The 412,094-nt window shown below is 38.1% G+C and overlaps 5 protein-coding genes and 2 pseudogenes across 17 annotated transcripts; 5 read left to right on the plus strand and 2 right to left on the minus strand.

Annotated features, from left to right (window-relative positions):
* Positions 1–11,062: 11,062 nt before the first annotated feature.
* Positions 11,063–11,840, minus strand: LOC117027994 (40S ribosomal protein S6-like; annotated as a pseudogene).
* A 10,938-nt stretch (positions 11,841–22,778) lies between these two features.
* Positions 22,779–73,179, minus strand: FAM186A (family with sequence similarity 186 member A). The gene is made up of 10 exons (XM_033117671.1): positions 73,102–73,179; positions 69,882–70,052; positions 57,528–57,744; positions 56,375–56,545; positions 39,487–43,690; positions 38,365–39,378; positions 31,423–31,615; positions 29,196–29,344; positions 28,352–28,534; positions 22,779–22,800 (listed from the first exon to the last, which is right to left on the minus strand). Exons 1-10 carry the CDS (start codon positions 73,177–73,179, stop codon positions 22,779–22,781), a joined length of 6,402 nt encoding a protein of 2,133 aa, XP_032973562.1.
* Positions 54,469–55,976, plus strand: LOC117027993 (26S proteasome regulatory subunit 4-like). The gene has a single exon (XM_033116094.1). It carries the CDS (start codon positions 54,503–54,505, stop codon positions 55,823–55,825), a length of 1,323 nt encoding a protein of 440 aa, XP_032971985.1. The 5' UTR covers positions 54,469–54,502; the 3' UTR covers positions 55,826–55,976.
* Positions 73,180–73,414: 235 nt separating the features above from the next.
* On the plus strand, positions 73,415–134,937 carry LARP4 (La ribonucleoprotein 4). Of its 4 annotated transcripts, none has more exons than XM_033116720.1 (16): positions 73,415–73,627; positions 91,917–92,064; positions 92,693–92,845; positions 94,802–94,877; positions 98,445–98,581; positions 100,192–100,295; positions 103,148–103,258; positions 104,222–104,275; positions 117,887–118,099; positions 118,591–118,694; positions 122,919–123,131; positions 123,764–123,812; positions 126,132–126,293; positions 128,954–129,078; positions 129,182–129,350; positions 130,472–134,937. In XM_033116720.1, the coding sequence occupies exons 1-16, from the start codon at positions 73,610–73,612 to the stop codon at positions 130,808–130,810; spliced, it is 2,175 nt and encodes a 724-aa protein (XP_032972611.1). In that variant the 5' UTR covers positions 73,415–73,609; the 3' UTR covers positions 130,811–134,937. The 4 variants fall into 4 exon arrangements, with proteins under 4 accessions (XP_032972611.1, XP_032972613.1, XP_032972614.1 ...); XM_033116722.1 differs by having other exon boundaries at positions 73,486–73,627; positions 91,920–92,064; XM_033116723.1 differs by lacking the exon at positions 73,415–73,627 and adding an exon at positions 74,045–74,184.
* Positions 134,938–142,315: 7,378 nt separating this feature from the next.
* On the plus strand, positions 142,316–144,380 carry LOC117028322 (microfibrillar-associated protein 1-like; annotated as a pseudogene).
* A 6,379-nt stretch (positions 144,381–150,759) lies between these two features.
* DIP2B (disco interacting protein 2 homolog B) lies at positions 150,760–345,548 on the plus strand. 4 transcript variants are annotated; one of them, XM_033116869.1, is made up of 38 exons: positions 150,761–151,040; positions 248,915–248,986; positions 264,465–264,593; positions 272,354–272,479; positions 282,076–282,288; positions 285,026–285,181; positions 285,671–285,793; positions 288,874–289,071; positions 290,555–290,646; positions 292,336–292,446; positions 293,788–293,911; positions 294,553–294,662; positions 297,129–297,231; positions 297,998–298,062; positions 300,541–300,634; positions 301,095–301,214; positions 302,444–302,558; positions 303,137–303,276; positions 303,921–304,057; positions 307,768–307,848; positions 309,858–309,985; positions 311,710–311,824; positions 314,977–315,178; positions 319,621–319,730; positions 319,843–319,923; positions 323,083–323,206; positions 324,518–324,639; positions 325,903–326,014; positions 328,272–328,381; positions 328,870–329,000; positions 330,885–331,053; positions 331,873–332,043; positions 333,098–333,159; positions 334,061–334,118; positions 335,946–336,020; positions 337,234–337,411; positions 339,693–339,816; positions 341,426–345,548. In XM_033116869.1, the coding sequence occupies exons 1-38, from the start codon at positions 150,941–150,943 to the stop codon at positions 341,676–341,678; spliced, it is 4,734 nt and encodes a 1,577-aa protein (XP_032972760.1). In that variant the 5' UTR covers positions 150,761–150,940; the 3' UTR covers positions 341,679–345,548. The 4 variants fall into 4 exon arrangements, with proteins under 4 accessions (XP_032972763.1, XP_032972760.1, XP_032972762.1 ...); XM_033116871.1 differs by having other exon boundaries at positions 292,336–292,428; XM_033116870.1 differs by having other exon boundaries at positions 285,671–285,790.
* Positions 345,549–349,248: 3,700 nt separating this feature from the next.
* ATF1 (activating transcription factor 1) lies at positions 349,249–398,164 on the plus strand. Of its 7 annotated transcripts, XM_033117807.1 has the most exons (10): positions 349,251–349,519; positions 356,321–356,419; positions 356,712–356,793; positions 371,167–371,305; positions 372,904–373,023; positions 375,292–375,392; positions 386,297–386,427; positions 390,090–390,272; positions 390,359–390,518; positions 396,473–398,164. In XM_033117807.1, the coding sequence occupies exons 5-10, from the start codon at positions 372,904–372,906 to the stop codon at positions 396,615–396,617; spliced, it is 840 nt and encodes a 279-aa protein (XP_032973698.1). In that variant the 5' UTR covers positions 349,251–349,519; positions 356,321–356,419; positions 356,712–356,793; positions 371,167–371,305; the 3' UTR covers positions 396,618–398,164. The 7 variants fall into 7 exon arrangements, with proteins under 7 accessions (XP_032973697.1, XP_032973700.1, XP_032973696.1 ...); XM_033117809.1 differs by lacking the exon at positions 371,167–371,305 and having other exon boundaries at positions 349,250–349,519; XM_033117808.1 differs by lacking the exon at positions 356,712–356,793.
* Positions 398,165–412,094: the final 13,930 nt, after the last annotated feature.

A 412,094-nucleotide genomic window follows, 5' to 3' on the forward strand; every position in this document is an offset into this window, starting at 1 on the left:
GCTGTATGATGGAAATACTATATAATGTATGCATCTCTCCCAACTGTTCAGAGATGTCCACATTTGTAGCATGAAATTGGCTGCAATAGGAATATTTATACCATGGAAATTGGAAAATGCTACAAATCAGGGTTTGGTTTATTGTTTTCTAGACCAAGTATCTGCAACTTCTGTAAAAGGCCATATAGTAAATATTTTAGGCTTTGCAATTTTATATATATATATATATATATATATATATATATATATATATATATTCATTGTCACAACTACTCAACTCTTACATTGAAAATGGCCATGGCCATGTTCCAATAAAGTTTTATTGACAAAAACAGGCAGTAGGTTTGTGGAGAAAATGTTGATAATGCAGAATTAAATTTAAAGGTGTGTCACATCTGAGGTCTTAACATTGTGAGTAGCACAAAAGTTGAGGAAATATTCTTCCAGTATCAAAAAACTATTATCCAATTCAGGAAAGAAGTCACTCATGTCATTGACAGAGGAATGAAGTTTCAATATTATCTCCACTGTTTCACTTTTGCCTTACTTGTTAACTTAAAAATATGAACCAACATCCGTGTCTGAACTATACTTCTTTGGCAGATGGGAGCATCTTTTTTGCTGAATCAAATCATAAGCATTTATTCATAGTCTTATTTTATGAAATATTATTGGGAAAAGAATCAAAACTGATAGTAGATTTTCAAGAAATAGCAAGTCACACTGCAGTTATATAGGTAAAGACCAAAAAGCAAGATAAATATTTTAATTTAAAGTTTATGCCATTTCTAAAATCATATTGTAATCATTAACAAATTTTATGTTAATCCCAAGTAGTAGTATTGTGAATTTTACTAACATAAAATTGCTTTTCAGATTCTGATCCCTAAAATGTCAAGTAAGAGAGTGATTTAAGTTTTTAAATCTGAAGAAGTTTAAAATAGACACAGAAAATAATGATAGGAGTGAAAACTGTGGGATACTTAAGCTAATGGAAACAAATTTCAAAATCATTGAATGACCAATCATTGAAGAAAAATGATCATGTTCTTCAAAGAGAAATAGATGACCTTGTGCTTCCAGCTTGTTGGAATGAAAAACAAGTGTTACTATTTTCAGAACAGTACAAATGGCTTGAAATAAAAGAATGTAAATTAGGATGTAAGGATTGTTTGATAGTTCAGCATTTAGAAGTGACAGCAGAAAAGCATGTCCAAGGGTCCAAGAAATGGAGGGCATATTTAGTAACCCTAAATAAGTACTAATAAAACTACTAGGCAAACTTCTGGGGAAAAAAAATTTAGAGAACATCTTTTTAGACTTTACTAAAATTAAAGATTTGTTAAAAGAATCAACTAATGACTCAATTTCCAATTAAGTATATAAATTAAATAATAAAGATGTTGATACTATCAGAAATTTTTAATACTCTATAGTTGAGTAAAACATAATGGATCTTTCATAGTGAGAGGCGCAATAGAATTAAAAGAGAAAACTGGAGTAGAATAGGTAGTTGTTTACATAGATGATACAATGCAACAAAAACAGCAGAACATATTGTAAAAGAAATTACATGAAGATATTTAGGAATATCATAGAAGGGGCCAGCCCGGTGACTCAGGTGGTTAGAGCTCCATGCTCCTAACGCCAAAGGCTGCCGGTTCGATTCCCACTTGGGCCAGTGGGCTCTCAACCACAAGGTTGCCAGTTCAATTCCTCGACTCCCGCAAGGGATGGTGGGCTGCGCCTCCTGCAACCAGCAACGGCAACTGGACCTGGAGCTGAGCTGCACCCTCCAAAACTAAGATTGAAGGACAACAACTTGACTTGGAAAAAAATCACCGTTCCCCTTCAAAAAAAAAAAAAAAGAATATCATAGAAGAGCATACCAGATATGTACTATGATTGATTAAACTTCTATACTTTAAAGAAAAGCACCTACTGATTTATCTTCTGTACACAGTTGAATCAATTTCTGTACTGGTAATGATATTTTTTACTTTAAAAGAATTGGTGTCAACCGTAGTAGAGTGTATTTCTAATACATTATGGTCTACTTTAAATGATCACGGCATTGATAATGAATATTTGAAATCCAACTTAATTGCATTTTTGTTCTAATGGTGTTTGTATACTAGTGAGAAGGAAGTCTAAAGTAGCTACAAATTTGTTAGAAAATTTTCCTGAAGTCATCATTTGGTACTGGTTAAGTCATTGATTCCAATTTCATTATCTGAAATAAAACAAGTCAATTGTTTAAAAGTATTCTAGATAAAATTTATTCTATCCTTCACGTTTATCAAGTCCTTTCACCTCACGAGAGTTTCCTCACATAGATGAAGGGGTTGGACAAGGACTTTATCTAGATAAAGTTTATTCTATTTATCACCAACCCAATAAAAATAAAATTGAGTTCGAAACTGTAACTAATGAACTTGAAACTGAAATTACTACAACTGGTCAAGTACTAGGGTTGAGATGGGTGGCATGTAATTTACAAACTGCCACTGCTGTATGTCAGGCATATCCTTCATTATATATACATTTATCATTCTTTTTATTAGGTAAAAGAGATAAGCTAACATTAATTTCTTCCAAGACTTTGCTTTAATGATTGACATTCTTAAAGAATTTTTATTATTTTCAATTGCATTGCAGTCAAAATTAACTAACATATCAAAAATAAAAAAATTTAAGGGTACCATAAAAGCTTTGGAAAATTTAAAATGGTTTTATTAATTGGATTATTTGTCTTATTATTGAGTTGTATAAAATTATTCATATTTTCTTGATATAAATCTTTTATCAGATACGTGCTTTGAAAATATTTTTCTCCCAGGTCTGTAGCTTGTTTTTTAATTTTTCTTAATAGTATCTTTGAAAAAGCAGAAGTTTTAAGTTTTGAAGAAGTATAGTTTATAAATTTTTTTCTTTTATGTCTTGTACTTTTTGCATTCTATCTAACAAAATCTTTGTCTAACCCAAGGTCACAAAAATTTTTGCCTGTGTTTTATAGTTTCAGAAGTTTTATAGTTTTAGCTCTCACCTATAGGTCTGTGATACATTTCAAATTAACTTTTTGGTATATGGTGTGAAGTAAAGGTCCAGGTTTTTCCATATGGGTATTCAGTTGTTCCAGCACCGTTTTTTGAGAAGACTCTTTCTCCCGTTGAATTACTTTGGCTCCTTTGTTGAAAATTAAATGAATATACGTATTTGTGTTGGTCTATTTTTGGACATTCTATTCTGTTCCATTTAACTACATGTCTGCGATAATCTTTTAATAACAAATAATTTATTTTACTTAGGTGAAAAGTATTCTGTAGTTATTCTTGGATATTTTTAATTCTATACATGTGAACAATTTGCATTCTTCCCAAACATCTATTTGAGATTCATGTATAGTTTTAACTATACATTTCAAGGTGTTTTGAAATGTATAGTTAATTCATTCAACTGGAAATATTTATGTGTATTAAAGGTATTTTCCCATAAATAGTTCCTAAGTATTAACAGTAAAGTTATTGTTGTAGGGAATATACATTTTTTTATGTATAAGAAGTAATTAGGCATACTTTGCTTATAGCTTCATTTTCTAAGAATGTAGAAAAGGAAATAAAACAAACTCTTGTCACATGGAAATCTTTAAATAACCAAAACTATGTTCTATTAAGGAAGAATGAAAAAATATTGAACAATTCAAAGGATAAAGCAGAATAAATTCTGTTCTTTGGGAATAACAGTCTCATAAATACCACAAATCAAGGAAGGGGATTTCCTGACTTCTGCTTCCAAGCAATTCCAATAAATGAAGGAGGAAGTGATTTTCCTTTTTAAACAACTTATTGTTGGCAGGATTAGTGTACTTCCTTTCAATCTTAGGGTTTTAAACACATGTACACTAATATTCCTTAACTTAGTAAACTTTTGGGGTTTTTGTCAGGTTCTTAGTTTGCAGAATGTTAAAATTGTTTCAGTGAAAAGTCACTCTTTTGTGGAAATGTTACAGAGCCAGGGAGATGATATATTACCCAGAGGGAGGGAAACACCCAGGCATAACACTTGAGTGGGAGGGATCCCATGCTCTGGTGGAAAGGCAAAGGCTTTGGAGTCGAATGCATTTATATTTCATCTCTGGCTTTTAAATATGAGTGAGGGAGCAAGTTTCTTAGCTTCTCTAAGTCTCAGCTTCTTCCTTGGCAATAATACTTAGGTGACAGTGTTGTGATGAGGATTAAATTAAATGACACCTAGCACTCTGCTTAGCATAGAGTACACGTTCAGTAAATATTAGATGCTTTTCCCACTTCTCCCAGTGGTTCCTCACATGGGTTGAGAAGTTTTCTAGAGGTAAATTGCATACCCCACAGCGAAGCTGATCTATCGGTTCTTCCTCACTCTTTTAGTCAGAGAATGATAGAAATTTGAAAAGTGCTAGAGAACAGGAGAACATCTGAGCTCGGGGATCAGACTCTAGGATAAGAAACTAGTTCAACAGGAAGTGTGCACTGTCAGCCCCTTAAGGATCATATGCTCAAGGTGTCCAATCCCATCTCACATGTTTAATACCTCAAATGTCACTTGATGGTAGAACACTCTCTAGGGAACTCTGTGAGAACAGTACCCAGCTGTAGTGGAAGGCTGACCTGAGAGCACCTTTTAGTCTTTCTCTAGCCTTCTTTGTCCTCATGTAATTTAATTATGTCCTCTCTTGCTGCAGCTTTTAAATTCAAAGACACTTATTATTAGTGTCTGTCACCTTAAATTACCAGATTCTGGCCCTCTTCATCTCCTCCCACCTTCATCCTGTGAAAGAGACAGTGGTACTGCTAATTTAAGTTGGTTCTGGTTTCTCCTCGGCTGCTCCCCCAACACACCTACGCTTTCACAATTAATTTTATTCCTATAGGTGGGGAAAACTTTTCAAAATGCCCTGGCTATTTATTGGGAAGATCTCCATATCCCTACGGGTAAAGAAGAGATTATCAGTTATGTTTTTAAATATCTTAATGTGCTTTTGGGATACTGCAGAAAAATTGTCAATTTTTATTTTGAGAATATCTGCCAAAACACAAAATGCTCTCAGTCAGTTAGACTGATCATACTAACTTGTTGTTATGTTTGCATTACTATTCCCATTTTATTGAAGAACAAAATGAAGATGAGACTTTCTGTATACTGTTTATGCACTGCATTAGGTCCCGAGAATATAAAAAGTACAAGATTTGCACCTTACATGATTCTTAAGTCAAAGGGAAGGCAAGCGAGGATTAGAATTCAAAGTCCCTAATTCTATTTTTTTTTTAAGATTTTTTTTTTTATTGGGGAAGGGGTACAGGACTTTATTGGGGAACAGTGTGTACTTCCAGGACTTTGTTCCAAGTCAAGTTGTTGTCCTTTCAGTCTTAGTTGTGGAGCGTGCCGTTCAGCTTCAAGTTGTTGTCCTTTCAGTCTTACTTGTGGAGGGTGCAGCTCAGCTCCAGGTCCAGTTGCCATTGCTAGTTGCAGGAGGTGCAGCCCACCATCCCTTGCGGGAGTCGAGGGATTGAACTGGCAACCCTGTGGTTGAGAGCCCACACTCCAACCAACTGAGCCATCGGGGAGGCAGCTCAGCTCAAGGTGCCGTGTTCAATTTTAGTTGCGGGGGCAGAGCCCACCGTCCCTTGCGGGACTCGAGGAATTGAACTGGCAACCTTGTGGTTGAGAACCCACTGGCCCATGTGGGAATCAAACCGGCAGCCTTCGGAGTTAGGAGCATGGAGCTCTAACCGCCTGAGCCACCAGGCCGGCCCCCTAATTCTATTTTTTTGCATGTTAATAAAAATGCTATTATATAGTGCATTGGATCTATCTCAGGCATAAAAATACACAGAACTCTTTCTCTGATTCTGTGTCTATAACACATATATTCATATGTACGTATGTATATTTAACTTAAATTAACACCTATGAAATATTTATTGATTGATTTCCAAAGCTTATTCTTTATTCTGCTCCTTTTCTTGATGCTTAAATGTGAGCCTGCTTTAAAGTACAAATACACTTTTTTTTTACACTTTCTATTAGAGTATCACTTAGATGCAGCACCAGAAAAACACTATCATTAACCCTTTACTGGAAAGAATTCTAGTAGGAAGAAATAATTAAATGTCTGTATTGTTTAAGCCATTGTTACATGGATATTCTGGTACAGACATACCTCATTTTATTGGCTTTGCTTTATTGCACTTCACAGATATTGTGGTTTTTACAAATTGAAGGCAAGACCCTTCACCAGGCAACAGATTACAACTTGCTTTGCTGCGATACGCACTTGATTTTGATACTTGCTTTATTTTGGTGGTCTGCGATGGAACCCACAATATATCCAAGGGATGCCTGTGTTTGCTACTGAAAGCGCCATTAAATAAATTTGGTCTGCAGTTAAAGCACCTGACCTAGATGGCTTTATTTCGGTGTTCTTCCAGATTTTCAAAGACTAGATCACTTAAATCTTAACTTTTCCAGAACATGGGAAAAGTGGAAGTATTCCTCAACTCTTTCCATAAGACTGTGAAAGCCTTGATACCAAAACCAGACAGGAAGAAAAAGAAAATTAAAGGCCAATCTCATTATCATAGACACAGATTCTAAATAAATTGTTAGTAAACTGAATCTAGCAGTGTATTAAATAGATAATATGCATGCTCTAGTTGGGTTTATTCCAGGAATGCAAGGGTGGTTTGACATTCAAAACAAAACAATACAAACATCAGTGTAAATTACCATATTAACAGATCAGAGGGGGAAAAGATATAATCATCTCAATAGAGGTAGAACAAGCATTTGAATTCGGTATCCATCCATGATAAACACTTAGCAAACTAAAAAGAAAAGTTTCCTAATTTGTTAAAGGAAATCTACAAAAAGCTTAAAGTGAATATCATTTCCAACATTAAAAGTTTAGACGGCTTCTCTCCAAAACCAGGAACAAGATAAGAATATCTAGTATTATCACTTCTAATCAGCATTTTACAGGAAGTTCTAGACAGGGCAGTAAGTCAAGGAAAAGAAAGAGATATAAGAACTTAAAAGGAAGAAACATTGACAGGTAATATACTTATCTTCATAGAACACTCCATAGTATATAACCATAACTTATTAGAAATAATAATTGAGTTTAGCAAGATGGCCGGGTATAAGATCAGTGTACAAGATCAAATACATTTCTAATACTTCAGCCACAGATGGTGAGAAAACTTAATTCAAAATGCCATTTACAATAACATTAAAAATGAAGTATGTAGGAATAAATCTGACAAAATATGTATGTATAAGATACAAGGAGGAATTTTAAATTTTGAAAACATTAAAGAAGATATAAATGAACAGAGAAATATACCATGTTCGAGTATGAGAGGACTGAATATCAAAAAGATACCCATTTTCTTCAATCAATCTATCAACTCAGTGCAATCCAATCAAAATCCCAGCAGTATTTTTCTAGGAACTTGACAAGCTGATTCTAAAAGTCGTAGTAATTAATACACAATATGGTAATATTGGTACTAGGATGGGTAAATCAATGAAACAGAATATAGGGCCCAGAAACAGATCCCCACCTACAAGGATTAATTTGATATCTGATTAAAGATGATATTTCAGATCACTGGCTGATGAGTTATTTAATAAAGGGTATTGGGACAATTGGCTATTCCTATGGAAAAACAGGAAATATCATCCCTATTTCATATCAAAATGCCAGATTTAGTAAAGTCCTAATATAAACAGCACCCTGAGCAGAATATAGAACGATTTGGAGCTGACTGACAATAACTCCGTAATTGATACAGTACGTGCCACCTGGTACCGATTGGTACGTTCCATCTCTCATCTGGATTATGGCATGTACAACTTCATTAGTTAGTTTCACTATGACTTGTCACCTCTAGTTCATTCTTCATACTACTAGAGTATGTGCTCTAAAATGAAAATGATATTGTTACTCTCCAGCTTAAAATCCATTCATGGCTTCTCATTATACTCAATATAAAATCTAAAACCCTCAACATGGCCTGATGCCTGTGTATATCTCTACCCTCATCTCTTAGTACTCTACCATCACTCCCAGTTCCCTGTAAGGCAGGACCCACGTCTTTTTACCTGCTTTAGATCTTCAATGCTCTATTTGGCCTCTGGATCTTTGCAGGATACCCTCTTGAATGGGAATACTTTTTCTTCCCCTATTTCACTTGATTACAGTTGACCCTTGAACAGCACCAGTTTGAACTGTACAGGCCGACTTATACGTGGATTTTTTTTCAGTAAGTACTGTAAATATTTTCTCTAATGATTTTCTAAATAACATTTTCTTTTCTCTAGCTTGCTTTATTATAGGAATACAGTATATAATACATATGCTAAATATGTATTAATCAACTGTTAATACCTTCCCAAGGACTGAGAAAAGGTCAGCAATCTCATCCAGGCTATAGCCTTATGGGAATTGACCTCATCTAGAAAGCAAACTGTTATTTCCAATTATTTAAATATGATGGAAGTTTGTGATAACTGAGCTCTGGCAGTTGGTTCTAAACAGTGTTCCACAGATTCTTTTACCCTGACAGGAGTCCCAGATGTGCTCGGTTTATCTCCTTTCACTGGGAGATTTTTTTCATTAGATTTATCAGAGAAGTATAAAATTGCGTTTTTAGGATTGCTTGATTGATTTTGTTTTTGAAGTATTAGACAATACCAGGATCTGGTAAACCTGAGTTTTTAAATAGAAGGTGAATAGAATTAGAACTATGAACTCCAGTTAGAACATTTACCTAGCAGAATTGGAAGCCAGAGCTTTAGTTTCAGCACTCTTATAAATTAGCGCTTGAAATGAAGGCTGACCATATTTCTTTAGTTTGATTTCTGTTACGTAGTTCATTTATTGGACAGCTAAACTAGATAGAAAAGAAAGAAAGAAAAGCTACAATCTTTCATAAGTAGATTACATCCCAGTTAGAGATAATCACTACATACATACAAAAAAGAGTTGATACTTTATATTTGTCCTCTTAGTCTGTCCTCACTTGAGGCTCTTGATCAAGGCAGAGCCCTTTAAACTCCAGCAGGACCAGGTCCAAATCCTTAAATTGCACTATCCTTAAAAGGTCTTTGTCTTCCAAACAAGTAAGATAATGTTGGAACATTCCCATTAGTGAGTCATGCTGACCAAACATTGTTTCTGTGTATTTTTGACTTTTTAATCTTCCCTTTCTTTCTTTCCTTTGCCTATTAAATGACTACTGCAAATACAAGACTCAAAAGTTAACAGGATCTTGTGTAGAGTATTTTTGTGATTTAAGAAAGTTTGCTTATTTGAGTGTTGACAGCAGACTATTCAAAGATCAAATTTTTATTCTAATAGAAAAACAATCCAAATTTTTACTTCTCGTATACCATCTGTGGTTGTTTTGAAACATAATTCACAAATTCACAAATTCTTTGATATTCCTCCTTTCAAAAGGTGGAGCCCCTCCCCTTGAACATGGATAGTACTTAGGGACTTGCTATTAACGAATAAAATGTGGCAGAAATGACAGTGTGGCATTTCTGAGACTAGGTCATAAAAAGGCTTTGTGGCTTCATCCTTTCTGTTTCTCTTGGGTCATTTGTTCTGGGAGAAGCCAGCTCCCACAACACAGTATACTTAAGAAGCTCTGTGGAGAGGTCCATGTGGCCTCTAGCCAACAACTCTGTGGGTGAACGAGTTTGGAAGCAGATCCTCCAGCCCTAGTCAGGCCTTCAGATGACTGCAGCCCCAATCGCATCCTGACTGCAGCCTCATGAGAGATTTGGAGCCCAAACCAGCCAGCTAAGCTGCTACTGAACTCCAGACCCACAGAAATTATGAGATAATGTATATGTGTTGTTTTAAGCTACTAAATTTTGGAGGTGAGTTGTTATACAGCAATAGATAACTGATACATTATCATGTAACATTTTGTAGTAAAAGATTGATAAACTTTTTATCTGTCTTGTAGTCCACAATTGTTTAGTTCACCAGAATTCTCAATTATTTACTTGAACTGTTTTGGACTGAAAGATATGCATTAAAGTCATTATTAGTATTTTTTTTTATTTCTCCAATCTTCTGTAGCTACTGCTTTACAAAAGTTGTTGCTGTATTAATTGTTGCATAGATATTCATGACTATTATACCGTGTTTCCCCGAAAATAAGTCCTAGCCGGATTATCAGCTCTAATGCGTCTTTATTATTTTCGGGGAAACACGGTATCTTCATGAGTTGTAGCTTTTCGCGCTATAAGGTGTCCTTCTTTGTCTCGTCTAATACTTTTTGCTTAAATGTTACCTTATCTGATACTATGATTATAACCCTTGCTTTTTTAAATTTGCATTTGCCTAGTACATCTTTGTTCATTCTTTTATTTTAGGCTCTCTAATACACAGCACAGAGTGGGGTTTTATTTTGTGAGTCAATCTAAAAATCTTTTTTTAATAAATGATTTAAGCCTATGTATGTGTATACATATATACATAACTGCTATGTTTGATCTCAATTATGTCATCTTTATATACAAAACAATGCATGATCTTCCAGTAAATTATGTGCTCAGTTTCCTTGCTTGTGTTTGTGTGTATGTGTACGTATTATTTCTCTTGATATTTAGGGAAATTTATGGTTTTGTTCTAATGATGCCCTTTGTACCAATACTACTCATATAATACCGTGGTCCTCTTTTTACACATTGACTATTAGTTTTCTACTTGGAGCAATAATGAAAGAACTTGAAACTACCTCCTTTTCTCTCTCTCTGCTCACCACCATCCAATTTTAGTTAATATTATTTTCTTTAATGTTTATTCTTGTCCTTCTAAATACGTTTTGGTTTATTATATTCAGTTTGTTGGCTTAAATGACCTCCTTTAACTCCCACATTTTACCTTTTAGACAATCAGTGAGTTATTCTACTTTTTTCTCCTTTCCCCCTTCTCTCATTTTTTTTTTAGTTATTACTACATTGTCAGAGCACATAAAATTTATATACTATTCTTTTGTGTGTGTGTGATGTCTGATCTTATTTATTTGTTACTCTTAGAAAGTCTCATTTTTGACTGGACTCAGACCTAGAGGTAGAAGCTCTCAGAGAGGTCAGCCTGCGTCTCTTGGCAATCTGTTCCTGGTGTTTTTCTTTGGCCTCCTTCATTCTCTTGGTCAAAAGTTTAGCATAGTCTGCAGCCTCTTATTTTTCTTAGTACACTGTTTCTTCAGAGCAATACACCGACATTTGTATTGTAGGATTCGTGGAGTAACAAGATGCTGAATCTTGGATGCTTTGGTCCTAGGTTTCTTACCTTCTTTGTTTAGGGGCTTTCTCATAACATACTGGCGGACATCATCTTCTTTAGAGAGATTGAAGTTTGCGATTCTGCTAGCTTTTTTGGGCCCCAGGTGATGAGGCACAGTAGTATCAGTGAAACCAGGAATATCTTTCTCCCCCGCTTTTTTACAATGACCAAGTTGAGAACACTCAGATTGGCATCCACAATACAACTCCGAACAGATTTGCACTTTCTTTTTCCAGACCTCCTTGGTCTATAACAGGAGTGCCCCTTACTCAGGGCAGGTGGACATGGCCATGGGTGTCCGCTGCTTCATGGGGAAACCTTGTTTGTCGTTCCCACCACTGATGTCAACCACATAACCCTTCCATTCTTCACTGAGAGCATCAGCAGCAACTTCTGTGGCCATAAGCTTCTCATAAAATGTACGAAGTTTGCATTCATCGTCCACTGAAATAAGTTTCTGGGAGCCAGTTGCTGGGAAAGAGATGTTTAGCTTCATCCTGAGCCTATATACTATTCTTATTCCCACTTTTGTTTTAGTCGCAGATATATAGCTAAATATTTGTATGTTCGGTGTGTACCACCAGTTTCTTTGCTGCAGTTTTCTCAGTCTTCTTAGCTCGGTGCAGTTTTATCCTCAGGAAGGACTCATGAGTATAACAGTCCCGGGTGTTTAACATATGAAAACTTTTTTCTATAGCCTTGCTACTTATAAAACAGTTGGTCTGCATTTAAAATCTTTGGTACTTGCGCTGGCCCGGTGGCTCAGGCGGTTGGAGCTCCGTGCTCCTCACACTAGTTCGATTCCCACATGAGCCAGTGCCAGATGGCTCAGTTGGTTGGAGCGTGGGCTGTCAACCACAAGGTTGCCGATTCGCCTCCTTGACCCCCGCAAGGGATGGTGGGCTGCGCCCCCTGCAACTAACAACGGCAACTGGACCTGGAGCTGAGCTGCGCCCTCCACAGCTAAGACTGAAAGGACAACAACTTGACTTGGAAAAGTCCCCGAAGTATACACAGTTCCCCAATAAAGTCCTGTTCCCCTTCCCACCCCACCAAAAGAAAAAAAAATCCTTGGTGCACAAGTTTTTCCCCTCGATTATATTGTCAATGTTGCTTTATCATTTTCTGGCTTTAAATGTTGTTGAGAACTCTGATGCCAAACTGGTTTGCTATCCTTAGAAAGTGACTTGGTCTTTTTGCCAGGAAGCGCAGGTAATTTTTTTCTTTGTATTAAAGCATAATAATTTTCTAGGATAAATCTAAGCAATGACCAATCTGGGTCTATTTAACTTGGTATATGGTGTGCCCTTTCAATATGTATAGATTCAGGTCATCCTCCCCTCCACACCCACGCCCCCAGTCCCAAGAAAAGTGTGACTGAAGTATAATTGTAAATATTAATTCTATTCCATTATTTGGATTTTATTCTTCAAGACATCTAGAAAATGTATATTGGGTGCTGTTTGTCTGATTTCTATATTACTTTCTCTTGGATCGTTTTCATCTCTTTCATTTTTCTTGGCTTTTCTTATTTCCGTCCTCTGTGTTCTGTATGGTACATGGTCCTAGCTATTTTGTTGTTGTTGTTGTTGTTTTGTGTTAGGTTGCATTCCCTGGGTACATAAACTCTGACACAGGGATTTGTATGCAGGAAGTTTATTGGAGAGCACTGTGGGATCAGCAATTGTAATGATGTGAAGGAAGGAGGATGGGACGGGAGATGCTGAACTGCAATTAGTGGTGTGCTGGTAAATGTTTAACAGCATTCGCGGGGGAGGGGGTGAAGCCCTGATTTGTAACATTTTCCAGGATGTAAATACTTCCATCATGGCCAATTTTAAGCTCCCAACAGGATATCACTGAACTGTGGATCGGGGGAGAAATGCATAGTAGCACCCGTACAGAAACAATAGACATAAACTCAAGGGCATAGATAATAGTAAATGTAGTAAAATAATTAGGAAGTAATGAATGTTGAGTATTTATTACCTTGGTTTTGAATATAATGTACTTAATTGTGAGTTTCTATAATTTAAATTTTACTAATGGCTATGTTTAACAACCTGCTCACAAAATTCCTGAAGATTATACCAGTTGGCTCTCACAGGCCAATAGGAGCCCACTACAGTACACCGCTGACCATTGTGTCACGACAAAGGCTTTAGCCCATCCTATAAGGAGCTTTGAAGTTGGGATGGCCCTTCAGAGTTGTCCTACCCTGGGGCAGGGACCTCTATATTTCGGCATGGACCAGTCACTGGATGCAGGGGAACGTTGGCTGAGGGTTTTCTTTGGCTAAAGGAAATTCCCAGAGAGGGACTCAGCCAGCGATTTTCCAGCAATTTGGGGTACGAGTACTGAAACGGGTATCTGGGGAGTACTCCACAGGACCCACTACTGTATTTTGTAGTTTAGTCTTGGTTTCTGCTTTGGGACAGCATTTTTTTCTGGTGTGCTCTCATCTGTCAAAACTTATGATTGTTTTTGTGTGTATGTGTTTTTTTCCTTATAGTAACTTTGTATGGAAACTGAATTTTTGTTGTTGTTATTCTTGTTTGAATATGTTGGGTTTTTCTGGGTCAGCTTTGAACAAATGGATCTTTTGAAGAGAATGGAGATGGTTTTTAAGGTCCTTTCCTGTTTTTGTTTTTGTTTTCAGCTCAAGCGCTCCCTCTTCTGTTGCTATAGTGAAGAGCAGTTTTCTTAATTATAATGTGCTTTTCTTTGTAGTTAGACTTCTGATTCTCCTATTGTATTCTAAGTGGGGTACTTATTACCACTTACTTCTTTTCTTTCTTCCATTTACCACTGGCTGCTGTCTCCAAGGAACAATGACTTTACTTTCCAAAGTGCCTCTTTCTCCTTAATGTGGCACTTTCCCAAGACTGCCACATTTGTTTTATGAATTTTCCAAGCTCTTGTGTTTTGCCTCCTGTTGCCAGTGCTGAACTGCCAGGTTTCAGACCACCTCTCATCTGTTCCCACTAGGGGTTGGATGGTTTTCTTCTGGGAGCGACCCCTTGTTGATGTTATCAGGTTCTACCAACACTGAGACCCTCCATATTCTCTACTTTTTCAAGTGGATTCTGTGACCTCTACACATTTATGGGGCTCTGGATGGTCTGTACTGTATTTTTCCCAACTTACATGTAAATTGGAGATTGTAGGATTTTTTCCTGTATTTAGTATCAGTTATAGGAATTTTTATTTGCTTTTCTTTTCGCTCTGTATAGTTTTTAGGAAGAGGTGAGGTGTGGGAAGAGCCATGGAAACCTAGAATGTGTATTTGTTTTTAATATGCATAAATAATATTGTGCTTTAAATATCCTATTTTTTTCTTCTTTCACTGTATATTATGTGTTTAAAATCTATCTGTGCACTATATGTACACCTGGTTTGTTGCTGCATTTCTTCCACAGTATGCATCCACCCTACTTTACGTACCTGCTCTCCTGGTTAAAATACTTTCATTGCTTCCACCTCCCTGCTATCATTGAAAGACCTGAATGCACACTTGTATATGTTCCTTGTATATGTACACATGACATTTTTTCCAGGACATATACCCAAGAGATGAGATTTTAAGATTACAGGGCACACACACACTTATGTATTTGCAGGTTGCTTCCTAGAATGGCTAAGAGTTTACACTTCCACATCCTGTGTGCAAGAGGCCATTCTCCTCACACATTTTGCCAAGATTTGGTATTAACTGCCTCTTAAATGTGCCATGCTGGTAAATAATTCAGTAAGTTTTGGCTTCCAATTCCGTTTTGATTTTTTTTTAATTTCAGCTTTATTGAAGTATAATTGACGAATAAAATTGTAAAATATTTAAAGTGTACATTGTAATGATTTTAAATTTTGTATTTTTGCATCTTGTTTAAGAAACCTTTCCCCACCAAGTCACAAAGGTATTTTCCTACATTTTCTTCCAGTAGCTTCGTAATTTTACATTTCCATTTATATCTTTAAGCCATCTGAAGTTTACCTTTATATTTCGTATAAGGTAGAGATCTAACTTAATTTTTCTTAATATTGTGAACCAGTTACATATCAACATAATTTCTAAGCAGTCTGTCCTTTGCTCATAAAGATGGCTTTGCCACCTTTGTGTTGCCACTCTTTTTATATGTCAGGTTCTATGTATCATGGGTCTATTTCTGAGCTTTCTATCTTTCCTATTTGTTTATTGTTCCAGTGCTACTGGTGTTTTATTTTATTTTATTTTTTTAAAATATCTGTGGTTGGCTGGCCCGGTCGCTCAGGTGGTTGGAGCACCGTGCTCCTAACGCCGAGGTCGCTGGTTCGATACCCACACGGGCCAGTGAGCTGTGCCTTCCACAGCTAAGACTGTGAATAATGGCTCTCCCTGGAGCTGGGCTGCTGTGAGCAGCCAGAGGTTGGTGTAAGCTGCCCTGGGCTGCCATGTCTTGCCAGGAGAGGTGTGAGTGGCCGGCAACCAGTGTGAGTGGCTGGGCCAGGGAGCGGTGTCCTACTCAACTAGACTGAGAAACAACGGCTTGAACTGGAGTGGGGTGAGGAGGCGGAAGAAGGGGGGAAAATATCTGGCGTGCTAGGTCTTAATAGATGGTATTGTTATCTCCTTTTGAATTTTCTTTTTCAAAATTGACTTATCTTTTCATGGCCTACTATTCCATATACATTTTGGAATGAGTTTTTCAAGTTTCTAAAAAAGTTCCAGCTAACATTTTAAAATAAGATTTGAACATGTACATCAATTTGGGAAGAACTGACATCTTTCCTAAGCTGTCTTATCTAAGAAGATAGTTTATCTGTTTTTTCAGATCTTCTTTTATGTCTTAATAGAGTTTTAAATTTTTTAATGTAAAAGTATTGTGCCATATTAGTGGATTAATTGTGAAATATTTTCTAATTTTTGGTGCTATTGTGAATGGCAGTTTGCCATTTCAGGCTTATTTTTGTTAGTATAGAGAAATAATATTTCTGTTATTCTGAAGAAATTTTAAATGTAAAGGTTTAATTTTATCAAGTATTTTATACTGCAGCTCTTGGGATGATCATGTGATTATTCCATAGATAAGGTCAATAACATTGATAGTTTTCTCATGTTCAGCCATTCTTCTCTTCCTGGAAGAATACCTGACTGTTGAAATCAGTTGAATAATATTTATTTGTATCTATTTTTAAAATCTATTTCTATCAGAAACATAGGTTATGATTTGCTCTTTTTGTATTATCTGATTTTAGAATAAATAAATAGGCAGCTTTTCTTCTTTTCCTATTCTCTGGGACAATTTAATTGATATAGGCATTATCTGTCTCTTGAAGGGTTGGTAAAACTCACTGTAAAACCATATAAGCCCAAAGGAAAAAAATAAAAATAAGAAAAAAGAATTTAAAAAAAACTCAAAAAACTACATAAGCTTAACTAAGGCTTTTTTGGGGGGGTAAGGTCTTTAATTACCATTCAATTTATTTATAGGTATTTGGTCTGTTCATATAATTTCTTCTGCCAATTTTGGCGTTTTACAATTTTCCGAAAATCATCTACTTCATTTAACTTATTTAATGTATTAGCTTATAATTGACCACAATATTCTTTTCTATCTCTCTTGTATCTGGAGCTAGTTCCCTTGATTTCATTATGTGATTTGATTATTTGCATCTTTTTTTCCTCATCAGCCCATAAGACAGTTGTCCATTTTACTCATCTTTATAAACTAAATGGTAAAAATAAGTCCTAATATAGCAAAAATTACTGTAAATGTTAATCAGTTAATCCATCAGTTTCTGAGAAGGCAGAAACTCACGTTGAATCTCAGGCTGGATTTAAAAATTAAGATCTAGCAATATATTATCTATAAGAGACACTCTTAAAATGAAAGAATATGGATAAGTTGAAAGTAAAGAGATGTAAGTAGATATTTGAAGCTAATATGAACAGAAACTAAAAACAAAACAGGCAGCTATTTTGTATAAGGTAAATTCAAGCTACAAATTCAAGGCAAAACTATCATCAGAGACAAAGCATAAGGAGTAGGCTTGGTGCAGACTATCAGGAGCTTGGCCAAGTGGAGATATCAAATGGATTATTGGATATATAAGACTAATATTCAGGGGCAAAGTTCAAAGGCAAAGTCAAAGCTGAGATATAAATTAGTAGTCGTCAGCATATATATGGTATTTAAAGCTATAACACTGAGTGAGACCATCAAGGGAATGTTAACAGGACAAGAAGGCCAAGGAGTAAACCCTGAACCACTGTAACATTTTGAGGTCAGAGAGATGAACAATCAGCAAAAAGATGTATTAATAGAAGTAGCCAGAAAGGTAGGAGGCAAACCAGGAGAGCATGAGGTCCTGGAACCCATGGGAAAAAACTATTTCAAAAAAAGAGAGTGATCAATAGTTCAAATGCTGCTGCTAAGTCAATCAAGTAAGAGGAAGCTGAAAATGGGCAGTTGGATTTAATATGGAGGTTGTTGCTGACGTTGTTACGTAGGAGCAAGTTTGATGATGGAGTAGGAGAAAGACCTGATCAGAATGGGTTTAGGAGAGGAGAGAAATTGGAGATGGTGAGTTCACACAATTTTTGAAAGGAGTTTTGTTGTGAAAGGAGGGATAGAAATGGGGCAGTAGCTAACAGAGGAAATGAGTTTAAAAGAGTTGCTAGCTTTTCTTTTTTTAAGTTGAGAAAAATACCATTATGTTGCAAAGGATAAAATTGATGGAACAGAGAGAGATGGGAGAATTACAGAAGCAAAGTCCTTGAACAGAAGAACAGAAATGGGATCTAGTGCACAAATGGAGGGGCCAGCATTAGGTAGGAATTAGATAGTTCATCCACAGGTAACAAGAAAGTAGAATATATAGGTACAAATGCAGATAGTTAGGAAGATGTGGTGGTAGAAGTGTGTGGAATTAATAATGATTGCTTCCATTTTCTCAGTGCAATAGGTCATTAGCCAAGAAAGACGATGAAAGAGAAGGCCTTAGATTTGAGGAGACAGAAGAAAATACAAACTTGTTGTTCAAGAAAGTCAGAGTGAATGGATTAGGAAAATACAATATATTTGCCAGGCAGCATTATGCCAGGCAGCAAATACTCATTAACTTGAAGTTAATGAGTATTTAAAGTAAGACCAATCAGCAAGTTTGAATGTTTTCTTGAAGCCACATTCAGCTGCCAGGGTGCAGCTATAGAGTAGGCAGAGGAAATTGGATTTAAGCTGGGCTGCGGTCAGCCAAGGGGTACGTCAGAGCAAGAGAAGAGCAAGTGAGTTTGAGTTAAGAGCATACTCAGATACAAGGGACTGATTATAATGATCAACCACGGAATTTATACTGGGTTACAAAGGAAATGAGGACCTGAAGAGGGTGAACAGCAGGAAGGTGGTAGAACCAAGGAAGTAAAAGGTCCCTGTGGATATCAAAGGGTTGCTGGAGTTGGGGTACTAGTGGAAGTGAGCTGTAAAGAGGTGACGTTTGAGGAATGAATTGTTTGAAATTGAGATTTTAGAAAGGTTGCAGGAGTTTGTTTGGTTTTGGTGGGTTTTTTTGTTTGTTTGTTTTTGTTTTTGTATTGACAACGTCAAGGGTATGACTAATGGCTAGAGAATGAAATTACTGAAGGAGAACAGATCAAAACATTGCAAGGCCAGGTGTTGGAAAGATCTATATGAACAATGAAATTGCTAGGGATTATTTAAATATATAAAACACTTGACTTTATATATTGTCGCGTCCCGCGCAATACGGGCAGTGAGAGAACGAGAAGGGGCGGAGAAGGGTTAAGAAAGAAACAGAAATCAAGAAAGTTTTGAAACAGAGGCCAAGGGTCTCACAGCCTCAAAGGACAGAGAGCCCCGAATCGGGCCACCTTGTGGCTTTTATTGAGGTACATACAAGGAAGTAGCATTGTTTTTACTACGTCTGTGAGTCTCAGACACCGTACCGGAAAACTGGTTCAAACCAATCACCCTTGCCTGTGGAAAGTCCCATGATGTATAAATAATTATTGTTTGTACCTCCCCAGGGGACAAAACCTTTATGTTGAAAACTTACTGAGATGGAGAACTGATGTTATCACATCCCAAGCACGTTGTGGGAAGGAATACAGCCACAGAGGCAGAAGCTCTCCTTAGACAGGGGAAGGTGGGGGGCTGTGCCCACTATCAACCCCGTGAGTTCTCCTGGTGGTCCCCACATTACTGTGCCTGTTTTAGGTTGTTCCTTTCTTGAGGAATCTTATCCGTCATTGGCTAGCCAGCCATCCTTTGGGGCCAAACAAGGAGATGGCATAAAGATGAAGCAATGTCCCTGAAAGGAATAGTCTCACAGACTCTTCTTTCTTTTTAGGGGTAGGTACGAGGGGACAGACAGGCATACTGCTGTGTGACAACAATATATCATGTAATATTTTATATAATATGTAGCGAGGGCAGGGAGGAATGACCTGAAGTAACATTGAGGAGTGAGGAAGACCCCCCACCTCATTTCCAGGCCAAGTGATAAGGGGGATGTGGGAGTTAAAATAGACATGATTTGACAGGGCTGCAGGTGAGGCAGTATTATCGGGGAGAGCGAAGGGTCATTTCTTGCTTTCTCTATTTTGAGGTTATATTGTTATAAGCAGCTATATTAACAACATAGATGTGTTCTATTATCCATATATTACATATTCTTGATCTACTGTCTCCCTTTGTTCCTAATGATGCGGTTTGCCTTGAATCCTATTTTTCTGACATTAGATGTCTGTTTGGGCTTTCTTTTGGTTCATAGTTCTCTTTTTCCATCTACATATTTGTTTTAACTTGCCCTATCCTTTCTTTCTTTCTTTCTTTTTTTTTTTTTCCCCAGGACTTTATTGGGGAACAGTGTGTACTTCCAGGACTTTTTTCCAAGTGAAGTTGTTGTCCTTTTAGTCTTAGTTGTGGAGGGCACAGCTCAGCTCCAGGTCCAGTTGCCATTGCTAGTTGCAGGGGGCACAGACCACCATCCCTTGCGGGAGTCCAACCGGTAACCTTGTGGTTGAGAGGACACACTCCAACCAACTGAGCCATTCGGGAGCTCAGCAGCAGCTCAGCTCAAGGTGCCGCGTTCAATTTTAGTTGCAGGGGGCACTGCCCACCATCCCTTGCGGGACTTGAGAATTGAACTGGCAACCTTGTGCTTGGGAGCCCACTGGCCCACGTGGGAATCAAACTGGCAGCCTTCGGAGTTAGGAGCATGGAGCTCTAACTGCCTGAGCTACCGAGCCGGCCCAGCCCTATCCTTTCTTTTTAATATGTCTCTTGTAGACATTATATTGCTAAATTTTGTTTTTTAATACAATCTGAGAATTCTTTTCTTTGGTGAATTTAACTCATATATTAAATTACTTTTATGTTAGAACTTTTCCATCTTAGTTTAAATTTTCTTTCATTTTTTTCTTTTTGCTCATTTCCTTGAATAAATCAGTTTTTTCCATGGGTTTGAAAGGCATGCATTTTATATTTGTTCTTCCATTTGTTATCCGTAAGTTATTAAGACTCTTACTTGTATTTATTTTTCCCAATTTATGAAACTTATCAACATCTATCTGTATCTTCTTCCTTACTGGGACAAATACTTTAGCACACACACACTCTTACCCACCTCTGGATGTTGCACTCTGTCCTCTACTTTGTTATATCTGGGGTGTGTGTGTATAAAATTCCTTTTTAGATAATAATAAACTTTACAGTTATTTTTTCATTCTTACTATCTTACATTTTATAGCATTTCCTAAAATTTTTCTTTGATAGACTACTTCCTTTAAGAATATTTTCAAAGAGCATCTCTAAGATAACCTGCTGAGAACTTGAAGGTCTAAGAATATATTTATTGTATCTCACATTTAAATGATAGCTTAGCTGAATATAAATTTTGAGTCAAAGTTTCTGTTTCCAATATTTTGAAAATATTTCTTTATTGTTTTCTTGCCTCTAATGTTGCTTTGGAGAAGCCTCACATCATTCTGATTCATTTTCTTTGTGGGTGAACTTCTATTCTTAGAAAGTTTTTAGAATTTTCTTTTTATTAAATATCACTAAGTATTCATTTTTATATATCAACCCTATTTATCACCCCATACACCCTTTCAATATCAATCTTTCTTTGGAAGTTCTCACTTGTTTTTGTCATGTATCATCTTCCCTTTATTTCCTTTCCCTCTCCTATTAGAACCCCTATTATATAAATGGTGCTATTTCTATATCTAGCCTTTATATTTCTTCATTTTTGTATTTTTCATCTCTTATTTCTTCTCACTGTGTTCTGGAAAAGTTTCTTGGCCTGATCTTGGCTATGTCCATGTTGATGTTTATGTCATCTAATGAGTTTATTTCAACTATTCTTTGAATATTCAGTAATCCTACTTGGTTCTTTATAATGTTTCTGCTTCATTATCAGTATCCTCTTTGGGGACATTTATTTGACTTGTATTCTATTAATGCTTGTCATCTATTATAAGTTATTCAGTTAGTGCCTTTCTAATTGTCTAGTTATTTTTCCCTGTGAGGTCGTTTTCCCTCATGGGTATCACTTATCTTGGTAGGTAATGGATGGAGAAAGGGTGGGAGTAATCAAAACCTAGGCCTTAGCTTGTGCCACTCCTGATGAGTTGGGACTCCAACTCTGAATATCCTCATGTGTGTTGCTCTCATCAGACGGCTTCCCCCTAGTGAACCTCTCTATACCTTACCTTAGGTTTTGTTCTTTTCTAAGAATGTATTTCTCTAGCTCTCTGGGTGAAAAGTTCTATGGGAGGAGGTAGGAGGAAACCTTTAGATGTTTGTTTGGTGAGCCAGCACTTAATGTTTGTTTTGTTTTGTTTTGTTTTGTTTTACATCCCAGTAGTGTTCCCCTGCCAACCTGCTGTCAGTATTGTAGTAGGGCTGATGGGAAAGTAGTGATCTGCCGTGAGCAATGTGGTGAATAGAAAAGAGCCCAGCTCACAATTTCTTCCCAAGTTTCTCCCCATGTTGGGAGCCTGGTCCTGTTCTGTCCAGGGCTACTGTTTTCCTTCTTTACCAAATCATAGCCACCTCTGACCCTCCAGGGTTTCTGCTGGCTTTCTTTTCTTTTTTTATATCCATTCATTTCTTATTTCTGAGGCCTCTTGGAGTTTCGGTTGGGGGAGGTAGACTGTGACACTTTGCCATCATGTCAGTGGCTGTATGATGTCCCTTTTATGATAGCCTACATTGTGTTTGTTGAAACTTTATGTTCCTAGTAATATAGAGCAGAAGATAATTCTTTCTTGACTGGTCATGGTAGTATTCTGAAGATGTTTAACCTAAAGAATTGTAGACAGAATGTAAAAGCAAAGGACAGACAAAGCAATGTATGTACATGAAAGGAGCAAAATAGACATTTTACTAAAATGTATTGAAATTTACTTTCAACTTGCTTGTGTTTAATTTTCCAGTCACTTGGGAATCTTCTTAAGCCTGGAAACAAGACAAGAAAATTAATCTTATTACAAATTTCTCTTAAATACATTTGTGGGAATGTAGATGATTCATAGGGAAAAAAAAGAGTGCCTTCAGAATTCACAAAGTTAAAGTAGTAAAATTGATATGTTATCCTTATTTATAAGTCACCTTAACAAGGCAGAATGTCTACAGGACCAAAATCAGGAAGAGCAGGGCTTGGCAATAACTTGTTATTTATTAGACAGTATTATTATACCTAAAGTTAGAACATAGCCTAAATATTGACAGTGGTTATTTCTGAGCATGGACTTGTCTCTATTTTCCAAATTTTATGATGAACATGCTTAACTTTTGTAATTGAAAAAAGATAAATACGGTTTTAATAGAATTTTTGTAGGGAAATTATCATATAAATATACAAACTTATGCAAGGATATTTGCTTCAACATTGTTTATAATGTTGAAAAATACCTAAATTTTATCAAGAGATGTAAAGTTAAATAAATTATGATAGATCTATACAACGAATATCATGCAACCGATAAAAATGGTGATGTAAGTCTATATGAACATAGGAAAATTTCAAAGATGTATTGTTAAGTACACAAAGCAGTTTACAAAATATGTCCAATATGAGCCCATTTTTGCAACCACAAAGTAAGTGCACAGAAATTTTTTGAATAATCTATGCAAGAAGTTGCTGCTCCATCCATCCTAACAACAAGTAAAAAGTTGAACAATCAGAAAGATCAACAACTCTTTTTAGATCCTTCAGAGAAGTGAGTTCACAGGGCAAACCATTGCCCCCAAGATTGGAGAGCCAGAAAGGCAATATAGAGAATCACAACTTGCTGGAACAGAAACCCACGAGCAGAAACTTATGCAGGAACCAGTGCCTGGCAGAAAACCTCAACTGCAATTGATGAATTGCTGGAGGCCCAGTATGGACAAGTCTGAGAGTTAAAACCTCCAGGGGACCCAGTCAAAGGGACCTCCAGAAGACTCTACCAGGTCCTCACCGTGATGATCAGATAAAAATCTCATGTTTCTTTTAGGGGAAGGAGGAAATCTCTTTAAAAAAAAGATTTTTATTAAAATAGGAAAGTAACCATTTGAAATATACCAGAGCATTCTGTTCTTAACAAAGTCTGCCTTGAAGAGAAACTATTTTACCAGAGCGTAACCTGCTCGGTTTTTAATCAGAGCCTATTCTACTTGGAGGAAGGGAAATACCCAACTCTATTTGACTCTAGCTTTCCACGTGGGGGAGCTTCCCAATTCCAGCTTCCCTTAGTCATCCTGTCATCCTGTTTCACATAAGAAGAGGGTGGGAGGGGATGTTACTGAGAAGCACTGGTATAGTTCACAGTCCAGAGGCTTTCTAAAAGTCCTATGGACTTTTTATCATAGGATGATAAAATATTTCCCATTCCCCTATACCTTACCATCACACCACTAAAGACCAATTTGTCAGCGTTCCTTTCACCTAGTATATCATGTCCTGATTTTAACAAAAATTAGAAGGCATTCTAAGACAAAAAACAGTTTGAAAAAACTGCACAAACATCAGAACCAGCGTCAGATATGGTAGGGATGCTGGAATTATCAGACTGGGGATTTAAAACAACTATGATTAATATGTTAAGGACTCTGATGAAAAAAGTAGCATGCAGGAATGGATGGATTATGTAAGCAGAAAGATATCCTAAGGAAGAATAAAAAAAATGCTGGAGATCAAAAACACTAACAGAAATGAAGAATGCCATTGATGGCCTCTTTAGTAAACTGGATGTTGCTGTGAAAAGAATCTCTGAGCTTGAGGATGTGACAATAGAAACTTCCAAAACTGAAAAGCAAAGAGAAAAAGGACTGAAAAAAACAAGAAAAAAGAAAAAAAACAAAAATAGAATATGCAAGAACTGCAGGATAACTACAAAAGGTGTGACATGTGTAATGGGAATACCAGAAGGAAAAGAAAGAAAGGAACAGAAGCAGTATTTGAAGCAAAAATGATTTTGAAGCAATAATGATGGAGAATTTCTGAAAATTAATGTCAAACATCAAACCATAGAACCAGGAAACTCAGATAACAACAGGATCAGTGAGATAAATACCCAAAAAATTACAATTAGGCAAATCGTATTCAAACTTCAGAAAAATAAAAGACAAAGAAAAAATATTGAAACCAGAGGGGAAAAACACTTTACCTATAGAGGAGCATAGATAAGAATTACATCCTTCTCCTTAGAAACCATACAAAAAAGAGAGTGGAGTATGATATTTAAAGTGTTGAGAGAAAAACTATCAACTTAGAATTCTGTACCCTGCAAAACTATCTTTAAAAAGTGAAGGAGAAATAAAGACTTTCTCAGACAAATAAAAATTGAGGGAATTTGTAGCTAGTAGATCTGCCTTGCAAGAAATGTTAAAAAGGAAGTTCTTCAGAGAGAAGGAAAGTGTGATATAATAGATCAGAAATTCAGATCTACAGAAAGATAGGAAGATCAATAACAAAGGAATAAGTGAAAGTAAAAGTTTTATTTTTCTTATTCTTAATTGGTCTAACAGATACTAGTTTGTTCAAACTAATAGTAACAATGTATTCAACTATGAATTCAACATGTTCTTATATATAAGCAAAATGGATGACAGAAATGATATAAGAGATGGGAGGGAAGAATTAGAAATATTTTGTTATTATAAGGTACTTATAGTACCCATGAAGCAATATAATGTTATTTGAAGTGGATGTGGATTAGTTGTAAATGTATAGTGTAAACTCTAGGATAAAAACGAAAAAAATAAAACAAAAATAGGAACAAAGAACAAGGGCAATAAATAGAAAATAGTAACGAATATGGTAGCTATTTGGTAGATATTAATTAAACTGTATCAGTAATCACTTTAAATGTCAATGATCTAAATACAACAACTAAAAGACAGGGATTGTCAAAATGGATCCAAAAACAAGACCTAACTCTATATCGTCTACAGGAAGCCCACTTTAAATATAAAGACACATAGATTAAAAGTAAATGGATGGGGGGAAAATACCAAAAGAAAAAATACCAAAAGAAAGCAGGAGCAGCTATATTCATTTCAGACAGAGCAGACTTGAGAACAAGGAGTTATCGGGGATAACTGAAAGAAGGACGTTATATAATGATAAAGGGGTCAATACTTCAAGATAACATAATAATCCTTAATGTTTGCCTAATAACAGAACATCAAACTACATGAGGCAAAAACTGGTAATACTGCAAGAACTAGATGAATCCACTATTACTGTTGCAGGCTTTAACAATCTCAGAAGTGGACAGATCCAGAAAATCATTAAGGATATAGGTGAACTCGATCGAATCATCAATCAACTGCATATAATTGATATCTTACTTTAATCAATAACAGCAGATTACACATTATTTTCAAGCTCACATGGAACATTCACCAAGATAAAGTACACTTTGGGCCATAAAACATACCTTAACAAATTTAAAAGAATAGAAATTATGCAATATCAGACCGCAGTGGAATTAAACTTGAAATCAATATCAAAAAGATAGCTGGAAAATCCTAAAATACATAGAAATTAGACAACACTCTTCTAAATAACACATGGGTCAAAGAAGAACTCTCAAGAGAAATTTTAAAAAATTCTGGGGATGGCCGGTGAGCTCAGTTGGTTAGAGCGTGGTGCTAATAACACCAAGATTGCCGGTTCAATCCCCGCATGGGCCACTGTGAGTTGCGCCCTCCTTAAAAAAAATGAAAAGAAATGTAAACTAAATGAAAATGAAAATACAACTTATCAAAATTTATGGAATAAGCAAAAGCAGTGCTTAGAGGGAAATTTATAGCATTGAATACACATATTAGAAAAGAAAAAAGATCTTAAATCAGTAACCTAAGCTTCCACCTTAGGAAACTAGAAAAAGAAGAGCAAATTAAATCCAAAGAGAACAGAAGAAAAGAAACAATAAAAATTAGAACAGAAATCAATAGAGAAAATCAACAAATTTAACTGGGTATCTTGTATTTTATTCGGCAACCTTACCCCTCAACCATGAGTTTATTTTGTATAGAGTTATATGTGTTCTTTACCTGTTGAATGGATAAACAAAGGGTACAGCCATACAAGAGAATAATACTAGCCAGTAACTAAAAAGGAATGAATTATCGATCTATGTGCAACAACATGGATGAATTTCATGTGAATTATGCTAAATGAAAAAGCCAGATTCAAAAGGTTACATACTGTATTTTGATTTATATGACATTCTAGAAAAGGCAAAACTGTAGGGACAGCAAGATTAGTGATTGCCATAACTATGCATTTGTTAAGACTCAGAACTCGACCCTATAGAGAATTTTACTGTATATACCTTATACCTAAAAAAAGAAAAAAATCTATGAAACAAACAATTCTCTGAAAACTCCTTGATTCTGAGTCCTTCTAAGCAGTAAACTGGAAATAAGGGTCTCACTAAATTTGTAGGATTTAGCATGAGGAAGAAGTGGTGGATATCTAATAGTTGAAGCTGGCTGTGAAATGGAGATAAGGGAAATATTATTCAAAGAAAAATTTATATATCTTGTCCCAAGCACTGTAGTCTTAAATTAGCAATGTTATTCCTCAAAATAACCTAAGTTATTAATTTAATCACTACAAAAAAATGGAAGGAAAAATGGGAGACAAAAAAAAACAAGTTTGCTTTCTGATTATAACCTGCAACTTATGAGGCATGCTTTGGCAACTTAATGGTTACATTTGGTTTGGTAATTTTTTTTCATGAATACTTGTGTGCATGGTATATTTTATATTGTATACATTATATAATAACATTTTTGCTATTATTTTGCTATCTTATAGAATTTTAAATGTCTTATTTCATGGCATCAGCCAAATAAAGAAAGTTGTGAGTTAACGCTACTTTCTTAGCTCAGGACTTGGATTTTACCAGAATAAATCAGACTGCTCCTGTAAACTCTTTCAGGTTACAAAAGTTCAATTGTCTAAATTCTTAGCTTAGAACATTAAATCATTCTCTGTCCTGAAAGACATAATGCTGACTCCAAAACTCTTCATTTCCGCTGGAATGATTTCTAGTGGTTTAAGTGAGAATCTGATTTAGCAGAATTCGGAAATATGGATCCTTGTCACCCACCTTACCTTTTCTCTCTAAGTCTCTTCAGTGTATCCTGGGAGATAAGCACTTGATTTACCTCAGACTGGGCCTAGATACGACAATTGCTTTTAAGTATGTTACTGAACCAGGAGGTGGGCAAAAAGCATTCATTATGGTCTTTCTGGTACTTCCAATAATAAACCCTTCAGGGTGAAATTCAAAGTGGACCTGTCTAGTGTTAGATTAGGTTTCATGGCATTATAACTGGTTTCTTTGTTTATTTTATTTTATATCAGTAGTGACATCTGCAGGCCTATGGAAACTAAATGACTAATACTTTTGGTAACTCCCTGGTGCTGTAAGAGAAAGTCAACTTAGGGAAACAAAGGTCTATGACCAAAAGCCCGACTACCATAGTGTTCTCCCAGTCCTTAACTTACTGTGATTGGATGGACGCAAGAGATTTTCTGAAAGTAGACTGAACATCTAACTGGAGCAGCATAGGAATAGCTGGGTACCCACCCAGCTGGGCCCAGCGTGAATTTATTGATGTCTTCTCTGTTATTGGGTAGCTTGAAGTGGACTGATCAGCATTCCAGATGGCTTCCATGTGGTCTTCCTGTCTAGAGAATCAGAGAGCACTAACTGGAAGCACCAAACTCTCTTGAGCTCCCTAGCCAATCAAAATATGTGCTTCTTATTCTCCCCTCTTCTCTTCACTGTAACCCTGTCCTATAATGCCCTCCCTCACACTGAGGGACATTAGCTGTGCCCACTTTGACTGAGAAATGGATTAAAACAGCAGAATTGGCTGAAATAGCTTTTTTTCCCTTCCCTGAAAGCTGCATTTCCATGATTTCACTTAGTAATCCATTTTAAAGCTACCTTCTTAGCTGCCTGGAGTATATGGACCATATCCAGGCTATTTTTTTTTCCCCAACAACAATTTCCCCCCCTTCCTTCCCAAAGCTCCTACCATCTCCTTTTTTTATTTTAAAAGTAATACTTCTAAGTTTCTTCATTGTGTATTAATTTGTTTCTTAGTAAGGAAGAATCAGCTTCATTTTTCTTTAAAGGAACTCGAAATTAGGTCTTAAATATTTAAGCAGAAATATATGTAAATAAGCTTCTTGTTAAATTAGCTAAGAAAATGAATACTCTCTTAGACTCTCCACTGTACCATATCATAATTGTGGGGAAGAGGAAGCTCTTGGGCAGAAACGAAACATTAGGTCCTACATATCATCCAAAAAACATTTACTGTCAGTCTTTTCTATGACATACCTAAATTTCTTGAGTATGTCAGATCTTCTGTCCTTTTCTAGTAGCTCTAGCAATGGCTGTTGAACAAATTTGGTGGGAGCGGGTATCTGTCTTTCGTTGATTATCAAAGGGATAGGTTGACTAAGATTCAATTTATGCATCTCTTGGAGCTAAAAATAAATAAACCAAAAAGGAAACAATGAAAAGAAAGGGCCAGAGTCTTTAAGAAGGCCTTCTTAGCTGGCCCTGGCTAAACTATGATTCTTCCCTTCTCATGGATTTGCAAATCCTCTTTGCCATCCTCTTTCTCCCTTCCTCCAGTCACTCCTTAACATCCACCCTACCTCCAACACACAATTTCAGAGGTGGCCGCTATGACATATATAAACTTTGGTCCTGCGTAAGCTCTAGCCCTCTCATCTCCTACCTGTGTGACTTTGAGCTAGTTGCTAGTTTTATCTGCACCTCTTTCTCCTCATTACTAAGATAAGGATAATAACACAAGGTTGTTATGAGAGTTGTATAAGATAATATATATGTAAGCACTTCATAAATTGTGAAGTACTATGCAAATGGAATGATAGCTAACATTTACTGAATACTTACTGAATGTCCGGTGTTTTCTATATATTAACTTATTTGGTATTTGCAACAACCTTATGAGAGAGATACTATTATTATCCAGTCTTCCATGTGGAGATCTGGAACTCAGAAAGTTTAAGTGGCTTGCCCAAGGCCTCTTAGCTAGTATGTAGTGAAGCTGCTTGGAACACACATGATGTGGTAGCAGAACCAACTTCTTGACCACCACCCTGACTCAGCGTAAGGTATTTATTCATTTCTACCCTCTTCTCCCTTTTGCTTTTTCCTCTCCCTTCTTTATGCCTTGATACCCACCTTTTCATCTAGATTATGGCTTCGCTGACCCCAGACCCTTTTTCATCTTCTGAAATGCACTGGATATTGTGAATCCTGCTAGACAGCTCGTGGCACTGTCAACGCATCTTGCTTTATTTCATTTACATTGGCCATATTTTTCAAACCAAAAACTGTCAGAAATATCCATTTTTTAATATTCAAAATGTAACTCTTCTGGAAAATTTAGAATATGTCTGATTTGAATCAGGCCATGATGAGAAGTCTCTGCACCTTCTAAAGTAGCAAATAAACTGGTCTTGTTAATTAAATTAATTAATTAATTTAGTGAAAGAAAGGACATATAGATAGAAAATGTTCCTAGAACTCCAAGAATGCTCCAGAACTCCATGCTAGAACATGTAATGGGAGCATGTAATCCCAGAGCAAAGAATTCTAATCTCAGCTTTATAACTTTTTGGAAGGTTACTATCACTCCCAAAAGCATACTGGTGGTTATCTCAGAGGGGGCTCTGGGATATAATGAGTGGGTTGTCAGAATTTAACAGGATCTCCTGTGCCTGGTGCTATGTAAGCAAGTTAAATAAATCCTTGTCTCCTTTCTTGTAAACTCATCAAAACTTGCTATCTGGATAGTTTTGAGAAGTAACAACCGTGAATCAGTTGGGGAGGAGTGACTTTAGGAGTTTTCATATTTAGAGGCTAGTAGATGCGGGGTGACTAGGAAGAAGTTGGACATTTTTGGAAGTCTCTCCTATTCTAATTTTTCCTCATCTAGAGAGTCCAGCCAATATTACTGTTGTCAATTTAGGAGTTTTACTGAATTCACGGTGTAGTGGGTTGCATGGTGAACCCCCCAGAAGATGTGGTCACCTGGAACCTGTGAATGTGACCGTATTTGGAAAAAAGGGTCTTTACAGATGTAATTAAGGATCTCAAGATGAGATCATCCTGCATTAATCAGGTGGGTCCTAAATCCATGACACATGGTTTTTTACGAGACAGAAGAGAAGACATGACACTGGGAGGAAGGCCACAGGAAGGACAGAGGCAAAGGTTGGAGTTATGCAGCTATAAATTAAAGAATGCCCAGGACTGTCTACCGCTACCAGAACTTAGGAGCGAGACATGGAATAAATTTTCTCCCTCAGAGCCTCCAGAAGGAACCAACCTCACTCAATTTCACCAACTGGCCTCCAGAACTATAAGAGCATACCTTTCAGTTGTTTTAAGCCATAAGTTTGTGGTAATTTGTTACAGTAGCCCTAGGAAACCAATATACATGGTATCTCCAGGTAAATATTATTTTCAAAGCTTACTACTTTCTTTTTCCTTATAACACACTGGGGAGAGGAAATAGGAAACAAGTTACCTGGCTGAATAAGAACATCATTTTCCTCAGGCACTGATTCCGTTTCTGCTCTAGAGACATCTGCTTCTTGGTCCAGACGGCCAGCACATTTTTCTGGTAGTCATCGATTCTGCTCAGCATTATATAGAGGTTCTGCATCTCATAACCTTTCCCACTGTTTCGGATGGCTTGTAATCGTTTGATTATGTTGTTTCTTGATAAAATTAACAAGAATTAGATTGATATAATTACTGACCTTAACTCAGCAAACTTGGCCTCAGTTACTTCAATCTTGGCCTCAATTACTTCAATCACATCCATCCTTAGGAGAGAGGGATGGGACAGAGTGGGAGGCTTGCTTAATGAGATCTTTTTATGTTTTTATTTTTATTGGGGAATATTGGGGAACAGCGTGTTTTTCCAGGACCCATCAGCTCCAAGTCAAGTCATTGTTTTCACTCTAGTGGAGGGCGCAGCTCTCTGGCCCATGTGGAAATTGAACCTGCGACCTTAGTGTTATGAGCACCGCGCTCTAACCAACTGAGCCAACCGGCCGCCCCGATGAGATCTAAGTCTAGTTCCCTACATGGCTAAACTTTCAAAATCTGTCAAATTTTCATTAACTCTTCCAAGAGTTTAATGTTATAATAGTGTTGTTTATTATCATAATACATTAAAATTTTAGTCTCGATATGTACAAGACACAGAAGGTACTTAATACAATTGTGAAAAAGACAGTGTCTTTGCCTTCCAAGCACTTACTAGCCAGAATAGGAGACTAGTAAATTAACCGTGTCAAAGAGAGAATGAAATAAATGCTACATAGAAATGTAAACATGCTGTCTGAGCAAACAGGAACACATAATTAATTCTAATAAAAGGAATAAAGAGAGCTTCATAGGAAGATGTTGAACAGGATCTTGAGGAAAAGTCATAAAATGAACTCTCTCTCTTTACTATAATGTATACCACCATGTTGTGGTCTCCTAAACTGATAGTGTTTCACCATCCCCCTGCTCCAGGAGAGGAAAAGGAATCTGAGCAAAGTTAAATAACTTTCTAAAGTCACATAATTAATAAATAGCAGATTTTGGAAGCAAACCCAAATCTTCTCTCTTTCCACAACACCAGTATTTCTCAAAGCATGGACCCTGATCACTTGGACGGAATCATTTGTGGGGAAGGGGCATTTATTGAACATACAGATTCCCAAGTGCTTTCCCAGACCATTTGAATCAAAATCTTGGTGGTAGGCTTCAGGATCTGTATTTTAAACAGAATCTCAGGTAAATCTTACTTGGGAAAAAGGGGATGAGAGGAATTCCAGGTTGGGAAAAAAGGGATGAGGAATTCCAAGTTAAGGGAATACTATAAACAAATGCAAGTCAATGAAAGTTACATTTTGGGAGTGGAGAGTAGTCTGGGACTTTTAGATCACAGATATGTGAAAGGATATAGTGGGGGAGGAGACTGGAATGGCTGGAGTATGAAAGTTCTTAAAAGGCATATGTAGGAGTTTGGATTTTTTTTGGGGGGGGGGTTAGGCAATGGAAACCCATTGAAGATATTTTTCTGAATATATGTACTTATATATATATGTCTATATATATATATATATATACACACATACTTACACATAGGGGGAATAACTCTTAGGTTTCTTGTGGGTTATAATTCATAGTTTAGAACCTACTATATGTATGGATCATTTAATACTTAAATGTATCAACTTTCTGAATTAATTTAGTGTATTTTTAATTAAACTATTTTTCCAATAGCCTTGGGGTTTTTTTCCATATCCTGTAGGTGATTTTTATTTTTATTTTTTTCACTCTTATAACCATCTTCATTACATGCATTTTTAATCACTTCTGTACATGCTTTACAAAATGCCTATTAACATCCATTCCCATAAATAACACTGTTCTCAATGAAGCAAGCGGGTAGCATTCTTATAACCAAACATCTTTTATACGATTCAAAAATAGTTAATATTATTATATTTTATGTTTTCTCTCCCATATAATGTTAGAATCTTCTTGACTTAGCCATCCTTGTTATGGAATCTTTAATCTATTAATATTTTATTCCTTATTATACCTGTTGGTGATTTGATTATTATAACATTAACTATGAAAGAAGAGCTTTCTGACAAAAATGAATTGATCCTCGATGGGATTAAAGTTATAGTTGTATAAGTTAAATATTGTTACAAAATGTTCATCTATATATTTCAATTTTTAAATGATTTTACTGAAACAGGTCAGATCATGTCACTTAGGTCTTCAAAATCTTCAATAACTCTAAACAAACTAATTGCCATAAAAAATTGAGAAAGTGGTCAAAGAACTCTCCCCCAAAAGTACCAAGCCTATGTAATATCACAGGTGATATCTGCCAAACCTTAAAAAAATAGCTAATTTACTATTAAACTATTCCTGAGCATAGAAAAGGATAAGATTCCACATTTTTTAATAATATAAGCTTAAAATTATACCAAAATTTGACAAAGATAGCACCAAAAGAAGGAAACCACCAATCGAACTTACTAATTAATATCAATGCAAAAAAATCCTAAATAAAATATTAGCAAACAAATTCCATAACACATTTAAAGAAGGATATACCAAGGACAAATAGGATTTATTCCAGGAATGCAATGATGGCTTAATATAATTGGTCATTAATAGATCTGAGGAGAAATCATATTTTATTTACTACATATGCAAATGGCGTGCTGAAATCACATTTAACAAATTTAACAAAATTCAACATCCATTCTTGATTTTGAAAAAAACATAATGAAATTAGGAGCAAATAGGTTCTTTAATATGATAAATATGTACTTTAACCCAAAAGTCAGCATTTTTCTTACTGACAAATACTAGAAAGATAGTCACTATACCTTTTTAACCAATTGTACTTGATTTTTAATAATTAGCAATAAGAAGGACTTACATTTTGGCAACCTGAGTTACACAGAAAATAACAAAAGAAAAGAAATTGACTAAGTTTAAAGACATTTTGCAACTTTTTCAGAAAGGAGACTTTAAACATAAGTGATCCTTTTAAAGATTCTTGTATATGAACTTTTGTTAGACAAAAATAACATGGGGCATGGGAAAGGTACTCACAGCTGTTATTCAGGGCAGTCAAATAGGTAAAGATGGCCTTGTAGCCATAACACCAATATTTTTTTAACACAGTCCTAGAGGTATTAATCAATTCAGGTAGTCAAGAGACAGAAATTTGATGTTTTAAAACTGGAAAATCTATAATAGATCTAAAAAAACATTATTTCCAGGTTATATGATTATATACCTGGAAAAATCAAGAATATTAATTGAAAAACTTTCACATGCTTGAGTAAGATGGTTGTATACAAAATTGATACAGAGAAATCTGGCCTTCATTTATACAAATAACAAGTTAGAAGACATCATAGAAGAAGAGAGTCCATTTACAATGGTAACAACAAAAATAAAAACTAGCAGGATATACATTTATGGAAGAATATGCAAGAGCTAAATGAAAACTGAAACGCTCCTGAAGAAACACACACACACACACAAACACACACACACACACACACACACACACACACACACAGCTTGAACAAAAAGAAAAGTGTACCATATTCTTGGATAGGAAGACTGTAGCAGTGAAAATAAGCTACATTTTGCTGTTTTAACAAATAACCCCCAAATCTCAGTGGCTAAAAATAAAATTTTACTTGTTCATACTACAAATCCATTAGGGCTCAGCAGGGAGAGCTTCATTGTATACTCTCAGGAACATGGCTAACAGAATAGCTATCAGCGTGAACATTGAAAGTTATCATGCCCGAGGAAAAGGAGACTCTGGAGGGTCTCAAACCGACAATGACAGGCTCAGCATAGAAATGACACACATAAATTGTGCTCACATATCATTGACAAACACTGGCGAATAGTACTAATGAATACCACAAAGACTCAGCATCATAAAAATTAAACTACAATAAATAACATGGAATAGAAGTGACTCATCTATATGCAATCAGTAAAAAATAATAGAACGTCCAAATATGGGCCTAATTGGTACAAGAATTTATGATGAAGGTACATTCAAGTCAGTAGGGGAAAAGGTAGATTTTTTTGTAAGAAGCCATGGGGCAACTGGGTAGCCATGTGGAAAAAAAAAAGCCAGATCCGTATCTCACAACAGAAAGTTGTGAATCAAAGACTTAAATGTAAAACAAACAAACAAACAAAAAACTAATAACCAACCATAAGAGTACTAAAAGAAACTTAGAAAGGATTTGTTTTATATTTCTCACAGTGGAAAGGGGCTTTTCTAAATAAATACAAAGCATTAAAATATATTGATGTAAACACATAAAATCAAAATTTTCTACAAAGCAAAAACCACCAAAAGCATAGACAAAACACAAACGGGGAGGGGGGGGAATTTTGGCAGTTTATATCACAGATAAGGGGCTAATTTTCCAAATATTTGAATAGGTCCCCCAAATCAATTTTAAAAAGCATCTTGACAACCCAATTGAAAAATGGGCAAAGTATTTTAATAGAGTCTTCACAGAAAATGAAATACAGATGGCTTTATGTCTATGAAAAGATGTTTAACCTCACCCATAGTAAAAATAATGATAATTAAAACAGTGAAATGCCATGTTTCATCTACTGTATTGGCTGGTAATAGTTCATGTTAGTCTTGATGTGGGGAAATACTCTTTTATAAAACACTGATTAATATGTAAATTGTCACAACCTCTTTGGAAATTTGACAAAAATATATCACAATTACAAAAAACTTACGCTTTGATCCAGAAATTCTATTTCTAGAAATAGACATACATATATGAGGTCTGAGAATTATGTTCACAAACTTGTTGCAAAGATGTTGCTAACTTTTTTTGATATTAGAGGGATTATTCATTATGAATTTGTACCAACTGGACAAACACTTAACCAAGTTTACTATTTGGAAGTGCTGTGTGAAAAGGCTGCGTGAAAAAGTTAGATGAAAACGACCTGAAATTTTCGCCAATAATTCATGGCTCTTGCATCATGACAATGCACCAGCTCACATGGCACTGTCTATGAGGGAGTTTTTAGCCAGGAGACAAATAACTGTATTGGAACACCCTCCCTACTCACCTGATCTGGCCCCCAATGACTTCTTTTTTTACCTGGAGATAAAGGAAATATTGAAAGGAAGACATTTTGATGAATTCAGAACATCAAGGGTAATACGACCACAGCTCTGACGGCCATTCCAGAAAAAGAGTGGACTAGGCGCTGGCATCGGTGCATAGCTTCCCAAGGGGAGCACTTCCAAGGTGACCAGAGTAATATTCAGCAGTGAGGTATGTAGCACTTTTTCTAGGATGAGTTCTCGAATTTGATTGACCTCATATGCATGTATGTATACAAGATTGTGCATAGAGTATATTTTTATAATGCAAAATATTTAAAACAACATAAATATCCATCAGAGGTTAAGTAAATTCTGGTAAATCCAGACTTTGAATACTATGGAGCTATAAAATGAATGAATAGGCTTTTTATGTACTAATACCCAAGTTAGCTAATACCTAATATCTAAGTTATGAAAATCAAACGTCAGAACTTTAAAATATGTAAAAAGGGGGATTAAGTAGAATATGTACTTTTCTACATATGCAGAGAATTTTTCTGGATGGACATACATTAGTAACCCTGGGGGAGGGACCTAATGGCCAGTGATAGGAGTATTGGGGAGACTTTTCACTGAACCATTTCTATTTTTTAAATATCATACCAGGTGAATGTACTCCTTTTTTTTTTTTTTAATTTAAGTATAACAAAGGAAAAAGACATAAGAGAACTGGAGAATGACCAAGTACATGCTATTTAAGATTCTCAAGTGGATAAAAGTATTAAAGTGTAAAAACATTTAAAAGACTAGGAATACTCAGTCTGGAAAGAGAAGACTAAAGACAGGTATAGAGTAAAACATTTTCCAACAAATCTCAGATTACTTAAGCTTTGAAATTAATTATCTTGGGTAAGTCTTTCTTTTGCACCTTGTTCTAGTCCTTAGTTTTCAAATGAACTCTGTCCTCAAAAATATAAATTTAATGAGAACAGGGTAGTTTGGTTTATTCACTGCTGTATCTCTAGCACCTAGAACAATACTTGGCACATAGTAGGCATTCGGTAAGTATCTGTTGAATAAATAACATATAGTTGTCCCTATAACTAATGACAACCTCTTCTATTAGAGGTTTTAGTTTGGCTTCTTGTAACTTAAGGTTTAAAAATTTCACCAAAATAACAGGTTGATAACCTCCAACACAAATGCTAGGATAGCAGGCCAATTGTCACTTTTCCTGACCTATTTCTTTTTCTTTTCTTTTTTTCATTGTTAATGTACATTTTTTGTAATTAAATTTATTGGGGCAACAATGGTTAGTAAAATTACATAGGTTTCAAGTATACAGTTCTCCCTGACCTATTTCTGATACTTGCAGTTTTAAAGCTCAGGACCAGGACCTGTTTCCTCCAGGTCACTCCAGAAGCAAAGTTGCCATTGCAACACCTTGTGCATAACCTGCCATCTCCCATTTTAAGAATCATTGTATCTTCTGGTGAATCCATGATGTAAGAAATTCAGAATAACTGGAAGCACCTCTAAACTTTTGAAGCTGATGTTTTGGAGATCAGCCACGATCTACAAAATTTATTTCAGAATATTTGCTAGAGATATAAATGCATGAAATGGATCATGTTATATGACACTTCTTATTCCTAAAGAATCTCCTTTTGCTGTCTTAACCGGGCTTCCATCCCATAGCCCTTCCATAAGAGAACCTTTAGAACATCTGATCTGACAAATATGTATAGACTTACAGGGCAATGAGGGAGGGTATGTAAAATCAGGACTAAATCAGAAATCTGGACATGTAATAGTGACATCTACCTTGCACGCTGGATCAGCCTATAGGCAATGTATTTGCGGAATAGGTATCCCAGCCGAACTGTGTTCGTATGAAGGGTCTCAATTATGAGATCCCTAGCTGTTGTATGTAGTTCTGAAAGAAGTCCAGAAGTTTCTGTGGCCTGATGTAAGAGTATCAGGTTCTTTCTCTGAGCCCCCACATCAACAAAATACCTCTGCTCTTTGAGCTCTTGGGGAGAGGAAGGAGAGGGTACCATTATCGTGGATTTCTTGGTACCTGAAACTGAAGTCAGTATGCACGGCTTGTTTATAGGGGGGAATCGGGATTTCTGGTCCCATAGTGAAGGTGCGGTCTGTGATGTTTGGGGTAGTTGAGTAATAAGAGCAGGCGGCAATGTCATAGGCTTCATGAGAGTGGGAAGAGTCCCTTTATCAATGTAGGGGGTTTGTGATACTGGTGTCCTATAATTGGCGAGATAGGACTCAAATGTTCTAAATTGTTCCATGGCAAAAGGATCGGAGAGTATCTGGGTTTCTTCAGGAGTGTCAGAGACCTCTGATATTTGGAACTTCTTAGTGGTAAAAGGGGCTTGAGGTACCTTGAAGCTTGGAGCACTGGGATGGACCGATGTTGATTGCAATTTCAGAGAAGAAATAGTTTCCAATCTTTTCTTACTTTTTTTAGAAACAGCAGAGGACAAATCCTTCTGGGGCTGTCCAGGAGTTGAGGGAGCCCATAGTGTTGGGGGATGCCCAGGGGTGAAAGAGATCTGTAGTGGGGAAGCTTGCCCAGGAAGAGTCCATGGTGCCAGATGCTGCCCAAGGGTAGAAAGGGCTTGTAGATAGGGAGATTGCTCGCAGGTAGCAGAGGGCTGAAATGCCTGGGGCTGCTCAGAGGGGATTAAGGGTCCAGATTCCATGAGCTCCCCGGGGATGGAAGAAGCCCCAGGAATGAAGGGCTTCCCAGGAGAGAGAGGATCACAGACAGTGGAAATCTGAGAGGTGGTGGGTGGGACTCCAGCTATAAGGAGCTGCCTGGGGGCAAGAGGGTCCTTTGCTATCAGACAAGACTGGGGAGACAGAGAGTCCCTAGATGTGAGGAATTGCCTAGAGCTATGAAGGAAATCCATTGCAAGGGGCTGCCCTGGAGTGGGAGGGGCCCCGGATATGGAGAGCTTCCCAGGCAGGGTGGGAGGGACCTCTGGTGCTAGCAACTGCACAGAGGTGAATTGACTCTTAGAGACCAGGGTCTGTCTAGAGGAAGGAAAAGTCTGCGGTGCTGGGAGCTTCCTAGGGTCAGAAGGAGTCCCTATTCCTAGGGATTTCCCAGGGACAAAGAGGGCTTGGGTAAGAGGAGACCTTGGTATCTGCAAAGGAGTAGAAGAGACCTCAAACATGGAGGACTTCTCAGCAGTACGAACAGACAATGCCAGGGGTCGCCTAGTTCTGGATGTCATGGGTTGCCCAGGGGGAAGAGAAGCCTTTGATTCTTGAGATGGTCTAAGAGTGGAAGGAGCGAATATGAGGGACTGCTTAGTAATGTGAGGAACCCTTGGTTTGATGGATTTATCGGTAATAGAAGAGATCCCAACTTCCAGGGTATGTCCTGAAGAGGGATCAGCCCCGAGTGGTGAGGGCTGCTCATTAGTGAGAAGAGCTCTTGATTTTAGGTCCTGCTCAGACATGCGAGTAACACCCATGGGCTGGGCCTGTCCTGGGGTAAAGGGGGCTCCCAAAGGTTGGACTTGCTCAGGGGTAATGGGAGAGCCTAAGACATGCACTGAGGTGAGAGGGGCCCCCAAAGCCTGGGTCTGTTCAGGCGTAAGAGTGACGGCTGACATCCAGGCATTTGGGGGGGCAATAGGGACTCCCCATGCTTGGTTCTGCTTAAGAGTAAGAACGTTTGATACTTCTTGAACTATTTCTGGAGTGATAGAGACCCCCAGTTTCCAGGCCTGTTTTTCTGTGAGAGAGGTCTCTAATGCCTGAGCCTGGTCAAGGGTAAGAGGGACCCCTAATGCTTGTTCCTGCTCAGGGGTGAGGGTGGTACCCACTGCTTGGGTTTGTTCAGGGATACATGTGATACCCAAAGTCTGCACTTTCTCAGGAGTATGAGTCAACTCCAGTGCCTGTGCCTGTTCTGGAAGAAGGTCCTGCAATGCCTGGGTCTGCTGTGGTGTGACAGCGACTCCCAATGCCTCGTCCTGTCCTGGAGTTATAAGGACAACAGATTTCTGGGCCTGTTGAGTGGTTACAGGGATCTGCATTGCCCACGTCTGTTCAGAAGTGACCGATGCCTTCAGTGTCTGGTCCTGGCTAGAGGTAATGAGGCCTCTCAGTGTCCAGTCTTGTTCAGGAGAGAGAGGAGACCTCAATGCTTGGACTTGCTCACGTGTGAGTATGACTCCCAGATGCTGCAATTTTTCAGGAGTGAGAGAGACCACCAGTGCCTTGAACTGCTCAGCAGTAAGAGTGATGCCCTGTGCCTGTGCCTGCTGAGGGGTGACAGTGACCCCAAGCGCCTGGGCCTGCTGAGGGGTGACAGTGACCCCAAGCTCCTGGGCCTGCTGAGGGGTGACAGTGACCCCAAGTGCCTGGGTCCGCTCAGGGGTGACGGTGACTCCAAGTGGTTGGGCCTGTTGAGGAGTGAGAATGATCCTCTGGGCCTGGGCCTGCTGAGGGGTGACAGTGATTCCCAGTCTCTGGGCCTGCTCAGGGGTGACAGCGATGGACTTTGTGGGAGACCGTCCAGAAATAGGATAGGGCCCAGGTGAGGGAGCCTGTGCGGGGGTGGGAAGAATGACTGGTATGGGGTGCTCTTCTTCAGCAAGACTCTCTAATGTCTGAAGATTCCCGTGGGACTCTTGTGGTTTGTATAACTGGAATGCATCTTTCCATCTCTTCTTCCTCCTAGGAGACAGTGGCACTGAGGTGTGGCTGAATATCTCTTTTAGTGCTTCTGAGTTTTCCTCCTCCATCTTTATTGGATACCTTCCTTTTTTCTGCAACTGCCTTTTATGGTCTTCTACCTTTCTCCTTGGCTTCTGCTTCTCCTCCTCTCTCTCCCAACTGCTTTCCAGCTGTAGATGTTTCACTTCCTTCTGAACCTGTCTCATCTGCTGTCCCTTCTTCTCCAAGGGCACCCCTTGCGTTTTCACTGTTTGCTCCCATGCTTCCAGCTGCTGTTGCTTTTGCTTTTGCCGCTCTTCTTCCTCCTCTTCCATTTGATTTTGCCGCTCATCTTGCTCACTCTGCTTTTCTATCCTCTGTTTTTGCTGTTCCTCCCACACCTCTTCCTCCTGCCACCGATTCTTCTGTTGCTTTTTCTCTCCTTCCTCTATCTGGAACCATGCTTTCTCCTCCTTCAAATTCTTTTTTATCATATTATGGCTCTTCTCCCAGAGATTCCTTTTTTCTTCCAACTGGTCTTTAAGATTTATATAAAAATTGTTTTCTTGACCCTTTTGCAGATATTCCTCCTGTCTTTGTTTTTCCTTTTCCTTGTGGTGTATCCCTGCTATTGAGACTACTGGAGCATCTCTTTCACTTTCTATTTCAGTCAAAATCATTTCTATTAAACTGTGAACTACTGGGTCCACGCTCTCATCTGAGAGTAAGGTGCTAATTTTAGAATTTGCACTAATTGGCTTCTGAATATGCAATCCTGGCATATATGAGACTACCTGTTTTTGTTTCATAGGTTTCTTCTCTCCAACTTGTCCTGCATATTTTATATCTTTGTATTGTCTCAAGATTTTTATCACCGTTTTAGCCACACTTTGGAAATATTCCTCTATTTTTGCCTTTATGATTTCTAATTTTTCTACTTCTGCTTTATGAAGTAATAACTCCTTTTCTGGCACAGTTTTTTCATCCAAAGGCTTTTCTATGTGATCAGTTTTCTCTTTCAGGAAAGCCATTATGGCTTTCTGAAATTTTTCCAGGTTATTCTGTTCACTTTTGCCATGTGAACTTCCTAGACCTCTGGTAGATTCTGAAGTCCCTTCAGTTATTCTAGATTGTGATTTAACAAGTTCATGAGACTTGAACTTCTTGGTGATGACTGATGTGTCCTTCTCTCCTGTTTTTCCTTCTTTGCTTTTGGTAGTTTCTGGAGAGATTTGATATTTCTTTCCTTTTGTTTTCATTTTCGCAGAGGGATGATCCCGTTCAGTCAACCTGAATGGCTCTGTGGTGCTGATCTCACTTTTGCTCTCATCTATTGACTCAGGGGTGGGCTCCTCTTTATTCTCTGAAGAAACTTGGCTTTTCCCAAGTAAATATTCAGGTTTGAGCTTCCTGACTCGTTCCCATGAACTACTAGTTCCACTTTTGCCACCTGGGCTCTTTATGTTAGTAGAAGGGAAATCAGCAGGGACGTGTTGATCTTTTGATTCAGTGGATGACCTTGATTTGGCTTCAGAAAAGGATGTTATTTCTTTACTCTTCTTTTCCAGTGCTTGTAGCTCAAACTGGTAATCAACTTTGGGTTCTGAGACCATCTTTTTACCTTTATCTTCACTCAGATTTGATAAAGAGGTATCCGGCAGAGATGTGCTTCTTATACGCCCTCTTTTTGGTGGTTGATACTCATCAGTCCCGTCTTTCTGATAGACAACATGTTTCTTTAGTAATACCTTATCTTCAGTGATATTTTTAGGTGTTTTCTGGTTTTGCTCAGGTAAAGGGGATTGCTGTCCAATTAAATCTGGAGTCATTTTAACTTGGGCTGTATATAACATAGCTGAGTCCCACTTGATTCCTGAGGCTCTGATACCTTTTCTGGGGGCCTCATTTATAATATTTTCAAATTGTTTAGCCAAAATACTGTCTATACTCTCTTCTTTATCAGCTTTGCTAATGGCCCTGGGTGATTGTGGAGAAAGCTCAGATAATATTTTCAAGGTTGATGTGGGTGACACTGTAGCTACTTTGGATCGAATAAGTTGGTCACATTTTTCTTCTGCATCTTGAAGTTTCTGCTGAAGCATTACATTATTTTCACTGAGATCTTTTATTATCTTCTGGGAGAGCTCTTTTTCTCTTTCATTGGTCTCATTTATATACACACTGGCACTTTGGAAGTTAATAAGTTTTACTTCATCATTTAGTGCACTCAGTGCTTTAGAAAGGTTTACTATTGTTGATGATATGTATTTAATAGCACTGTTTTCCAATTTAGTGAACATTGCAGTATCTATGAGTTCCTGTAGCATACCTTGGATTTCTGCAACCTTTATATTTCTTGCGATGTCGTCACTAATCATCTGATCTGGTCTTAAAGCATGGGCTGTTGCAGGTCGCTTTATAACTCTTTCTTTCCAAGATTTCCACAGAGTTCTAGATGCTAGAAGGAAAAAACATAAAACATAAAATGATGAGATTGCATATCTTCTTTTGTATTGTGCTCTATGTTTAAGCCTAATGTAGTTAGCTTAAATTAACAGATAGCTATAGGATAAAGATTCGTGAGGAAACTTTGGTTCTAAAATAAAAGAACAACTATTTTTCCAAATCACCTAGAACTTCTGCTTACAGAGTTTAGGAGAAGAACTCAGCTGTGACCTCAACTTACCTTCTGTTACAAGTTTGGGATTAGACATAATGGAAGCCAAAACTTACCTTGGGCTTCGATTATGCTTGGTGCTTTCCATTTTATATTTCGGGTTCCTATCATTTTTCCTCCCTTTTCTGAGTCAACGTTAACCTTGGTTCTTTCAAAAGGGTTACACAAGGACAAAAGTCAAATATTCGAAACGATTTCCAGAATGGCTGAATGAGAAACTCAACAAATTTCCCCCACCCCAAAAAGCAGTCATAAAACCAGACAAAACTGCCCAAAACAACCATTTTAGGACTTTGGAAATTGACCAAAGGCACACAACAAATTGAGAAGCACTTATTCAAAAAAAATTACTGAACCTCAGTAACAACAGTAGAAGTCTGTGATGTTTTAGCTTAGAGCTGCTCCCATCTCCAGCTACCCAGTTCCATGGCCTGTTAATTCTACCAGAGTGAGGCAGGATGTGAGGATTGACAGCTCTACTTCCTGAGGGGGTTTATTTCATGTGGAGCAAAGCATGGAAAAACTCATACCTAGGGACATTGTTTAAAACAGTGCTTTCTTAATCCATGCATAGATCCATTAGCAAAGAAGCCTTATTGGATCGATCTGGATTAATAAATGATTGGGCAATCATTGACTTACCACTAAGCTCTGCTGACCCAAAGATGACCCCTAGGAATTTAGGCTTAAAGATAAAAACAAAAAGAAAAAAAAAAACTGAGTAGAGATAGCAGTGACTGTATGCTGTGGGAGAGACAGACTTCATCAAATTAGTCCAGGAAAGTCACTAAAAACCAAACAATAAAAAAAATAAAAACAAACACTGGAGGTTGTGGGGAGAATCAGAATCCAGAGTTACTACAATATGTTATTTAAAATGTCCAGTTTTCAACATAAAAGAGGCATGAAAAGAAATAAGAAAGTGTAACCATACACAGGGGGGAAAAATAGTCAATAGAAATTTTCTCAGGGGTCAGTGAGGAGGGGGCAGATGTTGGACCTATCAGAAAAAAGACTTTAAAAGAAGCAATTATAAATATATTCAAAGAACTAAAGGAAACCATATTTTAAAATAAAAGTAAAGTGTGATGATAATTGCTCATCAATTACAGCATATCAATAAAGAGATGGAAATTAGAAAAACCAAGTGGGAAAAATGAAGCTGAATAGTACAATAACTAAAATGAAAAATTAGCCAGAAGGGCTCAACAGCAAATTTGAGCTGACAAAAGAAAATAACCAGCAAACCTGATGCTAGATTAGTTGAAATTGTCTAATTTGAATAACAGGAGAAACCATAAAGGAAAACGAACAAAGCCTCAGAGACTTGTGGGACACCATTAAACATACCAATGTACAAATACTAGAAGTCCCAGAAGAAGAAGAGAGAGAGGTATTAAAAATACTTGAAGAAATAATGGCCAAATCATCCCAGATTTGATGAAAAACATTAATCTACACATTCAAGATGCTCAGTGAATTCTAAGTAGGATAAACACAAAATAATCCATACCTAGCCACAACATAGATCATTGAAAGCCAGACAAGAGAGAATCTTTAAAGCTAAAAGAGGAAAATGACTTATCACAATCAAAGGAGACTCATCAAGTACAGGAGAAACAATAAATTTAACAGCTCACTTCTTATCAGAAACAATGGAGGCCAGAAGACAGTGGGATGGCATTCAAAGTGCTGAAAGAATTATACTGCTAACCAAGAATTCTATATCCAGCAAAAATGTCTTTCAAACAATGAAGGTAAGACATCCATTCCACGAAATAACACTGTTCCCAAAGTAGCATGAATATACAGCTCTTATAACCATTTTTACTACATATGTTTTTAAACACTTCTCTAAATACATTACAGAATGTCTATTAACACCCATTACCTGAAATAACACTCTTCTCAAAGTAGTACACATGTACAAATCTTATTTTAAAATAAAGGTAAGAAATAAGATATACAGATAGCAAGTAAGCATATGAAAAGATGCTCAGTATCATCTGTCATTAGAGAATTCCAAATTACAACAATGAGACACTTACACACCTATTAAAATAACTGCAATCCAAAAAACCAATAATACCAAATGCTGACATATGGGGCAACAGGAACTCTTGCTTATTACAAGTAGGAATGAAAAATGGTACAGCTAGTTGGGAAGACAGTTTAGCAGTTGCTTACAAAGTTACTTTTGAAGTAATGTAGTCTTCTGTGATCCAGCATTCATGCTTGTAGGTATAATATTTACCCACTTAATTTGAAAACTTACACACATACACACAACTCGCATGATAATATTTACAAGTTTTATTCTTTTTTTATTAGTTTCAGATATACAAAACAACATAATAATTAGACATTTACACCCCTCACAAAGTGATAACCCCCCCAATCTACTATAACAGCTTTATTCTTAAACATCAAAATCTACAAATAACAAAGATATTCTTCAATAGGTAGATGAACAAACTGTGGTACAGCTGTACAATGAAATATTATTCAGCAATAAAAAGAAATGTCACTAAGCCACAGAAAGATTTGGAGGAAACTTAAATGTATATTGCTAAATGATAGAAACCAGTCTGGAAAAGATACATACTGCATGATTCCAATTATATGACATTCTTGAAAAATCAAAACTATAGAGACATTAAAAAATCAATGGTTGCCAAAGGCTTGGAGAGAGAGGGGAAGAATGAATAGATGAAACATGGGGTTTTTTAGGATGGAGAAACTATTTTGTATGAAACTGTAATGGTGGATATATGACAATATACATTTGTCAAACGCCATAGAACTGTACAGCACAAAGAGTGAAACAGTATATGCAAATTTTAAAAAATAACCATTTAGAAGGTCAGGGGATCCTAGGCAGGAATGCAGACTGTGATAAGAGAATCTAACTGTATTAAAAATGTATGACACAACCTCACTGAAAAAGATGGGGGTGGGGGAAGGTGCTGACCTAAGTTACTGGAAATAAATGGAGCCTGTAAGTCTAAAGGCAAAAGGAACTGCATATAAGTACTATACTCTAGTTGTTTCCTGTGGAGGTATGGGTTAATAATCTGATACTGCTATACATGTATACTGGAATTCAACAATTAAGTAATGGATGGCAGGTGGTAGGAGCAGGTTTCTCTTTGTTGGGGTGGGAATTTACAGACAAGCAAGGGGAGGGAGCTAGAATGATCTATGTCTTAATGGATTAGAGTTAGAGATATCAATAAGAACCAATGTTTAGCTTAATGTAGTTACAGACGATTATATATGTCAGTATTTACAGATATGTGTATATTCATGGGTTTGTAGATACACATATATTATTCATTTTCCCTCTTGTCAGATGAGAGGGCCAAACAGAAATGACACCCCAGTAGCAATGAGCACACCTAGCAGCCAAACCTTGGTTTTTAATATTATTCTCTAATAAAAGGAACCAAAATTCTTGGAGAAATGGAACGTTCTATGACTGGGGCAGGAAATATTCAAGATGAATCTGAAGCATCTTGTAGTACCAGAAAGTAAGGACCTGCTGAAAAAAAAAAAGATAAAAGAAAGAAACTGCTTTGATGGGGGTATGTCAAAGGGGCATAGGAACCAACTAAAGAAGGTACTGATGGCCAAAGCTAGAATAACTTGAGTGAGAAAATAAAGTTGTATTGGGTTATAAACCAAAGTTTAAAGTAAATATCTGTGAGTTCATTTTGATATAAATTTAAAATTGAAAATTAATAATGGGATAGAAGAGTCAAACTCTTGTGCATAAGAACTTCAAATAATTAATAGATATACCATCCTAAAGGAGGGGGAGCATAACTCCCCATTACTTAAGTGTGGGCTGAACATATAGACTTCCTTTTAATGAGCACAGTATGGAAAATGAGGAAAATGAGTAACTTTATGATGGAGAAACCTGACAAGCACTACGTTAGCCAGATGATCAACATCAATATCAAGTCACAAATCATTTGATAATATATACTCTTGAAATGATAAGGTGACAATGGTACTTAACCTCTGTGATCTTTCTCCCCCAAACCTATAACCCCAGGATAAACATGAGAAAAATATCAGACAAATTCCAATAGAGGGGCATCTTACAATATACCTGACTAGTAATCCTTAAAACTGTCAGGGGGTTGGCCCGGTGGCTCAGGCGGTTAGAGCTCCGTGCTCCTAACTCCGAAGGCTGCCGGTTCGATTCCCACATGGGCCACTAGGCTCTCAACCACAAGGTTGTCAGTTCAATTCCTCAACTCCCACAAGGGATGGTGGGCAGCGCCCCTGCAACTAAGATTGAACATGGCACCTTGAGCTGAGTTGCTGCTGAGCTCCCAGATTGCTCAGTTGGTTGGAGCGTGTCCTCTCAACCACAAGGTTGCTGTTTTGACTCCCGCAAGGGATGGTGGGCTGCGCCCCCTGTAACTAGCAACGGCAACTGGACCTGGAGCTGAGCTGCACCCTCCACAACTAAGATTGAAAGGACAACAACTTGACTTGGAAAAAAGTCCTGGAAGTACACACTGTTCCCCAATAAAGTCCTGTTCCCCTTTCCCAATAAAAAAAACACAAAAAACTGTCAGGGACATCAAACACAAGGAAAAGTCTGAGAAACTCTCAGATCCAAGAAAGCCTAAGGAGACATGACAACTAAACATAATCAGATACTCTGGATGGGATCCTGAAATGAAACAGAAAAATGATATTAGGTAAAAATAAGGAATTCTGAATAAATTATGGACTTTATTAATAATGTATCAATATTAATTTGTTAATTATAACAAGTGTATCATATTAATGTAAGATGTTATTTTCTCAATTTTTATCTAAATCTGAAACTACCTTTAAAAAAGCTGATTAAAAAATGAAGGTGGAATTTCCAGTCAAGATGGAGGAGTAGGTAAATGCTGTGCTTGCCTACTCTCATGACCACATCAGAATTACAACTAAACTACAGAACCACCATCATTGAGAATCTCCTGAAGTCTAGCTGAACTGAAGCCCTACCTCTAAGGATATACAGAAGAAGCCACCATGAGACTGGTAGGAGGGGCAGAGATGCAGAATGAGCTGGTCGCACACTGTGTGTGGCATTTAAAAATTGGGAGGGATATTTTGGCTTTGGAAGTATCGCTGAGGCGTGAGGGGGTCCCATCCCCACACCAGGCTCCCCAACCCAGGGTTCCAGTGCTGGGGAGAGAAGTCCTCATAACTTCTGCCTATGAAAACCAGCAGAGATTGTGTCTGCGTGAGACAAGGGTGGATGGAGTGCCAGTCACTCCTCTTAAAGACCTGCACACAGACTTGCTGATAGACTCACTCTGAGCTCCAGCACTAGGGCAGCAGCTCAAAAGGCACCAGAAGCATATAGGGAGGAACTGAATTTTCTGGTTTCAGAGCAAGGGCTGGAGGGGCAGCTTTCTTCCAGATAGAAGTGCTGGCACAATCCATTGTTTCTTTGATAGCTATCTTCTCCCAGCATGCAGATTTAGGCAGCTGTCATAGCTGTGTCTTCATCAACTTAACACTGTTTGCCCCACCCTGATGATTCCATGAGACCCCACCCCACTCAACATTTGGGCACACCCAAGCCACTTCCAGTGGCTTTTCCATACAAATGGCATGTCTTGGTTCATGCTGCGGACTTTCTCCAAAATCTCTCAAAGGTTCACAAAACCCAAACAAGCAGCATCTGGCTTTGGCTTTGGTGTGTCCTGTACATCTTGCTGAGCAGCCCCAAGCCTGGCACTAGCAAACAGCTGGCCTCAGTTTGTAATTTGGCCTCTTGAGGCACCTCAAAGCCCAGCACAGGTGGCATCCATCTGTGGATTGCATTGTGGCTTATGCCAGGTGGCATAGGCCAGGCACAGGTTGTGGCCAAACTTGGCCAGTCCCACAAGGCCCTGGGGCTGGCATGCTCTGTGGCTGCTTTCAGACCAAGAAGGAGCCTCACCTGAATGCCTCTAAGGATGACACACCCAAAGGGCAGACTAAGCAGGAACCAGAGCCCTGCTAAAGCAAGTCCTCCTCTACAGAGTCAGCCCCTGCACAGCAGCTCCTCCACTGAAGTCCAGGCCAATCCTCACAACAAATTACCCCAGGGTCAATTCCTCCCATTGATGTGCAAACAGCAAACAAGGCTCAAGTACAACAAGAGGGCACATAGAACCCACACAGGAAAACGCCTGGAGCACCTGGCTCAAGTGACCAGGGACATTGTGCCACCAAGCCCCACAGTACACCTACTACATAAGGCCATTCTACTAAGACCAGGAGACAGAGCAGCCCTACCTAATACATAGAAACAAACACAGGGAGGCAGCCAAAATTGAGAGTCAAAGAAATATGTCCTAAATACAAGAACAGAACAAAGCTCCAGAAAAAGAACTAAACAAAATAAACAAAAGCAATCTATCTGACACAGAGTTTAAAACACTGGTTACAAGGATGCTCAATGATCTCAGGAAGAACTTCAACAAAGAGATAAGAAACATAAAAATGGAGATAGAAAACATTAAAAAGGAACAGTTAGAAATAAAGAATACAATAACTGAAATGAGTACATTTTAGAGGGAATCAACAGTAGATTAGATGAAGCAGAAGATCAAATCAGTGACTTAGAAGATAAGGTAGCAGAAAACACCCAATCAGAACAGCAAAAAATAAAATAAAATAAAAATAAGGATAGATTAAGGGACAACATCAAGCATAACAACATTCACATCATTGGGGTACCAGAAGGAGAAAAGAGCAAGAAATTGAAACCCTACTTGAACAAATAATGACAGAAAACTTCCCTAACCTGGCAAAGGAAATAGACATACAAGCCCAGGAAACACAGAGTCCCAAACAAGATGAACCCAAAGAGGCCCACACCAAGACACATCATAATTAAAATGCCAAAGGTTAAAGATAAAGAGAGAATCTTAAAAACAGCAAGAGAAAAACAGTGAGTTACCTACAAGGGAGCTCCCATAAGAATGTCAGTTGATTTCTCAACAAGAACTTTGCAGGCCAGTGGGATTGGCATGAAATATTCAAAGTGGTGAAAATCCAGGACCTACAACCAAGATTACTTTACCCAGCAAAGCTATCATTTAGAATTGAATGACAGGTAAAGAGCTTCTCAGACAAGAAAAAGCTAAAAAAGTTCATCAACACCAAAGCAGTATTACCAAAGGAATGTTAGAGGGACTTATTTAAGATGGGGGGGGAATCAAAGATATGAATAATACGGCAGTAACTACATATCTATCAATGATTACTTTCACTGTAAATGGATTAAATGCTCTTATCAAAAGATAGGGTGGCTGAATGGATAAGAAAACAAGACCCTTACATATGTTGCCTACAAAAGACTCAGTTCAGATTGAAAGACACACACAGACTGAAAGTAAAGGGATGGAAAAAGATATTTCATGAAAATGGAAACAAACAAAAAAAGCTGGGATAGTAATACTTCTACTATACAAAATAGACTTTAAAACAAAGGCTATAACAAGAGAGAAAGAAGGACCCAGTAATCCCACTCTGGGTATTTATCTGAAGAAACCCAAAACTCTACTTCAAGGGGACTTGTGCATCCATATGTTCTTGCAGCATTGTTTACAATGGGCGATATGTGGAGGCAGCCTGGGTGTCTGTTGATGAGTGAATGGATAAAGAGGAGGTAGTACATACTGGGGGTGCCAAAAATGTATACAAGTGGACAATTTGATCAACGTTGCTCAAGCAGTAGTTCGCCATAATCAGAAGTGTCTGGATGCTGATTGTAACCACTTTGAGCACCTCTTGTAATTGCAGAAGTCAAATGTGACTTGTATTCATCTTGTGTTGTTGGTATATATTGAGTATTATAATTTTAATACAGTTTTCCTTTCTTAAAATGTGTATACTCTTTTTTGACAACCTCTGTACATACAATGTAATATTGCTTGGCTGTGGAAGGGAATGGGTTCTTGCCATCTGGGTGGCATGGATGAACCTGGAAGGTACTGTGCTGAGTGGAGTGTCAGACAGAGAAAGACAGATGCAATGTGATTTCACGTATATGTGGAATCTAAACAAAATAAGCAAAAAAGGGGGCCGGCCTGGTGGCTCAGGCGGTTGGAGCTCTGTGCTCCTAACTCCGAAGGCTGCCGGTTCGATTCCCACATGGGCCAGTGGGCTCTCAACCACAAGGTTGCCTCGAGTCCCGCAAGGGATGGTGGGCTGCGCCCCCTGCAACTAACAATGGCAACTGGACCTGGAGCTGAGCTGCGCCCTCTACAACTAAGATCGAAAGGACAACAACTTGACTTGGAAAAAAAGTCCTGGACGTATACAGTGTTCCCCAATAAAGTCCTGTTCCCCTTCCCCAATAAAATCTTTTTTAAAAAAATAAGCAAAAAAACCCCCCAAAAAACACCAGAAACAAACTGATAGATAACAGAACATTTTGATGGTTGCCAGATGGGTGGGGGTTTGGGGATATGTAAAAAAGGGCAAGAGATTAAGAAGTACAAATTGGTACTTACAAAATAGTCATGGGATGTCAAATAAAACATAGGGAATATATAGTCAATAATATGGTAATAACTATAGTGCTAGGTGGGTATTAGACTAGTCGGGGATCACTTCTTAAATTATATAATGTAAATGTCTAACCACTATGCTGTACACCTGAAATTAATATTAAATAATATTGAATGTCAACTCTAATTGAAAAATTAAAAAGGAGGGGAAAGGTGAAGGGAAATAAAAGGTCTAAATTTCCAGGTATAAAATAAATAAGTCATGGGATTATAATGTACAGCATAGAGAATATAGTCAATACACTGTGGTAGTGTGGTACGGTGTCAGATGGTTGCTGGATTTAACATGGTGATCATTTCTTTAGGTATATAAATGTTGAATAACTATGGTGTACACCTGGAACTAATATAATATTGTACGTTTGTTATATTTTATTTTATTTTATATTAGTTTCAAGTGTACAGTGCAGTGGTTAGGCATTTATATAATCTTGTGTGTTTGCTATATTTCGGTAAAATTCTTTAAAAAAAAAAAAAAAGGAAGGTGAAATAAAGACATTCCCAGGTAAACAGACTGAAAGAAGTTTTTGCTAGTATACATGCCTTGTAAGAAATACTAAAGAAGTTCTTCAGGTTGAAAGGAAATGACACAAGAGGATAACTCAAATTCACACAAAGAAATAAAGAACACCAGTATATGTGGGTAAATATAAAAGACAGTAAAAACCTTTTTTAATTTTTCCTCTCTTAACTGATTAAAAAGAGAATCATATAAGACAATAATTATAACACTATATTGTTGGGCTTACAGCACATAAAAATATGATATATATGACAAAGCACAAAGGAGGGGAAGGAATAGAGCTACTAGAGCAAAGAATGTATGTTTAACTAGAATTAAGTTAGTACTAATCTGAAGCAGATTGTGATAATTTAATATGTATACTACAATGCCTAGACCAATCATTAAGAAATTACTTCAAAAATATAGGGAAAACTGGATTTAAAATGGTACACTAGAAAATGTCTTTAATACAGAAGGCAGAAAAAGAACAGAGGAAAGAAAAAGTATTTGCATAGATATTTCACCAAAGATATAGGAATGGCTAGTAAGCACAGGAAAGGGTGCTTAACATCATTAGTCATTAGGGAAATGCAAATTAAAACCACAGTGAGATACCATTTCATACCTAGTAGAAAGGCTATACTAAAAGAGACAGACACTAATAAGTGGTGTTGAGGATGCTGAAAAACTGGAACTGGAATACATTGCTGATAGGAATGTAAGATGGTGCTGTCACTTGGGAAATCAGTTAACAATTTCTTAAATATAAGTTTACCAGCGATAGATAAATGACCCAGCAATTCTACTCCTAGTTAGCTACTCAAAAGAAATGAAAACATGTCCACACAAAAAATTTACATATGTGTTCATAGCAGCATTATTCATAAGAGCCAAAAAGTAGAAATAATCCAAATATCCATGAACTGGTAAATGGGTAAACAAAGTGTGGTACATACAAACAGCGGTATGCAATTGGCAATAGCAAGTGTAGTGCAGGGGATCCTGCCGACTACGCCAAGTGTCGCGCGGGGTGTCCGGCGGGGTCTCTGGTCCCGCTCCCCACACAAGAACGCAGGATATGGCTAGGCCAAAAAGGAACACCCACGGAGCCATAGGTAGGGGAGTCACACCACTATACTCTCACTGGCAGCTGGGTTGGAGACACAGGAACCAGGAGCAACACAATTCTTAACCCTCACTGTGCCGCTTGCAGACTCAGCCACCATCTTCTTGCTAGCTCCCCCTTTTTTCTGCTAGCCCAGCCACGGCAGTTATATTCATGGCTAATGGCTCACTGGTTACAGCTGACGGCCAACTAGCCACAGCTGCTGGCCATTTGATCACAGTCGATGGCCATTTACTACCTGAGCCAGCACCTTTCTATGTGAGGCCGAGAGCCTGGAAACTGCTTTTTGGGGCTCTGTCCCCACAGCAAGGAAGAAATAACTGAGACATCCTATAACATGGCTGACCTCAAAAGCGTTAAGCAGAAGCAGCAGAATCAAGATGGGTCAAAGTCAGAGTGGTGGTCATGGTCCTGGAGGTGGCAAGAAGGATGACAAGGACAAGGAAAAGAAATATGAACCTCCGGTACCAACCAGAGTGGGGAAAAAGAAGAAGAAAACAAAGGGACCAGATGCCGCCAGCAAACTGCCACTGGTGACACCTCACACTCAGTGCCGGTTAAAATTATTGAAGTTAGAGAGATTTAAAGACTTTCTTCTCATGGAGGAAGAATTCATTAGAAATCAGGAACAAATGAAGCCTTTAGAAGAAAAGCAAGCGGAGGAAAGATCAAAGGTGGATGATCTTAGGGGGACCCCAATGTCGGTAGGAACCTTGGAAGAGATCATTGATGACAATCACGCCATTGTGTCTACATCTGTGGGTTCAGAACATTATGTCAGCATCCTTTCATTTGTAGACAAAGATCTGCTGGAGCCAGGCTGCTCCGTCCTGCTCAACCACAAGGTGCATGCCATGATAGGAGTGCTGATGGATGACACGGACCCCTTGGTCACAGTGATGAAGGTGGAAAAGGCCCCACAGGAGACCTATGCTGACATTGGGGGGTTAGACAACCAAATCCAGGAAATTAAGGAATCTGTGGAGCTTCCTCTCACTCATCTTGAATATTATGAAGAGATGGGTATAAAGCCCCCTAAGGGGGTCATTCTCTATGGCCCACCTGGCACAGGTAAAACCTTATTAGCCAAAGCAGTAGCAAACCAAACCTCGGCCACTTTCTTGAGAGTGGTTGGCTCTGAATTTATTCAGAAGTATCTGGGCAACGGGCCGAAACTCATTCGGGAATTGTTTCGAGTTGCTGAAGAACACGCACCATCCATCGTGTTTATTGATGAGATTGATGCCATTGGGACAAAAAGATATGACTCAAATTCCGGTGGTGAGAGAGAAATTCAGCGAACAATGTTGGAACTGTTGAACCAGTTGGATGGATTTGATTCAAGGGGAGACGTAAAAGTTATCATGGCTACAAACCGAATAGAAACTCTGGATCTAGCACTTATCAGACCAGGCCGCATCGACAGGAAGATTGAGTTCCCGCTGCCTGACGAAAAGACCAAGAAGCGCATCTTTCAGATCCACACAAGCAGAATGACGCTGGCTGATGACGTCACACTGGATGACTTGATCATGGCTAAAGATGACCTCTCTGGTGCTGACATCAAGGCAATCTGTACAGAAGCTGGTCTGATGGCCTTGAGAGAACGTAGGATGAAAGTAACAAATGAAGACTTCAAAAAATCTAAAGAAAATGTTCTTTATAAAAAACAGGAAGGCACCCCTGAGGGGCTCTATCTCTAGCAAACCGCAGTTGCCTTCAAGGAAATGGTTGGGGTACCCCACCCCTTAGAGGGATGAGGTTGGGGAAGATGCCCAGAGGAGTCCACGTCCCAGTTGCTCTTCATTAGCAAAACCTCCTGTGTACCTTTCTGAACATGATGTGCAGTCACCTCTGCCCAATAAAGGACGCTCTTTCTCAAAAAAAAAAAAAAAAAAAAAGCGTTAAGCAAAATAAAAGAAACCAGACAGAAAAGACTACATATAATATGATTCCATTTTATGAAATATCCAGAAAAGGCAGATCTATTGAGACAGAAAATAGATTAGTGATTGTCTGGAGCTGGGAGTGGGCATGAATATCATCTGCAAATGGGTATGAGGGATCTTTTTGGGGTGATGAAGATGTTCTAAAATTGGATTGTGGTGATGGTTGCACAACTCTAAATTTACTAAAAGTGATCGAATTGCACGCTTCCACTGGGTAGATTTTATGGCATGTAGATTATACCTCAATAAAGCTGTTTTTTAGAAAAAGTGAAATCTATTTCCAAAGTCTTAAAGTATGCTTACTTATTTTTTTCATTTGGCTCTTCTTTACTTCGAGCAAAGAGGTACTAATTCTAATCAGTATCTTGACATTGTTCTCAATGGCTTTGAATGTTTCTGGTAAAATCTCCATTTGTGCTATCCAGTGGTAGTGGTCACCCGTATCAACTGCAGTCATCTCAGACAAAATGCCATCTAGAAGAGAGTAAAAAAATTACTTTTATGGAGAAAAATAAATAATTATAACCATGTGGGCTTATATGGCTGTAGTATTGGGAAATATTGTAGTATTGGGAAATGTAGGTATCTCACTTTGCTGTTCTGAGGCTTTTCTCTACGAAGAAATGAAAATGGAAGAGACTGGAATAGAAGGCTGAACAGTAAGCCTTGGACATAAAAATGTGAATCAGGTTAAAAAGTGTCTATTTTGTTTAGTTCCCTGACTCCAGGGAAGTAGATATCTAAAATGTGAACATGTATATTAATATTTGGGATCTAAACCCCAATTAACGCCTTTGGTAAGTTATCTAGTATTTTATAACCCCCGTTACATAGATTCCTTGCAACTAAAAGTAATTCCTTTTTTTGTGTGTTCTTTGCTTATTCTTTCAACCAACATCTCCTCTATCACGTACTGTTCTAGAGGTTGAGGATACAACAGTGAATATAACAAATCCCTTGACTTCAGACTGTTTACACTGTAGTGAAAGGAGAGAGAAAAAAACCACCACATTAATTATATAGTAGTATGTCAGATGGTAAGAAATGGTATACGAGTAGACAAAAATAAAGAAAAGAGTAAAATGGACAGTGCCAAGGGGTAGGGAATGGGAATGGTCAGAGAACACCTCATTTTAAAGTGAGATATAAGCAGAGAATGAGCCATGCGGCGACCTGGTGGAAAATGTTCCAGGCCAGGGAAGCGTAAGCATATAACCCTGGGCAGGAGCCTGCTTGAAGAAAAACAAGGAGGCCAGAATAGCTGGCAATAAGTGAGCAAGCTATATTTTTCTTATTTTATTCTTAATGGAACAGAGGACAACTGTTCTCTGAATTAACTCCTTAGCCTTTTCTTCTTTAGTCTTCTTCAAATCCTTCAAAATTTCCTTATAGATTCTGTTCTCCAGCTTTTTCATTAACTTTGTGGTTTTCCTTTGAACCACTTTTGAAAACTTACTCCATTCTTCCAACCATGCCAGGATATGGACAAGAATATTTTCTTTAATTTCAGCAGAATTAGCATAAGCAGCTATTTTCTCCAGCAAATTCATTCTTCGTCTCTTATATTCTACATAGGAGATTTTCTCTCCAGGGTGCAGGATCACACCAACAGTGTAGCGATCGATTGTCTGCTGCACACTTTGCATTATGTCACTGAGCTGCACACTAATGTCCTATAAGAATAAGAAGGGGAATATATTGATAAATTCTCAGTTTGAAAATGAGCTTTGGTCACTCTTCTTCCCAGAATGTCAGTGAGAATCACTCCAAAGTCCTGCTAGTTCTAGCTTTACTGTGGGTTTCAGATTTTTCCCTCTGAAAAATTGTTCTGCCTTCATCATCCTAGCATTGCTATGATATAATGAAAAGAACATTGGGTTTGAAACCATATCTGGATTCCTACTCTAGCTCTTTCATTAAAATGACTTTTAGTAAATCACTTAACAATTCTGAGCTGTCTCTGCCCAATCTGTTAAATGGTAAAGATAGTAAATTCATAGTTGCTGTGCTGTGAGATGGACTACCTGTGAAAATGCTTGATGAACGATGGCTGCTAAAAACAAATGAAAGGAGTTGCTTCTTTTTTCTTTACCTAGACCTCACATAGAAAGCAGCCATCAGAATATTCTTCAATACGACTTTTACTTCATTATCTCCCCTTCCTCAAGAGTCTGTCAGCAAATTTCTTCTGTTCATCACTTTATCCCAGTAGTTCTCAATGAGGATAATTTACTACCTTACATATGTGGCACTTGGAAATTTGTGGAAGCATTTTAGGTTTTACAATAATTAGGAGGATTTACTGGTATTTAGTATGGATGCTAAGGGATGCTAGCCCATCCTACAGTCCACACAATTAAGAATTGGCTCAATCCCGCATAAAATTTGACTATCGTTTGAGACATTCATATAGGTTAAAAAAAAAATCTGTTTTAGAATTATCCAAGTGGAAACTTACTCCTTTTAAAATATAAACACAGAGTATTTTTTTGCCTAGTTTAATTACATAACTGAAATTTCTAGGAATGCAAATACATCAATGGGAAACTGTGTTTTAGAATTTCTCCCACAAAATTTCACCATTCTAAAACATTACAGTACGAACAACAATGCACTGGTGCTAGTAGCATGGAGTGCCAGTACAAACAACCCTGCATTTGCGTCAGTTTACATTTGTAGCTTTCACATTTATTTTAATTCTACATATAGGTGCAAGCCTCTGTATACCTCTTATGTCTTCTAGTGAAATTTGACCTATATTTTACACATCAAAATGCATGTTATTATAAGTCACTTTCCTTTTATTTACCCTCACATTTATATTTCTTAAAGTATGAGCATAGATATTTTATCTATGAGTTTCATGTCAGAGGAATAAAAGAGAAGTTAACAATATTTTAAAAGGGCACAGTAAATCCGATAGATGAAGAACCACTGCTCCATCCTTTCCAACTTTATCAATTACTCTTTCAATTTGGCTTCAGAGAAATTCAACTCACTCTACACTCCTTACAATAAGAGTAAGATTTTGGTTTTGCAAAGCAAATCCTCATGCACAGGGAGTAATCAGATGTTAGGTGCTGGAAATATTACAATGAGAAACAGGTGATGCAGTTGCAGCAAATAATTTAAGTCAGGAATACAGGAGAGCAGAGACAAAGTTTGATAAGCCAAGTGATGCAGAATAACTTTACAAGCTAACACATTGCATGGTGGTCAAGGAAGAAAGTAATACCTACGCCTCATAAGTTTTTCCAGAAAATTGAAGAGGAAGGAACACTTCCCAACTCATTCTTTGAGGCCAGCATTACCCTGACACCAAAGCCAGATAAAGACACAACAAAAAAAGAAAACTATAGACCAACATCTCTGATGAATATTGATGCAAAAATCCTCAACAAAATACTAGCAAACAGATTTCAACAGCACATTAAAAATATTATACATCATGAACAAGTGGGATTTATTCCTGCAATGCAAGATGGTTTAACATACAAAAATCAATCAATGAAATACACCAAATTAACAGAATGCTAGGAAAAAAAACAAACAAAAAAAAGATCATCTTAATTAATGCAGAAAAAGTATTTGACAACTCAACCATTTCATGATAAAAACACATACACACAAATCTAGGAACAGAAGGAAACTTCCTCAACATAATAAGGTTATATATGAAATATCCCAAGGTAATATCATATGCAATGGTTAAAGACTGAAAGGTTTTCCTCTAAGATCAGGAACAAGGCCAGGGCACCCACTTTCACCACTTTTATTCAATGTATTACTGGAAGTTCTAGCCAGAGCAATATAGGCAGGAAATATAAATAGGCAGGAAATATAAATAGAAGACATCCAAATTAGAAAGGAAGAAATAAAATTACATATTTGCAGGTGATGTGATCTTACGTGTAGAAAACCCTAAAGATTCCACACAGGAAAAAATTATTAGAACTAATAAATTCAAAAAAGTTGTAGGATACAAAATTACACACAAAAATCTTGTTACTATACACTAACGATTAATAATCCTAAAAGGAAATTAAGAAAACAATTACACTTACAATAGCATCAAAAGAATAAAATACTCAGAATAAACTTAACCAAAGAGGTAAAAGACTTGTATACTTGTAATTTCACTACAAAATGTTACTGAAAGAAATTAAAGAAGACAAATAAATGGAAAGGCATTCCATATTCATGGATTGGAAGACTTAATGTAGCTAAGACATCAATACAACTGAAACCAATTTACAGATTTAAAGCAATAACTAGCAGAATCCCAGTGGTATTTTTTACAGAAACAGAAAAATCCATCCTAAAATTCATAGGGAATCACAAGGTAGGTCAAATACCCAAGACAGTCTTGAAAAAGAAGAATAAAGTTGCAGAGCTCACACTTCCCATTTTCAGATCTTACTACAACGCTAGAGTAATTAAAACAGCATACTGGCATATAGACCAATGTAATACAATAGAGTCTAGAAATAAATTTTCCCACATATGGTCAAATGATTTTTGACAAGAGTGCCAAGACCATTCAATGGAGAGAGGACAGTCTTCCAACAATTGGTACTGGGAAAACTGGATATCCACACTCAAAAGAATGAAGTTGGATTCTTACCTTATACCATATACAAAAATTAACTCAAAATTGCTCAAAAACCATTTTAATTGTAAGACCTAAAACTATAAAACAGAAGAAAACATAGAGGGAAAATCTTCATAATATTGAATTTTGCAATAATTTATTTTATATAATACCCAAACCACAAGCAACAAAACTGAAAATAGATAAATTGGACTAAATCAAAATTTAAAACTTTTGTGCATCAAAGGATTCAATCAACAGAATGAAAAGGCAAACTATGGAATGGAAGAAAATATTTGCAAATCATATATCTGATAAGGAATTAATATCTACAACATATATAGAATTCCTACAACTCAACATAAAAAAAAACCAATTCAAAAATGGGCAAAGGGCTTGAACAGACATTAAAAAAAGATATACAAATGGCCAACAATCATATGAAAAGAAGCTTAACATCACTAATCACTAGGGAAGTGCAAATCAAAATCACAATGAGATTCCATTTCACACCCATTAGTATCAAAAAACAAACAAATAAATAAAACAACCCAGAAAATAACAAATATTGGTGAGGATGTGGAAAATTGGAATACTTGTGCACTGTTGGTAGGAATATAAAGTGGTACAGCCACTGTGGAAAACAATGTAGCAGGTTCCTCAAAAATTAAAAATAGTAAATTATATAAATGTCTAACCACTATGCTGTACACCTGAAACTAATATAAAATAATAATTGAATGTCAATTGTAATTGAAAAATAAAAATAATAAAAAAATGGAAACAGTAAAAAAAAAAAAAGAATTACCACATGATCCAGCAATTCTAATTCTGGGTATATACCCAAAAGAATTGAAAGCAGAGTCCCTAAGAAATATTTGTACACCAATGTTCATAGCAGCATTATTTGTAATAGCCAAGAGGTGGAAGTAACCCAAGTGTCCATTGATAGATGACTGGATAAACAAAATGTGGTATATACATACAATGAAACATTATTCAGCCATACAAGAAAGGAAATTCTGACACATGCTACATGTATTAATACATGTATTAACCTTAAGACATTATGCTAAGTGAAACAAGCCAGTCATAAAAAGACAAATATTGTGTATTTCCACTTATATGAAGTATCTAGAATAGTCAAATTTATAGAAACAAAGTAGAATGTGGTTTCTAGAGGCTGAGAGGAGAGGGAAATGGAGTGTTGTTTAATGGGTGTAGAGTTTCAGTTTTATAAAATGAAAAAGTTCTGAAGACTGAGTGCACAACAATGAGAATACACGTAACAGTACCGAACTGTACAATTAAAAATGGTTAAGATAGTAACTATTATGTGTATTTACCACAATTAAAATTAATTTTTTTATTTAAAAAAAGGAGTAATCAGATGTTAGGTGTTGGAAATACTGCAATCAGAAACAGAGGTGATCTAGTTGCAGCAAAATAATTTAAGTCAAGTACACAGTAGAGCAGAGCCCAAGTTTGCTAGGCCAAGTGATGAAGAATAAAATTACAAGCTAACCAACTGCTCATAAATTCTTCCATGAAGTTGGAGAGGAAGAAACACTTCTCAACTCATTCTTTGAGGCCAGGATTATCCTGATACTGAAACCAGACAAAGACATAAGAAAATTAAACTATAAAATAAACAATATTCTTCATGGCGATTGTCACAAAAATGCTTAACAAAATATTAGAAAATAGAATCAAACATACAAGAAGATAACATCAGGAACAAGTGGGGTTTATTCCTGGTATGCGAAGCTGAATCAAAAGTGAAAAATTAATAAATGTAATTCACCATGTCAACAGACTAAAGAAGAAAAACCATATGATTATCTTAATAGATGCAGAAAAAGTAGTTGATAAAATTCAACATTTATTCATGATTTAAAAAAAAATGTTTGTAACAAACTAGGAATAGAGAGTAACTTCCTCAACCCGATAAAGAACATTTACAAAAAAAATGACAGCTAGCACACCATACTTAATGGTGAAAGTCTAAAGTGCTTTCAGGATTCTGTTCTAATCACTTTTATTCACATACAGAGAAGTCTCAATGTGAAGATGAAGCAGAGATTTTTGAAGATGCTGACCTTGAAGGCTGGAATGATGTGGCCATAGCCAAGGAAAGTCAGCAGCCATCGAAGCTGGAAGAGGCAAGAAATGGATTCTCCCCAAGACAAAGTCCGGAGACAGGGCAGCCCTGCTGACATCCTGATTTCAGCCCAATGGTACGGATTTCAGACTTCTGACCTCTAGAACTGTGAGAGAACACACTGGAAAGTTGTGGAAATTTGTTACAGCAGTGACAGTGACATGCCAGAATGTCACCCCAAAATATGCCTCCTTGACATAATTGTTTTGAGCTGAAGGCAATTTAGGAGCAGGAAATGCAGGAAAAGCTCTCTCTACCCTCTCCCTTTTCTGCCTAAAAGCAGGATATAAATTATTTTGACTGGAGCCAAACATCGGTCCCAGAGGAATCTGCAAACATCCATTCGTTTCTTCCCAGGTATTTAGCTTTACAGTTTGCCATCATTGGACCTAAATCTGCTCTCCTTTGTCCTGTCATTTCTCCACAAACTTATTGATTTTTTTGGTTGAAGATGCTAATATAAGTCACTTTGAGTTACTCTTCGTTTAGGGTTTTCCTAGGTGATGTGCACGACATGTTAATCAACTGTTTTTCTCTTATTAATCTGTCTTGTTAAAGACTTCTAGCTGAAAACCTAAAATGAGTAAAGTTTTGCCTCACCTACAGCAGACACACACAAACACAAACACACACACACCCCCCTAAACAATAGATTGTGTAGTTTTGCCTGCTTTTGAATCATTCTCAATATTCTTCTGTGACTTGCTTTTTTCCACCACATTGTGGTTTTTTAGTTTATCCAGGCTGAAGTGCATAGCTACAGTTCGCTCATTTGCACTGCTCTGTGCTTAGTATTTCATTGCATAAATATGTTTACTTATCGATTCCTATATTGGTTTGTTTCCAGTTTTGTCCTTTTATAAATGGTGACATAAACATTTTTGATGATGCTTCCTAGTGCACACATGCAAGTTTTCTCCCTAGAACTGTGCTGTCCAATAAGGTAGCCACAAGCCACAAGTAGTTATTGAGCAATTGTAATCAGGCCAGTGTGACAGGAATACATTTTATATCAAACTAATTGAGATTTAAAAACTAACACTTGATTTATTCATTGGAAAACTTTTAAGTATGTTTGCAAGAACTTGGTATGTGAATCAACTTCAAATGTAAATTTTATGAAATCTAAATATAGCTCAGGTATTTCTAATGAAAATTTAGCATGCACTTTGAGATGTAAGGTCAAAATACCTGCTGGAATTCAAAGACTTAGTATGAAAACAACGTGTATATCTCTACTTTTTATATTGATTAAATGTCGAAATGATAATATTTTGGGTTAAATAAAATAAATTAATTTCACCTGTTTTTTTTTTTTGTTTTTGTTTTTTGTTTTTTTTTACTTTTTATATTGTAGTTTCCAGGAAATTTAAAGTTACATATATAGCCCACATTAAATTTCTACTTAGTAGTGTTGTTAGGGTATATCACTAATATTAAAAAAGTAAGGTTGTAAGATGTATGCATTTTCAACTTTACTAGATGATGCCAAAGTGTTTTCCAAAGTAATCATACCAATTTATACTTCCATGGCAATGTATGAGTATACCTGTTGCTTCACATTTCTGCCAAAATGTGGTATTATTAACTTTAAAAAACTTTTTTGCCAATCTGGTGGTGTGAAATAGTACTAATTGTAATTTAATTTGAATTTCTATGCTAATCAATGAAGTTGATCATCTTTTTAAATCTTTATACAATGACTTGTTTCTTATTCTGGGAAACGATCGTTTATGCCTTTGTTCATTTTCCTCTTGAGTTATTTTTCTTATTGATTTATAGAAATTCTTTATATATTCTGGGCACTATTTTTTTATTTGTTATACAGTGTTAAATATATTTTCTCAGTTTGTGGCTTGTTTCTTCCTCCCTCTATAATGTTTTGACCAACAGAAGATCTCTTTTTTAATCTAGAGGAATTCACCAGTCTTTTTCTACTCTGGGTCATAAATATATTCTCCTTCACATTTAAGTGTGAGATAAGGAACCAAAATCATTTTTGCAATAAACCTAACCAATTGTCTCCAACATCATTCATTGAGTATTATCTATTTCCCCCTTACATAGTCAATGCCAGCTCTATCATTTATCACATTGCATGACAATTTATTTGTGAGCACTCTGTTTCATGGCCTTATTTATCCCTGTGCCAAAGCCACAATGTTTTAACTAAAATAGCTTTAGAATAAATCTTTATATCTGTTAGGGATAGTATCCTACTTTGTTCTTCTTCTGCATTGTTTTGGCAATTCTTGGACTTTAGCTCCTCTATTAAATTTTAGAATCATTTTATCATGCTCCATGAGTTACCCTTTTGGGATTTTGATTGAATTTATTTTAAATCTCTATTTTGGTTTGGGAATCATTAACATATGGAGTTTTTCTACCCATGAACATGGTTTATCTCTAAATTTATATAGTCTTTCAATAAGGTTTCATAATTTGTTCTTCATAAAATTTTATAATTTGTACACAAATGTCTTACACATTTTTTTTGTTGTTATTTCTAGGTACCTGTTATAGACTGAATGTTTGTGTACCCCCCAAATTCGTATTTTGAAGTTCTAACATCCAATGTAATGTTATTGAGAAATGGGGCCTTTGATATGTGGGTAAGGCCCTCATAAAAAAGACTACAGAGAACTCCCTCACTCTTTCCTCCACGTGAGGATGCAGCAAGAAGTCATTAGTTTGCAACCTGTGAGAGGGCTCTCACCAGAATTTGCTGGTATCCTGATCTTAGACTTTCAGCCTCCAGAACTGTGAGAAATAAATTTCTTTTGTTTATAAGCCACCTAGTTTATGGTACTTTGTTATAGCAGCCCTAACTGACTAAGACAGTGCCTATATTTCTATTGATACTATAAATGGTGTATTTTCTTAACATTTCTGTGTCTCGGCAGCATATAGAAAAGAAATTGATTTATTGCATTGCTCTTATATTCAGTAACCTTTTAGGCTTTTTGATAATTGTAATATTTTGTAGATTCTTCTGTGTTTGTGTGTGTTTGTGTGTGTGTGTGTGATAATCATATCTTTTTTTTTTTTTTTGATAATCATATCTTTGACAAATAACAATTTTCAAATCTTCCCAATCCTCATTCTTTCTGTCTTTTAGTCTCAATGTGTTGGCTAGAATTTCCAGAACCATGAGATTAAAAGTCATAAAAGTGGGAATCTCTGTCTTTATCTACATTTTAAAGGGTATAATTTTAATATGCTATTAAATATGATGTTTCCTATAAATTTTTCATAGGTATAATTTATCCAGTTAAGGGTATTTCCTTCTATTCCTAGTTTGCTAAAAGATATGTATTAATTGAATTTAACAAATGCATTTTATTTTTACAGCTATTGGGTTGATCTTACGGTTTTCTCCTTTAACCTGTCAACATGGCGAATAACACAATATATTTCCTGGAACAAACCTTACTTCAACATAATATATTATCCTTTTTATACTTGCCTTCACTTTTTGTGTTAGTTTCCTATGGCTGCTGTAACAAATTTACACAAACATGATATTTAAAAAAAACCCAGAAATTTATTCTCTCACAGTTCTGGAGGCCATATGTCTGAAATCTGTCACTGGGCTGCCATCAAGGTGTCAGTAGGGCCACACTTCCTCTGAATGCTCTTGGGCAGAATCCATTTCTTGCCCCTTACAGCTTCTGGTGGCTGTCATCATTTCTTGGCTGTAGCCACACACTCCAAACCTTTAAGGCCAAATCTCTGCTCTGTCTTCACATTGCCTTCTGTCTATATGTCAAATCTCCCTCTGTCTCCCTTTTATAAGGACACTTGTGATTGCATTATGGCCCACCTAGAAAAATCCAGGATACTCTCCTTAATTTAACCACATCTGCAAAGACCTCTTTTCTAAGGTAATATTTACAGTTTCCCAAAAATTAGGCCCTGATGTCATGTTTTTGTGGGGTAGAGGCACATGATTCTAAGATTGATCGTATATATTTTTTTCCCTAGAAAATTTTCCATTTTACCTAAGCTTTCTAAATTACTGTCCCCAAGTCAACTGTTACAAAGATTTTTCACTTAAACTTCTCATAGAATCATCTGTTAGCTTTCTTAAGTCTCTTCATTGTGTTTTTATTTTCTATTAATTAATGCTCTTAATTTTTATTGTTTTCTTCATTCTATATTCTCTGGGTTTAATTTCTTCCCCTCCCCCAACTTCTATATAATTATTGAATAAAAATACATCCCAATATTTATTCCTGATTAAAAATCTTGGCAAACTAGGAAAAAGAATCTCCCCAACTTGATGAAAAGCATTATAAAATATATACAGCTACTATCATACTTAATGATGGAAGACCGAATGCTTTCCCCTAACATCAAGAACAAAGTAAGGATGTCTCATCACATCTATTCAACTTAATATGGGACGGCCTAGCCTAATCAGTAAGCGAAGAATGAAGTTTAAATGCACACGGTTTTAAAAGGAGGAAATAAAACTGTCTGTTAGCATATGACAGGATTGTATATGTAGAAACTCCCAAAGAATGTACAAAGAAAATCTATGAGGAATAACTGGGTTTCAGTATACAAGATCAATACACAAAAATCTATTGTCTTTCTATGAATTAGTTGTGAACATTGAGAATGGTAATTAAAAACAACAGTATAGAAAAACGAAATACTTAGGGATAAATCTCACAAAAGGTATGCAAGACCTATACATTGAAAACTGCAAAGCACTTCTGAGAAAAATGAGACCTAACTAAACGAAGAGATATGCTATATTCAGGGGTCAGAGGACAATATTGATAAGATTTTAATTCTCCCCAAATTTATCTATAAATTCAACATAATCCCAATCAAGACACCAGGAGCCTATTTTATTTTTCTGGTAGAATTTGACAGATACTAAATTTTATATGGAAATGCAAAGGGAGAAAGCAGTGTGGATAAAGACAGTTTTTAGGTTTATGAATGTTTGAATGTGTCACTCCACAGAAAGAAGCCCAAGGCAAGGAAAAGGGGGTAAAAGAAAGATATGAGAAAAGATGTTGGGCATAATTGAAAAGTAACAAAATTGGAGAACTAAAACTATGTGATTTCAAGAATTATTATACAACCTCAGTAATCAAGACACTGTGGTACTGGCATAAAGGTAGACAAATAGATCAAGAGAACAGACCACAGAGTCCATTAACTCACACATATATGGTCAACTGATTTTTCACTAAAGGTGCAAATGCAATTCAATGAAGAAAGGATAGTATTTTCAACAAATGGAGCCAGAATAATTGTTAAAAAAAAAAAACCCTCGATCTATATCTGATATCACATACAAAAATGAAACATAGACCTAAATATAAAATCTAAATGTAGAAAACTCCTAGAAAAATACATAGGAGAATATGTTTGTGACCTTGGATTAGGCAACATTGCTTATATACTACATCAAAAGCATGGTCCATAAAAGCAACATTGACAAATTGGACTCAGAGATTTCATTCTTTAAAAGACACTATTAGTTAAAAAAAAAAAAAAAGACAAGCTGCAGAATGGGAAAAAAAATTTTTCATATCACCTATCTGATAAAGGAGTTGTATTTAAAATACATAAGAATACTCAAAACACAGACGACTCCATTTAAAAAATGGGCAAAATAATTGAACTACCAAAGAAGGCATGAGTGCAAATAAACTCTTGGAAAGATGCTCAAAATCATGAGTCATTATGAAAGCACAAATTAAAACCACAATGAGATACTATTCTACACCTTTTTGAATGGCTAAATTTAAAAAGATTGACAATACTAAGTGTTGATAAAGATGTGGAGCAATTGAAAATATCATATACTGCCTGTGGGAATATAAAATAGTATATTTATGTTTTAAAAGTTTGTAAATGACCCAGCCATTTGGCCACATGACCCAGCCATTCCAAACCTAGGTGTTTATCCAAAAGAAACAAAACATATATTCAAAAGTTACAAATAAATACACGAATGTTCATAGCAGCTTTATTTGTAATAACCCCAAACCTGAAATAACCCAAATGCCCATCTCATGGAAAAATACTCAAGCAATAAAAAGGAATGAACTATTTATATATGCGAGAATGTGGATGAATCTCAAAATAATTATGCTAGGTGAAAGAAGACAGAAGAAAGTAGATATTGTATGATTCCACTTATATAAAATTCTTTTAAAATGAAAAATAATCTATAGTAACAAAGCAGATTGGTGGGGGTGGGGCAAAGAAGGGTGTGTGGGAGTGAAAACTTTTGGGGGTGATGGGTAAATTCATTGTTGATTGTGATGGTTTCACGGGAGTTCATGTATATTAAAACATACTTTAAAAATACACATTCTATTGTATGGCAATTACACCTCAGTGAAGCTATTAGAAGCAAACACTGTGTTACTGTTGCTAGTTGTGGGGAGTTGGAACTCCGGTAAATCTACCTGGTGAATGAGAAAGTACATGTACCCATTCAGCACTTCCGAAAGTAGGAAAGAACTGCCTCTGAGTTAATTTGTTAACCTGACTGATTTTGTTGCATTCTATCTGAGATTAGAGTACAGCACTGCCTTAATTGTTTGGGAGTCTATTTGATATATTATTTAAACTCTTTTTTAATTGCTTTGTATTTCTCTTGGCCAATAAACCCCTCTTCCAAAAAATGTTCAGTGGAAACAAAAGGAACTAGAGTTCAAATTAATCTATGTTTCTCTTTATTAATAGTTATTTGATAAAAACTCAGTTGTGAACAAATGAAAACTATTGATTAAAATTAGATATCAAAATTGGCAATGGATTTTAATTTTTCTTTGTGTCCAAATCACTCAGTAGCACATGTGATTTATTTCTCTAAAACTTGATTAATTCCGATATTAAAGTGAAAGATATTAACATAAAATTGGAGCTTGTAATCCATAGTCAGGAGAAATCGTCATTTGAGCTCAACGTTACCTCAAAACAGTCAAATATCATGCAAATAATGTAAGTTCTAAAAAAAAAACCTGTAGCTGGTCATGGAAAGTTAAAAAAAGTTGCATCCTGTAAACTTCTCATTTACTACCTACCTGTCTGGCTCGAAAGAGTTTTGCTTGCTCAATCTTAGAGATGATTTGCTGTGCTGTGTCTGGGATCTCAAGTTTAGAGACCATTGATTGGGCTATTCTGGACATGATGGGATCCATAACTTCATTTTCTGATTCAGATTCATCTTTTGTCTCATTTTGCATTTTGGTAAATATTTTGAAAAGTTGAGTGATTTTCTTTTATTTCTTCTTTCCACAGAATATAAGCAAATGCTAACAAATGTGTAGAAAAAAGCTAGAAGAGGTTTTTTTCCGCTTCCAAGGGTTGTGATTTACCCTGCTACTAATTGGTTGCTAACCATGGTGTTCCATTCCTGGTGATGTCATAATAGGCCCATTGTGACATTATTGTTGACTCAAACATTTAAAGAGTGCTTAGTATATGCAGAGAACTAGGCATTCTATATGCTGTGATGGTAGAAGGGTGAGGGGGGAGGGTGGGTAGGAAAAGACTAGACAACAGGAACGATAAAAGAAACAGAAGAAATAGCCCGCTTACATGAGCTTAAAATCTAGCTGTTAGAATTCAAGATCCAGTGTATCAAATGTAACTCCCTTCAAGTAACTCTTCTTCAAGTTTTACTTAAGAATTTTTCAGCCTGTAATGGAATACTTGTGTTACAACTTCCTCAGCTGCCCTTCAACTTTTGCTAGACATGCTGTAACTTGGAAGGTGTTCTTTGAACGATTATCATGCTCTTTGCACTACCTAGTTACCTGTTTTTTCAAGGAACCTGACTGAAGAGGCTTTGAAGTTCCATAGTTGACTCCAGAAATTGAAGGGAACGCTAGGGCTGCTTTTTAACTGAAAGAGGAGTGCTTTGGGCAGCTTCCTTGATTGCAGAGGACATGAAAGGATTTAGGAGACTGGAGGAATTCAAGGACAGGGTAGTTTTGTTGGCTGTGTAGCTTAATTTTTAATTTACAAAGATATGAAAAATGACATATAACATATGTATATATACTATAACATATAGCCATGTGTCTATCACCTGGATTGAATATTAACATTTTTGTCATATGTGCCTCAGATATTTTTAAATAAAGCATTAGAGATAACATTGAAGACCCCTTTGGTGTTCTCCCCAAATTCCTTCCTTCCCCTCTATCCCTTTTTAGAGGCAATGACAATCATGAATTGGATGTATTTATGTCTAGTCTATATTTATATGGTTTTACTACAGGTATATGTATTCATAAACTATATAATATCATTTTGTAGGTTTTAGATTTTATACAAGTTTTGGATGTTCTCTACAAGAACTTCCTATTTGAATACTTATTGTGAACTTAGTCCTATGTTGAGTCCTTGTTGTAAACTTGTAAAGTTAAACAATATATATATTTCAGGCCTTCAGAGAAAGGGAGGCAGAGGATCATCAAGTAGTTGTCTTTTAAAAATACCAGTATATTTAGCGAGAGCAAATTAGATCTTTTTCCTTCTCTTTAATTAAGATCCTTTGTCTAAGTTACTCCCTCCTCTGTGTTTCCAAATCACTTTGTAAACTTTCTATTATAGTACTTAACTCATCGAAGTAGAACTATTATTTGTCTCTATCTACTAGTTGGTGAACTTCTCAAAACCAGATGCTGTACTTAGTTTTCTTTTTCTAACATTTGGTATATTCTTCCTCAGTTCCTCACAGAAACTGTCTAACATTTGGATATCCATTATAGTTTCAGATTCTTCTTATGGAAACTTTTCTAAGCCCCAGAATACTTCCTTGTATTGTTAGGCCCACTCTGCCCCTAGCCATAAAATATTACTCCCCCCTTTCCTGTAAATCACAAGTAAGTCTATTCAAGGAACTTCATGTTTTCTGAAAGGACGACAATTAAGGAGAATTATTTATTTTTATAAATGTGAGGTTTGATAAAAATACCCATCATTGTCCGGCATTTCTTGAGATTATCAATTAATCCGTTTAAGTACTTTGTTGATAATATTAGATTGTGAGACCCTTAAATAACTTTCATTTCTCTTGATTTCTTTACATTGGTTACTCCAATAGGCATTCACAAAGCTGTCTACATGCTTGTCAACTAAACTAATTTAGCATTATTGTGTTCTCTCTTTCTCTCATATTGTTTATGCATCATGGAATTTGTCAGCAACTGGAAATGAAGACTTTTTAAAGCAAATTTAAAATCTCTCTCCCTCCCTTTCAATTTGACAAGCATTTGTTGAGACACAACTATGTGGCTACCATCATCCTAAACTGTGAAGAATATGATACGGTACTTGTGATGCAACTAGAAAACAAACAAAAAAGGAAAATGATTTAAGATAGAATATAATATTATATTCAAGTGCTAACAAGGGACATGAAGAAGAGATCTGTGGGGAGCATTGGGAAAACCTCATGGAGAGAGAAGGTTGATTGACAAATGAAGCCATTCCAGATAAGGAAGACCCTTTAAGCCATGGCTTTGGAGGTGAGTGCTGAGTTTGTGCTTCAGGGGAAAAGTGAGGAGATCGGTTTAATTGGGATGAAGTAATGTTGAGTTTACTGGGGATCAGATTAGGGAGAGTATGAAACACAAATACTAGCAATTTGATGGGGGAATTAATTTAGCACCTAAGGAGATTCATTTGAGCTAAAGTAAGGTAGATTATGTGGGATCAGAATGGTCTTGAAAGCAAATAACAGCAGTTTTGGTGAAAGTGAAACCTTCAATTTAGGAAGATTTTTGAAATAATAGAATGGGAAAAAATCCATTGGAGAAGATCAAGACATGACTATTTCAAAAGATGAGGGTCTGAACTAGGATATAGAAGTGAGGCTGACAAGGGAGGAATAAATCCTACTAGGTATTGTTAAAGATAAGGAATTTGGATCATCTAACAAAATTATAAAGATAACGAAATTTTAAAAATTATATTTCATTTGAATTGACGGCAGAACACCAAGAAGAGACTATCCAAACTAAGTGTTATTAAGTAGCATTATATTAAGCAGAGATGTGGGCACCCGATTCAAGCGAACGTGGGGCAAAGTTCTTTAAAGGTGTGTCTAAGAGAAACCCGCCCTTCTAGAGGGCTTCTTTAACTGATAAAATGGGGATAATAGTATATATTGCATATGATTGTTTTCAGATTAATTCATGTAAAATACTTAGACTGCCAAACACATAGTAAGCATTTAATATACAGCAGCTGCTATTAATATATTTACTATTAGTGCTTTTTCTTTTCCTCTACTTTTTTTCTGTTATCCACCACCTTTTCGGCAGCGTTGGGCGTTCCTTCAGAACACTTCGCACAAACTCGGCTCTTCATCACATCTAGATTTTGAGCTATGAAAACTACGAAATTATTAGTTATCTGTTTGGCAATGGATAAAACGCAGTACGACTTTTACACACCCCCGTAGCACAGAATGGTGCCTTCCTCTGATCGCTTCCCTCTTCCTCCCAGGGCAGATGATAGTACTTTCCATGCTGCTGCGGGAAAAGGTGGTGCAAAAGTTGAGCACCCCGAAGATTGTCTCTTCTCCCGGAAGCAATTGTTCTTTAGAACCGGAAACAGTTGCTGTTTCAAGGGAGGTGGGACTGGGCGGGTCAGGCCGCAGCGGCTGACGGCGGGGGAGGAGCCGGGTCCACTGCCGGGTGGAGGGGCCAGGCGAGTGTCCTTATCCTAGCGTTTGGGGCTCGGGCCTGTACAGTTGGAGTAGCAGCGGCGAGAAGGATTGGGCCGAAAGGGGGAAGACATGTTGCTCTTCGTGGAGGTGAGTGGACTCGGTAATCTCGTCCTGCTCCGAAGGGAGCAAGAGTGTGCAGACGCCGGCCGGTCCCACCGCCATGTGACTTTCCAGGCCGTACACGCCGCGGAGCCGGCAGATAGGCTGACACAGCACCTGGGCCGTGCAGGCCTGCGGCTCCACTTTGCACTCTCACAACACTTTCCGAAGCTGTGGGATGTGAGGGCCGGAGTCGGGGAACATAGAAGGGGGAGAATCGAGGCTTGTCGGGTGTGGGGTGAGGATCAGAGGAAGGGGGAAGTGTCCCATATGGATCTCCTAAAGGAGGCAAACAGGCGGGGGAGGGGGAGGGGGCGGAGTCTGCGGAGAAAAGGGTAATCAGGTGGGCGCGTTCTGGGGGGTGAAGCGAGGCCTCGCGGGGCCCTCTGGGAGGGAGGCGAGCAACATGTGGGGCCGCGGAGGGAGGACGCTGGAATTCGGTAGAAGTGTTTTGAAAAGAAAGTTGAAAGCCTCTTTTTAACAACCCTCACCAAATTTTGTTTGGTCCTAGTCCCTCGGTCTCTGGAACGTTCTGTGGGCGGAAAGTAAGTTACTGTGAACGGAGGAGAAGCCAATAGGGTTTGGAAGCCTTGAAAGGCACCGCTTTGACCTTTTGTAAAAGTTACTCAAGCTGCGGCTGGGGGGGTGAGGAGTTGGTTTTATGAACCGACGAAAGCCCTTTACAAGGAAAATTCCAAGAATGAGAGAAACCTACTCTGCGGGAAGATTTTTTTTTTGTATTGTTGTTTAACAATAGAAATACTTTTATTACTTTAAGGAACTCTGTTGTTGGCCTATTTTGATTTTAAAAGTAGTGGATACCTGCCTTACACAAATACGAGGTTTAATTTCTCTTATTTCTGTCTTTCTCTTGTGTGCAGTGAGCATCAGCTGACTGCCTGGCTAATGCTTTGAGTATATTCCAGATCATATTGTTCTTGCATTGTGAAAACGTCAAACCAGCAAAGCTGCAACTTCGCAACTCGGCACTTGTTAACTATGCCCATAAAAAGAATCTTTTCAATGAGGGAAGGAATTTACAGGTTGCGTATAGTGGATCGGGGAGCTGGGGCCAGTCTATGGCGTTTTTTTGGAGGAAGGGAGGGATCTTATTCCGTAATATTACGGCGTAAAGTAAATACATACTCTCGCTTTAAAAATCGAATCAGTGTCACTGGTAAATGTGGGATCTTTAAATTGGGTTTTAAATTGACACAGCTACCTTAGAGTATGTCCAACATTGATAATAAACATTCATTGTAACATTCCAAGTAAGGCATAAAAAGATTTAAAATTACTGAGCCCTTCTATTTACCGATTGTATCCTCACTGTTGTTTTCCTTTAGGCAGAAATAAGAAATCAGATATGATTTTAAGCAGTGCCAGTTTGTGTTAGGAATGTTATGCCGTGCAAATGCCGCAGGTTTCAAGTGTGTATGTGTTTTGCAGGACAAAAGAAAGCCTGTGAAATTGTATTTATATCGACATGAATTCCAAAATAAACTTTTGAGTTCCAAATTGATTCCTTTGGCTTTGTTAAAATGTGAACTTTAATAGTAGCTTCATTTATTGAGTGTTTAAGATCTTTTCTTGTTTCTAAAACAACAATGCAATGTTTTACAGGTGAGAAAACTGAAGTGGAGAGGTTAAGTAACTTAGTAAAAGTAAAGTAGTGGAATTAAGATTTAGATACAGGTCATTCTATATGCCAAATCATGGCTCTCACTAAACTGTTACATAAAATCAATGTTTCCTTGAATCACTTTTTTTTGTGTGAATCAGTAAGTGGTTTAAAATTTTTCTTATAATGAGTTTTATAAAAAATTAACAATGTCACTAAATACTTGGGACTGAATATATGTTAAAATCAGTAAAAAAAAAAAATCCCACTGGTTATTGGCATTTTGTTAACTATCATTTGATCTTTATAACCTCATGGTATAGGAATTATTTTTAAACCAGTGAACCCAAGCTCAGAAGTTTGATGTCTAAGGTCATTCAGGTGTGAATAATGTGAAGACTAAAGTCTGAAGTCTAGCTTCTAGAACATAAGTCTCAGGTCCCAAAATTTATTTTTTGCACTTTTCCTCTAAATCAGGGGTTCTTACTCTGGGTCCCTAGATAGAATTGAGGAAGTCCATGAACTTGGTTGAGGAAAAAAAAGTTGCCTGTTTTTTTTCCCACTAGCATCTGATTGAAATCTAGAATTGAAAATTCTTGAAATTTCAGTGAATGCCACAAGATAAATATTTCTATATATAATACAGTTTTTGCAGATAATCTTGAAATATTGTTTACCCTCATTACTCTTAAAAATGTTACTTAATAGTAAAGCACATTTGTTACTAAATTTAAAAACATCTTGATGACTATAATATAATTGGTTTATTTTGTGATCCTGTGTATTTCATATATTTAAAAACATTCTGAGAAGAGATCCATAGGTTAATTGGACTATTAAATAGGTCCATAGTACAGAGAGGTTAAGAACCACTTTACTATAAACCAAGTTACTTTGGTAGGATCGCTCTAATCTGGGATCTGTGAGTCCTCTGCAGTTGTGTTCGGGATCTTTTACTTTGAGTACATTTTTAGGCAGAACCCAGCTTAACTAGGGATAGATAATAGCACTGATAACAGTAATGCTATAATAATAGTGGTATACGTATGTATTGCGCTTACTATGTATCAAGCCTGTTAAGTGTTTCTGCATGTATGCATGTAGTATACATCTACTCAAGCCTACTTAGGAGATTAAGTAGCATTATTTTAGAGATAAAGAGACTAAGGCACAGAGAATTTTAAAAACTTGCCCAAGATTAAAAGCTAGTGAATGTTTAAGCTGGAATTAGAACTCTATAAATTACTTAGCTATACTGCACTAGAAATCTGCAGGCAGACAAGGAATTCTATTTTAAGTAATACTTAGATGTCACTTTTTTTAACTTGGTCTTGCAGACATACGGCTATATTGACTTCATTAGTTTATTGTCTTTTTCTCACCTCTTCTGAAGGAGACACAATGTCTGGCTTTCTGGAAAGAGGTAAAAATGTTTGGATAATTCACAAAATTGCCAAACATGTCCCAACATAAATTTCATTAAAACGAATTCTGTACGTTTGAAACAGCTTTCTTCTTCTGGCTGCTAGTGAGTTATTTAAATCTTTGAGCACCAAGGAGACAGTTTGTAATTTTTTCATGTTTTTTATGGTTGCTGACATTTTATTCATTTTTCAGATCATTTTCTCCCCTCTAATATTTTCAGCCAGTTATATCTGCTCCAGTTGTTTGGCTCTGTGTGTGTGTGTGTGTATTTGTGTGTGTGTGTGTGTTTTAATTGTGTTTCTGTCTCTATTTTTTTCCCTGAAAATGAATACTTAACAACCACTTATTTAGGTAGCAATGACTTTTATGCATCTTAAGATGCTTTAATAACTCATTTACTAGAATTGTACACCTGAAATCTATGTAACTTTACTAACAGTTGTCACCCCAGTAAACTTGAATCAAAAAAAATGAAAGACTAAGGAAAAAAAACTCATACTTTTTAAAATTGTTTTTAATTATGGTAAAATACTCATAACAGAATTTATCATCTTAAGTATACAGTTCAGTGGTAATAAGTACATTTACATAGTTGTGCAGCCATCCCCACCATCCATCTTCAGAACTCTTCATCTTGCAAAACTGAAACTGTACACATTAAATAACTCCCCATTGCCCCCTCCCAGATCTTACATAATTTTTAAAAATAAGTTATCTGACTTCCTAAGTATTTTGCTTTTTTTAGGTGATAACATGTTACATTTTAGGTTAGCCTTAGTCTGAAAATTGTAGGATATTTGCCTAGATAATTTTTCATTAATTTTATATTACAGTAATCATAGATAGTGTGCCTTTCACTTCAAGCACAGAACTCAGTTTTTAATCCCATTAACTTAAATAATCACTTATAAAAAGTTATTGGATATTACTGATTGGAAATTATTTTTTTTTAATTAAACAATTGTTAGTAAAGTTACATAGATTTCAGGTGTACAATTCTGTAATACATTATCTATATCTCACATTATGTGTTCACCACCCAAAGTCAGTTCTCTTTCTGTCACCATATATTAGAGGAAATGATTTTTTTTAAGTGACTTAGAAAAGAAGAAAGTGTCTAAACAAATTGTGAAATGATTGCCAAGAATTATAAATGAGTATAGCTGAGTGGTTTTTAAGCAATTTGATTTTGGAATATTTATTAGAACTTGATGCAGAATTTAAAAATGAATAAAAACATTTTCAAATAAAATATTTTTAGATATAATGGACTGAAAGTGAAGTAGAAGTTATTTTTGAAGTGTGAAAAGTGGAATAAAATGCTCAGAAGTGAACATAAAGATATAAAAGTATTCTATTGCTGCTTTAAAGTACACTATGTGAAAAACCAGTAACTGGAAATATGGGTACTCAACTACTTTGTATCAATTTGGGTTTGTTCAGGGGGAAGTGAACCTTAACACTAGACATGAATGTTTCAAATCATAATTTCTTTTGACAGAGTTGGGTTGTGTTTGTGGTGTTTATGTAGTAAGCCTTGTAACAGTGTAGGTGGGCAAGGGTTTGACAGACACTATCACGGGATCGTCACAATAACTATTGTGATGTAATTTGTCCATTATGTAAGTAGTTGCCTTCAAAAATGACTGAAATTTATGCTTTATATATTAAATATTTTTGGAAATTATCAAAACTACATGATAGTAGCACTGGTGATTGCTATAACAATTGAGATAACACTGATTTAAGAGATGTGTGACTTTTTGAGTTCTAATTCCAGCCTTGTTACTAATTTGCTCTGATTCTAGGTAAGCCAAACGGTAATTACCTTATTAAAATTTTTTTTTTGAAGTTTAAGAGTATAGTTTCAATTAGACAAATAAAACTTTTAAAATAAGGAAAAAGATTGCAGTAATGTTATAATACAGACTCATTTACATGCAAAAATTAAAGGAATATAAATTATAAAATGTAAATAGGACCTTTATATTTGCTCTTTTGGGGGGGAAACATTTTTTCCTAATGTATAAACATAAGTAGATGTAAGAAAAAGGAACTTTTGAATATCACTTACTCATATTTCCTCCCTTGTCTGTTACCTTGTCAGACTGTTTGAACCGATCTTTGGTTCAGGAAATACTTCAGTATTTATAAATGACGGGCTCTAAACCAAAGACAGAGGAATACTTTCCATAAATATGACTAGGGGTAGGGTATGAGCTGTTGGCAAAAAGCCAGACTCCAAGGATGAGGAGTTAAGTGTTGTTTGGTTTCTAGATTATTGAGGGAAGAGAAAAGCATTTTCTGTGTCAGGGCAGAAACATCGGGAATAATCAGTGTTTTTGTAGCACATAATTGGCCAGTATTTTATATCACTAGACACCACAAACTACACAACAGGTGTAGTTTGGTCCTAGACAGTCACAGTGCATACCTGTTTTCTGGAACAGATGTCTCTCATCCTGTTTCATCTTAAAAATGTCCTAGTTTGTATGATAATTTTTAATTTTTCAGAAGAGACCAGAGATTCACTGTGTATTTATTGGCAGTTTTTTTCCGTATCGTTAACAAAGCAACACAGTGTACGTAAGTTGGTACTAAAATATTTGTTGCTGAATTGGCTATGGGAAATGCAAATTTATAGGATTTACAAAAATTTGTAGTTGAGCAAAGTAAGAAAAATAGGATTATCCTAGCCTTTTGAGTTGGGGGAAGGAAAAAAAAATAAGAAAGCAGTGGTTGAGTAATAATGATAAGACATTTATACACAAGGTTGTATAAAAGCGTGGTTAAGAACGTGGACTCTGGGGCCAGGCTCCCTGCTCAGGCTGGGCCACTTTCTAATTATATATGACCTTGGGCAAGTTGTTTAACCTGTTTCTCAGTTTCCTTATTTGTAAATTGAGGATAATACTGATATATGGGGATATTATTACTATCTACCTCATATGGTTGCTAAGAGAATTTACAGTTAATGTAAAGCACTTAGAATAGTATCTGATACATAAACACTGTATATGAACTGCTGCTTTCATATATACTTATGAAAGATAACTCTCATCTCAGTTTTGTCATTTTCATTTGAAAGTAACATAGTTGGCTGATTTGACTATACACACCTAGGAATTAAAAGGTGCCCTTTTCTGGAAAGGACTATTTTGTTTTATAATGTTGATATTAGTGGCGTTTTTTTAGTTCATTTGTATAGTTAGCCATTTGCTTTATCAGATAACCATTTTGAAGTAAAATGGCTCAGTATTTTGAGGACTAATTAAATTATTTAAATGGTAAATATCTACTAATAGGGTTCTCAATCTTTAATAAGGGGGCTCTTGAATCTCATGTAGAACTTCCTAGGGAGAAGTCTTGAGTTTTGATATTTTCATTGCAATCCATGACCCCCTAAGTTAAGCCACTAATCAAGAAAGGTCTCAGTTTTGTTTTATTTTTTTAAGCAATTGTCAGATGCCATCTACTTGTAGTAATGGGAATTTGGGAATATAAGTAATGGATGTATGTCTTGTCTTTGCCTCTGAAACTAGAGGACCAGCAGTAATATCTTTTTTGATGAATAAACTTCAGATTTTCTTCCACAGTGGAGAGTAAGTGAATTCTGATTCTTGACAACTTGGAGAGCTTGGGGGAAATGACCTAGGAGAGTAAGTGAATTCTGATTCTTGACAACTTGGAGAGCTTGGGGGAAATGACCTAGGGTGGTCCAGTTACCTTGCTAGGTATTCAAAGTGGGAGCCCCAGATCAGCAGCAAACTTTCTTCCCCGTCCTCTTCCTCTCCCAACCTCCAGTTCAAACGATTGTTTCTCAGTCTAGTTGTGTAGGACACAGCTCCCTGGCCCATGCTGGTGTTAAGAGCTTTGTGCTGCCCACGGCTGAGGCAGCTGGTCACCACCAGTCGGTTGGCCACTCACAGTAACTCGCTGGTTGCCAGCTGTTCACGATGGCTGCCCGCCACTCACACCGGCCACTCGTGGCAGCGCACGGTAGCCCACTGCAGCACACAGCAACTCACTACTGGCCACTCACGCTGACTGCCAGCCACTCACGGCAACACACGGTAGCCCATGGCAGCACACGCCAACCTCCGGCGGCAGCACACGCCAACCTCCGGCTGCTCACGGCAGCCCAGCTCCAGGGAGAGCTGTTGTTCACAATCTTAGCTGTAAAGGGTGCAGCTCACTGGCCCATGTGGGAATTGAACCGGGGCCTTCAGCGTTAGGAGCATGGCGCTCCACCCACCTGTGCCACCGGGCAGGCCCAGCAAACTTTCTTTATCCAGGGGTTTGTTAGAATACAAACCCTCTGGCCCTGTATCTGGATGCTGAATTGGAATCTGCATTTTACCAAGATCCCTAGATGATTCTTATGCACAGTAAAGTTTGAGAAATGCTCATATAGCGTATGTTAATATGTTAATTCATTCTACAGATTTTATTGTTGGCCTCCTGTATGCTAGTCATTGTTTAAGGACTAAAGAGCAGTGACCATGAACAAGGTCACTGCCATTGGGTAGCTTGCAGATGAAACAATTCAGGTTAGGATAAATGCTTTGTGCTAGAGGGTACATTTTTATTTTTTACACAAACTACCATGAATATTATCTTTTTTTATTTTTTAGTTTTAAACTGAAAATTAACTGTACTTTGGCCCTGCAGACCTGAATTGACTTCTGCCCGGGGGACCCTACATAGTTCTTATCTGGTGGCTGTTTTCTGTATCCATTTCTTCTGGATTATTAGCCACTCTAGGCGGAGGTGGGACCAGGGACCATTTGGCTTGGTGAGGAGATTTATAATACTCCTTAAATGTATGTAACTAGTTGTTTTAAAACTTTTCTCTAAAGCAACTGTGATATAGTGGCTAAGAGCCACTGTAGCATGTTATTTATTCTCCAGACTGCCAAAGCTCAAATCCTGGCTCTGTCTTACTGGCCAGATGACCTTCAGGCAAAGTAACTTTTTCCTTACCTGCCAAATGTGGATGATAATGGTATTTAACTGAAGTTGTTATGGAGATGAAATAAGTGTTTCCTAAATGTTTGTTATTATCCTCTGTCAGAATGGGTGAAAATTTATTTCCCAGTTTAATTTTCATTTTTACTTTCCATAAAATACTCCTAAGCATCTTTTGTTAGGACCCTGAAGTTTTATACTGGATAAAATGACAGGTGTTTGTTTTGTGTCTGTCTGTTTGTTTTTTTTTAAGTGCTTGTAATTTAGTGGTCCTCTCAATATTGGAGATTTCAAAATTAAACTTGGATGATTGATCTGCCATGAAGCAAATAAGTTCAATCAATTTATACACTTTGTTTCTGTTTTACAGCATTTTTAGGGTTAAGTAGCATGAGATTTCTGTTTTTGATAGTAAATAGGTAAATAAAACAAATACGGTTATGTATATGATCAAAGAAATGGCTAACCACATTTATAGTGATTTTCCCCTAAGTCTTGGTTCTGACAATTTGAAGGTTTTTTTTGAGAGTGTCTAAGTGTTTGCATACTATGTGTGTGTTGGCAGGTAGTTTCAGTAATCACTTGGGCAGTTTTCATTCTTTAATAGATATTTTCTGTAGCTTCAAGGGCTTCTAGTTCTGTGGAAGAGATAAAGATTTTCATGGAGTTCTTTATTAAACTTTAGACAAAAGATGAGTCAAACGTGGTTATCTAGAGTTTAAATGAAAAAATAAGCCTCTGTTCTAATTAAATTGACAGATTTATTAGTGTCATTTTAAAGACTACTTGTTACAGAAAAACGCATCAACTTTTTTTTGATGGACATTTTTAGTTTTCAGTTTTTCTTTATGTTGAGTAATTTTATAAAGGACACTCTTGTGTATAAAGCCCTTAGGCTAAAATTCACTGTAGTGGGTCAGAGTGAACATTTTTTAAGTTTTTCAAGTCAGTATTGACAAATTGCTTTCCAAAAGTGTTAATGACAGTTTGTACTGCTGCCCAATTTACTGTATCTCTTTCAGCAACAGACATTCTCATTTATGAAAATTCACTATGTAGATTAAAGTGAAATTATTTTGTGATTCTTCAATGACTAGTGTAATTGGACATTTTTCCATGTTTATTAGCTTTTGGGTACTTTTTGCTGTGAATTCTTTTTGCTTGTTTGTGCTTTTCTTATCAGCTGGTAGCTTCTATAAGCTTTCTTCTTTGAAGACAATAGTGTTTTATGTCACTTGCCAAGAGTGATTTTACCAGTTGATATGTCTTTTATTTGGATCTTAAATGTTTCATGATATATTTTCTGATTGTAGTAATAGATGTTAATTGTAGAAAAATACAGAAGAGCACAAAAATGAAAATAAAAATGCTGCTGCCCAGAAGTAATCGGTGATAACACTGATTTTTAGTTTCTCCAGTCTTTTCTGTGTTTGTGCATTGTTTCACAAAATTAAATCATTTTTGTAATAGGATAGGAATTTGTTTTATTTCCCCCCCAAGTTTCTGTGAACATTTCCATGTCTGCTATAATATTTAAAAACTTTATTTTGAAACAATTATAGATTCTCAAGAAGTTGGCCCCCAAAATATACAGGGTGGTCCTATGTACTTTTTACCCCTGGAAACCTTGCGTAACTGTCGTATGATGTAAATACCAGCAAATTGATATTGGTACAGTCCACAGAACTTACTCAGATTTCACCAGTTTTATATACAGTCTAGTTTTAAGGATATTCTGTAAATGGCTGGACTACAGTTAGTGAACAAATCCTCTGCAGTTGGGGTCTTAGACCATTTGGGGCTGCTCTAACAGTATCACATTCTGGGTAGCTTATAAACCTTAGAAATTGATTTCTGGGAAGTCCAGGATCATGGTGCCAGCAGATTTGGTGTTTGGTGAGGATTTTTGGTTCATAGCTGGTACCTTTTCTCTCTTCTCACATGGTGAAAGGCGCTAGGGAGCTCTAGGGTCTCTCAGAAGGGCAGTAGTGCAATCCGATTTGTGAGTGCTCCACTCCCATACCTTAAGCACCTCCCAGTGGGCATTAGAATTTCAACACGAATTTGGGGGGTCTGCAAACATTCACATTCTAACAGTTGGATGTTTCTAATTTTCCACTATTATAAAATTAGTGTCGTGAACATTCTTATACTTACATATCTTAGTGTATCATTTGAGCAGATTTTCTGACAAGTAGAATTTCTAGACCAAAATATGTATATTTTTAAGGCTTTTGGTAAAAATTGCCAACTCTTAGAAAAGTTATGTGAATTACAGTGGTGAACTGATTGTTTCTTTTTACAGTTGTGAAAATGGCTTTAAGTAGTTCAATAGGTAAAAATGATACTTTGTAATTAGCTATTCTCGCTTGTCCTTTGTACTTTTCCCCTGCTTGGCAAATAGCTTAGTAATTTGTAGTTCTGTTGTTAATAAGTTGGTCTTGGAACCTGCCAGACCTTTTCTGCCTTTGCATACCTATATATTTATCTGTATGGTGATTTTATGTGTTTGTTAACATAAATGATAAAACAAAGTACTTAACTATTTTGCAACTTGATTTTTTTTCTTTTCACTGAGCAACATGCATTGAAACACTTCATATGAGTGTATATTGGCTTTTACTCTTAACTAGGTTAGTGAAAATATGCCCGGGGCGCTGCTTGTCTATATGCCATAGACCACACACTTTGATTATTGGCGCTACTAGCAAGGGACACATCATATTTATGGATAGTACGCTGCTAAAAATCATCTAGTTAATTATTTTGTTGATTATTAAGTGCTTAATGGAATAATACATCCCATCAGTAAAAGGTAACTTTTTTATCATAATCCCCCAATATTTGGGTATTTATTTATAAATTAAGTATATATGGCATAATATATTTTGTATGTTCAATATTAGCCTTAATCTCTTTTAGTGAATATTTGTCATATTTGGGGCCTCCCAATTTAGGAGTAGATTTCTATATTTGCAGAAGTGCCATATTATCAGCCAGGGCTGCCTAGCGTACATACTAATCAAAACTCAAATTCCCAGATTGTCGTGTACTATCTAGGTAGATGAAACATGTTACCTCAGAGCCACTAGTCACGCACCCACAGCTGTCTTCTGTTTGAAAATTCACAATGGAAGGAAATGAGGGTTCTAGACAAGACTTAATTTTGCAGGCAGGAGTGGCAGTAGAGGTGGTCAGTTTGCTGTGGAGTTACTCGTTGCAAGGTTCTCTAATGGAGAAGTGGCTTTGGTACTGGCAATGGTAAAGGTTGTAATAGAATTGAATTTTGGCAGTTAGTGCTTGGTGGTGCCAGGGATAGTGATCTCCTCATCAAGCCATTTCTGCAACATTATTTTGGGTGATGTTATCTTTGCATCTGTTCTTTTTTCTCCCCCAGCACTTCTAGTGACAGTGACACTATCCTTTAATAAATTACCTTTCTCTTTAATTTAGCCAGAGTGGATTCTGAATACTGACTGATAAAAATCCTTGATAAGATCCTTTTGATACAGTACACATTGTTCACATGTCTGCATAGTGAAAATATAAACATGACTTGCTTTCTAAAATTGCTCTGCAGAGATTTTAAAATAGAACCTGGTACCTGTCTTGGCAGGGCTACCTGGTGATATTATAAGAAAAGTAGTTGGTTTCTTCTCTGAGCTAAGTATGATATGAGGTAATTGTGAATTAACATCTATAAGCTAAGATTTTGATGTGATTGTTCAAATGATGCTACTTCAGAGGTACTTCTGATCCCCTGCAAAGTTTGGCATTTTATTATTGGCTTTGATGTTATTGTAAAAATTTTTAGCAGCTCTGAAACCAAAAGCCAAGAAGCACTGTGACATAAGACTTCCATTTTAAACTCAGATCACATTAAAAAAAGGAAATGTGTGTCAAGTTTGATGGTTTGGCATGCTAGAAAGGTAATTACAGTTGCTAAACAGTAATTCACTTTTTTTGCGCATATGCCTATACTGTTTTATTCAAATAGACAGTTGGAGATCTACCCTTGCCTGGTTTAATAACTGAAATAGAAGAGGAAGACCTAAAGTCTGCCTTCCTTGAGCCTACTGCCTACCGTGTTTCCCTGAAAATAAGACCTGGCCGGACAATCAGCTCTAATGCGTCTTTTGGAGCAAAATTTAGAAGTCTTCTTATATTAATTTTTGCTCCAAAAGACGCATTAGAGCTGATTTTCTGGCCAGGTCTTATTTTCAGGGAAACACGGTAGTTGTAAAGAACACGTATTTAAATGAACTATTACAGAAACCAAATGGAGGTTCTATACAAATAGCAAGAGGGAAGGAGGAAGTAGTGGCCCAAACAAATGAAGCTAGGTGCACAAGGTGTGTTGAAACTATAAGGAGTTTTGGTAGAGTAGGCATTATGTTTTTCAAAATGGGAAAACTGGGGCCAATAATTCCATAATTCCTGGGTGGCAAAATAAAGTTATATTTTTTCCTGTCATACCATAGTTGCTTCTCAATTGTTGGAATTATACTTCAATTTAGCTTTATTAAGACAATATTAGTACTTCTTTTTTTAGATATATTATGAATTAGATATCTTGAAAACTTGTTAGGCACGGCCAGAGGAATGAATCGCGGGAGACCAAAATTGGTCTACTAGAATTTATTTGGCGTGTTTGAGTGGTGGGAGGTCAGGCTAGAAAAACCTTAACCTCCCTGAGCAAAAAGGGGTATGGAGTTTTATAGAAGGGGGTGAACGAGGCTGTTCCCCCTTCAATGCTTCAGGGGGTTTTCATTGACAGAGGGTGTCAGGGCATGACCAAGCCCTCCAGCTCCACGCCTTGGCCCCAGGTCGCCCCTCTGGACAGCCCAGGCTGCTCACAGGCCCCTAGCAGATAAAACAAGACAGGATCAAGACAAGATGGCTTTTAAGATAAGGTTTCTGCTCCTGGCCTAAATATGGCTTAACAAAAACAAAATATTTGTTAAAATATTTTCAAAACATTTTTTTAAAGGAGAGCCTTAAGATGGTAAGGAAGCAAATGAAATCTTCAAACCAAAAACATCAAAATACTGATCCAGAGAGATAAGCAGGCGATAATCCCAAGGGCTCCCCTTACCCATCTGTTGATCCTTAATGGTGCAGAGCTTTGGTTTTAATGAACAATGCTTAGACACAGAACACAAGGTAAACTTGGTGGGGGGGGGAGGGGAAACCTTTCCCAGAGAAAAGGAAACTTGTCACTTTTAGCCTTGGCTCTGGGATGATGGAGAGAGGTCTTCCCTAATAAGCCACAAATCCTTTGTTGCCAAAGTAGGGCAAAATTCACACTACCTGTTGTTCCCCAAAAAACGCATCTTGAAAATTTAAAGTGATACCAGATTGGTAGTCTTCCTACTACGCAGTCATCTACCATAAGGAAAACAGATCCTCTTGTGAAGAGCACAGTTTAAACGTAATGTTTAAAATGCCCACAAATGAAGTTCCAAGGAAAATGGGCTTACACTGTAAAATCATAAAGCATGTAGATAATCGTGAGCATGGTTTAGCAGAAACAACCAATCAAAACCCTCAAAGATTGCAGATAATTGGAATTATCAAATGTAGACTATAAGAATGCTTAATATGCTTAAAGGACGGACGATACTGAAAGGATGATTAAGAAACAAAACATTGAGTAGATTTGAGAAAAGAACCAAGAGGAACTTTAGAAAACCAAATATATAAAAAAGAGAACTTAGAAACTTACTGGACAAGTTGAACACATCTTAGAAACAGCTGAAGAGAAAATTGATGAACTGAAGGAAACATCTTAAGAAATTGCTCAGAATGTAATTTCTTAGAAAGGCAAAGAGATTGAAAATGGGGAAGAGATTGATACAAAAAGATGTGGAACATGGGATCGAGAAGGTATAAAATATTTTATTGGGGTTCCAGAAGGAAGTAATAGAGAAGTTGATGGAAGGCAGTGTTTGAAGGGATAATGGCTGAGAATATTACAGAATTGATGAAAAATGCATCAGATAAGAGTTCGGTGAATCCCAAGTAGGATAAATTAAAAAGAATTTCACACTTAGACTTATGATTATAAAACTGCAAAACACCATTGGCAGAGATTAAGCAACTAGAGATAAAAGAGAGATTAGGAATGACAGCTAGACTGATTTCTGCAAACCAGAGGGCAGTGCGGATATCTGTTAATGGGCTGAGGGAATCTGTGCCTAGTAAGAATTCTGTATACAGCAATGGTAGAGGGTGAAAATAAAGGTATTTTCAGATAAATCACAATTTGAGAGTTTACTTAAAAAAAAATTGATCAGTGATGTTTCGGGGGAAGAAGGAAAATGATTCCAGAAGAAAGGTCTGAAATGCAAGAAAGAATGATGATCATAGGAAATAGTCAGCATTTATGTAAATTTAAATAAATAGTGACTGGTATAAAACTAAAATAATAGTATACATACTCAGAGGCACAAAAGGCACAACATATTTGATTTTAATATAGTAAACTGTCACATTTATGCTGTGATTTGAAAAATTCTTAATAGATGTAATATGTTTTTTCAAGTTTCATATTTTTTTTAATTGGGGAAGGGGAACAGGATTTTATTTGGGAACAGTGTGCACTTCCAGGACTTTTTACCAAGTCAAGGTGTTGTCCTTTCAATCATAGTTGTGGAGGGCACAGCTCAGCTCCAGGTCCAGTTGCCGTTGCTAGTTGCAGGGGGCACAGCCCACCATCCCTTGTGGGAGTCGAACTGGCAACCTTGTGGTTGAGAGCCCACTGGCCCACGTGGGAATCGAACCGACAGCCTTTGGAGTTAGGAGCACGGAGCTCCGACCGCCTGAGCTACTGGGCTGGCCAAGTTTCATATTTTTATGACTAAAACTTGCAGCAGTATTTTAATAGAATGCTTTATTAATGACAAGCTTTACAAGGGAGAGAAGTCTCTGATCTGGTTATTGTAGCAGATCATGTTGTTCTCTTCTAGCTCATATTCCCATGTTTATGTACTTTTTGTAGTTGTAATAATTTATGAGTTGTGATCATTGTATGGTTAATACTGACTTCATATTTAAACTCTGCGTGTCTTTAGTTGGTTATATTATTTCTCATAGGATAACCTGTAAAAGGGAGATACTAGTACATACGGTTTTTTTTTTTTTTAAGTAGATGAGAAATGTAAAGCATTCAGCACAGTGCTTAGCCCAGAGAATTGCTTAACACATTAACTTTTGTTATGGTGGTTATGGGTTTTTTTTCACTACATTGTGTGAAAGCATTTTCCATTTTGATGTGTTTCATATTTTCTTAACCCTAAGATGCACATTCTAACTTCTAAAAATTGGGATACATCTTAAAATATTTGGTGTGTCATAGTTTAATAAATGATTTTTTTCCCCCGACATGTTAGTACCCGTTTAGATTTTATGAAATGCGGTAATGTGCCTTTATAATTTTTCATGGCTGTGTAGTACTTTACCAGTAGTGAGTGTCATAATTCCCTTTGACCTCATCTGACTTTGGGTTAATTCCATTTCTTGGCTCTTAAACATTGTTAATATGTGGGAATGAGTTGTACTATTTTATACAATCTCCAGTAAAGAATGAGTTTGCAAATTTTATGCCAATGTAGGAATTATTTTTAAGTGCTTTGCTAATTCGATAAATGCAAAATGGTATTTTATTTTCATATTTGTGTACATATGTATGTATTTTTCCTAGAATTTTATTTTACTAGGCTTATTTTTAGTTTTTTGTTGCAGTTTTATATTCTCTAGTCACCCACCTATCTTTTGTGATTTGCGTCTGTTTCTTCAAAGCTAATTTTCTGTGACATAATGTTTTACTTTTAACTTCACCTTGCAGTTATTTTGATAGAATGCAGTAGTGTTTGTGTAGTGAGGCAGCCGAATTACCTTCTATTCAAAACTAACATGCTTTGTAAAAATATATACAGGGTATTTATACTGAGTGTTAATTGCCTTTCAAGTATTAATACAGTTTAGTTCTTAAAATAAGGAATTCTTACCTCAGTTTACAGCTGAGGTACAGCCGTAACTCAGACGACACTCAGATGAGTTAAGAAATTTTCTCATTGTCATACAATTGTTAATGTTAGAGCTGGGTTTTGAATTCAAGTGGGATTCTAGAGCCTCAACCATTATATGTCTAGGTAATAATTATTAACTACCTTGAAATAATTCCTATTTTGCTTTACTAAAGCCACATACTACTATGAAAAACAATTCTATATGTTAGGGGTATTTCTAGTAGTTATATGGTTCCGTCTCTGTATCTTTTTCATACATAGATTTTATTCGTTTAATGAGTTTTTTACTTTTTCATTGTATTTATCAAGATTCAGAAGTTTGATTTTTTTTTTGAGAGTTGTAGTCTTTATTATTTGCCCTTTTCTTGGGTAGGAAAAAAACTGGTATTCTCAGAATTAAAGGAAAGGGAGAGAGAGAGTAAGTAGGTACATAGATTTTCTTCTATTAAAATGCTTAATGTCAAATTAAATGCTGTTTACATGGCAGAAGGCTAGGCTATCACAATGTCTTCAGGGTTTTTTTTGGCTATCAGTCAGAAATTAAGCTGTACCTAACTTCCCAAATCACATGTAATCGCCTCACTTCTAAAGGCAAAGTGGGGGGAGGGTATGCTGTGGTGAAGGCAGAAAGGGGGTGTATTGTCTGTAGAGCATTTAACAGCAATAAATTGACTAAAAGGCTATAGTTGTTATTATCCTGTATCTGCCAGTTCTAAACAGTGTCAGCGATAAAATACTGCCACTACCATCACCATTTCAGCATATGTGCTGCTGAAGTAAGCACTACCACCCCCATTTCAGGCCCAGCCCTGCTCCCAAAATGTGAATGAACCTTGACATGGAAAAGGACATTGTGTCTGAGCTTTCTCCTTTTTCCCAAATTGGATTTCAGTTGATGTTGATGAGCAATCAAAAAATATATGGCAAGCTGTAGAGTGTAATTAAACAATGTTTCATTGGTTCATACATTTAAGTCATGTTAGTCATAGTAGTTGCACAGTATGGAAACTCAAGTAAAAAAATGATTTATTAGATTAAAAGGTTATAGAGGAATTTCATAGGGCATAATTGCAGGAAGTACAGTTAGGCTTCCCAGAGTCTTCTCTGCAACTCTGGGGACTGTAGTTCTGCCTACTCAGAGTCCTGCTTTTGTTTGCCATATTTGGGTGTTGGTGATACCTTAAAGGCTGATTTTTTTGTTTTTACCCCATGAGCCAGTGTCAGTTGTAAGAACTCCCTCCATGTATGCAGAATTTATAACTACCTCCTGGCAAATGGCTCAGTGTGTACCAGTTATTTTTCACGAAAGCTGAATCCCCAGGATTTGCAAGTCATAAGCTTGAATAATTAATTCCTTACCCTTTGCATCCACCTTCTGGTGCCTGCCATCCAGGGGAGGAGCCTATGGCTAAGAGGACAGTTAAAAGTAACTTTCTGGAAGAGGAGTAAACTTTTTGAAGGGTCATTAATGTACTTGGAAGGCTCAAGCCCTGTTTGCTTGAATGAGGTGAGAGAAGTATGTTATTGTGTCCTGCTTTCTTCCTCTCTCTCCATCTTTTGAATACTCTTCTCCTCCCCACTCTCCATACTATGAGCCATTTCTACTTTTCACCTCTGTGTCTGTGATTAGGTGATGTATGCAAAAGATCACTTTAGACGGTAATACGGTATGTTACATAGTCTTGTTGGGGACATGAAGGATATACAATTTCAGGACAAATGGAAAAGCACATTCTAATGTAAGGCAAACTGATGTTTTTGACTTGGGAAGAAATTTGCAGTGATAGAATCATTCATCCTCACAGATCTCTGTCACAGCTTGGATGGCTATAAAAAGTATATACTTTGGAAAATCACTCTGGATAATTCAAAAATCTGCTCTAGGTACACAAACACACTAATGTCAAAGATATGTGAAAGTTTGAATAAGTTTTATGACATTTGCAAGCAGGTTGATGTAAAAGCAGTATTTCTACATTAACAGTATTTTATAGAGAAGTTTTTTATTGGTAGGTAGTTAAATTTTATATATAGACATTTCAAGTTCATCTACTTAAAAAGACATTTTCAAGTTGAGCTTAAAACAAAATATTATTTAATATTTAATCATTATTAAATTACTTAATATTGGAGGTTTTCTTCACGTTTAAGTGATGGAAAAGTCTTATATCTAAATTTGTACTTTTAGAGCACTGCCTTTCAAAATTTACAAATAGATCCTTTGATTATTTAGCAGGTAACATCTAAAGGAACTGGTTTAAATCCTAATGCCAAAGTATGGCAAGAAATCCCTCCTGGAAATACGGACGCCACCCCAGTAACTCATGGAACTGAAAGCTCTTGGCATGAAACAGCAGCCACATCAGGGTCCCATCCTGAGGGTAAGTCCGAAATATTTTATCAGAACAAATCACATTTTGGTTAAATATGTGGCCAAATATGTGGTTTATAGAACTTTGGGGTTCATCCTTTGATTATTTCATTAAATATATTTATAAGTATTTAACATGTAGTTTGTACACAGTTCTCATATCTAATATGAATTAATTGTCACTAATTTCAAATCATAGCTGTGCTTGTATCTTTGGGTCCAGCATTTAACTCATTTATAATGTGGTATTTATAAATTAGTTTGATCTACCATCATTGGCAATGCTACTTACTCACTCTTTGACCTTTGGCAAATGACTTCTCCACCCTTCAGTCCTTCATATGTAAAACAATACTAATAATAATAATAACTTTTGCCATAGGATTTCCTGAGAAATAAATGAATAAAGTTCATGAACCTGTCTGATACATAGATAGTGCTATATAAGTTTATATTGTTAATCATTTTAGCTTATCCATAATCATCAAAATATATCTCTCTTGGGAAGAGAAATCTTAACTTAAAACCATGTGGACATTTTCCCAACTGGTAGAATTCCTTGAAATCTTGTTACAGAGTTCCTAAAGATAGGATTTGAAGAATTCCTATTTATTTTCACTATGTTTTCTTTCGTACAGGTAATACAGAGCTTTCAGCTGATATGTGTAAGGAATATGAAGTAATGTATTCATCTTGTGAAACCACAAGAAATTCTACAGGCATTGAAGAATCAACTGATGGAATGATTTTAGGGCCAGAAGATCTGAGTTACCAAATATATGACATTTCTGGTAAACTTTATGGTTTTATTGGTAAAATGAGAATGCAGTGTGCAGGTCTTCTTATCATTGTTCTAATAAACCTATGGCATTGATCATTTTATTTTCTTATTTGGAAAGAAGTTTATGTTAATGAAATGTTAGGTGATTGCTATAAATACTGTTTTCAGATGACCAAACAAAAACATTGTAATTTAAAAGGAATATTTACTTTAAATATCCTATTAAAGGAAAAGTGTGAAATTAAAGTAAAAGGAAAAAAATAGTTAAAAGGGACCTAAATTACAGTCTTCCATAGGGTCCAAGTTTCTTGGTCTATTAGTTGTGATCATTGTAAAGTTCTATCAATTTTCCCATCACTTTTGTCAGTGTGAAATGGATTTATAAATGTGGAATTGTGGGGATTAATTTTAAGGGAAAGGCTGTGTTAAAAACATGGTCCTATTATAATTTAACTTGTGAATTATATTTTTCTTGCATTCATTTAATTGACATTAGTATTTGATTGGATTTAAATGTATGAAATTTAAAAGAAACTAAAAATGGACCATAGACCTTAACTGCTTAACTTTATTTTTTTAATTTTTAAAGGGTCTCTGGAAAATAAATATAATGGGATAGGAAAGTTAGGCATTTCTATCACTGCTTAGTTCTGACTTCTGTGAAGGCATGTAAACCTTTAACTTCAGTTTCCTTATTTATTATAAATACTTGGACTAGATTTCTAAGGTCTCTTGGCTTGTAATTTGATTTCTGAAGTGGAATGGGTTGGTATTTCCATATGATAATTTAAGGTGGTAGGTTCTACTCCCTATTTGTGGTCATAATATACCTAACTACTGGCTATTGAACAGTTAGTTTAACTGATGTGGCAACCAGTTGATATATTAATAAGTTTGCTATAATGACATTGAGAAGTTAAATGAAGTTTTTGCTCATTTAGCTAGCATTTGGGTGGATGAAGTTTATTTACTACATAGAAATAGATGCTTATGTTCATTTTAATGAAGTTAGTTTAGTATCTTATATCACTTTGAATCTTGAGTAATAAGATAAGGTAGTGGTAAAATCATGTACAAAATTTATCTTTACATATACATCCTATTGTCTGTGTATTTAAAAGAAATTAATTATTAATGCTATTTAAGAATAGGACAGATTTTGTACTTTGAGTCTAATGTTTTGTGTGAGAGTCTAATAAGAGAGTGATGGTTTTCCAGGCTTGTGTCCTGAAAAAAAGTCTCATGTTCTGGATTAAATAATAGAAGGCATAGAGGACTATTACAGAGTTGGTCCGATCCTTTAGGATGTTTGAGTGCTTTAAATATTCCTATTGTGCTCTAAAATTAAGGAATGGAAAGAATATTGAGAGACAGAAGTTTAAAGAATGTGACTAACATCAGATTTACTACCAATAACATGAATGTGTGTGTGTGTGTGTTACTCTCTATACACATACTCACACGTATGTTTATACATATATATGTATCCCACTTTAACTAGTTACTGTCTTAAAGTTTAGATTACTGTTACTTTTTTTGTTGGTTTGTTTTTTGTTTTTCTTTTGGGCCTCGATCAGAAGGACTAGGGCCCGCCACGAGCGGCGCTAGGGTAGATTACTGTTATTTTTGTTCTTTGAGTTTTCATCAAAGGAATAAATTTCACATTTTTAAAGTATTTATGGTAGTATTTTATAATATGCTAGCCAAGTATGTTAGTATAAATGGTGCTTTGTTAATTATTTGATAAAATTGTTCTTAAACTTATGTGAAAATCTATGTAAAGAATGAAGGACACGTTGAAAGAAATTTAGACTTTGAGCTATCTAAATTCTAAAAATAATTAAATATACAGTTGTGATGAGTTTAATTTGTGCATACTTTGAAACTTATTCTCAGTTCAACAATGGGTAATGTTTACCACCTTGGTAATTTCGTAGTAATTTTCCCTCTTGTTTACTATCACCAGGAGAAAGCAATTCAGCAATTTCTACAGAAGACCTAAAAGAATGTCTGAAGAAACAATTAGAATTCTGTTTTTCACGGTACACTATCATTTTATTTATTTATTTATTGAACAGTGTGTTTTTCCAGGACCCATCAGCTCCATGTCAAGTCGTTTTCAATCTAGTTGTGGAGGGCACGGCTCACTGGCCCATGTGGGAATTGAACCGGTGACCTTGGTGTTATGAGCACTGCACTCTAACCACTGAGCAAACCGGCCACCCTCACTATCATTTTTTTAATTGATAGCTCTCCTTTTTTGAATTGTTTGGTTAGTAAATGTAAAATACCTGTGAAATAGAGTGGAAGAATGATGGTTTTATTTCCTTCAGTGACGTATTTTGGTATCATTCTTCAGTATACACGAATGTTTTAACTAGATTTCAGGATGTCCAAGTTGAACTTGCAAAGGATCTATTCTCAATAGAAAGATAATGAAATTTCTCTTGGAGACTTTTCCTATGAACATATTCATATTCAGGTTTAGGGTTCTCAAAAAAGTGATTATCTCTTAATTTATATTTTTTCTAGTTGGCTTTTATAACCTTTGATCATAGTTATTTTTAGCAAGGTAGGTGGATAAGCACTGAATTTATATTACCAATGTCTTCTATTAAATAAGGAGGTCTTTCAGGCAAACGTTTTAAGATGTCGTATTTACAGATAAGACATACAGGTATATTTATAGCTTAGATATCATAAAACTTCAATGTGTAAAACTGCCCCTTCCAAAATAAATAGAAGTTTGGATATGCATGCAAATGTAATGCTTTCTATTTTTCCTATATCTGGTGACAGGTAATGAACCAATTTTTCAAGCTAGAAACCTGCATTTTATCAGACGACTTCATATATTTACACATAATACACCTGTGACTCAGGTTTAATTGATTGTTCAACCTGAATATCTCCCTTTTCTTCCCCTTCTTTTTATTCTTTGTCTTCATAGTCTAGTACAGGCCCTAGAATAAAAGCAAGAACCTTCTGGCTTTTCTTTTCTCTAGTCAGGTATGCCTGTGATACAATTCATTTTCTGTAACCTACTTGTAATAGGTATTTTAAAATCTGTGCCCACTAACTGAATCATTTTGTGTCTGCTTATATTCAGTTTTTTTTTTTCTTGATTCTCTGTCATAATTTCCTGCCTTTTTGCATGTCTTATAAATTTTGATTATATGCTGGACATTGCACATAAAAGAAGCTAGAAACTGCAAGTGACAATTTTTCCCTCAAGAAAAGATTTGAACTTTCTTCTGGTAGTCAGAAGCAAATTGATTGCTTCAATTCAGTCAGGAATTAATCTGGGTCAGGGCTGAGCAGCCATTTTAATTAGACTCAGTCCACCTTTAATTTATGTCTGTTCTTCAGTCATGACCTTTTCAGGCTTTTGATTTAGAAGTTGGCAATTTTCTATTACCTCAGTCCTGAATCACCAAGGGAGATTTAGTTGTGTTCTTCAGAGGTTTTAGATTAGCTCTTTAGCCTCTCATCCCATACAGCTTCGAAATCTGGCAAATGTTTTGTGGAGGAGACCTATCTTATGTTTGATGCAAGGTTCCTCCTTCCACTGGAACTTCCACAAGACCACAGAGATTTTACTCTGCTTTTTAAACCTGGCTCCCAATCTTTCCTTGTCTTTCTTAGAACTCAGTAAACAGTTGTGTGTTAGGGCCTCCTTTAGTTTCCAATTCATAATGCCAGTACTTTGCAACTCCTGAAAGTTCTGCTGGTTTCCCTCTGGTCCAGGATCTGCAAATGCCCTCTGGAAAAAAAGATCATCTTTCTGGAATTTCATTTTGTCCTCGTAGCTTTCACAGCTCTCCTTTATCATTGAAAACATGACTTTTGTAATTTAAACTTTTTTGATTGTTGCAGTGGGAGCTCTTGCTTATCATGATCTACTACATTCTATTCAAATCTGTGATACAGTTCAAACCAGCTGGGTAATTGACATTTGTAGCTCAGCAAAATTGCCATGAATACATGTCAGATATTAGTCATGAATATTCACGTCTTAGATGTTACATCCATTAATTTGACTTCTGTGAGGTACTGTTTCTTTAAGGATTTCGCACACAGTTTTATAAGAATAGACCTGCTGAAAGTCAGAGTTGATTGAGGATATAACTTTTTAGTTATGCAAATATTATAGTTACAGTTGTCTTATTTTCAAGTTCTTCAAGAATATCTTATTGATTAGGGTGATATTAGTATGTTCCTTCTTTGGTGCTAAAGTGAGTTTAACCTTTATTAGTATCCTCTTTATTCTCATTTTTCCTTACCAAAACAAATAACCACCACCTGTTGACAATTCTAACCTTAGAAAAGTAACTCCTACTCTATTTTAATAAAATTTGAATGTAAGAGCCTTTGACCTTACTCTGTCAATCACTAGGGCTTTGAAACACATTTTTAAACAACAAAGATCCTTCATGGAACCTATGTTCTGTTCTGGCTGGGTGAACCAAAACAATAAACATATTAAGTAATCAACTTAGAAATGTGTTAAGTGATAAGCACTATGGAAAAAAATAGAGCAGTGTAAGGAGGGGAAGAGGAATCGGTAGTGCTTGGGTGGTTTCAGTTTTGAATAGGGTGGTCACTGAGAAGATGGCTTTTAGGCAGACTTCTAGCTATTTATAATCAGACTGCTTCAAAGATTTGATGTGAATAAGATATGAATTTGATTTTACTTCAGTTTGTTAAACATGGTTTTATGGGTAAGGTTGAAGTGTTTGTATCTTAAAGAATTTTGTCTTAATTTTAAATGTCGTAAATTTATTATTTAAATTTAAATAAAAAATGAAACATATTTATTAAATCTCCCTCCGCCTTCCTCCTCCAGTTCAAGCCGTTGTTTCTCAGTCTAGTTGTGTAGGACAAAGCTCCCTGGCCCACGCTGGTGTTATGAGCCTTGTGTTCCTCCGGCTGAGGCAGTCGGTCGCCGGTTGTCAGTCGGTCGCAGGTTGTCAGTCGGTCGGCCGCTCACAGCAGCCCTGCCGGCTGCTGGCCACTCACAGCAGCACACAGCAGCCCACGGCAGCTCACACTGTCTGTTGGCCACCCACGCTAGCCACCGGCCGCTCATGGCGGCACACAGCAGCCCACGGCAGCTCATGGCAGCACTCATCAGCCGATGTTCACAATCTTAGCTGTAGAGGGCGTCGCTCACTGACCCATGTGGGAATCGAACTGGCGTTAGGAGCATGGCGCTCCAACCACCTGAGCCACCGGGCTGGTGCCAGCTCATGGTTTAAACTGCATATTCTAACATCAATGATAAAGTATTTATAAGCTGGAGCTACACCATATATAATATTTTGTAACATACTTTTAAATTTGATACTAAGTTTCTTTCCATATCAGTATAATTTCATAAAACCCCTTATTCAGAACTGTTGAGCCCAATGTGTTTGGGGATTGAGAAACTTTCTGGAAGTTGTTAGAGTATATCTGTTGTATATTATGTGTTTTCATAGTTCACTATCTTATTTCTGATAGCATAATTTTGGTTTCCTAGACTTAATGACAAAAGTGAATAAGGCACTGCTTTAGGTGCTTTTAAGAAATTGTTTTATAGGACTGTTGCTTCTGTTTATTTTTTTCAGAGAAAATTTGTCAAAGGATCTTTACCTGATATCTCAAATGGATAGTGATCAATTTATCCCAATTTGGACCGTTGCCAACATGGAAGAAATAAAAAAGCTAACCACAGACCCTGATCTAATTCTCGAAGTATTGAGATGTATGTAAATCATACCTTTTAACTTACTTCAAGTCAAAAAGCTAAATATTCTTTTGATTACTGATCATATAGGGAATTGTTTTTAACTCCCTATTTTTTGTTATTCTATTTTGATAATTTATTTTTACTGACTGGTATATAGCTTCTGTGTCAGTTCGACACCTTGCTTGTTCATCTTGATACCCATTCACACATATTAGCAATTAAATCTCTGTTTCCTGAGCTATTAGAAGGCTTTATGTGTCATTTTCACACCCTCTAAAGCAATCTATTTCAAACATTTGAACCCAAGAAGTATATTATACATGAAAGTTCAGTACGTATATACCACATATGCCACACAACCACACACAACTGAAATGTTAGTTACACAGATTAATATTAAATGCTTGCAGTGAACTCATTTCTTTTACTCTAAATTTATTTTACAACCTACTAAAGAGGTGTAACCTACAGTTTGACAAAACTGCTTTAAAAGTTGGTAAAGAATTTATAGTTTCAGGTTGAGTTTCTAAGAATTTTTACTGGTGTTTGTATCTTATATCAGTATTTCTTGGTAACCGCTCTTATGTGGGTTTTGTTAACTACTTGATTGAATAAAGGCACATCTTCATTTTTATGTGAAATATGTTCTTGGAAATATTTAAAAGTTAAATGTAGCAAGTCTAATAATAGACTTACTATATGGGAGTAGAGGATTTCCATTCTCAGAATGCTAAACACATTTATGAAATATCTGATTGGTTTGTGCAGACATTTCTTAAAATGACCCAATCTTCTGAACATAAAAAAATTGGCCGAGACGAGCAGAACCCCCCATCTCTAAGGGCTGGAACCTAGCACTAATACCCAACCCATTTTTTTTTTAACTACTTCCTTTTTCTCTGTACTTGCCTGTTGAGGGACATGTAGCATATTATCTGTCTTTCTGAAGGGACTGGAAATATTAGGTTGGTGCAAAAGTAATTGCGGTTTTTGTAATTATTTTTAACCTTTAAAACCGCAGTTACTTTTGTACGAGCCTAATAAAAGTTTTGACTATGTAGTATTGTCTTTATTCAGTATTTTCTCAAAATCGGCATATGAAAGATGGCTTCTTGGTCTCTGTTGTAGTAAGTAAGTAAATATGTTAAAATCAAGGAAAGATTATAATCATTTGTACATAATTCTTGGTTTAAGTGCTTCTTAAATTATAATTTTTAAAAGAATTTCTTGACATATTAGAGCTGTTTACATTTCCTAGAGTAGGGGTTGGCTAATGCAAGTACACTGATTTTTGTTCTCTCTTGAAGTAAGGAATTTGGAAATTGTATATAGGGAAATTGCCTTATTAGATGTGTGTTGTATGCTCCCTGAAGGGTTTTTTCCAACTCCAACCTAGTGCCAAGTCACAAAGTAGGTACTCTGAATATTCAAAGAATAACATTTGACAATGTTTTTTGCATATTAATCTCAAAATATTTTATTGTAATTAATCTTTGATACTACAACTTAATTTCTTTAGGATATTAGCCTCTGCTAATTTATTCAGTTGGAAGTAGAAGTGAGCTTTTAATGGCTCTAATGTCTCTATTTGTCACTTTTGAATTAAACCCTTTTTTAAATTGCAGCTTCTCCCATGGTACAAGTTGATGAGAAGGGCGAGAAAGTGAGACCAAGTCATAAGCGTTGCATTGTGATTCTTAGAGAGATTCCTGAAACAACACCAATAGAGGTAGGTAAATCATTAAGCATTGTTAAAAGTAAATATTCTTTACCTTTTAAATTGGAGAAGCTATACAACAAAGTGTCTCAATGCCCTCATTTCTATTACTGTGACTAGGATAAATACGAATTTGTTGTGTAAATTTTGCAATACTTGAAGAATGGTGCAGAGGAAGGGAGAAAATGTAATTCTGTGTTCTAAGGAGGGAAAACTGAGTACCGCAGTGGGAGTAACTTGCAACTTACTGATTCGACTGAATGGCGGTTAAAATGTAAATAGGCTCTTTGGGGAATTTGAGGATTCATTGGAAAGAACAGACTGAGGAATGAAGAAGAAAAATAGGAATAAGGACTAATGGGCCAGGACTAACCCTACTGGTTAGCAAATATAAAGCAAGGCTGCAGTTATAAAGATAATACAGTACAAGTACAAAAATAAAATAATATTTAAATGACACAATATAATCCAGAAATAGGCCCTTTTCTGCAATAATGTGTGTATAACAACATTGTTTAATAATTAGATTCTATTGAGTATTGTGCAACGTACGTTAGTTGTTTAAAGCCTAAGGTTTTATTGTCTGTTTTACAAAGTCAACAGCCATAGGATGGTTAAATAACTTGCCTAAGGACACATGGGCTGATTAAAGGACAGAGTCTGGATTTGAACTTGATCTTTCTAATTCCAAAGCCCATGTTTCTTAACTACCAAGCCACATAGCTTCACAATAAGTTGTCGTGTTAAGGCTTAATAGATTAGACATGGGAAGTATTAATTAGTAACTGATATATGGTGATTGATTAACCATTTAAAAAAATTTAGACTCTTGGCCACCTAACAAATTTGACACATTAGAAGTTAATATTTTTGTCCAGTATTATATCTCCAGAATGAAAGTTTCCTAAACAGAAACAGTAAGAGAAATTAGAAAAGAAACTCTCATTAGATAGATCTTTCATTTAAAATTATGAGTTATATGTCAAAAGTAACAAATTGAAAGGAAGAGTGCAGAATGGTAAGAATATTTGCAATATTAAGAAACAATGTAGAGTATATGAGCCTGAACTCTACAACCAAACTGCCTGGATTTGAACTCCAGCTTTTTTATTTGCTAGTTCTATGACCTTGGATAAGTTATTTAACAAATCTTATCTGTTAAATGGGATAATAGTAATATGTGACCATAAAATTGTTGTGAGAATTGAGTTAGTATATAAAGAGCTTAGAGCAGTATGTTGCATATAAAATACTCCAAGATTAGCCATTATCATTTTTATAATTATTGTAATTCATAGTCTGATTTCTTAAGGAGCTCAACCACATGAAAAACAGTAAATGAAAGGTCGAAGTCATCAACATAATGTTCATTTAAAAAAAGTAAAGGAAGTGCAAATGACTGAAGTAGCCAGAGAAAGTCTAGCTAGGCAGTAATCACTGAAATTCAAATGAAAATGAACGGATTTGGGGTTTGACCTTAAAGGTTCTTCTCAAGTGGAATAAATTTTTGATTACTTTAGATCCAGACTTCTTATATTTGGGAAAGTAAATCTATGAGCATACCTCTTCCTAAAGAAAAATGATAAAGGCTGAAAATAGGGTTTTTACTAAGATTTCAATAAATTAATTCATTATACATTTTAAGGGAATTACAAATATTTGGAGAATGTCTACGGATTTTTGAAAGGTAGAGATCAATTGGTGGCAGACAGTCTAATAGTTCTGTAGATAGTTCTCCAAAAATGTAAATCTGGAGTGGATAGGAATTTTATTAACTGAACTTGGTGATATTTTAACACTTTCATTAAACATCACGAAACTCAGCTGGTTGATCACTTATTTCAAATAGTATTTGACTTAAGAAATTTCATCCCGAGTAGAGACAGTGAGTTAAACATTTGAGGGAGTTAGAATACAGGTTAGGCTTCACTGTTGTCATGTTGATTGTCCAATCAGCTTAATAATTGTCTTTTTTTTTAATTGATACCTAGTGATATTTTGTGGGACAGTTTAACCAAATCAGATTCTTTGATATTTGGGAATTACTGGTTACTACTAAATTTCTCCTTGAACTCAAATAGGTATTAGACAAAATGGAGTTTGGAGACATACAAAGCTGGGTTTGAGTTCACTTGGTGGTAGTGTGGGTAGGTTAAACAGTCTGAGCCACCATTTCCTCAACTGGGAAAAGGAGATGATAAAATCTTCAACACAGGGTTGTTTTCAGGAATAAATAAATGTCTTACGCTGGATGGTATTCCAGCAGATACTGTTTCCTTTTCTTCTATAATGTTTTAGGGATTCTTAATGTTCACTTCCAGTTTTTTTCTTTCTTTTTATAAACTTCATTCAAGTTATTAACTGTTAAATATTTCTGAATTTAGGTAACTATCTTTTTCCAAATCCATATATTTGTTGGAATTTTATTTAGTTCAGTTACAAAATTATGGAAAACGGAAGACATTTTTGCACAAGAGTTCATGAATCAATCTGATGTAGACAAAGCATCTGGATTGAATGAGAATACATGAAAATAGCACCTAGAAAATGTTAATGGAAGACATACTTTTTTTTTTGATAATGGCAAGGCTGGAGAGATTTTACTCTAAGGAAAATGCCCCTAGGAGTGAAATGCTTCAGCTTTGCTGTTTATAAAATAAGATTTCATTGCTAAATCACATACAAAATTTATTCTATAACTATACTGTATGTTTTTGTTCCAGAACATCTTCTACTCTTCATAGAAAGATGGGCAGAAGGCATAAACAGTTAACAAGTAAAGAAAAAGAAAGGGCCAAATGATAAGAAATGAAAAATAGAGCCATCGATATATTTTTCAGATAACTAAAGTTTTTCTTTTTCAGGAAGTGAAAGCTTTGTTCAAAAATGAAAACTGTCCGAAGGTGATAAGTTGTGAGTTTGCACACAATAGCAACTGGTATGTCACTTTCCAGTCAGACACAGATGCACAAGAGGTGAGGAAAAAATTCTCTTCTGATTTCAAGTCCTGCTGGTAAAAGAAGTAGTGGTATATTTTGATTGAGAAAATGTGTAATTATTATATAATTATTATATTATACCTGTGTGCCATCAGTACTGTTTGTAAAGATTGTTGAGCACTTTGTTCACCTTTTTGGTTTTGTTTATTAATTGGTTTCCTTTTCGATCATCTTCCTAAAGCCTTTTCAGTTTCAATTTAAGAACAGTTTGTTTTCTATCAATAAAAAAGTTAACACAGTTTTAAAATTAATGTGGGGATTGGGAATCATGTATTCAGTAGTTAATATTTCTGATACATATTAGGCTCGCAATATACAACTTCCTTTCTGATTCTTGGAATTTTGATACAGTGATTTTACTTTTAATTTTTATCATGTTCTACTTAAAGATAAGTAGTATTACTTTGAAACAAAAACATATCTAATGACATTTTAAAACCACTCACTTTTTTTTTTTAATTTTTATTTATTTTAAGTGTCTTTTTCCAGGATCCATCAGCTCAAGTCAAGTAGTCGTTTCAATCTAGTTTTGGAGGGCGCAGCTCACAGTGGCCCATGTGGGGATCGAACTGGCAATCTTGTTAAGAGCACCCGCTCTAACCAACCGAGCTAACCGACTGCATCCGCCCCCCCCCCTTTTTTTTCCCAGTGCTTCACCTAGGAAAGCTGTCTGAACCATTTTTAAATTGATATGTAGTGACAGTTTGGTTTTGTTTAGAATTTTGTGTGTTTTCAATAATCCATAGTAGGTATATCCTATAAAAAATGAAAAATTTTTACTTTTTCATTCCTTATCACCTGCATAATGGAATCACCTTCAGAATTTTTTATTGTTTAGTTTAGAGAGAGTTGCTAATACTAAACTCTCTTGATAAAATAAAGGTGGCTTTAGTGAAATGTTTGAATGCTAATGAAAATTCCTTTCTGCTTTGTTAATAGGCTTTTAAATACTTGAGAGAAGAAGTGAAAACGTTTCAGGGCAAGCCAATCATGGTAAGAAACATTTGTAAGTAAGACCAGCATGAAACAAAGCTTTTTGTTGTTTGTGTGTTTGAGAATTCAAAAGCACAGATGGGCAATACATTATAAAACCTGTAATGGTTTTAAAGAAATTTATGGCTCATATGATGTGCTACTTCAGAAAATTAGTTGATGAAACATCAAAATACTTTCTATACAGCAGTTTCTTTCCGAAGGCAAAACTTCAAACAGCATGAAGTTTTAGTTAGATGCTGATTACAAACATGTAAGATAATTCCAGATCTCAAAATGTGGAGCAGAGATAAGTTTTTAGTAACAAGGTGGAAAACATTTCCCGTATTTTTCAACCTCATCTCAATTCACTGCATCATCACATTAACAATCAACCATTTGGGAAACCTGGGAATTGTCATTGGTGACACTTGCTGTCTGTCTTTACTTGTCTAATCTGTCCTCAGATCCCATGAAATCTGCCTTCAAAACTTCTTTCACTCATTATTACCAGTGTTTAGGCTTAAAAAATTAAAATAGCCATTTAACTCTTAAGCTTTCAGCTTTTTCCCCCTTAGTCTATTCTCCACATTCCTACCAGAGCTACCATCTAAATAGAATCCTACACATGCACTTACTTTAACATGCTCCTCATTCCGCATGTAATAGAACAATCGTTTTTTGTAAATGCAATGCATTATGCTTAACTAACTCTTACTGAGCTCTTACTGTATATCAGTTGCTGTTCTAAACACTTTATATAGAGGCATTTAATTCTTACAAGAACCCAATAAGGTAGGTACCCCTATTTTCTCTCTTTTACTATTAAGGAAAGTAAGGCATGAGTGTCAGCTACCCACAACTATTAAGTGGAAGAACCAGGATGAGAGATGCTTACATTTATTAAAAGGTTATATGTCAGACAGTGTTCTAAGAACTTCACTTATTTAAATCTCATTATTGCTGTGTGGTAGGTGGTATTATTTCCATATTACATATGACACTATCTGCCAGTTGTCATTTTATTTCCTCTGCCTGTAAAGTTCTTCTCCCTATTCTCTCCTTTCCCTGCTTGAGACTATAAAAATACTCTCCTAGGTCTTTTAATAACTTTAAGGTTTCATATGTTGGATTTAGGTCTTTGAAACATCTGGAATTAATCTGATGTATAGTCTGAGATAGGGATCTAATTTCATTTTTTCCCCTTTTATGGAAAGGTAGTTGTCTCAACACTTACTTGTAGAGTGGTCTGCCCTTCCACGAATTGTAATGCTGCATCTATGAGCTCTGTTTTGGGTTCTCTGCTCTGTTAGGTAGGTGCAAAAGTAATTGCGCTTTAAAAGGTTAAAAATAATTGCAAAAAACCGCAATTATTTTTGCTCCAACCTAATATCAATCTCTACTGAACCAACATCACTGTTTTAATTATGGTAGTTTTATAACATCCTTGTCTTTTTATGCAAGTTCTCCCTCATTAGTTTTTAGGACTGTCATGGTTATTCTTAGACCATTACTTTTCCATATGAATTTTAGAATGTCTAATACCAACAACCAAACAAAAACCATATATTGGAATAAATGGGATTGCATTAATTTATTGCTTACATTGGGGACAATAGACTGTTTTACCCTACATTATTCAATATTGTGGTAATGTTTTTATGATATATTTGTCTATTAATGCAAGTCTTTTGTGTTTTATAAATACTTCCTTAAAGTAATTTTTGTTGCTTCCCCCCACCCCCCATCTTAGTGTTATTGTATGCAACAACCTTGCCTAGCTCCTGTGTTATATTTAATGCTCTGTTAGGTCTTTGGATTATCTGCCTCAGAGATCATATCATCTACAAATAATTACTATTTTGATAATTCTTTATACCTCCCATTTCTTATATCTTACTGCTTTTGCTGAGATTTCAGGTATAGTGCTAAAAGTATGTGTAAATATATACATATACATGTATTTCATTATAAGTATTTTTCTCTGCCGTTTTTGTTTATGGTTCTTTTGATTAGCTATCACATAGCAATGTTCTTGTTAGGAGAGTCACAGATTCACATTAATTTTTATATTGTTCGTTATAACCATATGACCTAGCACCCAGCAAGATAGGTGCAGGAGCCAGAAATCCTATATTACAGATCTTGAGGCTGCTTTCAGCCTCAAGATCTTTGATTTTAGGAGTGTCAAGTTACCTCTAAGGTCTTGATTTATTTCTTTGAAGTGTTCATGCTTTTTTCATTTCTGAAATTCTGTGAGGCAAAAGCAGTGATCTTGGAGGACAAAAAGATTAAATGAATAATGTTTGTTTACCTGTTTCTTCATGTGTTGCTAATTTCATCCTGTCAGCTGGCTTTTTATAACTTAATACTAAGTTTTATCTGGGTTTTATAGAGATGGTACATGTCACGTAGAATAAATATTTATTTCTCTGTATATTTATTGTAGGTTTACTATTTCAGAATTTTAAGTGTGAAAGTAGTACCTGCTTGTGTTAAGAAAGTCAAAAAATATTAAATAAATAATTAATTAAATCTCCCTCTGCTAGATTCCTTCAGTCCTCCTCCCCAGAGGTGATGAGAGAGCGGTTTTTTTCCTGTGTCCATCTGGGAATTTTCTGTCTTTACTTAAATGGGAATGTACATTAGACACTCATCTGCTCCTTTCACTTAATAGGGCTTCAAGATTTTTTTCATTCACCATTGTTTCAAGTATACTATACATACAACATTGTTCATGTGCATCGTGATTTAATTATTCATTTCTCTCCATGTACCTTGTTTCTTTGTTTACAAGTAATAATATTGCAGTGAACATCATTTTTAATGCTTTAAGTTTTTTATTGTAAAGTAAAACATACATACAATTCACCATTTTTAAGTTACAACTCAGTGGCAGTTGGTACATCACATTGCTGTGCAACCCTCACAAATAATTATTTCCAGAACTTATGCATCATGCAAAGCAGAAAATTTATACCCATGAAGCAATAACTTCCCATTCTCCTAACCCATAGCAACCTCTACTCTACTCTCTGTCTTTATGAATTTGCCTATTTTAGATACCGCATGCAAATTTAATCATGCAATATTTGTCCTTTTGTGTCTGGCTTATTTCACTTAGCATAATGTTTGCAAGGTTCATCAATGTAGCATGTGTCAGAATTTCGTTACTTTTTAGTTGTTTCCACCTTTTGACAGTTATGAATAATGCTATACAACTATCTGTTTGAGTCCCTGCTTTCAATTCTTTTGGGTGTATAACTAGCTAGGCATGTAACTGTCTAACATAATTCTATGTTTAACATTTTGAAGAGCATGAAGCTTTTTGTCAGCAGCTGCACCATTTTACATTCCCAGCAATACAGAAGGATTCAGATTTTTCCACATCCTTACCAACACTTGTTATTTTCTGCTTTTTTGCTAAAAGCCATCCTAATGGGTGTAAAGTGGCATCTCATTATGGTTTGGGGATTCATTTCCCTAATGGCTAATAATGTTAAGTATCTTTCCATGTGCTTATTTGCCATTTGTTTATCTTTTGGAGAAATGTTTTATTTAACTCCTTTGTCCATTTTTATATATTTTTATTTTTTTTTAGTTTTAAGACTTTATTTTAAATATTTACTTTTCAGCTGCTTGTTTTTAGTGATTCAGAGTGCACTGAGATTTATTTTTATGAGTTATTCTGGAAATTTACATAAAATCTGAGTCTATGAATTTTTAATTTTCAATTATAGTTGGCATTCAATATTATATTAGTTTCATAGTGGTTAGACATTTATATAACTTACAAAGTGATCCCCCTGTTTACTACCCACCTGGCACCATACATAGTTATTACAATATTATTGACTGTATTCCCTATACTGTACTTTACAGACCCATGACTATTTTGTAACTACTAGTTTGTACTTCTTACTCTCTTTACCTTTTTCACCCACCCTCCCAACATCCCTCACATCTGAAAACCATCAGATTGTTCTCTGTATCTATGGGTGAGTTTGCTTTTTAGATTCTGCATATAAGTGAAATCATGGCATTTGTCTTTCTCTGACTTATTTAACTTAGCATAATATCCTCTAGGTTCATCCATGTTGTCGCAGATGGTAAGATTTCATTCTTTGTTGTGGCTGAGATATGTCATATTTAATTGTATATGCATATGTACCACTTCTTTATCCAAGTCTGTCAGTGGGCACTTAGGTTGCTTCCATATCTTGGCTATTATAAATAATGCTTTGATGAACGTAGGGATGCATTTATCTTTTTGAATTAGCATTTTGGATTTCTTCAGATAAATACTTATGCTGGGTCATAAGATAGTTCTATTTTTAATTTTTGAGGAACCTCCATACTGTTTTGCATAGTGGCTGTACCAATTTGCAATCGCCAGCAGGCACGAGAATTTCCCTGTTTTCCACATCCTTGCCAACACTTGTTTTTTGTTGATTTTTTTGATGCTAGCCATTCTGACAGGTGTGCGATGATATCTCATTGTGATTTTAATTTGCATTTCTGTGATAATTAGTGATGTTGAGCATCTTTTCATATGTCTGTTGGTCATCTGTATGGTCCTTTTTGGAGAAATGTCCATTCATGTCCTCTGCCCATTTTTTAATTGGGTTGTTTATGAGTTCTTTATGAATTTTGGATATTAAGCCATTATTAGATGTATCATTGGTGAATATCTTCTCCCATTTGGTAGGTTGTCTTTTCGTTTTGTTGATGGTTTCCTTTGCTGTGCAAAATCTTTTTAGTTTGATGTAGTCCCATTTGTTTAGTTTTTCTTTTGTTTCCCTTGCCTGAGGAGATACAGCCCCAAAAAATATTACTAAGTTTATTGCCTATGTTTTCTTTTAGGAATTTTATGGTTTCGGGTCTTACATTTAAGTCTTCAGTCCATTTTGTGTTTGTTCTTGTATGTGGTATAAGAAAGTGGTCTAGTTTTATAGTTTTACATGTATCTGTTCAGTTCTTCCAACATCATTTATCGAAGATACTGTCTTTACCCCATTGTACATTCTTGCCTCCTTTGTCGTAGATTAAATGACTGTATAGGCATGGGTTTATTTTTAGGCGCTCTATTCTGTTCCACTGATCTATGTGTCTTTTTATGCCAGTGCCATGCCATTTTGATTGCTAGAGCCTTGTTTGGATAGGATAGGATAGTTTGACATCAGGTAGCATAACTCCAACTTTTTTCTCAAGATTGGTGTGGCCCTCAAGGGTCTTTTGTGGTTTCATACAAATTTTAGGATTATTTCTTCCAGTTCTGTGAAAAATGGCATTGGTATTTTGATAGGGATTGTATTGACTCTATAGATTGCTTTGGGTAGTATGGACATTTTTACAATGTTATTTCTTCCTATCCAAGAGCACAATATATCCTTTCGTTTATTTGAATTTTCTTCACTTTCTTCAGTGTCTTGCAGTTTTCTGAGTATAGGTCTTTTACCTGTTAAATGTATTCCTAGGTATTTTGGTATTTTTGAAGCATTTATAAATGAGATTCTTTTAATTCCTCATTCTGAGAGTTCATTATTGGTGTATAAAAATGCAAATGATTTCTAAATATTTACTGAATTCACTTATTGGTTCTAATAGTTATTTGGGGGAATTTTTGGGGTTCTTTCTGTAGTATCATGTCATCTACAGATAATGGCAGTTTTACTTCTTCCTTTACAATTGGGATACGTTCTATTTCTTTCCATTGTCTGACTTCTGTGGCTAAGACTTCCAGTACTACTATGTTAAATAAAAGTGGTGATAGTGTACATCTTGTTTTATTTCTGATCTTAAGTTTTCTGTAGGTTTGTCATATATGGGCTTTACTATGTCAGCGTAGGTTCCCTCCATCCACATTTTGTTGAGAGTTTTTTATCATAATTGGATGTTGGATTCTGTCAAATGCTTTTTCTGCATCTATTGAAATTATGTATGACTTTCATCCTTCATTTATGTTGTATCTCACGTTCATTGATTTACAGGTATTAAACCAACCCTGCATCCCAGGAATGAATCTCACTTGGGCATGGTGTATGATCTTGTTAATGTATTGCTGAATTCAGTTTGCTAATATTTTGTTAAGGATTTTTGCATCTGTGTTCATTGGGGTAGTGGCATATAATATTTTTTTGTTTGTAGTATTTTTATCTTGTTTAGGTATCAAGGTAATATGGGCTTCATAAAATGAGTTTGGGAACCTTGTTTCCTCTTTAGTTTTTTGCAATAGTTTGAGAAAGATAGGCATTAATTCTTTGATATTTGGTAAAATTCACCTGTGAAGCCGTTTGATCCAGGACTTTGGTTTGTTGGGAGTTTTTTGACTATTGATTTGATTTCATTAGTCAGTTCAGGTTTTCTGTTTCTTCTTGATTCAATCTTAAAAGATTGTATGTTTCTGGGAATTGATCCATTTCTTCTAGGTTGTCCAATTTTCTTATACTCCTTTGTATTTCCATGGTATTGGTTGTCACTTTTCTTTCATTTCTAATTTTATTTGGGTACTCTGTTTTTTGCTTGAAAGTCTGGCTAGCGGTTTGTCAGTTTTGTTCATCTTTTCGAAGAACCAACTCTTGGCTTCATTTTCCTTTTCTTTTTCTTTTCTCTGTTTCATTTATTTCTGCTCTGATCTTTATTATTTCCTTCCTTCTACTCAGTTTGGGCTTTTTGTTGTTGTTCTTTTTATAGTTTCTTTAGGTGTAAGGTTTGATTGTTTATTTGAGATTTTTTGCTATGTATTGCTATGAATTTCCTTAGAACTGCTTTGGCTGTGCCCCATAGATTTTTTTGGGTCATTGTGTTTTCATTGTCATTTTCATTTCTCGCAAGGTATCTTTTGATTTCTTCCTTGATCTCATAGTTAACCCACTCATTTAGTGGCATGTTATTTAGCCTCCATGTGTTTGTGTGTTTTTCAGTTTTCTTCTTGTAATTGATTTCTAGTATTATACTATTGTGATCAAAGAAGATGCTTGATACTATTTCAGTATTCATAAATTTATTGAGACTTGTTTTGTGGCTGAACACATGATCTGTCCTGTAAAATGTTCCATGAGCACTTAAGAAAGATGTATATTCTACTGCTGTTGGGTGAAATGTCTTAAAAATATCAATTAAGTCCATCTGGTCTAATGTATCCTTTAAGGCCAATGTTTCCTTGTTGATTTTCTGTCTGGATGATCCATTGATGTCAGTGGGGTGTGTTCAAGTCCCCTACTATTGTGTTATCGATCTCTCCCTCATATCTGTCAAAATTTGCTCTCTATATTTGTGCTCCTATGTTGGGTGTATAGATGTTTACAAGAGTTATATCCTCTTGTTGATGATCTCTTTATCATAACGAAATGCCCTTCGTCTCTTGTTACAGCCTTTGTTTTAAAGTCTGTTTTGTCTGATCTAAGTTTTGCTACCCCTGCTTTTTCCTTCCTTTTGCATGAAATATCTTTTTCCATCCCTTTAAATCTGTGTGTCTTTCAATCTACATTGGGTCTCTTGTAAGCGTGTGTAAGTCTTTTGTTTTTTAATCCATTCTACCACCGTATGTCTTTTCTTTCTTACTTTGTTTCTTTTTTTTTAAATTTGAAGCTTCCATTCATAGTGCAGATATTTAGGGTCTCAAGGTTACCCAACATTTCAAAGTAGTGGAGAAGCCAGGAAAGGAAATCATAGATTTACTTTTTTCTTTTAAAAAAAATTTTATTGGGGAATATTGGGGAACATTGTGTTTCTCCAGGGCCCATCAGCTCCAAGTTGTTGTCCTTCAGTTTAGTTGTGGAAGGTGCAGCTCAGCTCCAACTCCAGTCGCCATTTTCAATCTTTAGTTGCAGGGGGCACAGCCCACCATCCCATGCAGGAATTGAACCGGCAACCTTGTTGTTGAGAGCTCGCGCTCTAACCACCTGAACCATCCTGCCGCCCCTCTGGAAACTCAGCAGCAGCTCGTTGTCTTCAGTCTAGTTGTGGAGGGTGCAGCTCACTGACCCATGTGGGAATCAAACCAGCAACTCTGTTGTTCAGAGTTCGTGCTCTAACCACTGAGCCATCCGGCCACCCCCACCATGTGTCTTTTGGTTGGAGTATTTTGTCTATAAACACTTAAAGTCCTTATTGATAATAGGTATGTAGTTATTGCCATTTTATTAATTGTTTCTGGTTTGTTTTTGTAGTTCTTTGTTTCTTCTTTTGCTTTCTGGTTTATTGATGACTTTCTTACAGTGTTATGTTTAGATTCCTTTCTCTTTATGTCTTGTATATCTCTTACAGATTTTTGGTTTGTGGTTAACATGTGCTTCATTTATACCAAGCTATATTTATAGCAGTCTATTTTAAGTTGATGGTTGCTTAAGTTTGATCACATTCTAAAAATCACTACAATTTTAACTCATCCCCTCCACATTTATATTTTTGTGATTATTTTTTTACTTCTTTTGTGTGTATTTGTGTGTATCCCTTAATTTATTGTTGTAATTACACATGATCTTCCTACTTTTGTCTTTTGAGCTTTGTACTAGCTTTACAAATGGTTGATCCACTGCTTTCACTGTTTGCCTTTGTCTGTGAGGTTTTTTCTTTCCTATTGTTTTATTTATATTTTTTATTTTTTTCTACCTAAAGAAGTCCCTTTAACATTTCTTGTAAGACTGGTTTAGTGTTGATGAACTACTTTAGTTTTTGCTTGTCTGGAATCAAGTTATTTTACAATTTTCCTTGTGATTTCTTCTTAGACCTGTTGGTTAGGAACCTGTGTTAATATCCACATATTTGTGAATTTTCCAGTTTTCCTTCTGTTACTGATTTCTAGTCTTGTTCCATTGTGGTCACAGAAGATACTTTGTATGATTTCAGTCTTTCTAAATTTATTAAAAAACATGCAGTCTATCATGGGTAATGTTCTATGTACACTTGAGAAAAATGCATATTCTAGTGTTTGGAGTAGTTCTTTTAGGTCAAATTGATTTATAGTGTTGTTCAAGTTCTCTTTCTTTATTGCTCTCCGGTCTCATTATTGAAGGGGGTTAATGAAGTCAGTTGTCATTTCTCATTCTAATTCTGTCAGTGGTGTGTATATATATATATATATATATATATATATATATATATATATATATATATATATATATGTTGTGGCTCTGTTGGCAGATGCATATATGTTTACAATTGTTTTAGCCTTTTGCTTGAGTTAACCTTTTATTTAATATAAAATGTCCTTTGTCTTTTGTAACCTCTTTTGACTTAAAGTCTATTTTGCCTAATAATAATAATATAGCCATCTTAGCTGTATTTTGATTATTATTTTCTTGCATTTTGTTACTTTCAATGTCTTTGGATCTAAAATGAGTCTCTTATAGATAGCATATAGATGGATCCTGTATATTTTTAATTCATTCTGCCACTCTCTGCCTTTTAATAGGAAAGTTTAAGCCATTTACATTTAAAGTAATTATTGATAAGGAAAGATACTTCTGCCATTTAGGGTTTTTTGGGGTTTTTTTAGTGGTTCCCTGGTGGGTTACAATTAACATTTTAAATTTATAACAACCTCAGTTGAATAGAGTGATAAGGAAAGATACTTCTGCCATTTAGGGTTTTTTGGGGTTTTTTTAGTGGTTCTCTGGTGGGTTACAATTAACATTTTAAATTTATAACAACCTCAGTTGAATAGAGTCATATATTCTTATTGCCACAGATTATATCTTTATACGTTTGTGCCCATTGGCATCGATTTATATTGTTTTAGTTTCCCTTTTAAATCACATATGGAAAATGTTACATGCTAAAAGTACAATAATTTTCTTTTGTACTTACCTAAGTAATTATCCTTAGTAATGTTCCTTATTTCTTCTTTTGGCTTTGAGTTACTGTCTGGCATCTTTTTATTTCACCCTGAAGAACTCCCACTAGCATTTCTTGTAGGGTAGGCATACTGATTTTTTTTTTCTTTTAGCATTTTCTTCATACATCATTTTCATGATTACTCTTAGGTTTGTCCATAGTTTCCATTAGGTTATTGGGCACATTTAAGATAGTTAATTTAACATCTTTGACCAGTAATTCCAATGTCTGGCATTCTTCAGTGTGGCTTTTATCAAATTCTTTTTTTCCCACAAATGGATCATAGTTTCCTGTTTCTTTATGTGTTCTTTAATATTTTTGTTGGGCCGGCCTGGTGGCTCAGGTGGTTGGAGCACCGTTCTCCTAGCGCCGAGGTCACCAGTTCGATTCCCACACGGGCCAGTGAGCTGCATTCTCTACAGCTAAGATTGTGAACAACGGCTCTCCCTGAAGCCAGATTGCCGTGAGCAGTTGGAGGTTGGTGTGGGCTTCTGTGTGCTGCCACGGGCTACCATGTGCTGCCGTGAGCAGCCGGCAGCCGGCGAGAGCTGCCATGACTTGCTGTGATCCGTCGACCGCCAACCGGTGACCGACTGCCTCAACCAGGGGAGCGCAGGGTTCATAACACCAGCATGGGCCAGGGAGCTGTGTCCTACACAACTAGACAAACAACGGCTTGAACCGGAGTGTGGGGGGAGGCGGAAGAAGGGGAAGAAAAAAAAAGAAATTTTTTTTTTAAATATTTTTTTTGTTGAGAACTGGACATTCTGAGTATTACAAAGTGTTAACTCTAGAAATCTGAATCTTCCACTGTACAGATATTACTAATACTTTTGCTTGTTGAGAGCTGTGGCTGTCTGCGACTTTTCTAAACTGTTTTTGCAAAGTGTATATTCCTTGTTGTTTGTGGTCACTGAAATTTTTGTTCTATTATCTCTGCATTCAGCTTGTGACCTGACAAAGATTACTATAATTGTCTGGCTCCAAATAGGGTAGTGAGGGTGGTGAAGGGTTTTGGCTCTAAGTCTTCTGATAGATGTCACCAAAGGAATCTGCTGCTGCAACGAGGACCAAAACTGAGGCAGGCATCAGCACTGATCCTTCAGGGATCCACCACACCAACCACAACACACCCCAAATTTTTGAAGGACAAAGTCCACACTACCTGCCTTGGCACCAGCCAGGCACTCTTGGGACACTGGCCACTGAGGAATGGCAACAGTAACTACTTTTTTTCTCACTTAGGAAAGATCAGCAGCCTTCCCTTTATTAAGCACTCCCCTGGTTGTCGTGAGTGACCAAGCACTCTTTTCTCCTCAAGTATTAATTCAGTGGAAGTACCTACCCCTAGAGCCTAGCCTGCCATTTTCCACTGTTTTAAGTTTTTGTTTATATTATATATGCAAATACAATCATGTGCCACTTAGCGGGGATAAAAAAAAAAGAACAAGTCAGAAGTGAAGAACGGAAGAACGCAATAACTGAAATGAAGAATGCATTTGATGGAATCTCATTAGTTTTGATTTGCATTTCCTCCATGATTAGTGATGTTGAGCATCTTTTCTTGTGCTTATTGGCCATTCGTATATCCTATTTGGAGAAATGTCTATTTAAGTTCTTGCCCGTCTTTGAATTGGCTAGTTATGTTTTTGAGTGTAGTTTAACATGGTCCTCTGTCCCCTGTATTTCATGCAAATTGGTAGCTAGGTGTAGAGGCTTGAACAGAATTGTATTTGATTTCAGAGCCATGGAAAGAGAGAACAACAGCATATAAAATATGTCTTTGTGTCTCTGTTTTATGCTGGTTGTTACTGATCATTGACTAGATCTATTAATTCATTAAGGGTTACCAAGTGGTACTATGCTATCTTTCTTCCTCTTATTAGTTGAATACTTTTACAAAGAGAAGCTTGCCCTCATTTTCATTGCCCTGAGGTACAGCTCACAGGTGAAATGTGTGTTAAATTGGTTCTAGCTTTTAACAGATTTTGAAAATAATGTGTTGATTACTTAGCAACTTTCAAAATGACTGTTCAGATGTTGGTTTGTTTTTTTTGTTTTTGTTTTTGAGTATTTGAACATTTGGTGTGTTTATTGTCCCTGTTTATTGATGAAGTCTGGCCTTTTTGAGTTAACTCATGAGTCCTTTTGTCATGTCCCTAATAGTTTTCAGTGGTTTGCTTGCTCTTTACTGTGATAAGATGGTTCAGGCTTTTGTACATTTTGTGTCAAAAGCCTGTGGTAACCCTCCAAAGCCCCCATGATACTTTTATGGGGAAATGATACTTTGCAGTTCACTGACTAGGCACAAGGAGTGCTTGTGATGACTGGTTTGGTCATTGTTTCTAAGCCTTTTTATTGAACAGAGCTTATGAAATAGGTGTTTTGCTTTGTTTTTTAAAGACAAACTGTCGTGCATTTACACTAGTATTCCAGTTTAAATTCAGGCGACATGGTTTTTCTTCTTCAGTTTCACATTTGCGTTGCCATTCTCCCATGTGAAAACCTCAGATCTCAGTGACCCAAATATAATTATTGATTTGATGTATCCCATAATCACATACAAAATATCAGAATAATACCAATAGCAATATAATTTTGTAAATAAATTAAGAAATTTTCCATACTTTTCCTTGTGGTTTATTCCTAAGGAGCATTCATAACAGTTGATTTTATTGTGGTTCGAATTCACTTAGGATTTCTCTGTGTTATATTATTAATTGGATGCACATTTAGGTTCATTTTGCTTTTATAAATTAGTTTTTTAAAATTTTTATTTTCAATATGGTTTAAAAGTAAAATATCTAAAACAGCATATTAAATACATATTCACACACATATGTGTGGATGCAAGTATATTCATATCCCCATCTCACTTAGCTAAAGAATAACGTATATACAAACTCTTCTCCTTGCCGTCCCTCTTTTTAAAAAATACTCTGTATATTCTGGAAATCACTTCATAATAGTATTTAGCAGTTCCTCAGTTGTTTTTACATCTGCATGTTACTCGGTTATGTGCATGTACTGTGGTATATTCAACTATTAATGGACTGTCGTGTGTGTGTGTGTGTGTGTGTGTGTGTGTGTGTGTGTTGGGGAGAGTTTTTGTCCCCTTCCCTATTACAATTAGTGCCAGTAAGTAGCTCTGTGCGTCCTTTAAAAACAAAAACCGTTTGGTCAGTGTATCTTTTGGAAAGATTTCTAGAAGAGGGATTGATGAGAATATGGTAAATGTATTTGTATTTTGGAAGATATTGCTAACTTTCCCTGCTTGCCCATCATCAGCATATTAGAATGCCTGTTTTGCCACAGTCTTATCAACAGAACATGTTGTCAATTTTTTGGACTTTCGCTAATCTTATAAAGGAGAAATTTTAATTCATTTTAAATTGCATTTCTCTTCTGAGCAGGGTTTAGCATCTTTTCATATGTTTAAGAGCCATTTGTCCTTTTTATTCTGTGAACTCTGTTCATTTCTCTTATTTTTATATAGGCTCATTGGGCTTTTTAATGTCTTTTTAGAATTTGTAAGGAATATTAGCCCCCTTGTCGGTGATAAGTTGCAGTTAGTTTTTACTGTTTTGATTTTTGTGGTTTTAGTTTGTTTTTTGTGATAGTTGCCATGCAGAGGTTTCTTTCATCAAAGCTATCATTTCCTTTTCTTTTGCTCTACTGATTCTATAATAGGCAGAAATAATGCAGTCATGTAAAATATGTTAAAAATTTAAATTATATTTATAAGATATATACACTTAGTATTTTGTGATTATAATGTATTCCTCTTGCTTCTAGGCAAGGATAAAAGCCATCAACACATTTTTTGCTAAGAATGGTTATCGATTAATGGATTCTAGTATGTATAGTCAGCCCATTCAAACCCCAGCCCAGTATGCCTCACCAGTCTTCATGCAGCCTGTATATAATCCTCACCAACAGTACTCAGTCTACAGCATCGTGCCTCAGTCTTGGTCTCCAAATCCTGCACCTTACTTTGAAACACCACTGGTAAGTGAGATTCTTCTAAATAATACAATTTTCCACTTAAGCTGAAATGCAAAGAAATCAGCTAGAGTAGTTCCTTTTTTTTGTTATTGTCTTTAACATGTTGATATTGGTTCTTTTCAGGCTATTTTAAGTAGTGATAAGCAAATGTATGCACATGAGTAAGCGTTGAGCTATTGGTTCCTGTAATTTTTATTTAGATTTTGCTGAGTGAATGAAGTTAGAGACTGGATAAATCCTGAATGATTTTAATTGCTTTTAGTTTTGTGAAACTTTTTCAGAGAAAAGTATCCTAAAGTAACGAACTAGTGATTTCTTGTTCTGTAAATCAAATGATACTTGAAGTATTGCAAAAGTATATATAAGTAGCAAATTATGTTTGGCTTGTAAAAGAAATTGATGCTAGGTTAGGTCATCAGAAATTTCTTAATGACCTTCACACCAGATTTTGCCTTTACCATTAATTGTTTTTAAACATTAAAATTTTCTTTTAGGCTCCCTTTCCCAATGGTAGTTTTGTGAATGGCTTTAATTCACCAGGATCTTATAAAACAAATGTTGCTGCTGTGAATATGGGTCGACCATTCCAAAAAAGTCGGTAAGATAAAAATCATGGCTGGAATTCATTGTAAATAATTCCCAGTAGTTCTTACAGAGTAACTGTGTGCATAGGAATGCTTATCTGCAGACTCATTAAGAGGGGTTGTTTCTTCTACTTTTTTTTTTTTTTTTTACAAACGTGAATGATTTAATGTAGAATTCATGAACACACTTTGACCTTAGAGTTGATAATGGGTATAAAAATGAGATTGTGCACAATACATACATACTGTTGGTTTTTTTTTAAATAATAGAATTGAAAAACTATTTCATGGCAGTAACATAAAAATCTGGTGTCTAAATGCCATTTAGTGTGTTAAATAGGTAACATTTTAGAGAATGAGGTTTTTTTTTGAGGATAGAAATGTTACTTGAGTGATAAATGCTGGGAATATGAATTATTTGGGATTTTTAAGAATTGAATTTTTGAAATAATTTCCGTGGACTGTAGTGTAAAACCAGGTAATAGCTAACAATTATTGGGCATTTAATGTCTAAAGCTCTGTTTTATGGGCTTTATACATGTTTATCACAGTTAATTTTCATAACCCTATAAGATAGATAGTTCCTATATCTATTTAAAAATGAAGAAATTGAGACATACAAGGTTAAATATCGTGTATCTACAGGCACATAGCTAGTAGCTGGCAGAGCCGATTCTTGAGCCCAGGTAGTTTGACTCCAAAGCCTACACTTAACATGCTGTTCTAAACAAACTATTGAGAACTCTGGAAACTTTTGTTATCATGTAAAATATTGATATGTCTCTTAAGTAGTATTCTTTACATAAACAACTGATAATCTCAATAATTTGGTATATATTATGGCTTTTGAGGGTAAGCAAAGAAAAAAGACACTATTTAATAGTGTCACATTTGTTATTTTTTGTTTGCTTATTTTGTGAGCCTTCTGGGTTTTGTTTTTGTTTTCATAAAATTATTTCTTTTCAGTGGTGTTTCTCTTGCCAGATCTTGTTCTCCCAGTTGATACTTTTTGGCAAGGAGACCACATAATAGGGTTTGTAGTCTAGAAAAACCACATAATGTTTTTCTAAGATAACTTCTAGGAACTTAATCCTTTTTGTAAGGTTCTTCTGAAACATGCCTCACTGGAGAAAGATGCCTTACAGTATTAAAAAATATTCTTCTCAGTGGATTCTGGAAGCATTCATATGTACTATCCTGTAATAGTCACAATTTTCTTTTTTAATTTTTTTTTATTAGCTTCAGGTACACAAGACAAAGTAATACTTAGACGGTTATCATTTATATCCCTCACACTGTGTGAATCCCCCCCCCCATCCACTATCCCTCTGACATCACAGATAGCCATTACATTTCCACTGTCTCTATTCCTAATGCTGTACTCCACTTCTTGTAAGTATAATAGTCACAATTTTTGTACTCAACTTTAACTGACACAATTGGTTAAAACATTTAAAGATCATTTTTTAAGTGTCAGGAAAATTTTACTAGGTAAAATTCTTTTGCTTTATGAAGTTTCAAATGAGATCTCTTCATATTGTAACAATGAAAGGTTTTTTTATAAGCAAAGGATTATTTGTGCTTTTATTGATGATCTTGTTTGGTAACACACTAACAATTAACTGTGAAATTCAAGTATTACCCTCAGTGAAGGGTAAGTACAGTGAACCTTAATTATACACATCCTGTTGTTCAAGGAAAGATTATTTCGTTAGAGACAAGGATGTTTAAATTTGGAAAGACCAGATTGTTACATTATAGTTTTAACTCATTTTGCAGATGAAGAAAGTAAAAGTTGAAGAGGATAAATATCTTACTAGGGTTATATTACTAGTTATCAATGGACCTGAGATTCAGAACATTTCCTTTTCCTCTACCATAGCTGGTACAGTTTTTTAAAAAAAATAATTAAATTAGAGCAAATGACAATTTGCAGTTTTCCTTGTTTGGAGATACAGATTTCTCATGATTAGACATAGTAGCTCTATAAAATACATATCTATTGATTTCACATTTCTTTAAATGGGTAAAGTTTGCTTTAAACTGTTAATAGAATAGACATCTTTGTAATGAGGTTAGACTAAAAGCAATTTTTAACTAATAGCTAAAAATACTAATGTTTTCAGGTGCTTGACTTAAAAATACATTAAGTGTGTTCACTGTGTTCCTTTATTGTCACGTGTCTTTGCTTTCTTGGCGAAGGGGGTGAGATTACAATAAGAAAGCCCAGAATGACAGTCAAGCTATCCTTGCTTTTATGGAGGTGTACCTATGGTTTTGAAGATACAGGGCAGGTTTATTATTGTTATTCAATTTTTTCTTGTTATTCAAAACCATTTGTATACAATTATTTTCCATGTTTAACTAATACAGGTTGTTGATTTTTACAGAAATAGTATGTGAATACTTTCTTATAAAAATGCAAATATTACAGATGAAACTAAAAAAGCTTTTTGACCCCCAACCCAAATCCGTGTTTCCTCCTTAAGAAGTGACTACTGCCAGACCTTCCTTTTTACTTACTTACAGTCAAGGAGAAAGTTTGGCAGTTACTATATTAACCGGCTAACAGTTTAACCTTATAACAGCCCTGTGATGATCACTAGACCTGCTTAGAGAGAATAGGACTAACTTTCAGAAGTCCGGGCATTTTTCTACCTTTCATACTTTATCTTTCTGTCACTTTACTTCTTCCTTTCTATCTTTTACCACTCCTTTCTTTCTTTTGCCCGGACTGAGATTGTAAGTCCCTCTCAGTGAAGGGTAAGATTATGAGATCTGAGGGCTGTTTAAACCTAATAACTTTTCCATTAGGTGTTTTGAAATGCAATGAGAAAATTTAGATGAAACTTTCTGAATAGATCATGGAAACAGCATATCTACTTAATGAGGTCATTTTTCAGATGTGATGGATAATATATTTTGAAAATTATTTTGTGTTAGTTGACATACTGTAATTTTCATTGCTACTAAAATCTATTTTGTGATAGAAAGTAATTAACTGGAAAAGAATCATATTCAACTTAGCTCAACTTTGTAGCCTGAGTTTTAGCTTTAAGTTTTAATAATAGTAACCTAAGTTTTTATGTTCTGTAAAGAGTAAAGTAGGAGAGCTGGAGATGCTGTTGGAATTAATGATTAATTGTTGGGCTTACAATTATGAGGTTTTAAATCCGTATTTAGAGAGCCAGGAATTGGCAATGTGTTATTAATATTATGAATTTGTAACTATGAAAACAGACTGTAAAAATGGACTGTATAAACTGCTAACAAGGGACCAAATATAAATCTCATAGTTCCTTGTTTAATCTGCTATAGAGCCAAGATCCTCTCAGTTGCTTGGACTTACTTTAGATGTTTTCACTGTTGATTACACTGCATCCTCTCGCCTTCACCCTGCCCTGGCTTCATCTGCTTACAGATTGTTAGAGTTGGATGCTTATACACATCATCCAAGATAAAAGCTACTTTTGTTAGAAGTATGCCATGCCTTAATTCATGAAGTCATGGCAGACTATTATTTTCATTGTATTTTTCTAGATTTTTGTCCAATGGATGGATCTTTGTTTGAACAACAAATTTTATTTGGTGATGGATGTTTAGTAAGAAGCTGGAATTTTTATGTATTCCACATTTTCTTACTCTTTTTTTCATTGTCACCGCCTAAAAGAGCCTTTTTAGACTTTTTTTTCCTAACTTCCCCCTATGAAAATTTAATACTAGAGATTATGGTATATCTATTTATGTAATGTATGTATATCTGTGCTTTATACATGAAATGAGTAAGAATAAGACTTCCCTCTCCCCCAAGGAACCAATATTTACTCCCATTTGGGGGTGATGTTGCCCAATTGAGAAAGCATGGCATAGAATCATTAAGTTTAAAGCCTGACTGATTTAGATGTGTCAAGTCTGCAGCTTGTGTCAAAGAAAATAGCTAAAATCCTAGTTATGTTCTGAATATTGATACAGGAGTAGTTTTATCTTGAAGAACTTTGGCTCTTCCCCAAATCCCTCCAAATAACTTTGTAATGTAAGAATTCTTTGCCTTTTAAAAATAATACATCTGGGATACAAAAGGGTTTACATGACAGTTTTATGTTTAATTTAATTAATGGGAAATTAGAATATGACAGGAAGCAATTTTTAACTTGGCCTATTAAGAGTTTCTACCATTATGAGGAAAGATTTTTCTGCCTGTCTCACCTTTTATGTATGTAATCTTGTATTTCTTATAGTGTGAAGCCTCATTTTAGGTCATCAGGTGGTTCAGAACACTCTACAGAGGTCTCTGTGTCATTGGGGGACGGACCATTAAACAGATCTGGTTCAAGGAACTTTGCAGCTGAACGGCATAACCCTGCAGTAACAGCGCATCAGGAGCAAAGCTACCTGCCAAAAGAGACCCCCACTTTGCAGATTGAACAGAATGGGGACTATGGTAGGGGCAGGTAAGGAAATATGGTAATAAATAGGGAAATGAGGTATATGAAAATTCTTTGATCATAATGTGAACTTTTGAAAACTGTGATCTAATGTGGGTTTTTTAGACTTACTTATTGGTGTATGCTAAATAAATAGTGCTATATCATATAGATTAGTAGTTTTTTATAATTATTAAGAAATTTAAGAATGTCCATATAGAACATAGCTGTGAGTCAGAGGTTTATAAAGTTACAATGAAGTCCTTTGAGTTCACTGAGGAAAGAATGGCTTAGAGAGAGAAAATCCCATCTGCATTATAGTTTTAATTTCTCATAACTTCTAAACTATGGGAATGGGGTTATATATTCCTACCCTGCCTAAACAAAACAAAAAAACTGAACCCTAACATGCTTCTGGTGTGGAGAGAACACTTTTAATAAAAATGTGCCCAACTTACGTGGTGGTGGTGGTGGTTGAAGTTTTTGGTAGATTAGCGCAGGATCCCTTCAGAGGACTGTATATTTATTTTTTAACAATAATGGAGATTTAGAAAGTGTAGATACTTTAGACATTCACCCATCTTTGACAGAATGTATAAATTTGAAGAAACTTATGAATTGTCCCTCCCACCACCCTCTTTTTTTGTCGTTGTTAAAAGGAGAACTCTTTTCAGAGGTCGAAGACGACGAGAAGATGACAGAATCCCAGTAAGTGGTTTTTACTTTTAATTACTTCTGTTTAATTTCTTTTTTTTTTCCTTTTTGTAATTTAATATGGCATTGACTTGTGGTCTACCTTTCTGGGTTTTTGTTTTATTGCTTATAGTATTCAGCAAAGATAAATAGAGCCTGTGCTTGACCCTGAAATGTATACCCCTACCATATCCACCCTCCACCCCTTAAAGGACATACATAGTTAGGGATTTGGCCTCTGTTCACTTTTTTAAAAAAATTACTTGAATACCTAATATAATATATTTGGTTTAAAAATTTAAAAATGAACAGTTTAACTCTTTACTAATGGACATTTAAGTCATTTGAATATTTTGATCTTACAGACAGTGCAACAATAACCTTATACAACCATCATTTCCTATGTGTACAATAATATCTGAAGGAGAATCTCCAGAAGTTGGATTTCTGGGTCACAATTTAATATGTTGCTGCCAAATAGCTTTCTGTAGCGATTGTGCTGATTTTCACTCCAACAGATAGTGAACAGAAGTCCCTGTTTATCCATAGCCTTGCAGACTATATGATTTTTTGCCCATCTGATAGGGCATATCATTCACTTTTAAAGCTCTGTTGGATGGTGTTAATACTATTTATTAATTGTTATTTGAAGGCAATTTTTATGTACTGTTTATTATATCCACTAATCTTATAAAACAGCTTAAAGAAAATTTGTTATGGTTCTAGACATATTCTTATTTGAATCTTAACTTACCTAACGTCAAATTCGTATTTTGATATTTTTGTGGTTTGTTCATGGTGACTGTTTACCATCTTTTAACTGAGACCAAAAGGAGTTGAGAATAAAAATGGTATAGAAAGATACGGAGATCTCAAGAAAACCTTGCCTAGAATTTACAGACGTGTCATAAATGTGTAATAAATATAATGCTTATTTTACATGTATAAGTAGTGAATTATATACCTATATAAGTAACATACATGTAGTTTACTAGCTGGTATACACATAATATACAGATAAGTATACATATATCACATAAGTAGTGAAAACATACACATTTTCAACGAAGTAAACGTATTACATTATAACAAAGAATAGTCTTAGGTCAAACTGTGAACTCTTTAAAAAAACAATGTTATCTTTTCATGTATAGCTTTCTATACCATAGGCATAGGCAGCCATGAACCTTGAGGCAACAATTTTTAAGGATACCATTTTAGCAGGCCACGTCAATCCTCAAGTGGTTCTAAACAATTGAGGAGACTTAATTCGGCTTGAAGTCTGTTTAATACATTGAAAATGTCTGGATTGAGGACTGAAGGTTGAGGTGAAGAAAGAGAAGATAGGCATGCTTTCCAGTAGGGAGGGCAGGGGAGCAGGTGGCCTTGTGCAGGAGGGAGAGCTTAGCTAGAGATAAAATTTGAATTTGTAAGCTGATGCGTAGTGATTGAAGTCATAAGAGTAGATGAGGACATGGCAGGGGACTCTGTAAGACAGTGAATGATTTTTTTATGAAGGCCAAGAATGGAGCATGGTAGGCCAAGGATGGGGGGCATAGTTTTGGACTATAAAATATGATTATCCATTAATGTTGTTCGAAGTATTTAAGCAAAATCTGAGTGACGATAGCTGATAGGCAAATGGATGTCTGGGTTTCAGGTGAAGGTCTGGGCTGAAAATATTTAAAGTGTACAGCTTAATGATTTTTGGTAAATTTTCAGAGTTGTGCAGTCAAAAGACCACCAGAAAGTGAACAAGATTGTTTTAAGTGTTCCCATATATATAGTAGTTGAAGTCATGGATAATGGATATCAAACAGGGAGAGTATGGAAAATGAGAGGTAGTAACCACATAGAAACCAAAAACCATCAAAAGAAGTGGGCAGGGAAAGAAAAGCACATTATTTATTGTTAGACATGAGAATCAAGAGAAATAGTGGTATCATAGAAGCTAAGGGAAAAATGAGCTCCCAAAGGAAAGAATGTGTACCGTGCCAAATGTTATAGTGAGGTCGGGGGAAAAAAGAATGTCAGCTTTTGCATTGTGGAAGGCATTGGTGACCCTCAAAGCGGTTTTAGGGAAGTGATGAGTACAGAGGTGAGGAAGTAGAAGAGGCGGTATAACAAGTGAGAGGTTTGTCAGGATATATAGGATGGTAGGTGAAAGGGAAAGATGAGATTTTCAAGGAAGGATATTCTCTCTTTAGACTATATGAAAGGAGAAAAGATGATGGCCAATTTACTTGAGGTAGGGTTTTTTGTTTTCACCTTCTATGGTACAGGATTAGAGAATGAGACAGACATGTGACCTGTTTTATGATTTGTGTCTTTTAGAGACCCCATCCTTCAACAGCTGAAGCTAAGGCTCCAACACCAAAGTTTGACTTACTAGCCTCAAATTTTCCTCCTTTACCTGGGAGTTCATCAAGAACACCAGGTGAACTTGTTTTGGAGAGTAGGATGTCTGATATTGTTAAAGGTGTCTACAAAGAAAAGGTAAACACTGAAACACCTTATGGGATTATATTAACCTATGTTTTCAAGGTTATTATTAAATTTTTATTTGTACTTAAGTATTTCTAACAGTTTTTATTCATGAGGTTTTCGGCATGCTTTGAGTATTATAAAAAGATTTATGTTAAAGCTACACAAGGTTCAATAAAATGTTTCTTCACTTTTGTATGTCTTTGTATCCGTCACTCAGTTTGGTAGAACTGATTAATGGAAGCTGAATGGAAAGTCATTTCCACTTAAGTGCCTATAATTAACCAGTGCCGTAAATGAATTCTAATCTCGTTTGGTAAACTCAGTCTTATTTTAATAGTAACTTATACATAGTAGATCTAGGCTTATAATGAAAATAGTAGTCTCCTGCAACCACTTTCAACTCTAGCTTTTTCTCCTGACATCTCTCCCTGTATTTCTAATTAACATGGTTATACTGCTGTTTCTTGACTCTTCAGTTTTAGATGTTGCCTATTAACTTTACATTCTAGGAGCTAAGGATTTAGCTCTCTTAAAACAACATACTTGGCTCATCCTTGCAGTAGATTGTACTTCATCATATCTAGGACACCATCAATTATAAGATGCTGCATTATTTTAGTATCACTAAAAAAGTGAAAATCATTGCCAGTTAGACTACGACATGCCCTCATTTATGTCACATCTCAATATTACATATTTTCTTCCTAACTGAGCCTCATAGTATACGGTTAGTATTTCTCCTGTCCTACACTCGGTGGCCTGCGCACTGCTGTGTTCCTGGGACTTCACCATCATCCTGGGAATTTTCCTTATTCTTCTTTATTGGATCCCCTCTTTTTCTTACTCTTATTTTACTTTCCCATATTGTTGGGTCACGTCTTCCCAAGTTTCCTGAATAAATGGCTTTTAGTATTTTATCAGCACCACTCTCTAACTAACTGAGCTAACCAGCTACCCTGGCTTTTAGTATTTTAGATATTAATTTCTAGGGCTCTTTTCTTGTTTTTCTTGTTTTAATTGTGGTAAAATACACATAGCATAAAATTTACCATCTTACCATTGTTAAGTGTGTATACTTCAGTAGTGTTAAATACATTCACATTGTTGTGCAACCAATCTCCAGAACTCTTCATCTTACAGAACTAAAATGTGCTACCCATTAAACAGCAACTTCCTTCCCGCTTCCCTGAGCCCCTGGCAACCATAGTTTTACTTTGTTCTATGAATTTGACAATTCTAGGTACCTCATATAAGTAGAATCATAGAGTATTTTGTCTTTTTGTGACTGGCTTGTTTCACTTAGCATATTGCTTTCGAGATTCATCCATTGTTGCAGCTTGTGTCAGTCCTTCATTCCTTTCATCATGCAATAATAGTCCATTGTATGTAGACAGTAGGTCCCCTCCTACACGCAATTTCACTTTTCATGGTTTCATTTACCCACATCAATCACACTTCAAAAATATTAAATGAAAAATTCCAGAAATCAACAATTCGTATGTTTTAAATTGCGTGCCATTCTGAGTGGCGTTCCTCGGACGTGAATCACCCCTTTGTCCAGTTGTGTCCACACTGTATATGCTCCGTGGCCGTTAGTCACTCTCGGTTATCAGACTAACTGGCACAGTATCACGGTGCCTGTGTTCAAGTAATCCTTATTTTACTTAGTAATGGCCCCAAAGTGCAAGAGGAGTGATTCTAACAATTCAGATAGACCAAAGAGAAGCTGTAAACTGCTTCCTTTAAGTGAAGTGGTAAGTACAGTACCATAAGATACTTTGCAAGACAGAGAGACCACATTCACAAAATTTTCATTACAGTATATTGTTATAATTGTTATATTTTGTTATTAGTTCTTGTTATTAATCTTTTACTGGGCCAAATTTATAAATTAAAAAATCATATACATATAAAATAAAAAATTGTATATAGGGTTCAGTACTATCTGCAGTTTCAGGCATCCACTTGGGGGTCTTGGAATATAGCCCCTGTCAGTAAGGGGGAGACCACTGTTCTACATTTTATTTATCCATTCACCAGTTGATGAGTGTGTAGGTTGTTCCCACTTTTTGGCTATTATGAATAATGTTGCTATGAACATTTGTGTATAGGTTTTTTTGTGCAGACATGTTTTCTCTCTTGTTTGTGTTCCCAGGAGTGGGATTTGCTAGGTTTTATGGTAACTACGTTTAACTTTTCGAGGAACTGCCAGGCTATTTTCCAAAGTGGCTGTACCATTTTACATTGCCACCCTCGATGTATGAGAGTTCCAATATCATCACTAACATTTGTTATTGTCTGGCTTATTGATTTGTAGCCATTCTAGTGAGAGTGAAGTGATGTCTCATTGTGGTTTTGTTTTGCATTTTCTTGCTGTTTAATGATGTTGAGCATCTTTAATATATGCTTGTTGGCCCTTTATATATCTTATTTGGAGAAGTATTTATGTAAGTGCAATTTAAAAAAACTTTTAATTTTTCAATTACAGTTGACATTCAATATTATATTAGTTTCAGGTGTACAGCATAATGGTTAGACGTTTATATAACTTACAAAGTAATCCCCCCAAATAAGCCTAGTGCACACCTGGCACCACACTTTCTTATTACAATATTATGTTCTTCATCCTGTACTTCAAGTGCAATTTTTAAATCTGTTTTTACTTTAAGGATAATGAAGAGTTGAGAGTTAGTTGTCCAGTGCCTGCAGAGGATGAACAGACAGACTGCACCTCTGCCCAGCAACTCAGTATGAGTACCAGTCCTCCGTGTACAGCTGAGCCTCCTGCATTAAGGTACAGGTTTCAGTATATGACTGAGTACTTTTTCTTCTGATCATTTGCTCACCTGTTTCTGTGTGCTATACTAAGTCTGATGTCAAGCTCTTTTTTTCCTTAGCACAACTCAGCAAGAAAAGGATTTACCAGAGGATTCCACTGTTCAGAAGGATGTTCTCAACCAGACGACAGTATCAGTTTCTTCCCCAAGTACTGCAAAGCCATCAAGGACAAATACTGCTTCCCCCTGTAATAGTAACGTAAACGTAGCTGTAACTGTGGCCCTGCAGGTAACTTGATGAATTTAGTTTTATGTAAGAAAAAAATAATAGGGTAAATAATGAGAAGTTATTCTTTTCCCGTAACTCTTTGCTAGTGCAGAGTCACTTGGAAATAGCCCAAATTGGGGCTCCTGAAGCTAAAGGAGTTTAAAGTCACTGTGAAGAAATGGAAGTTTTAGCCGTGTTGAGGGAGTGAAGAAGTTACTATTCATTCTGTTTCTTTTGATTGCTTTTTCTCTGATCATATTGTTAAGTGAAGTTTTTTATGTTGTGTATATCCTTTTTGGACTAATGTAAAGGTGCGTTGCATCTCTTGAAATTTCTTTTGTGTAATGATTAAATCTATGGAACCCATGAGGGACCACTCATTTTTATTCACTTTCCAGAGTCATTTTTATAATTAAGAAAATACAGAAAAGCGGGTGCGGAGGGAACCCAGAAAATTTACCTATACTCCTTTTATTCACTGATACAATAGTGGCATTTTGGTGTTCAGCTCTTTATTTTTTCTAGGTTAAGAACATTTTATCTTGTCATTTAATAATAATAGTATAGGATAACAGCTACCAATTATTAATTGCCTGCTGTATGCCAGGACCACTGCTAAAGACCTTTTACGTACGTACCTGATCGCATTCTTGGAAGACCCCATTGTCCTCCTTTTTCAGATAAGGTGGTTAGGACTTTTAACTACTCTTTTATTAATATATGATTGGTTTCCAGCGGCTCTGCTGAGATTCTTGTGGAATCCTTCTCAGGGTTCTTTGTAGCCAGGGAAGAGAGAATGAAGCCATTTTATTTCATCATATAAATGGACCATTATTAGTTTAATCTGTCCTTTGTTAGACATTTAGGTTACTTCCAGTTTTTTTCATCACCATAAATAATGTGACATGAACATCCTTCAAATAAATTCCTTAAGTAAAATTATTGTTCTATACATAAATTACTAATGTTTTTATCATTTTTCAACAAATGTGTTTTTTTAAAAGATTGTACTGATACACTTGGATAGCATTATCTGTTAGTGTGCCTTACTGATTTGCTTGTGGTTAATACTATCCTTTTTGTATTTTAGTACTTAGAGAATGTGTACCATAAATTTTTTTTTCCTTATTTTCACTTGAAAGGAACCCCGAAAGCTAAGTTACGCTGAAGTGTGCCAGAAGCCCCCTAAAGAGCCATCTCCAGTTCCTGTGCAGCCACTACGAGAACTCCGCTCCAATGTAGTGTCTCCCACCAAAAATGAAGAGAATGGAGCTCCTGAGAAGTCCATTGAGAAACCACATGAGAAGCCAGAAGCAAGGGCTAGTAAGGATTATTCTGGCTTCCGAGGCAATACCATTCCTAGGGGAGCAGCTGGAAAAATCAGGGAACAGAGACGCCAGTTTGGCCATAGGGCTATACCTCAGGGAGTGACTCGACGTAACGGCAAAGAGCAATATGTGCCACCCAGATCACCAAAGTAAAAAACAAACAAAAAAAACTATTCAAAAACTTTTCTCTCTTCCCATTAAACTTGAGCTGCCGTGGCTGTACTGAACTGTTTTGGAGGGGAGCGGGTAGCCAGGAAGGAAACAGGAGAAAGTCTGTCCTTAAATCATTATGGATTTTGGAGTTGTGAGCAGTAGAATCCCAAAATTCATCTCTAAAGTGATTTTAAAGTGCTGGAGGAGTCCAATCAGTATAAATATATATATATATATATATACACACACATATATAAAAATATAATTTTTCTATTTTTGTTTTTGATTTTAATTTGCAGAGATCTTCTGCCTGGAATCAATTTTGAGGGTTCAGATTTAGCTTGGGGAAAAAACATATTACACATCCTTCAGTATAAGAGATGAGGGAGTGAGAGAAAATATTTTTTGAAGAAACATTTCTGTAAAATTAGAAATTACTTTTTTTAATCTATTTAAAGTTTGGCTTGGAGAATGCCATCTTTGCCTATATGGCCTTGTGTTGCAAAGCAGATCAGTGGCTGGGGTGCCTGTTGTGGTGTGAGTGTGTGCACGAGTGATTGGAGCCAAATCTGTTGTCATCTTAGTAAATGATTTGAAAATTGAATGTAATACGTACTTGAGTAGATTTTTTTTTCCAGTTTGAAATGTAATCTCTTTTTGACCTTACTGATGTTTCATTCAACATGAAGCTGTTAAAACTCTGATTGTACTTGGAGATGACTACCAATCAGTTTAATACTCAAGGAAAGAATGGGGGTTATTCAGAAAATTGAAAATCTGTCTTAGAGTGGATAGGTCAAATGGACTTTAGAAGTTTAAACTGCTCTGTGATTTCTTTCCCCCCTAAAATAGGAAACAACTTTTTTTGTTACTTCATTTGTCAGTGTCTGTTCTTTGACTACCAACCCCCAAAAGCAAAATAACCAAACACCTATGTAATTGTATGTTTCTAACTGCCTTGACCAGTCAAATCTCATAACTGTTCTAGATTTCTGAATTGAACAGTGAAGTATTTTAATCTTCTATTCAAGCATTTAGAACTTTAGATCCCAGAACGGTAGGGCAGACTGACCCTACAGTAATTTATTTGTGTTAGAGCTAAAGATGAAACATTGTAATTGAGTCTCTTACAGTGTTAAATAGTATAGAAGTAAAAATAATTTTTTTAAAGGCTTAATTTGGGGGCAACTTTTTCTATTTACAATGTATTTATCGCCTGCCTTCCTTCCCTTTCTCCAAAAAAATAAAATAAAAAAATAAAAAAATAACAGTTTGGAATTCACAGAAACAGAACCAGCAAGTCATGAGATTTTTGAGTTAAGGTGAGAAAGATAGTTGAAGAAAATTAATACATAATTTCTCAGTGAATAAAGTTGTAGCTCTCATATTAAATAGGCAAGTTTACATGCTGGTATTTAGAAAATGGCTAAAATGTTAAAAACCATGTTACATTAATCTGTTTTTTAAGTCATACCATTTTCAGAGTTCTGTGTAAAGTGGGGTTTTTCTTTTTAGGGATAGTTTGTAATAGTAATAACTGTCCCTTATATTAGTGAATTACATATGTACAAATTGAAACTGTAAATTGTGAACACTGGAAAGCACCATTGTGACATAGAGTAAACATCTTAGTAATATATTAAAATGAATGTAAATGGAAGTTAAAATTACATTACTGTGAAACTCATCTTCCAACTCTTAAGTTAAGCTTTGGAGATTTGTATTAGTAGGTAACTGTTCAAAGCTTTGAAAACACTGCACATTTATGTACACGCCAGAATTACCATTTCTTTGTAACTTATTCAGCTTGGCAATTGCTTTTGATTTGGTGGATTGATAACGTGGTGTAATATATTTAAGTAGTTTGGAACTATTCATTTCTACACACTATTTTTTTAAAATCATCTAGATGAAACATACAATTAAACTGCCTGTGCTAAACATTTGGGGGAAGTTTAGGTTTTTTAAAAAAGTATCAGTAATCATTGACTACATCTATGATAAAACTGCTTATTTTGGTTTACTTAGATAATAATGCTGCAGTTGGTGGAAATGATAAACATTTAAAGTGTTAACACTCTGTGAATGCATTGGATTTAAGAGAATAAACATTTTATAAAAATCACTTGGCAAGGATTATAAACTTAATTATTGCACTTGAAACAAAACATTTTTTTACAACATGTCACAGAAGTGGGCTTGTATTATTTGTATGCTTGTGTGACTTACCCAACTTCTAAAAACTAAATATCCTAATTGAAACACAAGAAAAGAGTCTTCTTTTTGAAGAAAGCAAGTTTGTTCTTGCGTTTTCCCAAATGTTATTGATAGTAGAAATTTAATTTAAAGACATGACCTTTTAAAATTTCTTATAAAATATATAGTTTTAATTTAATTTGCATCATTATAGCTAATAGCTCCCATTTTGATGGGATGTATAGGGCAGAATTTGTGTGTGTGTGCGCGCGTGCGCGTGTGTGTACATAAAATATATATATATTCACAGTATGTATTTAGCATTTATTTTATTACAGCAGATTTCAGGTTTGTATCTAAATGATGCCTATGAGTTGTGTGAAACTGTTGGCTTTTTTCCCTGCATTACTCTGTAACTGATAAGGTTTGGGCATTCATTGTAGTTTAGCTATTTATTTGGTTCTTTAGAAGGAAGAATTTATATGTCAAATTTTTCTCTTCATCCTTTTGGCTTAACACTTCTTGGGTTGTTGAAGGCTAAAAGTAGATGCAAATGATACTGATTGTATGGTACATTGATCTTCTGCCATAGTTCTTATTGCATGAAGAGAAGAGTCACAGAAGTTCTCCGTCTTGCACTTCATAGACATGTATAGAGAGATTGCAAAATTATCTCCATTTCCTCTTCTGATTATTAAGGTTTTCGTGATACCTAATCTAATCTGAATAACTTCATTTTTGCAAATGTAGACACTGGCATTCGAAAGTGATCCGTCTAAAATTTGTTTCAACTGGATTTTGGGAGAAGATAAAATCTTTCAGTGATAGGTTTTTTTGTTGTTGTCATCTTATGTGCTTAATTTGCATGTGATCAAATGACATGCATATTTTAATTTATTTTTGGTTCCTAAAATTAAGGTAGATTAAATATTGTTTCACATTCCTTTTTCTTTTTTAAATAAGCAGGTTGGCTTTGCAGAAAGCTTAATGATTGAGTATTAGCATCTGCTGGAGCAGAAAATAGTATTTAAAAGTTACTGAATATTTTCTCTAGCTTTAGTAGTTATGGCCTTAATATTTAGTCTTTTGGCTTACATGTCCACTGATTTCACTTTGACAGTGAACAGCACTGGGGTAAAGTCTGATGTTTGTGTTGGCCATGTATGTTAACCATATTTTAAAAGTATCCAGTTTGTTTTTACAGAGACGATAAAATGCAAAAGAGGACAATGTATTCCTTTTGAGGGATTTTTATAAATTCTTAACTATACAATGGGGGATTTTTTCTAATTTTTTGTATTTCCTTACAATTTGGTGGCTGTTAATTTAACTTTAGGCTTTTGGTGTGTGCTAATTTAGCTAATCTGAGCCTCTAACAAGATACATGGACATTTCAGTTCTCATTAGCTGACTGAAGACATTTTAAGAAGTTGAAAGAAAATTTGTTTTCAAGTTGAGAGTAAATTCTATTTCAAAATACACCTAATTATTAAAGTTTTTTTTAAGCCGAGAACTTATAAATTGTCGAGTAGACGGTTCCTAAAAGTACAGCTCAGATACCAACAGGTTGTGTATAAAATAAAATGGTTTTATTATCAGTTTTGCAGCATAAAATTAACACTGATTAGCATATGGTGGAAGAAACATCCACATTAATTTTGTTTTTCTCTCATTCAGGTGTCCCTTGAGTGACATCTCTTAAAACGTTTGCGTTGGGGGTGGTCAGAACCAGTTATCTGGCTCTATTTTGTCCCATTACTTAGGTATGTTTCTGTTGTCAAAACCGTCCCCCCCAAAAATGGTGTGACACGTGCTATTATGTTAAAATGAGTACATCCTTGTATTTGTATTTTTGTTTTCAACATTGCCAAGGTGCTATGGGAAATTAAAGTAACAAAAATTAGAAAAAATAAAATTATTTAAAAGCAGAACTGGTTTCCTTTTCTCCAGGTGGTTTATGTCTAATGACGTCTTGTTATTTACTTTCCGATAATTTTTTATGTTGCCCACTCTCTCTAGTTCCATTACTATCCTGATCTCAATTGGTGTTTTGTTTGGGAAGGGAGGGGAGGCAGGATATGTGATATTTTGTGTGTCAAGTGAGGGCAGAGAGCTAGAAGATTCAGCTTTATGATTCTGGGGTTTTCTTAAGTTGTTTTTGTGTCAGAAGCAGTTATTGAAAGGGGAAAAAATCATACGGCAATACACAGCTTAAGGATTTTGCCTTCATTGGGCAGGCAGATTTTGGGCTGACTTGAGTATGTAAATTCTGGGCTTTTAAAACTTCCATTTCCAAGAGAAAACCATTTAGGTTATCATTTTCAACTATCTCTTGCTTTGATGGTATCAAACCCTAAAGCTGAAGGGTTTGGGTAACTGTTTAAAAGAAAAGTTCACTGGGAAATGTAAGTAGGTCTTAGACGTTCAGCTTTTTAAAACTATATAAGGCAAAAATGGAAAAGTTGAATAAATCTCTAGCTTTTTAACGGCTGGTATCTATAAATTAATGTGACAGCTCAACTTTTATCGAAAATAATACAGTAGCCCCCTCTTACCACAGCTTTGCTTTCTGTGGTTTCAATTAGATGTGGCACTCACGTTCCAAAAATACTAAATGGAAAATTCCAGAAATACACAATTTATAAGTTTTAAATTGCATGCCATTCTGAGTAGCGTGCCTGGGACATGGATCATCCCTTTGTCCAGTGTATCCACGCTGTATATACTACCCGCCCATTAGTCACTCTCGGTTATCAGGTTGACTGTTGGTTATCAGGTTGACTATTGCCGTATCACAGGTCTTGTGTTCAGGTAACCCTTATTTTACCTATAATGGCCCCATAGCGCAAGAGTAGTGATGCTGGCAATTGGGATATGCCTGAGAGAAGCCATAAAGTGCTTCCTTTAAGGGAAATGGTGAGGACAGTACAGTAAGATATTTTGAGCGTTGTTCTGTGTATATGTGGTTCATTAGTACCATTGCCCTTTAAACAGTTAACCTTTAATTTGCTAATGAACAGTTGATTATTTCAATAAGATAGTTAATATTGGTGAGCAACGTGACAGGTGTACAAGTGTTACATGCTAACAAACCTTTAGTGCCTTGTGTCAGTGTGTTAGTTTATTTGGCCAAGAGAGGAGGATACAGTACTTAAATTTCTTTATATTAAGAACACAATGTAATTGTGTATTTTTAGTGGACTAATAACTGAATTGGTAGACTTAATTTTATGTAGGCTTTTGAGTTGTATTTAAAATGAATGGGTTTGTCAAGATTCTCATTACTGAGATTCCTAATATATTTAGAAAATACTAACCTAAGTATGTCTCCAAGTTTAAAATTCAGTTATATGCCTGGCAGTTTTTATGAAAAGTTTAACATTACTACTACAGGATTGTGAATTTCCTTAAAAGTCTCTGGAATAAAAACTGTCAAGAGTGACTTTAGTTTGTATAAGAGTTTAAGGGAATTAGGATGTTTTCACTTTCCTCATAATGCTCCCAAATAACGACCTTCATTTTCTTCTGGTATTGTGTAAAGGAGCAAGCTATCTATGCGTTATCTTTTCAAATTCATGTTTTGCTAGATGTTATGCATGTCTTTGAAGTTGCTTTCCTTCTGTTTCCTTTGTATACCTAAAGTATCGGACTTACTAAACCATAGTAGGACCCCAGCCTTCCTTTAATATTATGTAGGCTGTTATTTATCTTTACACACTTGTATTTTGAGTGATGCATCTAAGTTCTAATTTTGATTTTTTTGCATTCCAAAGTTTACCTTTACAAGTATCAATGACCTTGTCAAAACTGAGGGTTTTGACTTAACCATTGAAGCTAATTGTGGTGGGTGAAGTATTCATTCAACCAATATTTGTTGCTGCTATATTCCAGGCAGTGTGTTAGGCAGCAATGGATTCCTGCCCTTACTGTGCTTAGCATGAAACAGTCACAATTGCAAAATTAGACCAGTAGTAAATACGAAAGCTGGAATTAAAATCTATGCGGTTGGAGTGGGGTTTGATTCAGGGGTAGAATGCTTCTCCAAGAAACAGGACAGATACCTGAAGGAGTAGTAAGTAGTTAAGGAGGCGGGTGTTCCAGATGAGAGAACAACCCGTACATGCTACCTGTGAGGCACTGGAAGAATTGTAGGGTCCTATGGATTCAGCGTGGGGAACACTGTTCCATCTTCCAACCTGAGGCTGAAGAAAGTAAGAGCCAGACTACTGAGATTTTTAATTTGTGCATTATGGAGAACAGATGGGAGACTGGTTACCTGATGATACAGCTGGAGCAAAGTAGAATATTTGAGAAGCATTTAGGAATAGGACTTGAATGGATTAGATATGGAGGAAGAGAGGAGGGCATCAGAATCATAAATTTGTGGCTTTGGGACTGGATGGAAGTTTGTGCCGTTCACCATAATTGGAGACATTGGTAAAGAGTCTTTTGTGGGGAGGGAGATAGGAGTATAGTTTTGAGATGGTTATGCTTGTTCTTTTATGTACAAAAAACATAGTTCATCTCTAGCATAGGGTGGTTTTCATTAGATTACATTTTCTTTGAGCTAATTTTAAAAGTGTTAGGGACAGGGCTAAAAATTACTTGATTTGTATCTGCCTTTATTTCTCTCAGTTGTTCCCTTAATTCCAGTCATCATCCTCTCTCCCACCTGGACAAGTCTCCAGTCCACCAACTATTGTCATAAGCACTTGACACCATTTTATTCAAGACGTAATGTTTCAGTCCTCACCAATAAGGTCTGTGATGTACTGGGGAGGAATAAAATGCATTTAGTTTGTCATTACTGTTAATTACCTCTAAACGTTTTCTTTGTTATGGAGTTGCCATTCTCCTAAAAGACGTAATTCATGCATGCCTCCACCAACCAGTTTCGTAGAAATAATGTAATACCCATAAACATGGCTTGAAGGTTGTAGAATTTGAATGTGTATCAAACTTTCCCCTCCACCTTGATTGAATGAAATTACAGGCTTTCCATAGGTATAGCCAACTCTGCTACTAATCTTGGTGTTTTTAGACCAGTCATTTAATTCTCTCAGCTTGGTTACTTAGCCACAAAATTGGGGAGTAAGAGGAAATACTCTTCAAAGGTTCCAGATGCAAACTTACATAAAATTGAATTTTTTTTTTATCCTTCCACTGTGTTATTTTCTTGTGGATATATAACTATTTGTGCAGCATTCCGGTTTTCATTAGTATTCAACCCTTCAGAAAATACCCACAAACTAACTTTCTGTGATCGTAATTGTTCCACTTACGACCATTTTGATCTTACGTATCTATTCTAAAAAATACTAAATGCACAGGATGCTAAAATTAGGAAATCCCTACCCTTAATAATTTTAGAGTTAAGCGTTACAAGCCAAAATATTGCTATAAAGTGTTTTGAATTAGGAATACACAGGAAATAGTGGCCAGCCCTCCTGGTGGGAGAGGGCATTAACTCGCACGTTGAGGCTTGATCGGTATGTGTTGGCTAGGTAGGCAAAGGAAGAATGGCTGGCATACTGGAAAAGAATGCAAGTAAAGAAAGGCAAGGAAGCGTGACAATATGGCAAATTCAGCATAGTAGTTTGGAGTGAGTGGAGTGTAGATTTCTATAGAGTGGCAACAGAAGTTGAAGAATTTCATTTGTAGTTAAATCATGACCAATCGTATGCTAAGAAAATGAGTTTTCACTTGATTCTGTAGGGAATAGAAAGCCACTGAAAGTCTTTAAGCAGAGGATTATGGTTAGATTTGAAATTGAGAACACAGTTCTGGTGGTTATATAAATATTGGGGAATTTTCCAAGTGAGAGATGTTTTGAATTAAGAGGGCAGCAGTTAAGATGGTGTGATAGGATGAATAATTCCCACAAAGATGTCCACATCCTAATCCCCAGAAGCTGTGAAAGTTACTTTATATAGCAAAGTAACTTTGCTATATAGCAAAAGGGGTTTTGTAGATGTGATTAGGAATCTTGAAATGGAGAGATTATCTTGGATTATTCACATGGGTCCGATATAATCAAAAAGGTTATGTAAGCAGGAGGCAGGAGATCTGAGTCAGTAGATGTGACAACGGAAGATTAAAGTGATGCATCCGTGAACCAAGAAATGCTGGCAGCCTCTGGGAGTTGGAAGAGGAAAGGAAAAGATTCTCTTCTGAATCCTCCAGAAGGAACCAGCCCAGGCAACACCTTGGTTTCGACTCGATCAGTCATTTCAGATTTCTGACCTCCAGAACTGTAAGAGAATAAATAAATACATGCTGTTTTACTATTAAATTTGTGGTAATTTGTTATAGCAGCAATAGGAAACTAATCAGATGGAGAGAAAGGTGTATATATATATATTATATATATATTAAGGAAGTAGAATGGACAGGAATTGGTATCTGGTTGGATGTGAGAGTGAGAGACAGATTTTAGGGTGTCTGTGAGACGTGTCTGGTAAGTAGCCTGACGAGTCACAAATGAATAAGAATAGGAATAGCTTACAGAATGACAGGGGGTCTAAGTACAGAAACTTGGCCCCCCAAATTTAAATATCAGTACTCATATTTTGGCAAGGGTGGGAAGAAACAACAGTTCTCGTTTACTGCTATAGGAGTATAAATTGATAAAACAATTTTAGAGGGCAAGTTGGCTGTATTTAGAGAAAGGGATAAGCATACCTTACATTGTCAGGATTCCACTTCAAGTTATACACCCTGGAAAATGACTGGACTACAGAACGTTGCAGCTTTAAAACAAAATAACAACCAAAAATACGCTGAAAACAATGACCATCAACAAAATAATTATATTTTGTGATGGAATAGTATGTATCACTCGAATGAACTGGAGCAGCTGCTGTGTCCAAGTGTCAAACGTTGAAAGAGCAAATTAGATTGATGTACCTTTTTTATTTAAAAGGTTTAATACCTTTCTAGTTTTAAAATTACATTATGTATACCTCTAGTCAAAGTATACAAATGTTTGGGAATAAAACCAGCTGCAACATGGTGGATGCCTTTTAAATAACCATCTTTGGGGAAGGAGGGAGGAAAGTGAATAACAGTAGTGATGCATATATAGGGTCTTCAAATGTGTCAATGTCTTTAAAGGTGTGAAGCAGATACAGGTGGTGAGGTGGGTCCACAGGTATAATTCTCTACACTTGGAAATGTTTTGAAATGAAAACAAATTTTAAAAATATGAAAGGTAGGCAGAGGCAAAGGATTTCCCAAACTATATCCAAACTATTCTGGCATTAAATGTTTTGGCAAGAGAAGCAGGAGAAAAGTATTAAGGAAATTGAAGAAGGAGAAAGATTCAATAAATAAGACGTTCGAAATAAATGCCACATGAGAGAGATGACTAAAGAGCCCATTGTATTTGACAATTGGGCCATTAATGATAACCGTTACCAAACTGATTGAATAGACTGAGTGGAAACCTGATAATGGAGGGTGGGAAAGAGGTTGGAGAAGAAGTAGAGAGATGCCAGTGGCCCAGCCGGGAGCTCGGTCCAAGCGCATAATCTTACGCTAGCCCTTACGTCTCTTTTCTCCCCTCACCGCTCTCCCCCACTTTCTCCTACCATGCCTAGTCTACTAGCTGTACGTTGGCTTGTTTCTCAAGTGGCGTCTCTCCATATAACAGGAAAGATTAGCCAATAGCATATGTTTACCTAGTCCTTGCAGCAACTTCCAGATGATGAAAGATTCTCTTACCCAGTATTCATATAGCAAATCTTTCACACAACAGGACAAATCACCCTCAGGAGTTCTGGGCTTTTATCTCATAGTTTAGGGTCTCCAGAGATAAAAAGATGAGATACTCTGAGCATCCATAGATCTAGATATAGTTTATCTGTTATTGCTAAAATTGTATTTCCTTGATTTCTGGTGAGTTTTTAACTCTTTTCATATGTTTTTTAGCCTTTGTTACTTCTTTTTTTCATTAGGTTTTCATTTTTTGTTATTGACTGGTAGAGCTTTTCTATGTTCTGATATTTCATTGTTAAATATACTAGAAATATGTTCTTATCCATAATTTTAAAAATTTTAACTTCTGTATGATGTCTTATGTTTTTATTGTTTCTGAGTCCACATCTATCAACCTTTTTCTGTACAACTTGCCTAGGAAAGCCTCCCCTATCCTGAAGTTATTAAATATTTTCCCTCTAGCTTCTAGTACTTGAATCATTTTGGTTTTTAAATTCTAGCTTTTAAAAGCATTGTTTTGAGTCAGCGCTTCTTGAGCCTTGCCTTTGCTCGGGGCCCGCTCCAAACTCTTTGGAGTATATTATCTCTTCTAATAAACTACCCTTTCACCGCTTTAAAAATAAAAAAATAAAATAATAAAATATTGTTTGGGGAGGTACATTATAAAAAGTATTTATTTTTTCTGAATAGTCATTTGTTTGAAAATAATCTTTTGTTGAATATTTGATCTTTTCTCCTTGATTTGATGTGCCACCTTTTTCATAAAAGAAATTATACATGAGTCTGTTCCTTCAATATGGATCAAATTCCTTTTATTCTATTCCTGCACTAACAACACCCTGTTTTAACTTCTCTAGCTTTTAGTATATCTTGTTATTTGAAAGGACAAATTGTTTCCATGACTTTTTTTGTTGTTTAAAATGCCTGGCTATTCCTGCAATTTTTTTCCTTTAATATAAATTGTAGAATCACCTAACCAATTTTGTTTAAAGAATCCTGTTGGGTTTTTTTATGGATATTGCATTGCACTTACAGAAAATTTTGGGAGAACTGACTCTACAAAAAATTATTGAGTCTTGCCACCGAAGAACATGCGTGTTTGTCTTCTCTTTCATCACGTAGACTTAATTTTTACATAGATCAATCAGTGTTCCTTCATGACTTTGGTTTTGAGGCTTGTAGTTTTTTTTAGTATGTTTTGATATCTGGTCAGGCAAATACCCCTTTTAAATTTTTTATTTTTTATTTTTCTTGACTTTTTTTGAACATTTTATCTTATATTTAAACTTTAGAATCAGCTTGTCAAGTTATGATTTAGAAAATTAGTTAGATTTTGATAGGTTGCATTGATTTTTACAAATTAATTTTTGTAGATATCTTCGTGATATTGAGGCTTTCTATCTGGGAATAGGTAACCATTATTTGGGTCATCATTGTCGTCTTTTTTCCCCATTTAGGTCTTCTTTTAGATCATTCAGTTAGCTATTACAGTTTTCTTCATTTAAGTCTTGTACATTTCTTGCTAGGTTTATTAACCACTTGTATTTTGTTGTAACTGTGAATGTATTCTTCTTTCAATTGACTATTGCTATAAGACAGGAAAGTTACTTATATGTTGACTTAATCTTAGCCACTTTATAAAAACTCTCATAATAATTCTGATAGACTGTAAGCTCTATAAGAGTATGGACCTTTTTCAAACACTGTATCCCAGCACTCTAAACTCAATATGTTTGAATGAATGAATAATGGTATTTTAGTTGATTCTTTTAGACTTTTGGGTAGACAATATTTCCAATTTTTCAACTATTACAATTATGAGACTTTAAGATTGCTCTGGAGTCGCGCAGCGCATCCAGTGGCTCAAGGTGTAGAGGACTTCTCTGTTCGTTGACTTTGTAAGCTGTTCACTATTAATAATCAGCGAAGTCTCGGCACTACCGCCGCTGTCATCAACATGTCGGTCCCCAGCGCACGCATGAAACAGCCGCCCATTCAGTCCACGGCCGGGGCCGTCCCGGTTCGCAATGAAAAAGGTGAGATTTCGATGGAGAAAGTGAAGGTAAAACGTTATGTGTCGGGTAAGAGGCCAGATTATGCCCCTATGGAGTCCTCAGATGAGGAGGATGAAGAATTTCAGTTCATTAAGAAAGCCAAAGAACAAGAAGCAGAGCCTGAGGAACAGGAGGAGGATTCATCTAGCGACCCTCGACTGCGGCGTTTGCAGAACCGTATTAGTGAAGATGTGGAAGAGAGGTTGGCTCGACATAGAAAAATAGTGGAACCTGAAGTGGTAGGAGAAAGTGACTCAGAAGTAGAAGGAGATGGTTGGCGTGTGGAACGAGAAGACAGCAGTGAAGAAGAAGAGGAGGAAATTGATGATGAGGAAATAGAGCGGCGCCGTGGCATGATGTGTCAGCGAGCACAGGAGAGAAAAAATGAAGAGATGGAAGTCATGGAGGTGGAAGATGAGGGACGTTCTGGGGAGGAGTCAGAATCAGAGTCTGAGTATGAAGAATATACAGACAGTGAAGATGAGATGGAGCCTCGCCTTAAGCCAGTCTTCATTCGAAAGAAGGACCGAGTAACAGTTCAAGAACGTGAGGCTGAAGCATTAAAACAGAAGGAGCTGGAGCAGGAGGCAAAACGCATGGCTGAAGAGAGGCGCAAGTACACACTCAAGATTGTAGAAGAGGAGACCAAGAAAGAGCTGGAGGAGAATAAGCGGTCCCTGGCTGCACTGGATGCACTCAATACTGATGATGAAAATGAGGAGGAGGAATATGAGGCATGGAAAGTTCGGGAGCTAAAGAGAATCAAGAGGGACAGAGAAGATCGAGAAGCGCTTGAGAAGGAGAAAGCAGAAATTGAACGTATGTGAAACCTGACTGAGGAAGAAAGGCGAGCTGAGCTTCGGGCAAATGGCAAAGTCATTACCAACAAAGCTGTTAAGGGCAAATATAAGTTCTTACAGAAGTACTATCACCGGGGTGCCTTCTTCATGGATGAAGATGAAGAAGTATACAAGAGAGATTTCAGCGCACCAACCCTGGAGGATCATTTCAACAAAACCATTCTTCCCAAAGTCATGCAGGTCAAGAATTTTGGGCGCTCTGGTCGTACCAAATACACCCACCTTGTGGATCAAGACACCACCTCCTTTGACTCAGCATGGGGCCAAGAGAGTGCTCAGAACACAAAATTCTTTAAACAAAAGGCAGCTAGGGTACGAGATGTATTTGAACGGCCATCTGCCAAGAAGCGGAAAACTACTTAAAGTTCAACTTTTTCTTCCAGCTGTGGGACTCAAGGGAAAATCTCAGCATTGGTCCTTGATTTATTTTTACCATTATTTACGTGGCCCCTGTTCCCAGCCTATTGGACCTACTGCGTCCTTGTGACACTGAGCAACACAGTCTTTGAAGGTGCTTTGTGAGGTTTGGACTCATGCTGAGAAATCCACAGAAAAGCACTATCCAGGTAGGATTAGAGGCTCCCCACTTAAAACTATTTCTGAGATATCTTAGATTTCAACATTGCTCTGGCTTCCCAAATTTCACTTGGTGGACTGTCCCAAGTTTCTTTTTCCAGCCCCTTAGCTTGGGTCAGAAATACGGGCATGTAAGTGGACAGTTTACTTCTACCTACAGGAATCTAAGCTGACTGAAACCTATTTCACATTTTTGGCTGTAGTCAAGTTTTTCTATGTGAACATACTTTTTGATCTGTTTATGTATATATGTCAAGAAATAAAAGAATCACACACCAAGAGAAAAAAAAAAAGATTGCTCTGTAGGTTCATGTTTTGAATTACCTTTTCTCCTACCTACACACTGATATTAGATAAAATAGAAAGAGATTACAAAACTATGACCTTATGGAGAAACAAGAAATATTTATACTTAAAAAATATTTTGTTATGGAAAATTTTAAATATATAAATAAGTAGAATAGTATAATCAACCTGCATACTCCTAGCACCCAATTTCTGTTAGGAGCTCAGCCAGTGTTACTTCATTTTTACCCCTACCTTCTTCCCATCCCACCCCTAGTAGGTTATGAAACAAATCTTAGGCATACCATTTAATCCATAAATATTTGAGTATATTTTCCCTTTGGAAATTATTCTTTTAAAAATATATAATCACAATGCCATTACTATATGTAAAAATATAACAATAATTCCTAAATAGTGTTTAAATTTTTTTTTCTCATAAATGTTTTCTTTTTAAATCTCTGATTTATAGGCCCCACTTTTGTCTGTTTAATTTCTTGGTAACTCATTTATGATTTATGAACTTTAAATGCAGAAAAAGCTAAAGCAGTGAGCATAGAACCAAAGCTTTTGTCCTGGGGATTTGGTGGCCAAGAACAGGCCAAATAGGCCGAGTTTGGATCCAGCAGGGTAATAGGAACTAAAGTTGTTCTGTATGAAAGAGAGAAGAATCAAGCACCAGGCTCATTGCTTGAGATGGGGTTGTAGTCAGACTCCCAGGTATGAACAATGACAAAAAACAAAGAAACAAAAACAACACTACCATCAACAACCAAAAGGCTGCAACAACCTGCTGCCACCTGAAGAGATGTCTTCAGTGAAGCTGTGAGCATGAGAAAGTGGAAAGAAGATGTCACAGGTTTGAGAAAGGTTGCTGAATCAAGCCTCTTTCTCTAAGCCTGGGAACTACTTTGGCTCTATCGCCGATATTTTCATGGCAAGTCCTTTGAATAACCAGTTTAAGACATGGTACTAAACGGGCTCCAGGGGTCTGGATGAAAGCAAATAAGATTATTAGGGAGTGGCTCATTCACAAGAAGTGAGCCTATAGTTCAGTTTTCCAAAACACAATCAGAATGGCAGAATATGAACCTCTGTAAATCCACTCCTCCATAAAAGCTAGTTTATTTTGTTATTGCTTGCCAGGATTTCACTTAAGATCATAATAAGAAAAGATGCCTTTCCTTCAAAGCACACCTCAGCCTCCCCCCAGTAATATGTCACAACACATTTAGGAGAACCTTCTTCCTAATATTTTCCCAAACCTTCCTAAGTTGAAGAGAGCCTATTGTATACTCCTTCTGTTTTCCCCGTGGTTTCAGATGGACATAAGAACATGAAAATCTCCACATTAATCACGTGATGTTGGTTCATCTCACAAAAACCTTTCCATTTGTGCAATGTCTTCCAGTTTATACAGACTTTCTTACATACTTTCAATTCTAGGTAGGTTTTATGTAACCTAAATTTCCCCAGTATTCAGTTTAGGGGTACAGGTGAGAGCCTATTAACATAAATGCAAAAAATTTGTTGCTTTTGCCTGTAGGTGAGAGACTCCCTGACAAGATTCTTCCCCCATTCTTCACCCAACTCAGGCATCTTTGAGTTTCCCAGGAGGTAGATCGTTCCAGGCTGCCATCTTCTGCCACTACCTTCAGGATTCTGTGGCTGTTCCTCTGTTCCAAGCTTTCTTTTGCTAGCCTTGCCACTGCCACTCTCTTCTGAAAGTATAATTACCCAAGAACCTAGCAGAGTTCCCAGGATTCCCTTCAAATGTCTCCCTTATCAGGGAGGAACATCTTTCCCAGAATCCTGCTCCAGCTCTCCCCAAGAAGACTTACTTCCCTTTAGGTCTCTTAGCCAGGTTGGGGTGATATGCTAAAACCTTAGAAGCAAAGGGGGCTGACTATGGGGTATTTTCAGCCTCTATGGAGGTAGGTGGGCTCTCTAGACAAAATAGAAAGGAGAGGGAATGAACTTTGGGTAGACAGCTTACAGCCTCTGCCCACAGCCTCTGCCACAGCCCACTCAGTTCTGGCAAACTTTTATTCCATTATACACAGTTTAAAATGTGTATGATTCACTTACATGAAATCTCATCGCCTCCCTCAAAGGGAACAATCCCAAATATCATGCAGCTACCTCCTCCAGATCCAAGTCCAGGGACTCTAGGACTATGCAATCTTCTGGTCTAGAGAAGATTCCTCACAAACCAGCAACCTGGAGTTACAAAACAAGTTAATTGTCTCCAACACATCCAATAGACCAATATTTCTTGAAGGGTGTGATTCTCACACCAGTAGTGTCAGCGTCACCCTGGAACATGTTAGAAATGTAAATTATTGGGCCACATCCAAAACCTACGAAATCAGGAATTCTGGGTTGGACCCAGCAATTTGTGTTTTAATAACCTTTCCATGTGATTCTGATGTGTGCTAAGGTAGGAAAACCACGGCGAAAGACAATGCTGGACAAGGAAGTGTAAGTACAATAAGGCTCTCATTCCGAAAAAGAAATGTGCAGTAGACACTGTTCCTGAGCAGATATCATACCCTGTTTTAATCGACTTGCTGTGTAACAAACCTACAAGACTTAGCAGCCTAAAATGGCAACCATTTTTTTGCTCATGGACGTGGCCCATTTGGGCTGGGCTCTCCTTCATGGACCTTTGATCACTGGACAGTCTACGGCCTCAGTCACATACTTTACAGTTGTTTGGGTTTTGCCTTGAGCGATGAGGGTAGCTGGGCCATATCTCTCCTCATCTAGTAGTCTAGCTCACGCTCACTCACAATACAGTGGTCTTGGTTTCCAAAAGCAAGCCCCAATGCCTAAGCAATTTTCAAGTCTCTGTGTCATGTTTTCTACTGTCTCATTGGCCAAGGCGAGTCATATGATCAAACCCAATGTATAGGAGGGGTCTAACTAAGTGAATACAGTAGTGGTGGAGGGTGGGAAGGAGGGTGTTATTGCAGCCATTTTTGCAAAGAGTCTACCATACCGCCTGACAGAACTAATGGGGATGTCTTACCCTAGCAAATGGAGTACATGTGTTAGTTAGCTAGTCTGGCGGCCTCTAGTCTTAGCTATCCATTCTCCTTCATTGGCCTACCTAGGATGAGCATTAGGTGTATGTATGTCCTTCTTGGGGGCTGTAGAGTCTTGGCAGCTGTTTTCCTGTAGCTGGGAGTTGGGAATTCAGGGATTGCTCTTAGTGTTGAAAAATGAGAGGTAGTTAAAGCCAGATTTGGCGAGTCTTTGGCAAAACGTTTGCTACAAAAACTTGGTGGGCTTCTGGACTATTTAATCATGTGCTAATAAAGCAGGGAAAGATTGGGTCTAGACCTGAGCTGCCCAGTATGGTAGCGACTAGTCACAAGTAGTTATTGGACACTTGAAATGTAGCTGGTCTGAACTGAGAGGTGCTGTCCCTTTTTACTTTTTAAGGTAAGCTGCTAGGAAATGTAACCTTACTTACACATGTGGTTCACACTGGATTTCTATTGGACAGCACTGGTCAGTCGTAAAGCCTGAGAATGTTTACCTCACAGCTCTTGTCCCTCTACTCAGCGAATACTTCTCCTTTCAAGATTTCTTCCCTAAGACAATTTGAAATGAATGACCTCAGGGGAAGAATACCTCCCTAAATCGTTTTTTTTTTTTTCTGCCAGGCTTGCATTTTTTTACTCAATTTACCCCCTTCCTATGACAAAGACTGTTCAATGAAAGGTCTTGAGGTCCTTCAGAGATCTAGAGCCCCAATGTTTTCAATGTTTATCACCTGTTAAATCTCCTATGTTTCTGCTTCTGTTCATCCTAGCTTTAATTTGGGCATAAAAGAAGTTGGCTTTCCCAGCCCAACAAACCTCCACTCTGTCATCTGTTAATGTGGTTTACAGCCTGAAAAGCTTCTAAGCAAAGCCAAATTTCCCCACCTGTCCTCGGGTGGGACATCTTCATACTGTTTGTCTCTCAAGAATTTACTGAAAGCCACATCAAACTGTCAAATTCAGGACTTCCCCCAAATCCTGAATTTTTCTGATAACTTCTTCTAGCAAAACAACCCCAGTCTACACGTGATCTGTGTCATAATAGTTTACTAGACAATTTGCAACCGCACTCAGCCATTTCATAGTTGGCTCACCTGTAATAGCCAATTTTTGGTAACAAATGCAGTATCAGATGAGAAGCTTTGGGTTGTATATAACAGAATATTCAACTGAAAAAGTTTTAAATCTCTTTTCTCACGTAACAAACAAGAAGCAGCTCAGTATAGTTGGTTCTATGATTTGTTATTTTATAACAACAGACCAAGTCGGTCAAGTTCTAGGCGAAGTCTCTATACTTCTCTTAGCTTTCCTCTATGGTTGCAAGGTGACTGCTGGTGAACAGGACAACATCCAAAGACAGGAAGGAAATAAAGGAGCCGTTTCTCCTTGTGCGTCCCTTATCACAGAGGAAAATCCTCCCCAGAGGCTCCCCTCCCAATAGTTCCTTCATTGGATCACACACCTGCCAAGGAGGGTGGGAAAGTGAGTATTGGCATATCCAGCCTTAATAGGGGTTGGTGTGGTCTGCTGACAAGGAAAGAGGGTGAAAAGCTGTTGGGAGGATAAACAAGAACACCTGCTAGGGCCCTTCTTGTGGTAGTCTGTTGCTGTTATCACAAACCATCCCAAACTTAGAGGCATAAAAGGATTTATGTTTATAGGCATTTGGACAGGGCATAATAAGGATAATAAGGATAGGGTGTTTTTACTCCACATTATTTGGGACCTCAGCTAGGAAGACTCAAATGTCCGGGAGCTGGAATCATCTGGAGGCTTCTTCACCACCCTGGGCTCAGATGCATAGAAGGCAGGGCTTAGCTGAGACGTTGGGCAGAGCTCCTCACATGCTGTTCCATGTGGCAGCTCCCTGCATGCTGGGTTCTCAGCGAGTGTCCTGGGAGGGATAATTCAGAGAGGGGTTTGCTGGAGTGGGAGTATTCCAAGACAAAAAAGGGCAGCTGCATGGCCTTCTGGAACCGAGCCTTGGAAATCACATAGTATCACTTGTGCCATATTCTACCCATCAGAGCAGTCAGAAGCCCCTTCAGATTCATCTGTGTCATAATAGTTTACTAGACAATTTGCAACCGCACTCAGCCATTTCATAGTTGGCTCACCTGTAATAGCCAATTTTTGGTAACAAATGCAGTATCAGATGAGAAGCTTTGGGTTGTATATAACAGAATATTCAACTGAAAAAGTTTTAATCGCTTTTTAATGGGAGGAATGTCAATGAATTTGCAGCCTTTTAAGAAAACTGCAGCAGTCCTCATGTAAACCAGAGGACACACATACATGTATTCCCACAAATTCTCCTTACAGTGTTGCAGTTAAAAGGAATTTTCAAAGTTTACCCTCAACCATGCTGTCACATTCTTCCTTTTCTCAAGCTGAAATTCTTTTCTCAACTTAAAAAATTTTTTTTCCTTCCATCCCATAAATGATACAAAATACTGTCTAGAAACTCCTAATGGATAGATGTTGGGGCCCGTTCTATTAAGGAACAACTTCTGGATCCGCATGGAAAGGAAGTAAAAACACTGGAATCCCCCAAATTCTGAAGGGGAGATTTGGCATTAAAAAAAAGATTCAATACTGTTACAGAAAGAATATGAATGACAATTTAAAGCATCTGCCCAGTAGTTCCTGGTAAAAGCACACAAATGTTTGGATCCTTCTTATATTGAATTAAAACATTAATATTTTTGGAGTACCTACTAAGTTATATACACTGAGGAGGATAAAAAGATAAAGAAGAGTAAGTCTCCCTCTTACAAGTCTTTAGAAGTCTAGTCAGAAGGAACCAGATTCTCCTTCCACTGTCTTAAATGCTGGCATTTGAAACAGAAACAAAGAGCTCCTGGCAAGTGGAACGGGGAATTCCCAATAAAAGAAGGGGCTTGTGTTCAGGTCCTTATAAATGGGTAGGTGTCAATTAGGGCAAAATAGAGTTAGGGAAAAGACAAAGACATACACTACTAAGAGAAGAGAGGTGGAAAAAGTATGGCCTGGAGCTCCTGAAAACTCCCTGCACGTGAGTTTGTAAAAGGTTGAAGTAAACGCTGCGTGTCCCCATCATCAACACCTTATGCCGGTCTTGTGCAGAATTCGGGGTAGCGGGCTTGGGCTCGTCGTTTCACGAGTTTCCCAGTAGAGGACGCCATAAACACGCGAGTCCTGAGTTTGACTTGGCAAAGGAGGCGGTGCGTCCTCGGCCCGGAGGCGGGGCCGGGGTGCTCACGTGACCCTCGCTCATGGCGGCAGCGGTAGCAGCGGCGCTGGCGGCGCTCGGCGGCCGGAGCCGGATCTTGTAGCCCGGGTGTGGACCCGCGTCAGTCCGTCCCTCCTTCGGCCCCCTCTCTTGTCTTCCGGAGTGTGGCTGGCGGAGCCGGGATGGCGGAGCGAGGCCTGGAGCCCGCGCCGGCCGCGGTGGCGGCGCTGCCGCCCGACGTGCGGGCGCAGCTGGCGGAGCTGGAGCTGGAGCTCTCCGAGGGTAGGAGCCGGGCGGGGGAGCGAGCGCCGGGGCGCCGCTGCGGTTCGCGGCGAGAGGGAGACCAGGTCCCTGCCGCGCGCCCTGGTGGCCGTGCGGGCGAGAGGGGAGGAGGGTGCCGGAAATCTGGCCCGGGCTCTGAAGGGTCGTCTTCCCTCCTCTCCCTCCCGGTGAAGTGGCTTTCCCGTGTGGGTTCATTGTGTTCTCTGGGAGGGGTCACGCAGGGGCTTGGGGGAGAGAGAGGGCCTCCCCAGGCCCGGGCTGCTTCTGCGCTCCCTGCCCCCCAAAACGCGAGACAAAGCTGCGCTCTCCGCTTCTGCCCGGGCGTCTGGGCACGGTGGGGGTGGGGGTCAGGCTGCGGGCAGGGTGGCTGACAGCTTTTTCCTGTCCTCTACCCTTTTCGAGGGGAGGGCCCCACTCCTGTCTCTGTCCCGCTTACCCCTTCAAAAAAGGAGAAAGACACATAGGAAATCGGCAGCATTTCTTCTTCCTTCTTTAACAATGAGAGATGCCTCCCCGGTGACAGGAGTAAGATAGAAACTGGGTGGGCCCTTGAGGGTCTTCAAGAGATTATAAGCAGTGGCATTAACCCAGAGAGAGACACACAGTGCTGCTTTGAGACCACCTTTGTCAGAAGGGTTTTTCTCCTGGTGCGTGTATTCCTGCTGAATTTTCCGCATCTGATCACCTTTTGGAGTCTTTGAAGGAGGGAGGAGAGGTTACATGCAAATCCTGGCCGGTACCCTCCTTTTTTTTGGACAATGGATTGGTACAAGGAGGGCTGGATTTATTTTGAAAATTAAAAGAATGGAATAAATCAAGCCCCTGTTCTTAGAAAAGTCCCTTGGATAACAATGAGAGAAACAGTGCTGTGTCGTGGGCATGTGATCAGGCTCCTTGTGCAGTTGTGATCAGTTCTCCACAAAGTTCCTGTTTTTATCACAAGCTGCCTCAGAGACAAAAGCAGTATTTTGTCCAAGCTTGATGTCAGGGCTGTGGTGGTGGCCCCAGAGTCGCATATTCTTAGTGAGTTCCTTGCCAAAGGCCCTCTTCCCTAGCATTTTTCAAGTGGATTCAAAATTGTTCATTGGAAAAGAAGAATGTGACAAGTTCCCTGGAGAGTTCTGACTTTGTTCACTTATCAAGACATTATCTCCCCCACCCCCATCCTTTACAATGAAAAACCATAAGTAGATTTGTGTTACAAATCCAGTTGGGCATGGAAGGAAGTAATTATTAATAATGCTGTTAGGTTTTCCCAATGTATAGGGAAGTACTCTTTTCATTTGCGCTTAATTACAGACATTATTTTTCAATTAATCAGTTGGGAAGTTATTCTTTGGCCAGTCCCCAAAATCAGTGGTAGTGGATGATTTTGTTTCTGTGAAGTGTTTAGGGCATTGCCATCCTGTTCTGCCTAGCAACACACTTCAGTTTTCTCCTAAAGCATTGTCTTTCAATCTGTAATGACTTACATTCAGATCGACTTTTGAAACAGTTATTTTACAGTAACGAAGCAGCTATCTTTGATTAGCCAGAAAGAGAGAGGTTTGGCTGGCTGTTTGCGTCAGAAAGAGATTAAAAATAGGAGTTGATTGCTTTTACACCGAGAGGGAAATCCTGGAAGCTCCTTATTCTTGGTATTTCTGCTTCCAGCTGATTATTGTTTAATTCTCTGGGTGTTTCTAGAGATGATTCTGAGGAACTATTTCTAGGACTCACACTGATTAGCTCACCTCCCCTCCAGAAAAGTGTGTGAAACTCATATACTCTGAATGCCAAGTCTTCAACATTTCTAAGGACAAGTGCATGGTTTGCTTTCCAGTGCAGAATTGTTTTGGTTGGCACATGACTTAGTCCGAATTGGTTTCTTACAGACTTATACTACATTATCCTGTATTTCATCTCTTTTAGCAATGGATAACTGGAAAAACATACAGTTGGAAACCCCTGGGCCTGCAGTGTCAGCATCTCGGCCATCTGTTTTTCTCTCTGTTTTGCTCAGAGTACAGAGGATCGTTGCGGAGAAGTAGATAGATATTTTTAGCAATTCAAGTGAAGTTGAAACAAGCCAACAGCCCCCAAATCTATAGCATGGTGTTATTCATGATATCTGTAGCATATTTGGAACCAGCCTTTGTTTGTTTGTTTTACATTTTCTCTACAGTGACTGCTCTCACCGAAGTACTTTTTTCTTCTAAAAAAAAAAAGAAGGCACTTTGAACTATGTGTTTACCGTGTGTGCTGGCTTTGGTGCACTCATTCCTTGATTTTATTCATTTTTTTTTTCAGGTTTAGGCCGTCCTAGGTCATAATTATAGTGATAGTCTGAGTTGTCTACTGTTAAAGAATTTTCTTTGTGCTCGCCTGTATTTTCAGCTGCAGGCGTTGGTCATACATCAGCTGACTAACCCTGTGCTGAAATGCAGGTCTGTGCCCCCGTAGCCTGTTTGCCGCAGAGTGCGGTGCAGGGCTCCGGCTGGGGCTTCAGGCAGGTCACCGCGGACTTGCTGGTGAAAGCCTCCCGCTTCTGCAGCAAGAGGCAGAGCCTGCAACTCCCTGGAGAATCACTGAAAATTGAAGTTGCCGTAATCACGAGCTTTTCTGTAGATGAATTGAATAGGTAGGAGGTTTCTTACAAGTATTCCGTGGTTGAAAATTTTTCATGATTCACATATATTCTCATATTTATTATATGTTTAACAGTAGGCTCTTTTGTCTGAACTTTTTTCGTGTTTTAGTGAAGTGTATGTACATAAAATAAGACTAGTGAGAATTATTTGTTTAAATCTGTCTGACAACATCTTATATTTGTGTAATGATCTTATACATTATGTCATTTGACTTGACTATGACCGTGATTAGGTAGACTAGATATTACCACCTCTCCCATCTTTTCCTCTTTTTTTTTGTTTTTGGTTTGACACAGGGGGAAAGTTAGACTCCCAAGGGTTAAGTGTTTTGTCTAAAGTTGCTCATGTAATAAGTGCCATTATCCTAAGCTGCCATATAATTATGGTATCTGATATCACTGAATGATGTAAATATGTTGACTGTTATCGCACAAGCCATTGACTCTAGATTTTATTCTAAGGAAACGCCACAAAACAGTTGTATGCCACAATTCCAAATAGTCTGGTTGATTCTCTTTCTGAAATCTCTTTCAAATCTATCATTCATGTATTTGATCCAGACATTTATTTGGTGGCTACTGTGCGCTGGGGATACAGAGGTGAGCAGGGCACTCTATTGGCTTTCAAGGAGCTCCGAGTCTGGGAGGGAAACCACTTAAAAATATCAACAAAACGTATGTACATGAGACCACGATGGAGTTCTGTACAGAGGCTGCCTTCTAAGAAAAGAGGAAGCTATCTGCTTTGTTGTTGTGAAAAAGAAGCAACAGAGTACGATAAATATGAGATTGGATTGGGTAGCTAGTAGAGAGGCCTGTGATTTAGCTTGTGCAGTTCAGTCCTAAGGGTGAAGGAAAGAAGGACATAAATTCCATACTTCTGTGGCATGTCGGAAGGAGCACAAGCCTTCAGTGTCTGAGAACAGGCCAACGATGATAACTGGAGAGGTATTTAAGATGAAATAATACTTACAGGAAGGGATCCTCCCTTTTCTTGTTTGAACACTTCTCTGAGCACAAACACAGTCACATCCTCCCTTTCTCCTGTTTCATCACATCTTGGCGGTCCTTAAAGCTTGGTACTGGGTCCACCTTCAAGATGGGGGGATAAGAGAGGGCCAAGTCCTAGGAGTTGAAATAAATCCTCTTTAAGAGTGGTGCAGGGGCGGCCGGATGGCTCAGGTGGTTAGAGCGCAACTCTGAACAACAGGGTTGCCGGTTCGATTCCCACATGGGCCATTGAGCTGCATCCTCCACAACTAGATTGAAGACAAGGAGCTGCTGCTGAGCTTCCGGAGGGGCAGCCGGATGGCTCAGTTGGTTAGAGCGCTAGCTCTCAGCAACAAGGTTGCCGGTTCAGTTCCCACATGGGATGGTGGGCTGCGCCCTCTGCAATTAAAGATTGAAAACAGCGACTGGAGTTGGAGCTGAGCTGCGCCCTCCACGACTAGACTGAAGGACACCGACTTGGAGCTGATGGGCCCTGGAGAAACACACTGTTCCCCAATATTCCCCTATAAAGAAATAAAAAAAAGCTGGGGAAGAGGTAAGAAAAGGATAAGATGCTGAATAGAGAAGCTGACAACTCGAGTTAAACCATCAGAAAACTGGCACATCCCTCCTTCTTCACCTATAATGGGAAGGTGGGCCACTTCCCCTAGCTCTGTAGCATAGTCATGAATTCATAGGCTACACCTTTATTAGAAAATGATATCTAAGCAGTTGTTATAGCTGGTGCTAGCAGCATTAAGGAAAGCAGGTGTGTGGATTTTTAAATAACCCAAACTGGGCATTACCTAAGTGATCTACCCCCTAAAACTTGCATAAGTGTATTTTTTGGTGGGCTATACTTGTCTTATGTTGGAACTCATTTTTAGGAATTGCTGTCAGAGCCTGTGGCACATTCCTTTGAAAATCCTCATGGTGGCAAATTCTAATTCTATGAGGGTGGAGTTTCATTTTATGGTTACTTGCAGACAAGTGGAGAAAAGCTGGTTGATGTTCTTTGGAGTCCAAACTAATTGAGATTGAAAAAACTAGAGTGATTATAAACTGACTTTCATCATGACTGTCAAAAAATTAGAATGATTGTGAACTGGTTTTGAGGGCCGTTCCCGAAGAGAAGTGACAGACAAATTCTCTCTGTTGGAAGAATGCTTCGCCTTAACTGTAAAGGAGAACGTTTATTTGGACACCCTAGTTCTCGTGTGTGTTTTGAAAAACTAATCTTATGGTTTGACAACCCCATAGCGTTGAGCTGGATTTTTGAATAAGAGAAATCATTAGCCCTTCACTCTTAGCCCAGCCCTTGGTGGCTACTTTCTTTGCTGGCCTTTGTAAGGATTAGTGTCTCGGGGTTGGTAGTTCAGATGTTGGCTAAAAAGGGCCTTCCCACTGTATTTGTATTGTAATCACTATCGTTCTCCATGGTCTCCTTTCATGATTAATTCAGGAATGCTTTTCGAAACACTCCTTCCTGCTTGTGTGCAGTTTCTCACAATTCTTTAAGAGTTCATCTGAAGTAGTACCTTTTTAATAAACCTGACCCTGACCACTGTGAGCTCTCGAGCTTCAAACCTCACAGCATTTACAGTTTATATCATTTTTGCCAATCATATATTTTCTAATTTAAATTGTTTTTCATTTCACCTCAATGTAAGCTCCTACAGAGGTCGTTTATGTCTTAAACTTCTTTAAATAACTCCCCAACTGTTTCTGTCTTGTATTGTTTTCGGGAGTGTAATAAATTTCTGCTCACTTCAATTTGACTTGAATTGAAATACAAAGTCTCTGTCTTGGGGATTTGATTTGGCACCATGTGGGGTTGTGCAATCATTTGAGAGGCACACATTTTGGCATCTGATGGGCCTGGGTCCAAGTCCTGGCCTGTCCCTTATTAGCTCTGTGACCTTGGACAGACTGCCTAACCTCCCTGGTTTTTGTGTCTTCAGTTCTTAAAACAAGAATGACAACTTCATTAGAGTTGTGAGGAGTGTTAAAATGAGATCATAGGAGAAAAGCTGAGTGTAGTAGGTGGCATACACGTAATCGTAATTGTTTCTGGTAGTGAATGGATGCATACCGACTTGGCTGTTTTCAATATCGTGTATAACTTAGTAATATGTGGTTATATACGAAGTGATGAATGGAATCAATTTGCGTATATATTTTTTAAAAGCAAGACTTTCCTTCGTCATCAGGTGCTCCTGTCGGCACCCTCTACCCTTAGCTCAACACGTGTTGGGTCACTGCAAGCAGTTGACTAGAGCTGAGAAGAGTAGCTGGTTTGTTTGATACAGACATCTGGCATGTGTACATTTCTGAGCCTGTAGGTTCCGGCAAATGGCTCTGAAATTTAAGCGTGGTTTCTGAGACTCAAGCATATCCAAGTTATGAAAAGGCACTTGTACCTTCCAATACTTCTTTGTTCTTCCTTTTTTAGTCCTCCCTTTGTCCTTAGTGAACAAATCCTTTCGGTTCCTCCTTCAGAAGTTCTCTTGCATCCTCTTTTCCTTTGAGTAGCATTTACCACCAACCATTTACAGTCTTCTAGCTTTAGACTTCAGGGTCTGATTTTTGTCTCCCTTCACCTCTGAGTTGATCTTTTATCTTTTAAAAATACTGCTTTTATCTAAAGCCGTTGCTAAATCCAAGGCTTTGTCATTCATTGTCTTTAAATTCTACATTTTCTAAAGGCAGGGATGTTCTTCTATATCTTTTATCCCTAGAGAGTTTAAGATAGTTTTGTACACAAATAGTCCATCTCTTTTTGGTGATTGAGTATATCATAGAGGTTTAAGTGAGAGGTGTTTTTTTAACCTTTGTGCTTCTAATGAATAAGTTGCTTTCCCCTGTGGATGCTCTTCTGTGAACAAGATCACTCCTGAAAGGCCATTTCTTTGGAATTCCATAGCCTTACAGATGACAGAATCTTTGGATACACGGGTTGGCTTCAGTGGAATCGGAGACGCTCTGAAATCACGTTCAGAATTTTGAGTGTTCGTGCCTTTTTGGGCGACAGAGTCTACAGCTTTCATCGGCTTCTAAAGAGGAGTATGAAGCAAAGTTACGAATCAGGTCTATCACCTTTCATTCTCACTAGCTTGTAAGGAAAGCCAGATTCCCTCAGCTTCCCTCCTCAACACTCACCAACTTATCTCTATCAGTTCCCACCCTTATCCCCTTTCTTTCTTTTCTCAGAGGAGAAATACCCCTCCTCTTCTACAGTGTATCCCTCTGGCTATGTTCTCAGTCCCATCTTCTCCCCTTCTGGGATCTTGGGAGCTTCCTTCATTGATCTATTCAGTCATAGTCTTTTGTCTTTGTTTCTTTTCTCATCTTTAGCCTCTCACTTAACGCTTAGCTCTTGGCTCCTTCCCTTCAGCCTGCAATGAATATGCTGAAGTGTCGCCCATCTTAAAAGCAGCAGCTTCCCACAATCTTGTATTGGAATCTGCTTGCTCTCCTGTGCTTGTACTCTCCCTCTCATCCATCCTAGAAGCTGTGGCCTGCAGTTCCTTTATCTTACTTCTTACCTTTGCTTACTCCTCAGTCCGTTGCTTTTACCTCATGAAGTCTCGGAACCAACTGTCTGCAAGGCCGCCAGTGACTTCTGTCTGGCTGAATGGTGCCCACTGAATACAGCACCCTTCTCTGCAGCACTGGATACCTTGGACCATTATCTTTATAAAACTCTCTCCTTCTTTAGCTTTTATGGCATCACTTCCTTCCATCTCCCTAACTGCTCTCTTGGTTTCCTTTTCTGTCTCTTCCTCCTGATGTGGGTGTTCCTGATATCTGTCATTAGCTTTCCTCTTTCTTCACAGACACTCGCTGAGTCATCTCATCCATGCCCCAGGCTCCAGCTGTCATGGCTGCGAGATGCCTCCCTAGTTGGTATCTCTCCAGCCCTGACTCTCCTCTGCTCCAGACACCCCCTTGGTTGCCCCCAGACAGCTGTAACTTAGCAGTCCAAAACTGTACTCCTCGTTTCAGCCCACTCCACAGATACTCTCTACTTCAGCATGTTCATTCAGTCAGGTCAAAAATGGGGGGTTATCCTACCTTCTAATGGATCACTGACTCCTGGTGATTCTCCTTCTTCCCCGCTGTTCACAGCGCTGTGTTCAGGCTCTTATCTCTTGCTGAGACTATTACAGTCGTCTCCTAACTCGTTGGCCTGCCTTCAGTCTCTTCTTCCATTCCATCCTTCTCTATTCTGTGATGGAATGATCATTCTGAAACAGATCTAACGGTGTCCTTTTCCCTGTTGAAAAGTTTCACTGGCTTTCCTCATCCACAGGATGAAATGCAAGCATCCTTTATGTACCAACCCCTGCCTGCCTTTTTAGCCTCACTTCCTGCTCCTTCCATGTTTTTTTCTCCTTTCTAGCCAGCCTGAGAGACTTGTACTTCCCTGAGTGCGCTGTGCTTTTATCACTTCCAGGGCTCTGCACACGTGTTCTTCCTCTGAAAAATGTCCATTCTGGCATGTTTTCCCCCCGTTTTCTGTCTGGTTAACTTGTATTCCACTCAATTTCCTGTAAGAAGCCTGCCTTTGCTAAGCTCTCTTAAGCAGTTAAGATCTCTGTGTAAATAGCCATCAATTATTGAGTGCTTATTATGTAACAGGCCCTGTGCTTAGCACTTTGCATACCCTGCCTGGCTGGTAAGTAGGTGTTGAATAAATAGCTTCTGTTATCACAGTGATGAGAGGACTGAGCTAGCGAAAAGCACCTGAGCATTGAGGGAAATGCGGTGTGTGCTGCCCTGTGACACGTGACCTGATCTTTCCCTTTTTCCTCACCAATAATAGTAAATTCTGAAATGAATGGCAAAGGGGAAAGAACGCTGGACTTGAGTTGTTTAGAACTGGGGACAAGTCCAGCTTCTGCTGTTTGCTCTGTGACTTTGGGCGAGTCTTTGAAATATGCTTCTAATCCTAACAATTCCTCAAGATAGGTGTGTGATTTCCATTTTCTAGAGACTTGTTAAAGAACGTGAAGCCTGAAAGGACCGTGTGCTGGTTTGAACCCAAGTCGGTTTGGCTCCAAACCCCATGGTGTTTCCACACTGCTATTCGCCTCCATCTTCCTGAGTCATGTTTCAAGTAGTGTTGGCAAAATTCTCTTCAATCTTAACTGTTGGCCCTCACTTTTCTTAAGATATAGCTTCCGTCTTTGGAGTTTTGGAGGTAGAGCTCCCTGGAGGGAAAATAATTGGAATGTTCTATCCTGTCCTCAGAAAAATAGATGGGACTAGGAATGAGGTTGGTTGTTTCTGACCTTGCTTTGCCAGAACCAGTGGGGTTAGCACTCTAAAACATATTGGGAGAGGTTCCTTCATGCCAGCCTACCTTCCGGCAAGATGCGACTTCTCTATTTCTTAAAAGGACAAAAAATACTGGGTAAACTCCTATAAGATTATTTGTAAAGTGAAAGATAATTTTATGTACTTACATTTTTATATGAAATTAAATTTTCTTCCCTGAGCTGAGATGGGGGTGATGAGAAACTGCAGGGGAAACTCGGGACGAAAATATTTTGGAAGCTACACAGGACAGCCCTAAATGGAAATCCACAGGGCAAGTAGCTTCTTTGAAAGGCCTTTGGTGTTCCCTAGACTTGAGCTTCTGGATCACAGACACAGAATTGTGGTTACATTCTGGCTCAGAAGGAGTTTGTAGTGTTGTTGTTGTTGTTTTTCCCTTAGGAAATTTAACGTTTAATTTTAAAATTAGTATAAATATTTCTGTAAATGACATGTACTTACTGGATTTTTCTTGGAGTTATTTCTTCTTTTGTGAAGGAATAGTGCTCTAATATCTCTTTCATTTCAGAGCACTATTGCTTTTAGGGATACATTAAAGCATCAGTAGGGTTTTCTTTCTTTTTAAGGACCATGGAGTATGTTGTCTCAACTTATTCGTAGACTAGAACTTAGGGCAGGTCAAGCACGAAGTCATGATGGTGCTGACCAGTCTTGTCATGGAATCTCCATTATAAAAATGAACCCGGCAGGAATCATTAGGTAGATGCTTCTGATAATTTCTTATTTAGTAAATCTGTGAGTGAGGCAAATCGGCTGTCTTAAACGTTTGGGTTTTTTTTGTTTTTTTGAGGTATGATTGACATCCAACATTAGTTTCAGGTGTACAACATAATGATTCAATATTTATATATATTATGGGGTGATCACCTCAACAAGTCTAGTTAACAGCAGTCTGTCACCATACATAGCTTACACATTTTATTTTCCTGTCTTAAAATTTTAAAGAGTTGTCATTCTTACCTTTGTACATGTCCTTTCTGGTTTGGAGAAACTTTTTTTAAATTGAACACGTAGAAAAATCGTAAGTATGATTTTTTATTCTCATTGCTCTTGGCTTATTCTTTTTCTTCAAGGAGATGAAGGAAAAAACTGGAAGATGAACTTCGCATTTAAAAATTCACCTTCCTTGTTAGTTGGTTCTCTGAGCTCTGCTCTCCGATGTTACTCCTTCTATTATAGCTATTTTTCAAATTACCTTATTAAAGTTATGAAATTTTACTTGCATAAATATCCTTAGCTCCCTTTGTAAGCTGCTTGAGGGCAGCACACAGCATCCTTCGCATAAGTGCTTCTCAACACTTAACTCATCTCATGAATGAATGTCGACTGTCATGAACCTCCCTACCTGTTCGTATTTCCTTACCAGTTTCTGACAGACTCTTCTGTTACAGTCTGACTGGTTTCCTCACTCTCTTTTTCCTAACAGGCTCATTTCCGCTGCTGTGCTTTGCAGTGACTGTTTTTGTTAGGACTGCCTTTTCTCCTATGAAAATGTACCCGCGTTTCACGGTCTATCTGGTATCTCCTTCATCATAAAACCAGCTGACTGAGATAGTCCATACTAATCTCTTCTATTTTTAGGCTTTGTTGTATGCCGTTACCCAGTTTAACACTTAACTGACCATTGTTTATTTGTTTCATTTATGGTTTTTTGTTTTTTTGCCTCCTCAATTAGACTTTAGGTTTCTTGAGTGTAATGACAATGTCTTATATCTTTTGGAACTTTTAAGGTGCTGAATATATCAATAAAGATGTATTGAGCACATTTATTTGCAAGGTCTATTGAGAAGATGAGAGATATATAGAAGGCAGGTACTCTGTTTTCAAGGAGCTTTCAATCTAGTAACTTTTCAACGAATAGCTATCTGGGTTTTAAAGATATTAATTTAGGTAATTGTCTTTTGAGCACTTAGAAGCATTTTTATTTTCTACTTGAGTGATAAGATATCATTTAATCCCATTTGAAGTGATTCTGGGAAGATGGCAGCTGGAACACGTCTTTACCACTCTCTTTTTTGAACTCTGTTCAAATAAAATAACAACTTCAAAGTTTAGAAAATGCCAAGAATTGGAATGGGAACTCATGAAGGTAAAGTTAAAGGACTTGGAGGGTAGATCCAGAAAGCCTAAAATGCAAATAATAAGAATTATTAGGAGAATTAAGTAATAAAAAGCAGTTTTTCCTCAGCTGAAAAAAGATTGCAAATTGAGAAAGACTGCAGATTGAATGAATTCTCTGTGTTCCAGGCAAGATTGATAAGAAAAGGCACAAATCGAATCATATTCTGATAAAATTACTGAATTCAGTGATAAAGAAAAAAACCCAAAAAACATTTATAAGCTCCTAGGTAGAAACAGTAAGTTAAAACAACAGCATAGACTATTTGCAATAGTATAGCTTTGATGATGGTGTAAGAAACAGCCACAGACTATTCAGAGAAAAGGTCTACATTCCTAGAATCGTAGCTTCTAGATGTTATTCACCTTTCAGGGAAAAGAAAGCTCTATGTTTTGTGAGTTTGCACGTGTTCAGAGATTGTATCACCCATGGACTCTAATCTAAGCAATATACCCTAATCAAATAGATAATAAAAATAGAGACCCCGAAATAGGAGGAGAGGAAACAGTGATGGACATTGGACTTTGAAATATATACGTTATATATTATATGTACTATACATGTATTATATATATAATCACATCCATTGAGAGTGACAAGGAATATGGAATATAATGCCAAGTAAGGGTCTTTGAAATAGAAGAGATATTGCAAGAGAAAAACCTACTTGTCTGAATGAAATATTCTCAATGATTTCTGCAAAACTCAAACACTGTGGGACTGAATAGTGTGGGGGTGGGGGGAGCATTCTTTGGTATCACTGGGATGTTGGCCGGGGGAAGTGTGGGAATGAACTGTGTTGGTGAGGAGAAAAATACACTATTTATAATAGTCTTAAAAATGATAAAATACTTAAAGATCACAAGAAAGGCACAGGATCTGTATTAAAAAATTGTAATATCTCAAGGATATAAAAGCAAGATCTGAAAAAATGGAAATACATGCTATGTTCCTGGATGGGAAGACTAAATATCAGAAATCAGTTACAGCTGCAACGGAGACTTCTTTTGGAGGTGGGGATTTAGATGAAATGATCTCAGCATTCATATGGAAGAATCAATGTTTTAGAATAGCCAGGTATACTTTAGAAACAGAGTAGTGAGGTGATGCTTGCTTTACCATGTATTAAAACAAATCCTAAAATTGCTTAAAGCAGTATGTTATTAGCATTTTCCACATAAGGATGAACAAACAGAATAAAGTGCCTAAATCCTTGTACATGTAGGAAAAATAATTATGAAAACGTGAAAATTTCATTGGCTTATATCAGCTGTTTATCCAATTGTCTCAAATTAGAAAAGATCTTAAGATAAGTTGACTAGTACACCATAGGACATCAGAAATACTGAAATTTTTGATATTTTATTTATCTCGCCAAGAGGAGCACATTGGAACCAGAAAGAAAAGTTCCTTCCTTTTGCAGCGTCTTTCCAGTGCCCTGTATGGACAAGGCTTCACATCATGGCACATGGCAAAGGAGAAATATTTAAAGGGCCCTACATTGCTCAGAGGAGGGCTGAGAAGCAGTAAATTGGAAGTCCAACTGCCGTACAATATCCTAGTCCTTCCAGTGGACAGCATAGCGAGTTGGTATTTATACGCGATGTGAAGTGATCACCACAATACGTCTAGTTATCATCTATCCCCTTGCAGACTTATCACAGTATTGTTTACTGTATTCTCTGTGCTGTACATTACATTCCTGTGACTTATTTATTTTATAACTGCAAGTTTGTACCTCTTAATCCCTTTCACCTATTTCACCTGTCCACCCAATTTTTCCCCCCTTTGGTAACGACCACTTTGTTTCCTACATTTTTGAGTCTGTTTCTGTTTTGTTTTGTTTTTTAGATTCCACATATATGTGAAATCATAAGGTATTTGTCTCTCTCTGCCTGACTTACTTCACTTAGCATAATACCTTCTAGGTCTATCCATGTTGTCACAAGTGGCAAGATTTCATTTTTTATGACTAAGTAATATTCCTGTGTGTGTGTGTGTGTGTGTGTGTGTGTGTGTGTGTAGAATTTTTGGTAATTCTATTTTTAATGTTTTGAGGAACCTTCATACTGTTGTCCATAGTGGCTGCACCAATTTACATTCCCATCAACAGAGCAGGAACATTCCCTTTTCTCTGCGTCCTTGTCAACTCTTGTCCTTTATTGTCTTTTTGATATTAGCCATTCTGACAGGTGTGAGGTGTGAAATCTTTTTGTCGTGTTGATTGGCATTTCCCTGCTGATTAGTAATGTTGAGCATCTTTTCATGTACCCGCTGGCCATCTGTCTGTCTTCTTTGGAGAAAAAAAGGGTCCATCTTAATTTTCACAGAGCAGGCTATGAAGGGTAGATTTGGATCTGAGAAGCAATAAATCGATAACTAATACATCCTTGATTCCTCTTTCCTTCAGTCCAACTCTCCATATCTCGTCCCTCAGTAAGTTTTTGGTGCTACCTAGAGAAATACGCTAAATCTGCTTCTGTGCATGAGTAATAACTGCTCACTGCCTCGTTACCTCAGCTCTAGCCCCAAACCTAGTGTTCCTCTTTTCTTCTTTCTGACTGATTTTCCACATGGCAGCTACAGTCAGCTTTTCTAAACTACAGTTAGATCATGTTGCTCCCCTGGCTTATGACCCTTCAGTGGATTCTCTTTGTTTTTGAAATGAAATTCAAGCTCCATTCCCTGGTTCTCTCCAGTCCTGTCTCCTCATCTGGTCCCCGTCCCCACTGCTCAGCCGCCCTGCCTGACTCTCCTTTCTCTCCTTCCTCTTTTCCTCCCTTTCGCCGTCCTTCTTTCCTTTCCTCCCTGCTTCCCTCACTCCCTTCCCTTTTATTTGTTTAGCTGCTATTTATTGAGAGCCTACTATGTGCCATATAGATACAGGCAATACAGCAGTGGTTCAAGTAACAAATATCCCTGCCCTTAAGCGACTGATATTCTGTAGGAATAGATAGAAATTAAAAAGTGATATATATTGATTGATTATTAGATGGTAAAAATTTCAGTGGAGAAAAATTGCAACGAGGAATAGACAATACTGGGGCTGGGTCAGTGGATACAATGTAAAATAGGGTATTCGGGGACACCCTCATCATAAGACGACACTTAAACACAGACCTTAGGGTGTGAGGCGTTTCCTCTTCCTTGGTGGGCTCGCCATGTTGTTCCTGCCTCCATGCCTGTTCCTCGCGTTTCTTCTGCCTGGAACGCTCGGCTGCAAGGTCTGTGCTGGCCGAGAGCTTGGCCTCCTTTCCTGGAGTTTTTGTTTAAATGAGCAACTCCCCCTTTTCTCCATCTCATCTCTCTTTTTACTTTCTTTTCTTTCTGTTTTACATTTCCTACTTATTGCCACCATTTGAAATGATCTTGTTCATGTGTTTATTTGTTTATTATCAGATTTTACCCCAATAAAATGTTAATTCCGTGAGAGCAGAGATCTCGCTGTCTTGTTTCCTGCTGGATGCCCCGGACCGGCATAGAGGACTCTCAGGAGACACTTGTTCAGTGAACAGATGGATTTTGCAGGGAGAAGATTCCAAGGGGATTCCTTAGAGGGGGGCAGCTTTACAGAGGAAAGATGTATGGGCTCTGTCCCCAAGGCCTCTGCCAGGAAGGAAAAGGGACTCAGGGGCTCAGGATGTTTGCTGGCATTTAGTTAGTTTCTAAAATATGTTAGTTTTTCCTTTGTGTCCCTTACCCATTTATCTGTGCCCTCTAATTTTCCATGTGACTTTTATAGCTGGATGATGTGTGACAACTCTCTATTTCATCAGCCTATCTGGCTACTTTGCTCATTCAATTCTGTTGATATTTATTACACAAATGCTTACAGAAGACAGCGCCTCAGGCCGGGAACAGTGCTTGTGTGGGAGCCGGAGCCACGCCGGCCGCCGAGCGCCTCCGCTCCCTGCGTGGCGGACGCGTACCTCTTGTGTTGTGTTGTACTCTGGCCTCTCGTTGATTCCCTCTTTCCTCTACCTTAACCGGATGTATTACCCACAGGATCCGAGGCACAAGCCAAGTGGGTGGGTTTTTCTGTAGACCAGATATTGTAGGTAACCTTCATTTTGGTTTCACTGGTTGTTCCTGGTTGGGAAGAACCTATTTCCCAGGCCTGTTTTTCCAACATTTCTTTTGGCCACATTACATTTTTTGGAAAATGTTGGAAAAACCAGGGAAACAAAATACTTAGCCATATGGTAAATACTGGGTTTGTTGAACTAAGTCAGACCTTTGATTTATCCTAGCATTTGCCAACACCGGGGCTGCCTACATTTCTGAGGACATTTACAGGCCACCCATAATATGCCTGACTGTATACATACAACCTGTTGGTTTTCTCTCCGGTGCCTGTTTGCGGACCTATGTCCAAGATATTGTTCAGACACTAAATTTATTGTTATTTTGCACATAGGATAAATACAGTAAAATGTCAAATATTTCGTTATTCTATCATGAACTTCAAGTTTATTTTTGTTGCTGAGCAATAGAACTCGTGAAACATCGTAATTATGATTACTCTATCTAGATTAAAAGGAACTTGATTAAAATGATTATCATGTTGAAGACATGACTAGATGAGTATTAAATGTTAATTAACAAAAGATCACCATTATCAGAAGTCAATTGAAATTCAGAATCCTGAATTTCATTTGATTATCTTCTAACTTTTCCTTACAGTTGTAGAAAAATTTTTCGTTAGAGGTGGGTATTCTTTCCTGCCTTTTTTTTTTTAAATCAGTTTTAGTTGTTTTAGTTTCCTTACCTGTAAAATGTGGATAATAATAATATTTACCTTACATGATTGATGTGAGAAGTAAATCAGTTAATACATATAGTGATTAGTGCCTGGTGCGTGGTAAGCACTGTAAGTCTTTATTATGCTACTGTGCTGCTTTGTTATTTTATATTTTCCAAACTTCCATCCATGCTGTTATAATTAGTGAAGAGTAACAGAACTGGGTATATGAACCTAAATTTGTTTTCCAGCGTCATCTGAAATGGGATGATTCTTAAAGCCTCAGGAATAGGTGAGTTCCCCCAGGAAAGAGGGCTTAGAGTGAATAGAGAGGAGTACACAGTCAGACCCCTGAGAAGGCTAACGTCGGCAGTGGAAATGAAAGTCTGCGAAGAAGACTAAGAAGAAGTGGCTGGAGGGTTAGCAAGAAAGCTAGAGAAGGAAAATCAGGAGAGTGGCAGGGTCAGAAAGGCAAAAGAGGGAAAGATCAAATGTTGCTGCAAGTACAAGAATGGTAAGGATTAAGGTGGATTCATTGGATTTAGCCACAGGTGGTTTATGAATTTAGTGAGAGTGGTTTTAACGCAACGCTAGGAATCGGAAGCCAGATCATGATGGGTTAAGGAATGAATGGGAGGAAGTATAAGGATTTCAGAAACAAAACAAAACAACTTGCAGTAAGTTTGATGAGGTTAGGAGGACTGGACACGACTCTAGTTTGTTGTAGTTATTTGCAGAGATAAGAAATTATACCCAATATCTTTATTGCATTACGTCATAAAACATGCATGTACAAATACTGAGGGTGCTTGGGCGGAGGGCTTTAATGCCCCCGACAGGACTACGTCCTGTGGAGTATTCTGGGCGGAGTCCCTGAAGTAGAATCACTCAGGCTCAGATTTAACAGTTGAATAGGAGTTGGGGGGCAGACAGACAAAGGAGGGGTGTACTTTAGGTTTGGAGAAAGGCATGGATCTGTGACTCACTGTAGCATGTTTGAGGGATTATAATGATTTAGTCATCACTAGAGCATGAAGTGTAAGCTTAGTAGGCCCAATAAGCCTGGGCAGGTGGGCAGGGCCGAGAGCATGGCAGGCGTGGGCCTTAGAATCTTAAATTTTGTCCTGTAGGTCCTTGCTTCCCAGCAGGTTTTGTACGGATGTGCTAGGGGTGCTCAAAGCTCTAGGATGATCATGGTACGTACATCTTGGAGTATGCATTTCATTGAATTTTAGGGAAATGACTGCTGTATTAAAAGATGAATATATTATAATGCAGGATTAGAACCTAGGATAAAATATCATCTTACATTTTAAAATGAAAAAATAATACATTTTGCCCTAGTGGCTGGCTCCTGCAAGCTGTGCTTCTCCTAGCTCCTCCATTTCCCAGAGCTTTTTTCAGGTGAGCGTTTAAAAAGAATCCACACAAGTCATGGGGAATCCTGGAGGAATTGTAAGCTGGAGTGGATGACATCTGTATTTGGTGGAGATCACCCTAGAGGGGGAGGATTTCAGGCTCCTGTGTCACATAACCAGGGGGTACCATACCCATAGGCTACAAAGTGAAGTAGCCCTACATTGATAAGAGGAGGGCAAGATAGGAGGAGGAGACTTGGAAGGAGGCTACTGAAATGAGCTCGGGGGCTCTTGAGTAGTTTTAGGGAAGAGGGAATGAAAAGAGGTATTTAAGGAGGCAGAATTGGTGAGACCAGTGTGGAGAAGGAGGAGGGCATATCATGTGATAGAAGAACCTAGATTGACTTCCAGATTTCTGGCTTAGCATCTTGAGAGGAATTCATACCATTTCCTGCTACAGGGAGTAGAGGAAGAAGAACAGTTTTGGCTATGGGAGGAGAGTTTCAGTGTTAGAGAATCTGAGGGGTCTTTGTGCCACGCGAGTGGAGACCCATGGCAGACAGTTGGCTCTGTGTGTATGCAGCTCTTTAGAAAGGCCTGTCCTGAAGCTACACATTCAGTATTCCTGAGTGGGCATCACTGACAGTGGAAGCCATGGGCATGACTGAGGTTGTCTGAGGGGAGCACGTGGAGTGTGAAGAGGCTAAACACAGAGCTCCAGAAGCACCGCCCCTTAAGGGGGACGCGGAAGAAAAGGAACCTGAGGAAAAGTGGGCAGAGGTATGTGTGGCCAAAGAAGGAGAAAAGCAAAGCAGCAGAGAGTTTCAAGAAGTGCTTGTTGCTGCAGAGTTTAACTAAGGGTGGACTGAGAAATGCCATTGAGGAGGCCCTTGGTGGAGACCTTTGCCTGGGCTGTTTTAGAGGTGTTGGGGGTGGGGTGAGAACCCAAGGTGGAAGAGGAGGTAGAGGTGGAGGCTGGCTGTGGACAGGGAAGGGGAGAAAGGACAGTAGCTAGGGCATTTATCTTTTCTTCCTCTCTTTCTCCACTAGAAAGTAAGTTGCATGAAGGCAGGAACTTCGTTTTATTCACCACTCCATCTTCAGGGTAGAAAAGAGCTCCTGGCACGTAGTACGTGCTCAAAAAGTATTTGATGGCTGAATTAATGAATTATGTTAAGAAAGGAGAGACTTGAGCATGTTCATTTGTGGGGTGGAAGGCTGAGGGGCCTTGGAGAGCAGGGGTTGAAGGTCTAGAATAGAAAGGACCTGATGGAACATGGTCTCTGTGAATCAGGAAGGTTTGAGATTTCCAGCACCCCTGAGTGATCATCCAGGATACCAGGAGGAACTCCTTTTCTGCTGAAACAGAAGGAAAGGAGGAGAGGATGGGAGCAGAGACAGTTATTTATAGGCAGAAGAGGAAGTCGAGCGAGTTCTCTCCTGATGGTCTTAGGAGTATTCTCTGAGTTAAAAATAAATTAAGGGTGAGTATCATGTATATGTCCTTGAAAAATGCTTTGTGAAGACATACAGAAGAGCCACCCCCATTTCAGCAGCTGTGCTCCCGTGGAAAGTTGTAGACATCACTGTCGGCACACACAGCCGGGGGCAGTGACATAAAGGGTAGATGAGGATAGGGTGCACCCGAGAGGATGAGTAAGCAGGTGAGACAAGAGGTCTCTAGTGTCAGGTGTAAACGTAGGGAGTGTCTGTGAGCTGAGAGAAGGGAAGAAGCACCCGTGTGAACGCCGTTGCATTCTGCCCTGGACACAGCAGAAGATGGTGCTTGGGCTCTTAGGGAAGCAGGAGGAGAAAAGCCTGTACAGAGGCTCGCTTTTTCCTCTTGGAGAGAAAATGAACAGAAACTGCAGCCTTGAGTGAAGTCGAGTTCCTCTTTGTTAGAAACAACTCTGGTTCTAACCAGTCTGGTTTTCCAGTGACTTATTTCTGATTCATTTGACAGGAAACTGCTTTCCCAACTTTTGACAACCTGTTATCTAAAATGATTTGTCTGTTTAGAAGCAGAGGTAGTAGTGAGAAAGAGGATGTGACTGTGTCACAGTGAGTCATCAAGAAGATGTAGCCATGTTTGTTTACATTGTCAGGTTTTACTTAGAATTAAATAATATTAAAGTGTCTTTTTTTTTTCATTAGCAGTTATTTAATAATAAGTTCTCACTTGCTCAGAATTCTCTATTTTCAGTCTAGTCCAAGACTACAGATTTCTCAGGCACTTTCTGAAAGGGAAAATAGAGTAGTAAGGATGGATTTTATATAGTCTTCTAGAAGACGTTAGTTGGCATTAAAAAACCCAACCAAGCTGATATTTTTTTCTTTTGCTCTTAACCTTATCATCCATTATTGCAAATCGAGCTCTGACAGTTAAGGCAGAGTTGGACTTGAGTTCCTGGCTGCTTTTGATTTTGCATTTCTCACACGTTAAAACATGTTACCTGTAAGTGATCAGAAGGTCCCTTCAGAAAGGGCTCAGATTCTAAGGGTAAAGGGGGTTTTGCTTAGAGCACATTGTGAATTCTAATCACTCACTTACCTGCTCTATCAGGGCAGGCAAGTTCATAATGTAAAAAGCACCTGTCGTTTTTGGGAGATGGAGAGAAGTAACTTTTTTTTTCTCTTCTGACAGAAGGTGAAATCAGAAGTTGGCTAATCAGAACTTGGTATCGTTACAATTGGCTCACTACTTAGAATTCATTGTTTGTAAGCCATCCCACTTCTGCTAGGGGAAAACCCTGTGCATTTCTATCTCACTCCCCAAAATACTAAGTTTTTTTCAGCCATTAGTTGAATAGTTAGAACTCCACTTAGGCCTTTATTTGGGGGAAGAAAAATTACTTCATCAGCATTTTGGGGAGAACCTAGGGAACAAGAGAGTCTTTTGGTCAATTGGTCATCAATAAGCTGAGGACATATTTCTCATTTTTATGGAGAACTGGGTTATAGCCAGATCCTTATTTTCCTGGAATTCATATTACATACGTGTGCGTGTGTCTAAGAGACCATGTGCAAGACTTTTGAAAGAGACCTGATGTCTGGACCCTCTGCAGATTCTCATTTCTCTTGGCTTTCATGTGAATCAATTGGGAAAGCATCCTGAGATGAGAGAGGCACGTCAGAGGCAGTAAGTGAGGTGACATGGAAAAGATCACTGGGTTCAGGTTCCATTTCTGCTTTTTACAAGCTTTGTGATCCCAGGCAAGTTATTTAACCTTTTCTAGCCTCTGGGAAATGAGTGGCTAGATGACAGAATCTCGTTCTTTCCAGCTCTTAATTCCCAAGATGACCTGTGAGTATGTTTAATGAGAATATCTGAAAAGGAAATCCTATTGGAAATTCATTGGGACAGTTACTATTGAAAGAAACTCCATGTAGAGTGAGAATCATCATCAATGCCTAAATTATAGTCAGTCAGTGAAAACCAATATATATGAATTTTCTTAAAGCAAGGTATACACTGTATTATTCAGGATGTGTACTGTGTTTTTTTTGGCCTAGTGAGAGTGTGGCAACAGGACTTGAGTCCTGACTTTACCATTTACAGCTTGTTGAATTCCCTCCTGTGCGTCTCTCCCCTTTGTTCCTTCCTTCCCCCAATCTCAGCATTCTGTGCATTTACCTTTGTACGGCTTATCAGATTACTTTATAATTGCTTACATTTCTCTTCATCCTTCTCAGAGACTAGAAACCATGCTTATTCATCTTTACTTTCTGTGTTGTAAACATTGAGGAGAAGAAAGATGGTGAGATGTGAGAGAATAGTAGCAGGGTCAAAGATGGCCCAGATTTTGAGCCTTGGTAACCAGGGGAATGATGGTGATACATATAGAAGTACCTGTGGTGCTGGGTAGGGGAGTGAATGATGAATATCATTTTGGGCGTGATGGAATCTGTGCATTGGCAGGACTTTCTGGTAGACTGTTCACTAGGCAGTGGGACAATAGTGAACTACATCCTGGAGCTGTGGAAGGTGATATACTGGACATCATCTTCATGAACTTCACAGGGTGAAGGAGAAAAGGAAAGTAGAGAATGAAGCTAATGACGAATGCCTAGATTTAGGAAGCTAGAGGAGAAAGAAGAGTGCAGGAGTGATCCCAGAAGCAGGAGGTGGGCTGGGCAGTGTAGTGTGCTGCTTTCATGGAGATAAAAACAACACATTAAAGCGTGGAGCGATGAGGAGAATAGATGAGGGAACACAGATGATTGCATTAGTCAATTCCAGTCCCGGGGTTTGAATCAGACTGTATTAAAAAGTGACGAGCACTTAGAAACAATGAGTGTAGGCTTCTCATTTTCAAGTTGGGAAAAAGGAAGTGAAAGAACAAAGGCAGATTCAAAGGAGTACTTACTTATTTTACTTCATTATGATTTTTTAATAATAGTGGATACTGAAATACCCTTAAAGCCTGGAAGGCCTTATATAGGCCTGGGAGAAAAGATTGAGTTGGCTAAGGAGGTTTGGACACAGATTACAGCCCTGGAGAGTGTCTGAGGTGAGTGAGCAGCATGGAGAGTTGTGAAGGTGAGTGTGAGCAGCATGGAGAGCGTGTGAGGGTGAGTGTGACGAGCATGGAGAGCGTGTGAGGGTGAGTGTGAGCAGCATGGAGAGCGTGTGAGGGTGAGTGTGACGAGCATGGAGAGCGTGTGTGAGTGTGAGCAGCATGGAGAGCGTGTGAGGGTGAGTGTGACGAGCATGGAGAGCGTGTGAGGGTGAGCGTGACCAGCATGGAGAGCGCGTGAGGGTGAGTGTGACCAGCATGGAGAGCGCGCGAGGGTGAGTGTGACGAGCATGGAGAGCGCGTGAGGGTGAGTGTGACCAGCATGGAGAGCGCGTGAGGGTGAGTGTGACCAGCATGGAGAGCGCGTGAGGGTGAGTGTGATGAGCATGGAGAGCGTGTGAGGGTGAGTGTGACGAGCATGGAGAGCGTGTGAGGGTGAGTGTGACCAGCATGGAGAGCGTGTGAGGGTGAGTGTGAGCACCATGGCATGACTGCGGCCCCACTGGAGTAGAGGGAGCGGCATCTCTCTGTCTGAGATAAGAGGAAGGGTTTGGTTGAAAAAAATTGATTTGCAGAGAAGAGATTGGTGTGTGATTAAAGGGAAAAGATTCTTCAGAAAGAGGACAGCATGGGGTTTTGAGAAATGTGAAAAGAATTAGAGCAGCAGCTGTAGGGGAGCTTGAGAGGGATTCATGAAACAGTGAACATGATGCCAGTGTGAGGCCAGAGCCAGTTTGGAGTGGACACAGTTACGTGATGTTTTTGTAGAACTATGAGATCACCGTGTCATACAGGTCATAGTGGGAATGTGGGTGGCCCCGAGGATGCCAACAGGACCTGGGGTCCAGAGAAGATCAGAAGACAGGTCATAAAGATGGGAATATGTCTGAGGAGGGGGTGGGCTGCAGGACCACAGAGCCCTTGGCCATCCGACTTCAAACTGTCCCACATTCCTGATCACTGAGCGTTCCTGTATCACTGTTTTCGTGTATACGTGTGTGAAGCAGAGAAAAAGATGGTCTTACTTAAGGGTTATTGAGGTGGGAATAAAGTATGAGAATACTTGTAAGAATACTGTGTGTTTTTTCCTATTAATTAAAAATGGAAAGTGGCATGAGAACATGTTTGAAAAACTAAGTCAACTTTAGAAGGTGTCTTGATTCTCTGCTATGAAATTTACCCATTTCTAGTAGTTTTTTGCTTCTGAGATTTTGTAGTCATATTGTTCTTATATTATCAAAGTAAATAATGTTTATACTATTGTTTTGTGTAACAAGAAATCGTCTTCATGCTATGTGTACAAATTAAACCTAAATGTTTGTATTCCACAAATACCACTTTTGCAATATCATTATTAAATAAATAGTACTTACTTTAGAACCTAGGAGTGCTATTGGACATTTAGAGAAGGAAATGTAATGCTGTATCACCGAAGCCCGTCCTCAAAGAGAATGAAGAGAATGGCACAAACAACAAGATCTTACTCAATCCTCTTTGAATTTCTTTTTAGCTTTCTAGGCTTCTTCGAGGTCTTACTCAGCTGCCGTTGTGTCTCATACTTTAAGTTGTCATTTTTCTTGTCTTTTAAAAATTTGGAGTAGCTATTTTTAACCACTTTATAGGGTGCATGAGTATTAAACTTTTAAGTCCTTGCCTTTTAAAAGTATCTTTATAGCTCATTTGATTGTCATTTCTTTGAATGTAACCTATTTTTATACAGTCATGTACTGCTTAACGGATACCTTCTGAGAAATGCATCCTTAGGCAATTTTGTCACTGTGAGAATGTCATAGAGTGCACGTACACAAACCTAGATGTTACAGCCCACTACACACCTAGGCTGTATGGTACAGCCTGTTGCTCCTGAGCTACAAGCCTGTACAGCGTGTTACTGGACAAAACAACACGAGATTAAATCAAACACAAGAGAAATGATGCAATCAAGAGAATGCAAGACGTATGAGACTGCTGCTGGTGTAACACGGCATACTGTTTTACAGCAAACTTTCATAAGGAGAACATACATTTTATAATAAAAATATAGTATAGTCAATGCGTAAGCCAGTCTCATAGTTGTTGGTTATCAAGTATTATGTACTCTACATAATAGTATGAGCTATACTTTTATACAACTATCAGTGTGGTAGGTTTGTTGCCACCAGCACGCCACAAACACGTGAGTAATGCGCGGTGCTACGACATTACGAAGTCTGCAAAGTCACTAGACGAAAGGAATGTTTCAGCTCCATTATACTCTTCTGGGACCACCGAAATGTCATTATGCCATGCATGCCCATATTCTGGAACTTTTTAGGATTTGCTTTTTGTCCTTGGAGTTCTGAAATTTTATAGGATGTGTCTAGATGTGTGTCTTCTTTTTCATACTGTTTGGCACTTTGTAGACTCTCAATTTGTCTTTATTGGCTGTCTTTCTGCAGCTTAGAGGGATTTTTGTTTTATTATTTCTTCCATGTGTCATATTTTTAACCTCTTTTGTGTTTGCTCTCTCTCTCTCTTTTTGAAATTTATCCTAATAGCGGTTTATTATTGATTTTATGGACATGATAGCTTTTTGAATCTCTTAGCATGCTAACTAGAATTTTTAAAGCGTTCTCTTCTAATTGAAATATTTCATACAGCAGGTCCTTGAATACCATTGTTTCACTCAACATTATTTCATTATAATGTTGATGGGAAAATCATTTTCTGGCTGGGTCCACTATGCGGAGTTTGCACGTTCTCCCTGCCTCCACGTGGGCTTTCTCCCAGGACTCCTGGTTTCCTCCTACATCCCAGAGTTGTGCATGGTTAGGTGAATCTGCTTGTCTGAATTGTCCTGGTCTGAGTGAGCGTGGGTGTGCGTGATGCACCTGCGATGGAAGGGCGTCCTGTCCAGGGTGAGTTCTCAGGTAATTTCCATCCACCCGCAATCCTGAACTGAAATAAGTGGGTTAGAAGATCATTATCTTGTTTTTATTAATGTTTCTTAAATGTACATATATAGCTCACATTTATTTCAGTATTTACTGTTAGAAATGTTTTGGGTCTTTATTTAGAAGTTTGGCAATGTTTTTGTGACTAGAAGATGCTGTAGGAACTTAACTCTTTTTTTTTAATTTTTTTTTTTTATTGGGGAACAGTGTGTTTCTCCAGGGCCCAGCAGCTCCAAGTTGTTCTCCTTCAGTCTAGTTGTAGAGGGCGCACTCAGCTCCAAGTCCAGGTGCCCGTTTTCAATCTTTAATTGCAGGGGCACAACCCACCATCCCATGTGGGAATTAAACCTGCACCCTAGTTGTTGAGAGCTCGCACTCTAACCAACTGAGCCATCTGGCCACCCTTCTGGAAGCTCAGCGGCAGCTCGTTGTCTTCAATCTAGTTGTGGAGGGCGCAGCTCACTGGCCCATGTGGGAATCGAACCAGCAACCGTGTTGTTCAGAGCTTGTGCTGTAACCAACTGAGCCATCCGACTGCTCCAGGAACTTAACTCTTGTTTATATCAATTAGCCTATGGTAAAATTGGTTTTATTACACATCATTTTGCTTGAAGTCACAGTTTCCAAGAACTTATTGATGACATTAAGTGAGGACTTACTCTGTTTCCTTTGGTGCAAGTTCTTCCAGTGGTCCATCTTGGCCTATTTATTTCTGTTCTGTTTGGTTTCCTCAGGTGTCATGTAATTTGTGGTTGTTCATGGTTAAGGTGAGTGACTCTGTGGATTAATACAGTTAGTTGGTGTGGTTTTCTTCTGGAGTTGAATTGTGTTTACTAGGTATTTAAATTTTTATCATGGAATATCACATACAAAGGAATATATGCAGTTGACCCTTGAACAACATGGATTTGAACTGCATGGGTCCACTTATACATAGATTTTTTTCAATAAATACCTGTATTGTTCTTGATCCACATTTGAAAGCCTACGAATGCGGAGGGCTGGCTGTATTCATTGATCTACACTATTTTATATGGGGGACTTAAGCAGCCTCGGATTTTGGTATCTGCAGAGGTCCTGGAACCAGTCCCCTGAGGATACTGAGGGACAGTTTAAGTTTTGGGGGAGTTAAAAGTTGTACATGTATTTTTTGACTATAGGAGTTGGTGCCTCTAACCCTCGTGTCGTTCAAGGGTCAACTATATTATGTGTATGTACAGTTTAAGAAAGTGTAATAGGGGACGGACGGTTAGCTCAGTTGGTTAGAGCGCAGTGTACTTAAGAACAAGGTTGCCGGTTCTTCGATCCCCACGTGGGCAACTGTGAGCTGCGCCCTCCACAACTAGATTGAAACACTACTTGACATGGAACTGATGGGTTCTGGAAAAACACATTTAAATAAAAAAAGTTAAAAGAAAAAAAAGAAAGAATAAAAAAGTGTAATAAACTGTCCAGGATTTATTTAAAACCTTAAAGTACCTCTGAAGGCCTTATGGGCTGATTACTCTCAATTTGCCCTCAAATATAACCATGATCCAGAATTTTGTTGCTCCCTAATTTTGCTTTATAGTTTGTGTTTATCACTAACAAAATATTTAGTTTTGTAAGTTTCTGAACTTTACAAGTGATACGTGCTATATTATTTGTTGACCTTAAACAAATAGCCAGGTATTTTTCCACAAATGGGTTTATTCAGGGACAACAAACAATTGCAATTTGGGACATGTGGTTGGTCTAATGGTGAACCAGGAGCAAGTCCAGAGAAACAACAAAGGAGAGAAACGCCCTTTTATAGACTTGGGAGGAGCTGTTGTAAACGAAGAGTCCATTGGAGGAAACTGAAAGTTCAAAGTATAGTGACTTTTCATTGGCTGGGCTGTTACTGGGCAAAGGGGAATCTTTTCTTTCTTTTGCTGAGGTAGTAATGCAGTATCACCTCCTGTCAGTGATGTAAGGTGCATCTCTTCCTGTTGGGGTCAGTACTATGCATTGAGTGACATGTGTGGGTGGGATTCTCTCTTCTAGCTTTCCAGCCCCATTTTAAATGGGGGTTCTGTTCATTAATTTTCACATATTCTTTTGTGACTTGCTTCTTTTTGCTGAACATAGTTTGAGATTCATTTTTGCTGATACAAGTTATTGTAGTTTGTTTGTTTTCCTGTGCTAGCATTCTATTGCATGAATTCACCTCCGTTTATTCGTTCATTCACCAGTTGGCAGATACTATAGTGGTTCCCAGTTTTTTGCTGTTGTAAACACCACTGCTATGAACATTCTTATATATGTCTTTTATTTTTAAATACACACACACACACACACACACACACACACACACCTTTAGTCGTGGATTTTTGAACGAGTATTTAAAAGTCTAGAATGAAATAAAACAAAATCTCTAGGTAGGAAATTGTGAGAGTGATTAAAAATTCTTTTACAAACTTCTTTGTATTTTCCATAGTTCCTTAAATATCCTTGGTTTTAGATTCTGGAATTAAAAATAAATAACATACACACTTTTTCCTTTGGGGAATATGGAAAATGGTAAGGGTTAAATAAGAGAAATTTGCATTAATAAATATGGAAAAAAATCAGTGCAGCTGTCATGTGTTAACTACAGTTTTTGCAAGCTTAATGATTTTGTAGAGCCATTGGTAATGCCATTTATATCAAATTATGTCTATTTGTAAGTACTTCTAGGCTTAATGTTTCTGTCAAGTTTGTAACTTTTTAAACTTATGTATTTGCCTTTTCATCTACTATCAGTCATCAAGTTTCTTTTGTCAGCATTATGTAGAATAAGGAGACTCATCAAAAACTTTTACTATCTAAGGAAAAAGGACACTTTTTTTAAGGAAAAATATTTTTAAAGTATTTAAAATGTTTAAGAGATTTATTATAGGTTAATTGGCTTTTGGACTGTAAAGTTTTGGGGTTTAGTTTTGTTTTTAGTGTTGTGCTTTTGGTAATGATTTTTGGTACTCTGCCTAAATTATATAGGCTTACTTGGGGTAACAATTTTTCTATACCTCGCTGACTCAGAGCTAAAGGTGATTGAGCAAATAGAGGCAGTCAGAGTAACTGATCACAGAACAGAGCTCAGGGAATTTATACTCAATTTTAATTGATAACAGAGCTGATACATTGGCCTTAGATATAAGGAGAGATCCATTTTAAGTAGCTCTAAACTTTGTGGAACAGTTTTATTTGACCTTCGTTTAAAGATCCGCCACCCCCCATAGACATCTCTCATAGGCCTCTGGAGTTCTCTCTCTAAGGCAGGCATCGTCAAGTGTTTCCTGAAGTATACAAGGTGGTGATACATTTATTTAAATATATTATGGGAGTTGGTTGAAATTTTCTGATGATCACCATGGTAATTAAATTTGGATAATGGAACTTGCTAGAACACGAGGAACAGTAAGCAGTTTTTCTCAATTTGGTTTATGAAAAGAATCTAAACCTCAGGTTTTGGAGGGATCCCAGAGGCCCTCCTCACTTACACCATCTCTTTGCAGCAACATGTACTGTACAGACTTGAGAAAAACTTGGCCATGATGCCAGTCTTAGTTCAGGAAAGTCAAGTTTCAGAGTTAGGGTGGATGCAGAAGGTTTCTTGATAATAGCTCAGACTTATGTACGGCTCAAGAGATTAAAAAGTAAAAATTGGGGTTGATGCAACAACAACCCACTTAACGTCCATGTTAACTCCTAAAATGTGAGCACTTCATTTCCTGTATCATCTCCTTTTCATATTTCACCAAACAAAATACTCAGGATCTTTCTGTGCCCTCCTGTGGGAAAGCCTTTTAGAGACTGTATTGTGGTCCTCGCTGACTTAAAAATAGTTGTGAGTATGTCATAGAGCAAGTTAGTTTTTCCCATACAGGATATAATGCTCTTATTCATTGCTTAGACCATCCCTCTAACAATATTTAGAGTCTGGAGGAAAAAATGGGGAGAAAATGACTCAAAATATTGTATTCAACATTTTTGTTATTTTTAAGATGCGAAAGTAAACCATGTACATGGTTTAACAAGAATCAAAACCCCTAAAAGTGCTTAGAGTGTTAGTAATGGTTGTAGTTCCAGTTTGAAATTTGCATCCCTGCAGTGTGAGAACTGAACTGCTGGACTTACAGTTGGAGGGAAATTTTTTTTAATCCGTGGTCACAAATAACTTCTGTTTGGAGAACAGAGAAAGGCAGACTAACAGAAATACAAATAGAAAATGTTAATGCTCTGTTGTGGGTTACTGTAGCATTTTATATTCCCTTAAATTTTGGCCAAGACTTCTACCAGAATTCTATAAACTTGAGAGGTATGTGTGATTGCAAGTTGTCTCACCTTTCTAGGTTTGGAACGTTCTGGAATCCTAATTCCTTCTACTCTCTAACCTGTAGTGACCTGTGGTGTGGGAAAGTAACACACACACACACACACACACACACACACACACACACAATTAGGGCAAGCTAGAAAATCTTATAAGTAGAAGGTAAAAGGCTGCAGTGGTCTTGGAATTCATAAACATGTTCAAAAACTAAGTTTTTTTCATTTTGTAGAAGTATATTTTGGTAATAGTTTTTCCTTCATTTTCCCTTATGAAAGGAAAAGATTGGATATTCTTAAGTGATCAGTTTTATGCTCGCTTCGGCAGCACATATACTAAGTGATCAGTTTTGTCCAGATCTGTGCTATGTATAGTGTGTTATGTACCTGTCCACATCTGATGTGGAAGGACAGACAGACGGGAGAGGGAGTGACTGACTCAGAGAGATGTAAATGACCTTATTATACTAGAGCTGCAGCCACACCTAGAAACCCTGACAATAACAGGGCCTGTGTTTGATATCCCTCACTTGTTAAATCCTGTCTGGATTTTAGTATGTCATACGTGTGTTGTTCATCAGCAAAGTGGGACAGGTGCTAGAACAATTACAAAGCTTTAATCAGACTTATGATTACACCATTTCTCACTTTGGCCATACAAAGAAATTGAAACATAACCAAAACAAATTTCTAGTTGTTTCTTGTATTGTTGGTTTTCATTCAGTGGTTTCAATGCTTCAGATTCTCCACTGAGATAGATTTCATAGATAATTCATTAAGGTTAAGATAATCTAAATGTCTGTGGCAAATTGTTAGTGTTTTTAAAATACCTTTTCCCCTCATTATAAAAATATATGCTTAATGGAAAAAAAAAAAAGAAACTAAAGAAGAAAATGAATATTTCCTTAAGCTTGACATCCAAATATAAACAGTAATACTATTTAAGAAAATTTTCTTTCAGTCACTTTTATATTTAGATATCTTTTTTCAAAAATTGAGGTAATACAGTAAATTCAGTTATATCAACTTAAAAAAAGCTAGTCAGCACATTTCCTATTTCATTCTTTAAAAACATGCTAACTAATGTTCCATTGGTTTGGATATACCACGTTTGAATATTCATCTACTGTTGGAATTATAGATAGCTTTCAGTTTTTCTACAGTGAACTCTTAAAGTAAACTTTTAAATTGAAGTGTAACTTAACATGCAAAAAAAGAGTCCATACAATAAAAATGTAGCTTAGTGAATCTGTAGTGAATTTTTGCAAAGTGAACACACCCATGAAACTACACCCAGGTGAATAAAGAGAACATGAATGACCAGCATCCAGAGGTGGTGCCCCTGCCCAGTTACCACTGCTCCAAAGTAAACCACTACTCTAACTTCTGTCATCATTGAGTGGTTTTTTCTGTTTTTGAATTACACATAAACGGAGGCCTGTATGTTCTTGTTTGTGTCTGTCTGGCTTCTGGGCAACAGTCTATCTGGGAATTCCACCTATGTTGTTACTTATAGCAATAGCTAATTCTTTTTTATTCTGTACAGTGTTTAATTATATGACTATGTCACAATTTATTATTCATTCTGCTATTCATGGACATTTGGTTTGTTTTTTTGCTCTTACGAATGTTCTTATATATGTCTTTTGGTGCTCATATGTTGGATACATACCTAGTAGTGGAATTGCTTGGTCATAGGTACTGGTATGTTCAGTTTTTTGGTTTTTTAAAATTAGTTTCAGGTGTATAAAACAAAGTAATAGACATTTCACCCCTCACAAAGTGATAACCCCCCCCAATCTGTTGCCCCTCTGACATCGTATATATCTATTACTATTCCATTGACTCTATTCCCTATGCTGTACTGCATATCCCACGACTATATATATATTAAATGATAGCTGACATACAATATTATTCAGCTCCAGCTTCAGGTGTACACTGCAATGGTCAGGCACCTACACCATCCCTGAAGTGGCCTCCCTAATAAGACATGTGCCCATCTGACACCCTACAAAATCTTTACAACATTATTGATTATATTCCCCAAACTGTCTTTCATATCCCCGTGGCAGTATTGTAGCTACCAATTTATGCTGTCTAATCCCTTCTCCTTCTCCCTCATCCCCACCCCCTACCTTCTAGCAACCACCAGTTTTTCCTCTATATCTGAGACTATTTCTGTTTACTTTGCTCATTTATTCAGTTCTTTAGATTCCACATATAAGTGAGATCATATGGTATTTCTCTGTCTGACTTATTTCACTTAGCATAATGTTCTCTAGGTCCGTCCATATTGTTGCAAATTTTAAGATTTCATTCTTCTTTATAGACGAGTAATATTCCATTGTATAAATGTACCACAGTTTCTTATTCCAGTCGTCTACCGATGGGCATTTCGGTTGTTTCCATGTCTCGGCTATTGTGTATAGTGCTGCAATAAACATAGGGGTGCATAAATTTTTTCAAATTAGCATCTTGGATTTCTCTGAATAGATACCTAAGAGTGGAATTGCTGGTCATAAGGTAGTTCCATTTTCAGTTTTTTGAGATACCGCCATACTAATTTCCATAGTGGCTGCACCAACCTGCAATCCCACCAGCAGTGCATGAGGGTTCCCTTTTCTCCACATCCGCACCAGCACTTGTTGTTTGTTGATTTATTGATGATAGCCATTTTGACTGGGGTGAGGTGGTATCTCATTGTGGTTTTTATTTGCCTTTCTCTGATGATTAGTGAGGTTGAGCATTTTTTCATATGTCTGTTGGCCATCTCTATGTCCTCTTTAGAGCAATGTCTCATATCCTCTGCCCATTTTTTAATTGGGTTGTTTGTTTTTTGGCATTGAGTTGAATGAGTGTTTTATAAATTTTGGATATTAATCCCTTATCAGATGTATCATTGACAAATATGTCCTCCCATTCAGTAGACTGCCTTTTTGTTTTATTGATGGTTGCCTTTGCTGTGAAACAGCTTTTAAGTTTGATATAATCCCATGTTTGTATGTCCAGTTTTAATAGATATCATCAAATAGTTTTCCAAAGAGTTTATACTAGTTTACACTCCCATCAATGATGGAAGTGAGTTCCTTTTGCTCCTGTACTTACCAACACTTTGTATTGTTATTTTCTTACTTTTAACCATTCTAGTAAATATGTAGTAGTAGTGGTATTAATTTGCATTTCCTTGATGTCTAATAATACTGAGCATCTTTTTATATGTTTGTTGGCCTTTTGGGTATCCTCATGTGAAGTACTTGTTCAAGTTTGTTGGCAGTTTTTAAATTGTGCATGTTTTTTTTTTACTGATTTGTACACCTAAGTTCTTTGGTTGTATGCATTGCAAGTATCTTCTCTCTGTGACCTAACCTTTTACTCTCTTAATGGTGTCTCTTGATCACACAGTAAACTTAAAAAAGTTGACAGTGTTATTTTGGAAAAGCTGTACACACATCATACCTAGCTAAAAGGTCACTTCCTTGGAGGACAGTGCATAAGAGGATAATAAAATGTGGTCAGCTTGGCCCAGCACCATGGTCATGGTTTGCCTCCTCCGCAGTACCAACTGTCTTAAAAATAAATATGGGACCTTGGTTGCAAGGGGAACCCGCCCAGCACGTGTATGGATCAGTGAAAAATTTTCTCTAACCCTGGGAGACTACTTAAAGCTCAATACCTGATTATATTGGCTTAGTAGAGTCATGTTTTATACAAAGTATTGTACATACAAGTTAATGCTTAAATTGCCTACAGTGGCTTAGGATCTCGGTATGTTTTAATCTATCCATTTAAAAAGAAAGGATTATATAAATAAGTAAAAGTTGACTTTATTTTTCTCCAGTTAGAATAAAGTAAGACCTGCAAGCCAAAAGTTAAAAATACAGGTACTGAGGACAAAAAGACAGAAAGTATCATTTAGTGGTTAAGAACTCAGGCTCTGCAGTAAGTTGGAATTCTAGCTCTTCTGTTTGGCAATTTAGGTATGTTATTTAGCCTCCTTAAGCTTTAGTTTCCTTATCTTTTAAATGTGTATACTAGTAAACCTACCTTAAATGTGTATACTAGTAAATTCTTTGTAAGGATTAAATGAGATAATTAATGATGTCTGACCCATAGTGAGAGCTTGGGTGAGTGTTTACTATTATTAGGAAGTAAAGGATAAAAATAAGATTAAAAACATTCATTTATTTGTAAGGACAAACTGAATTTACATATGCTTTTGGGAGAACAGAACTTTTAAGGGAACTAGAATAAAAAAGATACTAGTGATCCCAGAGGGTTAAAATTTTATATATTCAAAAACCGGTTTATCCCGCTTTTCTTCCTTTTGGGTTCAAACAAAGTCATATCTGGGTTTAAATTCCCTCTCCTGCTGTCTAAGCTTTTGTCCTCTGTGGGCAGCTCTTCCAATCAACATTTGGCAGTAGACACCAGGAATTCATTTTTTTACAGCCCAGCCACGTATACTTTTTTAAAAAATAAATGATTAAAAAATACGTAGTACTTGCATTGTTTTTTTAAAAAGTTTTTCTTTGCTAAAGTTTTTCTTTTCTGTGATTTATTTGGAGGACAGTGTGGTGATCCTAGAATTAGTTACCTTCTTTGAAGGCAGAGAAGTAACACGTAGAGATTGTCTCCTGGTTAAGAATTCTTTCTGTCCTTTCTGTGATTTGAGGTTCCCAAAAGAAAACAAGTAATGTCTTATAAAACAACAAAGGGAACTAGGGACTAGTTAAGTGTTTCAATATTTCTTCTGCTATAGATTTCTAAATGAACAAAGGAAGGAAGAAGCTTCATGAAAATTGTTTTGTACTGTTACAGACTATCCAGATTAGTGCTTTAAAAAAACACACTTTTTATTATGAACTATCGCAAACATTCACAAAAGAGAAAATAGTATAACAGATCCCTGTGTACCCATCACCCAGTTTTACAATTATCAGCTTATGACCAGACTTAATTTACATCCCTGCCATCTTCAGCCCCACCCCCATACTATTTTAAAGCAAATCCCTACCATATCATTTCACCCATATTTCAGTATGTGTCTCTAAACAATAAAAAAAACTGAAAAATAAAAACTACTCTTAAAAACAAAACCAAAAACCAATAACCTTTATCACCAAAAACAAAAAACAACAAAAAAACCAAACTGAATTTCCTCAAATGTTAGGCATGTTTCTCAGTTGGCTCATTAATTTTGTTCTCTTTTTCAGTTTGTTCGAATTTGGGTTGATCAGTGCTTTTTTTGCTCTTGGGCCTTATTCCTGTTTGCAGTATGCTGTATTTGGGCCTTGTATGTAATGGATGGATATTTTATACACCTAGGATTTTGAGTAGGGGACTAGTGGGGAGTTTAAGAATCTTACATGAGTATACAAGTTTGTAGGCCAGTTTGTGTCTGATTTTTTGAACAGAAGAAAAGTTAGTTCAATCGGGCAGGGGACAGCTGCCATTCTTTAAGTCTCACCCAAGTAGTCACCTGTCCTTGCTGTTGCCACCCTCTTATCTCCCATCCTCCCTACTGTGTCCCCTCTGCCTGCCCTGCTTCCCTGGATAAGTTCACTGGTATCTGAAATATTTTATGCGTTTGTTTTAAACCTTGTTCTGACCCCTAGTCAGGGTCTTTGCCTCACTGTATTGTAATTATCTATTATCTTTGTTTGCTTTTTCTCCTTATCTGAATGCAGTCTCCTTGAGGGCAGGTACTTCTTTGTTTACAGTTAACAATCCCAGTACCTAACACAATTTAGATAGAGTTAGTGTTCAGTAAATGTAGAATTATAAAGTAGGTTTTCTTTATTATTGTTATCATTTATGACAAGATTTCAGATTTATTATAACACTTATTTGTGTTAAAGTAAGTCATGATGACTGAAAAATCTTCTGTTAGGCATTGCCCTTGGCTCTTTACGTGAATTTTCTCTAATCCCTACAATAACTCTACTGGGAAGGTAGAATCCCCATTTTATTTTTGAGGAAACAAGCTCAAGTTTGCGGGGGAGGAGGGTGGGGTGGTGGCGGGGAGAGTGATGTGAAACCGAGCCCATAGCATTTGCCTCCTGAGAATAGTCTTCAGTAAGGGTCGGACCAAGTTAGACGTCAGTTATCCAGAAGGCCGTGTAAAGCAGTTTCACGAAGGAACTGGGGAGATAGGAAGTAGACCAGGAAATAAAGTGGGAGGGTCCAAGCAGGAAAAACTGCTTAGTTAGACATTAGACTGGAAGGACTGGAGCAGATAGGAGGCTGGAGAGGGCAAGATACAGGCAAGGCACGAACTAGTCGGGGTCAGATCTCACAAACGTGGAGTTCTAGCAGCAAGTCCCCGTAGTACAGTTTGATGTTACTTGCGGGGCTAGGGGTGGGTTCTCAAAGTGAAACAGCAGACTGAACAGAGCATGAGAGCTGGGAACCAGGAATGCCTAATTAATATTCTCAGCTGCATTTATGGTTCCTGACACATAGTAGATACTTAATACAGGTTTTTAAGTCAATGATGAATTTATTTCTAATCTTTTAGAGTTGCTGACATGGAAGAGATTCTGAGAACACTGTGATTTTGTAAAAATACATTTTATGTTCAACCAACAATGTTCAAAAAGGGAGAAAACAGCTCAGCTTGAGATTTGGGACAGAAATTTGGGAGAAATACTGAGAGATATGTTCAGAAAAGGAATTTCTTATTTGGACTTTGCGAAGGAAGAAAGAAGGGGTAGGATAGCTGAAGTTAATAGCTTGGTACTTGGTTACTCATATGATTAAATTCAATAAATGCCTTTTGAATACCTACTAATGTGCCAAGACAGTGTGCCATATATTGTGCTATTCTAGTAATACAGAGATAAATTAGATAGCACCCTCTTTGGAAACTTACAGTGTAAACTAGAAGGAGACACAGAAAACAGTCACACTTATCATTGGTGCTATTGTGAGAATATACCAAAGTACGGGAGCACAGAGAAGTTCTATAGTAATTAGTATTAGGTTCAGCTGAGATAGGCAGAAAACCCAACTTCACAGTGGTTTAAATGAGGTAGAAGTTTGCTTCCCTCTTATGTAAATGTTCTGTTAGGTGGATAGGGGCTAGTAGGGTATCGGATGATGTTAGACTCCGTGTTGTTGCTCTGCCATGTGTGGCCTCAACCTCATGGTCTGAGATGGCAGCCTTTTCATTCACTTAGGCAGTAGGATGGGGAAAGGAGTGAAGAAGGGGAGGCAAAGAGCTGTCTCTTAAAGAAGGTCCATGGAAACTTGTGCTTACGTTACACTGGTGAGAGCTTAGTTGTCTGACTCCACACCCACCCCGAGCGTAGCTTACCCATGTGCTTCCCTGACTTAAGAGACGGGGCGGATGAATTTTGCAGATCCACTGTCTCTGCCACGGTACCCAGATTTTACTTTTCCCAGAAGGTTAAATTGAGACCTGAGGATGATCGGGGATTAGCCAGGTGAACAAATAAGGAAGGCAGAGGAGGCCTGGGGATGGATGGAAGAGAGATTGGCAGTTCATGGAACTTCAGGTCTTAGGTTTGACTTCATCTTAAGGTCGGTAGAGGGGACTGGCCTCAGATGCGTCTACAGAATCATTGAGAGCTGGGTCTGTCATTTTCAGGAGTTGTATTTTATTTAGTAGTCAGTGAGAGTCATTGAAAAATGTTAAGCAAATCAGTGACATGATGAAATTTCTATGTTAGAAAGGTAGCTCTTGTTATTTCAAAGAGATTTTAGGCGTGGTAAGCACACTTCAGCTCGAGGATCACTTAGAGAGTTGTTGGAGTGGTCTAGGGAAGAAATGATGAGATGAATTTCGAAGTGATCACAACAAACTATTTTTAGTTCCCCAAGCATGCCAAATGTTTCTTTCTATTTTTTTGTCCCTCAATTTTTAAAAACCAAAGTTACATACCGTAAAATTCACTGTTTTAAAATATACAAATCAGTGGTCTTTAATATATTCACAATGTTGTTCAACCATCACCGCTATCTAATTCCAGAACATTTTCATCACCACATAAAAACCCTTATACATTAGACTCACTCCCCATCCACCCCTCTACCCAGTCTCTGGCGACCAAAATTATTTTCTGTCTATGGATTTGCCTATTCTGGACATTTCATATACATGAGATCATAACAATATGTGGCCTTTTGTGTCTGGCTTCTTTAACTTAATGTTTTCATTGTTCATCCATGTTGTAACATGTATCAGCACTTCATTCTTTTTTGTCTGAATAATGTTCCATTTTATGGAAATACGTTTTTTGTTTATCCATTCATCGGTGGATGAACGTTTGGCTTGTTTCCAATTTTTTGGGCTATTATGAATACTGCTTCTGTGAACATTCACTTACAAATTTTTGTGTGACCATATATTTTCAGTTCTCTTGTATATATATACCCAAGAGTGGAATTGCTGGGTCACATGGGAAACTCTATGTTTAACTTTTTGAGGAACTGGTACTGTTTTCCAAAGTGGAAACAGTTCATGTTACCATTTCACATTCCCACCAGCAATGTATGAGGGTTCTAGATTCCCCACGTCCTTGCCAACACATACCTGTCTTTTTAATAATAGCCATCCTAGTAGGTGTGTAAGTGGGTTATTTGCCTTTTTATTGTTGATTTGTAAGTTTTTTATGTATTGTGGGTACTAAACGCTGTTTAGGTATATGGTTTGTGAATGTTTTCTCCCATTTTGTGGGTTCTTTCTTGATAGAACAAAGTTTTTGAACACAAAAGCTTTTAATTTTGATGAAGTCCAATTTATCTACTTCTTTGGTTGCTTGTGCTTTGGTGTGTTATCCAAGAAACTGTTGCCTAATCCAAGGTCACAAAGATTTACATCTGTTTTCTCCTAAGAATTTCATAGTTTTAGCTCTTACCTTTAGGTCTTTAATCCATTTTGAGTTAATTTTTGTGTACGGTGTGTGGTAGGGATACACACTTGTTCTTTTGCAGACGGATAGCCATTTGTCCCAGCACTTGTTTGTGAAAGACTCTTTTTTCTGCCATCAAATTGTCTTGGCAGCCTTGTCAACAATTAGTTTTGAAATAGGAAAGTGTGAATCCTCCAATTTTTGTTCTTCTTTTTCAAGATTGTTTTGGCAGCCAATCTGTTTCTTGCTTTCTAACTTTTTATTCTCTTTGTCTAGAAGACTTATTCTCCTCTTGTATTCCTGGAGAATTTTACATATCCTGCAAGATTCAAATCAGCACAACTTCTCTGTGAAGCATTTTGTTTTTGCCTTTGATAAACTGATTGCCTCTCCTTCAAGCCACCACTTTCTGTCTCTCTCTTTCCCCAAATGCAGGAACGGGCAGACCAGGGACAGAGTCCACATGCAGTCAATTATCCTTTTCTTTAATGACCCAGGAGCTAAGAATGGTTTTTCAAATTAAAACAATTTTACATTTAAATGGGTATGGGGGTACTTATTTAATAGCCTCAATTTTTTCTTTTGGCCAGTAAAACCTAAAATATTTACTATCTGGCCCTTTAATAAGAAAAAAATTTGCCAATCCTGCACTTACCATACAAAGTATATGTAATATTTTACATGTCTCTCAATTAGGATTACCTTTTTAAGGGGAAGCACTGAATCTTGTTTATTTTTCTGTTGGCATTGTGTAGGAAAATACCTGGTATGGAAAGGATTCAGTAAACGTTTTTTGAATGAATGAATAGCATGACACAAAGTGGTATTTTTTAAATTTTAATTTAATTAATTTTATAATATCTTTTGCATTTTTTGCCTTATCTAACTAGTTATATTTTCTTTGTAATTATGAATTACCTAGATTTCAGAATGTCTTTATACCTTAAACAAGACTTACAGGCTATTCTTATGTAACATTTCATTTGTTTGTTTAAGGAGGGCGCAGCTCACAGTGGCCCATGCGGGGATCTAACCGGCAGCCTTGTTGTTAAGAGCACTGCACTCTAACCAACTGAGCTAACCGGCCACCCCCAACATCTTTTAACAGAGAAAAATTAGAGTACAGGTAAAGCAAGATAGATTTATGGAGAAACTATAGCAAGTTAGAAACAAAAGCAGAATTCCTCCTCTTGGCTTTACGGTTCCTTCTGTGGAAAAGAGGAGGACAACTGAATATAGCTGGCTGTCAGGCCTGTCGGCTTTGTGCCCACTCTGCGCAGATCCCGTTATCTTATCCTATCCTGGGCCAACTATATGTGCTTCCTTCCTCAGATAAGATGACAGCAGTTCATTGTATATGCACACTGTGCAAACAGTGTGGTAAAAGTTGGTCCTGCCTTCTGGAAATATCATTGACTCCTATTAAATGAGAGGCTTCACGGCGTACTGCAGGCACACTTTTTCCTTCCTGTCGTTAGAGTACCTGTTTCAGAGAATTCTGAGGCCACGCCCGAGGTCACTGAATGATAATGATAATGGCTGCTTTTGTTGGAGGAAAGTGACATGTATGCCCCCTGCGGCACCTGACTGATTTAAATATTTCCAACACTTATTTTTAGGCAAGTTGTTTTGTTCCTCACAAGAGGAGTCTCGGTTTCCTTATTTGGGAAATGGGCCCAGTACTACCTCTTTGATGTATGTACTTGTTGGGATTAAGTAGGGTAATGCATGTAAAGTACCTACCCAGTGCCTTGCAAATAATAGGAGCCTAGCAAGTGTTGGCTCTCAAATAATGATACTTGTAAGCCAAGGATAATTGTGTCTTGGCCCCATGTCTCACTTTTCAGGGTAGTGGGAAAAGAAACATAAATGAGATGTCTCTTTTGAATTTACAAACGGCTTTATGTATGGATAATTTAGAAATGCATTACTTACAAAACAATTTAAAAATATTACCACTCTCCATTTGGCTTTATTTTCTACTTTATGGAAGCTTCTTACTCAAAGGTTAACAATTCACTGTGGCTTATTTTCACTCACTTCCTTTCCTCCTTGACGTTCACAGTCACCAACTTTGTTGGAGCCCTTTTATCCCTTAGCTTTAGTGAAAACACCACTTTCTAAGCAATCAATTTCACTCCTTTTTTTGGAGGGATGTTCTTTTTATAGAAGTGACAAGCTTGTATATTTACCTTTAACGATTGATTATCGATTCTATTGGTAAAGTTTGGCTTCAAAGGATGGAAGGTTTCTGGGAAGTAATAATTTCCCTGAGTAATTGAGTGATGACCATACAACACTCGACAAGAATAATTTAAAAATACTTAATGGAAATATTAATTGGTACCATCTTTTTTAGAAGATAATTTGGTAGTAACTCAGAGCAGGGTTAATTTTGTATAACTTGGGACCGAACAATTGCACGTCTGTCAATATCTCTCACAAAAATATCATGAATAGTAAAAATATATGTAGTGAGATGTTAATTGCAACATTATTTGTAAGAGCAAAAGTGGGAAACAACCTAAATGCTCATCAATGGAAAAATAGTGAATTTATGACTCATATTTACTATTCATTTGTTTAAAAAAATGATCTAGAGCTATATATGTACTGAGCTAAAAAAGTCTATGATATATTAAGTGAAAATAATCAGGCTGTGACACAGTATGTATAGCACGATTTCATTTTTGTTTAAAAACAGTATATATGTGTTTAATTTTTTTTTATAAGCGTAGGAAAAAACACATTAATCTTAATGCTGATTTTTCTCTGGGATTGAGTTTAGAGAGGCAGAAGAAGGAACTTTCACTTCTTATTAGACGTACTTCCAAAAAAGGTGATAATTATTGGTGACTTATATTTTTTATATGTACTTTTCTGTGATTTTTCAAATAAAACAATCTTAAGAAAAAAAAATTAATGGAGAGCAGTAAGGGGCAGATACATATCCAAATAGCTACTTTAAATTAACTTTTAATTTAACAAGGGTGTTCTTTAAAATTGTAGATTTTTATATGCATACTCATGTATATACTTACGTATATTTATATATACTTTCACACACACACACATATAGAGTGACTACAGTTGGCCATTCAATTAAGCTACAAGATGCATTGTATTGATGTGCATTTTAAAGTGCAAGATACAAGGACGTGTTTTTTTCACACATCACAGTGTACAATAATAGTTTTCAAGTTCTTAAATTCTTCCAGAATTTGTTCTGGAAATGTACACACAGTTCTCTAGTGTTGCAGTAATACGAGTTCAAGTTTCTTTAATGCAGGTTACAGCTTGTTCACGTCTCTGAGTTAAAGTTTAAATTTTATGGTAATTAACGAACTACATGACCTTTGAAACAGCAAAGAAAGTATTCCAGAGCAGTGAAACTCAGGACAACTGCTCCGGGTTTGGACTGTAAATTGGAATTCCCTTCCTCTGACCAAGTCAGGGATGAGAGTGGTGGCTCTTTAAAAAGCTGTGTGATTTGTGAATTTTATGGTAAAGAGGACACTGGTAGCCTGTTTAAATTCATTTTAAAAAATTTTTTTTTAAAAATTCATTTTATAATGATCTCATTTACATGTAGAAATATGTAGCTTATGTCTATGTGCTCTTCATTTCATTTCACTCTGAATAATTTTAAAGAATTGAATTTTAAGATGTGTTCTTTTTTAGATATAGAAATTTAAACTCCTTATGTAATGAAGGAAAAGCCCTATTCCAAATTTAATAATCGAGGTACCTAGTTGTGTCAGATTTGGAAATTTTCTTAAACTTCCCTTTAGTGTGATTGGCAAGCTTAGATTTTCTAGGCACTCTTCAGTTTGCGGGTTCTCTAGGCTTCTGTTTTCCTCCTTCTCCTCCCCCTCTGCGGAATAGCAACTATTGGCTCTGTGTTAGTTCTTTGCCTAGTGAAGGAAAATGAGATTCCTAGAAACTGCGGGCTTTGTTTTTAGACCTGATTAGGTTTCTATGTAGTGGATAACATTAAGTTTTCAAAATTTCCATGAGATCTCTTGGGTTTTCAATTTAGGGTTAATAACAGCTTACTCAGGGGACCAGCTTGCTTTTTGAGACTAAGTTTTCTGCAGATTTGGACAGTTTCTTCATTGATTTTTTTCCCCCATTCATGTTTTTCATGAGACCATGACATTCACAAGTGAACTGAGAAATTGAAGTACTCAGAATCTAACTACTATGAATGTTTAATGAGAGACACCCAGTCTGAAAGAACGATTAGACTCTTAAGATATTAATTCATAACCATTAGTATTAATATATTAATAGCTCTATAAAAGTTTCCCATATTCCAGGGTTCCTGCGAGGAATGGTCTGCATAACCTAATAGGCTTTTCCATCTCTCATGATTCATTTTACCTTATTGAAAACTTACCTTAACCACCTTACCCCAGTCAAAATGGCTATCATCAATAAATCAACAAACAACAAGTGCTGGCGTGGATGTGGAGAAAAGGAAACGCTTGTGCACTGTTGGTGGGATTGCAGACTGGTGCAGCCACTATGGAAAACAGTATGGAGGTATCTCAAAAATCTGAAAATGGAACTACCTTATGATCCAGCAATTCCACTCCTAGGTATCTATCCGGAGAAATCCAAAACTCTAATTCAAAAATCTTTATGCACCCCTATGTTTATTGCAGCACTATACACAATAGCCAAGACATGGAAACAATCAAAATGCCCATCAGTAGATGACTGGATTGAGAAACTGTGGTACATTTATACAATGGAGTACTACGCAGCCATAAAGAAGAAAGAAATCTTACCATTTGCAACAACATGGATGGACCTAGAGAACATTATGTTAAGTGAAATAAGTCAGACAGAGAAAGACAAATACCATATGATCTCACTTATATGTGGAATCTAAAGAAAAGAATAAGTGAATGAACTAATCAGAAACAGTTTTGGAGACATAGAGGAAAAACTGAGGGTTGCTAGATGGGAGGGGGGGTGGGGATAAAGGGGAAGGTGAGGGGATTACAAAACAGTCAATAACCACAAGGTGGCCACGGGGTTTTGAAAATTAATTTGGGGAATGTAATCAATAATGTTGTAAAGATTTTGTAGGTTATCCGCTAGACACTTGTCCCATTTGGGAGACCACCTCAGGGATGATGTAGATGCCTGATCACTGCACTGTACACCTGAAGCTGAACAATAATGAATGCCAATTATAATTATGTGTGTGTGTGTGTGTATGTATGTATATACTTACAAGAAGCGGAGTACAGCATGAGGAATAGAGACAGTGGAAATGTAATGGCTCTGTGTGATGTCAGAGGGATAGTGGATGGGGCGAGGAGGGTTCACACAGTGTAAGGGATATAAATGATAAACGTCTAAGTATTACTTTGTCTTGTGCACCTGAAACTAATAAAAAAAAAAAAAGAAAACTTATCTTAAACAGAAGGAAATGTGTAGGCCTGGGTGCACCAGATTCTAAAGAGTACTGCTTCAGTGGGAAGGGAGTGATTTGTCAATTAGTGCTTGTGACTGTCAAGCTGCAGGCAGCACGCTGGCTGACGTGTCTGCAGTTAGTAAACACTACTGTCGGGGCGACAAGTGCTGCTTACACCCGTCTCAAAGCAAGTGACAAATGGTGATTTTTCTAGGGATTCCATTTGACTACAAATTGAAGGCTTAGCAGTAGTGTTGTCAAAACAAAGTATTTTGACGACTAGACTTCTTTGTTTTGAAGTCTATGGTCAAAAGCAAATTACGTAATGTATATATTCATAATAGCTTCTATTTATTGAGTTCCTGCTTTGTGCCAGGCATTGTGCTAAGCGCCTTACATATATTATTTCTGCAAAAACCCTGCATGGTAGCTATTGTTATTTTTATTTACACATGAGGATTAAGCATTGGACTCTTTACTAAACTTTTTTTAAATAACAGTGTTACTGAGATATAATTCATATGCCATAAAATTCACACTTTTAAAGTAAGTGTACAATTTAGTGGTATTTACTGTATTTACAGAGTTGTGCAGTCATCACTGCTGTCTGATTTTAGAATATTTTCATCAGTGCATAAAGAAACCCAAACCCAATGAACAATCCCTGTTCATTTCCCTCTCCCCCTGCCCTAGCAACCACTAAATAACTTTCTGCCTCTTGTGGACTTGCTTATTCTGGATTTTTCATATTAATGAAATCATACAATAATATGTGGTCTTTTGTGACTCCTTTCACTTATCCCTTTTCTTTTTAAAGTATCAATCGTACTTTACATCAGTCAGGGTAATTGATTCCAAAGAATGAAGCAATAATAATGTGGGAGTAATTCTTTTATTATTGTTGAGTAATGTGATATTTTGAGTATGTAGATTTCCCAGATGACTGATACTATCAAGTGCATTTTAAGAGCAAAAACTATTTAAATTTGAGTCATGGGTGATGGAAGTCAACCTAAGCTGTGTGACATATTTCTCTAATTTCTTAAGCGTAGCATAATTAAACCCTTTACTGATAACTTGGGGTTCATTATTTTGAGTATTTATGGCCCTGTCCTGTATAACTGTGGTGTCCTAGGGCATTTGAGGTGTGTAAGACTGCTCACCTCTCTACTGAAGCTTCTGCTTCCTGCGCTTTAATAGTTTGATACTTCTGTTGGAGATCAGTTCATTTACTTCAGATTTGAATTTGAAATTTTTTCTTAATTTTTCCCACTTTGAACAGTGCAGGCTCATAGTAGAAGAAATTAAAAATCATAGGTAAGCAAAAACAAGGTGAAAAATGACCCATGTATTCTACCACAGAGATAACTATTGTTAATATTTGGTGTGTATCCCTGAAGTCATGAGTATGTCTTCTTCACAGGTTGTCAGTTCTTAGGGCAGGGCTGCAGTCGCACTCATCTTTGTACCTCCCAGAGAACCTAGGACAGTGCCTTGTAAGCAGCCATAAATGTTTACATTGAATTGATTCACATGCCCCAGACGGCCTGTGTTATACATTAGGCCTCTCTTCCCACTCATTTGCCTCTTACCACGTGTGTGCTTGCATCTCACCTAAGCTTTTTCTTTTTAATATATTTTTTATTGTGATTAAAAAAAACAGCATAAAATTTACCATCTTAACCATTTTTAAGTGTACAGTTCAGTAGTATTAAGTATATTCACACTTTGTGAAACAGTTCTCCAGAAGTTTTGCATCCTGCAAAACTGAAACTCCGTCCATCAAACAGCTCCTCTTTTCTCTTTCCTCCTGGTTATCAGTCCCTGGTAACCACCGTTCTACTTTCTGTCTCTGTGAATTTGACTACTATAGATATCTCATGTAAGTGGAATCGTATAGTATTTGTCTTTTTGTGACTGGCTTATTTCATTTAACATCATGTCCTCAAGGTTCTTCCATGTTGTAACATGTGATAGAATTTCCTTTTTTTTAAAATCTGAATAATATTCCATTTTATGTATTATCACATCTTCTTTGTCCTTTCGTGTCTTGATAGACACAGGTTGCTTCTACCTCTTGGCTATTCTGAATCATATTACTATGAGCGTGCGTGTGCCAATATTTTTTTCAGACTCTGCTTTTAATTATTTTGGGTATATAATCAGAAATGAGATTGCTGTACCACATGGTAGCTGTATTTTTAATTTTTTGAGGAATGGCCATACTGTTTTCTGTAGCAGTTGCACCATTTTACGTTCTCATGAACAGTGCACAAGGGTTTGAATTTCTCCATGTCCTCGCCAGCACGTGTTATTTTCTGGTTTTTTTGATAGTAGTAATTCTGATGGGTGTGAGGTGATGTCTCATGTTTTTTATTTATATATTCCAGACTATTAGTGATGTTGAGCATCTTTTTATACGCTTATATTCATAGGCTATATCATCTTTAGAGAAATGTCTATTCAAGTCCTTTGACCATTTTTTGATCAGGTTATTCATTTTGTTGTTGCTGAGTTATAGGAGTTCTTTTTATATTCTAGATATTGACTGCTTATCAGATATATGATTTGTAAATATTTTTTAATTTCAGCTTTATTGAAGTATAATTGACATATGAACTTGTAAGCTATTTCAAGTATACACGTCCATCGTAGTGATTTGATATATGTATACGTTGTGAAAGGTTTCCCCATCTAGTTAATTAACACGTCTGTCTGTCTGTCTGTCTATCTATCTATCTATTTATTTTTGGTGAGAACATTGAACTTCCACTCTCTTAGCTAATTTCAATTATACAATACAGTGTTATCAACTATAGTTATCATGTTTTACATTAGATCTTCAGACCTTATTCATCTTATAGCTGAAAGTTTGTATCCTTTTACCAACCTCTTCTTATTTCCCTTACTCCCCCAACCCCTGGCAGCTACTTTTTAACTTTTTCTATGAGTTTGACTTTTTTATTTTTTAGATTCCACATATAAGTGATACACAGTGTTTGTTTTTCTTTGTCTGGCTTATTTTACTGATCATAATGCCCTCATGGTCCAATCATGTTGCAAATGAAGATTTGTAAATATTTTCTCCCATTCCTTAGGTTGCCATTTTACTCTGTTGATTGTGTCCTTTGTGCAAAAAAAATTAAGCTTGATGTAGTCCCTATTTTTGCTTTTGTTTCCTGTGCTTTTGGTGTCGTGTCTAAGAAATCATTGTCCATTCTAGTGTCATAAAGCTTTTTTCCTATGTTTTTTCTAAGAGTTTTATGGTTTCAGGTCTTACATTTAGGTTTTAATCCATTTTGAGTTAATTTTTGCATATGGTGTGAGATAAGCGTCCAACTCCATTTTTTTGCAGGTAGATACCCAGTTTTCCAGGCATCGTTTGTTGAAGAGGCTGTACTTTCTTGGTTGAGTGGTCTTGGCACCCTTTCACCTAAGCTAGTTTTTAAACTGTCATTTTATGTATGTGATTGTTTCATTCAATCTCTCTCCTGCTGTATTGAAGTACATACCGTGTTTCCCCCAAAATAAGACCTAACCGGACCATCAGCTCTAATGCGTCTTTTGTAGCAAAAATTAATATAAGATCCAGTATTATACCATATCACATCATATTATATTATATTAAAGACCCAGTCTTATTTTACTGTAAGTAAAATATGATACGATATAAGTAAAATAAGACCGGGTCTTTAATATGACATGATATAATAAGACCGGGTCTTATATTAATTTTTGCTCCAAAAGACGCATTAGAGCTGATGGTCCGGCTAGGTCTTATTTTGGGGGAAACACGGTACCATGAGGGCAGGGATTGTGTCTATTTTACTGACAGTTGTATCCCAACACCTAGCACAGGGCACTCCGGTGCTCAGTATTCATTTATTGAGTAAGTGTGTTAAGCAATCCTGAATGTAACAAGAGACAAGCTTGTATGTTGCAGGTATTTTGAGAAACATTGCCAGGGTGTTGTAAGGTAGGAAGGAATTATATGTCTAGTGGCACGATCAGTTTCTTCTAAATAGGAACGTTATTCTGACAGACAATATAAAGTCTTTTTAAAAATCTCCGTAAACGAGGACTTTTCGTTCATTTCTGTTTTCCTTCATTCTGAAATTTTTATTGAATTTTATTTGTATTGAAGCTTTATATGCACATACTTTTTAAAGAGTTGAATGCATTTTCTAAGTTTTCACCAGAAACAGTAGTCCTCTGCTTATTCCTTCCATGCAAGTTCTTCCTTCCCAGAGGTACCTACCTCTTTTAACTGGTTCTTTTAGGTTTTACCTTTAGACCTTTAAATAACATGCATTAATTACTTCTTGTTCTTCGGGGTTTTTTTTGCATTACGTATTATTGGCTTCCCACCTCAGCCACCCGCCCACACTTTCCATACCATCATCCTCTCCATATAATTATAGCACAATTTTGGTTAAATATTAGATTGATATTCAGTATTTACATTATTGTGACTATGGAAATGCTGTGGACAGCTAAATCATATGCTTTATCATGATTATTTCTTTTGTGCTGACTGGAAATGTTAGGTGTTTTATTTGCTTATTTTCTATGTATTTGTCATTGCTGTCTGAGCTCTCTCCTGCTTGTATGAATCTCCCCTCTACATGATGATTCACATGAAGTGTTTGGTCACGGCCTTCCTGGAGTCTCCTGATCTGCGCTGCTTTAGGTGGGTTGATCCCTGGCTGTGGCACGACAGAATGGACCGCCTTTCTCTAGCTTCCTAGGGCTTTCCTTTGCTTTGTGTGTTGCATCCTCTAGTTTTGCACCCCATGTCTTCACCTTTTTGGGGATTTACTCCTTCACTGTGGCTGAGTGCATCTCTGAAAGACATCTCTATGTGTCTCTCAGTTTTTCAATCTGGGGTCCTTGCCCTCAACTGTGCCTGGTGTCCCTATTCTAAAGACCTTCTGTTTTGCCTTCTAGATAATCTGTAGTCTTCTGCTAGGGGGAGGAAAGGGCATTCTCTTGGCTGCACGGAGAAAGGGAGAGGATCTGAGTCTAACTTTTCTTAAACTTTCAACAAATCTTCCTGTTTATGACTTATTTTACCCCCATTTCCAGAGGGAACTGGTCCAACTCATTCCTGAACCATTCGTATATTCATAGTGTAAATCCCCCCCTCCCCCCCGCCCCCCGCCCAGCTACGCAGCTTTCTTGGGTCTGCTGTGAATCATCAATTATCCACCTGCTTTCCAAATTTCAGGATTTTGTTGCTGCTGCCTCTTCGGTCGTTTTTTGTCCTTATGGGTTAATGCTTTCCTTTTTCCTCTTTAGGGCCGTTTAGTGAGGTGTGGGAAAGAACAGAGGCTGTGCACGTGTGCTGCCATCTCTGACCGGAAGTTCTGAACAGCCTGTTACCTCTACTCTGCCTCTCATGCTGCTCTTCTAGTCACCTTTCATCTTCTTGTCGCCTCTGACTTCCCAACTTTTACCGTCATCTTGTTCCAACCCCAGATATCTTTACTTATTTTTTCCAGCTTATTGGACCTTTTGCCTCTCCTTGTTTCCTTTTACCCCTCACTCTTTGCCCCTCATGTTTTCTTTACTTCTAGATGCCTCCACTAAGCAGAGTGACCCTTTGCTCCCTTTGCTTCTTGTCAGTTTCCCTGCTCCCCAACATACAAAACACATGGATCAAAGGATAGGTTCTAGCCGTGTTTTGTTATCTGCTCAAGAAACTATTCTGAACCATAGCAAAACACACACACAAATATTTAGAAATTAAATCTTTGTTGATTTAGCACATGTCCTGACTTGGCTTTTCTCTCATTCTTGCTACCCTTTATCCTGTATCATGTCTCTTTGACTTTTCATCATTATACTAACTACACATCTATTGATATATCTTCCTCCTTGCAGGGTTTTGCAACTAGGAAGAAAAATATTTACTCTTTAAGTAAAAATAAACATTATGAGTAATAGAATAAACATTATATTAGGAGGGCTGAATTTATTGTCCTAAATGATATTATGCATTGTGCTACTTTCTGAATTGCTAATTCTTGATCCTTTGTCTATAAAATGGGGAAATAATCTCTTCCTACTTTAAAGGACTTTGGGAAGCAAATGAGATAGCTGAGCAAAAGTGTTTGGGAAACTGCGAAAAGATATGTAATTTGTGTGCCCTACTTGTCTTGCCTTCTGCAGGTGTCCCAGGCTGAGGTGTGGGAGAGACTTTCTCGTGTGTGGTGTAGGGACACCAGTGGTACCAAGTAGATCCCCAGGTGGCATGGCTGTGGCTTGGTGACCTCTCCACTTTTGGATGGAAGCCATCCCTGCTCTGTCCTCTTAGTGTGGCAGATCTGAAGCTCCGGTTATACCATTCCTGATAGGGACACAGGTGTTCTTACAACAGCGGCAGGGCCTTCCAGGCAGAGGACATCTGCAAGGAGTGCACGACGGTGGCTTCCTTCTGCTGAGCTGGGGCGACGGGGCTGCTTTGGGGGAGATATTCCCTGAGGGACCTGCTGGAGCCCATGGCAGGCAAACACCAGCAGAAATTTTATTACCATTGTTGTGACCATATCTTTATACATGGACTGCTTAGCATGGGAAGAATTTAGGTTATATGAGCTCTGCGATTCTTAATGAATTGATGCTAGCGTTCTTTTTGTTTCTCCTGAGGTTGAGCTTGCTCCTTCACCATATAATTGGCACTACTGATTTGTTCAGCTAACCATTTCTTTAGATGGTCGTGTTATAGATAGTAAAAAGTGAACTTCAGCATAATCCAATGTAGTCACAAATTTTAGGATTTATGGAGTTATATTATATGAATTAACTCAATGTAGGTGAAAAAGTTTTTACATATTGCATGGTTTCGATCAATCTCCTTTACTCTTAGGGGTAAAACAAATAATCCAAAAAAATTAAATAGTTCTAGGGACAAGCAGTGCTGGCTGAAGACATCAAGGTGATTTAAAAGTTGCCGTGCTCCTGCCAAGGGTAGTAATTGAGAATCATGCACTCCTAGAATTGAAAGGAACCTTAGGAGTTGTCTTTTCTGACATTTCTTATAGATGTGGAAATTGAAGTCCTTCAAGGTGAAGTAGTTTGCTTGAGGTTGCACAGTTGGCAGCACTGTATTTCTGAACTTGTTTTCTACCAACAAGGAATATATCAAGTCACTGAGAGTGGAGATAAAGGACAGAGAGTGGAGATAAAGGAAGCTTCCACTTAGAGATGGCAGAGTGACTACGCCTGATAGCTTCTGTTCTCTCTCATACTTCCTTCACTAAATGACGTAAAAGAAAGAAGGAAAAGTAATTCACAAGGGCAAAACAGAGCTGCAGAAGAGACCGCAGCCACAAAATCCTTAAATTTGGAAAGCAGGTGGATAATTGGTGACTCACAGCAGACCTGAGAGAGCTGAATCCTAAGTGGAAAATGGGGGAGCAAGGTGATTTATACTTTGGATATGAATATCCAAAAGGCTCAGAAGTGGACGAGACCAGTTCCCTCTGGAAATGGGGGGTAAAAGTAGGTTACACACAGAAAGATGCATTGAAAGTTGCTTCAGAAAGGTTAGACTCTCAGGTTCTCTCCCTTCCTCCCTGCAACCAGGAGAAGGCCCTTTCCTCACCCTAGCGGGAGACCACAGATTTATTTTCTAAAGAGGGTAAACTAGAGGGTCTCCAGAATGGAGGACACTGGGCAGCGTGGAGGGCAAAGAGAGCGTACTGTTAAAGCACTTCAAATTCGTGTATCATTCTGTCCATACCCAGTATTATATATGAGGTTGATTTAGTTCCAGACTCGGAACGTGGGTGATTAGGAGACCCCCACCCTGCGAGAGACAGATTTCTTATTGACTGTTCTTTCACTGAATTAATCATTTACGTTTTTGGATAACATTTCAGTTTTCCTTTTCTTCCCTCTCCTGTAGTTTAGAAGTTAATCTTCAACAGAAAAGAGGAAGATGGTGTAATGAAGTTTAAAAGGTTGAAGGGTAAATGTTTTCTTGGGTATGATAACCAGATGTACTCCAAGTGGACTAATCAGCAGTTGGTGCTTAAAAACAATGATTATTTTACGAGTCCATAGATCTTTAGCACTTGCAAGGCATCTTAGATGTTTTGGCCATGAGGGTGGAGGTGGACTACAAAGAAATCTGAGACACATTCTTTGCCTTTGTAGAAGGGATATGATGTTCTTTCATTTTTCATGTACTTGTGTAAGATTGGGTAAAGAGTTCATTAATGTCTATTAATCTTAGACATTCCATCTCAAAAGGATTCAGTGGTTTAGTTTCTTCTTTTTGAGATTCATATGACATATTAGGCAAGTGTCTGGTGGATAAACTGTTTTAACATTTTTATGGCTATTTCCTAAATTTATCCCATAGAATAAAACTTCAGGAAATAGCAACGTATACGAGAGCACATTCCTCCAACCCCCATGCAGATGAGGTTGGCAGGAGATCATATTTACGTCATCAGCCTTGTCCCCTGTGTTTACTCAGTATAGATTGTTTAAGAAAAGTTAGACCCCCACCCACCCAGCTCCTTTTCTCTCTTCTGCTTAGCCAATGGAATTAATGTTGCTGAATATCTGAGATTTTATTTTTGTTGTTGTCCTTCATTAACTGTACTTAGGGGCCATCATTTTGAATTGGAGACATTCCCAGGTTTGTAAAGAAAGCTGATGAGTGTGTTTTTATAATGTTTTGTCATAACATTTCCAGACATTAAAAGGTACAAGAATCTTCTGTAGATGTTTTCCAGTGCTTCCATATACAGACTTTTATTCATTATCTCCATCTCAGGTTGTGGCTTTCACATAGGTACTTTTTTTTTTTTTTTTTTAAGAGAGCTACAAATCTGTCTTTTTTTTTTTTTTTTTTTTTCCCCCTGAAAACTACAAATAACTTCTGTGGAACTCTTCAGAGTAAAATAAGTTAAATTAGCACACCCATAAACTCATTGTATCTAACATGACGGAATACCTTGATTTATGGAAATGGTATTCTTGAGGGGTTGTCTGTAAAGTAATTTTTGTATATGTAAATTTGTTATGTAATTGGGAAATTAATTGACTCTAACGTAATACTGTATAATCTCTTTTGTAATTATTGGTCTGTTTCCCTTGGTTTCCCTTGGAGAGGTTCTTAATCTAGTCATAATGGCCTATGTTTTTTAATCTCTGTATTGCTAGGGTCATTAAGTGCTTGTTGATTGAACTAAAGAGAGTAAATAATATAATGTCATAATTCAAATATTTGGAATCACTTTCCAAAGTGACATGTGAATTGTTTTAGTTATCTCTGTTATCTCTGACCTTGACTACCGAAAAAAGAGGTAGTAGAAGGAGGAGGAAGTGTCATAAGCTGTTCTTCCAGATCCGGGAGTAAGTCTTCAATGGTGGTTATTATACATGATTCTAGAATACAAAAGACTGTGGGCCATGGTGAGGGAGTGTGTGTGGTAAGAGGGGTGCCACACATGCTTAAAAGCATAGAGCAGGCTTTCCCATTCCTTTTCAGCAATGCTGTTTATGTATGTAAAAGTTATGGAGTTAATTTTCTTTAAAAATATTCTCAGATATTTTTAATAGTCAGATTAACCTGTCACCTAAATACAATTCATTACTATGACTTAATGGCCATTGTGTATGCGATGCAGGGGAGAGGAACTGATTGATTGTAATGCAATACTGAAATGTTAGCCAAATAAATACTTAGTCACATTGGTGCCAAGGGAATAATTTTAACTCTTATGGATCACCAAATCCATCTTAACTACCTTGTAAAATCAGTATCTCAGTTGACTTAGCTGCCACAAAGGAACCTATTATGCTTTAATAAAGTTAGCTGTGGAGGGATTGTTAAAATTTTTAAGATTATAAACCACAGCTTGACTTACTCAGGGAACCAACAGAAGACCATTGCATGAATTTTCATTCAGGTCATTTGTTTGGTAGCTGCTGGTGTTTGGCTTCAACATACGTTTACATTTTGTTGAGATGTAATTTCTTCCACTTTTTTTTCTATCATTTTTTTTCTAAGCTGTTGTTCTGTGTACCTTAACTTCTTTGATACCTAAATCTTGAAACTCTGACATGACGTGGTGAATTTATTTTTCAGTCCTTAGGTGGTGAGGATTGAGCTAATCATATATCTCAGATCACAGCACACCATCAGTTGGTCTGTGTAAGTCCTTTCTCTTAGCTTTTAAAATTCGTTTCCCTTTTGCCTTCACTTCTCATTTCTCTTCCCAGTCCTCCAGTTAACTGGTCTAATGTGTTTGATACGCATCCTTGTATTTATATGTATTTTTGTGAATACATGCTGTTTTTTTGTTGTGTGTTGTTAAATTGACCTAAAAGGCACTGTGCTGTCGTTTTGGTTTTGCTTCTTATTCCGCCAACCGCCTTTACTGTTTCAGGACAGTCTTCATGGCTATGTATACGTCTAGTTCTTTGTTTCTAACTGCCATCTACTGTTCTGTGAATGATTTGTTCTCTCAGTGATGGACACCCCGATTACCTTCAACTCCCCACTGCCACACACAATGGGAGGAACAAACAGCCGTGCGCGTGTTCTGTTCTGGTCCTGCCGGAGAACTTCTCTGGCCCCCGCACAGGAGCAGATCCCCGGGCTTAGTTTGATGAAGCTCTGCCAGGTTCGGGTCTCTGTCAGTGTGCTCAGAGGATCCGATTTCTCCATCTTCCTGCCAGCACTTGGCTTTATCCGCCTTTCTAATTTTTGCCTATCTGATAGGGTAAAGTGGTATCTTCAGTTGTTCTAACTTGCGTTCTCCAGTTACTAATGAGTTGCAGCATCTCTTTGTAACTACTAGTGCCATTGAGAATACCCCTTCACTGAATTACCTGTTCACATCCTTTGCCCATTTCTTTCATTTAGGGTTCCTGTTTTTCCCTGGTTGATTTACAGCTGTCTCTTGTCTAGTGTAGAACATTATTACTGTGCTATTTGCCTCTTTCCAGTCTGTCATCATATCTTAATTCTGTCAATAGTGCCTTTTGTTGAACAGAGCTCACTTTGATGTAATCCCAAGTCTGTAATTTTTTACCTAATGGCTTTCTGGCCGTGTTAAATATAATACAAATTTTCTGCATTTTTAATTGTATATTTCATAATTCAGCCTTTCACATTAGGTGTTTAATCCATCTGAGTCCATCATTGTACATGGCTTTGAATAGTAATCCAATTTTATTTTCTCTGTGTAGTGAGACAAAACAGTGAAACAATATTTTTAAAATGCTGAAAGAAAAGGACAGTCAATCCAGAAGTCAAAATTCAGTGAGGATGTTCTTCAGGAACAATGTGAATCAAAGATAAAGAAAGGCTAAAAAAATTTGTCAACAGCAGTGAGAACTTTTTGTATTATCTTCACAATTTTTCTGTAAATCTAAACTTGTTCTAAAATAAAAATTTTATTCTTAATAATACATAAAATTTAATTAGGATTGATTTGAGGGAGAAATGATATATTTTTAATATATGTACCCTATGAGTTTTAAAGACAGCACAAAGCAGAATAATAAAAAGTTGGTACTAATGTGAGAAAAACCAAATATACCTGATAAAATAAACTAAAACTCGTAGAGAGAGAGCCATGAAAATAAGAAACATGATATATAAAATAGAAGAACTCTGATACCACAAATTAATTCATGGGGTTAGGTAAAAAAGAAGAAAGGAATGTTTGATCTATGTTATAATTACACTTTTAATGGATCTGTAATAAATCTTGAATTATATATATTAATGAAGATCACCAGTGTCTCAAAGCCATTTTTTCTTATTTATTAGTGAAGGATAAAAGTATAGTGGTGAAGGTAGTTTAGATTTTAGTGAATGTGATCACTGTTTTTTATTTCTCCCAGGGTCTGCTAAATATTAAGTCCTTATTGTAGCTTATCCAACGGGGATGTTAATTAGTATGTTAATTACTGAGACAGTAAAGAGAGTTACTAAACATGTCATCTGTAAAGAAATTCTAGATCATGGGCCATTCTCTCCTCTCCACCCTCTACAGTGTAAATTAAATCTCTACTGTATATTGGGCTTTTGGGGAGAATTTTGTTTCATTGGGACATGTTAAATGGTATTTTGTTACTGATAACCAAGACCATGTTATGTGGTTGGTAGTATCCTTGTCAGCCTACATTTGAAAGTGGGAGAGAATGTGCATGTGACCTCCACCCTCTGAACTGTTGGACCCCTTGTCTTGGCCTGCTGTTCTGTCACAGTTGTTTGGGCTCTAAGGGAAGGCTAAGGCTCTTAACTCCTGTATAGGTTATGAGAGGTTGCTTAGCCTCACTGTTGATAGTCAGGTTCTTTTTTGATTTCTCCGTATTACCTTTTACCAATTCGTGGCTAGAGATTCAGGTCTCTTTCCCAAAATTATACTCTACTTTTAAATGAACTATAATGGTTGTTTTAAAAGTTACTACTATATGTCTATCAGATAAATGTTGGTCTCTTTCAAGATTTTGCCTTTACACTTGTTTTTCTAATTATTATTGTAAGAGTTCTATAAATATCAGATAAATACTGGTTTGTCAAAAGATTTTGTTTTTATATGTTTTTATATTTAAGTTTAAGAATCATCCAAGGAGGAGTAACAACTGAGCTTCTGTGTTGACACCTGCTCCTAGTTGTTAGAGTTAGAAATCCTTTGCAGTTGGTTATAGAAACTTGTCACCTATGTGAAGTCCTCTGATTCCTTAATGAGAGATTCAATAGTTAGACTGGGTTTCTGCTGTGTCATGATTCCTTTGTCACTTCTGAAAATGAACTCATTTAGTAGAAGATTTTCCAAGTCCTGATTAAAAATGAGAGTGTATCTGTTATTTAAAATGTTCAACATCTTGAAAACAGATCTTGGAAATTTGTCTCTTATGTTCTATAGTGGTGAATAGTATACATACTAATTCTCTCTCTCTCTAAATACATACATTTAAACATCCGGTGTGTTCTAGATGTATTAATTGGATCAATACATATTTGAGCACTTATTAAGTGCATACATTGTTCTGCATGCGACAGTTGCTGACATTCTAAGGTATAAAGGTAAAGGCAGACAATATGTGGATATTTACAAAAACAAATCATGTGTTTAATACCATGGGTTACTTGACGCCTTCCTTTGAGTGAGCAGCCTTCACCTTGTAAAACAGAACTTTGGCTTCATTCTCTCAACCCAGCTTTTATCGACTGCTCACTGTTTAGTAGACACTGGGGACAGCAAAATGGCCGTGACCCAGTTCCTGTCCACAGAGAGCTCACAGTCTAGTTAGTCAGGTACTGATTTATAGTAAAACAGAAATTAAAATTTGATTATATGCTGAGGTAAATGGTAATAGAGATAGGAAAAGAATGCCATGGCAACAAAGGGGAAGGGCTGGGGAAGGATGGAGTTGCCAGGAAAGCCTCACAGAGAGGCTTTTGTTGGCAGCCTCTCAACTTTGGCTGTAGGTGGATGGTAGTCAAATTCTCTGTAACCCTTGGAACCCAGGCCTTTTAATTATTCATATAACGTTACCGTACATCTAGGACTGAGGGTTTATTTGAAAGATGCATTTGTATTTCCAATTTAACCTTTAGTGTAACTAGTCCTTGAGAAAAAACATTTATGGATGCAGCTGTATGACAGCATTACTGATGTTTGCTCTTTAGTTTCTTACAACACAGCTACAATTTCACTGCTTTGCTTACGTTGCCTTTCCTTTTTAACACAAAATATTTCTTATTTTCTCATTTGTTTTCATTCAGTCTGTACAAAGCAAAACTTTAAAAAAATCACAAACTTGGACCTACTGTTTTATTATCCTCACGTGTCTTCCTTTTCTCTTCAAAGCTAAGATGTCTGTCACATGCTGATTAAGTATTACCCCCAAACTAAGACCAGAGTTACCTCAAACTTTGCTGAGTAGATGGCTCCTTTTAAAAAAAATACACCTTTACAAAGGAGATTTTAAAAAATGTTTTAGTGTATGTATTTTGACATTGAGAGTATTTCTAGAAAAATATTTTGCCCTAAGCGGAACTGAAAGCATTTGTTAAGGGTTGCAGACTTGTGGCACGCTGGGCTGGTGGGGTGCTGAGAATGCTTTTGCAACAATTCAATTCAGCAAACATTTACTGAATGCTGTGACCCTCTGACAGATAAAAAAGTGAACAAAACACAGGCTCTGTTTTGAAGGGCTTCCCACTATCTCTGAATCTCCTCTCTTCCATTCTCCAACTTTGCCATTTCCCAGAAAATAGAAATTAGAGCTCTAATTTATCAAGTCTGTAAGCTGAAACGTCTATAAAATTAGTTTGCTTAAAATATTGGTTGTTGATTCTTCTTTGTGCCACCAGAATTTAATATGATAGGAAACATTTTGGTGCGCCAGTGCCTCCTTCCATAGATTCCCGTTTGTGGAAGTGGCTGCTTTTCCTCGAGCGTCTGGATCCAGCCCCTCTCGTGCTGTGACTCTCCATGGACATTATTATATCGGCTCTGAGCAGCACCAGGAAACAGCTGAGAGGTGGAGAATATGCCCAGTGTCAGCATCTTGGCTAGGGTATGCTGTTGAAACAAAGAACGCTCCTGGCACCCAAAAACTGTTTAGACGTGTGCCACCCTAAATGTGAGCTCTGGTAAGTAAAGACACATAGGGTATTCTGTGCTTCCATTTGTGCAGCACTAAATGGTTAAGCGTCCCTTTAGGCTTTCCCTAAATCTACCGCACACGATTGGCACATAATCCAGAAGAAGTAAATTCCATAAAAATCTCCAAATACAGCTGCTTATCCAGAAGCCAGAGTTCTGGCTTCATCAGCCACAACACTCAGTTCCGTTAAACAGGTAACTACTTGAACATTGAGTGTGGGAAGCTTTGTGCTGGGTACTTCAGGGTGCAAAGAGAAGAGTAAAATAGAGTACCTGTCAGGTAGCTGACGGATTTAGTAGAGCACCCTCTTGTAGTTGGTCCACCTGCCATCCCATTGTTAAGTCCGTTTCTTCCTGGCCTACCTGATCTGCAGCCACCTACCAACTCAGTGTTGTCTCAGACTCATGCAGTATGGTTGTTACAACACAATCTGTGTAACTTTATCGTTCATGTGCAGTAGGTGTTGGAAACAGTAGAGATGTACCTTGAGCCCTGGACAGTATCTACTGATTCGCAGAGAAGCCGATTGGAGGACTAATCACATGTCATAGTTCATACAGGCAGAACCGAGATGGACTAAAAAGAGTCCAATTTTTACAGAATGTGTATTTTCCCTTCCTCAGACTAAAAATAGCACAATATGGTATATACTGTGTTTCCCCGAAAATAAGACCTAGCCAGACCATCAGCTATAATGCGTTTTTTTGGAGCAAAAATTAATATAAGACCTGGTCTTATATTATATAAGACCCGGTATTGTATTGTATTATATTATATTATATTATATTATATTATATTATATTATATTATATTATATTATAACCCGGTCTTACGTTATATTATATAAGACCCAGTCTTATATTTATTTTTGCTCCAAAAGACGCATTACAGCTGATGGTCTGGCTAGGTCTTATTTTCGGGGAAACACGGTAATAAATAGTGTAGGCAGTATTTTGCATGATATCACTTAATTTACTTACTCAAAAATTTGTCTTCTCAAGTATTTTAAAAGTGACGAGATAAATATTTATGAATTTTAAGTACGTGAAGGGCATATTGAAGATGTGTTTTTCTTAAGAATAGAATTAGGCTATGATTTCCTTGACTATGTTTGATGATATTAAGAGTTCTTGGAATTTTTTTCCAAAATCTTGCAATCTGAAAGTGGATGAAATGTTTGAAGTTAATTTCAGCTGTAATTATATCTTTAATGGCGGTAGTCTCTTGCTTGTTTCATAATATAAACAAATGTGAAGTACAACATTCTCACTGTCAAAATACCTAAGATACTCCATCTAAAAGGAAGATGGGAAGCTAATGTAACCTCTTTATAAGTCTTGAATTATTTTACCAGGATTACATTAGATTAATTAGATTAAGTTAGATTGTTGTTTACTTAAACCTGATGTTAGCATCTAGAAAGGAGGGAAGAGCAATAAATAGCACTTCTCTACCCAGTCCAGGTTTTGAGTAAATTAGAAAAAACTTAAAGGAATTACGGATAGGGGCCATGATACTGCTTTTATCATTGATAAAGTCAAAGTAAAGGAAGCAGTTTAGTAGTAGAGCCAGATCGGCTTGCTAACTGAATTCCAAACATAGGCAGATCTATGCCCTGGATTGGGCATTAGTAGTGCTGGATTGGAGAAGGCCTGTGTGGTATGCAAACCTTCCACCCAACCCAACTCCTGCTGGCAACTTGAATGAGGGAGAAGGGTACAACTAGGTAGACTGTTGATTTTTCCCATCAGATCAGTTGCTTCCCTTCCCAAGATAGAATCATCTCAGTGGCAAAGAAATGCCAGAGATGTTACACCTGGTGGATCTCCATTCGTGGAAGGCGACTTCAGAAGTGAATGTTCCCCTCTAGCTCTTGGTTCCTTCTTCCATGCCTGATTTACATGAAGAATAGGTTGGTGCCATGGTAGGAAACAATAGCATAACTCAGCCAACGAGTAAACCTTTGCTTTGTGAAAGAGATCACATAACAGTTGGCCTCTTGGAAATTATAGTGAAGTTTGTTTACCAGAATCAGGGGAATTGCCTGTCCTTAGGCAGCCCTCACTGTCTTTCTGAAACGTCTGTGATTTAGCATTATCTCCTGGGTAATAAATAAAGGTCCACAACTTTGTTTTCTGCTGTCCTTTAGCATTTAAAAATATACCTGCCTCTCTGTTCCTGTTTGATAAGTTTTCTTCACAGATTCCTTTAGTTCTCTCCCACCCCCAACCCTAGTGTTTCCCATGATTGTAGCCAACTTTCTTTTCACTTGACACTCTTACCTTGGCTGTCAGCCACTTACACGGTTTTAACTGTTTTGTATCCAGATGATTTCCAAATCTGTTTTATACTCAACCCTCTGTTCTGAGCCCCACATTTATATATCCAGCACTCTATTTAACAGTCCCAACTGGGCCATCTAAAACTAAATGTACCTTCTCCCCGCACCCTCTTCAACAACTCAGAAACCCTGCCTTTTCTTTTGTGTTCCTAGTCTTTGTGAGTGGTACGTGGGCCTGTCTACTTGGTTAGGCCAGAAACCTGGATGTCACCTCAGGCTCCACCTCCTTCCTTCTTTATTGCTTATCTCGCAGGTCAGGGGGTCAGCAAGTGGCTACTGGGGTCAAATCAGACTACAGACCTATGAGCCAAGAATGGCTTTTACATTTTTAAGTGGTCGTTTAAAACAAGCAAATGTATGTATTTGTGGCAGAGACCCTATGTGGCCTGCAAAGCCTAAGTGTTTACTATTGGATCCTTTACAGCAAAGTTCGGCTACTCTTGGTGCTAGGTCAGCAATTCTGTTACGGTCAGCGAGTCCTATCAGTCCTCCCTCCAAAGCATCCCTTGCAGTTTCCTTCTTTCTGTCCCCACTACCCCCCTGGATCTCACCTGCCCTGTTTTAGCCTTGGACTAACAGGTAGCCTCCTAACTTGTCTCCTGCACCCCATTGTCAGATATCTTTATAAAACACAAATCTAATCATCTCTCGTTTAAAATCCTGCAGTGTAGTTTGCCCCTTTCTCCTCTATTTTCTGCCGGCAACAATCTCTTCATCCCTTAGGGCTCTGCCCAGTTGTTGCCTTTTCCATTAAGTCCACGTGTCTCCTGTGGGTTTAGGACTCCGTTCAGCTTCGTGTGTAGTTCCGTTACTGCACATTCCCCACTGCATTCTGGGCACTCGTGTGCCACTCCGCCATCCCTACTGCCCTGTGCACACCTGAGGGCAGGTTCCAGGCCCTGTTCATTTTATATCCTCTTTACCTACCGTGTTTCCCCAAGAATAAGACCTAGCCGGACAACTCTAATCAGCTCTAATGCGTCTTTTGGAGCAAAAATTAATATAAGACCCGGTCTTATTATATCATGTCATATTAAAGACCCGGTCTTATTTTAGTTATAGTATATCATATCATATTTTACTTACAGTAAAATAAGACTGGGTCTTTAATATAATATAATATGATGCGATATGGTATAATACTGGGTATTATATTAATTTTTGCTCCAAAAGATGCATTAGAGCTGATTGTCCGGCTAGGTCTTATTTTCGGGGAAACACAGTAGCGGTATCTGCTATGTTGTAGGACTATACTAAGTTAACATTTATAAAGGGCGCTTTGAGGAATAGTTTTTATTCCTAAGATGTGAAAAACACTAGAAGTCTAAAGTTTGAGTCGATAGGCAGAATTTATAGCTTGTAGATTTTTGATACAATCATGCTACCTTCTATTGATTTCTCTATTTCATAACTTTTAAATAGTAAATTTTTTTTATTTTGAGCTAATTGTACGCTTACATGCAGCTGTAAGAAATAATACAGAGCTCTCAGTTACCTTTTACCCAGTTCCCCCAGAGGTAACATTGCAAAACTAGAACAATATCACAACCAGGGTATTGACATTGATAGAGTCAAGATCCAGAACATCTCCATCCCCCCCCTCCTTGCCCTTTTATAGCCACATCCACTCCCCCTTCCACCTTAGCTCCTCCCACCCTTCTCAGCCACCACTAACCTGTTCTCCATTCCTGTAATTTTGTCCATTTCAAGAATGTTATGTAAGTGGAATCAGAATATGTCAACTTCTGGGACTGAATTTTTTTCACTCAGCGTAATTCTCTAGAGATTCATACAGGTTGTTCTGTGTATCAGTAGCTCATTTTCATGCTGAATTTTTCATCTTTTAAAAGATGAAGCAGTTCCCTATTTATATATCACTGCTTTAAAGGCTATTTAAAAATTTTACCTTGTGTTCTTTATGTACAGCAGTGATTTTTCAAGCTTTGTACTCTTAAATTATTGAGACTGAAAGAGCTTTTGTTTATGTGGATTATAGCTATCATTATTTGCCATACTACAAATTAAAACTGAAGTATTTTTGAAACATTTAATTCATTTAAATAATAAATCGATTATATGTTACCATAAGTAACATACTTTGAGAAATAAAACTATATTTTCCAAAACAAAAATATTTTTTGAAAAGAAAATATTTTATGAGAAGCACTATTTCACATGTTTGACTCTGATGTCTAACTTCTCATATCTGTTTCTTCGTTTAAGCTGTTTCGATAAATTGTTTTGGTTGAAGTATATGAAGAAAATCTGGCTTCACGTAGCTATTATGTAGTTGGAAAAGTCAGGAGTCTTTTAATAGTTTTATCAGATAACATGATGTACTTATTTGATAATACACCCAAACTCAAGTGATTTAATTACAATGTAGGATATGAAACCATAGAGTTAACTTTTCAAACTATGTCATATTAAAATCTATTTATCTGTCTTAACAGAATGGATCTGTTACCCATGTGTAATTTTTTTTTCATCATTCGTTGGTCATTTGGAAAAAAATCGAATCACTGAGTTGTTCACATCTTCGAAATTATGACATATTTCATTATTAAGTATCAAAAATTATATTTGTTAATATCATCTCCAATCTCATAAGAAAAATGCTAAGTATTGGGAAGCTGTCAAGCTCAAATTTTCAAAATTTTGATTTTTGCTTGAGATCACTCTGTTTGCTGAAATCTATTATTGTCATCAATGCTGCCAGTGACAAGCTCACTTTATTCATTTCAAAGAAAATGTCCACCAGATACGTCTGAATAACCATAGTTTGTCTACCATTCGTTCTTTCAAGTAGAAATGGTGTTAAATAAAAGGGCAGCCAGTTCAGCTCACAACTTACTTATGCCCATACTTTTCCTTGAGACACCAGAGAATTTTAAAAAGATGTGGACTCGAGGGTCAAGGTGTAATGAAACCAGTAACTTCCCTGTGAGTGCATGTCCTAGGTTGCCACCATCTTTATTTGTGCGAAGGCTCTAGCAATTTTATTCACCATTGCATTTACACCATCCGTGCAAATAATTTAAGAGTGTAAAGTTTGAGATCCATTGTTATAGATAAAATACAATAGGTTAAAATTTCAGATAGCCTTCCACACAGTAAAAAAGGCAAGTAATGTCTTTTTTTAAAGATTTTATTGGGAAAGGGGAACAGGACTTTATTGGGGAACAGTGTGTACTTTTAGAGTTTTTTCCAAGTCAAGTTGTCCTTTCAATCGTAGTTGCGGAGGGTGCAGCTCAGCTCCAGGTCCAGTTGCCATTGTTATTCGCAGGGAGCACAGCCCACCATTCCTTGCGGGAGTCGAACTGGCAACCTTGTGGTTGAGAGCCCACTGGCCCATGTGGGAATTGAACCGGCAGCCTTTGGCGTTAGGAGCACGGAGTTCCAACTGCCTGAGCCACTGGGCCGGCCCGCAAGTAATGTCTTAATATCATTATTAAAATATTTTTTACTTTGTGGATTTCCGTAAGTTCTTGAGGGCCCCGCAGAAACCCATGGAGTAGATTTTGGAGAGAGGCTGATCTACAATAAAATAATTTCTGACCTGACTTATTTCTTTCTCTCTAATTTCTTCTCTTTACCTTTACTTTTGCTAAGTTAGAGCCTGTAGGAGCACTCATCTGGGTCAAATACCATTACTGGTCAGATCTCTACTCCCAACTGGCAGCCTCAGCACAGTACTAGACAAATGCTGGGAATGACCTTGGGCACAAAGGAGAAAACTGGTTCCCAGCCTCACCTCTGCCTTGAGGGACAAAAGCAACAGGGAAAGGCTGCAAACCTGCTAGCCTTGTTGGCTTGCTCTGTGTGCAGTCAGAAATCGGTCACGTCACATGGATCTGAGTCCACAGGAGGACACTAAGGATGAGTCAAGTGCTTTCCTCCTGAAGGAGTCTGTCAGGCTCCAGGGCGGGCAAGATTGTCAGGCTAGCACGGGCCCTCCACAGGTCTCTCAGACCTACACACTCCAGTCTCAAAGCTTCTGAGTCGTATCATAGTCTTCACATTCTGATTATCTCCAGGAAAGGGCCTCCAGTTTCCTGGCTGTAATAAACCTTAGGAGTTAAGAGGTGTTCCCTTGTGGGTCCTCTATATGCTCCCTTTTGTAACTTAAGTTCATTTCCTTTAGTTTGTTTTTAGTGAATACAAGGAGCTGATAACAGGGCTCCTTGTGCTAATGCTTTCGATGTCAAAGACTTTTATTTTCTGTATGTACTTTGGCCTTTCTTTCCTCTATTTTTAACCCTGTTCCTTTAGTTTACGGTTCTGAGCTGGGGCAATCCCCCATCTCCTCCACCCCTGGGGGACATTTGGCAATATCTAGAGATGTTTTTGTCTGTCGGGAGGATTGCTACCTGCATCTAAGGGATAGAAGTCAGAGGTCTTGCCTTCATTTCAGCAAAATCACTCATTATGTTATTACAAGATTTTCACAGAATTTGTGTTCAAATGATAGGAGCATCCTACAATGCACAAGACAGCCTCTAGCAGCAAGAAATTATTTAGCCCAAAACATCGATGGTACCAGTCTTAACAACCCTGCTTTCGTCCTTCCTTGTAGTTTCTTAGCTCTTTGTTAAATGTTTTTTGCTGAATTAATAATTCAGTTTTACTTTGTATATTATTGAGAATTGTGGTTTTATTTTGGAGAAAATATTTTGATTATATTCAGAATCACTAAAGACTTTGGAGGTAGGTCACTCTTTTGAATTACGACTTAGTTTGTACCTTTCATGGTTCTGTATCATTAGTTTCTAAACCTGAGTGAGTACCAGTACTTGATGAATTTAAAATATACAGGTTACTGGTGCCCAGCTGAGTTTTTATTTTTATTTTTATTTTTTATTTTTTTTTTAATCTGTGTGGGTTTTTTCTGTATTTTTTTAAGATTTTTTTTTTTTTTTTAATTGGGGAAAGGGAACAGGACTTTATTGGGGAACAGTGTGTACTTCCAGGACTTTTTTCCAAGTCAAGTTGTTGTACTTTCAATCTTAGTTGTGGAGGGTGCCATTCAGCTTCAAGTTGTTGTCCTTTCAGTCTTGGTTGTGGAGGGCGCAGCTCAGCTCCAGGTCCAGTTGCTGTTGCTAGTTACAGGGGGCACAGCCCACCATCCCTTGTGGGAGTTGAAACCAGCAACCTTGTGGTTGAGAGGATGTGCTCCAACCAACTGAGCCATCCGGGAGGCAGCTCAGCTCAAGGTGCCGTGTTCAATCTTAGTTGCAGGGGGCACTGCCCACCATCCCTTGCGGGACTCGAGTAGTTGAACCGGCAACCTTGTGGTTGAGAGCCCACTGGCCCATGTGGGAATCGAACCGGCAGCCTTCAGAGTTAGGAGCATGAAGCTCTAACCGCCTGAGCCACCGGGCCGGCCCCCAACTGAGTTTTTAAAAAACTCCTCCAGAAAGTCCTAAAATTAGCCAGATATGTAATCATTGAAACAGATATGTGTTCATAAGGTAAAACGCTGATGGACTTTTAGGTCTGTTACTGCGAAGAGAAAACGTTCTTTGTAGCTTTCAGAGATAATATACACCCTTCTGGGCAACCAGTTCTGTCAGTAAAACCAGTCAGGTAGCCCTCAGATTGGCAAGGCAATAGGATTTTGGTTCTTTCACACCAAGTGGTTTCCAGTTCATCTTTGCCACAGGTTTGGTTTTGGGGGGCAATGGGGGGAGGTATGGAGTGAAAAGAGATGTGGGGAGGGGATGGAGAATTGCTAGTAGAATCAAAGAAATACTGCCCACCTTATATACCGGGGCGGGGGGGGGGGGGATTACTCAGTGCTGATTTCTCCGCCGTGGCATCCATGTGCTACCTACATTCACCACGATGGTTAAGTGTCCTTAAAAGCCACTTCTGGTATAAATTAGCCTGATCAGGGCAGCGGGGACACTGGGAAGCACAGAGGCTGTCTGCTCCATTCCCGCTGTCAAGGGTGCTCTGGTCCCGGTCCTGCCTTTACTTCTTGTCAGCTAAAGGGGAAGTTGCTGAAGGTGAGCTTGTTGCAGTGGTTCCATGAGCTGTGGAGAGGACAACTTTGTTGAGGAAGCAATGAAAAGATAACTTTTATTTTACTTTTTCTTTTCTCTTTTGAGGCCAGAATGTTGCCTTAAATAGTGATGGAGGCAGAGCTTAGTGTGAGAACCAGGAGAGCCTGCGGCTGACCCCCAGCCAGGCAGTGGTGTACCCTCCCCACCCCGCACCCCCCAGGCTGCACTGGACCTGAGCAGGCCTCCCACAGGAAGACCTGTAGCATGGTGGGGCAGGCCTGGTTCTGAGAAAGCACAAGAGAGAAGGGGAGTAACTTTTGAAGCGGCAAATTTTATTTGGAAGGATAATAGCTTCTTTTCCCAATTAGTTGTTAAGGAAGCAAACTAGAATTTTGTGAAACTTTGGAATATTATTTTAAGTTTATATTGGAAACATAAAATAAATATTGGTGCTATTTTAGGATTCTGGATTTTTTTTTTAATTATTGTTTTTACCTTTTTAAATGGAGATTTTGAAACATAGCAGTGTAGAAAGACTAGTATAGGGAATCTCTGTGTACCCGTCACCCAATATCATCAATTGCCAACACATGGCCAATTTAGTTTCATCTATACCGCCACCCATTTTCTCCCTCCACCCCCCAATATTTTAAAAAATATCATATTCTGACTGTGATCTGTGCCATGTAGGTGGATGAAGCAGGCTAAGGGAGTGAAGTGAGCAATGCTATTGTACACAGTGGTCAGAGGACACCTTTGAACAAGGATTCCAGTGAGGGGAGAGCATGTGAAGACGTGGGGAAGAGTGTTCTAGGCACAGGGAACAGCGGGTGGGCCCCAGAGTTGGAGCAGGCTGGAGCCTTGGAAGACTATCCAGCAGACATGGGACCGCCGGAATGGGTGAGGAAGGGTAAGGAAGAGCCTGATCCCTTGAGGTCTCACAGGCCATGGTAAGGGGTTTGGTTTTTATTCTGCCTATGGGAGCTTTGGAACAAGGTAGAGGCAGGATCTGATTTACATTTGAAAAGCATCATGCTGTCTGCTGTGTGGGAAAAAGTACAGAGGCCAGAGAAGACACAGCGAATGCCCAGAAGTTGACTCCAATAATCTAGACCTCAGACGATGATGCCTTCGTAATTATCTTGGGTATTTACTTGCTTCTTTTCTAGAAATGTGTCTAGAAATAGAAGCTTTATGAAGTCAGGGATCTTCTGTCTGTCCACTGCAGTTCCTGTTAGCTAGCACAGTGCCTGGCGTTCAGTAAATATTTCTGAATGAATGAATAACCTCTGGCTTCCCACATAATCATGGCTTTCTGTGAGCCTGCGCATTCTACATGTGGCCTGCTTACTGTGTCTCAGTGGGCTACAGTCTCTTCTATGTGGGCTGTTCATTGAGGGGATCCAACTCAGGAAGTGACCTCTAAAGACTGCCAGCCTCATTGTGGGTGATCATGTACCCTGTTTCTGGTTTCACTGAAATGGTTTAAAAAAAAAATTGGAGAAGAGTTGATCATTTACATAAAAACAAACCAAGATTTGCATTTTAAAACTTATTTCAGCTACAGTCCTGAGTAGAATGGCTTGGAGGAGGCCAGTGGGTGGATTCCATGTTTGGAGAATGTAGAGAGACGGGCAAGTCCAGGCAGGAGCTGATGGTGGCCTGGGTTCAAGAGGTGACCAAAGAGATGAGGGAGAATGCCAAAGAAGTGTTGGAACTTTCCCAAACTTGCACAGAGCTGAGGCTGGAACCCAGACTTTGTAATCCAGCATTTTCACTCTACCACTTCTCTTGATACTTTAAAAAATATCTTAAAGAAAGCAGCTTCTTAAAAATGTTGTGGGCTGGCCCGCTGGCTCAGGTGGTTGGAGTGCTGTGCTACTAACGCCTAGGTCGCCAGTTGGATTTCACATGGGCCAGTGAGCTGCACCCTCTACAGCTAAGATTGTGAACAACAGATCTCTCTGGAACTGGGCTGCCCTGGGCTGCTGAGTGGTGCGGGCTGCTGGAGGGGGGAGGGGGGAGGGGGGAAGCAAAAGAAGGGGGGGAAATTAAAAAAAAAAGTTGTAATGTGTGGATATGTGTGATGTCAGTGCGTTTAGTTAAAATGGATTGCTTTTTTTGGGGGGGAGAGGAAGGGGAACAGGACTTTATTGGGGAACAGTTTGTACTTCCAGGACTTTTTTCCAAGTCAAGTTGTTGTCCTTTCAATCTTAGTTGTGGAGGGCGCAGCTCAGCTCCGGGTCCAGTTGCCGTTGCTAGTTGCAGGGGGCGCAGCCTACCATCCCTTGTGGGAGTTGAACTGGCAACCTTGTGGTTGAGAGGACGTGCTCCAACCAACTGAACCATCCAGGAGCTCAGCGGCAGCTCAGCTCAAGGTGCCATGTTCAATCTTAGTTGCAGGGGGTGCTGCCCACCATCCTTTGCGGGACTTGAGGAATTGAACTGGCAGCCTTGTGGTTGAGAGCCTACTGGCCCATGTGGGAATCAAACTGGCAGCCTTCAGAGTTAGGAGCACGGAGCTCTAACTGCCTGAGCCAACGGGCCGGCCCAGATTGCTTTAAAAAAAAAAAAAAAAAAATCTTGCTTGTATGTCCATCTTTGGGCAAATTCTCTGGCAAGAACTTGACTAGAAAACAGGAGAGGGAGTGATATTTTCACTATATATACTCATATATCCTTTTGTATCTTTGGATTTTGAACCATGGGTGAATGTATTATAAAATTAAGTAGTATGTTAATTAAAACTCAGGCTAGTCTGCTTTTAGGTGTCTCTGTCTTCCAGATGCAGCCACTTCAGTTTTACACCTGTGCATCTTTGGCAGGTGTCTTTCTTCACTTTGGAAGTGTAGGTGGAGCCAGTTGGCGTTTAGATAAAACCAGAGATTGACACAAAGTCGGGGGCCCCCTGTCTCTTCTCTTACCCTTTCGCTTATCCTCTTGTTCATTCATTTTGTTCAAGGTGTACAACATGATGATTTAATATACGTATTCCCTGGTCCCCTTGGGTTCTGTGGGTACTCTGTTATTGACTCTGCCCAGGCTTTACACCACCCTCTTGTTTCACCCTTCCCTTGCTATGTAGACTTATTAATTAGTCATTTACTTAATGACTAATTATTGCTGAATCACCTTTTTAAAGCCCCTTGTTCTTTTAGATACCTTCTCTGTTAGAGGTTATGGAGGTGTCTTTGACGGAGAGGGAATATTTTTCCTGAGGAAGTTTGTTAGCTTCTTTCTAAAATCGTTGCTAAAATAAAACTAACATCTTATTTTAATTAATAGAGGTATGTAGAAATTACTTATGCCAGATTGTGATCACCTAGGAATTTGCCAATACTGTTTTACTAGTTCAGTCCTCGTCTCTCTGATTTCAGTTTTTACTTCCTCTCCTTAGGGTCTCCTGTGCTTTTTAGATCTTCTATGGAAACAACCCTAAAAATAGTCTAACCTTTTACAATTCATTTTTCAAAGCTGAAAATCCACATATACTTTGCATGCCACCTGTGCTTCTCTCTTCTGCTCTTGCCACTGGTTCCTTTAAGTTTTCCATTTACTTGTCACATATTGCAAGTGTTCTGCCTACATTTCAGTTTGGGGGTCCATCTCAGAGATTAAAAGGACAAACTGTGTTATACTTTAAACTTTGTCCTGGTTGTGTTTGAAAACTAGGTATAGAAGAGAAAATTTAAAGAAAATTGTCTTTTGAAGATCATTTGCTTTTACAAAAATGTAATTTATAGGCTTAGGATTTAGTTTGGTAGTTAGCTATAGAGTACCAATGGATGGAAGCAAAGCTAGACTTAAATGTTCAGTTACCCCGTCCTCCCAAAAAGAAAACCAACCTTGAAATAATATGTTGGTGAAATTTTGTTAGTACTTCTACTGTACTTACACAAGATTCAAAGTTCCCTCGTACATTTTTAAATGGGTGTACAGTAGATATTTCCTTAATAGTCACTTCACTGAAGATCACGAGGACTTTTCTTAGGGAATGCTGTCTGAATGATACCCTTCTATCCCCTGGGTTATAAACCCCCACTGGGTGGGGATAGGCACCCCATTGCAGGACCGTGTTACCTAGAATTCCATTCTAGCCCAGCTGTTGGGTTCTATGTTTATAGCCCATACTGTCCAACTGGATTTCATACCTGTTTCTGTAGATCAATATAAGTTAAATTGGGGATGGGTCTGGTGAAGTGAAGGTAAGCATTAGGGAAAAACTTCTTATGTTCAGAACTTTGATTTCCTCACCTTTAGAGTCATTTGGTTGAATGAAGTGATTGCTAAGTGTTTTATTAATTTAAAACTGTGATGATCCTACTGGTTGCCTTAAAATGGCTGATTTTTCTTAGCAAGTAAATGCCATATTGTGTTATTTGCTGTTTTCAATAAAATAAGGTAAACTGGTGAATTAGAGAGTGCTGCTTTCTCTGGGGTAGTCGGGAACAAACAGCCTTTCTGAAGAGGTGACAATTAAGCTGAGACCTAGAATGATGAGAGAGACCAGTTCATGAGAAAGTCCAGGGAAAGTGTGTTTTAGGCACAGGCAATGATTGGTACACGACCCCAGAAGTTGATGTATTTGAGTGTGAAGTTTGTGAGTGAGAAGGGGAATAGTGGGCGGTGGGGTCATAGGTATGAGGGAACGGGCGGCATATTGTAGGCTCTTGTGGACCAGGGCGTGTTCTTCATGTTGCCTAAGTTTTTAACAATTGAGTGGTTTAAGCCATCGGGAAGAAAAATCAGAAGAGGTGAAGAGGAGAAATTGAATATTACAGTGGAAATATACGCTAGTCAGGAGCTAAATATCTTCCAAGATCCTCATGCTGCTTTCTTTCTCTTTTCTCTCTTCTCTACCCGGCAACTGGTGAACATGAGGAGGTGGAGGAGATAGGCAGAATAAATTTACAGTGTTTCCTTCTCTCTTTAAAGATGTCACTTGTGGCGCCTGCTGGAGAAATGATTGCGGGTTCATAGTGGTGGCCCAAGGAGTGAATTGTGGGTTTGCTATCACACCTGTTACTCGATCATTATTGGGATTGCCACTTCCAGTGACGACATTTTCTTTTTTCTTTTTCTCCTGACCATTTATTTTTAAATTAAAGTTTATTTGGGTGACAAGCGTTAGTAAAGTTACATAGGTTTCAAGTGTACAATTCTGTAATACATCATCTGTATATCATGTGTGTTCACCACCCAGAGTCAGTTCTCCTTCCATCACCAAAACATTTTCTTAAAAACAGGAATTTTTTGCTTTAATATAAAATTATAGATTAATCAAGTTGTGATGTTATAAAACTTTAGTCTATTTTTGGACCAGAACCCACATAGGGAAACTCCATGTACAAGTTAGGTATACCATCTTTTTAAAGAGTAGCAATTAAATACTTTGTCTCACTTCTGCATGTATTTTGAAGGCCAAGAAGCTGGGGAATAAATCTGATGCCCAGCTGTTGAACCTGACATTATTCTTAGTTTTTATTGATTTTTTTTTCTTTTTGTTTATCCATCTAGTATGTGTTAAATTTTTTTTTTTTTACTAGGCAATTAAATTTCAATCTGAACTAAACTTTTCTTTATACCTCTACAACCTTTCCTCATTATTTTCTGCGCTTGCTGGAATTAAAACCTGTAGACTACGAGGAACTTATGTATGTCTCTAGACTTAACATCCTGGAATAAGACCAGAGCTGACTTTAGTCTTCTATAACGTGTTGACTTTATGTTCAACACAAAGCAGCAGCTCATTAATGATATGTCCCAACCTTGCAAATGATTCCACCCATTTTGCATATGAGACCTAAGGCCACAAATGGAGATGATATGTGGGCATTATCAGGAAATCTGTAGTTCCTGTTGGGAACACACCCTTGGTTTCATTCAACTATGAGGTGTTGGAGCCCAAGCAACCCTTCTCTTCTGCCTCAGTCATTAGAGCTCAGAACCAAATGTCATCCTTGGTTTGAATCTGAACCATGACATCTTTTGTTCTTTTCTCTTTGATCTGATTCCCATACCTATAAAGATAGTGTTTAACCTCAAGGTATTTTGTGAGAATTAATTTATGCTTAATTTTTAATTCATGAGGCCTCTAGAAGAAAAGAAACTCTTCTTTTTCATTTGGCTGCTGTTTAGGCCAAATTTAGAACTTGGTGAAATTTTCTTTCAATTTATGAAGTAAAACCAATGTATATTAATGTGAAGCTTGGTACATGTATTACCTCTCATGTGATACAGATGAAGACTTACATACTTAGCATAATGCTTTATGTTAAGTGTGAAGCAGCTTAATGATCAAATTATTAGTCTAGAGCTCAACGTTAACTGTCAAATAGGAAAAGATAATCAGAAAGATTAAAATAATGTATTTAAAAAGTTTAGCCCAGTTCAAATATAATGTATATTAAAAGGTATTTATAGTTTGATATGTGACAAAATATGTTTTGCTTATCTATCTTGGTATTTATATCAGTTTAGGTGTTTTGCTGTTTTTATTTTGACTGACTGGTTTTTAGATAAGATTATCTAGTTTATTTTAACATTGTAAAATAACAGGGTCACCCCTGGTGTGTCTTGAATGACAAGTCTTAAAGGGCTTGTCTTTCGGAATCCAGATCCACCTTTTAGCGGTTGGCTGTAATGTAATTCTTTTGGTCTATTTTGACATTTTCTTTGTATTGAGAGGGCGGAGCTTTAGTTTAAATAACATGATATATTTAAAAAATTACTTTCATAATACCGTTAAGTTAAATTGGCCATTTAAATCATCGTGGAGCTCAGGTTTAAGGTCTAAAAGGAATAATGCTTTGGCCGCTGTCGGCTCTAATGAGAGTATAACTGGGCCGGCTCTGGTTCTGTGTGTGAGCAAGCCACTGGTGCTCATCGCTGGTGGGTTTTCTGTCCCTTTGTGTATCGGAGAGTACATTTAGAACTGGAGAGTAAACCCGGAGGTTTTATTAACAGAAAGCATCAAGTACACAAAGATTATACTCAATGTGGCCGTTGAGGAGAATACTACAGCCATGTTGCTCAGGTATGTGTTTTCCTTACTTCGTGACCATTGAATTAACCAGAAGCCTGTATATTTACATTATAAAATAAGCCATTTATTCACAGGAGAAAAATCTCCAGATGGACTAATGTAAAAATGTCTGAGAAAGAATCAAATAAGTGGTCTCTGGCACATTGCCTTCTGGGAATGTATGCAGGGCTCCTACCTCCTTCCCCTTCATTCTCAGACTTCCACCCTCAAAGAGGAGGACTCCAGTTCAGCTCCCAGAACATAGTTCTTTCCTGCTGTGTTTTAGGTATTTGCAGTGCTTAGTAAAGCTGAATAGTTTTGTAGTGCTCTGCCAATAGGTGCTACCATTTTACACAGAGTATGCCAGCTTGAGAGCATCGTGGCTTTAAGACTTTGGTTCACTTAAAGAGAATCCAATCTCATTTATCAAGGTTTTATGTAGCTTAGTATGGAAAAAGAGGCATTTGGCAGGGATAAAGTTGTTTTAGAAATACAAGAATCGTAAGTAGAAATGAAAAAGTGAAAAGTTGGGAGAGGGTCATAGAGACAAAGTTTTGACTGTCTGAGTTTGATTGTCTCTGTTTTGCATGGTGGTAAAACAGGTTCACAAAAGCAGCGAATACGGGTAGCTGAAGGACGATCATCACTATGCATGGCCAGTCTGGGGCTATTGAATCTTAGAGCTTTGACATGTGTCCCAGACCAGGAAACTTTCAGTGTTGACTTGGTTTGGATGATCCGAAAAAACAGTTTTCATTTGGAACTAGAATAGACGCAGGATTCAGTAACTAAGGCGTTGGTTAATACAGGGTATTTAGATAAATCTGATTTGCATGTTTTTTAAAAATAGCTATCACTTGTCTCAGTCTTATTTCTTTGAAACTTGGTTATTTTTACTTTTTGTGATAGAATAGGTAATATTTGTTTCAATGTGGTCTGATATTTATGTAAGTTCAGTAAAAATTTCCACTAACCTCTTTCAAAAATTATCTAAGCTAGTTTTTTTGGTTATATAGGTAGCTTAAAACTCACAGTCTTTTGTAAATCCTTCTATTAACTTGCTCTTTAGGCAAAACTAGCATGTTACATATAGAGATGGCCTCTCTGTAAGCAGAGGCTCCACTATTAAAACTCTTCTGCACTTTGTTTTTCGCTCAGTCAGTGTATCGTAGAGAGCTTTCCATATCAACATATGTAGATTTACTTCATTCTTTTTAAGGGCTGAGTAATGCATATTAGAATGGGAAATCCATTACTTATTTGATAACAACTTCATAAATCACTGTAAAAATTATTTTAATTTAAGCAAAAGTGTTCGAAAATCTGGCACCTTATTACATTGAAATGTTGGATTCCTTGTCAGCATTATGGTATTTATATGAATGATTTTCTGAAATTATCTATTGTGCTCATAGAGTTTGCAGAGAGTAGCTACCTGACAATCCGGTTACTCTAGAGAGGGAAAAGGTTAAAAGTGAGAAGGGAAAGGGTTAATATATCAGTGTTAGGTAGTGCTGTGGTCTTCTGTGCATGGAGGAGTGTTATTAAAAAATGAGCATCTTTTCTTTGAGTGGTGTTGGCATGGATGATGTCTGATAGACAGAGAGTTTGAGAGGAGGGGGTGTCGTGAGAACTCATACTGGGAGTCAGTGAGGGGCTCCTGGCCTTTTCCTGAGCTGTCCTGGCCTTTGTCACAGGTGACACAGAGTGTAATGATGCTGATTCTTGTTGAGCTGAAACAGTAGGGTGCTTTAATATTTTAGAGCTTTTCTTTTATAATTATCTTTCCAATTGTCTTTGTGTATATAAATTACGTTATTTACAGTGAATGCTCACATTAAAGGAGAAGGTTGCAAACTGAATAGTAAAGTTCTTTGGTGGTTATACTTATTGGCTTAGTTGTTTTCAGCCTTTCAGAGTTTCCTTTATCACACTGGCAAGTATATTTTTCTACCTCCCACTGTCATGAAGTGAGCACACTTGCAGAACATGGTCTCACTTAATTCCGACGGGTTGGGTCCAAAGCAGCCATGTGACTGACTGATGTAAGAATCAGAAATAACTCCAGTAATTTCTAGATAAGAGTTTTGTTTATTTTCCTTTCTCTGATATCATCAAGTCATCCACACCTGTGTATGTCGACATAATGAAGGAAGGACTGTTTCTTTTTTCTTTAAAGGAAGGACAAACTGGGAATCCTCATGATTTATAAAAACTGGGTAGTCTACTTAATTAAGGTGATGATGACGACAGTGTCTTGGGGTCAGTGGCTAGAACCTGCATCACAAGATGTGCTCTTCTTGAACTTGGTTTTGTTAAGTAGTCTTAATCCTGGATTTGCACACTTCAACGGAATCTTAACACAAGTCCTTTTGTCAGCCCGCTTCCTGTCCCTCCCACACACTGCCTTTCTCCTCCACCCTCTGCCCCCAACCCCTTTCTCCTTAGAGACTTTGAGAACCTATTAATTTTACCTGGCTTTTCAGCTGCTTCTCACATTGCTTTAAAATGTATCCTATCCTGTACAACTCCGGATTCTTCCTGCATGCCACTGCTTCATGTCTCTGGTCATCTGTAAATGGATAATTTTACAAGACAGCCTGCTTTCCTTTTCTCTGTTGTCTAGCAAGAATGAAAAATACCTCTTTTCCTCCTTGTATTCTTTCCTTCAGATGCAGCTTTGATGATCCTTTACAAACATCTTTCAAAAGGTTTTCAGATGTATTACTTTACTTTGCACTCGCTCCCTCACGCCCCACCCCACCACGTCCCCACCCCACTGTGCGGAAGATAAGTTGGATATTCATATCTGTATTTTACAGGTGGGGACACTCACAGGGCTGGAAATGATTTTCTTGAAGTCACAGAGCTACTTGGGAATGGAACCAACGGGATCATTTTGTTCCAAAACTAATGCTTTTAACACTGTACTATACTGTCTACCTTGTATAGTTAAAAAAAATTTTTCTAAACAAAGATGGTTCTTTTTTCTAAACAAAGAAGTCCCCCTAGAGGACTTCTTAGTAAATATCCTTTTTGCCAGATATGTAATATTTCAAAATAATTTTTAAACTGTTCCTAGCTGTTGAACATTTAGATTTTTCAGTTTGTCACTATAAAAATAACATTGAGTGGACAAATTCTTGTCTTTTCTTTTGGGTAGATTCCTAGAAGATGTATTGGGTCAAAACACATAAATACATTTTAAAGACTCTTGAACCCTGCACAATTGTTTCCCCTGAGGAGTCGTTCTGATTTCATTATTTCTTCATATTAACCAGCTATCCATGTCACAGAAAGCTTGACAGGGTATAATTATTTATTGCCTTTGCCTAGGGAGATTGGAGTCACTGGTTGTTATTTATTAGTTTAACTGTTATCATCAACACCATTTCTACAGAAAGTACCTGTTTTCTGTGATGGCAGTAGGAGATTTTGAGATTATGATCTTTTGTATTGTTTTGCTCTTTTCCTGGTCGTGTAATTTATGACAGCAGTTCTGTAAGGACATCCGTATTTACGTTCACATTCAACTGCTTCCATTTCCTGCAGCTCAACTGAACAGGAAAAAAAAATTGAAATATTGGGAACTTTTGTTTTTAATTAGCAGGCCGCCCCAAATAGCTGGAAGATGGTGTCAGTTTATAGAACCAGAAAGAGCTATTTCCACAATGGTTAGTAATTAGCATTTACTTATTCGGGGTAGGAGACAAGTAAATACATTTGTGCCCCTCAGTGTTGTACATACGGCCAGGACAGTTCATTTAGTCATCTTTGGGTGTTTCAAACCACTCTTTGGTTCCTAGTAGGTAGTATCTGATGAGGACAAACATATTTACTTAGAATTTACTGTTTTAATTATTAGCATTAATACTACAATAAGTTGATTGTTGTTTTCCACAGAAAAGCCTTAGTGGTAGTGTGTGTAAATATGGGTGTTAAATAACACTTCACAAACGAGAAAACAAATCTCCCTGTTATGAATCCCAAACTCGATGTGCTTCCTGTGCGATGGAGCAGCCCGATGACAGTGAGGTGAAGAGCTGCTCCCGGGAAGCACAGGCTGCGACAAGCCTGACAGGAGCGGTGACACTGGGTCCTGTGGGCCCCGCCCAGCCTCCTGTTTGCTGCCCACGGGCTCACTTTTTCCCCGCCTCGCTCCCCACCCCCAGTTGGGTAGGTCAGGACAACATTCACCCATCTGTGTAGGTAACCATTTTAATTGATTACTTTTTAAATCGGTGGCTTGCTTTGAGAAATGTTTCTATAAAATCCAGGCATTTCTATTTATCTTTTTTAACCCTCTCAGAAAATTATTTTCCAAAGATGGGCAAGTGTTTGAGAGAAGCCTGATATTTGCTCTGGTGTTGAAGCTTTAAAACATGTTTAAAATTTTCAATTCATTGATTTGCATAGTTGTTCCTCTTTCTGGAAGATTCCTATGAGAAGGCTCTACCCAAGGTGTCTGTATGGCTGACTTACTCAGGTTTTGCTCAACTCTCACATTCTCAAATGAGTTCTGCCTGATTGTCCTATTTACTATTACAGCCTGCTTTCCCCTTCTGAATCCCTCCCTGCCCTGCTCGCCTTTTTCTTTTCCGTAGCCGTTTCCACCTTCTACCATTGTATGTAATTTGTCTACTTATTATGATTATACTTTATTGCGTGTCTCTTCCTCCACATATAAGCCCCACAAGGGAACCCTTGCCTGCTTTGATCCCCCAAGTGCCTAGACCAGGGCCTGACTGCTGGTAGGCAATCATCACTGGCTGAAGGAAGGGTTCGTAACACGTGTATGTATGTGTACGGCTGTGTGTACTCGTATTTATGTGGAGCCGCAAAATGTGTGGAACAGCCTTTTCACTTTAAGTATGTTTGCTTTTTATATTTTATGTAAAATATATTATATATTTGGCATTTACCTCTTAACCAGTTCAGCGAACACTTCTCTTGCTTCTGTAGGCTGTTGTTAGTAAGTGACAGAGCCGGAATTGAACCAAAGCATCTGGCTCCAGATTTGGGGCACTAACTAGCGTGCCACATTGCCTCACAGTAGGCTTTTTTGGTTGGCCTTGGTAATGTTTCTCTACACTCTTACTACATCTCGCTTTATATTTAACCTGTTGTTTGTATCCTAGCACTTCAGTCTTATCCTGTCTCATGCCCAGTTTCTAAAGAACCCAGATCTGTTTGTACATGATTTTGGTGCTAGGCATCGTCGTCACCCGTGTTTTCCACTCTGTCCCCTCTTGGGACAGCTATTGCTCCTATTGTCTAATTCAGTGTTCTGATCCTGTGATCAGAGAGCCAAATTCTCTCACTCTGGTTATTGGCCACTCAGGGCTGGATCACAAAGAAGCTCTTGTGGTTCTGGAAATCCCCTGTGTCAGCCTTGAGCAGTTCATACATTTTAAGCTTTAAGCTTGTATATTAATTTACTGAAGGAGTTTCTACCTTTTTCCCTCTGAGGAATCCATTAGTAGAAAGAATAGAGGCAGAAACAGAGCGGGACTTCGCACACTGACAAATGCTATGGTAGTACCAAAGTTTATGTAATTTAATACATACGTATCTCAGCAGTACAATTGGTATCTCAGTTAAAATTCAATATTTAATCGAGTGATGTCCATTTAAAGAAAAAAGCAGGCAAGATCATGCGTTTTTATAAATTACCAAAGAATGTAGTGTTGCCTTTGATATGTCCAGATCTGAAAAGAGGACTAGGCAGCGTGGGGGGACTGGGCAGAGAGAACGTCACAGCGCAAGTGGGCTCTTGGTTATGTCTCCATCTGACAGCTGTCTAGTCTAAGAAAAAGCAAGTCATTGGGAATTGGGTCTTTTAAGACAGGATCAAGTCGTTCAGTGACATTTAGCCTAGAAAGAAGAGGGGAGAGCGTGACGTGGCGTATCGTACCGTGTTAGTGATGAGGAAGATTATTGGCTGTCCTCCGATTTTTAAGCTAGTTGGTTGCCTCAGGCGATTGAGCCTGGTTCCATTTTTCTGCTCAGCGAGGGCCCAGTGGAGGTCGTTTCTCAGGAACTGCTCAAGGATAAATCCGCACAGTGATAAAGCCGTGGCCTGGTTCCAGGCCTTGGCCTGCTGCATTAGAAGAACACTTTGGGGAAATGTTGACCTTGGCACTGACCAGAGCACCAAATTCTTTGCGTTGTTTTGCATCATGCAAGCTCCTGCTGTATTGTACTCTCCCAAATAGTGAGAGTACACTGAATACTCGGCTAAATACAGAATAAACTTTTGAAATAATTAACTGCAGACGAAGTAGGCAAAAATTATTTATAGAACAAAAATACTTACTCCATGAATCCTTTCCATAGCAATGTTTCTAATGCTCCCAAATATGATTGATTATATACACCTTTGAGAAACAAATGTATTAACTATAAGAAGGAACTCTCTTGGCAGTATGCAAACATACACCGAACCTTACTCCATTTCCTTGTGAACTAACATTATTAAATGGCAGTATACATATATTACATGCACAGTATATAATACAAGTAATATATAATACAAGTAATGGCACAGTAGTAAACTATTTTTTATGGCTGGCCTTTAAAACAGTTCTCTTTTATTGATTTATAACTTTATTGCGTTGTTGACAGATGAAGTAGACTGTATGATATCAGTTCTTTGATGTTTTTATAATTTGCTTAATGGTCTGGTAGTGGTCAATTTTCATAAATGTTCTATTTATTTAAAAAGAACGTATCTCAGTTAGAGTTCCACAAGAGATTTAAGTGCTACAGAAAATTGAGTGGCTCTTCTCCGTTCTCCCAAGTGTGGTACGTAGCTGGTATTATATTAGATGCCCGGGAGGTAAGCTATCCATTGCATGTAATGAGTAGAAAGAAATAAACGTGATGAACTGCTAAAACTTCTTATAAGTGACTTAGAAGTTTATATACACATACCCACTAATGCAGTCTGTTTTCTAGATGACAGTATAGTTTGAATAGTTATGATTTGATTTATTACATTTTAGATACAGTGAGTTTTTTTTAAGAAGCTCCATTGAAATAAAATTCACACGCCGTACAATTACCCATTTAAAGTATGCAATGTAATGTATTTTAGTAAGTTCACAATGGTATGCAACCATCATTACAATCCAGTTTTAGAACATTTTTATCACCCCCAAAAGAAACCCCATACCCATTGGCAGGCACTTCCCAGCTTCCTCCCCTCACTCCTGATCTATTTCCTGGATTTGCCTATTCTGGACATTTCATATAAATGGCATCATATAAAATGTGGTCTTTTGTGACTGGCCTCTTTCACTTAGTGTAGTTTTCAAGGTTCATCCATGTTGTGGCATGTCTCAGTACTTCGTTCCTCTTTATTGTTGTATAATATTCCTGTCTTTGGATATACCATGTTTTGTTTATTCATGCGTCAGTTGATGGGCATTTGGGTTGTTTCTGCTTTTTGGTTATGAATAATGCTTCTAAACATACATGTATAAATTTTTTTCTGTGAATGTATATTTTCATCATGGAAGTGTTTTTAGCTGATTTTCAACATAAATATCACACACTGCAAAAAGGAATGCAACCTACATGAGAACCCTTTTATTTGTAATTTGTTCTGAGATTTTGATGGTTGGTGGTAGGGGCAGACTGGGTGGAGAGAGGAATTAGCATTTATTGAGGGTCCATGCTGGACTGCTGTGCTCTGCTAGGAGCTTTATGTACATCTTCTCACTTAATCCTGTTAACAGTCCTGTGAGACAAGTTTGGGTTTCCTCATTTTATAGATGGAACAAAGAAGGACCCAGGAACCTTAAATAACTTGTCCAAAGAGACATAGCTGATGAGTGATGAGCCAGGCTTACAGTATGGATGGATGTGTCTGACTTCCAGCATCATACAGAAATGGAAGATCCATAAAATTTTAAACATTAAAAAAAATTTTTTTATGGCCGGCCCAGTGGCTCAGGCAGTTGGAGGTCCATGCTCCTAGTGCCGAGGGCTGTTGGTTTGATTCCCACATGGGCCAGTGGGCTCTCAACCACAAGGTTGCCGGTTCGATTCCTCGACTCCCACAAGGGATGGTGGGCTCCTTCCTCTGTAGCTAACAGCAGCAGCTGGAGCTGGGCTATGCCCTCCATGGCTGGGATTGGGGGGACAGCATCTTGACTTGGAGGAGGTCCTGGAAGTACACACTGTTCCCCAATAAAGTCCTGTTCCCCTCCCCCAATAAAATCTTTAAAATAAATTTTTTAAAAAAATATATAATCTTACTTCTTTTACCAAATCAGCTTTTTCCAATGATTTATCTTTCTTTTTTCCTTTACTTGATGTTATTTTTTTTCTATTACTGTAAAGAACATTTCTCTATACCTATTAGCCATATATTCAGTTGTGTTAAAACCTTTTGGCTAAGGTGAAGGGTTTTTTCCCCAAACAGAGTCTTATACTGAAGCATGATTGAGTATAATCAGTAAAAGCAGCGTTGATCTGGTCGAAGATTGGAGAATTTCCTGGAATTACTAATGGCTCTGGTACAGCAAGCTTTTAGTCTGAAAACAGAGGGAAAACATCATTCTTCACACAGCTTGCTTATTTCCAGGCTGTAGTCCTTCAACAATTGGCAAATTAGTAATTGGAATTTGTGTTAACACGTCTATTTTTAACTGATAGTTTACCTAGATAATATTTTGATGGTGGAATTCAGCATGTCAAATGGGTGCTGTTTAATTTCAAGAATAAAAATAAATGCAAGTACAATGTAGAAATGCCGTTTTGACTGTGCTAAAACCTTTCATGGAAACAGCATGTATCAGATATATTAACACTAGCACAATGCATTGATGAATCCAGTTCAAGGCCCTTGATGTGTGTATTTTGATAATTTTACGTTAGTTTTAAGAGTTGCTTTGCAATATTCTGATTTCAAATAAATAAGCCAGATTTACTTTGTGAGAATTCAGCCTAGATCAAAATCTCATCGGTGTAAGACTGGGTGTGAAAAAAAGATTTATCAAGAAGATTAACAGTTAAAAGTTTATAAGGATATATCTCACCTTGGTAACAGTTAAACTAGCTTTTTAAGAGTTTTAGTACCATCATTTGTGGTTCTGGTGGGGATACAGAGTAGCAAGGTGACTGGAAATCATCTCATTTACTGTTTAGTTTTGGGGTTATGGTTTGACTACGTGTAACAGAGACCCCAAATAACAGATACTTAAACAAGATAGAAGGTGATTTCTATGTCGTTTAATACCCTGCACTAGTCTGGAATCTCTGCTGCATGAGGTCTTCGTGCTTCAGGATCTTTCTGTCTTGTTCCTTCACCATCCTTGGATCTGGTCGTTACCCTTGGTCCAAGATGGCTGATTACCACAATCCCATTTCAGCCGTCAGGCAGGGAGAAAAAGAGGGGACGTGCCCTTTTCCAGTAAGAGCAGGACCTGGAAGTTGCCCGCATTCTTTCTATCCAGACCACATTTGCTGGTTCTTAGTTATTTGACCACAACTAGCAGTGAGGGAATTGGGAAATGTGGTCTTTATCCTGAGTGGGTGTTTTGCCCAGTCAAAAGTTTTATTATGGAAGACAAAAGAAGAGATGATGGGGAGACTTGTTTCTCCTTAAATCCCTTGGCACACAAACTGCTTATGCTGGGGGTTTTTTCCTTTATGCTTGGCTTTTATAATGATGTTTTCTCATCTTTCATATTTTGTTAAAACATTATAATTACATTCTTTAAAAAGCTTCATTCTGAAAAAACTGCATTACAAAACACTTGTTTCAAACGGGAAAGGGAATAAGAAAGTAGTATTTCAAATTGACAAAGGCAAACTTTTTAATGCAAGAATTTTAATAATAAAGTTTTTAAAATTCTAAGTCTATAGCTATAACACCTAAACATAATTGAATATATTCATCATTTGATTATTTATAGCTTTTCTTCTTGAATAATGGCTTTTCTTTTTATTACCACTACTGTCATTATAAGGAATGTTTATTTTGCTTGATATTCACATTTCTGTATAGTGACAGCATTGAAAGTTTGTTATTTTTTTCTGTAATATATTTAGGCATGTGGCGGTGTTTTGTTGTTGTTTGGGGGGGGTGAGGATAGGGACAGAATGGGGTACTGGGCTTTTCATTGTTACTGAGGGTAAGTAGCAGTAGTGTTTTTTTCCTTTTAATTCCTAACTTTGATTGTGATTAGTACATTGAAGTACAGGAAATATCTGTTCAAACTCTGAAGTATTATTCCTCGCATTGTTGTCTTTGCTATTTTAGGAAGGAATTTGTTGTTCTTTTTTTTTTTCCCCCTCCAAGTGAAACTGCAGGAAAGAAGTAGATCTTTAGGTAATGATATTGGAGATTTAAATATCTCTAGGGGAACAGCAGACACACATCACTGAAAGAGCCAAACCGTACTACCTCAGCCAAACCAAAAGTTATATATAGCTCCTAAATGGTGGTGGATAGGTGTTTATAAAGTTACAAGGCATTTATAAGAATCCTTAAGCAGATCATCATATTTCTTTCTTTCACTCTACTTTTTTTACCTGCTAAGGATATCAGCTCTTGGACACTACTGAAATGCCATGGTCAGCTGTTACAAAGACCATTTTTATCCTTTTGCTCCTTTCCCCACCCTTGCTCAGGGAGCCTCTTTTCCTAAGAGTATTATTAACATTTAACATTTATTCTTTTGCTGAGGCTACGTTGAGGGGCGTAGGTTGTTTTTATTTAATCTTTAAAAATAGAACCACCAGCTATTTTAAATTTGCCACCGTAAAAGAGGAACCAGCAACAGCATCTGGCTGTCTTTTATGAATGTCTGATCCAGGGTGTACCCTTTTGGGTTTAGGAACCCCCTTTTCCTTCCCACTTCTGCTGCTGACAGTTTTTTTCTCTCCCTCTCTCTCCCTCTGCTTTCTTCCCTAGTAATCCATTCCTTCAATCACTCTTTCACAGACCTGAGTTCCCCCTCAACTTCCATTACCATGTACCCCAAAGCTGTTCCCTGCACCAGCAAAGATCTCTTCATTTGTAGCCTCTGTCGCCACCCATGCCCCCCCCCCCCACCTTTAGGAGGAAATGCCCAAGAAATTTCAGTTTTTAAGTGTTTAAAATGTAAATTAATCTTCAGTTTTACCTATTCTTTATCACTTTTTCATGGCTTTTGTTTTTAATAGTTTATGTTTGTTTGTTTGTTTGTTTGTTTTGGTCTTAAGTAGATTCAAAGTGAGCAAAGAAGGGCAGGTATGGAAAGTAGAAGAGGAGAATTAGCTCAGCAGGAAAGCTTTATATAATATCTCCTCCTGATCTCCTTTCCCCAATTCCTTTCACCTCTCCTTTTGGAATCCTGTTATTTCATCCTGAGGGTGATTTGTTCTGCCATCCCAAGATGAATCCTGAGTGTACTTCCCATAGAAACTTTAAAAAGTTATAGAAGTTAGGTTGATAGCACTGCAAATCAGTATTCAACAAGTATTTATTATCGATTGATTCTTGATTAATAAGTACTTGCTAGCCTGGATCCCATCATCCTGCCTACCCTTATTTCCTATTAAACCCTACTTCTCAATTATTCACACCATCAGCCTTTCCTCAGGGACTGCTGGAGAAAATCACAGAACTGGACATTGGTGCCACTAAACGTTCTGCCCTCCCGTCTCCCTGAAGCCTCGGCAGTGCCCGACACCCTCCACGTTTCTTTAGTTAACTCCCTCTTCCATTTGAGTAGCAGATGTCATTGAGTGGCTGACTCTGTGCTAGAACTTTGCATGTATTATCTCTTTAATCCTCATAATAACGTGTAGGTTCTATTATGTTTGTGTTACAGTTGAGGAAATTGAGGCTTAGAGCGGTTAACTTTTTCAGACACAGCTGGCTAACAACTGGCAGTGCTGGGACTGCCGTCTGTATCCGCTTCGGAGCACGGGCCTTCCCCCATTCCCCTCGGGCACTCGGTGTCTTTCCTGAAACCCCCTCTCCTTCCAGCTCGTCAGTCCCTCTCAGCAGAGCCCTAGAGAGGCCGCTGCGAGGAGTCAAGGGCGTGGGACTGGAGGCAGACCACCCGGTGTGAAGCCGGCTCTCCCGCAGACACTGTGTCCTGCGCAAGTCACTTATGCTCCTGGTGCCTCCCTCTCTCACCTGAAAACTGGGACCAATAATAATGCCACCCCGTGGGACTGTTTTGAACATTAAGTGAGTTGATACATGTGAATGCTTTAGATGAATGGTGCCTGGCAGGAGATCAGTACTAAATGAATGTAGAGGGGAAAATAGATGAAAAACCTTTAGTCCCCCTCCTGTGCAGAAAGAAATGGAGGGTCATCCGGCCAGTGCCCTGCCCCCAGTGCTCCCCCGACATCAGCAGGTACTGACACGTTCTCGGCTCCTTCCTCAGAGAGAAAGGTATCGGTAAAGCCCTACAATACTTCCAACTTTTTATACATCTTGACAAACAGAAAAGGATATTTGTTCAGTACAGTGGGATAAAAGGGCTGTTGGTCCCTTCAGGTGACTGCCCCAGGGTTTCCAGGTCCTCTGAGCTCTGCCAGGCTGCCCCAAGGACCGAGAGTGAACCTTTCCACACCGGTGAAGTCCTCACAGATTAAGGGCACAAAGTGTTCCCAGAGTGGACTGGGGAGGCGTGGAACTAACCCCCTGAGGTAATCCATGCCCCTAGCTCTTCATCTCATTCCTTCTAATCTTTCCAGGAACTTCAGTCTTTATTACCTGGTTCCTTTGCTGGCTTTGATGGTGTTACTCTCCTGCTTAAAGCCCTTCAATGGCTGTCTCTTTCATTTAAAAATAGAATCCCAGCTCCTTCTGATGGGCTCCAGAGCCCCATGGGATCTGGGCCCCGCCCCCTCCCCGCCTCATGTCCATGTGCTGCACTCCTGCCCAGGCCCACCCCACACCAGGTCGTCATAGGGGATGTGCTTAGCCCATCACTGCAGGCCCACAGCCCCCGCCCCCAGCTTTTGTTTCATTTTTCAAAATATTTGAACGTGTTCAATTTTTGTAGGGCTCGGCTGAAATATCACTTTCTCAGAGTAACATTCCCCAGCTGGCCAGACGAGGTCATTTCCGAGGTTTGAGCCTGCCTGCAGGTTTATGCTGAGCAGTGGACCTGCGGAATTCTCTGTCAGAGCCCTCAGCCCCCTGGGCAGCCTCTGTGTAGCCCTTATCAAACCTGTAATTAAGTCATTAATTATATCATGGTTTTGGGATGTCTCTGTGCTGGAGGAGTCCGTACACTTCATGACCACGAGGATAAATTTTGGGACCATGTCCATCTTCTGTCCTATACCTCTGACTAGTGCTTTGCAAATAGGAGTTCTTAGTATTTACTGGTTGAATCAGTGTTTCAGCCTCTTTCTGGTAGCTCTATGTAACATAAATATGTGTCCATCTTTAAGAAAAAGGCAGAAAAGACTCACTCTCCTTGACTATGTAAAATTCTATAGCTACTGCACCATGTCGTTCAATTTACTATAAACATGTTAAAAGAAAGATATCTGTTATTCTCACTTCACCTCTTATCCATTCGTCAGTACTCTAATCTTTTTCCTCTACTGTTCCTTAAAGCTGTTCTTAACTGGGCCACTGGTGATCTAGCTGCCAAATCCAGCAAGTAGTTTTCAACCCTTATATCACATTTGTGACAGTGTACGTTATTCATCTTCTCCTTCTCTCTCTCTCCACTCCCTTCTCTCTCTCCACTCCCTTCTCTCTCATTCCTCCCATTTTTTCTTGGTCTTCCGCTGTGTCCCCGTATTATCTTTTTCCTCTGCCTAATCTTTAAATGTTAGTTTTCTCCAGGATCCCTTTTCTGGCCTTTTCTTCTCAGGCTGCATTCCTTCTGATGACGTCATTCACACCCAAGCCTTCAGCTGCCACCTCCTACACTGATAGTGAAAATCTCTTTATCTGTCCTAGGCCTTATCTTTTCTATTGCCTGCTGGATATCTTCCCTTGTTTTTGACTTGCCACACATAACAGTGCCAGGCCAAGTGACATTCATTAAACATGGACCACAAGCAACCTTAGCGCTCATTTGATCCTGCTTCCTACAGATGAGGAAACTGAGGCCCAGGGAAGTACAGTGGCTTGCCTGGGAGCAGAGAGCTAGTTTGGAGCACAACCGGGGAGGGAAAACATGTCTCCTGACACCTGGAGTCTGAGGTTATAAATCTATGCCAGACCCATAAAGATAATCTGTTTTCTGTCTCATGGGCCCTTTCTGTCTCAGGGCCCTTTCTACCCTGGCCTAAATGAGTTGCTTATTTTCTGATCCACATCCTGTAGCAGTGACAGTATTCCCCCTACTTACATTTTGCCATGTTCATCTTTGGTTTCCAGAGTAGTAGGAATTAGCTGCCAGCAAAAATCTTCATCTGTTTAAAAATTTTTACTTTATTCCTGCATTTGCAAGAGGGCATACTTAGATTTTTGATCACTTGTTATTTTTTTCTACACCATTGATTAAGAATGCCTGGCACATGCACTGTCCAATTCTCATTCAGTGATTGTTACTGCTTACTTATTGCCTGGTTTTTAAAAATTATTCTGATGTATGCCAGAATAAAGGCAGAATAATTGAATATGCCTTGCTGTTCTTGCAAGAAACAGTTTTCTAATTTTCTGAGGAAAATTAAAGAGAGAAGTCGGGTAGAAGCCATAAAGAAAAATTACCTTTTTTCCTGGGAGTTCCGCCCCCAAGCATTTGCAGTTCACCCTAAATTAAAATAACAATGTCCATAGTTAGATGTGTGTGCTCCTGGTTCATGCATAATGGCACTGTTTTATTCACGTACATTTACACACATTCATTCTAACTAATCTCTGCTCATTTCTGGTTGAGATATTTGTACCTCCTCTTTGATGGCACTTTTCCTTCTTTTAGAGTGTTAGCACCCAAAGGCACTAGCACAGCTCGCATTGGCTCTTACTGCTGAGGATTTACATGTGTCTTCAGAGACATGTAATGGAGTCTCTCCTCCTCCTCCTCTTCTTTTTTTTTTTTAAATGAAAACCTACCAACTCAGAATTTTCTAAATAACCCTTTTAAGGAGAAAGTTATTGTTAGGACGTAAGGGTGGGGCTGGGGCTGGAGGGGTGTCAACGAAAACTAGTTGAATGTGTGCTATGTGCCAGGGACTTTTGCATTTATTCCCTCATTCAAGACTCATCCTAAACACTCAAGGTAGGAGTTATTCCAGTTTTACCTATTATGAAACTGAGGCCGAGATGTTTAGTAACTTGTCAGGGAGCCAGTAAATGGCAAACTCAGGGTCCCAACCCAGGTCTGCCTTAGGCTAGAATCTGGGCTTTTCCTACCAACTGGTCCATTCCAGGGATTCCTCCTGCTCTGTTTAAACATTCAGGTCATTTGTATAACAAATTTCTTATTTGCAGACATAGTTTTTCTAATGGACAGATGAACATACCTTTTGCATTAGATGGGTTAATTTAAGCAGCTGCCTGATGGTGTCGTCAGACTTAGAGTTCAGTTTCTCAGTGTGTTTCAAGTGTTTTACTCTGCTGCTTTTTATTTGTTTGAACTTGCTTGGTGCCTTAGGTGAAATACCATCTGTAAGAAGTCATATATATTTGACCTAGAAAACAGAACCGTGCAGCCAAAACAATTCTATGATTTGAGTTTTGGGAGAAAACATTCTGGGCTCATTCTCAAGTTCTTGACGTGGAAAATGTCTAGTTATTGTTTTAAATGAGGTGAGAGGACATCTACTGAGGATGGAAATTTGAGTGTCCCGAAGTTAATTTCCTTGCAAGTCTTTCGTAAGATTAGTAAAGTTGAGTTAAAAGAAGAGAAATTATAACTTTTATAGGCTGCCATTTGAAGATATTTAGAACCACTGGAGTTTTTTTTTTCTCCAAAAGAAAAATTAGATAAAAGGAAAATTCTCATTGTCTTTCAACAGATTGAAATATTTTAACAGAGGTTTATTTCTGGGTCAGCTATAAAAGTATTGTATCTTTTCACCCTCCTTTCAACACAAGAGTCATTCTACCTATATGTAGAAAGAAACTACAGAGAGTTTTAAAAATAATTCAAGGTTTTTAATTCTTTGGAGTCCTCTTGGCCACTTTCAGTTGAGATATGGCAAGAAAAATAGGTAGGAAAAGACAAATGCCCCAATGCTTTGTCACTGGTTTCAGGGGTCAGGCCATCATTTCGTGTGACTGTGAGCCTTTATTTTGTTTTTGTGAGCTTTTATTTATGTCACCTCTGGAAGGAGGAAGATTGGAGAATAGGTGCCTGGTACATATAATTCATTGAATGGAATTACTGTTGTAAGGAGAACATGATAATATTTAATAATAAAAATTTTTCCTTGTCTTCTAGCCAGTGTCTCCTGGATATGATCCAAATCCTCTGCCTTTTTCAGTTTTGCAAAGATTGACCTCATTCACACTCTCAGCTATACTCTTGGCTCTTTCTTTGTGTGTGTTCTTATATCCCCATGTACCAACAGCCATAACCCCAGCCCTACTCCCCGTCTCTGTCCATAGCCAACAGGTACCACCTTCCTGGTCCAGGATTCATATGTAGATGATAGAATAGGTTTGTTCGGTAGACTTACAGATTTGAAGGTGATGAGTATAGAACGTTTTCTTCTTTGTTTCATTTCTTTCCTTCCTAATGACTCCTTAACAAAAAGGAAAGGCCATATTGTCTGTTAGCTGAAGTTTAGTCATGATGTCTAATGACTTCTTGCTGACTGTTTTATAACTGCCCTTGGACACAGTTGCCACAGCTGGCTGTCTCATTTAAAGGATGATTAAGAGATAATCTACACAGGGTCCTGTTGTGGGGTGGTGGGATTTTTCATGCCTTCTGGAAGGTTATCTGTATTTTGGAGTGAGTCATAAAAATCGTTTATCCCATGTTGTTCATTTTATGAACACTGGGTTAGTTTTATACTTTCATTGCATCTGATTAGGGGGTCACCTACAAATAAACAATGAACAAAGGACAGACAATAAGAGAATGCCAGAGACCCAGATTCTAGTCTAGCTGTGTATCCTTAAGCAAGACATTTATCTTTTCACATCCCAGTTTCTTGTTCTGTTGTAAAGGTAATACCTTTTGTTTATTGAAGATGATTTTGAGGCAAATTAAACGAATGGATGTCAGAATATTTTGAAAAGTTAGAATGATGGTTGTGTTATATAGAGACATTTACCGAAGAGGGAAGAGGGCCGTAAACTGGTGACCTGTGGGATAAATATCAGCCCTAAATTCCAAGTGTCTGAAGATCCTATGTCAAGGCACAAAGCGTGGAGTCTCCTGTTTGGCTGGGCCAGCATCCTATGCATCAGAGATGAATGTACAGCTTTTAGATTCTTCTCTTGGCCCCAGTATGCCTCTCTCCCCACCGCTGTGGGTTCCAGAAACTGTCTTCGTCCTCACTGTCTGTCTCCTCTGATAGTCGTCCTTCAAGACTCAACCTAAGAGCAACTTCTGTGAAGTTGTCTCAGTCTTTCTGAAGCCAAATTTGGAGCTCCTCTCTGAAAATGAGTATAGGGTAGTTTTTAAGAAGAGGGGCCCTGGGCGCAGCCGGTTAGCTCAGTTGGTTAGAGCACGATGCTCGTAACACCAGGGTTGCTGGTTCGATCCCCATATGGGCCGGTGTGAGCCGCACCCCCACAACTAGATTGAAACAACTACTTGACTTGGAGCTAATGGACCCTGGGAAAACACACTTAAAATAAATAAAAGTTTAAGAAGAGGGGCCCGGAGCCAGGTCTGCGTGGATTCAAATCCTGATCATAGCAGTGACTAGGTATGACTGGGGCAAGTAGCTTCAACTTCCTGTGCCTCAGTAGCTTCACCTATGTAATGGGAATGGTGATAATAACACCTTGTAGGGCTGTTGTGAGGCTCTTGGAATAGAGACTGATACATAGTAAGCCCTCAAGGTGTGGTATTTATTCTTATTAAGTATTATATTTTATCTGCATTATTTTTGTACTCCCACTGGACTTTGCGCATAGTCTCTAGTGTAAAGGCTTGTCACTTTTACTGTAATTATTTGTTTAGACTGGGACCTTCTTGAAGACACAGATACTGTTGTATTCATCTTTGTTTAACACTGCATGTCATCCATTCAGTGCTCAAAACTACTTCTCATGGCATCCCCAAAGTCCCCAGCCGTTGCCACCTCTGACTGAATAGGTGTGGCTTTGAGGCAGGGCTGCAGTGGCACGTACCTTTTTATTTCAATTAGAGCAGAAAGAGTTTATGGCTGGAGCTGTAATCTTCGCTCTGTGTCCATCAAGTTCATATGTATAGAACCTGGTGACCCTCCAGAATTTCCCAAACCCTATGTTTATTTAGCACCTAATCGCTCTAGGTACTTGCTGCACAAGGTCATATATGAAAACTATTTAACATTGCCCTACCTTTCTCTGGGAGATAAGAATCCTAAAAGAACTACCAAACATGGCCATATCCACACAGAGCCAGTCAGCAGCAGAGGAAAAACCAGTAAACCACTAAGTGACTGCGTCATGGAGAGTTTATGTCATATTTCTGATATTGGAATGAAAGGCCAGATCCAAACCAAAATGTCACCCGCTCTCTAAAACTTTTCTTTTCCTAGCCAAGCAGAGATCATGATGCTTTCTTCTGGGTTCCACACTGCATTTGGTGTGTATCTCTCCCATGGCACGTATGCAGTTTTAGTAATGCTTATTTGCCTCAGTCTCCTTTCTGGGGGCATAGTTCTGACTCCTACCCCCATCTGGCCAGTAGTGTAGGCTTAGTAGGCTTTCAGTAAAAGGTTGTTGATATTGGTACTTTCTGTAGCCCAGACTCCATACTACTAAGTCTTTTTAGTCACAATAAAAACTTTGCAAGGTAGATACTATTGCTGCCCATTTTACAGAAATGGAAACCGAGACTTATCAACAGGTCAAGTAACACTAGAGTCAGACAGCCAGGAAGTGGGAATGCTGTGCTCCAGATGTGGTTCTGTCAAGCTCCGGCTCTTAAATCCTTCTCCACGCACAGTGCCGCTTCACTGACCAAATACACACTCGATGGCCACCTGATTCGTAGGACTATTCCTCCCGTGCCCGCTGACCTGCAGAGGTGTGGGTTGGCTGGGAGGCTCACACACACCTGCTCCCAGACCCTCTGTCAGTCTGCTTGAAGAGGATTTGTGGACTCCTTGTGCCAAGCCGCTTTCATTAATCCGCGGTGGTGAGGAGAGAAGTTGGGAAGACATTTCCTTTCTGTTCTGCCCCACACATGCATCTTTCCACATGTCTGCTATTGGCTGTTCAAGATTGTGGTAGTGCCGAAGCAACGCTCTGAAGTCATGTGGGTCCCCGACTGCTCCGGGCTTGCCTCTGGGTCGGTTCTTCTGAGGCTCGGTCCCTGCACACCTGCCAGACACTGCAGACCCCTGGAAGTGAACACGTGGGTGGAGTGGAGAAATATGGTACCCTAGTGGGAGGAAACGCTAATCCTCCCTTTATTTGTTTAGTTCTCAAAAAAACTTGAACAACAGGTTTAACTTAGATCTGTGCCATTTAATGCAGATTTTATACAGGTACAGTTGTGGCACTCCTTTTTGTTGAATGCCAGATGGCAAAACAAATCTGTTCTGAGGGAGAATGCCGTGGTGTGACTGGTGTGTGTGAGCTCCTGAGGTTCCCCTGCTCCTCGCTCCCCAGAGGCTGTATCACCCACACAACATTCTTCCCCTCCTCTCTCCACCCTCCTCACGTTAAGTCAGCAGAACCGCTTAGCACGCTCCACACAGGATTCCTTCTTGCAGCAATTTCCAAACGTGCCCGATTTTTAAGACTCGTTGGAAGGCATTTGTTAGAAATACAGGTATCTGGGTCTTAGTCCATCCAGACTTAGGGGATCAGAATTTTCCTGGGAGGGGCCTGGGAATTTGTACTGAAGAAGTGATTCTTAAAAATCGGGGCAAGGGATGGCCGGATGGCTCAGTTGGTTAGAGCGCAAGCTCTCAATAGCAAGGTTGCCAGTTCAATTCCCGCATGGGATGGTGGGCTGCACCCCCTGCAACTAAAGATTGAAAATGGCAACTGGACTTGGAGCTGAGCTGCGCCCTCCACAACTAGACTGAAGGACAACGATTTGGAGCTGATGGGCCCTGGAGAAACACACTGTTCCCCAATACTCCCCAATTAAAAAAAAAATGTTTAGAAAACATTGTTTTAGTCCAGCAAAAACTGCTTGACTGCAGGTGGTGAGAATGATACGAGCACAGACTACAGCTGGGCAGCGACAGAAATGTGGAAAAACAAATTCAGTTACATGGGGAAACTAAATTCCTTCTGTCTGGTCTCACTCTCCGGCTGGAGGATACAGCGATCCCTGGTGGGGTTCCTCGGCTGTTAGTGCCCAGCTGTGTGTGTACAGTTCCTCTCTGCGGGCAGGCTAAGTATTGCTTGTCTGGCTACCTTTGAGGTCTAGTTGTCAAGTTTCAATAAACTTGGTTCCCTAAATTTCTCTCCCTGGGCCTTGAAGCAACTGCTAACGTAAAGACCTCTTTTTCTCCCATTTCCAGTTTTCCACCCAAGTACACATGTCTCCATGACTTATTGTTCTCTCCCTGCCTCCATTTTATTCATTCATTCAGTCCTTGGTTCAACAAGTGTCTGTTGTGCCAGGCTGTGGGTGGGCTACAGAGAGGAGCAAGGCACAGTCCCTGCCCTCCGTGCACAGTCTGGGGGGACACAGACATGTAAACAATTAAAATACTGTGCTGTGCTAAGGGTTCTCATAGAAGTGTGTGCAACGTTGTAGGTCACCAGGAAGAAGTGACCCACGCGTGGTGGCAGGTATCACAGAGGAGGTGACCTGTGCGAAGGGCCTTGTAGTCAGAGAGAAGGGGGAGGGCACATTTAAGTTAGTAGATGGCTCCTCATCGTCGTCCTCGCATTCTCGCTGCACTTCATCTTCTCCTGTGTCCGCCTACTGTCTTCCCTCAGTCGTGGGTCTAGGGGAGCTGACATGGCTTAGACTCTCTTGACTGAGATGGTTGATTAATGTCCAAGATACAAGGTGTAACCGTTTGTCCCACAATCATTTATTGACAGTGAATGAGATTCGGCACTGAAGAAAGCTTTTAAAGGCCTATCACTTTATCAGAAGTGTTCTGAGCCAGCAGAGCTGGTGTCTGTGTCCTCTAGGGAGTGGGTGTGTGTGGGGGGGTGTGGGGTGATAGGGGAGCTTGTGACTGGGGAATGGGATAGGAGAATGCTCTATTGTTTCTTTTACCAAAAAGGGCATGATTTCCTGTTTCTAAGAAGGTTTCCTTGGTAGGTTCCCGCATCTCTGATAGTTGTGTGTATTATTGAAACATTATATCCCCCAAGGTTCTAATATCAAGCCTTGCACAGGGTGTATAGTCTGTAAATACTTGCTGGATGAATAACGGAATAAATAAATGAATAATGGTGGTATACCAACATATTTCAGTGAGGTCCTTATTTTATTTTCTGCATTATTCTTGGAAATTTCTCCCTATGAAACTAGTAGGTCAATGCCGTAACCAGCCAATTTAAAATATCTTAATGAACAGATGGATGTAGTTTGCTAATTTGACAAGATTTGGTTTTTATTTCCAAAAAATGCACTGTGGGTTTCTCTTACTTCACTAGAGAAACAGAGATGAAGGGCCATTGTGATTAAATTTGTTCAGTCTAATAAATAGTCATGATTGCAGTTTTAAAATATTTATTGTTTCTTGAAATAATGGATGTTCGTTGTAGAAAAAATAGAAAATACAGGCAAGCAAAAAGGAGAAAAAGCTAAAACCAATTGATAATCTTGCAAGCCATAGCTAACCATTGTTAATATATTGGTGTGTAAAAATCCACATTTTTTTTCTATGCACGTGTATGTAAAAATAGTTATTCTAAAAATTGAATATACTGTAGAGGCTGTTTAGTATCTTGCCTTTTTTCTGTTACATACTGTGACCATCCTATCTTGTTAACAAATATATATGTACAGAGCCATTCATTCTTAAACATATATGTTTGAGATTATACAAATCATTCAGGCTTCTTTTTAAATCAACCTCTATTAAAGTATATAGCACAACTGAAACCCCATAATCCTGTCCTCCTAAGGATAAATATTAATTGTGTGTGTGTGTGTGTGTGTGTGTGTGTGTGTATAGTGTTCCAGACTGTTTGCTGTATATACACAAATATATCTACTACTATTTTTTTTTCTTTTTTACAAAATTAGACCCTATTATACCTGCTGTTCTGCAACTTGCCTTTTACCCTTAACATATTTTAGGCACCTTCGTGTGCCAAGGCATTTGGGATACCTGCCTGTTAATGTAGAACTGGGTGTCTCATTCCCAACACTATTGACCTTTTGTGCTGGATAATTCTGTTATGGGACTGTCTAGTGCATTGCAGGAGGCTTAGCAGCATCCCTGGCTTCTGTCTCTTAGATGCCAGTAACACCCCTTCTTCCGGTTGTGACAAAAATGTCTCCAGACATTGTGAGTTGTCCCCTGGGGAGCAAAAGTCACTCCTGCTGAAAGCCCCTGATACAGATGGTCCATAATGTAAGTTAAGCATCTAGAGTCCTTCCAGTTTTTTCATTACAAAGAATGGATCAGGGAATATTCTTATATTGATTTTTGTGTGGCTGTGTGAATATTATCATTGAATAAATTCCTGGAAATTTGTAGTTGCTGAATCGAAATTTTGATAGAAATTACCAAATTACTCCACAGAGATTGTATCAATTTACTTTTCAACTATATCCTGATGACTCCAAATCTATATCTCTGCTGAGTTCTACATCCATCCATCTAACTGTTAACTGAACATCTTCTCTTATGTGTCTCATAGGCCTTTCCTAAGCTCAACACTCATTTACTGCAGTACTAACATGGCTCTTCTTGCTGTATTTCTCTGTCAGAGAATATCACCACCATCGGCCTGGTTGCTCAAACCAGAGAAAGTTTCTTCTCCACCTTATATCCAACCAGTCATCAAATCCTGTCCAGTTTTCCTCCCTAATGTCTCTCTTAATCCATTCACTTCTTTCCATCCCTTCTACCATTATCTTTAACTTAAGCTACTACTAACTTGCCCACATCACTAGTAGCATTGGGACAACTAATCTCTCTGGCTTCTACCCTGGGTCCCATTCTCCTCAGAAAGAGTGACCTTGCTGCACTCTACGATTGTTAATCCCCTCTGAAGCCAGTCCACCATGCTACCTGTCCCCGTCTACTCCATCAGTCAGATGCTGAGGCCAACAGCGACTGACATTCATCACTCTTGATTTCAAATCTCTGTATCCATCAAAATATATGTTCCACCCCCCTGGTAATTGACTAATAAGTACATGTTGTAAATTTCAATTTATAAATTGCTTTTTATACTAAATTTCGACTTTTAAATAGTTTTCTCTGACTAAAAGAATTATTTTTTGGAAAACGGTGATCTATCATGTCACGTCACCACATGTATATATATGTATTCCTCTATCTTTGAATGGCCTCTTCTTTTCCTGCATTTCCCGTTCCTTTTGAGCCTGCTCTCTACCCATCCAGTTTCTGCCCTTTCTTTAGTACCTAGCACATCTCTTGATACTTCAACCGCACATTTTCTCCTGTAACAATTAGTTTATTTTTATTGCATTTGTTGTATGTGTACTTTTTGTGTGCTTCATGTATACTTTTTTATTTAACATGTATATATAATAATACAGACCAAGAAACAAGGGGAGAGGATGTGGGAGTTCAGCCCCGAGTTCCCACACAGGTGCAGAAGGGCCTTTCAAATATCCCATCCCAGTGCCTGAACCTTGACTTCTTAACTATGACTTTTTTTTTTTTTTTTAAGATTTTATTGGGGAAAGGGAATAGGACTTTATTGGGGAACAGTGTGTACTTCCAGAACTTTTTTCCAAGTCAAGTTGTTGTCCTTTCAGTCTTAGTTGTGGAGGGCGCAGCTCAGCTCCAGATCCAGTTGCCGTTGTTAGTTGCAGGGGGCACAGCCCACCATCCCTTGTGGGACTGGAGGAGTTGAACTGGCAACTTTGTGGTTGAGAGCCCACTGGCCCATGTGGGAATCAAACCGGCAGCCTTCGGAGTTAGGAGCACGGAGCTCCAACCGCCTGAGCCACCGGGTCAGCCCTTAACTATGACTTTTGATTTTATGTGGATCCATACAGCAATAGAACTGAACTGCATTCATTTGGTCAAATGGAAACTTTGGAGAGAAGATCATTTATCTGCTGATCTTGCAGCATTCCATTTTGGGGTATCTTAAATACCAAGGAAACGAGGGGTGCCTAGGAACTCGGGAACTTCTGACATACTATACAGCATGTTGCAGTGCTAGATTAGTGTAGGGACAAGCCCTACAATTTTCCACAAGAAGTCAGCTCCAAGCCTGTGGGTAATCACACACAGCAAAATGCCTGGCAAAGAACTATACATTTTTGTCCTGCTATCTATGTGGTAATTCTGTAACACTCTGTAATTAATTTTATTTTTACAGTGAACAACCACAGTGTAAGAATAATGCATAACCTATTTCTGTTTCTTGCTATTTTAGGAGACATCACACAGAAGGGATATGAAAAGAAAAGGTCAAAACTCCTGTCTCCTTACATCCCGCAGACACAAGGTAGGCAGCGAGAAGAGGTTTAAACCTTTTCAGTGTTTTTACGCCAAAAAAATGCTGTTTTACAAGGAAATCTGTCTTTTGTTGGTTCCTGTTTCTTTCCCTCCCTTCTTCACCGTGGGAGAGAAAAAAAAACGGAAGGAAAGAAAGGAGGAAATGAATCTTAACTGAGCATCTGCTATGTGCTAGGCACTTTTAAAATTCCCAAGGTCATCAAATCATTTACACAGAGCTTGGGTGGTAGTGTGTCTGTGCATAGCTGACATGATTCAGTGGCAGAGAATTCCAGGGCATGTAAAAACTGCATCTCATTTATGCCTGAGCATGGACTATGATGGAGAGGAGCGAGGGCAGCAAAGATTAGAGGGAAGGACAAATTCAGTACTGCAAGGCAACACAGGGCTGGAGTACCTGGCGACTTGGGGTCAAGAACCCTAAATACATTTTTAAATTAATTCACAGCCTGACTAATTCCTTCTGTAGAGAAACTGGCATGTTCTTTACGTATCAGAAAGTCCTGAGTCACTTTTGTGCTTAATTCCAGAGGGGTTCCTGTAACCAGGCAAGGCTGTCTCTCTTACGTCATCATAGTTTTCAAGTTACTCAGATTTCAGGATTTCCTTTGATAGCCTATTTCTGCTTTAATCACTTTTACTATAAGGTATTTTTTCTTTATTTCTAATCCTCCCCTCACACCCCCCGCAATCACAGTCCATTTCCATAAGCCTGTTCTTTGTGGAGCTAATTGCTTTTATTTCTGGATTGTAAATGCCTTGAGGACTTTGTATCCGCCACAGTTCTAATACCAAACCTTGCACAGGGTATATAGTCTGTAAATATTTGTTGGATGAATAATGGAATAAGTAAAGGAATAATGGTGGTACACCAACATAGATATTTGTTTTATTGCCTGCATTATCCTTGGAAATTCCTCCCTACAAAAACTAATAGGTCAGTGTAGTGACAACCAGTTTAAAATACCTTAATGAACATGAATATAGAAATGAATTGAGAGAGAAGAGGTAGAAATTGGGCCAGTGACAGCTAATGAAAGCCAGCTTTACTGAACAAGACATGACAGAGAAGGGCAGCGCTCTGACTGGCTGCTTAGATGTGGCTCTGGCCCATGCCACTGAGGCCGGGAGATTTACTTTTGTCAAAAGCAATCACATGCTGGAAAAATAACTCCATAAGAAATGTAACTATAAAAAGGACCATGACCTATTATCTGTAGTCAGGCTACATAGAAACCCAACCATGTTCAAAAACCAGTTTATCAATTTATTGTGAGAAACCACTGAGACATACTCAAGTGTGTGTGGTGAACACATTCTTGCCCCAGGGGGAGCCAAATCACAAATGGAAAGGTGCTTAGTGAGTATGATTTGACACGTCAGATGCTTCCTTGCAGTCGGTCAAGAGAATGTGATATACCCATCTGACAGTAGGGGTGGTCTTGCTGATGACCTCATGGGGGAAGCAGAAGCCACTGGATGGTAGTTCCTGCAGCTTTCTGCTACCAGACTTCACGCTTGCCACATCTGTGTCCATCTTGTTTATCCTCTTCCTTCTGGTTAAAAACGTGATCAGTCCCTCTTATCCAACGACAATCCTTCCACCTGTACTTTAAGTCCCATCCTCTCTCCCTTTTCAGAAACCTTGTGCTGTCATCCATTGCCACCAAGGGTAGGGCAGTGGGAGTGGCCACCCTCAGTGCAGACAACAAGGTGTGCAGGATCTGGAGAAATTGGAAAAGTAGTAATAACACCAACAATGAGTTGTCTGCTTTATTGTCACATGGTCACAGTTCTGAACAGTCGGTCGTAAAATGCTCGTCCTGCTGAGGCAGGCAGTGCGTTGTCCGCTCGGGGTGCTGTCGCTGTCAGTGCCCCATGGCTCTGCACAGTGACTCTCTCGCTCGGAACCAGATTCTCCCCTCAGCAGCTCGTCATGCTCATCACTGTCCTGGTTTTGAAAGTCCTCCCTTGTCAGCCTCTTCCATCTCCTTCCTCTGTTTTCTCCACTCCTACTCACTCCTCAATGCATTCCAGCCTTTCTGGAGCCATCAGAAGGGTACCTCAGTAGTATTTGCCACTATACCTCTTGAAACACTTTCCTCATGTTCTTACTCTCCTGTCCCCAGTGTCTCTTAGTCACCCTTGCAGGCTTCTTCTCTTCTGTTGAGTGTTGGGGTTCTCAGGGCCAGGTGCCACGCCCTCCTGCCATCTCGCTCTGTATCAGTGGTTTTCACACTTGAGCCACGTCAGAATCACCAGAGGGCTTGTTAATAATACACAGATTGCAGGACCCCATTCAGGGTGTCTGGTTCAGTGAAGTCAGGGTGGGCCCGAGAATTTGCATTTCTGTCAAGCTCCCAGGTGATGCTGAGGGTGCTGATCCAGGGACCTCCACACTGAGAACCAGCGCTCTGTTTGCCTAGAGTATTTCAGCCGTACCTGTGGCTTTAATTATCGTTTAAAGACAGGTAACTCCCAGATATGTATCTTCAACCCAGATCTCTCCTGAGCTCCTGATCCATAGATCCAACTGCATACTTAGCATCTCTATTTATATCTCTTAAAGGAGCGTCCATTTCAACACATCCAGACTAGCCATTAAATTTATGACTCGTGCACACCACCCCTCCACCACCACCAACCCCTCCCTACACGTACACACACATCAAACAAAAACTGAAAAACAAGAAACCAACTGAAACGATGTCCAGCCTGCTCCAGTTCTTCTCTTCTATAGTTGTTTCCTCCTTCTGAGTAAACAGAACTCACAGGCATAATAAGCCCAACAAGTGAGAGACTTAAGAATCATCCTCAGTATCTCCATCCCTTCTCTTGTCTGTCACCCAGTTCTGTCAGTTTTCTGTTTCTTCAAGAGCCAGTTTTGGTAAGTTTAATATTTTTAGGAAATTATCTATTTTGTTCAAGTTCTTAAATTTATTATTTTTGTTATTCACACTATTCTCTTTGTTTTTAAAGCCTTTGCTTTGTTTATATTGTTTACTTGTATCTCTTCTTTATTCCCCCTCTTGATCAAGTCTTCTCAGAAGTTTGTCTTTTCGAAGCACAGGCTTTCGATTTTGTTGATTTTTTTTTTCAGCATGTCTTTATTTTCTGATTTATCATTTTTACCTCCTACATATATTTTCTTTATTATATTCTTTTTGTTTACTGTTTAGTACTTTTCCTAAATTTCCTGAGTTGGATGCTTAGATTTTTTGTCATCTTTCCCAAGATAAGAGTTTCTTAATTTCACTGTGGTCAGAGAACATGCCTGTAACAAAATGAAGTCTTTGCTATTTGTTAAGACATGCATAGCATTTGGCAAATTCTAGAACTCATCTGTTTGTGTTTTATTTGTTGAGTCGATGGTTCTGGTCTGTTAATTCAAAGTAGTTAATTGTATTGTTCAGATCTTTTCTGTTCTTGCTAACTTTTTGACAGTTTGAGGTATCAATTCTGATAGAGTGTGTTGAAAAATTGGTATCATTACTGAGGGTTTGTCAGTTTTCCCTGTAGCTCTGTCAAGTTTCACTTTATAGGTTTAAAGCTATGTTGCTAGGTACACACAAATTAAGAATTATTCTCTCTTTGTGAATTGTTCCTTTCATCATGAGTAACTCCCTTTGTCCCTGTAGTGTTTTTATCCTAAGGCTTTTTAAAAAATCTAAACTGTCTAGAATAATTAGACATCTTAATTCTTCTCCAAAAGAGCACAAGGACTTTAAAAATGCTTTAGTGTTGACACCATCACTGCCCAGCTTACATTTTAGTTCCCTCTTGTGTACATACTCCCTCAATTATCAATTATTGTTTTATGTAGTTAACGGTAATTAATATCGTTTCTTTATTCACTATTCCTTTGTATAGCTCACTCCTTCCTCTCAGTTCAGTCTATCTTACAGTAGTTGTATATTTTAGTGACGTCTCTTAGGGGTAAATTCTCTCAATTCATGTTTATTACTTTCTTTGCCCACCTTTGTTCTTGAATCTATTCATGTCTTTCCCCAAAAGGGATCGGTTCTCGGCCTGCGTAATCTACATTCCATGGGTTCTGTAGCAAAGGAAGAGATTACCTCATGGCCTATGTACCCCTTCCATCTTTGTAGATTTCGAAAAAGGCATTTAGTTTGATTTTTTAAATGGAATGAAATTTTTAAACTTAATGAATTACATTAATGTCTGATATAGAATTAAATTAAATGAAAGTCAATTTTACCACTTTTGGTAGGAGTTTCCTACTCCTTACTTCTAGAGGGATTCAACTTCATCCAGACTCTTTCCATTACCTTGTGAGATTTCATTCACTCCCTCTGGGAGACACTTCACTGTGAGGGTAGCTATCTGAGTGTAGGGTATACAAGTAACATCCTCCACTAATCTCTTCTGAAATAAAAAACTAACACTGCCTACAACACTGTCGTACTAGAACAATTATGTGCACATGCTTATCTAAAAATGTATATTGTCTAAACATTTCGTGAATGATTTTCTGTATGGAATTGATTTGGAGTTATCTTGGGTTGCCTATTTATGTATATTTTAGATTTCTTTTCTCAAATGTTACGTAAATCTTTAAAATAGGACTTCAAAAAAAATTAACAATGTAACAAGGAGAATGGGAAAATATGGCAGAGAACACAAGATTATAGAAAATACTTAGAAATTAGTGGGAATTGACTAAGGACAGTTTGGTTAATAATAAGCGTAATGTAATTCACTAGCATCACAGGGATTCGATTCCAAAGCCACTGTATGACAAAAATCTGATGTATCAAAATTACCCTTGAAAATCACATAAACCTCCCAACTTTGGAACTGATTGTTGTTTCTTTAGTTAAACAAAAACCAAACTTTATCTGGTAGTTAAGGGTTATGCTATATGAAAAATTCCTATCTTGATAAAGGTTAAAATCATACTCAGGGCCTCAAGATGCTCGCTTATGAGAGGCTTGGGAGGAAAGAAAGTGTGGTAAGTTCACATCTCTTCATTCTGAGCCATATGCTCTTTGAAAAGAATAGCCCATTGAACATGTTTCAGTAGTTGGAAGCTACTAGAGCCTGGATATAAAGCTTCCCACGTGCCTCAGTTAGCAGACTTACGGGGAGAAGGAGCCAGAAAGTAACTCTCCTTTTGGCATGGCCCAAAGAATAGAATTTTCAAACCCCACATAGTCTAACTCCTCTGTAAATTAGTCACTCTTGGAAACCTTGGAGTTGTAGGAAAATGGAAGGTTTTGTGTTAAAGGAGGTGACTCCCCTGGACTGAGCCCGTGATCTAATCTTTAAGATGCCACTTTGGATACAAGTAACTGATAATTCCAACTCGCTTTAATAGAAAAAAGTTGATGCTAGTGATAATAGGAGTTACTGACAGAACCTCAGGCCAACACAACACATTCACTAAGTGCCCCCTGTGTCCCAGGTCCTGTTGAGACACTAGGAGGCAGACAGCCTGGCAAGGCTGGTTAGTCCGCCTGAGACCCCCCTGGATGGCTTCCTCAGCGTGTCAGGGGTTTGCTCAATTAGCACTTCCACAGAGAAGCCTTCTTTGACTAGCCCTATCGAAAAAAGTCCCCACTCCCGTCATCTGAGGTGCGTTTTTAAAAAGCTCTCTCTGTCCCATAGATTATGGTTTTGTTCTTGTATCTTACTCCCCCCTATTGAACTCTTACGGTCTTTAAAATCAGGAACATTCTTTTTCTATTATTATTTTTATAATTATTTTTCATGTCCCCAGTTTCTAGCATTAGGGCCTGGCATATAGTAGGTGTTCTACAAATGTTTGTGGAACTGAACAGAAAGAACATAATTTAGAATTTCCAGTACCTCCTTTCGTAAACATCTGTGAAGATGGAGGTGTCAGGTAACGAAAGAAGCAGATTACTGCACAGATTGGGGAGTGATTGATTGGTCATGGCAGTTTGTTTCCACCCTCATTTAATCTTTTAGTTTAGATCTACTAAATCTCAAGAGACTGTACAGAGTCTGGTGATTCTCATCTGAGATTTCACATTTCTCTTTATTTAATTTTTATTTTACAGTGAAATTAATCCATCTATTTTAAATAATCAAATGGCATTAGGAGGTTTATAACAACAAAATTAAGCAGTGTCCTCTTCTTCCCTAGATATATCTTCTTTCAACTCTTTTAACTGTTCTGGCACTTACCTCTCTGTATAATCTAAGCAGCATTTTACCAGTATGTCTTGACGATTTTCAACTTGAGGCATTATTTATTCATTTCTTACTATAAAAAATTAGAGTTTTTCTCTCTTACATGTTCTTCCCTCAGCCACACAGGCACCACGCACTTCCCTTCTCCCTTTCCCCTTCCTTCACATCTCCCATCTTATACTCATTTTGGGCTGTATGTTCAGTATATTACTTTTTTTGTTGTGAAGTCAGCATTCAGTGTTTACATTATTATGATTACATAAATATTGTTCAAAGCTAAGTCACTTGGCTTTCTAGGATTACATTTCCATTCTTTTTTGCACAATCTATCAGTTTTTTATTATTTTTGTAGAGACAACTCTTGGTGCCATCTCTCTTCCTGTATTTATCTGAGCCAGTTGTTTTCTTGCCCTGCTACAGGTCTTCCTGAACATTCTGGTGGCGTTTTGGGAAGGAGTGCGGATAGATTGAAGGGCTCATTTTTAATCAGAATTCTTCATGCTGATATTTCTATGCAAGGGTTGTTCACAATGGTTTAAAGATAATTTCTATCAATCTAAAAGATCTCAACGACCTTAGTGCTCCATTTGGCAGTTCACCAGAAAGCTGATCATACATGGGATCTCCACAACAGCCCATTAAGGTTTTGAAACTAGGAGGGGCTGAGAAAAGCCCTGCCTCAGCTCTTTTGCCCTGGCTTAAAATTGCCCTTGAAGTTCAACAGTGGCATCTCATTTCTTGGACCCGCATCTTTTGCTTTACGATGTTACTCAGGCTTCTGTTTTTGATGGCACTGGGGTGAGCATTTCATTCTGTCTTTGTGTATTTGTTTTTTATCCTTTGACTTTGTTCTACTATCTTTCACTTAACTGTGTTTGTCTCCTGCTTCAGAGTAGAATCTCACCTTTTACATGTTCCTTCTTGGCCTAGTTTCCACATTATTTTTACCCCAGACCCTTACCTATTGCCCTTTTAGGGGATAAGACATACCAGCTTATGAATATGGTTATGTGTTGACATTCTCTAGCTTGTCCTGGTAAGAAGTTCTGGATACCCAACGTTTTCCCCAAACTTGGATTACTCTTATGATTGCTGTTTATTCTGCTAGAGGGTATTTGCTCCCTAGTATTCCAGTATGTGTGTGTGTGTACACACACACACACACACACACACACACACACACACACGCTGCTTTTGTTAGTTGTTCCACACCCCTTTCACCACAGTTCTTCTAAATTGAGTCCTGCCTTTGAGATTGTATAAGTGTGTATATAACTGAGTTAAAATGAAACAAAAGAAAACCCTTGTGTTTTATTTTCTCTCTCTAAAGCCTCTGGTAACTCCTCTCAAGGATAGAGACCTCTGAATGACCTCATATAATTATATGAAAATTGTTACAGGCACAAACTTTTTGCCTAAAACTTATATGGCTTAAGATACACAAAGAAGTAGGCTTTTCACTTTAACATGTAACCATATCCTTTAAATTGGTGTCTCTTCTTCTTTTTTTTTTTTTTGGCCGTTGTTTTTCCTTGCTACCCACTATCATTGGTAGAAGTGAGGGCACAGACAAGATCTTAATTATTTATTTTAACCAAAATATTGGGTGCAGGCAATAAGACCCGGAGCCAATTACTGCCAGAGATAACAGGATGAATTGAGACCAGCCCCTGGCCTCAAGTTATTTATACTATAGTGGGAGAGATAAGACAAGGTATACAAATCAGGATCATAAAAGATAAAGTAAAATAAGCATGTAAGAAAGTTCTAAACAAAGTATTGTGGAAATTCAAAGGGACATAAACTTAAAACCAGTTCTGGAAATCAGGAACAGCACTTTGGAAGCTATAGAACATTTGCAACCATATACATATTAAATAGGCCGTGAGCCTCTGTGTGTGTGGGTGTGGAGTGCGGGTGGGGTCTGTTTTATTTTATCCTTTTTAAATCAAAAAGGGACCACACCATAATGGAAAGAACGTGGAATGTTTTATTCCAGTTCTGCTCTTTCATTTGCTGGGTTTGGATAGTGTTATGGTCTCTGATCTGGAGTGCATGTTCCAGTCAGGTCTGCCCCCACACGCCTTATCAGAAGGAAGTCCACTATCTTCCTCTGGGGGTTTCTTGTTCCTCCTGAATTGTCCAAGACTCCCTGGCATACAGATAGTGCAGAAGGAATGGTGGTCAGTGCAGCTTCACACCCAAGAGGGCAGAGCCTCCTAGATGGCTGCTGCTTCTCAGCACCTCGGGTGCTGTTGAAACCTGCTTCTTACCCTGTGACCCATAATGCTGACCCACTGCTAAGCCCACTTCCTGCATCAGCCACTTGGCTGGTTCAGCTCAGCTGAGATAGCCACTTGGATTCTCAGGGCAGAGCTCTTGGTCCTGTGCTCTTTTAGCCCCATGCACAGCCATTTTCCTGATGGCAGGTGGTCCAGGAAGCTCTGGGTCAGGATCTGTTCAGATGCCGGCCACTTCATAGACCCAGAACCCCCAACTTCTCTCCCTCCCAGAATCCACCCCTAGGAATCAAGCAGGTGGCCCCTTTTTCGGACTCTAAATGCAAACATTCTCATTCTTTCCTGCCTTTCCCCAGGGAGTGAGGTTAATCATCCATCCTTCTGAGGAATGCTCTCCTCGGTGACTCAGGGTGCTTCAGCTCCCAGGGCAGAGTCTCTGAGTGATTCAGGGTACCCTCATCCACCCTTCTTGGGCGGGGTGGAAGTGGTGTGGAGGCTCTATTTCTAATGATTCAAGGTGATTATTGACACATTCTCAATATAGAGAAACTAGTAATTTTAAAAAAGAGAGGGAAACAAAGAATCTTAAAAAAGAAAAACATTTAATCTGTGGTAGGTGTCCTACTTCCTTACTGGTATCTATTAGATACTGTTATTGTGACGATAAAATGGGATGGTGTCATGAAAGTTAAAAGAGCCATAAAAATGTATTATCATTGTTATTCTGTCATTTCCTGTTTAAGTCCCTTCAAAGGCTACTCCTTTGGTTCATGACAAGTGACTTGACCCTGCTTTTTTTCTCCAGCCTCATTTTGTATCACTCTACCTCTTGCGCTGTGCGTTTGCCCCACCCATCTTTTTTAGACATTTCGAGGTTTTTCTCCCTCACTGGACTTCTACAAATATTATGCTTTTGTATAAAGTGGCCTTTCCGATTCTGCTTGGCTAAAGCCTACATCAGTGTCCATTTTTAACAGATCTTCTCTGAAACTCTAATACAGATTAAATTCCCCATTATGTGGCCTCAGAGAGCCTTGTTCTTTTCCCTTAATGAACATATCATGATGTAAAAGATATACATGAATTGGTGATCACCTATTAATATATTTCTTCTCTGGACACCAGCACCAACCAAGAGCAGTGGGCGTGTCTGCTCTGTTTGCTCTAAAAAGTTGAATTATTATGTTACTTGGTTCTCAGAGCACATCCTGTCTCATTCTATTACTCTTACAGGTGAGGATGTCTGTTAAGTCATCGGCAGAGTTGAAAGATGAGAAGCTGAGGTTGGCTTTCTTCCATCTTCCTAAATGGAAATTTTGCATAGTTTTTTACTTCTAAGTAGCAGCTTCTTTTTTTTAGGTTATCATTATTGTATTCAAACAATGGAATCATAGAAGACTCTCTACATAAATTTTTTACATGTTGATCATGGAGAAAGAAGGCTCTGTGTTGTAGAAGAAATTAAAATTTGTGGTTTTTCTTAAACTTATTGTTAATAAACGTAACATCACTCTTTAAACATAATGGTGACCCCTAGTGGCTATTTTGTATAAAGAGACGGAAAGTGTTCCTGGTCTTTCCATCTCTTATACAAAATATATATAAGTGAGTAATCAGTGAGTGATCTTTTTCTTTGGATCTCATGTATGTTTCACACTAGAATTTAGAAGTTTTGAAGAATACTTGATTTGTCAAGTTCACAACTGTCGTTCCAGTACTTAATCTATATTGAGTGCCTTTTAAAATTACTTTGATTTTATATATAACTTTCTGTAAACAAAACAATGAAATGGTAAAGAACTCCAGAGTACTTCATCATTACCTCATTCCAACTACTTAGGGGATTTTATGACCCATCTGATCCTCATAACTGTATGTAAATCATTTTAATATACGTAGTTGTAATCATGTACATAATATTTTGTGTTCTTTTATGACTTGATATCATTCCATTTAGATCTTTTCACGTGGCTGCATAGTCAACATATTTCTCATTTTTCGTGGCATATACTATTTCATTGTGTTGATTCGTGAGTTAATTCTATCTTTGCTTTTAGCATCTTACTATGGTAGTGAAACTATACACATCTTACTCAAAATAGAGAAATCTCTATTTTCGGGCCCCAGATAATTCCTGAGATCTCGTTAGAGTGTGAAACCCTGGCCAGGGAATGATTCATCTTGAAGCAGCACTGTGCCTGCCCACCTAACACTGGGCATGCTGTTAGATAATGCCCTGCTGTGCCCGCTCCTCTCATTGACCAGACCCCAGGTACATTGTTTCCTGCCCCCTTCCATGATAAACTGTTGTGGCAAGTAAGCTAAGGTGGGAAAAAGGCTTCCAAAACTCTTTTAATCCAGCGAGGGCATCGTTTTCTCCCTCTCACCTCCAAATATGCATTGATTTGCCGATTGCTTTAGGGGAAAGAACAAGGAGACAGCTGATTTTAGAAGACTGGAAAATCCTGCTCATGGTGTATAATTTACCTAGGAAGCTGCAAACTGAATATCATTTTAATTTATTTTAGTAAGAATCTGTTCTATATGGTATGACCTTCAAATTAAGAAAATTCAATATTTTAATTTTCTTCTTTACACTTAACTATTACCTTGATGTTTTAAAATGAACATATATTTTATATTTGAAAAGAGAACTTTTTTAAATTACAGAAACTCAGTAAAGCCTATGGAATAAATAAATCATCCAAAATTTCATCACCTAGAGAAATTGGTATTTACATTTTACTGTATTTGCTTCCAGTTTTTTCAATGCGTAGGTAAAATATATTTTTAAATCATATATTCCACAAAAATAAACTCTAGTACATGGGGGAAATGTTTATAAGAGTGATTATTCACATTCAAAAAGATTTTAACTACAGGGCTTCATTATTAAGCTCCTCTGTTATACTTAAAATTCCTAGGAATTCATTTTACTCTGTTTTTTTCCTTTTAATTCTCTTTTAGATAGCCTCTCTTGAACTTGAAGGAGGTGTAGTACATATTTGAACCAAAATTGTTGTGTCAGAAATCCGTGTTTTTGTGGCATTATGCTTTGGGTACCTGAGGAATGTGCACTGAACAGCTTGTCAGCTGCTTATTGAAACTGCGAGTCGACCTTTTGGTTTCATTTCTGGCAAGCTCCCACAAAATGTTTGCCATGGTTTTAGACCCCAGGTCTAAATAGACTCCACGTCTATTTTCGGGTCCCAGGTCCTTGTCTGCTTGGATGACTAAATTCCTGAGGGAACTAAGACAAACATTACAGAGCATCATCCAAATGTTGTTTGGTCAATAGCGTGTTGTAAGGCCTTTTTTTTGGTACCAGTTCAGTAGATCTCTTGGCTAAGTGTCATCTGACTGTTTTCTCATCAGATGTCGGTGTTTGTGTTACATTTCCTTGTGGTTTGATCTGTGGTAACCTCTAGATAATCTGAATGAAAATGTTCATTCTCTAATTCTTCTTCACACAAATGTATCAACTCCTAGTTTCCCTGTCACCTCCCTATTATTTCTTTGTGTCATTTTTTTATTTTTTAGCCCACATTTTCTTCTTTCTCCTAATTTATTACATTGAAAAACACAAAGTAAAATCCTAAGTGAGAGAGGAATGGTAAAAAATACACAAACTGTGTCCATGCTTTGTGAATCGAGAATCCATATTCATTCCTTTCATACTTTGCATTACTAATATCTAATTTGGAAGCACCATGTTTCTGAGCAGGGTGCTTTGGTCTATCCTAGCAAATCTGCTTATTTAATTTTTGAAAATCAGTGAGAGGTAATTTAGTTATACATCCACTGTGACACTCCAAAAATAATACAAAGCTAGTCTTTTAAACTTAATGCTCTATCTGTTTAAGTCAAGCCATTTTCTCTGCATATTTGCAAGCGAAGTAACTCATGTGTGCTAATGTGATTTCCTTCCTGTATGTATCATCTGACCATACAAATAAAAATAGCCCCTTTCTATTTTTTGTTCTCTATTTAAGGTTCATTGGAATATATTTTGAATAGCTTCTCTAATGAATGGCTGAAAACTTTATTTGGAGGGGCTTTTTTGCAGACTCTTTCACATGAAGGCAGGTGATTAAAAAAAAACAACTACTGTCTAGCTGCTGGGTGTAAATCCTGAAGCATTTAAATACTCCTAGTAGACTAAATTATTAATTCTGATTGCTTTCCTCTTAAGAATCTGGGGACAGTTTTCATAACCCTTTTTATAACCTCTTCTGGTTGAAAACCAGTGGAGTTAGACAGACCTGGGTTTGACCCTTGGCTCTGTCATTCCTTGGCTCTGTGACTTTGGATAAAATAATGCACGTCTGTTCGTTTTTCTGTGACGCGTTGAGAGTGATAGTGATGAATTTGTAGGGTTGTGGTGAGGACGAAGATAAAATGTGGACACTTTCTGTGTGCTTCTAATAACACATAGTGCAGTGCCCCACACTTCCATGTCAGCTTTTATTAGTACAGACTGGGGGTGGGCGGGCTTTCTCTGCAGTGAGCCCAATAAGAAACATTTCAGGGGCTGGCCCTGTGGCCCAGGCGGTTAGAGCTCCGTGCTCCGAACTCTGAAGGATGCCGGTTCGATTCCCGCATGGGCCAGTGGGCTCTGAACCACAAGGTTGCCGGTTCAATTCCTCGAGTCCCGCAAGGGGTGGTGGGCTGCGCCCCCTGCAACTAGCAAGGCAACTGGACCTGGAGCTGAGCTGTGCCCTCCAAAACTAAGACTGAAAGGACAACAACTTGACTTGGAAAAAAGTCCTGGAAGTACACACTGTTCCCCAATAAAGTCCTGTTCCCCTTCCCCAATTAAAAAAAAAAAAAAGAAAAAAAAGAAAAGGAACATTTCAGGCTTTGAGGACCAAGCGGTCTGTCGCCTTCATCAACTGCCTTTACCGTGCATCCATAGGCAGTACGTCAACAGATGAGTATGGCTGCGTCCTGAGCAAGCTCTTCATAAAAACAGACATGGGCTATAGTTTGTTGATTCTTGTTCCAGAGTAATAAAACTAACAAATGCTACAAGGTTTGAAGATGTTAATAATTCAATATAGCGCTCCTGTGAAATTGATTATCAAGATAATTTAGGTTGATTAAAAGCTTCAGTTTCCAACCCTTGACATTATCTTTCAAAATCTCAGTGTTAGCGGGCTGGCTGCTTAGCGCAGTTAGTTAGAGCACGGTGCTCATAACACCAAGGTTGCCGGTTCGATCCCCGCATGGGCCACTGTGAGCTGTGCCTCCACAACTGCATTGAAACAACTACTTGACTTGGAGATGATGGGTCCTGGAAAAACAAAAAAACTCAGTGGTAAAACATGTTCAGCTCAGTTGATATATTTTATAATAAAAATCTCAGCTACCAGGAACCATCAAAAATAAACATTTCTAGATCCATAAAAGCACTTTAATGGAGAACATCCTAAAATATACTTTTTTGCCTTCTTAAAAACAGTGTATACAAAATAATCTAGCCATTTAAAAAAATAGAAATCTTTATGTGTTAAGATTTTGTGTGTCAGGGATTTGGAGGTGATTTTTACACTCCACTTGGTGCCAACTGGGGTCCCTGAGTGCTTTTTACCTGGTGTGTGGGCTGGTTTGGAAGGTCCACCATGGCTTCACTCATCCTGGTGCCTTGGCAGGGGCAGATGGAAGGCTGGGCTCAGCTGGGACTGTCGACTAGAGCTCTTACACGTGTCCTCTCGAGCATGCTAACCTTTTTTTTTTTTTTTTTTTTTTTTTGAAGCGATGTGACATTGTCTTTATGAGCCCCAGTTCCTATAGTATTGTGATGCCCTCAGCCTTTACTGAGGTGTGTGGGACTGTCGCTTGCTCTCCCCAGACCACTATGCTTTCAATCTGCTTTTTTATTTTTGGGCTTTGTAAGCTGATTTTCAGCTGTGGTCTGGAGCAGTGCATTTGCTCTGTAGGTGACATCTCACTATAGTAGGCACCGAATTGCTATGTGTAAGCTGCCTTGCTGGACACAATTAAGTGCTATTAAAGAAGTTTACAATATGCCTTAAAAAAGAAGGAAATCCTGCCACATGTGACAACATGGGTGAACCTGGAGGACGTGATGCTGAGTGAAATAAGCCAGTCACAGAAGGACAGATACTGTACGGTTGCGCTTATATGAGGAATCTAAAATTGTCGCACTCATAGAAACAAAGTAGAATGTGGTTGCCAGGGGCCTGGGAGTGGTGCGGGGTGGGGACTGGGGAGTTGCTACTCTCATGAGTAAAACCTTTTCTCATGCAAGATGAGTACGTTCTAGAGATCTTTGGTACAGCATGTGCCTATAATTAACAAGACTGTCTCGTGCACTTAAAATGTGTTAAAAGGGCAGACCTCACGTTAAATGCTCTTACTACATTTAAGAACAGTTGTGTCTTAGAAGCTAATACCACTGGGGGGAAAAGCAGTAAAATATCAGAACTTAAGGTGTTTTTTCTTCTGCTTATTTTACCTGCTTATTTCTCCCTTCCCCGAATTCTTGATGAGACAGTAAATGTTGGGAGGGCGGAGTATGGGGACAGGCCAGGTACTGGAAAGGGACGGATTCAAAGCTGACTCCAGTTGGAAAAGGGACTAGTCGATATGATTTGAAGCTATGTTTGCATAGTAAGCACCCCTCTTTTGCTTAAATGATATGTTTATTTGGATTAACTTTTTTTGTGGAAGCTAAAGCTCCCCAAGCTCTTCTCTGTACCACTGTGCCAGGTTAGGTGGTCATATACTTCCTCCGGCATCTCACCCCACCAGTTCTTGGAGTTTTTAGAATGGCTTATTCACTTTATATATATCTTTTTGCTGTTTCTCTCCTATTCACCTGTTTACAGTGATGACTCTAAAATGACATGTTTTAGCCTGGGTGTCTTTGTATCGTTTTTCGGTGTGTATATTAAAGCTTCTCTAACCCTTTACTGTAGATGGGGTAATAGTACCTACTTCAGAGTATTGTGGGAATGATGTAAAGTACTCAGAAAATGTTGGCTAGTACTGTTATCAGATAACCATCTTTCAAACTTCCTTTTTTAGAAACTGATTCAGCAGTACAGAAAGAACATAGAAACCAGACACCTGCTCCATCTGCAGCTCAAACTTCCGCTCCTTCTAAGTACCACCGAACTCGATCTGGGGGAGCCCGGGATGAACGGTACCGGTCAGGTGAGAAGCAACTGAAATGACCAGTGGAATCGTTTTTACTGACTTAGTCTGAACTGTGTCTCCTGAGAGCTTCTACTGTTTGTTTTGTTGTTTGTCATTGAAGCACCAACAGTTCTGTTAGTTCATTCATCACTTGTTTATTGAGTACCTACCGTATGCCAGGTAGAGTAGATACTCAATATTTGTTGGGGATACAGCGTCAAATGAGCCGTTTCTGCCCTTAAGGGCCGGGATGAGGAGCCAGACTAGTACGATGTGAACAAATAAATGAGAAAGCAGAGGCCAGGGTCGCCTTGGGGGGTAAGTAGGGAGAGTTCAGTGGACTGCTTTGGAAGAGGCAGGTACTTCTGTGTTTGTCAGAGCTGTTCATTTAGTCTCTTATCTGATGGACCTGGAGCAAAAGCTCAATAATGAAATTTCAAATTAGTAAACTCTTAACTTTATTTCTTCTGACCCAACTAGTACCCATGGGAAGGGAAAAGGCAGCATGCCGTGGCAGGCTGTGGGGAGCATGCTTCTGCAATAAATACCATGTCCAAGACTGATGAGCAGAGACACGCGTCACAGGCGCTCGGGAGGACGTGTGGTGTAGCGAGCCCATGCCATGCCCACCCCATGCCCATTATAGCCTCTGCAGCACGTTTATTGTGCTGGAAGACGAACTGCAGTGCGAGTTTTCTTTCTCTAGATTTGTGACTCCCTTGGACCAGCCAGGGTTACCTTAACCTTTTCTTGAGTTAAAAAACAGCATGTATATCACATCCTCAGAAACTGCTGTAGAGAAAACGAGGAAAAGGACATGGCTGCAGAGCTGCCTCAGCCATTTTGTGAGCTGATTTTATTAGCTATATATTTTCACACACTAGTAGAAAAGAATGAGAAGAGTTCAATAAAAAAAACTAGAGGTTTCACGCCACCCTAGAATTTCCCTTCATACCTGACCGGGTCTTGAGTGATCCGGGGAGGCTTTCTCAGAGAATAAGACATCTACACTGAGTCGTGGCAGAGAGACAAAAGTTAGCCAGGTGCAAGAGGCATAGCATCAGAGAGTAGACCTGCAAATAGTTTATTAAGGCCAGAACGTAAACTGCAAGGACCCAGAAGGAAAGAGGTGGGAGAAGAGGCTGGAAAGATTGCCAGGGACCAAATCTTGAGGAATCTTGAACACCACGGAAGGATTTTCAGCAGAGCAGTAACACGATCAGATCTGTACTGTTCCAGCAGCTCGCTCCGGCTGCAGACCGCGTGCTCTACCACGGCTGTGTCCAGGGCCTGGCGCGGGGCCTGACACAGATAAGAGCTAAGTGGATAATTGGGAGAAAGGGAGGAAAGAAGCAGTTGAGAGCTAAAGAATGGAGTTGAGGGAGGTAAGGATGGATGTAGACAGTCACCTCAGGAGCCCCTGTTGGTGGCCAGGCCCCAAGCCCCATTTCCCAGGCAACCCAGTGCTGCCTCAGCAGCAGCATGTTCTGACCCGTTGGTCCAGAGGGTTGTAGCCTTCACAGCTCTCATCCCTGGCTTTTGAGGAGTGTTTACCTTTTTTTTTCTTTGTTTTTACAGCATATAGTAAAAGAACTAGTAAAAAACCAAAAGATGGTTCTCTATAGTCTATGTCAAAGCTGATCACATATAGAAAAAGGCTTTAGTGAGCTCATTCACGAGTGTACAATTTTGACCTTCACCTAGTAAAACCCAACTGTGATCTCTAGCCCCAGTTTTTTAACACCAATTCTTTCAGGTTTACGCCACATATCAGCAAGTGTAGTCTGTGGATCAGATACCATTTGGCAGACAGCTCAGCATCTTGGTTAGGTGCAGGGCTATTGAAGAAGGTTTAAGATATTTGTCTCGCTGAGACCTGTTTTAAAACCCTGAAGATACTGAAAGCTATGAGAGTACTGCAATAGTGTCATGAGGGGGAACAGGAGAGAGGAAGCATGCAAGCATGGATTTTGGTGAAAGTCACATTTTTTCAATATATTAGGAATTGTTCAACTAAATAGCAAAGGAAAGCTCAGCACATTCTGAGAATTGTGGCTTCCATGAATAAGAAGAACCAACAGTTGTAGCAGAAGAAGAGCAAGTAAGTTATAGAAATTGATGGGAATTGAACTTCACCTCTTTGTCACTCCATTCATAGGAAGGGTTACATGTACAAGCCACATGTAAAAATGGCTGAAGAACCTAGCGTATGTTTAGTGGAAATCACAAGCATTCTGAGTAAAGTGGTGGGTACTCAAAGTATTTAATACTGGTGTCAGAAAGTTCAACTGGAAAATCCTCTCTTAATTGGTGGAGGCTTATTAGCACCTACAACATTTCAACCAATCAAATCAAATCTAAATAGACTTAGTGTTTCATGTTTCAGACTCGGTGTAAAGAGCTTATATTTATTCAGAGTTTAGATCATCTGACCTGATTCTGCTCTCTGTGCTTAGCCAAGAGGGTCTGACATTTCACAGACACTGATTGAGTACTTCTTTTTCCTGCACATCAAGGCATGATGCACCTTTCTGCATACATGTGTTATGGTCACAAGTATAGAAAATACACAATTAATGCCTGAGATGGAAAGTGATCTGATTGCAAGTCATTCTAACAACTCCTATAATGTTAATCTTTTGAGCAATTAACCATATTAAAAAACAACAACAACAAAGGACATTAAGGGAGTATTTGTATCACTTTATTTAGCTTAAACATTAGTGATACCTAGAAAATGATACCCAGCTCTAATTAGTGCTGGAAAATGATACCCAGCTCTCACATGCTTCTGGCAGAGATGTCCAAAGTCAGCCGTGTCTGGGGACTGAACTTGGGGAGTAATTTCTTTATCAGAGATCAAGGTGAATTGTATGCTGGTAAATGAGTCGAATCCAGTTAAGAGAGCTGCCTGTTCTTCTTAATAAGAGGCTTTGCTAATACAGTAACTGTGAAGATCACCTTTTGATGTAGGTGTATGGACCAGGGTTTATCGTGTTAGAAAATAGATAGGTGCTTCGATTTGTTCTGTGGTCTGATGCTGTGAGTCTTCGGGGCAGAGAAGAACATGCTCCCTAATCGTTAGTTATGTCGTGGGCCTTCGGAAGCTTGTTTAATGTGAATAATTCTCTGGTTTTAGCGAGTTTGCCATCACGTGTTAATTATCCTATGCAAAAATATACTTTTGGAAATGCACATTTAATTATTAAGTGTGAGCATTTGATTTGCTGTTGTTCTGTTGTTGAGAAAGTGCTTTGTCTCAATGTAAGCAGTTAGTTACGTCTTTTTTTTTTTTTTTAAAGATTTTATTGGGAAAGGGGAACAGGACTTTATTGGTGAACAGTGTGTACTTCCAGGACTTTTTTCCAAGTCAAGTTGTTGTCCTTTCAATCTTAGTTGTGGAGGGTGCAGCTCAGCCGTTGTTAGTTGCAGGGGGCACAGCCCACCATCCCTTGCGGGAGTCGAACCGGTAACCTTGTGGTTGAGAGGACGCGTTCCAACCAACTGAGCCATCCAGGAGCTCAGTGGCAGCTCAGCTCAAGGTGCTGTGTTCAATTTTAGTTGCAGGGGGCGCTGCCCACCATCCCTTGCGGGACTCGAGGAATTGAACCGGCAACCTTGTGGTTGAGAGCCCACTGGCCCATGTGGGAATCGAACCAGCAGACTTCGGAGTTAGGAGCATGGAGCTCTAACCGCCTAAGCCACCAGGCCGGCCCTAGTTACGTCTTTTCCAAGACAGTTAAGAACCGTATTTCGTGTAATGTAAGAAGGATGCTTTTCACATTTTAACAGATCTGAAATCAGGATATTCTTTATATAAGATGGCATCATAGATTCAATTAAATATGGCAATCTTGATTCAACTAAGTAAACCTCAGGGACACTAAAATAGTATAACAAATATCAATGCAGTAGAAAATGATTTCAGAGCCAGAAGTTAGTACTGTGCTCTGCAAAGTGATAGCACACTTTGGCAACATCTTTTAAACTTTAAATATATAGTCACTTTGACCTAGAAATTCCACTTCTAGGATTTATTTTATATAAACGCCTGCATATGTGCACAAAGACACACACACACGTACATACATACACATATGTCTATATCTATTTCTGTATGTACATATACATATATAAAGATGTTTGTCATAGTATTGTTCATAATAATGCAACAGTTAAATAAGTTATAGTATGTTCACACTATGGAATTCCATGAAAGCTGATTTTTAAATTCCAGGCTCATAAAAAAAAAAAAAATGAGGTAGATCTAGATATAGAGAGGTATACAAAATATATTTTTAAGTAACAAATACCAGATACTATGTAGCATATGATCCAGTTTTGTAAATATTAATAATAATTACATATTGTTATTACACAGACACAGAAACCTGCAAAAATATGTACCAAACTATTGAGGCAGTGGTGGGTCTAGGGAAAATTTTCACTTCAGCATTATATGTGTTTAGATCTTTTTCCAATTTGTATATAAATTCTTCCAGGTTTTTTATTGTGGTGAAATACAAAATACATATAACATAAAATTTATGTATATTAATTTTGAACAAAAGATAATTTTTAAAGTGATAGCCCGGGATAAATGATTTAAAGCCTCAAATCGATTATTGCTCTTCCTGATTTTGCTCTAAGTATGGACTCTTCTGACTTAAAGCTGGGAGCTAAATGCAACAGTAACGCCCTCTGTCCCCCTAATTGAGAATTTCCTGTCTCTGTTCCAATCTAGTGTCTGCCTCCGGTCACATTGGCTAAGATGGCTGCCACTGGTGCACCAGGACCATTTATGTCTATATTAATACACTTTCTCGTACCAAGGAAGGCAAATTGAGTTCAGTTCAGCAAGCATTTCTTGTAAGACCTCCTATGAGTCCAGCACAGTTTAGATGCTAGAGAAACACAGATGAAAATACAGGAATCCTTTATACAAGTTACAGAGGCAGCATAGAAGAGGGGGTGACAGGGGAGGGAGCCTTGGCACTGTCAAGGGCAGGCTTCATGGAGGTGGTGAAGTCTGAGCCATTTTGAAGTATGAATAGTTGTTTGCTATATAGATATTCCAAGCTAACAAAAAAACATAATTTGTAAAGGCAGGGAAATGTGAAATGCAAAATTAAAATTTCATTGCCCCTCTCCATCAGCACACAGAGTAGTGCCAAAATTAATGTGATATCCTAATGTTTCAGAACTTAATAGTTGGTGCCTCTGCCTTAATTGAAAATGTTAAAGTGGTTGGTACCTTAGAAATCGGTAAAAATGGCATGACTGTGTGTTGGCTTGCAGGTAACTCCTTGAACTCTACTTCCCTACTTTATGACCTAACCTACCTATGCATCTGCCTTTTTATCTGTCCATATCTATCTGTCTGTCTGTCTAAAATAATGTCCTAACAAGTAAGGTCGCTTGGGGGTGTCTGTTCTGCCCCTGGTCCCTGAAGCCCAGCTGTGCCACTTATGTACCATGTTCTAACTACTTCATAAAAACACGCCAAGGATAGGAGCAGCTGCTATTACACTGTAATATAACATTTTCCACTTATCTTTTTGGGAAAGATGGTAAAAATGGACCAGTGTTGTCCATACATGTGGGGAAATGGACACTCTCCTACCCTGTTGGTAGAAGTATTATTTCTTTTATTAATAATGAGATTGGACATTTGGGGATGTGTTTATTATCCATTTGTCCTTCTGTAAACTACCTATTCATTACCTAACCCTATTATTTTAAAATTGGGTGGTTCATTTTTTTCCCTATTTCTTCTCTTTAAATCCTAAGGATGCTAACATTCAATCTTATTAATTAATTATAGGTCTGTTCAGATTTTCTGTTTCATCATGATTCAATTTTGGTAGGTTGTTTGTTTCTAGGAATTGGTGAATTTCTTTAGGTTATCCAATTAGTGGTATATAATTCATAGTAGTCTCGTAATCTTTTTTACTTTTGTGGCATCCGTTGTAATGTTTTCTCTTTCATTTCTGATTTTACTTATTTGAGCCTTCTCTTTTTTTTTTCTTGTTAGTCTAACTAAAAATTTGCCAATTTTGTTGATTTTTTCAAAAAACTAACTCTTATTTTCATTGACCTTTTTTCCTATATATTTTTTTAATTCTCTATTTTGTTTATTTTTGCTCTAATCCTTGTTATTTCTTCCTTTTGCCAACTCTGGTTTTAGTTTTTTTCTTTTTTAAGTTCTTTCAAGTAAAAAAAGGTTAAATTGTTGATTTGAGATCTTCCACTAAAAAAAAAACAAAAAAAACTTTTGCATGACAATAAACCACCACAAACAACGTCAAAAGACAAATGACCATATATTTGATCCGTTTACCCTCATCTACATATATGGTGATGGAAGGAGAACTTACTTTGGGTGGGGAACACACACTGTGAAATACAGATGATGTATTACAGAACATACACCTGAAACCTGTGTAACTTTACTAATTCTTTATTTCTGTTTATTGTCACCCCAATAAACTTTAATTTCTAAAAAAAGAAATCTATTAAAAAAGACAAATGACAAACTGAAAGAAAGTATTTCTAACATGTCTCAGAAATAAAGGGCTAATGTCTCTTACATAAGAAGAACTCTTAAAAATTAAGGGAAAATAAACTCAGAAACCCTACCTAAAATGGTCAAGTGATACGAACATTCACTTCACTTACAAGCAAACATGAAATGACCCTTAGATCCTCTGTAAAGATGTTTAATCTCATTAATGATGAAATAAATGCAAATTTAAAGTATACTGAGATATCATTTCTTAGCTACCAAACAAAGCTAGACAGCACACTCTGAAGGTGAGGCGACGAGGGAAAAAGACCCACCTATACATCGCTGATAGTAGTGCAATAATACAATAAAACCCTGTTGGAGGAGAATTTGGCAAAATGTAACAAAATTAAAAATATATTCATTTTGTGATTTAGGAGTCTCACTTGTAGAAATTTACCCTAAAGATATACTCTCATCAGTATAAAATATATTTGCAAGGCTCTTTGTTGCATCATTATCTGTGATTGTAAAATACTGGAAACACTTCAATGCCCACACAGAGGTTAGTAGTTGACTAAACAATGGAGTAAAATGGAGTGCTCTGCAGCTATAAAAAAGAATGGAGATAGATCTCTGATATAGAAGGATCTCCAGGATATAGTAAATGAAAAAAGCATAGTGTAAAAATGCATATTTGTTATGCTGGCTTTTTGTGTGTGAAGTACAGGGAAATGAGAAAATACACATGTATCTGCCTATTTTGCAAAAAGAAATATATGAAGGATAAACCAATAACTGGAAGAAGATTGGTTACCCTAGAGGATGGTTTGGATGTAGATTGGGCCCATTCCTTGAGAAAAGGAAATTGTTTCTTGGGAGCTAGGAAGCCATCTCAATTGTTGTATCTACCTCAGGATTTTGTAAGAGTTAAAAATAAAAATAAAATAAAAATAGAATACAAAATACTGTGTACAGTATGATCTTATTTTGTAGGAATGTAGAGTGAATTTGGGGGTGGGTGTGGAGAACCAAGAGCTCTGTCTGGGTATGTTAATTTTGAGATTGCAATTAGACATTCAAGTGGAGAGCTGAATTCTTCTGTGGCCAAAGTGGCAAAGAAGTAATGTCCGCCCTTACATTTTAACACAAATGATAAATAAAAATCACTGAAACGTCCCCTTTTCAACAGTTGAGGCCGTGATAGGTCAGCCCCCAGAAGTAAACACTTGAAGAACCAGGAGCTAATAAATGCAACTGTTTAATCTTTCAGATATCCACACAGAAGCAGTTCAAGCTGCACTGGCAAAGCATAAAGAACAGAAAATGGCTTTGCCCATGCCAACCAAAAGGCGGTCCACGTTTGTCCAGTCTCCTGCGGATGCCTGCACACCTCCCGGTAGGTTTATCAGAACCTTTCTCTCTGACAGTTGTTCCTGAAATAAGTTCTACTTTTTCTTTTCTGAGCTAGGAGCTGGAGCTCTCTCCTCATCAGAGGTGTATACGCGTACACACTGAACGTGGCAGGTTTTGCTTGTTGCACTGTAAACAACACACGACACACAGAGGCCTTAAGAGTAAAGCTATTTAAAGAATTTTTTTTCCTTCTGAATTTCCAGCATATCCTTGCTGTAACCCCCAAACTTGTGTAATCATAAATAGATACAGGCCAAAGCTTAGGGTCTGAAAAAAAATTCTGCTGTGGTTAAATAGCTATTTTCATTGACATCCAAAATATGACCCATAGTCATATATTTCTTTATCAAATTTATACTCCTAAATCAGATGCTTTGTCTCTGCAACAGCCATTCGAGTAAGTAGATTTGGGACAAAATTTGGTAAATCATTAAAGATGATAGGAGAGCAGTTATGCAAAGTTGTAATAGACCTGAAAAGTGTGTGTGTGTGTGTGTGTGTGTGTGTGTGTATTGATATATTTTGTATACATTTATATATTTTTAAGAATCACTTTCTATAATGGGATCATGAGATAGCAGGAACTAAGTGTCTTCATCCCGTCCACGTTCCCCAGACTTGGAATCCTTACTCCCCTAATGTAAATGTAAGAGTTATAACTTCATATTTGAGGGGCAACTGTAACAACTTTTAAGTTGTCTTATATCTATACAGAATCTTTCCCAAAGTTTTTAAAAACTTAAAAAAAACTGTTTTTAGGTGAAATCCCAGCCCAGATCTCAGTGTAGGCCTCTGAGATTAGAGACAGTGAATCTGTTAGAGCCTCCATGTAGTGTCTGTGTCCCCACATCATGTCACTGCTAATGAAATCTCTGGGTAAAAACTTCCCCATGCTGTCTTGGTCTAAACTACTTACTGTCTTTTCGGAGCTTCCCAGGAAGGTTACATTGTTGTGGTTGAGTTTGCTTCACAGCTGTCAGGTTGAGCTATTCATACTGTTGTGATTCCCTGGTCCAGGTTCATATTAATAGTTTTCTCCTAGGTTTTGGCTAATTTCTGAGTGCATTTGGGTTGGCTGTGGACTCATTAACTGTGTGTGCTCTTTTCTTTACATCTGTGGTGTCAATATGTTTCGAGAGAAATAGCTCTGTGGCTTCAAGTGTTTCTCAAAACTTAACATGGGATACCTCTGGCAGACCATCGCAATAAGACATTCTGTCTCTGTATTGAATGGTGCGTACTTCCAGCCCACTCATTCAGACTCTTGGATGGTTTCCCTTCAGCGTTCGTACAGCACCAGTTGGGTCCTCACGGACAAAGGGGGCTCTCAGTGAGTAGCTATTCCTTGTTGGCAGCGTGTGCTGCAGTGCAGCTGAGGATTCAGTTGCAGTAAATGGCAAAGGGTAGGGAGCAATATGACTGGAAGTCCTTAGAAACAATCCTCTCCAGAGCTGTATTAAAGAAATGCAGTTTCAGAGTAAATAGTCTGCTCTCATGGTTTCGGGTTAAATGTGAGAGTGCAGCAAGGGATCTTGAGAATGCTCAGAAGGAATGGAAACCTTTTTCATCCCCTTTTACAAAAGTCAGTGCCTGAGGGGAATTCACGGACTTGAGAAACAAATCGTGGCTGTTTGTAGCTAAATGAGACCACAGTCCTTCGGAATTCACTACAAGGCCTCTGTATTTCTGAGCGCTAATGTTCTACTCTGTCTGCAGCCTTAAGCATATGGTATAATGTTCTTGATCACTTACATGTTTTAATAATTTCATGATTGTAAAGACGCAGTCCTCTCTCCTAGGAACTTAATTCAGCAGAGCAGAGTAATAAAAAGGTTTCCTATCTATCTCCTGTTTTGGGGAGCTCTGAATCGTATCGGAGAAACCTGAATGTGCTCTTAGGGACATCAGTGTTGCTGAATAGAGGAGAAATTCTCTCCACCGTGGTGAGCACCCTCCTGGTGGTTTCTCACAGGGTCCCCACATGGAGCGACAGCCTAAAGCTCTCGGTCAGCCATTACGCACAGGCCTAGGAGAAGCACCGTGAGGAAAGTGGGAAGAACTGTATCATTAGGTGTCTGTTAGCACCATTCACGTGGGGGGTGGAATTTGCTGTTCCCAAGTTAGGATTCGGAATCCATTCTCTCCAAGCTTTTGAGAGCCACCAGTTAGAGACTCGGTTGTCTCTGATCCCCACTGCAGTTTAAACCTATATCACTGTTTCTCAGAACCTCTTCCGGTCTAACCCAGGCATGGCAGGTGGGTTTTATCTTGCATATTTACTCCAATATCCCCTGAAACAAGGCTGCACTCAAAGGACGAGAAGTAAGAAGAGAATTGACACTAATTGTTGCCTGTTAAAGGCAGCTATAAAAATGACCTTGCTGTGACTTTGTTTCTAGAAAAATTGTGCCACTCTTGCAGGGCAAAATTCACCTCGAATTTCACACTCTGGTCAAGGACGTTTGACTGGTCAGGGCCCTCACTCTGCATGTGCGTCCGGGGTGAACCTAGTTCCTGGGATACCTGCTTGAGCACAATGACCAGTCTGCTTCTGTGGGGGGGCACTCAGCACATAATATAGAAATTACTGAATTGATGACAATTTAGAGCTATTTTTGGAGGGATTTAATAAAAATGATTTAAGGAGTAAAATATGTCATAAATCTTGGCTTCTTAATAGAATCATTTAGTCTGGAAACTATGGTAAATAGTTGGCATGGGAAATAATTTGTCTTGTTCATAAATCATGCTCAAGTAATAAAGTGTCAATCAACCTAAAATTTGCTTATTGATATATACACTGATTTCTATCTTATGGATTGAAAAATTTAAATTCTCCAAGTTGGTAGCAATCTGTGGTTCTTTTAGTGTCCGTGTCCTTTTTCAGAGTCTTTTAGACTGCTTGAATTACTGCCATCCAGTTCCCTTTATGTGCTGAAATCATTTACTAATGTCATGAGGCAATTACCTCAGCTCTCTCTTTGTGGGGGTTCTTTGTGTAACCCTATTATTCATTCATACGGGTAAACACAATGTAAAAACTGCAGCATATATTTTTCCCCCTCTAAGCCTTTTCTGTATCCGTGTGGACTTACTGTATTCTGAGGGTGCCTGAATGACCAAATAGACCACATAATGACCCCCAAACACAGTAAACTATTTCGACGGGCTTGGGTAGAGTGAAACTTAAATTTAGATGTTTGTTTCACACAGGGCCCTGCTTGAAAATGACTGTAGTAGTAATTCATGGGGCCAGGAAGGAGAATTTTACCTCTCTGTATTCTGTGACACCTGTGGACAGACTGGGGTATCGTTATACTTTTAACATACTTTAATAATGCTTTATGGAATTACAGTATGTTACAGTATGCAAAGGACTTTCACATACCCATGGCTGTCTGGCCTAACTTGCACCTCGTAAGTGCTCTGTGAAGCAGGAAGGGCAGATTTCTTTAGAGATGAAGAAACACATCACTAAGTGATTTGCCCCAGGTCAAACAGCAATTAGGGGTCAGACTTAAGTCTTCTTGATTTTGTTTTTCACTCTTCTAACGCCCCATCTTTTTTCACTTAACAGATACTCATTGTGTGCATGGTACTGGAATGAGTATTATTCCAAACAAATTGAATAGCTATTGCCTTCTGAGAGCACATAGCCCAAAACACGTACCAGTTAGTTAATTTGAACTTAAAAGAAGTTACCTGTCTGATTACTAACTTGGGGAGCTTTTCCTCAATATTCTAAACCACAAAGTAAATAGCTGGCAAATCAGACCTTTATAAATGTGCTCTAATTAATAGATTTGGATCATTTTAATAGAAAACTTTCATTATTGGTATGAGTTATGAGCAGTGGTCCACAATTACTTGGGAGATTAGTAATATTCAATATTCTTTAAGCCAAGGCACAATAAAAACCCACTCTATCAGACTGAATTTGATTGTTTTAATAGCTGGTTGTAAAATGTAAGTTTTGCCAATAAAAGTAATTTCATAGTTACCATTCATTGAGTACCCTCTGTGTACTTGTCAGAGGGCTACGTGCTTAACATATGTTTTTTCATGTTTAGTTTTCTTGATAGTCCTCTGTCGTATTTTACAGATGAGAAAACAGATTTAGAGAGCCTTAATAACTTACTTGCTCAGACTTCTGTTTCTAGCCATGTAGACAACTAGAAAACCTGAAAATTCTCTCCTAGAAACAGGGGAAAGAAAACTTCCCTTTAGAAATGTAGATAAACTATAACCGCTTTTTATTTTTTTTAAATAACATACAGGAATAAAAGAGCATGATCATTGAAAATCAGAGTGGTGAGATGGGGTGCACTTTGGCTGCCCTGGGGAGAAGGGCGGCAGTAAATTAGGGACCCGAGTTTTATTTACCATAAGGGTTAGAAAAGATAAAACCTTGGATATATATATAAAGTTGGAAGCTTGGGTTCGAGATCTCTGGAGAAGTTTATATCTTCAGCAGAAGAGTGAATTTGAAAAAAACTGCCAGCAGAAGATGTCAAGAAAGCTTGCCTTGTGTCTGGCTTTGGAATAATGGGGGCAGGGACTTCCCTAAGAATTTGTGGTCAGTGGGTACAAATTTTAAATTTCACTATTGCCCCTGGTAAAACCTAGTGTTAAAAAGTGAACTCACATAAAAGGCTGATGATAACCCTCGGGCACAAAGGATTTCTGGAAGGATACGTCCTCAACCTAGGGACTTGGGATTCCCACAGATAAAGATCCACTGAGTGGAAGCAAACAGTCCAAAAATGGAAAACACTCACCATGAGAGAGAATCCCTCAAGGAACAGAATTAAGGCCCCCTAGGACTGACTAGCCCAACAGCTATCAGTTGCAGAGCTAAGATTGAAGCCCACAGCAGTCAGACTTTTAGCCCATTCTCTAAGCTACTCGGCGTGTTACCTCTTATTTTCCCATATTGTTAGTAAATATTTTCTGGAAATTTGGGAGTTCTAATAATTGCATGTTTGCTCTAACTTTTCAAATAGGCAGTAAGTGGGGAAAAAAAAAAACTCTTCTCACCCCATTATTATTTGTAGTATTAATTAGTTTTTTAAACAGTTTTTCCATAGATGTGGGCAAATACCTAGAAAAACAGTGTTTGGAGATTCCTGATAGGTAGAGTGACCCGAGAGTAACTATTAATAGTGAGTGTTCTTTCTCCCAGAGGTACCCCAGTTTGGATGTTAACGGTCAGGCAGCTCATGGACCTCCTGCCAATTGGATTCCACATAGTGATTTTCAGCCCCAGCTGCTCTCTGTACACAGATTATTACGGGATGCTTCCGAAAGCCTCCCTAACACTTGTCTATTGAATCATTACCCACCCCAACAGGGTTTGGTGCTAGATTAAGCATCTCAGAATTGTAGCCCAAGGTTGGCCTGCTCCGGAACCAACCTTTCCATCTTCTCTTTCATATATGCTTTTATCCTTAGGCTGCCTCCTCTTTGGTCTCTAAAGATTTGTTTCTCCTTAGCTTCAGACTTTTTCCTTGCCTACAGAGCAACGTCCTTTGTCTCAGGTTCTGTAGCCTGCCTGCCAGGTGTCACTACCCTCTCTCTCAGCGAGGCATCATTTTCACCCCCACAATTCTTTTTAAATTCATTTTTTTACAGCTTTATTGAATTCTAAGTGCCATAAAATAAACAGCCCATATTGAAAGCGTGTCTTTGCTAAGTTTTGACATAGCAAAACTGTGAAACCATCACCACAGTTAAGATCATGAACATATCTTTCACCCCCAAAGTTTCCTCATAATCCCTTTGTATTCCCACCTTTTCCTATCCCCATGAGAGAGCCACTGGCCTGTTTTCTGTCACTATATGTTAGTTGGCATTTTATAGAATTTTATATAAGTAGAATCATACACTGGTACTTTTTTTTTCAGAGAAGGGGGAAAGGTTTGGCTTCTTTTACTCAGTGTAATTATTTTGAGATTCATCCACGTGTTACATGTATTAGTACTGTAGTTCATTCCTTTTTATTGATGAATAGTATTCCATTGTATAGATATACCACAGTTTATACATTGAGTTGTTAATGGCTATTTGGGTTGTTGCTCATTGTTAGCTATTACAAATAAAGCTCCTATGAAGATTCATGTACAAGTTCTTGTGTAGCAATATGCTTTCATTTCTCAGCAGTGGAATGGACATGGTAGGTGTTGAAATTTCATTTATAAATTAAATTTATTAATGAGTAAACATTTTCAGATATAATAAATGTATTTTCCACTAAGAAGAGGGTAGTCATTTCCACGCATGGCTAAAGACTAAAAGTGCTACAGCAGTTAAGAACAATTAATAAATTCAGGACTTTTGTTTCTTTAAAATCAATAAGCTAATCGTTTGTGTTTCCACATTGGTTATAAATGGACTTTAGGCATCTGGTGATCAGTATTAAATAATGCTGTATTAAAATCACACCAGTCATAAGCCGAAGGGCAAACCATGTTTTCAGAATTATTTGTTGTTGTGTAGGCCTAGTGTATTCATCACACACAAGAGCTTAGGCAAGTGCCTTTAGTTATGACGGTAACAGTGTGCGTTCGTGTTCAACAAGAGCAGAATCAGTGGGAAAATGATAGCATTATTTCTATTAGTATGAATTTAATCTTGCCCAAATTTCTACTAATTCATAGCAATTTCCTGGGTGACAGTTACTTAAAAAAAAATAAAAAAGCTACCAAATAAACATACAAGTATTTAAGGGAGCTTGTTTTTCTTTTTAAAAGGATCTAATCCCAGAGCAATGCTTGTATTTTGCGTGATCCTAACACATGATCAGCTGTAAGCTTTGCCCAACCACAGTTCTGCGTCTGTGAGGTCACAGAGGGTGGGTTATTTAGGGAGGAAAAGGGGAACTCATGTCTATTGTTCACCTGCTGTGTGCTGGCACTGCTGGAGGTGCTTTCTGTACATTGTCCCATTTGGTGGTTTCCTGCTGCCCTGAGCATAAAGGCAGGTTTCCTCAGCATGTTTTCCTCAGCTCTTAGCAGCCCAGTGCTGTCCACTTGTACAGTCGCGTCTTTCATGACCTATCAGTTTTGCATTCTGTGCTTCAGCTCATTTCTTTCAGATCTGCAAATGTGCCTTGTTTTCTGTCCCCCCCAGCTTTCTCACATGCCGTGCCCTCTGCCTGAATCTTCTCTCTCCCCACTTTGTGCTCCTCGTAACTAATTCCTGCTTACCCTTCCAGCCTGGATTTAGGTCTTCTTTGGGCCCCTACCTGCCCAGAACTCCGGTAAGACTTTTAAGAACAGGGACTCTGTGTTCTTGCTTACCCTTTCGTTCCTATCGAACTAGTGTCGTGCTTAATAGTATCTGTTGACTGGCTGAACAAACAACCAACCTTCTCAGATGGATGATCATTTTATCCCCAAGTCGCAAAGTTAGTAAGTGATGGACCCCAGAGTTCAGATGGAAAACAGACACCAAGGCCATGTTTTTTCCACTACGCTCAGCCAACCGCCCCCGGTTGCAGTTGCTGAACACTGAGGAGGACTGGCGGGCAAATGAGGTAATTGGATTGAAACAATACACCTAATTACATAATTGATCCAATATAGAAGCATAATGAAGCCAATTTTCCATAAACCTAATCATCAAAATACTGCTTTTACTATCTTTTGAAAATTGAGTTATTCTGATTTTAGACTTACACAGATTAAAATAAATGATTCAATAAAGACAGCCTTCAAATCTAGTGGAGTTTATGGGATCCAGAGATACACTACCCTGAAAATACATTATTCTTAGGGTCAGATTCGCCTGTCCCATGTACCCCCCCACACACACACACAACACACTTTTCTTTAGCATGTTTGCAAAGACAGAAATCTCTGTCTCCCCAGGTACAGCTGAAATGTTAGAATAATTTATGGAAATTACGCAAAACGCTTTCCTTAAGTAAAAGGTTATAGATGCTGTTACTTTCTCTAAGTTTTCCTTTAGTCACCCTCCTTTTGCATTGTAGATCTCATTCCCCTTTAAAGAACCTCATTGCTTTATCCCTTGGAGTCTGGTCACTGTCTACCTGTCCAGCCTCATCTGTTGCCCCTGACCTCCTCAAAGTCTGCTCCATCTCCATAGAAGTGCTTGAATTCCCCAGGGAGATTGGTGCCCCAGGAATGAAATGAAACCCTCGCTTACCCTATTTCTTAGCATTCATTGTATTCTTGTGAAACAGTCTGTGGGGTTGTGTGTCCCCTGTACTAGACTGTAAGACTTTTTAGGCCACTTACTCTCTCATAAGAACTCATACATCTCAGAATCCCCAGAACCTCACATAGTTCCTGGCATGTGTTGTAGTTATGCAGTACGTTTTTTTTTTTTTTTTTTTTAAAAATCAGTCTTAGGCCTCAGATCTCCTTCAATATGAGATAATAAGTGGGAGGGAGTCCAGAGCAGGAAGCAAGGATAAACTTTCTCTCTTGCTCTGAACCTGCAAAATCTGACTTCTAAATTAAAGTAGTCTTTTGTGGTTCAGATTTCCATTGTGGGTGCTACGTAGCGGCTTATCTCTGTGGCTCTTGGAGCCAAAGGAGAGAGTGGATGGACAGTTTCACCTGAGTGACAGGAACGTGTTCGGCAGGACTAACTACAGACTATTTAATTTTTTTAAAATTGAATGAAATGCAACCCGTAGGCTATATATTATAACCCCCGAAATAAACTAAAAGTGTTTGTTTCACATCAGACCAAATGTGTCTTTAACTTGCATGGCATCAGCTTAGAGCCCTGGAATAAATCCCTGACTTTTGCCTCCCTTGGCTATCCTATATTTGGTTGAACTTCTCTTTTTCTATTTTTTCAACATACTTTTCTAATTTAGGCCTTATTTTCCTGAAGTCAGAGCCAGGCCAAAATCAGACATCAGTGAATTTCTCATAATTCTCCTCTGACTGGGAATTAAGAAGAGAAACACAGATCAGTGCCCTGTCCTGCCATCTTCAGAAAGCTTACCTGTGCCAAGCGACCAGCTGGCTTTTCCATAAAACCATGAATGTCTCCAAGCTGAGCGTTGATTCTTAGTCTACATCACTTCCCCAGCACCTCGTTCACCGTTTGGCACTTAAATCGTTGGAAACAAAAATAAGTTTTTTGTATCTCCCTATCAAGATCATTTCCTTTTAAGTAGACACGACCCAATGAGTACTTGTCAAAATAGGTGTAGCAACCTATCACAAGCTTCTCCAAGTAAGAGATGGAGGAAGATACATAATAAATACTTCAGAATTATTTGAACATAAATAAGTTAAGCCAACAGAACTTAGATACGGATTAATCTCAGAACAGAAAAGCAGTGAATGAAGTTTAAATGTTCTAAAAGGATTTTCTTTTTTAGTAACTTCAAATTACCTGTAGATTTAGACTGTTTGATTTTTGCAGACTTTAGTCCATAGACCTTTCCTTGAAATTTTGGAGAAACTTTACATACTAGTTTACCTTAAGAATGCGAATGTTTTGCTGGTGTCAAAATTGAATGTGTGATCAATGAGCAAGAACTGAAAGGTCTCTGTTCTAGGCAGGATCGAGAACAACTTTTTTTCTAATTCCACACAGACACGTCTTCGGCCTCCGAGGATGAGGGCTCTCTGAGACGCCAAGCTGCGCTCTCTGCTGCCTTGCAACAGAGCTTACAGAATGCTGAGTCCTGGATCAACCGTTCAATTCAGGGATCGTCCACTTCTTCATCCGCATCTTCTACGCTGTCCCATGGAGAGGTCAAAGGAACCAGTGGGTCTCTAGCTGATGTATTTGCCAATACTCGAATAGGTAGGAGGTGGATCTACCCAAGAAGCCCAAATTATGTTCCATTTGGCACCCAGTATCCAGGAAAGAGTTTATGATTTGTATTAGGTTTTTCAGAATGGTCTAAAAGACAGGATCAGAAAGATCACGACAGTTAATGAAGCAAAGAGGGAAACACCAGCAATACATTTGGAATGGTAGCTATCACCTGCATTATTGGTGCATAGTACTGCCCACCTGAAGCCATAGCTATTTCCATACGCAATACTCAAGCCGCAAGATATAACACCAGTCTTAGCGTGGGTTTATCCCTATTGGAGAATATTCCTTTAGAAGTGTTGAAATACGTAACGTCTTAGATTCTCCCAGGATTGTTGTCTGTGTTATCTCAAACAAAAAAACATTAAACCTGAGCAAATTCTGCACCAAGACAACATCAGTGAGGCCGTTTTGTCGAGAGCATGAAGACTGGATTTATTGTCCTTGCTGCTGTGTTATTGCTCCAACCAGAGTGTGCAGCCTGAGGATGTGGTCCTGAGCTGCTCCCGCGGCCGGCGCTCCTGTGTGGGGTGTAGCTTTTGCTTGGCTCTGCTTTATGTTTGTGTGTGTGTGCGTGTTCAGAGGTTGTGACATCTGCAGATAAAGATACAGCTCGGATCTCTGCTTCTGCTTAATTGGTTGGTACACATTGCACTAAGTGATGTGTATGAACATTGTGTGTCTGTGATACTTTTCCCTTTTTTCTTGACAGTCGGTTGTATTTTGGTGCCTTAATTTCCGTATCAGTGACCTTTCTAGACATCTTTATTTTTTTTATTGGTTTCTGAAAAGAAACGCTTAGAGAATTTTCAATTCACAGCCTATAGTTTTTAAAGAAAACAACTACCTCGAGGGTATGATTGCCCACACTTAAAAGCCAAGTGCCACCAGCGGTGACACGTCCCGCACTCTTAACTCTACCCTGTGACTCACTGAACTTCCTAAAGCGGCCAAGGGGAGCATGCTCAGCACCTTTTCTGTTTGGGAGGAAGCAGCCACCTGTGGGTCAGGTGTGATTTTTACATTTGTCTGAAAGAGAGCAATTTCAGTTATTAAAGATATTGTACTGATACCCATTTAACTTTGTCTGAATTTTTGTTCACAAGATGATTTCATCTGACCTCATAGTTTTCTGTTGCTTCTACTAGGTGAAAAGTCATTTATCCAGGTACTCACAAGAAACTATTTTATCCAACATTATTGGCTTTTGGATAAACATATCCCTGTTTATTTTAAAAGAAGTAATTCATGTTTCTAATAGAAATTTTTGAAAATACAGATAAAATAAAAATAATCTATAACTCACTTCCTATGGATAACACTTCAGTGCAGTCTAACACTTCTAGACTTTATTTGCATACACGAGTAAATATGTAGGGTTTTGGTTTTATTTTTTGCAAAAATGAAACTGTACTAAACATAATGTTCATAACCTGCTTTTCTTAGCAGTGTATCACAAACATTGTTTTATCATTAACATAGAATTATGCTATTATTTTTTTTATGGTTTCAGATTATGCCACTATATGGCTGTGCCCTGGTTTATTTAGCTATTCCCCTATTTTGGACATTCAAGTAGCATCCACTTTTTTGCTATTATAAAAACTGCTGGAATGAACATCCTGGAACATACAACTGTGCATTTTTCTGATTATTTCCTTAGGATGTATTTTTAAGTGGAATTGCTGGGTCAAATAAAAATGTCTGTTTTTAATGCTTTGTTACCACATTATCCTATAGAAGGGATATGCTACAGTATACTTGTGCTAGTAGTATATTTAAAACTTTAAAAACTATTAAACTAGGAATTATAGACTTTGGGGGCATAGAGACGTTACTTCCAAATTGAATTTAGGAATTGTTTATATTATGCTTTTTTCCTTTTTCTTTTCTCCTTTTTCATAGGAAAAGTTTTGAGTGGCTTTTTATTACTCTTGCAATTTTTTTTTTTATTACTTCTCCAGATGTTTTCTTCTAAGTTTTTATAACATATCCCTGTTTAATGGCTCTCTTTCAACTTATGTCATTCAGTTTCTCTGTGTTAAGAATCTCCGAATTTATATCGTGCAGTTTCTTTATATTAAGAATCCCTACATGAAGCCGATTACAAGAACACTAATCACGTTTAGAGCAAAGGAAGAACCTTGTCTGTCCAAGTTGTTATACCTCTGGGTTGTTTTATAAATGTTAGAAGTAGACTTACCTGGTTTTCTTCATCTGGATACTTGAGCAGTCTGACCCACTTCCAAGGCACGATTTCTGTCTTCAGTGGAAGAGAAACTATTACAGATAAACCAACATAAACATGAAGAAATGCTTAAGAGACTAGAATATTAGTAGCCATATGATCATACTCATGTTAGTGTCATTTTGAAGTCACTTGCAACTTTTATTTTATTATGATCATTTTTCTATAACATTGGATTTCTACCAGTCTTTCTGTGTAGAAAAGAATGTTTTTGAGAAACATTGGTCATGGGATTTGATCTTACTAAGGCTACTTGAGTTCTTGAAAATAATAATTTTGGAACACTGATAGCCCTACCTTAACTTCTTGCTCTCTCATTATACCTTGCTAGTAGAATTTGATTTAAAAGGTTGTTTTACAAGAGCTCATGCCCTATTTGCATAGTTTTCTTGTTGAAAAACAAAAAAGGATTTAAACATTCTAATTTTTCTGCTAATGTGATATAATTCCAAATTTTGTTTTCTCCCCTCTTAGAGAATTTCTCTGCTCCCCCTGACGTCACTACAACTACCTCCTCTTCATCATCATCTTCCTCAATCCGCCCAGCAAATATTGACCTGCCCCCCTCGGGGATAGTTAAAGGCATGCACAAAGGATCCAACAGGTCCAGCCTTATGGATACAGCTGATGGTAGGCGTTCCTTTTGGTAGCTAAGTAGGGGATATTAGTTGAACTGGAACAATTCAAATTAGAAACAGCAGCGCCTGACCTGTCCAGCAGTTGCAGAACGACGCTGCTGTAAACCTGCGAACACCAGTCATCTTTAGTGCCTTCTTCTCAACAGCCTGCAATGTAGCAGCACTGAACTTGTTCAGGCTTAGTCTGTACTGTCAAAAGATGCTTTGAACAAAAAAATGGAGTATGGAAAAAGAAAACGCTGTAAGAGAAAAGGGGGAGTAGATGAAATCTGTAAGCAATGCATTAATAAAAGCACCATATTTGTTCTCTCTTGTCATAAACTGGGTATGTACATATTTGTACCTATTTGTCCCACTTAAAATAGAATGAGATTGTGGGCAAAGGCCAAACATCAGTAGAAATAAAAGCTCCTAAGAGAATTGAGGACTTAAAATCTCCCTAAAATCAATTAATTTTAACTTACCGTTTTTTCCCGTATAGGTGTTCCTGTCAGTAGCAGAGTATCCACAAAAATCCAGCAGCTTCTCAACACTCTGAAACGACCCAAAAGACCTCCCTTAAAAGAATTTTTTGTGGATGACTCTGAAGAAATTGTGGAAGGTAGTAGTATTAATACCCAAAACACATATTCCATAAACAGACATTTCTTAAGCAATTACTACATGTCAGGTACTGTAGGATTTAAGGATGAACAAGGCATCGTTTTGGGTTGAAAAAGTTCATAATTCTCTGCTCTTTTCCGTTAGGGATCATTTATATTTTAGATCTCAGATGAAAAATACGGAGGGAGGGAAGGCAAAGAGATAACTATGGAGCATAGAACTATTCTTGGAAATATGCTTTTGAAATTAAAAACTTTCCGAAATACCTAATTTTAAAAGTTACTTATATTTGGCATTATCTTAGAATACAGATGTCAAACGTGACCTCAAAAGATTGCCCAATCTTTTTTTTTTATATAACTTATTCCTTTTGTTAAATCAGCCAGTCTGCTTTCTATAAGATAAGACGGTATATGGTGAAAAAGTTCATAAAAATACAGTCATTTCCTCTTCCTTCATGTTGTTTGCAGTTTAGGCCAGTGCTAAAATATATACATGTAAAAACAGATTTTAGCTGCTAAGTATGTATCAACTAATATGGGAAGTTGGAGAAGGGAAGAAATAGAGGAAGTAGTAATGGTTAGGGATGCCTTCATAGAGAAAGTAATAATAGTTGGTGATTATTCATTCAATAATTAAAAAAAAATTACGGATGAAATCGTGATGTCTAGAATTTAATAGGAAGGATTGGGAGGGGAACACATCAGGGTATAGATGAAACAAGCGTGGCCATTGGATAATTACTGGAGCTAGGTGACAAATAAGATCTACCAAACAAAAGCTTTTGTCAAAAGACCTAAGCCTTGGTAGCTTTGTAGTCCATTTTTACATCCTGAGACAAGCAGGCTTTGATCACATCTGACCTGTTAATGGAACTGGGCACATGAGTAGAGTAGATCTGGTGTTAGCCCTCTATATGCAGCGGGAAGCACAAGCAACCTGACGTAGGAGGTTAAGATGAATTTCTGTTTCTTTGGGAGTGACTAAACTCATTAAGCTATGGACATCTTTCTTGATACACTTATGTTCAAGGTGCTCATGCAGTAATAGCCTCGCCAGTCTTTTTAGCACTGTATATTGCCCAGGTAAATGAAGGTTAAGGCTTAATAGGAATTATACTGGAACAATTTTCATTGTCAGAATAGAGCTAATAGCTTTTCACTAATTATAAATAGGCAACAGTTGTTGAGGTGATTGATTACCTTTGGAAAGAGATACCCGTATGTCTTTGAAAGTCTGAAAGAGTGTGCCAGGGTCTGCATCGGGGCCTAGTGGATGGCAATCATTACAGACTTTTGTGACCAGAAGACTATGCCTACCATATATGCAGCCTGTTTGTAAAAACAAAGCTAGTTATTTAGAGTCACCCATGTTCGCTTTTTTTTAATCAATCTGGTGGTTTAGGTCCTGGGAATATACAAGGTAGAAGGGCAACTGAAACGTCATTTACCTAGGGCAGTGGTTTGGGAAGTGAAACTAGTTTTAGTAGTTTTATGGTGGTAGAAAAATGAATCAAGACATTTTAAGTAAGTTTCCCAAATCTGCCATTAAGTTGAGCTCTAAAATGCAATTTATTTCATATTTCATTGGCCCATCTAATACTTGCTGCTCATTCTGTCTGTTCTCCCTTCTGTGCTTCCTCTCTCACCTCCATTTCACCTGGCTAATTCCTGCCTCTCCTTTAAGACTCAGCTCAGGTGTTACCTCCTTCATGTGGGGGACCCCACCCCCTAACCTGGGTGATGTGGCCCTCTCCTGCCTTTTCTCTACATATCTCTGTCGTGCCCTGCTCATGTTTACTTTGCTCTTTGTGTGAGTGTGTGTCCCTTTTGCACTCTAGATACTCCTGGAGGGCACGCAGGCTCTGTATTCCTTGCACCAACATTATTAAAAACAGTAAATGTTCAAAAATGACATGTGCACTATTTATTTTCTCCATGTTTATCACATCCTGTGCACATAGTTGGCACTCAGTAATACTTGATTTTTATTCCATGTGTAAATTATCTTTCCTGCTGTGAAAGTGTAGGACTTTTTTGCTTTTTATTGTTTGGATACTTATTTATTGTAGAAAAATTGAAATGACTTTAATTTTCTCTATATGAAACAATATGAAATATTATTTACTTCCAGTTTCTGGAATGACCATGTTTATAACCTAGAAATTTTTTTTCCTCCCCCAAATTCAGTTCAATTTCATTAACATCGATCGAGCAACCATATGTATTAGGCACTAGAGGCAATAAAAGGAATAAGAACCATGCCTTCTCTCAAAAAGCTTTCAGTTGGAGGGAGAGAAAAACGTGTACAGTACCAGAAGCTCTTGAGATCTTCAGTGCTTTAAAAAGCGTGGACTACCACAGTGTGGGAGCACTGAGGGAGGAATGGCTGGGACGGCTTCCTGGGCGTATGCTGGTGGAGCTGCATCCTGAGAAGGATGAGTACCAGCTCCCTGGGAAGCAAAGGGATTGGCCGTATGTGATGTGTGCCAGGGTACACAGACGTGGAAGCAACATTCGTGCCCATTACCGGTTTGAGTCTAATACTGACCCTGTGGTACAACTGTTACTGTCCCCATTTTACAGCTGAGGAAACACGAGGCTCAGTTCACATGAGGTCACACTAGTAAAAAGGGAGTGTAAACTTGGGTTTTCTGACTCACACTTAAGTGCTTTTTCATTAAACATAACCTGGTGAAGTGGGACCTGGTTCTTAACATTGGACACAAACAAAAGATTTAAGAACAAATGTTCTAAAAACTGTATGTAAAACTGCTGAAAGGAATTTATACTTTGTTCCTTTCTGTATGTTCAGTGATTTATTTGCTTTGTCAGGGTTAGGATTTGTTTGTTGCATAAAATGTATTAAATATGATTTTATAATTTTGTGGGAAAAATGAATCCGTTTTGTGGATTACCATTTCTAATGATGTCTTTTCTCAGAGTGAGTTCAAACCACATAAAGATGAAGGGAAAAGGGAACTATATTTGAGATTAGAGACCTAAATTGTGTTAGTTGGTCTTTGCACTTATTTCAGATTTTATTTTCATAACCCACCCATTGGGGGTGTTTTTGGTACAGTACCTCAGCCAGACCCCAACCAGCCCAAGCCTGAGGGACGGCAGATGACCCCGGTGAAGGGCGAGCCCTTAGGAGTCATCTGTAACTGGCCACCTGCTCTGGAGTCTGCGCTTCAGCGCTGGGGCACGACTCAGGCAAAGTGCCCCTGTCTGACTGCACTGGATGTGACGGGGAAACCAGTTTACACTCTGACCTATGGTGAGTTGACGGGACTCCAGTTCCTTCCTTTCCTCCTACTACGTAGTTCTTCAGATTATCATGCGTGGTGTTTTAACCTTGATATATAGTAGTTGCTGGTCCTTGTGTTTCAGTAGATCTTTCCAGTTATTTTCATTTGCTAACGTGACATTTGCAAGCCAACTAATATTTAAAAGAGCAAAAAGAAGAAAGAGACTTTGTAGATCCACTGATGTTTTCACATCAGGAGAGGATTTTAGGAAGACATGTGGGTAGGATTAATGGTGTATGGTAAAAACCATATAGTTTTAGCCAAAAATTACAATTGATTACTTTTTAGGTCTGTGTCATTTACTCCATCCTGCCTCTTGCTTATGATTGGCACAAAATTCTATAATGAACAAAGAATCAGTACTTTTCCATTTAGTTTTGCATCCCAGCTAAACTTTTCATTTTTCTTTTGTAAATAACTTTTTAAAGTAAGTTATTTTTCTTTCATAAATCCTTTAAAAAATTAACTTCTCTCTTTTAAAAAAAATAACAAGGATGGATTTAACCTGGGCTGTGGGATTTTGTACTAATTTATTCAGATTCCTTTTTTCCTTTACAAGTAGAACACATTGTCCATAAACCTAGATACTGAATAATTGTAGAGGGAAAATTGTTTTTTTTTTAAAGAATTATGCAGATTAAAGTGAGTTTAAACCCTAGATGCCCCTCTGAATGAGTTAAATGTAAAACAAACATCTATTTTAAAAAGTGATTTCTCTTACACTTTTTCCATAATCTAAAATAAGAATTTCTAAGGGTGGTCGAGGGGAGGGAACAGGAAGAGGGGAAGAATAGGCTCCCCCTCCCCCCAAAAAAAAGAAAATGGTTTTTAGCCTTCATTTCAGAAGCTGTATGTTAATTTCATCCATATAACACTTAAGGAAAGCAGTCAGCTGACCCAATCTTTGCATGTTTATTTAACATCTTTGAGTATATCCACGTTTCACATGGTTAATCTCCATCTTATTGTCTGTTTTCACTGAAGTGCAGTGGTAGGGAATGCTTAATTATTCGAGTCACTCTTTTGCTTTGCAGTTACTTCCAAGTATCTAATACCATATATGTAAGCGGTTCTTCAAAAAAAGCTTAGAATAATGTAGTCTTCTGATTTTCAGTCCTGTGATAAAAAATTGTGTCCTTCCTTTAAATGTGATCAGTTCACATCAAATTATTTCTAAAGGTATTCAGATTACTTTAGATAGTAATTTGAAGTTATCTAAACGAGAATGAGCTTCCAGTGATGTTTTCTTTTTGTTTGGAGGCAGGACTGGCTTTCCGTGAAGTAGAGTGAATGTAAAGTTTTTTTGTAGGGGAGGCTCTCTCTCTGTGTTGGGGTGATGCCTGTCTAATGCCTCATTTGGAATAGCCGTTGTCTTACTAAATGTGCTTAAACTGAGTGCCCTTTTGCTGAGGTAGGCCTGTGTTTTTCTATATGACTGTTTTCTTTTTTCAGGAAAGTTGTGGAGCAGAAGTTTAAAGTTGGCCTACACACTGCTTAATAAACTGGGGACCAAAAATGAACCTGTATTAAAACCTGGAGACAGGGTAATTGGTTTTTTCATTTTAGGGAGGTGATGTTTTATTGCTTTCTAATATTCTGGATTTTTAATGTACAACAGCACAATTTCTATAAGTCATACTAGAAAATGAAAATGGTTAGGTTCCAACCCAGGTTGGCCCAGTGCCAGGTGATAATTCTTGCGTTCATAGATTGAAGGAAATTCACATGTCCCTTTCTGTAGCTGCTAATCAGTAAACTCTTGAGCTGTCAATAAAAAGAAAGAGAAACCTAAGTCTTTCTGAAAATAAATATTTCAATATTCAGACAACAAAAACAGCAATAAAGTTTACTCTGATAATTTTCTTTAAAAAAATGTCCCATAAAATTTTTTAAAACAATTTTCTGTAGAAAGGAAGGGAGACTCATACCAGTTCTAAGAAGAAACAAATTGACATCATTTAATTTCTTTTTTATTTGGAAGTGACATTTAAAAACATATATATATATATGTTTTGAAGGCTTTTTTCCCTGTTAATAACTTTATAAATATAATTACCCCTACTATCAGACATTACTTTCATTTGGAATTTATAGAATGAAACACCACCTACACAACAGACTTCATTTTAGGAGGCTCGCGATTACAGAATCTCCTAAACTAGCCATTAAAAAACATTCTTGCTTTGTGGTGAAGGACACCTGAAGGATGGCTTCTCCTTAAAATGTGACACACAAGTGTTTCCTAGTCCTCACTGAACCCTAAGAAGGTACTTCCGTGTGGTCCAAACAGCATGGACATTTGTGTGCAGGAAGGAAATGGGTTGTCTAAATGTCTTATGGAGTTTGTATTGTTTTAGAACTCTAGATGATTCAGAACTGAACTTACCTTGGGAGTGAGTTTAGAGAATTTGAAAGCAAAAGAAGGGAAAACAAGAGTCTGGTGACATGATTAGGTTTCAAATGTTAATTTATAAATATCTAAGCAAAGTAACAAATTCCCCAATGATAGTGACTTCTGTGCTTTTGCATTCCTTGAATAAATTAGGACAAGTCTGTTATCCCTATGATGTATCACAGGTTTTGAACATGTTACAGAGGTTTTACTATTGATCTTTTTTGTAAATGAATTAACTTTATATCCATAATGGTTTCTGCCAGTATTGCTTAATACCTACTGTCAAATGCCTTCACTAGAATACTTTCATTGTTGGCTTTGTGAGCGAGGGTTAATGCAGTGAGTTTGTTGAAGAGTAAGAAAATCTTAGGGTGGCCCTAAGATGGTAACTGGGTCACTCAATGCTTGTAGGCTTTTTGTGAGATAGAGGTAAGGCTTATTCTTTAATATGCTAGCCTATCTAGAGAGATCCATTACATTTATTTTATGAATTTATGAATTTACTGAAGTAAATTGCCTTAGGTTTTACAGGTAATTAACTTACTACATAAGGTGTGTTGTTTACTGCTAAATTACCAATAAAATTAAGTGAAAAATTCTTAATGATGATGAGTTACATTGTAGTTCCCAAAATGTATGTAGTATAATCATGGGAATGACAGAAGTCTTTTTAGATTTGTGCATCCTTCTCAATAACTTAATTTCCTTTAGGCTGTTAAATAGTTTGATTTACTGTGTTCATGATAGATGTTTCATATATAAATGTAAGTCTTAGAGAGTGACATTGAAAGTATTAGTCTGTTTTTATTTCTGTTATTAATGTCATTACGCATTTCAGGTAGCCCTGGTTTACCCCAACAATGATCCAATCATGTTCATGGTGGCTTTTTATGGATGTCTCCTGGCGGAAGTGATTCCAGTGCCTATAGAGGTACCTCTTACCAGAAAGGTAACATTGCTAAATTTAAGAGGAATGTAGCCTGATGTGACATGGCAGGCATCGGGTTCCGGATCGATTGACTTGGTCATGACGTTAGAAACACTCTGTTTTCCTAAGTACTCAGCTTCGCTTTCTAAAAACATGCAAGTTGTAGAAAATTATTTATTCATATTTATAACTTTTGTGAAAAGAACATGGTTTTAACTAAGATAGGATATTTATCATGTTACATATCACTTAAAAATCTTGGGGACATACTTGACTTTTCAACAATTATATTTTATATATAATTGCTTCAGAGACTATAGATAATCCACATTTACAATAGGTGAGCCTTTTGTAAAGGGATTTATTGTAACTATATCATACGACCTAGGGTTTCCTTTAAGTCAAAGGGCGATTCACTAGGGTACAGGATTTTACTTTGTCAACACTCAACACATCAACCCTACTGAAATGAAGCGTATGTAGCAAATTTCCAAGTTTAACCGAATGATTAATCCGTGAGCTATTTGACCCTAATTTTCTCATGCAGTTTATTGTTGAAAGTTGATGATAAAGACAAATATGACTGGGGGTTTATAAGAAAAAAGTTATTTTCTGAAAGGAATGAAAACAAATTGGTAACATCCTTGAAACTGGTTGATGCGATATAGTATCTTTGGATTGTTCGGGAAATCATAGAGTTGTTCTTATATTAAGTTGACAGTGTTTGCGTGGTTTCATAGTGATACTTTTAGGGTGACATTTTAATAGAAATACTTTAGACTGTATCTTTTGTTGTTTACTTAGATGTTGTTGTGAGGTTCAAATCTATCTTTTTAAAAACAGAATAATGAGCATATGGCTTTGGGAATAATCGTCCATTCACTTTCATTATAAATTTGGACATTTGGTGTTGATTTACATTATTAATTTGTTCTGACCTGAATTACTTTGCTTTTGGATTTGCGGGTGTGGCTAGGTTAAGACAACTTAACCATGTTTGCATTTATTTCATTTGCCTGAAATTAATCTAAAAGAGGAGCATTGCTGACTTTGAATAAAATGGTCACATTTGGTTGGCAGAATTCATCATTAGCAATTATAAAATATTTAATTTTATAAATATTAAATTTTAATAATAAATTAATAAAATATTTGATTTGCACTCAGGAAATCATTGTATGGTAGAAATTACTTATAAGAACATATTGTCACTGGATTTTGACAATTGCCAGGTGTCAGTGGGGTTCCACGAATGTTGCCACACAAGTGCCAGAGCATTACCGAGTGTTAGATCTGGGGCCTGCGCGTGCTGCGTGTGCTCACGTTCACTCCCTGAAGGTGCTCATTATCTTTTCTCTACAGGATGCTGGAGGGCAGCAGATTGGCTTCTTGCTAGGAAGCTGTGGTATTGCCTTAGCTCTTACCAGTGAAGTTTGTTTAAAGGGGCTGCCAAAAACCCAGAATGGAGAAATTGTACAGTTTAAAGGTTAGTAATATCTGTACCTGAATTATCTGTTAAAAGCTAAAGCTGAGTGCTTTAATTTAATAATGGCTAATTACATATTTTCTTATTTAATTCTCACAATCTTATGAAGTAGGTACCATTATTATCCCCATTTTACAGGTGAGGAAACAGACACAGAGAGGTTAAGTAACTTGCCCAAAGTCACAGCTAATAATGGCAGAGCAGCGATTTGAACCCAAATCTGATTCCACAGCCCACACCCTTAACCTTTATGGTGATGGTTGGAAAAAGCTACCACTCTGTTCATTAAAGCTAAATGCTACATGTAGAGACAGAGAATAGACCACTAACCTCAGTGGACTTCCACTGCCAAATGGACCTCCCAATCCTGCTCATCACGTGATTCCCATGTGACTGCCACGTGATTGGCACATGATTCAAGGTAATGTCAAGGCCTAGAATTTAGCATGTGGAGCAGTTGTACTTTTGAAAGAAGGTATAACTGTCTAGTGATTTATCACTAAAAGCTAATAAAAATAAAGTATTTTACTGATTATAAAATGACCTTGATTTGGTCTCTTCATATTTAAAATGACCAACTCAATGTGAATTCCTTCCCTTATGGCTTAGTCAATTCAATTTTTATTTTGGGTTTGATTTAGGTTGGCCCCGGCTCAAATGGGTTGTAACAGATTCCAAGTACCTTTCAAAGCCACCTAAAGACTGGCAGCCCCACATCTCACCTGCTGGCGTAGAACCAGCATACATTGAGGTAAGTGCTGAGACTAGAAAATATATTCTGGCTTTTCCTCTGGCTTCAGATGCTATCTTACAAAGTTTAAAACTAACATTTTGCAGTTTTTAATGTTAGAAGATCCTCCTAGTTTGTTAGATTTCCATCTTTTGGCTTGTAAAATGCCTTGTAGTGACCGTCTATTCTAATTATTTTTTGACATAGATACACATTCAGGAGAAAGACAGCAAAGAAATTGATCCTTGCCATGTAAGAGAGTTACAAAAGACTTAGAAAAGTACAAAGGTTTAAGAAATGATTTACTGGCAGAGAAACTGGCAGAGATATTTCTCTGCTGCTTGGGTTGGTGGGTGAGAAGCAAGAGACTGGAGAAATGTGGAGGGAAAATAGCCGTGCTTAAAAAGAACAAATTTAACAGATAAAAGATAAAGAGCAAGAAGAAACAAATGGCCAGAGGGTTTGGTATTGAAGGTCACTGTAGGAACGTGATTGATTGATTGATTGCTTGATTGACGGCATGATCCTATTGAGGGATGAAGTCCTATGGCATAAGGTACCAGGCTCAGTGCTTTATATGCATTACCTTCGTCAGTTCTCACAAGTATCCTGTGAGGTGGAAGCTGGTATAAACCTGCTTTATAGATGAGGAGGCTAAGACTTAAACAAACTTGAGTAACCAACCAAAGGTCATGTGACTCAAAAATGGCAGAGCTCAGCTCAAACTCACATCTGTTTCATTCTGAAAGCTATGCCCTTGACTACTCTGCATCCTGCTTAAGACATACTAGTAAATGTTCACCAACTATTTGCTCAATTAATGAATAAACAAATCAATAAATTTTTTAAAAAAGGTTTTGGGGGAAAAAGTCCACCCAACCTTGAGCCCTGTGGTGATAACTTTGGCTATAATAGGGAAGAGAGCGGGCGGTAGCTCTGAGAGGCGATGTCAGATGCAAGGAGGGTTTCTTTCAAAGATGGAGAGATGTGAGTATGTTTAAATGACAGACAAGTAAGCAGGCGATTAAAAGCAAATTCGGCGATCAACTCATTCCCCATCATCTCTCGGTGATGTCGTGGTTCATCATTCTATCCTCCTTAAAACTGCTCACTGGCTTCTCTGATTACTGTCTTCTGTCTCACTGACCACTGCTTTCAATATTCTTTATCGGTTCTTCCTAAAAGATGAAGGGCCTTTCGTTATGTGGCCCCTGCTTAGCAATCTGGCCTCATGCAGAACTGTCGCCTTCTACCTTTCTAGGCTTCTGCTATTCTGAATTAACTTACAGTTTTCACTTGGGATCCACAGGACATTGCTATGAGTTTAAAGTATCCGATGAGTAACAGAGTAGTCAGCAGCAGAGTGATAAGAATAAATGTGTTGTTAAAAGACTTACCTGGTTTGGTTGGGTTAAGAAAGGAAGCAAGTAGATTATTAGCTTTTATAGCTGCTCAGGTGAGCTCAAGCTCCTGAGCTTAGGTGGAGTTGATAGGCAGTAAGGAAGTAGAAGAGGCAGGACTTGGAGAGGGAGGAGGCAAGAAAGATTCGGGTTTCTCACCGAGGCATGTGGGTAGATGGTGGCATCCTTCACTAAAATAGAAAATATAGCAAGAAGAGATTTCATGGGTGAGGGTGAAGCGGGCAGTGTTGGATCCACTGGATGTCACAGGACTAGGGGATATTCAAAGGGAGCAATTGACTCTATGAATCTAGATCTCTCGAGAGAGGTCTGGATTGGAAATAGAGAATGGGGAGTCATCAGGAGTACGGCACCCGGATTGAAGAAAGTGAAAAGAGAAGAGAAAGAACAGAACTTTCAGGGAATGCCAACATTTAAGGGATGAGCACAGAAAGTGGAAGGAGAGGGTGGAGAGAGAGAATGAATAGGAGAGAGGAGTATCACAGAAGCCAAGGAAGAAGAAAGTGTGAAGAAAGGAAATGTCAGATGTTACAGAAAGGTCTCATAAACGATACATTATGTCCTTGTGATTTAACAATCAGAAAGTTTCTGATCTTGGTAAAAATCAACTTGAATGGAGAATTGGGGTTAAAGCAAAATCATAGTCGATCGATTTGTAAGAATGAATAGGCTATTTCTAGGTCGTCCCTTCCTAAACTGGTACCTTTAACTCGTCAGTGCTGTGCTAGCCCTGTATTTGATACTGGGCTTCTGTTAATGTGGCTCAAGTCGCTTGTTTGTTTTAGCTTCTTTAACAGCCACCACACTGATGACTAATTATACTTTTAAGAATTTAACACATACTTTTGTTGAGCTTTGTCATCCCCAATCCTATCTTTGTGTGATTAGAGTTTGGGGCCCAAATACAAAGCCTCAAATATTCATATGAAACATGTTAAATTGAGCCCATTTTCATGACTTATCTGAGTTTCGTTTTAGGATTCTAGTTTTGTCATTTGAAATAAAACCCATTTTATTGTGTTTCTTATGTTTTTGTTTTTTTGTATTTTTCTTTTTCTTTTTCTAGTATAAAACAAGCAAAGAAGGGAGTGTGATGGGAGTTACAGTGTCCCGCCTTGCAATGTTGTCTCACTGCCAAGCTCTGTCCCAGGCCTGCAATTATTCTGAAGGTCAGACTTCATCCCATGACTGCCCTCATTGTGAGCTTCAGATATGTGTGACTACGAGCAGAGTGCTCAATGATTGGATTCCAGAGTGAAATGTTCTAAAGACACATTTTTGGCTCGCTTTTGCTTTCTTCTTTTTCACAAATATGCCGTAATTTAAAGGAACTGAAATTCTGGGCAAACCACATATGTGAAGTATGATTTCTAGAGTGCAGAAACAGAAAACTAATTAAAACCATGTGTTTATTATTAACTGTGGAATGTCAGGTATCCATCTTCCCATGTATTCAGAGCTGCCATGTGTTTAGAATTGGAGTCAAAGAAATTCAGCTACCAAAAAGCACAAATTAAAACACAAAAATGTATTCTGTAGAATGCTTAGAAGTGTATGTGTGTGTATGTAGATAGGTAGATATATACGCCAACATTTTTTATTTTCTTTAGGAAGTATAATTTTTTCCATGTGTTTGTGAAACTTCCAAGGTTTCTAAAATAAACACATGTTCCTTATATAATTAGGAAAAAAGTATTACTTGCCTAAGTCATAAGGAGTTTCAAACTCATTGTCTCTCCTGTGGCCATGTCACCCTGTGACCAGTCCCCAAGCGAATATGAGGAGATCCTCAACTAATCAAAAGACTGAGAGTTTTTAGCGATCTCTTTGAAAGTACCAACTCAGCTGTTTCACAGAGACAAGGGACGTGATTTTGCTACTTAACACTGAAGATGATTTCCTTGATTTTTACCCCCCCTGTGTTTTCTATTTTAGGGGAAACGGTAGTAAATGTTTTAGACTTTAAGAAGGACGCGGGGCTGTGGCATGGCATGTTTGCGGTAAGTGACTCCACATTACGGCCTTTCGTGTAAATGTGCTTGTGATCCAGGTCAGTGAGCACGCTCTGTAACCACAGCATCTCTCGGTACTTGTTTGAAATTTAAGCCCCCAAAAGATCAATAATATTTTCCAGAGAAATTTGATTTTGTAATGCAAATGGTAATCTTTTTGAAAGGAGAATATAATTCTGTTTTTTCTTCATTGTGTGGTTGGGTATACCCCTCACATGATAGTGTGTGGGAGAATTTAGGATCAGTAATTTTTAAAACATCTGCTCTGATGGCTCAAAGCCTAAAAGATTCTACAAATGACTATATATTTATGATTTTAAAAAGTATGTTTGAGATTTACCTCCTCTCCTTTCTGAAGAAAGGATTACGTAGGTATATTAAGAACTTGACAACTGTGAGTAATAATATCTAACCTTTCTATTGGACAAAATGTATTGAATGACTCCATGCTACAATTAAAAAATAGAATAACAAGGTAATAGGGTTACTTTCAATAATAGAGGAAAAGGTAACATGCAGTAAGGCTTAGAGAAAAATGAGTTCTTCAAGGCTGTTTTCATCAAAGAGGGGACAGTTGAGTTGAATTTTGAAAAATGGGTAACATTTAGCCATATAGAGATATTTTTGTGGTGGGGTTAGAGAGAGGGGACATTTCAAGTTGGAAAAGCTACACTATGGAGCATGGCGATTAGGCGGGAAGAGAGGAGACACAGGGTCCTAGAGTTGAGAAGGGTCTTTGTGAGCATCTCCAACTTCCTTACACATTACAGGAGTCTGAGAAAGAGCAGAAAATGAAGCAGGGGGAGGAGGAGGAGGAGGAGGATCCCTTTTCATTCATGACCCCTTTAATTAGTAAGAACTTTACTCCTTGAGTGTACATACCTTCTAGATCTTTTCTGAAGCCCTTCCCGTTTTGTATTTTTATCAGAGGTTAAAAATCCCTTGTGAGGGGTTAAAGGGACGTGTTTGAAGAATTAGTTATAAACACCATTCTTTCCCTGACGTCCAAAAGTCTGTCGCCATAGCTAGAGACTGGGGGTAGGGAAGAAAAAGAGGTTAACAATGGCGTCTTGGTTTCTTTGGACCACTTAGGTGGTGAGCAAAATGGCCAGCCTAACTACCAAGACTGAGTTACTCTGCCGGGCTGGGTCTCTTTGGGGACAGGAGGTCCTGGGTATGTTCATTTGGGTGGTAGGAGAGACACCAAATTGCTTGACCCCTTGACCCCTCAGCTCACTCAGCTTTATCTACTCAAATACCCAACAGGTCTGGGCATGACCTCCTGTAAGCAACAGGGAAACTTCGATTTCTTGTTTTGTAATACCCAACCCTTTGTGGTATGTGGCAAGCATGAGCATGATGAAAGCACTTACTGGGTTGGAGGACTATTTGGCAGTACCTGTTAAATTTAGAAAACATATATACTATGACCCAGCAGTACCACTGGTCTGTATCTGCTCTAGAGAAATGCCTGTACATGTACCCAGGGAACTGAGTATAAATATGTTCCTTGAAACATTGTTTGTAGTAGCAAAATAATTGTCAATAATAAGGACATGCCTAAATAAATTATGGTATAGTCATACTATGGAATACTATGCAGCAATTCAAAAAGAATTAGGTAGGTCTCGTATAGATGTTCATAGAGTTAGCTCTAAAACAATTTAAGTGAAAAAAAAGTACATAGCAGATATATGTACAGTATGACGCCTTTTATGTTAAAATACTTTCTGGGGGCCGGCCCGGTGGCTCAGGTGGTTGGAGCGCTGTCCTCCTAACGCTGAGGTTGCAGGTTCGATTCCCACATGGGCCAGTGAGCTGTGCCCTCTACAGCTGATTAAGAACAACAGCTCTTCCAGACCTTGGCTGCCATGAGCAGCCAGAGGTTGGCGTGGGCTGCTGAGTGCTGCCGCGGGCTGCTGTGTGCTGTTGTGGGCTACTGTGTGCCGGCAATAGCAGCCAGTGGCCAGCCTGAGGTGGCCGGCAGCCGGCAAGAGCTGCCATGAGCTGCTGTGAGCGGCTGACCAACGACTGGCGACCAACTGCCTCAGCCGGGGGAGCGCGAGGCTCATAACACCAGCATGGGCCGGGGAGCTGTGTCCTACACAACTGGACTGAGAAACAACAGCTTGAGCCAGAGTGGAAGGTGGAAGAAAGGGGGGAAAAAAGCTTTCTGTTTCTATGGGGACAAATATATATGTGAATACATTTTAAAAAAGGGCGGAAAGGATACATGTCAGGTTCATAACAGTGAATCCTCTGAGGAGGAGAGGGAACCAGTTTTACGGGTAGGTAGCAAAGGAGACTTCAATTTTTTAGTTAGTATTTCAGATTTTTTTCAAAGAGCATGTATTTGAGTATTTATTACATGTACGATTAAAATTGCTAACAAAATATCACTTCAGTTTTAAAATGCTATGTATGTATTCAGTATTGATTGCTTGTTTGTCTGTCTTTGCTTTTCAGAATGTAATGAATAAGATGCATACAATTAGTGTGCCCTACTCTGTTATGAAGACTTGCCCTCTCTCTTGGGTCCAAAGAGTACATGCCCACAAAGGTAGTTAACCACAGCACCTAAGCTTTAGTTATGTGACTGTTTGAACTAAGATTTTGGAGATTTTCAAATTGTCCTTCTAGAGACATAATTCTATACCTTGGTAGCTTGACAAGTTTTAGAGTTCAATTGCTAAAATTTTATCTTGTCAATTTCATCTCGCATGATATCCTTTCTTAAGAATTAAGACGAATTTGCCTGAATTTGAGCCCTGAATTAGATTTATTGAGTGCTTTGGTATTCAAAGCTTCTTTGGCTAAGGTATGTGGCTCCTACACGTCACAGTGAGCAAAACATTAATGTGTCCAGTGATGGCTACTGCTTCAGAGCACCTGGCATAATTTCTTTGAAATCTATCTTGTTTTCTCTTAGTAAAAATCCTGATCCCTAAAATAAGTAAAAATTAAATATCTACCAAATTGAGTGTGTATGTGTGTGTTAACTTTATCCCTTTTGTTTGTAGCTAAGGTAGCTTTAGTAAAATGTCGAGATTTGCACTGGGCTATGATGGCACATCGGGACCAAAGAGATGTGAGCTTGAGTTCCCTCCGGATGTTAATTGTGACTGATGGAGCGAATCCCTGTGAGTATTTCTAGAGTATGGTCTGGGACTATCCTTTCCTTTGGTAGGTTGAGGTTTTTGCTCCCTTTCTAGAAACAGTTTTTAAACATTTGTGTTGAGATTTAATTCACATGCCACAAAACTTACCCATTTAAAGTGTACAGTTTAATAGTTTCAGTATATTCAGTTATGCAACCATCACCATGATGTAAGTTTAGAACATCATTGTCCCAGAGAGAAACCCCATACCCATTAGTGGTCACTCCCCACGCCTCCCTCTCTGTCCCCTAATCTTAGGCAACTTCTAATCTATTTCCTGTCTCTATAGCTTTACCTATTCTGGACATTTTATATAAATGCAATTGTACTATACTGGTCTTTTGTGACAGACTTCTGTCACTCGGCATAATGTTTTTAAGGTTCGTCCACATTGTGGCATGTGTCCTAACTCCATTCTTTTATATTGCCATATAATATTCCATTGTATAGATATATCACATTTTATTTAGTCATCATTTGATGGATCCATACACTTTTAAATCCACTCCTTGCTTACTCATTTACATCCTTCTTCTATCATGTACTAAAAGGAATGATAAGAAGGTGACTTGGTTTAACCAAGTGTCTGGACTTTATGTAAGTTCCCCCTAGCAGCAAATCGAGTTCGCAAAAGCTTTTAGAGATCTGCCGTGTTACCTGCTTTTCCCCACAAGCACAGACATCCTGTGTGTCCACACAGTAGGATCAGGTAAAACATTAGATACTATACTCTTTGTCATAATGGATTTTTGTCAGTAGTCATGTTAATCATCCTGGAATAAAACACAGATGTGGGACTGACCTTAATAAGAAACAAGACAGAGAAAATCACATAGACGAGGGGTAGAACCAAGCCTGAGTGTTAGTACTGCAATGGCTAAAATAGTTACTTCATGAAGAGTTAGTAGCTCCATTCCAAACTGGCCACAGTGTGTCTCTGCTATTGATTGGCCGGCTTGGTAGGAGAGGCTTTATTCCAAGTTGTAACTTTAAATAGTTTCGGTGACCTTTCATGGTCTGGATGAGCATTCATGTGTCCTTGAAATGTATCAACCATCTTACAGGCACAGTAACATGTTTGGATGGAATTAATGCTGTACAGTGAGAGTTCTCATGAGAAACAAATGCGTCAGCTTTTCACTCTTTACCAGTTTCCTGCAGTAATGAAATCATAATTTCAGCTTTCAAGTTGATCTGTTCCAACTCCTTAGGGTCTGTGTCATCCTGCGATGCCTTCCTGAGTCTGTTCCAGAGCCATGGGCTGAAACCTGAGGCCATCTGCCCGTGTGCTACTTCTGCTGAAGCCATGACTGTCGCAATCCGCAGGTATTGTTCAGAACATAGTGCTCTTGATGGGTGTTACACCTTTGGTCAAATGTGCAGTATTTACCAGGCAGTGACGGGGTGTTAGCTAATTTTCTGCTTCATAAGCCTAAATGTGAAAATGACTTTGTGAAGCAGTTTGAAGCATCTCACTTATTTTTCCCACTCTTGCACTAAGTGGAACTGGTAAACTGAAAATTTAATTATTCTCATCTTGTATTTGTGAGTTAGTTCTTTTTTTGTGTTGTCTTGCTCTTTAGAATCCTTAATTATCATCCTAGACTAGAAATAGGCTATGCCTAATTATATTAGTTAAATATAAGCATAAGTATAGAAGATACATGTATAGTATGCCCTAGACCAATATAGTCTTGACAACTGACTAAAATTTACTTTTTCCACCTAAATGAAAGTTGACTATGCTTTGTATATGTGAATGTGATTAATTTGGTATGTTTTTGGTAGAGAAATTAGGATTTGTGTGTGTGTGTGGTAGCCAGAGGAAATTTACTTTCCTACATAGTCATACTTTTCTCTTTATATTTAATTTGCCAAATTTGATGAGTTTATTTTGTTTTCAGGCCTGGAGTTCCAGGAGCCCCTTTGCCGGGAAGAGCCATTCTCTCAATGAATGGACTGAGCTATGGGGTAATCCGGGTCAATACTGAAGATAAAAATTCAGCACTGACAGTCCAGGATGTGGGACATGTGATGCCTGGTGGTGAGTTCTCAGGAGTACCATTTGGTTTTTCGCAAAGATTTGTCATTAGAGATAGTAGAGAATGATAAAATATGAGGGAAAAAACCAAGAATCCAAAATTTACACTTCGTCCCTTCGTTTCTCAGAGGCTCTCTGATAGTTAAGTGATTCAAATTATACTTACCTTTCAGCAGTATTGTGTAATTGAATTGTGAATGTTAATGATGGTTGTTCACGTGGAAAGGTAAGTACTGAGTGACATCAGAGTGGTCTGGTTGTCACTGTAACTGCCAAGCTAGTGGGACTGGCAGGAAGAGCACACTGGTTCTGTGACTGTTTGAGTTTGATCTGCCTGGGGGTAAATTAATTTAACCTGTTTCTTTGGACTTTGCAATCATTTTTCATATGTCATTATCTTTAAACTCTTCAGTCTACATCTGTTGTATGTTTTATTTTCTGAATTTTAAAAAATTGTTTATCATCAGAGTTAAAAGATGGAAATTTCAAATACACCTATAGAGTTTCTATTTTTAACATTCTTATTTGGTGTTCTTCCTTAATGCTACTCAGCGAATACGAAACTTTCCTGGGTTCACAAGGATGAAGCTGATATTTTGCAAAGGTTTTCCAGGATCTCCCCCTTCACTGTATTTTCTGTACACTAGGGATGATGTGTATTGTGAAACCCGATGGACCTCCCCAACTCTGCAAAACAGATGAAATTGGGGAAATCTGCGTCAGCTCCAGAACAGGAGGCATGATGTACTTTGGACTTGCTGGTGTGACCAAAAATACATTTGAGGTACATGATATTAAAATTTTACCTGGAAAATGTTTGGCGAGGGTGTCAGTAGGGCAGATGGGCTGTATTTCCCATGGGATGATGGGAAATAGCATAATGTAGCAGCAGGCTGAGAGCATGCCCTCTGGAGCTAGACTGCCTGAGTTCAAGTCCTAACTCTGCCACTCACGCGTTGACCTGGGGTGAGTTGCTTAACCTCTCTGTGCATCGGTTTCTTTATTTTTAACGTGTGAGTAATCACAGTACCTACCTCATAGGATTGTTGTGAGAACTAAATGAGTTGATGTTTATAAAATGCTTAGAACAGCACCTGGCATCCAGGAAGTACTGTTGTTTATCTGTTGAATAAATAAAGAGTAAAAGGCCTCCTAAAAATTCCTCTGGTGAATATACCATGATTTGAGTTTTATAAGCCCAAAAATTTAATTTTGAGAGTATATAGTGAGAATGGTTCCATCCGTCAAGCGTAGACTCAAATTAACTGAGCTCGTAAAAGTCTCATGTAAACCAGAATGCCAGGTTACTAATGAAAAATGAAGAACTGTCCTATCACAGGGGCAGACTACTCCCATAATTCAAACGTTCAGGCAGACAAGTATTAATGGAGCACCTTTTATGTGTCTAGCGCTGTTCTAGATGCTTGGGGTACATCAGGAAAACAAACAGAGCACCTCAAACAGCTCATACTCTAGCGTAACTAGCACATTGTCTTCCTGCAGGCAGCTCTGCACGTGAAGCCAGATTGTAATGAAAGTTTGCGTGGTGAGCCTGGAAGTCAGACAGGCGTAATGAATTTTCTGTATTTCATCATTGGGATTAACCTGCCTCAGGGTACCTTGTAGGGAACAGATAACTCCAGTTTATGGGCCATGTCCCCCCTTCACACAAGCTTATATGACCACTGCCGATTTTCAGTTCCTTAAGCTTCCTTTTTCTGTAATCTGGACTAGTGGTTCAACATGGCAGGGCACATCTATCTACCATCCCATTTGAAAATCAGTGCATGTAATTATGTAATAACAGATGTAACTGGTGTTCCCTACATAAATGGTGTGGTATCTGAAAAAGGTTGAGAATTCGTCGGTTGACCATCAGTTGTGTTTACACACCCTAAAATGGTATCATATAAATTACTAAATGTCTATCTGTTACTGCCATCATCATCACTGTTACTGCTACATTCTCGCCCTTCCATCAAAGATTGTGACCAAGTCACCTAGATGGGAGCAGACAGTCATCAACTCTTCAAGCATATGTTTACTGCTAGGTTTACTCACAGGTGACTTAACTACCTCTGTTGAATGTATATACATTTTACTTATTGAAATCTTGCCCTATTTCTCTTATTTTAAAGTGCTTGGACTACGTATATTTCCAATACCTCAATTTTTCTTTATTGCTGCATTTACCTTACTATAAACAAGATTCTTAAGTAGTGTTTGAAGATACTGATAATATTTTATTATGATCCTTTTCTACGAGAACAGCTGCCTAATCAAAATTCTTAGATTTAATACCACACTGCTAGGTCCATAGTGATGAAGACATTTTGAAATCTGCAGTGTAAATGTAATGATACTAATGTAGAATAAAAATCCTAACCAAAAAAGGAGAAAACTATTGCCGTGGTTTTGCAAATTAAAGTTTCTAAGTTTTCTTACTGGATTCTTATATTTAAACCCTGAGAGATAAGCTCAGAGATACAGAGAACATTTTAATAGTTGCCAGATGGGAGGGGGATTGAGGGGCAGGGTGTAAAGGTGAAGGGATTAAGATGTACAAATTGCTGGTTACAAAATAGTCACGGGAACGTAAAGTAAAGCATAGGGAATATAATCAGTCATATGGTAATAACTGTGTATAGTGCCAGGTAGGTACTAAACTAGTTGGGGGAATCCCTTCTTAAATTATATAAATATCTAATCACTATTCTGTACACCTGAAATTAATATAAAATAATATTGAATGTCAACTGTAATTTAAAAATTTAAAAAGTGGGGGGAAGGTGAAGGGGAATAAGAGGTTCAAATTTCCAGGTATAAAACAAATAAGTCACAGGGATGTAATGTACAGCATAGGGGACACAGTCAATAATACTGTGATAGCATGGTACGGTGTCAGATGGGTGCTGGACTTATCCTGGTTATCACTTCTTTAGATATATAAATGTTGAATAACTATGGTGTACCCCTGAAACTAATATAATATTGTATGTTAGCTATATTTTAATAAAAATCTTAAAAAACAAAACAAAACCCTGAGGAGTTTTCCAACATGATTAACATTTGACTAGGACAAAAGACCTAGTAATGACTGGTCATAAAATAAAAGTGGATTTTAAAAATAAGCCACTGGTGAGAAACACTTCCACACCACATAAAAGAGCAAAGAGCTAATTTTCCATTCCAAACTTACTATTTGGAATAGTAAATCGCTATTCAATTTGAAGCAAATGAAACTTTCTGTGTCTCACTTTCTCATCTGTAAAATGGAAGTATTAATTTTGTTTCATAGGCTTGTCTTGAGGATTAACTATAAAGCAGCTGGTCTTGTAGCTGGCACGCAATAAGCATTTAATAAATGTTAGCTATCATTATTTTTTTCCCTGTATAGAGAAAAAAGAAATCTTAAAAATTAAAGGGAAAAAAACCCCAATCAAATAAAACAAATAAACAGGAGACGTGAACAGGCTGTTTATAAAAGAAATGCAAATGGCCAATACACAAACAAAATTCATCCATATTTCTAATAAAGAAATGTGATTAAAGTAGCAGTGGATATTTTTTTTGCCTACCAGATTGGCAAAGTTTGGAAAAAATTGATAATACATAGTATGAGTCAGAGTATAGGAAGACACATTCTGATATGGTATTTGGGGGAGTGTAATTGATATAATAGTTTTGTACGGTAGCCTGTTAAAATTGAAAAGACTCATACCTTATACAAATGCCCAAAAATATGTACAGGAGTATTCAGTAAAGCACTGTTTGTAATAGTGGAAAATTAGAATGACCTACACAGCCAAGAATACTGGCTACTTTCTAATAGTTATTAATTCTAATAGTTTCCTGAGTACTGATTCTGGGCCAGGCACTGTGCTTATGTCTGCAAATCTGTTTACATTCCCTTAATCTTTACCCTAAGCCTGTGAGAGGCAGTGGGAGTTTCATTTCATGGCCAAAGAAACAGAGGTTTAGAGAAGTCCAGGAACTTGCCCAAGGTCCACATACCAGTAAGCAAAAGAGCCAGCAATTGAACTTACGTTTGACTCTATGCTATCCTGTCCTCCATGCTATTTTTATGGTACAGAACTATTGTACAAAGGGAGCTAGAGAGTCTAGTACCAGCTTGTAAAGCTATCCAAGATAGATTATATGAAAAGGCAAGCTGCAAAGCAGTATATATACTACGATCCTTTTCTCAAAAAAAAAAAATTCTTAATGTGAATATATCATCGTAAAAAAGTCCAGAGAGATAAACAACAAATTATAAATGTTTGTTATCTCTTAAAAGGGGTAGGATTCCTAAACACAAAACAAAACAAATGAACAAACAAACAAATAAATGGATAGGATTCCTGTATTCACTATTTATATAATTTTAGTTTTTCAACAAGTATTACTTGTTGTATATCATTTTTTAAAAGCTATCTAAAATCAAATACATTTTTAAAGAAAAGGCTCAGATTTTCACTTTCTTCTGTCTTTCAGGTGATTCCAGTGAATTCTGCAGGCTCTCCTGTTGGGGACGTGCCATTTATCCGGTCAGGATTGCTGGGGTTTGTAGGACCGGTAAGTGACGCTTTTATGTTTGTTTTGGTGCATCTGATCCAAATATTTGGGCTTTAATTCACAGAGCAGAACAAAATTCTAATTATTCCAAGAGTGTTTAGGGCCTCTTAACTTATGTAGAGCAGTTCCTGTAAGAATGTTATATATGCATTAATGTTGATTGCTTTCATTACCTAAATTCATTTGACTCCTTCAAATTGATACCTTATTTTTTATTTTCAAAACTCTTTTCACTTATTCTTGCTGTCTTTCTTTAATTTGATTAATACGTTTCAATAAGTTAGAAGAGTGCTGAAAAAGTCACCTTCAGTAGCAAAGGGAAACCATAATAAATAGTGTACAAAGCATTTTCATGTAAATTATCAGCACTCCAACTTGTGTAATAGTAAATTCTTCGAAGGAAAACATTTTGTTTTCCAGCAAATAATATTTACAGTCACTGGGTTTATAGAGAGAATTAAGATACAAAACCTGTTCTCAAAGAGCTCACAGCTAGCTTCATGAGCCAACAAAGAAGGCAGAGAGCCAGATCATAAAGGGCCTTGCATGGAATAATGGGAAGTTTGAATTTTATTTTGTAAGTAATAGGCATTCATTGTCATAGTTAAGCCCATATACCTCCTGCCATCTCTAATTACCTCCTTACTCTTTCGTTCTTCTCTTAACAGCTTGCGTTATATGAGAAAAGACCTAATTTTATTTTATTTCTTCACCACCATTTACGGGGAGCAGTGGGGCGGGGGCATACCTCTAAGAGATTCACTCTCCTAGAAAGAAGTCTACACTCTCTTGATTTCTTCACTCAGCACCAAGAAATTCTCAAAGACCCAGCTCCTTTTAGCTTACCACTTCACTGTGGACGTCCAAGATGGAGCCCTAGCCGTCACCTCTACATTCCAGGAATCAGGAAAGAAGCAAGGGTACAGTCCTACTGTCTCTTAAGGAAGAGTCCCTGAAGCTGCTGAGCAACACTTCCACTTACATCTCATTGTTCTGAACTAGTCACATGGCTACATATAGCTGTAAGGGAGGCTGAAGTGCAGTCTTTATTTTGGTCAGCCATGCCTAGCTAAAAATTTTATCAGTGTGAAAGAAACAGAGAAACGGATGTGGGAGATTAGAAGCGACTGTCTCATTCTTTTTATTTACTTATACCATAGCACTTTTCAGACTGTGTTGGAAATGGCTCGTTCTCTTTTGTCTTCTGTGATGGGCCAGTGGCTTCTTGAGATTAGAGGTTGTGTGTTACTTCCATAGCGTAGTCAGTGGGTGGCACTGATTGTACATCAATGAGAGACATTCACATGGAGATAACTACTAGATAATGACTAAATGTAAATGGTCTAAGAAATTTAGGAATTCTGTAATGAATGGAAAAGTTATTTTATTGTAAATGGGTCTGGGAGAATTATTAGTAATAATTACATTAAATAATAAATAATACAATTATTTATACAGTGATGCTTTTAGGGCATTGACAGCAGACTTTCCTACAGCTGTTATCTTACTGGAAAGGAGAGGCTCATACAGTGTTCCTTTGACTTTTCTTTATTAGCCTATTTCTAATCTTGCCAGATAGAAACATTACCCTTATAAACCTGAAATAGCCATTCTCACATTAAAACTGTTGTAATCTCTTCCTGATTCCGGTATTAAATAACATTTTTCTCTGCATCCATCCCATGAATAAATACAGAAGATGAACTAATGCATAATCAAGGCCTGGAAAATAAACTGTGCTTGTGTGCCATCCTAGTTGCTTTCTTATAAAATTCCTTCCTAAGAATAAATATGAATGGATTCTCCTCTTATATACTGTAAGACCCCATTAATTGTAAGATGTCACTTATTTTTCCACCAATTTCTGAGATGCTGAGATGTGAAACACTTTCTTAGAATTCAAAAAGTTTGTTTTTTTTTCATATATTTTTGATGAGGTTTATTTCAAGGCAGGAAGTAAAAATGTCTGTTTTACTCTTTAAATTATGTAAATCATTGTTACCTTTCAGGGCAGCTTGGTGTTTGTGATTGGAAAAATGGACGGGTTACTGATGGTTAGTGGTCGAAGACATAATGCTGATGACATTGTTGCTACTGGATTGGCTGTTGAATCAATAAAGACTGTTTATAGAGGAAGGTGAGTAGTACAAAGTTCAAACGTTAGAATTTTCAGTGGAATCTAAATATATCTTTATAGTGTGATTTGAATTGTGTTCTGTAAATTCCCTTGCCAAGTGATTAGGTTATTTTGGTTAAGCATAGCAGACACCAGGCTTTGAATATTTATCTTAAAATGTTTGGTTCTTTGGCTGTAATTGAAGGGAATAAGACATAACCATATTTTCTATTTCAGTTTTTAATTATTACTATTTGTTGAGTCCTGAGGACTGATTCCAAATTCTAAAATGTTGAGCTTCCTACATTCCTTTCATACGGAAGTCATCTCATTTAGTCTTATGGAGATAGATGCTATTCTGCAAGAGTTTTATACCTAAAAATTGTTTCTCTTACTTGTCTCTTACTAAATTATTATATCATTTTAATGTACAAATTGACACAGTACATAAATGCTAATTTCAAATTCCATGGATAAAGTCAATTAGATCTCCTTTTTTCTTTGCTTATTGATTCAAGAAAAGTTATTTGACATCCTATTCAGTAGTTTACAATCATGGATATATGTCACTAAAGCAACCTTGATGTCCCTTTTTTTGATGAAGAAGAAAAATTAAACCAACAGAGAACCAGTTCCTGAAGTGTATAGTTTTTTATAATGATGTGGCTTCCTATGAGGTGTAAGGGGCACTAGACCTTCTGTCTTTGGTCACAGCTGTATCCACAGCACTCAGCACAGTGCCTGGCACACAGTAGGTATTCAATAAATATGTGTAGGAGGAAGAAAAGGAGGGAGGGAGGCGGTCAGGCATGCTGCCATATTCAGTCACTTCCCATTATTTCATGCATTCATTCATTCAACAAATACCTATTGGGTGCCAACTGTGTGCCACTGTTCTAGAGGCTCAGGTGTGGCAGTGAACAAAACAGGCCTTGTGAAGCTTACATTCTCATTGGGAGAAACAGACAGTAACCACGTAGGGAAATAGGTAACGTGAGGTGGTGATAAGAGCTATGCAGAAAAAACACATGGGGTGGGGGCGTGCTGGCCAGTGTGTATGGGGGGGTGTGGGAATGCCTCACTAGTCAGGGGACGTTTGAGCGGAGACCTCACTCAGAACACCCCCCCCCTGGCCTACCAGGTCCTCTGTGACCGTGACCGCCCTGGCCTGGCTCTGACCTCCCCACCACTCTCTGCTTCACCACTCTGCTCCAGGCACACTGGCCTTCTTGCTGTTCCTCAAACCTGCCAAGCTCGTTCCTACCTCAGAACCTTTTCGCTTTCCGTTCCTTCTGCCTGGAAACCTCTTCTTCCAGATCTCCGCGTGGCTCGCGTCCTCACTTCATCCAGGTCTCTGCTCCAGTGTCCCCTCCTCAGGGAGGCACTCCCCAAGCACCCTGCCTTCATAGCACGCCGCACACCACTCCCCACGCCTGCCGTCCTTTCTCCCGGTGTATATTACACCATGACATTACATTTGTGTGTTCTGTCTCTCTGGCGTGCAGACTCCACTAAGGCAGAGCCTGTGCCTTATTTATCACTGTGTCCCAACCTTCACGACAGTGGTGCCTAGTACATGTCTTTTGAGTCCTTGTTTTGATGGTAATGATTGTGACGTTTCCTTTTCTAAACGACTCATTCCTGGGTAGTGTGGTGGGGATGTCTCTTCTCTGTATTCCAACTGAGCAAAGCAGATAGGACTGGTTGTGAAGGCAGTCCTGATGTGTTTGATCTGTCTCTCTTAGAATTGCTGTGTTTTCTGTGTCTGTATTTTATGATGAGCGCATCGTGGTGGTTGCGGAACAAAGACCTGACGCTTCTGAGGAAGACAGTTTCCAGTGGATGAGCCGTGTGCTGCAGGTGAGTACCCTGGGTCTGTGTCGGGCAGGCTGGCCTTGTTGTCAGAGGTGGCAGCAGCCACTGCTGAAGCACTTTCTTTGATGGGCTACTTATGTCTCCCTATTTTTATTTTTATTTTTGCCAATCACTATTTAAATATCCTGGCTACTATTAGCAAACCCAGGTACTTAACACCATTTCTCCTTCTGGACCACATAGTATTTTTCTGCTCAGGTTGCCAAAAACAATTAAATTGATTTGTCTCAGCAATTCTTTCACTGTTTCGTGCCTGAGTGTTAAAACTCATGAGAAGGGTTTAATTGTCCATGTGTGGGACACATTTTGACAGTAATCAGTTTAGTTATTAACAGCTACAGTCTTCCCACATGGTATAAGTGGTGCTTAGAGTGCAAGGGACCTGAGAAAATACAGGCTGCTGTTCTTGCGTTGAAGGGGCTTTGCTGTGGAGTTAAAGATCTAGGGACATAAACCATTAGGGACCTGAGCCGAAAGAAAGATTTGGGCTCAGTATGAGGGACATGTTCCTAGAGGGGACAGGCTAGAATGATGAGAAGAGCTTCAGCTTCATTTAGAATCGCACTCTGATTCCCAGCTTCACTCCCAACCACGCATGTGCCTATAGGCAACTTACATCACCTCTGTGAGCTTATTTCCTAACCTGTAAGGTGGGCACAAAATCATCTAATTTACAGAGCTATTAGAAGGATTAATTGATAGTAATTAGATAATTAGTTGAATTACTTACTGCCTATATTCAGTAAATGATGATGGTGATTATTATTAATAGCAAAAATAATAATCATAAAGATAATCTACAGTGAAGAGTTTAGAGGGGCCCACTCTATCTTAAATAACATTCCCTTTCACTCTCTCTCCCCTCGCTCTTCTTTATTTATCTACTTAGTATTTACCACTATATAAGTATGTTTATATTTATTGTTTTCTACATCCACTGTATAAAATAAGCCCCATGAAGGCCAAGACTTTATCTCTTTTGTTCCTGCTCAGTCCCCAGAACCCGATAGCTATGCCAGCACATCATCAGAGTAGGCTCAGTAGATGTTTGCTGGTAAATAGAGGGCCAAAGGAAGCATGGGCTGTCCTTGCCAAAGCAATTTATCTGTTATTGGGAGTGTTCCCAACGTCTAACTCGTCTGCTTGGGACGTTGGATTTATTAACGGCCAGTTAGTAGTAATGTTGTGGAAATGATGCAAGCATCAGATGAGTGGCAGGGCTAGATGACTTTTAAGATTTCTTTCTATCCTCAGGATCTGTGATTCTGAATTATCAGCTGGTATACCATAGGCTATTTGTAGGGGAAAATGAGAGAAAAGAAAGAGAATCTACTGAAGGTAGACTAGACAGGAAAGACTATAAAGAAGGTGAGACTGGGCTGATCTCTGACAGATGGCTAAGAATCAGACCTTCAAAAAATATTTTTTGTACTGTTCCTATTTTCAAACAAATAAACTGCTTATTTCATTCAGAAAGAACTTTGGAGCATAATGGTTGAATCTTGTGGTGAATTACACATTTTTTCCTATTATAGGAAACTGAAATTCCCCAGGATGTTTGTTACTTTTCCCTAAAAAGCAACTATAGGAATTACATGGTGTGCTAAGTTACTAATCCAAATTCTTATCAAAGTCACTGGAGGTCTGATTTGAGCATAAAATACGAGGGCACTGTTTTCCCTGTGTCTTCTCAGCTTGGGGCACTTGGATCCATAGTAGAACAGTAAGGACATCATATGTTCTAGTAGGTAGAGCCCAGAGATTGTATAATTCCAGGTCTCTGTATAATAAACTAAATACCTAACTCAGCACCTTCTAATGGAAGGTGGTCAAGAGACGACTTACCAGGCAGTGTATTTTCAGTGGGGAATCCAGGCCACATTTGCTAACTTTCTGTATATTCTCAGATGTCAGAGACTTAGGAACTGCCAGACTTGCAATTTCCCAGTTGTCTCTGTAGATTAGTAGTAGATTCTGAGGATTAATTGATTTTCAAGTTTATTTCTTTGACCTTTTAACTTGTTTCAATAAAAGGTCTTGTTTGTCTTTATGACTGTTGGTGTATCCTTCTAAGGCTGTATTGCCTTTTCAGTTAATACTGGTTAATGCAGTAGAGCCCTCTCAGCTGGTATGTTTGGAACTGGTAAGTTTGGTTGGTCAGTTTTAAAAGGTGGTTGAAGCAGAAAATCATAAAAATGAGAAATTCATCAGGTATTACATTTTAACACAAAACATATAAATGTGCGTTCATTTCATGTAGAGTAGTGTGACTGTGGGTACAACGATTTGTGTTCCAATTCAGATTATTTCCATAAACTACATCCAAATGCATTGTCTTTGGTTTCTGGTTTTATTTTCTTTAAGTTAGGCTAGAACATGAGTATTTGAAAAGGGACTGTAATACATAATCCGTACCTTTTAGAATTAACTTGTCTACCTATCAGCAGTAGATTTTTAGGCGCTCACCTTTAATGAGTCTTTCCAAAGCATAACTCTTTCTGTCATCCTGCACTGATATTTTATCAGTTGATTTAGTAGTTAATTAAATTATGTGAACAGAATAACAAGAACAACTGGCATAAAAAGCGTAGAAGCGAGCACTGCTGCTGCGCCGCAAGCACACAGGTGTGTGGCAGGAGCAGAGGTGCACTGAGGGAGCTGGTGGCTGTCAGTGCCCCGTGTGCGATGGGCCTTGCCCAGATGTTTTGCAGAGGGGAGTGCTGCTAACCTGGTGAGCCACTTACGCAGGAGCCCACTTACAGAGCTTCTGTTGTGTTCAGCATAAACGTTCTTTGCCTCTATTTAATTGAGCTATTTTGGACAGCTGAAATATTAAAAGAACCAAAACAAATTTCTAGGTGTGTGACATTATCACTCAAGAAACAATATATTGAGGCTTGCAAATAAGTGTCCACCTCTTCCGTTTAGATCATATTTTAACCCTTCTTCTGTTGACCTGTGCCATCACTGAAAGGATTAGGTACCTTTAGATGTATAGGATCTTAATAATCTACCAGATTCTAGACCTAGAATGGATGGAGAAAGAAAAACCCTAGAATGGAGTAATGCATTATGTTAGGAGGATGTCAAATGTATTAAATTAATCTCACTGAATATTTTTCTTTGTATTTTTCTAGGCAATCGATAGCATTCATCAAGTTGGAGTTTATTGTCTTGCTCTGGTGCCTGCCAATACATTGCCAAAAACTCCACTAGGAGGGATCCATATATCTCAGACAAAACAGCTCTTTCTGGAGGGATCTCTACATCCATGCAATATCCTCATGTGCCCACATACCTGTGTGACCAATTTGCCAAAACCCCGGCAAAAGCAACCAGGTAATACGCTGGCTTTGAAGGCATAATATTAAAATCATAATTTCAAGAAGCTGAGTTCTTTCAGCATGATTTCTTTTTCTAGAATTAGACGTTACAAAGATCAGTAACATGAGAATAGTTAGCAGCTGACCAAAAGCAGGGAGGACTGAGACCCCGCAGAATAGGTTTCTCTGGGTTTACTATTGGCTTCCTTTTCTGAGTAATTCTTCTTAGTAGTGCTCCTTTATTTCCCCTGGATATAAGGTGTGAGGTCAAGATGATCAGAATCCCACTGTGGAAGTAGAATAAAGCAAGTCGTACGGGGAAGGTTCTAATAACAAGAGTGGTTGGTATTTATTCAGTGCTTACTAAAATCCAGATATTAGCTAAGTTTTATATTTTCAAATGTGATCCTAAAGCTTTGCCCCCAGCTGTGAAAAGTGAAGTTCAGAAAAGTTAAGAATTGTGCCCAATGTCATATAGCCAGTTAGTGGCCAAGGTGAGAGTCACACTAATTGTGACTCTCACATCCACACTCTGAATTACTAAGTTATACTGCCTTTCTGTTGGGGCTCTCTCACCTAGAGTCATCCCTCATTCCTTTGTAGCTTTGGGGGTCTGATTTGGGCCTGTAACACCTCTGAGGGGCAAGAGACTTAATTCAGAAATTTCCTGGATTGTAAACACAAATGAATAGCATGTTTGGCATTTGCCATATTCCTACGAATTCGAGCTGCAAATAAGAGTGTGTGAATTGCCATATGGAAAAGAGAAACAAAACAGTGAATTTCATTCTTTTGCCATATCTGGACTTTACAGATCCTGCTGCCATTACACACACACTTACAACCACACACACAGCGTATAAATTCATTAGCACATGAGCCTCCAAATGTGGTAGGAAGAAAAGATAAAAGCGGGAAGATTAGGAAGGAAAAGGGAAGCATGGCATTTATATTCTGTAAGACAGCTTTGGCCGAAAGGTAAACCTGTATAATAATAAAATATAGGTAAGCCTCTGACTCTCTAGGAGTACCTATATTTTAATAACTCTGCTCTGCAGTAGTTATTATTTCAGTGGTCTGGTGGCTAAGATCTTATCACAGTTATTCATCTAGATGTTGTTGTCAGCTCACCAACCAACCTATCTTAGTAACAGTGTGTATAGGGCTAAAGTATATATGATATTTATCAGTTTCTGCTACTGGATATAAGAGTTTATGGAGGTTAATATTCTAAAGGGGCAGTTACAATCAAGAAATCTATACATTACTAATCAAGAAATATGTAAAAAGGAGTATCTTCATATTACCTGCCTAAGTATCTGCCAGTTGTGTAAAACTCAACTCTTCTCCATCTCAAATCCTATTAACACTTAAGTCCTACATTCATTTGTAATATGAGTAAAATCCTATTTTAAATGGCATTTAATCTAAGATTTAACAAAACTTTCATGTTGTAGTAGGTTTTTAAATGATGCTACTTAGACACATAGTAGGTGCTTAAAAACATTGCTTTGCTAGCCAGATTTCAACCAATTTTACAAAATGATAAAACCTGTATACAAGATTAATTCCTAAGCCCACATAAGCGTAACATGCACCTGTGTGATGAAAGCATTAGGTTTGGACTCTATATTTTTGCTGTCTGTTGTGATTACCTGCTTAGATCTTAGTGGGATACATGTGGGTCAGACCAAAGCAGTTTGAAAATCATGGCGGAGACGAGGTAGAGATGACAGGGTGGGGTTTAAGAATACAGAAAGTGGAGATGGGTAAGTGTGAGATTTTAAAAAAGCAAAAGAGGGGAAAGGAAGATGAATCAGTGCTAAGACAGCCCAGTGACAAAAATGTCATTGAGATGCCTGTTGGAGCTGTTGTATGAAGAATGGGAATGTGTTAGGACTGGTTTGGGCTGCAAGTTTCAGAAAAACATAACAGCAACTTAATGCAGAACCAGGCAGCCCAGGACTAGGATGGCAGCTCCTCGTCATTATGGCCCCAGCTTCCCATCTTTTTGCTCTGGCATTGTATCAGTCTATTGTTGTTACAGATAAGCTGCATACCAAATAGCCCTAAAACTCAGTGGCTTCAAATAAGCAGCATTTATTTTTCACTCGTGGGATGTGGATCTGCTGAGCTTAGCTGGGTTCCGCTGAGCGCCGCTCGACTCCAGCTGTAGGTTGGGTTCAGAACTGTTCCACGTGTCTCCTCATCATGCGACCAGCAGCTCTCTGGGCCATATTTTTCTCAAGGCAGGTGGCAAAAGCAAGAAGGCAAACCAAACCATACGAGCAGATTTAAAACTTCTGTTTCTGTCTTGTCTTCTAGCAGTTCATTATCCCAAACAATCAGACCGTGCCCAAAATCAGTGGGGCAGAGAGGTATCCTCCGCCCTACAGCAAGGACAGAGCGGAAAGGGAGGATTGTAAAAAAAGAATAGTCTGCTGCAGCCATCCTGCCTCAGGGTCCAGTTAGGCTCCCTGACTCCAGCCACCATTCTTGCATTCCAGCAGGCAGGTGGGAGAAAAAAGCAAAGAAGGGAATACCATCCACCTTTAAACATATTTTCTAGAAATCACATATATTTCTTCATCTTACATAGTCTTATCCCATACTTATTCCAGCCATTTGCCCAGCTAAAAACTGGGTGTTTTTAAGGAAGAAAAGGAGAATAGATATTGCCGTTGATGACTAGCAGTCTTTAAAGTTTTTTAAACTTTAAAGACAGATATTTAAAGTTTTGTGGGGAAAATGAAAAGGCATATTTACAGGTACAGCAAAGTGTCAGCAATTAGCCTCCTAGATATTACTGCTTTCAGTTATTTTTCATTCTTTGTGACCCATAGACTCAAGAAATACACACAGGAGGACCTAAAGAAATTGCTGCTGAATTATTTGTGTCGTTTTAAACTTTTTAAAATGTCACACTTTTATTTACTTTGCAGTGTGAATCCAGGATTGGGCAATTTACACAGTCAAATACAGAGTCCCTGCCTACATAAAAACCTGTCTCCAGCATGCTGTATCTATAAATTATATAGTTTCTTAGGAAGGAATTTTGTATATTATACTTAAAATTGCAGTAGGCCTTTTGTAAACTAAGTGTTCAGCAGTCAGTGTTGAAGTACTTTACCCTTTTTAAATTTTTTATTTGATTAAAAAAAATTGTAATGTTTTATTTTGAAATAATTTCACCCAAAAAAAGTTGCCAAATATTACAAGGAATTTCCTTGTACCTGTTACCCAGCTTCCCCAAATATTTAAAAGTGATTCTGTGATTTAAGTGATTTTTTTTTCCAGCCATTTCAATATGTTCAGGGTCAACAGATTTGGGCAATAAAAGATATTTAATATTAATTTAAGCATAGCATCAGTATTATTAAAAACTCAGCTGGTGATAAATTTTGTTATTTTTTAGCCATCTTCTTAGTCTGGCTCGGTAGAGTCTTAAATCCTTAAGTGATCACTAAGAAAAGCATACAGTATGCTACCACTTTTTTTCTTGAGAGAGGAGAACTTCTCTTTTTATTTTGAAGTGTCAAACCTATGGAAAAGTTAAAAGAATAGTATAATGAACACCCACATACCTTCCCCTAAATTCACCAATTGTTAACATTTTTTTACTGAACTCTTTGAAAGTAAATTACAGACATCGTAACACTTCATCCCTAAGTGTTTCAGCAATATATCTCCAAAGAACAAAACATTCTCCTAAAATTTTCCTAATCTACCATAATGCCATTATCCTATTAAGAAATTTAATTTAATGTAATGCTTTCATCTAATAATACACAGTCTCTATTCAAATTTTTCCACTTGTTTATTATAGCTGGTTTTGAAAAAATCCAGTATCTAGTCATGGTCATACATTGCATTTGGCTGTTATGTCCTTTAATTTAGAAGCTCCCAGCCTTGTTTTATCGTCAAAACATGGATGTTTTTCAAGAGTCCAGACCAGTTGTCTTATAGAATGTCCCACAATCTGGATGTCATTATTCACTTTTAATAAAGCACTTCTGATATTCCTGATAAACTCACTCAGTCATCAAAGAAGGCAGATTTCTTTCCAGCCTAGATATTCATTACTAGTAAGCCCACTTTTAGTGTTGTATTGTAATTGGAGCAGATAAAATTATTTATCATAGGAACCAACTGTCACCTCCTCAGAGTGAAAATGTTCCTATACCCAAGCTGCAGAAACCCTCTTATTCCCCTCCACCCCACCACCCCCACCTCTCCTGTGATCCTATTCTGTTTTTTTATTTATTTGTATATGTACTTACTGGTTGCCTTTCCCCACTAGAATTCAAGCTGTTTATTTGTCTTGTTTTCTCCTGTGTTTCCAGTGCTTAGAAGAGTATTCCAATCAGTTTGAACCAGTTTGTGTCAGTCTGGTAATGCTTTAGGGCATGTAGCTTGAATTACCACCTTCAGAGAGTTGATTTTTGCCCTTACTTACAGGTGTAGGCCCTGCTTCTGTGTTGGTTGGGAATCTGGTTGCTGGAAAACGCATAGCACAAGCTGCAGGAAGGGATCTCGGGCAAATTGAAGAGAATGATTTAGTGAGGAAGGTAAGTGTTCTTTAAGTGTCGGTTTTTATTAGTAAGTCAAGGACAGAACTTACACTTGTAGCAGATGGTGGATGTGCTCACCCTGATTCTTTTTTCTGCGTTATGACTTTAGCACCAATTTCTGGCGGAGATTTTACAGTGGCGAGCCCAGGCAACTCCTGACCATGTACTCTTCATGCTGTTAAATGCAAAGGTATGAAAAGTTCGGTTGTGTATCAAATCAGCTGAATACTGTGGGTGATCGTAGGCGCTCTTGATCACTTTCTCTCATCAGAAATTTTCTGTTGCTAATTCTGCAGGAGTTACTGCTTTCTCCCTGTTTTGAGATGAGGATAAATTGTGCAATCACTTCAAGGTTGAAATGAAACTTCCTGCAGTGTTATTACTACTGTCCCTTCTTGTGTTACAATCAAATCATCTTTATTCAGTTCTGATAGGAACGGTGGCGCCAACAATGCAAGGACACAGATCTACAGATGTATAGAATGCATTATGTCAGGTCACTTTTTACCCCGTTTGACTTTTAATTCTTTGATTTCTGCCAGGAAGAAAGTGACTTTAGGTCAACATTTTTAAAACCAGAGTTATTTTTGGTAAATACTTAAATGATTTATTGCTAACACACAAAAAGTAAATTGAAAATTATTCAAGAGTACATTCAACTACTACTTTCTAATGATGGTTCACCAAAATATTATTTTTTTAAGTTATAAATTCTGTGGAAGTCTGCTGAGATCTGTTTGTTTTCATGGTTGAGTCAGAGGCTAAAAGTTCTGTGACCATGACCATGGCATGTAACAGTTTCTCACCAGCAGGGGGATGTCTGCAGGGCCTATTGACTCTCTCAGGGGTCTTCCCAAAGTGCCCCCTTCTGCCCTGGCCCCCCTTAGATTCTACACACACACACACACCTACCTTTGAGAATTTATGCAATGATGAAACTTCATGAAAGGAATATGCTGTGCATTTTAGTGAAAAGTCATTAAAAATCTTAAGAACCACTGCTGTGTGGTAGCAAAGTTTGGGACTTCCTTGCTCCATCTCTACATGAAGTGGGCTTCTCGTCAAGCCCCTGGAATCATTAGGGTCCTTTCATTTCAGTAAGAAGATGTCAATCCAGCTTACTTTCCATTACACTTCCAAGCTTGGCTACAGTTCAAGTTACTGCCCTGTGAAATCCGCACTCCAGATGTATTTGCTAGTGAGCATAAGTTTAAATTTGCTTCTTGATTAGAGAAGTATGTGAATGACTAAAGGACATGTATGTAGTTCATTTATTCTTCTGAATATTGTAACATTTTACCTCGGATTAGGCCAGACCACCAGAAAGCTTAGTCACCATGTAACTCATGCCCAGAAAATTGTTTTTACTGAAGTTTATAGTTTGCTGCTGTACCATGGGTGAAAAAGAAGAATGTTGTAAGAAATGGCCTTGTGAATTTAACCTGACTTTAGTCAAAGGGATATTCATTTTGATATTATAACCCGAATGTCCAACAATAGACAATTGACTAAATAAATTATGGCATATAAACATGATGAAATACTATTTAGCCATTCAAAACAATGTTACAGAAGAATATTTGATGACTCAAAAAATATTCCTAATGTATAAATAGAAAAAAATAGGACATAAAACTTTAATAATAATAATTGAGTACTTACTGATGACCTCGTTCTGGGTTCGTTATGTTTCATATTTCATAGTTCATTTCAAGGTTGAAGAAATGGGCACAGAGACGTAAAATAACTTGCTTCAGTTATAGGGTTAATAAGTAGTAGGACTAGGAATTAGCTCTTTCATTTGAACCCAAACTGGCTTCAGAGCCCACATTCTTAACTAAGACACTGCACAGCCTCTCGCAGGTAGTATAAAATGATACCTTTTTTTAAATGTTGCTTATGAATTTATGTATAATATATACGTTTTTTAAAAAACCAGGAAAATATGTACCAAGATGTTATTAGTGGTTCCATCTTATATTTATTTACCTACATTTTCCAAATTTTCTATACTGAACATGTCCTATTTTATATTACTGCAATTTAAAAATTATTTTTAACAGAAACAGTTTAGTAAAACTTGTTTTCATCATGAGATTTTTTTTCAAGTATACGATTATAGTAATTAAGACCATGTGGTATTGTCATGACAGATAAAGAACAATTTGTCATTATCCAGTAAAGTTGAAGATAGGCTTACCCACTGATCCAGCATGTCCATTTCTAGATCTGTACATGACCAAAACTTACACACTTATGCACCAGGATATGTACAAGAATGAGTGTCCGTCAGCAGTAGATTGGATGAATAAATTGTTGTGTGTTCATATATTTAAATACACAGCAACAATAATGAATGAACTACACCTAGGCACAGCAGCATAGAAGACTCTTAAGATAATGTTGAGAGAAAGAAGCAAAGCACAAAAGTATATACAGTACAATTCCATTTATATAAAATTCAAAAATTTCATGAGGGATAAAAAGATAAAGAAAAAGAAATCAGCAATTAACATTAAAAAGTCAAGGTAGTGTATGGTGGAAAAGAGAAGGCTGGCCTGGGGGACTCATGCGGGTGCTTTGGCGCTGATGGAAGTGGTCTTTTCCATGTCATGATGGTCCTTATACAAATGCTTGTTTTATTATTTTTCATTAAGCTGTGCATTTATATTGTATGCACTTTCCCACTTGTGGGAAATTTTTACAAGGGAAAAGGGGTTCAAAAAGACCAGCTCAGTGAAACTTGAATGGATAACAAGGGTATTTATGAAGACCCGCAGGAGAACTTACTCTCAGGATCAGGAATAGTCAGCCATCTTCTACCTGCTAATCTTTTTTATCAGCTAGTGACTCTGATTCACGCTTACTGTTTTGTTTACATCTTTGCTGTAAGAAGCTCAGAACCAAATTTGTGCTGTCTGCCCAGCAAATGTGCATGACCACATGGCCAGCATTTCTTGTCCTGACTTCACTCCTGCCCCCATCCTACTTTCGTTTCCTTTATTTTCCCTTTACTCTTATTTCCTCATTTAAATTAAAAAAAAAAAAATTCCTGTGTGTCTTTAAAGCTTAAACAAGAAAGACTGTAAGTTAATGTTGATATTCCGTACGTACCTTTAGGCCTTGAAAAGGAGAAGAAATACCACACACATGTCTTTTGGCATTCTCATTATTCTGTAATTTCCTAATTTCATAATTCCATTAGAGGAATTTTCACTGGAATTGATAACTAGCTAAAAGTAATCTACCAAGGCACGAGCCCTTCAGGTATAATGCCAAACTGGCTATACTTGTTACTGTTTTATTTTCTTCACGAGCTTTGACCTGCTTTCCTTCGTTCTGTTTGAAGGGCACCACTGTGTGCACAGCCAGCTGCCTTCAGCTTCATAAGCGAGCAGAGAGGATTGCATCAGTTCTTGGTGACAAGGGGCATCTAAACGCAGGCGACAATGTGGTGTTGCTCTATCCGCCTGGTAAGTGTTGGGTTGGTAGACTGGACTTAAGATCCATTGCTAGACTGCAAACTTAAGAAGACAGCAACTTAGGGCCACCATATGTGACCATGTAGGCTATGCACTTACTTCTCAACTTCAGGGATACCGTGTACGTGGGCTAAGGTGTGAACCAGGTCTCACTCCCTGGAGTTGTGCAGCACAGTGGCTTGGCTGGGACCACGTCTCTTGTATTGACTTGTATTTCCACTATCTAGCATAGTGCCTGGCTCTAGGGTAAATACTGAATGAAGGAATGAAGACTCCCTGACCTTTGGACACCCTCAAAAGAGATGCTTTGGTTCTAGGAGTATTCAGGAATGAGACCATTTCACCCAGTTTCCAAAAGAATGTTGTACGTGCACTCTTGACTTTACATTCTTCGTATGATTGATGTTTAGTTCTCCTCAATTATTGCTGCTTTCACCTTCCATGCTCTAATTCAACAACCTTCTTTTCACTCAGAAACTATTGGGACTCAGAATTATTGGGTGACAGTTTGGTGTAAATATTCAAAATTTTAAGTGAAATATTTGAGTCGTCCCTTTCTTTATTCCTCTGCCACCTAACCCACTCATACATCCAGCCTTTTTTGGTCTTTTATCTCCCTTACTTCATTTTGCTCTGTGATTACTATGCTATTTTATTTACATCGATATTAAGGTTTCTTAGAAGGTCATCTGGTAAAGGAATCCCTCGTATGGTGTTCCTGTGAGATTGTCTCCCACCTACCAGTTAATGACATGGAGGTAGAGGAGAGCACTTCCTGAGGAGGCCACCCGCCGGGTCCTGGTATTGCACAGTGTTCTTTGTATCCAGCCACGCTTTGTCTCCCTAAAACTTGCACCCACGGATGGGGCGAGATCTCAAAGCCTAATTGCTCTTCCCATAGTGACCTTCTAAATATTTAGAGAAAACTCAGGGGTTCCTCATCTCTCTTTTCCCCATTCTTTTATTTCCCAAGTTCACCCCTAATTTCTACCGTTATTTCTCCTAAGTGATACCAACTAGTGATATCCAAATACCTTCCTCAGGTATCTTTCAAGGGTTTTCTTCTGAATTCCTTTCTTGTTATTTATTCTTGGCTTCTTTCTATGTATTTTTAAGTTGTTGTATATGCTTCCTCCTTTACCTTCTATTCCCTCTTAATTTAAAAAATTTCCTCTGCAAGTGTCTCTGTTAAATTATGGTCTAAATAATCTGTCTGGCACATGATGTGATGAACTCATTTTTGGAAGACCTGCCTTTTCATTTCTCAGTGACCCTAGGCAGCTAAGTGACTCTGTCTTGCAGGCATCGAGTTAATCGCGGCGTTCTTTGGCTGCCTGTATGCGGGGTGCATACCTGTGACCGTCCGACCTCCTCATGCTCAGAACCTTACTGCCACATTGCCCACTGTCCGTATGATTGTGGATGTAAGTACCCAGGATATCTTGCCTTGTTCTCATCTCATAAAAGCCAGAGTCAGACAACTAAGGTCCTTACTAATTTTCCAGTTCTATTGAGTTGGGAAGTCAACTCTCTCTCCTGAAAACGATCTTTTTCTTTAATCTGACCAAAGTGACCAGCATGATTCAGTGAAGTAAAGTAGAGAAAATGGTTATGGGAGCGGTACAAAATTGTGTGAATTTATCATGAGTATTAAAGAGGTAATGAAGTTATCATTAGTAATTCTCCATAAAACTAGTTTTTCCCCCTTTTTAAAAAAGTTCTAATACTTTTTTCTGCACAATAACCAAGGTAATTTTTTGTATGCCAAACTCAATTCTCCCAAGTGTCAGCTCACCTTTATTTTGGTTAATTTTATAAATTCAGTATATATACTATTCGGTATAGTATTAAAAAGTGTCCAAATCTTTCTCTGGAGGTGATAGAAGTTTCTACAGGATGTGAAAATTGAAGAAAATAAAAATCTTTATTGCATCATATCCTAATGTACTTTAAAGCAAAGAGTTACAAAATTCCAATTTATGCAATATTTGTTTCTTTGAGAGCTGCTGCTCTATCAACAACTGGAGTCTGCAGCTTAAAAGCTATGTTCACCATAGATGATTTTATTACAAAGTTCAGTTCAGCAAAATGCCCTTGTCATACCTGCAAGGTAGGCCAGAGCAGCAGAGAGGGAAGTTTCCTCTCTGACAGTTTATGGGGAAGTGAGTCACTTTGCGTTTCCTTGTGCGGTGAGGAGGAAAGCTGAGTTTCTGTGAGAGCACAGAGTCCCTCAAACTCCGGGTATGTTCTAGGTCTAGTTAGTTTTACCATTGACTAGACTGTTGCAAACACTTAACTCCTTCAGAGATGATCATTTGACTTCTCTTACTCCCCGAGCACAGCAAAATCCTATTTTTATTTTATCATGGTCTTCATGAAACCAAAAGATTGCGGGATCCATACTGAGATTGTAAGTATGGAATCTTTGAGAATCGCTATTATAAACAAAACCTGTGTTGTGAACAAGTTCATTACTCTGAGGTGGTTAAGTGTTATCAGGAGGACATTACCAGAAGGACAAATATACAGGGAAACCCTGACCTCCATTATCCGATGTGTGTTCTTTGAAAAACTGATACTTTCCTATCCAGTATGGCGTGTGAGCTGCTTTTAGCAGCAGCCAGAGCCTGTGGTGCTATGTGGAAACTAAGCCTCCTGGTGCTTATTTCTGTTCATTTGTTTTCTAGGTCAGCAAAGCAGCCTGCATTCTCACCACACAGACCCTAATGAGGTTACTGAGGTCCCGAGAGGCGGCAGCAGCTGTGGACGTGAAAACCTGGCCAACCATCATTGACACAGGTGAGGGGGAGATTTTTCCAGAGCTATTGAAGGAACAAGAACATGTACTCCCTGAAAGTTCCTAGATTCTCATGCCAAAGATGTTTACACAGCTCTAATGTCCTAACACATTCCCTGTGCTAAGACAGAGGCAAAACTTAATACCCAGTCAGCTTGCATTGCCCAAAGGCTGGATACTACAACAGCCAGATCCAGAAAAGCAGATCACAACATGCTAAGGACTCTCGAAACAAGAAGTGTCTCGCTGTTACCCATGTCATCATGAAAAGGTGGTTAGGCTTTATGCTGAATATGACCATATACATGTGAGGCCATGTAAAATGTTGAGAAGATCTGATTTGGTCTATATCTAGATGGGATACAGTTGAGACGGCGTTGGACTAGGAATCGGAAGGTCTGCTTCTAGTTCGAGCTTCAGACTCATTCTCTGTATAACCTTGTCTGAGGTGACCCTTTCCTGAAGTACTGCCTACCCTTGCCTGACCCATATTTATTGAGAATATTAAGTGCAATAGACTATGAAAGTACCTTGAAAACCATAAAGTGCATGAATTTTAGATGGTCTTTCTCCTAAAGAAGGGGACAAGACCCAGAGCTATGTGGAGAATGGTGGGATAGGGGCGAGTGAGTTGTGGAGTCAGGCAGACGGTTTTAAATCCTGGCATCGGTTCCTCTCTGAGTGTCCCTACTAACTTGGGCAAAACTGTCTATAAAATGGGCGTTGTAACAACTACTTCTTGGGATGGTAAAGATTAAAATGATGTAATGTAAAGCACCGCACACATAACCATGACGTCTTTAACCGAGTCCCTCCTACGTGCCAGCCATCTAACACGTATTACTTAATTTTATCTAACATCAACCCTAAGAGATTGGTGCTGTTTTTATCCTCATTTTACAGATAAGAAAACTGAGGCATAGGGAGGTTACATAAGTAGTAGCACTGAAATTCATACCCAGTTAGTTTGGCTCACTTCCCAGCCTCTTAACCATTGATTTCCCCCCTAAGCTGTTTTCAGTAAGTGCCACATAATGTGCACATTATTATAGGAACATTACATGGGTTTAAATGCAGGGTGACATGCGTTTGTGGTTATTGTGGGCCAGATGCTGAACTAGATTTTCTTTTGCATTTGTTACGTACGGACATAAGCACAGTCATATACACATATAGTACATAACACAGATGGGTTGTGTTGGTGTTAATGATGCAGACTTTCCATGGTTATTGGACTCACGCACATTTCAGGAAGACCTGAAACATGGGCTGTGAGACAAACACCAGGGAGGTTTCTTTAGGCACCTGAGCAACCCTACCCAAACCAAGGTGGGAGATAAAGAAAGTCTGCTGTTTGACCATAGATGGTCACCCGATGATATGAAGCTTTGAAAGTTAGAGTCGGAATTGTGTCTTGATGCAGAAAGCCAGAGGAGCCATTGGAGAGCCCCGGCGGGGGCCAGAGACATCCTTGACATCCTTGGTTGGGACATATTTAGAGAGCAAGTTTGGGGGGCAGGAAGAGGTATATAAATAAATGAACAAAGGAAAATAATCCTAATTCTAGGTTATCATTCTTAAAAATCTGCCATAGCAACTTGGAGAAAATAAACTTTTAAAGCAGTCCGTGATTGAGAGCTCACACAGTGCTTTGCACACTAAACGTTAAAAAATAAATAAATAGATAATAAATAAATAAACATAAAGCAGTCTTTGATTAACGTAACATGTACTAACCTGTAAATAATGAACTGTGACTTGAAATCAGCATAACAACTAAAGCTTTTCGAGCATTGAGTCAGTTGTTTTCAAATTGCTTTATATGAATTAACTTCCCAACAATTCTATGCGGGTAGGTATTATTACCATTTAGAGAAAAGAAAACAGACAAAAAGAGGTTAAATAACTTCAAGGTCACATTGCTGAAAAATGGCAGCGCTGGGATTTGAGCAGCAGCAGTCTGCTCCCTTAGTCCGTGTTTTAAGCCACTATGTTATAATACCCCCCACTAACCTTCTCGTAAATGCATTGGCCTGATACAGATTTACTTTTTTATATTGTCTAGTGATGTCCTCAACCCCAGCCCACCTCTAGGAGTGACATACTTGAGCTGCTTGGTTAAATACGAGAAGCCTAAGCTTTAGCAAATCCCAGAAGCTAAATTTGGCCGTAGCAAGGCCACAGCGAACCAGTTGAAGAGCAGTGATTTTCATGTTCCAACATAGCTGATCGACATTGGATTTTTTCTTTTCCTTGCAGATGACTTACCCAGGAAAAGGTTACCTCAGCTGTATAAACCACCCACTCCTGAGATGTTGGCGTATCTTGATTTTAGTGTCTCGACAACTGGCATGCTTACAGGAGTGAAGGTAGAGTAGTCTGGATATATTCACTCACTCACGGGATGCTGGTAAAATGCCAGCACTGCAAAAAAGAGAGATGACCACTACCCCCGGGACTTTAGATGTAGAGGCCAACTGGTTGTACCCAAGACCAGTAGGCGGAGGATCAAGGGTCCCTGCTATATTTAAATAAAAGCATCGGCTCTTCCGGAATAAGTTATCCCAAGGAATTTGTGTTATGCCATGTCCTGAGCCTAGCATAGAAGCTAACAGATAATAAGAATTACAGTTAAAGCCAGTATGAAATCACAGATTCCTATTAAATGAAACAGTATTGACTAATGAACAGAAATTTGTTACCTTAAGTTAGATTTAGAGTACGCTTTTGAACCAATGAAAAATGTACATCATTTTGAGGAGTTTGGGGGAATTGCAACTTCTCAAAACTCTTATTGGAGCTGTTTTTCTGCCTGTGGGATGCCAATTCCATCCTGTTCATGTTCCTTACTTTCCAGATGTCCCACTCTGCGGTCAATGCCCTTTGTAGAGCCATCAAGCTCCAGTGTGAGTTGTATTCCTCTCGGCAGATCGCCATCTGCCTTGACCCTTACTGTGGACTTGGCTTTGCACTCTGGTGTCTCTGCAGGTAGGAATGGAAAAGCAAAGAAACCATGCGTGGGGATGTCTTTTGGAGCTATAACCATCTCATCCTTCCCTTTGCTCCCTTAATTTGGTAAAGTTTCGATGAAATGCTGCTTTTCCCAGACTTTGTGCACCTCATATATCTCTGATGTGTGTTTAGTCTTATTTGCGTTCCCTCTTTTTCTTTTCTGTTAGTTTCATGCCTCATACAAAAGGTCAGTGATCTTATTACGTGCTCTCTGTTCCATCTTGTAATCCTCATTTTAGAAGCAGAGCCAAGTAGAAGGATGATACTTGGGTGAAATATGTCATGCTTTGACAGCCAGAACACAACCCCTAGTCTTGGCAGGAAGGAATATAATGAGATGGGATGACAGTATGTGGTTGGAGAGTAGCACGTCCATCCTGGCCAGATTGTTTCTTGTGAAATAGCATGTTGTCACTCGTCCCACTGTCCACCCAGGGACCTTACCTCAGACCCACATTTTCCCCTCCTAGTGGACATCTCCATGAGTCCTTCACAGACGCGTCCCACTCAACATTCTTCTGTGTCCCCATCTTTGTTAGGGTGGGATCGTTCACCTAGGGACCCAAACTAGGAACTTGAGCATTACCTTCAACTTCTATATCTTTATGTCTCACATCCAGTTACATGTCATGTCCTTTGGCTAAGTTGTTCCTAAACCTTTACATAGGAATTACCTAGGGGGGAAAAGTATTGGAGGGGGTGGCCAGTTAGCTCAGCTGGTTAGTGCATGGAGCTGGAGCTGATAACACCAAGGTTGCCCGTTTGATCGCCACATGGGCCACTGTGAGCTGTAAGCCCTCCTTAAAAAAAAAACAAAAAAAGAAAGGTTTCACCTTACTGGGGTGGCCGATTAGCTTAGCTGGTTAGAGCACGGTGCTGATAACACCAAGGTTGTAGGTTCAATCCCCGCATGGGCCACTGTGACCCTCCTTTAAAAAAAGTGATAATAAATGAAAAACAATGGCCCTTCCTCAGACTTACTAACTTAGAGACCACAATGCCAGAATATTTTAAATACAGGATTCTTGGGCTCCTGGTAATTCTGATCTATACTCAGGTTTAGGAAGTTGAGGATTCGTGGCTGTAGACTGTAACGTATCATACGTGACCCTGCCATTTCTTCCTTTTTATCCCGGCTGCACTGTCAGGGTTCAAACCTCATCATCTCTTACCTGGACTATTGCAGTCTCTGCTAACTGTCTCTCAGCCTTTGGTGTCTCATGTCTCCAATCCCTCCTCCATGTTGCTAATTTTGCCCCAACGTAAAGCTGCAATGACTGCCTGCTCAGTAAAGCCAAAATCCTTCATACAATAGTTAAGCCCTTTCACTGTTTGACTCCAGCTCTTCTGGCCTCACTTCTCACTACTCCCCCATGCATCCTGTGCTCTAGTGTTTCACACTGGGATACTATTTCTGACGACCTTAAACACACCATGTAATTTTATACCTCTGTGCATTTGCATATGCTGTTCCTCTGCCTGGAATGCTCTCATCACCATCCCCACATCCTCCCGTGACTGTCAAATTCCTGCTCATTCTTCCAGGCCCAGCTCAAATGTCACGTCATTGAGACACCCCCAGCCCCAGCTTCCCAGTTTGAATGACTTGCTCTTTATTCTATGATCTTGATGTCCTTTACTCACATCTCAGTTGCTGTGTGTACCACAGTCTGCTTTATTTTATAGTTATTGTGTCTTGTGAATTGTGTACGAAAAGGCTGATTCTCAGACCTTTATATCTAATGGGACTCCACACTGTCCTTCATGCTCAGTAAATATTTGTTGAATTGATGGTGTTCTAACATATCAAGATATCTAGGATGAATTGATAATGTCAGCTCTTGCCTTTCTTTATTGCAGTGTCTATTCAGGTCACCAGTCCATCTTAATTCCTCCTATGGAGTTAGAAAACAACCTTTCCCTCTGGCTCTCTACCGTCAACCAGTACAAAATAAGGGATACTTTCTGCTCCTATTCAGTAATGGAGCTCTGCACCAAAGGGCTTGGAAACCAAGTGGAGGTGCTAAAGGTAAGAAGCAGCTACTACAATAGGCAGTCCTGAGAGGTTTTCGAGAAATAGGCCAGGCGTGATGATACCGAGTAGGGTTGACATCTCTGCTTGGTTTTTTTCTAGGCAGTCAGACGGGTGTTTTACAAACCTCAGGAAGTTTATCCCTTCCACTTTCTAATTTAATGCACTCTTTCAGAGGTTAATCTGAGTCTTCCCTGTGGAGAAGAAGGTGAAACTGGTTGGGAGGCTAACTGGAAATGACTTTATGTAAAGGTGAAAGGGAACTGTGACCACCAGTAGGATTTTTCCCAATAGAATTTGTAACCTCAGAGTATGAGAGAGGGACTGCCCCCAAAGACAAGGGTACCTCATTCATGTGTGTATCCAGTTATCATATGTCTGACTGGCATGTGGGAGAGTCAGAAAACACTGAATTTTCTTTAATAAGAGAGATGACCTTAAGAAGGAAAAACAGAGACAAGAGATTTGATCTCCAGTGTACGAGATTTCTTTTCCTCTCAGTCCCTATCTCTCCAATTTAAAATAGGGAGAAATCTAAGGTACAGAAATGGGAGGGATAAAAATGGATTGCTGAGGAACCTAAGATTTTTACGTGAAAGAGAAAAGCAATAGAGAATGAACACATTTAGCATTGGGTAATGACTTTAGTGGAATGCCTTGGCACTTTCTGAACCCTTTTGTCTTTTCCCTGGGCGTCTGAGGTGAGACTAGACAGTTCCTTGGCTTTTCTTGACCAAAGAGATAGAGCAACGGCCCTCCCTGTTCAGTTCTTTCATGACCCTGCCGACTTCAGCTCACATGCTTGGTGTCTTACAGACCAGAGGGATCAACCTCTCCTGCATCCGGACATGCGTGGTGGTGGCTGAGGAACGGCCCCGCATTGCCCTGCAGCAGTCCTTCTCCAAGCTCTTTAAAGACATTGGTCTGTCCCCTCGGGCTGTCAGCACCACTTTCGGATCAAGAGTTAATGTCGCGATATGTTTACAGGTGACTATCATGAAATCTTGCTTTGGAATAAACGGAAAGGGAAGGTGCTCTGGAGCAGAGGCTCCGAACGAAGCCAGACCACCTGGCGTGAGCCCAGTCCACCTACTTGCTGTGGGACCATGGGCTTTGTATTTGGACTTGGCCGTGCCTCATCTTGCTGGTCTGTAAGATGAAGATAATATTATCGCCTTTCGCGGGTGGTTCTGTGAATCACTGAGTTACTTGGAGCCATGGCCCACATTTGAGCAGTAATGTAAATGTTTACTCTCAGTGTAGTGCTGTGGTCCAATGACAATGACTGAAAGTCACTGAGTCCTTTGTGAGTGTTATTTACATCTTACCTTCTGTTGTTCTGTCTGCTCCATATTTTATAACGTTTTCTGCAAAGGAAGCACATACAAGCTTCTGTGCTTTTCTCCAACCAGATGGCAACTTTGCCATGTTATTATTCTTGGTGGGTAAAGAACAGAAAAGGGACTGAAATAAGAGAAAAGAACTGAGTCTGATTGTATGTAGCTTGGAGGCTGTTAAGGAAAATGTAGGCACAGACGAGAGTGAGAGTAAAAGAAGGGGGCATGCATGGCTGGATACTTTCAGGTCTTCTGTGACCATGGTCAAGTGACTTTCAAGTAGCATCATGATGCTTTGACCTTGAAGCGCGATCATGGGTCCCTTGCTGGCAGCTTGTGCCAGTGTTGGTTTTGAAAACCCCGTGGATGTCGGCCTCTCTCACCCCTGCTTTGAGTCCAGGGACAAGGACCCTCCTCAGCCTGGTAACCTTTCAGGGCTGCTCTGGCCCCTGTGAGGAGGCTTCAGGCCCACTCTCCTGAGGGAGGAAAGGAAAAAACATGAGGCTAAAGCCAGGCCGTGAGTCTCTCTTTCTCAGGTGTGGCGCGTACCCTGCCTCGTGGTTGAAGACAGGGTGAGCTTTCAAAATAGAGTTTAGATTTTTCATGGATATGGCTAAATTATTTCTTGATTTGAAAATGTGAAATATGGAAATATAGTTCATTTTAATTTTAAATAAACAATGCATTGATTTCTTTTTCTTTAGGGAACCTCAGGGCCTGACCCAACTACTGTGTATGTAGATCTGAAATCCTTAAGACATGACAGGTACTGTAGACTTCTTGTGCTCATTCCCTACCATAGTTCCTCAGCAGAAAAGTTCTGCGGCCCAAGAGCCAGCCCTCTGCCTCATCATTTGGTTTCTGTCTTCCAGGGGAGGGTGGGAAGAGGGAAGGGATTTGTTTTCATTATTAATACTTGATAAGATTTACATTTATAAGAAGAAAGCTTTAATTCTCACAGCTGCTACACTGTTCTTTAATATTAAGGTGTAACACTTAGTTCCTGCCTGTGTGAAAGTATTTTGTGACATTTCATATATATTAAGCTAAAATGGGTAGACTCTTTCCTCTGAAAGTTTAAAAATAAAAGATGGGACAGATAAGATAAATGAGGCAGAGTAGGGTTGTTGAAACAACCCTGTATCTGGACCCCAGGAGTAAAAAATCCTTCCTCCTCATCAGCTTACAGGAGAATTTTAGCTGTATTCCAAAGTGAGCACTTGGCCCGAGGGCTTTGGGACCCTGTGCCAGGTCCCCCTGACTTGGGCCGTTTTCACTGGTGTGCCCCTGGCACTGACCCAGCCTGCACAGGTAGCGCATCTCCCAACTGCAGTGGTTCTCAGCCTGGAGAGATTTTGCCCTGCAGAGGACATTTGACAGTGTCTGGAGACATTTTTGGTTGTGATAACAAGCGGGTTGCTACTGACATCTAGTGGGTAGACGCCTGGGATGTCACTAAACATCCTAGAATACATAAGACAGCTCCTCACAAAAAATGATAACAAAACCTTATCTGACCCAAAACGTCAGCAATGCTGAGTTTGAGAAACTGCTCTAGCAAAAGAAGGAGTGGCAAATCAGAGGTCTTGGGAAGTCAGTGTACAGCTATTGTAAACATGGCGTGATCATTTTTTAAAAACTCATATGTGAACCTGGTTCTTCCGCAGGGTTCGTCTTGTGGAACGGGGTGCCCCCCAGAGTTTGCTCCTCTCAGAGTCTGGAAAGGTAACTTGTTCTGTTATCCATTGTTGGGAAGGTGGCCTGTGTAGAGAAGTGGTTCATTTTAAAGAAATCTGAAGCCATGTAACATATTAGTACCCAGGGCAAGACTTAATTGAAATCTGGAGATAACAATTTCAACTGAGCCAATACTTTCAAATTCATATGAGTATACAGATAAGAATACTCAATTTGAACTTTCTGAATTTCTGTAGATTTTTAAAAATCTGACTGACATGTTATTCTTATTTGACAATCCAGCAAAATTCAGTGTTCATTATATTCAAGGTGGAGAGATGAGCAACACTTAAAAAGAACCAGTTCTATCTTTATAAACGTTACAAGGAGAAAAATAGGGGGTGCAGATGGGGAGTGTGGTTTAGGGAAGACATACACATATTTATAGTTCAAAGAGAAATCAAAATGGGGAAGAGATTAAAGATCTTCGAGAGTCATTATCTATGGGGATAAGATTTCTTAGATGAGAATGAGGCTTTAACATGTTCAAGGAGAGATTTAGTTATTGTCATAGTCCATTTGGCCTGCTCTAACAGAATACCATAGACTGGGTGGCTTGTAAACAACAGAAACATTTCTCACAGTTCTGGAAAGGGAAAGTCCAAGATCAAGGCACCAGCAGATTCTGGTGAGGGATTTCTGGGTCCTAGATGGCCTTGTCACTGTGCCCTCACATGGCGGGAGAGGCGAGGGAAGTCCCTGGGTCTCGTTTAGAAGGGCATGAAGCCCTTCATGTGGGCTCTGATCACTTGCCAAAGGCCCGCCTCTTAATACCATCACATTGGGGATTAGGTTTCGCAGTCCTGGTTGGGAACATGCATTCTATAGCAATTTGGAACAATTTACTAAGGGAGCTAGAAGATCAGCATATGCTTTCAAGTTTCTCATCCTTTTAGTGATGCCTCAGAATCTCGTCTAAACTTTTGGAAGGCAGAGGGAAAAAATGGGAAGGAAGAGGGATCCTGCCTAACCTATTCAGTGGTGGATGAACCCTGTGGGGAACTGACTCCAGTTTCACTCTTCCATTTAAACTCTTCGGAGTGGACTTGGCTTGATCTTACCACCTTGTCAAATCTTCATCTGCCTCAGTGAGCGGTGGGGCACCTCAGGAGCTTTAGCCCAGTGCCTGGCCCTGACTAGCAGGAATGGTCTTTTCTCTTCCTTCCTCGAGGTTTTCGATGGATGAAATCAGATAGTCATTGCAGGGTTTCTCAGGTTAACTGCATACTCTAGAAACCCAAGATGAGAAAGGAGGTTTAAGGGACAGAAAATGGGGACAGAGAGGCCCTGAGCCATCCTCTCAGCCAGCACTTGTTTCTTCCTTTTCCGTCCTGAGGCAGATCCTGGGCATGTGATGTCTTTCCATTTTCCTGCAAAGCTGCCACTGGGTCCCCTCTTACTGTCCCAGTTCCTCTAACTCTAGCATTCACCGTAGACTGGAGCAGCGTCTCTCAGGAGACCCCTCCTTCTGCCATTTCTGCTTTAAGAGGCTTTACTGCCCCTTGTTACTTCCATAACAAGACAGATCATAGAAAGGGCAATTACGTGGTTAAGTAATTCTACAGATTCTTACTGTGAGGGTTCTGGTCTGCAGTTGCTTCTCTCTTTGAAGAGAAGGTAGACTGACTGGTTGGTTCCCTGGTTTATTTTTGAGGATGAATCTTATTGTACCTCCGGTCTCTACTGAGGACGATCCTGTGAGTGCCACCTCAGTTAGCTCCTGCCTTTGTGCAGGGGAGGAAAGGGCAGGTAACTGCATTTCCTAGAGGTCGTTAGATTAAACTGAGCCTTTGTGTTTTCCCCTTTGATTCTTAGATTTTACCTGGAGTGAAAGTGGTGATTGTTAATCCCGAGACCAAAGGGCCTGTTGGAGACTCTCACCTTGGAGAGGTAAGGATATTTTTCACCTTTACTCTGAAAAGTCAGCAGTGAAAAACTTGAGGGTTCATATTCTACAAGTCAGTGAAACTGTGGATTTAGCTTTTTCCCATTTTGAATTTTCATCTTTTAAAAGAGTTTTATTTAATCTTTCTCCATAAGACACGAGACTGAAATGGACAGAAGGGGAAGACTGAGACCAGGGTAGAGAAAAGATTTAAGCACCCAAACTAGAACTAGTCCCAGATTTGTCCACTGACATTCCCTTAATTGAAAAGGAAAATGGGCAAATGCTACCTCTTTCTACCTATCAAGGAGTCACAAATAATTAAATTTTTCAAATTCATGCAAATTTTATATTCTATTCCAAAATGTATCCATTTTTGCATTAGTATAAAAATGTTTTTTAAAGTCTTAATTTTTATCCTCCCAAATCTTTGAGGACACTGATGTTACATTCTGCAGCTTACTGAGAGGGGAATTGTAGTTTCAGGAGCCCGGTGACCTGGGCTCTGCCGCTTACCAGCTTCTCAGTACTGGGCAAGTTACTGAGAAGTTTCCTCAGCTTCCTCAGTTTCCTCAGCTGTAAATAGTAATTGCACCTATGTGGTAGAATTGTGTGACAATTAAATGCATTAGTACCTGCCTGTAGTGCACATGGAGCGGTGCCTGTCACATAATGAGTTCTCAGTACCTGCTAGTGCTGTTACCATTGTTAGGCTCTCTGTGTTTACATGGTAAATTCACACACCCTGCAGGGTGTCCCTGAGGGCTTCACACCTTAGTTTCAGAAGCTCAGAAATGATCCCTTGATGCCTTTGTGGGACTCTGAAAAATGAGCCAGGGAGGCAGTGTGGCGTCGAGGTTAAGGGAATGGCCTCTGCCACACAGGCTTGGGTGTGAGTCTCCTTGTTTCTGGATTTTAAGCGAGTTACTGCTTGTTTTTTCATCTGTAAAATGGGAATAACTATAGTGCGATCTCCATTGTCATGCCTTATATGTCAGGATTGATGGAGATAAGGTTTATAAATAAAGCACTTCACTGTTCAGCACATTTCAAGTGTTTCAAGTAAACACTTGAAATGTTAGCAGCCTTTATTGGTGCAGTTGTGTTGTTGTTAATATAAAAATGAAATTGAAAAACTAAAATCATCTGTCCCAAAATGAATTGACACACAATATATGTTCCTGATGAAATGTGACCAGTGTCCTTTTGTTGTTGTAGATTTGGGTCAACAGTCCCCATACGGCCAGCGGCTATTACACCATCTACGATAGTGAGACTCTACAAGCTGATCATTTCAACACTCGTCTCAGCTTTGGGGATGCTGCTCAGACACTCTGGGCTCGGACAGGATACCTTGGTTTTGTTCGCCGGACCGAACTCACAGCAGCCACTGGAGGTACCTCCCACACCAACTCTTCCCTTTTGCCTGGCTTTGCGTTTCAGCTAGTGGCACTGGCTGGCCTTCCTCAGCCTGCCTTCGGATTGTGGAGAGTGTGTATTTAATTATTCCCGTCCACAACTCTTAGACACATGTAGAAATTCATATTCATTTGAAGTAAAACTGCCCCTGAAAAGTACCTAGGAGGCAAGCACCCAGGGCACCAAGTCAGCACCCTGAACGGTGGGTTAGCACAGTTGTAGTCACGGAGATTGCCTGATGAGGAGTGACTGCCTCTGGCAGAACACAGACCCCCAAACCAACTCCTGGGACAGGTATTTCATCTTTTAGCTCTTCCACTCCTGCATACCAGTTCGGGAGCAGGAGGAACAGCCCTAATCCCTGACGGGCAATCATTGCAGAGGAGCACTTTTGCCTGAGCGCTCCTCTGCCCCTTCAGTGTCTCATGTGGATTCAGAACTGCTTGGCAGGGCTCTGGGGTAAGCAGTCCCTACCAGTCATCCTCTGCCCAGTTGATTGTCACGGCTTCACTGCCGTCTGCCTTCCGCCCATCTTCCTGGCGGCATGAAGAGCCATTGCAAAATACCCAACCTTAACTGTATCATGTACGTCAAGAACCGGTACAGATAACTCACTGGACTTGAAAGGCCTGAATCAAACCAGGTCATTTCTCCTTAGTTCCTTACGGTTATTCCATACCAACCGAGGTCCATAGTTTCTCCATATTTCACGGGGAGACAGGATTACATACTAGAGAAGAGGGAGGCATCCTATGCCAGCTGCCCAGGTTTTAAAGCCTTCCTCTGCCATTTGCTGTGTGACCTTGAGTGATCACTGAACTTCTGGGTTTACCACATGGAAATTGGAAGTGATCATGTTTCCTGCCTCGTGGAAATGATGTGAGATTAAGTGACATGATGCATTTAAATGCCTAGAACAGTGCCTAGGACATAGAAAGCGCTCAGTAGGCATTAACTACTGTGTTTCTGTTGTTGTTTTGTTATTACAGTCTTTATAAGCGCTTCTTATATGATGGGATCTCCTTATCTTTCTCCATCAGCTTCTAGAATTTTGTTTTGCTGAATTTTTCTTTTTTCTTATTTTTTTTAGAAACAATCTAGGTTTTTTGTTTGTTTGTTTCACCCTTTCTTCCTCCTTCCCCCACTCCGGTTCAAGCTGTTGTTTCTCAGTCTAGTTGTGTAGGACACAGCTGCCTGGCCCATGCTGGGATTGTGAGCGGTCGGCCGCTCATAGCAGCTCACGGCAGCTCTCGCCGGCTGGCCGCCACTTCACGTTGGTTCTAACTGATCACGCTGGCCACCGGCCGCTCATGGCAGCACACAGCAGCTCACGCTGGCTGCTGGCCACTCACGCTGGCTGCCATGTTTTGCTGAACTTTTCAGAAATCTACGTTTTCCTGAAAATATTGCATTCAGTAGACCCAGCAGCATCATCTCTTTTTTAAAATGTAGTATCTATATAGATACCAACCACGTAGCCTTGTGTATAGAGTGTGTGCATAAAATCTTTTTTAAAAATGAGATTTCTGCAATGTCCTAGCTAGATTACAACTCTATTAACAACCAGAACTAGTCTCTCCGTGTTCTATAATCCTACTCCTCATGCCTGGATTCCTTAAAGATGTCTGGACACAATAATACATGTTAATTTCTTCTCCGTCTCAGATCCTTTCTCTCCTCCCGCCTCCCCTCCCCCAGCCGTCATCTGGCTAATGCCTACTTACCCTTCAAAGCTCAGCCTGGCTTCAGCTTTTCCAGGCCTCCCCTGAACCCTTGAGCAGAGCTCGGGGGGTGCCCTCTGTTCCTCTCACACCTTGTGCCTACGCCTGTCACTGGGCTTACCACATTACAGTGGGCTACCTGTGTGTCTGTTTCCCCCGCTAGGCAGTAAGTATCCAGAGCAGGAATCATGTTTTGTCATCTTTGTCTCCCAGCACTTGGCACAATTCCTGGCACATGGTAGTGGTAATAATAATGGTAACAATAATAGCTAATTTTTTAGCACTTACAATATACCAGGAATCATATAAACTACCTTATGTGGATGATCTCATTTAGTCCTCATAGCAGACATTATCTTGTCTCACAGAGGAGGAAGCAGAATTCAGAGACTTAAGTGATTTGCCCAAAGTTGCACAGCTGGTGAGTGATGGGGCCAGGTGACGGGGCAGACCGCCTGAACCGTGTGCTCTTACCTCCAACATTATATCACACTCAGTATGTGTCTAATGAACCAAATTTCTTTTTCTTTCTGTCAGAGCGTCATGACGCCTTATATGTGGTGGGCGCTCTGGACGAAACGCTGGAGCTGAGAGGACTACGATACCACCCAATCGATATTGAGACCTCAGTGTCTCGGATCCACAGGAGCATTGCTGAATGGTAAATTCCCCCACACAATAGGCTTCCCGCTTTAGTTGTGGTATCAAGCAACCTTGATCTAAGTAGTCAGCCATCTGCACCAGGTACCCACTGCAGACATAGAACTCTAAGGGGACTAGGAAAGTAAATAGACTGGTTCTTGTCTTGGTGTGCCGTATGCTGTGGCAGACGAGGCCGTGGAGACACTGAGACAGGCTCTAAGGAACCGCTGTGGAGCTGAGTCCCTTTGAAATGATAGACTCTTACCTTTGGAAGGGATCTAACTGATCATCTGCCTCTAGAAAGTCAGTACAGTATGGTGGAAAGAACTATAACTGCAAGGTCAAAAAACCCAGCTTCAGGACCTGGTTCTCCCATGTAGTCTGCTTCTCTAATCTGTAAAATACTTTGTCACTTCCTGACTATGGGAAGGATCGGATGAGAATGTGTTTGTAAACTGTAATAGTAAGCAGATGAAAAGGATCATTATTTTTATCTCATCTATTTCCTCTCAGTACAGGAAGTCCCATACATTATCCCTGAGAAAGGATCATCCAACCTCACGTTGATTTAAAATTCCTTAAAATTAAAACTATCGCTTTTTCCTATTGGCTTTCATTCTGGATTCTTGACAATACAGAATCCATCCAGTTTCTTTTCTACACATTTGTCAATCTATCCTTACTCATTGTTTTTTGTTGTTGTTTTCCCCCTTGCTAAATGGCCACAGTTCTTTTAATGATTGCTCATGCTTTCCACATGCTTGTCTAAATATGTTCTCACTTGGGTCAGAGTCTCTTCCCAAACCTGAATAATGCCCATGAGGTATAAGAACAATGCAGAGAAGCTGGATGCCATAGTTACTCTCTAATTTTAAACATTCGATTTTTAGTGCAACCAAATATTGTTTACATTTTTCTTTAATGATTGAGCTGTTTGTTAAAGCAGTTTACCACTGCATATCACAAGTCAGGCCATACCTTCTAACCCAGCAATCCCACTCAATGTAAGGTGACTTTTCTGCCTTACAGTATTTTTATGGCATAACAGGAGAGACACTTGTGTGAGACACTACACTTAGATGAGGCAAGGCCAACGCCCTTCCTGTTGGGCACAGGAATATTATCTTAGTCAAAGCTCTTAGGTTGCAAATAACAGAAAGTCTTTGAAAAAAACAAGAAAAAGAGAGAGTTAATGGAAAGAATACCTGGCTATCTCAGAGGTCCCTAAAAGTCTCTGACTAACTCTGGATCTCAAGAAAGGTAGAAACAAGGCCATCAGGAACCACTTGTCCTCTTGCTTTCTAGAGCCATGTGGGCATCTACTTCATTCTTTCTCTTCTCCCTGAAGAGCCATTTTCTGTGCTTCTCAGCACACCTGGCTGCCCCAGAACTTTCAAGTTCACATGTCCTCAGTTCAAGTGACCAGCTAACCACTTTCAATCCCACTTCCAAATCCCCAAGAGATTTTGGATGGTTCAGCTGTGACTGTCAGGGCAAGGTTATATATTACACACGTGGCTGCTAGCCTTCAGGTTGGATCCAAGTTCTCAGGGAAATGAGGATAAGTCTCGGGAAGATATTGTAAAAAATGACTGGTAAATGTTAACTGAATGTCATTGAAATTTCAGTGCCGTGTTCACGTGGACCAACTTGCTTGTGGTGGTTGTGGAACTATGTGGCTCTGAACAGGAAGCCCTAGATCTGGTTCCTTTAGTGACCAATGTGGTCCTGGAAGAGCATTACCTCATCGTTGGCGTCGTGGTTGTGGTGGACCCAGGTGTCATCCCCATCAACTCCAGAGGAGAGAAGCAAAGGATGCACCTCCGTGACAGCTTTCTAGCTGACCAGTTAGACCCCATCTATGTGGCTTATAACATGTAACCAGCCTTGTGGAGATGACAGGGGGCCACCCTGAAAAACCACAAGGACCAAAGACCGGTAACTAGGAGCAAGCTTTCAAATGATGTGAAATAAGCTGAGATGGCTACATTATATCATTCATCTCATCCTGTGGGAATCACATGACACAGGAAAGGGGAATTCTGTGGTAGCAAATGAAAAAAGTGTTAGCAGTCTATTAGTCATGAGCTTTGACATAGCGCGAGCAGCACGTTACTAAAGCAATTACATGCATGTTACATATTTTTCATCTGTTGTATATACTTGTATTTTTATCTAATGCCATTTTAGAATTTTGTAAGGGAATTTAATGAATTCACATAGAGGGGGTAGTCTGAGTTACACAATTCCCCGCTCTGTACTGTATTTTGCCATTTTACCATAACTAGACATTCTGCAGGTTTTGTTAACATGGAACTACTCAGCTTACTTTCAGTTGACTCTTGAGCAAATCGGATAACCCACTGAATATGAGAATTACTTTATATGTATAATTCTTGACTGTAAAACGTTTTGACCAGTGTTTTAAACATGTAAATAAGAATACACATAACTTAGCTAAAAGAAAAAAATTGAAGAATTGGCTTGTATAGTTTTAACAACCAAAGTAGAAACATTTCTACTTTGAGAGAATTTCAATATTCTCTTAATGCAGTGTAATTGAATAGGTAACTAAAAAGTGCAAATTGTTTGCAGGTTTTGCTGCACATTGTACTATGTCTTTGTTGGCTGGTGAATTTTATAAACTAAAGCTGCCTATGTTTGTTTTTAAAGCTTGCATTCCTAGAATCAGCTTAAGCTTTTAAGAATTCAACCGGTTTCTACAAGCTGAAAAATCTCAGTTTAAAAATCAGAATGTTATGAAAAAACTAAGATTCATTAGATCTCACCCTACTCGAAGGAACCACAATAACTCACTCTGGCCCCCGGTGTTGAAATTGTCTTTCAAACTAAGAGTAACTACATAAGAATTTAGAATTTCCTCTTTTTCCAGGCCTATTGTAAACTGTGTCTACAGTTTATACATATAGCTTCTCTTTTCTGAAAACTGAAGAGCGTCCTCTCTTCTTCCAGTTCATGACGGCTGGGATTTTAAGAGCAAGAATGATAGGCTGGGAAGGTAATGGGATCAACGTCACTTGAAACTGTAAGGCCACCTAGCTATACATCTCAAAACTGACCAATTTGGGTTGCCAAAATAGCCAAGCTTCTGCTGAAATGGGGGAAATCTAATGTATGCAAGAAACTCTTTTGAAATAACTGTGGAGCCCAGGCCAAGCGGACTGAGCCTGGGACTGAGTTTGGCCTCTGGCTCGTTTTCCTTTCTTTGGTCTGATACTTCATAGTTGAATATAGTTGAATTTTATTATTTTTTTCTTACAGAAATATTTTTAAAAATTAAAAAAAAATCAAAGTGAACAGAGTTAACATGTTAAATCAGAATGGTTCTCTTTGACCCACTCTGGTCTATTGTGTAAATATTTATTTAGACTATTTTAATAATACATATTATTTACCCCACTGTAACATCATGTAAACTAAATATGTTTTTAAACAATTTTTAAGACTTGTAATTACCCTGAAAATAAGGTTTATAATGCAAAGACCAGACCTTCGCCGTGGCAGCACTCCTGGCGGCTGCCCTTCCACAGTCTGTGACTCAAAGCCACTATATGACTCCCTTTTACACAATCCTCTTTTCCTCTCAACTCATTCTCCACAGAGGGCAGACCTCAAGACATTTTCCAGTTCCAGATCTGTTTTTCAACATTTTGGATGAAATTAGTTTACACACGATGGGAGGGGTTCTAGGATGTAGAGAAAAAAGCACTTACATTGCGGCAAGAAATCCCAGTGACTAGCAATGGTTTGGTTGGCAAAGAAAACAGCCTGCTTATTTGGAAAGTAAATTTTCTTAAAACAGTTCTTACTGATTCACTAAAAAAAACAAGGGACCCTGAGGACTAAATAGTTCTATCTCCATAATCTACAAGTTCTAAGAAAAAACATTAGGCAGAGTCTGTCCTAAGGTTTGCTCTGATCATTCTTACTACACAAGTTAGGGTTCTGCTAGAAGTATCGTGTGAGCCACATCTGTCATTTTAAATTTTCTAGTAACCACATTTTAAAAAGTCAAAAAAGAACAGGTGAAATTGTTTTAATATATTTAATTTAACCCAGTGTATCAAAAATACTATCATTTCAATGTGGGATCAATATAAAAAAATCAATGAGATGTTTTACTGCCTTTTTTCCCTATTAAGTCTTTGAAATCCAAAGTGTATTAAGCACATCTCTGTAGATGTGCCAGACTAGCCATATTTAAATTATTCCGTAGCCACGTGTGGCTAATGGCTACGATATTGGACAAGGCAGGTCTATACTCATTCCTTCAAATAAGATAATCCATTCATCTCAAAGTGTGGCCGTGGCTTCTCGGCCTTTTGGCTAAGATCAAGTGCAAAGTGTGGCCAATTCCCAGTTACTTAGGGGCTGATTATCTAGTTTCATAGTTCTCAGGCTTCTGGTTTATCTTGAGTTTGTGCTTTCTGGCTTGTGGCTGCTTTATTGATCTTTTGCGTATCCCCTAAAGCCAGAATATGCTTGCGGAAGAAAGAAAGCTGAGATGTGTCTTTGAGAAGTCCATCAGTAACTCTGGTAAAATACCTCTAGAAGGGGAAGAGAGTCCAGTCGTTAGCTTAGAGGTATTTGGGCCTAGTCTATTGCAGACTTGGATAAGAAAACTTTCTTGATGACACAGTGCTGTTACTCTCCGCATTAACTACAACCTTTGTGGTAAAACTAACTCTTTGAAAACAGGCCCAAAAGGACATCCTTGCCAAAACTCTGGAACACATTCTCTCTGGATTTTTATGCCTGTGAAAAAGAAAAGTAAATTAATAGCAAGCCCCCATTTCAGTGAAAAGAAATCTATCCATCTGAAAGTTTTTGAGCCTCTTTCTGCCTCTCAGCAGAAGTACCTGAGGTAGATCAGAAAAGGGGCTGCCTCAGGAAAATTCTAGGCCCTAGGGATTCTTCGAGCTGCACAAATGTTATCTCCGGCATCAGCGAGACCCTGGGAAAGACCAGCATGCTAATGGGCATCAGTGAATCCACAGTCTTGAATACCCGCCTCATAAAGGGCCCTGGTTCTCTCAATACCACGTTCTTTCCTTACAAAGCTGTGCTGCCTCAGGCTGTTTAGGGACCATTACCTGTCTGTAGGTCATGTGCGAATGTCTCCTTAACTTTAGTCCCTGGTCAATGCTTGCTTAATGCTTTTGTTGGATCAACAAAGGGCCTGAGGCCTTAGGTTTTGGTTAAGGTCTCTGCCCCAGGCATGGTGCTCAATATCTTGGCCAAAAAAATTCCTTTCCTTGAATATCCAGGAATCCTTTAGACTAAAGCAATGAGGACCTAATACCTCACCCTCAAACTCCAACGTGATCTATGCCTTAGTGTTGTTTTGTTGTCTGCTTTGATGTAAAAGCAAGAGTATTTGGAGTAAGAAGCTGCAGTACTCCAAATACACAATAGGCCTTTCCTTTATCACTCATACATTTCTGGTTTAGGTATAGATGGGCCATGTTATTTGTCCAGAGGAAGAGAGTGTAAAGATATAAAAATAATTTTTTAGTCCTAAATACTGTTTTGTTTACTTCCTGTCAAAATATTTACCAGTGTCAAATTCAAACTATAGTACTGTGTAATTATGTATAAAGTTTTTTTTATTTATTTGAAATTAGACTAGATATACATTTTTAAATTTAACATCTGGCTGGACAGTGTTCTATTAATTCATTGAATGTGTTTCCTTTGTCTTGTGTTAATAAATATTGATGCCTGATTGTGTTTAATGCTTCACACATTGGGAGAATTCATAAATTTTAAATTTAACTTCAGATCGTAAGACCCAAAGATAGCTAGAGTGGGATAAGGAAAATGAACAGAGATCACAGCAAACAAGTGCTATAAAAGGAGTCCAGGTCAAGGAACAATAGAGAGTCATTTTGAAAACTAAGAAGCCTTTAGTCAGGAATAATTATAGCTTCATTTTCCTCCTACCCAGGTGGCATTTGGTAGTTTTAAACCATTGATTGTAAATTTTATTTTTTTTCTAATCTGTAATTGGGCTGGATTTCAGCTTTCCCTAAAGTAGTATTTCACTTGCTCTTCCATTTCCTGGTTTCAAGAAAGTTGATGGGAACCCATCAAATTGTGCGTGTGCTCAGACTCAAAGTGGTCCTTGAATAATGGTCCAAGCTATTTAAACAGCTGAGAACATTTTTTCATTTAACACACATTTATTGTATGCCTACCCACTAGGCACAAGGCTCTACAATGAGAACTGAAGTTAGAGAAAAATATCAAGTCACTGCCCTTGAGGAAATACAGGAAAACAATATATTAGGTTGGTACAAAAGTAATCGCGGATTTTGAAATTATTTTTAACCTTTTAAACTGCAATTACTTTTGCAGTTTAATATTAGGGTTACAAATAGAGGTGGACTGTGGGTAGGATAGGCACCCAATCCAACAAAGAGGGAGAAGAGTGAGGAATACATGCTGGAGAAGGTAACATCAGATCCGAGTTCTGAAGGATGAAACAGGTAAGATCAAGACATCAAGGAGGAAGACAGTTGCATATTCTGGGAACTGCAATTCATTATTAGGATATAGGTTTTGAAGGAAGAAAAGTAAAAATTACCTATGGAGGCTTGAGCCAAGGATACATCAGTAAGGGCCTTTTCTATCATGCTAAGACTTTTGGACTTTTATCCAGAGGGCTAAAGAGGGCCAATGAGGTATTTATAGCAAGGGAATAACATGCTCAGATTTGAAATATAGAAGATGATTCTGGTAGTCATACAGAAAATGGCTTGGTATGAGTAGGGAAAGGGCGGTTTAACCCGAGGCAGGGAGACCAGTTGGGAGGTCTGCAATAACTGGCAGTGATTGAGCAAGAACACTTCAACCAAGGCAGTGACAGGATGGAGAGGAGAAGCAATGTGCAAATTTGGGAGACAGTAAGATTTCAACTGTTGAGTATTTGGGGTAAGAAAGGAGGAATCCAAAGTAACTCTTAGGTTTCTGGCGGGGAGTTAGGTAGATGTGGTGGGGACATTTACAAAGACGGAACAAAAGAAGAATAGATTTGGAAAAGAAGATGTTGTGTTCCATTTTGGTCATGTTCATTTGAGGTGCTGTGGAACATGCAAGTGAAGGGGTCCAATAGGCAGCTGAATATTTAGATCTCTGCCTCAGGACAGCTCTGGGCAAGAACTGGATATTGGAGACATCCTTTTAAAAGTGGTAGTTGAAGCCATGGAAGTGGATGACATTGCCAAGGAAGATCATGTAAAGTGAGGAAAGGATCAGTAATGAGAGCCTTGGGGAACGACAGCATGTAAAGGCTGGTGGAGGGAAAGAGTCTACAAAAGGGAAGGAATAACTAGAGAGGTGAAACCAAGAAAGAGCATGGGCATAGAAAATAGCAGGAAGTGTTTTAAAGAGGAGGGTGTGGTCAACTGCCAGAAACTACCATGAAGCTGAGTAAAATGGGGACTAGCTAGCCTCTGGTATCTAGGCAATCACTGGTGACTGGTCAGAGCTGATTTCACTTGCAGCTATGGGGGCAGAAGACAGAAAACTGGTTTAAGAGAGGAGTGATAGGACGTGTGACTGAACAGGCTACCTTTCCTAGAAGCTTTATCTGTACATAGGAAGGAAAAAGATGGGATAGTAGTTAAAAAAGGGATGTAGATGTGGGGGAGGCTGGTCAAAGTTGGAATAGAATATTCCTGTGCTGGGAAAGCCAGTAGAAAGGGAAAGTTTCCAAATGTAGCAATGAGAAATAATTGGCAAAGCAAGGTTCCTGGGGGAGAGTGGAGGGAGTTTAGGTTTCTGTTTATTTCCTCACTTCTGAAGTCAAAGACCTGTCTGTCTGGTTTATGAAACTGTTACTATTCAGATAGAGTAGTGTGCATTGTAGCCAAGACTTTTTTTCTTCATCCAGTTATTCCTCAGGGTTTAGAAGAGTGGTAGGTACAGCTTGTGAGACTTCCATGAGAAAGAATCAGGGATGGTGGGAATATTTGTGAGCGGCAGTGTTTGAGACGCGAGACACTACAGGTGGAAGAGGAGCCAAAGAAGTAGCAGTCCATGCACATTTTGAAGGTTTCAGTAAAATTTAGTTTCATTTAATGGTAGTAACATTTTTCAGTTCCCCTGCCCCTCTTTTACTAATTAACATTTATTAAGCATGCTGTATTCCAAGGAAGAATAAACAGAACCATCCTTCCAGGCACTAATGTTCTTCTGGATTCCAGAATAACTGACGCTGGAAAGGTTAATGTCTGAGAACCTCTTCCCCACTCCGAAACTTGATAGTGTACTGTGCTTTCCTATAATACATTTTAATTCTTTAAATAATGCAGGGACTTGGGCTCAGTATTACACTTTTCCTGACTTTGATAAGGAGAAGACAAGCTTAGAGAGGTTCGGTAATTTGCCTAATCAAAAATCTAAAGGCCAGTTGACCTGTTGTAGCTTTTAATAGGTAGTCAATGTTTGCTAAGTAACAATGTCTAAACGTTTGTGGGCTCTTAGAAGTGTCTGGCACACAGTAACTCTTGAGCTTTAAATCATATTACCTGGCCCTGCAGCTCAAAACCAGGAAGGGGCTCTATCTACTAAATCAGTTTCCTACATTGGAGGAAAACTAGTAAAATTTGAGAAAACTAGTAAAATTTGAGAGAAAGTCGGGGAGTTTTCATTTTGCACATACTAAAAGGTTTATCATTTGTTTATTATCACTACAAAGCCATAAAAGAACATTTTGCAAGGAAATGGATAAAGAAGGGATGATGCATTATTCTGCAAAACATAATCCCTTCTCCAGAAAGGTAGACATATTAAAAAATATTTTTATAAGTTCCTGTGATGTATGAAAATGACGGTGTAACATTTTATTTCACAATACTCCATTGTAACTTTTTTCTAAAGTTTAACAGTTGGGGTAAACCTGCTTCAGTGTGACACGTTACCCTCGCCTTATTTAATCAGTCTTTGCAGAAAATCTTTTCATGTGGGATAAAGTATCCAACTCTTAACGCAACTTTATGGGGTTAAAAAGTCTGGGTGAACTTAAGAAGCTGAGGACAAGCCTATCTGTGCTTCAAAATCAGTTCTCTCTACAAGAAGCGTGGGTGGGTCAATGCCAGGGACGACAGCTCTGGGCCTGATCACCCAATCCCGGAGCAAGCAGGAGCTAAACTTAGAGCGATGCCACCAAGCGATTAAAGCTGCCCAACGCCGAGCGGCCTCCTGACACCACCGAGCTGGTGATGGCCTCCGAGAACGAACGTGTGGGAGGAGTGCGGGCAGAGCTGAAAAAGGGAACCGCAGGCAACTGTCACCAACTCTCGCCGCGGTAACACATTCAAGCGGCGCCAACTCGCCATTCCGAGGAAACACGGTACAAGATGGCTGCGCGTCACGTGAGCAACGTGGTGACGTAACGTCGGCCCGCACGGAGGCACCGCCTTAACCTCACCCCCCCACGCTCACTCAGTTTTGCCCCCCTCCCTTCCCCGCCCCCGGTCTGGTGTAGATCATGCCGCCAGTGGCGGCCCTGACTGCCGAGGAAACGGTAGCCTAGGACAGTTGGCTAAGTGACACTGATTCTCCCCGCCCCGCCAGACGCTTGAAACAGAGGCACGTCTCCCGCCGCTTGAGGGGGTGGGGAAATAGTGAATTCGGATCCACCTGGGAGGGGGGAGTGGAAGTTCCCGCCCCGGACAGCGGCAAGGCGGCAGCCACAGGTAAGCGGGGGACGGGGGTGGGAAGTGCTCCCGAGTCCTCGGGCAGGGGGAGGGAACGGGAACGCGGCGCGGCGCGGACGCCGCGCCGGGTGGGGGTCGCGTGCGGGCAGTGGCAGTGGGGGAGGGGAGCGGAGGGCGCGCAGCGGAAGGGGGAGGGCCTGCCCGCTGGTCCCCGGCGGAGCGCGCTTCCGGTTCTCGCGCCTTGGCCGCACTGTGCCCTTTTAGTCATCCGTCTACTTCTTGTTATCCCGCCTCCCCCCCCCATCAAAATAAAACCGAAGACCTCCCGCCGCGGGGTAACTTTCGCCTCTGAAACCGCCCCTCCGCGGTTCTAGGCCAGCGCCCTCGGTGGAAGGTCTCGGGGTTGGAGCGGGAGTAAGGGGAGGGCGGCGTGGCCTTGGCGTCCGCGCTTTGCCCGCGGAGCGGGGCGGGAGACCGGTTCATTGCTCCAGGGAGCGCACTGGGAGCTCAGGCCTCGCGTGCTGGCTCGCGGGGGAGGGCAGAAACAGGCCTTTCCTTCACGGAACTCACATTCGAGTGGGGAGACAGTGAAATATTTACAGATACCAGTACACGAAACAGTAACGGGATAGTGTAGCCGATGAGTGACGTAGGAGAGTGTGTTTACCTTTGTTTACCTCTCGTCTGTTTACCTCTGGACAGACGATCAAATCCAGGAGATATTCTTTTATTTTCTCCCGTATCGTAACACTGGGGATGGTATTTCACAACGTCGACTACGCCGTGGAATTTACAGCTTAATCTCTTTAAAATTGTTGTAGGTGTTAGATAATATCTAGTTATTTTGTTACCTTTTTAGGAGCAGTGGGCTAATAATAGTCATTGAGAGCCTTTATGTTCCTAAGGCTTTTTCTATATGGATTTGGCAAACATCTTTGTCAAACTGGCCTCGTTTGTGATAAAGTTTGTACACTTTGCTAAATGCATTTTATACTTAGAATTTTATTACCAACAGAAACATGCAGTTTTATTTGCTGTTTTTTTGCTCTAGATTTACAATGTGCACTTACTTCATTGTCTCAATTAGAATAAATTCTGTTGTCCTAAAGATGAATGTGTTAGTACATTATTTGTAATTATCGTTTAAGGTTATGTTTGGTCTGCAATTCATCTGTGCAGTATCACTATATCACCAGTAGGTGGTAGTCCCATCTAAAAATGCTTCTCCCCCCCCCACCCCCATATGTCATCCTATTTATTTATAATGAATTTCCAACTCTTAAGTAGGGTGTTTTCTTGTGCCTGAATTGTCCTGTTTCTAAAGCTGGGTTGAAGTAATTGTCTAAAGATATTTATCTATTCTATCAGTTTTAAGTAAGTTAAACCCATTGATTTATTCAGCAGTAATAAATTTGCTATAAAGCACATTAAAAGGTATTAGTGCTATGTTGGGAACAGGATGTGGTCTTTGACTCCCAGGAACTTGCATTCTGGTGGACAGAAAGCAGGCAATTACAGTATTATGATAAGTGCCATGAGAAGAAGGGGAACATGTACTGTGGGTATACCGCCAGAGCTTCTAGACCAGTTTAGGGGTGTCATGAAAGTTTGTCCTGAAGAATTACTCATAGGAATAGGCCGCAAGAAAAGGGGGGGCTAGTGTTTCAGGCAGAGGGAATAGCATATGTGAAAGCCTAAAGGTGAGAGAAAGCAAAGCAGGCTGAAGATCTGAAAGAAATTTCAGTGTGACTAATAGGAGCAATTTTGAGGGGATATCATGAGTTCAGTTGTGGAAATGGTGAGCAAGAGACCCCCTGCCCTTAAGTTTATCATAGTTCAGCATCTTCTATAGGTGAGGAAACTAAGACCCTCTTCATTCATCAATTAAATGACGTTTACTATTCACAGTAGACATGAGGGTCTCTGCTGGGCACCGAGCATACATTCATTCACGTGATACAAGCCCTCTCCTACACGCCTTAAGACTAGGGGAAACAGACATGCCAATAAACACAGTTCAGAGTGTTAAGTAAACTCATAAGAATGATCTGTAAAGCACAGTGGAAACATTAAGTCATGAACATCATGTTTAGGATGTAACTTGAAATCAGAGTACAAATTTGCCAAATGGACAACAAGTTGGGAATGTGAGCATATTCTTGGAATAAAAGAACATGGACTTTGGATTAAAACAGTTCTGGCTTAAGGTCTTACATTCACATCTTAATGTGAGATCTACAATAAATGACTTTTTTAAAAAAAAATTTATTGGGGTGACAATTGTTAGTAAAATTACATAGATTTCAGGTGTACAATTCTGTATTACATCATCTATAAATCCCATTGTGTGTTCACCACCCAGAGTCAATTCTCCTTCCATCACCATATATTTGAATAAATGACTTTTTTGAACCTCAATTTAGGGAATCCAGGAGATACATTTAAAAACTCTTAGTTCAGTGTCTTTCTTTACAAGTTTTCTCAAAAATGCCATGCCTTTACTTACATTCTCTATATCTCAGCAAGATCATAGCCTGCTGCGGTTTCTCAGGTCCCCAAATTCATTCCCATTGATGGAACTTTTGAAGCTATTTTACTTCCCCCTTGTGATTCTGCCCTACTTGGAGTTATCTCATGTTAAGCTTCAGCTGCTTCCTGGGTTTATTTTTTTACTGAAAATGCCTTTGTACACATAAAATTTATGTTGAGCAAGTTTTAAACAGATTGTTAATCTTAACCGCAATTTTAAGAATAATAGCTAAAAAAATAGTGAACAAATAAAGGTTATACTCATAACATCTTTAAAAAATACAGAGTATGTATTGTTTATAATTAGATGAAACTATAAAGGTGTTTTCATTTTGGGAAAAAAATGGTGATTAGTTGATTCCTCTTTTAAAAAATCATGGAAAATAGGTTATCTTCTTTTCCATAGGAAATGTGGTTGTTATAATTGTCCAAAGTGTTATTTGCTGACTTTAGCAACTTTTACTAAGAAATGTGTGTTGTTTTGTTGATCATGTTAGTTTCCATTAGATATAGGATTTCTTCTTGATATTGTTATGAGATTGGGGGAATCAGTGAGTCACAGAGAAACAGAAAAGTATCATTTTTAGTAATTTAACAAGGTTTTAAAAAAAATTTTTATAGTTTCAATGCTTTAGCACTACATTTTTTTTTTCTTTCTTTGCCCTATATTTTAACTTATGTCTTCTGAACAGGAGTGTTTAAAAAGCCTATTTCACTAGAGGTAGTAGAAAATACATAATTCCATCTTTGATTCTGTCTGTTTACTCTGTGGGATTACACTTGTATTAGTATAGATTAAAAATCACTGCACTCTTCTTGAAGAACGGACTATTCGAGGTCTGATCAAAAGATACGGTGAATATTTAAATTTAAAAAATTATTATAGTAAAAGGCACAGCTATAAATCCCCCTCAAAATACTCCCCCTCACTTCGAACACACTTATCCCATCATTCTTGCCACTTTCTGAAGCAGTTCTGGAAGTCCTCTTTCGTGAATGTCTTTACTTCATCCTCTATCATGACAACGCTCCATGTCACACATCATTCTGGTATGGCAATTTCTGTCAAGTAAAACATTACGGTGTGTCTTCACCCAACTTATTCACCAGATCTGATACCATGCAACTTCTGGCTCTTCCCCAAAGTCAAATGACCATGAAAGGAAAACGTTTTAAATCGGTTCAGGACATCGAGGCAGCCATCAAGACAGCGTAACTAAAAGACACTCGTGAAAGAGGATTTCCAGAACTGCTTCAGAAAGTGGCAAGAACTATGGGATAAGCATGTTCGAAGCAAGGGGGGGTATTTTGAGGGGGATTAATGGCAATATGTCTTTTATTGTAATAAATTTTTTAAAATTTAAACATTCATCGTATTTTTTTTTAAGACTTTTTATTGGGGAAAGGGAACAGGATTTTATTGGGAAACAGTGTGTACTTCCAGGCCTTTTTTCCAAGTCAAGTTGTTGTCCTATCAGTCTTAGTTGTGGAGGGCGCAGCTCAGCTCCAGATTCAGTTGCCGTTGCTAGTTGCAGGGGGCGTAGCCCACCATCCCTTGCGGGAGTGTAACCGGCAACCTTGTGGTTGAGAGGACGCACTCCGATCAACTGAGCCATCCCAACTGAGCCATCCCGGAACTCAGTGACAGCTCAGATGAAGGTGCCGTGTTCAATCTTAGTTGCAGGGGGCGCTGCCCACCATCCCTTATGGGACTTGAGGAATCGAACTGGCAACCTTGTGGTTGAGAACTCACTGGCCCATGTGGGAATCAAACCGGCAGCCTTTGGAGTTAGGAGCACGGAGCTCTAACCGCCTGAGCCACCGGGCCGGCCCCCTCATCGTATTTTTGATCACTTCATATGTAGGCTTAAAAGCAGTTGAAAAAAGAACAAAGGAAACGGTAGATGAATTGTCAAAATTAAAAGTTTTAAAATAATCATAGGTAAGTAATATTTGCAAAGCATTTATAATGACATGATAGAAGTAAAATTTATATGAACAAATAATATGGTTAATAAAAACACTAAGTTCTAGTAGATGGATGGACAAATAATCGGAACCAGATAGCTCACAGAACTAATGAAGAATTAAAGAAATGTAATATATCATTTTTTACTTACCATGTTAGTAATGACTTTTTAAAAAATTCCCAGTGCTTTCTTATGCTTCTGATGGACTATAATTCTTTCAAAACTTAAATATTCATACTCCTTGGTCAAGTAATTCTTCTTGGAATATATACTATGGAAATAATTTTAATTACAGAAAAAGCTTTATATACCAAAGATATTAATCACAGTATTGTTTTGCTTGATTTAAAAAAACAAGAATTATGTACCTTCACTGGATGGAATTATTATGTAGCCTTTAAATATGCTTATTTAAAACTTAAAAAATATTTATGATAAATGGAAACAGAATACAAAATTGTACATACAGTATGTTTCTGACTTTTTAAAAGCTGTGGAAAGAAAAGACTGAAAAGAAGTTAGACAATATTGTAGTTAAGATTCTGTGATCCTTTCTTTCTGTTGTATATTCTCCATATTAGGGGAAAAAAGACTAATGACATATTTAGAGGGAAAAACACTTCGTTTGAGGTGATTTTAAATCTTTTCTCAGTGAGTAAAAACAATAGCTTTAATCCAGATGTTAATGAATTTGTTTTCTGATGTCCAAAAAAAAAAAGAAGAAAATATGTAGGTTTAAACTTCACAATTATTAAATCAGTGATGCTAAGGTGCAAGTATCTTAGTTGCCCTCTGTCTTTTAAAACATTTTAAATTGTGGTAAAATACACATAACATAAAATTTACTATCTTAATCATTTTAAAGTACACAATTCACGAGTGGTAAGCACATCGCATTGTTATGCAGCCAATCTATAGAATTTTTTCATACCTATTAAATAATAACCCCATTTCCCCCACCCTCCTGCCCCTGGCAACTACCATTCTATTTCCTGTTTCTATGGGTTTGACTACTCTAGGTACCTTAAATAAGTGAAATCATACAATATTTGTCTTTTTGTGACTGGCTTATTTCACTTAGCATAATGTCCTCAAGGTTCATTCATATTGTAGCATGTGTCACAATTTCCTTTTTAAAGCTTAATAATATTCCATTGTGTTTATGTGCCACATTTTGTTTACCCGTCCATCCATCAATGAACATTTGGGTTTCTGCCTCCTTTGATTATTGTGAATGATGCTGCTATGCAGATGGGTGTACAAATAGCTCTTTGAGACCTTCTTTCAGTTTTTTGGATATATACCCCAAAGTGGGACTGTTGGATCATATAGTAATTCTATCTTTAATTTTTTGAGTAACCATCATACTGTTTTCCACAGCAGCTGCACCATTCACAACCACAATGCACAAATATTCTAATTCGTCCACATCCTCGCCAATGTTGTTGGGTTTTTTAAATTTTATATTAAGCATCTTAATGGATGTAAGGTGATACTCATTGATTTGATTTGCCTCTCCCTAATAATTAGTGATATTGAGCATCTTTTCATACATTTGCTGGCCAGCCCTCTTTTTTTTCTATCTTTGCACATAACCATAAAAACCTTAAATTCTACCCAATTTTTTTTACCAGTCTCTTTTTAAGTGGTGCTTCCGCCATTTGGCATAATCCATCTCATATAACCATTTATTCTCATTCTTACCCAGCTTACATAGCCTGCAGTTGATTGTCTAGATTTTTGGAACCTCCTTAGGTATAGTTTTATTTATTTATTTATTTACTTTGTTCAATTTTCACTCAGTAATTCTCTATATAAAACTAATGTGCAATTAGGAACTGTTCCTTAGACTGGAGAAAGGAATGTTGTGCCCATGAACAGGAAGACTGTCATACTTCTTGAGTGGGATAACACTTGAAAGTTTAGTCTCAATAATTTATGTACATATGTGCCATTTGTTAAATTTAAAAATGTTCACGTGGATCAAAATTCAAAATATTTAAAAGAATATGCAAGGAAAAGTCTCTTTTCTATCTCTGTACTATAGCTACTAATTCTCTTCCGTGAAAGCAACTGAGTTACCAACTTTTACACAACTGTACATATTCTATAGCACTTTTTTTTTTAAACCATTTTTAACCTCTTACAGTTACATTTCTACACACCCAGAGCAGAATTGTGGAAACATATTTATTGAGTCTGGATAAATTGAATTCAGCCCGTAGTATAGAAAAGCTTTGTCTTGTTCCTCTGAAAAAAGTATGCATATTAAGAAATGTCTTAAGATTTTTTGAAAATTAGATTAGAAAGCATCTTTTAACTGACTTTTTCCCCCTTACAGTTGATTATGGAAGATTCCCACAAGAGTAACACTTCAGAGACAGCACCCCAACCTGGTTCAACAGTTCAGGGAGCTCATATTTCTCATATTGCTCAACAGGTAAGGCAAGGACCAGCCGAAATATTGAGCCAGTTAGGAATATTTTGTATGCAAATTAATCAGCTGTTTTACATGTTTAATTACTAATGTTCAAAAAAGAACCAAGCGAAAAAAACTAAAATGTTGAAATACATATACAGAAGGTAGATTTTACTTAAGCATTTGTCAAGATCATTCAATTTTATTTTCTTTTAGACAAAGTATATTTAGTGTTTTTTTAATAACTCTTACTTTTCAAAACTTGGAGAAGTAGATTTCATTTTATGTGTTGCATGATTTACATTTTTTTCAGACTAATTTTGTTGCTGCATAAGAAAAATGAAAAATTATTTGGCTCGTTAAGCTAACCTGAAACAAACTAATAGTTTCAAGAGGTAAATCATCTTCAATTCAATACATTTATTGTGGATATATAGAAAATATTTTTGTTGAACTGGAAAATAGTCATATTCACTTGAGGATTGAAATTGACAGGCATGCATATTGCAGAACTGATGATATTTTTCAAATTTCAAATTGTTTGATCCATGTACCTGACCCACTTCAAGGTAAACAACTGACAGTATTTGTTGCCAATGATAAGATTTTAACTTTCAGGCAAAAATTAGAACTTTGGGGCCAGCCTGGTGTCTCAGGTGGTTGGAGTACCGTGCTCCTAACGGCGAGGTCTCCAGTTCGATTCCCACATGGGCCAGTGAGCTGCGCCCTCTACAGCTAAGATTGTGAACAACGGCTCTCCCTGGAGCTGGGCTGCTGTGAGCAGCCAGAGGTTGGCATGGGCTGCTGTGAGCTGCCCTGGGCTGCTGTGGGCTGCTGTGGGCTCCTGTGTGCTGCGAGGAGCTACTGTGAGCAGCCAACTGACGACTGGCTATCGACTGCCTCAGCCGGAGGGAGCGCAAGGCTCATAACACCAGCATGGGCCAGGGAGCTGTGTCCTACACAACTAGACTGAGAAACAATGGCTCAAACATAGTAGGGAGGAAGGAAGAAGAGGAAGGGGGGAATTACAATTTTGGAAAACTTGTATTCACCATGGTGAACTTGACAGCTTCCCAGTAGTTACAGACTTTTTAATTACAAAATTGTTTTACAAAGTCACGTATGGGTATAAGATCCATTCAGAGTGCAAGATAGACCAGGGGATTTTAATTTTGACATAATACACGAAGTTCAGATTGTACATTGCAAACAACCTTTAAGAAACTACAATCTGTCAGAGTTTTGATGTGGTAGCAAAGAATATCCAGTTAGATTCTCGATGAAAAGACTATTAAAACACCCCTCAGTTTTCTAACTACGTATCTCTGTGAGGCCGGACTTTCTTCATATACCTTGACCAAACAACATATGGCAACCTATTTAATGTAGAAGCAGTAAGAGAATTTTCTATTAACTCAAACATTAAAGAGATTGCAGAAATGTAAACCAATGCCATTTCTCTCACTAATTTTCTTGGGGGAAATTTAGTTATATTAATGAAAATGTGTTATTTATGCTAACATGTAATGGATTTATTGTTATTTGTAAGTGAACTGTTAAATATTTTTAAAATTTCTGTTTTAAATGTAAGTATTAGTAGATAAAAACCCACATAAATAAAAAATTCCTTGGGGACCTCAATTTTTAAGAATGTCAAAGAGTCTTGAGACCAAAAAGTTTGAGAACCACGGACCTAAAGGGTCAATCCTTCAATCTTTATGCATGCTTCTCTATTATTTGGCTGTATCTGTGAAGAATAAGAGTATCTTTTCCAGATGGTGATGGGAAAAGAAGGATGGAATCTTTGGTTACCCTTCTATTATTTGAGCCCTTCACAGAAATGTTTTAATTTAGTTGGCTTACCTTCCATATCTTATTTTGGTTAGATGTGAATGTTTTCCAAGTTTTCTCAGAAACATATTTGCAGTGAGGTAGAGTAAGTACATTTCTAAGTGATAAATAATTTTACAGTGATTTTAAAAATACCGTCACTGACTTTATACCCAAAATATTCTTGTGGCTTGACTGTTACACTCTAAATTCTATAAGGAAACAGTATCTAATACAGTAGTACTTAGTCATTTAGTATAAGCTGAGGATATAATAATGAACAGAAGTCTCAGCTCCCTTTTTTTGGTAACTTTTGGAACTTACTTTTTTGGTAACTTTTGGAACTTACTTTTTTTGGTAACTTTTTTTTTTTTTTAGATTTTATTGGGGAAGGGGAACAGAACTTTATTGGGGAACAGTGTGTACTTGCAGGACTTTTTCCAAGTCAAGTTGTCCTTTCAGTCGTAGTTGTGGAGGGCGCAGCTCAGCTCCAGGTCCAGTTGCTATTGCTAGTTGCAGGGGGCACAGCCCACCATCCCTTGCGGGAGTCGAACTGGCAACCTTGTGGTTGAGAGGACATGCTCCAACCAACTGAACCATCCAGGAGCTCAGCGGCAGCTCAGCTCACGGTGCCGTGTTCAATCTTAGTTGCAGGGGGCAGAGCCGACCATCCTTTGCGGGACTTGAGGAATTGAACTGGCAGCCTTGTGGTTGAGAGCCCACTGGCCCATGTGGGAATCAAACCAGCAGCCTTCAGCATTTGGAGCTCGGAGCTCCAACCATCTGAGCCACCGGGCCGGCCTGGAACTTAAATTTTAGTTTTGGGGAGACAGGCAATAAAACAGGTACCAGTTGGCAGTTTTGTGCTGTAGAAACTAGCAAAGCAGGGTAGGAGAGATAGGGACTTCTTGCTGGGGACAGGGGGACTTGCCTTTTTTATATAAGGTGGTCAGAGAAGTCCTGTCTGGAAACGCTTCTTCAGTTATATGGACCAGTGATTGTAAAACTCAGACTGATATGTGCTTGGCGTGGTTGAGGAACAGCAGGGAGGCCAGTGTGGTGGGAGGAGGAGGGATGAGGAGAGAGCGATACAAGGTGAGGCGGAGAGGTTTGGGGGGAAGGGGAGAGCCCCAAATAAGGCGGGCTTGGGGTGCCACTCTAAGGTTTTTGGCTTTTAATCTGGGTGGGATAGGGAACCTTTGGAGTGTTTTGAGCAATAACATCTGATTGATATTTTAACAGGATCACTGACTGCTTCGTGGAGTGGAAGCAGTAAAACCAGTTAGGAGGCTGTGAACAGTAATGTGCGTGAGACATAGTGATGGCTTGGACCAAGGTGGTAGCAGTGATGGTGCTGAGAGAAAGTTAGATTCTCGATGTAATTTGGTTGTAAAGTCAACAGCGTTTGCTTTTAGAGTTGATGCGGGTTTTAGAGGAAAAAAAGGAATCAAGATTGACTCTACAGTTTTTGGCTTGAATAACTGTAAGAATGGAGTTGTCATTTATTAAGATGGACAACACTGGAGAATGTTTTTTTCTTTTTTTTTTCAGGGTATTTTGGCAATCAAGAGTTTGGCCTGTTAAGTTTGTGATACTATCTGTATTAGTTTTCTATGCTGCAAAACGAATCGGCACAAATTTAGTGGCTTAAAACAACACACATTTATTATCTCACAGTTTCTATGGAGTCAAAGCCTAAAGCTGAGGGTGGAGTAAGAACAGTGTGAGAAACTCTCTGGCAAACCAAACCCCACTCTAAGTAGAAGGTCACACTAGAGGAATTTGAAGCTGGTAGTACACTTAAGGTAATCATAACAACAAAACTCAAACCCAGCTCAATTTTTGAATAGATTGACTCAACCCCTCCCCCTTCTAGCCCCCCAGTAATAGTTAGTAGAAGAGGAGGCATGCCCATCTTCAGGTATAAATACTATTTTCTTTGTCAATACCGTCTTACACTGATACCCATCACTCAGGCAAAAATTATGAAACAAACAAAAAAGCGAGAAAAAATATCCCACTGTCAAAATATAAAAATAATCAATAGGCTCAGGATGACCCAGTTGTTAGAACTATCAGATAGTGAATTTAAAATAACAATGAATAACATATCAAAGGCTCTAGTGGAAAAGGTGGATAACATGTATGAACAGAGGGTAAATTTTGGCAGAGGAATGGAAACTATATGAGTTGAATGGAAATGCTAGAAATAAAAATTGTGATATAGGTGGAATATGTTTGGGGCCTTATTAGTAGATTTGACCCAGCCAAGGAAAGAATCGATGAACTTGAAGATAGGTCAGCAGAAATTATCCAAACTTAAAGACAAAAAAGTTGGGAGAAAACAACAGAACATCCAAGAGCTTGGGGGACAATATCTGTTCCACATAAGTGTAATTAAATTCATGGGGCTAGATGAGATTACTGTGGGGTGAGTATAGTCAGAGGAGTTCCATGAATTTCACTCTGGAGCTCTAACATTTGGAGTTAGGGGAGATTAAAAAAGGGTAGTCAGTGAGGTAAGAGGAAAATCAAGAGAAATTGGGATCTTGCTAATTAAGAATGAGGTTATAGTCAACTGTAACATGCTGCTGGTAGGTCGAATGAGGAGTAAAAATTAACTATTGCACAGTAGATCCTCATTATTCAAGGATTCTGTACTTGTAAATTCGCCTACTTGATAAAATGTATTTTTAACTCCAAATCAATACTCAGAGCACTTTTGTGGTCATTAGTGGACACTCAAGAGTAGTGAAAAATTAGTCACTTGATGCACACTTTACCAGCTGAGGTCGAGAGGTAGTGCTCTGTCTTATTTTAGTTCTCATTCTGTAAACAGTTCTTTTTGTGGTCTCGTTAGTGCTACGTTTTTGCATTTTTGTGCTTTTTGTTGGTGTTTTTGCTGGTTAAAATGGCCTCCAAGCATAGCGCTGAAGTGTTGCCCAAGTACAAGAAGGCTGTACTGGACCTTATGTAGCAAATACACGTGTTAAGTAAGTTTCATTCAGACATGAGTTGCAGCGCCATTGACTGTGAGTTCAGTGTTAATGAATGTATTTAAATAAGGTGTCTTTAAACAAGGTTATATATTGACTAGTTGAAGAAAGTGTGCCGGGAGATTTGTAGGAACTTAACCCTTTATTTTCCCTGGAGCAGTGGTTCAGAATTTGCTAAATCAGTGTACATGGTGACTTGATGGAACATAACTACCGTAAATAATAAGAATAGACTATTTGGCAACAGGGAGTTAATTGATAACCTTGACAAGGACTATTTCGGTGGGAGTGGGGATAAAAATCTAATGAGATTCAAGAAAGCATGAAAACAGAGGGGAGAGAATGAATTGACAGACTCATTGACCACAAAATGAATAGACAACTTCTTCAAGGAGTTTTGCTGCAAAATGGAGCTAAGAAGTGCTGGAGGGGGTTGTAGGTTATGGAAGTTTTATTTTTATTATGACTTTTTAAGATGGGAGGAATTAACAGCCTGTTCGTATACCAGTGGGAATGATACCATAGAAGGAAAATTTGATGTTACAGGCGAGAGAGGACAATCCTGGGATGATGTCCTTAAGGAGGGGAGGAGATGAGAATGAGTCTCCACGGAGAAAAATGTATATAATATGAGCACCAGTGTATCATAATAAGAAAGGAAGGAAATACAGCTTAGATCAGTAGATTGGGAATGAGATACCCTGAAAGTTTTCTTTTTGATAATGTCTTTGTTTTTCAGTGTAATAAAATGTTTTGAGAAGATAGGGAGGAAAGAGGAAGTATGAAATAGTCTGCCGGGACAGTAGGAGATGGACGTGGACGAGGGATAGGTAGCACGATTGCTGGAGAGCATCAACAGTCTACTTGAGTTTACTCGTCATGGATTTAAAGTGAGACCATTAAGATGAGATGTGTGTTTCTGTCCAGTCAGATTCCGATACTTGCATGCATGTGACAGGTGAGTTAACAGGGTTGCTGTTTCGTCCAGGGACACCAGTGAAGCAAGAAAAGGACCTTGGAGGTGTATGTGATACAGTGCTGGACCGTGGAATTGAAACTGTATTAGGAATGAAGTGGGGACTTGATAGGGTCAAAAGCAGGAAAAAGATAATAGGCTCAATGGATTCTAGTTTCCTGTGGGGTCCAAGAATTGTGGAGAGTCCACAGTACCAAGAATTGTGGTACTCAAAGAGAGGGATACTTGAGATTATGGAGGGGTGCATTTATTGGTAATGATAAGGTTTAAGTAAGTGATTCTCAACTGGAGTGGTACTGCTCCACTGAGATGCATACAGATGTGGAGGGAGGGGTTGCCACTGGCGTTTAATGGGCAGGGGCCCGAGATGCTAACTGCTCTGCATTGAGCAGGATATTCCTGCACGTGGAAGACTTGTTCTGCCCAAAATGCCTGTTTAGAAACCCTGTCAGGTATGACAGTGGAAGTGGGTGGCTGAGGAGGGTAGAAGACAGGACTTGGTAGGAGAGGAACGAAAAACAGAGGTCCCGGGCATGGAAGGATACTGGGTGTTGCGTATTGAAATCGTCACAAATTATATCAGGAGCAGTATTGGAGAGGATCGTGATTAGGGTGCTAAAGTCTTTAAGAAATGAGGGGACATGACTGCCACATGGACTGCTGCTCTGAACCTCAAAATTGGGAGTTTTCAGGGAGGACTTTGAAGGGACAGTGATCTGGAAGTAGCAGTGAAGAGCACAGGAAACACACAGGCTCCTGGTATGAGACGTGCAGGAGTGAACTGTAGGAGGGGCAGTGTTCTTCCGAGGAAGCCAAGGTTACGTTCCGGCAAGAAGATGAAGGGCAGAGACTCAGTACTTGTTGAATTTATTTAATTACAAGTATATGTAGAGGGCATCAGACTTGGTGATCTCTAAGGTCTGTTCCAACTCATCACTTCAGTAAGTCTCATATTGTAGAGAAATTTGTATACTTTAACCACGTGTGAATGGGGAAAACCATGATGATAGTAACAGTTAACATTTATTGAGTGTCCATTGTGTGCCAGGTGCATTTCTAAGCATTACATGTTTTAATGCCTTCAAACGTCCTATCAGCCTATCTTGCTTTTATAATCCCCATTTTAGAGGTCACACAACTAGTAAGGCTAGAGACATGATTTGAATTCCATCAGTTTCACTTCTGTCACAGTTTGGGTTTCCTGGAAGCAAATGATGAGATGGAGATTAGCGTACAGAAAATTTATTAGGGAGTCCTTTTGGGATTGATTACCACCTTTGGAAGGGAAAGAACGGAAGAGAAGGAAACAGGAATGAGCAGAGGGAGAAATCGGACTGTGGTTCAGTGTCAATGAAGGCCTCCACCGACCCTGTAGAGAGCTTTGAAGCTGAGATAGCTCTTAAGAATTGGGATAAGGGGCCAGCCAGGCCTTTTGATCCCTGCAGACACCAGTCGTTGGATCTTGACTGACCTGGGAAAGGGGTTTGTGCAGCCTCAGGCAAGTGACTCTCATCAACCAGGCAATTCCAAAGAGAGTTCACAACTGAACACTATATGCCAACAGCTGTCCTCCAGCAGCTGGGGGATGAGTCTTGTACTAGTGAAAGGGGAGCTGAGAGTTACATCATAGCGCCTACTACAACTCCATAGTCTGTAATCACCAGTCCTCTGTTGCCTCCAGGCAGAGGATGAGGATAAATGAGGATAGTTTAAGAAATTACAGATAGGCTTGGCTCCAAAACACTTTTAACACAGATTGATCTGCATTCCATTCATATTTTTGACATGAGAACTTGACCCAAGGTTCATCCAAGGATAAGCTAAGAATGTGTGTGCACACATCAGTGCTTTCAGTAATTCTTTCTTACCTGGAGATTCTCCCTCTAATGCCTTGGACATTCTTGATCATCTGGGTTTTACTTTTTGATCAAGGAAAATTCTCATATAGAGTGAGTTAGAAATCTAGGTGAATTTATTTGGATGTTTTCAGCATGGATGGTATGGGGGCATAGAAGAATAATTTTTCTTTTTTATTTGCTTAACAGGGTCTTTCACAAAGCCAAAAGTTTTAAATTTTGATTAGTGTAATTTGTCAATTTTTCCTTCTATGGATTGTGCTTTTGGTGTCTCAAAACTCTTTGCCTAATCCTAAATTTCAAAGATTTTTTCCCTATGTTTCTTCCTAAGAGTTTTATAGTTTTATATTTTACATTTAATCCATTATCCATTTTATGTCAACTTTTGTATAGATTTGAGATTTTTTTGTTTTTGCCTATGGGTATACAACTGCTATTGTACCATTTGTTGAAAAGAGTATCCCTGCTCATTGAATTGCTTTTGTACCTTTGTCAGAAATCAGTTGGACATATTTGTCGATTTATGGGTTTTCTTTATTGTGTTCCATTGATCTATATGTCTGTCCTTCTGTCAATGTGTCTTGATTACTAGGCATAGTAAGCCTTAACATCAGGAAGAATGTTTCCTCCCATTTTACTCTTTTCAAAATTGTTTTGGCTATTTTAGGGCCTTTCCTTTTCCATATAAATTTTAGAATAAGCTTGTCTATTTCTACAAAACCTGTAGATCAGTTGGGGAGAATCGACATCTTGTTGAATCTTCCAATTCTTGAATACAGTAAATCTTTCCAATTATTTAATCTCCTTTGATGTCTTTCCATAGCATTTTGTCATTTTCAACATACAGATCCTGTATATGTTTTGTTAGACTTATACCTAAGTATTTCATTTTCTTTGGAGTAATTGTAAATATTGCATATTTTCTTTGGAGCTATTGTAATGATATTGTGTTGATTTTGAATTTCAGTTGTTTGTTGTTAGTATTTAGAAATGCAGGTGTACTAAATGCAAATATTAGTTCTAGGAGGGATGACTTTTTATTTTTATTTTTTAATATTCCTTGGTATTTTCTGTGTGGGCAGTCATGTCATCTGCAAATAGAGATGATTTTATTTTTTTATTTTCCAACATACAGAGGGTGCCAAAAAATGTATACACATTTTAAGAAAGGAAAAAACTATTAAAATTGTAATACTCAATATATACCAATAACAAAAGATGAAAACAAGTCATATGTACAGATTTTTTTGGTACCCCGGTATGTATATTTTATTTCTTTTTCTTGCCCTATTGCACTGGCTAGAACTTCCAGAACTGTGTTGAGTAGAGTTGTGAGAATGGACATTCTTTCTTTTTTCCCAATTTTAAAGGGAAAGCATTTATTCTATCATCATTAAGTCTGATGTTAGCAGTAGGTTTTTTATAGATGCTCTTTGTGAGTTTGAGGAAGTTCCCTTCTAGACCTAATTTTTGGAGAGATTTTGTTTTTGTTTTTTGTGTTTTTTTTTTCATGAAATGATGTTAGATTTGTCAGATGCTTTTTCTGTATCAATTGGTGTGATCATAATACATTTTCTTTTGTTTGACCTATTGATGTTGTGGATTGCCTTGATTGATTTTAAGATGTTGAACCAGTCTTACATACCTGAAATAGCACTTGGTTGTGGTGGTATGTTCTTATTATATGTTGCTGGATTCTGTTTGCTAATATTTTGTTGAAGATTTTTGCATCTATATTCATGAAAGTGGTCTGTCGTTTTCTTCTTTTGTAATGTCTTTGGCCTTATAAAACGAGTTGGAAAGGATTCCTTTCTCTTCTCTTTTCTAGAAGAGATTGTATAAAAATCAGCATAAATTCTCCTTTAAATGTTTTGTAAAACTTGCCAGTGAAACCTGGGCCTGGAAATTTCTTTTTTGGGAGGTCTGTTCAGGCTATTTCATGTTGGCCGAGTTTTGATGGTTTATGGTTTTCAAGAAATTGATGCATTTCTTTTAAGTTGTCAAACTTATAAATACAGAGCTGTTCATAGTGTTGCCTTGTTACCCATTTAATAGCTGTGGGGTCTATGATGATATCCTGTTTCTTATGTCTTCTCTTTTCTTTGCCAGAGGTTTATAGATTTTATTGATCTTTATTCCCCCAAAGAACTAGCTTTTTGTTTTATTGTATTTTCTCTGTTGTTTTCCTGTTTTTAATTTACTGATTTCTGCTCTTGTGTTTATTATTTCCTTCCTTCTGCTCGCTTTGATTTTATTTTGTTTATTTTTTTCTAGTTTCTTAAGGGAGGAACTTATATTACTAATTGGAGATCTATCCTCTTTGTTAATGAAAATATTCATTGCTATAAATTATCCTCTCAGCACTGTTTTAGATGCTTCCCACAAATTTTGATTTGTTGTGTTTTCGTTTTCATTCACTTCTATGTATATTTTATATTTCTTTTGATACTTCCTCTTTGACGTGTTGGTTAATTAGGAGTGTGTTATTTAGTTTTCATGTATTTAAAGATGTTTCTGTTGTCTATTAATTGATTTCTATCAATTCTATTAATGGTCAGAAAACATTGTATGACTACAGTTCTTTTAAATTTGTTAAGGTTTGTTTTATTATCTAAGATACGGTATCTTGGCAAATATTCTGTGGGTGATTGTAAAGATCATTTTCATTTTGAAAGCAAATTAAGGGTTATTAACAGCGCAAATTTTCTCATCTGTCCATTTATTTTGCAGATAGTGTGAAATGAGATATTTTGTTGAATGGATTGACTCTTAGTTTGGGCGAGTATGACAAAATGTATTTATAAGGAATATCTAGTTTCTTCATTGGGATCTGAGAGTAGCTATGACTTACAAATATCATACTGTAATAACATTTTCCCGATAGTAGATATATCAGGATAATTTATATATGTCATCTTATAATAACTGTGCTATAATAGTATTATAACACTCTGGATTTGTCCCATAAAACTGTTAGATTACAGCCCCAAATTACATAAAGTAATATGACTGAACTAATTGACCACAAGGGTTCATAATTTAAGCTAACCACTGTAGATGGTGGAGCTTACATAAGAGGTCCCATCTCAACAATCGATGATAAGAGATGAATGTTCCCCAAAATATACAGTGAGCGTTCTAATACAAAACTGAAGTGTAGTGGTAGCAAAATACTATTGTAATGTGTAAAGATAGAGTTGGTGAGATGACTGAAATGTGTGGTTGTTGGAAACATAGGAAATCTTGAGTATGAGAGTTTTCAAAGGTAATGTGAGTATACACAGTAGCATTTTCTGTTGATAAAAGACGCTTTTGTGGTAATAGGACTAAGAATAATTGTTTCTTAGAAGAAGATTTAGTACACGGTATCACTTACAACTATTCAGAGGAACCAAGACCAGCAAGTTTCTGTCCTTAAGGTTAAGATTCCAACTTCGCTGAAATCATTAAAAAAATAGTGAGTTTGTATCTCAAATTTTTCATATTCAGTGCATTTTTCTAAATAATGATAGGATTTTGAGTACTTGTTTTACTTGAGAAGTAATTGTGTGGTTCTTTGCTATCTCTTCCCATGAAGTAATAGAATGTGTATGATTTTGGTCACAAAATTGGTAAGTCAGGAACTAATTTGCAATACAACTATGCTGTCATGGAATCGATGGTAAATTTAAAAAAATGTTTAGTGTGCACTTCAATGTATATTTTGCAGTTGTTGGATGCAGAGTTTTATATATTTATTAGATCGACTTTGTTGGTTGGGTTGTTTAAATCTCCTCTCCTATGTCTTTATCCTTTTTGTCTGCTTGTTCTGTACCTGAGAGAAATGTGTTAATCTTCCATTATGATTGTGGACTTGCTTCTAGTAGTCCTTCAGTTTATGCTGTGTGATTGTGAGCGTGTCATGAGGCTATATTATTAAATTAAGGTCGGTTTTGTAATTATTGTATATTCCTGGAGAATTGTCCTTTTTATCTGTGTCTTTATTTCTAGAAATGCTTTTTACCTTAAAGTCTAATTTGATACTATTTAGATTTTAATCCAGTAGTATCTTAATGACATCTTTTTTCCTGCACTTTCAAACTTTCTGTGTCCTTTTGTTTTTAGGTGTATCTCTTGTTAACAGCACACAGCTAGATTTTCTTTAAAAAATCTAGTCTCCCAGACTTTTCTCCTTCAGTTTTTAGATGTTGTAAATTTTGCTTAATGAACATTCTTGTACATGTTTATGCTCCACATGAATTTCGTGGTTATAGGGTGCAAACATTTAGTTACAGAAGATAACTGCCAATAGTTTTACACACTTGTGCCAATTTTACACCACCACCAGAAGTGTATGACAGCGCTGTTGATTCATTTAAGTGCCCAAAGTTGGCATTGTGAGTTTCGTTAAGTTGTACCCATTCTTATTTTACTTAGCATAATGCTCTCAAGGGCCATCTAAGTTTTTCCCAAACTGCAAGATACCATTTTTTTAAATGGCTGAATTGTACCCCATTGTAGTCTTCTAGTCTTTCAACAGAGCCTTTGTCCATGTACCTTTAACATAATTTCTGGTGGGTGTGTGTGTGTATGTGTGTTACTATTTAGACCTACCATCTTATTTTGTGCTTTTTGACAACATGTTCCATGTTTCTTTTTCTCATCTTCTTTTGAATTATTTCTTCTCATTCCATCCCACCATCACTTGTATTAATTTGGACTGTATATAAACTAGATGACAGTTTTTTAGTGATTGTCCTAATTACAGCATGCCCGCTTAGTAAAGCCTAAAGTTAATACTTTCACTGTTCTCTCAGACAATCCAGTGACCTTGGAACATTTATTTCCATTTATCCTCTTTCTGATTTGCTAGGACTTAATTTATCTTTCTCTCTTTTAATACCGTAAAGCATCATAATTATTTTATGCAATAAACATTGCTTCCCCCCCCCATATTTATCACCTTTGTTCTCCATTCCTTCTTACATGTCTAAGTTTCCATTTGAAATTACTTTTCTTTTATCTTAAATATATGTTTTAGAAAAACCTCAACATTACAGACATTTTGGGCTTGTTATTTTTTTGTTGTGGGGAACTGACGGCATTGTGGGATGTTTAGCAGCGTTCCTGGTCTGTCTACTGGATGTCAGTAGCACCCCCCATCGTGACAACCCACAAGAAGTCCCCAGGTGTTGCCAGATGTTCTGGGAGGGCGGGAAGATTGTTCCTGGGCTCTCTGTTCCATTGATCCGTGTGTCTGTTTTTATACCAGTACCATGCTATTTTGATTAATACTGCCTTGCAGTATAGTTTGTTATCAGGTAGCCCAGAAATAAACCCACGCCTATTTGGTCAATTAATCTATGACAAAGGAGAACTTCTAGCAAACCTGTCCAACCTTTGCCCTCGACGGAGACATTATCTTTATTATTCTGGACAGCAAACAGATCTGCACTTTGCCCTGCAGGGAGATACTAATTTGTCTTCCAAAACTGTTCACCATAAAAACATCCTTGAAAAGACAGTCCAGAACGAAAGTTGTCAATGCCTCTGCTCAGAAGAGTCATAGAAACACCAGACCCATAGAGAATTGTCTCTCAACCAGAAGGATGTATCTCCTCTTTGTTCCACCTTCGCCCTGTTTCTCGCTTCACAACATTTTTTTCTAGATGACAGAAAACTAGATGATTTTACTGTTTTACTTTTGCCACACATACCCTCGTCTCTTTCCACACACCCCCATGTACTCTCATTTTGGTGTGAATTTCTGCTTTTCAGCCAGGCTTTTTAAGAACAAATAAATGCCATATGTTGAGACATGTGTTCTGAAACAGTATATTCGAATCTCTTGAATTGGTATCTTTGTGATGGGCTCTGAATACAGTAACTATGTCTGTTGTGTCTTTTTTTATCTTAAAGATCTAACGCAGCATCTGCCCATGTAATTGTTAAGTCTTGTTATCTGTTTAATCCAAACTCAGACCTGATATTCAAAAGATAATATTGCTTAGATTTGCTTGTCTACACACACACACACACACACACGATTCTCTAGAGTAGTGTTTCTCAAAATATGATACACATTCCACCACTGGTGGTATTACAGATCTCTTTAGATGATACATGGATGAACATTTTTAATGTATTGAATTCAAAGATATCAGTTCTCTTTATTTGAAAGTTAGGGCATTGGCTGGAACAAGATAGGTGTCAACAATGAGAATGGCCCTACTAAAACTTAGAGCAGAAAACATTCTCCTTGGCCATGCTGGCCTGAGGTCCTGAAAGGTTTAGTAATTTGCCTAGCCTCACAGAGCTAGTGAGTGCCTTTAGCTGAAATTCATCCCAAGCCCGTCTGACTCCAAAGCCTGTGTGCCTTCTGGAATTAGAAGACTTTGAATTCAAACTTTGGCTAAGTAGAGACTTCTCTCCTATGCCACTCTTAACTCCTCACGCTCCCTTACCCCAGTGCTTGTGGTCCAGGAATCCCTAGGCAGCTGAGGAGTATGCTAATTTTTGCCCAGTTACTTCTTTAAGAGGAACTTTGGGCTCAGCTACCCCATGGAGTGAGAAGAAATCAGGATCCTTAGCTCCCAATTTAACCAGAGCAGCTCCAGAAAAATCCCTTTCTTTCTACTTCTAAAATCTCCTAAGAGGAGTTCTATGTTTGGAGCCGTAGTGTACTAGCAGTTTCTCCGTCTCTAATATCTAGAACTGCACTGTTCAATATGGTAGCCACAAGGGGATATTTCAGTTTTAATTACTTAAAATTCAGTAAAATTAAAAATCAGTGCCTCGGTGACACTACCATTTCAGATGCTTGATATTCACGTGTGGCTAGTGACTGGGTGGTACCGATATATAGAACATTTTCATCATTGCAGAAAGCTCTGTTTGCGTTGAAAAGTAATGCGTGGAGGCTGCCTTTCAACCTCAGGTTAAAATTGGAGGACTAGCTCTTCATTTCCTCTTTTGAGAGAGGTCTCAGGATTTAGATTATCAAGTTTGAGGGTGGGAGTGGGAAGACACCAGGCTTGGGAGCCTGAGTGACGAGATTAGAACAGTGATTATAGGGGGGAGGGACAGCTACAAGCTAAAACAAAGGTGCCTTTTCTCCTTTTCCACCTGCAGACCCACAGTCTGCACCGTATCACAAGGATGGCTGGAAACCCTGGAGGAATGATTGCTTTCATCCTTTTAGAACTGTAAATTAATCCCATCGAGGCTCTCCTCATTAACTGAGTGATTGGCTTAAGTTGGGGTCCGAAAGGTAAGGGGACTTTTCATTTATTATTTGTGAGTGTAATTGTAACTCTAGAACTAGATTCTTGAGATTTGTGAATTCTCTGTTTATTTTACTCTTCAATTTCTGTATCCCCATATTGGGGTACTGTCAAAGAGAAACAGAACTGGACGTTTGTGAAAGGCAGTAAGACAGATCTCATTCAGACTAATGCAGTAGAGAAGAGAGACTCCAGCATAAATTGAGCTCAGCTCTTTTGGAACAAAAGGTGGGTGGATGGCTTCTGAAACCCAAGGGCATGCTGAAGGAAAGGTGCCTCTGTTTGCTAATTGGTGCTTAGATCCCTACCCTCTCAGACTGGGAGACAAGGGCCCTACTCCTTCTTGATTGTGTTCAAGAGAAAGACATTTCTGGGTTGTAGAAGAATTACGTCCTAAGGGTTGGAGAAGGGATTTACAACTGCACGTTTTCTAAAGTGTATGCTCCAAGAAAAGTGAGGTCAGGGACCTGTAGTCAGGTTTTTGGCTGGAACAAACAGTGAATTCTTTTGGCAGCACTGAGCTTTCTGTCCCAGGCAGGCATTATAAGGAGGTGGGGGCATCCCAGGGACATGGCCTTGAGCTGGTGGAAGCTGTGCTGCCGAGTTTGGTCATGTTCTTGGAGGTGTGGGGAGGTTGGATGGAGTCATTTGTTCTGAGAGTTTACATTTCTCAGTAGTTGGATAAAATTTTACATGCAAAATTTCATAGCTTGGGCATTTTGGAGGATGAGAGACTGGAATTTAATCCAGTCTTGGGAAGGGGAAAAGACCCTTCAGTGAAAGGAAATAAGGCATTGTTTTGGGGGCCTAATGCAACTAGAGGAGCAGTCAGGAAGGTGACTTTCAGGACCTGAGAAGCAATGTTGGATTTTATTTTGTGATTTAAGTCCAAGATGAATGGTATGAACCAGAGTAGTTTAGAGGAAGGCAAGAGATCTCTGTTAAATGAAAATACCTGAAAAAGTTTCTTGGAAGAGGTAGAACCTGAGCTCAGCCTTGAGGGGTGATGGGTGAGCTTTTCTTGGTTTAGCATTTTAATTGTGGTATTTCCATGAAACCTTATCTGATTTCCACAGAAATAAATTATAATTTCATGATTCAGTTATTTACTTGAAATACTTGATTTTTATTTAAAGATACTGCCCAAAGTAGGTATTTCTCTTACTTTTTGACTCTTGATTGGTTTTCAATCAAATCTCTTCAGAATAATGTGTTCTAGAGAGCCTCCACATTTTTGCACAGTCAATTCCTCTGCCCAGAATGCCTTTCAACCCCCTTCCCCATACACACCTTCAGGGAATTATCCATCCTTCAAGACGCAGCTGAATAGCACCCTTTCTCTGCTCCCACAGCACAGTACTTTCTACTTGTCCTCCGAGAGCTCTTATTCTATTTGTTGTAATGAGTTTGTACTCTCAGTCCCCTCATGCGCTCTCCGGCCCATAGAACATACCTAATGTTTGGTGAATAGGTGTGGTTAAATATAATAAGCTCTGAAATGTGTTTTCCAGTGTTAAGAACTCTGGTATCTTATGTGCATAGGTACAATATATATTTTGTTAATTGAATTTTTATTTGTTCTTAGATGTCATTAAGAGGATCTGCGCCAGTGACAATTGTACCTCTTCCTGGAGACAAAGTACAGGTTCAGGGGGTCATCCAGACAGCTCAGTCTTCTGTAATTCACCCACCACACGTGCAAACGGTACAGAAATTCAAAGACTTAGTGGCTGAGAGTGGGGACTTTTGTACCCCGAGTCTTCGGGCACATTGAAGTTGCTATAGTTATTAAAAAGCCAAGATAATAAAGTTGTCCTAGAAATTAGACTTTAGAACAAATAAGGAAAATAGAAAAGTTTTAGAATTTCTAGTTTCATGTAATATACTATCCACTGAAAACAAGACAATTTTGGAGGAAATTATTGCTTAGAACTTAAGGAAATTACTTTGAGAGAAAGCACTGTTTTTTTATCCCATTGGTATCTGTTATTCATGAAAGAGAGAATTCTGAAGCAAGGGTGATGATATGAGCATCTTAGCAAAACAGGAAAGTCTCTACCTTGTGCTTTATGGAGGTCAAATAAAACAGAGTCCTCACACACTAGAGGAAAGTTCTTATATCTACCTTCATATTAACACCTGACAACACTAGGACGGAAAGAGCCATCCTTGGTTCCTTTTCTTCCTATTCTTCCTCCATTTTATCTTCTGGCTCTTGTGAGTATATCATATGCTTTCGATCATCTCTCATTTTTTGAAGAAGCCATCCTAGAAGAAAAGCTGTATACCTCATTTTCCATCCTGAATATATAGTAGCTACAGTGTTGTCAGCTAGAGCTGCATCTTTATGTGGTTTTCCTATATGAAAGGTGGCTGCTGCGTGGATTTTTGAGTTTTTGTATGAAGATTTTCTTCTTCTTTGCTGGTGCTATCATTAAAGAGAAATGCTTGCTCTTAGTTATAAGTAATCATTAGTTTTAGAAATTATTTTCTTTCTTGAGTTCAGTGGGAGGCTTTGGAGTAAACTTAGGAACAGTGAAAACAGTTGAAGGTTTAGATTAGAAATGGTATATCCAGTGGTGCTTGAGAACACATAAAAGTGACTGATTTTTCTTATTATTCTGTTAGTATTCATTACTATTACTACTACTTAATTATAGGTTATGACCAGCTCTGTTCTTTTCTATAAAAAGATAAGATTTAATGTAAGCTATAAATAAGTAGCTGTACACTAGAACTTGTTTTTGAAGGAGATTATAGAACATAAAACCAGCTTCTCTGGAAATTTAAGATCTAAGTCTAAATAATTTAGGGGAAGGCTTTCTATAGATAGTAATGTAGAGAATTGATTTGTTGTGTCCTTTATAGAAGCCTGTTTGGATTATTTTATTTTTTAAAGTGAAGATGAAGTCAGGTGTCACAATGCAACTTGAGACATGTGGGGAAATTGAATACATTCTAAAAATTGAAAGTAACTTGTTTTAAGATATTGTAAGATAATTGTTATCACTTAAAACATGCGTATGGTTATTGTGTTAACATTGTTTTAAAGGGTTTATTATTAATAACAGTTAACATTTACTGTGTCTTGTGTGCCATGCACTAAGTGCTTTACATATATTAAGTCATTTAATTGTGAAGTGAGGTAAAGCTAATTATTACAGATTTTTAAATTGCATATGTTTATACCTGCCCTTACTGGTGACCTCCACCTTGTTAAATCTAATGGTCTATTTTGTCTTTCTTTACTTCACCTGTTCGCACCATTTGATATGGTTGGTCATCCTTTCTCCTCAGTACACTGTCTTCTCGAGTTTTCCAAGGACACCTCACTCATTTGGTATTCCCTATACCTCACTGGTGGCTTGTGCTCTGTTTCATTTGCTCGTTCCTCCCCCTTCTTCCCAACCTCGTAAGGTTAGAGTGTTTCTGGGTTTTGTCCTTGGTCCTCATCCAGTCTTAATGGCTTTAAGAACTATCTAAAGAGCTATGACTGCCAAATTTATCTGTGGCCCAGACTTTTCCGCTGACTCACAGGCTTGCATATTCAGCAGTCTCTCCTCAAGGTCATTATCGAATAACTAGATATTAGTTGGATATCTAATAGCATTTCAAAGTTAGCATGTCAAAAATTCAAATCAGATAGCATTAATGATAAAAAAAACTTTGAGTAATGTGCATCAGTGTAGAAAGAGGGCAGAGATCAGAGATTGGTCTTTACAATGCTAGTGAAATAGTATTGCTTTATTTGGGGGTTATACTCACTTCTTAGTTCTGAGCATGTTGTGCTGTGTGCTCCTTTAATTAGTTTGGGCTCCTGAAATAAACTTTCTCCTTTTTCCATTTCCTTTTGTTCCTTTCTTTTAGACCTTAGATTTAATGACAAGGGAGTTTGGGTGGTAGAAGAAAGATCATTTTAAATTATTTTTCCACCTGCATTGTTCATCATAGTAAAACCAGTTCTGTTTTTCAGGTATCATCTTTATCAGAAAGTGAGGAATCTCAGGATTCATCGGATAGTATAGGCTCCTCGCAGAAGGCCCACGGCATCCTAGCGCGGCGCCCGTCTTACAGGTGAGTACTCGCGCATGAAACCCTGCGTGTGGTGTGATACAGAATGATTTCTGTGGTGCCGTGGAAAAGCAAACGACATAAAGAGGGAGCATATGTTTGTATAGGAAGGATTTGTTAAAAGAAACAGATTCAAGCCAGTTCTGAAGGGCCCAAGTTGCTCAGCTGAAGAGGAATTTAGACTTATCTTTTGCAGAGTATTAGATTTCCACATTTCGTTTTACATAGTTAACTTTAATGGCACTTTAATAGCAAGTTATGAAAGAAGGGCTATAGATTTTAGGAATTGAATTGCTTTGTGTTCCCTTTCTTAACTTGCTAACCCTGGGCCTTTGCTCCTTCTGTGTCCCTTTGCTGAAGTGCATTGTTCTACATTCTGCACAACTCATGCATATACTTGAGGCCTCATTTCCTCCTGAAGCCTTTTCTGATTGCTTTCTCTCTGACCCCCCAAGACCAGGTTAGGGTTTTCTTCTGTGGCATCCTTTTCCTGACCTCTGTTACAATCCTTATCCTGTTGAAATTCCAGTTTATTTAAAGGCATGGCCCATGTATTCTTTTTTTGTGACCATACAAGATTATTTATTGAATGGAGAGCTGGAAGTAGTACAACTAAATGACAGAAAGCCATTAAAATAATCTGAGTGATTTCAACTGGGGATAGTGCTTTGGAGTGGATAAATTTGAGACACTTCTGTAATATTAGGTTTGTGCAAAAGTAATTGTGGTTTAAAAGGCTAAAAATAATTGCAAAAACCGCAGTTTTGCACCAACCTAATAAAATTGACAAATCTGGTGACTAGGTGGTAGGAGGAAAGGGAGACAAAAGGATGAAACCCTGTCTTTGAAACATAAATAAATGCAGTAATATTTTAGATGTTATAAAAGAACTATATATATGGTATAGTCATTCCTGCCTGGTGGCATGAATGGGAAAGACTTCATAAAAGATGTGATTAGCTCACCATCAATCTGATAAATTTTGAGAAGTGGGGCAGGAAGGGGTTTTATAAGGCAGGAAAAGTGCTGCTTAGGCTGAGGGAGCAGTGGAATCAAAGGTAGGTTGGCCTGTTCTGGGAATTGGGAATTTAAGGTGCAGGGAGGAAAAGGACGTAGCAAGAAAAGGTATACAGGAGTCAGATTGCTTAGAACCCTGTTACAGAATGGAAAGAAATATACAAGGCAGAAACAAGTAAGACAGCAACGGGTCTTCTAGTTCACAAGTTGGCCTCTGTATACAGAGGGCAAGAAGAGACGAAAGAGGCAGACCACTCCAGACTGGTAGGTAGCAGGTTTAATAAGCAAAGGAAGTTACTTACGGGGCTTCTCTTAGGCAATTGCAAGATGAGTAGATCCTCGCTCTGTCTTACAAGTTGAGTTCAGCCTGCTGGCTGCTGCAGTTTGTCCCTGTTTCCAGGCATCAGCAGGAATCTCCTTCATTCTTTTCTATAGGCCGCCACAGGAATGGGGGGCATTTGGAGGCTCTGTATACTCTACTGGGTCTGTTTCTGTCATCTCTGCCACAGTACCCAACCCAGGCTTTCTAGGGTTAGACTCATCTAACGCACATGGTGGTCCAGCTTGCGAGCTTTAATCTGCTCCCCTAATGTTGTTGCCTTCTCAGAGGTGGCGTGTTGCTCAGATCCCCAGCCCCACATGGGCCCCTTTTTCACCAACCTCTTATAAAGGAAAGAGGCAGGTAGGGAATAAAAGTCCTTAAAACCCCCAAATTCCTAGAAAGCTTTGCATGTCCTTCTAGTTCTTAGGGGTCAAACAGGGTTTTACCTTATCAATCACAGCTTCTGGGACAGCACATCTTACCAACCAAACAACTCCCCAAAACTTACGATGGTGCCTGGGCCTTGAATTTTCTGCAGGTTCACTGCCCATAGCCCTCACAGATATTCTAGCAAAGTGTACAGAGTGTCCTGAAGCAGAGATAAGTCTTCTTATTAACGTTATATCATCAGTGTAATAACCCCATTTTACTGATGTGGGGGGCAGAACAGGGACACACTGTGGGGCTGGGCACATAGCATTGGGTAGCACTTGATAGGTCCATGAATGCCCCTCCCATGTGAAGGCAAAGTGAGCTCAGTTATTAGAAACCTGTATTTGTCAGAATCTTTCCTATGAATCTCCTTGAAGATGAAGCACTTTTGCAGATATATTCGCAAAGCTTCAGAGTGAAACAGTAACTGTCTATAAATGTAAAAAGACTTTAAAATGGTCATGGTTAAAAGTCTCAGTAAGTGTTCATTATAATGCAGTTGATAAGGACACTTGGTTATTTCTGTGACATACATTTTAAAATCATGACTGATGACATTATACCGGGACATACCAGATTTTTAGGAATTTAATAAAAACACACCCTATAGAAAGTTTATTATTTCTGTGTTTAATAAAATTTAATTCTGTGTTTAATAAAAACACACCCTATAGTTTATTATTTGACAATACTTCCCATGTAATTTAACATGTCAAATGAGTTTAATTAGTTTAACATCTATCCTATAATGAGAGAGAACAGATCTTTTGAGATGTTCTAGGAACCGTCCGAAAATCCCAGAGTTAGTTCAAAGTCAACAAGACATCATTTAGAATTTGATTCTTGGGAAGTTTGTCAAAAACATCAGAAGGTTTTAGAACACTTGATTAAATAAGATCATAAGTCATTGTGAAATAGTACTTACTGATCTGTTTAACCAATGTGACAATTAAAGAACTTCAAAGGCAGATACAGAAAATTACATCCTTATTAAAAAAAAAACTTAGCTCTTCCAAAGAGAAGACTCAGTTTTTTTAAGTAATCCTTACCAATAACAAACAGTCCAAGAAAATCTTGTCCTTTTAGCAGATGAAAGAAAATTAAGTTTTATTTATTTTTATTTTTCAATTACAGTTGATAGACATTTTATTAGTTTCAGGTGTACAACATAGTGATTAGATATTTACATATTTTATGAAGTGATCCCCTGATAAGTCTAGCGCCCATCTGACACCATACAGTTATTACAATATTATTGAGTATATACCCGAGGCTGTACTTGACATCCCCATGACAATTTTTAACTGCCAGTTTGTACTTCTTAATCCCTTCACCTTTTCATACAGCATTCCATCCCCTTCTTATCCTGTCTGGTAAGCATCAAATTGGTCTGTGTATCTATGAGTTTGTTTCTGTTTCATTTGTTTTTTTAGATTCCACATACAAGTGAAATCATATGGTATTAGTCTTTCTCTGACTTATTTCACTTAGCATGATACCCCTAGGTCCATCCATGTTGTCAGAAATAGTAAGATTTCATTCTTTTTTATGACTGAGTAATACTGTATATCTGTACAACATCATCTTTATCCAGTCGTCTATTGATGGACACTTAGGTTGCTTCTATATCTTGGCTGTTGTAAATAGAAATATTTACAATAACTAGTGAACATAGGGGTGCATATATCTTTTCAAATTAGTGTTTTGAATTTCCTCTGATAAATACCCAGAAGTGAAATTGCTGGGTCATAAGGTACCGTGTTTCCCCGACAATAAGACCTAGCCGGACAATCAGCTCTAATGCGTCTTTTGGAGCAAAAATTAATGTAAGACCCAGTCTTATTTTACTATAATATTTTACTATAATATTAGACCGGGTCTTATATTAATTTTTGCTCCTAAAAGATGCATTAGAGCTGATTGTCCGGCTACGTCTTATTGTCAGGGAAACGTGGTAGTTCTGTCTTTAATTTTTTTGAGGAATCTCCAAGTTCTTTTCCATAGTGGCTGCACCAATCCGCAGTCCCACCAGCGGTGAACAAGGGTTCCCTTTTCTCCACATCCTCATCAATACTTGCCATTTATTGATTTATTGATAGCCATTCTGACAGTTGTGAGGTGATATCTCACTGAGGTTTTAATTTGCATTTCTCTAATGATTAGTGGCGTTGAGCATCTTTTCATATCTATTGGCCATCTGTACATCCTCTGGAGAAATGTCTATTCAGGTCCTCTGCCCATTTTTAACTGGATTGGTTTTTTTTCCTGGTGCTGAGTTATATGAGTTCATAATAAATTTTGGATATTAACCCCTTATTGGATGTATTATTGGTGAATATCTTCTACCATTCACTAGGTTGTCTTTCCATTTTGTTGGTTTCCTTTGCTGTGCAAAACCTTTTTAGTTTGATGTAGTACCATTTGTTTATTTTTTCTTTTGTTGCCCTTGTCGGAGGAGACATATCCAAAAAGATATTGCTAAGAGTGATGTCAGAGAGTTTACTGCCTATGTTTTCCTCTAGGAGTTTTATGGTTTTGGGTCTTACATTTAAGTCTTTAATCCATTTTGAGTTTATTCTTCTACATGGTGTAAGAAAGTGGTCTAGTTTCAGTTTTTTGTGTGTATCTGTCCAGTTTTCCCAACACCATTTATTGAAGAGACTGTCTTTACCCCATTGCCTCCTTTGTCATAGATTAAATGACCACATAGGTATAGATTTATTTCTGGGCTCTCTAATTGTGTTCCATTGATCTATGTGTCTGTTATGCCAGTACCATGTTGTTTTGATTACTACACCCTTGTAGCATAGTTTGAGATCAGGTATAGCGTGACATCTCTAACTTCGTTGTTTCTCAAGATTGGTGTGACTATTTGGGGTCTTTTGTAGTTCCATATAAATTTTAGGATTATTTCTTCTAGTTCTGTATAAAATGCAATTGGTATTTTGATTGGGATAGTATTGAATCTATAGATTGCTTTGGGTAGTTGGACATTTTAATGAATTGGACATCATTAAATTAAATTAAATAAATGAAATGCTTTCATTTATTTGTATCTTGTTCAGTGTCTTATAGTTTTCTGAGTATAGGTCTTGTATCTCCTTGGTTAAATTTATTTTTAGGTATTTTATTTTTTTGATGCAATTGTAAATGGGATTGTTTTCTTAATTTCTCATTCTGATAGTTCGTTATTGGTGTATAAAAATACAACCGATTTCTGAATCTTAATTTTGTATCCTGCTACTTTACTGAATTAATTTATTCTAATAGTTTTATGGTAGGATCTTTAGGATTCTCTATATAGTATCATGGCATCTGCAAATAATGACAGTTTTATTTCTTCCTTTCCAATTTGTATGCCTTTTATTTTTCTTGTCTGATTGTTGTGGTTAGGACTCCCAATACTATGTGGTGAAAGTGGAAACTTTGTTTCAAAGCAAGTAAATAGAGCTCTTTTACAATCTAATTTTGGTAATACACTGCAGAGGTAGGAAAATATCACATAATATCTAACATATATCCATAGACATATATAAACATATAGACAGATACATATGGACTTCATTCTTTCACCTGAAACTTTTGCCATTACTCAGGTGTACAACAATACAAAACTCACTAGTTTATAAATAACCATTGAATCCAAATTTTTTCAGGAAGACAGAACAAGTTAAGGTTACTCGCTTATGTGGTTAAAGCTTTTTACTAGTATTTGCTGAGAAGACTTGAGATTTGTGTTTGCCCTTGTAAAGGCTTTGGTCAAGATTTTAGGTAAGGAGCTGCTACAGTATATCTTGCCTGTATCTTACAAAAATCCTCTTCACCCCCTATTTTTCTTCAGTCTGTGTGAGTGGTGTTGTAGTTATCTCCCGGGGTGTGGACATTTCAGACATGATAAGATTTATAACTTCAAGGGACAGGGCAGAATGCTGGTTTTCTCCTAGCAGTTTCCGGCGTATGTGTGTGTTACCGGAAGTCTAGTGTAAGTACTACTGTGTAAGAACTACTCAGGGTGGCCCTGTGCATTAGCGGCCGGCAGCATGGGGCCCTGCATTTGTTTCATTGTCAGTCACCCACCGCACGTCCTCCCCGTCGCTCTCACTTTCCCAGAGGTTTTACCTCTTGGCATCCTAGTCAGGTTTTGTCACAGTGCTGGCATCTCAATCCATGACCCTTGTGACTCTTTTCTTTGCAAAATGTCACACTAAGTTCTCTAGCTGATTATTCTGCTCTCCCTCCTTGTCTGCTAGTCCCAAAGCTAGCAGAATAGCGGACATCTGTCTGCCCTTCTCTAACCTCAGCCCTTCCTCAAACTTTTTAACTTGAGCTTTAGCCTCGAGTTGGGCATCAGTGGCCAGCTGAACTGCCCACAGTACAGGCCAGCCCACTGCAGCAGCCATTAGATTTTCTTCTTTGCCACAGTGAACTATGTGCAGTTTCTTAAAAGCATTTTCAGGATTCCCCATGCTCGTGCAGTGGTCCATACGCACCTGACATATGAACCACCTCTTCCCACACAGAGGTCAGTGGCCATCTTGGGATTTCCCCCCACAGATGCCTCTTTCCCCAGGCCCATTTCTTTGGTCCTCTGGTTGGCCTGTCAGTTGTTAGTTGGCATACTCGCCCCTGCACACAGAGGGCAAGGGGAGGCTAACGAAAGAGGCAGACCACTCCAGATTGGGAGATGGCAGGTGTAATAAGCAAGAGAACTTACTTGTGAGGCTTGTTTTGCGTGGCCACAAGACGAGTACATCTCTGCCCTATCACCAGAATCTTAAAAGATTATATAGAGGCCTTAACTGGCATCTGTATAGTCATATAGACCATCCAGATACTCTCAACACCACCTTACTCTCTCAAGGCTATGTCCTTGGAACAGATCCCACTGTGAGAATGATAAGCAGAGCATACATTCCAAGGACAGGGGAAAGGATGAGGATTTGATTGCCCAGGTCCAGTTTATGGGTCAACAAGCAGTTATATCCTCTGGATCTACCTCCTCCAACACGTCTGTTGAGCTCTCATATTCATTACCGTTAGACTCGCATTAGTCTGTTAATAGCAGTCACGAAAAGAATACAGAGTTTAATTTCCAAACAATGGGGTTCTCCTAGCACAAAACAATTAGCTCCTGGATAAAATGCTTATTAATGCATTGTGCATTTATAGGAAATAATAGAAATCTCTTATCACCCTACCCCAATAAACATAAAAACCATATATACACAAATACATAAGTTGAAACCAGAATGGGAAGCAGAAACAAGCATGAAAACCAAGGTACACCCATTACTGTAGGTCTACTGCAGGAAGGTTGAATCTGAGATTTCTGTATTAACCTAGAATACCTGCAGAGGACTAGAACATCTGAAAGGAAGCTTCCCCAAATTAAGCTTTCTGGATTACCACAGATTAGGATCAACCACATATGAATTCACAGTCAAAAATCATCAAACATACAAGGAAATAAACCACGATAAGTGAGAATCAGCAGAAACAATATATAGTCAACTCAATAAATACAGAAAAAGTATTTGATAAAATTCAGCACCTACTCATAAATTTTTAGCAAATAAGGAATAAAACTGGGTTTCCTTAGCACACGTTGACTTTGAGAGCTGAAGTATAAATAAGACAGACCATGGCCTAAGTCCTAGACATGGTGCACACGTGGACCAGATCTGAATTGCACTGCAAAGGTTTTGAAAACTGAATTGACTTTGAAACCACAACCTACAGAAAGCTGGTTAGAACGTACAGCCTGGACATCAGGTTGATACCCTGCTAAAACAGGAACATAAAAAATTCTCCATAGGATTTAAATAAGAACCCAGAGTGTGATAATCACAATATTGAAAATGTCCAAAATTACTTGGCATACAAAGAACCTGGAGGGATCTAACTTCCAGGGACAAGACTATCAGCAGATGCCATCTCCTGGATGACACAGATGTTGGAATTATGTGTCAGACTTTAAAGGAGCTATTATTAAAGTGTTCTAACGAGTAAGGGTGAATTCTCATGCAATAAATGAGAAGATAGGAACTCTCAGCAAAAAATAGAAAAAGAGAACCATATAGAAATTTTAGAACTGATAAATACAGTAACAAATAAAATCTAACTGGATGGGTTCAATAGAAAACTAGAGATGAGGAGTTAGTCAACTTCAAAGATAGTTCAGTGGATCTGAAGAGAGATTGGAAAAATTAACAAATTCCCAGGGACTTGTGAGACAGTGCCAAAAGAGATAATGGCTGAAATGTCCCCAAATGTGGTGAAACCTAGGATAAACACAAAGAAATACCTGCCCAGATATAATCAAACTGCTGAAAACTAAAGACAGAGAAAAATCTTGTGTACAGCCAGAGAAAAATGACATTATTTGTAAGAGAACTATGTGAATGACTACAGACTTTTCATCAAAAACCATGGAAGCTGGAAGGAAATGAAATCGCATCTTAAGTGCTGGAAGAAAAGAATTGTCAATCCAGAATTCTGTATTTAATGAAAATATTCCTCAGAAATTGAGGTGAGGTAAATATTCTCAGATGAAGAAAAACTAAGAGAAATCATTGACAGCGGACCTGCTCTAAAATAACTGCTAAGAAAGTTCTTAAGACAGAAAGAAATCTGGAGGGTTAGGAGTGAAGAAACAGCAAGATCTGGGCAAATATCCTGGGATAGGGAGCCACTGCAGATGAGTGACTTGATTTGACTGACAATTTGAAAAAGATGACTGGTTGCTGTGTGGAGAATGGACTGTAGCAAGGGAAGGGTGGACTAAAGGAGGACCTGTAGAGGCTGTTGTGACCGTCAGGAGGTGGTGGTGGCACGGACCACTGCCGCGGTGGACATGATGAGGGTAAAGTTCTGGATATATTCTTAAGATAGAGACAGTGGAAGTTGCTTATGAATTGGATATGGATTGTGACAGAGAGGATGTTTATGGAGAACAGAGTTGATATTGGCTGAAGTGGGGAAGACTCCCGGGGGGAAGGATACCTAACATTAGATTTTAGATGTGTTAAGTGTGACGTGCCTATTGAATAGAAGTATTCAATACCTTATTGGATGATAGGAGTATGGAGTCAGGAGTGAAGTTGGGGAAATATTTAAAAGGTCATCAGTATGCACAAGGTATTCAAGCCCATGGGACAGAGATCACCAGAAAGAATAGAGAGAAGTCATCCAAAAGACTGCTCCCTAAGGTTCTCCAAGCTTGAACCAGGAAGATGAGGAAGAATACAAAACAATGGCAAACAATCTAAATGCTTTGTAGTTAAAGTAATATGGGAATGATACACAATAATTTAGATAATGGTATTTGAGGGTGTAAAGGGAAAGGGATTGGTGGTGGCATTTGATGTATCTGTAACTTAATTCCTATGAAAAATAAGATAACCTGAAGCAAATAGGGCAAAATATTAGCATGTATTGATTGTTGGTATGTGATACATAGGTGTTTTATTTTCTATACTTCTTTTATGCTTACAATGTTTCATAACTTAAAGTGAAAATGAAATGGGCGTGGTATTCCAGAATTGCATGCTCGACTGGCTGCACAGGACCATGCAGGCGGCTTGTTAAATGGATTCTGGAGCTCAGTCCCACCTGCTCACTCAGTCATTACAGGTACCAGACAGGAATCTGGATTCAGTAAACTCCCCAGGTGATTCCGATATATAAGCAGGATTAGGAACTCCTGTGACTATTCTACAAATGCCTCGCAGAGTCCCCTAGGACTGCCACTTCCCTGTTTCCTGTATGGAACTTCTGTTAATACAGTCTACAATTGTATTAGCTCTTTGTGGGAAGACTGTCCAGAGTAAGGAGGTGGAGCTTGAGGATGTTAGAGAATAGCTGAAGGAACAAATTGTTTGGTTTCAAATAAAGAAGATCTGTACTTGTCAAATATTGCAAAATAGGGCATGAATATAGAATGAGGGTTAAGCTTAAATTTCTCTAGTTTCACTGGGTGGAACTATTTGTGGGTCTAAATAAGGAAGGGCTCTAACTTCAATAATTGAATGGTTTGCTTTTTGGAAGTTGTGGATGCCTTATTCCTGATAGAGGCTGTTAGGAATGTAGAGAGAGAATTCTTCATGGGCTGGGAGGTTGGCATCGATAACATGAAAGGTGCCTTTTAATGCCAAGGGGTTTTTTCCTTTGTGATTCTTTTTTATTGTTTTCACACAACTACATTTCAGTTTTCCAATTTTCTACAGTGAACATGGAATTCCTAAATAAACTTTTTTTTTTCCCCTTTTTTCCCCCCAGAAACAAATAAGTATTATTTGTGTTTTGGAAGACCTTTCTTTTCAGCAAGGAAACTTTATTCATCCCATTACTCCTGTCCTAAGTCCCCTTTTATCAAGTCTGAGGGTACCTGTGGGATCTTATTTACCTCTTCTTGTTAAAATAAGTAATTTTATTTATCACTAGTACGCTGCCTTTTTATACTATTTCTAATCTTATTTCTTTCCAAAAACTGGGCTTCTCTTCCACTCTAGAGTTGAAAGTTGAAAAAATAAATTTGATCTTTTTAAAAGAAGGTCACTGATACTATTTACCCTGTTTCCCCGAAAATAAGACCTAACCGGACAGTCAGCTCTAATGTGTCTTTTGGAGCAAAAATTAATATAAGACCTAGTATTATATTATATTATATTATAACTATATTAAAGACCCAGTCTTATATTATAGTAAAATAAGACTGGGTCTTACATTAATTTTTGCTCCAAAGACGCATGAGAGCTGATTGTCCAGCCAGGTCTTATTTTTGGGGAAACACGGTAGAAAATAAATAGTACCTTGTTAATTAATGAAATACCTCACAATGGGGCTATTTCTCCTGTAGGGGAAAGTGCCATTTTATACCTCTACAAGGGCCTTGCACGTTGAAATGCACTGTATGATTTGTTCAGTGTTTCTTTTCAGATAGTCTTAAAGTAGACTATAACTAGCCTGCAGTACATCATAACAATAGTATTTGCTAGACAAAAGCATTCCTTGACACATTTTAGGTATCTAGCAGATTATTGTACTTTTAACCACAGATTTCAGAAGGTTTATTTAGCAGTTTCTTTTTGTAAAGCCGTCCTCATTACCAGCATTAATAGAGTTCTATTTTTCACAGAAAAATTTTGAAAGACCTATCTTCTGAAGATACACGGGGCAGAAAAGGAGACGGAGAAAATCCTGGAGTTTCTGCTGTCACTTCTATGTCTGTTCCAACTCCCATCTATCAGACTAGCACCGGACAGTACAGTATGTATAGGAATAAATTTACACCTGATAGACATACCAAAACTAACTTTTCCATGTAAAGAAGTGGTGTGTAGGAAGACTACCATACTGTAATAGTAATGACTATAAAAGGATACTATTTTGAGCCACAAATAATGCAAACTACTTTTTCATCATTATCTGATTTACTCCTTACAACAACCTTATGAGATATGCAGTTATCAATTTATGGAGGGAACTGAGACTTAGAGAGTTAGATAATGTCCCTAAAGTCACACTACTTGTAAATGATACACTTACTTTGGGGTGTAAGTCTGAGTTTTGACAGGTGCATGGAGTTGTCTAATCATCACCACAATCAAGATATAAGTCTATCACCCTAAGAAATTTTCTTGTGCTTTCCATTTGTAGATAACCTCTCCCTCCACTCCCAACCTGTTCTTCAGAAGACTAATTGGCTCTTGCCACAAAATATATGTTCCATCTGACCACTTCTCAACATCTCCAGTCACTACCACCTTGGTTTACACTCATCTAAGTTACTACAGTAGGCATCCTGTATAAGTCCTGAATAAGTCCTACAAGGCATTACATTCAGGCCTTGCCTACCACTCTGATCTCATCTCCTTCCTGCCACTTAATGGCATTCTGGCCACACAGATTTTCTTGCTGTTCTTCAACACAAGAAATTTGTTTCTGCCTCAGGATCACTGGAGTTGTCATTCCCACTTCCAGATCTGCACATGGGTTGCATCCTCACCTCTGCTCTGCTAGTGTCACCTCCTCAAAGAGACCACTTTTTTTAAAATACTAAGAATCCCTTTAGTTTTATTTATTTTACATTTTTATAGCATTTATATGTAATTGAGGAAGAAATCAAAATACACCTAGAGAGAAATGAAAATGAAAGCACAATGATCCCATATCTATGGGATACAGTGAAAGCAATCCTAACAGGGAAATTCATAGCAATATAGGCCTACCTCAAGAAACAAGAAAAATCTCAAATAAACAATCTAATCGTATACTTGAAGGAACTAGGAAAAAAACAGCAAATAAAGGCCAAAGTGAGTAGAAAGAAGGAAATAATCAGAGCAGACCTAAAATAGTCTTAAAAATCAGTAGAAAAGGTCAGTGAAACCAAGAGCTAGTTCTTTGAAAAGCTAAACAAAATTGATAGTAAACCTTTAACCAGACTCATCAAGAAAAAAGAGAAGGACCCAAATAAAATCAGAAATGAAAAAGGAGAAATGACAGCTGACACCACAGAAATACAAAGGATTATAAGAAGATGCTACAAACAATTACATGCCAACAAATTGGACAATCTGGAAGAAATGGATAAATTTCTAGAAACATACTCTTCCACGATTGAATCAAGAAGAAACAGAAAAATCTGAACAGGCTGATTACTACAAATAAACTCAAATCTGTAATCAAAAATTCACAACAAACAAAAGTCCTGGACTGGATATCTTCACAGGTGAATTTTACCAAACATTCAGAGAAGAATTAACACTCATCCTTCTCAAGCCATTACAAAAAATTCAAGAGGAGAGAAGGCTCCCAAGTTCTTTTTATGAGGCCACCATTACCCTGATTCTAAAACCAGACAAAAAACATTACAAAAAAAGAAAATGATATGCCAATATCCCTGATGAAGATAGATGCAAAAATCCTCAACAAAATATCAGCAAACCGAATTCAGCAATACATTAAAAATATCATACACCATGATCAAGTGAGATTTGTTCTTGGGATGCAAGGTTGGTTCAACATCCACAAATCAATTAATATGACACACTACAAACAAGATGAAAGGTAAAAATCATGATCATATCAACAAATGCAGAAAAAGCATTTGACAAAATCCAGCAAAGTGAGAACAGAGGGAATGTATCCAAACATAATAAGGGCCATATATGACAAACCCACAGCTAACATTATACTCAGTGGTGAAAAGCTGAAAGTGTTTTCTTTAGGTCAGAAAGAAGACAAGGATGTCTACTCTCATCACTTTTATTCATCATAGTACTGGAGTCCTAGCTACAGCAATCAGACAAGAAAAATAAAAGGCACCCAAATTGGAAAGGAAGAAATAAAACTCAAATTATTTACAGATGCCATGATACTATATAGAGAACCCTAAAGATTCCACCATAAAACCATTACATTAAATGAATTCAGTAAAGTAGCAGGATACAAAATTAATATTCAGAAATCGGTTGTATTTTTATACACCAATAACAAATTATCAGAATGATAAATTAAGAAAACAGTCCCATTTACAATTGCATCAAAAAAATAAAATACCTAAAAATAAATTTAACCAAGAAGATACAAGACCTATACTCAGAAAACTATTAAGACACTGAACAAGATACAAATAAATGGAAGCATTTATACCATGCTCATGTATAGGAAGAATTAACTTCATTAAAATGTCCATACTACCCAAAGCAATCTATAGATTCAATGCAATCCTTATCAAAATACCAATAGCATTTTACACAGAACTAGAAGAAATAATCCTAAAATTTATATGGAACTACAAAAGACCCCAAATAGTCACACCAATCTTGAGAAAGAACAAAGTTAGAGATGTCATGCTATACCTGATCTCAAACTAGACTACAAGAGTGTAGTAATCAAAACAACATGGTACTGCCATAACAGACACATAGATCAATGGAACAGAATAGAGAGCCCAGAAATAAATCCATACCTATACGGTCATTTAATCTATGACAAAGGAGGCAAGAATGTACAATGGGGTAAAGACAGTCTCTTCAATAAATGGTGTTGGGAAAACTGGACAGATAAACACAAAAAACTGAAACTAGACCACTTTCTTACACCATATAGAAGAATAAATTCAAAATGGATTAAAGACTTAAATGTAAGACCCAAAACCATAAAACTCCTAGAGGAAAACATAGACAGTAAACTCTCTGACATCACTCTTAGCAATATCTTTTTGGATATGTCTCCTCTGACAAGGGCAACAAAACTATGCTATAGTTTTGTATACTATACTATAAATGGTACTACATCAAACTAAAAAGGTTTTGCACAGCAAAGGAAACCAACAAAATGGAAAGACAACCTAGTGAATGGTAGAAGATATTCACCAATAATACATCCAATAAGGGGTTAATATCCAAAATTTATTACGAACTCATATAACTCAACACCAGGAAAAAAAAAGAAAAAACAACCTATCCAGTTAAAAATGGGCGGGGGACATGAATAGACATTTCTCCAGAGAGGACATACAGATGGTTCGTCAATAGACATGAAAAGATGCTAATCATTAGAGAAATGCAAATTAAAACTACAGTGAGGTATCACCTCACAACTGTCAGAATGGCTATCAATAAATCAGTAAACAGCTGTTGAGGAGGATGTGGAGAAAAGGGAACCCTTGTACAACACTGGTGGGATTGCAGGGATGTGTTTTGACCAGTTATGTTGTACAATTTGAGATTAAGATTAGTGCATCTGAACTGTAAAATTTTATAAAGAAACGTCATTTTATTTATTTTACAGATAGTTCACCCAGTCAACACTTATTAAGTGGAACTGCTTTCAAGCCTATTTTAATAAACTGTTTTTCTCACCAATCCTTTGCACATAGTGTATTGTATAGCCTTACAATAGCTGTGTTCTCTCTTTGGTTAAAGTTGCCATTGCCCCAAATGGAGCCTTACAGCTGGCCAGTCCAGGCACAGATGGAGTACAGGGACTTCAGACATTAACCATGACAAATTCGGGCAGTACTCAACAAGGTACAACAATTCTCCAGTATGCACAGACTTCTGATGGGCAGCAAATACTCGTGCCCAGCAACCAGGTGGTTGTCCAAAGTAAGTATGCTGAAGCGTCTGTGGAAAGCATCCCAAAGTATTTTCAAAGCCACTTACAAATTAACTCATTCTTTTTGACCACATAGCTGCATCAGGAGATATGCAGACATATCAGATCCGTACCACGCCTTCAGCTACTTCGCTGCCACAAACTGTGGTGATGACCTCTCCTGTGACTCTTACATCTCAGACAACAAAGACAGACGACCCCCAATTGAAAAGAGAAATAAGGTTGATGAAAAACAGGTAGGTAATAAAATTATACTGCCAGAATGGGTAATGTTTTTGCAAATCTCAAAACATAACCAGATGTTAACTGGAATTGTATGTTAGAAATAAGGAGAGAGATTTATTATATCAGCTTAATTTTACTTAGTGTTAGATTATGTCTGGTTAATTTTCAATGGATTAGTAAGTCCCATTGCTCAATCTATTTAATATGTGGCCTAGAGTTCTTCCATTGCTATTGTGTCCTTTGAATAGCACAATTAAGCAAAGCTTTTCAAACAATGTATTTTGTTCTTGGGCTGACAAAGTTAAATGAAAATAATAGGTTGCTGTTTGACATTAACCACAGCAAGAAGAGGAAAGAATTAGTGGCAATCTGTGTAATACCACGTTTACTTCCTGACATAGAAATGCTCTTAAAAATCAACTCTTGAGCAGTTGTTTTAACCTCCAGAAACATTCACTTTCATTTTAAATGTATTTTAAACATTGCTGTATGCACTATATGTATGTACATCAGGCATGAAAAACCACTGGTTCTTTGAGAAAAAGAATGTAATGGGTAGTCTGCAGTGTGTTCAAGGGAAAAAGAAAAAAGATACCAATAAACTATATTAGGAACAAAAGAGGGTAAATTACCACAGATACAATAAATTTTTAAAATTACAATAGGATTCTATTTTCAGCTCCTTACCAATAAGTTAGAAAATTAGAGTAAAAGGATGATTTTCTAGAGCAGAAAAAATTACCATAAAAGGAACAGATGGATGAATTTAATTGCTTCAAGATAAACTGTTGCTTTATTAAAAACTAAGAGCAAACATCACTGTAAATGAACTTTGTAACAAGGCAGGGACTGTCTGTTTTTTGGAGGTTCCAACCAATGCAGTAAGATAGGGAAATGAAGTAGGTTATGCAAATATTAGAAAAGAAGAATTGTATTTGTTTGCTTATGATATAACTGTATATGTCGGAAATCCAAAAGACGTGTTAAAAATTACTAAATTGAGACTTCTGTTTCTGACAACATGACCTTGGCTACATAATATTTTTAAAAGCTTGATGAAATATAAATACCGTCCTTTTAAATGATTGGATGAGCCTACAGGAAGGTCAGAGAATTCTGCTGAGATTAGGCATGAACCCGAAGCACAAGACATGAGGTTAATAAGTACTGAAGCAGCCCCGTATAATCAAGATAAATTCAGATCTTTGTGATTGGTATAGTTTTATTACGCAGAGGGGACTAGGGACAGAGCCTGGGGCCTGTGCAGGCTGGGAAACTGGATCACAGATTATTCTTCATGAGGTAAAGACCCAAGAAGTGCTACACCCATAAGCTGAGAATTGTAATTTAAAGACGGATCAAGGTCCATAGTGCCCTCAATTGCTTGGAAGAAAGCAACCTCAACACAGGCTTTAATGAATTCCCATACATTAAGTTCTAACAAATACAAATTGAAAAATCATAGACTACCCAAGGAATTAGGCTTCCATCATGATATGCACCAAAGCCCAAATGTAATTTTCACAGAAATTTTTGAGGTATAAATATTATTTCCTTTTTTGTTTGTTTGTTTTGAGATGAGGAAACTGAGACCTAGAGAGGTTAAGTTACTTGGCCAGGTTATACTGCTTAGTAAGTGGTAGGGGTAGGATTTAAGCTCACAGGTCCAGGTTTCAGAGTCCAATGTCTTAGATAATACTACCCTGCCTTTCAGGAGTAAGCATCTGCAAAAAAAGCAGACAACATTATAAAACTGTAAAGCCTCCAGTTTTATAATGGGAAAAGGAAAAACACTATATATTTTTAAAGGAAAAAGAGGATGTCATTGAAAATCAAAGATGAAGAGACTATAAAAGTGATAAAAATTGAAAAAGAAAAACAAGGCTGTTATTATTAGCAAAGATATATTCATCCGCTTAGAATATCTAGGAGAATCATCTACAAACTATTTAAAAGCTTAAAAAAGAACCAGTTTGTACTGGAAACCCTCCCTTGCCATTTCGTAAAACAGGAAAAGACGGGCGGGGGGAGGGAATATAAGAATTTAAATGAAAGAAGTAAAACTATTACTATTTTTATATGATTGCTTATTTAAAAATACCCAAATGAACTTACAGAAAAATTATTAGAAGTAATGAGTTTTTAAGGTTGTTAGATATAAACGGAGAAATATACTATGTCCACACATATGGAAACTCAGTATTATAAAGATGACTATTTTTCCCCCAATTGATCCATAGATTCAATGCAGTCCCACTCAAAACCCAAACAGGTTGTTTGAAGAACTTGACAAGTTGATTCTAAAATTTATAGAAGAGTAAAGGGCCATGAACAGCCAAAATATTCCAGACAAGAATCAGGTGAGGAGATACCAAGTTTTATTTAAAGCTTTGGTAATCAGTATGATATCAGCATTGAGATCAACATAACTTCTGTCTACCAAGAGATAACAGAAAGCAAGTGAAAATGTAAGCTTCAAACCTATAGAAGTTATTTGTAACATATCTAACCAAAAAGATTTGTTTGAAAAAAATACAAGGATCAAAAATAAGAAAAGTACAACCCAACAGAAAAAAAATTGACAAAATACATGCATAGGCATTTCTCAGAAAACACACATAGTTAATAATCATGAAAGATTGCTTACCATTATCAGTAATTAAAGAAATGCAAATTAATACCACACACTTAGATACCATTGATCCTCACCCAATTGGCAAAAATCTTAGTCTAACCAGGAGCTGGCAAGGATTTGGAACTCGTATATTGCTTATGGGAGTGTAAATTGGTGTAGACACTTTGGAAATGAATTGGCCTTATCTTGTATTGTTGACCTGGATATGCTCTGTGACACTGCTGTTTTACTCTGTGTATGTGACCGAGAGACTTTTGTAGGAAGTATGCTTAAAAATGTTGATAGCGGAAGAAATCAAGAAACAACCCAAATAACTATAAATAACAGAATGGGTACATAAATTGTGGTATTTTATATTTATACGACAGTATTCAAACAGTGTAATAGTGTTCATTTCTAATGATTAAATGAACGATCAATTTAACATGAACAAATAAGAAAAGGTTGAGTGAAAACAAGTTGAAACAATACATAAAGTGTGATATTTTACAATATATTTTAGAAAATAAGCAAACTAAATGTATAATTTAGGGGCACACATATGTACTAAAACTATAAAAATAAACAAAAGATTGAAGCTAGTAATTGCTTCTGGGCAAGAGGCAAGGGTATGGAATGGAAATAGCATAGAGGGTCCCGTGTGTATGTGTGTGTGCGGTTTAGGTAAGGGCTAGGGTTAGCATTAGGTTTAGGACAAGTGTTACATTTAGGGTTAGCTAGTGAGTCAGGATAGGTGTATGGTTAGGGTTAGAGTTAACTTTGAGGTTAGGGTTTAATTTAAATTAGAGTTGTGTTAGGTTTAGGACTAGGATACAGGCTGGGTTAGGGTTAGGGTCTCATTTTGAGTTAGGCTGAGTGTTCAGGGTGAAGGTTAGGCTTAGCGCTGGCTTCTTGATTAGGTGTAGAATTTGGGTTAGCTTTAGGTCAGGGATTGGTTTTCAATTAGTGTTGGGGTGAGGGTTGGAGGGAGTCTAGGGCTGGGATGCATTAGGGGTTAGGGTTAGGGTTACTGTTAGGTTTGGGGTTAGGTTTAGGGTTAGGTTTAAGATTATCATTAAGGTTAGGATTAGCCTTGAGGTTAGGGTTTGGGTTTCAATTGGGGTTTGTGCTTTAGGCTGAGGTTTGGGGTTAGGATTAGAGTTAGATTTGAAGTTAGGATTTGGATTTCAAATAGGTTTAATGTTAGTATTAGGGTTAGAATATGGTCTATGGTAAGGGTTAGGATTAGGGTTAGTGTTAGGTTTTGAGTTAAGGTTAGGTTTGGATTAAGGTTGGAGTTAGCTTTGAGGTTAGGGTTAAATATAAATTAGGGTTAGTGTTAGGTTTACAGTTAAGTTTAGGGTTTTTTTTTCGTCTTTTTTTAATTGTTTTACTTTTCGAGTTGAATAGTTTCTTACTGGGTATTGAGTTTACATGTAAACATTTTATTATGCTACGTAACTTACATCTATACGACAGACTTGTGTGTGTACTACATAAAAACTTTTTTAAACTATAGTAATTTATAAGGAAATTTAATAAGGTGTTTTTCTACTATGAATTACCATCTTGAAAATAACGGGAGGTTATCTTACATTAATATTAGTGACAAAAATCTTAAAATACGTAGTAAATTTAACAGGAAAGGCATAGGGTCCATATTTTTAAAATCTTATTGAGAGGTAAAATAGTATCTGAACAAATAGAAAAATACTGTTTTTTGATGAAGACAATTAATATAAAATGTCAACTCTTCCAGAATTCAAATATAAATTTAATGTGATTCTCTATAGATCTTTATAAAATTGGGCAAAATAAGCTAAAAGTTTACATGAAAGAAATAAATATCCAAGAATGGCCAAGAGCAGAAAGAAGTCATTTTGTCTTATAAGGCATTGAAATGACTCTAAAGCCACTGTAATCAAAACTTGGTATCAGCCAAGAGGCAGACAGTTACATTAGCAAGTGGCATAGAAAGTCCAGAAATGGCTTGTTGTGCTAGTTAAATGCCCTTGTAAAGGATGGCTTATTTAATAAAAGATACACAATCAACTCCATATTTGGAAGAAAATTAAATTGGACTCCTATTTTTAATACCACATACAAAAGTAATTCCAGATAGATTAAATAAAAACTTAATTGTGAAAATTAAGCAGTAAAGTCTTTAAAATAAAATTTAGAGGGAAATATATAGGTGCATGACATTTTAATCTAAGCCAAGATAAAAAAGACTAAAAAAGAGCATTTATGGCCCAAGAATAAAAATAACAGAGGTTGAATGATAGATTAGAAAATAAGTTAAAAACAGGTAAAGGATTAATATGTATAATGTATAGAGAGAGTTGTGCATTAGGTTGTTTGTCTTTCTAATAATTTCTAATTGTAAAATGGGCAAAAGGTATGAAAGGACAAAGGGTATAAAAAGACAGTTTACATAAGAGCAGATCCAAAAAACCGATAAACTTGTGAAAAGATGCTCAATCTCACTAGTTCGGGAAATGAAAGTTGATTAACAACAAATTGCATCTACATGGCAAAAATCTGCGTACCAATATAGAAACATCATGAAAACAATGAGTGTTAAAAAGCAAATTGCAGATAATATCTACAGTACATAGTATAAAAAATACTCAAAATAGTACTTTCTACTTCTATGTGTATATAAAACTTATATGTCACTTCATAGAAATATTCTAAGAGGACATGTGCAAAGTGGATTATCAAGCACTGTTTGTAATTAAAGCTCAATAAATAAAAATTAATTGCAAGAGGAGCCATAAATTTCACTCCTTGGTATTTATCCAAGAGAAATGGGACGTGTTCACAAAGAAACTGGCACAAAAACAGGCATAGCAACTAAAACTACATACAGTTCAAAAGAAGGATCAACAAATTGTGGTGATATTCATACAGTGGAATATGCCCCAAAATATAAAGGAACAAACCAGCGTGCAGCAACATGGATGAGCCTCAAAAATACAGAGGAGAGGAGACCACACACAAGATTACATACTGTATAACTGTTATATGAAGTTCTGGATTAGGAAAAACTTCATCTATGGTGATCAAAATCAGAACAGAACAGCTTGGGGAGAGGACTGACCAGGAATGGGCATGAGGGAACTTTCTGGGGCAATAAAAATGTTCTGTCTTGGTACTAGGTATGTGGGTTATACAGGTACATGCATTTGCCAAAACTGAATTCTACACTCTTCAGTATTTCACTATATATAGATGCTACCTTAATTGTTTTAGTTAGGAAAAAAAAGACCAGGGAAAATTACTAAAGTGCATTTACTGTTTAAGGAAAGTGAATTTTTTTCTAACATTGGTTTTAATGCTTATATTTAGAGAAGCTGCTCGAGAATGTCGCAGAAAGAAGAAAGAATATGTGAAATGCCTCGAAAATCGAGTTGCAGTCCTGGAAAATCAAAATAAAACTCTAATAGAAGAGTTAAAAACTTTGAAGGATCTTTATTCCCATAAAAGTGTTTGATTCTTAAAGAAGATACTTTGTGGACTTGTCTAAAAATTAGATGGATTTTTTCCTTTTAGTGGAGTTTTATAAATTAAAAGGTCAAAAATGAAGCTTTTATTTAGGCTTTTGCAACTCAAAGATAAATACGTTATGCAAGAGATCTGTTGACAGAGGATAAAGTGGGAAATGACCTCAAAGAAGTTACTGGCACAACTGGAAGCTTTAAAAATTAAACATACTCAAGAAGCAGGAAATGAACTTTCATCAGTTTGAATTTTCTAAATAACAATCATTGTCAATAATCTAAAAATCATAGATAAAATTGATAAATTGGTAAATTGAATTTTTAAAAATAAATCAATTTACCCTATAGGTTTGCATTTCTTACTATTTCCTAAAACTTTTTTCAGTTATGTGTGTGTGTGTATTTTATTTCTGCCAATAAAGTCTAAATTACAAATATAAGAGCTAATACATAACTAAATATATAAATTATGTGTCTGATTACATATACTTGTCCTATTGTCAAGTTTTTTAAATAAGTTTTTAAGTGTTTATTGGACTCCAGAGTTTTTTGAGAGTGGGTTAAACTATTTTTGAGGCCTTGTCCTAAAAGGCATCTAAGGTACATGAATAGAGTGTGGTGATTTTGTAACATTTTTTAATCAGAATGGAAAGAGAACTGTTTAAAAGTTTGATACTTTTAAATAGTTTGGTTTTTGGTTATTCTGGGAATGGTGATTTTCTACAAAGATATAATTGTTTTTTGATTCTATATCTTGTATGCAGTTGAATATACATTACTTATTCTGTTGTGCTTTAATAGAATGGAATGTTTACAGGCCCTTGAGGTGATATTAGAGTATTTTTTTAAAACCTTCTGAAGATGCATACCAAAGTTTTCCAAGAGGATTTTATAATCGATTTAATGTAAGGTTTATCAGATTCTAAAGTAGTACAGTTATTAAAGCCATTTTATGTTAGAGACTATTTTGTCATGTAGTGAATGGTACATTTATAAAAGTGACTGCCAATATATTTTTATAGCTAATCTTTATAAATTCTAAAGTTGAGTTTTTAATGATTATTTTAAATGTTTATATAGTTTAGTAAAAAAAAATATTTTGCATCTCAAAATATCATTTTTATATTATGGGAAGGAAAGTTTCCAGATTGGCTAATATTTCAATTCTCAGTTTTGTATGCAGTTTATCCAGAGTTAAAAAATGCTGTCAGTACACCTGTGTTTAACCTCTGTATTCCAATTAGTGTACACTTTGAAATTGTACTGCAAAGCTGTTGTGTGCTTCTTACACAATATGTATCATATTGTCTACGAAATTAAAGGACATTTGATAACATTAAGTTTGCTGAATGTAAAATGTATTGCTTGATACATAAATGACAAGCTTCCTGATAGCCATTCTGTTAATTATATTAAGTATAATGCGTTTCTAGCTTTAAAATGATAAATTTACAATTCTGGTCTACAGTCTATTTTAAGAGGGGATATGCTTGTTATGTTTTGACTCGGAACCAATTATAATAAACTAAAGGTAGCGAAATTTTTGGTTCTACAAGTGTTTAGGACATGGTTAAGGAACCGGTTACATAGAAATCTTAACCCAGTTGATAAATTTGTGATTAATCCTAATGAAAAATTTCATTAACAGGGTCTTGTAAATTGAGACTGTTTATTTGGCAGCAAGTTATAACAAGGTTGATCACCAGTGGGATTACTTATATCACTTATTACCTTGTAAAGCCAGAGTCTTAAATTAGTGATCTGTTAAGTTTGAAGAACAGAAGGTGGTAAGGGGTCACTGGGTTATTTCGGGAGTTTTTTAAAAGGGTAGATGTTATGGCTGCAATAGAAGATAGTCTAGCTCTTAGTGCCTTAACAGCTGGGCATCCACAGATATTTGTAAACTCTGCCCTGCCTGCAGACTGCTGGTGTAGGCCCTTGCTCACTAGATCAAGTTACCTGGCCTCGCTGTTGTAACAGACACGAGCAAGCCTCTGAGGATTCTGTGAGTGCATACCATATTTTTCCTAGATGTTTTTCTCATTTGAATCCAACATAGGGCTTAAGGAATTTTAAAGGTAATTATAGTCCAAACTTGAAATTAGACTTCAAAAGTTTAACAGACCAATGAAATTATTCCTTCACTCTATTTACTATTTTACATAAATTCATTATCAATTAATGTATATATAATATTGAGGAAATACATTGCCCATGAACACATTTTGAGCATATAAAATATAGCCTTTTATTTTTATTGAACAGAGCATGAAGAATGGGCATGTGTTAGAGCTTTAGAAATCTTACTATATTTGTTTATTCATTCAGCAATTGTATCAAAATTATAATTGCTTTATAATCACAAATTTACCTTTAAAATTCACATAAACGTATGTTTTTCTCCACTTAAAATATGTGGACGTAGGAAGGATATAAAAATATATATTATGGCTTAGAATTAGATAGTTGTCACAATGGCAGTTCACATTCCCAGAAAAGATGCTATAAATGATACAGTGAAATTTGACTTAAGGGCTTGATAGCTAATTTAAAGGAAAGTCACAGATTATAGTGAAACAAAATGTCAAAGTATGTAAAAATCTAATTGCAGTAGTCATCTAACATTATTTACTCTGATACAACGTAGTATTTTCATAAATACTGCTTGTTTTTACTCTAAAGCAAAGTAAAGGAACACTTACATCAAGTGTGTAGAATTCAGAAGCCTGTTCTAGGGAAAGTTTAACAGGAATCTTTGAGGGATAGTCATTTAGAGGAAGGTTTAGGCCATTTAACTCCTTTTGGTTTTTTTGTTTTTTTTTAAGACATGATAACTTTCCCCTTCATCAGTGTCTATTTTTTTGCAGCAAACGGGCACTAGTGATCAAGTCTTTGCCATTTCATGGTTGAGATCCTTTTTCTCAAAATTGATACATGTACTAGTGTGCTGCCTTCATTAAGTAATATTTAACAGTTTTTAACTGGTAAGTTATGTATATATGTATCAGTTTAAATTGTTATAAATCCAGGGGTATTTGTATACATAATATACACAATCATACCATTTCCTTAATAACTACTATTTATTGAGTGCTAACTATGCACCAGAAATTATTATGGTGTTCATTCATTCAGCAAATATTTAGTGAAGGCCTTTTGTATGTCAAGTATTACTAAGAAAAGAATGATGAACAAGGTAGTGTTATAGCTCTGTGGAACTTAAGATTTGAATGTCATCCTGTAAGATTGGCACTTGCCTAAGATTATATAAGCATTAATAACTAAGGATCTGGGATTTGAACTGATCTTTAATCATTCAGCCTAAAATAGTGGTCTCTTCCCCACTCCTACCCCCAACTCTTACTTTATTAAACTCTAGGGGGAAACGCTTGTGCTCCTGCAGTATCCACACAGCCTAGGGCAGTGCTTGCTTGGTCACAGGAGTGCTCCATGTTTGTTCAATGAAGGAGGGTCTGGGGTTCAAATTCACTAAGGCACAGAGGTCTGATACTTGAACAAGTTCACATGTTAAATAAAACTAGGGTGCAGAGCTAGGTCTGATCATCTCCAAAGTTTGTGGCCTTAACCACCAGAATATACCTTCTGTCTTACCTGTGTTGTTGAAAAGCCTGAAAAGCTTTGTTCCATTGTACAGTAAGTCCTCACTTAACGTCAGTAGGTTCTGTGATTTGAAGCAAAACAATGTATACCAAACCAGTTTTACCGTAGGCTAACTGATACAAACAAGAGTTAGTTCTTACAGCATCTTATCAACATTAGAATGAAAGTACGTGGAACAAAAGACATTATTCAAGGACCTGCTACATCTTTATGTACCCATTATAAAAGATTTTAAAAGTTCTGTTTAAATGTATCCACTAGATGGCAACCTCCATTTTAAAATCACAGAAGTTTACAAACAACTATATAGAAAACTACACTAGTTAATATATCAAATCGTTGTACACCCACCATCCAGAATTAAGAGTTAACATTTTATCTTTAATTGTGTATTTTCTGAAGAAAAATACACAGATGAACTCCCACCTTTCAGTAGTCCAATTTCCCTCCCTAAAGGAAACCACTATTATGGATTGAATGTTTTTGTATTTACTACATGAATCTATAAATAACCCAGGTCATATTGTAGTATCTTTTTAGAAGCTCATAAATGATACCTTAATAATAGACCATTCTCTGAATGAAAGGTCAAGTATACCAAGGAAAACTTAGGACTTTAGCTATGGTAATTTAATACTTTGTTTTAGAAAACAACTGAGCATCAAAGCATTTTTTTTTTCCAACTGACAGTTCTCAGAATTTAATACATCTGGAAAAGATTCTTGCCAAAAAAAATTTTTGTTTTAATTTAGAAAACATTGCAAATAACACTTAAACTAAGTTTATAAAACACTAAACAAAAACTGACTTAGACTTTCTAACAAGTATTTTAAAAAAGGAAAAAGGCCACATCACTTCTTTGCTAAGTAATCAAATACAATTTCTATGAATTAACTGTACAAAGCATTGTGCTTGGTGAAGGATACCAGATAAACATGAAACATGGGTCTGCTTTCACAAGCTCAAACCACTTGGGGAAATGCCAAATAAAAGAACAAAAGAGCCCTCTACTTTTCACTATAGCATACAGAGAACATCTAGAATTCTACACCCAGTAAAAATACTCAGCAATCCAAAAAACAAGAAGAGAAACAGGACAAATTGCCCAAAACAAAATAGTAAAAGTTATATGTATCAGTAATCATAATAAATGTAAATGCACTGGGCTTTTTAAATATCAGATTGTCATGTTGAATTAGGAAACATAATCCAGCTATATGTTGTGTATGAGGGGTAAATTGAAAATCATAAGGATACAGGAAGGTTGAAAGTAAAAGCATGGAAAAATTTACACCAAATAGTAACCAAAGGAAAGCACTGGTATAGCTACATGTATATTGAACAAAGATTTTAAGGGAAAATTACTACTTGGGACAAAGATGGTCACTATAAAATGATAAAAGATTCAATTCACCTGGAAGATAAAGCACATCTAAACCTGAATGTATTTAATAATACAGGGTCAGAATATTAAGCAAAATGCAGAAACATAAGAAAAAATTCTCAATCTTAGATTTTTTTTTTTAACTTTCACTTATTTTAAGTGTTTTTCCAGGATCCATCAGCTCCAAGTCAAGTAGTTTCAATCTAGTTGTGGAGGGCGCAGCTCACAGTGGCCCGTGGGGATCGAACCGGCAACCTTGTTGTTCAGAGCACTGCACTCTAACAAACTGAGCTAACCAGCCACCCCAATCTTAGATTTTTAATATGCCATTCATAATGGAACCAAAAAGCTGGAAAATGATCATTAAAAACACAGGTTTAAAAAATGATATATTACATTTCTTTAATTCTTCATTAGTTCTGTGAGCTATCTGGTTCAGATTATTTGTCCACCCATCTACTAGAACTTAGTGTTTTTATTAACCATACTATTCATATAAATTTTATTTCTATCATGTTATGAATGCTTTGCAAATATTACCTATGATTATTTTAAAACTTTTAATTTTGACAATTTATCTATTGTTTCCTTTGTTCTTTTTTCAACTGCTTTTAAGCCTATATATGAAGTGATCAAAAATACGATGAGGGGGCCGGCCCGGTGGCTCAGGTGGTTAGAGCTCCGTGCTCCTAACTCCAAAGGCTGCTGGTTTGATTCCCACATGGGCCAGTGGGTTCTTAACCACAAGGTTGCCAGTTCAATTCCTCGAGTCCCGCAAGGGATGGTGGGCAGCGCCCTCTGCAACTAAGATTGAACATGGCACCTTCATCTGAGTTGCCACTGAGCTACCGGATAGCTCAGTTGGTCGGAGTGCGTCCTCTCAACCACAAGGTTGCCGGGTTCGACTCCCGCAAGGGATGGTGGGCTGCGCCCCCTGCAACTAGCAACGGAAACTGGACCTGGAGCTGAGCTGCGCCCTCTACAACTGGACAACAACTTGAAGCTGAAGGGCACCCTCCACAACTAAGATTGAAAGGACAACGACTTGGAAAAAGGCCTGGAAGTACACACTCTTCCCTAATAAAGTCCTGTTTCCCTTCCCCAATAAAATCTTTAAAAAATATAAAATAAAACATAGGTTTGAACAATTAAAAAACTTGACCTAATGTATTGAATTTCACCATTGTAAGTCACCACTATAAGGCACATTCTTGTCTCAAGTCCCACTAAGAAAGGAAAAAGACTGCCAGCTAAACTATGGCATGCCATTGAGGGCCAGATGCATACTGATTTCCGAGATGTTTAAAAGTGGAATGTGTGTCTTACAATCAATGAAATTTGATGTAGAAAACACAGCTAGAAATAGTTCTTTTTTCAAAGCACATGAGTGCTTACGAAAATAGATTACTGTGTTGGGCAATAAAGTAAATCGTGACAAATTTTCGAAGGATAGGTTTCATGCAGACTGTGTTCCATTGATCTCTATGGTCTATCCTTTCACCAAAACCATACTCTCTTGTTACTTCTAGTAAGTCTTGAAATCAGGTAATATGACATCTTCAGGTTTTATTTTTTTTCCCAAAAAAAATTGTTTTGGCTATTTAGTTCCTTTGCCCTTCTATATACATTTTAGAATCAGCTTGACTGTATCTTAAAAAGAAAAATCCTGCTGGAATTTTGATTGGGGTTATGTTAAACCTATATAAACATGAGATGTGATCAAAAAACACAGTGAATGTTTAAATTTTAAAAAATTATTACAGTAAAAGATACATTGCCATTAGTCTCCCTCAAAATACTCCTCCTTATTTTGAACACACTTATCCTATCATTCTTGCCATTTTCTGAAGCAGTTCTGGAAGTTCTCTTTCATGAGTGTCTTTCCTTGCGCTGTCATGGCTGCCTCGATGTCCTGAATCAATTCAAAACGTTTTCCTTTTGTGGTCATTTTGACTTTGGAGAAGAGCCAGAAGTCACACAGTGCCAGATCTGGTGAATAAGGTGGATAAGGACACACAGTAATGTTTTTATTTGACAGAAATTGCCGTACTAGAAGTGATGGAGCATTGTCATGATGGAGGATGAAGTAAAGACAGTCACGAAAGAGGGCTTCCAGAACTGCTTCAGAAAGTGGCAAGAATGATGGGTAAGTGTGTTTGATGCAAGGGGGAGTATTCTGAGGGAGATTAATGGCAATGTGTCTTTTACTGCAATAATTTTTTTTTATTTAAACATTCACCATATCTTTTGATCATACCTCATAGATGAATTTGGGAAGAATTGACGTCTTAAAAATATTGAGGCTTCCAATCCATAAACACAATAGATTTTCATATATTTAGGTCTTTGATTTTTTTTTCAGTGTTTTGTAGTTTTCTGCAGAGACCATGCACATATTTTGTTAGATTTATACCTAATTACTACTTTGTTTTTCTTATAGCTACTTAAAATGTTTAAATTTCAGTTTCCAGTTGTTCCTGGCTAATATTAGAAAGAGGCCTTCTGTCCTACAACCTTACTAAATTCACTTACTAAATTCACTTACTAAATTCACTATTCTAGGAGGTTTTACTAAGAGCTGTTTTGGGTTTTTCTGTGTAGATAATGTCATCTCTGAATAGAGACAGTTTTATCTCTTTCTTTGTTATGTATGCCTTTAATTTATCTTGCTTTATTGTACTGTCTAGGGTTTCTAGTATGGTATTAAATGGGATTGGTAAGATTGGGCTTAATTTGTTTCCAATCTTAGGGGCAAACCACTAAGTCTTTAAGTGTAATATTAGGGTTTTGTTTGGTTGGTTGGTTCGTTGCTTGCTTGCTTGCTTGCTTGGTTTGGTTTGGTTTGTAGAAGCCCTTTCTCAGTTTAGAAGCATTTCCTTCTAGTCTTAGTTCATGAAATTTTTTTATCAAAGATAGATGTTGAATTTTGTCAAATGTTTTTTCTACATCCATTGATATGATCACACAGCTTTTCTTCATTAGTCTGTTTATATGGTAGATTTTATTGACTTTCAAATGTTGAACCAGTCCTATATTTTCAAGATAACTACCACTTGGTCATGTATAATCTTTTCAATATAAGTTTGGACGTGATCTGCTAATATTTTATTAAAGATTTTTATGTCTCTGTTCAGGAGGGATATTGATCTGCAGTTTTTTGTTCTTGTAATGTCCTCATCTGTTTTTAGTATCAGGGTAATGCTGGCTTCATTTAATGAGTTGCTATTAAAGAATTATAATTCATATTTTAAGTGTGATGATGCAATTATGTTTTAAAATACTGTATATTTTTGAAATAAATATTAAAACGTTTATAGATAAAATTATACAATTCTTGGAATTTATTTCAAAATAATTTTGTGATGGGTACATAGGGTTTATTATTCTATTCTATTTATATATATATTGACTTCATACCAAAAAAGTTTAAAAACTAAATGATGCTGGCACTATTGGTTATTCACATAGGAAAAAAAGAAAATTGAATTCCTACTTCACACCATACACAAAAATCAATCCCAGGTAGATGGAAGACTTAAGTGTGAAAGACAAAAACTATAAAACTGTTCAAAGATAATGTAAGGAATAGCTTTATGACTTCAATTTAGGGAAGGATTTCTCCCCCCCAACTTGTTCCACCTCCCTCCACTCCAGTTCAAGCCGTTGTTTCTCAGTCCAGTTGTGTACGACACATCTCCCTGGCCCACGCTGGTGTTATGCATGGTCTTCTTTCAGTCTTAAACCAATTGTTTTCATATATACGAGCAATGGACAATTATAATTAAAAATTTCAAATACAATACTATTTTACTTTGGTACCCCCCAAAATAAAATACTTAGATATAAATCTAATGAAACATGTACAAGATCTATATGAGGAAAATTACAAATCTATGATAAAAGAAATCAGAAAACTAAATAAATGAAGAGGTATTCCATGTTAATGGATAAAAGATAATATTGTCAAGATGGCAGTTCTTCCCAACTTGGTCTACAGATTCAGTTCAAGCCCAATCAAAATCCCAGGAAGTTATTTTTGGGGATATCAATAAACCGATTCTAAAGGTTATACAGAGAGGGAAAAGACCCACAATAGACAGCACAATATGGAAGGCGAGGAACAAAGGTGGAAGACTGAGTACCAGACTTCAAGACTTACTACAAAGCTACAGTAATCCAGACAGGGTGGTATTGATGAAAGAAAAGAAAAATAGATCAGTGGAAGAGAACAGAGAGCCCAGAAATAGACCCACACAAATATAGTCAACTGATCTTCAAACAAGGAACAAAGGTAATACAATGGAGCAAAGATAGTCTTTTCAACAAATGGTGCTGGAACAATTAAACATCCACATGAAAAAAATGAATCTAGACACAGGCCTTCTATGCATCACCAGAATGAACCACAAACCTAAACGTAAGACACAAAAGCATAACACTCACAGAAGGTAACATCCAGACAATCTGGATGATGCTGCGTTTGGTGATGACTTTTAGATGCAACACCAAAGGTATGATCCGTGGAAGAGTTGACAAACTGGACTTCATTAAAAATAAAAATTTCTGCTCTGCAAAAGACATGTGAAGACATGCCACAGACTAAGAGAAAATATTTGCAAAAGACATATCTGATAAAGGACTGTTACCCAAATTATACAAAGAACTCTTAAAACTCAACAATAAGAACACAAACTGATCAAAAAATGGGCCAAAGATTTTAACAGACGTCTCACCAAAGATGATAGACAGATGCAAACATATAAAAAGATACTCCACATCATAGGTAAATAGAGAAATGCAAATTGAAACAACGAGATACCACTGCACACCTACTAGAATATCCAAAACCCAGAACACTGACAACACCAAATACTGGCGAGGATGTGGAACAATAGGAACTCGCATTCCTTGCTGGTGGGAATGCAGAATGGTACAGCCAGTTTGGAAGACAGTTGTGTGGTTTCTTACAAAACAAAACATACTCTTAACGTGATAACAGCAACTGCACTCCTTGGTATTAACCCAAAGGAGATGAAAACTTATGTTCACACAAAGCCTGCACACGGATATATATAGCTATTTCATTCATAATTCCCAAACTTGGAAGCAACTAAGACGTCCGTCAGTCGGTCACTGGTTCAATAAACTGTGGTCCATGCAGACAATGGAATATTACTGAGCACTAAAGAGAAATGAGTTATCAAGCCATGAGAAGACATGGAGGAACGTTAAATGAATAGTACAAAGTAAAGCCAATCTGAAAAGATTACATACTGTATAATTCCAATTATATGACATTCCGGAAAAGCCAAAACTATGGAGACAATAAAAAGATCAGTGCTTTTCAGTTAGTGAAATCAGTAAGACAAAGATAAACAAAAGACCTAAATAGGTACTTAATATAAAATAATTAATGAATGTCCCCTAAATATATGAAAATATATTCACATACTCAAATTCATTCAAATCAGGAAAATGCAGATTGAAACCAGGAGTTCTCAATTCATACCCACAAGATTGGCAAAAAATTAAAAAGTATTGGTGATAATATGAACAACGGGAACATTTATATGCTGCTAGTTGGAGAGTATATTAGTACATTTTGGAAAACAATTTGGCACTTTTTAGCAAAGGTGGTGATATGTATTCTATATGACTCAGCAACCCCAGCCTAGTATACAGTCCAGAGAAACTCATGCTCGTATGTGTAGTATTAGTAGCAAAAATCTGGAAACAATTCAACTGTCCATCAATAATAGATTCTGATGTAGATAAATACGTTGTGGCATTTATACACCATGTATATGGTAAAATTAAGAACTACAGTTAAAGATAACTACATGGATGAATGTCAAGAATCTAATACTGATGAAACACAGCTAGCTATAAAAGTAATTGTATGATTCAATTTATATGAAGTTCAATTACATGCAACACTAAACAATATATTGTTTTCAGCAGTGTTATCCAATAGAAGTCTCTGCAGTGATGCAAATATTCTCTAACTTTGTTGTCCAGTATGGTAACCACTAGCCACATGTGGCTATGGAGCATCTAACATGACTGAGGAACTCAATTTTTATTTTATTTAAATTTAAACTTAAATTGTCACCTGTGCCTAGTAGTTACCATATAGGACAGCCAGGTTTATAAAGAAGATCAATGGAATAATAAATACAAAATTCAGAATATTGGTTAGTTCTAAGAGAAAGAGAAAGGGATTGAATCAGGGAGGGTACACAGGGAATTTCAAAAGTAACAATAATGTTCTTTCTCTTAAGTGGGTATCCTTGGATGTTAGTCTTTAACTATACATATACCGTACTATAAATACTCTTTCATAAGGTTTAAAATTTAATAAAACAAAAATAGTGAATGCAGTGATGGGTACATGGATGTTTATATTGTTGTTATTACTTGAAGTCTACATAATAAAATATTTTTATTAAATAGATTTCTAGGGGCGGCCGGTTAGCTCAGTTGGTTAGAGTGCAGTGCTGATAACACCAAGGTTGTCGGTTCGATCCCCGCATTGGCCACTGTGAGCTGTGGCCTCCTAAGATTTCTAGCACAAATTCAGCCATTCCCCAAGTGGAGCAGGGGACAACTAGGAAGAAGGAAACCTCCCCCAACTCCAGACCCAGTCAACCCTGCCCCCCTACAAGCCCCCAGCCAACCCAAGGCCCCATCCTCCTTCAGTGGTAGGAGAAACAAGATGTATTACCTGTTGCTGCATAACAAATTATTCCAAAACTTAGTGGCTTAAAACAACAAAAAAGTGTTATGTCACAAACTGGGTCAGGAATCTTGAGTGTGGCTTAGTAGGGTCCCTCTGGCTTAAGGCCTCATGAGGTTGTAGTTAGGGAGTTAGCGAGAGCCGTGGTCTCATCAGAAGGTTTGACGGGGGGAAGATGTGCTTCCCAGCTCCCTCATGTGGTGTAAGATTTGATGCTTCATGGCTGTTAGACTGAGGACTTCAGTTCCTCATTGGCTACTGCTGGAGGCCACTTCACAGGTCCACAGGGCGGCTCACACATGAAAGCCAGCTTCCCTCAGAGCAAGACAGCACGGTCAAGACAGGGGTCACCATCTTTTTATAACCTAATAATAGAAGTAATAGGCCATCACCTCTGTCACTCTTTCTATTTGCTAAACGTGGCACTAAATCCAGCCAACACTAAAGAGGAGAGGACTAAACAAGGGTGTAACTACCAGGCAACAGGGCTAACTGATGGCCATTTTGGAGGCTGCCTACCACCCCAGAGGATATTCGTCGTCTGATGGGAGTACGCCATAAAGAAAGGAAGTGAGTGCAGGAGAGAAGAGTGAAGACCTAGAAAAGGCAGACGAAATCCAGGCACAGAACCCTTGCAGTCACTGGCCCATTGCATTTCTCATTGTGCTTTCATGACTTGGCTGCATGCACCTGTTTTTGATCAGGATCTATAAAAGAAACCTGTTGAATCTTTGTTATCTCTCACAGCAAGACCCATCATCTGCCCTGCTTACAAAGCCATTCCTGATCTGATCACACCCCCCACCCACAGAAACACACCTCAGCTGTTTCTCCTCTTTCAAGCATCACGTCCCACTGAAATATTTGGGGAACAGGAAATTTGTTTCTTGTCTGTCCCTGCCTGGGTCACTTCACGCTGTAACTTCTTTCTCCAGTAACACCTGCCTCCCACTCACCGATTTCAGCTCAGCCCTGAGCTTCTGCCCTCTCTCCCCCATGTTACCAGCTGTAAGCCCCAACTAATAGCCTCCTTTGATTAACGCTGCCAACCACAGAGGAATGACGTGAGCAAGGCAGCTGTCCTTTTCCTGACCCTACTATAATTTCCCCACAACCAACACTGCTCCCTTGTTACTCAAGGTGTGGGAGGCAACCTTCAACACAACGCAAGATAGCAATGATAAAACAACTTAAAACCAAACTTTAATTATTGTTCTTAAAAACCCTGGCTCAACCCACCACAGTGAAAATCCCAGACATCTTTCTTGGCTCAAACATCGCCTTCTGCCATGTTGTTGGACTGTGGGCTGCCTACTTCCCTCCCTCTTGCCCAGCTTTCTTTACACACTGAAAATGTTCTCTTCATTACACGGCGCAATCAGCAGCCTTACCCCTAAGTATGAAGCAGGCTCCAGGACTACTATTGCGTATCCAAAACCCATATTAAACGGCCTTGCTAAATGGAAGAAGGGCCATACACGTTGGTTCTGGACTCAAAATAGAATCAAATTAAATACAAAACCAGGAAGAAACCTTCAACTTAGTATTTTTCTCTTACATATCCTGATCAAAAATTTTAAGGCACAGTTTGTTTCTTTAGTCTCTAACACAACAAAGGCACAGTTTTATTTTAAGGAACAGTAAAATAAAATTATACACACATTGCATTCTTATTACTGTGATCATTCATTTCACTGGGTTAAGGGGCGACCGGATAGCTGGTAAAGTATTATTTCTGGATGTGTCTGTGAGTATGTGTTGCGAGCGCCAGTAAGGACAGTCGCTAACATTTCAGTCTCTTCCTGAAAGGCAAGGGGACATTAACCCCTTGGCAGGGCCCTGTGTCCCTGCATGGTACTTGTGACACAAGCGGGGAACACAGTACCGGACACAGGTTCAGAGAGAGTAACACAGCTTTATTTGGGAGCCAATGTCCCTCCAGAGACCAGTGCTCTGGTAAGCACAGAGGATTATACAGAGTAGAACAGAATTTAATAACAAACCAAGTCCCAGAGTCCATCGAGATGGAGAAGGTTCCTGGTCCAGGAAAGGCGACTGGGCCCACAACAGGTCTGAGACAAGCTGGTCTTGCAGGGAAGAACTTCAGAGGGTCCGGAGTATCGCGGCGTGCACCTCACAGAAGGTCGTAGCTGGAGCGTCCACTCAGACTTCTCATGGCACTGCTCTGGAGTTCTGCTTTTATCCTCTTGTCCTTGGATTTGTTTACTTCTTAGGTGATAACCAGAAGTGGTTGTCCAGGAGTTGTTTACCTCTTAGGTGATAACCAGAAGTTGTTTGCCAGGAGTTTTTTTTACCTCTTAGATGATAACCGAAGTTGTTTGGTAAATGTGTTTATCACTCAATTTTGTTATGCTCAGTTTCACACAAAAACATGTTTTTTACTTCACTTTATCAGTCTCACACATGTGCAGCCATAGTCCTGTCCCTACATCCACTGTGGATCCAAATAAAACAAAAAGATGTAGAAAGGGCAAATTCTCCCGTTCTTCTTGAGTTGGGACATCCATCTCTCCTGTCCTTCCATATTGAGATCCTGGTTCTCGGGCCTTTGCATTGGGACTGAATCATACCATTGGTTTTCCTAGTTCTCCAGCTTGTAGATGGCATACTGTGGGACTTCCCAGCCTCCATAATTGCATGCCAATTCCCATAATAAATCTCCTGTTACACATCTCTATATATCCTATTGGTTCTATTTCTCCAGCAAAACATGCATGGATACATATTATTGACATTAAAAATAAAAGTTATTTTATCAGCAAAAATGGGTTTACTAAGGAATAGCAGAGAATTGCAATTTGAGACAAGCGAGCTATGACAAAACCATAGGCAAGTCTGGAGAACAAAGGAGAGGCATATTCTTTTATAGAGGAAAAGGGAAGTTGGGAGGAGCTGTTAGGAACTGGAGCAAACTGGGAGTTCAAAGTGTAGTGGCTTTTCATTGGCTGGCTTATGACAATCTCTCAGTGGCTGGGCCATTGCTGGGGAAAGAGAAAATCTTTCTCTTCCTGCTGGGGTAATAGAGTAGAAAATATCTTCCTGTTGGAGATGCAAGGAATGTCTCTTCCTGTTTGGGGCAACCAATGATGAGTGGTAGGGTGTGAAAGTTACCCCCACAGGCCTTTCAGACTCCAATTTTGGTTGAGGTATCCTTTATGAATTTTCACAATATCCATGTCTTTGCTTATGCTGTACCTTAGCCTAGCCTATTTTCACTACATCTCCTCCCTCTTCTTGACCTTCCCCCTCAATCTAGGCCCAGCTCACATCCCCCTCCTACAGAGAGCCTTCCCAGACTGCCACAGCCCATACCAATACTTTGTGTCTGAATTGGTATTAGACCCAGACGTCACGGTTTATTTCTTTGTTCTCCAAGTGATATAGAAACAATTTTTCTCTGCTATTCATGTTATAAAATTCTCTGGGTCAAAAGTCCAGGTCTTAACACACTTCAGCAGTGTATGGTACATAGTATGAGGTTAATATCTATTTATTCAATGGATCGATTAACTGGAACCATTTATCTACACCCTCTCCCCACAGTGTTTGGAATGTCAAAAGGGCATCTCAGGGGTTCAAATAGGGGTTAGGAAGAATGTATCTCTCAGGGAATGAAGCATGTGTGGAGGGAGCAGTCACTTTCAGTCAAGCTTTGTCCTCAACTTTGCAGGTCCTTAAATTTGATTTTATGAACTCACCCTGAGATAC

This window comes from Rhinolophus ferrumequinum, chromosome 10 (assembly GCF_004115265.2).
Source record: "Rhinolophus ferrumequinum isolate MPI-CBG mRhiFer1 chromosome 10, mRhiFer1_v1.p, whole genome shotgun sequence".
Lineage (NCBI taxonomy): Eukaryota > Metazoa > Chordata > Mammalia > Chiroptera > Rhinolophidae > Rhinolophus > Rhinolophus ferrumequinum.

Coding starts and splice junctions, on each gene's coding strand:
- DIP2B (XM_033116869.1), top strand. CDS start 150,941: ATGGCGGAGCGAGGCCTGGAGCCCGCGCCGGCCGCGGTGGCGGCGCTG. Junction 290,647..292,335: donor TATTAAAACCTGGAGACAGG/GTAATTGGTTTT, acceptor TACGCATTTCAG/GTAGCCCTGGTTTACCCCAA. Junction 297,232..297,997: donor GGCCTGCAATTATTCTGAAG/GTCAGACTTCAT, acceptor TTTCTATTTTAG/GGGAAACGGTAGTAAATGTT.
- ATF1 (XM_033117805.1), top strand. CDS start 356,327: ATGGAAGATTCCCACAAGAGTAACACTTCAGAGACAGCACCCCAACCT. Junction 375,393..386,296: donor GCGCGGCGCCCGTCTTACAG/GTGAGTACTCGC, acceptor TATTTTTCACAG/AAAAATTTTGAAAGACCTAT. Junction 390,519..396,472: donor ATAAGGTTGATGAAAAACAG/GTAGGTAATAAA, acceptor GCTTATATTTAG/AGAAGCTGCTCGAGAATGTC.
- LOC117027993 (XM_033116094.1), top strand. CDS start 54,503: ATGGGTCAAAGTCAGAGTGGTGGTCATGGTCCTGGAGGTGGCAAGAAG.
- LARP4 (XM_033116720.1), top strand. Junction 92,846..94,801: donor CCAAATATATGACATTTCTG/GTAAACTTTATG, acceptor TACTATCACCAG/GAGAAAGCAATTCAGCAATT. Junction 129,079..129,181: donor GCTGAGCCTCCTGCATTAAG/GTACAGGTTTCA, acceptor TTTTTTCCTTAG/CACAACTCAGCAAGAAAAGG.
- FAM186A (XM_033117671.1), bottom strand. CDS start 73,179: ATGAAGAGCCGAGTTTGTGCGAAGTGTTCTGAAGGAACGCCCAACGCT. Junction 70,053..73,101: donor TGGTGGATAACAGAAAAAAA/GTAGAGGAAAAG, acceptor CTTTTCAAAATA/TTTACCAAAATGCAAAATGA. Junction 31,616..38,364: donor AGGCTGATCCAGCGTGCAAG/GTAGATGTCACT, acceptor AATTTTATCAAG/AAACAACATAATCAAACGAT.